Source organism: Doryrhamphus excisus, linkage group LG11 (assembly GCF_037039965.1).
Source record: "Doryrhamphus excisus strain RoL-2023G ecotype Guam linkage group LG11, RoL_Dexc_Guam_v1.1, whole genome shotgun sequence".
Lineage (NCBI taxonomy): Eukaryota > Metazoa > Chordata > Actinopteri > Syngnathiformes > Syngnathidae > Doryrhamphus > Doryrhamphus excisus.
This window is the reverse complement of record NC_136367.1, coordinates 540,135-955,000: the sequence shown is the minus strand read 5'-3', so window position 1 is coordinate 955,000 and position 414,866 is coordinate 540,135. Positions and strand designations below refer to the sequence as shown.

General features: G+C 46.0%; 23 protein-coding genes and 1 long non-coding RNA gene across 60 annotated transcripts in view; 10 read left to right on the top strand and 14 right to left on the bottom strand.

The window, feature by feature from the left end:
* gopc (golgi-associated PDZ and coiled-coil motif containing) overlaps positions 1-4,835 on the bottom strand; it is a 21,248-nt gene extending 16,413 nt beyond the window's left edge. For 2 of the 3 annotated variants that reach the window (XM_058063266.2, XM_058064793.2), the window contains exons 1-5: positions 4,687-4,835; positions 1,988-2,250; positions 925-1,089; positions 683-706; positions 1-60 (exon numbers count right to left, since the gene is read on the bottom strand). The exon at positions 1-60 is cut by the window's left edge and continues 116 nt beyond it. In XM_058063266.2, coding sequence (XP_057919249.2) covers positions 1-60; positions 683-706; positions 925-1,089; positions 1,988-2,250; positions 4,687-4,729 — 555 coding nt within the window. In that variant the 5' untranslated portion in view covers positions 4,730-4,835. The remainder of the gene's footprint in view (positions 61-682; positions 707-924; positions 1,090-1,987; positions 2,251-4,686) is intronic. The other variant, XM_058065241.2, reaches the window with a different exon arrangement.
* alkbh1 (alkB homolog 1, histone H2A dioxygenase) lies at positions 2,923-6,867 on the bottom strand. The gene is made up of 6 exons (XM_078794480.1): positions 6,519-6,867; positions 6,165-6,273; positions 5,930-6,092; positions 5,130-5,217; positions 4,687-4,880; positions 2,923-3,618 (listed from the first exon to the last, which is right to left on the bottom strand). Exons 1-6 carry the CDS (start codon positions 6,654-6,656, stop codon positions 3,237-3,239), a joined length of 1,074 nt encoding a protein of 357 aa, XP_078650606.1. The 5' UTR covers positions 6,657-6,867; the 3' UTR covers positions 2,923-3,236.
* Positions 6,868-7,006: 139 nt separating this feature from the next.
* Positions 7,007-8,326, top strand: slirp (SRA stem-loop interacting RNA binding protein). The gene is made up of 4 exons (XM_058065364.2): positions 7,007-7,166; positions 7,477-7,535; positions 7,607-7,714; positions 8,005-8,326. Exons 1-4 carry the CDS (start codon positions 7,100-7,102, stop codon positions 8,062-8,064), a joined length of 294 nt encoding a protein of 97 aa, XP_057921347.1. The 5' UTR covers positions 7,007-7,099; the 3' UTR covers positions 8,065-8,326.
* A 10-nt stretch (positions 8,327-8,336) lies between these two features.
* lyrm2 (LYR motif containing 2) lies at positions 8,337-9,389 on the bottom strand. Its single transcript, XM_058065488.2, has 3 exons — positions 9,298-9,389; positions 8,913-9,053; positions 8,337-8,771 (listed from the first exon to the last, which is right to left on the bottom strand). Exons 1-3 carry the CDS (start codon positions 9,340-9,342, stop codon positions 8,691-8,693), a joined length of 267 nt encoding a protein of 88 aa, XP_057921471.1. The 5' UTR covers positions 9,343-9,389; the 3' UTR covers positions 8,337-8,690.
* A 498-nt stretch (positions 9,390-9,887) lies between these two features.
* Positions 9,888-56,260, bottom strand: mdn1 (midasin AAA ATPase 1). The gene is made up of 102 exons (XM_058065282.2): positions 56,030-56,260; positions 55,691-55,917; positions 55,315-55,539; positions 54,372-54,479; positions 54,106-54,298; positions 53,540-53,749; positions 53,336-53,467; positions 53,125-53,228; positions 52,827-52,941; positions 52,460-52,632; positions 51,715-51,796; positions 51,534-51,629; positions 50,998-51,110; positions 50,642-50,790; positions 50,400-50,460; positions 49,488-49,690; positions 49,303-49,406; positions 48,975-49,119; positions 48,491-48,587; positions 48,308-48,421; positions 47,233-47,380; positions 47,053-47,160; positions 46,819-46,970; positions 46,302-46,480; positions 45,815-46,023; positions 45,490-45,636; positions 44,966-45,107; positions 44,753-44,887; positions 44,541-44,676; positions 44,265-44,397; positions 43,718-43,848; positions 43,491-43,629; positions 42,685-42,799; positions 41,964-42,197; positions 41,668-41,865; positions 41,378-41,586; positions 41,189-41,311; positions 40,481-40,678; positions 39,858-39,965; positions 39,063-39,251; positions 38,035-38,124; positions 37,688-37,951; positions 37,338-37,590; positions 36,836-36,995; positions 36,559-36,675; positions 36,280-36,488; positions 36,060-36,208; positions 35,778-35,974; positions 35,378-35,598; positions 35,068-35,181; positions 34,612-34,738; positions 33,767-33,873; positions 33,522-33,655; positions 32,749-32,915; positions 32,538-32,658; positions 31,925-32,138; positions 31,269-31,512; positions 31,071-31,194; positions 30,298-30,462; positions 30,001-30,215; positions 29,540-29,927; positions 29,237-29,346; positions 28,037-28,697; positions 27,792-27,953; positions 26,359-26,626; positions 26,035-26,273; positions 25,539-25,634; positions 25,310-25,404; positions 25,053-25,177; positions 24,830-24,982; positions 24,574-24,683; positions 24,414-24,487; positions 24,160-24,349; positions 23,943-24,078; positions 23,386-23,532; positions 23,163-23,289; positions 22,203-22,308; positions 21,979-22,094; positions 21,470-21,868; positions 21,166-21,392; positions 20,972-21,097; positions 19,778-19,977; positions 19,525-19,686; positions 19,302-19,436; positions 18,731-18,866; positions 18,483-18,655; positions 18,231-18,359; positions 17,947-18,088; positions 17,033-17,310; positions 16,772-16,930; positions 16,199-16,300; positions 15,920-16,118; positions 15,671-15,844; positions 14,490-14,641; positions 13,749-13,838; positions 12,739-12,854; positions 11,947-12,121; positions 11,791-11,864; positions 11,483-11,597; positions 10,834-10,900; positions 10,240-10,382; positions 9,888-10,074 (listed from the first exon to the last, which is right to left on the bottom strand). Exons 1-102 carry the CDS (start codon positions 56,117-56,119, stop codon positions 9,889-9,891), a joined length of 16,428 nt encoding a protein of 5,475 aa, XP_057921265.2. The 5' UTR covers positions 56,120-56,260; the 3' UTR covers position 9,888.
* Positions 56,261-56,465: 205 nt separating this feature from the next.
* On the top strand, positions 56,466-66,552 carry casp8ap2 (caspase 8 associated protein 2). Its single transcript, XM_058079990.2, has 10 exons — positions 56,466-56,813; positions 57,757-57,819; positions 58,239-58,310; positions 58,744-58,844; positions 59,236-59,310; positions 59,394-59,509; positions 59,634-61,738; positions 62,323-64,633; positions 65,182-65,281; positions 66,173-66,552. The coding sequence occupies exons 2-10, from the start codon at positions 57,786-57,788 to the stop codon at positions 66,233-66,235; spliced, it is 4,977 nt and encodes a 1,658-aa protein (XP_057935973.2). The 5' UTR covers positions 56,466-56,813; positions 57,757-57,785; the 3' UTR covers positions 66,236-66,552.
* Positions 66,553-66,721: 169 nt separating this feature from the next.
* On the top strand, positions 66,722-72,753 carry gja10b (gap junction protein alpha 10 b). 2 transcript variants are annotated; one of them, XM_058080235.2, is made up of 4 exons: positions 66,722-66,859; positions 66,946-68,307; positions 68,917-68,963; positions 71,003-72,753. In XM_058080235.2, exons 2-3 carry the CDS (start codon positions 66,958-66,960, stop codon positions 68,953-68,955), a joined length of 1,389 nt encoding a protein of 462 aa, XP_057936218.2. In that variant the 5' UTR covers positions 66,722-66,859; positions 66,946-66,957; the 3' UTR covers positions 68,956-68,963; positions 71,003-72,753. The 2 variants fall into 2 exon arrangements, with proteins under 2 accessions (XP_057936218.2, XP_078650948.1); XM_078794822.1 differs by having other exon boundaries at positions 66,722-68,307.
* Positions 72,754-75,166: 2,413 nt separating this feature from the next.
* Positions 75,167-105,783, bottom strand: bach2b (BACH transcriptional regulator 2b). The gene is made up of 5 exons (XM_058080118.2): positions 105,474-105,783; positions 86,170-86,424; positions 80,766-82,274; positions 78,818-79,024; positions 75,167-77,963 (listed from the first exon to the last, which is right to left on the bottom strand). The coding sequence occupies exons 2-5, from the start codon at positions 86,410-86,412 to the stop codon at positions 77,493-77,495; spliced, it is 2,430 nt and encodes an 809-aa protein (XP_057936101.2). The 5' UTR covers positions 86,413-86,424; positions 105,474-105,783; the 3' UTR covers positions 75,167-77,492.
* Positions 105,784-122,105: 16,322 nt separating this feature from the next.
* On the bottom strand, positions 122,106-124,890 carry LOC131130183 (gap junction delta-2 protein-like). The gene is made up of 2 exons (XM_058074443.2): positions 124,648-124,890; positions 122,106-123,988 (listed from the first exon to the last, which is right to left on the bottom strand). Exons 1-2 carry the CDS (start codon positions 124,716-124,718, stop codon positions 123,145-123,147), a joined length of 915 nt encoding a protein of 304 aa, XP_057930426.1. The 5' UTR covers positions 124,719-124,890; the 3' UTR covers positions 122,106-123,144.
* Positions 124,891-133,178: 8,288 nt separating this feature from the next.
* vgll2a (vestigial-like family member 2a) lies at positions 133,179-138,288 on the bottom strand. The gene is made up of 4 exons (XM_058089916.2): positions 137,548-138,288; positions 135,451-135,709; positions 134,360-134,851; positions 133,179-133,377 (listed from the first exon to the last, which is right to left on the bottom strand). Exons 1-4 carry the CDS (start codon positions 137,641-137,643, stop codon positions 133,334-133,336), a joined length of 891 nt encoding a protein of 296 aa, XP_057945899.2. The 5' UTR covers positions 137,644-138,288; the 3' UTR covers positions 133,179-133,333.
* An 8,621-nt stretch (positions 138,289-146,909) lies between these two features.
* Positions 146,910-154,536, bottom strand: rfx6 (regulatory factor X, 6). The gene is made up of 20 exons (XM_058089893.2): positions 153,974-154,536; positions 153,632-153,788; positions 153,182-153,305; positions 152,953-153,014; positions 152,786-152,863; positions 152,670-152,697; positions 152,130-152,237; positions 151,987-152,064; positions 151,799-151,912; positions 151,668-151,717; positions 151,392-151,551; positions 151,174-151,318; positions 150,758-150,867; positions 150,559-150,676; positions 149,964-150,086; positions 149,321-149,527; positions 148,617-148,908; positions 147,505-147,851; positions 147,239-147,433; positions 146,910-147,151 (listed from the first exon to the last, which is right to left on the bottom strand). Exons 1-20 carry the CDS (start codon positions 154,410-154,412, stop codon positions 146,991-146,993), a joined length of 3,096 nt encoding a protein of 1,031 aa, XP_057945876.2. The 5' UTR covers positions 154,413-154,536; the 3' UTR covers positions 146,910-146,990.
* A 924-nt stretch (positions 154,537-155,460) lies between these two features.
* Positions 155,461-161,178, top strand: tdrd15 (tudor domain containing 15). Its single transcript, XM_058064236.2, has 4 exons — positions 155,461-155,524; positions 156,372-160,838; positions 160,917-161,056; positions 161,165-161,178. The coding sequence occupies exons 1-4, from the start codon at positions 155,493-155,495 to the stop codon at positions 161,176-161,178; spliced, it is 4,653 nt and encodes a 1,550-aa protein (XP_057920219.2). The 5' UTR covers positions 155,461-155,492.
* A 1,004-nt stretch (positions 161,179-162,182) lies between these two features.
* Positions 162,183-209,421, bottom strand: afdna (afadin, adherens junction formation factor a). 23 transcript variants are annotated; one of them, XM_058064087.2, is made up of 41 exons: positions 209,187-209,421; positions 208,992-209,119; positions 206,108-206,241; positions 191,242-191,437; positions 190,988-191,100; positions 190,208-190,365; positions 189,961-190,121; positions 189,146-189,303; positions 188,437-188,521; positions 187,722-187,868; positions 186,840-186,884; positions 185,895-185,989; positions 185,557-185,807; positions 184,149-184,218; positions 183,944-184,014; positions 183,796-183,863; positions 183,515-183,720; positions 182,972-182,992; positions 180,521-180,666; positions 180,343-180,437; positions 179,988-180,253; positions 179,704-179,847; positions 179,417-179,615; positions 178,674-178,780; positions 177,466-177,546; positions 172,138-172,203; positions 171,998-172,071; positions 171,073-171,191; positions 170,062-170,262; positions 169,906-169,997; positions 169,590-169,784; positions 169,246-169,393; positions 168,782-169,181; positions 168,448-168,704; positions 168,132-168,352; positions 167,404-167,583; positions 166,439-166,477; positions 165,659-165,793; positions 164,448-164,979; positions 163,165-163,249; positions 162,183-163,095 (listed from the first exon to the last, which is right to left on the bottom strand). In XM_058064087.2, exons 3-41 carry the CDS (start codon positions 206,207-206,209, stop codon positions 162,939-162,941), a joined length of 5,886 nt encoding a protein of 1,961 aa, XP_057920070.2. In that variant the 5' UTR covers positions 206,210-206,241; positions 208,992-209,119; positions 209,187-209,421; the 3' UTR covers positions 162,183-162,938. The 23 variants fall into 23 exon arrangements, with proteins under 23 accessions (XP_057920070.2, XP_078650939.1, XP_057920100.2 ...); XM_078794813.1 differs by lacking the exons at positions 208,992-209,119; positions 209,187-209,421 and adding an exon at positions 206,309-206,600; XM_058064117.2 differs by lacking the exons at positions 208,992-209,119; positions 209,187-209,421 and having other exon boundaries at positions 190,208-190,362; positions 190,988-191,097; positions 206,108-206,602.
* A 764-nt stretch (positions 209,422-210,185) lies between these two features.
* On the bottom strand, positions 210,186-218,684 carry LOC131115757 (uncharacterized). Of its 2 annotated transcripts, XR_013629477.1 has the most exons (8): positions 218,436-218,684; positions 217,074-217,310; positions 215,645-215,846; positions 214,445-214,543; positions 213,742-213,829; positions 213,027-213,161; positions 210,823-210,947; positions 210,186-210,380 (listed from the first exon to the last, which is right to left on the bottom strand). It is a non-coding gene; the product is annotated as an uncharacterized LOC131115757 (long non-coding RNA). The 2 variants fall into 2 exon arrangements; XR_013629478.1 differs by lacking the exons at positions 210,186-210,380; positions 210,823-210,947 and adding an exon at positions 211,301-211,915.
* Positions 215,763-221,894, top strand: unc93a (unc-93 homolog A). Its single transcript, XM_058064401.2, has 8 exons — positions 215,763-215,852; positions 216,754-216,935; positions 217,001-217,230; positions 219,722-219,847; positions 220,161-220,372; positions 220,484-220,619; positions 221,196-221,327; positions 221,390-221,894. The coding sequence occupies exons 1-8, from the start codon at positions 215,763-215,765 to the stop codon at positions 221,677-221,679; spliced, it is 1,398 nt and encodes a 465-aa protein (XP_057920384.2). The 3' UTR covers positions 221,680-221,894.
* A 744-nt stretch (positions 221,895-222,638) lies between these two features.
* On the bottom strand, positions 222,639-225,133 carry LOC131138578 (gap junction Cx32.2 protein-like). Its single transcript, XM_078794823.1, has 3 exons — positions 225,037-225,133; positions 224,043-224,205; positions 222,639-223,595 (listed from the first exon to the last, which is right to left on the bottom strand). The coding sequence occupies exons 2-3, from the start codon at positions 224,169-224,171 to the stop codon at positions 222,990-222,992; spliced, it is 735 nt and encodes a 244-aa protein (XP_078650949.1). The 5' UTR covers positions 224,172-224,205; positions 225,037-225,133; the 3' UTR covers positions 222,639-222,989.
* A 1,474-nt stretch (positions 225,134-226,607) lies between these two features.
* gja13.1 (gap junction protein alpha 13.1) lies at positions 226,608-228,722 on the bottom strand. Its single transcript, XM_078794473.1, has 2 exons — positions 228,607-228,722; positions 226,608-227,840 (listed from the first exon to the last, which is right to left on the bottom strand). Exon 2 carries the CDS (start codon positions 227,811-227,813, stop codon positions 226,956-226,958), a length of 858 nt encoding a protein of 285 aa, XP_078650599.1. The 5' UTR covers positions 227,814-227,840; positions 228,607-228,722; the 3' UTR covers positions 226,608-226,955.
* Positions 228,723-229,685: 963 nt separating this feature from the next.
* Positions 229,686-230,722, bottom strand: gja11 (gap junction protein, alpha 11). Its single transcript, XM_058064389.2, has 3 exons — positions 230,590-230,722; positions 230,337-230,522; positions 229,686-230,273 (listed from the first exon to the last, which is right to left on the bottom strand). The coding sequence occupies exons 1-3, from the start codon at positions 230,716-230,718 to the stop codon at positions 229,689-229,691; spliced, it is 900 nt and encodes a 299-aa protein (XP_057920372.2). The 5' UTR covers positions 230,719-230,722; the 3' UTR covers positions 229,686-229,688.
* A 1,406-nt stretch (positions 230,723-232,128) lies between these two features.
* Positions 232,129-233,942, bottom strand: hsdl1 (hydroxysteroid dehydrogenase like 1). The gene is made up of 5 exons (XM_058064377.2): positions 233,532-233,942; positions 233,017-233,462; positions 232,864-232,947; positions 232,644-232,781; positions 232,129-232,571 (listed from the first exon to the last, which is right to left on the bottom strand). The coding sequence occupies exons 1-5, from the start codon at positions 233,749-233,751 to the stop codon at positions 232,500-232,502; spliced, it is 960 nt and encodes a 319-aa protein (XP_057920360.2). The 5' UTR covers positions 233,752-233,942; the 3' UTR covers positions 232,129-232,499.
* Positions 233,943-234,221: 279 nt separating this feature from the next.
* On the top strand, positions 234,222-288,085 carry tbc1d32 (TBC1 domain family, member 32). 6 transcript variants are annotated; one of them, XR_013629401.1, is made up of 40 exons: positions 234,222-234,330; positions 234,699-234,846; positions 234,927-235,088; positions 235,155-235,323; positions 235,400-235,471; positions 235,581-235,706; positions 235,815-235,893; positions 236,236-236,339; positions 236,414-236,475; positions 236,552-236,696; positions 236,788-236,847; positions 237,421-237,511; positions 237,697-237,834; positions 238,817-238,906; positions 239,205-239,347; positions 239,709-239,836; positions 240,510-240,711; positions 241,178-241,257; positions 241,759-241,897; positions 242,783-242,870; positions 243,071-243,189; positions 243,531-243,650; positions 244,156-244,244; positions 247,240-247,362; positions 248,731-248,839; positions 249,711-249,804; positions 249,901-250,014; positions 251,792-251,875; positions 254,738-254,813; positions 256,159-256,274; positions 257,466-257,620; positions 258,414-258,554; positions 260,113-260,301; positions 262,499-263,326; positions 267,026-267,063; positions 267,140-267,238; positions 268,109-268,248; positions 269,784-269,923; positions 285,036-285,145; positions 287,995-288,085. XR_013629401.1 is itself a non-coding variant. In XM_078794525.1 (34 exons), exons 2-34 carry the CDS (start codon positions 234,701-234,703, stop codon positions 262,616-262,618), a joined length of 3,873 nt encoding a protein of 1,290 aa, XP_078650651.1. In that variant the 5' UTR covers positions 234,222-234,330; positions 234,699-234,700; the 3' UTR covers positions 262,619-267,083. The 6 variants fall into 6 exon arrangements, 2 of the variants coding, with proteins under 2 accessions (XP_078650651.1, XP_078650652.1); XR_013629400.1 differs by having other exon boundaries at positions 266,558-267,063; XR_013629399.1 differs by having other exon boundaries at positions 262,499-267,063.
* A 6,615-nt stretch (positions 288,086-294,700) lies between these two features.
* On the top strand, positions 294,701-344,410 carry man1a1 (mannosidase, alpha, class 1A, member 1). 2 transcript variants are annotated; one of them, XM_058064356.2, is made up of 12 exons: positions 294,701-295,421; positions 313,078-313,174; positions 319,749-319,864; positions 321,459-321,539; positions 336,462-336,556; positions 340,164-340,287; positions 340,369-340,462; positions 341,310-341,425; positions 342,844-343,063; positions 343,127-343,299; positions 343,371-343,486; positions 343,557-344,410. In XM_058064356.2, the coding sequence occupies exons 1-12, from the start codon at positions 294,909-294,911 to the stop codon at positions 343,681-343,683; spliced, it is 1,872 nt and encodes a 623-aa protein (XP_057920339.2). In that variant the 5' UTR covers positions 294,701-294,908; the 3' UTR covers positions 343,684-344,410. The 2 variants fall into 2 exon arrangements, with proteins under 2 accessions (XP_057920339.2, XP_078650600.1); XM_078794474.1 differs by lacking the exons at positions 294,701-295,421; positions 313,078-313,174 and adding an exon at positions 319,479-319,569.
* Positions 344,411-347,982: 3,572 nt separating this feature from the next.
* On the top strand, positions 347,983-377,837 carry fam184ab (family with sequence similarity 184 member Ab). 4 transcript variants are annotated; one of them, XM_058064305.2, is made up of 23 exons: positions 347,983-348,179; positions 348,531-349,224; positions 357,118-357,237; positions 357,620-357,778; positions 358,072-358,311; positions 358,410-358,493; positions 358,691-358,942; positions 359,606-359,741; positions 359,825-360,006; positions 361,121-361,306; positions 362,769-362,891; positions 362,967-363,128; positions 363,201-363,322; positions 363,963-364,113; positions 365,773-365,985; positions 368,230-368,383; positions 369,092-369,219; positions 370,810-370,994; positions 372,135-372,281; positions 373,248-373,365; positions 374,068-374,172; positions 374,669-374,937; positions 377,079-377,837. In XM_058064305.2, the coding sequence occupies exons 2-23, from the start codon at positions 349,054-349,056 to the stop codon at positions 377,158-377,160; spliced, it is 3,489 nt and encodes a 1,162-aa protein (XP_057920288.2). In that variant the 5' UTR covers positions 347,983-348,179; positions 348,531-349,053; the 3' UTR covers positions 377,161-377,837. The 4 variants fall into 4 exon arrangements, with proteins under 4 accessions (XP_057920288.2, XP_078650642.1, XP_057920318.2 ...); XM_078794516.1 differs by lacking the exon at positions 374,669-374,937 and having other exon boundaries at positions 347,989-348,179; positions 377,079-377,836; XM_058064335.2 differs by lacking the exons at positions 347,983-348,179; positions 348,531-349,224 and adding an exon at positions 349,372-349,394.
* Positions 377,838-378,085: 248 nt separating this feature from the next.
* ptrhd1 (peptidyl-tRNA hydrolase domain containing 1) lies at positions 378,086-379,668 on the top strand. Its single transcript, XM_058064412.2, has 2 exons — positions 378,086-378,314; positions 379,047-379,668. Exons 1-2 carry the CDS (start codon positions 378,096-378,098, stop codon positions 379,215-379,217), a joined length of 390 nt encoding a protein of 129 aa, XP_057920395.2. The 5' UTR covers positions 378,086-378,095; the 3' UTR covers positions 379,218-379,668.
* A 972-nt stretch (positions 379,669-380,640) lies between these two features.
* ncoa1 (nuclear receptor coactivator 1) lies at positions 380,641-412,743 on the top strand. 2 transcript variants are annotated; one of them, XM_058069761.2, is made up of 22 exons: positions 380,641-381,273; positions 389,526-389,714; positions 394,034-394,139; positions 397,148-397,314; positions 397,391-397,497; positions 397,572-397,749; positions 398,649-398,828; positions 398,917-399,009; positions 399,136-399,276; positions 399,383-399,530; positions 399,650-400,571; positions 401,447-401,656; positions 401,985-402,279; positions 402,842-403,018; positions 403,392-403,494; positions 403,579-403,747; positions 403,829-404,149; positions 404,527-404,625; positions 405,143-405,551; positions 405,713-405,881; positions 405,963-406,146; positions 406,232-412,743. In XM_058069761.2, the coding sequence occupies exons 3-22, from the start codon at positions 394,051-394,053 to the stop codon at positions 406,409-406,411; spliced, it is 4,341 nt and encodes a 1,446-aa protein (XP_057925744.2). In that variant the 5' UTR covers positions 380,641-381,273; positions 389,526-389,714; positions 394,034-394,050; the 3' UTR covers positions 406,412-412,743. The 2 variants fall into 2 exon arrangements, with proteins under 2 accessions (XP_057925744.2, XP_057925736.2); XM_058069753.2 differs by having other exon boundaries at positions 406,226-412,743.
* The last annotated feature ends 2,123 nt before the right edge of the window (positions 412,744-414,866 follow it).

Below are 414,866 nucleotides of genomic sequence, written 5' to 3'. Positions count from 1 at the left end.
GTCAGCCTCCATCCTCGCTTCGGCCAATTTCTCCTTCTTGTTGGCCTCCAGCTCCTGTTCCTAGAATATGAATAGAATATATAGAATATATAGAATATTCCAAGCATCAGCGAGCGTTTGCAGCGTGGAGGATGAGAACTCACGATGGATGGACTACCCATCCTTTACGGACTTAGATTTGTCCCTCGTGGTTGTTAGCGTTGACATATTCACCATATTCATCACACATTCCAACAACATGCATGCTAGGTTAATTAGCCACTCCAAATTGTCCATCGGTATGAATGTGAGTGTGAATGGTTGTTTGTCTATATGCGCCCTGTGATTGGCTGGCCACCAGTCCAAAAGTCAGCTTGATGCGACCTTAATGAGATGAAGCGCCATGGACGGACAGAGTGTGTTAACAATGCCATCTTCTGGTGGAAAGTATGAACTGCACACACCGTTTACAACAAATTCGTAGCCTAGCCTACATTCAACCTGTTTGTTTTTGACTCCTGTCATAAAAACATGAAAAAAAATGTGTAAACCTGTCATCACAAGACAGAATAAATTGTCATACTATTCATTGCAATGTGAGGGCCTGCCACTGCTAAATCTCCATTACACTTCTGAACAAGTCAACAAAAGCAATCCAAGAACAGAGAAAGACATATTTGATATTTCAGACACACAGACTTACCATCTGTTCCATTGTACAGGCAGGCTTTAGTGGGAAAGACGCAGCAGAAGAAGAGAGAGAAGGCACAGATTAGAGGAATGACCAAAACCAGCTTCAGTAGTAGTGGGTAGTATTTCAACATAATGCCTTGCCAGTAGGGGGGAGAGCTTTCACAAACCATCATGCCAACACAGCCAAGGGAGGAAGAGAAAGACAAGTCAGAAAAGAAAAAGGCAAACGTAACAACAACGCGGTCGGCTTACCAGTCGGTGTTTGATGGAGTCCGAGTCGGGGGCTTGGCCTTGCTTGGCGTGGAGCTGCAGCTGGAGAGAGTGAAGCTGCAGCAGCTGGTCGTGGACCTCTCTCTCCACCACCACCCGCTCCGCCTTGGCCTCCGTCAGCTCAGAGCGGAGGTCTACGAGCTGGGCCTGCAAGGGGGAAGGTGGTCTGATTTTACTGGGATCGGTACTCGTCCTTACATGTGACTTACATGTAACACTGCTCTCTAGTGGTTGGGAATTGTAAGTTCAGCTCAGCCCTCCTTAGGCCAAAGTCCAATTCCACCCCCTTACCTTCTTACCCATAGGTTTTGCACGTAAACCAGAATGTGTCCCAATTCTGCTAAAATCATTCTTCACCACTGGGGGGAGTGTGTTGGGCCGGTAGTCATCGAGGCAGGAGATATGAGTAACTGTTACGTTTGTTCACTTCCTGCTTTCCTAATATAGTTTACGTTTTTCTTTTTCTTTTTTCACGTACCAAAGTACTCGGTGATATGAGCATCCAATGCCATAATGTGTACCATAGTAAGTGTCAATATAGTGATATATATAGCACATCATGACTGCGTGTATTGTTCATTCTTTATACAGATGACTGAACACAAAAATCCAGCGTGGCAACATTCAGGGAAGGCTTGGTGTGTAATGTGCAATGCATTGGTGAGCATGGGGGCTGAAAAGGGAAAAGCCAAAAATACGTCAAATATGTGGATCCACCTGAAACGTCACCACCTCGAGGCCTACCATGAAGCTGTTCATGAAGCTAACCAGAATTTACTATAGCAATGTTTTGCCCCCAAAAATGGCAGAAAATGGACAATGATGTCCCTCAAAATATGACAAATGTAAGCTTGTTGTGTTATACTATGTAAAAAGGTTTCTCATGTTCACGTTTGACAGGATAATTGAGATGAATGATGAGTGACTTGTACCGCTTTCACGTCGCCATTGAGCATCAGTGATATTTCCAATATATACATATGGTTTTATACAGGGAGAGTGTAAGTCGTGTAAGTCGTCCACAATAAAAATAAGAGCTACTGACCTCCAGTTTGTGGTTGAGTTGGAAAACAGTCTGGGCTTTGTGACACAGCTGAGCAAAGCAGGAGCTCAAGCTGGTCATCTTCTGCCTCCCTTCGTACGTAATGTCCACTTGGTCTGGGTCGATTTCCCCCAGCAGAAGGTCGACGTCCACAAAGGCCTTGTCAAACTCTTTCTCCAGCACTTCCAACCAGCGGAATACCGACATGCCGGGGCTGAGGGCCGAGTTGTGGCCCGCCGGAGAGCATCCAGCAGAGGCGGACATAGCTAAAACCCAGCAAACGTAGACGTTAGCTCATCCACGAAGCAACGTTTGCGGTCTCGAAGGCGACGGCTGTGTGGCTCTTTGGTTTCTAACGCTAAATAATAGCAAAAGCCGATGGCGTTACAGTATACACTATACACTATACATATACTGGATTTTACAATAAGTCGCTGCCGACCAGGAAGTCTCGCAGCAAATCGTGCGATGCGGCTATTTAGGTCTGACTCCCAAGGAAAAGCAATAGATAATCGACCGCCGCTGTCATCGCGTGAAAAAAAAATGCGCGCGTGTGCATGACTTCTTGTTGCTTGTGACGCTCTACGAAAAAGGTGCAATACCGCCACCTGCTGCATTGGCGTGTGAACTAAACCTTCCTAATAAACCCCACAGCTTGACCGGGTGAACGAAAATACTTTTCTAGGTGTTATAATAGACGACAAAATACTATATAACTATATTATATTATTGTGTGGAGACACGGGGAAACCTTCAAACAGGTAAGGCTTTCATTGAACATATGATTATTGACAAATGCACCGTGTGGCGGCGAGATCAACCACCACCACTTTCCTGTTTTGCTATGACTTATTTCTTGAATTCAATTCAATAGTTTCTCGCCTCAAGTTTGCTTTTCTTTTGATTACGCCTGCAAAATAAGGCAAAATCAACAAAATGAACTTGTAAGAAGCCGTTTTATTCTCTGATGAGAAAAAATGTAACCTTGGCGGTCCTGATGGCTTCCAACGTTATCGGCATGACAAGGAGATCCCACCTCAGATGTTTCATACACGGCACAGTGGAGCGGGCGCCATCATGGTCATTCAATGGAACAATGTAGCTTCAGGTTGTGCAGGGGCGTCAAACGGAAGATGTCTATGTGTACTATGTGTGCGTTTTGATGTTCTACCTAGAAGATCCAACAGCCCAAAATGTAAGTTCTTACAACTACTCAACTGGTGAGATTTTGGTGAGGACAACATGAGTTGAATCACGTGTGTTCAGGCGAGTAACCACAACGTCTCCTTTTCCCTTCCGTTTGCTGCCCGTCTGGCAGAGGTGTCTCTGGGAAGCTCTGACCCGGGCCCAAAACCTGTCTGACGGTCACGTTGATCCTGGAGCTGTGGATGTACTTGGAGCACACAGCCCAGTCCTCCGACGACACCTGCTGCTCCACGCCAGCGCCACCCTGTTGGTCGGACACCCAGCTGCACGCCACTTCCTGGGGTGCCGGGACGATGCGAGGCACGGCGTGGTAGAGGAGGCGGCTCTGCCCCGACATGACCATCAGGTCTCCACTGTGCATGTACATGGCGGTGGGGGGGTCCTGTCTTTGTGTGCCGCCCAGGAGGAAGATGGCGGACTGGCCAAAACTAAAATACAAAACATGCAGAGTCCGTGTGATGGCTGGGAAACATCACAAAAACCCACATGAGTGATTTTCCCTGGTCGTCGTGTCGCCGCTTGGGAGGACTTTTCTTGTTCAAATACAACTTTCTTCACTTTATTCCCGTACAGCTGGTGCTGTTTTTTATTTCACCAATTTCAACTTTTTATGTGTAACTTTTCTTCAGACCAACATTTTAAGACCAGCTTAGCTCCTAAGCTTAAGGGAGGTTCCAAGTTGAGCTTCAAAATGTTTGACGCCCCTGCACAACATGAAGCTCCACTGTTCCATTGGAAGGATCATGATGATGGCGCCCCCTTCACTGTGCCTTGGGATCTCCTTGTCATGCCAGTAACGTTGGAAGCCATCAAGACTGCCTAGGTTACATTTTTTGTCATCAGAGAATCTGTACCTCTGTTCCTCTGTACTCAGGAAACAAACATCTTGTGTGTGTGTATGTATGTGTGTGTATGTGTGTGTGTGTGTGTCTTCTTTTCCTTCTTTAACATGGAAAGCACTTTGTGCTACATTTTACGTATAAAAAGTGCTGTACAAATAAAGTTTGATTTGATTTGACAGTGTGAATACCTGACAGAAATTGACACCGAATCCACATTTTTGCCAAGATTTTGGCTTTTAAAGGCTGAGCTCTTAAACGTTTGATGGTTTCACTTCCTTGCAGTAAATTGCTTACTCAAAATGTTTTGTCACACTCCCGTTTCTTCTTTTTGCATTCAGTAGAAAATGTAAATTCTAGCCATTTTTCAACTGGTCTTAAGATTTTGATCAGGAGTGTATATTGACTTTATTATCATAATATATGCACTTAAAGTCCAATTTCTTTGGTCATGTATTGCTGCTGGTTTTGTTGTGATGATGATGAATTTACTGTGGATTTTAAAAAAGGCTGCGGTCTCACATAATACGTAAACCATGGCAATCTTGGAGGTATTGTACACATTAGGGTTTGCGAAGGATAAAACCATGTGACCGGATATCTGATCGATATGATTCATCAAATCGTTCAGTTTAAAAAAAAAACTGAAACACATACCTGAAGGACAGGAGTGGCCGACTGTGATCCAATTCAGATTCATCCACGTGGATCCCTAAAGACGAGTCGGATCTGTAGTAATTGAGGATTCCCGCCTCTGCGCTGAAGCCTGGAAAGCCGCAGGCAGCTGCTATTTGGTGGGACAGGAGGCGGAGCTCAGTCGGGAACGGAGTGTAATGATTGGCAGAGTACGTCTGGGAAAATAAGAAAGCGTTTAGGCATATAGCATGTGTGCGTCTATTAAAAGCACTTTTTTACACTTCTATATACCATCTTCATACTTATTGAGTCATCTAAGTACGACATGTGCATTGACAAACGTTATTTCTAGTACAATTATCAATCACACTTCCAATGATGGCTATGGAACCAAGTACTGCGATAAGCAAGCTTTAGTATTGTACTATTAGATTACCATATGCATGCAAATCATCTGAGGTTACCTTGCTATTCCAGTTGTAATGGTAGCCCAAAGTCACCCAGCGCAGCCTCTCCAGGAGTGTTTTGGGTTCTCTCTTCCCAACAGGACGACTGGAGGAATTCAAACACAGACGACACTTAGGACGCAAAGACGCAGTGCACTTATTCCTTCATTTAAACCAGAAACATGCCATTAACCGTGCAACTCTTACTCTACCTGCTTATGTATTTTTATTCAAAATATGAACATATACTACGTTTACATGAACATGGAAAAATCACAACATCTGCTGCTTGCCTCAGACCGACCCTCCTTTCCCCTTCCTGCCCGAGCTGCACCACGGGTCCTCCATGACGACTCCACTTTCACTCACTCAGGAGTACTCGACAAAGACTCAACTCAAGTTTCACTGATTCTCGGGACTTTACAATGACTCGTATTTCACTGACTCATGAGTGCTTGACAAAGATCTTTCACAGACCCGTGCTCGATGAAAACTGGAGTTTCACTGACTCACGGGTGCTCGATGAAGATTCGAGGTTCATTTAACCTGAGTTTCACAGATTCACGGGTGTTCGACGAGACTTGAGTTTCACCGACTCATGATTACTCCACGAAGACTCCAGTTTCACAGACTAATGGATTCTTTGACGAATACGCTAGTTTCAGAGATTCAGTCTTCATCTTGATGAAGACTCGAGTTGCACTGACAGAGGTGCTCAACAAAGACTCAGCTTTCACAGACTCATGGGTACTCAATGAATACTGAGCAGTGATCACGTTGGTGAGGCTGCTAAGCTGTGCGTATGCATGTGGAAGCACCTGAGGTTGCGTACACTCTTGGCCCAGATATCCTGAGTGTCAGTGGGAGACATGTGCATGTCCAGGTTGCAGACATTTGGCTTTTGGGGGTAAGTCTTCAAACACTGACGAACCCAGAAGGCCTGAGAACCTCGGAGGAACGGGTTACTGATGAAGATGAAGCCTGAAAGTCACACAATGACGAAAGTGTACTAATGAGTTGGTTATTATTGCCATGTCAGCGTTACAGTAATACCTGGGTAACCCTGCAGATTAAAGGCTCGCCAGTCTCTGGTGGGCAGTAATCCAACCCTGGCAGCATCACAATCACTCACTGCATCGGGGTCCATTTTGACTGGGACTACCTGGCACATACATACATACACAAGACAAAATTAGTGGAATTAGTTCATTTGTCTTAACCACCAATCGCGTAAAGTCTGGACAAATCAAGAATCACAATCTGTAATGCAACTCTATGCGCTTGTAGCAAAATAGCCTCTAACTTCTACCTTAAACTGACACAGAATCTTTCCAAGCGAAACAAGCTATTAGCCATGCGTCATGTACAAATGCTCAGTTTTTCCTGATATTTTGATGTTTTCTTCACCTTGTCACTTGTCGTACTTTTGGAAAAATCAACAACATCGCTGAAATCCGGCGGGGGTGTTCTCCGCTTGTAAAACTTGAATATTTTTCTGAAGGCATCCTCGCGACACTCCACTATGGACGCCGGCTTCTTGGCCATCTTTTTTGTTTTTCTTGTACGTCACATACCAGTGCAGCACCGCCACCAACTGGTCGGAAGGTAATATGGTTCGAGACCTACCGAGGTCTCTGCCAACCAGTGTCCCGTTTCACCGGTAAACTACCATATTTTGCCCTTTCCCCCGACGCCCTACGGTTTTCAGTCTACAGTATTTTAACTTTAAAATATAATTTCCGGTTCTGCCGGAAGCAGCATTCGGACAACACATCAACACACCCGGTTACCGGTAAGGTCAGACCTTCTAATAAAATAAGTCAAATAACACAGTTGTGCCTGTGAGTTGTACCACATTGGGGTCTTTACACATTATGAAGAAAATAATGTATAATATAATGATTACATTGTACTGTATATTATGATTTGGAAAAAAAAGATTGGCGGAACTTACGTCATTTGTCAAAGTGTCTTCTGGGAAAGAAAAAATGGCAGCGCCATCGAGGAAAGTGTTTGAGGTGTTTGTATCAAAAGTACCATGGACTGTTGCTGTCAGTGAGTAGATTTTTAACAAATATGTTACTTATAGTATATGTCAGTAGCAAGTACATGTGAGTACAAGCTGCTCAATGCGGTTGGCGGGTTTATCAGGCAGTCATGTCTAACATAGCTAGCTAACATGCTAAGCGTGCTCTGTGTTGTGTTTAAGGTCGTCTGTAAAATTAAATATGGTCACTTTCCAATTCGTAGCAAGACGATGAATACGGTGTTTGGTTCAAGTGTATATATATTTTTTTCACCAACATAATCCTTTATAAAGAAATGTTCCTTATTTAAACTCCATCTCAATTGACTTGTCTTTCAGAGGAGATGAAGGAATACTTTGGGCAATTTGGACAGGTGAAGAAGTGTCTGCTGCCATTTGTAAGTGTCCTTAGCTATTGATGATGTTTACAATGAATGTCATGTTTCACATGTACATGTTTGTGTGACAGGATAAAGAAACCGGCTTCCACCGAGGCTTCTGCTGGGTGAGCTTCAGCACGGAGGAGGGATTGAACAACACGCTGCAGAAAGAGCTACACGTCCTGGAGGGGTCAAAGGTAAACACTGTGCACTTCATCCAGGATTATTGTGAGTTTGGATCAGTATTGTTTTGTTTTCATTTCAAAGTTAAAGCAATTTTTGAGTAAAATAAGCAAAGAAAAGTCAATTTATTCATTCATTGACTTTTTACCCCTGATGCTCTCATGTGTCCAACAACTTATTTCCTGAGTTTGTAAACAATATAACCAAATGTAAATATGAGCACAAGAAAAACACAGAATAACAATGTGAAAATAAGCAAATACAGGTCAATGGTGTGATAACACTGCATTGTTTGTATTTCAAGCTTCAAGTGCAGAAGAACAGACGGCCTTTTGGACGCAAATCCAACAACGGATTTGACTGAAACTCTGTTTGGGAAAGTCTGTGTCTTAGTGTGTTCAGCCATGATTATTTATTGTAACCATTGACATTGGAATGCAATAAAAAATGTGTTTCATGTCTGTTCTGGTTGTTTTCTTCTCAGGATAATAGGCTTTGATGAGAAGTTGGTTTGTGGTTGTAAATGATGTGAACTGCTGGACGTGACATTATTTATAAATGGAATATCTTCATTGTTAAGAGCATAAAAAACCTGTTTATGACCAACCGAGCAATAACTAAATAAATATAATTCCATTGTGTGTTGAGGGTGTATTTATTCTTATGGATGACACATTTCTCCCACAAAAACAGACAACAGATGACAGTAGAACGTGTGGATGCTTGGCCACATGTTTAGCGTTTTTAAAAACCATGTCATAAAATGTATTTAGTGCAAAAATATGACAACCACCACGTACTAAGTCTGGGTCTGAATTTGTGCATACTTAACAGACTGGTCTTACCAACTGTTTAGACGCTGGTGGCTTTGTGTAGAGGCAGAGTGGCAGTCCAACATGGCGAGCAGCTTCATAAACACTGGAATCAACATCATCCCCCTCATCCTCATGAAAAAAACGGGAACAAACATTCTTCGGAATTGTTCTGCCTTCAGTTCCCTGCCAGTGCTAGTGAGCTCTGAAGTTCTTCCAAGTGGTTTCTTGCTTGTGTGATCATCATACGGATGGCGTCCTGGTGGAATCATGAGCAGAGGAGCAATAAAGTCCAACTAGCAAGGCGTGTAACGGTGTATGTGTTTTATTATTGTGATTCAGCTGTTGGTCTGGCTAGCAACGTGATCTTTGAGAAGCTCTAAACGCCGGATCGTCTCACCTGGTCTGTGGCATGCACATTCCTCTTGAATTCATCCCTTGCCCAGTCTCTCAGGTACTTCCTGTCTCGCTCATCCGGTACTTGCCGTATGGTCCTCAACATGTTCCTGTATATCCCCAACACTTGCTTCCTCTGTAAAAACTGGAGGTTTTGGTTTGGACAAGGAGGTGTTTATTGGTTGTATCTTGACTGACATTTTGTGTTATTTTATATCGTAAAGAGTTTTGACTGTCAAAAGGAATTCTAGTTATAGTAAGATCGTCTAACAACACGTCATACATTTTTACTTTAGGGACTATTGTTATTTACTGTAAACGTTTATCACTCTTTCTTTGCGTAATAAACATATTTAATGACAATCATAAAGGTGCAGGCAACATTTTACCTGTTTTAAAGAAAGAGCAGTCGGTGGTAACCTTGATGCCGCCATCACATGACCGGAAAATGAGAGGAATACAAAATGGCTGACTTGTCTCCCTCTAGTGGCGGGGAGGACGAATATGTAACATTTGCTTAAATATGCGTATTTCAGGACTAATAATAGGTTTATTTAACCATGAAGCAGCATGATTTAACAATATACTTCTGAAAAACCATCATAGATGACAACTATCGCTGGTTCATGTGTGAAAAAAATTATAAAAAGTGGAAAAAAGTTTAAAAAAGGAAAACAAAAGGTTGTACTGGATAGTTCTCCAAGTCTGCAGTAAAAAACTGTTGAATAAAAATCAAAAGCTGTCTGTGATCATTTATTAAGTCATGATTTGCAGGCCGAGGGATGCAGTCCCGTCATATTTAGATTTCACATGATAAACGTCAATCGGTCTTTCTTACAGCATGACTGCTACTACTTCCCTGATGAAGATTTTAAAAAGTGTACGAGTCATATGAGCATAACGAGATAATACATGAAGGCACGTGTGAGCAGCATGGTCATGTCTTATTGTCTGATTTCCTTCCACGACGAAGGAAGCGGTCACTGATGGTCAGCAGTGACCAGTTCAAACCACTGCCTCAGCGCGTCACTCAGGGTTTCTGGCAAGGCGTTGACGTCTCGCAGGATGACGTAGAAAGGGAAGGGGAACTCGTCCATGTAGGAGCGGATCTCAGGCAGTTCTCCTGGCCCTTTGAATATCGGAACTCTGATGTCCAGGATGGAATCCTGCGTTAGAACAAAGGGATTTCTACAATTCGGTATTTTCTGTCATACATTAAACATTGCATGCAACAGACTGCTAATTGTATTGTATTTTATTGTATTGTATTTTATTTTATTGTATTGGCTCGGGTCATAGAGTGGTTCGAAAAGCTAAATCCTGTTTCTTACCCGTGAGCTGAGACTGTCAAGAACCACAAAGATGAGGAAGACGTTGGCACCGCGTGACGCTCGGATTTGCGCCATCACTCGCTCCTTCCCTTCCAGGAACAAGCCTCGACCATCCGACACGATGAGCAACAGCTGGGCCGTCTCTGCCGAGACAAAATATGGAAACTTCATACAAGAACAGCTTTTTTCCCCCCTCTGCCATCTTATAACGTCTAAACACCAAAGACCTTCTTCTAAATGTGCTTTTTAACATTATTAGAGACCTCTTGACATGAAATAGCACCCCTATAGTCATGTTTACACTCCTGTTACAAGCTAATAATTATGGCTACAACAGTAGCCCATGTTAGGGATTATTGTGCCTGTTGCTGCAATACAGACAGCCTGTTGCTCCGCCGATCAAGTCTGGTGCTTGTGTATCTCACCCAACATTACAGTAACATCACCAAGTGACCAGTGTAGAATACTACACATCATTATGGCATTGGATGCTCATATCACCTCTTACTTCGGTACGTGACAAAAATAAAATAAAATAAAATTTTAAATAAAAATTTTTCACATCAGAAAAAAATGTAACTGTGAAGTACTTACCTGCATTTGTAGATCCTGGAAACTGCTGCCGTGCTGCAAGAAACATCTTGGTGGAACTCTCTAGGAACTGCATCACACACATACACAAACTAGAGTCATTAGCTAATAAACATGTTGATTATGGTTCCATCTAAAGCATTTATGTGTTTTCTTGAAGTATTCTAATCTCTCAGTACCATCCTGATCAGACCCCAGCAGGCTTTTGGGGCAAACGTTAATAAATAAATATAATGTTACCAAAAAAATTAGAAGCATTAGTCAAAATGAAAGCGTCATTTTTTTGGGAGAAAATATAAACTATGCGTTACATATTTTTCTTATTTGCAGTAATTTCTGTATTTATTCATATTTCTGTAAACAGATTTGCAGATTTCCTATATAAGCCGCACATGTCATCATAAAAAATATTGTGGCGTGCATGAGTCCGCGAGGACCGGGAGCCAATCATGAGCTGTGAGAAAACTCAACGAGCTCATCAACGGATCACACAAGGTCAATAATCAATATAAGTCCGAGTCACGGTGTCATATTAGATAGAATGCTAAAATCATCCCACAGCAACTTAACACTAAGAAACACGATACCTAAGAAATATACAAGTACCAGCACGATTCGTTCTAAATCTTTCACACATGTCACCGCTTCCCACCTGAGCAATCCTGGTCTTCTTCTGCTGGAACTGACAAAGTCGGAGGATGCGAGCTCCAGACTCATCGCTGAATTGCAGCTGGAAAGGATGGAGAAGCTGCACCTGCTCGCCAAAACTACACAACACCACAAACAAGTTTTACTTTCAAATGTAAAACATTCCTTCCTGGTTAGTAAACCATGAAGGGCCCAAAATGAATGAGACTGTCCAGCATATGTAAACTTGGAGCACTACTGCAAGTCACGCAGTTCATGCATCATCCTGCTCCAGCAGTGGATGAGGAATAAATAAACAAACATTTTGTGTACCTGCATACTGACACTTGTCCAACTTCCAACAGCGTGAGTGCATTGACGATCACTGACAGGGATTCAAACGCCAGCTGAAAGACACATGATGACCAATGATCCCCTAGGTATACACAGTATGTGGGTAATTGTCACCCGTGGAGAAGCAGGCCTCACCTGTTTGGAGTGGTTGTCCACCATGCTGGATGAGTCGTCTATTGCCAGGCAGATCTGGTACTGCCTTTTGCTGGGCTTGGTCCTCCTCAACCAGATCTTATCCTTCCGGAACTGACTGGCAATGTAAGGGATGACTTTTCTCATGTTGAGACGCTTTCCTGTGCGGTAATCACCTCTGTGGAGTTGGGCGACACATTTCCAATGATCACAAGAGAGCATAATAATAATGAAAAAAAAAACAAAAAAAAAAAACACGGTGGACACTGGTTTACATTTACCAACCCAAGGTATTTGTTTTTAATCGTAATATTGTGAAAAACAAAACAAAACAAAACAACTAATAAAGTTGTCATTTTTGGAATAAAGTCAAAACATTATGGGAATAAAGTCATAAATACAAGAAGAAATTTGAAATAGTGGCAAAATAAAAATTAAACTGCAGAAATTATTTGAAAAAAGCCGTGCAGTAATCCCTCCTTTATGGCTGTTAATCGGATGCAGACCTGACTGGGATAAGTGAATTTCCACTTATTGGCTCATCGTTGTGCACTTTGATTTCCTTACTCAATCCATTCCATAGTTTGATTGTTGATTTTCATCTACATGAGCAAACTTGTTACATTCCTTGCATTATGGACTTTTTTTTCTTTTTTTAAGTGTTTCAAATTTAGTTCTTCCCTGGTTTTCTATGAAAATATATGTTAGGCAGAATTACCGTAGCTAAAACGGAAGGGGGCGTCACGCTAAAGATGTGTGAAAGTAAAGCATGCTGTACGTTGCGGCGGTACTGACTTGAGCTTGGCAGCCTGTGTGGGTTCCAAAATGAGGCGAAGCTGCTCACACAGTTGCTGTGACAGAGACGAGGTCAAGGTCTGGTACTGGCGCCACATGTTCTCCGCTGCCCTCTCCTGGATCAAACATCCAACATTCAAACTTGTTACTTTTTACACTGTTTATGTCGGAGATCCATCTACGTAACTTCATCATCAAGTCCTGGTCCAAAGTGCCCGCTTAAGTCGCTTTTGTCAACATAAAATACGAGAGCCAGTAGGGGTCATTTCAATAAAAAATGTATTGGTAATTTCATTATCATTACTAACCTCATCATCAACATCAACTGAACTACTACTAAAATTAGTAATAACAAAGTCAAAATATGAAATACTTTAAAAAAAAGTAATTTAATTTCATTTAATTTGAAAATCGTCATTTTATGAGAATAATGTAATATTAGAAATATTAAAGAAACACGTTATAAAAACAAAAATCAGAGTATTATGAAAAACAAGTGCTAAGTTGTGGAAAATTACATTGAGGAAAAAGTGTTTCGAGAATAAAGTCAAAATATTATTGAAAGAAAATTTACAAGCAGAAAGTTGAAATATTTGAAAAAAACAACAAAGAATGGAAAAATCTACAGTAATTTTACTAGAATTAAGTCACAATATTGAGAAAAAAGTATTCTGAGAACCAAAAAGAGACGTTTTACAAGAACAAATGCATATTATGAGGAAAAATAATGTCATTTTACTCATAGTAGCACATAAACATATGTTACTTTTGTCAATATTATGAGAAACAAAACAAAGTTGTCATTTCTGGAAAATGAATGTGAATAAAGTCATAATACTACAAGAAGTACATTTATGACTTAAGAAGAAACTTGAAATATATAATATGTTGTCCTCACTGGAAAAAGTTTGGACATCCCTGATCTTGTTACACAGCATTGAAACCTGCACATCACTTCCTGTTCAGTGCAAAGTAAGCTTCAAAATGTGGTGATACAAATATTTGTGTACCTCCTCCTCAGTTCCTGGAGTCAGTTTGTGCCACAGCGCTAACTGCAACTCCATCTCCTTCCTGATCACCTCGGGGTCCTTCTCTACTGTCTGAGCAGATAAACACACACGCAGTTCATTGTGTTATTACCCTGAGAGTTGTGCACACAGACAGAAATACATACACATAGTACAGTAATGCCTCATTTATGGCGGTTAGTTGGTTCTAGACCCGCTTAGAGCAGAGAAAATCTATTTACAAACATTATTAAAGCCCTTTAGGTATGAAATAACACCCCTACAGTCACCTTTACACTCATATTACCCAATAATAGTAGCTATTATACAAGACAATGAGACATTTTGGACATAAATAAGACATAAGATGACACATCACACATGTTAGCATTGGTTCAAGTTCCTTATTGCTCTGTATAGTACTTCCTGTGGTGGCTATTGTATCATCAATGTAACATTACTGACACCTAGTGACCAATGTAGTGTACTACATACCGTCACGTCTTTGAATGAGCCTTCTGAATGCCTTATATTATTTTATATTTATTAATGTAGACATTTTCTTCTTGAAATGCTATTCGATTAATCATGAAATGTATGAATTAATATATTTAAAAAAGAACGTGACAAAGCAGCAAAATTTGAAGCGACCCTCGTGAGGATAAGCGGTAGAAAATGAATAAATCAATAAATGCATGATCCAATTGTTATTGGTAAAAAGTGTACATAAGAGGCGGTGTGGACCTGCGTGGTGTCCATGAGCAGCTCGGGAAGCGTATGGAAGGTCGATTGTGTGTTTTTCTCAGCTTTCTCTCTCGCTGGGGGCTGCCGGCTCTCCGTATGTTCACCCTCTTCATTTTCTGTCGTCTGCACATCCATGTCCCCACTCTCTATACCTGTACAGAAACACTTATTCACACTTAAGCCAATGTCACATCATAAACGTAATGCAATTATATAAAGTGAGGTTAGCAATAATGTATACGGTGAAGCTTTCATTTGACCAGATTCACCCTTCAAGCTTGTAAATCAGCTCATCGCTGATCACTTTTCTCCTTTGTTTTGTTGAAGTAAAATTCCTAATTCATAAATCCAATATTTTTGTAACTAGGGCAAAGACAACCTGTTTACAACCTTCTAAACACATATTTTTAAAAAACATGATTAGAGTCCCCCAGACATGAAATAGCACCCCTACAGTCAGCTTTATACTTCTATTACCCAACATAGTAAAGATAATAAGAGAAAATAAGGCATAAATAAAACTCATGCCTGTGTGTGTTGCTGTAAATGTGTTCCAGTGCAAGGAGAGTTGAATGGAGGGGCGGACAGGAAGTGACGTTGGAGGGTTCAGAGTTGAGTTGTAGCTTGGCATGGGTTACGAATACAACAGTAGTCTGTGTTAGGGATTATTGTGTCTGCGGTGAGATCATTCAAACCTGCAATAAAAGCCTGTTGTTCCAGGTATCATGTCTGGTGCGTGGTACTACATATGATCACAACGTCTTTGAATGCATCTTCTGAATGTTTTATATAGGAAGTATTTTACTTGTTCTTCTTCTTTGTGTTTCGGCTTTTCCCTCTCTGACTTTATCTCCAAGGCCTCTGACGTGTACTATTCCTCTGATGTACTCCTTCCTGATCCTATCCATCCTGGTCACTCCCAACTCAGCATCCTCATCTCTGCTATCTCCAGTTCTGCTTCAACTTTTACATTTTATATACGTATTTTACTATATTTAGCCATTGTTGTGCTTGAAAATGCTTCATTTAGGTAAAAACATTTTTTAATCTGCTTAAATATGCATTTTAAAAAAAAACAATAATGGGCCGCAAAACAGCACAATTTACTAACATATATATTTATATTTGAAAAATGATGATTGAGTGAAGCTGCGAAATTGGAAGTGCAGAGTATGCCTCACCTTTCTGCGAGGACTTTGTTGAGTCCAGTCGCTCATGTTTCAGTTCCTGGACTTCAGCAGCTTCAACGTCTTCGTCTTGGTGCTCTGTTTCCATGGCGACATCATCCGCATCCTGATCTTCAGCCTGGTCCTGTTGAGGTCTTCCTGCTTTCTGCTGATCGGCATTAGCAACATCTGAGAGCAGTAAAAGTATTGATTTCATTTCCTGCCACCTCAGACTAAAAGGTTGATGATGGAGTTGTTCCACACCGTATGTTTGCGTATCGTAAGCCTCGTCTCCGTCTTTCACGTGCTCGTACAGGTCAGACTCTTGCCGGCTGTCGGGCTGCCGGCGGTCTTGTGTTTGATTTTTAGCGCTCTCGATGGTGCGCAGACGCTTATTGATACGCTCGTTGTAGTCGCCCATTGATCGCTCATTGTCCGCTTGGCCGGGTTTTCGTTTGAAGCTCTGCAACATTTCATTCATAGCCGCTTTGCTCCACAGGAAGGAAGGTTCACGAGGCTTTTAGCCGAGTGGCGAGACATTACCTGAGTCTTGTTATGCGTTTGTGTCTGCAAAGCCATCCTTGCCGCAAACTTTGACTGGTGACCTGCTGATTCGTTGGCATCGGAAGCGCCGCTCCCGTGCTCCTGAAAATACACCATATTTTGGGGATTAACTACCTAATATACCAGGGGTGTCCAAAGTGCTGCCCGAGAGCCATTTGTTGCCTGTGGCTGTTTTTCTATTGGCCTATTGGACATTCCAATAATATACTTCAACAAGAAATGGCAAAAATTAGAAAATCTGCAGCAATTTAGGCAAAATAATAAAGTCAAAATATTAAGAGAAAAATTTTTTTTTTTTGAAAATTGAAAGTGCTGATGACATAATAGGCAACAAAACTAACTTGCCTACAGAACCATTTTCTCTGCCGCTTATCCTCACTAGGGTCGCGGGTATGCTGGAGCCTATCCCAGCTGACTACAGGCGAGAGGCATGGTACACGCTGGACTTGTCGCCAGCCAATCGCAGGTATTATTAATTATACATTATTATATATTACCATAATGCATTTGTTGTGGTATGGTTTGGCGCCATTTTGTATTTAAAAAGCACACCTCTTTGGCTTCATCCGTCTGTGACGCTTCTCCCGCCAGCTCCACAGCAGCGTCACTCTGCACGTTCTGCTCCCCCGTTTGCCCGTCAGCGCTGTGCTCCTTCCTCTCCACTGCTTCTGGCTGCTCCTCATCATCATCCTCGCCTTCAGCGTCAGCATCCTTTGCAAACAACAGTTTTGTCAGCATGTGCTTGCTTTGCTTCCGCCTACCCAGCATGTCTTGCAGCGGTGTAATAGTGGTATAATCATTTAATAACACCACCTTAGTATCGGCTGCTTCCTCTTTGGGAACGCTCTCATCTTTTGCCGCCTCGTGTTCCTCGTTTTCCGCCTCCCCGTCTTTCGCTGCTTTTTCTTTATCTTCTTCGTCCTCTTCCGTCTCCATCTTGGGCTCCGCCTCCAGACTGCCATCATCTTCCTGTTGCTCTGACTGGTCCTGTTCCATCTGTTCCAGTCCTTCTTCTTCATCTCCATCCTTCTGTCCATCGTCCTCCCCTTCCGTGGCCATGGCTTTGTCATCAATATCGAATGGGTTGTCTTCTGAATAGTTGAAACGCAGCGCCGGTCAGTGACCTCACATTTTTACATTTACGTCAGTTCAAATTGCACAAATTGCACATTTCCTGACCAAAACAGCTTTGAGGCTGCCGCCAGCATCTGATCTCGTCTTAGCGTTCAAGTGTACTGACTTGGATCATGGACACATTTCTTATACAGCAAGCCATTCTACAGCGTGTTCGATACCTTTCATGGACGTGTGGCATCATTATTAGACTTTCTAATCCTACAATCAAACACACACAAACGTCATAGAGGAGGCGCTGCAGTACTCGCTTCATCCTGAGGGGCGCGTGGGAGCTGGAAGGTACTTGTCACTGCCGTCCTTCCGTAGAGAAGAAAAGCCAGCGGTTTTTGTTTTTTTTGTTAAGTATACTGTAGGCTCTGCTGAATGAATGAATGACTGCCAAGATGGAGGCTTTACAGTGGTGTGTATGTTCTTCAAGTACGAATATGTTTTTTCCGTCTATAAAAAAATGAATAAATGTACAATTTTCTTATAGTTTTACTTTCCGGAGCAACTCGGAGTTTCGTACAGTAAAGCCATGATAGAGAGTGACAGTCAGTGAAATTTCACATATGAAAATGCAACGTTGTTCCAACAAGAACAGCACTCACCGTCACCTTCATCATCTCCCTTGTCTCCTGTCTCGTCATCTTGGTCCAGGTTCAGACCCTCAGGCAGATCCAAAGCCTCAGGTTCAGGTCTCTTATCCTGCTGGCCATGGTAGGGGTCCACTTCGTTCTCGTCAAACTCCCTCTAAGAAACGTAGTAAACATCACACTCAGTTCAAAATGGCTGCTATTGACATCTTGTGTCATAGATCTATCCAAATCCCTACAGGAGTTTAATCTAATCTAATCTGGCCAAAGAAGAAGAACATCAAGGGTGAAATGATGACCTCATCTCCTTGTTCGTTGATTTTGGCTTTCTCTTCTGCGTCCACACGGTCCTCCTCTTTGCCATCTTTGTCTTTGTCGTGCTCTGCAGCATCCAGGTTGTCATCCTTTGCCACTAATTCAGATTGACCCTGAACGCATCATTGTTGGATACCATAAGACCAAATCACCTCTCAATACATGACAATAATACGTTTCATTGTTTTTGTTTTTAAGTTGGTCCTGGATGTTCTGACAGTTGTGGTGTCAAGTACCTGATCCACGCCTTGGCCAGATTCTTCCTCTGTGTCACTCCCTCCGTCTTCATCATCATCCTCGTCATCCCCCCACATTCTCTCATCCAGGGTATCCGTCTGTCCATCACCCAGATCCCCCATCTTTTGGTCCAACTCTTCCTTCTCCTTCTCCTCATCAGATTCATCTCCACCTGCACATCAAACATGGAGGAATCAGTGTTTCTGGGACAAGATATTAATAAAGATATTCTCCAGGAGACGTTTACCAGCGTCATTCTCATCCCCGTCATGCATTTGGCCATCAAAGTCCTCCGACATCTCCACCGCATTGTCTTCAGCTTTTATTTTCTTCTCATCTTGTTGTTCTTCCTTGTCCTTGCCATCGGTAAAGGTGTCCTCCACCTGAATGCAAAGACATTCAACGGCTGATTCAACAACCACAGCAATTTTGCCAATACCCTTCATGGTGTCAATCCCAATCCCAATCCCAATCCCAATCCCTGAGTGGGAAGCTACAATGTAATATTTTCTGTCAGAATGTTCCCATTAAAAATGAATGGGAAATTTATTGGCAACCCCTACTGGTGGAAAATCATTTTATATTTTTCATGACACAGGGTGACATGGCTCAGAAAGCAGAGTGGTTGCTGGTTCAATTCCAAATCCCAAGGTACTGAATGGATTTGGATGGATTTTTCAGGAATTGTTGGAAATAAGATATGGAAGGACTGATTACATCCTGGGGGTGATACGGATCACCGTCTGGATTTTTGGCGAGATAGGACCATTTTTGGCATTTGTGCATATAAAGCAAGTTCAAATCTTGAGCTTCATCACCTGGTCTTCGTTCTCAATTTTGTCACTGACATCCTTGGCACCCTCGCCTTCTCCTATGCCACCACCCTCATAGTCATGGAACTCTGTGGCACCTTCACCATCTCCAGCCGCCATCTCCTGAGGCAAGCAGAAACCCTAAGGAGAACCGTCACATGACAAGAATTAGTCAAATGAAGAAAAAAAAAAAAAGGAAAGGCACATGGAATTCTATCCATTTGCTGACCTTCTGAGCAAGCTGGGTGAAGATGTTGGCCAGTACGGACAGCAGTTTCCCAGTGGATCTGTGGACTCCCACCGACACAGCCAGGTAGTAGCGAACCAGGTCAGAGTAAATCCCCAGAAGAGGCTCAACACGAACCAGCATCCGACATGACCTTTTGACCTCCTGAGCGAACAGACACACTCAGTCAAAGCTGCATCCAATATAGTAGAGCTGGAATCTTAGATTTGGGAATTTTAGACGCTGGTCCGTGTACCTGAAGCCTCTGTGTGGGAGAGGCGTTTGTGTGCTTCCTTAAGCAGTCCAGGAGCCTCTCCAGCCTGCTGTTGACACCCCCCACGCTAAGATCCTCCACATCAGATGCCAGATCCTCCTCCAGGTGATGGCTGAGGTGTCCAGGCTTCAGGAGGTCATCTTCACATTCTTCACCGACCTCCTCCTCCGTCCTCTCTGGAGCTGATTTGAAAGGACGAGAAAGCGTCATACCTCCTCATTTCACATGACAGATTTAGCGGATTTACAATTTTTAAAAAGTTAATGAATGAATAAACTATGCCCTTTGTGGTTGAATACAGCATATTCTTAAATAATGCATTTTTAAGCTCAATTTATGGATTTCTTTTTTTGCAAAATGAAGTACATTCAAGCACAAAAAATGGTTAAATGGAATACGAATTGGCTGCATGGTGTTCGAGTGGTTAGCGCGCAGGCCTCACAGCTAGGGGACCCGAGTTCAATTCCACCCTCGACCATCTCTGTGTGGAGTTTGCATGTTCTCCCCGTGCATTCGTGGGTTTTCTCCGGGTACTCCGGTTTCCTCCCACATTCCAAAAACATGCTAGGTTAATTGGCCACTCCAAATTGTCCATAGGTATGAATGTGAGTGTGAATGGTTGTTTGTCTATATGTGCCAGGATGACAGCTGGGATAGGCTCCAGCACCTCCGCGACCCTTGTGAGGATAAGCGGTAGAAAATGAATGAATGGATGAAATACGAATACATATATGGCATTCAGAAGACATATTTAAATACATTGTGATGATGTAGTATTCTACACTGGTCAGTAGGTGTCAGTAACTGCACTACAGGACGAACTGTGCTGGACAGGAAGTAAAAAAAAAAACTCCAATGCTGTTTGAGTCTATAACAGGGGTCGGCAACCTTGGTAATGGTATTTATTTTATTTATTACTGATTGTAAAAGTACCAGATGGAGGGGTAGGATTTAATAAGCTTTGCTTCTTCCTACTCCTTTTGGACATGTGGAACTGGGAACTGATTATGGGATGCACTCAATTGTAATCTGATGCATGTTCAAATGAAATAAAACCATTACCATTACCATTACCATTACCACATGATACCATGCAGCATCCATATCAAACTTGCACTTTCATATCAAGGCACGCAGGCCGCCAGTTTGAGACCCTGGTGTAAATGTATGACTCACCTGTGTTGTCATCTCCTGGCTCATCACTCTCCCTTCTCTTCACGAGCGTCTGGACAGCACAGAGCACGCCGCTGATGTTTCTTTCCAGCTCAACAGCAAACTCATCAGAGAATGCGGACGTCTCCTCTGGAAACAATCAGGCATCCCATCACGTGACGTGAACGTCTGCATTGTCAAACGTTTTGTGCACTCACCCGAGGGAGGGTGTCCGACCGAGAGAAGCTGGCTCTTCCAGGTGGTGAACTCGGTGACGTTGGTCAGTAACTCCCCCCTGACGAAACGCAGGCTCTGGATAATGGCTGGTTGAAGCATGTTGCTGCAGACGCGTGAGTCCGGCATGAAGAATTGCTCAACATCACGCAGCTGACACATCACAGCGGTCAGGTGATCGAAAGCTGAGCAGCACGATTGGAAATGCTTCCTGTGCACAGAAGCAAGAATAACGTGGAATTATCTCGATATTGGTTTTTATTACAAGCACACGTGCTTACGCTTTACCGTGTAAGTAGTGCTCCGTCTGAGCTCCGCTGCGTCATGTGATGAAGCTCGGTCTTCAAGGTTAATGTCTGCTTCAGCGTTGTAGCGATACGCTGGTTGAGCTGACTCCAGGCGGCATCTCCTCTCCGCATCCGGCAGCCAGGGGGCTGGCGATGATCTGCCAGCGGAGATGCAAACCTTAGAGAGCTTCTATTCTCTCCTTCCGGCTGCTGGGGATCTCCAGGGCAGCACTGCAGAAGCCAGGAGAGCTGCTGAAGCAGGGTGGAACACCGAGCGGCCAGATCCTGCCCTTTCGTCACCCAAGCGTGCAGATGTTCCTGCGGCAGGAGTGGGCAGTCTGCGTCCTCACTGCGGCTTTGGAGTTGGACCCTGATGTCCTGCACGGTGCTGATTAAACTCCTGTTGATCGTCACAGAACTCATATCTACATTTGTTGGATGGTTTCTTTGAAGCGTCCGCGGAAATATTCTCTGCATAAATATCCGTAGCGGTCTTGGCCAGTCACTCACCTGAGATGGACCCACTGCTGAGTCAGCATGGCTAAACGCTGCCTCTGTCGGAGGAGCAGCTGAAAAAGGTGAGATGAGAAACCTCGACAGCGCTCGATGTTCCCCAGACCCAACTCCTACAACACACACACACACAGACACACACACATGACAGCTCCTAAAACAGCTCTTGGCCTTCAACCGCTTTCCTTTGGTCATCAGACAACTCCAATAAACGCTCTTACTCTCCCAGCGTGATGGAGGGCAGTCTGCAGAGCATTTCTCCTCGCCCATGAAGAGTAGAAGTAACGCTGACAGCCATCCCACGCACTTAGCAACTCTGACATCAACCTGCAGCACACGCGACAAGAAAGTTAGTACGAGAAGAAAGTACATCAACTAACCTTTACGACTTTACGACTGTGTATAAAAATGAATGAATGAATAAATAAACAAGAAAAAAGGAAGCAAAAATGAAAAAAAAACCAAGAATAAAGTCAAAATATTCTGAAAATAATTTATAATATTAAGACAAAAAAAATTTAATCGTACCAGAAAAATAAGTGGTAAGTTTACAAGAATAAAGGCAAAATATTAGGACAGTAAAGTCATAATATTAAAGTCATAACACTGCATTAAAAGAAATAATCTTACCAAAAAAAATTAGGAGAATAACTTAATCATAAGAAAAAAAGTATGTAATCATACAAGAAAGAAAAACTGCATTTTTTAATAATAATTGTGAAATGACGAGAGTTAATTCATAATATTAAAAAAGTTTGAAGCATAAAGTTGACATAATTGAAAAATAATTAAGAGAAAAAATACAATCTTACAAGTAAAAAAGTCATAATCTAAGAGAATAAAGTCAAAATATTAAAAGTAAAAAATATATAATATTAAAAGATTCACCATAATAAGACAAAAGTGTTGTAATAAAGTCATAATATTAGGGTAGCAGTAATATTATGCCAAACACACAAACCAAGTAGCAATTTAGAATAAAGTCGATGATACTGAGCTATACATCTCCTCCACCAACTCCAACATCTACTCCACCCTCACCGACTGCTTAACTGACATCAAATCCTGGCTGGAACACAATTCCCTCCAACTTAACAGTGACAACACAGATGTTATCATCATTGGTCCCAAAAACATCACAACACCCATTCTTATTTCTGAAAGGAATATGTGAGGTTTACCGGGTCTCAGTCGGGTCCTGGGGTCCGACAGTGGAAAAAGCGGCGCTCATCTCCAGTGGCGGTATACACAGGGTGTCCACAGGGTCAGCGGTCCTGCTCCATATCAAACCTTTACGGTATGATAGACCTTGGAAAGACATATGGCGGGGTTGTGGACCACTTGAATCTTCTCACATAAGAATGTACATAACATAAGAATCTTCTGACGCAAGGTCAAAGGTACCTATCTCTGCCAGCGTCTTAAAGAGGTCGGACAGCGCTCTCTGCTTTTGCTGGAGGATGTGTTTGACCTGAACCTTCTGCTTGTCTTTTTCTGCTGACGGATCCAAGGTGAGGCCCTGCAACTCCTGCAAGGTTCTGATGACCTGACCTGACGGGGGTGACAAAAACCACAAGTGTACAGTCAGCCCTTGTTTAGGTGGTTAACTGGTTCCAGAAGTGAACTTGTTTATGATGTTTGTTTGTTTCTGTCGGCTTTTTCCCTGATTCCTGACGGATCCCAATGATGCTTAGTAGTGGAGATTCGAACCCGATGCGTCCGCTCCAAAGTCCAGAACGCCAACCAATACACCACAGCGTGCTCAATCTTATTTATGAACATAATGTTTTCAAACTTAGACCAAAGAAACAACAAAAAAGTTGGGTGCTGGTGCATCACGGTAGTGCTTTTATGGTACGCCATCTCCATTTTTACAGGTTATAGACCACCGAATCATTACCATTAAGTGTAAAGTACTCCCATACTCCCATACAATGTTGATTTGGGATCAAGTAGATTACCTGTGAAACAGTCCAGATCTTCCGTCAGCTCAGGTGCTGAGCGTTTCTTGAGGAGCTGGACACACACTTTCTTCATCCTTCGGGTCAGAAGAGGCAGACGTCCTTGCAGAGATCCCGACTCTACTCCGTCCTCCATCTTTAAAACCACATTCAGCTTAGCGGAATCCTGATATTTGTCAATAAGTGATGACGTCTTCAAAGGGCACTGGTTAAGAACCTGGACTTGCAGGTCCAGATTCTTTCCTGGCAGGGCTGGCTTGAGTGCCTTGTGCAGCCGGTGAAGGGGTGTGTCCTCTGGGTTTCTATCCACGTTATCTGGAGAAGCGCTGCTTTCCTCTTCAACCAGAGCAGGGAGACTGGGGCTATTCAGAGCCTCCTCAAACTTCTTGACGAACTTGAAGAGGGTGCTGAAGGGAAACCCGAGCGAGTCATGAAGATGCCCGTGGAGAAATGAGCCACTGATAATCTTACCGATGCGTCTTCTCCACAGACTGCTTGAGGGACCAGAAACTGACATCATTCCACTTGGAGATCTTGACAAAATCCTGCAGCGACAAAACGACATGCCAATGAGAAATACACGCGGCAAAACTGCAGTATTTGTATAAGAGAAAAGAAGACTGATGCGTACCTTCAGCTCCTTCTCAATGGGCTGTCTGAGCTGGAGGATTTTGGTGTTGATACACTCGGAAAACTGACTGTAGTATTTGTGCAGGTTCCACAGAAGATGACATAACTGACCTGTGGATTACAAATATGCATTCACTTCATGTCACAGCTTCGGAAATTGACAGAAAGCATATCTTGTACTGTATGTTCATGAATACAAATACATTTTTAGCATGAAAGGTACAAAACAAAGTGAAAAGTATGAGCTTGCAGCTGACCTCGTCCAGGCTCAGTTGGGAGCAGAAGGATGTGGCAGTGGAAAGTGAGCAGCATGGTCAAGCGGGTGTGGAACTCGCCCAGGTTGGCCCCTTCCATGAAAGCTTGGAGAGTGGACGACAACGAGGACAGGGAAAGGTCTCCCACATCTTGGCCTAGATAGAAAATCATGTGTAGTTTTCCACGGGCAAACAGAGCTACAGTTGCATACTGTGTGTTGTGTACCTGAATGGGCAGGCGTTGTCTGGTCGGCCAGGTATTTGGCTAATAGCTGGTAAATAGAGAACCAATGCTTGGTCGACTTCTCGGTGTGGCGCTTCACTGCATTGTCCAGACTGCTTGACCAACAACTGCCGCAAAAGATGCATTCAGTTTCACAATTGCCACACAAAAATCATCAATAAAATCCCCAGTGGAGTGTACCAACACATACATATGCAGGGTATGGAAGTGTGTGTGTGGCTAAAAACATTTGGTCTTACTTCAGCTCCAGCTTCCGCCATTGGATAATGAGCTGAGTCACCGCTTCCAGTTCTTTCTGCAGTGACACCGCACGGCTGGCGTTGTTCTCCCAGTCCTACGAGCAAGAAAACACCAACATGGGACATGAACATGTTTCATACATCCAGCATGGATTCTTTCTTTCTCTCAAATATTTCGGTATTTTCATTCAGTGTGAGGGACGTGGAAGATGTTGCATGGAGAGCTTACTTGTGCTTTGCTCAGCAGTATCTCCAGACCATTGAGGAATGCCGCTAGTGGACTGGACAAACCAAAACCCATGATCCTCTCGATCACCACAGTTAGCTGCAACACACAAATGTCGCTTTAAAAGTCATTCCTCGTTGATGGCGGTTAATTGGCTCCAGGTTAGACGATGAAAAGTCCTACCAAGTAGGATTTCCTATTTAAAAATGGAAGATTTTTGTAGCCAGAGCATAGAAAACCTGCTCAAAATACACACTGTAACATTATTAGAGTCCTCTAGGCAAGACATAGCACCCCTATAGTATCAAATCAACTTTATTTATAGAGCACTTTTCCTGCAAAGACATGCAATGCAAAGTGCTTTACAGAATTAAAAGCAATTACCACAATTAAAAGGAAAATATAATTACAAAGAAACCAATTGGAAGTGGACCAACTTTATGGAATGGTGTGTGATCCTGGGATACCTGATCCTGAAATCCCATTCATGACGACTCACCTGCACAAGGGCTGGGTGTTCTGGCCAGTCAGCGAGTCTCTGCTTGACAGCGATATTCATCTGCTCCAAGACGGCGAGACACAGGCGGGCCTCGCTCAGATTGGGATGTTGATAGAAGTCGTAAGGTCCTTCTGACTTGAGAACCAGAACATCTGACCCCGTCGCCCCGTTCACTGTGTTCTGAAGGAGAGTGGACAGCAGCAGCTCGCTGCCTGAAAGCAGCTGGTTCACGTCTGCATCTGTGGGGTATTAATAATACAATCAATACATTAATCATAATCATAAATCAACCATTTGCAGCGGAAGTGCAAGAAAGGCACTCACCAATCAGATGGTAGAAGTGTGTCATCACGGGGGCGGCGACTTGGTAAGAAGACACCAGGGTGTTAACGTAGTCGCTGACGTGAGCGGCCGGCGCCGTGCTCTGGTACCACAACGCCCGAGCGAACCCCAGACACAGGCGCTGGTGAATCTGCATCACTGTGGTCATTGCGACCGGGGAGAGAACACTACTGTCGTCTTCTCTGGCTTCTTCCTCCTGGCTTGCATCTGCTGGAGCCTCCAAGCTGGGCTCACTCATGTCTGCAAAGTCCTGGATGGGGAATCAAAATGGGAATATTTTCACTAGAGAACCTGTACTTCTGTTGGTCCTCTTCAGCTATTGCTGTGGTCTGTGGGAATGTGAGTGGTAATGCTTGACCTGTGTCATTGACTGGAACCTCAGGTTACCGAAGTATTTGGAAAAAAAATATATATATACATATATTTAGAAACACTGCAGTACTTCAACTCTAATGTTTAGGCTATTTAATTTGCAACATCTTGGCTTTCTTATTGTTTTTCTCCTTGTAGAATTGTATTTTTCTGTTATTTATATTAACATTCTGACATTTTAATAAAATTATGACTTTTTCCTCGTAAAATTATATTTTTATTTCAATATTATTGTTTATTCTTCTCATATTTTTACTTTATTCTGATTTCCCCCCCCCATAATAATATGACAACTCTTTGCCTTATTATGTTTTTACTCTACTAATGTTTCAACTTGGTTGCATGGCGGTCGTGTGGTTAGCACGCAGACCTCACAGCTAGGAGACCCGGGTTCAATTCCACTCTCGGCCATCCCTGTGTGGAGTTTGCATGTTCTCCCTGTGCATGCGTGGGTTTTCTCCGGGTACTCCGGTTTTCTCTAGGCGTTACAAAAACGCTCAGTTTGGACTCTTTTGGAAAAATAATCAGACTGTGTATAAATATTTATACTGTATATTTTTGTACTTTGACTTTTAATAGATGTGCCTGCACCTACTTCACCAAAATTCCTAGTATGTGTATGACCATACTTGGCATTAAACAATTTCTGATTTTCTTCCTCTGCTTGTCCTCATTAGGGTCGTGTGTATGCTGGAGCCTATCCCAGCTGACTTCAGGTACACACTGGACTGGTTTTCTCTTAATATTATGACTTTATTCTCTAATATTTACAACTATTCTTGTCAAATTACAACTTTTCTTTCTCCTAAGATTACAGTGTTCTTGTGTTCATATTATGACTATTTTCTACTTTATTCTTGTGAGATTTGGTCAGCCCTGCTCTAGAACAACAATCATTTTAATAATAACTTCACGGTAGGTGAAGACTGCATATTGTGTTGTGTATCCAGTGTGTGTAGGCCACACAGCAATCGTCAGTGGGCTCACAGTGCCAACGCTTGAGGTTGAACAGCTTATAGGAAACAGGAGCTCCGGTTAAATACCTTCTCAAACTGAGGGAACTGCCGTCGGAAGTCCCTCTCTTCCTGCTGGTCCTCGGTCAGTCCTGTGCCATGCAAGCGGCTGCCACTGCGGTACAGAGAAGCCTCCTGCTGTTCACGATCTCTCCTCTTCCTCTCCATCTCGTCCCACTCGTTTACAAGGGCCTGAAGGGGAATCAATGCCCAGGTAGAGTAAGAAAATAATGATGATTTTCATGAGGATATAAGCGTGATTGAGAGTGTCTGACCTGACAGATATGCGTGAAGGTGTTCCACGCTGCAGGACTAAACCGCCCCGCGCTCAGTGTGTGGCACTGTACAAACAGCAGAGCATTGAGGAGCAATGTGGACGGCTGCGCCAGCACATGACTTGTTCCTTGTGGCAGCAGCTTCCCGAGATGATGCACAACTTCCAGACTTTCATTGGAGCAGAGGAAGTCAGCCTGGGTCAGGTAGGATCGCTGACTGGAGGACAGGGAGGGAAAGGACAAAAGGCAGGACACCAGGTTGGGAAGTCCAGGCACATGACGTAGCGAGGCAGCCACTTGGGAGGCCACCAGCTTCATGCCATAACGGAGTTGGAGGATTCCAGCCTTTATGGGCTCCACCACGTCCGGGTACAGAGGGTAGTCCTCTTGCAGCCTCTCACAGAAGCACTGCTGGGAGTTCTGCCAGACGGCCTCCTTCTTCAGCAGGCCCTGGACAGCTGGCACTGAGGAGGAACCAGGCAGGGCGCTTTGCAAGCGAGAGAGCAGATCTTGCACTGCCGATGCCTGGCCAATGCTGAAGAGGTAGTGCTGGAGGTCCTGGAATAACTTTCCGTACTGTTGTTCCTGGGGACGACATGCCTGCTTCCGAGAGAGCTCAGCTATTTGCCCCTTCAGCTGCTGCATGCGGAGCCGCAGATATCTACACGCACAAACTCAAAGCGATTAGCATGAGGGTCAATACTACCATTTTCATCATTATATTGTAACAATTTTTGCATTATTATTATTATTTTTTAATTATTTAATTGTACAGACTTCATTGCTTCTTGTAGGGTGCTGTATCATTCCATCTGTTGTTTTCTGAAATCCGCAGTATTTGTGCTTTTATTGTCAATTTATTAGCCCACTCCCCCCCCCCCAAGTGTAACATTTACATATAATTTTCTGGATTGCATGTGTCTAATCTTGTGCATTAAAAAACAAGAACTTTGAGTACTTATTATAGTGTGTACCTGCTCTATAGGAGTCCACACCTCAATGGGCTGAAAAATTAGCATAATGGCTCCCCTTTAAAAAAAAAAAAAGAAATTTGGAAACATCCCGTGGGCCACATTAAGATGCTTGGTGGGCCTGATGTGGCCCACTTGCTGCAGTTTTCCCACCCCTGTGATAATGTATAATTTATATTGCATGTAGTAAATGTCATTCTCATCTTTCTCATTCATTCCTGGCTCAAACCTGATTCGGGGATGCTGGATGCCATCAGTCGTGCTGATCTCCAATTCTGCCCCGGTCGCCAGCTCAGATGATAAGCTCCGTGTTTTCCACTCCTTATGCAATATTTCCAACTACAAGCATGGAGAAAGACAAACATCAGTGGATACCCGTTTCTTCCCTGGAGTCTATACATGTAATGAACCCATATAATACATGCATGATACAAAAAAAAATAAAATCATAAAAAAATCCATGCATTTTTACCTAGTATGTGTTGTTTTGTTCATTGTTACGAAATAAGTGGATGCTAACAGTTACTTGTACCTCTTGCTGGGCATAGCCCAGTTTGTAGGCCCGCTTCACAGCTGGGTCAAAGATGGTTTGGGGTGTCCACACTTTGATCTGGAGCAAGCCCATGTTGACCCAAAACACACCCGCGCACGCTAAAGAGTTGCTGCCTTCAACTTTGCTTTGAGTGTATTCCTGCAGGCAGGCGATGCAGCCGTGCACTATTCCATCCGGGATCACTTTGGTGGCAAGGAGGTCTCTGAGGATCCCCTGGATCTCCTGAGCGGCCATCAGCGGGTGAGGTTGCTCAAGCAGGCTCTGGCAGGACTCCGTGTAAGACTCCTGCAGGCCAGGAGGCAACAGGTCTGTCATGCTGAGTAGCTGTCGACGCAGAACCGCGCCCTGGAGTCTCGAATCTGTGCATCTGAAGGAAAAAAAGACGTTGAAAAATGCAACCTGGACGGAAGTCATGTTGACAAGCTGTCATTTCGACCAACTTTAAGTCCGCCAGTGCTGGAAAGGTCATATTGTCCCACAAGACTGCTGACAAATCCTGGAGCTGCTGAAGCTTGTCCTGCCACTCTCCCAGCGTCACGTTGGAGATGGAAAGGAGGGCGGTGCCAGATGGTTCCCACTGTCTCCCAGTCTCACTGCTGCCGAGCACTTCCAGTGTGCAATGGGACCACACGGCTTTACTTAGCAAGGCTGGGCCCTGAACCACAATGACATTGCATCATCACGCCAGCAGCCAACGTGTATTGATTAAGCCGCAAAAAATATCGTGAGAGCAATACCATGTTCTTAGCTCCGCCACGTGTCTTTGGTTGCAGCTCTCGGTCAGCGTTGAGGGGGTCCCATTTCTGCCAGCGGTCAGGCTCTGAAGCGGCACCGTTTGTCCACAAGGCAGCCAAAGCCGCTGACAGCAGCTCACACCACACAAACTGCAGCTCCTCCACTGGCTGATGGCAAAATAATCACTTTTACATCACTCGACCCTCTTCATCCTCAACTGTGCTGTAAACAACTACAGTAACAACTCGAAACCTCAAGTTCATTTAAGTAAGCATTCGTTTTATTAATCTTCGCTCGCTGAATGTACTGCAAAAAAGGTCAGTAAGGATAATTCATAATGCCGCCTACAGAGAACATACTAACTCCTTATTGCTAAAATCACAAATACTACAATACTTAAATTTAATAAATTAAAATTAAATAAAAAAAATAATAATAAATTAAAATTAAAAAAAATAAATTAAAAAAAATAAATTAAAAACATTAAAATTAAAATTAAAGTAACGTAAACTATTAGGAAAGCAGGAAGTGAACAAATGTAACAGTTACTGATTGTAAAAGTACCAGATGGAGGGGTAGGATTTAATAAGCTTTGCTTCTTCCTACTCCTTTTGGACATGTGGAACTGGGAACTGATTATGGGATGCACTCAATTGGAATCTGATGCATGTTGAAATGAAATAAAACCATTACCATTAATTACTTAAGTCAGTTAAATGTACAATCAAATAAAATGAGTAAAATAATAATAAATATATATATATTTTTAAATAACCTTTTCACTCTTGAGAAGAAACCAGAGTGGCAGCAGCTGGCTGACATTCATCGGTGTGGACTGAAGGCAGTAGTGAAGATGTCTGGAAAGTTCTAGACGGAATTTCTCCTCTGCTTCTCCGTCTCTATGAATCAAATGAAAACAGGTTGATTAAAATGCTAGCGGTGGTTTCTCTTTTGTGGTGGATTGATGCTTTACCCGCGTGTGAAAGACAACTGGATTAAATCTGCGCTGAGTCGCAGCTGATTGAGGGCAGCCACTTCCTCCGTCAGCGGCCATAGTTGAGCCCTGCGGCTCAGGTCCCGCAGGTCTCGCTGAGACAGAGGAACTCCTGTGTCTGTTGATTGGTCCTCTCCGGACATCGCCTGGGTCTCCATGACACCCCTGGAAGTCATTAGGTGCAGCTGCTGATCCACACTTGACACCAACCTCTCCAATATTCCTGATGGAAAACAACAAATGCTTATTATTGGATGGCTGGGTGCTGGGATACAATTTATGATGTACCGTACCGTTTACTTTTGTTTCCCATATTACAGTTTTTTCTTATTTTCACTCATTATATCTTCTATATTGGGTAAGAGGAGTGTAAAGGTCATGTGGGGTTGTTATTTCAAGTCGAGAGGGCTCTAATAATGTTTAAGAGTGTGTTTATAATGTGGTAAACAATGCTCTACAAAAACATTCATAAATAAGGAATCCTACTTTGCAGGAATTAACTTAATGAACACATAAATCAGAGATTGCTGTGCATATACTTTTTATATGGACTTTCATAAATCACCAGAACGATTACTTTGCTCGCCTTTACAACTTCAGAGAATAGAACTAATCATGCTGGTGGCAAAGCCTACCAGATTTCTGTGGATCCAGTTGGTTGTTTGCGAGCAGAACCAGGCCCCAGGCTTCGAGCAGACTCTCCTTAACGTCCACACCGAGTCCTGCAATCTGAAGACAGACTAACTCCCGCTTCCAGGAGCTGAAGGCGTGATCAAATGTGAGCTGACGCACATCCAGGGTTTTACTGAGGACCCTCAGCTGCGTTGCGCAGTCCGCAACACTCTGCAACTAAACAACACAAGGGGATCTTATTAAGATTGTGTCAATGATGTTCAATGTATGAGATGGAAATCCTAAAATATGGCTGGTCAGGTGAGGAGCAAGCAGCATAGAAAAAGGATGGATGGATGGATGGAGGTTCAAAACCAGTCTTTAATGGCCCTGGGAACATTCTAAAAATAAATATTATGAGAAGGAAACATAAAAAAGTTTCATTTTTTAGGTGTTAGGAATAAGATGACAATATGAGGGGGGAAAACGACAAGAAGAAAAAAACAACAGCAAAAAGGAGGGAATTTAACTTTGTCAAAAAACATAAAAAAATAAAGATGACGCGATTAATCACAAGTTATCAGAAAATGTGATCAATCCAAGTTAAATATTAAATCGATGAAAAAAACATCTAACCTTGAATGGCAGTGATTTCCCCAGTGTTTTCTGGACGCCTTTTAGAAAAGCAGCTACGCACGCTGGAGTGGACAGAAGCTTCTGGATGGCTCCCGAAACTGCTTTCAGCTCCTGGTGGCCGCTGAGGAAAACGCATCACGGTGGTTACAAATACAAAATTTGAAAAAAAAGAAGCAAAATAGCACAAATGCAAATGAATAATCAAGCTTACTGAAATGTGGCGTGAGCGTCTCCAAGCAAGAGCAGCGGCAGACGGAGATGGAGGTGCTTCTGTACCCACTGCCAGTGCAGCGACAGCACGGCGATCCCTTTTGCGTCCGCTGGCATCGTGCTGCAAACATCCCAGAAACGATCACGCCACGACAGGATCTCCAGGACCTGAACACAAAATGGAAAGTAGAACCAGAAAGAACATTTCAACAGGACAAGCCGGCATATTTGCTATTGTTCTGTCATCAGTAATCAGCAGTAGAGGTTTCCGCTAAATATCAGTTCTCAGCAACAAAATTGAGAAAAATACACATTTCTTATTCTTGTATATGACTATATGGTTCTAACATATCTTACTTATTGTGTGGAAATATGGGCTAATAACTATAAAAGCAATCTTCACTTGCTAAATGTACTGCAAAAAAGGGCAGTAAGGATAATTCATAATGCCGCCTACAGAGAACATACTAACTCCTTATTTCTAAAATCACAAATACTTCAACTTGCTGATATAGTTCATCTTCAAACAGCTAAAATAAAATTAAAAAAATAATAAAAAAATTGAACTATATTAGGAAAGCAGGAAGTGAACAAATGTAACAGTGACTGATTGGAAAAGTACCAGATGGAGGGGTAGGATTTAATAAGCTTTGCTTCTTCCTACTCCTTTTGGACATGTGGAACTGGGAACTGATTATGGGATGCACTCAATTGGAATCTGATGCATGTTCACATGAAATAAAAGCATGACCATATACAATATATATTACTAACCTCAAACATATTGTGGTCTGAGATATAAGCCTGGCCGCTCTGAATAGCGTCAAGCGTGAAGGAATCAAACAGGTGAAAGAAAGCGCACAGGTGCATCAGCACTGGATGAGGCAGGTGACCAATATCCACCGTCTCTGTTATGAAAAGGAAATACGATTACTGTCAAGCTTCCACCAGTCAGCTAAGAAGATAGCATGTATGAAAAAACTCAACAAAAGATTCTACTCCATGTTTCCTGTGCATACTTTTGGAGAAGGCTGCGGCAATCCTCAGGGCACAGTTCTGAGCAGACGAGTTCATAGCCGAGGTGCAAATTACAACCCTCTCCTCTCTGTCCATCATGAGAGTCATCCTGCAAAAAAATACACAATACCGATACTCCAATTATTCCCCAATTGCAGCAGTGGTATACCCATATCACATTAGAAGCGTTACTTTCACTATCAAATGTCTTATTTGTTTGCACGGTAGAAGGTGGTGGAGCAAAAGGATGACTACCACTCAACGTGCAAACCTGTAGAACCATATCCACCATCATTTAGTCTTCCCTTATTGGACGCTTTTGGCACTGGACAAACTTGACACCACCTTCCTATTTGGCTGCTGAGGGAGTTCGGAAAAAGTAAGTCAACACTGCCACCGAGTGGCCATGTGAGGTGTAGAAACACGTCATGTGTTTGAAAGTTCTCCTGTAGGGTCTTAGAATTTCCGTGGAATTGACCAATAAAAAGAGAATCTACTGTTAAGCGTGAAATCTGGTGAAAAACATAACATAATGTGAACTAGGGGTGTGTATTGGCAAGAATCTGGCCATGCGATACGTATCATGATACTAGGATCACCATACGATATATCACGATACCGTTAACAAGGCCATATTTTTTTTAATTATTATTTAAATTATTTCCTGGAAAAACTGAATTACAGCATCAGAACAGTATGTTATGCTGTATCACAAACTTTCCTCTGTAAAAACTTAAAGTGTAGGATTTGGATAAAAAAAGCTTTAACAACTAGCTTTAAATTAAAAAAAAAAAAACATAAAAAACAAATAAATTGTGTGAGTGAGTGAACAGGGTTGCTGCCCTACCTGTTGGTAACTGCATCCAGTGACTGGAGATAATCCACGTAGCTTTCCTGGTCTTCAAAACGCTTGGTGGCTAAAATATCCATGTACTGCTTGTTCCAGCGCATGTCCGCCAACATCCTGCACTCGTCTGATAACACACAAAATTGCTTCTGTTTTTACTTCCTGTTTGTACATAGTACTTCCTAACATTACTGACACCTAGTGACCCGTGTAGAATAGTACATATGATCACAATGCCTTATGTTTGTATATTACGTCATTCATTAGATCATGTATTTTTTGAAGATTGAAACCGTGAAATCTGTTCTTTTCCTCAACCAGACATTGTTTTCGTTACATTCTCTTAGAACTACATTCATTAACCTACAAAAAATGACTATATAATACTTGAATACAATTAAATCCATACAAAAACCCTATACAGGAAATTATTTCAAACGAAAACGAAAATGTTACCTTTGCTGTGTGGCTGGAGAAGAGCAGAAAGGGATTTTCCCTGAGCAGCCAGATTACTGGTGAAGGCGGCCTTTAGCGCTCTGCTTCCTGCTTCCACTTGAACCAAAACCACATCTGCAAAACATCATGCTTTCATCTGATCTTCCATGTGGATGTCTAAGTCAAATATTCCATGCCAAATAAGTCCTATAACAAGCCATTTGTGCTTAAAGTAAGCGTGTGGGTTGTCGTCAAGAGTTACTAGGACGGTGTATGGTCATGGTGGCCCCAGTGAGCACCCTACGGTTACTACTTAGGTGTCGTCACTAACCAGGTAAGTATCGGTAGCTCTTCCTCAAATGGGACAGCCAGCGGCTGCGCATGATCCAGTCTCCATGAGAGGCTCTCTCCGTGATAAGTTTCACCGCCGTGGGCATCAGCTGCAGAACATCTTGGTCTGGATTTTGCCCTCCGTCTGAGAACACCAGACCTTCATGGACACCACCACTCTCCAATGCTCTCTGCAGGTCACTCAGACATAGTGGGCGATTCCTGGGCAGACAATATCAAGTGTTGCCTTCTTTTTCTTCCGTTTCATTGTTAAGGTGCTTAGACCTGACATTAACGCATTAACACTTTATTTATGCTTTAACTACAAAAATATTTATTTTATTTATAAATAAGGATTCCAACCTCGCCAAAATGTATATGTTCGAGGTTCGGGTTCTCACCGTTGACCCTGCAAACTGAGGGCGTTGAGGCAAAAAGACAAGACCTGTCCATCACGGAGGATAGTAGAGAAACAGGAATCCTCTGTGGCGAGCAATGCCGACGCAAGGCTGTCAGGCCAAACACCAGCACACAGTAAGCCACTTCCCCAGTCCTCGTCCAGGACTGTCAGGTTCTGCTCTATCATCTTCATGGCCAGCTGGAAAAACGGGAGCAAACGCACTCCATGACGGTCCTCCAAGGCTGCTGCGTGCACTTGTGAAATGGCGAATGATGGTTGCTACCTTTAGGTTGGCAGGGGTGCGTTGGCAGAGTGCGTACGCCTCTCCGCAGGCGTGCTTCAGTGCGCTGGCTAAATCCACACCTCTCTGCAGCTGGCAGGACAGCAGGGTGGCAGCATGCAGCATGGAAGCCACCGACGAGGCAGGGGAATCTAAAGAAAGCAAGATGTACTCATTGTGCAGAGTAAGCGTACGTTACGGATCTCGTTTCGCAGACGCTCACCCCAGATGGCGCCTTTGACGCTTTTATGTATGTCAATCAGCAAATTACACACGCAGTCTCCGGTCACTCCTGCACAGCCAAGCAATGTTTTCAAATCCAATGTGTCCCAGGAGATGCCCTCGTTCTCCCCAGGGATGTAGACCTCCACCCCTCTGTTCCTCATGGCTCTAGAGAGCTCCCCGTGCACAGGGTCCATTGTCAGGAACAACCTGCTCAGCACAAAACGCATCTTTAGCGATTTGGAGCAAATTCATAATCCTAATAATGAAATAATACTACCTGAAATTAGGATGTGGTGTGATTTTAGGGGTGCTCCCATCGATGATCCCGCGTTCGTTAATGGTGAGAGATCCACCAGGTTCCAGCAGGGCATTGAGACGATCCAGTACAGAGGCACTAAGCATAACAAACACTTTCAGTTCATCCATTTGATAAAATTACTAAGAACATTATTTTTAAATCGGTAATGACAACCTAAAAGGCATCAGTAGCTCAGTCCACTTGGCTTAGGACCATGGAGTCGAAGGTGTGAATCCCGGTGCAGAGTACTGCCTACCTGCAGAAGTTCACATTGTCCATGAGCAACCAGTCGCCGGCCTGCAGGGCTTGGATCAGCATGCCGTCCAACCACTCGAAGCCTCCAGTGTTGTTGCCATCCTCCTGCTGGGTCAGGCGCACTTTCAGCAGCTTCAAGTCCTCTTGCAGCTGGGACACATCTAAGGGTTTAGCACAATCAGTAACTGTTCCTGCTTTCCGTAATACAGTTTAAGGTTTTTTTGTTTTGTTTTAATTTTTGTAATTTTTTGTCCCGTACTGAAGTACTGAAATGACTGCAATTTTTTTTTTATTTTGGCTTTAATTTTCTTGTTAAATTCTATTTTTTAATGAATGTATTTTTATTTTTAAATCAGACACCCCTAATTTAAGACTTCTAACTGTCTCAGTGTCCCCACAGTGGAGCAGGAGAAGAGGAAGTCCGGCCATTCCCTCACCCAGGACCCATATGGAAATGCATGGCGGTGCATATGGTATCACTATTGACAGCGTCTGAGTCTTGCCTGTGAACGCTCTGAGCTTGGAGTTGAGCTTTTCCAGGAGGACGACGATGGCTTCCAGTTTGTTTACGGCTTCAGAGGTGACGCTTATCAACTCCTCCTCCTTCAGCCAGCGGCAAAACAGGCCCCATTTTTTCAGCAGAAGCTCTGTCTCTTTCAGGCAGTCATCCGGCGACAACAAGCCATGCCTTGTTACCATAGCAACTAAATAGTCCACGCTTTCAAGAACATGTTGCCATGGCCGCATGATATCCACCTAAAAGAAGAGGTACGGCATTGTCATGGGGGTGCGTGGCTGAAAATGAAAACCAAAAAGGGGTAAAGGTCTGACATGTTTAGATGATGATGAATACCTGCTCAAAGCCTCCTAGCAACTCCGTCGTGTCCATGGCGCTGTTCATTGCCATGACTCTGAGGCGCTTTCCGGCCAAGGCGGCCAGTAGTCTCACCAGGCTGGTCTTCCCGCTGCCCGTTGGCCCAACCAGGATGCTCATCCAGCCCATTTCCACACATTTCATCAAGGACTCGAGGGGTCCCAGTGCTTGGTGTGTGATGGACAACGGAGGCTCCGAGGATACATGGCCTCCGCCATGGCGCTGCAGGACAGAAAACCCCACCTAACGGGAGTTTTTCAACAAAGAAATGATGACTATTTTGGAATGTGCTCCAGCAAAAAAGGTGCTTGGACATTTGGACTTACCTGTACGGTGAGTGGCGTCATATGGAATTGTCTGGAACACATGTAGGGATCAAAGTCCTGCCCGAACACCTTCTTGAACACAGCCAATACCTGTGTTGCACAGCATACAGTATATCGCACCATCAGCATGACAAATATTAAACAGATTCCATATACGTACAGTAATGCCTTATAGCACCGACAGTGATAAGTGAATATTCCCACCATGTAGGATTCCTGATTCATAAATGGAATATTTTCATAGTTAGAGCATAGAAAATCTGTTGGGCAACCTTCTAAATATGTTTTTTAACAGGATTAGAGCCCTCTTGACATGAACTAACACCCCAATAGTGATCTATACACTCCTATTACTCTATATAGTAAACATAATGACAAAATAAGACAAAAACTAAACATAATAAAAACTGACACGTTGTCACTGGAGACTTCCTTGTTTTCGTTTTTTTTACTTCCTGTTCTGTACAGTACCGATTCAACTTCCTGTACAGTGCTGTAGGGGTTCAACGTTGAGTTTTAGCTTGTAACGCATCTTGTTGTGAGATCATTCAAACCTGCAATAAACGCCTGTTGTTCTGGTGATTAAGTCCGGTGCTCGTTTGGATGCTGGAAAATGCTTCATTTAAGCCAAAAACAAACAATGTGAAAATGAGTGAAATATGTTTTTTTCTTACTAATAATAGACCATATTCAACCACAAAAAGTGGTGAACTAGACAAGTACTTTAAACAGTTCAGGTTTTTCTTTTTATATTACACCTTTTAGTTGTCTATTTTTGCAATTTTATTTTTTTTATTATTCTTTTTTGTGCCCATTTAAAAATGACTCATGATCTGCAAACGGCCCCCCAACACACACTTGTCAAGTGTCAACAGAATCATATCCTAGCTGTACTGTCTTGCACAGGTCCAAATTTGAAAAATCCAGACCTGGCCCTCCCATCAGTAGTCAGGGAGGATGGTGAGGAAGGATGTACTGCATCAATGTTGTGTTGTTTCATCGTGAAAGCGTTAAAAAAAAGGGATTACCTGCGCCTTATCAGCCTCTGTTCTCATCCTCTCTGCATACAACAAAGCCACATGTTGGCCGGGATGGATGGATCCCGGTGACTGGTCGGCTTGTATTAGCTGACACCAGCGGAATATGTCACGCAGGTTGAACTCCCAGGGGCTTCCTTTCTGACCCCAGCGTCGCTCCACACTCACCTCTTGGACAAGCTACAAGATCGTATGGAAAAATGGCACCATTTGGCAAGTCCGCATCAAGCCTTCTTTCAAATGAACATTTGAAACCAACAAGATGTGTTGATGGGCTGCACGGCGTTCCGAGTGGTTAGCTTCACAGCTAGGAGACTCGAGTTCAATTCCACCCTCGGCCATCTCTGTGTGGAGTTTGCATGTGAATGGTTGTTTGTCTATATGTGCCCTGTGATTGGCTGTTGACCAGTCCGGGGTGTACCCCGACTCTCGCCCCAAAGACAGCTGGGATAGGCTCCAGCACCCCCGCGACCCTCGTGAGGATAAGCGGTAGAAAATGAATGAATGAATGAATGAATGAATGAATGAAAGATCTACAACTTGTTCTATATAAGTTCTATAACTCTTTAATGTGCGATAGGTCAGCTTAGCGTGGGTTCCGGCCCATGTCAGGAATTATTGTGACATCATTCAAACCTGCAATAGAAACCTGTTGTTCCAGCCATCATGTCTGGTGCTTGTGTGTCCTAACATTACCGATACCCAGTGACCAATGCACCATACTACGTATCATCACAACATTTTTGAGCCTGCGGTAATGCTAAAGTAGCCACATGAAAAACTTACCCTGTCGCTGAACTCCACCATTCGAGAAAGGATTTGTTGATCAATGCTGGGAAATATCGAGTTCCCTATGAACTCCATGTCTTTGTTGGTGAGCTGGTCCACAAACACCTGGAAAGAAAGCAGCCATCGGTAACAAACACAAAATGATCAAAACATTAAAAAAGACTACATGGATCATCTTTACACTATACAACACTATTGAATTCAAGAAATAACTCATAGCAAAACAGGAAGGTGGTGTCCGTGTTGATGTCACTGCCATTGTAGATAGATAGATAGATAGACTTTATTGTCATTGAACAACACATCAGTGAAATTGCCAACCAAATGTCGTTGCCTGGCTCCCGTATAATAATAAATAATAATGTGGAGAATAAATAGATGACATCAAATATGAACAATGTACAGCGTAAACAGTAATTTGTACAAATAATTTAGAATAAATAATAATAATTTAAAGTTTTGCGTGTGCGTGTGGACAGGTAGACATTGTGTCTTTGGCAACAAAATTGTTAATTATCCCTTTCAATCAGTTTTATGCACGTAAAACTATAACTATAAAACTATCTGCAGCAGATCAGGCGTACAGTATAAGCAACGATTGTACATGTGTTTATTGTTACCTGTGTGAATCGGTTCAGGAATGATTTGGGAAGGCCCTTACGACCCCCACCTTGAGTGTAAGGATTCTGACAGCCGAAGATTTTTGTCTTCTCGTGCTGAACTTGGAAGGTGACGCCCAGCTCGGGGATGAAGACCTCCGCTCTGTGGTCAAAACACGCGTTCAGTCCCTCCAACACCGGCTGGGACGCCAGGTTCAGCTGTCAGCACAAAACCAAACAGGAAAAAGTTACATCGACGAACACCCCTTTCTCAGTCCACAAGGAGCAGGAAGAATTATTTTTTATTTTTATTTTTAATTTTTTGTTTTTAATTTTTATCTTTAATTTGTAGTTTTTAATTTTTAATTTTAATGGAATATTTTAGTAGACGAACTTCTACCTTCGACCTACTATTTTTAACATTATTAGAGACCTCTAGACATAAAATAACACCTCCATAGTGGCCGTTACGCTCCTATTACCCAATATAGTGGACATAATATGCAATGAAAATGAAATGGCAATATTGAAGCTCATGTGTGTTGCTGTAAATGTTGCTGTAAACGCAGACAGGAAGTGACGTCGTGAGTTTGAGCTTTGCATAGGCTACAGCCGCAACATTAAGGCAAGGCGAGTTTATTTACAGAAGCACCATTGGTACACAAGGAAATTCATAGCGCACTACAGAAAACGAGGATTTACTTAATTATCTTAATGTTTGGTTTGTACCTCGTCAAGGAGAACCCAGTGGCCTGCCTTCAGAGCGGCCAGAAGCGGACCATCTCGCCATGCAAACTGTCCTCCCTTCCCTCCCTCTACGGGGAGATCCGTGCCAAACAAGTCAGTGACGTCCTGTCAAGGAACGGTACTTCATTAATGACGCTTATTTGTTTCATTTGTCTTATTTGTCCGACTTACCGTCTGCTCTGACAGGTTGATTCTGACCAGGTGGTTCCCTGAAGCTTTTGCCAGTGCAGACACCAGACTTGTTTTACCCACGCCAGGAGATCCTTCCAACAGAACTGGCCTCTGCAGCTTCAATGCCCGCAAAAGCCTCTGGGCGTTCATTGCAGTGGTGCCTGCTGCAATGGTGTAGTCGGACAGGGCATGGCTCTCGGTGAGAGGACCTACAAGGACACACGGGTATTTGTAAGGGGCTGAAGTACTCCTATGTAAGACTTCCTTATGTGGATTGGTCCAAACTATACCTAAGGAGATGTAGAAGGGCTTGATGCCAAAGACGTCTTCACCCCACTGAGGTTCTCGTGGTAGGCTGGTGTCGTACATCCTCAAAACCTCCAGTATCTCCTCATCCACTTTATTCATTCTACTCAATCGCTCCTGCAGGAAGGCCAGGCACATCCTGCGTGCTGTGATGGCGTCATGGGAACAGGACACGGTGGTTCCTTGAAGAAATACGCAGTAGACAATGCAGGACTTACACCTTTTTTCTGACATTTGCAATTTGGCAGAAGACCCAGCAGGAGTTGAACAGTGCGCTCACCTGAACCGATGCCATCGATGTAAACCAGACACGCAGCGTGGATGAGAGCTTTAACAGCGTCAAAGTCTGCACGTTCTTCAACATTCAGGGCTCCATCCTGGTCCTGCTCGCACACAGCGTTCATGAAGTTCACCCATGAAAGAATATCTCTCACACTGAGGATGCAGCGTCGACCAAAATCCTGAAGCGTCAACCACTCGATGAAATCCAGAATGAGGTCGGCAATATCGCCTCCTGCGTGTGAGAGCAAAAACATCTTGAACAACTCGTGTCTCGATATTTCTTACTTGGGTATAATAACGTGTTCATAGAACTGTATTATATGTATTTTTTCTGTAAAAGTACCGTATTTTCTGGACTATAAGTCACTTTTTTTTCATAGGTTGGCAGTTTCTGTGACTTATACTCCTTAGCGACTTATAAATAAAAAAATATATATATAATTTGACAGACAGCCACAAGAGGGCACTCTAGACTTTTGCACTGATATCTGCTATTCCTTAACAATTGAATATTTAAACAGTAGACGTTAGCTTACAAAGACAACTGAGAATGACAGAAAAACTGATGGTGACTAGAAGTTTCCCACTAAATATGCGACTTATACTCCAGCGTGACTTATGTATGTTTTTTCTAGTTGATTATGCATTTTGGCATTGTGCGAGTTATACTCCGGAGCGACTTAGTCCAAAAAATACGGTATAGATATATATATATATACCATCGAGTGCTAGACCAGGGCGGAGATTGTGTTGGATGATCTGGCGTAGGTCAGTCCTCCCGTTGCTCTGAGGACACCAGATCTCGGTGAACCGGTTCCTGAGGGCAGGAGAAAGCTGTCCAAGAGTAGAAAGTACACATAAACATTAGCGTGACAATAAAAATAAAGCAGCCATCCATCCACATCAAAGTCAGTCACTTTCATATGGTATCTGAACATCACAGTGGGCAGGTAGGAGATACTGTATATAAACACTCGCACACATACACGGTAGGGATGGTGTACAAACTAATTTATAACCCTTATTTAACGTTGCTTTCTCTATTCTGGCTCTCTGTTACAAATACTTGCATACCATTGTTGTACTGCTCATGCTATTTGGAGCTGCCACACTTAGATAATCAATGATTAATGGATTCATCAATAACTACAGTGGTATGAAAAGGTATCTGAACCTTTTGGAATTTCTCAAATTTCTGCATGAAATCACCATCAAATGTGATCTGATCTTTGTCAAAATCACACAGATGGAAAAAACAGTGTCTGCTTTAACTAAAACCACCCAAACATTTATAGGTTTTCATATTTTAATGAGGATAACATGCAAACAATGACAGAAGGGGGAGGAGTAAGTAACTAAAAATAAATTAAAACAGACCCTTTCGTCTGGAAGCACAAATGAAAAGGAAATATTGCTGGAATAGGTGCAGATTCTGGAAGCTCTAGAATCAATACATAGGGTCGAAAATAGGCCCTTTAATAGAAACAAGCTTCAGGTTGATCGACTAAGAAAATAACATCTTTACCTCCTTCTTGCCAAAATCTCCTCCAGGGTTCATGGTGGCAACCAAACGGAAATCTTCATCTGCTGTGATGAGCTCCACGTGATTATCATCACCGCTGCCTTTCTCCGCCAGCACTAGCGACTTCTCCGTCTCCACAACACTGACCAAGACATTCACCAGGACATTCCCAAAAAGTATTACCCGTGTATAGCTTAAAAAGAAAGCATGTGAGTGTAAAGTTTGCTCACCTGTTCAGTCTCTCCAGCACGGAATCGTCTGCCAAGGAGATCTCGTCCAGAAGGAGCACTCCACCTTCCTTCATGGCTAAAACCAAGGGACCGTCATGCCACTCAAACAACCTGCATTCATCACCCTCAGCCTGCAACCACACACAGCACAGAAATTCACCTGGAAGAATATGGAGTTCAATCATGCCAATATCTCAGAAACACAAACAAAACACAACAAACTCAGTGTAGTTCACAAATACTAAACATGATTGATGCTGCGGTTCTCACTGGGAGTGACCAGGATGGATAGGATCAAGAAGGAGTACATCAGAGGGACTTTACATGTTAGATAAAGTCAGAGAGTCCAGACTGAGATGGTCCGGACATGTCCAGAGGAAAGACTGGGGGAAGGGAATGAGGATCGAACTGCTGACCATCTGGTTTCTGGACGACCTCTTGAGCCACTGCATCCCTCAACTTCCTTCAGGTAAAATTACTGCCGTTTTGTTCCATTTTTGCAGTGTTTCTTATTTTTATTATTGATTGTTTTTTAACCCCAGAGTACCTGGCTGGACTGTCTGACGGGACGCAAGCCTCCCAGGAAGTCGGATGTTTCCATGTGTAAGTGACAGTTGACAGAAAAAAACCTCTGGCCAGCTAATGCTGCAAACATCTGGCAGATTGTAGTCTTTCCACACCTAGCAGAGTAAGGTAAAAAAAAAAAAAAAAAAGACAAGCGTGAGGATTCAGCACCAGGGATAAAGCAATTAGTATATAGTAAGAAATGAACCAGAATTGCAAAATCCCAAAAGATGTCCAAGAAGGACCTTCAGCACCTTACCCGGTGTCTCCCACCAGCAGCACTGACTCCCCAAATCGAAGCGCTCGGCCGACGAGCACGGCGAGCCTCCTCATGCTTTGCGTCCACACCACATGGCCAAACTCCTCCGGCACTCCAACATCGCTATCAACTGGACCTGCCAATCACGGCACGTGTTCAAGGAGCAGGAAGCAGCAGGAAAGACGAATGAAGTCAATTTGGAGTCAACTTACTAAACTGCTTGGCGACCTGTTTCAGAGAGAAGAGCATTTCTGGGTTCACGGTCCTCTTCAGGTTCTTCTCCAGGATGCACAGGATGGTAGCCTCCTCCTCTGGCTTTCTAACGCGGCCTGCCAGCAGCATGTAGCCTGACCGAGCGGATGACGGCAGGATTAAGGTTCTGCATGAGCATCAGATCAAGATGAAGCATTTGTGGCAATCCTTACCGTCGTCTGCCAAATGCTGCAACCAGTCCTGAGAGGCTTCCGTCTGTTCTTCCAGCCTGTAGCGATCTGCCCAGCGGAAGAGATCCCTGAGGGTGATGAAGCCATGCTTGCCCGCAAAGACGGAAGACCCTCTGCGCAAGGACTGCCAACATAATGAGCACCAGACTTGGTAATGGTAATGGTTTTATTTCATTCCAATTGAGTGCATCCCATAATCAGTTCCCAGTTCCACATGTCCGAAAGGAGTAGGAAGAAGCAAAGCTTATTAAAACCTACCCCTCCATCTGGTACTTTTACAATTAGTAAATGTTACATTTGTTCACTTCCTGCTTTCCAGAATACAGTTTAAATTTTTTTTTAAAATAATATACCTCGTACTTCGAAGTACTTCCTTAAAAAGATCATCTCAGCAGAATTCTATGCTTTTAGCTTGTTAGCTTCCTTCATCGTGAGTGAGCAATGGCAAATGAAGAAATACATCATTCTTGTATATCTTGGATGTCATAACAACTACGACGACGTACCTGTAGATCAGTCATGACTTTGACCAGTTTGGTGCAGTATGACGGAGGCATTCTGCACCTCTGATGGAGGATAGTCTCCAGCTCCCGGCTCGGTAGCTCATCAAAATGTAGCTCCACAAAGCGGTTCCTGAATGCCCTGGAAAGCACCTTTAGGTAAAGCAGAGCCCAAAGTTACAATGTTTCATGTGAGTGCCGTGTATCTTTCTATTCCCACACAGATACAATCAACTTTTAGTTTCGCTCCAAATCACATTTTTTTCATTAAAAAAATGTTCCGACTAATAACGACACTGATGAATATTTAGGATATGGTTTGATAGAATACCTTCCTACCCCCGTAGAGACCAGGGGGGTTCTGTGTTGCAAACAACATGAATCTTGGGTGAGCCTTGATCACTTCCTGTGTCTCTGGCACAAAAAGCTCCCTGTTGTCATCCAGCAGCCTGTTCAGGGCCTCCAGAACATCGGTGGGGGCCAAGTTCAACTCATCTAGGATGATCCAGTAACCCTTCCTCATGGCACTGATCAGGATGCCTAAAAGCAAGTCAAGAACAGAACACATTTGCAGCGACACGAACAAAAATCTCATTAAATCTTATTTTCTCCTATTATGTCTATTATATGATTATAATAATTAATAAACTTAATTTTCTTAAGAGAAGAAAATTGATAAAGTCGAAATAAGGAAAATAAAGGGAGGAAAAAAACCTCCAAAAAAACAGCTGTAAAAGATGTCATTTTAGTTGAAACACTAAAGACATTTTTTAAAGTCGTAATATGATAAGAAAAAGAAAATTCAGTTTGGTTCTTACCCTCTGTGAACACCAGTTTGCCCCGATCATCTGATGAGTAGCATCCTATGTACTCCTGGATGTCGGTGTGCTCATGGTTGTTGATTCTAACGCATTGGTTACCAGTGGCCGTAGCCAACCAGCGGATAAGACTGGTCTTCCCCACGGATGTTTCCCCCTGGATGAGTACTGGGTGAGTTCTGTAAAGACAAAACATAGGTGAGAGAGTAAGAAATGACTAAAATGTAACTATAGGGGTGTTATTTCATGATTGGAGGTCTCTAATAATGTTAAAAACTGTATTTAGAAGATGGTAAACATAAGGTTCCAACACTTTGAATTCACTCATATCTGAATAACGTTTATGTTCATTCTTAGGTCTTGTTCAGGGGTGTCCTAACTGTGCTTTCTACAAAAATATTCCATTTATGAATGAGGAATCCTACTTCACCATGAACCACAAACGAGGCCTTACTGGACAATGAAGTAGATGATTCCTGATAAATGTACAAAGATGAGACTTTACTGGCTGACCTACCCGGCAGATGCCACTCGAGCCAGGTCCCGTAGGTTGAGTTTGACTGAGGCTGTGAGGATGTAGCTGGGATCCACCGCTGGCTCCATCTCTCCCTGAGACACCCAGTAGCCTTCTACCTCAACACATGCTCGACCAACAGGAGCCAAAATGGGCTAAAAGACAATTTTATTAAATACATAGAAGTTCTTCAACAGTGAGCGAACAGGTAGACGCCAACTTTTTAGAAGGTCTTACTTGTTTGAGACACATGGTGTTTCCTTTCAGGATGTGCTGACACACCAGTTTCTGGACCAGAGGATGGGACCTCCTGTCCAGCTGAGTCAGAAAGCTCAGGCAGAAGCCCTGCAGATACGATGGGACTTTCACTGGTAAAAGCACACAGACGCCCACGCCCACGGCACACCTCAAGCTTACCTCATAAAGTGAGCGCTGCACAGCGTGGCATGGGTTTGCTGCCACATACTTCAGTGCCCGGCAGAGTGTACGCAGACTGTAGTGGGGTCTGTGGCCTGTCCCATCCACGAGGTGCGAGGAGGCCTCCTTTCTTATCACCAGGTAAAAACTAGAAGCGCAAAACGGCACAATCAGCATATTATATCAGCAAATATTTGATGATATCCTTTCATGGGACAACACTAAAGCTTCAATAACTCAACACACAACCATTTATGGCTAAAACACCCCTCATGAAAATGCCATAATTGGGCCCAAAATGTGACTATTTTGCGTGGCTAGCTTTATTTTCCCATGTTATGTACTCACTTATAGACATTTATGGTTGGGTTTGCACAAATTTACAGCAATTTAAGATAAGAAATATGAACTTAATGTGTTACTTTTACATGTTTATACCATTTTGGCCTTGTGAATATGAACAATAACTGTTTCATTGTGACATTTGCTGCAATACTACATATCGTTATTATGTATCACAAGTACCGCATGTACCATACAAGACCAGGGGGTGTCCAAAGTGCAGCCCGGAGGCCATGTGCAGCCCACGGCAATTTAATGAGAAAAGTACAAAAAATGAAATATAGTACAGTTGTTTTTAAGTTAAAATATTAAGAGGAAAAAATATATATATTATGAGTAAAAATAATGTAATTTTTGTATCACAGAGTTGAAATATTAAAGAAAAAATGTTTATGTCGTAATATTATAAGACACAAACAAAGTTGTGATTGTTGGAAAATTAGATTGGGAGAAAAGTTGCAATATTGTGGGAATAAAGTCATATCAGTATGAAAAAAGAGCAAGGTTGATAGAAATACTATTTTTGTTCCACCTATATCACAAAGCTGAGATGAAAATATATCAACCTCTTATTATATCTACATGTGCTGCTTTACAAAACATCAAACTGGCCCTTGTATCCTTTCATTTTCACTATGCGGCCCTCACTAGAGAACGTTTGGACACCCCTGAACAAGACCTAAGAATAAACATCAACGTTATTCAGATATGAGTGAATACAAAGTGTTGGAACCTTATGATGCCATCAATGACATTCCTGTGAGGATTCAGGTTTTTCAGGTAGTCTGAAACCAGGATCCGAAGGTCTGCCTCATTTTCCAGCTCCTCCATGTATAGCTCCGTAAACCTGCATTGGCAACATATGCGAATGTTAGAGTAGTAGTACTGCTATGGTGTACTGTCTGCACCACAATACCTGTTCCTGAGGCCGAGAGGCAGGTTTCTCTTCCCCACATCGGTTGCTGGGTTCATGCAAGCAAACAGTCTGAAGTCTGGGTGTCGAACCAAAGGATCTAAATAAGAACAAAAGCAACAATTCCACACGATTAAATACAGATGACCGTGTTAATTAATATTCACACCATCGCTCTGCCTGGAGCAGATACGGCCCAGAATGCCGTCATTATTAACCTGATTTAATGAGCCGCTACTTTTTCCTCACGCTTTCAAACCTGCGGCTTACACGTTCATTCATTCATTCATTTTCTACCGCTTATCCTCACTAGGGTTGCGGGGGTGCTGGAGCCTATCCCAGCTGTCTTGGGGCGAGAGGCGGGGTACACCCTGGACTGGTGGCCAGCCAATCACAGGGCACATATAGACAAACAACCATTCACACTCACATTCGTGATCGCATGTACCAATAGCAGCTGAGAGATCAGCTCAGTGTACCACCTTACCAAAGTCTCCACGGTCCAGCAGCACCAGCGATCCAGCACGGCCCTCCAGGAGTCCACTCAAACACTCCAGCGTCTCTGCTGCTGCCAGATTAATCTCATCTAGCAAGATCCAGTGGCCCCTCTTCACTGCCTTGGCTAAAGTTCCCTATTCAAATAAAATCATTTTAATGTTGATATTCATTTCAAATCCAGTAGATGCAAAGGTTGGGGGCAGCGATGGAGAAGGCCTAGGATTTGTTGCGCCGTCATGGCAACAGGGTCGGTCAGGACTGAGTGGCAAAGTACTGGTACTGGTGGAAAACTGGATGGGTGATTCTTGAATTTTTACCTCCACAAAGGCAAAGACCATGGCCGTCTCACAGGCTTGAATCTGCTTCTGAGTCTGACACAGTTTGCTTGCCAAAAAGCCCCACTTCTCCTGCGGTAAAGCAGCTAAAATAAACATGAAAAACAATGGATGACGTACATACTAGCATAGCATGAATGAGCAACAATGACGTGACCTTTCTTTACCGTTTGGGTTGTCTTTAGTGAGGGCGTCCTTGCAGACGTGGTCCATGAGTTTGAGCAGGTCGTGCCAACGCTTCTCCCGGAAACATGTCTGCACGTGACCTAGAAATGTCAGGTTCTGCGTCCTGGAGTAAGTCTGGGAGAACAAGTCTTCGAAGGCCTCCCGCAGCGGGAGTAAGATCTGCTTGTGGTCCACCGGCTTGTACCTGAGTTGGCCAGAAAACACAACGATGGACGACGCTGCACAATATTAATTATTATTAGCCCATTATTATGGACTTCTTATTATACACTTCTTTGCCCGTTTTTGTGGTGGTTCGTTTTTTTTCATTTTCCAAATATTTCACCTTCCTTCTTAAATAATCTTCCTAAATTTTCTTTTGGGAATTTTATGACATGGTTCCTATATTGAATTTATTCTCATATCATCACTTTTTTTTCTAAAAATTACAACTTTATTTTGTTTTGTTTGTCATATTACCTCTTTGTATAAAAATAGATTTATATAATGTATTGAAATATTTTTTCTTCAATATTTCAACTCCAAAAATCTATCTACAAAATCTACAAAAATGTTTAAATATTCTTCTTGGAATATTATGACATTATTCCCCACCTTAGTTTAATAAAACGACTACTTTATTTTGTTTCCCATATTACAACTTCTATTTTTTTTTTATTTTAATATATATATAAATTAATTATATTTTATTTAATATATGTTTTTAATGTTTTTGACATTATTTCCAACATATGAGAACTTTTTCGCTAACACAATTTTCCACAAAATACAATTTCATTTATTTAAAATAAATAATAAGCACTTTGTACACCCCTGCTCTACAACCTTTAGCAGTGAAAATGGATATTGTATTCTGTGCCAAAGCCAACTGTGCTAAAAAAAAAAACACTCACCCCCCAAGTAGGTCAGCAGTGTCACTTTGTTGATTCATGTTAACAACCATCAACTTATGTCCTAGAAAACACAGATAGTAAAGAATAGTGATTAATGATTGCGGGTGTGCTACTGACAGCCAATCCCAGGGCACATATAGACAAACAACCATTCACACTCACATTCATACCTATGGACAATTTGGAGTTGGGTTCATCATCATTTCAAAGTTGGTGTATTTTAGCAAAGGCAGGGTCCTCACCTGTCAGCGTGGCCAGGTGCTGTACAGTGGTGGTCTTTCCGGTCCCCGTCTCGCCCACTAAGAGAACAGGCTCCTGTTTCGCCACGCAAAGGGCCAGTCGCTCCAGTAGTACAGCAGCTGGTCGAGTGGCAGCAAACGTCTGTTTGTCACTGAGGAGGACAAAATACAGCATTCATTTCTCATTTACATTTACAATACTGCTCTGTTTGGATTTAGTGGTGTCTGAGTGGCTATCACGCAGGCCTCACGGCTAGGAGACCCGAGTTCAATTCCACCCCGGCCTTTTGGCCGGTGCTTCCCGAGAAGCATCCAGATTGTAGTGGGTACCAGTAGGAGCTGACTGAAAGGAAACTTACACACTCAGCTGTACCGTTTCACTCTGCTTTCGAACCAGAGTCACTCGACCCACCAAGACCTCCTCTTCAGTCAGCGAGACGGCAGGCTGATAAATCCGGCAGAAGTGCTGGGCCTACAAAGGGAAGAGTGTTCAATATGTCGTACCTGTTATGTATAAAACATAATTCCATTTCAGCCTGTTTGTGCGTCGTCATTAATGTCATAATGAAATATATAATACGTTTACGTTTCAGATGTGGTGATTCCTGAAGTATAACATCTCATATTTTTGCTGCATCCAAAACGTGTACTTTGACCAAAGTCCGACAAAATATGACGCCTCATGAAACATAACCGGCATATTCCACACACAACGTTGCAAAAATGAATGAAGAAAATGCGTATGCAAATGAGCTGACGTCTGCAATGACACACAACGACAACTTCGGAGTGTTTCCGTTTCCGGGTTAGGGTAAACCTCCAAAAGCAGCATGGGATCAAATACATGGGATTACTTTCTCCCATTTACATACAATATGATGACGCGTGGAAATACCTTTTCCTTGGAGATATTCAGCTTGCTTCCGATGACCTCAGCCATTCGGAGTTGACTTTCGGGATGAGACAACATTGCTGTGAAGCAGTCAAGGGCCTGACAGAAAGAAACATTACAAAATATGAAGCTTTCACTCAATAAATTCAGAGTAATGACACACATCAAACAAAAAATGCCCCACCTCTTGAAACACATGCTGTCCTGTGCCGGATGAGGTGCTGTCAAAGTTGACGCTGATCCTCTCACACCATTTCAGTAAATCCCTAGAGAATTCAACACACACACAGATGACGACGGCAATCACTCCTCCACAGTTGGCATCTGACATGCTTTTTATTGCACTTAAAAATGCTGCGTCTTCATACAAATGATATACTGGCAAGTTGACATTTTTCCATTATTACTGATTTTACTAATATGACTTATAGTTCTGAATTAACATGTACAGTATGTTAGTGTATAGTGTGTAATCCCTCCTTTATGGTGGTTAATGGGTTCAGGACGAGACCATAATTCCAAGTTAGAGTTCCTAAATATCCTTTGTAACATATTAGAGCCATCCAGACATGATGTAACATCCCTATAGCCACCTTTACACTCTTTTTACTCAACAATGGTAGACAGAATAAGAGAAAATAAGACACATAAGATATAAATAAGCTGAGTGTGGGGGGACAGGAAGTTAATGGTCATGGTAATTTCATTTGAACATGCATCAGATTACAATTGAGTGCATCCCATAATCAGTTCCCAGTTCCACATGTCCAAAAGGAGTAGGAAGAAGCAAAGCTTATTAAATCCTACCCCTCCATCTGGTACTTTTACAATCAGTAACTGTTACATTTGTTCACTTCCTGCTTTCCTAATGTAGTATAAGTTGTTTTTTTGGGGGCGGATTATTGTGCCTGTTGTGGGCTGACCCTCACCTTAAAGACAGCGCTCTGCCCTCCAGCTTTGTGGGTCTCTCCTCAGGCTGCTGGTGTTCCTGGGAGTTTTGGAGGCATAATGGCTCCAAATGTCTCTCACCAGTCAAATGGCAGTAAATGTCCAAGAGTCGATCTGCCACCATTGTCAGCGTCGGGTACTTGCTGGTAACCACCTACACGCACGCACATGATCAAGTCAGAGAGCAATTATGCAGCTTTGTTGTCGACAGGAGACATCCTGTAGGAGTTTATTACGCAAGTGTGCCCAATGCTTTGTGGGTAATGCAGTGTGATTATTTCTTTACAAATATGTTGCATTTAGTTTGACATTCTTAGAGGGGAAAACTGGCTCATGCACTTGACCTACCATCTTCAGCTCTTCTCGTGTCATGTTTCCAATCTGTAGCTTGGTCCAGTACTTATCCAGTAAGGCTGCATTGGAGTTTGCTGGTTTGTGCCAACTGCCATCACTGTAGTTCAACCTTCCATGCAGAAACAAGCATTGCATTACTCTTACTTCTAATTTGGTTTTTTCCCTGTACCCAATACCTGAACACAATATTTCTTAAGTTGGACCTTCTAGAAGAGATTCATGACACCAACCAAGGTTCCATTGTAGTCAATTCAAGGGAAAGTAGATTTCTTGATAATATTAATGTTCATACCTTCTTGTTGCAAAGAATTGGAATCCAGGACTTGTGTCAATGCTGTCCTCTCGTCCTGGAATCATTAACTTCTTATTCTCCATCAATGGAAGGAGTACAGATATCTTGGGGAAACAACATCACATTTGTCACAGTACATTCATCATTGAATTCTTCAGGGGTACACAACATTCTGCGTACTCAAACGGTACACATTGAGTTTTTAACTTACCACATCTAGAGGCGCATGATCAATGTCTTCCAACAAAATCCATGTCCCTTTAGACACAGCCTGGGTCAGGGTTCCTGGCTGCCATATGAACTTCCCTGGAATGTCCGTGCATCGATACATCCCGAGCAGGAGCTGGAAAGCAAAGGCACACACGTTCACAGACAGCATGGTCGGTTTTAGCCTTTCAAGTCCACTTTGACTTACCTTGCTGTCCGTCTGATCCCCAAGCTGGACCTTCAAAAAGCTCTGACTCTTTGCATGACCTGTAACGGCAGCCATCATCTCCACCAGGGCGGTTTTACCACATCCGATGGGCCCCTCCAGAAGCACGGGCTTCTGTGAAGCCACGGCCAATGCCAGCCTTCTCAGATTGAGACGGGTTGAGTCCACCAGCACCATATCTTTTTCATTCACCTGCAAACAACAAGCAGCATTAAGTCAGACGTAAAAACTAATTATTATTGTTATGAAATCAATTAACTGTGATAAACGGGGCATTTTTGTCATTATTACATAAAACATTTAATAATTACATTAAATTATAAATAAATTAAAGTTAAAAAAGTGTAGTTAATATACAAATAATATGCTTTTTCACCAATATTGCAATAAAAAATATATATAATATAATAAAATTTTCATTTAAATGAATATATAAAATGAAAATGATCAAAGTGGCCCTTGCTTCTTTGATTTTTCAGGATGATACATGAAAATAATGAATAATAATTATTGGTATCATTAGTATATGCGAGAAAGGAAAGGTTTACCTGCACAGCCTCTTCTGGAGCGATTCTGGGTAGCAAAACACCACAGACTGCCACCACACTTTGACACAAGTCCTCCGATACCACTTGACCCTGCGTATACTTCTTGTTTTTGTCCTTGCACCACATTGCAGACCCCTGATTGGCCAACACCAGGGCTCTTTCTACCTCCAACTGCTGAGTTTCTTCAAAGGCACTGGAGAGTACAAAAAGTCCAAGTGCATCTTGTTGTATTTACAACTCAGATAATAGCATGAAATATGACATACCTGATTTTCATTTGAAGAACCTCCTCACTGCTAAGAACATTTCTCAGAAAGATCGTTTTCTGATGATCCGTCATACGAGACACCAGCGCTAAACAATGAGCAGTGTACCTGTTAAAGACAATAGAGAAAATAAACTCTATTATTGGCTTAAAAAAAACACAATCATCTGATATTGGCGATGACTGAAGATATAAATGCACCTGTTCATTTTTAATGGTGTCAGTTTAATGTCAATTTAAGGGCATAGTGTGTCCAAATGTTTTCCAGCTTTGTGATATAAGTGAAAAAGCCCATTATTAGTATGAATTATGCTCTTTTTTCCCTCGAATATTTACATTTCTTCTTAAATAACCTTTATGTTTTGGACTTTTTTAAATTATATATTCCGTTGAATTTACCCAACCTAAATCCTGTATTTTGTTTGTTTCACATAACATTAAATAACATGTTTAATACTTCAACTCTAAGCTACTAAAATTGTATTATTTTTCCTCATAATAGTACAAGTTTTTTGTAGTAAAATTATGAAAAAATGTTTTTGCTTCAACTGGAGTTTTTTTCCATTTCTGCTGTTTTTATTCCCCAACGATTTCAACTTTCCTCTTGTAAATTGTCTTCTCATAATCACAGCTTTATCCCCAACCTATTTTGACTTTATTATCATAAAATAGAACTTTTTCCGCAAGTAGATTTTCCAGAAATTACAACTTATTATTACGACTTTTAAATAATGTCTTTTTTTCTTTAGTATTTCAACTCTATGCTACTATAATGTTATTTTTCCTCATAATGTTACAACATTGTTCTCATAAATACCGACTTTAGTGGCTTGCTGCAGTACGAAGACAAAAACAAACAGAAAATGAAATGATTGCGTACCATTACACCCTAATGTATCAACACGTTCTACTGTGAATGACTTCTGTCGGAAGGAAACGCTCACCTTCGAACCATAACATCTCTGGTGAGCAGCTGGGAAACACACGGACTCCAGTCCCAGAGTGTTACAAACTTGGCACAATCACTCTTGAGGAAGCGAAGAGTTGCAGCCATGAGGTCACGGAGCTTCATGCGCCTCGGACCATACTGGACACCCGATGCTTCTTCGCTGGTGAAGAAGAGCCTCTGGAACACTGGAGGGGCATCACGGAAGTATCTTGCAGCAAACCTGATAAGCATAACACAATTCAATGTAGATGTAAACATAGTCATTTTCATTTTATGCAAGGACTGCTGTGACATTTATGCTTGTAAACACTGACTTAAATAATTAAATAATGGATGTAATGTCACCATAGTTGGTGAAAATGGACACTCACGACTTGGCGTCAGGGCTGAAGTAAACAAGTTTACTGAGAGCCACACAGAGGCGTTCGTGTAGATCATGGCTGGTCCGTCCATTCGTCTTAACTCGCTTTGCGTTCCGCTCCAGCAAGTCCAGAACCAGAGGTCGCAAGTGTCTGGCAACTAATAAGGTACCATCCTTCTCCACCAGAAGCTGGGCCAGACACTCCAGAATACACTGCCTGTCCTGCTGATTCCATATCTGAAAAAAAAGAGTCCTTAGAGGTGGAGCACTGGATGACAACAACATGGAACATAATGATAATGACATAGTCAAATATGACATGTGGGGGGTGACTACAAAGAAATCTTACCTGTTTTGAGAGATATTGGTGTAGTTGGTTGTTTTTAATGTGTTTACTTATAATACCCAGCGACGACAGGCTCAGTTCTAAATGTTCCATATCGTAGCATTGGTCGTCCACGGTCTAACAAATGTATTTTGCTCAAGAGGGACGCTGTCGCAAGTTTGCCTTAAGATGCGTCGCATCACACGAGCACGCTCCGGATGCTCTCCACATGGGAGAGAAAACTCCTTCTTCCGGGTTGAGTTGACTCCGCCCATTGAGCTACGACGCAGAGTGATGACGTTTAAGAAACCTTACCGAGAATAGTCATTTTTAAGGTGAGAGAACACTTCACTTCTTTTTTTACATAATATAATTAACCTTATGTTTCATTTAGAAAACCACGTTCAAAGGATATTATATATATTTTTGTTTCTGTTGTTGTTTCGAACTTACCACACTCCAGTCCAGTAGATGGAGTCAATCAAGTCAGACATTGACTGACAATGAGTCCACAAGAAGAGGAAGAAAACGAAGAAGAACTTCATTAGAACAAACAAGGGGAATGAAACCGGTGTCTGTACTAACGTCTTACAATTTTGTGGCACTGGAAACATCGGATAAGGTTAACGAGAAGGATTGTATTTCTGAAGGTTTCTTCGCATTGACAATAATTGTGGACAACCGAGAATCTAACCATGGCGACTAAATAGTCTCTCTGTCCGCGGGAAAATGTCGTTACTTCCTGTGCAGATGTCTGTTGGCGCGACATTCTACTTCAGCTGGAGACTCTAGGGCATTATCCAAACACGTAAGTCCATCCATATATACTATGTGATGTTAACGGGTTACTAAGGACAATTTGTAGGTCTCTGTGTACCTTAAGGTCAAGCAGTTTGCGACAATATATCCAACATCAACAAACATCGAAAAACTGATGACATCGGCTTGTGCTATTGTCGAGGCCGGGTTGGCTAACCAATCCTAAACACGCTAGGAACAAATTAACCTTAAATAAAGTGAGGTTCCAAGACACCTAATTGTGACCTAATTGGCCTGTGTTTTAGTGATTGTGTTTATTGTGATTGTGATTGCGCCCAAAACAAAGTTAACAGTGACTGACAAAGCAGTATTTTTTTGCATTTTGCTCAAGGATACTTCACCAGGCTATGTGAACCCACAACTCCACTCATGTCTGTTCAACAGTCACAGCCTGCCAGACTTCCTTGTCCATTTTCAGACTCTGTTCAGACTCTGTTCAGTCTGCCATATGATACAGTAAACTATCCCGTCTTTGAGTGAAGATTAACACCTTCAAATGGTAAAAAAAAGTCAAAATCATCCCCATAAAAATGACTCATTAGCACTCATTGTAGGACACACTTTGTCAGAGCTCACAAGCCAGACATGAGGGCACAGCATTTACTAACTAGACAATCTTGGCCCAATATGTGTGGTGGAAATAACAAGTTTTTGTGGGACTACCGTGTTCCAGACAGTGAGCACTGTGGTTGTCTCCACCTCCATGGACGCACAGCGTGTCCGACATTAATGCACCTTTCTCGGCGAGACCGTTGCTTCTGGCTTCAGCAACAATTTGACGGATATATCACATCCATGTTCACAAAAAACAGTCGCATGTGAAACGTCGTTGACAGATGAAAATATTGTTCTCTTGCTGGGAATCACCAACTACAATAACTTCTGCATAATGCATAATGAACTGAAGCAAGTAAGGACTGTATTCTTTCCAGGTACAAAAGTGACAGAGGCATGCAGTAAAATGGAGTGCATCAGCAAGGACGTGGATTTTGGTGGTATGCATAAGAATCTCATTGAGTTTGGGATAATTTATCACTCTCTATGTTTACACGGGCTGAAAAATAACAAAGATATTACTGCATGAAATGGGTTGAAACCAGCTTTTTAAAACTCATTTAAAACCTTCATGTGATTGTGTTGTAGCTCCAAGCCATGCTTGTTACAAGTGAGCTCAGGTGAAATTAGGACATGCAATTTGTAGCACGCCACAGAAAAGGAGCGCTTGATTTGCTAACCTACCTAGCTCAGTACGGATAATTGTGCATCATTTGAGTTTTTCTTTTATTGGTAATAAGCAATTTTTTTTATGTCAGATTAACGTGAACCCGTACTTATTATTTAACTAAGAGTTAAAAACTATTTAGTATTACCACATGGTATTTTATGTTGTTTGATGGCATTTTAATATGTACAGATGCTGAACATGTCAGTGAAGATTCCGTGGACATTTATGATGATTTGGATCTCCAGGCTGTCAGCAGTTCAGGTGAAAATGAATTAGATTTTACTTTAAATGTTTTTTTTTATGTTTTGACGAGCTGCAGTGGGTGAGTCTTACAAACGGTTTTCTGTTACTTTACTGCCATTTTATCTATCAAGTCAACATTTCATTCACAATAGCCACGTATGCATGGACCCAAATATTCCAATTCCATTCGGGTTATTTGCTCAAATGGAAAGAACGTAACCTTTGTATACACCTCATTCCGAAAGAAAAGTGCCAATCCGAATGAATATATAATGGGATTCCCAGGGGTGGAATATTCCTTTCCCCAATCCGATTGAGGTATCTTGTACCCGCTGAGTGCTGAGTAATTCTCACTGGCTTGATGTGACCCAAATGTTTGTAATGATCATGCTGGGCAGTTTGATAGAACTCAGGACTGACTATTGCTGGTGTTTTTCTTCTTACAACACAGAGAGGTCCCCACCAGCTCTTTCTCGGCTGCAAGCATCAATGGATCTATATGAAGACATTGTACGAGAAGAACAACAGGGAAGGGAATCCGCTTTCATTGACGTAAGTAGATGATGTCATCATTTGGATACATGACCGTGATGCAAAACAGAGCAGAGCTATTCAAAAACTCTGTTTTGGTGTTCTTTTTGCTTTCTGTCATAAGAAATGTGGTTGTTTTGTAGTAGTAGTAGTTTATGTGTTAACCCACTGGGGTCCTTTTTCATTAACTACCCTTAAGAGGTCAATAAAAGTCCCCTCTTCTGACCTCAAAGGGTACTATATTTGCCCCAAGTGTCTGAATGAGCTATGAGCAAATGAGAATTTGATAATTGTTCATGAAAAAGCAGTTCCATATGTAGTAACATAACCACTTCCACACTTGAAAGGGGACAGGATGGCTGTGAGTGTCAAAGCATCTCAAAGTGTTTCTCTTGTTGTTTGGCTGTTGCAGTTGAAGTCGCGATTCCAAGCAGCCCAAAACCAAATTAAAGAGTTACGGAGGAGACTGGAGCAGATGGAGTTACAGGTTTGTTGTCTAATTTTCTTCTTCGTTCTTCATGGGCAGCCTAACGTCTTTACACGTCTTTCACTTATTTTTGTTTGTTACAGAACACAGGGCTGAACACTGAGAACCATCTTCTCAAAAAGAACATCTCAGCTCTTTTACGGACAGCGAGACAAGAGGTTATGCGAAAGGACGCAGAGATTCAAAGGCTGAACCAGCCGTAAGTTGAAAAACAGCATATCGTCTTGTGAAAATAGCTGACAAGTGTTCATGTTTGTCTTTTAACTTGGGGTGTCCTAATGCAATTCAATTCACCTTAAAGTGCAATTATTTTCCCCCCACAGGTCAGCCAAAGGTCAACATCATCATCAAAATCCCTCCTGCCAGTCCTTTACTAGCTCCTTGAGCAAGCTGCCGAAGTCCACTGTGCCATCACCCATTCCCACCTCATCCTCCTCTCCTCAGACATCATCTTCAAGGGACGATTGTCTTCCAAAGCTTCATCTTGAAGCACCCAAGAAGGAGAGTGGAAAGACCAGCCTCGCTCAGCCTACCTCTCACAATCGTTCCAAAGGTTCCTCAGTGCATGAAGGCGACAAGGAGCTCTCCATCAGCAATTCTGTCAGTTCGTCAACCTGGCATCATGGCTCAGAGAAGCACAAATCTAAGCACAGAGAGGACAAATGTCAGAAATTGTTGGACTCTAAAGACAGAAGCTACAGAACTGCTTTGGATTCCAGTTACACCATTGAGAAAGTCAGGTCTCATAAATTAGACAGAGAAAGAAGACATGACTCCCGGACATGTGAAAGCAGGGACTACCAAAACGTAGACGGGCATCGCAGATCAGAGGGTGCTAAAAGTCCTCCGGTAAAGAATTTAAATCCTGTAGGTTCTTCAGACGACTCAAACGGGAGAACCCATGAAAAGAAACATCGATCTGGTCACAGCTGTTCAGAGGACCGCAGTCGCCACAGCAGAAAAATCAAGACGAGTGTTGAAAAGAGCAGTTTAGAGCTGGAACTCAAACGTTCAGACTCAAAAGAGCGGAAGAGATCTTCTGTAAATCCGCATACAGACGAGAAGCAAAGGAATCGGCACAAACACCGTGGAGATGAAAAGGCCAAAGGTCATACAAGGAACACTGCCTCAGAGAGCAAGAGAGAAGGTGACAAGCATCCACCAGGAGAAGCCCACAATAATAAACCCGATGCCAATAACAAGGAAAGACAAGGAAAGAAGCATATGCAAACACCAACCAAGGAACTACTGGAAGACAAAAGTGAAAACAGGAAGTTGTGCTTCATGGAAACACTAAATTTAACCCTTTCGCCAAATAAGCAGCTGCCAGCCAACAGCAGCCAGAGCGATGGACTCGCTGCATTGCATCCGGTACTTGAAAGCGGGCCTTGTGCGGATATGTACGTCATCGATGAAATCGGCGGCAGTGAATTCCAAGCTTGTCTGGAAGAGTTGCCTGCAGATTCCGTGGAAACCCCCATTTCAGAAACGCTTGTGACGAGAGATGTTCAAGAAAGACACGCAAGCGTGGAAGACGCTGATGTTCAAGCTACTTCTCTGTCATCCCAAGCTCCAACAGCGGATGAGATAGCTCCATGTTTGACCCCCAAAGCACAAGACAATAGCTCTCCGGTAGGAAAAGACAACCCACACGGCCAATTAGACATATCGAAACAACTACCGGTAGATGCTACTGACCATGTCCCTCACACATGTGGAAGTGGTAATGGTAAGAGTGGAAATAGCGCTGAGCAATGTGCTGCCGTCACACAGCTAGCTGATTCAAGACCGGCTCAGGATAAAGTCATGGAATATGCAGTCACATCTAAAAATGTATCCACCCATGAAGATGTTATTCACCCTCATCCACAAAGTAGACAGACGTCTCCCATCACCCGACCTCAGGACGCTCAACTAGATGTCCATCCCCCTGCTTCTTCCAACCCCGCCAATGATAAGGACACGTGCTCTGTTCAAGATGATCTCCAAGATGTAAACGCTGTATCTAGTACAATAAGTCTAGAATCTGTCCCACAAGAGGGCCTGAGTCTGCCTGAGGCTATTTATGTTCTAACAAACAAGGACGACGGTGGCGGCTCCTGCCTCACGACAGACCACGTCTCGTCCATCGGCTGTATTGGCGTGTCAAACGTCAGCAGCACAACAGAGGAAACGTCCCCCCCAGGCCGATACCGTGAGGCCACCGCCACACCAAAGAAAAACCAGTATGAAAAGAGCTGTGAGAAAAAAGTCAAGCCTTCCTGTTCAATGCCTTTACTTCATGACGAGGACTCCATGATGCGTACACTCAGCAACCTCAAGAGAATCCCTGATGCAATCAGCCCTTTAAGGAGTCCGATCCACGTGAAGAAGAGAAGTCACCTCCTGGTTCATGGGAAGCCTGGGCATGTCAAAAGCCTACAAAAAGGTAACATTGCAACTCAAATTTCATTTTATTATGCTATCAAGAAGTTATCAGGGACGTCCAAACCTTTCCGCACATTCTGGAAAAAAAGGTTTTGTTTGTAATATTATGACTTTATAGTCGCATTTTTGCCTTCGTCGCTCCGGAGTATAAGTGGCACAAGGCGAGAAATGCATAATTAGGTAGAAAAAAACATACATAAGTCGCACTGGAGTATAAGTCGAATTTTTTGTGGGTAATTTATTTTACAAACTTTACCAAAAACAGACATTATGTCCTCTTGGAAGGCAAGTTCAATTCAAAGATTCATTCTACAATATCATTTTTAGGGGGGGTCCCAAAACCTCCAAAACAAATGAACATGTCCCTTGTTTATACCCCTGTGTCAGTTTTTGCCATTTCGGATTGAGGTGGTTGGGGGGGGGGTGCTTCTTCTCTAATAGATATTTTTATGTATTTTATGTATTGTTCCAGCTGGGGGTGTTTTCATTTTGTAGTTTTGGTAAGGAAACATCAAGACATGGCATCTTTCTAGTGTTTTTGCTCACCATGTAACTGAAGTCATGTGTTTTCTTTTGTGTGTGCAGAGTTCTCAAGCACAGCCTGTGATGCCAACTCAAAGAAACAGGATTTAAATAAAGAAAATAAATATCCAGGTTGTACTTTAAAACATGCCAAGCAGGACTTGGCAGACCAATTACCGGAAATGCCTTCAAATCTCTCTGACACTGAACTAGAGGAAGGGGAAATTTTAAGCGAAAGCGATGAAGCGTCTTCAGGTTCGCCTCTTCATGCAACCATGCGGACTAAATCGGGTGCAGTCAGAAGCAAAGCCAATCCCAAGTCGCTTTTAGAGAAGAAGAAGAAATGTGACGAAAGGACTGCAGCAGAAAGTGCATCAATGCAGCAAAGTCCAGGAAGTAAAAGTCGTTTTAAAACGGTCTGCCCGGTGTCAACCAAGACTTCTTTCGCCACCGTCGAAGAAGTCATGGAAACGTTCAAATTGGTTCGCATGGAAATCCGGAAAAAGTACATGAAGCTCCACAGAACTTTTCCAAAGAGGAGCTTTTGCGGCGTCATGGAGAACTTCAGGGAGTCGTTCGTTCAGTTTGTGGAAGGTGCGCATTTTGGTCAAATATGCTGTCATGCAGCGGAGCTCAAATCAAAGCTGAAGGTTTTAATCATATCGATGTTTAAGAAAGTCGCAGACAACGGTATCGTCAAACGCATCTTTGATCAGCAAGCTGTTGATCTGAAGCAGAGGTTGTGGGACTTTGTCGACGACCAGCTGGACTACCTGCTCAAGGACATTTACACCACACTGAAGAACCTGTGTCGAGCAGTAAGGACTTTTCCAGAAAAGAAGAGGTCTTGTGGAAGTGAGGCTGTCCCTGGACAAAAGGACCAAAAAGGGTTTTTGAGTGCTTTGGAACCAAAGAAGCCTTTGGGTGCACCTTATAAAACAGGTCTTGGAAGTCGAGGCAAAGACATAAGAATTACTCACACAGGAAAACAAAAAAATGTTGATGCGCCTGCAGATCCAGGACTTGACAGTCTTTCTCCTAAAAAGCCTTCAGTTTCAGAGAAACCTCCAAGGGCGTTGGTGGTCAAGTCTCAAAGTACATCTTCTCTTGACAAGACTGACTTTGAACTACTCACAGAGCAGCAGGCTTCCAGTTTAACGTTCAACCTGGTCCGAGATTCTCAAATGGGAGAAATATTCAAGTGCCTCCTGCAAGGATCGGACTTACTGGAGCCCAGTGGAGATAGCACATCGTGGTCTCTCGCTACGCCCAAGAAGAACGTAGAAACGCTCATTAGCATCGCCACTCCAAACAAATTTGACTCTCCGTCCAAATTTCTTTCCCCAACCAAATTTGACACCCCGTCCAAATTGATCGCGACCTGGTCTGGCATCTCACCGCGGAACACGTCTCTACAGACCAAAGACCACATCACGACACATCCAGTTTTATTTGACGAAAGTTGCATGCTCGAGGTTCCGTTCGAGAATCAGGTGACTCTGCAGTCCAGCTTTTTGTCGCAGAGGAATTATTCAATTCTCGCCGAGGATCTGGAAGTTTCCCTAACTATTCCATCACCTCTCAAGTCCGACAGTCACCTCAGCTTTCTGCAACCATCTGGCATGCACACCGTATCCACTCCGGACAGCGTCATCAGTGCCCACATTAGCGAGGACGCTTTGCTGGACGGGGAAGATGCGACAGAACAGGACATTCACCTGGCCCTCGACACGGACAACTCCAGCAGTGGGTCCAGCAGCGGTGTCCCTTCACGGGCGGCTGCCAATGCTTTTGTGTTGAAGCCCGACTTGCCGATGCAGGCCCTCGTGATGGAGAAGTCCAATGATCACTTCATTGTTAAGATTCGTCAAGGGACCACACCGACGTTAAGTCCAACACGAAGGGACGAAGATTCTGCAGACAAGTCGCCAAAACAAGCCAGCCCAGGCAATGAAACATCTAAAGACCTTCTAACGGGCTTACATACGAGTAGTCTTGGTATTGATCCAACCCAAGATGATTTCGCACAAAATAAAGACCCTACTCGTACACCACCTGCATCCGAACGTGCGACAGATGAGCCACAAAAGGCTGCACCTTCTGAACGTATTCATTCAAAGGACAAAGGTCTCACCACTGCAGAAGAAGATGCCCGCAGAGACCCGCGACAGGATAACAAGGAGTGTGAGAAAAGCAAAAAACGAAAGAAACACCAAGAGCATTCCAAAGCAAAGCGTCCAAGAGAAGATCGACAGCACCAAATGGGAGATGCGGCCTTCAGCTCTAAAAAGGAACCCTCGGCGGCGTCCCGTAACAGTTTCTCTGCCATGAACGTTGTCAAGAGAAAAGGAGAAGTGGTGATGGCATGGACAAGGTCAGTACCTGATATCCAAATTCACTCAGGGGCGTATGCAGTGGTTAGCATCATTTATTCCTTTTCCTTCTAGAAGGTCCCACTCGAACCTAAATAAAACTAAAATCATGCTGTTTGCTAACAGCAGAAAGGACACGTACCAGCAAATACAAATAGATGGTGTAGACATTGAAAAGGTGAAGGAAAATACATTTCTGGGGATCACAATAGATGAAAATATGAGCTGGAAACCTCATATTCCAAATATACAACATAAGGTGGCCAGAAATATTTCAATATTGAACAAAGCAAAATCAGAAATCACTCCACACTCTTTATTGCTCTCTGGTTCTACCATATCTTACTTATTGTGTGGAAATATGGGCTAATAACTATAAAAGTTCAATCTTCACTCGCTACTGTACTGCAAAAAAGGCCAGTAAGGATAATTCATAATGCCGCCTACAGAGAACATACTAACTCCTTATTTCTAAAATCACAAATGGTTTGAATCTTGCCTGAGCAAACCGGAGTACGTCCGATCATAATTGTCTCATATCATTTTCCAGAGATGAAGATCGAGCAATTCTTATTGACCTGAAAACCAAAGGTGCTTCACGTGAAACGTTTGCCGACTTGTCCGATAAACTGAAGAAGCCTTCAGAGCAGGTAGGTTGACTTCGGCTTTTCCATAATGATTTTGTGTATACGGCTAATGTTGGCTAGCAAGTGCTAACAGGGTGTAGTACATGAAGTGTTGTCTTAATGGACGTTACGTAGCTGACATGTTATGTAAACAACTATTGGGGAATTTTACTGGTCGCGGCGAACAGGCTCTTGTGTGCTAGCTAACGCCCCGCAGTACCGACAACAACCCTACTTTGCTGGACTATGTCGGCGACGTTGGGGGGCCAACGCTGGGGGGCCAACTGGAGCCCAGTTCCTGGAACTTTGGGCTATTTTTCTGGCACTGCAACATTTTCTGCTGAATCTCAGGGGCCGGCATGTCCTAGTGAAAACACACCACACGACTGTGGTGGCATATATTGATCACCGGGGGGGGGGGCACCGCACCCGTTCGCTTCGCTTACACAGGCTGGAACAGCAGGTCCTCCCTTGGATTAGGGCAAGGCTCCCTCAATGCTACACATGTTCCAGGGGTGCTGGACAGGGCTGGGTATGGGGCTGTATGCGCCCCCCCACCCACTCAGCCTTATTGCACCAAATCTGGCCAGAGTTGGGGAGCAGGGAGTGTCACTGATTTTGGTGGCGCCTATGTGGCCATCCACGCATTGGGTCGCAGAGATTGGTCGAACCCTGGCCTCTCCCTGCTATCTCAGGCGAGAGTGGGGATGCTTCATTTAAGCATACAATATTTCAATGTTCTTCAATGTGCACGTTTTAAAACGAATAGGCCATATTGACCCAGGTAACGGAATGATTTATTCATTAGTATGTGTTTGAAAAACCACAACCAAGTGAAGCGGTGGAATTGGAAGCATCAAGTGGCGAGCGATGGGTGAACCGGAGTAATTTGTGTACTTTTGTGTACTTTTTCAGATTGCACAGAGATTTTACCAGCTCATGAAGCTCTTTAAGAAGCAGGGGAAGATGGACGTCTGATCGCAGGATCGTCATTCAGGGATTCCCGTCTAGCGTTGTCACGGTACAAACTGAAAGATCCCAAACAAATGAAGACCATTTTCAATGGAGAAGCGTTTGTCCTTTCCTGTCATACGACCGCAAAAAAAAAACCTTGACTGAACTTGAACTGATCCTGCAGTTGTGCTAATTACGTTAAAAATATGTTTTTCTAATATTTTATTTGTAGACACTAATGGTATTTTTGTATCCATCTCATTGCTTGTGAGTATTGTGTATATTTGATACAGTATATCAACAATAGGTAAAATAAAGTTTTATTTGATGGTTTTACTGACATTTGTAGGAACGAAAACGTGTTCATCCTCCAAAAACAAAATGTCCCGGGCGCAGACCAAGAGAGATGTGTACATGTTTATGAGAACACGCTAAATAGTGCCACGTGAGCGTGTGCTATTTTTCCAGCCGGGTGTCCTGTTAAGAGTGGCAGGATGAAACAAACCTCAGGGCATTATAGGGCCATGATGGATCAATTATTGCAAACTGGAGACCTAGTTCCCAACAGCCATAAAATGATCAGCGCTGGCGAGTCGAGTCTTTTCTCTTCCAAAGAGAACAATGACAGAAGATGGACCGTCCATCCGTGTGAGTAATTCCTCGATATTCCGTCTGACGGAAGGGCAACAGCACATTAAAAGTGAGCGATTGCTCGTTTGTTTCTCCGACTGCAGATGTGAGCGAGAATGGGGGATTGGAATTTGTTAGGGAGCATTTTAGAGGAGGTCCATATCCACTCCACCATCGTGGGGAAGATCTGGCTCACCATCCTCTTCATTTTCCGCATGCTCGTGCTCGGCGTCGCGGCCGAGGACGTCTGGGACGATGAACAGAGCGAGTTTGTTTGCAACACAGACCAACCCGGCTGCAAGAACGTCTGCTATGACCAGGCGTTCCCCATCTCTCTGATTCGCTACTGGGTGCTTCAGATCATATTCGTGTCGTCTCCGTCGCTGGTCTACATGGGACACGCGCTGTACCGTCTGAGAACCCTTGATAAGGAGCGACACCGAAGAAAAGCCTGTCTGAAAGCCGAGCTGGAGGGAACCGACCCCGTCCAAGACCAGAAGCGAATCGAGCGAGAGCTCAGGAAACTGGAGGAACAGAAGAAAGTCCGGAAAGCTCCCCTTCAAGGCTCTCTGCTGCGAACGTATGTCTTCCATATCTTGACGCGATCCGTGGTGGAAGTGGGTTTCATCATCGGTCAGTGTGCTCTGTACGGCATCGGACTGTCTCCTCTGTACCGTTGTGAGAGGCTGCCTTGCCCTAACAGCGTGGATTGTTTTGTCTCTCGACCAACAGAGAAGAACTTCTTCATCGTTTTTATGCTCGTGATCTCCGGTGTCTCTTTGTTCCTCAATCTACTCGAGATCTTCCATCTGGGCGTGAGAAAGATCAAGCAAAGTTTGTATGGCTACAAATACGGAGACAACGACAGCGTGGGCAGGTTGAAGAAAAACTCCATGCCGCAGCAGGCTTCCTCCCCACGCAGGTCGATGCCGCACACGCAGATAACCTGCTCGTTTGTGTCCGGCCGTGACGGAGACGCTCAGGAATCGACCGCCGTGGAACCTCGCACTCAGGAGCCCAGCAGCACCAACCACCTACCGGCACAGACTTACCAGCCAAGCCGAGCCGACATCCAGAGTCTGGACGTGGAGAGGCGGTCCTCTTACAGCGATGACTCGGATGTACCGCCGAACTCGCTCATGCTGCAGCACTCGGGACCTCCATCTGCTTTAATGAGCAGCCACATGAATATCCCAGCGACCCTGAACTTCTCACAGAGAAAGCAGAGCAGAGTGAGCGTGTACAAAGAACTCAGCGACGCAAGTGTTTCTCTGGGAAGTGACCGCTTCCCAACGGCCAGGAAGAGCAGCTTCATGTCCCGAGGAATGTCCGATGGAAGGCAGGGCACTCCTTCCGCCAGCCTCAGCTCTATCGCAGGAACCAACAGCGATGCCCCGCACTTCCATCAGGAAGAGAGTCCGGGGGTGACGCCACCGCCTCCGGGCGCCGGGAGGAGGATGTCCATGGTGAGAATACGCCACAGGGGGTGTTACCTTTAAGGCAGGGGTGTCCGGGCTTTGTCCAGTGGGGGCCACATAGTGAAACATGAAAGGACGCGAGGGCCACTTTCATATTTTGTAAACACATATAGTTTATACACATATACTTTTAGTAAATGCTTCCCAGGCTGCACTTTAAAAGACATCTGAATACAGTATGTGATGATAGCGTTGTATCTACAGTATATAGTTATCTTTCACCTCTTAACATGCAACATTTGTTGGCTTAGTGAGGAAAATAAATATTTTAATACATATTTTATTACATAGATGTGATAATGTATGATGATATCAGCCGATATCGTTTTTCATTTGCAAACATCAGCCCATAATAGTATGAGAACGATGATACTAGGAAGGCATGTCGTCTAACTGGAGAAGTGCTCGCAGTACTTCCTCTGTTCAGCAGATGGCGACAGTGAGGCGTCAACTATGAAGACGCACATACTGCATACACTAGATATGTTTTATTTTCCATGCTAGAACTACGATTTTATTTTCCATATTTTGACTTTCTGTTTTAGCACATCTATTAGTTAGTAATTGATGAATGTCACACTTTCTTTATCATTTCAGAACATGATTCTGGAGCTCTCTTCAATCATGAAAAAGTGAATTTGGAGGTGAGGTGTGTTGCGTGGACACGGCCTCGGCGTGTCTTGTTTGTTTGTGTGTTGTTCTCTTTCATATGACATTTCACTAACCAATGATCGTGTAAAGCACATTTTATACATAATAAGAATCCGTTTGTATTTGGCCCAACAAAGTGAAAGGCTATGGATTAGCTAGTGCGTTTCAACGTGTTTTTGGCGCCTTCTAGTGGTGGGTTAAAATGGCAACCAATAACAGGAAGTGTAAAACAGGAAGTTCTCTTTTCTGCATTAAATCCTGCCAAATACAACAAGCTGTTTGTTCCTTGGAGGATGCAATGGTGGAAAATATCCATGTTAATTAGCTGGAGATCACGTTGCCTGTAACAAAATTTAGCGAGGACAGCAATGGTGCTGACTTCCACTTCCTGTTTCCATGTCTTAGCAAGCTAATGGATGCTAACAAAGAAAGCGGAATGGAAGACTCACTAGACATATTTTTATCATGCCTACAATATTGAGTAATAGGAGTGTATTAATTAGAAATGAGCTGCACAGTGGACAAGCGCGCAGGCCACACAGCTAGGAGACCCGAGCCCTGCTGTGATTGGCTGGCCACCAGTCCAGGGTGTAGCCCGCCCAAAGGCAGCTGGGATAGGCTCCAGCATACAAACGACCCTCGTGAGGGTAAGTGCTATAGAAAATGAATGGATGGATAACTATAAATGTGACTGTAGGGGTGTTACTTCATGTCTACAGGGCTCTAATAATATGAACTGTATTTAGGTTTTCTACATCAATATTCCAAATAGGCAGTATGTTATTATTATTATTATTATTATTATTATTATTATTGGGGCTGCGTGGCAGTTGAGTGGTTAACGCGCAGGCCTCAGAGCTAGGAGGACCAGGGTTCGATTCCACTCTTGGCCATCTCTGTGTGGAGTTTGCATGTTCTCCCCGTGCATGCGTGGGTTTTCTCCCACATTCCAAAAACATGCTAGGTTAATTGGCCACTCCAAATTGTCCATAGGTTGTTTGTCTATATGTGCTGGGGTAGGCTCCAGCAATGAGGAATGTTTACGTTGTATGTTGGATACACATGGACGGAACCAACATTGATATGTTATTCTTTATTTCATCAAATGAAATGGTGTCCAGACAAAAACATCATTTATATAATACTATCAATGAAACTGAATGAAAGAGCGATTTTCACAATATCATATTTACAATTTATCAAGTCCAATTTATTGCCACGGCATTTACCATGATGAAAATGATAAAGTACTTGTACGGATTAAGCACAAAAACAGCTATTTTAAATGCTCAGTATTGACACCAAACTAGAAAAAACAACAAGTTGAACTACAAAGCTTAAAAGTGATTACGTTATGCAACGACACTTGCTAACAAACAAGAGTCCATATCATTTGATTAAAAAAAACATGTAGAAAAAACACCTGATGCTGTTTGCTGATACAGTCGTTGAGCAGTTTTGAGAGGTATGAATGATTTCACAGGTAGATAAGTGTGAGGAAGTCCGTACGAGTGACTTGGGGGTGGGGACCGGGCCCCTGCATACGCTCACTCCACGCTTTCAATGCAAACGATGGCCTCTGCGACTTCTAAGGCATGTACAGTATATGGGTGGGTGGGATATTGGGGGTGGGGGGGCACTTGCCTCATCAGTCACACCAACACAGACAAGGAAATTCATCCTTTCACCATCGGAAACCTGCCAATTTCAATCCATCCCTAACCCGACCCCCTAAAGGTAACCCGTATCCCTACCCCCATCCCACATGGTGTTGTCATGTGACAGCTGTAAACATTTTCATATTTTAGAGACATTTTCACAGCCTGCATTCTCATTCCAACAAGACACCAGCGTTTGTTGCTTTCTTCTTAATACCACTACGACTATCACTACTACTACTAGTACTACTACTTCTAATAATAATAATAATGACAAATAAAGTTGAGCCATCTGTGAACAAGGCATGTTTTGTTGATGTTCTTTAGAACCTTTGGAGTCGGAAAAAAAAACTGTGTTTTTGTTTCTTTTACAGATGAGAAAACAAAGGCGACACAAACAGAACAAGCAACGTTCAACATGCAAAATGAGCAAATTGTTGACTATGCGGGGGTAACCAGGCGGACTAAATTGCACTTTGGGCCTCAAACATCATTTTTTGTGACTTTTTTTCCTACTCAGGAAGGCTGGAGAAACACGTCAAGTCTTTGACTCTTCATGTTTCGTCATGTTAAAAGATGTTTTTTTTTTTGGAATGGAACGCATTACTTGTTGTGTACATACTTAGTATATACATTCTGAAGGTAAATACAGCGGAAACTTGGTTAGCATGGTTAATTCTTTCCAGAAGGTCCGACTCTAACCAAAATGTACTTGAACCAAATCAATGATTCCAATAAGAACTGTTGACACAAAACATCCAGACAACAAATCTAAATGCATGGTACTTTAACCTTCACTGAAGACGTGATTGTTGTCGAAGACACGGACATCACCTGACTGTTTTGCAATGACTTATTCCTCAATCCTTCAATCATGTTTTCTTTTCATCGGGGCTGCAAAACAAGCAAAATTGAGCCAAAGAAAGTTGAAAGTGGCAGTATTTTGATAAACAAGGTGAGAAACACAATTGAAATCAAATTCAAATAACTCATAGCAAAACAAGAAGGTGGTTTCCGTGTTGACCAAGCCGCCACGTGGTGTTTTTGGCAAAATCACATCTTCAATCACGTTCAATCATCATTTCTGTTGATGTAGAATAGTTTTATGCATGCAGTAAAACTATAAGAAGGATGTTTTATGATAAAAATATGTTAATAAGATGATATATTGTATGCTAACCAGAAATGTACTCAAATCAAGGCAACATTTTGACGGAAATTTTCCATGTTTACCAAAAAACATGCTAAGCGAGGTTCCACTGTAAATGTATTTTGCTAGGTTAAACTGTCGTTTGATACGTTCAAGAGACATGTTAGACATTTTCACAGTAAAAAAAAAAGTTTTCCCCCTACTAGTGATTTTAGTCCCAAAGTGTTCATAAACAAAATGAAAAAAGAACTTTACAATCAAACGAGCTCATACTGAAAAACAAACAAACCAAGTTTTTTACGGTGAAATATAAATGTAAATACAAAAATAAGCCAAAACTGAGGGGGTGAGTAACATTTTTCTGGACAAGGGGGAAGGTATCAATAACTCCTGAAATCCGATAAAAGCCCAAATCAATGCCGGCATAAGTCAGACATGCGACATGCAAGCAGGGTCAAAGCGTGAAGTCTCACTAAGCACTGAACAACGGCCAAAATAACTCCACTGACATTCATGACAGTCGGTGGCAACTCGAAAATCATCCAATTTGTGGCTGAAAAAAGCCAACATCAAATTTAGAGTATTAAAAAAATGCACAGCTCAGCATTTCTATTTTCACCTTGGTTGAAAGTCCAAATGAGAAGTTTTACATGTAAAACAACAGGAGAGAATATTCAGCCAACAATACAACAACTCACGTATCACATGACCAAGGTCCCTCTACACACCTTAGATCAGAAATAAGTATTTGATCCCCTGCTGACCCCCCCCCCCCCATACAAAGATATGAACTACGGGTTATGAATTGAACAAGTGCTAAATAACAGAGAGGTAAATAAGTATTAGTAATCTCGTTGGCTCCCAACTCCCTTGACATCGCCAACCAGCTCCTCCCTCGTCACTGCGGGCTGCCCTCAATCATCCATTCCAGGTGAAATCTGGCATGGAGCTCCAGAGTGAGGGTGAGTGATTATTATCTTGGGTTTTTATCTTGTGCCTGAGATCAGCTCTTTGGTCTTGCCCATGGTGTTGGCGAGGTTTGACGAGATTAGGGGGTACTTTCTTAGCGCTTGCATGTTTCTTAGATGCATAAGCGCACCGCGGGGGTCACAATGCTTGCTGCTTGGGAGGGGATCAAATACTTATTTACCTCCATCTGATACAAATGACTCTTTTTCATGCTGTTTGTTTACGTTCCGTCTCTGTTACAGGAAAGCTACCACAGCATGATGGAGTGTTTCTAAGGGGGTAAACATACAAAACCCGCTGGGGATCTATCCTATATCCTTGCCTTATATACTAGACTGAAAGCAGGGGTGTCCAAAGTGTGGCCTGGGGGCCATTTTAAAAAATACAGTTCAACGAAAATAAATTAAATCAAAATAGTACGAGAAAAAAGTTGTATCATAATGAGAAAAAAGTCAAAATTTTATGAGGGAAAAAAATGTCATTTTAGTAGTAGTTTGGAGTTGAAATATTAAAGAAAAAATATTTTTTTGTAAAAATATTATGACAAACAAATGAAACCAAATAAAGTGGTCATTTTGTATAATATGGAAATAAAGTGATAGTATTCAAAAAGTACATTTCTAAAGATTGGTATTGGTATGGGACGATTTGACTCATGGATTATCAGGATCGTTATCGGCAGCATAAAACCCTGATGGGAACATCCCGAAGATAAATATACTGTACATAAGTTGTTAGCATATGTACATGTGCTGCTTTACAAAATACAAAAGTGTCACAAAGTGCCCCCCCCCCAACTGGACAAGGTTTGGACACCCCTGCCTGAGACAAGAGGATGCATGCGTATGAAAATAGGATGCTGAAACAAATGCAGGTTGTTTTTTATTCCTCGTAATCATGACAACATACTGTACACACCAAAGGTCATGTGACGTACTGAACTCCTGTAGTGAGTGATGCGTGCAGCGTGTCGGCATCGTTTTACTCTAAAGGCGGATTCCAACTTAAAAGCTGCAGTCTTTACGACTGAAGTGCTACTTTACTTTTAGTGCTTTGGGGGATAAGTGCCTCAATTCAATCTTTTTTTTTTGTTTTGTCGCTGGGTGTATATTTCATTCATCAGAGTATTAGAAAAGAGGAAAAAATACAATTATGAGTTCCAAGAGAACATGTGGGAATTCAAACCCGCAGCCTCTTTGCTGTGAGGCAGACTTGCTAACCACGTCACCGCTAACGATGACTTTAGTTTCATCCTTTGGCTTTGTTAGATTATTCCAAGTTAACCCACAAGAAGCCACGGCGACACTTTAAATGCGTTCCCGAGTGTCCAATACATCGAGTCAATGTGTCAGGTAAGCGAGCTCAATTCCAAATACTTCTTTTTCTTGTTTTTTTTTTTTACCATGAAATCTCTTTTTAAATCACTATGCTATGCTATGCTATGCTATGCTATGCTATCGCTAAGCTTTCAAAGGCTGGCAACTCAACTCTTCTTACTCTATGTCTTCAGTGAATTCATAGAAAGCAAGCTAGGAATTTGTACTACTCAAAAAAAAAGCTGTTAAGAATAAATTTAACATGAAGAATGTAACATACAGTGGAACCTTGGTTAGAGTACGCCTCAGATAGCGTCACAAATGTTGCCTCGGGTTCCAGTTATTAATACACCGAGTGAATGAAACTGTGTTCATAAAGTATTTTTTTTTTTTAGCACAAAACATCCTTGTTAGCATCCTATAGCTTGCTAATACATGGAAACAGGAAGTGGAAGTCAGCTCTGTCGCCTATCTATGATGTCATCAGCGGTTGACTTTCTTTGCTAACCAACACGGCAACACTTCCTGTTTCCATATATTAGCAAGCTAATAGAATGCTAACAAAGTTTTGTGATAAAAAAAATACAATAAGAACACATGCAGTGTATTAAAAACAAGATGTGCAACATATTGTACGCTAACAGGAATATTTACGCAAAACGAGGCAAAATGCTTACATTTTTGTCGTTAACCAAAAAACATGCTAACAGGGGTGTACGCTAACTAAGCTTCCATCAAGTTAGAAATACATTCATCATACATCTTTCACATTACTTAGTAGCATTTAACAAAACAACATCCTTGTATGTGTCACATCCACCATCTTTTGACATGGAATCTTTCTGGCTTCTTATGGGTTAATATTAAAATATGTGTAACTTACATAGTGTTTCAACCGTATTCTTGGAGTATTTTTTACCATTTCAAAACATCCTAAATACTCATGTACAGTGGAACCTTGGTTAGCCTCATTCATTCGAGCCAAAAGACTCTATCCAAAACGCGTGTTTACCAATTTTTTACCGGAAGAAATGTAAATACATTTAATCCAGTCCAGAAAGTCAAAAATGTAACACAAAACATGTTTTTATAGTTTTCCGATGATAGTTTTACACGCACAAAGCAAATGAAACTGAAAACAGGAAGGTGATGGTGGTCGATCTCGCTGCCCCTTTGTGTCTTTGGGAACCGTCACGTCATCAGTGTAAATCCTTGCAAAACCATAAAAAACATGTCTTGTGTTACATTTTGAGAGTCAACCACTGATGACATCATAGATGGAAGTCCGGTTGCTATTTTTGTTTAGCTAGCTAATAACATGCTAACAAGGCAGGACATTTTGTGATAAAAATACAATAAGACTCATGCAGTGTATTAACAACACAACAAGACGAGTGCCATATTTTATGCTAACCAGAGAATGCAGGCAAATTGTGGCTTACATTTTCGATGCTAACCAATTAACACGCTAACCGTAGCGGACGCTAACCAAGGTTGCACTGTGTTTCCTATATTCAGGGTGAATGTGAAGTAATAAAAATATATGAAACCACTAACTGTATATACAAATAGTTTCTACAAATACCGAGAAGTATAACATCCATCGAAAAACAAAAACTGAGCCAAGAGTTGACTTTTGATCCGAATGAGTGACGGATGTCGATGGAAAGCTTACAACCAACACAAACGAGACCCCGCCTCCACATTTCAATTAGTAACGGCCATTTTTTGCATTGTCAGTTTGGGGTGGCTAGCGTTAGCTTCAAGCTAGGTGACATTTGTGTTGGACGTGTCTTGATTTCATGGAGGTACAGTCATCCCTCGTTGGTTCCACACCCGACCATGATAACCGAATTTCCGCAAATTGGGATTCAATATTAATAAATGTAATATTTTGGTAGTTAAGAGCATAGAAAACTGTTTTAGGATTTTCAAAATAAGTTCTTTATACATTATTAGAGCATAAAATATCATCCCAAAAGTCACCTATTATTCATTGTTTACATCAAATTGCACAGGCTATGGGATCATAATGGCCGCCACGAGCATAGCAAGCTAACTAATTAGCTAATTGACAAATTCTTACTAATTTACTAATTGTAAATTTAAGAAAGTTGTGGAGTGGGTAAGAAAAACAAAGAAACCGAATTTGAGGATAACCTTTTTTTAAGCTAACGTCATGTGACCAGAATACGATATATGGTTTGTCTTTCAATATTTTTGACAAGCTATCATTTATGAATGATTCTTTATGAATAAAAGTTCATATTGAAATGGTGATATATATATCGAGGGATGACTGTATTCATGACTTATGCTGGCCTGGGAGCGTTTGCTTGTTGCTAAGTGGTTTGAATTTTCCTCTCGTTGGTTTGGCTGACATTCGTTGGGTTATGTAAATATGTAAATGAGGATAACAATCAAATATTATGAATATTACAATACAGCCGGAGCCCCGTTACGCCCGGCGAGTGTGTATTTGGGGGGTGCGGGGGAGGGTTAAAAAGACATTTGTACAGGTTGAGCTCGGGTTGTAACGTTTGTGCCAACATGTCTGTCAAGCTGATTTTTCCTGAGAATTAAGAACACGCTCCATGTTGGGGGTTGGGGGTTGGGGGGGGGGGTGTAGGGGGTTCGGTACATGAGATGGTGAGATCTTGCGTATGCTTGGTGAAAAAACATGTAAGGCTGCACCTGCCAGTCATCGGTCCATGAAGCTGCTCAGTACTATATACATACATTGTGTACAACAATCAAATACAATGTATTGCTGGTTAGAGGGACTAAATATGTCACTGCCACCAATCCTCTGCTTTTTTTTTCTACCTTCCGTACGGTGCTCAGGTAGGCAAAAGGGAATGTCATGTTTACAGCCTGTACAGAAATACAAACACCGGACACATTTTTTTTGCATATAAACATGTTTTACTAATGTCTAACCTCCTTGCGTACAAAAGCCGTGTTGTCATTCTTCATGAAGTACGTTGAACATTCAGAGGATTCTTTTTCCTGAGTTTGGAGTAGCTGTGGATGAAAAGCCTCTCTATAAGAGCAGAAAGCGAGAGAAGAAGCATCAGGTAGAGGTAGAGAAGACCGATGGAGAAGGAATGGGAGCGTTGCGGAAGAGAAAGGCTGCGATGCTGCTGAAAGAAAAAGGATGAGGTTCCGTGTGTTTGTGGCCATAGACGATGCTGCCCGGGGGCGGGGCGTGTAGCACCATTGTTAAGGATTTGGTGAGAAGCGCCCCACGTGTGGTGAGAGAACACCTTGAGAACAGTATTGCTGCTGTTAAGACAAGAAGAAAAACATAAATACTTACAAATATTGTTTTTCAGTGAAAACTGGCAGAAGCTGGCCGTCGCAGCCACCCTGAGAAACAGGGTTTGTCGCAGGAGAATCGTTCAATAAGTTAAAAAAAAAAAACACAAACTACTTTGTGGAGTCCTTCCGTGGTTGCTCATCGGTTGTACATTTTTCCGTCATTTCCTGGCAAAAATCAACCGTCACCGTCTGGTTGGATTTTTCCGTGTACAAGCCGGCGGGGTCTTGGCCGTTCGTATCTTTGTCTGCCCCGTTTCTGACAGCCGAGCCGGACTCCCCATCCAAAGGCCCGGGAGAACCATGGAAGTTGGGCTCAGGGGAGTCGGATTGCGCGGTGAGGTCAATGCTGGCGGTGTTGGTTCTGGTAGAAGGCTTGGGGTCAAAGGCGGCATTGTTGCTGGCAGTGGAGTTGGTGGCTCGGAGAACCGGACAGTAGTGGTGCAACGCCTGGACCTGTTCTGGGCTCACCTGGACGTCCTTGGACACCTCCTGGGACAGACAGGAGAAATTCTCCCATAGCTCTCCCATGCAAGCCTTCAGCTGGTTCCTCTCCGTCAGAAGCTTTTCCTTTTCACACACCTGTACACGCACACACACACACACACACACACGCACACACACACTTAGCGGGGAGCTTAAACTTGTACTTACATGTGTTATTATTTATTTATTATTTGGAGTGGCTAATTAACCTAGCATGTTTTTGGAATGTGGGAGGAAACCGGAGTACCCGGAGAAAACCCACACATGCACAAGGAGAACACGCAATTGAACCCGGGTCTCCTAGCTGTGAGGTCTGCGCGTAAACCACTAGAATGCCGTGCAGCCAAAACAAAAACAAACAACATAAAAAATGGGAAAATCAGCAGTGATTTTACAAGAAGGCAAAATAATAATAATGTCATTTTAGTAACATAAACTTAAAAATAATTTTTTTAATTAATTTTGTAATATGAAAAACAAACAAAACAACAAATAAGTGTTGAAATTTTGTGAAAATTAGGTTGTGGAAAAAGTTATAAAGTCAAAATATTATGTGAATAAAGTCGGAAAAAATGTTATTATACAAGAAAAAACTGAATGCCATTGTAGTAGCATAGAGATTAAATATTATAAAAATACTCATAATGAAATTAGAGGGGAAAAGATGACACATTTACATGAATGAAGTCAAAATATTACGGGAATAAAGCCATAATATAATGAGAATAAAAAGAGCAAAAAGTGACGTTACTAATAGTATGAATAATAATATAAATAATATATGAGCGGTTTGACAACGTTAGCACATTTAGCATCAGGGTTAAGTACCTTGCCACTGGATACTTAGGCATGATCACAGGCCTACAGAGGATCGAACTTGCAACCTCCTTCTCTCCCACCTGAACCGTGTCGCCCCCATAAGATGATGACGGGTTCTGGCAGGGACTCACCAGTTTCCGGATCTCACATTCCAGGTTCAAGATGCAGTCCAGCTTTCTCTTGCGGCAGCGTTGTGCAGCGATGCGGTTCTTGCTTCTTCGCCTGACGTCGTGGACGAACTCCAGCTGCTCTGAGGTCAGTTTGTGCATTTTCACCAACATTTGGAAGTCATTCCGTGGCAGATTTGTGATTTGATCAACGGGAAATGGGAGTTTCACCTGGACAATCCAAAAATAAACACACAGACAGATTCAATGTTAAAGTAGGTGACAAAGTCTTGTTGTTATTGTTATTATTATATTTATTTAACACATTGCTAAGTTATACAGTACATGTATATACAGTATTTGTATAGCTCAGCTATGGGATATACTGTAGGTGAAAAAGCTTTTTAAACATTTGTAGTACCATGTAGTACACAACTTGATGTCTTTTATCCAACATAACGTACAATAGCAGTGATTCTTAACCATAAAATCTTTCGCCATATTAGCCAAAATGAGCCAGAGCTAGGCTAGCCGCTATGCTACTGTATGCTATCCGTGATACGCTCAGTTACAGTGCAGCATCCGACCAGATGGTGGCGCTACTGTGTCAGTCAGTCGCTTGTTTAACAAGCTCACAGAAGATCAGAAGAAGACATCCAACTACAACTAGCAATGGATACGTTTTTAAAACGGACAAATGAGGACAAAAGGCTACATTTTTACATAAGTACGATCCTGACTTCATCATGTGAGGAAGGTTTTAGCTCGTTAGCTTGTTCTACTTGTGAGTGGAATTAATTTATTATTGAAAACAAATGAATGAGATCAATGAAATCTATACAGTGTTAATATTTAATGAGCCCTGAGCCAATCTGCACCATCAAAAAGGTTAAGAACCCGTGTACTATAGTGTTCCACTGGGATCTAATATCATTTTAAAAGCCCCTGGAATTTATGAAAATGCATCTGCCGTCCATAAGCACCCAAGTTTAGAATCAGAGTACTTGCTTGTGTAATACAGCGTTTGACCACAAGATGGCAAAATAGAACACAGGAAACAATCCCACAATAAGCCTCCATGAGCGCCAAGAAGATGAGCATTCCGCACAAGGAGGATCCAAGAAGACTTATGGAAAGGTGCCAGAAGAGCAGATGGAGGAGGGGCAACGACTTGTCAACATGACGCAAATCAATAGCAGGTGATTCCTGCAGACGGTCGGGATAAGCCAGCGTGCGCTTTCTCCTGGTCTTGTGGCGCTACAAGAAGCTGATCTCTTTCCCTCAGGTGATGGCAAGTCTTGTGATGATACATCACAGGCGCCGCGCGCCCCAGTGGTACCAGCATATCAGCATGCACCAGGGAAGCGCAGCTTTAGGTGGCGAGGCCAGCAGCGGAGGAAGACACCCAGAAGGTTTGGCAGAGATGAGAGGAGCAGCGGCGCTCTCTCATCTCTGCCGACGGCAGCCTCGGCAACTCAGGAAGAACAAAATCAAACACAGAAGGAAGAGGAAAGTAAGAAGTGCAACTCCAGTCTCTCACTTTAGTGTACCTTCACACCGGGGATGCTGGCATTTGAAAAGAAAGGAACTTGAAGGAAAATAAATTCTGGTGTTCCAAGGACCAGATTGTGGTATTATTTTACTACTATTACTATTTATATTGAAGGCCTGACTTTAGCCGCTTTTTTAACCACTATATCCTTATCCTTATAGCCTATCCCAGCTGTCTTGGGGCGAGAGTTGGGGTACACCCTGTTCTGGTGGCCAGCCAATCACAGGGCACAGTGCGCATGTTTTTGGAATGGGGGAGGACACCAGAGTATGCTTCTATTATGGATATGGGGTGGATATCTCCACCCCACTTAAGTCAACATCATCAGCGACGGGCTCAACGGATCTCTCAAAGTTCATCCAAATCGATCAGCAGTCCCGAGAAGTGTTTGATTACATAACGATGACAATGTCCACTCACCTCCTGACCATGTTCTTGTACCGCACAGGACTCGCTGTCTCCCTCTGAAAAAGAACCCGACTCGTCGCTGGAGTTGGTGCCATAGGACTGCTCGCATTTGATCTTGGGCTGGCTCTGGTTAAAAAGGGCATCCCCTCCGCTTTGCTCCTGTTGATCCACGTTGAGACAGCGGGCCATGTTGGAGCAAGGGGAGGATGAAAACTCAAACTGAGGCAGGCTGCAGGGGGAACCGCCGCTTCCATCCTCCGCATACGAGTAAGAGGAACAGGAGCTGGACGTCCTGGTGCGTGTCTCACACGGTGGTGAGCGTGGGCACACTTTTATTGGGACCGGGCAGCTGGTGTTGGGCCGGGGGCGGCACGGTAGTTGGGGATCGGCGGAGGTGGTGCTGGGGCAAAAGGCCTGGCAGGTGGGGAGGGATTGGCTGGCACCGGGCCACATTCCCTTTGGCATGTGCTCAGAGAGCTCCATCTCCAAAGAATTCCCACCAGGGTAGGAATGGGCTGGGGTTCCGATACGATTGCAGGCTCCTGAGGAAAATATGACACTTCGGCGATCCAGCTCCACTTCCTGTTTGCAGATTTCATCACAGGAAGATGACTTCAGGGACATGCTTGCAGGGAAGCCGTCCTTCTGGTTTGGGGATATTAAGGACAGACCCAGCTTCCCAGTCAAAGCTCTAAAGTCTGGTTTGTGTTCTCCCTGAGAGTTGACTTTGTCCTGGGGGCAGCCGAGGATGTTGGCAAAAAGCTGCTGGGATGTGTTGGGAAGGTTGGGGAGGTCCGCTCCTTTTTTGAAGAAGGCTTTGAGGCAGGAAGGGGACTTGCTTCTCTTGATTCTTTCCACAGACCTGGGACTATCCATCTCCATGGCCGTCGCACCATCCTCATCCCTGAAGTCCTGCTCATCCCCTGACAGGCACAACGAGACGGCCTCCTCCTCTGCCTGCGGTTCAACTTTGATCTGCGCCAAAGTCAGCCTGTCCTGACCGCTGGCTCCCCCGCGGACGCTGCTCTCTTTTATTGTGCTTGGAAAACCTGAGGTACCGCCGTGTGAGGAGAAGTCATTGTTGTGCTTGTTGCTAGCCCACTGGTACTTCCTGTACTTGGGGCATCGTGGCAGGTCCGATCCTCGGTGTCGATCAAAGTCCAAGCGGCCATCTGCCAAGCTGCTAGGTATCGTCACCGCTGGACAATTATCGGCCGGGTGCTGAAAGGAAGAGAGACCGTCGCCACGTCCTTGCATCCTGGGGGAGGAGGGTCTTTCCGCCTCTGACTGCATGCTCTCATCCTCTGAGGTGATGGCATCAGCGGCTCCCTTGCGCCCGCGCAGCAAGGTGTCCTCCTCGCTACGCAGCTGAGCCTCCAGGAAACGAAAGCACGAGTCCTCTAGGTTGTGCATGCGCAGGAATTCGGCACAGCGGATGACCTCCTGAATGTTTTCTCTGCTGAGTAACAGTTTAGCAGTGTAGGCAAACTGCAACAATGGGGCGAATCCTTCAGCGGTGACCTGAAAAAAAACAGGGAAATTGCCAGGATTAGCATCACGCAGCCACTGCTTTGAGACAGCCCGACCGCCGGCACAAGGTTAGATGCTGGAAATATTACATTGCAAAAGTCAAGCTCTTTAACCGGCAACATATTCTCATACCAACCACTTCCCTCAACCACGGTTTTTCAAAATAAATTCATTCATAAGCTATCACTGTTACAGGGTTTTCTACAGCATATTCACAAATACTGTATGTACGGTATATTTAAGAAGCATTTTCAAGCAGAAAAAATGGAATATTAAGGTAAAAGGGTTGCAATCTAATGGAACTTACATTGGGGAAAAATAACAAATACAGTCATAATATTACAAGAAGAGCATTTTGAATAAACACATAATGTTATGAGAAAAAAAATTCACTCATATCAAATTACAAAAACTGATCATGTCTTTTCAAAATACAAAATAAATAAAATAAATTAATAAACACTTTTATTGTTGACTACAGCCTATGATAAGGAAAAAAATAGATATTTAAGCATATTTTACATGAGCTTGGCCTAAATGAAGCATTTTCAAACATAGAAATTGCTAAATGAAGACACACAAGCACCAGACTTGATTGCGGAAACAACAATTGCAGGTTTGATAAACCGTGCCAAGCAAAAACCCTGAACCCCGACATCCCTTCCTGTTTGTGCCACTGGAACACATTTACAGCAAAACACGTCTTATTTATGTCATATGTATCTCCTAAATGTCATACTTTTCTACTATATTGCATAATAAAAGAAAAGGTGACTATAGGGTTGTTATTTCATGTCTAGAGGGCTTTAATAGTGTCACAAACTGTATTTAGACAGTGGTAATAATTAAAGAATAATAGACTAATAATGAAATGAATAGGGCGGCATGGCGGTCGAGCACGGCGCAGACCTCACAGCTAGGAGGCCGGGGTTCAATTCCACCCTCGGCCATGAATGCGAGTGTGAATGGTTGTTTGTCTATATGTGCCCTGTGATTGGCTGGCCACCAGTCCAGGGTGTACCCCGCCTCTCGCCCAAAGACAGCTGGGATAGGCTCCAGCACCACCCGCGATCCTTGTGAGGAAAAGCGGTAGAAAATGAATGAATGAATGAAATTATTTATTAGAATTGATATTATAATTGTTTATTGTTTACTTTTGTGGTGAACACATTTCATTTTTCTTCTTTAGGTGTGTGTTGCACTGCACATTGGGCACTATATGTCCTGATGTACTGTACTGTACTGTACTGTACTGTACTGTACTGTACTGTACTGTACTGTACTGTACTGTACTGTACTGTCAGCGAGTAGACTGGTAGCCGTTGAGCGGCGTGACCCGCCTTCTGTGTCATTATCCAGTGTCCTCAGGTGAAGTATCTGCAAAGCCTGAAGGTTTGTAAGACTCCCGGCTTATTCCTGTTGTGGCCATGTGGTGCGGGATGATAGAGCAAAGCCTTCCATTTAGACTTAATACCTGTTAATAAGGTACACTCCTGAGTCGTCACAGTTCCAGGCAGACCACTGTTGGTTTTCAGTATTGTGCAGTACGCTTTCATAAATATTATAGTCCTGGGCTGCAATATTATATATATATATATTATAATTCAGTATCAATAAAGTACATGATTGTAGTATGTACAGTACAGACTGTATAATGTGTTCTGCTTTACAGCACATTGCAGTTAACGAACAGACCAACAGCACGTTTCGGTTATTGTCAAGAGGAAGCTGCTGACTCAATATCATTGAGGGGGGGGATGGTGAGTCTGTGTGTGTGTGTGTGTGTGTGTGAGTGAGAGAGAGTCAGGGGGAGGCGGGGGTTTGTGTCTGGCAGACTGGGGGAGGGTAAAAGCTTTGACTGCTCTATCTGCTCTACTGATGAGCACAGCACATACACAATGTGTGTACACAAATACTTACCACTGTGCCTCATACGCGATATGATTCATGTAATGATACACGCTTCTTATACATGTGTATAGTTGGGTCCATCTATTACAGGAATGGTATTTTTGATCAAGGAAAGCATTCCCAGCTGGGAGGATCATAAACCTGACTAATCACGCTACTATCTGTTAATACATAAGAATGTATTAAGAATGTGTTTTAAATCATTAAACAAGGGTGACTACTACAAGATTGCAGTAGTGGTACTAAATCATAGCTTGGCCAAAATCCGATGAAGGTGTGCATGAAGTGTGAGTGACATCATAGCTGGAATGAGAAGGATGGACCAACTCCCTGCTGCTAAACAGCAGCATAGCATGAGGATGGAAGTGCTGTGCGTACCAAAGGCTTTATTTTCAGCTCCTGTCAATCGCTGCTGCTTGCAGGGGTGCACCTTCTATATGCACGTACGTGCCCTGCACCATATGCAATCACTGCGCTCTTACCAGCAACCTCATGAAGGAAAAATCCACGGATAATGCAGGTGATACTCTACTCTAGTACAGGGGTGTCAACGTACTACAAGATGGTGACTTCACTATTTTACTTATTACTTTACTTAAGCGAGTCACCAAACAATGCAGATTTGAAATGTTTTTCTAATTCCGCATGTAAATTTATTATTAAAAATAATTCCCATGATGCTTTGTGTACCAAACCAAAAAGTAGTGAAATAGATGCAGTAATCGCAATGTTTTGATAGAAGTCATATGCAGTGATCATGTTTTGATCTGACAAATCTTAAGCGAGTTTGATCAAATGTAGAATGACTACAGTTTCTGCTTGGACATTAACACAGCCACAGCTGTCCAACTCTGATGGACAAAAAACCATATCTCACCAGCGAGTGAGTGAGGCTGGGAACACCGTTGTAGGTGGAATTGCAAGGTTTATAGTGTGCATAAAGCACTTCCAATCCTGTCTCTTTCACCGCCACTTCCATATTACGTGTGTTATCATTTACAGTAGCTGGTTCCCAGTCTGAAGCCCTGTCCACATGGGAATGCTTTCACTTTTTTTCTCACAATTTTGTGACTTTTTTTTAAATATTTCAATTTCATGCTAACAAAAGGATGTTATTTTTCTTCTTCTTCTTTCTCTTTTGGCTTTTCCCTTCAGGGGTCGCCACGGCAAACCAATCTCCTCCATCCAACCCTGTCTTCTAGATCTGTCTCTCTCATGTCCTCCTTCACTACATCCATAAACCTCCTCTTTGGTCTGCCTCTACGCCTCCTACCTGGCAGCATCCTTCTACCAATATATTCACTATCTCTCCTCTGGACACGTCCCAACCATCTCAGTCTGGGCTAAAGGACTTCATCTCCAAGGCCTGTAGCATGTAATGTCCCTCTGATTTACTCCTTCCTGATCCTATCCATCCTGGTCACTCCCAACATAATATTTTGCCAACATAATATCTGGATATTTCCACAGTCAGGACTCATCTCAGTCGACTTTCTCCTGATATTTTGTTGTCTGAAGCTCCACTTCGTACTAAGTCTAGACAAGCCTTGGAAAGCGGAAGATGACTGACTTATGTGCATGTGTTTTTTCTTCTTCTATGGTTTGGTGTGTCACGAGGTTCCGTGGGCGTGTCTGTTCATAGTGCCAGACAAAGGTGCGCCTTGTGTGTCACATATCATATTAGATATCATTTTCACTCAAGGATTTGTTCCCGTCTGGATGCAACACAGTGTGGACTTGGAGAAATAAAAAAAAACAAAACTCTTAAGCGCATTCCCGTGTGGACAGGGCCTAAGCAAGTTTCCACGGTATCTGCCTAATAACCAAAGCTTCAATGAAAACAGCATCACGCCAAGAAAAACAATGAATGCTAATAATACCCATAACATCACCCTGTATGCTAAAGCATGCTAACAGAATTTGAATGATTGTTTTCTATTCTGTATGGCATCGCCTTGAACGTGTGCGGACGTACCTCTTCAGGAAGGCTGAGCACCAAGCCATTCTCCGTCTGGCCTCCCAACACCTGCAGGAAATACTCGCTGCAGGCGGCCAGCACAGCCCGGTGCCCGCGAAACTCCTTGCCCTGCACCAGGACGGTCACATCGCACAGGATATCCTGCTTCCGCTGGTCGTTGAGGCAGAGGAGGATATTGGTACAATGAACCGTCGACTCATACACATACATGGGGGCTTCAGGCTTCTCATCCGCGGACATTCCGCTCACGCCCTGGAAACAGAAGCAAAACAAGAGTTAGTCAGCTTCCTGTCAAGCTAACCGGGCGCTACAGTCGGATCCGTGATCCAAAAAACTCTCTTCTTCTCTGCTCTTTGTTCAATTCCAATAGTGCAGTGCGGTCCGGGGAGCTGTCATGATGATGTTCAAAAATATTATAAATGTTCTAAATATTCTGTATGTTTCTAACATAATAATAACATATATAAGTAAAAATGGCTGAATTTTCACATTTCCTGATCAAATACAGGGCAGAAATATCACTTTTTCTTGAATATTTCAACTATATGCTACTAAAAGACATTATTTTGACATGAGTTATTGATTTTTTTTCTCTTCATATTTTGACCACATTTGTATAAAAAGACTGCTGTTTGTTTTCATTTCTGTTCTGTTGTAAATGTTCCAATTATTTCAACTTTCTTCGTGTAAAATTCCCAAATATTACAATTGTTGTTTTCTTGGTGTTCCATAATATTATGACTTTAAACTTATTTTGTTTAATATATGAACTTCATGCAACTACAACAATGTTATTTTTCCCAATAATATTATGTAATATCATTTTCATTATGTTATGTTATTCTTCCAAATACTCGTTTAATCAAAACAACATAATCATTAGTTGCAGCCCAAGATATTTATAATGTTCTGCTGAATGAATGCATGAATCTGACTGCCAAGATGGAAGACTATCCAAGTATACCCAAGCCCAACATCTTCTCTAAACCAGACTAGAGCACAATTAGGCACCACCACCGGACCGGGCAAGGCTGTGCACTTAAATGACTGATATCATTTCTCTACTGTGAAGAAAACAAAGTACTGTGTTTGTCTGTTGTTTCAGATTGTAAATGAATATTGACGCTTTGATCATCTGCAAGTGCACTTTTGAGGGGATTTCCACTGTGACCGCTGAAAGTTTCAGAGCAGAGGCTTCTAATTCCCTGCGCGACAGATAAACAACCTTTCTAGCAGTAAAAAGGTCATGGTTGGTGGTATTGATACTGAGATAAATATATGCAAGACACCCACGTGAAACACATGCTTGCAAGACTGTGGAGAGCGTGCATGTCATGTCATCCATTTGATAAGAACAACACACATACTGTACAAATGTTTTTTGGACCGTCATCTAGGCAAAAATTAAAGGATCCATCACGCATCCCAGTTTTATGATATGCAGGAGGTGAAAAAGACCATTATTCTTATGAAGGTCTCTTCTTTCCAAGGTTTTTGCTGTTGTTTTGATTGTTTACATTTTCAAAATATGTAACATCATTTTTGTCCATATTATTATGTTCCTTTACATAATATTATGCAACATGCAAAATCCACACCGGAGATTTGAACCCAGATCTTCCAGTACGGTGCGGACAATACCATTTTTGGAAACCATCATTTTCCAAAAATGACAACATTATTTTGTTTTGTTAAATAAACAAAAATTAAACATTATTAAATAAAATATTTAAATTATATATATACACACACACACACACACATATATATATATATATATATTTAAATAACAATTTTTCTTTAATATTTCTATGCTACTAAAATGGCATTAGTTTTCCTACAACATAACCTATAACATTGAATTTATTCTTGTAAAATTGTGACCGTTTTCCTCGTTCGAATACATATTTTCATTTCATGAGTCTCATAATATTTTGATGTTAAAATTGACTCTTTTGGGGCTGCATGGCGCGCAAGTGGTTAGCCCGCAGACCTCACAGCTAGGAGACCAGGGTTCAATTCCACCCATATTCCCCTCATCTGAGACAAATTGAGAACATTTGGGGACGGGCGGAGGAGATGTTTAGAAACACGGACATCGGATCCACACAGTGGATGTCCTCCGCGAAGCCATCTTCACCGCCTGCAGCAACATTCCCACCATCCTCCTGGTTTTTTCATCAGATCCACAAGAATGACTAGACCTTTCTTGAAAATGGTATTTCTATTTTCGGGGGCTTTTTGGTTTTATTTGAGTTATGGTCAACTTTGGAGAACTTTTACTTGTTTGCAAAAAGCATTTTGAAGCTCTGCTTAGAACCTCCTTACGAGCCAACAGTGCAAAATGTGAATTCTTGCAAGATCAGGTGTGCGTTGTGTGCAAAGAAACACCAGACAAGGCATGACCAAAATGGAATCAATTTCAAGCCCCTGACAACATCTAAGACACATCACCTTGTGACATTTCTACAGTCGATACAAATACGCTCAGTCAAGTCAAGTCTTCACATAGTTGTGTGCATACATTTGCGTTACCTCAGAAAGGTGTCAGTACCGATCCCGTCATCTTGTTATTCCACAACTCTCTAATGTCTCCCACCATTTGTTACCAACAGCGTCTGATCCTATTGCTGCCTGAGGGTGGCTGAGTATGACAGAGCAAGCCAGATATGTGTGTGTGTGTGTGTGTGTGTGTGTGTGATGACATGCCAGAGTATTTTCGGCCGCTGCCTGCTTAAATGCAGCATGCATGAATCATGACTTCCCACATAGTAGGTCAGTGAGCAGGGTGAGTCATATTGCTGTCTTATATGGTAAGACGCTGCCCATGTGATAGAAACACTGGGTTATCTATAGACTCCATTCGCTGCTCCAAATGTCTGAGGCTGTGTCGCTCTGCTCGCCTCGAGTGTTTTTGTCGAGAAAGAAGGCACATTTTTCATTCTGGCAACTTTGTGAGTTGGTGATTTTATTTAGGATATTTTCCCCCCCGCATGCTGCGATGAGTCAGCATGGTATATTTGGCTTTCACGTCGCACCACACGGGACAAACCAACTCAATAGAATAGTCCTTTCTTGTGGTTACTAAAATACCGGATGGCATGACATGGTTTTTACATACAGATAGAGTTATTAAATAAAGGTTATACATTTATTTGTATGAGGTGAATAAGTCCTTGATCCCCCACTAAGCAGCAAGAATTGAGATGCACACACATTCCCACCTCTCCGCCAACATGGGCAAGACCAAAGAGCGGTGCACACAAGACTGGGATGGAGTGTAAAAGCATGAAGACGAAGTTTGGGAGAAGTGGTGCAATCATTGATGCATGGAAGAAATCCAAGACAACAGCTAATCCCCGTCGCTCTGGAGCTCCATTCAGTTATACCCATTATATTCACCTTGCCGAATGAGGATGGACACAAGGGAGGAGCTGGTTGATGATGTCAAGGGAGTTGGGAGCACGGTCAGCCAGAAAAGCATTAAGAAGACAGCAGCACCATTCTCAACTCTACTTATACGTATACAGTACTCATCTTTGTCTGTTTCAGGAGGTAAAGTGTTCAAAAACAGGCGCACTGCACCTTTATGTCAGGGCCAGGAGGGGGGGGGCACATAGTCTGAAATATTGAATTTTGCATGCATCAAGAGGACTAACTAATATGAGTCCAATAACAGCGTTCCCTAATTGATTAAGCTGATTAATTGAGCTTTCGTGGTAAAATATACATTTTTGGAAATGAGCTAACTTTCCTGACATGCCGCCATTTTAGGGACAAGCATGTCACCATGGCTTCTTATGGGTCAAGGCTAAAAGCTAGCTAGCTTCCACAGCTTGTTTTCTATTAATTCATCGAGTTTAATTGTAATATTTGACCTGTTTTACTATTAGAGCAGTGCAATTGTTAAATTGATTTAAACTTAAACTACCATTAAAGCTGTTGTTACAACAATAAAGTCATACATTTACAAGAACAATGTTGAAATAGTTGGTGGAAAAAAACGCAACAACAGCAGAAATGCAAAAAGTTGCTGAGATTAAAGTCATTTGTTTTTCCATATATTCAATGATATTTCAACTATGACGGATATGATCTCGGCACATGTGATCTCTTACCTAAATTCTATTTTATTTCTTTATATTTGTAAAAATACATTGTGCTAAATGTCAACATGCTATTAGCATAAACGGCACGTGGCTACATTTCATGTAAATGCTAATTCCATGCTAAAAACTCGGCCCTGTTACTTTCAGTCATCTTATTTGGTTTAGGAACTTGTGCCAAAATAAAAGCAAGTCGCGTGAGATGGACCAGTACACATTTTGAGTAGTTCAATATGCGTATTATCAGATGAATTTAGATGAATTGTGATCCTGACCACAAGTCAGTTCAGTTCAGTTTGTGGTGTTTGTGCCACCAGAACAATAAGAATAAATACTGCAGTATTTTATTGTCATGCGTCGGTCTTTGACATTTAAAACATCAGTTAAAAAGTGCAGTGCAAAGGTATGTAGTGAAAGATGATGCTTTCACATTTCCACAAATGTGACAGGACACGGAGTGTGGTTTAGCGGCTTTTGGTACCAGTATTGATGAGTCAATACGAGAGGAGAAAGTGCTGCTCGTAGTGCAGATGGAAATAATTGGCGGCAGACAAACGGCGACTTGCCACTTGCGACAGTTGCGATACTTCTGGTGGCAAATACTACTGTCATTATTTATGGCGCGCACAAAACTTTGACTCTTAATACGCCGTACGGACGCAAGTAGGGACACACACACCTTGGAATTATTGTCCACAGACCCTGAATTCCAAGACATGTATAAAATAGGGGTGTCCAAACTTTTTCCAGCGAGGGCCACATCGTGATAAAAGAAGTTTATTTCAAGAAAAAACTCAGCGGTTTTTGCTGTTATTATTTCTTGAATATTTCCCATCTTTGTAAATTTTCTTCTCATAATATGATGACTTTATTCCCATATTATATCTTTATTCCCATAATCTTTTATTTTACAACTTTAATCACTTTGTTTTGTTTGTTTCTCAGAATATTACAGCTTAAAAAAAAATTTCTTTAATATTTGAATTCTATGCTACTAAAAACAATGTTTTAAAAGCAATATTTTTCAAACTATTTCCTTTCTTTTTGTAAATTTTCTTCTTGTAGTATTTCCATAATATATGGATTGTATTCCCATAACATTCTAACTTTTTCCGGAACCTAATTTTCTAAAAATGACAACTTAACAATAATATTGCCACTAAAAAAAACTTAAGTTCTACATTCAAAATATGAAAACAAAAATCAAAGTGCCGCTCCGAAAAGTGCCGTCCTCCTAGAATCCATTTGGTAGCATCACGTGAAGGCTTTGCTGTGTTTGTTTGTGTTTGCTATCTCGGTTATCTCCCAGAATCCTCAGCGATACCCCATCAATAGCGTACTGAAAGCTGTCATTCATTGTCTGGAGATTTTATGCTGTGAATCTCGAGGGAAAATAACCATAGGCCCTAAAAAAGTGAAGCCAATTCTATAAAAAAAAGTTATGTTCGTCATGTTAGTTATGTCGAAAAGTGAAGTGTTTTCATATTATTGTATCTTTTCTGTAACATTTGGTGCATGTAATTCGGGTATATTTTGTCCTATAACATGAAAATTCCAAGATACCATTTGATATCCGGAGGTATCGTACTGTAGTGTAAATCCCAGTCTTAGCGGAGGTGCTTCACATAAAAGGTGTTAGTACTTCATTAAGATGACAAGCGCTGTCAATTTCACTCAAGTCTGAGGACACCGTGACTCCCGCTTCCACTCGGCGTCACTCATGACAACACCCTCATTGTCCTGCATCAACCACCAACACCAACTGGACCGCAGTACAATGTACAATAGCTATTCTTCAGCGCTAAATATAGACAATTGTTTGGATTCTTTGCAAAGCTCTATGCCGTCAAGGTGTATTCAAAAGTCTTTTAGCCTTCAAATCGCTATGGAAAGCCTGATATGACATATTTGGTACAAAACAGCAATAAGACACTCAATAAAATAAATAAACAAAGTCACTCTTTTGGCTGTGTTTGCATGACGAAAGTATTTGTCTGCTTCCAGGTTATTTTGCTGCAGTTGTTGAATGTGTGAAGGATAATGGAGACTAGTTGTTGGAAAAATGCTAAATAATAAAAGCAGATATGAGCATGTGCTGTTTATTTTGCACAATAGAAGCGGGTAGCAGGACAATGATGTTTCTGGGCCTTTGTGCCTCATGTTGATGTCATACTACTCAACGGCTCATTATCCCGGCTATTGATTAGTCTGATGTCACTTGAAAGCGATGCAGATCGTAAACAAACAAACCCTTTTTTCTCTCATGCGTACTCTGAGGAAAGTGGTGAGACCGTGAAGCCTTCACCCCTGTTCCACAAAACCTTTACTTCCTGGTAACTGAAGTTCACGGAAGTGAAATGTTCCTGTTCCTGGTTCTGGAGGACTGGCCAACTGATGGAACCCGCTTGGTCCATCCAGCCCCACGTTCCTCCCGGGCTCAAACCAGGGTCTGCAGAATGAGATCCTGATGGATGCAACAGGATGCTAATTTGCAGTTCTTTCTGGATTTGCACTTAGGTCAAGTTGGTGGCTGCGATAGTGACTTCGTTCATTCATTCATTCATTTTCTACCGCTTATCCTCACGAGGGTCGCGGGGGTTAGTCCCATACTGCATGGACGTCATGACACAACAGCAGCTGTAGCCATAGAAACGGCCATGACAGTATAAGCAGATTGAGATATGGAGGTAAGAACAAAGGATCCCCCCAAGCAGTTTAGGCTTATGGCGGCACAACTAAGAGATGACCAGGACATGCTGAGTCAGCCTTCAGGATAATACGTTTACTCTGAGAAGGAGACGAATGGATGACAGAATGCTCTTAGAAATGATCTGGAGGAATAAAAGTGGGAAAATTCTGGGGAAATTCTCCTGGCGCCCATTTTACTGCTGTATCCCTCGTGAGGAAAAAGCGGTAGAAAATGAATGAATGAATGAATAGAACGCTGTTAACTATACCCGGGGTGTCTAAAGTGCGTCCTGAGGGCTGTTTGTGTTGCGGCTGTTTTTTTTTTTTTTTGGCACATTCAAGAAAACAATTCTAAAAATGGAAAAGTTGTAATTTTACAAGAATAAAGTCAAAATATTAAGAGCGAAAGTTGTAATATAACGAGAAAAAGTCATAATTTTACAAGAATAGCGGTGTAATATAATTACGAAAAATGACGTGATTTTAGTAGCATAAAGTTGGAATTTTTGGAAAATGTAAAAATAAAGTCAAAATTACGAGAAGAAAACTGAAATTTAGCCAAATGATCTCAATTTCCAATATCAACCGATACCAATACCAGCATGTGTAGCCATAATTATTGGTACCGATAATGATCGGACATCTTTACTTAATGTGGAGTTTGCATGTTCTCCCTGTGCATGCGTGGGTTTCCTCCCACATTCCAAAAACATGCTAGGTTAATTGTCCATAGGTATGAATGTGAGTGTGAATGGTTGTTTGTCTATATGAGCATCTATGAGGCCTGCAGTTGGACACTTTTCTTTCTTTGTGGATTCCTGCAGAGATCAACAATCCCTTTCACCTGATGAGACAGACGGACTAGAGGAAGAGGAGGAGTGTGTGAAGGTTCAGTGAGTTCATCTAGTAAATAAGTGACTGACTCCTCTGAGTGCATTCCAAGGCTCCACCTCACCCTCCCGCCCAGCCTCTTTCCGGGGGATTCCTGGGGTTTCTGGGGCTGCTCTAAGCTGGATGTGTCAACATTTCCAGACCGCACTAGCAGCAGTGAAAGGGGGAGGGATGTTCATTCACGCTCCGATGTTTGGTGCAGCTGAAGAAGTGAAGGCCAGCAGATTGTCCTGCTGCCCTCCCGCCCCCCTGCCGGCTTCTAACAAAAACATACTCAGTGTCTGAGTCAGTGTAGTTTCTTGCCAAAACGAACCAATGCAACCAGCAAACTGGTCCATCCCCCAAGAGAGCCATCACTGCGATCCTGTCAGACATAAACCTCCATATGTGAACCTCCAGCCTCCGTGATGCTCACTCGTCACCTACATGGAGATAAGGGCACTCCCGAGCACGGGTCTCCAACGGGACTCCTAGAGAGCGGCTACACACAATAACCAGCACAGAAAACTTTCTAGTTCTTCCAGAATCTGCACCTAAAACCACCTGATTTAAAGGGGACCTTTGTATTGAGTTGTGGACTCCCAGAGAGCAGCTACACTCAATAACCAGCACAGAAAACTTTCTAGTTCTTCCAGAATCTGCACCTAAAACCACCTGATTTAAAGGGGACATATTATGCTCATTTTTCGGCCCTTTGTATTGAGTTGTGGACTCCCAGAGAGCAGCTACACTCAATAACCAGCACAGAAAACTTTCTAGTTCTTCCAGAATCTGCACCTATTCAGCTGTATTTCTTTGGATTTGCGGTTCCTGCAAAACGGTCTGTTTTAATGTATTCCACCCACGGCTTCCCTGCGGGCAGGCCCACTCCGTTGTGGGCGGACACCCCTGCAATTCAATTCAACATTCAGATTCATAATCACCTGACTTCATTTTCGACTTGATGGGGGAAAAAAGCGCGGAAGCACACAAGGAAGCAAAGCGTTGTGTTTCTCCGCCACGGTGGCTTTCAAGTTGAACATTCCAGGGCTGCAGTTAAGCTGCATTGAGACAGCAGTGCGAGTTTGAAGGTGAGGCCAATGGGGCCTTTGCAGCTACTTAATATATTCCAAGAAGATTTCCACCTCCAGTTGCCCCACATAATGGTTTCCATGGTGACAGATTCTTGGATCCGAGCTGCAGAAATCATCACATGGAAAAACGACCCCGACTTCCACCCACCGATGACACTTTTCAAAGGTGTCCTTATTCTATCCTGCTTTTGTCCTCTGCATGTCTGCTTTCCCATGGTCCATTGCAGCAGCACCACATGTCCTCTACCTTTTTTCCCACAGACGCCATTCATCCTATAGCCATGACAACATTCGCATTTCTTATGCTTCAACAGTTTGGGTGAAAACAACATTCTTAATTGAGACCTACACGCATTTGTTGGGTGCACAAACACATGCACGCATGCAGCATCGCTGGCTGTAGGGCGATTGCTCCTCCACATCAACGTGCACATCATTAGGTGAACACATTAATTGGATTGACATTATTTCTTACAGGGATTTGGTTAGAGTACGTTTTGGTTAGTCGGACTAAAAATATATATTTTTGAGAAAACCATCCTTCTAGCTTGACATTGAGGTTCTGCTCCAATTTTGGATCAATATTTGCAATAAAATGTAATTATTATCCTGTTAGATTCACCCGTAGAACCATCCCCTTTTCTCTTGAGCCAGTTGTTGCGTGCTCACTCAGGAAAACACGGAATACAGTCACACATTACGTGTCCGTCTTGAGCTAACAATGTACACTAACCAAGGTTCCTCTGTATTTCTTTTTGCAAGGTGGCCGCTGTTATGAATTCCTAAAAGATGAGTCTTTATCACATGCATGAGTGTAGACACGCGTGAACGAGGGTGCTGTGGGTATGAAATTCCGAGTCAGTGATCACTGAATCATTTTGAGTGTTGATTCTGTTATGAATTGTCTGGGTAACCACAAAGAACAGTCATTCCATGACTCAGCTATGTTGTGTTGCCTCTTACATCAACTTTCTCCACCCTGATGACCTTCAAGGGCACCCCCCCACTCACGCCCTCCCACGTCTCTTGGCTTTGTTTGATCACATGTGACTCTGCAAAAATCCCATTTCACAGCTCGCCGTCTATCACATCCACAGCTTTTTTGTCCTCCAAGATGGGGGAGACTTGCTGACCTGGCAGGCTGAACCTGACTTGGCTCGTTTTGCATGACTGCTGGACATTGGCTGGAAATGAAGGCAAAAAGACACCCTTGGCAGCCAATTCAATAAAGAAACCCAGCAGAGCCTCCTCCGCCAGAGTCCCTTGGTTCCAAATGTACCACCAAGAGTACACTTACAAAAACTGCAATCCAAGCACAATTAAAAACGTGCAATCAAGGTCAACCAGGGAATTGAAAGGTTTACAACGATGATTGCAAATAGAAGCATCAGTGCAAAATGAAATGTTTGATGTCAAACTAAACACATATTCTCTAATCCCTTGTTTCTGGCGCTTCATTGGTTGATTAGTGAATTTCCACAAAGTAGGATTCCTTATTTATTCATGGAATATTAGGTAGAAGGTAGAGCATAGAAAACCTGCTTTTGGCATTCAAAATGTTTTTTAACCCTTGTAATCCGATGCACGTTCAAATGAAATAAAACCATTACCATAACATTATTAGAGCCCTCCATACATGAGTAACACCCCTATAGTTACATTTACACTACAATTACCATGATACGCCAAACTATCTCAATTTCCGATTCCGATATCAACGATACCAGCATGTGTACCAAGAATTATTGGTACCGATAATGATCGGACATCTTTACTGAATATTAAAGTTTTTTATAGTAATGCTCAGACTTTATTCTAATATGTCTACATTATTCTTGTAAAATGACTGCTTTACCCACCATTTTTCTTGTCGTTTTGGGTAGATTTTAATTGTTTTTTTCGAACTACATTTATAAGGCAGAAAAGTGTAAAAAGCAAAGTAGGTTGGTGAGATACTGAAACGCTCTCACGATTGCAAGCACGCTGATGGGAGCATCATGCTCCTGTGCGCCATCTTTTAAACACACACAGAATCTGTACGGGTGTTCCGGGTAACTGAATGACTCCGAAAAGAGATGCAATAAATAGGACAACAAACACAAAGATCTCCTGCGACAGGTTAGCAGCAGCCATGTACTTCACTTCAACGGACTAGTGTGAGACACATCATATCAGTTCTCGTCTTCGCTTCCTAAAAAAACCCTTCTAGCTGAACGAATGCACAAAATGGCAAGGTGTGACACGTGATACAGTAGAGCAAGGTTAAAAATAGCCTCCCAGTCGACTGATAGGGCACCGCTAGACACAGTCATTGGATCGGGAAGCCTCTGAGCTATTAGGATTTTATGTGGTCTGGAACCTGAGAACACAAAGAATCAAACATTCTCACGCACGTTGAAGCCAAGAGTGTCCTGTATTGGGCGAGCGTGGATACTAATAATAGCGATGACGCGACGACTGGAGTACCATTTCTGTTCTTTCAGCTGTAGTATCCTCACTGTGGTTTGATGTCATTTACAAACTGTGATGTCACATTTCCAGATCGCTTTCTCATCTGTTATGATCCTTACATATGTGCTTTCACGCACCCACTCATTGTGTATGCCAGGGGAGTCCAAAGTGTGGCCTAGGGGCCGTTTGCCATTACATTCATACATTTAGAACATTCTAAAAATGGAATTTTACAAGAAAACTAATAAAAAAACAACAGTATTACAAGAATAAAGTCAAAATGTTAAGAGAAAATTGAGGAAAATAATCTCATGGAAAAAGTATGAGAATATTATAAATAGAATAAATAGTAGAAAAAAGTTGGAATATTATGAGAAATGTTTGGAAAAATAATTTGTGGAAAAGGTTATAATCAAAATATTATGGAAATAACATCAAAATTTGAAGAAGAAAATTTACAAGAATAACATTGAAACAGTTGGAAGTTGCAATTGAATATTTAATAATATTTTGAGGAAATAATAAAATAATAATGATATTCGGCTGCACGGCGGTCTAGTGGTTAGCACGCAGGTATCCATGAGGCTCCTTTGTTAATCGGCGCTAACGTTAGCAATCAAGCTAACCACCAACTACAGTCTTAAAAAGCGTCATATTTACTTCCTTTCCTTGTTGATTTCTGTATTTAATGAACCTTTGGCTCATCATTATGTTTATGTAATATGAGTTCCGCTACTTAATGATGTTGCTACATGCGCTGCTACCCTGTTGAAAGTGAGCATGTAAAGGCTAGCATAGCACGTCTGGCGGAGAACCTGATAGCCAACACTTGACTCAATGGATCGGATCTTTCAATCAGTTTGTCATTGTTCCCTTCCAATAAAAAGAAGCCTAAAATCAAGATACTATCTAGTTCAATTCCAAGTTGAGGATTGAGTTTTGTGTTCAATGTGAAGAATTTGTGGCGAGGGAAAAGCAACACACATCCATCCATCAAAGACATTCCAGGGTTATAATGGGAATAGTTTCTCCCACTCTGTGTCAGAAGTGCAAGCATCTTGCCTTAGGGTGAGATGAACAAAGGCCTCTTTCATTGCCTCCACCAGCCTGGAGATGCAGAGAGGTGCATCATGGGAAGCCAACTGGCAGACATACAAGTGGAGTTCAACACGCAGGACAGCTTTCATACAAATTCACTCGGCTCCCTGAAAAAGATCCGGTTCTTTCGGCTCCCAAGCGGCTCCTCTGATTTTTTGTTGTTGTTGGTGGTGCTCCAAATACTGTACATATAACGCATTTGTAATGTAAAAAAATACAATTATACCAATGTGTACTATTTATACGATTCTTATTTATAGGGACAGATCGTTCACGAACTACCCATCACTAGATTACAAGATATGTGGAATAACCACAATGCATTCATCATTTAATGAGTACTAGTGTTTGATATCATGTTTTCATGAATTGATACCACAGCTTCAGATATCATTTATTACAAAAATGTGTTTCGGAATGTATTATTGTTTAATGAGTACCAGCGTGTCTAACATCATTAATTCTTCAATTGATTTATATATTTATATATACATATTTAATGAATTGCACATGGACTGATATCATTTATTGCTGGATTCAGTCAAATATTGTTGAATGAATACCACATTATCTGATATCATTTATTCCTGAATTAATTCATTTCACATTCAATGAATACCATAGTGTCTGATATCATTTATTCCTAAATTCATGTACATGTTTTTGATAAATACCAGAGTGTGATTTATCCTTTAACTTCCTGGTGTAAAATATGTATGTGAATTCCATATGATACATTCTACACGTATTTGGTCACATGGGAGGGAGGGGCTTTCTTTGTGGTAATTGTTTTTAATTCTGCAAAGCACTTTGTGTTGCATGTGCTCTACAAATAAAGTTGATTTGATTTGATGACATAATGTCTAGATGTCTATGATTTGGAGTACCGTGTGTACCAATGTGTTGTGTACGTTTGTTCCCCAGTGACAAGAAGCCTTTGCCACGGTCAAATCCAAGTCCACAAAACCAACAGAAGATGCCTGCTATTTTCCAGGTACGCTGATCACAAATCAGTTTTTCATCAATCCTTGCAGTGGATTCTTCTTGCCAAATTTGCTGAATAATTCGGACTTCTTTGCAGCGCCGAGTGCGCGAGACGAGCAATGACATCCTGTTGAAAGGATCCTCCCAGCCAACACCCCTCCCTCCCAACAATGACCTCACCCCGGGCCGCTGACTGTTTGAAATGTAGACACAACATGGCTTTAGCTACGGTAGAGCCACCCTCGTCCATCTTAGCTCTTTTATACATTTCCGCATCATAATCAAAACTGCTGACTAGAAGAAGAGAGTGTTAGAAATGTGGGATACAAAAACATAACACAACCAAAACACCATGATTCAGCATGTTTCTATCCGCCAACTCAACAGTACTACTTTCCTGCCCACAAAATGAAGCGTGAGGTAAGTCACCATTGATGCACTACACGCTGATGGGACACGTGTCTATCGGCTATGACTGTAGTCGCAGGATAAGTCACACATGCACATCGAGCAGCTCCGTGGATGCAAGTTGAAACAGAGCGTAGCAATTCCTCAGTGTCTTGCCAACATTGGAATAGTAGCGCTGCGCTAATCCAACACAAACATCTTGTTCTACTAGACAATGTTTTCATTTACAGGACAACATAACACTTTACACATGCCTCATTCTTCCTTGTTGGGCCTCCTCAGCCTCCCTACATGCCCTCGCCATCATTTTCTACTATTACAAAGCACATGCTCATTATCCCGTTAGCGCATGGTGTTTTGTCTAATTCATGGAAGGAGACAGGATAAGCTACTAAAGAGTTTAGCCCTCAGTTCAAGAGGTGAATGTGCTTGAGGTGGGAGGAGCCGCTTGGGACTTCAGACGCGACACTGATGATTTATGTGTCTTGATGATTGGACACTTAAAGACGTACGCTAACAATGTATTTTATTGGATAGCTTCGTGGCAATTTGCCTCAGATAAGCAGAAAATAACAAAGGAGCAGTGGACTCTCATGGAAAATGCTTCTGGTGGAGTCGTGCGATCACACTACGAGTGGGTGCACAGAGGAAAAAGTGCAGCAGTAATAACAGGAGAAACATTAGAACTGAGGAGTGTTTCCCCTTGGTTTACAGCTTTGGGAGGACGGGCAGCTTAGCCGACTGAGACGTCATCACTCCTTTACACGTAAGCCTGAACTACGCTACAGCGGGGCTGTCCCGACCTTTTCCAGCCAAGGTCGCATAGCGAAACGTGGAAGGATGCAACTCTGCCACTTTGATGTTTTTTAGAAGCAATAGATGAAGGGTTTCCTAAGAGGTTCTCAAGAAAAAAAAGACTCTCATTTGTATTGACTTCCTTTTTGATGTTTCTTTTTACGTTTATGAAATATGTAATAATATTTGGGGTATTTTATTCCCAAAATATTTAGAATATTATAACTTTTTCCCAAATGAATTTTATGAAAATTATACATATATATGTATATATATATTTTGTAATTTTTGGTCTCATAATTAGACTTTATTCCCATAATAATTTTACTTAACTTCATGCACAACCTAATTTTCACAAAATTAACCCTTTTTTTTTGTTTCCCATAATATTACAACTTTTAAAAAATCATTTTATTTTCTAAAATCACATTATTTTTCCTCATAATATTATGAAATTTTTTTCACAAAATGATGACTTTCTCATATTTTAATTTTAATATGTTTACTTTATTCTTGCATAATCATGTTCATTTTTTAGTTACATTTTTTTCACATTGATGCGGGTTGTAAATAGGCCCAGAGCCACACTTTGGTCACCCCTGATGTTAAGACCCTTAGCTATATTGTGCTTGTGTTTGTTTTACACACAACCCGTTATGAATAGATAGAATTATATTACATATATTACTGCCGTGGTTGCAAACATACAGTAGTGTGAAAAAGTGTTTGCCCCCTTTCTCATGTCTTGTTGTTGTGCACAAACATGGCTGAAGGAAAAACCAAATGAAGACTTTGGAGCGGCCTAGTCCAAGTCCTGACCTGAATCCTATTGAGATGCTGTGACATGACCTTCAAAAGTCTTCATGCTGCAAAAGCCTCCATTGTGGCTGAATGACAACAATTCTGCAAAGATGAGTGGGACAAAATTCCTCCACAGTTGGAAGAGACTCATTGCAAGTTATTACAAACGCTTGATTGCAGTTGTTGCTGCTAAAGTTGGCCCAACCGGTTGTTATAATGCAAGGTTTCATTTAAAAGCTGTATTTTGTGTTCATTTGTTAGAAACATTGAAGTGTGACGCATGCACACCGTCCGTACTGCACGTAAACGTAGCGTGATAGCGTGATAGCGTGATAGCGTGATAGCGTGACGTACGTATAGACAGGAAACAGTGAGAAGAAGAGCGATCAGGGTGAAGAACAGAAGTGCTGTTTGTTGAGCAGCTCACGCTGGCAGCAGTCCAGCCTCACATAGCTTTGTGCTGACATAACCCACGCATGACAACATGCTTTTTTCATACTTCCTCATGCTTCCTCATGCTTCATATTTGTAAATGCAGACACCAAAGTCATTCACGTAACTAATTATTAGCACATAAATATTCAACTAGTTCCTGACTCATGTCGGGAATACCAGCGCTCCGTGTTCAATATGCTGACGCAGGGTGTTGAGGAAAAAAGGAGGAATCCTCTTACAGTCTGCAGGGTTTCAAAGCCTGGCAACTCTGACGGACTTGTTTTAGTGGACACCCCCACACCACGCCCCCGCAGCTTTGTTCCTAAACCCCAACTCCAAAACTGAACGCTATAAATCAGGGGTGTCCAAAGTGCAGCACGGGGGTCATTTGCAGCCTTTTATCCACCTGCAGAACGGTCGCGGGGGTGCTGGAGCCTATCCCAGGTGTCTTCGGGCGAGAGGCGGAGTACACCCTGGACTGGTGGCCAGCCAATCACAGGGCACATATAGACAAACAACCATTCACACTCACATTCATACCTATGGACAATTTGGAGTTAGCCAATTAACCTAGCATGTTTTTGGAATGTGGGAGGAAACCGGAGTAAACCCACGCATGCACGGGGAGAACATGCAAACTCCACACAGAGATGGCCGAGGGCGGAATTGAACCCTGGTCTCCTAGCTGTGAGGTCTGCGCGCTAACCACTATACCGCCATGCCACCTGATAGCTGGAACAATAGGCTTTTATTGAAGGTTGGAATGAGCTCTCAACACACACAACTCCTCACCCCTCAACCCCCCAACACCAGAACACATTTACAGCAACACACAGGAGTCTTATTTATATCTTATTTTATATCATATAATATATATTATAATATATATAATATATGTCAGCTATATTGAGTAATTGGAGTGTAACGGTGACTATAGGGGTGTTATATCATGTCTAGAGGGCTCTAATAATGTAGAAAAACACATTTAGAAGGTCGTTAAGAGGTTTTTATGATCTTCTTTCTGGGCGTGGGGTGGGAGTGAGATTAGTTATTAATCACAAAGCCTGTAATTAATTTGATCAGTCCGAAAAAAGAAAAATGCATGCAATAAGAGGATGCCTCCAGGAATGAATGTGTTTACAATGACTCAATGTGTTTGAGTTCTACTACTGCTACTACTACTACTACTACTACTACTACTACTACTACTACTACTACTACAGAATTTGGGTGGATTTATGGCATGGCATCAGAAAGAGAGAAAAGAAGTGAAAAATCCACAGACCCTCTATTTGTGTCAGGGAGAAAGTTACATGGAAATATATTATTTATCAATAACTTCTTTCAATGGTTTATTATCAACTTCACTCTTCCACACTGTGGTGCATTCAATGACCGTCAAAAGTAGGACATGTTCACGGTATCAGTGAAAGAAAAACAACCACTTTGTGTGCTTTCTAGCAAGACAAAGCATCGTGTAAAGGATATAGTAGTACAATGTCAACACATGTACTACATTGTATAATACATTATAGTAGTAGTGGGAAGTCACGTGGACGGCAAGCATAGTGAGACCAGCATAAGTGTGATGCAATAAGTGTGCAATCATTGCGGTCATTTTATGTTATTGCAAAAAGTGGCATTCGAGCCCCGACCCCCCCCCCCCCCCCCCACCGCTACCCCAACACACGCACGCGCACATCACACACACAATAAAATGGAGGGTATCGTACACGAGAAAAACAGCGTGGGCTACTGTAAGAAGGAACAAAGGACTCCTTCCGCCATGTAAGTGATGACGAACAACAACGTCTGTCAAAGCACACAGGACACTTCTAGGAGAACACCACACCTCCACGCTGGGGTCCATCGTGGGGGAAAAGGTGCTGGAAGATGGAGGCTGATGCTGCATCCGGCGCGGACACACAAAAGACACACAAAGAGAAGAGCGTGGAAATGCTGTATCACTGCACCAACGGACGCAGGCGCATCCAAGCATGCGACGTCCGAGGAAGCCAACAAAATACAACCCCTGCAGAGCCATTCCTTCTTCAAGGCAAATACAGCACAATAAATACTGCTAAACTACAGTAGTAGTAGTACTTATAGTTGATCGCTATTTTAACAATACAACTGCAAGTGTACACGGTGTCCCTAGATATCTAATACACTGTACACACATATATTCACATAAAAGTTACATTTCATTCATGAAATTCACACATTAAAATGTCATATTTTAAGAAAATAATTCAAAAAATGAGAAACTGTAACAAATAAATACAAAACATATTTTTATCATTTAATATTGAATAATATACACATACTTTATACAGTTACATTTAATTAATTCATACATAAACACAATAATGACAATTGCATGTTTAATATTAAATAGAATTATTATATAAAAATATTACAATTACTAGAGTAAATAAACAAGAATTTATTACATTATATTATACATATATTATATGATTTAATATTTCTGAATATACACATATTTTATATAGTTACATTTAATTAATTCATACATAAACACAATAATAATAATAATGTTAAATAGAATTATTGTACAAAATAATACAATTACTAGAGTCAATAAACAACAATTTATTATAGTATACATATATTAAATAGTAATTCTATTTATAATAGTATATATTATGATTTAATATTTAATAACATACACATATTTGATATAGTTACATTTAATAAATTCATACATAAACACAATAATGACAATTAAATTTTTAATATTAAATAGAATTATTATATAAAATATTACAATTACTAGAGTAAATAAACAAGAATTTTTATACATATATTAAATAGTAGTCATATTTATTTGTATTTATAATAGTATATGTATATTATATTTTACTGCTGAACATAATGAACATAATTTCTTTTAAATATATAATATTTATATAATTAATATATTTTTTTTAATAACTGTACATTTTTGCAACATTGCCTGTTTAGGGTCAGCGTGTATTTTGAGACTGAAGATGAGTCATCGCGGTAGTACACGGAGTTGACACGAATTGTAACATCGGAGCTCGGTGAATGAAACGCTACGGAGTCGTTGATGCCGTGACCGTGGAATAAACAACGCGCGTGTTTGCATGAACGCGGGGACAGCAGCTCCGTCAAAACCCCAACAGGATGTGGTTGAGTTTTGTTTCACCGTTCAACCAGCGTTCACACCCCGACACGTTCGAGCCTTCCACGTTAGCTGCCAACATCCACACACAGCGTATGGACACGTCTTCCACAGATCCCACTCGTAGTTTGCAGCCCCAAGACATGCTAGCAACCAGGAGCCCCAAGACATGCTAGCAACCAGGAGCCCCAAGACATGCTAGCAACCAGGAGCCCCAAGACATGCTAGCAACCAGGAGCCCCAAGACATGCTAGCAACCAGGAGCCCCAAGACATGCTAGCAACCAGGAGCCCCAAGACATGCTAGCAACCAGGAGCCCCAAGACATGCTAGCAACCAGGAGCCCCAAGACATGCTAGCAACCAGGAGCCCGAGTGCAAGAAAGGAAAAGTGCACGCCTGCTCACCTTTTGCTGCTTTCGTGCTCGATCCGGCGCGTAAGTTCTTTCACATGGTGATCGCTTTACCCTCCCGTCGCCCGGCTGACTCGTTCTCCTGCGGGTTGGAACAACACGTCCGTGATTGTGCGGTGTGTTGCTGCTACGATTCCGTGTGAGGCGACCGTGCACGGCGTGCTGCTGTTTGTTACACTTGACTGGAACGCCTACATTGTTGACAGTAGTCCGCTGACGTCACCCCGTCCGCTCATTCACAACATGGCCAGCCCGCCGCACCTTGGCGTCGCTGCCGTTCGCCAGCACGGGAGTCCCCCCCTTCCGTGTGCGCAGCTCAGCTTGGAGAATCGCTCTACTACGTGACTACGTTACTACCTTGCGTACGGACAGACCCCGCCCCTATAGCGCGCACACGGCAGCAGTGGCACACTATACACGCTATACACACTATGCACACGATGCACACTATGCACACTATACACACTATACACACTATGCACACTATACACACTATACACTAGTAAAGCAATCTGACATGTTTGATTGGATAGCAACCTTACACATTTTATATCAATCTTTCATATTTTATTCTTAAACACATCTTAGACATTTCATTATATACACTGTTTGATATTTTACTACACAGTTTATACTATTTATATTATATATCGAGCTTAGATCAATAGTATATATCATGTAATCAATCTGTGATATTTTTTATAAATACGGTACTAAATAATTGATTATATTTCACCTAAATAGTGTATATTATTGTACATCAAGCATGGCAACAACTGCAATCAAGCGTTTGTGATAACTTGCAATGAATCGCTTACAGCCCTGTAGAGGAATTTTGTCCCACTCATCTTTGCAGAATTGTTGTCATTCAGCCACAATGGAGGCTTTTCGAGCAAGAAGCGCCTTTTTAAGGTCCTAACACAGCATCTCAATGGGATTCAGGTCAGGACTTGGACTAGGCCGCTCCAAAGTGCACTTGCTGGTGTGTTATGGATCGTTGACCTGCTGCAGTTTCAGCTTGAGGTCACCAACAGATGGACGGATATTCTCCTTCAGGATTCTTTTTGGTAGACGGTAGAATTCATGGTTCCATTTATCCTGGTCCTGAAGCAGTAAAACAGCCCCAGACCATCACACTACCACCGCCATATTTTACTGGAATGCAGATGTGATGCAAGAAGATGCAAGAACTTTTGCATGTTCAAATGAAATAAAACTATTACCATTACCATTACCATGACCATGACCATGACCATGACCATGACCATGACCATGACCATGACCATGACCATGACCATGACCATGACCATGACCATGACCATGACCATGACCATGACCATTACCATTACAACCGGACGCACACCATACTGTACGCTACCTGACAAATGTATGCAAGATTCATAAAGTCATCCATTTTGACGCTACCCCAACCTCCACTATATCATTTTGCTCAGGTACACAGTATGGAAGTAGACAAGCGTCAAGTAGTGATCTTTTGGGTTCAGCCAATGACATCATCCAGCATCTTATCCTCCAGATCCATGAAGGCATTCACATTGATTCTTGGAGAAAGCCTCAGGGAAGATCATGGTGGTGTTTCAAAATCAGGCCTGGATTGCCTTGAAGTTGTGACCTCTTTGTCTCAGTGCTTCGCTTTCACAGTCAGCAGCTTGATGGCCATGCGCTAAATGCATGAGGAGAATTCAATTAGAGGAGTGTAGACTGTCTGCGCGCACACACACACACACAAACACACACACACACACACACACAGATGGATACAGAGTGTGCACTGGCATTCTTGCACTCAATGACCTCTTCCTGAGGCTTTGACAGAGCACCGACTGAGGGTGGATGAGAAAAAAGAAGGGGCGGTGTGGGGTGGGGGTGGGGGGGGGTGCATGGATTGATGATGAGGAGTGTGGGGGTCGTGGCAGTGAATGAATCGACATAGTGATGACTTTGGCCTAACCACACAGCAAGTTCTTACTTCAGGAAGTTCAAGTGAGTCTAATAAAAGCAGCGTGTGAAATGAAACCCGCAGACAAAGAGAAAGTTTGATTCTCAACTCTTTCTCTTCAGGACGAGGCAAGGCAGACAACTGGACAACAACCACCAAGGATGAAGGTTTGACAGTAGGGATGCTGGTGCTGGACTCCTATTTCTCTGACATCTGCTGAGTCAACCTGAGGCATGCAAAGAGCTCCATTATGGTGTCATGTGACCACGTCACATTCTCCCAAGCCTTGTGTGAGTCATTCAGGTGTTGATTGTCAAGGTTCTAACGGGTCTGTACATGTGTCTGGTGGAACGGGGGGGCCTCGGCGGAACTGCAGGATCTCAGTCCATTACAGCAGAGTGTCTTACTCGTGCTTTTTTGCTGACTGTGCTCCCAACATCCTCCTTACCCACCAGGTGAAGCGCCAGATGACTGTTATCTTGGTAATGATAATGGTAATGGTAATGGTAATGGTAATGGTAATGGTAATGGTTTTATTTCATTTGAACATGCATCAGATTCCAATTGAGTGCATCCCATAATCAGTTCCCAGTTCCACATGTCCAAAAGGAGTAGGAAGAAGCAAAGCTTATTAAATCCTACCCCTTCATCTGGTACTTTTACAATCGGTAACTGTTAGATTTGTTCACTTCCTGCTTTCCATAATAAAGGTTTTTTTTATTTTTTTTTAATAATGTACCTCGTACCGAAGTAGGAGGTGATATGAGCATCCAATGACATAATGGGTACCATAGTAAGTGTCAATATAGTTCGACAGAACAAAATCCACAACTAACATCATAACATTTTGCACTATTTCAATCCATTTAGCGTCAATTTGTGGGACAATCAGCTTTTCAAAACACACCTACATTTTTGGTAAGTGAGTCTTAAAAGTGATGTTCAAATCCCGCCTCATCTCGTTCTTGTGGAACCAATCCCAAAACTGATGCTACGCTGCCTGCACACCGTGAAGACGAGAAGGAACACAGTACGAGCTGGGATGTTGGTACACAATGTTCAGTTTCTATCAAATGTCAGAGTAACAGCAATGTTCGCTTCAGTTTGGTGTGAAGAGAATTGGCTCACACGATCCTACATCTGCTCCATGCTCAATGACTCATAGGAAAAATGTTCCAAGCTAATCCACGGCCTGAAAGACGCAAAGATCAGTATGAGGGACACATTGCTGAAAGAGTCGGGTGACTCATTTCCTCGTCATTCATCTGAAGTTGTGGTCTTTGACATGGCAGCATCAGCTAAAAAAGACTTTCTATGAAGGAAAACAGCAAGTCCAGGCGAGGACACAAAGATGTAAATGTTGCCTTGGCGGTCGTCATGACCCAAAGCCAAATGCCTTTGATTACACCAATTACCGCCAGCCCGACGGTGCCCCCGGGATCAGTTTAACCGCCATTCATAACTATGGCTGTCAAAAGCCGCTTGTCAGGCTCAGGTTGCCCTCATGATGGCCATCATTCCTTCAGAGATATGAACGCAAAGTCAATGCGAACATGCAAACTCCACACAGAGGGTGGGATTGATCTCGGGTCTCTGAGCTGTGAGGTCTGCGCGCTAACCACTCGACCGCCGTGCAGCCCGTTTTCTATGCTGTAACTACAAAAATTCCATTTCTGAAAAACGATAGTACACTTTTACACCTCCATCCTTGAGTCCATCCTCACCTCCTCCATCACCATCTGGTTCACTGCAGCTTCTGCCAAAGACGAGGCCAGATTGCAGCGTGTCATCCGTGCCGCAGAGAAGGTGACGGGCTGCAATCTGCCTTCCATCCAGGACCTGTACGCCTCCAGGACTCTCAAAGTGTCCGAGCACTCCCTCTCAGGACCGGGACCTCAATCCACAAGAACAGTTGCCACCACCCTCATGAACAAGGCCCAGGACGCCCACCAACCAATGAACCGTGACAAATGAGGGGTTACTGTATTGAGTCGAGTGAGGTGTCAGTCAAAGAGTTGTTTTGCACATTTACAAATCCAAGGACAAAACCAGCAGGGCTGCTGGAACAACAAGGGAGTAAAGTAAAAGCCAACTCCTGCTGTCTCACTTTGGGCTGACTGCCGTCCCTCCTCTGCCGGCAGTGAGTAAATTTAGATCTGTGTCAGACTCTCGCTGCAGTAAACAGGCTTACAGTCTGGCTCTTTAGCCTGTTTACATGGCAAACAGAGTTGGGCCCGGCTACTCCCAACTAAGCTGCTTGTTCCGGAATCTACAGGTGAAATCCTTTTAGAGTCGCCGAATCATCGTGTGACAGCTCCTGTCTGTCGAGCTGAAGGCGAGCGGAGTAAACAAACAGGAGGGAATACTGCGGGATGAGTCATCAGTGCTGAGAGCCATGCATGCCTGAGTCTGCTGCACATCCGCTCCCCTGAAGCTGCTCGTCACCACAGGCAGACTTCAGCAATTACCCTCTCGCCTACACCCTCGGTCACATGGGCCGTAATAACAGTCTTAGTCTGGTGCTCCGAGCCCAGCGAAGGTGCCTGGATGGAGCAGCTGTAGATACTCTAGAGGTGCCTGGATAGAAGAAGTCATCCAAATGTATTAATAATATACAATTATTATTTGTATCATACTGTCCTTGCAACACGGGGCCGTGCATTACCGCGCTGTAACCTGACGTGATGGTCATGGATGAACGGCAAAACAGAATCTTCAAAATTGCTCTCTGGTTCTACCATATCTTACTTATTGTGTGGAAATGTGGGCTAATAACTATAAAAGCAATCTTCACTCGCTAAATGTTGATAAACTGATAATATTCATTCGTTTATCTGTACTGTACAGACTGAACTTAACAATGAAACCAGGAAAAAATAACAAAATGGAGAGCTTACAAGCATATTCAAGAGTCAAATTGCATGTTGAGTACTCTAAATTTGTACATGTTGGCAGGGCTGCATTGAAATGAAAGCCTGATGAACTGATTTAGACCAAACTGAGGGAAAGACAGGAAGCAGAACTGGAGGTAGCAGAGATGAGGATGCTGAGGTTCTCATTGGGAGTGACCAGGATGGATAGGATCAGGAAGGAGTACATCAGAGGGACATTACATGTTAGAGGCCTTGGAGATAAAGTCAGTTATGGGCCAGACTGAGATGGTTGGGACATGTCCAGAGGAGAGATAGTGAATATATTGGTAGAAGGATGCTGCCAGGTGGGAGGTGCAGAGGAAGACCAAAGAGGAGGTTCATGGATAGAAGAAGATTCAACCACGCGATGATTTATTAATTAATACATTTTTGAAATGATAGAGTCCATGATCCATGATGGAGTGAAGCGGCAAAATTCTGTGACTGTGTCCATCAATCCATGAAAACCTTCCTATTTTTCATTGGTACAATCCGTACAAACAGTGAAAAATCTTATTTCATGTGGATTTGATGTCGATAAAAAGCCTCCTCCTTCTTGAGGCTAATTAGCATGTGTGTAGCTCCAACACGATGCATGTTTCATAAAGCACACCATGCAGTCAATAATAAAGTTGTGTGGAAATGTGAGCATCTTACTTCCTTTAACCTATTTGAATGTGGCGAGGATCCCTTCCGTAATTGCCCACAGCCGCTTTGAAGACCAAGATTAATGTAGATCATCGGAATCCTAACGGGCACACAGTGCAATTTATAGAGTAGCAGGCAAGATATTATGACCTAAATACTGTCCATTATTGAGAACTACCACATATCTCTGTGCCACAGTTAGCCTAGTTATGGCATACAGTTACCATGGCAACAGCACAATCAGATCCCAGATCCAGCACAAGTGCTAAATCAACGTCCACTTGTAAAAAGATAAAATACAAAAACACATCCCTGCTTGGATTCACTCCTAATTAGGGTTTTTTTTTTTTGCGTTTTTGTATATATTTTTTGCACCTAAAAAAGTGTTAGCTACTCAATGACACAATGGGGCCATAGCTTGAGTCCTGACCTAATCCCGTTTCAAATATGAGAATATTACTAGACTACTATGACATAGTCTTGGTGGGTTTTTCCAAAGTTAGGATCAGGTGTTCCATGGCTTCCTGATATCGGATCTTGTGTTTCATCCCCATTGTTTGGAAAATAAAGACAGAAGAAAATCGTTGAAACATGGCCCACATTTTCTGTTCCTTCGCCAGTCGCCGTCGAAGCATCAAGCAGCGAGGACTGAGGAGGAGCGCAAATAAGAATCAACTTGGATGCTGTGAACTGATTATGGGATGCACTCAATTGTAATCTGATGCATGTTCAAATGAAATAAAAACATTACCATAAATTATATTAGGAAAGCAGGAAGTGAACAAATGTAACAGTTAGTGATTGTAAAAGTACCAGATGGAGGGGTAGGATTTAATAAGCTTTGCTTCTTCCTACTCCTTTTGGACATGTGGAACTGGGAACTGATTATGATTTCTGGAACAGTCAAATTGAGTTGACATTATTCCTACTGGGAAATTTTCATTTGGTTAGAGGACGTCTTGGTTAGAGTTGGACCTTCTGGAATGGATTAATAATGTTAACCAAGGTTCCAGTCTACCACAATGTTACAACATCAGCAACACAATAAAGTGCATCTTTGCTGTTTGTGGGTCACTTTAGAAGACCACCACAGAATGATGTTGATGTTCTTTCATTTTTGAATCAACATTTGCAATAAAAGCTTCAGACTCCTCCCCTCTCTCTTTAATTACCATTGTTGACTTGTGACACAATCCAGATTAATCCCTAAATATGCCTCGTGCAGGTATTCAACAGTATAAAATGTATAGCTGCTCACCATCCATCAAGGATTTTTAGGCTTAAGCTTCTGGAGCCAAAAACAACAACAACACAGTGCTCTCTCTCGCTCTCTCTCTCTCTCTCTCTCTCACACACACACACACACACACACACACACACACACACACACACACACAATGCCTATTGGGGAGGAAGATGATCGTTTTCCTACAATGAAATGAGTCATTGTTCCCAATTCAGAGGTCAAACACAAGTGGAAGGAAAATAGAGTGGTCTTTGTCAGCAGAATGCTTCCTTCATTTCAAAGCAGCTAGGAGTCCTTATGGGTCTTATTCAGGGATTATGTCTATACAGATAAATATAGAGCCCGTTTGATCAATGAATTGGGCCTGACACCCTTGGACTTTTTATTGTTTCTTTGTCTAAAAAAAGCTCACGTCTCTCCAGCAAAAGATGGAGATTTGTCGCCACCTGCAGTCTGAATGAAGACACTACACTCATCTGTGTGTTGGTTGACAGTACACATCAATGACATATCAATCCGTTTCCCTTTTTAAATGTAGCTAGTGTTAGCAGGGGTGCGTTACGGAGCAAGTGAACGAGTTAGCGGAGTACCCGTGAGGGAACACTCGTGAGTGCCGATTCAGTAAAAGACTCGCGAGTTTTAAAGACCGTTCTGATAGCTATAGCTATGCTTCTGTTTTGTTCCTTTGCGTTACTTTAACATTTGAGAAGCTACTCTACAGTGCTTTATTAGTTATTTTGCCCTTGCACCTTAGTTTGTTGTCACCTTGTGTTTTTTTGGTGCTTGTTTTGTGTTGCTGCATTAACTAAAGCAGCCATGCTAGCATACTCGTTGAATACTTAACCAAAACATAGCTAAACATGACAAAAGGATGGTAGATATATCACACGCAAAGTGAATAACATACGAGACATTAGTGATGTTTTTTACATATACATTCTACATGCTAAATGTATTGTTAAATTGACACTTTGTACTTTAAATTGAAAAACATACCCAGTACAAGTTTCTTCATTGGAGAGTAACAATAAACTGTAGCACTCAGCGTATACTGTAGATGGCGCCATTTAGCAGCAGTAGTGGTGATATTTGGGATGATAAACAGCCACCAGAGGGCGTCTTTTCCCAGACATCCAATCGTTGTTATTCATGCAGTCATTACATGAAGTCCACCCTTCTAACTGCACCATCATGTCTACCCACAATCTAATTACTTTGTTTCATTTATAATTAACCTTTGTTCAACGGAGATCACACATTGAAAAATGAAAGGCTGTAGACTCTAGTAAAAAAGACTAGTACCTAGCTAGGATAGGTACTAGGCATGTATTTTGATGCAAATCACCACAGGTGTGTGCTTCTTTGGTTGTTTTGTGTATGTGTGCTTCGTGCATGCCAGTCATTTGTTTGCTCTATTGTGGATCCTGCCGCTGCATACCAGCCACACCATTAAACATACATTTTTACTTGCATTTGGCTCCTGCTCTCTGCATTCTAGGGGTCGAGTCACTATGCGCAAGCCCAAACGTGACGGTTATAATATTATGGCAATAAAGTCAAAACACAATGCAAATAAAATCAGAGCATTAGGAGAAGTAAATTCATGAAGATGATTTAAAGGGGACCTGTTATGCTTTTTCCACTTTTCTGACCTATAAATGTAGTTATAAAAGTAAACTATGCCAAAGTTTCAGATCATGAGATTTGCACATTTTCAGTGGGCGTGACTAACACTGTTCCTTTGTGATGTCACAGAATGTAGTTTTGTTCATTGAGTGCACACTCGGGGTTCCTACAACACTAAAAGAGCGCCGTTACATCAAGTGGCACTTCCTGACCACACTGAAACACTCACGGTCATAGCAGTGCGTTGTATTGACAAAAACATTTGTCAATGGTTCAAGTAAAACCACTAACAGGAAGTTGTGGTTGTGGCGTGATTGCTTTATGTCTCTCTGTGGAAGTCCACGTCTTCTTGTCACTTATTGCCCTTTCAGTGCCTTGTTGCTCCGGATCTGCATTTTACGTTTTAGTCATCCAAAAGACTTACCTTTGTTTAGGTCTACTTTCTTGTGGACTTCTCGGGGAGACGTGTTATTACTCCATAAGAATACTTCACAGATATACAAACATGTATCAATACGAGTTTTAAAATGGAACCCACCTCTCCAACATTTTGAAGTTTTCCCACAAGGCATTGCGTCTAAACCATGCATTCATTCATTCTACTTCTATACTTCTTTTCTACCTCCATCTGGTGGACATAGGCAGCACTGCAGCACCATCCATCATTCACGTATCCTCCAATGTACTGCTCTTCTGGCAGTAATGCCTTGTAGGCATTATGCTGTTTGTTATTTTAAACTCATATTGCTACATGTAATGTATATTTCCTGGCTCGAATGTTAAGTTGCTGTGTGATGAGTTTAGTGTTGTTTCTAAGATGACACGGTAAGTCAGATAGTTATATTGCGAAATTCCCTCCTGCAATTTCCAGTGGGTTGACGGACTGTTGTGAGTTTTTTTTCATACACCAGTGTCGCTCATACACCAACATGTATTTATTGCAGTGTATATTCATAGAGCTATATAGAGCAAGCTGACATGAAACCACAGCAATGCGTATTTGCATTGCAATAACCTCATGGTTGCATGAGAGCCACATCTGTCAGTGAACATCTGGAGTCCTCCATGCATTAAGAGAATAAACACATGCATCGGGTTGGAGAACAATAACAAGACCTTGTCAGGTTGAAGCAAACATGGCTGACAGTGGAGGATTAAGGACATGCACACGCTAAAGGATATAAAGGACATCAGCATCACTTTTCTTTGTTGGTGAAAAGTGGAGCAGGGAAGACAAATCACGTCTGAATTGCGTGACTGACCGCTTCATGCGTCCCCCCATGCATCTCACAGGGCACATATAGACAAACAACCATTCACACTCACATTCATACCTATGGACAATTTGGAGTGGCCAATTAACCTAGCATGTTTTTGGAATGTGGGAGGAAACCGGAGTACCCGGAGAAAAGAAAACCCACGCATGCACGGGGAGAACATGCAAACCCCACACAGAGATGGCCCAGGTTGGAATTGAACCCTGGTCTCCTAGATGTGAGGTCTACGCGCTAACCACTCGACCCAAGACGGCTGGGATAAGCGGTAGAAAATGAATGAATGAATGGAAGCCCATTTCAACCGCAGAAAGAAAAAAACAAGTATAATTATGAGATTAAAAAGTCATAATTATTCGATTAAAATATCAGAATTACAAAATAAAGTCAGAATTATGAGACAAAATGTGTAAATTATGAGATACAAACATATCTTTCTTCTTAAATCCTCAATTTGACTCATAATTATGACTTTCTTATGTCATCATTTTGAGTATATATTATTATTGACCTACCATCCTGGTATGTTGTTTTGTCTTTCAGTGGTGGAAACAGGCTTCCAGTCCAGGGTATACCAGTATACCAGTATACCAGTATACCAGTATACCAGGGTGTACGCCGCTATACGCCTGGAGATACTGTAGATGAAGGATGAAAGCAATGATTTGGGGCAGCTGTTGAAATAGTAATCAGTATGTGAAATTGTGTATCTTTGTAAGCGCGTGCTAGGGATAAAAGGGGGAGGGGTCCGGGGAAGTGATGGTTCATGGACAGGACAAGGATGGCCGTTGAGAAATGTTGGGCTCAGACAAGGCCAGATGGAGGAGGTGAGCTGGCTGCCTCATGACCTGGCAATCCGTGCATCTGCTTCACCAGCAAGGCAAGCTGGTGGACACGTCTACCGGGGTCAAGTTGGACGCGGCTCTTTGGATACTTTCTTCACTTTATCTATAAAAATTATCTTAAATTCTCTTCAATTAAATTCTCTTCAATTAAATTCTCTTCAATTAAATTCTCTTCAATTAAATTCTCTTCAATTAAATTCTCTTCAATTAAATTCTCTTCAATTAAATTCTCTTCAATTAAATTCTCTTCAATTAAATTCTCTTCAATTAAATTCTCTTCAATTAAATTCTCTTCAATTCTCTTAAATTAAATAAATAATTATATTATATTATATTATATTATATTATATTATATTATATTATATTATATTATATTATATTATATTATATTATATTATATACACGTATATTAAAGACATTTAATTATATATTAAGACATTAGGACATTAAATATATATATATACATATATCAGAATTAAATAACTACAATTATATAATAAAAAAGTATTTAGAAAAAAATCAATATATGAACAATATGTACAAATATATTGAATGACATTAAAAAGAACATTGGTGTCATTTATTTATATTAATCTGTATGAATACATTTTTCTGTGTCTTCCCGCTCCCTTTATTGCTTCACCTCCGCCTGCCGACGCAGCACTCGTGTTTTTTTCCAGTATAGAATTTCTACTCTTGTATTTGCCTTTTGCTGGCACTTGTACTTATATGTATGTACTTATTCAAATCCTGACCTTAGAAAAGCCGGGCAAACAAAGAGGGAACACGGGGCGCCCCCACCTCCTTGTTTATGCTTCCAGGCTGATAATGCGTTTGACTTTGCAGTCTGTTCTTGTACGGAACTGTCAGCAAATATCACTATCAGCCGATATCAAGCATCTGCTCTCTGCAGGCTGAAGAAAGCTCGGCTTTTTTTCTCTTTGCAATTTGTAAGCGAATCAGCAGAGTTCAAAAACAAATACAGAAAGTTGAACAGAGGGTACGTTTGGTACGTTTTAAGTGTTGTATTGTAGATACAGGACGCGTATGTCCTGATCCAACATTGATATCAGCAACAAAAGAAGTATTGGACAGAGGTGCCATTGTTGTTCCACTTTGCCCTGAGCCACTCTTTGTACACCCATGTGTTGGGTTGCATTGTGGGGGGGTTCATGCAGCTTTTAGATGCCATTGCCCGGTGATACTACAGAATCTACTACATCTACTAATCAGAGGTGCCGTTCCACTCCTCACCTTTTTCCAGGAAATCTGCACTTCTTGACTGAGACGGGGTCCACCCCGGACTGGTGGCCAGCCAATCACAGGGCACTTATAGACAAACAACCATTCACACTCACATTCATACCTATGGACAATTGAAAGCACAAAGTGGCAATGGACGAGAAAGTGAAAGTTAAGCTTATGTGAGCGACAACAATGCATCTATTATGTGTCTCCCAGTACTTTTGTGCACTCTGATTGTGCTATGTGAGTGTGCGGAATAATATCAGTATCAATACCATTAATATTTGCCGCAATCCACCACGAGCGTCTATGCCGGTGTGCTTAAAACCAGGATGTCCAGATACGTGACTAAGGATGAAAAGCGGTAAACACAGCGTGTAGCGGTGCCGGGATCAGCTTTAGCCCGGGTGTCCCAACCACTGGCCTACTTCACCTGACAAACAATGAGACTGAGAGGCAGCTGTAAATCCTATAATCCACACATGCTGCCGCACCATTAAAGAGGCCAGACACAATCATACTCTCTGATTTGAATAACACGATCCCAAATACGCCTAATGGTCTCGCTCCACTCCATCCAGGGACTGAGCCACATGGAACCCGGCCAAAGTCTGTCCCGGTCGTATTCCACTTCATCTAGCTTGTGGCACGTCATGTCATGTTCCTTTTGTCAAATCACGTGAGGCTTTGGAACAAAAGATGACATGTTTTTAAACAGACCGCTCTATTAGCCGTCAATTAGTGAAAGTCCACAAGCTAACAGAACACACAAACTTTTTATAGTTGTACACGCAGAAAATTATTCTAAATGCTCATACGGAAGTGATGAATGAAAGGGATTCATTTATTTATTTCTATTTTGATTTTGATAAGATAAGATATGCCTTGCACAGCAGCAAGAGTACAGAATCAGTTAAGCAGTACAAAATACACAATATAAAAAAATAAACAATATAAACAACCCAAGTATTAGCAAGACAGAGTTATATACAAATAGAGTTTGCAGATAATATGGTGATGGTAATGGTGATGGTAATGGTAATGGTAATGGTAATGGTAATGGTAATGGTAATGGTAATGGTAATGGTAATGGTAATGTAATGGTAATGGTAATGGTTTAATTTCATTTGAACATGCATCAGATTCCAATTGAGTGCATCCCATAATCAGTTCCCAGTTCCACATGTCCAAAAGGAGTAGGAAGAAGCAAAGCTTATTAAATCCTACCCCTCCATCTGGTACTTTTACAATCACTAACTGTTACATTTGTTCACTTCCTGCTTTCCATAATACAGTTTAAGGTTTTTTTTACATTTTATTTTATTTTTTTGTCCCGTACTGAAGTACTCGGTGATATGAGCATCCAATGCCATAATGGGTACCATAGTAAGTGTCAATATAGTGATATATATAGCACATCATGACTGGTTCAAGACTCTTCATCCTTGTATTTAGCAAACATCAACATTGAAGTATTTGTGATTTTAGAAATAAGGAGTTAGTATGTTCTCTGTAGGCGGCATTATGAATTATCCTTACTGACCTTTTTTGCAGTACATTTAGCGAGTGAAGATTGCTTTTATAGTTATTAGCCCATATTTCCACACAATAAGTAAGATATGGTAGAACCAGAGAGCAATAAAGAGTGTGGAGTGATTTCTGATTGAGAACAAATTTTGCTTTGTTCAATACTGAAATATTTCTGGCCACCTTATGTTGTATATTTGGAATATGAGGTTTCCAGTTCATATTTTCATCTATTGTGATCCCCCAGAAATGTATTTTCCTTAATATGGAATGACATGAAATATATGACCAGTATATACACCATGGGACCTTGCTCGTGAGTTAATATGAGCCATTATAGAATGACTTCACTGAGAACTTAATATATTGCACTTAATATACTTAATATATTGATGTGTTTTGATCACCGTCAAACCCAGACATATAGTAATAGTCCAAAGAATATGAAAGTCACACTGCAGTGATGCATCGGCTTCCAGCTAAAAATGACTGATGTTTCATGCTCGTCATTGAGGCCATTGGAGACCTCAGTAAGCACAGACAAATAAACGCTCTGCCCCCTGAAGTCCAATCGCAGCTGATCATTTGTGGACCCTGACTCCTTAAGAGCCGTCAGTCAGGGCCACTCACAGGGCCGCCTCGGTGAGGACTGTATTACCGGGGCGCCCGCCCATTTAACCTGGAACGGATCGTGGACAGGCCACAACATCAATCTTGTCCTCATCTATCAGCGCGCCAAACAATCTCATCACATCACTTTGAACACTGAACGCCTCAGAAGCAAAAGATGGCTGCTGAACGTGCACTTTTGCAACGTGATCATATTTTACTGTACGACCCCGCACCCTCCCGGGTCACTTAGGAATTCCATTTGGAGATGGGGCGTGAAACGACAGCTGAGCAAGACTTCATGGACGATGTTGCTACCTTGGCAAGATGGAGCTCACTGGAGGATGAGGAACTCCAGGCTCAGTCCGCATGGATAATATGTCACAATTATTGTTGCAGGCTACGAATGAAATGCTGCAGCATTGCACCATCACAGGAAAAATATATTGGAAGGTTTTATACTTCAACACGGCTGTAAATAGTGAAATAACGAAATACCTTGCGGATTGTTGTCACTAAAAATCAGGAACAGGACTGACTAACAACGGACAGCAAAGCTTGCAATCAAAGTTTAAAGCCTAAGACCCTAAGACAGGCTAATGGATGAGGGCCTAATTCGCATCTTAATGAAGACTTTCAGTCTACTTGTGGTAAAGTAATAAAAGGGGACCTATTATGACCTATAGTATGACTTTTCTGACCTATAAAAGTAGTCAAAATGTTGTATTCTCGTGTTCAATGATGCCAAAGTTTCAGATAATGAGGTTTGGGTATTTGGAAGTGAGCCCTGAAAGAAGAATGGGATGGCTCAAAACGCTCGCTTTCAAAAGGCGTGGTAAAACTGGCCCTTTGTGATGTCACAGAGGGATGGACTTCCTTATAAAAAACATAAAATGTCAGTCTCTGCTCATGGCAAAATGACCAAAAATCTTGTGTCTACTTGTGGTAAAAACAACCAAAAATTTCAGTCTCCACTTAATAGAAAATTTATAATAATTTATATAAATAATTCATAATTAATAGAAAATTTTAGTCTGATATTTAGCCTGAACTGATATTTTTGTCAGTTGCATTTGTTTTTCCGCATGTCAAACATCAGTGGTCTCCACGCTGAGACCACTGATGTTGAGTAGATGAGTAGCTTCCTTTGAAGCCACGCCAGAGCAGAAAGCAGCAGCTCCTCTTGTTGTCACGCTGACAAGACGAGCCAAGCTCAGGCCGCTGCAGCAGGAAGGATCTTTGTGTTGTGTTTTATGTCACATCAGGCAGCGGATAGAAAGCACATAGAGCACATACGCATACTGCTACATGACCACACGCACCGAAATATCACCTTCATCATCATTCTTAGATGGCTACTCAATGTGGATTGATTCTCTAGTTCTTTCTCATCTCTGTGTTCTATTTTTAGGAACTTCTTGCCTTCTTATTCAATTGTAGAGGATGATTTTTTATTTTTATTTTTAGCATGTGTCACATATTCCTCGATTGTGCAAACAAAGTCAAGACAAGCATCTGAGTATCATCACATCTCTGTTGTGTATAAATGCAGATATATACAATATTTATATTTGATTCCTGTTGCAATGCATATGGTAATGGTAATGGTTTTATTTCATTTGAACATGCATCAGATTACAATTGAGTGCATCCCATCCCAAAGGAGTAGGAAGAAGCAAAGCTTATTAAATCCTACCCCTCCATCTGGTACTTTTACAATCAGTAACTGTTACATTTGTTCACTTCCTGCTTTCCATAATACAGTTTAATCCTTGACTGCGGTGGCTCATCTTAAGTGTAAGTGGCTGTCAGGTATGAATATTCATGATGAAAACCGGAAGACAGTCTTAATGGCTGGTTAGTAAGTCTCCAGAGGAACCACACCACAGCAGCAACAACACAACTCTCACACAACATGTTTATTTCATGCTGAGCCAAATGTGGACACAGTCTTTGGAGACGGAGAATCCAAACCCCAAAAGCAAATGCAGCAGTACCGGGCATCCAAATATCTATAATATTGATACCAAGACCAGGGTCAATAAATAACAATAAATATGGTCCGTTAATGTGAAAATCAAACAGCCAGTCATATGTTGATATGGCTTCTTTTTATTGCAGATAATTGTTTAAAGTGACATTGTGTTGACGTCATCTGATCTGTTCCCAAATAAAAAGCAAGACAATGTGACATATCCCATACATTTGGTACGATAGAGGTGGGATGGGTTATAGTATAGTATACAGTAAGTATATATATAGTACATATATATGGCACTTATAATAATGTTAAATAAATCAGTCAATCAAAAGGGCGCTTAGGTGTGATGTATTATCAGTTTAAGGCATCCCAAATATATCCATCATTTCATACTTTATTAATCTTACTCCTCAATTGGATTACACTATTTATTCCAGCGGTCACATTATGTTCCTTTGGCTTCTGAATCCAAAGAGGTGTCTAAACTTTCCTCATGCAAGAACATTATGGGATGCGAAGCCTAATTTCATACATTTTGTACATTAAATATGATAAAAGCGATCCACAGTAGGTCAATATATGAACTAAACTATCTGAACAAAATATCCACATCTTAATAAGTATGAATTAGGCTGTCCCTAAGTCACATATACTATACACACCATTGCTGTACATTATCCAAAAATGTCATTTCATTAATAATGAATACATAAATATATAATAAATAAATAACGTGATATTCATTCATTTTCTACCGCTACTGCTGGAGCCTATCCCAGCTGTCTTCAGGCGAGAGGCGGGGTACACCCTGGGCTGGTGGTCCAGCCAATCACAGGGCACATATAGACAAACAACCATTCACACTCACATTCATACCTATGGACAATTTGGAGTGGCTAATTAACCTAGCATGTTTTTGGAATGTGGGAGTAAACCGGAGTACCCGGAGAAAACCCACGCATGCACGGGGAGAACATGCAAACTCCACACGGAGCTGGCCGAGAGTGGAATTGAACCTTGGTCTCCTCACTGTGAGGTCTGCGCGCTAACCACTCGAGCAAACATAATAGGAGAAAATAAGACACACACCATAAGACATAAATAAGTCTCATTGTTGTGTGTGTTTTCCGGTGTGAGGGGACAAAAAGTGGTTGAGAGTTGAGTTTTAGTTTCCTACTGCAACAAAAGTCAATGTTCAGGATTATTGTTCCTGTTGTGAGATCATTCAAACCTGCAATAAAAGCCTGTTGTTGCAGCGATCATCTCCCCCATCATTAGAATAACATTACTTTCAGCCATTTTTATGCTGGAAAATGCTTAACTATGCATCGGTATCATCCACAAAACAACATGATTTATTCATTCATATATTTTTGATTAGAGTGAAGTAGCGAGGGATGGCTATAAATGTATTAAATGACAAATATAGTTCATATAAATCTATGATAATATGCGTCCAGACATTAGCATCAGCCTCTATAACTAATTAATAATGATATTCTGTTATTTTTTAGAATAAGCCGAGGTCCAAAATAAAACGATCTGTGGTCCAAAATCGTCCCTTTTCCATCCGTGCCGCGGTGCATTCATGAACACTTTAAGATGCACTTAATGAGGACTGAAACAAGCCATTCAATTTCTCGCGTCAGAAAAGAACCACAACGTATTTCCAACAAAAGTTATTCAGATAAAATGTCCAACGAAGGTGAACCATGGTCCCAAGGGACGGTGGGTCGATGAAGACTTTGTAGTCCTTTATTCAGCGTACGGTATCTCCATGTGTTCCAAATATTCACACGTACGCAGAGTCACTGGACTGAGTGCGTCCGAAATTGGGCATACTCATCCTGGGCAAGTCTCTGTTCCGGATCTCCTGAATGGACTTCCTCCTCGCTCGCACGCCGCGAACAGCAGCCTTGATCTTCCTCCAGCCCAGATGGTTGAGCTCCGCTAAGTTGAGCACCACGCAAATCCCGCTGACTGCAAACATGAAAACCAAGAACACGGTCTTCTCCGTGGGCCTGGAGACATAGCACTCCACATCTTTGATGCACGGGTACCGATCGCACTCGTACACGGCAGGAACATTGAATCCGTACAGGAAATACTGACCCACCAGGAAGCCGATTTCCAGTGCGTTTCTGAACACCACCTGGATGACGTAGAACCGAGATATGCCCTCCTGTCTCCTCATTTTGGACTTTGTAGTTCGCAGGACTGAGTTGGGAATGTCCTTGGTCTCCAGGCAGTCAGGCTCCGCCTCCTTGTTGCAGTTCTCGGTGTTCTGCAGTACTCCGTTAACAATGGTGTTCTTGATCTTCTTGCTGTCCTCCCTCTTCATCGAGTCCTGTTCCTTGTCCAGCGAGAGGTAGACGGTGGAATAGCGTCGTTCCTTCTGCTTGGCAGACTGGTGGACAGAGTAGGTGATGAAGCAGAGGCTGGGGCAGCAGACCATAATGATCTGGAACACCCAGTACCTGATGTGGGAGATGGGGAAAGCTTTGTCGTAACACGCCTGGTTGCAGCCGGGCTGGAGAGTGTTACATACGAACATGGACTGCTCGTCATTGTACACCGTTTCGCCCACTATCGCCACGATCAGAATCCGGAAAATCACCACCACTGTCAGCAGGATCCTGAGGAGAAACAATCGGAAAAGCCAATCACAAATACTTTTCACAAAAGTGCCAACATTGTTGACGAAGAAGGTGGAAAACGCTATTGAATTCAAGAAATAACTCATCGCAAAACACAAAAGGTGCTGATCTCGCAGCCACATTGTGTCTTTGACAACAGTCATGTCTTCAGTGAAGGCTAAAAATAGCCTTCGATGTTCATTTATCCCTGTCATTCATCATTTATAGGCATTTACAATTGTTTTCATTCATTCATTTTCTAGTGCTTATCCTAGCTGTCCCAGAGACGGCCGAGGGTGGAATCGAACCCGGGTCTCCTAGCTGTGTTGGCCTGGCCGCTAACCACTTTTTGCACCGTGCAGCCCTACAATTGTTTTGTGCATGTAAAATCCAAATTGTCAAATTGTTTTGTGACTTGAGGCATAAGTGTGTTAGTTAGCTAAGAGCTACAAAGTCAACCACTGATGACATCATAGCTTCCTTTTTCCATGTATAAACAAGCTAATAGAATGCTAATAAAGACGTTTTGTAATAAAAAATACATGATTACACTTTAGACAGTGTATTAATAACATGACCAGCGAATGACAATATCAATGAGTGAATTTATGACGTTTACTAAGAATGACTAAGAATGACTAAGAATAAGAAGTTCTTACCGCCCTATCATGGTGGAGTGCTGCTGGACAGCCGCCTCCAAGAGCCGCTCCAAGATGGTCCATTCTCCCATGACTGTTCATTCGGACCAACCCTCAACCAGACGCAAAGTGTGCAGGGAAAAAGGCTGAAAAGAAAAGAAATAAATCTAATAAAAAAGTCTAAGAATTAGACATTTTCCCACCCGATAGGGCGTGAAAGTGACGTCTTCTTCCCCCAGATGCGTTTGTCCACAGTGGGAGCCGTCAGCCCGCAGGAGTGGGGCGCACTCTCCGCTAAATCTACTTTAAGTACAATCATTTGCGTCACAAGCGTGACAGTCAGTGTGCGGGAGGGGCGACATGTGGAACATTACAAATGTTGCACTTTCACACCAGCACGCCTTTCAAATATGTGGTATTGACAAATTATATGTTTTTATGAAAAAAAGGGATGATGCCACGGTTTTTCCAAAATATATCCATCATACTATTTTATGGTTGAATATTGCCAACATTAGCTAATAATGCATATTTAATAACATTTGACATGCTGTATTTATACATATTTATATACTAGGAATTAGTTTTGATGAAGTAGGTGCAGACATTCTATTAAAAATGAACATACAAAATATACAGTATAAATATTTATACACAGTGTGTTTTTTATTCGTTTTTCCCAGAAGCATAGTCTGATTATTTTATTTATTATTTTTATATTATTATTTTATTATTAATTTTCTGTACGAGATTGGACACCGTTAGACAGATTAATTGCTATAATTAATTGCTGCCGTCTTCACTCCACATAAACAATGGCACGTGGCTAATTAATATGTTAATTTATTCACGTGTAGCAACTTCCTCTGATAATACTCATGTAACTTAATGCTAAGTTACCTACAGTTGCCTAGTATTATTTTAATATTGTTATTATATATAATATAATGTTAATATTTTATTATTATAATTTTAATATTTAATATTTTAATATTTAGTATTGATGCTCCAATCAGGGTTTTATGCAGTGGTGATATTGTCTGTGATTTGTGCAGCGCAGGTTAACAAATGGTTCTGATTGTCACCTTTGCACTCCAGGCTTCCTGATCGACCGGCACCAGTCCAACCCGGATGGATCATAGTACTCACACCGCAATTCAAAGGCAATGCAGTACCTTATTTGTTGACGTGAGTATACAGGGGTATTAGATGTAGGAGAGAGAGACAGGCTAGCTATATTTAGCCATTTGTTCCCGGCTGTGCACAACAGGCTGTGCAAGCCTATACTTGGTTCCGGAGACAGTAATCTTTTTAACTGTCTCTCTATAGATCCAAATATAGAACATAAGAAGACAACATCTTGCATCGAGACAATTTTTACTATCATACACAGAGCAAAGATTTGAAGTCACATGCACTGTATGCGTGTTCGACTCCATTGCAGAAATTATTAACGCTCTCAGCCTTGGTTGATGTTAAGCTGTTGCCTTTTTTGTACTTCAAATTTCACGGCTTTATTCTATCACCTTTTTTTCCAAAATATATTAATAAATAAACCATGCTGTTTTGTGGGTGAATACGAACTATTATTAGTCAAAAACTATACCTTTTTAACATTAAATGTCACCTATTTGTTTGACCAAAATGAAGCATTTACCAGCATAAGAATGGCTAAATGAAGTAAAATACAAATATAAGTCATTTAGAAGAATGTAGTATTCTGCACTAGTCAGTCGGTGTCAGTATTGTTACTGAAATTTGTTGTGAGACACACAAGCACCAGACTTGATCGCCAGAACAACATAATTGTGTTGCAGGTTTGAATGAACAGGAAAAGTAATTACTTTGGTGCGCTTGCGTTAATTACACTAAAATGTTTCATGTAATTAATCAAAGAAATTAGTTACTACTGTTAATTTGTTATTTTTGACCCATTTTGACTCACGCAGAGTTTACGTCACTGCAGACGCCGCCAGTCGATCTCCAAGATGGCACTCCAGCGTTTTCTGCGTATTCGTTAAACAATAAAGACGCGCAAGGAAACGATGGATGGGAATGCAAGCCAGGTCCGCATGGACAATGGACAGGATGAAAGACTTCCTTAGACTCCGGTGGTTCAATTCCCCCTTCCTCCGTATCAGTCAGCGCCAAGTAAGACCTACAGATGTGTAACCCAATCAAAGAAAGAGCCCCACAGGTCAGGGAGGTTCTGGTGGGATTATGCCTTATGTCTACATGCAAGCAGGGCGATGTGACAGATTAAATTACCCTGTAATCACCAGCTGACCTATAAAATATGCCTTCGTAGTGAGTAGGGGAGCGGGGCCGACCCAGACCAACGTTATACCGTCGCTACATCCCGTGCAAAGTTCCAAAATAGGACTATTAAGAACAAACTCACACTATGACAAATAGCTATCTTTTACGATGGTATTTTACGAGCCGCTGACTCATCCGTGGGATGAATGTTGGAATTACGCCATGTTCACACCAAGACCTTCTACCCATCCATCCAGACCGGAATCTCACAAACATGAAACATTATCCGCTCTGTTCATTATAGATTCAATCAGGGTCAGTGTCCTAACTTTTTGCAGCGAGGGCCACGTACATCGTTTCACTCTATAGTACTCAATAGTACTCAATAGTACTCAATACTCATCTTGACGATACGAGGACCTGAGCAAGGACTGGATGGGACTTAGGATAATTACCTGGGGCATAATAGGTTAGGGTTAGGGGGATGCATATACGTATGCATGTATGCATGTATGTATGTATGTATATACATATATATACATATATATATACAAATATATATGCACATATGTATGTTTGTATGGATGGATGGATGCATGCATGTATGTATATATATTTATGCATGTATGTATGTATGTATGTAAGTAAGTATGTATGTATGTATGTATGTATGTAAGTAAGTATGTATGTATGTATGTATACGTATACACATATATATATAAATACATATATACATGCACATATGTATGGATGGATGGATGCATGCATGCATGTATGTATACATATTTATGTATGTATGTATGTATGTACTATGTACGTATGTACTCTTTTAATATTTCTGGGAGAATATTTCCAGTAATTATTATTATTTACCATTGATCACAGTTTTGTCTTTTGTCTGGTGAGTTTTTTTTCCCCCGCAGGCTGCCAGCAAACGCACAAAAGCTCCCAACAAGTCCACAGCCTTGACTTGCGACACAAAGCATCAGAATTGTCCAGACAAGAAACGACGTTCTTGCATGAAACAAACTCAACCGCTGTTGCTTCAAAACGCCTTCGTGGTCGGGCTGAAGGTCCCACACGTCAACATTTTCCTTTGACGAGATTGTTGGTAAAATTGAACACATTTTTCCTTTTCCTATTCCTTTGTATTTGTACGGTCGGATGAAAAGGGAATCTGCAATTTTCCCTTGTGAGACTAATAAAGGCATCTCTCTCTTTCTCTCTTTCTTTCGTTTAAAGTCCTTCTAACAGACGTGGCCTTGACCGCTCCACCGTGCTGCCGCTTATGCACTCCACTGCTAAAGCAAAACACTCCTTCACCACCAACACCACTTCTTCTTGTCACTTTGAGAGTGTGACCAACCACAGTGGAGTGGGCGTGTCTGGAGACCGGCCGTGGAATAAATGCGGGAAGCAACAAATCCAAGTAACACAGCTGGAATAGGTGCAGATTCTGGAAGAACCAGAAAGCTGCTCTACAGGAGTCCACAACCACAAACACAAGTACAAACTTTTGGTACACAGTAGTACACAGCGGCCACCTGTCCGTCTTGGTGTATTACTGTAAGAGAATACGCTGGGATCCGCTCCATCAATGCGGCTGACTTTGACACAAACGATGTCCGCCTGTTCTTCCACTCGAGAGGCTCGCCTGGGGTGCAAACTCTCTGCTTCCATGGAAGACTGAAAATGCTGTTTTTGCAACGTGTGTGAGAGCGAGGCCTGCTTCATCTCGTACGGGTTGAAGGTTTCATCCGAACTCCTGCTGCAGCTGGGCTATCCGGTTACTTTGCTGTGTCACGCCTGACCCATGACAAACACCGAGGCTGGTCGAAAAGTGGCCACGGCCACCCCTTCCGGACGCCTCCCTAGGTCGGAGTCCTCGGGTGAAGCTACGCAGCTCTGAACGCTTTTGTGGGATGGAGGCGGCCATCAACTTCTGACCAACCAAACAGAGTTGGCGTGGTTGGGGAGGAGGCGGCGAAATCCGAGAGGAGAAGAATGCAGATTCATCCTGTCCACAACTAAATATTTATGGAGTATTTTTAACAGTACATGTATCCAATACTATTGTAAAGCCCCAGAAACGATGTGGATAAACTAAAGAATTCTCCCAGCAGACATGATGATGAATGTCAATACTAAAACAAATAGCCACCATGTTGCGTTTCTCTTTGTGTACATTCCCAGCAGCTTGAAGGACTTTTTTAGGATTTGAAGTGTTGACCCAGTAATCTCTGGCCTTCAGGCTACGCTTGCTTTGAAAAAAGTCTCCAACAAAAGAGAAATCTCTTTCTGGTCAACTCTTCCGTCTGCTCCAGCTGCTCGTACATCATCTGTCCGAGCTGGTTTGTTCGTCTTCACACCTCAGCAATCGCTTCAAGCACCCCCCGCCCCGCCCCCAGCGCCCCCCACCCACATGAAGAACACACACAAACAGCCCAAGGCCCGGCGGTACCTGTTAACACTTGTGGGACTCGGGCAGGAAATGGGCTGGGGGGGCTATTAGGGCAGTCAAGGTGGGATTACTCTCAGGTTACCTGTCCAGGTAAGTCTGTCTTTGGTTTTTGACATTAGACATGAAATAAGACCCGCATAGCCACCTTAAACTCCTATTAACCAACATAGTAGACATCTAGGAGAAAATAACACTGGTCTAGGCATTAATGTAACATTAGTGACACCTAGTGACCACTGTAGAATATTACATCACTGCGCAGGTGAGCACATCAAGCTCTCCTAGTATTATAAAAAATAACATTGTTTCTTTAATATTTCAACTTCATTATTATTTATGATTAGTTATTTTTCCTCAAAATATTGCGGATTTATTTAATATTATAATATCATATTATTATTTTCATTTTTTGTTCAATTACAATTTTTAGAACGTGTGAGGGCCAATAAAATGGGCTGCTGGTCTTTTCAGGGCCGGGCTAGTAATGTGGGGGGGGGGGGGGGTGTTGGAGTGGAGCACAAAGATCTTCTTCTGTCTCCTGCATTGTGGAAGCCCTGTCACGCTCCGCCTGCCATGTAAACATTGCAGACCAGAAACTGGAGCACATGGGTCACACCTCTGATCTTCTGCTTTCATGGTGGCGATCACAGAAGGAAGGAAGGTGGACTCCGAGAAGAAGGAAGAAAAGCTTTTACCTTCAAGAGACACTTAATGTTGGGGGGGGGGGGGGTGCAACTATTTCAACTTTCTTGTAAATGTTCTTATGACTTTGTTCCAATAATATTTTTTTACTCCCGTAACGTAAGTTTTCCCAAAAATGTTTGTCTTTTTCAGGAATATTTCACCTTTATGCTACTAAAATTTGTATTCATAACATTCCAATGTTTGTTAAATGACACCTATTTGGACTTTTATCTTGTAAGAATGCGCCGTGGACCACAACAAAAAAACATCCATGGTCGGCGAAGATGGCCCCCGAGCCACAGTTTGGAGAGCCCTGTTAAAGAGCAACCCATGTACGTCTCCCCCGGTGGTCAACACTCCCTGGACGTCAAATTGGGTTTGGAGCTCGACAGCAAAGACAACCTTCATTTTTATTTGGGGGCATTTCCCCTTTGGATGTGAGTTCTGGTGTTTGTGTATCATTTCTGTTTGGACTGCTGTTGCTGCACGTTGGCTGCAGGACCAACACACACACACCAACACACACACACCAACACACACACACCAACACACACAGACGCAGTCAAGTGCATTTCTTTGCATGAAAGGACCTTCAGTGAATGAACTAATGCGTGTCTTTGTTTGTGCGGCAGTAAGATGTCGTGTGGGTGTCGTGTTAGGTGTCATCCATGAGTGGCTTTTTTTTTTTCAGATCAGCCACGAACAAAAGCGTGTCGCTGCCACTTCATCAAAACAAAGACAAACTCATTAGTGCGTCCATCGCTGTGCACCCTTTGGTCCGACTGGCAAATTAATCCACCAAATAAGGAAGTTGTCCAAACTGCAGCCTGGGGGCCATTTCATCAATGAATGTGATGAATATGACAAACATTTCTTATCTACGCATTCAGTATTCTTTCTCATCCGACCATAAAATACACACAGATGTCACACCGGAGGCGCTTGCAGTACCGCTGCATCCTGAAGGGGTCAGGCGTGTGCGAGCTGCAAGGTGCTTGTCACTGCCAACCTCCCTTAAGACCAAAAGCAGTGTTTTTTTTTCTTTAACTTTATTGAAATACACAAACAGCAGTGCCAGCTAAAGCTAGACTTACAAATGCAAGATATTTTGATTTTTCTGCTGAATGAAAGTAAGAATTTGACTGCCAAGATGGAGGACTATATACCCAAGCTCACCAGGAGGTGATCACACTTTTACAACAAAGTATTACAACTTTTCTTGGAGAAAGATAGTGTGCATGTACGTCACCTAAAAAAAAGCTTGCTGAAACGCCACATCTTTTCACCGTGTTGCTCGCCACCTCTTCTCTTCCGGTAACTAACTCCTTCCATCTACGACGGAGTATTAGAGCCAAATCGGGGGAAAAAAATCTATTTCGAGAATAAAATTGTACATTTACAAGAACAAAATCACATTTACGAGAAAGAAAGTACATTTACAAGAATAAAGTCATAAATTCATCAGAATAATGTTGTAAATTTACAAGAAAAAAGTATTTCATAAAGAGAATAAAGTTTTGAATTTACGAGCAAAATAGTCACACATTTACGAGAATAACGTTGACATTTACAAGAAAAAAAGTCACAATATTTACAAGAATAAAGTCGTACTTTTGTAAAAAAAAAAAAAATACCTGTAACATAAAGTTACTGTTTTTTTCTCCTAAATTCACAACTTTATTCTCGTTCATTTACCCCTTTAGTTTAAAGTGTTTGATTGTATGAATACTAACAGACATACAGTACACGTACATTATGTACAGCTATGAAAAGGCGGGACTTGTGTGACTTGGATAAAAGTCATACCAGACTTTTTTTTACTTCTAAATGTACTACTTTATTCCCCTAAATGTACTACTTTATTTGCTAAATGTTTTTCACTGTGGCCCTAATACGCCGTCGTACCAAACGACTATTTCTACTCTCGCCGACAGTCTTCCGGCGTGAATTCTTGCGGCCACCGCCAACCAATTGGAGAGAGAGAGAGTCACATGGTTTTCTGCGATGCTTCGGTACGCTCAGAAAGAGACAGACGTAACTCTGACGTCTTGGACCAGACAGAGACGATCGTTACAGAGAATTGTTCTGATGATGACAACGTAGCCAACATTAAACTACTGAAAATTCTGGAATGTCGAGTCTTTAGAGGTTGCATCCACACGTGGATGGATGATGTCACGTTGCCAACGTGTCAATGGGGGCTTGACTGGTCACCATAGTCGTGTATCCACGCCAATATTCTACCAGACATGTTTTATGGTTTATTGATGGTACTTTAGTATTGTATCTTTAAAGAATGAACAATGAACCAATTTGGGCCTTCGGGTCAACAATTTTGGGAAACCTTGCCCTAACATGAGGGTGAAGGATCCCGGCGAGGTCCTTTCTAGTTTAGGCATGCACACGTGCTCACACACACTCACACACACACACACACACACACACACACACACACAGTAGTGACTTTTTGACAGTTGCCTCACATAGTTGTGCTTGTGTGTCCTTTCACACAGCAGTTGTCCCAGCTCGCTCTAAATGCTCCCTTTATTGACTTCTACCACTGTGTGTGTGTGTGTGCGTGTGTGTGTGTGCATGTGTGTGTGTGTGTGTGTGTGTGTATGTGTGCGTGCGCTCACTAAGTTGAAGAGCAGTTGTCGTTGACAGCTGCATGGGAGCAGCAAACGGCGAGTCAAGCGGCTCCAAATAGCCGAGGTAGCTCTCCCGGTCCCCATCAGCCAGAGACCCCCCCTCCGCCCGACCCCCCCTTAACTTCTGGCAGGCGTGGGTGTTCACATTGCATGCTGACGCTTTTTTTTTTCGTTTGTTTTTAAACTCATTGCGCCTCTGAAACGAGTGCGGGAGTGGGGCGCCCCTCCTGGAACACATGCTAGTCCGAGCAGGAATGGGACCACGTCAGTAAGTCCATCAGGTTGAAGTCCATGTTGGGATGGGGGGGTGAGTGCAGCAGGGGCAGGTCATCAAAAGTGCGAACCCGGCTGCTGTTCCATCCTCTAAGCTCGTCAGACGCCGTAGTCCCGGTTCGTATCGTGCAGCACATTGTGGAAAACAGCGTTCCTGACGTCGGAACCTTCCCAGCAGCCACAACGGTCTAAAGAGCAGTAGTCCCAGTGGGGCCAGTCCCGCGGCACCCGCACGCCCCCGTCCGTCTCGCTGTCAAAGAGTTTGTCTTCCGGTCTCTGTGGGCGTCAGCACAGGCCGCCGTAGCACAGAGCTGCAAGCAGAGCGCTGGTCAGTTTGTCTCTGCAGCAGAAGCACATAAGAAGACAGGAAAGTAGGAGCGGTCTAGAACCAGTACAAGTCCTTGGTCTTGTCCTGCGTCTGAAGACCTGAGAGGTGACACAGCGGTGACACAGAGAGAGGAGAGAGAGAGAGAAGCGGAAACAAGGCCGGCAGTCAAGATGGAAGCAGGAAAGCACACGGAGGGAAACGGACAGCTGCTGTCGATGGCGGTAAGACGACGCCGAGAGGCGGAACTCCTTGCTCGATTAATTGGGATTTGCACCGCCACCGCCGTGCTGTCTTAGCTTCTTGTTTTCATTCCGGGCAGGCGGGGGCGGGAGGGAAGTTTACTCACACTAATCTTAGCAGCCAGGCTACTTCAGCGGGACGCTCTTTAGCGTCGGCAACCAATAATGAACAACTACTAAAAACCAGAATGAGGATGAGGAGGAGATAGCGTCAATATGCCACCAGAGGTTCTCCTATTTGGCCATACGGACCAGGAATGCTGCTGGGAAAGAAGTAGGATGCTGGGATTAGCCTGCTGCTGTGTTTAATGTGACTGTCAGGAACAGATGAGGTGAGGCGAGGCCGAGTTCGAGAGGCGGCCATTTGATTGGTTAAGACTACACTCGGCTGTGTTAAACCCCGGTGGGAGGGATGGAGGCGTGGGTGCGTGACGCTGCGCCAGACTGCGCTGCTCGAGAAATTTGCGCAGCGTAGGCGTGCCTGGGTTACGAAATTAAAGCCCAAAACCTGGACTTGAACACATCACCACATGACATTTCAGCAAATCTCTTTCAAAGCATTGTTTTTCTTCTAGTGGGCTGCCATTAATGGCACAAGAGCAAAAGTGTGATGCTAACCAGAGAACAGGAAGTTGACTTTTACGACACTTAAGAACGTGACGATGTGACTTGCCAAAACCACAACAGTCCAAATAGTTTCTACGGAGTGACACACCAAAAATAGCCCCCGGGCCACAGCTTGGGCCTATATAATAAATAAAACATTTCTGCTGGCCGCAGTTTGACCTTGGAACTGACTACTGCTATGAGGAAATGATTTGAAGTGGAGGTCATTTATTACCTGCTTCCATGTTGAGTCCGATCTCCTGTCCAGATCCGGACAGACTTCCGGTCCACGCCGACCCCGTCCAGGACTCCCCCTTGCCCCCGAGGTCACAGGGGGAGCTACCGGACCCGGCTACCGAGCTGCCGCCGGCCGCCAGGCGATGATGAGGCCTCACCGACGGCACCAGCAGCGAGCTGTAGCGGGGGTCAAACGGCGTGCCGTACATCTCGTGCACGGTCGGGCGCGGGTAGGCTGAGCCCTGCGTGCCGATGGCGCCCCCTAACGAGTACGGGTGGTGGTGGTGGTGGGACGGGTACCAGGCGTCGGGGCTGGGCTGGTGGTGCAGGTGGCCGTGGAGAGGCGACGGTGAGTACGAGTCCCCGGGGAAGGGGAGCTCGGAGTGGGGGGCCGACAGAGCGCTGGCCAGCGAGGACGACACGGACGACTGGTAGGAACTGTGCCAGAAAGACGCGGGGAAACCTCGTTGGCTCATTGGGAAAGATCCATCTGCTGAACACACAAAGAAGACGCGTCAACTGTGGCTGCGTGTCGTCTGGCACACGTCTCACATGAACACTTGGCGTGTGGAACCAGTCAACACGCTTACACACGCAACAGTCTCGGTAAATTGTCCTGATCCATTTCAGCTTGGTTGTTTTATTCTGACACGACGGCGCCTGGGAAATTCATGTTTGGGTTTTTTTTGGTCAGGACAAATTCCCCTTAGACACCCCAGCCTTGGGGGGGGTCAGCATGGCAGCAGGGCTCAGGTTACGCTGAAAATAAGACAATTGGTAACGTGATAGCGCAGCTAACTAATTAGTGCTGAGATGGTTCGTTTGCCAGGTTAGAGTAAATTAGCCAAGTCACTTTTTTTTTAATTACACACACACACACATATATATTTAACGCCATCAAATTTTAATCCTAAACACCAAAAGGATGAAGCTCATCTAACCTCCATCATGTTCTTCTGACTTACGAGAAGAACATGGTTTCATGGTATCGGTCATGCAAAGCAAAGCGTGAAAGCTTTGGGCTTCCAGCTGCAGCTTGATGCTATTTTGAAAAGTATTTCTATTTTTTGCACACACACGCACACGCACCTTTAGGGGCCTTGTGTCCGCCGCTTGGGGGGTACGGGGAGGAGGAGGAGGAGGAGGAGGAGGCAGGGGTCTGGCTGAGGGCGCGGCTGAAGTGCTCGTCCACCACGGCGCTGATGTCCCCTTGGAAGTACGTGAAGAGGACGCAGCGCGCACTCAGGTACTCGGCCCCCGGGGGCAGCTCCTTTTCCTCCTCTTTGATGGTGGGGGGTCCGGGGAGGCCGCCCTGCGGGTCTTGCATTTTGGAATACAAGGCCACTTTCTGCACAACACGGACACACACACAAAGTTCCAGGATGAAGGGGAGGCCTTGGAGAAGAAAGTTGGACCATTTTTTTCATCGATAGATGATAAAACAATCAATTTTATGTACATTTTGTATATTTTGGATATGGGCATATTTATATACATTTCATTTCTATTCATAGCAATTAGTTGTTAAATATTTACACTGACTGTGTAGGTCAGTATTATATATATTTATATATATTTATATTGAGTAAAATAGCTAAAAACACACACACACAGCTAGATGTGATACATTGGTGTACAGCATGAAAATAAAATAAATAAGTATTCTCTTATTTGTTGTCTTTTCTTATATAGATCTACAATTTTATTTTTTTTAAACCATTTCTTTGTCGCGTGTTTGAAGTCAAATTAAGTATCTAACTATCTATCTACACACACACACACACACATACACACACACACTCGTATATGTCAAAGTTTCAACTTTAGTCGGATGTGAAGACCAAGCTTTTCTTCCTCACACTCACAATCAGCAAAGTGAATAAAATATAAATGTGATGATTATTTCTGCAACTTCATCAACTTGTGACAGATTCAATAAACAACATTTTGTGTATTATTAGTGTGTATTATTAATACTAATAATACTATGTACTGTATATGACTTTAAGAGGATAAAAAGAAGATGAAAATAATCCCCTTTGGTTAAGATAATGTCCTGGTTATGACTTTATTTTTACGAACTAAAAAACTTTGATGTTGATATGAAGTACACACAAACCTATTCTTCTATCCTTCTACCCTTCCCCAGGAAAACTTCTGGTACTTTGTTGTAAAAGCCTGAGCAGCTCCTGGTGAGCTTGGATATATAATCCTCCATTTTGGCAGTCAAACATATAATAAACATAAAATAAAATAATATATTCATATAAAACATATAATATATTCATCCAAATATATGGCATTGCTAAGTCTAGCCATAGCCAGCGCGGTCTAAGGAAGGTTGGCAGTGACAAGCACCTTCCAGGATGACCTCTCCAGCATGCAGCCGTACTGCAAGTACCTCCCGTGTGACGTCCATGTGTATTTTATAGACCGATGAGTAAGAATACTGGATGCCACGCGTCCATTAAAAACATTACACATGCTGGAGAAAGTATGAAAAATGATAATCATATTATGTTTCATATTCCTAGACACACGCTGACAACCAGCTGACCAACGCCATCCAACTCGGTACTGAGACGGCGATGGACGCCTCTTCTTGGATTTCTATTTACTCAGGAAATGTGACATTTTTACTGAAGAAAATGTTAAAAACCCTAAACCCTAACCAAAAACTATAATTCTATAGAATACACAGAAAATATATTTGTAATGCAGTTCAATGTTTGCTTTGTAATTGGATTTTTCATCATCACTCTTCCTCACCTGCCTTGCCTTCCCTGCCCACACGCCACTGCTTCTCATCCACGATATTTCCAACCCGTACTACATAAGTCGTGCTTTTCAAAACAAAAAACCCCAGTAAACTGAAAATAAATCATGATAATTAATCATAATTATACATATTATACATAATAATACGAAAGAACTTTACTAATAGTTGAGTTTTCAGGAGTGAATAAAAACAAGTATTTCATAATAACAGTGAATAATACCTCATGAATGATTTGGAGTCCAGTGAGTAATGGAAGTAATGAGACAAATACTACAGTAGTAAGAATAATACTACAGTAGGGTAACAGTGTTAGAATTAAAAATGATAACTTAATATGGCGACTATATTTCAAACCAAGATATTATTATTTAGTATGAATAAAGTTATGTGGATTGAAGTGGTCGTACCTGCTGCTGGTGCTGGTGCTGGTGATGGTAGGGGCCGTAGGGGGGGAAGTAAGGCTGAGCTCCAAACACCTGGTACATCACATCCAAGCAGCTCATGGCGGAGGTGTCACGGGGATCGAACCGGCGTCATTTAGTGCGCTGTGCGCCGCGCTGGATCCGCTGTTTCTCAAAGTCCGTCTGAAAGGAAGTCACTGTCGCTGCGCGTGGACGCAATGGAGGGGGGGGGGCAAGCCGAGACCACCACGCCCACCACCACCCGCGGCACCTCCCACCAATCGCAGGCGGCACAGGGCGGCCGATACTGGAACTTCTGTGATCGATCCGAAACCAAGTGAATACGACTCGCACTGCCAATAACGATACTTTTCGGGTGGAATGTTTTCAAGATCGTTTTGTGATTTTGCCCATGGTTGGTTCATCATGGTAAGGATTTGTACTTATATCTGTAATCTCTCAGCAATTTAACAACATATAATTACAACTATAAATACAATGTAATAAGATTACAATATAATTCAGTCAGTCTAATGAATTACATACAATTGTTTGAGCAAAAATAATGTCCATATTGGATAATAAAACTATCGACTCAACTTAGATCTATTAGTTCTCATTCAAATCATTAGGCTTTTCACACAAAGGCCGTCTGTTGTAGACAATATAATATAATATATATGAATATATATCCATGTCACAATCGGAACAATACCACAAAAACTACAAACTAATATATCGATCTCTCACTCTTGTACGATACCGGTATCACACCGTTTGGATCGATCCCACAGGCATAGCTCCACTTAGACAGAGAGAAAGACAGATAAAGAGATAGATAGATAGATATTTGGATAGATAGATAGATTTATGTTGAACATGAACGTGAAATGTTCAGTTGAAACTGCAGTGACGTCACCAGACCGCTAGCCAAGCTAAAGCTAGGTGGCTAGGTAGCTAGGTAGCTAGGTAGCTTCGGTAGTCTGGACGCCCCCTAGTGCTGCCTCTCACAGGTCAGTACAAGTACTACGTCTGTTTACGTTTGATTGCTTGTGAACAATAATGTCATGTGTGAGGTCTGACACATTTAAAACTCTTAAGATTAAGATTTAAATTGGAGTCACATGAACGCCTCATGAAAGCCTCTGCTGCCCTCTAGTGGCCCATCTTTGAGCAGGGACCCATATGATGTCACCAGTAAGCTGACAATGAAGAGCTCCAGTGATTGACAGCGGTCTCCTTAATGGCTTTACAAAAATAAAACACACACACACACACACACACACACACACACACAAGCTCATACTCAGATTGTGTTTCATTCTCTTTGAGTCCGGACCTGAAACATTTGGCATACATTTCTATCTATCCATTCCCTTGGGCAAGGGGTCCACCCTGGACTGGTGGCCAGCCAATCACAGGGCACATATAGACAAACAATCATTCCCACCTACATTCATACTTATGGACAATTTGGAGTGGCCGATGAAGCTAACATGCTAACATGTTTTTGGAATAGTGGGGGGGAACCAACTCATGGGGAGAACATGCAAACTCCACACAGAGAGAAGAATCATGGAGAGCGGAGAATCGAACCCAGGTCTTCCTGATCCCTGGACTGTATGGCCTCCATGCTACATGCTAACCACTCGCCCGTTTAAAATGTCTTCATTTTGTAATCAAACTACAGATGTCTACCACAGTAGGAAGATGGCTTCCCACCTTCACTTTGGTCTCCTTGAAGCTTCCTCCTCCTCTCCTCCATCCTTGACACACAATGAGCGGCTCACGTGTGTTAACAAGCATTGTGTGTGTGTGTGTGTGTGTGTGTGTAGTGTGCCGGACAAAAGGCCCGAGCAGGTGTGTGTGATTGTTCCAACGCGCCCGGCACACGCTTCTTCATTCAGGTTTTCTGAAAGACGCGACCGTGACCCCCCATTTACCAGTGGCCCACCAGCACTCCCACCAAGGATGACCTATGTGTGTGTGTGTGTGTGTGTGTTGTTAATGCACTCAGTCAGTGTGCACTCTCATGTGTTAAAATATGATCAGTGAGATGTGCTTTAAAACCAACAGATGCCTGATATTGTAATATATTATATATATTATATATTATGGATACCTGACATAGTAGCTGATATACAATATTGACCGCCACTGATACACATCATTTTCTTTGATTGGATGCATGTCTCATTACATGCTCTCATTAACTGCCTCTTTGTCTCTGTTTTTATATCCTCCATGGACAGAAAGAAGAAAGACATCATGATTGTGGATGATGGGCAAACCCCCCCCCCCCTTGAACTTACAGTAAGTAATGCAAAAATGTGACATCAAGAAAGCTGTTAGAGCAGATTATTTGTGTTGACATGCCTTCCTGTGGGAAACGGGAATGGCTTTGGGACACGGGAGACGGAAAACAATGTCCCGGCAGAAGCCGTCCAGAGTGTTGAAATTGAAGAGCACAAAGCAGGAGAAGGGTCAACTGGTCTCTGATGAAAAGATTGTTTCAATGGCCTGTGCTGGCATTCACGGGGAATGAAAACAGATCATTCAGAGCGGAAAAGCTGGCAGAGCTCACAAAGAATCAACTTTTCACTTGGAAAAGGCAAAGTCAATTGAAAGACAACTTTTCATAAGCATTTAATTTAGCCCGGGCTCAAAGGCATTATGGCAGGCAGCTCAGCAAGGACAGTGCTTTCAAAGGCCGTCTGAATATCCACTTATTTTCTTATTCACACGTGAAAGACCACGGTATTCCAGCGGAAAGGTTCAGGGTCTGCCTGTTGGTGGGAATGGCGTTGTGGTCAGTCGCGGAAAATCCACCACTAGAATGCAGTGTTTGTGCCTTCAAACAGCCAATAACAATGTACGGAAGCGTGCACCTGAACTAGTCACGCACTACCAAACCCCGCAACGCTTTCATTTCGTATTTTTCAAATGACCGCTATGCTAACGTTTGTTGTGATGTTCCTTAATGTAACTTCATGTAACCGTGCGTGGGTGACCCTGGGGCCAAAGATTGGAACCTCCGCATCTTCATTAGCCGTCCTTATCCATCCAGGACGTTTAGCTCGCCGGCAAAGATCAATAAAATGCCCCCTCGTCACTGAAAGCACTGATTAGCTCCCTTAATGAATATTTTCTCAGCACGCCTGCCTCGTGGTCTGCAGAATGCAAACAAACACGACGAGAGACACGCCAGGCATCCTCAATTAACCAGCAGTGACAATCCGGGCCGCCAGGAATCTCCACAATGCCGCTGCTCGCAGCTGCCCACCTTCCTTCTTGATATTTTGGAACGCGACACATGCAGATATGCTAACAAGTTATATACCATGCTGGGAAAAAGTGTTTGCATGAACAAGTTTAACAGTCCTTTTCCTTTTCTTGAATCATCGTAGTACAGCCCATCTTTTACCCCCCGACCTCATCCGTGACATCATTTCATTCCACAAAATGAAATTATGTGTGTCTTTAACATTGTGGAGTCCCGCATATAAGTGTTAAGTCCCACATACGTGTGTTCTGCTGTCATCTAGAGACACACAATCATGTTGCACACGTCTTATGGCACAAACCAAAACGCTCGGCTCTACTCGTTTACACGCAAACACTGAAGCCCAAGTGCCTAAAAAATGTCCTCCTGGCCAAAACGTTCCAACATTTTTTAAGGAGTGTGGACGTTTGAGTGTGGACGAAAGGCCATAACAAAGAAAATATGCATTTTTATAAGATCTATGTCTCTATAAACCGAGTCCGAGTCGCTGTCACACTTTACTAAGGTTCAGTCAAAAAGGTAGACAGGAGTCCCAACTACAGAAATAATAAAACCCAAACTGAATCCAACAGGACACACACACACACACACATACACACACACAATGCCAGCATCTTTGGTGCCATTAAAAAGTGAACATTCTGCAAAGGAAGAATGACAAGAAGCCTCAAGCGTGTAAGAGAATTTGCGGCGCGACGTGGAATCCTCTTGGCATATTTAGCTGCGGATGGGCTGGAGAGACATTCTGTCGTTTTATTTGGAACTGTCACCCTGGTCTCAGATGAGGATCGCTATCCTGACGTGAAACTTCGGTGCTTGTTGACCTTTCTTCAAATATCGCTGCTGACGGTCGCAAGCGTCATGCTTTTTATTGCTGGTTTCTAACTTTCTAACACTGCCCTCTTCTGGTTTCTAACATTGCACAATAGACTAGGGGCACTGCCCTCTGCTTCTGTGTGCTATTATACCAGAGAGGTGTGGTTTTAACGTGATGCAAGTGCGTTAATTACACTAAAGATTCATTCATTTTATACCGCTTATCCTCACGAGGCTGGAGCCTATCCCAGCTGTCTTTGGGCGAGAGGCGGGGTAGATTTTAACCTAATGAAATAAATTCAAAATTCTAATGTATTAAAATATGTATTTAATTAGGAATAGAAAATATCTATATTTTATTTCTTTTTTTTCTTTTCCTTTGCACATTTGCAGAGAATGCGCCCCCTTGTGCAAAAGGGTCCCCATTGCTAGTGCGGCCCACCACACAGGGCAGGTGGAGACATATGAAGTGATGCTATCTTAGGGATGTAAACACAACATTATGTGCAAGACTCCTACTGACCACGTCCTCTTTTCTACAATGTGCCGTATTAGTGTGTATGATGCTTATAGAAAACTAGCATAAATGATCAATATCAAGGACGGGTAAAAAATAATATCTGTATCTGCATATGAGCGTCTGCTGAGATAAATGATCCGGTAATAAACATATGAAAGAAATACCTGACAAATGAGCGATATTGTTGGGGTAAAGGCAGACTATCTGCCGCATTAAACGGCATAGCTCACGTTCAGGAGCAAGAATGTCTTTGTGTGACGTTGAATAGGCCAAAAGTGCTAATTAGGATGCTCTTTTGTGTCTCTGTCTGATGAGTGCATTTTCATTCATCTCCGCCGCGTCCGACTCGGTTGAATGGATGAAAGCGGTAGAGGCAGCCGTCACATTCTTCTTCCCGGGCGCTCGCCTCGGACGTGACTCGACACTTGCGGCGTAATGACGGCGAGCTAAAGCAAAGCGTTTGATGAACATTTCTGGCGTGGCGGCGTTGTTGCTAAACAGATTTAGTTCGGTGTGGGTGAGGCCCTTCATTAGCCGAATGCGTACACTCCGTCCTTTCTTAGCTTCTTTCTTCTCCAGCGAGCGCGTCTCGTCTTCTTTGACTCCACGCACACGGCAAAGGACGGCGACGCCGCCGTGAAAGGACTCGCCAAGGCCCCCGGCGACACCTCATAAATTGGCTCCTCGTTAAGAGGAGGCGCGTGACACAGGTGCAGCATCGGCCGGGTCACATGCAATCACGTGCAGCGTGATACGTAAACGACTTAGCGCGCTGGGCTTGATCGATACGAGGTTTTATTGTTGGTGAAGGCAAACGTGCGTACGCAGAGACCGATCGATAAAAACAAACACCTTAGCAGCACAAAGCTCCAAGATGGATCCATCCCAAGGCCAAAGACGTGGATGCGGGACAATGAAACGCTGTAAATAAAGGTGTGTGTGTGAGTGTGTGTGTGCGCATACACCCCCCCGTTACCCTGACACCACCAACATTGTACAGCAGGATGAATACTACAAAGGTACAACACGTGGTTGATATGCGAGGGGAATAAAGGAGGGCTTGATGTGAAGTAAGGCGAAGGGGTGCTGGCGTGGGGGTGCAGGCGGACGGTCGTGAGGGAGACGTTTAAAGAAAAGTCTCCAAGCAACTCACAATAGAAGGTCAGAGGAGGGAGAAAGCAGCGAGACGACAAAACCTGATCACACAATACGCCATTATTCAACCATATGCTAGTTTCCTTTAATGCACACCTTGGCTTTCGCTATTCATTTGTTCTGGAAGAACAACTGAAAGATCAATTTCTCCCGTAGGAAATAATGTATATCTGATGAATACAGACTCCAAAAATATGTATGAACGTAAAATACATTCAACATACCAAACACAATATTGTAGGACTGTGTTCAGTGTAACCCAAAATCATCATCAAAAACTATGCTCAGTCAGAGATGTTACTATTATTATAATATTTTGAGTATGGATTGTTTACCTTTCCAAGCTAGGACAGCACCCATGTACAAAGTTCTCTGGAAGGATGTGCCATTATTGAAGGGGCTTCACACTATTTTATCTAAAGTTGTGTTGTCCCCCTAAAGCTAATAAGTGGCAGCAACAACTGCAATCAAGCGTTTGCCATAACTTGCAATGAGGATGATGTGGAGGATTGTTCGGGTCCGGGTAAGAAGGCTTTCGGACCAAAACTGAACGGTCTTTCCCAAACAAGAGAGTCCATTTTCCTCCAGTCAAGCTTTGTGGAAGACGAAGGAGCGAACAAGCCAACTTGAGACTCGCTAGATGTTCGGGGTCGTGCGCGAGTCAAAGCGAGGCAAATCCGTTTTTTGGCGCTGCAGCGAGCGTAAACAGCAACAAGGACAAGCAACAATGCGGCGATGGAGGAGGAAGAGGAGGGAATGTGACAGCAAAGCAAAGAGTTTAGAAATACATTCCTCATCGCCTTTTTATTCCACGCAAGACTACTTGTACGCGCCAGAGAAAAAAGTCCTCATTGAATAATCATCAGCACCATTTTAGCTGCTTTGTGACGGCAGAGAAAAGAATTTGTTTCAACGCTCGAGAGGCTCATTGAAAAATGAATTACAAGGCCGACAAGGAAGCGCTGGAATGAAATTCAACTTTGACGCGGCGAGGCCGCCGTGGAGGCGCGGCCAACGCTGCGCCTGCGCTGGTCTTGCCAAGGTGAGCCGAGTCAGTCGAGACACTCACAAGAGCGCCATCCGTCATCCGCCGCTTTTATGTGAGGTGGCGGCGGGGGAGGGGGGGCTTCAATGGCGTCCTCCTTTCATGCGCCAGGAATGTTTTTGTGCCGAGTTGCACTTCGGTGTGCTGTCGTTTAAAAAGACCGGGAATGTCACATGAAGAAAACTTCACAAGTTCAAAATCTCATCCAAAGACACAATCTACGAGAAAACGGCGCCGTTGGCGTCATCGGAGCGCTGCCGGCATGTGACGCCGGAAGAGCCGAGCTGGACAGTTTGGGCTTTTAGCTCGATGGCTAGCACTCCTCAACAGAACTCAATCAGTGGGAGCGGGTTTGAATCCCGGGCAGGGAGCAGAGCGGAACTGCGTTCCAATTGCATCCGAAGGAAGCACTTTAAGCCGGCGGTCACATGACCTGTCATCATCGGGTTTCTGAAAACTTTTATGAAGTTATTAGACTGCAATGATTCCTTTATGGATGTCAGCATGGGGTCGCTCTTTGTTACAGTAAAATAATAACAATAATAACAAATATTATTATGATTAAAGCAGGGCACCTTCGTTGTCCTTCATGGTTCTTAAAACTGTCCACTGGGCCACTAAGGCAGGCAAACCTTTTTGACTCACGGGTCGCATAGAATTAACAAAATTGGGGGGGGGCAGAATATATATTTAACACACACACTATTTTACGCTTCTAATTCTAACAGTCCAAATTTAATTATTCGTCTAATTTTATCTGTAAAAGTGTCATACTACCAGTTATATGTTCTCATGTCCATTTTTTTTAAACTTCAGAATGCATCATACTACGAAATTTAATTTTACAGTTTTCTATTCTGAATAAGACATACGACTGGCAAGTCATGTTTCCAGCTTGTATGTTAAAAGTTGAAATACTTAGAAAGCAACTGTAGGGCCAGATTCATACACTGGGTGGGCCGCATGTGGCCCCCAGGCCGTAGTTTGCCCACCCCTGCACTAAGGTGCGTGTGTTTTAATTTCATGTAAAACCCTAAAAAAGCATCATGATGGCAGAAGAGTCCAAAAATGGACAATTTGGTGGCAACTACAAGAAGTGTCAATTTGGCTCATTAACATGCAAGAACATCAATTAGTCTTAACAAGCTTATGGATGATCTCTCACACACACACACACACGTGCACACTTGTCCTCGTTGGCGCCGACTGCCATGAAATGAGTGTAGCAGTGAATGGTTGAGCCAATGCTACGTTTGACTTCTTTTGATGATGTATTTTTTCATATTTTCTACTTTGCAACCTTGGCGGCGGCGCTGAAGCACGTTTCTCTCAGGGGCAAAAAGCAATTAACTTTTGTTTGAATGGGGCCTCTCCATCCTGAATAGTCGCCACACGTCGCCTCCTTTACACGCCTCTTCTGAGCTGCCCCTGACATGCCCCACCCGACACTTTATTAGGCACGCCTTACCGATAATGGCATGTGGACCGAACATTGAGCCGAGCCTTTTAACGGGACCGGCGTCCCTAATGTTTGGACCTCATCCACAGATCAGAAGACAGAAGCATCAGCCTGATAATGACACCTAGTGGCAAAGACCTACAGCATCGCCATCAAAATGGCTACTTTTATGACACACGGTTGGATTTCATATAGTTTGCTGATTTATTTTTAAAAATTACAAATAAATGTAAAAAGTTGTTATTTTATATTTTTATTATTATACATTTATTTTATATTTTCTATCTTATAATAATGTATATTGTATATTGAGTATTTGATAAGCTAAAAATGTATATTTATAGCCAAAAAAGGTATTTTTAGTAAAGGATTATGCACTGCAAATAGTAGTTTATCGGCAAAAATAATATTTAAAAGACCAAATTTTTTTATATATGTATATAAGACATATATACATATGCGTGTGCGTACATGTAGGACCTGTGGGATGAGCTTAGCTGGACAGAAGTGTCATATAAGAGACATATGGAGGCGGGCCGTCGTCATCTTGTGGTTAAACATTGGCCCAAAGTTTGCCTTGGACCGTCTGTTGTTTTCACGCCAAAGATGAGCCAATTGTTGGCGCCCTTATTGACTCAGTAATTAAAGTATTTTAAGGTGGAGATGCTGCAATGGCGACCTACGCCGCCATCTGTCCCACCTCGCCTCAGGAAGGGCGCCTGAGATGGACGCTTCTCATCCAGCTGATAAGGCCGAGAAGGCCGCTAGAGAGCTTTGCGCTGTTCAGGATCGTGTCTGAACCAAGTAACACCTTTAAAGGTGTGCCAAAGGGTTCCATCCTGGGCCCAAGCTTGTCTGTATCGGTGCCTCCCGGATACACCTTTAAGCTCTTCTAGGGAAAACACATCAAAACGCCCCCCCGGCTCAGGCTTTCTCGCATTGTTGACCTTTATTGTGAAAAGTGCAGCTTCGCTCTGGGAGCAAACACAAAGGTGGTCTTTTCCAAACACTTCCTATTTGCAGCTGATAAGGACTGCAGCTGCATGCAGGAGTCAAACATGGCGGAGAAGACCCCGCTCCGTCCATCCAACCTGGTCTTTAAGTCCACTTCCTGCTACGTCAACACGGTGTTGGCCTACCTCGTCGGTGCCATCCTGTCCCCAGTTGGTCCTCACGGAACCCCTCCGGTGCCCATGAAGACGGTGTTGATGGGGGGCAGAGAGGACACCAGGTCCTGCACGTCGGCGTGGGATGTCGGCGTGCGCTGCTGGGAGAGCAGTGCATCCTGGGTGGCGAATGGAGAGGAGATGGCGTACATGCAGGGGGCGGATCCTGGCAAGCAGGATAACGACACGTTAGGAAGGGTAAATTCTGATGTGCGTGTGGGCGGGGTCACAGCATGGTTTCGACTCGGTGTACCTGTGCTTTCCACCTCGCTGAAGAACGCCCCCGCCCTCCTTCCTGGCTCGTCCAGGATGTTGAGGGGGTCGTGAATGTCGGAGTAGGTTCCAGGGAAGGCGGAGCGCAGGCTGCCCACGCTGCTGATGACCGACACGTGCTGGTCCACCAGCGGCGTCATGCGCTGGCTGTCCAGGTAGCTGTTGCTATAGTAACCTGAGGCGGGAGGACAGTCATCAGAGTCATATTTCTGGACAGATGAATTTGCCCGTTCGGGGGGGTCTCACCGCTTTGCCCCACCAACGAATATGCTTGGCACTCGCCGCCCGAGTGGTTCAGTCCAAAGCCAAAGCCCTCAACGGGGTCCAGGATCTGAGCTGCCGTCTGAGCCTCCAGACCCTGATCACCAGGGGGGATAGCATCCGAGCCCGGGCTGTAGCTGGAAGCGGGCCGCAGCGAGGAGGCATAAGGAGTCAGGGAGCAGGCGGCGTTGCTGCTGGAGGAGGAGAAAGGATGGCTGTCGGCGTAGAAGATGTCTTTGGGGGATACGTGGTGCTGGTCGTCGAAGGAGGGGTAGCGAGAGGGGAGGTGGTAGGCCAACGATGTGGTCTGACACAGAGTCCCGGTCTGAGGCCTGAACGTGGAACACAAAAGAAATGAAACTGCGATGGATGTCAGTAATGTAACGCTTGCTTGTCAGCACTAGGGGGGGCATAGATCTCCCAGGATGCATTACTCCTTACAATCCCTCCTTTATCACAGTTGGTAAGTCAATTTCCATGAAGAAGGATTCTTTATTTATAAATTACATATTTTCATAGTGAGGCCATAGAAATCATGTTTGTGATTTACCATTATTAGAGCTCTCTAGACATGTGATAACACCCCTATAGTCACCTCACTCATGTTACCCAATATAGTAATCAGAGAAAATAAGCCATGTAAGACCTGAATAAGCGGTGCTCATGTGTGTTGCAATCCATGTTTTCTGGACGCGTGGACAGGAAGTGATGTCAAAGATTCTAAATTGCGTTTTAGCTGGAGTGTGGCCACAACAGTACCCCCATGTTATTATTATGATTATGATAATTATTATTTTGAGAGAATTCAAAGCTGCGATCAAGTCTGGTGTGTGTTGCTAGTGACCCCTAGTGGCCAATGTGGACTACACTTCATCCACGTCCTTTCATCCCATAAACTGCATTTGCGTTTTTCTCATTTTTCATCTGCATTTCCATGCTTGAAAATGCTTCAAGAATATGTCAAAGTTCACTGAGACAAGTATTAAGGTTTAAGAATGGCCCAACCAGAACCCAGACCTAAATCTCATTGACCATAAGGAGCAGCACACCGCATGTTATGCTCATCATATTGTTGCTATATGGATATGAAAAGTGACCTGAGTCCCGGCTGGTAATTGGATGCGGTTCCGGTTGCAGGGAAGTACGTAGAGCAGGGGTACAGGGGTTCCGGGAAGGCGGTGCAGGTGCTGGGCTGGGTCATGGAGGTCAGGGTGGAGGGGTAACAGGAGGAGGATGATGAAGAGCAGGAGGAGTTCAAGGCGGAAGACGTGAGGCCTCTTCCCGCCATGGGTCCCTGGTTGATGACGGAGCCCCGGTGCACCAAGGCTGCCGGAGAGATGGGGGGCGTCATGACGGAGGTGGAAACCTGGGAGAAGTCCATAGGACCACCTGGGAAAGACAGAATCACCCAGGACTCACACCTTTACTTAGACCAGGGGCGTCGAAGGTGGGGGGAGAATTGAAGGGTGGAGGCTTGATATATTTTGTACATTACAGACGCTAAAAGCAATCTATTATAGGTCAATATATGCCATCATAGGTCAATTTATAGGCCAATATATGCTATTATAGATCAACATATAGGTCAATATATGCCATTATAGGTCAATTTATAGGCCAATATATGCTATTATTGGCCAATATATGCTATTATAGGTCAACTTATAGGCCAATATATGCTATTATAGATCAACATATAGGTCAATATATGCTATTATAGGTCAATATATAATAATAAAAAATGGCCCTCGGGCCACACTTGGACACCTCTGATTGAGACATTTTATTGATCTCTTTTTACCTGAACCAGGAAAGACAACTGAATCTGATGTCGAGTAGAGGGCGGAGCTGGTCTCCACTCCTTGCTGCTGATTGGCGGATACAGACATGTAGGCGGGCTGTGCCGGGGACTCGCTCTTCACCGAGTGGTCGACGGCGGCGCTGGCCTTGTTGCGATTGGCTAGAAAGCAGGAACTGGGAGACGCCAGGAAGGCGGCTTTGCTGGCACCTGGAAAAGCAGACACAGTCGGAGTCATCTTCACGCCCAAGTTTTGGTATCATTCGGTTTTCGCTGAGAATTTTTCGGCCAAATTTTGCCTGGGTTTCCATGCACCGCGTGCACAGTACTGTAGCACTAATCCAGTAATCCAGTTCCCAAACAAAGAACCCTACATGTTGCCAAGTCACTTTAATTGACTGTTAAATAACCTGCCATGGGGCCAAATACAACAAATACAAGAAACTGTTGAATTCAAGAGCAAAACTATGTCCATATTTCTTTGTGTCTGGAACCGATTAATTTACCTGATAAATTAATCCTGCCCATGGGAAATATTGCTTCGGTTTTCTTACTATTCAGTTCTCACGGGACCTTTAGGAAGAAATTCCTAACCGAGGTTCCCCTATAAATCCAAGTGTGGAGATGTTTTTGCGGTCAGTCGTACCTGCTTTCTTCATGTGTTTGTCCAGAAGGTTCTGCAGGTCTTGTTCCTTGTCGTTGTTAAACTGAGTTTCCAGAGCCAACAGGATGTACTCGTCCAGGAGCATCCGGATCAGATGGAAGGAACCTGAAGACGGCCCAGGTAGACGTAGTTATATTTATATAAGTACACAATAAAAATCGGATGTCTTTAGTCGGGTCTGTCAGGATTAACAGGAAGTACGTGACAGGTTCTACGGCGCATGAACACAGGACCTTCAGGACCTTGCTGTTCCTGGGTTTGTCCAGCAGGGCGACAGATGCCGTGCTGGAGCGGCGTCGGAGCTCAGCGGGAGGAAGCGGCCAAATGGTCAGTGTTTATTCACACGGCGTGTTTGAACAGCGAGCGCACGACGCTGAGATAAGACTGTTTAATCAAGCCCAGCCAGGCCATTACTATTTATGATGCTATTGTCCAAATGCGGCGTGTGTGTTTGTGTACGGAAGAGCGACCTTCCAAATGATGAATCCTAATACTAATAGCGCTATAATCGCCATGTTGGCTTTCATTAGTGCGGGTGACTGTGTGCTGTTAAAACGGATGCTGCTTCTTTTCTGACCAAAGCTGGAGGCGTTGTTGAGCGTGAGGTTGTGCATGACTCTGGCGCCGAAGAAGCTCCACCTGAGCAGGAACTCCTGAGCTCGCTTCTTCACCGAGCGGCCCGTCTGCTTGCCCGGCTGCTCGCCCGCAAAGAAAAGAAAAAAAAAACCAAGTGAGTGGACTTGCTGGTGTTTGCTGTGTGATTTTGAGGTAAACACCTTGATGACTTTGTGCTCCACCACGGAGTCCAGCCACTCGATGAAGGATTCCACCGTAGCATTCTTCCTCAGCAGCTCCTTCAGCTCCTGGAATACAGCAATGGCGTCGTCTGCGGGAAAACAATGGCTTTGTCATGCACTGCAAGGAATGACTCCTTTTTTGGAACAGTCCCCTAACGTGATCAAACTATTTGAAGAAACTAATCCTAGTGAAGACCCTGGCAGAGGTAACATTGAACACTGTACTTCCTGTACAATGAATCCACTTGGTGGAGGTAATACTGAGGACCTGGAGGTAATGGAGGTAAAGGTGGGGACTCCATCTAAAAATAACGTAATACTGTATTACGGACTGTGGGAGGAAGGTCATTAGTGAAGACTCCTTGGCAGAGGTAATCAATGACAGGGCGACTCACACTCAGAGTAGGCGTCGTGCTCGTGGTCGATGGCAGCCGTGATGCTGAGCAGGGACTGCAGGCTGATGCTGTGGAGGTCCACGTTGTCGATGTCCAGCACCATGTTGGTCACCACGTTCTGGTCAAAGAGGGCTGGGCGAGCGATCTGCAGCCACGCCGCCATCAAGAAAAATTGACATGGTTTGCGGGACGTTAACATGTCCGAGTCTGTGCGTCACCTGCGCCAGGTGCAAGAAGGAGGTCTGTCTCTTCAGGGAGGAGACGAAGCGGCGTGCGATGGGGAGCTTCTTGGCTGCAAGGCCTTCAGGAAGGTTCTCCAAGGAGGAGGTCAGCCAGTGCTCCCAGTGCTTGGCAAAGTTGCGGATATCCGCTAAGAGACTAACACAGACATGAACATCACATCTTCTGGAGATGGATCTCAGCAAGTTAGGTTCTGGATGAAGTTTTAGGTTGTAAAAAGCGTCAAATATTGCACATGAAATATGAAAGCAAACCTTTCCGGCATCTCTTGCATTGTGGCAGGAATGAGAATATCAGTCAAAACCTGGAAGGATCCAAATGTTAGTTGCAATGTTCACTCACAAAGTTAGCATGCATGCTTCTCGTGTTGTCTGGAGCAGCTGACCTTGTAGAGAATGGAGTCGCACACACACAAGATGTCCACGACCAGCGTGTTCTCCAACAGGGGCAGCAGGTGGTCGGGCATGCCCTGCCAGAAGTGCAGCAGGAAGTTCTGGATCTGCAAAAAAATATCAAAGCGGACAAGTTAGCCCGGTGGTCCCCACAAGGCGAGAGGCAGCGTGGGAAGCTCACCTCGTCAAAGCTGACGTTGATGGCGTTGTCCAGGATGCACTGACAGTGAGTTTTATACATCATGATCAGCGTGTCCACCTGCACACACATCAGGACTTCATGGCTTCCTAATCATTGGCACATCCAGTGTTTTGCTCCACAACCTTCTCCCTGGAGATGTTTCCCTGCAGAAGGAGATGCTGAGCGCTGGGGAATTCTGGCAGCAACGTTCCTGTTTTAGAGCTCAGAGAATATTTCCTGGTGAACCCCCCCTGTGCAGAACATAGACAAGAAAAACTCTTGTTTTTTTTTTTCATTAATTATGATACTAGTCGTTCATTTTCTATCGCTTATCCTCACAACAACCATTCACACTCACATTCATACCTATGGACAATTAACCCACACATGCACGGGTAGAACATGCAAACTCCACACAGAGATGGCCGAGGGTGGAATCGAACTCGGGTCTCCCAGCTGTGTGGCCTGCGCGCTACCGCTCAACTTCTTATATTATTATTATTAATATCACAAGATTACGGCTCATTCAAAATGTATTTTTTATAGATTATATACCATCATCAAAATTTTAATTTTAACAAAACTAACCCTTTTAATTCATAAATCCTGTACATAAAAAAACACCCCAAATATGTTGCAATGATTTGATCAAACTTGACTTATACATTGCATGAAGATGTTACCTCATTCTTTAGCTTGCTCCCAGAAAATCTGTAGAAGAAGAAGTAAAAAAAAAAGGTAATAGAGAATATACTTATAAAATACTTGGACATTCCCAATGAGAACAAAAGTGGAGTACCTGGTCAAACCTTTACCAGAATACACAGAGTGGTAGTAGGCGCTGCTCTCTTTGATGCCGATGCCATAGTAATGATACCTGCCATATAACAATATATATACAGTATCACCATGTAATACCACGTGCAGCAAATACACACCTTGAAATACAATAGTGTTTCAACTCACTTGGAATGTCCCCTGGTTCCAAGTCTTCTTGTGGTGAGGAGAGGAAACTTCTGTCGAATGGTCTGGAAGGATAACACAACAAGTAGTGTGGAGTATGGAGTATGGAGTATGACATCCCAAAAAGATCTAATGTCACCGTAATTGATGTTTTGAACAGGCAGTCAATCGAAAATGAAGATTCAGGACAGCATATGGAGGATATCCTGGAATGTTTGGTCTCGCAACCTACTTTTCCAAAAGTGGCGGCGCAGGCGGGCTCCAGTTTGACCTTCCTGCAGAAGTCCAGGTAGTGAGCGTAGAGGATGCAGCGAGGAAGACACACTCCCTCACACACAATGTAGTTCTCCTCCAGCCTGGTGACAAACAACAACAACCACAGCAATAGTAACCATGGCCAGCAGCGGGCGGGGCATTTGATTCTGAAGGCCCTGAGCAGATTACGCTGATATGGCAACACATAGAAGCTGAAATCTGATTGGACAAAAAAAGTACACTACTGGAAGCACTGCAGTCAAGACTGTTGGGAATACATTTATATCATTTAATGAAATACAATGACAATAAAGGACTATTTGATTCTAAATAGCAGAATTTCAGTTTGAAATCTCGGTCAGTGGCTCTGGTAATAAATGTTAGGCCAGCAGAGAAGAATTATTAATAATAATTATTTGCCACTCACCACTGAAGTGTGAGTTGTGTCTGTTTCTTCTTGTCTTTGCTCATCTTACTGATGCTCTTCCTGGAGCAAGGCAGGCTGGCCTTGGCACTCGGGTCCAGGTCTTGGTCCTGATCCCGGTCTTCCTCGGAGGATACCAGCTCATTGCTGTCGTCGGCCTCTGGACACACACACACACACACACACACACACATAGACGATTATATTTTATCCCATAAAAATAGAATTCATTGTCGAGATTCAGCAATGGGATGCGTTGCCATGGTGAGCTAAACCCGCATAAATCTGACCTGTCAATCAATCTAAAGGAGGACGACTAGTAGATAATAAAAATGGTGCCTATACCTGACTTGATGCAAGAGTCATCCTCTTGGTGAAAGCGTCCATCGGACTGATTGTCCTCCAACGTTTTAGTGAAACAGTGACCAGGAAAGAGTCCATCGGTAGCGGAAGCCTCCCTGCTGCGTTTCATGGGCATGGTCACACTCTGCATGGACGAGAGCTGCCGCGGGAGAAGCAAATAAGAGTCTGCTCTTTCATCGGTGCCGCTTGACCCCCACAACTCAAGAAGAAAGCAGGCCCGGCATCTTTTTTGGTCAGCTTTATCTGGAGCGTTGCAACCCGGAGGCAGGTGGAAGACGGCCTCGGTGCTGAGCTGTGATAAAGCAGGAAGGATAGTAAACGGCAGGGAGGGAGGGCAGGCCGGCCTGATGAAGCCGTCGATGCTGGCTTCATATTTACAGAAGAGCTTCTTAATCATTAACAGGGAGAAAGCCTCATCCATCTGTCCAGCCAGTCAGCTGGCTCTTTGCACTTATGTGCACAATGGAAATGTATGTTTTACACAAGCTAAACTACAGATATTCTCATTTCATGTGGATGTCATTGCCTCTTTGTGACTTTGACACTTCTTCTTGCTTGCAATTTCAATGAATGGATAATAATAAATTATGTTTAAGACGTCATTTCATGGCAATAATGAAAATACTGTACACATGAGAAAAACGATGTTGACTGATGTGTCATCAATAAAGCAGTCATGTTTTGTGTTGATTAAGCTGTACAGTATTTTTTAATATATAGCTGGAACATAATTTTCATGATCAAACTTGCCTGTTTGACTTTGTTTAATTTAATGTTATCTTTGTGTGTCTTTAAAAAAATACATCTTCTCTTCCGGTCAAAAACACCGCGCTTTGCCAATGACTTCTTGTTTACAAACCCTATCTTAACACAATCAATAAGATTACGTCTGATTGGCCAAACGTCACCATACAAACCTCGTCAGCCAATCAGAGGGCAGCTCACATGAAAACCGGCAGTGGAACCGCTAATTGTTTTTCACGTCTTGTGGCGCCGAAGTAACGAATAAAGTGGTGTTTTTTCGGCGAAAGACATTATAAGACAAAGCAGCGTTTGGTGAAGGTGGGAGTATATTTATAAAGTTCGTCTGAATTTGCTAGGTGACTATCTCATTTTGTTGTGGCTCTATATATATATATATGCTAGTTGCTAATTTAATGAAACGCCACAGGAAAGTCCAGCATTACATTTGGTAAATGTTGTCAGCCATTCTTGCTGTTGTTCCACGTCAATACAGTAACTATTCCAGTTCAGTTTTTTTTAATGGAATAACATGTATGTTTATTGTGTAAAGTTGGATACAGTACTGTAGTTTACTGGCTGAAGAAGAACAGACGGCTATGGGAAGTTGACTGGCACCATATGTACTCTAGTGGGTGTTACTTTGCTTAAACATTTTTTTAATTTTAATGTTGACATTGACACTGATGCAAAGCTGTTATTTTTCATTTAACATGTGTTTCAGGTTGTGTGGGGTGTGAACATCCCTAATGTGGCAGCCATGCAGTCAGTGTTGAACTCTGAACTTCACAAGTAAGTCAGTCTGATAAAAATGTGTACATTTTTCAAGCAAGCTTTTAAAAAATTGTAAAATGATAATATTTTGTAATTTCTTGTAAAAGGGATAAACTAGCAAACAATAGTCTAGTCACGAGACTACCTGTTTGGTGTATGCTGTTTGAAAATGTCAAATTTGTCTGTAAATTAATGGCAGACGTGTCAACATTTTGTGCATTTTGAGCCTTAAATACGCTTGTATGCTTGACTGCTGTCCAGGTATGCATTTTGTCGGCTCGCTCCGATATCGGCCAATCCCGACCAGTGGCCGATCGACCGGAGCACCCCTAATGTTAACCAATATACTCGATACAATCAGAGAAAATACACTATTTAAGATGTAAATAAGACGTGTGTGTTTCAATAAAGGCCTTCCGGATGTGTGGAGAGGAAGTGACGTCAGGGATTCAGAGTTGGGTTTTAGCTGGAGTATGACCACAACAGTAGCTTGTGTTATCAGATCAGCATCGGATGATTTCCGTAAAAAAAAGCATAAGCCTAAAAATGCCTTTCACACCCGATCACAAAAAAAAACGATCGTCAAACGGTGGCAAGTCTCCTGTGTCACGTAGCGTTGCCAACACCCGTATTGAGCACCCGTAAGGACGCACTTTGTCCCGTATTTCCGCGACTCAATGGCTTCAGTTTGACAGCTTGACACAGGCTACACCAATCCTTGTCAGCGTGTTTGATCTCTTCCTTATCTAACCCATTACTAGTATGTATGTACTACAGATCTATAGATATGGATACATATACAAGTCAGTCATGGTTAAAAGCATAATCTGTAAAATAAAGAAAAAATATTCACATCTATCTACAGGTGTCAGGATTCAAGTCAATGTAGAGTAGATCTTAAGTTGTCTCACTTGGACTGGAACCCTGAAGCGACCCTGATCTACTTCCAAGGACAGTACCTGACCATCTATGAGCTCGACTATCACATCTTGCAGCAGGAGATGGAGAACACACCAAAGATCAATGCTGAGGTGGACATTGGAAAGTTTTGCCTGGTAGAAGACCCCAACGCAGCCCGCTGGTACAGAGGAAGGGTTGAGGGCTGTAGAGATGGCGTGTTTGACGTGTTCCTCATAGATCAAGGCAATGTCATGAGTGTGGACGCGGCTCACATGTCCGCCTGCTCAGATGATTTCCTCACGTTGCCTCCGAAGATAGTTTGTGGCTTTCTAGCAAACGTGTTGGCGCTCCACAGTTACTCTGACCGTGGCGTGGTGAAGTACCTCTCGAGCCTGATTGGGAGAAACATCACAGGTTACGTTCAAGCTCTTTTGCCTCACCAGGTCCTCCTGCTGGAAGTCCCGGACGTCAACAACGAGCTTGTTAAGCACGGCTTTGGAAAGCACATGGACAGAGACACCTTCCTTCTTTTGGTGGAGCTTCTCATTGAGGCGCCACTGAAACAAAACATTGACACGTTGAGCAGACAGGAACTTTGCTACAAATCCTCGGCACTGCAGGTCTACGAGCAAATGTTGTCCTTTTGCGGGCCCAGGATGGCTTGTGGTAGTCGGGCTGAAGTTAGAGTAACGGCTGCTGTCAGCTCCGGACTTTTTTACTGCCAGGTTGCCAGCATGGGAACTTATGTTTGTGATGTGTCAAAGAGGTTGGCCGCAGTGTGCGAGAGTGGAAACAGAGGAGACCATCAGAAGAATCAAGAAAACCTGGGTCTTCTGTGCTCAGTGAAGAGCAAAAATGGAAAGTGGTACAGAGGCTTTGTGCAGTTACTGGCGGTCAGCTCACGAGCGCGAGTGTTCTTCATCGACTACGGATTCTCTGAGAGTGTTCAACTTCACAATGTCCACAAGTTGCCGCCTGATTTCTACTCCATCCCGATCATGGCCTTCCCGTGCTCGCTTTCTGCTGTGGCGGCGACGAAGGAGGAGGTCAAAGGTAAGCAGTTAGGATTCCTCAAGGAAGGCTTGTTGGGGAAGCTGTTAGAAGTGAAGATTGACAGTTTTGACGAAGAGCACCATCTCTACTTCATCACAGTGGTTGGTTCTGCACAAATTGTAACAAACGATCCCAGCCAACGACTCCCCCCAATAAAAGCCGAGTCATGCTTAGCTGCCCAAGAGGTGGGCCCCCAGGCCTTCCCCTGTTTTTACAAGACCGTCATAGGCCGTGAGCTGGTTAAAACTCTGAGAGAGGAGGAGTTGCAGCTGGATTCTACGTTTGAGGGCTACCTGGAGCTGGCCCTAAGTCCAAGTAACTTCTGGATTCGAACACAGAAACGGAATAATGAGTTTCAGGAAATGATGAAGAAAATATTGGAACACTTCCGTCACGTGGCACTGGATGAGGACATTCTGTTGAACCCCGAACCAGGCACGCTGTGCTGTGCATTGTATGAAGCGGACATGCATTTCTACCGCGCCGTGGTCACTGACAGACTCCAACATGGAGCCCAAGTTCTCTTCATCGACTTTGGCAACACGGAGAAAGTCCCTTACAGATTGATCAAGAAGATTCCACAGACATTTGCCAGCATATCGGCATTTGCTCTCTGTTGTACTCTTGTCAACGTTATACCCTTGGATGATGTTTGGACCTGCTCCAACTCTGACTTCTTCAGGGAGGCCATCTCCAACAAAGCCCTGCTCATCCGCCTTGTCCACATAACGCAACACAAATGCGTGGTGGAGCTCCACGAGATGGGAGGTGGAAACAGTCGGAGTATTAGCGAGCTCCTCGTTTCTGCCAAACAAGCTGAACGCTGGAGCAACATTCCTGTAGAACCTGTGGTGGAAATCAACAACCAAGCTCAGCAGAACATCTCCAATGAGCCACCGGAGCAAAGTCTGGCGACAGAAGACAATTTTCAAGAGTCCTTTATCTACTCATCGTTTGGTTTAACCTCCAACAGCGAGGTACATGTCCACGTTACTCATGTTAGCAGTAAGTGGGACATCTACTGTCAGCTTGAACGCAACACGGAAGTCCTCAATGACCTTGAGGTGAAGATCTCAGAGCAACGCGAGAAAGTGAAGCATGTCGGTATGGAAGATGTTGCAAAGAAAGTGTGCCTGGCCAAGTACTTGGATGGAAAGTGGTACAGAGGTTTGGTCCACTCTTCTCTCTCTCCTCTGCATCTCAGCGTCTTCTTTGTCGATTATGGAAACTCGTGTATTTCCGAGAAAAGCCACGTGGTGTCCATTCCCACAGACTGTGAGCATTTGTTGTCCACCCCCGTTCAAGCTTTGAGGTTCAACCTTATCGGCGTGCCCAGGAAGGCGTTCTTCATGGAAGTGAAGAAATGGCTGGATGGGGCGGTCCTCAACAAGAAGCTAAGAGCCGTCATAGTGAGGTCATGTGATGATGCCTCATTTGACGTGGAGCTCTTTGACGGAGATCTAAACATCAATGGCAAGGTGACGGAGCTCATTAACAGCCTTTCATCCGACCCAAAGTCAGTCTTGACTTTTAGCCAAACTTACGCCAACAAAGACCACAAAGAAAGAAGATCCACGTTGGTCAAGTGGAAGAACTTTCCCAAAAAGAAGGCTTACTCTTACTGGATGTTTAACAAGCAGCGAGGTTTTAATTCCAAGATGGCATCCCAGCGAAGGAAGGACCACGTTGACGTGACCGCAAAGAAGCACAAGACAAAACATCAAACTGCAAAGACAACCGCTACTAGAAGCACTTATCCAGCAAAGCCTCAAAAACACCCTGAAGCCCCTCAGCGACAAAACCAAACTCCAAGGTGGGATGACGAAACAGAAGCACTTGGGGCGGACGTACGCCCTCAACTGTCATGTCTGCCAAAGAGAAAGGAGCTAGCAGGTTCCAGCATGACATGTTTCGCTACACACGTCAACTCGGTCAAGGACTTCTTCCTTCAGCTCTCAGACGATGAAGCTGCCATCTTGAAATTGGTGGAAGAAATGAACTCCAACCTTCTTCCCTTGAGGGCGGCACTTTCTGTGAGTATCGCCGACCTCGTTCTGGCTCGGTATGACGAGGACGGATCCGTGTACCGCGCAGTGGTAACGGCTCGTGAGGGCAACTCCCGTTTCAAAGTGGACTTCCTGGACTATGGGAACTCTGGAGTTGTTGAGAAGGAGAAGATCTTCAGGTTTCCTCGGGAGTTTCTGTCTCAGCCGCCGTTCAGCATTCGGTGTTCCCTGAGGGACTCCGGCCTTTACCACAGCGATGCTTCTTTCACCGATGCCGTCATGGAGATACCGCTCAGGGTTCATTTTGTCCAAAAACATGAACGTCACTGGGAAGTTGACGTGGAGGTTCTCAACCAAGCAGAATCCTGGAAGAAAGTGGATGCTCATACAGCACGTTCCTCTTACCATGAAGCCAAAGTCAAGTGTGACATCACAGAGACAAGTTCACCTCAGACTCTGGCCTTTGCTCCGGTCTCCCTGGACAAAGAATACTCGGGCTTTGCCGCCGCAGTGACCACGCCCTCAGACTTTTGTGTTGTCCTCAAGGACTCTCTCCCGCTGATGAACCAAGTGACCTTCATGTTGGAGGAGCTCTCAGAGGAGCCGCCACTTCTTCCCAAACGTTCCCTCATGCCTGGCAACAGCTGCTTGTTTCGGTTTGACCTCAACACCGAGTGGTGCCTCGCAGAAATTGTCCAGGTGGACCCCTCTGTGGTCCTGAACCTCGTAGACTACGGCCTCCGTGTTTATGTGCCCTATGAAGACCGCATCAGCTTGAGGAGGCTTCCAGATGCTCTAATGAACCTCCGAAAGAGGGTGTACCCCTGCTGCCTGCGGGGGGTGACACCGGCTGGAGGGGACTGCCAGTGGAGCCAGGAGGGATCGGTCTACTTCCAGGAGTGTTTGGACCAGAACTTTTATGTTGTCTTTCGAGAAGGACTGTCAAACTGGGCGGTGGATATTCTGGTAGATGGCGTCCATGTTGCCAAACGGCTGGTGGACGCTGGACTGGCAAAGGGCACGGACGCCGGACTGGCCAAGGACACGGACGCCGGACTGGCCAAGGGCACGGACGCCGGACTGGCCAAGGACACGGACGCCGGACTGGCCAAGGGCACGGACGCCGGACTGGCCAAGGACACGGACGCCGGACTGGCCAAGGACACGGACGCCGGACTGGCCAAGGGCACGGACGCCGGACTGGCCAAGGGCACGGACGCCGGACTGGCCAAGGGCACGGACGCCGGACTGGCCAAGGGCACGGACGCCGGACTGGCCAAGGGCACGGACGCCGGACTGGCCAAGGACACGGACGCCGGACTGGCCAAGGACACGGATGCCGGACTGGCCAAGGACACGGATGCCGGCTGCAGGTATTATCACCCTCAGATGATCCACATTTTGAAACTAATATTCATACACAAAACGTGACTGAAGTGTGATGCATTCAGGTTCCCTGGGCCAATTTCTAGTCCACCCCAGAGCCCCAGCATGCAGGAAGAAGACAGCCTAGAGGTTTCTGAGCAGGACTCTGCAGCAGGTTCTGATGGGGCCAAGACGCCACCGAGTGAGGAGGTGTCCAGCAGCCAATGTAAGAAAGTACTTTCAATGGTTTCTATCCACTCGGCCAAGGTGAGCCTTTGTCCTTTTAGTCCTCCGAGGTCCACACGATATGCTCACTAATCATTTGTCTCCTCAGGTGTTCTCATGTGACACCGGTCATGTGACCATCCAGCCATTTTCTACACCGCTTATCCTCCTCAACAGGGTTGCGGAGATGCTGGAGCCTATCCCAGTTGACTTGGGGCGAGAGGCGGGGTCCACCCTGGACTGGTCACCAGCCGATCACAGGGTACGCATGTGGACTGGGTCTCATACCGGCATCATAAAAAATGACATTTGGCTTTTAGAGCCACGTTTTAGCGATGGACATTCAGTACTTTCAGTCGTTTTTCCAAGATGTTACGGAATATTTAAATCATATTTAAATCAGGAAACAGCAGAAAAAACTAAACAAAGATGAAGGATGTTTTTTTTTTTCCACATGACGTTGACTTTTGTTTGGTGTTAATTTGGCATGTAAAAACGCGTCAAAGGTGTGTGCTGAAACATCAGCATTCATAATAAAGATAATGATCAGTAAACCTTTAAATATCAATGTTTAATGTGTAAAATGTGTTTAGAAGTGGAATTAATCTTATGACAACACTTACAATGGCCGCTCTCCTCAGGTAAAAAAAACGCTGACGCAAACCAACATCTTGAGTCTTTGTAGCAAAATTGAGAGCTAGAATATGACTTTATAATATAGCTCTAATATAGCTTGGTTAATATCCAAGTCTGTGATGTGAATGGAATATTGTTGGCAAACCCAATCTATGCAGCGTTTGTCTATGAGGAAAATAAAGCTACAGTACGTGCAAGCCGGCTAATACTAGCTAACCAAATAAAAGCATCATACCCGCTTAACTTAGTCGAATAAGACGTATGTCATCCAAGAGCGGAACGTCTGTGCAGCACGGGTGTACCTAATGCAGTGGCCCTGCCGGGGAAAGGATGACACCGGGAAGGCCACCTGTTGAGAAATCAGCATTTATTAATAACGATTTACAAAAAGGCTGAACATGAAACCTTTGGAAGGATTCAGTAAATCTGGGGAGGAAGTGACGTGAGTGGAGCGTCCCGGGTGGAAGTCATGGCAAGTCACGGCACGCAAATGATGTTCAAAAGCATCACTTTTATTTCAAACCTTTCAAAAGTGCCTTTTTCCTACATCAGCCGTTACCGTGGAAACCCCTCCAAATGGAAAAATGAGAGCAGTTTGGCCAAACATTTCATACTAGAAAACACTTCTTTCAACACAAACAATAAATATGTTGTATTTTTTAATTATTGTGAAAGTCTAACATCCGATCGGTCAAATTAACGTCACACAAATCGGCAAAAAAAAAAAAGACTATTTATTGAAAAAGAAGTTAGCTGAGGTTGGAGGAAACATTTAAATGTCACATTAGTGTTGTTGTCGTCCCGGTGAGACCAGCCAAATATTTACAGTCAGCTTGTGCACTTTCACATCAAACTCGTCCTAAAACATGAAAAACAAAAACAAAAAAAAACCAAAAGCCCGCCATGCTGGAATGAAGTAACAGTGTTTGCTTAAAATCAAATCAAATCAAATAAAAGTTGGTCTGTTGCCGGGCAGAGGAGCATAAAAGCTAACCACTTAAAATCTCTGTAAGCTATTAAAAAATAATGATCATTAAAATGAGCAAATTAAAAGAAGCCTTCCCTCCCCCAGCACCGTTTGATAAGAAGAATAGATCTCCAACTTGTGGTGCAATTACAGCTTTTGTACAGCGCTGGTCCACGCGTCAGCTGGGAGGGGCCAGGAGGGGGCGGGGCCAAGGTCCAGTTATTGAAATAAAATGTGGGTGGGGCGGGGCGCGGGGGCGGGGCGCGGGGGCGGAGCTGGCTCACTGCTTGGTGTTGAGCTCGTTCTCCAGCTCCATCAGCTTGCGAGACGCTTTGACCTTGTTGGACACCTCCTTCCCCTGGGAGAAGAGACGCTGGCGCTCCTTGAAGGTCAGACTCTCGGGGGGGGCGCCACTGGGGATGTTCTCCTGCTCCTGACTGAGGGCACATCATCATCATCATCATCATCACTTCCACCCAGGTGGGCGGGCGGGCGGGCTGGCTCACCTCTTGGTCCATTTGTCTCTCGGGTCCTTGTAGAACTCTCCGGATCCTACAACTCCTGACGAGTTTCCAGTGTACGAGTTAAATCCTGTTTGGGGGGGGGGAACACACACGGGTCAGAATGGGGGCGCAGGTGAGGCCGCGCCCACCCAGAGAAGCTGCCGGCTGACGCTTCGCTTCTTCAAGATTCTTTTCTGGGAAGCAGCCGGAAGCTTCTCTGGTGGGCGTGGCCTGCCAAGACCTTCGGATCCGACACACAGCAGCCCGAGCAGAAGGAAGGAAAGTCTTCTAGTGGACTTCTAGAGCAGCGTTAGGCAGAACCACCTGAGAGTGTTAAGAGGGAAAGCATCCACACTTTCTTCTGGAACAACAAGATGCCAACCACACGTCATTCCAAAGAGCCTCACGGTGAGGAACCTCAATTCTTACAAAGAATTTCATCGACAAACAAGTCGCAATTTTTGGACGTGATGGGAGACACACACACACACACACACACACACACACACACACACTTCCAGTTTGGTGAAGGTGAAGAAGAAGAAGAAGAAGAAGCAAACGACATCCAGCCTGCGGTGGTCAGCACGATGCCAACATGCACGCTTTGGCGGGAATGGGAGGGGTGGATGGAAGGGGGCGGGGCTAATTATGGTGCAGGTTAAGAAGTGCCGGGGGGGTTAGTGGTTGGGGGGGGGCCTGACCTGACTTGTAGAGCTACAAAGTAAAGTCCGCTTGCGTGTTGAAGAAGTGGGAGGAGCTATTCTATCTGGAGGACGTATTTCTACGTCACGCGTGCCTATTCAAATGTCCTGCCTAGCACTGGGGGGGGCTGCTATGATGGCGAATGAGCACCAGGGGGCGACAAAGAAGTGTCATGGCCGCCGATGAGGTGGAGGTGAAAGGAGCAAACACGCTAAGCAGACAGGAAGAGGCGGTCCCAAAGCAGGCAGCAGCGGCGAGTGACAACACCAACAGTACTGTGATTGATTGATTGATTGATTGATTGACTATGAGTGGTCTCATCTTTGGGGTGGGGGGGAGGGGGTGAGGAGGAAACAATTTACAGAACCAAGACAAATAAAACCCTGTGATTGGATGGTGGAGGGGGCGGGGCTCTGGCGCCTAAGTGGCGACGAGGACGCACACACACGACGAAAAAGAAGAAGAAAAGGTTCTACGATCTAGAAGGACACACGAGCGACGGAGAGGTTTGGGGGGGGGGGCGGGGGGCCGCAGAGGGCGCCGAGGCGAGCCTGACTCCTCCCCCCTCTCGCTCTCTCTGCTACCTTTCAAGCCTCCTGGGGGGCCGCTGCCGGGTTTGGCGGGGAGGGGGGGCCCTGTACTGTTGGAGTTGTTGGTGGGCGGCCGGAAGGAGCTAGACAGGAAGATGCCGTCCGACAGAGGGCGGGGTTTTCGTGCAGTGGGCGGCGGCTGAGGCTTGCTGTGACAGGGCGCGGCGCCGGCCGGGAGGTCGCCGTACGACTTCCGGGTCGCCGACAGCTTGGCCTGACCTGACTGGCTGCCGCCGCTTCCTGCTTCCTCCTCGTCTTCCTCGTCGCCCGCGTAGGCCACGAACGTGGCGGTGTAGAGCGTGTCGGGGGAGGCCACCTGCGTTTTGAGGTAGGAGGTGTTTCTCTGCGGGGGCGGCGGGGGGGTGTTAGTAGGGTTGTGGGGGGCGGGGGGCTGGTAGTCCCTCGGCAGCGGGGGCCGATACAGACCGGCCGGCTCGTCCGGCGTCAGCAGCTTTCTCTCCGCCTCCTCGTGCTGTCGGCGCCGCTCGGCCTCCAGGCGAGTGTAGTACTCCTCCTCCTGTCTCCTCTGGGGGGGGGACAAGCCGTTAGTGCGTCTCGCTCTCATTGGCGCTCACCTCAATTACCTGGGACTCCTGCCTTTACGTCCACCACTGCCCCCCTGCTGTGTGTGTGTGTGTGCGTGTGTGTGTGCATGTGTACACGTGTGTGTGACGCTCTTGGACGGCGGGCCCACGTGAGAAGAGATTTCGATTTGTGGCGCCAGGAAATGGACCAGCTGCTCCGGGTGGGGCGTGTCCGCCCATCACGTCACATTCATGGTCTTTGTTCGCTCTGGATCACACGTGGACTCGCCTCTGCCGTGGCCGGGGGGAAGGGGGGGTGGAGGGGTGGTCCATTTATAAAAATCATTTTTAAAAACGTCCAAGCTGAAGAATCTGGGAGGGACTTTTAGTGGCAATGTCAACATGGATGATGGGGGTGGTGGTGGGTGGTGGGGGGTATGGTATATGTGTGTGTGTGTGGGGGGAGGGCGGGTGGACTGGTGGTGATAATCATGAACCCCAAAACTGAAACATTGACTTGACAACAAACATGCTGGAGGTGAGCGCAACAACACGAGGGGGGGTCGGGGGGGCTGGAAGGATGACAGCACGCCATTCATAATTCTAGGAATGAATACAAATACACGCCCACCAAAATATTCATCATAAAATACTTCAAAAATAATAAGGCAAAGTTTTCACCTTCTCCGCAGCCTCCCGCTTGGCTCGCTCCTCCTCCCTCCACCTCCTCTCCTCCTCCTGCTTGACTCGCTCCTCCGCCTCCCGTTTGCGGATCTCCTCCAGCTGCTGCTTGCGCCGCCGCTCCTCGTCCTGCAACTGAAGGCACGCAGCGACCATGCATGGGCGGGACAAAGAAAAGAGGGGCGGGGGGTGGAGAGAGACGTGAGCGGGGCGGCGGTCACGGTGTCGGAGGTCACGGTGTCGGAGGTCGTGTGTACACACGGCAGAACAAACAAACGCCACGTGGCACATGAAGACGCGGTGTTCGATGTCAGGTGGATGTGTCCTCAGCGTGCACTGCAGATACACATGCACAACACGCACACGCACACGCATGCACCATAGAGACACACACCCATGGGGGGGGGGGGCGGACCATCATGATGACGAGCAACCGCCATGCATGGAACACGACCGGTGCGCCCGTGCAAAGCAGCCATGCAGGCGCCGCTTTGGCATGCACTCAGAAGCTGACTGCAGCAGCTGAGGAACGTCCCCACGTTGGAGCGGACAAGGAAGGGGGGGGGACGGCGTGTCCGGCACAAAGACAACGGCGGCCCGTTCCGTCACCACACGCAGCCCACACCATGGCCCCGCCCACAATGAGAGACAGCCGCCCTGATGGGTGGGCGGAGTCAAATCAGAAACACGGGCGGGTGGACGCCCCAGACGGGAAAGAGTAAGTGAGGTGGGGGTTAGGGGTGGGGGTGGGGTGGGAGGTCATTAACCGGAAGAACATACCAAGTCTAGAACAGAGATAGCTGGGACAGCAGTCTGCTGCTGCAGAAGAACAAGAGAGGACAGCGTGTGAGAGGGGTGGCAGAAAAAGAAGGGGGGGGGGGGGGGGCAGCGGGGCAAGTGCAGGAAAAGGTGGATGTGAATCAGCAAGAGCAGTAGAAGGGAGGGGGGGGGGGGACATACAGAAAAGTGAAAACATTGGCTGCACTCAGAGGTCACTTCCTGTCATGATCCCCCCCCCCCTGTGGGGCCCACGGCAGAGAGCGCTGGTGCCGACTCGGCATGTTTCCTCAAGTGGCGGCCCGGTGCCTGGTCTAAGTACAAGGCCTTCATCGGGACGGCACCCTTTGAGGAAATCCATAAATAAATCATCAACTCGGCAGAAGGCTTTGACACGTTTCTCTCCTACTACGTGTTCTTATCCAACACGCCGTACGTTTTCACGGTTTCCTACATAAAAAGTATTTCAATGGAGGTAAACATAAAAAATATGGTTTTAATATTTGTTGGGGAAAAGTCATAATATTATTGGAATAAACCTGGAATAAACCAGATGAACATTTATAAAAAAACAGCAAAAAAGAAGAAAATCTTTTGGAATCTTTTTGGAAATCTTTAAAGCTTCTTAGCATATCTTAGCATAGCTTAGCATATCTACAATATGTCAACTGAAGCGGTCGGCCGCGTGTGTCAACAGACGGGTTGTCGCCATAAGCGGGTTCCGCTGTGCAAGTGAAAAGTACATTTGAAGAAAAAGTTGAGTCGGGAATGAGACGCCTGATGGGCCCCTCCCATTCGGGCCTCCAGCCAATCGTATCGAAGCAGCTGAGCAAGGCAAAGCGATGACAGAAGCATGTTGCAGATGCACATTCATCGTGGCTTGTGTGTCCTCCTCATCATCAGATCAACAACAGGTTGGTTAAAGAGTTCCACATTCCCGCATAAGCCCCTCCCCCCTTCCCACTCACCCTGGCTCTCTTCTCGGCCTCGAGCCTCTGCATGATCATCATGGTGTCCACATCCTCGTCGTCCTCCTCCTCCTCGTCCTCGTCGCTCTGCTTGGACTCCTGCAGCCGCTTCTGGAACTGCCACTCCAGCATCAGCTTCCTCAGGCGGTCGCTCTCCTCCGCCGTGCGCTCCGGCTTGGCCTGGAAGACCAGACGCCACTCCCGCGTCATTTCACCTCATTACGGTCTCACATCACATGCGACATCATCGCCATGACGACAATGACGTCATCACAATCCGCGTTTGGCACAGATTTAGGTTTACATGTAGCTGGTGGTGTTGGGAGATGTTTGATGGCGGTTGTACAGGAAGTACACTTCACATGATGGGACGTCCGCGAGCGAGTCGAGCACTTTGAACGGCTCTTTTGCAGGGAAGCCAATTTCTGGTGGCAAACGATAACGGCTCCTTCGTACAGTACATCTTTTATGTGGAAAAACTTCTCATTGTTTTCGCAAAAGAGCCGTTCAACAGACTTGACTCAATCTCGAGCCGTTCATGACACTAATAAATTTGTAACGTTTGGAATAGTCATGAATTTTCCCGTTATTTTGGACCCCGGACCCATACTGAATTCGTTGCGATCCAGTTCCACCCCGACAGTAGCGACATGCGATGCTGCAGACCCCAACTTGCTGTGCACCCCCAACTGAAGACGACAGGAAGGAAGTGGTGTTCGGTAGCTGACCTGGAGCTCCTGGATCTCCTTGTCCAGGAGGTCGACGATGTGAAGCTGCTGCTGCTTCTCGGCCTTCTCGCGGGCGTCCCTCTTCCAGGGGTCCGGGGAGAGGCTGTCGCTGGTCAGCTCCTCCTTGCTGATGGTGATGTACTGGAGGTCCCGCCTCTCGATGGTGCGAGGCTGCTGCTGCGGTAGCAGCTCTCTGATCACCGTGTCCATGCCCGCGGGCGCTGCGTACGCAAGCGGAGGGGGGCGCCATCTTGGATTAGCGTTCCTGCACGTGTGCTAAACGAGCCGAGAGGAAGAAGAATGAAGAAAGAGCTACCTGGAGGGTTGGAGGCGCTGGCAGCAGGAGGGACCGCCGAGCGAGGAAGGCTGGCCAGCTTCTCTGGTCTGGAGGGGGGAGGCTGGGGCTGCGAGGGGGGGTAGGCCTGAGGGGGCCCCATGGAGGCCAGGGGGGGCTGATGGTGATGATGATGAGGAGGAGGCATGGTTCCTCCGTTGTTGTGAGGCTGGACAGGCATGACGGGGTTAGCTCGGATCTGACCCAACTTCCGCTCTTGCTCCCTCCTCTTCCTCTCCCTGGTGGGAATCATCATCATCCTCATCATCATCATGATCATCATCATCATCCAACGCAAACAAGACATGTCCAGTACCTTTCCTCCTCCAGACGAGCTTTCTCCTTCTCATACCAGCGTTGTTGTTCCTCGCGCTTCTTGCGGTCGGCGGCTTGTTGGGCCGACACGGAGGAGACGGCGGAGGGAGGCGGCGGCAGGGGCAGGTCGGGCTGGGAGTCGTAGGGTTCGTACGCGTCGGGGTAAGGCGCTGGTGGCGGCGGAGGGGGCGGCGGCAGGTCGGAGCGGGATGGCGGCTGGACCGAGTGTGGTGGCACGGCGTGAGGGGCGTTGGGCGTCTTCCATCGACCGGGCCCGGTCTTCTGGTTCTTGCCGGAGGACGTGGAGGAGGCCGAGAAGTTAAGGTGCTCCTGGCTGGATGTGGACGACTCCAAAGAGGAGGAAACCTGCTGCTGCGGCCCCCAGTGGTCTGGTCCAACACCTGAGGTCCCACAACACGTGATCAGAGGCCCCGTGGAGAGGTCTGCTTGACCCGACGTTCTTACCTGGTGGTCCCCTTGGGTAGTCCAGGTCTCGGTGCTGGTAGTCCAGGTCTCGGTGCTGGTAGTCCTGCTGGTAGTGTTGCTGCATTCGCTCATCTGGCCTCAGGAGCCCAGGTGGGGGGTACATGTCCTCCTGGGAGTGGTTGACCCGCTGGAAGAAGATTCAACATGAAAGAAAGCATACATCACATACATTAACAATTACACACTGTACATACACAGAAGGTACTACATACTGTACACATATACTGTACACACATAGATACATAGAGTACATGGATACAGGCGCCAACAGCGATGCATCCATGGTGTGATGCTGCATAAAAGGAGTGAGGCCAATCAGTCACCTGCATGCTGTTGTGGATGTTGTCCACCGTGGGGAGCCGTTCTCGGTCCTCCATGCCCTGCCAGTGCGGCGAGGTGCCCGGCCCGGGACCGACCACACGGTCTTGGCTCTTGGATGCCGGGATGGTGAAGTACTCCCTGGCATACGTCTGAGTGGGGATGGGGTAAGCTTCTGGACGTGGAGGTGAAGGCTCCTCCTGAACGAAAACAAATATTCACTCGCTTTCCTACTTCTCATGAGCTGAAGGGCACTGCCGACGGGACGGCAGGAATTCCTCATGAGAACGCCGTTGGCTGCGACTTCAAGGAGGCACTTACGTCAGCGCACAGGTTGCCGGTGGAGACGGAGGTGATCTTGGTGCCAGGACCGCCGGGGTAGACGGCTTTGCCTGCAGGACTCTGGCCCTGATCTGAGGAGAGCCAGATCAGGAGAGTGTCTACTGTGAAAGCACGTCTTGGGAAACAAACACTTACTGGCCACGTTGGGACTGGAGCGGTGGTCTGCCCGGTTCTTGAGAAGCCGCTCTTCTCCGCTCATCTTCTTTGGTTCTGGATAAGAGTCCCAGCCGGGCTGCGGACTCTCCGGAGAGCCGTTCTGCACAGAGCTGTTGTACAACTCAAAGCCTTCGCTCTTTGGTCGCATCTTGCCGTTCTTCTCGCGACCTCGATCTGATGCTGGACGTTGAGAGAAAGAGGACGAGAGGATTCCATCACTGACAAGACTCCATCGTGACGCTATGTCACTGGTGTTGAAATTGAAGAACAGGGATGCCATTTTACAAGAACGATGAAGATAGCAGGTTCTAACGTTCAATAAAGTCGGTATGAGGATGAGGATTGTCATTTGTCCGTTTGGGCGCCCCTGTGCTATACAGAAACCATCCACACAAGGATCTAGACTGGACCCTAGTTCTTCATCAACTTGTGCTTGCATGTATTTGATGTGGATGAATTAACAATGGCGCGTCTCATGTCCTGCATCAGTGGACCCTGATGGACTCTCTCTAGGCTCTACTGGTCACATGGTCTTGACTGGTGTCTAAAAAGTGCTTTGATTGGATGTTTTCCAAAAAGGAAAGGTCCTGTGTTGCTCCCCCGCTAGCTGCTGTCCTTTGACGGCTACAAGTGGAGGCAAGCTGCGGCTCGCACGTCGAACCACAGGCCAGCCTGGGCAGCGACGGAGCGTCACATTCCAGCTGGAGCCAGCCAAGCGGCTGCCATGAACGTGCACGGCGTTCCAGAGGAGACTACAAAGCCCCAGTGTCTGCCGGCTCTTCCCTCGGCATCGTTACGACTTCAACCTGGAGCACAATTCAGTGCCGCTCAACGGGAGCCCAACGTTCTCTCAACTGTGAGGAGTTTCAGCTTTTGAAAACGCGCAGCGGGACGATTGTTATCACCTCATAACAATAAGAACACTGAATGCCAAGCGCTTCCCGGTTGAACATAAAGCGCTGATGAGATAAACGCAAACAGGAGGCTCACCTCGAGGCATCATGGGGCTGGGCTGGTTGAGGAGCGTGGCCAGCCCGTGGTAAATGGCGCCCTGCTTGGCCACCTCCAGAGTCACCACCGATCCTGTCCTGGTCATCAGCTCGGCTGCCCTGGAGGGAACAGCAACCAAATCCCAGAAATGAACCGTCCGCAGGGGAAATACTTCCCCACACAAGATTATTCCAGGTCTGCGCTAACGTTGCCAGTCGACAGTCGGAAGCGCCAGTGGCCCGCCTGACTGTTTGAGGAGCCCTGCCGTAATGAGACTTGATTGGCAGAACCGAAGGCTTTTATCACAGGATCGAATGGCTTGACATTGAGAACGATAATCTCTATTAAAAACATGAGCTACTGGAGCAGCCCAATCCCACGGCAAGAGGAAACAAGTCTGAACTCCAGACGTCAGTCAGACTGCTAACACTGGGGAACGCACACAAGACCAGTATGTCCTAACTGGTTTATTTACTCTTTTCATATGGGCGATGTAGTAGGCGTGTCTAGTGACTATGGGGGTGTTTCATGTCTGGAGGGATCTAATGATGCTAAAAACCATATTTGGATGATTGTGACAGGTTTTCTAAGCTCCAGCTATGAAAACATTCCGTTTCTAAATAAGAAGTCCTACTTCGCGGAAATTCACTCAACATGGTGAGGTCTGGAAGCAATTGAAAAGCCACACTGAAAAAGACTTTCCCACGCCTGAGGTTTGCAGGCTGTGGTGGTGATGTCACGTCACCATGACATTTGACTTCTCCGCACACAGCTTCATTTATTTTCCTTTGTCTGGTCCTGTGCCCGCAGCGCAGCCGAGTGAGGATTGAAGGAGACTTTTCCCTCCTGGGCGTGACGCACGGCAGCAGACGGGTGGACGAGCGCTCGTGACGTGAATGCTGAGGGACCGGCGTTCAGTTTTTACCTTTCCTGCGACAGCCCCACCAGGCTGCGACCGTCCACGCTCAGCAGCTGGTCGCCCGCTGCCAGACGTCCGTCCTGTGAGGAAGACAGCGGGTGAGTGGCTGGTCTCCTTCGTGGGTCTACCTCCAACGTGATACCAACCATATCGGCGGCGCCCCCTTTGACCACAGACTTGATGTAGATGCCCAGTTTCTCCTGGCCGGCGCCCTGCAGGACGACACACACAGTCCACGTCACACAGCGCCACCTTCTGATTCCCTCCAGGCTAAATTCCACAAGTACCTCCTGGATGTTTGGTAGCAAACAGAGCAGTGGCGGTTTCAAAACGCCGCTTTCCTGAGCTGCGGGTGTCTTACGTGAGATAAGTTCAGCCGCTAAACGTTGTGACGCCACTTAGCGGCTTTGCCGTTTCGCAACAGATCCAAACTGAAGGAACACAATATCCAGTTTTTGGTGCAACGGGTCCGTGATATCATCACACCATCTTCAACGTCTTGACATGTTTATCTCAGCGTGCGATAAGAGAAGCAGAACATTCTGGAATGAAAGGACTTGGCACACGCCACGCAGTCGAAACGACCCAATTCAACACGCAGAGGGAATTACCCCCAAAATACTCATTGCTGCCATTCCTCAAAGATGCCGACATGGCGGTCAGTGTGGCAGGCTAGCGTGCAGGTCGTATGCAGGCCAGATGCATTCCCTCGACGCAGCACGCAGAGTTACGGAGGTCAGCAAAAGCCCAAACGTGCATCAAAGTCTGGTTACCTTCATGTGCTTCTTCAGTCCATTCCAAAAGCTAATTGAAAACGCCCTAACTCAGCTAATATTTAAACTCTATGCTAATAAAATGACACTTATTCCCAAACATCTTTTATCTGATGAAAGATGAGAGTCTAATCTTTCACCATGTTTATATAGATCCAGGACAAAATATTGAAAAACACTTCCACACTGCACTTCACCCTCTTTTTCAAATATTCCTTTTGTTTATCAAATGAAGACATTTACAAAGCAAAAGCTGCACCTTGTTCAACATCAAACTAGTTTCCTCGATCCGCATGTATTGTTGACATCATTTGTTGTATTGTTAAGGCGATGAATGACTTCCTGTCGCCGGACCTTTCAAGTAGGTGGAAAAAGAGGAAAGGAGTTCAAACAATGACTTTCATGTCGCCTGCTGAATCTGAAAAGGGTGGAGTGGCTCGCATTCATTAAAAGTTATTTCTTGCTGCATATTAAATGTCACACATATTCGCCTGACTTGTCTGAATGAACAATGCCAGCAGACATTCATCAGCTGCTAACTAGCCGACCCCCCCCCCCCCATGTTCCGGCTCTCTGCCTCCAAGTGTGTGTGTGTGTGTGTGTTGCATGCACGTAATAAGGAGGCTGGCATGAATTTCCTCCGTGCGACATTAAGCCGGGGACATAAATCGCTGTGGTGGTTTCATGTCTTTTTTATGTTACGTTGGACATTTAAGAGTCAGACACTAAAACCAGAGGAATTCCGCCAACCCCCAAAATATGCCAGCAGTCTTGAGGAGAGAAATAAGAGAAATAAGATTATTAAATGGCTTTTTTGCAGTGTGCACACTGTTTCCCATGCACTCATTTGATACGGCGTACAGTAGATGCCATCGTTACTCTGCCTGCCAAAACACCTCATACGTACAGTACCTGCTCTGCCAGAGAATAAAAAGATGTAGCAGGAGGTATCGGTGTTGCCAACTTAGTGACAAAAAATGTGTAAAAAAATAACAAAAGAATTACAAATAGTGTAAATAAAAGTGGGTGGCAGTTGAGACCGTTTGAGAACTGCTGCTCTTGATGCTTCTTCCCCAAAAATACGACGAGGGACAAAAACCACACCACCACAACATGAAAGACATGTATCGCTCGGGTGGGGCTGTGAGGTCCCTGCCCATCTAAAAACTTTCTAAACTTACTTCTAATGTCTCCTTTATCACAATTACATGCACAATAATAATAATAATAATAATAGGTAACAACACACACGGCAGGTTTCAACACAGCCATTGTGGTGCACACGAGAGGCAGCACACAACATGCACATACACATTTGAGAAGGCCGAACTATTTCCTTAAGGTGGCCCCCACACAAGAAACGAAGCGCACCTGTAAGCTGCAGGGCGTGTTGGTGTATGCTGTCAGCTGACAGTGAGCAAGCCGGCTGAGGCATCAATGGTCCCAAGCACACGTCGCCATGAAGCAGACCGGCGCCAGTCAAGACTACGTAATTCCTGCTGCGTGGGTTGCACTCGATTGATGAAGCCTTTGTCAGCGCCACCACACAGGACACCCTCCTGCTGATGATTTAAATACGTCTTTGTCTATTTGAATGGTGTTAAAACACGTGAAAAGGAGCGTGTTGGGACCTGAAGGCTTCTTCGTTATTTTCCTGACTTTGGCTATGAGCAAGTGGCCACACCCAAGGTTAACATGACAGGCAGAGATGAAAATGCAATTGCTGCTGTGGAAAAAACCTACAAAGTGACTAGCAAAGTTGACAAAAACTGACTAGATTATTATTATTATTATTTAGTTATTTTGGTTTTTTTTTTAAAGAGAGCAAAACTGCACAACATTTTGGGCCCTGTATGGCAGGAAATGAGACCTCGGTGAGCACAGCACATCCCCTCATTGTTGCCAACCTCAGAGGGAAGGGGGGCGGCTATTGTTCCATTCCTCCAGCCAGCAAACAAACACACAAGCAACACTTCAAATGCACCAATGGGCTTTCGTGTACGGCGACGCTCTGCTCTGCCCTCCGTTGTGTAACCAATGTAACTCCCTTAATATTCGTTGTGTTGCAATTGTGATGTGAGTGAACGTGCACGTTGTTGCATCCATTAAATGTTACAGCCCAAAAGTCTGCTGCGCCTTGACAGCATCCATGCAAGGGCAGGTTAAGAAGAAGTGAATCGGTAGAGTGAGAAAGCCATTTTTTTTCTTTTAAAATATGAACTGTATACCTTCCATGATGACAACGCTCTTAAAGTCAATGTAAAGGCGGGAGTCAACCTGTTAAATGCGTACTACAAGCCAAAACTACTACCAATAAATGAATGGATCGATTGGAATAGTCCACATATGGCGAGCATGTGTGTGTGTTTACATTGGTTTAACTATTAGCAGAGCAGTCCTTAATGCAAACACAGACCACTCAGAGGGCCATGAAAGCTGCCAGCTACCAACATGCTCGTCTGCGCTTCATTCAAACAGCACAGCTACTGGCTGATGTGACTGTTTACTCACTGAGAAGGACATCTTGTGTCACAACACCTACCTGGTCTCTCCTGCCCACCACAGAGAACCACATGCTGCCCCCTGCAACCCTGTCAACACCAGTTCACGCCGGGCCGTCCCCGCTGGGACACACACTTATCCCAGCCTGCCGCTTGCACCCACAAGTCCTTAAGCTCTCGCTGTCAAAAACTAAATCAGCACTAAAGCTGAGCTTGAGCGGGAACAGGTCCAACGCCACAAGTTAGTTTAGTCCAAGTCCACAAGTTCCACACCTGTGAAAACAGAAGGTGGGAATGCTACAGGCGGTGGAAAAGCACCCCCTCCTCCCGGCCCCGAGATGCAAGATCCGCTTTAAAAGTTCCCAAGCAGGGCAAAATTCCTCCACAAGTCGCTCAGCATAAAAAAAAAAAACAGGCGGGAATGCAGGTGGCAATCCGGAGGGGAAACGTCTGCTTGGGACGCCGGCTGGTCAGACTGAGGTGGAGCACTGCTGCCCCGACAGTCACATTACTTACACACACACACACACACACACACACGGTTATATAAGAGGACAGCGCTCAGCCCAGTTTACTGAGACTCCAAGCAGCTGTGGGATAAAACTCTTCCCTACCTGGCGTTCCTTTTCCACACACAGCATGAAAAACAAACTTCCTCACTGCCTCCTTCCTTCCCACGCAGAGGAGACAGCGGCCACACAGGAAAGTGGCCTCCTTGAGCAGGAGGCGGCTTTATATTTACACACCACGACTCCATCGGGGTCTTGCACGACAAAGAGCACACGGCGGCCACCACGGAGCAGATCAGAGCTCAGCCAGGGCCTGAATGAATGGCCACCACTTTGTACGCTTTCACCATCACTTGACAATCCTGCCAGCCGACAAACACACCCAGATGGAAACCTAGGTGTAAGTGGCACTGGCCAGCAGGGGTCGCTCTTCCTGCCTCCATCGGTTTGAGGCCGACTGGAGGGCTTCCCGTCATCTTGGTTCATTCGCATACAGTAAGACAACAGCACCTCTAGATGGCAGCACTGTGCACATCTGTTGCCCATCCAGCAAGAGCGTCACGTCAACTAAACAATCTTTGTGCAGTCAGAGCTTTAGTATCTGAACCGTTTTGAAGTCGAGGAAAGCTTGGATGAGGAAGAATACGAGCTACAGTGAATGGAGCCGCATGGTTTGAATTAATAGGATTCTAAATCAAACCACTGACTATTACCACATAAATATTTGGTCAAAGAACATTTCAGACATTAGCAACTTGCATCAAAAGAATACTTGCTCCTCCCCCGCTTTCATCTATGCTGTTTGTGCTGATGATAAACGGGAGTGAAGCTGATGATTTGCTGTGGAATGTGGGATGTACACCGGGGCTCAGGAAGGTAGGGAAGCGCTGGAATCGACCAATGCCACCAGAAGCCGTCACGAGCCTGACCAATTTTCCAAAAACTACAACTTTGTTATTTTGTCTTTTTCATTTGCACACTGTATGACAACTTTAAAAATAGGGTTTTTTGGATATTTCAGCTACTAAAATAACATCAGCTACAAAATAACACATTTGTGCTGCTGTTTTTTTTCTTTAATTTTGTTGTTAAATTATATTTTTTAGATAAATACGCAGAAACAGATATGTTGGGCTTGCAGCTTCCCAGCATGCTTTGCGGCACTATGTTTTGCATTGAGCTATTCAAGTTACACGTTTATAGTAGCGGTTACTGCTGTACGTGTGTTTCTACGTGATTGTAGTAAGTGTTGCGTTTAGGCGACATGTTGGCTAATGCTTGGCTGGTTAAACAGCCCTTGTGATCAGCACAATATATAAATATATAATATATAAATATAAATATCACCCATCTGCTCTTACATAAACTTTGGATGTCAAGTGGGAGGCCGCAAGTTTGACACACCGACAGCGATCCACTTGAGCAAAGCCCTTCTATGTGCGCACTACAGCAGCAAACTAAACAGAACCAGCCAGAACCCTTTTGTTTGGGCTCACTGTTTAGTCTCTGGGCTGCCGTCAGACTCAACAGTGAAAACAGTCCTTTCGCTCACACTCAACATTCCCGCACGCTCCGCATCTCAGCAGCCAAGACTGAAACATTCCGCTTATTTCCGGACTTCCTGTCACATTTCTTGCCAGCGGCTCTTTATTAATAAGAGAAGGTTGTAGGAAAGCTCGGGGGTGGCTTACCTTGGCGGCCACGATGCTGAGACCCATGCCATTGTGCTTCTTCAGCGTCACCGTCACGACCTCCGGCTCTTTCCTCATTGGCTGAAAGGAGAGACGCACGCAAAGAATGAGTGAAGGAGCAGGCGACAAAGTCCTCTGGCTATCGGCTGCGTGGTGGAGGCAAAGTGAGCGGCGGGAGGGAGGAGGCAGGAGCGAGAGGACGGAGGGTGGGAGAGTGGGAAGGAGGTGGGAAGGAGAAGACCGCAGAGGAACCGGTGGTCGCTGGAAAGGAGTCAAGAATGAAAGCCACACCAGGGCTGCCCCCACACACACACGTGCGGGGCTGGGTGAGTGGGTGTGGAGTCAGACTGAGCGCTACCAAGCTTCACCACATCACAAGAACATATTCTCTCAAAAGTGGCGGCCAACACCAACAGGCTTGTGTCAGACTTGTGAAAAATATTTCACAACATGAAAGAACGTCTGCATTGAATTTGCGTGCATGCGTATTGCGTTACCGTGTGTGTGTGTGTTGTGTCGTCGTGTGTGGCTGCGCCACTGATGGGAAGCTGTCAGTCAAACGGCGACCACATGACAAGGGCAACGCTACGCCTTCAGCAGCGTGACACGGTCAACATAGACTTTTATTATTTAGGAATGTGATATACTCTACATGCACGATGACTCGGCATAAAATACTAGGATTGTGTGTGCTGGTGTGGGGTTGTGAGTGGGCAGCGTTGCGGTGACACTTCCCATCAAAGCTTTCTCCAGCCTGACTTACGTAAAGCTTTTACGTTCAGGCAAGAGCAGTACGCAGCCTGCGGTGTAAAACCACCATGGCCGCTCGCTCTCTGGAGTGCAAAGGAAAAACATCAAAAGCACTAAGAAATGATGCTTTGGTGTGTTGGTTTGTTTTGCGGAGGAAAGACCTCCAAACCTCCAAGGTGTCCCTCAGCAAGGGTGTGCAGGCCATAGTATGACATATGCTAAATAATGATTAGCATGTCGAGACAAGAGGCACCTTTATGTCCGCCAGAAGCACACCTTCAAAGTGCGAGTGTGTCATAAAGATCCAATTACAGAGGAGATACGTGCACATTTAACGTTTAAACGCTCTATCATTTTGTGCTTGACAGTGTGATGTTGTGATGTTGGTTACGTGTGTGTGTGTGTGTTTGTTGTCTTCCAGCATGAATGCTATGCTTTCCACGAGAGGTCCTACCTACCATGTCAGAGTTGTCAGCAGCAGAGAAGTGGTTGTCGCAGTCGGCCCCCTCGAAGTGGACCGTCCACGTGCCGGGGGAGCGAGGATGAGGCGTTAGTCGGCAGAAGCCTGTTGGACAACACACCAAAACACACACATACACTTTGATCAAGTCACCGACTGACGTACAGGGGCTTCCCGCACATTTGACATTCAGCATTCATGGAACAAATTAGCAGCCTAAGAGAGCAACAATGTATAAATATGATAATGCAATACCAACATGGACCACTGGTAAAAGCAGGGACCTACTGGACTATTAAACCATGGGTGTCCAAAGTACTGCCTGTCCAAAGGCTGTTTTTTTTGGCCCGTGGCACACTCTAGAGAAATCATTTTAACACAAAAACTAAAAAAAAACAACAACAACAACAACAAAAAAACAAACTACACAATAGCAACAATTAAAAACAAACAAAACAAAATTAACTTTAGAAAATTAGGTTGGAGGAAATACAGTATGATAGGAATAAAGTCAAAAATATTACCTGACATAATGTACAAATATTATTTCAAAAGAAAGTTTGGATTTGAGTAAAAATAAAAATCAGCAACACTTACAAATATAGAGTATCACGTATATATAACATATGTAACATAAACAGCGATATGAACTTATATACATTAAAAAGCATATAAGTTCATAGCATATCTACAAAATCTCAAAGTGGCAAAGTGTCACGAGTCCAGGAGGAAAGAACGTACCTCTCTGCAGCAACGGGTCCAGGAAGTCCTGCAAACCGTTGGGGAGGTTGCGTACCACGTCGCATGAGTAGCCGTCCTCGGGCAGGAGGAAAGGCAGCTGGAGGTCGGGGTCCTCCTCCAGCTGGACCTCCCGGCCGTCGCTCCTCGCCAGCTCGTCTGCCGTGTTCTCGGCCACCGCTACCACGTGGTCGATCAGCTCCTGTGTGTGGAGAAACAACGAGCAGAGGAAATGAGGGGAAAAGAGGAAAGCAGCGCTGAGACGGCTTAGAGACGAGCGTTGGACCCACGGGTGGGATGTAAGGCTCGTCGGGAGCACAGTGGTAGTTGGTCATGAGGGCGTAAAGCTGCAGGGAGTTGAGCTTGAAGCAAGTGCTGTGGATGTTCTGAACGTCTTGCATGGAGTACTTGTCCATGGTCAGCAGCGTGGTGGCCTGGAGGACGCGCACAGAAAACATGCTAAGCAACACTTACTTCCCCCACAGGGGTCATCTTGGTGAATAATCAAAGCAGTGGGCAAGAACATTTCCTTCAGCTGGGCTTGCAAGGTGCGCTCCGTGTCGTCTCCTCCTACCTGAACAATGCGACTGAGGTGGCAGTCGGCGGCCAGCTCCAGGCCCTGTTTCTCGGCCCAGGCCTCGATGTGGCTGAGCTGCTGCCGTAGGATGGCCCCCCAGTAGTGGCAACAGAGTCCCGAATCCGTGTCAGTCACCAACTTGTTGAACAGCCACATGTTGATGAAGTGGAAGAGCTGCGAGAAGAGCTGGATGGTCAGGGCGGCGTTGACGCGACACCGCCGCAGCAGCGACATGGCGCCCGTCAAAGTGTGCAAGACGTCCTCTGCAAAAAAGGACGTAATCAGCTTCCATGACAAGTGGCTACGTGTTGCTTTCCTTGTGTTGGCTTCGCAGAACGGGGCTTGTGCCGACCTATCTTGGGCCTCTGGGGATTGTGTTCCTCGGGGTCGTCCAGGAAGGCGGTCATGTAGTTGTTCAGGTCGGCCTGGAGGCAGTGGACCAGGTACCTGCACGTGCACACATGACACACATCCGTTTCCATGTTATTCTGTTGAGGTGACCTCAAACGCCAACGTGCGCGCAGACTGACTTGAAGGCCATCTGGACCAGATGGGCCAGCACGTCCTGAGCGTCCAGCGTGATGCGGCTCAAGTCTCGGTCCTGCTTGATGAAGTTGAGCAGCTCAGAGGCGTTGGCCATCCAGAAAGCCAGCGCACCAGCGATGTTCTTCTGTTTCTGTAACGTTACCATCACATGACACACACACACAAATGAGGCCTTGATGAGAGTCCATATAGAGTGGGAGGAGTTAAGAGGGCGTGAGGGAGGGGCTTTCTGTTTGAGTGGCAGCCAAGAAGGAGCAGTTGTTACTTGAGGGATAGACTCACGCCTGGCATACTCCACCCCTCCCACCCCCGACCCACCCCAGGATGAGGACTGGTCATCCCCGTCAGCCAGGGACGGCATTCATTTTGGATTTTGGAGAGCTCGGCTGAGACGTTAGTGACCAGTCCATGAGAGATGCATCAGGTCACCAGACACCAGTCTCTCTCCTCCACCCCCACATGACATCACCGTTTCATTCACGTCTTGGATGATGAACGTTACGTTCTAATGTCAGCCACGACTCCAGCAGAGGGCGCCGTCTCGTACGTCAGTCAACATTTTACAGCACAAAGATGCTCCGAAAAGATGCAGGTTGTCAGTACCGTACTATGCTATGCCTAATTATTATTTCTTCATGTATAAATAAGAACTTGACATGTAACGCATAATAAGTGAGAGTCATATTATTTCATGTACAGAATAAAAAAAAAGGTATTTTTATGGGTATAGCCGTTATTATTTTTGCAACATAACTCCCACAAATAAAAGCCATGTAGTGTCTTTCCAGCCTTGCCAAACAAAGAGATTTACTGTAAGTACGTCTGATATTTTTATGTATTTCAGTTTTATTTTGTGGAAAAAAACCAAACAAAATAAATATATATTATTAAGATTTTTAGTTACTTTTTCTCATTACATGATGACTTCTTTCATTGTTATATTTCCATAATGTGCCTTGCACAGGCCAATAGCAAATGGGCCCTGAGCAACAAAGGGTCCTAGGGCCACACTTTGGACACCCCCGCTTTTATAGCTCTTAGGTGACTATTTAGCTTGTTAGCTTCCTTCGGATCTAATCGATGCATCACATGCTTCTTTCAGTCAGCATTGTGGTCGTGACAAGGACGTGGAGGACTGAGCTGGGTGTCGAGAGAGCTGATTGGTTAATTCCCCAGCAAAGAGAGAGGGCACTCATCTATCCCTGCCTTGGAAACGTTGAACCAAAGCAAACAGAACAAAGCTGCAGCTGAGTGCATCCAAAATAAAAGGTGATGCTAAATGACAAGATGAACAAGACGGACGGATGGAAAACGATGAAAAGATGGACTCGTCTCGTGTCCACACATCAAGTCCAAAGAGAAGCGCAATGTCACACAGAATGGATGCAACGACGGGACAGACACGGCTGCTGTGGGTTTTGGTTTTAGGCTGTGGGTTGTTCTGTTTAGTGGCAGGCAGGTCCCGGAAGCTGAATGGCATTAGTCTGGATGGATGCTGCACTTGTTGCTTTGCTTAGTTTTCCAGCTGTGGAAGGATGCATTGTCACGGCCATTTCTTTCTTTCAGACATTTCTGTTAGGGTGGAGATGAAGCAGCAGCGGCGGCAACAATGAAGGGCTGGTCAAAGAAGCACGAAAGGAAAGTGAAAGCGGAAGAACAAGAAGCAGCCGAGATAGTTGGAGGTTGGGCACCGTGACTTTATAGCGCGGTGGAACCCGGTTTTCGTATGATTTGGTTTTCAGTCAAAGTGTGCTAAACTTTTGCCTCGGTTTTCATCCAATGTTGCAAAATACCCAAAAGTGCCAGAACAAAAACTACTAAATTCAATCTCGCCTGGATGCACAGGAAGTCTGCAACTCTATCAACAATATGAATGCATGAACATCTAGAATTAAACTGTACTAAATATATACGTTTCCTCATATCTTTGGGTGTCAGCAAAGGTTTAATTGGATTGACATGATTTCCTAAGGGAAAAGGGATTTTGTACATTTGTGGTTTTGTCTGACCTTTCGGAACAAATGGCCATTTAGGCTCTGCCTACAAATGCTTGCTAGCCTGATCTATTCATTAACCAATCAATATGGATGAATGGCCCCTAAACATCTGTCCGTTTCAGGGTGTTACGGTGGAAGTGTAAAGAGAGAGGCATGTGAGTGACACATGTCACACAGTGCCGACTATCATGCACTGAAACATCATGAAGAAGTACTTTAAGGCTTCCATGTCTCATCAAAACTGTATGGTAACGACAGGGGGTCTCATTTTGCAGGTGCAAACATTCAAATTAAAGCGATAAGATTCTAAATTGCCCCCCCTGGGAGAGAGAGACAGTGGTGGGAAAAGTGTGAGAGAGAGAGAGAGAGAGAGCGAGCGAGAAAGAGAGAGAGACGTGGACGAGTCTGTAGCAGCCATATCGTGACGTGCTATCCTACCTGATCCCCTTCAGGACTTTCCTGGATGGATGGAGGGAGGAAGGAGAGGAGGAAGGACACATCGACAGGACAGAGAGAGAACACGTCAACAGCTACAGTATGGATAACGCCATGTAGAACACACACAGACAAACACACACGGCCATGGTTTACACAATGGAAATTGTGCCCGTCATCACATGTACGTATATCCTTTGTTTGTATTGTAAATGAATGCTCCCCCATGAGGAATCCTTTACAATCCCGGGGGTCACGTGATCATCATGACACCTTGGAATACAGGTAATAAAGGCCGGAGAGAAGCCATGTTTGCCAGCTACGCTGTGCTGACAAACACGGGGAGACATCAGGACAGACGGAGAGACATTAGGACCGGGACAACGGAGGCGAAGCGTGGCGTGACGGACAACAGGCGTGTCGTGGAGACGACCACAGGTGAGGTGGTTTGTGGGACGGGATGAGGCGACGGCAGGTGGCCAAAATAAGACAACTGTGCGATCGATAAAACTGTCAAAACGGCAAAGTGGACAGGGCGGCACTCACCTGGATGACTCCCTCCATCATGCTCACCATCTTGTTGACGATGGCAATGACCTTGTGCGTCCTCTCCGAGGGCGACATGTCGGGCCGGTAGGCGGGCGACAGGACGTAGCGGCAGGCCATGTACAGGACGTACGTGGGCGACAGCTTGAAGTGCACCGTGGAGCTGTTGGTGTAGTTGATGATGGCCGACAGGAAGGTGTCTTCAGCTGTTTGGATGCACGCACACACTTAACATCTTCCTTACTGTAGTTTAACTGGTTCACTGGGTCATTGACACTCACAGTTTTCTCTGAACTCGATGCTGGCCGGAAGAGTCAACTCCGAGCGCTCAGCCGAGACGTCCTGGGACCTGGAAGCAAACGAAACCAGGGGAAGATCGATGGGAGGGATCAGAAGGCGGTTGAGGACTGCAGCAGAGGAGCATCTTACCTGCCGTCCTGCAGCTCGCCTCTGATCATGGGCTTGACCATTCCTCGCTCCATCTCCAGCTTACCCGAGCTCTGCACGTGTGCACGCAGACAAATAAAAACAGTCTTTGGACAATCCCGCTCTACACCAGGGTTGGACCAGTGATGTGACGGGGGCCTTTAGCCACACCACTGTACACATGAGCTTGTGTGCGCATGCACGTTACCTTGCTGGTGGGCAGGGCAGCCCCACTGTGGATGTCTCCCTGCAGGTCAAAGGTGGTTTCAGGAACACTGCTGCAGGACAGACACACAAACGCAGCAGTTTAGATCTTCCTGTGGTGACAACAAGAGCTTGGACGTAATCCCGAGGGTCACACAGTCAGACCAAGGCATGCGGCACACAAACAAATACCAAGCCGTCTTTGCACGCGGCGCACGGCCCGCTTCCTGTGGGGCAGCAGTCAAGTGTGATGCAAACAATCCACACCACAAATGCTGACGATTCCGGCGAAAGGAGCTGGGAGATTAAAGCGCCCCATGACTTTTCCATGTGTCTCCCGCGTCGATGAACTAGCAAGGCGGAGAATTGGAACTCAGCCCGGCTCAACCGCAACTTTGTGGGTGAGCAAGAGAGGTGACGCTCCGAGCTGCAGGATGCCAGTTGGTGTCTTGTTGCATCCACGCAAGCTAATCCCTGCCTGTTCCCAACAATCTACATTTACTAGACGGATGACACAATTACAGCTCCACATTCCAACTTGTGGAGAGTTTCACTCCAATCGGCGCACATGTCGCCAAGTGGGGAGCGCAGCAGCCAAATATGATGTTTGAGGTATTTGTGTGGAGGAGGATAAATATCACATTGCACTTGGCCCCCAGCTTTTAAAGGCGGTGCAGCCAAACATCACTTCCAGTTGTCAAAATGTAACACTGAGCTTTTCCTGCGAGAGCTTGCGAGGAAAAGAACCCTGACAAACTCCATCGGGCATCCACTCACTCACACTAATAACAGAGGGAAAACAGACTTGTACGATGACGGCGCCGTGGGAGCTCCAAATGACAAGTACAGGTCAATTAGGCACGCGCCGACCCACATTTTGTCACTTCCAATCACAATACTTGAATTCGTCTATGTGCCGATACCTATGTGCCAAGAATAAAGTCCAGACATGGTGTGGAGCAGCTTTACCACCGTGTATGCAGCAGCCAGTCACATTCCGCGTTCTTTCAAGCCACTTTTAAATCTTGGGAATCCTCTTGCTCCTTCGTGCTCCTGCTGTTCCTCTTATCGGAGGTCTGCACCTCCTCCTGGGTGTGTGAAGGGAGGAGGAGGAGGAGGAGGCCACACCCTGCACCGCGTTGGTCAGATTAGAGGGCAGCCCGACTCCGCTCTTGCTCTCCTTTCATTTCCCCAATCATTCCAAGCCCTTCCTCTTCCTCCTCCTCCTCCTCCTCCTCCCCCTCTCCAACATGCCTCCCCTTCATCTCCCGCCTGGCGCGGCCAACTCCAAACCTCATCATCTGCAAACACCACCCTGCTCCTTTTCCTCCCTTCCCAGATGGCGAGCAAGGAGCGAGGGGGCGGAGGTGACTTGCACATGCAGAAGCGGCAAAACGGAGCGAGTCTCTCACCCGGATTTGTGTCTGCTCCTCATCATGGACGTCGGCTCCCTCTTTCCGCCCTGGTCGTACAGCGGGTCCACAAACTTGAAGACGTGGGACGAGCCAAACTGCAGCGTCGAGCCCGAACGCAGCACGGTCGTCTCGGTGATGCGCTGGCCGTCCACGAAGGTGTCGGCGTCGGGGCCGTGAGGCGTCACCGTCACCATACCCTCGCTGTGCGTCAAGTTGCAGTGGTGGGGGAGGATCCCCGGGCCCAGCAGCTGGAGGCGGAGACAGAAGGAGGCAGCGGCGGTGGGCTGTCAGAGGTTCAGATCAAAACACTCAAGTCCAGCCTGAACATCTCCTACCTGGATGGCTCCGTCGTCCGTGCAGTCGGAGCCCACCTCGGTGATGCTGAGCTGCAGACGATACAGCTTTGGTTTGTCCCGGGAGTCGGAGCCGTCTGAAAAAAAACCCCACACCAGGACATAGTCATATTTAGCACAAGGCGGGGCTGCCCATGTTCAGACACCCCTGCAGTACCTAAACAAACACACAAGTACTTCTACAACTTGTTCAACATGTTTTCCATCCATACACAAACTGTTTTAACTCGACCCCATGAGGGGCTACAGATACCTGCTGAGGTATTTATTTTCTAATGGCGTCCATTAATATGCCCTTTCAAATAAACTTGGATAATATACAGCATGTCATTGTGGTTATAATAACATTATTATTATTATATATGTGTGTGAGGCATTATAAAGTTTAGTAAAGGCAGATAGGCAAGCACGTTAGTACACTGAGGAGAAAAGGGAAGATTTCGGCTTCTTAGGGAGGAAAAAAAACAACTTTGAGGTTTTTCTGATACCCCTTCATTTTCCCAGAGAGCTGCTTCTAAAAATAATGCAACAAGCAACATGCACACTTTTACATGCGCACTTGACATCGTAACACTTGACTTATTATTACTTATTACTTATGTTATTACTTCAGAAGTGCCCACACAAGCCCAACATGACGCGTTGTAAACCAGCACCCTCCATACAGGTCCAACACCGGATCCTGTAGAGATGCTCCACATTCGCTACACCGATGCTGTCCAGAGAGAAAGGGGGATCTACTAAACTATCGGTCCCAGTTGCCGGACAGGAGCCAAACACCCAGCAGGCATTCCTATGCCAATATGATCTCTAGTATGAAGTATATCCTGTTGAATTCTGCAGCTAGTGTTGAGTACAAACTACTAAATGTTCTTTCCAAAATGTGTGACACAGTTCAGGTTGTGTTATGAGTTTCTGTTTTTTTACCTTCGTGGTGCCGATAGGAGTAGTAGGCATAGTGATTCCCTCGCCCTATGCAGGCAGGCAGGCGGGCGGGCACAGGAAGTAGAAGACATGCACAAGGACCCCCACGCGCACACACACACACACGCGCCCAGACACACACAGGCAGTGACACGCCATGCCATCAGGAGGAGGGAAAGAAAACAGACATAGCAGAGGGTGAAAATGCAGCGTAACTTTGTTAAGCAATTAAACGTACTTTGCAGCTGACATGAACCCTGACAGGGGATGACCGCCCCGCCCCCACTGGAGGTTAATAGAGTTAGTGCGAGTCAGACAAGGAGAGGGCGTTGCTAGAGAGGAGGGGAGGCGGGATCAGAAGCGGGCCCGGGCGGGACAGTTACATCCAGCGAGGACTCGGGTGGGCTTGATTTCAATTACCTTGAGAGGTTTGATCGGGTGACCACCAGGAAGTACATTCCAGGAAGTCAGGCTGCAATGTACCTTCTGCACTACTTGAACTGTGTCAGTCTTTCGTTGGCTATTACTGAACATTAGGCCATGCAGAGTCAACAGCCTCATCGTAAGATGTCCTAAATGATGGGCGAGGTCGCCGTGCATCAAGTCCAGAAGGAACACAGCTGCTTCAACCTCGTTTAAGTATGCCAAACGTGTGATTGATGTCTGCTGAGCTGAAGCTGAAGCAACATCTGGACCCTTAAACATGTCATCATTGACCATCACTTCACCTCTCTTTCACCCGGCTTCTTCTTGCAATGGATAACACTGACACCTGTTGGTCACCGCCTGTCACTGCAGCCTTGTTAGCTCACTTGGAGCTTGACCCATCAAACACAAAGCCGCAATTTAAGAGTGCAGGATGGCATTGAGTACGCGTGGGTCTACCTGGGCTCAGCTCCACCAGGTAAGGCAGCTTCTCGGGCGGCAAGGAGCTGCACCCGTCCTTCAATCGCAGGCCCTTGTCGTCCGCTTTCCTCGGCTTCCTCCCCTGGTAGTCAGGCGGCCTCTTCTTCAGCTGGAAGACTAATGCTCCTGCACACAAGAGGATTTAGGTTTTACATCGGCGCATCTCAACTGGGGGGCCGAGGATCCGTTCAGGGTGGTGAAAAATGACATTGTACTTATGTAATATACATTTGAATCATCTTCCTTCCTCCTTGGTAGGGTGGACGTTCCTTCAACAGTCACAAGTCACAGTTTCTGATTTTCTGGTCTTTGATATTTAATTTCAATTTATGAACGATTTGTTTCTTCATTTCCTTGCTAAAATGCCGTAATAGTTAATATATTCCTCTAATACATTTCAACAAATGACGTATAAACAAAAATACAATAATAAAAAGATATAAAAAAGATATAAAAATAAGAAAAAATACAAAATGACTTAGTGTGATAAAAATTATGATAATAAAAAAGTGTAAATAAATTGCTTGAAAATATATTAAAATGACCCACAAAAGTGGGTCACGACCTAATGACCATTTGGCAACTGCTGGTGGAGATGATGCTTTCTGACATGCGATGGCGGCTGAGCAGCAGAAGGGGGCAGCGCAGACAAGGAAAAGGACGGGGGGAGAAAGTTGGGAGCAGTGAGGTCTACCTCTGTCTGCAGGCCAGTCTCTGAAGATCTGCAGCGGACACTCGCCATCGTCCAGGATCACCTCCTTGCCAGACTTGTCGTCTTGCTGCAACGGTGACACAAATCCAACCGTTAGCCGTTAGCCGTTAGCAACTGCTACGAGGATCTGCTCTTTCCCTGACCTGAGCTCAGCAGATCTAAACGTCATTTTGGGCGTCGGCAGACATTTTAATATTGTATCATCTGAGAAAGCAAAGGAAGAAGGAACGATGCACCACAATACTGATGTTGCCGACCTTCATGAATATTGTAGCGTTGTTGCTTTTCGGCGTCCTCTATCTCGCCGTCGTGTTCGCTTCAGGCCCCCCTCCCCCCTCCAGGCTGTGCTGCTAAGCTAGTGTGCCCGCCGAGCGTCTCTCATGCTCACTAACCTAATGACGTTTGCTGTACCGCCGTCTCATCAGCAAAGTGTGTGTGTGTGTGTGTGTGTGTGTGTGTGTGTGTGTGTGTGTGTGTGTGTGTGTGGAGGGCGGCCAACACCGGGCATCTGCGGGAGCACTCAGTATGAGAGCAATCACTTGCATTGCTCCCAGAGGTTTTTATTTTGCGGCGTGTATGCTAGCCCAGTGACGTCTGTGCGAGCGACATGTGACCGTGGTGTTCCGCGTCACCTCAATTCAACCGTGCCTAGAAACACGTCTTCACGTCCGGCAAGCGTGGCCCTACTTACCCGGGCAATGCAGTACTCCCTGGGGTTCTCCTTCTCCAGCCCGTACTTCTCCAGCGCTTCCACCACAGCAAAGTCGGCCGTGTCCCTGGTGGAGAGCAGGATGGTCTTGTATGGAATGTTGGGCTTCAGGCTGTCAGCATAGATCCGCAATGTCCCCCCTTTCACCAGAGACGACACGCATTATTAGAGGGGGGAAACTCATGTGTTCTGTACATTTGTCCAATTCATTACAGCAGCAGCGCCGCCGTGGGGGCCACTGGGGGGCAAAATCTAAATCGCATTATCTTCTATTAAAAAGTGAAGAGGCACTTTATGGCTCGTGAAATGTGTGCAATGTACGACACTTGGATGGCGAGGCTAATGAGGCAGTTGAGCGTAATGTTTCACCTTAGCGAGGGGGCCCGTTACAGGAGAACTTGCTCTGCAACACGTGTGCGGACATTTACAAGGCCGGCAGAGCAGGCGGCTGCCATACTTTCCGGGCTATAAGTCGCAGCAGTTACACATCGAGTGGCACTCGACTACAAGTGGCACTTATGATGGGGCGATGGTCGGAGGGAGGGGGTCATGCTGGCAACAAGGAGACTTAAATAGGGACAATTTCAGCTTGTAGAGCTAGCAAAATAAAATACAGAGAATCAGAGAATAGACTTTTACGGTGTGTGGAAACCAGGGGTGCCCCGATCGATGTCATGTATTTATATTTTCATAGTTGCAAGAAAGGTGTGATTGATAATCTGGAGAATACAGTCCAGTCCAGGAGTAAAGCCGGCATGTTTCCACGATTCCACTTTGGATCCGTTTGCCACGGCTACCTGAGTCGGGCCGCCCGTCGCCGCTCATGAACTCCTGCATGCGCTTCTCCAGTTTCTGCTGGCGTCGCCTCTTCATCACCACCTCCGGGTTGGAGATGGTCCTGGTGAAGCTGGTCTCGGGCATGTCCTTGTAGACCTCCGCGGCCAGCCGACTGTTCTCCCTTTGAGACACAAATGCGGAATAAGAATCACGGTGAAGGAACACAAAGCCTCCATTTACCTTCTTCTGGAATCTCCATCGTCTTACCCGTCCTCCCGATTCAGCATCTGCTCGTCCCCGTCGGTTATACGAGCAAACTCCTTCTCCCTCTTCTTCTCCTTTTTCTTCTCCTTCTTGGACAGTGTTCTCTTGAAGTTCTGGATCACGCCGTCCTTCTCCTTCTCCGGCCCGTTGCTCTGGCTCTTCTTGAGGTCAAAGACACCATTTTTAAAAGTTGCTATGTATGTTATCATGGATGCCAACAGACAGAGAACTAGAAAATAGAGATGCTCCACATTCTAAAAAAATTATTATTCTTGTAATCATGACTTTATTCACATAATATTTGGACTTTATTCTCATAACATAACTTTTTCTGCACCTAATTTTACCATTAGATTATAAAATAATTATTTTCCAACTATTTCAGCTTTCTTCTTGTACATTGTACTACTTGTACTTTATTCTCAAACATAAGGTTTTCCAAAAAACTTTATTTTAGCTTGATTCAATGTTTAGTTTCTTTTTTTCTTTAATATTAAAACGTTTTTGCTAAATTACTGCAGATTTTTCCATTTTTGTTTTTTTAAGTTTGTTTGTGAAATGATATTTTTAGAATGTGCCATGGGGCAATAAAACAAACTAACAAATAAATAAATGGTCCCCGGACAGCCCATTGGACACCAATTTTTTGTTTTTTTGTTTTTATACATGTTGGAGATAAGCCCACGTTATGTTCTCCAATGCTGTTATGAAGTCCTGCAGTGCCGTGTTGGACGGGACAGAGTCCGCTCGTTGTTACAAAGTGTTTCAGGCCGAGCCGCTGACCTTGGGCAGGATGTCGTTCTCATTCTTCAGGACAAAGCGGCCTTCTCTGTCGTCTTTATTCCAGTTGAGCTGAACAACAAGAGGCTTCTCGTCCAGGTCCAGCTGGCGCTCTTCTAACACACACACGTGACACACACATGAAATACACACGACACACACACACACACAAGTTCACCAAAGAGCCAACCTCCGCGTATCCTTTTTGCTAATTGGTCATGAGAGCATTTTTAAAAAAGGCTGACAAGCGGACTCACCGCCGCTGACGTGGACCTCATACAGGGAGTATTTGGGGGACGAGAGCATCCTCATGTCCGGTCTAAACTTTTCCGCTAGCGTCTCGATGACGTCCTGTGTGGTTGCGGTGCTGGACACCCTGATGCACTTGGTGGCAAAGTTGCCGGCCACGCGGTCTTGGAAATAGAAGCGCATCACGCCATGGAACTCCAGGTCCTGCAGACAAGACAAGGGAATATTTCATTATGGGCACACCAGGGGCACAAAGAGACACCAAGTCCCTCTCCGGGTTCAGGCCAAAGGAACACAGAGGAGTAAAGACGTATGAGCAGTACGCTAGCACTTCTGGCTCCAAGCCAACCACTGGACTGCACTGTACTGTAATCTGTCATTCATTGACCTGCACTGTCAGCACCACGGTGTGTAGTACCACGGTGTGTAGTACCACGGTGTGTAGTACCACATGAGAGGTACTGTGTGCACGTATCCGTTTTGTTAGTACTAGGACACAGCGCTCCTAGCAGCAGCAATCGTCAAGGACACCCAGCCCTGCGCTAATGGCTAACTATTTTTTGTTTACTGCTTAAAAAAATATTTTTTCAGTTCTAAAAGAATGTTGTTATTTTTCCTTATATTATTACATGATTGTAGTCAATTTTTTTGTCTTAGAAATGGACTTTATTCCTGTCATATGTGGTACATGAATAGAAATTAGAGGCATTTACAACCTGACCTTCACAATTAAGAGTGCACCTGAACGCCTCACGGAGCCTACATGGCACAACGAGTACGGAGCATGAAGTTGTCGATTGCTCTGTGTGCACGATATGAGCAATCATGGCCTTGATGATTATGTTGTGCATTACAGTATACAGGTATATTGGTGTTACAGTCACCACACGCTGCAGTAGGGGAAAAGGTGAGAGAGAGAGAGAGTGTGTGGATGAGAGAGAGAGAGAGAGAGATTTCCCCGACAATCCGGTACCAAACTGAAATCATCTGTCGACTTTAGTCGTAGTGAACGTGAGCGGACAAAGTTTAAAAGCAACCCATTCAAAAAGGAACAATCCCAACATCAGACAGATATGTATTTATGTATTCATATGTAGCAGGGCTAGGCATCGAGCATCCATCAGAGACTCTGATTCTCTCGAAATCGTAATTCCTTTTTTTTTTTTTTTTACTTCCTGTGCCTATATTCGATAATGTGGCAGCAAAACACCAACCAAGAAGAAGCGGCAGGATGCATTTGTGTTGGTCCATTTCAACCTGCTCTGCCGTCAACCATGGACAGTGTGTGACGACACGCACTAGTTTGGCTGAAATTGTGCAAAAAGAGTGTGCAAAGGAGGATGCACCACTCCTGGGCTTAAACACCAGACAGTCACGGTACAGAGAGTGCCCCGTTGGGGGGCGTGGCCATCTTATGCTGACACTGAAGCATCAAATAAATATACTTTAGCAGCAGGCAGGCCCAGTGGAGGCACCGATCACTACAAAGGTTTTTTGGTCTGGTTGCTGCTGTTCATGTCGGCGCTTCAGTACACCCCCCCGGCTGCACCCCTTCATCAACTCCACTGGAACATAACCCAACACAGACTCAACAGGAGGGCTCCAGTGTGCACTGATTATTATTCATGTCCTTAAAGATGGTGTCAACAGGTAGTGCAGATGCAGCAGGCCTCAAAGAATGTGTCAAAACAAGCTTATTTACACTTTCACGGACGCCACTCCTTATTTTCCCTTCCCTTCCCACGCCTCCCCGCATGTCACACAATCCAGCAGAGTGAAACACTGAGTGCGGTTCTGATAGGAAGGGCGGGGTCGGGATTGTGTGTGTGTGTTGTGATTTACTGCTGGAATGTGGGTCACGGAGGTTTGCCGTTTTCAAGCTTGTGTAACCGTTGGCGACTGTTACTGTGGAGACATTGGTCCACTCCGACTCTCAAACAAAGACGACTGGCGTCAAATTAACACGCTGGGCGCTTTGCAGCAGCCACGGCCGCCGTTTGGGGCGCCGCCGCGGCCCAGCTGGAAGTCCAGCACGTGGGCGCTACTCGTTCATATTTGCAGGACACGCCCCACATGGGATCGCAGCTCGGGGTCAGAGTTGGCCCCGACACTCCCATGACCGTGGCAACGCTCCAATCCTGCCTGATTATTTCCATCCCAGCTTCTCTGCCTAACGTCTTCTCAGCATCCAGGAGGCTGTTATACGGGACCCCTGGTGCGGGGTTGACCGTGCAACTCAACTTCATCACCTGCTAAGTCACAACAACGCGGTGGTGCATGTTGGTCAGGGTCACTGGTAGCGTTTTATTATTGTGGAGCTTCTTGGAAACTTTCAAGCCTCTCTATCCCGCAACTTGCAAAACCTACTGTGAGCCTTCGGCCAATAAATCCCACAAACAGCTTTTCAATTTCAGCGGAACGCAGGACACATCGATGCCACCGAATAACAACTCGGATGGAGGCCACCGTCACTGTCGCGCACACACACACACACACATCCAGAATGCGGCAAATACCTGAGTGACACCTGCAGTGAAACCTGCGGGACGGGACTATTTATGTCACGTGTGGAAGTAGGCCACCAGCGCAGATTGTTGACATCACTCAGATAAAAAATAAAGGAGGAAGAGGAAATACTTTCGGCAAGTAAAACTTTAGAGAGTGTCTGCTTTGCAAGATAAAATTGTGGCACATCCCCAAAAAGCCTGCTGTCTTTTGAGGGTACAGGGTGGGTTGAAATAGAAATATGATTGTTTTTTGTTGTTTGATTACATAATATTATACTTGTGGAATTAGCATTTGTGTTTCACTGTACACTGGCATTCAAACTGTCAAACATTTGCAGCATTTCCACTTTATTAATGAGCAGCATTTCTTTTTGACTGTTTCATTTACTTTGCCAGCCAGATGTCTGAGTGTCGGCTGCATCTCCATGTGTAGTACCCTGGATCCATTTCAAGGTAACACGCCACAGCAGCACGAGTGCGTCCATATAAGGGCATGTGACTACGTGGGGTGAGAGGGGTGAGGATAACATCAAGATCTCACCCTGCTGGGTCAAAGATCACGTATGCGTGTGAAAGCTCTCTCGTGCTGGTTTTCACGGTCACCTGGCTGCACCTGACGCAACACAAGTAAAGCAGCAATGCAAGCGGCGCCGTGCCGTGTTACCCGATTACCTGCGCTGTTTCAGTAGGCTGCGTGAATCACTTCCTCTTCTAGCAAATAGCGAACCCTGGAGGCGTACGTGCGTGTGTGCATGTGCGTTATCAGGTGTTGGGGAAGGAACAGCAGGGCCTGCCAAGCGTTCTTTAAGTGCTGAGATGGAGCATATCTGAAAGGTCTGTCAGGTCAATGAGCCTTCTTTGATTTCCTACACAACTTGGACAACAATAAGACGACATTCGTGTAGGAGCAGCTGGTGAGACTGACCTTTGGAGACATGAACTTTGGTTCAGTTCAAAAGGAACCCTGGTGTTTGCCCTGCTGGCACCATGCATTTGGTCAAGCAGGGTTTCTCATACGTTCATTTGGTTATTTCACCTCGGCCCCCTTCTTGTTCCATGTACCAGTACCAAACCAGCCGCTGGCCGCACTTTGCACAGCTCTGCTTTTACAGCTCTTGGGGTTGCGACATCGTTGAGCATGTGACGTGCCGTCAACTGTAAACTAGCGCAACTCTCATTATGTACTATTTAGCCGTTAGCTTCCTTCGTAGCCAGTGAACGATGGTCATTAAAGAGAGACAGTTAGTGTTATCGCAGCTGGAACTCTGTGATACAACAGTCAATTTTATTGCAAATGTTGAAGGTGCACGCAGGACACGTACGCACACAGGAAATATTGTTGTATGAGTTGACCACTGGGTTGTCAAAGATAAACCGATGGGACTGGATATCCAGTCTGACAAGCCAAAAGTATGGCTGCATCGGTAGCAGCCTCCTGGATCGATAAGGATCCGCCATGAATCCTTAGATTAACGACTGCTGAGACGTGCAGCGGGTATCGCAAGACTAGCAACCAGTTGACAGTCCGTCTCTTAAACAACACCAGAGTCTGCCTTGGCGGCAAAAGGATTGTCTCGCACGCGGCGTAGCTTAGCATGACTGAAGATCACTTATAGAAACCATGGCTTTTATTTACTATGTAAAACTATGACGGGAACATCAGAAAGAACCTGAACCAGCCTGGGGATAATTTTCAGGAAGAACACGCGTGCTACCATGAATTAACTTGAGGTTGTGGATTAGCGCTCAATAACATCATCAAATATTACTTTTATGCATTCCCACGTTAGGCTCCATACCCGCGGCCCTGATGAGGATAAGCGACATAGAAAGGGGATGGATGGGCATTCCCACATAGTATCAGTGTTTGGGAACAAACACAAGGGGAAGGAAAAAGGGAAAATACAGTGCAGTAGTCTGTGCAGCGTGGGAGAAAGTTAACTGGTGCGTTCAAGGACCGTCCAACAAAGAGGTACAGCTCACTGCTGGATGTAGTTATTTACAAATGCATTATTTTAATTGCAATGAAAGGTGGCCCAGCAGTTGGGGACCCCCGCTGATGTGCTCTTTTACACATTTGGAAATATGGTGAGAATACCACTTTTATAGAATTGGCGCGTTTATTTTAGAACCTAAGATTAACGTCTATATCAAGAACCGTTCAGTCATATCAAATCTAATCGTTTTGTTTGTTACGCTGAAACGGGTGTCAATGCACCAGAAAGCAGCGGCTAAAACATCTTTCTGCACAACATGTGAACACATTCTTGGAATGCCGAGAGCGCCACTGGCAGTAAGGTGAGAAGCACGTCCGTTAGTTAGGAGAACTATCTTATGTCATAACAACGCTCGCTCCAACCTCAACACAGCAGCTTGGGCTAACGTTGACTTCACATTTCCGACTGGGCTAAAAAGCACATGTGAACTTTGAACACAGCATTATTTCATGTTTGACTTCTGTCCGTGAACGCTCGGGCGGCGCTTGTTCATGCTGTGTAATTCCACGTTTTACCCAAGTAAAAGCCGGCCTTTCCGTAGAGATGCTGGGAAACTTCAATTTGGATTTATTTGGCATTAAAAAGATGAGTAGAAGGGAGGAGAAGGGCTTTCGGGTTCAAACGAGAATAGATTCCTGGCGCCGTGCGTCATAGTCTGCTCCGCACAGAGCACACACACGCTCACTAAAACTAAGCGACTTCCCGAGTCAATATTGTTGTGGCCCCACCTGCAGCAACATGGGGGGATTCCACCATAAGCCGTGTCCAAGGTCAGCAGAAGCGAGGTTTCAACCCGGCCACGGGGAGGGGAAGCTCATTCCACAACAGATCCCAGCTGAGACCTTTTCTAAAGGCATCAAACACACGGACAAAAGGAGACAAGGAGGACCGAACAGTCCATCGCACGAGGCAGGAGGAGGACGGGAAACCAGCCAGTGTTAGGGTGTGGTCACATGACCGTATACAAATACAACATTTCCTGTCAATTCAGAGAACAAAGCAAGAGTGACTGAACGGACATAAAGTGAAAATAATCCCTCGTAGCTCAGATTATGGGAACTATTTCTAGCTTTCCCAGACGTTCATTCATCCACCACAAATAAAAGCTCACCTCACAGATACCTGGGTTAGCCGCGTTTAGCATGCTACTGCAGCTGTGTGTGTGAGTCCTCTTTACCAACCTATAAATGTTGTTACTATGTTAGGGTTATTTATTCATTTATCACTGTCTGTTTATTTTGAGTAAGTAATCCAACAAGGGGATATTGCGTCCAGCAACTTGTCACAAATGAGTTTCACGCAATATTTTCACGAGAGTTTCCAAGAAAGCGTCGTTCACCTTCATGAGAACGAAGAGAATGCAACCCAGCAGCAAGGACCAAACCGCTCTACGTTAGTTAGCTCTACGTTAGTTTGCTGTCCTGAGTCAATAGGAACGCACAAACCCTCTTTGTTTCAGGTGAGTTTCTCTCTCGGTATCGAGACCCCCACCCCCCAAAAAAACACCAGCAATTCAATGCAGCAATGCATCGTGGGAAGGTGAGGCTGCAAATCATCTTGGCCTGACAGCAGGCCACAAATAAGACGCTCGCTGCCTTCATTAACAGCACACAAAGATCAAGGCTGTGTGTGTGTGTGTGTGTGTGTGTGTGTGTGTGTGTGTGTGTGTAATGGCCCAGTACAAGGCCAGTAAGGTCTGATGATACACACACACACACACACACACACACAGTGTGAATTATTACAGGCAAGGTGAGATGTGATGTGCCAACCGTCAATTTGACCATATCTACCAGTGGAGTCCAAAACACGGCCTGGGGCTCATTTATGGGCCATGGCTGTTTGTTAATTGGCCCTTTAGTACGTTCTAAAGTTCCAATTAGACAAGGAAATGCCTCCACCCACCGAGACCAAGAGAGGGAATGGCTGACGAGGAAAACAGACATGCATGCACATGGTAATACTTGGAGGCCGGCAACTTTACCATGTTTATTTTCATTTATTGTGTGATTTATGAATTTATTATGGTACCAGGCTTACAAGACAGTTGCTGAATCTCACGACATCTTGTGACACCTCTAATATTAAGAGCATACATTTGAAATAATGACATTGGGGAAGTCGTGATATAAGAAACTAAAAGAATGAAGTTGCAATGTTTGGAAATATTATAATAATTAGGCTGCAGCGATTAATCGAATAATTCCAGTACCTCAATGATAAATGTTTTTTATCTGCTTCGAGGACTCGTCGAGGACAAAGAAGGAAGGGGGTGTTTGAAGACGTGGGAGATTGAAGATGATTTATTTTTTTTTTCATAAATGGGAATATCCTTGATAGAGTGCCTATCCATGAAAAATAAAAGCATAAGACGGGGGGGGGGGGGGCACTGTAAGGTCACGTGTGGGGAGTAGGTCAACAGGGGAGGAGAATGGGAGGAAGCGTTCACTTCTGCTCCACTTCCTCACACTTTAACAGTCATCCTCAAACGGGACACGTAGGTCACATGGACAAACGGATCAATAACGGCATGTGACGCTTGACAGCAATTCCACATGGCAACTTCCACAAGACGTTCAGCAAGCACCGCTAACTACGGGACAGACCAGTTCCTGAAAAGACAGTCGCCATATGACTCACATTGTTTTTATCCTCAAGTGTGCTGGGGGTGGGGGGGGGGGGGGGTCCTGACATCCTGCTTCTCTCCACTCCCTCATTCAGCAATGTGATTTAGAGACCAAGATGTCAGCAGGTCCACGGGATGTGTGGAAAAAGTCCCACTCTGTACTCCAACAGTCACTAATTAACGGACGGCTAATTGAGGCCTTAAAGGGACTGAGGGACTGAGGGACTGGGGGACCGGGGGGCGCTTGAGTTTTTTAATAACTTCTGAGGAGATTCATCAGCTGCCGCATCCGGCTTTCTACAGTCACAAACAGCTGACCCGCCTCGGGCGGAACCCAACACCACCGTGTCACTGTGTGGCGCCATGGCAACCATGTCGGCAGGGTGTCACGTTCCAAGCGGGACGCGTCTGCTTCTCAGGTGGACCAACAAGCGGTTAAAAAAAGAAGTCAAAGTGGTCTTTCTGCAAACCCTTTGATGCCACAGGCGTCCAAACATAAGCCTGAGTGGCTTTGATCATCACAGCACCCCCCCCCCCCATGCACCAGCTCCCGTGAAACTTCAGCAGTCTGGACTACTTGTGGCTCGTCCAGTTTAAACACTCATGAGTCACATGATGCTGATGGGACCTCCAAAGAGGTCACCAGGATAGTCCTGTTGCTTCTCTGTGCAAGTCCTCACCGAGGCAGGAACCAGGGCAGGACAGGAGTTCACATGCTGTTTACTAGCCTGGCTACAACTCTTTCAACAAGCAGTGACAATGTGTCTGGCCTATTAGGCTGCCAAATACTAAATACAAGTTGAGGTACTCTCCCACAGGATGTTGTATTTGGCTACAGTTTCAGGTTCATGATGGCCAGAGTTTGAGTCCCATACAAATACAGGCACCAAGTCTAAGAGTCTTGTCTGAAAGCCGCTAAGTCGCCCAGCCTGGCCAACGCTACTCCATTCACTGTGGGCCCATCTGTGATGCAGGCACAAGCAAGTACAGTGGAACCTCCGTTTTTGAATATTATTACCAAAAATATATCTTGGTTGTACGGCCAAATATTACACCCAACAAACCAGCCCAAACTGACCAAATCAAAAATCAGTGCTGACTCAGTCCTGCTGACCAACTGTGTTGCTAACATGTCTTCCTTACAAAGCATAAGTACGGCACAAAATACAAAAATCCGAACAAAAGCCGAGCTAAAGCGACACAGCGTTCTACAAACACGTACGTGGTTCCATTAGAGCAGCGCAGCCAAACACTGCAGCCGCCATCTCTCTTGTTGGGAAAAGACTTGAAGGGACAGTACTGCAAAGAGTACAAGTAGTAATTCTATACTTCATCGCAAAAAAACACACACAAAAGACAGGATGTCGTCTGTCGAGTTCTTTGATTCTCTTCATTGAAAAGCAATTCAAGTAAACATGATGATCTTGTCCCTTTGGGACATCAACAACATCCTACTTGTGCACCTGAAGGATCATGGGTAATATGATTTTATGAAATAATATTTTCATTCATGCCGTTAACACACAAAATGTTTGCATACCTTGCATAACCTCATGAAGCCTAAAGGCACACTACAACCGAGTAAACGTCTGCTCATACTACTACACACTACTATACATAGTACTCTGATAATTGCCCTACAAACAATTTGACTTGGTTAAAAGTTGGTCAATTGACGAGGACCACAAACAACACATAGTTTTACTTCCACCAATGGCTCACATCTTCCCTCCTTAAAGGCGCAAGACTAAGACTGCTGCAAAGCATCCTGGGAGCCGCTCGAGTGCTCTACTACAAAGTAGGACCCTGATTGCAGTCTGATCCTGTGAGGTCAATGGGGGGTTACCTCGCACGTGATTGGCCCAGACGGACAGGGGCGGCTGACAAGAGGCAGGTTGGGAGCGAATCAGCTGACTGAGAGGGCAACATCAACCAATGGGGGGGGAGGGAGGGTTGGGGGCGGCGGGCCGTCGGAGAGGATTAACGCAGTCTGACAGGCGGGCCGGGACAAACACGGTGCTATATCTTTGAGGGCGGGCCACTCTGCTGAGCACATACAATACACTATTTGTTTTAGAACAAGAGGAAGGAATGAAAAGATAGATAAGAGAGAGGCCACATCACAGGAGAGGAATGTGCGCTTGACGGAGGGAACTGGGAAGCAAAAGCTGGTTGGTAGGAGCTTCCCGACTAATGGGCGTCCATGAGGAGAAAAGCTCCTGTCTGAGGTGAATTCCTACACTCTTCCATGACATCACCGTCAGGGAGTCCGCCTGCGATCCCGGGGATGCGGCCTGGAAAACTTCTCTCACATTCCCAAACCTCCACAGACCATCCATCAAGCTACCTGACTTCTTTATCTGGGAGGCAGCGCAGCAAAACTCCATTTGCATTCCAGGAATTCCTTGACTAGTAGGAACAGTGAAACTGTGACACGTGATCCGAGGAGATCCTGGCTAACAGACTTGCTGCTCAACTGGGAGGACTGCTCAGAGAGCGCCCCCGCCCCCACGCCCACCCCCATCCCCGCCAGAAGTGTTTGCATGTATCGATCCCACCTTGGCAGCCCAAAGAAGAAAGGAAAAGCCTCCCAGGTACAACAGTGTTTCTGTGAATGAACCCGGTGTGGAAACATTCTGTTTCTTTCAGCTTTTTCCTGATTACGGAGTCGCTCGCCACAGCGGATCTGCCTAAATAAAAATCCAATGTCCAGCTGGAAAACCAATCTGGCACACCAAAGACTAAAAACTAACCTCGTTGCAGGTTAAATAACAGCAGTGACCTGCCTTCCTTGCATTGAGCAGGCAGCAGCCAATAGCGGCCAACTGCTTTATTTACGGCAAGAGATGGCGGTCGGGCCAATACGGAAACCTGTTTCTGTGTCCCTTGAGCGACAAGGAAAAAGGCAACCCAACGGCCCCCATGAACATGCGACCCACACAGAACAGAGGCCCCCATGTGGTGCATAAACACAGCTCCTGTGTCTGGAAGAGAAAGGTGGGTTGTAAGGCGGCGGGACAGGCCCACCGTCGTGGTCTTTGCCCCGCTACGGGTCCATGACTGGGGTGCCATTCACGTGCACACAAGGTGTTGCTGTACATGTAGCATGTATGTAGCATTGTGTGCCCAGTGACAAGCCACATCGGGGAGGGATGCTAACCAAGCGAGAGCTTTGTCCTGATGGTTGTCACTACTAAAGCAAACAAAGCGTGCGCTACCTTCACAATTACAATACTTCTTCATTGTATTTGTATTTCAGCTCATTTAGTTCATATTTATGCTTGATAATGGCCCATTTAGTCCCAGAACAGTACAATGTGCTAATATATGCATTTCCCCTAATAATTGGCCGTATTCAACCAACAAACAGCAATCATTTATTAAGGAATTTCTTTTTGAAACACCGCGATAGAGTGAGGGAGAAACACAACCACAACTCAACAGAATGATGATTATTCACTCAATGAATAATCTAAGAATTTGTGATGACCAATTCAAGGGTCTGACCTCAATGCCCCATACTGAAATAAAAGAAGATTGGGATAGACTGGTCTTAGGTCCTGCAGGAAGAGCATTGAATCAAACCTACACAGTTCCTACTATTGTTACAGACCCACCCCACCCCCCCACCCCAATAAGTGCTGCACAGTGATTGGCTTCAGCCGTAAGTACATCGTCCACATACTATGCCAGTGTTCTGTGCAGGAGACCGACAACAGCAAGTGGAGCTGGTTATCTGCAAAGCATTCTGGGAGCGCAGATCCAGCGGTGGCGCCGAATCTGATAACACCGACACCTCCTTCTCGACGTTGACTTGATCTAGCCCTCGGCTGACAGCCGCCCCGCCACGACAAACCCAGCGGATGAGGCACAAAATAAGTCTGCTCATCACAGCGACGGTGTTGCCATGGTGACCCGGCGAGGCGAGGGGCCCACATGACATGATGAGGCTGGTGGGGGTGACAAAAACACACTGCGGGACAATGCAAACGGAGATAAACGCACCCGGCAATCAGCCAGCGCTTGTGTGCGTGTCCTCGTGCTATTGTGGTTGTAGCTGAGGCTAGCAGATACGCCAGCATCACAGCCGCGCACCAACCGGGCTCCGCCTTTTCTACAAAGGCAACTTTAGCCGCAACGCTAGCTTGTAATTGACGGCAATAGTCTCCTGCAACATGTCCCGTTCGCCGGAAGCTATGGTTAATCAACAGTCAGGTGATGCATTCTGCACTGTAATAAGGAAATGTAACGCCGTGCACCAGCAATAAATCCTGCCGTCTTGCGTGTAGTAAAGCTGGGTGCTCGGGCAATAAAGCAAACGGGCCAATCAACAACGAGAACATGTTGGAAGTGGACGACAAAAAGAAAAACAGCCACAGGAAGCTCACAATCTCAGCACAGCACACACTTCCTGTTTCCCGAACAGGAGCGTTGGGGCGGATTCACACAAGAGACGGCGCTTACATGCAAATATAGATGTTATCCATGGCAGGCTACTATGGATATTGGATCAATGCTAGCATGATGACAACATGACCTAATACATGTCCACCCACGTACGCACGCACGCACGCACGCCACAAACAACCAAATGTATGAGTAAGAGTTGTACTCTATAGTAAATATTGCAGGTGTTAGTACTCCTCATGCTGGAATAAATACCAAATACACCTGTGTCTCTGAAGTCCTCAGCCATGTTGCCATAATGCAGTGGTGTCCAAAGTGCGGCCCGCGCCTGATTTTTCACTGGCCCACGGCCCATTTGAAAATAGATTTTAAGAAAAAAAACGCTGCAAAAATCAGCAGTAATTTTGCAAGAAAGTAATTTGAGGAGAATAATGTTATACGAGTACAATTTTCATTTTAGTAGCATAAAGTTGAAATATTACAAATGTCGTTATTATGAAAAACAATGAATAAAGTTATACATTTTGGAAAATGAGCCTGTGGAAAAAAGTTACAAGAGTAAAGTAAAAGATATTGTGGGAATAAAGTCATATTGCAGGTAGAAAATTTACAAAAAGAAAGTTGAAGTAGTGGAAAATTAAAAAAAAAACAACAGCAGAAATGGAAAAAAAGCTGTAATTTAAATAATGCAAGAGTCAATATATTTATATTTTTAGAGAAAACAACTTGTAATCTGACAAGAAAAGTTGCAATTGTATGAAAATAAAAAACAAGATAACCCCAAACATGAAAAGCTGCTGTAAAAAAAAAAAAAAACAATTCCTGCAGTGAGCTTTCAGGACAAGGAGCATTAAAATCGCCTTACCTGCGTCACACGCGAATAAAAGCACAGCTCAATGGACCCGACTAAACCTTTTTCTGAGAGGTAACAAGGCCTAAATAACTCAGCATGCCCCTAAAAGAATCGCACTTAAAAGTCGACTCCTTTCTGCTTTGCTGAGGAAGCCCCAACATCATCACCATCAGCCTGCTGAGAACCCCAATCAGGCAACGACTGCCCGGAAGGCTCTGGTAGTAAATACAAAGCCGTCATGGGTGCATTGCAAAATCATGTTAGCAGTCAAATATACACCTACTAGCCAAAACATCAGAAACATGACAAATGCAGCACAGTCCATCCAAAACAAACAATTCTGTAACACAGCTTTCATTAGTCATCTTCACAAACAGGAGCTGAGAATGTGCACGTGTTCCTAATGAAGTGTCCAACAGGGTCCCCTACCGTTAGCGTTTCCACAGATTAGCACCTGCTACGTTTCTATAATTCAGCAACCATCCCTCGACTCGGTATGTCAGATTATAAAGTCTGAAGAACTAATTAGACCAAATCAGTCACCCATCACTGATCTTAGCATAACCAGACTGACTCTTTTGACCCCCCCCCCCCCCCCCCCCCCCCATTGTGACCAGTGAAAACAATCTGGAAAAATGCAGCCTCAAATGTGGCACAAAGATTTGGGAGGCTAGCCCAACTCCTTTTCCACGTGTGCAACAGTTAGGAAGGTTAAAAAAATGACTTCAAGCAACTACTACTTGCTAAAGCGTTTCTGACGGCCACTGTTTGACCCCAGAACAGACTTATACTTCCATGACTCCCTATGAGAAAATGTGATTCTACATATGAACAAAGTGGAGGTCCTGTAAGGGATTGTGGAATTTCATAGCAAGTGCTTCCTGGGCGTAATGGGCATTTGTGCAGCACCCCCTGGGGGCTCAACCAGCTGACATATGGGGAGGGTGTAGCATGGCAGCAGGGTGTCACACATCTGCTTGTATTCCATGGAGTACTTGGGGGGGTTGGACATACAGTCAGAAGGACTTAAGAGGCCAAGAGGCCTCGCTTGATGTGTCGGTTAATCATTCCTCATAGGATGGTAGGATGGGGAGGTGGCCACACTGGCCAAAGGCAACTCTGGCCAACGGCTGGCCAGCTTCAATCCCGATGAATTAAATCGGCTCATGGGGAGAGGAGGGGACCCTGTGACCCCCCCCCCCACTCCTTACACCCTTATCCAAGAAGAACAAGGCAGCGGGAGGGTGGCTGGGTAAGCTGCCCGCCTAAAAACATGGCAGCTGACACGATCACTGTTTGCTATACATCCAAACTGGTCTGCCTTGATGGGCCAGGTTAGAGGGGATGTTGACCTACACAACCAGCAGCGGTGACCTTGCCGTACCATAACAGAACCAGGCATGCACTTGTTTGTTATTATCCTGTCATGTCACGAATTCTTTACTTACACTAGTGCTCACTGTGCTCCAGTCAGTAGCAGTCCATCATACAACCACCACCATGCTAGCTTAAGACAATGCAGCGCAATCTCTCTCTCCCCTAAGAAAACCGTACCCTAAGTATAAACATTTACCTTCTGCTCCTGCCTAATACTTAAAGCTTGCATCTATTTACCAGGAGTATTACAAATGCTGGCAGCTAGGTCGGTTAGCCGCTGCAGACCGGCCGCTAACACTAGCAGTGCACCGTGCAATTGATGCACATTTCCAAAAGGAATCATTCACTTGGCCACAATGTTATTCAATAAGCTTAACGTGCCTGATGGTGTACACACATGTCTCAAATGCCGGACGCTCGCCACCCGTCAAGCTAGCCAGTTAGCTGTGGAGCTAGCTGCTACTTCGGTGGAAGATAACAACATGCCAGACTGCGTTGGAAAATGTGGCACTTTTAAAAAGCTGCGTAGCATCGACGGTTGCAATAACGTCCTGCAGTGATCTGAAGACTTCAAAGAAGTGGCTTCTTCTTCACTTCACATTCGGCCAGCTCATTCTGCACAAAAGGGACAAGACTGTTTCCTAAACCTTGTCAACTTGTAAGAATTGCTGGCTGTGGTTTTTCGGGAAGGGTGTTATTAGTCCCTATCGGCACCACCACAACACACAGCTGTGTCCGGTAGCAAGTAGCCGCTACCGCGCTACATCCAATCAATCTTTCTACCTCTTTTCAACTCCCATCTAGTGACAAACGGCGGTTGCTGCCTTTTCATCTAAATTCTCAACGTAGCAGATGTCGCTTTGTGTCGGTTCGTATGTCCAAAACACGACACTAAAAATGCTACCCTTTTCCAACTGAGTCTGGCGTACATTCTTGCCAAGCGTGGAACTTGCGGGACTTCCCACGAAGGAAACCAACTAAACCACGCCGCCGACCACAGCCTACAATCGGTATCCCCGAGGCGTGTGTGTGTGTGTGTGTGTCGGTGCAACCAGGTGAGGCCCGCTGCACCGGGGCCTATCTTGCTACCTCGAGCCGGTCGCATACCTCTGTGGGCCGGCTGATCTCGAACAGGTCGAGCCGGTTGGCGTTCCAGTGGTTGATGATGTCGGCCAGTTTCCTCCTCTCCTCCTCCCTGTTGCCCGTCATGGTGGACCGCCTTGCTGACCTTCTCGGTCCGCCTGAAGCGCTCCGGTAAAAGAAAAAAGATTATTCCACAGGAGGGTCAGACGCTCCGGTCGTTTTTACCGCTTGGAAGTCCGAGACTGCTCCCTCTTCAGTGTGTGTGACTTCGGTTTGAGCTCCGCCAGCCGGGTGAGCCTGGGCGCGCTCCCGATGCTCTCAGTACGCGTGCGCGCCGCTAGTGTTAACCCTTTCAAATCCAAACAGCCGTGAAGCTGCTGCTTGATGACGTCATCTACCCTGGCAGGCCCCCGACTTCACTTTTGGCCACTTCATTAGGTACACCTGCACAATCCCTAGTCATTTATTAGCATGACCCAGACAGTGCCGCTGAGGGAAAGACAGGAAGCAGAACTGGAGGTAGCAGCGATGAGGATGCTGAGGTTCACGTTGGGAGTGACCAGGATGGATAGGATCAGTAAGGGGGCAAGATGGGCATTACATGTTAGACCCCTTGAAGATAAAGTCCGAGAGGCCAGACTGAGATGGTTGGGACATGTCCAGAAGAAAGTTGAAAGATGCTACGTAGGCGTGGAGGAGCTTTATGGATGTAGTGAAGGAGGACATGAGGGGAGTTGGTGTGAGAGGACAGATGCAGAAGACGGGGTTGGATGGAGGAGATTGGTTTGCAGTGGCGACCCCTGGAGGGTAAAAAAGTACAAACAAATACTTTGTGTTATTATTAGTTATGAGCACTAACAGCATTGCCCTTCTCTCGTTACACTACACTACATTTTTGACTTTTGGTTTCATTTTATTTGGCAATGGCCCCCGAGCCTCACATTGGATACCCTTGATCTACGTTGCGTTAGTTAGCTAGCTAAAATTCAACTGTGGTTGTTTTTTCCCCTATCAAACAGCAGAATAATAAGCAGTGTTTCAATCATAATAAGTGATAAGTGTATGCTGGCAGTCAAGTTTGTTTTAAAAAGTGCAGCACAGTATCTTCCTTCCAGCTTTCTGTCATCAAAAGCGAAGCAAAGGAGTGTTTTGTTTGCATCAGCATCCATCTTGAATGTTTATAAGAAATATGCACAAACTCTTCTCCTGCTGCTGTGGAGAGAAGATAAGCAATAACGCTGCATTAGCGCCTTATCGCGTTGAGGGTGAAAACAAGATAAGATGAGCCTCGCTGTAGTCAAAGTGGAAGACTTAATAATTGATAGCAGCAATGTGATGGTGTGTGTGTGTGTGTGTGTGTGTGATGATGTGCCAGCGTATGTTTTATCACAACGTAATGAACAGACCTCCTGTTACCAGCCATCAAACAAAACACTTTGAGCAGAGTGTTTATGTACGCGCACACAATCAGTGCATACGCGCTGTGACATCACACAGGAAGTGGCGGCGCTATCTGGCCATGTTGGTTTCCTGTTGTGGTTTGGAACTTCTGCTAAAATCCCAGAAGTTGAAGAGCAATCCACCCAAACCACGCTGGTGCGCTTTTAAAGCAAATGTTCCTTGTTGGTGGCTCTGTGTTGTTCTGTCAAGTCAGCTGTGTTCTCATCCACGAGTCACGCAACACGTCAGCCGCATGCTCATCATCGCTGCGCTAACAAAAACAAATGGCTTCATGCAGTCTGTGGGGCGGGTGGGAGTCCACTTGACTCACCACAACTATTTTTGGGAGGTGTCATTGCCCCCCGCATCTCCTTTCAGACATACCCACAACCAAACTCTGGGGCCCCGAACATCAGCCTCCTGACGGGCATCCATAAACCCAAAAGAAGTTACAGTGGTGTGAAAAAGGGTTAGGGTTATCAAGAGGCGGGGTCCACCCTGGACTGGTCGTCAGCCAATATGTCATAACATTATTCTTGTAAAATTATGCTGTTTTTATTATCGCAAAGCTGCTGCTAACTATTCAGTTTTTGCTATTTTTGACGGTGCGGCGGGCCAATAAAGAATCGCTGCAAATGGCCCCAAGGCCACAATTTGGGCACCTCTATTTTAGAATATAAAAGTTTGGGACAACCCCGCTATAGTTGATATTAATTTTTGTTTGGATATTTCTCGCAGGATTATCAAAATAAATCATATAGTATAAATAAAATCATATAGTTCGCATCAAGAGAGCGTAATGCTAACATGAAAGCAGGAAGGGTGTAGCTTGGGAGGTGAAGTCATTGGACTCAGCAGTGTCGTGTGATATTCAGCACCCGCTGGCGAGGCCCGAACATGACAAGAAGAAAACAACATCATTGTTTGCACCTTCTGCTTTGAGTCCCAATTGTCATTTTCCATTTGTAGCACTACTGGTTAGCATGATGCACGCTACAGCTCAGTTTAGTATAAATGTAATTAAGTGTAATATAAATCAATTCATAATCAACAATCACTGTTTTGTGGTTGACTACGGCCTATTAGTAGTCCAAAATATATACACATTAAGCAAATTGTATGTATGATTGGCCTAAATGGAGCGTTTTCAGGCATAAATAGCTAAATGAAGGCATTAGAAGAGGTTGATGAAATGTAGTGTTCCACACTGGCCGCTAGGTGTCACCAGTGCCACACCTATCAGACTTGATTGCCAGAACAAAAGGCTTTCATTGCAGCTTTGAATGGTCTCATAACAGGCACAATAACATTATCATCATCCTAGTCATAATCCATAATCCAGATAAAAGTCCTTCAACAAAGCTTGAGGAGAAACATTCTCCGTGAAGCATAAAGACATAAAGAGTGGTACATGTTGGTACATGTAGTAGTACATTATCACCTACCGTATTTATACTCTATTACTCACGTATGGTGGACGAGATGTGCTTTCTGACACCTGATTTGGGGAAACAACCCAACGATGTGTCCCGTATGCGTCCTGTGATTGGCTGCTGACCAATCCAGGCGTAGGTCTGACCCCCATGAAGACAAGATCTGCAGAAAATGAAAGGATGGAAACAATGATGACTTTATTGAAGTTGGAATTGGAAGCGTGACTCACCACGAACGTCACACACAAGCAAAGCTGCTCTTTCTAATTTTAGATTTAGGCAGACTTCACTTTGAACCGCCAGCCGCCGTAATCCTCAGCCTACCCGTGATGGCAAACTCCAGGAGGAAGATCTTTCTTTTTAATCAGCCGAGAAGCTCAGTGGGACTGAGCACGTCACAGCTGAGCTTGAAGACGACACGCGTGATACCAGACCAGACCAGACCAATGGGTTCTCCAGCCAGGCCCACCTGGTGACAAATGAAAGGATGCAGCATGTTGGGATTTTGCTGGTTTGGTTGTTCTGTTTGTGTGTTTGTGTTGGGAATAACTTGGCACCCAGACTGCTGTTTGCCATATTTGTTTTGATCTGGGGAGGGGGCATGCCCCCCCCCCTGCAATCTACAAACTACACAAGACATCCTGCTGAAGAACAATCCTGTTTATGTTGCATTTGAGTGTAGTGGCTGCATGTTCGTGATAAGGTGGAGGTGTGTTGGTGGTGGCGTCCAGTGGTAGGACATTCTGTGTGTGTGTGTGTGTGTGTTGACGCCACAACGTGTTCTATGGGAGCTTTTGTATTTGCCTGGCTGTCACCGTCTGCGAGCGACAAAGGCTGACTTCATGGACTGGTGCTGAGGTCATGTCCCTCGTGACATGACCTTATTCCTGGACAATTAGGACTTTTTCTTGTTAGATTACAACTTTTATCATCATATTTAGGCTTTCTTTTCTGTAGCAGCAGATTTGTGGTGATATTTCTTAACTTTTCCTGTTAAATTGTATTTTCAGAACGGGCCATGGGCCGCCAAGGGCCCCTGGGCCACATTTTGAGCACCCCTGCCATTGTGGAATAAGGCAAAGGAAAGTAATGTGAAAGCATTCATCACATTGTGAAGTGTAAAAAGAAGTGAAACTCGTGCGGCCATGTTGTCGTCATGCTACATTGACTGGAGTGACCTTTGGGGGGGGGGGGGGGGGGGGAGCAACCACGTCTGTGTGGTCCGACATGTTCCTGAGCCCTGGGGTCTGGCCTATCATCATGAAAGGCCGCTGGAGTCAGTGTGGCGTACGCCACATGTCCACCACAAAAGAGGAAGACGTGACGCTGCCCGGATGAGGTTGGAAGGAGTGCGCCGCCATTGATGTCACACGTCTTGTCTGGTCGAGGGCACGGGCGGAGGGGGGGGTTCTTTCATTTGGACGCTTTGAAAAGAGAAGATGAGTGAGAAAAAGCCTTGTGGCCTCAACTTGAACCTCCTCCTAATCCTTCCTCTTCGTTCCTCCTGCTGAAGCCTGGCGTCTTGTCTTGCAGGAATTTGCTAGCTATTCGTTGCCGTGTACACGGACCTTCAACAGTTTTAGTTTGTATCCACTATTTATTCATTTTAAAAAGACATTTAAATAAACCCAAAGGCTACTTTACATCTTGGATCCCAGTGGTGAATAAATCATTAAGATACATTATATCAAACAAGGAAATTCTAACATTTATTTACACTACATGACAATACCAAGTCCATCTGAAATAGTACATATATATATATATATATACGCCTCAATGGTAGTAATGATAATACAGCAATAATGTAAAGACATCATAGTAATAACTAGCCCACTGTAGGGGCCATATTCTCAAAATACTTACAAAAGAAGTCAGAGTGACGACACTGGAGGCCACGCCCACATGTTGATCCAGGTGACATCAGCTGCTTCTCGCCGGCGTGCTGGCCCAGTCAGACCGGTTTGAAACCTCACGCCGGTCACGCCTGCCTGCTGGGGAGACGTTCATGTGAATAATCACACTTGAAGGAGAACAAGCCAGCCGAGTCGCACTCACACCTCTTTGGTGCAGCTGAGCGGATGGTTTTTAACCCCGACCCCGACCGTGACCCCAAAACTAAAACAAACCCGCTTAGGCAAAATGGGTCATCTGACTGGCATAATAATACTACCACTAATAATATGAATAATAATTGTACTTTTCAGCAGGTGGGTTGATTTTTATTCCATTGTCATGGAAAGGCCGTCACACCCAGCCCCGTACGGATGGTGGCTTTCATGTTTGACTCGTGCGTTGGTCCTCCGAGCTGGCGTGATGCGTTTGCACCATCCAGTCTCCCAAGCGGATGTTGATGAAAACAAGAAGACGCTTGTTTCCTAAGGAGGTGAAAGAGAAACACTCCTGCTCTCCGTCTGCCATCCCTGAAAGAAAGACAACGGGAGCCGCCTACGTTTCCCACAGTGCTCGGCTGCCGTGGAAGGATGTTATTTTGCTTCTTTAATTACCGGCTTAGTGTGCGTGTGTGTGAGTGTGTATGAGTCACTATTGTACAGTACACACACACACACACAAGGAGAGGAGAATGCGGCTGTTGGAGTGCAGGAGAGCAGAGAGGAGAGCCAGATAAATGAGGAGCAGACAAAGTGAGAGTTGAATAATTCATGGATCTGTTTTACGTTTCTTTTCTCGGTGTCTTCACGCTTCCTTCCTCCACTTGAGTTCTACTCAGTTATTGACACGACGCAACAACACCGCTGGCTCTTGGCCCATTCAACTGCACACTGTGGAGTGGCCTTTTATTGTGGCCAGCTGAAGGCACACCTGTCCCATCAACATCACACTGCATGTTGGAATTCACCTTCCCTCACAGTCAACCGCAGCTCCCCAAGGCCCGGCACCATTCGTGCAGCCCCCTGAGGCCAGGACTCTACCACCAGCATGCTTGAGTCAAAAATATCTTTTAAGAAGAAAAAAAACCAGCAAAAATGGAACAGTGAGCAGTCATTTTACAAGGCTAGGGCAAATTATCCAAAAAAAACAGTCATGTTAATATTATGAGGAGCACAGTCATGTCATTTCAGAGTGAAAGAGGTAAAGAATGAAAGTTGAAGTCATTCTTTAGAGAGAATTCATCATAGAATCATACACGTCTGCATTGTGTAACAAAATATCAAAGTAGCAAGTGCAAGTGCCTTTCCTGTTTCACGATGTGACCCTCGCTGGAAAAAGTTAGGACACCCCTGGTCTACGGCATTGTCCTCTTCACAAGATACAATGAATGAATGAAATGGGAGAGTAGTCACTATGGAGAGAACCATTGTCATGTCTTTCCATCTATTACAATCAAGCTGTGTGTGTGAGAGTGGGTGTGTGTGAGAGTGTGTGTGTGCGTGTGTGCGAGCGATGGAGCCCCATAAAGCAGCAGAGTGTCATGCTCAGCATCTCTGTATGTTGTTGTCCATTGTGCTGCTGGGAACAACAGCAGTGATGCACTGTGTCAGCAATGTACTGTCTGCCTCGATCACACACACACACGCACACACACCGAACAACACAGCAATGCTGCCTGGTTCAGCGGTGTGCGACTCACGTGCATAAAGTGTCAAGTGTACACATTGTGAGGAAGAAATGCAGACGTTAGAGAAAGTAAGAGAATGGCGTCGATGATGAGTGTATGGTCTCACGTGGATTCATCCCCATGACGAAAATAAAAGAATAAAATATCCATGAAAGCATCCACGTTCTTCTTTCAGGCAGCTTGTACTCCTTTACTGTCTAATTACTGTCCAAGCACCTTTTGATAGTAATAATCGTGAAAAAGCAGAGATGCGGTGTTTTCCTCCAAAATATTCTTAGCATACTGTATCTGTGCTGGCACTCGTGCCAGGTGTTGAGGACCCCAGAGCAGAGACCAAGGAAAATGTAGTAAAAGTATTCAATAATAAACCAAGGGCGCTAACAGAGGAGGAAAAACTAAGTACAACATAAGATGCCAGTGACAGAAGGTCACAGGGAAGCTGAGAGTACAAAGTAGTAAATAAGTATTACAAAGTGGCTCAACTACTTACAGACAGGAGGCAGCCAAAATAGAAGTTACTAGGCAGAGAGACAGGACGAGGCAACCATGGAAGTGGACTGGTACATGAAGGCCTAATGGCTGATGGGCAAAGGTGTGCAGACCAGGGGAACAAGGCAGGGGTTCGCTGCAGGACAGAAAAGAGACAACAGGGGGCAGCAGACCAAAACAAGTAGAGATCATGCCCTCCAAAATATAATATAAGTGGCCGACTTGCACCCTTTCTCTTTTCACTATGTGGCCCTCGCTTAGCCCGGGACATGCTAGGCATATAGCGCATGTTGACATACGGCACCCACATTGGCCGCCGCAAAGGCAATGAGGTTTGAGGCTGATGTTGACCAGAATGACGCCAGCAGCAGCTGCCGTGCGGTAAGCCGACCAAACATGTTTAGTCAAAGCGGGAGGATATTTTAGTCAAGATTTTCTTGCACAAACAAGTCTTAAGTTTGTTCGGGTGACCATCGTGTATTTTCACGAGCCACACCAGGACATACGCCCCAGCAATGAGACACAGCACATTTACTCCAACATGACCTCAGTCATCATCTCAATACTTGTATCATATGCAGTGGGACACGTATGCCTCCTCTATGGGCCATCAGAAAATACTATCAATAAACCAAAGAATGGGCTTCTCAGAGCTGTGCAGCCCCCCTGCAAACATGATGTATAAAAAAAGATGACTTCAACAAAGATATTTATACCTTTTGTTTATTTCTTCATTCTGTTGTTCTTGCTCATCCTTCTTGTTGGTAGAGTAGAGCTGATTTCTCCCCACACTTGTTTCAGAAGCTTAAGAAAATGAGATGAAACAGAATAAAATCTATGAAAAGAAAGATATTTTCATCAAATTCTAATTCCGTGTTGGTCATATGGTAAGACTTGTCAAGTCTACTTTTTAGACTTTGTCAGACACATTCAGGTTTTCTCATTTCCTGCCCAGTAAAAGCAGTCGACAACTGTCGGATTTGAAAAAAGATGGCCGCCGGCGTGTTGAGTCCAACAGGGATGAGGATGAAGTCTTTTGGGGGCCAAATGAGCTGTGGTTCTCACGTGGGTTTGACATTCCAGGAGGGATTTGCATGAAAGTGCCGCAGGATTGGCTGAGAAAAGTCAGCCTGGAGGAAGGAAGTGAGCACGCGTGAGAAACTAAGTGTCTTAGCTTTGTTTTCCATCAGTAGTCACTCGGGTCAGAGTCTGGATGAGGATGAGCAAGAAACAACCTGCTTTAACTGGGTTTTACCTGACGGCCATACACTACGTTACTTTCCAGACAAGGCCAAACATACAGTGGTGTGGATATGTATATATATGTATATATGTATATATATATAATGAGGGGAACGTTTTAAACTTTTAAAGAAACAAATGTTCAAAAGTAAAGAATGAAACAAAGTCACGAGTTACCTAAGAGGAGAGGACACGTCATCCCTGTGCTCTTGTTTTCAGCCACTAGAGGGCGACCTTGGTCTTTTGCAGGGTGGCGGCCATCTTTAATGTTCTCCACTGCAACAACAGGAAGGATGTTTTCAACCAAGTGGACAACCGTGTCTGCCCGAACAAACAAACAAAACACATCACCCGTCTGCCCCAGGCTCCAGCCAATCAACACTCACCCTGGAAGCACTAATGAACCAATCAGAGAGGATTTCCTGTTGTAAGGTTTACAATAGCTTTTTATTCCGAGTGGTCAAAGTCAATTTGTGCTGCATCATCCAGTCACTGTCATAGCGATTATCACCTTATGATTGCTGATAACGCTTAGATGGCCTTCCACCTCGGGAATGGGAAGCTGCTTCTCATGAACACAATGATTGGCAGCAGGCCGCATTCAAAATTCACCTCTTCACTTCCTGATGGTGTCATGGTACAGCTGCTGCCTTGCAAGGCAGATGACGCAGGCGCATCCTCAATATTCATACAATATTCCAACTTTTAAAAAACATTTCAACTCTATTTTGCAAACACGTTTTCCTCATAATGCCATGCCATTCTTTTTGTTGTAATATTTGGACTTTCTTCAAGTAAAATTACATTTTTATACTTTTTTACACCCCTGTATTTCTTTGGATGTTGTTGTGGGGTCTTTTGTGACCTCTTGGATGCGTCATGGCTGCACTCTTGGGGTCATTCTGCACATTAGTTTTCTGATGTGAACCATCTGATGTAGCAACCATGCTAAAAGCACGGTACCGTGTGAGGTTGGTGTATTTTGGTAAATAGGATGACCGTGATTGTCTCATTTCTGTGAGCAAACGTCGCCACAAACAATGGCGTCAAAGAAAACAAACAGACGGCGATGTGGTGAACGCCCTTGGAATAACTTGTCGTAAACCTTTGCCCTTTGCCACTGCTCCTGGAGGGAACCATGACCCCCCCGCCCCGCCAAGACCACTGACACCATCCTGAATGTAAAGTGGAGTCAGTCAGGTAGAAACGTGTATTATCATTGTCAGCAACACAAAGGAAGCACATAGTCAGGTTTTGAAGAGATTGTATCAAGGACCAAAGATCATATATAGTACTGTACTGTACTATACTGTACTGTCAGTGTGTGTGTGTGTGTGTGTGTGTGTGTCACACTTGGACTTTGCTCGCAGGTCTTGCCTGTAAAGTACGTTTGTAGCGTGTTTCATCACACAAGAGCCTTGACTCGGCGGCAGGGAGGCTCCTCTGATGAGACAACCTTTCCTGGTCTTCTCTTTTTCCCTTCAGTCCGGCAGCCATGATCAGCCGCAACTTCAAGAACGTGTTTGTGGTTTCTCTCGGCTTCCTGTCGCTCTTCACAGCGTATGGAGGTCTGCAGAGCCTGCAGGTAAATGCGAGCGTCATAAGAATATTCATCAACTAGATGCATCTTTTCTCCAAATGTAACTGATCCTTCGTCACGTAAACGTCATTCATTTAAGTGGTCAAAAACATTTGCTAAATTGTAAAAGTAAAAAAAAAATCTAATTTAATATATCAGTCTTTAAATAAATGAAATTAATATTAATGTTAAAAAACTGATCATTTTAGACAGTTTTATTCATCATTATCTGTTATTTTAATCATTACAGTGATATTTATTTTATTATACAATTGTTTTCATTTTTATTTCAGTTTATTTTCTAAATAAAATGTATTACATCTTTTTTTTAAGTAAATTGAGTTTTTTCAAATGTAATAAATCATGAATTATTATATCAAATCCATTGTAATTCATCTATGTGTTAAAAGTGACAAAAATATCAATGCTTTGATTTATTTATATTATTTGTTACAGCAATATTTTATTCTGATATTGCTGTTTTTATTTCCATTTTTAAATTCTCTTTCTAAATAAAATATACTCCAGTCAATATCTTTACAAATATTTCTATTTCTTTTATCTTCAATAAAACTCTGTAAATATTTGTAATAATTGTAAAAGTAATGCAGTTCTTTTCAAAGTGAATTCATCATGAATGAATGAGTTGAATTGAATCAATGAGTTGTGTTTTGTGATGTAAATTCAGCCTGCCAGTGTATTTCTTCTATTCTGAGTATTCTCTAATACTTTCCAAGTCAAGTACCAGTAAGTATTGTATGCTGCAATAATGGTGAGAAAGGCAGCGCATCCAGTGGAAGTCTCGACGCGGTGGGGATAAAAACCTGAAAATAGAGCGCAGGTTGAGTAAGACGTTGAGTCAACCCCCTCAACCTCAAGCAGCTTCCCCGAACCTCTCCTCGTGCAGAGCAGCCTGAACGCGGAGGAGGGGATGGGCGTGACGTCGCTGAGCGTCATCTACGCCTCCATCATCATCTCCTCCATGTTTCTGCCGCCCATCATGATCAAGAACCTGGGCTGTAAGTGGACCATCGTGGCCGGCATGGCGTGCTACGTGTCCTACTCCTTTGGGAACCTCTACCCGGGCTGGTAAGAAGCCGGTCTCATCCAGACGAGGGAGTCCAGCAGCCTCAGTCAGACGCTCCCGCCCTTAGGTACACCCTCATCCCCACCTCCATCATCCTGGGCTTGGGGGGCTCGCCTCTCTGGTCGGCCAAGTGCACCTACCTGACCATCTCCGGCAACGTGCAGGCGGCCAAGGAGGGCAAGAAGGGCTCGGATGTCATCAACCAGTACTTTGGCATCTTCTTCTTCATCTTCCAGTCCTCGGCCGTGTGGGGGAACCTCATGTCCTCGCTCATCTTTGGCCAGGACACCAACATAGGTAGGGAGTGACGCCCAAACACACGCCGACACCCCAAACTCACGCTGGGTGGAAAATGCTTCAGGGTGTCCTGCTCAGGTCTAAAATGGATTTAGAAAGAATTATTGCCCATAATATCAGTAGTGCAGTGTGGCTTCTCATTCCTTTAGGTTACCTCATTAAATGTAGGTTTTATTCTCCCAATAATACAGCTTTTCATATTTTATCTCACGTTTTATCCCGACCTAATTTACAAAAAATTACAACTTGATGCTTTGTTTTGTTCTCATATTTTTTTCAATATTTCAATCCTGTTTCGAATCAAAATGACATTATTTTGACTTTTTTCTCTCAAAATTTTGACTTTATTCTATTTTTTGGCTGCTTTTTTGGTAGATGAATCAAAAATTATAAACCAGTAATTATGACTTCATTTGCATATTATTAAAACTTTTTTCTAGGGCTGTCAAATGATTACAATGTTTAATGAGATAAATCACATTTTCACATTAATTAATCGTGATTAATCACCATGTCGCTCTATGTCTGAAATATGCCCATTTTCCCGTATTTTATTGATGGAATGATAAATTACAGGGCAGGTTTATGTATATTTGTATTATGTATATATGTATTAACAGCACCAAAATCAAGTTACGACATAGCACACATGTTAAAATCTATTTACCTGTTTAACACTGGTTTATTTAATACTCTGAAGTCAGCTGGGATAGGCTCCAGCATACCCACGTGACCCTAGTGAGGATAAGCGGAAAATGTCATTTTAAATAAATTCACATTTTCTGGGATGGAGTAAAATGTACAAAGCGTTAAGGGTTACAAATTGAGTGACAAGAATATTCAGTTCTTGTTTTTTTTTCCTTTTAGAAACCGAGAGTAACGTCTTGGGTGTACTAATGAATGCGAAGGGCTACCAGTTTGATACACACTTCTCAAATAATTTGCCTTTAACGAGTATGTTATTATGAATAATTCATGATATTCATCTACCCTACCAATGCTTATAAAGCTAGCAGTTAGCAACATAACATCTCCCTATTAGCAGTACACTAAACACACTCAATGCTAGCATGCTAACAATAGCATGAAATAGTGGCAATGGCAAACTTAGCTCAGCAGTTAGCCACCCGCTCGGCGGCTGAATCCCAACACTCCAATATGACGGTACAAACATTGAAGGAATGAGAAATAACCTGGTTACTCACGTTTATAAGCCATACTGTTAGTTGGACATCAAAAGTTACGACAACTCTGAATCCCGCGCTGCTGCCCTGGTGCATTCATGTGCCCAGCTGGTGTCGTAAATGGGAGCTGCGCTGAGAGCAGCAAAAGAGAATGGACACTTAGGAGAGACCCGTTGCATTAAAGCACCGGGTCATAAATCTAGGAATGCTGGAGCTATAGCACACAATTTGTATAGCACGCGACTACCAGGAATAGAACCAACCACCCCAGCCAATCAACCTCCAACCTGCGTTGATGTGTGGCACTTACAGCAAACAGCCACCAGAGGGAAACATCTCCCTTTGTCAGATTGCAGACCTGTCAATCGCTCCCTTTTCCCAGGGGAATTCACTGTTTTGTTTTGGTTTTATTGCCCTTCTTATCCGTCGCCCTCCTGTTTAATAGTTTCCCATCAACCCCGCGAACCCCCCCCCCCCACACACACAGTTTTTTTTAGCTTCCACTGAACTAAAATAACCCCCTCCTTTACTGCATGTTGTGAGTAATTAACAATGGGTTCAGCTAATGTGCTTTTGCTGCCATCTAGTGTCTACTTGCAAGATCACAAGTAGACATTATGACATTCTTTTCCCTCATATTGTTACGAGTTTATTCTTTGACATTTTTCACTTTTTTCCTTTTTAGAATACGATTTTTCCTTCATAATATTTGTCTTCATTCTCGTAACATTACAGCTGTTTTTTTCTATTTCTACTGTTGCTGTTTTTCTTTTAAAACTCTGCTACCAAAATGACATTTTCCCCTCGTCATATTACGACTTTTTTCCTTAAAACTTTGTTTTCTTCATATTTTGACTTTATTTTCATCAAAATTCAGGCTTTTTTCCCATTTCCAACAATTTTGTAAATTGCGAATTGCAAATTTATTCTGACTTTATTTATTCCCATATTTTTTTTTAATTCTCGTAATATTACAACTTTTTCCTCAGCCTCATTTGATTTGTTGACAAACTGAAGCCAAGTTTGCTGAATCAGCACATCTTCCCCTAAAAGTTAATGAGTGTCCATTTGGGGCTTTTGAGGAGGATTGAAGACCGGGCGAGGTTGAGTTTTAAGAGTTGTGTAGCGATGACATGCTAGTTTACGGTGCTGATATTCCTCATCTTATCAGCGCCGACGATACCGGGCAAGGTCAAGCAAGGTCACGTGACCGCTAGCCGGGGTCCCCACGCCGTCATCACGCATGTCAGTTACACTAAAAGCATCGCTGACGTCAAAATGCCTCTCATGTCTCTTGTGGCGCCCAGCCGACATCTCGGACGAGCAGCTGCGGTCCTGCGGGGCGGCCGACTGCGGCCTGAACATCACGTCCAACAGCACCACCAGCAGGCCGGCCCAGAAACTGGTGTGGACCCTCGTCGGCTGCTACATCGGTAACGGCGACATCTGTCACCCTGATGCTGAAGATGATAAAGCCTCTGTAACCATGGTAACCGGTCCTTCAGCGGGCCGCGTGCACCTCATTTCCTAGCGAGACACGTGCGACTTTCGGGCAAGTACCGATTGGCGTCAAACGCCCGATAAATGCTAAATGCTAATGTTGACGCCAAGCGGACACCACGATCCAAAGTACACAATCATCCACACATCACCTCTCAATATTTTATCCGACTCTTATCTTATCAGATTGTGCGGCGTTGATACGCTTGCCAAGCCGATTATCTGTCCTGTGATGACCCGTGACAGGCGTGGGCGTGCTGGCCATGCTGATCGTGGCCATCTTCCTGGACAACATCGACCGGGAACAGACCAGCCAGTTCCGTGGCAACCGGGAGCCGTTCTGGCACACCTTCCTGGCCACGTTCCGCCTGCTGAAGGACTGGAGGCTGCTGACGCTCATCCCGCTCACCATGTACAGCGGCTTCGAGCAGAGCTTTCTCGCTGGCGAGTACACTAAGGTACGCCGCGGCGTTCCACCTTCATCCTGTGGTGGGGCTCCTAACCCTAGGAGCGAATGATGGGTACGGTGTGGATGTGAATAAAGCGGAGTCAGTGCTTCCTCCTCGCAGAACTACGTGACGTGCGCGTTGGGCATCCACTACGTGGGCTTTGTGATGATGTGTTTCGGGGCGTCCAATTCCCTTTGCTCCTTCCTCTTCGGGAGACTCGCTCGCTACACCGGGAGGGCGGCGCTCTTCCTCCTGGGTAAGGGAGTCCTTCACCCCAAGATATGGGATGGTGTCACACTTAAATGTTCCATATCATCAAGCAAATATGAATATGAGTCAATGACAACACAAACTGCTCTTTTGGAATCAAACGTTTTATTACTAAGTTGCTTTCAGTTGGGGGTCATCAGCAAATGGCGGGACAGGATTCATGCTTCCATTTATCACGCCAAGTCTTCCAGGTCCTGATGCAGCAAAACGGCCTCACACCATCACACTACCACCACCATATTTTACCGTTGCTCTGAAACGTTACTTTTACGCCCCATGTAATGGGACACACGCCTTCCAAACAGGGAAGTATTTCCCCAAAGGTCTTGGGGATCATCTAGATGTGTTCTGGCCAAATGGAGACCAGCCTTCTTCTGTTCAGAAGTGGTTTTGGTCTTGGAACTCTGCCATGCAGGCCGTTTTGGCCTGGTCACTGAGCGTCCCTTAATGATAAACGTTTGACTTCAAAAGTGTTGAGTCATGTTGACATTTGGTTGATGATCCCAAACATCCATCGATATGATTTGGGATGTTCTCACCCGGGTTGTCGCTTGCTCTTCAGCTGCCGTGGCCAACTTCTCCTGCATCATGGCCCTCTTGTACTGGAGGCCCCACCCGGACCAGCTGGGGGTCTTCTTTGTGTTTCCTGCTCTGTGGGGGATGGCTGACGCTATCTGGCAGACGCAGACCAACGGTGAGAACATGTCAGACCTTCACGCCAAACGGCCGGCTGATAAGCGGATGTTGCTCCCACAGCTCTGTACGGCATCCTCTTCCCCCGCGACAAGGAGGCGGCCTTCGCCAACTACCGCATGTGGGAGTCGCTGGGCTTCGTCATCGCCTTCGCCTACAGCACCTTCCTGTGCCTGGAGTACAAGCTCTACATCCTGCTGTCCGTCCTGCTGCTCACCGCCGTCACCTACCCCGTGGTGGAGTACTACGAGCACAAGTGTCCCACGCCGCCCGTGGAGGAGAGCGCCTACGAGAGCCACAAGGAGAAGGTCGCAATGGACGGGAAAAACATCTGCTGCCAGACGAAACTCTAAAAACAACAAAAAATGATTTGCTGATCATCAACATGGAGAAGATGGACTCAGCCTCGTTCCTCCGTTGTCTCATCTCGCCATCTTGTTCATTTATGGTTTGCCTTTGCACGTCTTTTTCTTTGTATTTTTTCCCCAGAACAGCCTCAACGTCTTTGTTCTTTGAGTTTTTTCATTTCTTTTCATTTTGGTCAAAATGATAAAAAATAGCAGCTGATTCTGACCTCTTGTATTTTTGTAATATTCTGAATACATATATTTCATTGTATTTTATTAAAATGATTCAAACGAGCTGTTGTGATGATTTGGAAGGAGAGAGAGCTTCTTAGCTTTACCTCCAACTCCAACAGCCGTTATTAGAAAGCCGGGTTGGACGTGTGACCAATCACAGTGGAGTGGGCATGCCCACGAAGTACAAATGTAAGGAAATACGGCTGGAATAGATTCAGGAAGAACTAGAAAGCTTTGTGTAGAGAAAAAAAAATGGGCATGGACATGCCATGGCTGAGGTGGACATGCCATGGCTGACATGAACATGCTACGGCTGACATGGACATGTCATGGATGACATGGACATGCCATGGCTGACATGGACATGTCATGGATGAGACGGACATGCCATGGCTGAGATGATCATGCCATGGCTGAGATGATCATGCCATGGCTGAGATGATCATGCCATGGCTGACATGGACGTGCCTTGGCTGAGACGGACATGCCATGGCTGACATGGACATGTCATGAATGACATGGACATGTCAGCATTTTCTGTGCTCGATCTTAGAAGGTATTCCGTTTATTAGTCTATGAATATTGAATATTGAAATATTGAATATTTCACCTCCTGAAGCAACTAACTGCGATAAACAAAATATTATGGCATTGGGTAATATAAAAGTATAAAAAAATAAATGTGAAGTATAAAAATAACAATGACAATGACGCACATATATAATTATTGTATGGTTATTTTAGACACAAAAATGATTTTACAAAAGCCCAAGTCATCATAAAAAATGTAATTAAAGGGAGTAGGCAGCAATATGGAGCAGGAAGTTACATCAGTTACACATTTTCACCACCAGGGGCGCTACTGGATTCATTATGAGCTCCTGATTTCTCATCATAGGATTATTAGGTGGAAATAAATAGACGATTTCAATTCACAGTGGGATCGTGTGCTTGAAGACATTGTTATATGATATATCATGATATGATATTTCATCTTCCTTTACTACCAATAAGGCGACGGACAAAACCAAAGCATGAAAATTTTACAAAAGTCAAAGTTCTTCAAAGTTCTCGGCTGGTCTTCAAGCTTTGGTATAACGCTCGCCATTCAGGGGGGCCAGGGCCAGGGCGCCCATCTTGGCCCTCCGTCTGGCACTGCGCGAACACGCCAGGTAGAAGATCTCCATGACGTTGAGCAGCACAGAGACGCAGGACATGACCAGCATGAAGATGATGAAGATGGTCTTCTCGGTGGGCCGCGACATGTAGCACTCCACGGTAAAGGGGCACGGCTCCCTGGAGCACACGATCCTGGGGTCCATGATGAAGCCGTACAGGTAGTACTGGCCCACAATGAAGGCCATCTCCAGCACGATGCGGAAGAAGATGGAGGTCATGTAGTTCCCCAGCAGGTCGCCCTTGATCTTCACCTGACCCTTCTCGTCCGAGTACTTGGGGAGTTTGCTGGGGCTGCCGCCGGGGCTCCTCATCACCTCCCTCAGCTTGTTCTCCTTGTGGATGACGTGCATGACGTGGCCCAGGTAGATGAGCGTGGGCGTGGACACGAAGATGATCTGGAGCACCCAGAAGCGGATGTGGGAGATGGGGAAGGCGTGGTCGTAGCACACGTTCTTGCAGCCCGGCTGCTTGGTGTTGCAGATCATCTTGGACTGCTCGTCGCCCCACACCTGAAACGAGCAAACAAAGTGTCACCTGTGGCATGCTGCAGTTCCACTCCGGGCCTGGGGGGGGCGGGTGGGGGGGTCAGATGTTGCTGTGAGGTGGATGCTCAGCATACGCGTAGCCACTGCAGGGAATTATTATTTGGTTTTTATGATTGTTATTATGTCTACTAAATTGAGTAATAGGAGTGTAACTGTGACTATAGGGGTGTTATTTCATGCTTAGAGGGCTCTAATAATGTTAAAATAAGGTTTTCTATGCTGTACTAAAATATTCCAGTTATGAATATGGAATTCTACTAGTTCTGGAACCAACTAAAGACAATAAACGAATCATTTCCGTAGACAGGAGCGCCTTCCGTGTTGTGCCGAGGGTGTAGTTCCCTCCCGTTGCCACCAGGGGCGCTCCAAGTTAAAGTACAGAAGTACAGAAGCAGAAGAAGCAAAGTGGACCTTCTCGGCGCCAGCTCCCAGGATCATGATCCGGAAGATGAAGAGAACGCTGAGCCACACCTTCCCGATGACGGTGGAGTGCGACTGCACTTTGTCCAGCAGGGACGCCAAAAAGCCCCACTCGCCCATCTTCAACGTGCGCTAGCGATGACGCGGCTTTGGACTGGAGACAACACAAACACGTCGAATTCATTGGACACGCACGCATACGTTTTATGATGCCGCCACTTTCTACTGGAAACAACATACGTAAACACGTAAACATGTAAATACATAAATATGTAAATATGTAAACACAATATTCCAGATAGGTAAATTCATAACTATTTATGTTTTTATCCTGCTTCTTACGATCAACTGAATTATTTTTTGTAATGTCTATGACATATTTTGCCTTTCTTTTCCAGTGCCCTCATGGATTTCTTCTATATTTGGACAGAAATATATGAAAATAAATAAATAAATATAGAAAAAAAAATATTTAAAGAACACAAAAAAGTAAATACAATTTTTTTCCCTTATCCCTATTTTTCCCTTATTTTATAGTGCAAACGTTGATGTACTGAAACATAAATATGAAATCTATTTATTCAGAATACAGAATAAAGCTTCCTCGTCCAGCTGAGGGCCGCCTATAACAGCAACTCAATCATGAATGAATGATTCATTTGTGTGATTATTTTTTACATTTTCACCCAACGGAAGTTAAAACAACTAGAAATCATTTCTTCCCTGAAAGCTACCAGCCCATATGGGAGACAAAACATACAAATATGATCATTAATGCATATGTAGCACATATGCTGATTGATTCTTCATAATAAATGAAAACGTGTCCGAGTCACAGAGACAGAACCAACAAGCCAAAATGTGCCACTAGTTGCTGACCTTCTGTGTCATTTTCTGTGTAATATGAAATAAAGTAGAATGCAAAGAAGGTGAAGGAACGTCTATCAGTAGGAATATTCCTTAAAGCCGCAGACACGCTCGTTACCTTGTGGTGGACCAGCGCTGGTGTTTGCAGTCCAGCTGATTGTTCTCCTCAATGACGGAAGGAGCAAAGCCAAGCAAAGGTGAGCTGCGGGCCTCCTGCTGCTGCCTTGAACTTTAGATGATGAACTTGCGCAAGGCGTGCGGGCGTCACGTTGTCCCTGCAAATGCTAGGTTTATGCCACGCACACACATTTTTGGGCTGACAAACGGCGAGATTGTGTTGGTTAATGATTGTCCTTCTCGCCGCCACGTGTCAGACGCCATTTCACAGATGAAAATAAACATCTGTGTACTTGTACTCAACTCGGGTGTTTGGATGTGTAGAAGTACACCGTCTGATGGCTGATTGTGTAACTCTATCTATTCTAACTCTATCTATCATTTCTAATATGAAGGCCTCGACTGAGGACGGAGGGCAAAGCAGTCGTGGAGATTTATAACGCCGCTATTCCTATTTCAACAAATGATTTACAGGCCGAATTATTTCCAACAGAGGAATTGATCTGAAGGGGACCTTCTGGGTTCTTTTTATTGCATCGAAGTTATTTCATCTGTCAAATGGAAATCATAGATTTATTGCTTCAGAAACATTAATCACGACAGTAAGAAAAGCCAGGAAATATTTCATATATTTCATCACACTTTACACGGACATACAGTACTTGTACATGCAGTACTTTCAGTCGTTCCAGACACCTTCTTAAATATAACTCAATGATTGGTAAGGACATGAATCAAATACTACTACAATACTGTTACTACTACCGCTCATAATATTACTATCGTCAATAAACCGCAATTACTGATTCATAAATAAACATATACGTACATGCAGTACTTGTACATGCAGTACTTGTCGTTCCAGACAACGTCTTAAATATAACTCAATGATTGGTAAGGACATTAATAAAATACTACTACAAAACTGTTACTACTACCGCTCATAATATTACTATCGTCAATAAACCGCAATTACTGATTCATAAATAAACATATACATCACAAATTGCAGTAATGCTATCATTTCTACTACTACAAGACTACTAATATTAGTATTAGTGCAAGAAAAATGGTATTAGTACGACTAAAACCATTGCTACAGCTACGATTACTACTACTACTGATGATAATAATAGTAGTACTAGTCATTCCAGAAACTATTTCTAATACTATTACTATAAAAATACTATCATTAACATTACTACTACTATTAGTAGGAGAAGTTGTTCCACAACCACCTTAAATAAAAAGTAAGTCAATTGTAACTGGAGGTACTAATACTACTTTTACTACTATTAGTAATACTTGTAGTGGTAGTAGCAACATAGTAGTAGTCATTCCAGAAACTATTTCAACTAAAGTTATTTGTAAATTAAGAAATAATTTAAAATATTGGTATTACTACTACTACTCATAGCAATACGATCACTAGCACGAGTACTACTACTACTACTTGTAATGATCATAATATGTACACTGATAAGAGTAATTGTGGCTACATTAGGATGAACCAATACATCAAATACTGCTATTTGTACTACTCATTCAAGTACTATTACTGCTACCACAATTACTACTGCTATGAATAATACTCATACTAATAATGAAACATTTTGTTTTGTATCAAACTTTAATCATTGGTCAAAACCAACAGCATAGAAAAAAAGACATCATCTTCATCATCATCATCATCATCATCATCATCATGGTGATTCCTGTAATAAGTTAAAAGAATCAACAAGCCAAAACGTCAGCATAAATATCTTATTGCACCTCCGCCATTATTAGACTTTCATTAGTACTAAGTACTTCGTACAAGTACTAAGCCAGGTCTCCCTCAGGAACCAAGACAAGCAGAACCACAACCAGAACCGGACATCATGTGGTCCAAACACACTCAGGCGCTACAAGCTAACAGTTCTAATGGCCGCCGACCAGGGGGTTCTCCTCCTTGGCGCCGTCCAGACTTCCTCCAATGCTGTGGCTGGTCTCCAGCTCCAAGTTCTTCTTGTTCTGCTGGAGGGCTACGTCGGTTCCAGGCCACCTGGGTGGTGGAAGCTCGACCGGGATCTGGGCGGGGGTGTACGTGCGGCCGCGAGACCTGGACTTGCACCTGGTGCACAGGAGGTAGAAGACCTCCACCACGTTGAGGAGCAGCGAGATGCAGGCCACGGCCAGCATGAAGATGATGAAGATGGTCTTCTCGGTGGGACGCGACATGTAGCACTGCACCGTGAAGGGGCACGGGGCCCTGGAGCAGGGGAACATGGGCACCATGATGAAGCCGTACAAGTAGTACTGGCCCGTGATGAAGGCGGCCTCGATGAGGATCTTGAAGACCAGCTGGGTCAGGTAGCTTCCCAGAAGCTTCCCCTTCACCTTCACGTTGCCTTTCTCGTCCGTGTACTTGGGCGACTTGAAGCGGCGCGGCCCCCCGGGGCTGGCCAGCTGCTCCCTCAGCTTCTTCTCCTGGTGGATGACGTGCACGGCGTGGCCCAGGTACACCAGCGTGGGCGTGGACACGAAGATGATCTGGAGGACCCAGAAGCGGATGTGCGAGATGGGGAAGGTCCAGTCGTAGCACACGTTCTCGCAACCGGGCTGCTGGGTGTTGCAGATGAAGTCCGACTGCTCGTCGCCCCACACGCTCTCGGCGCCGGCACCCAGGACCATGATCCGGAACAGGAAGAGCACCGTCATCCAGATCTTTCCGATGACTGTCGAGTGGGACTGGACCTTGTCCAGTAAGGTTGACAAGAACCCCCAGTTGTCTCCCATCTTTGGTACTGACGTTCAAACGCGTATCTGGGGTGAAGAAGAGGACATATTGGATGGGTGGGTCCACAGAAAACCAGGTGGACCCAACAAACCAGGTTGCAGCTTTAGCAGAAGACCACTGAAAGGTTTGGTAGATTTTGGATTTGGTCATTTTTACGTCGCCCCTCCCTAGACGCAGAACCTGCACCCTGCGCCCCAAAATACACGAGGCCCCATTGTGCTCTAGTGGTGTAATGGTACAGCTGCTGCCCGTTCGAGTATGAGTTTGATCCCAGTATGTCATGTTTTCATGGTGGCCCCCCTGCTTGTGATGCAGTCATTTTGGCTCCTGGTTCAACTCTGCTTAGGGCCCTAATTGGCGGCCCGGATAACATATTTCAACCTGTCCGACTGCAATGGGCAAAACACCATCAGCCCCTGGGAATTCTGCCTAGCAACAAGAGCTTTGCTTTCGAAGACCAGGACAAGTCTTAAGTTGCAAGGTAGCAAAAATTCTTTGAGTTACTGTATTTTCTAGGAAGTATAAAATAAAGTATAAAAATAACAAATATAAGATAAAGTATAAAATAAATATAAATATAAAAAATAAAACAGAAAAAGCACACGGTCCTCTTTTGTTGTGTGCTTGGTATCAGCACCAGGGCCAAAAGGTGTTGCAGGGAAGGACAGCAGCTGTTGGGCAGCCGTGTGTCGTTTCATGTAAACAAGGTGAAAACATAAGAAACCGCCACTAAAGTAAGACATCGATTTCAGCCGGAATACGTGAAATCATAAACAGACGCTCTCATCTTACCTGACTCCCCGGGGTCCCAGTGGACTGTCTCTGGTGGCGTCCACGCACAGACTGAACTGGACCTTGGAGCGGGGTGGAGGGTGAGGCGGGTGAGGTGCGTTGACGAGAGGTCACATTGTGCAACACGCATCCCTCCACAGCCGTGTCACTTTGCACCGGCCAGTGAGAGTAGAGTAATGATTGACAGCAACGACAAAACGCTCTCCTCACGTGTTTCATCATTCAGTTCATCACCGAAGGATCGATAGTCTCGGCATAAAAGACTCAGGTTTCCCTGACTCAACGGTAAAAGACTCAAGTTTCACTGACTCAACCGTAAAAGACTCAAGACTCAAGAACTCACGGGTAGAAGACTTTAGATTCAATGAGTCACGAGCGCGCTGCAAAGACTCAAGTTTTACTGACGTATCGGTTCTCCATGAAGCCTGAAGATGGGCCCAATGGGCCCTGACTCAGCGGTATCCCATGAAGACTCAGGTTTCACTGACCCATGAGTGCCAGACAAAGACTCAAGACTGTCTCACTGTTTCATCGACTCACGGGTACACCATGAAAACTGTAGATTCACTGACTCATGGGTAGTCGACAAAAGTTTGACTGACAGACCACTTCTCAAACTCACGGGTACTCCATGAAGACTCAATAGTCACTGACTCACGGGTACCAAGCAAAGACTCAGATAGTACTGGCTCATGAGTACTTCACCGACTCTGGAGCTTTCGTGATTCACTGTGGAACTTGGTGCTGGCATGAGGAGTGACTCCAGTGAATCAATACCCGATTCAAGTGGTATGTTTGTTTATTTTATTACATCTGAAAAAAGACAAGAGATTTTTGTTGGTTTTTACCCCCAAATTAAATTGTATAGTGAATATTGTATATAGTATGCACACTTTTATATGCAATTGATAAAAAAACAACAGAGAGGTGAAAGGTCAAAGAAGAATGGATATTGAATATGAAACTTTATCGATATAAGATTGCAAGGTGTTTACAACGATTGCATTCTGCTAAAATGAAGCATTGGGTCACACAATATGGAGCACTAGTTGGTAGGGTGATGCCCCCCCCCCCCCCCACCATCAGATATGCACCTCCCCCGTGTTGCCAGGCAACATCTTTCCAGCCAGCTCTTTAACTCCGCCAGCGACGCCAAACTTGCGTCCCTCCAGCTCCAGGTTGACCCGGTTCTGGATCACTTCGTCCTTGAGCGCGTAGGCCTTCCTGTGCGAGGCCGGGGGTGTGACGGGCGTGACGGTGTAGTCCCGCCTCCTGGTCATGCACTCCTTGGCGGCCTTGCCGCACAGGTGGAGCAGCTCCACCACGCTGAGCGCCAGCGATAGCAGCGCCGCCGCCAGCATGAACCAGATGATGAGCGACTTCTCGGTGGGCCGGGACAGGAAGCAGTCCACCTGGTGGGGGCACGGCGAGCGGGAGCACACGTAGCGGGGGTCCAGGGTGAAGCCGTACAGGAAGTACTGGCCCAAGATGAACAAGACCTCCAGGCCTATCTTGGCCACCAGGTGGAGGATGTAGCTGCGGAGGAGGCGCCCGCGGATGTTCACCTTGCCGCCGCTCTTCGTGTACTTGGGGATTTTGTAGCTCCGCCTCAGGAACAACATGGCCTGATCATCCAGCTCTGCCTGCTTCTTCATCCTGTCCTTCACCTGGAAGACAAAGCCTGCTTAGATGCTGAGCGACCAGTACAATTCTTTCATGAGTCTGAGTACCTTCTTCTCGATGTGGATGACGTGGAGGACGTAGCCGAGGTACACAAGAGTGGGCGTGGCCACGGCGATAATCTGCAGGGCCCAAAAGCGCACGTGGGAGATGGGAAAGGCCAAGTCGTAGCAGACGTTCTCACAACCGGGCTGCCTGGTGTTGCAAACAAAGTCGGACTGCTCGTCGCCCCAAACCTGCGCCACAGGACAGCCGCGTTACAACCCCTCCATCTACGCTATCTCCTGAAGGATGGGAGCTGACCCTCTCGGCACCGGTGGTCAGGACCAGAATGCGGAAGACAAACAGAACCGTCAGCCAGACTTTTCCGATCACCGTAGAGTGGCTCTGCACTTTGTCCAGCAGGCGGCCCAGGAGATCCCATTCACCCATTGCCGTCGCCGAAGTCGCCGCAGTCGCCGCAGTCGCCGCAGTCGCCGCAGTCGCCGCAGTCGCCGCAGTCGCCGCTTAGCCCGTTTCCTGTCCCTTCAGCAAGACAACAACGTGATACGTCAAGAAAATACCGCAATATGCCAGCAATGCTCTCAGTGCTGTTTAGCGCCAGCTGCTGGATCTGGTGGGGCACTGCCTCACTTGCCCCAATCAAGCACTTTTACTTGGAGCTGAGATCAGCATTGAGAGAGAACATTACACAAGATAAAGTGTTTATTTTTTGCCTCAAGGTCGTCTTATTTGTCATTTTGTTAACAATAACAAAGGTGATGTGAGCCCATGTTGCATTTTGGAGGCCATAAACCAAACTGATAGGAGTCGCAGCTGCACATGATGTGTCCGAAAACACACACTTATCTTGTAGCAAACGACACCTTAACCTTGGCTGACATGCACACACACACACACACACACACACACACACACAAGCAGAATGAAGCTCCTGCAACCCCTCCCCATATTTCAGTCATAATAAATAGTAATCACAAATAACAATTAGTGTTAGAATAAATAAATAATAATAAATAAACAAGAGACAGCACAGGGTCCGCACGGTGAACAAGTGGTTAGCATGTAGGCCACACGGTCAGGTGATGGGGAAGACCTGGGTTTGATTCTCCCCTAGCATGTTTAAGTTCCATCTGTTCCATAATTGGATTCCACATACTGAAACGTTGCGTATACTGTAAATATTCCAAGTGTAGCTTCTCCCTGAGGTTGGATTTGTGTAGAAAAACATGGATAATAATTTATTGTTAGCTTTAGCATTATTTTGGCTGTTTGAAGTTGAATTAGTGTTCCAACAATGTTAGAAACAGCTGTCAGTATGAAACAATGCAGCGGCACAAGCCCAATAATCATTGCTCCATGATTACATCACAAATCTCAGCTTCTTCATCTTGATCATCACACCAGCATTTGATGCGGCTCATCTGGTGGCCATGACAACCAGGCTACAAACACACTTACCTGGAAAAGCAAGGTGAGAAGAAGAGGAGGATGAAAGAGCGATCCTTAGCAGGACCACGACAGCAGAAAGTAAGCGAGAAGTTCTACCATTCTTCTTGAGGCCTTCTTATCAGCAAGGTTCCCGTCCGATGAACAGGAGACCTTCAAGCGATGCATGTGAGAGGCCCGGAACTGTCTGCCTTATTTTGTCTGGAAGTCTTTTTTGGAAGGACGGGAGGTGGAGCGAAAATGTTATCCAGTTTGTATACACCCTGGAGCAAAAATGTGAAGACCATTTTTGCCATAATTAAGACCATTTTTGGACTGCTGGATCTTAAGGAGGTTCCAAGTGGAGCTTCAAAGAGCAAAAAGAAATAGGCTCTTTGCAAGTAGACACTAGGAGCAAGCATGTTTCCTTTATTTCAAAGAGTTTTTCCAGAGTTGAAATGCCTCTTCCTTTGCCCCTTTCCACCCCTCTACTCAGTTTTTCTTTAGCTTACTGTAAATCTGCCAATCAACTATTTGAAGATAGACAGCAAATGTATTGTTTTTACTTTATTCCATGGAATAAGTTAATAACGGCCTTGGACAGCATGTTCACTTGCATTGATGACAGCGGACGTGATGTGATCAAAAGTGTGTGTTTGATGCGGTGACAGTCACGTATCACACTGGTGGGGTGTTAGCAGTACATCAACACAATGCACACATTTCCAACAATCACAAATCTACATTGGTAAAATACAGGAAGCAGGAGGAGGAGGAGCCTGATTTTAACTCCAACCGATGAACATTCGTGACCCCAGAACCCAAATCCACTCTGGGATGCACCTCATGAGCCCATACTGGAATGAAAAGAAGAAAGGTGTCACCCAGTGGAGAACAACGCCAACACAACACGGAGCCATTGTACCGACCTGCAGCGTGTGCGGCCAATAGCCTGTGGTTCTGTTGGACACGCCCAGGGTGGAGATGGCATGGCGAGCGTAGACCTCCGGCGTTGGCGCGAACCAGCCTTCCGTGGACGATGCCGGCTGACGCTTACTGGAGGCGATCTAGACGGTAAGACGTGTTGAAATAAATACCCGTGGTCATACCTCACACATGCCCTTTAGAATAACGCAAGGTGTGATGGACCTGGAATGGAATCAGACTTTGAGCAAAGATCCCTCGGCCGCCGTACTCCACGTGGAGAGCTCGGGAGAAATGATCCAAGTACCCCTGAAAAGCAGAAGATCTTCAACATGTAAAAGATGGGCCTTCTCCCACCAAACAAAATAGAATCCTCACAGTGGAGGCGGTGAGCGTCACTCTTCCAGGTAGCGGCCGGCAGCAAGCGCCGGAGGAGATATTGACCACAGCTCCTTTACTGCGCTCCACCATGCCCGGCAGCACCAAGCGGGTCAGCAGCGTGGCGGCCGCAAGGTTCCTCGCCACCACGTCCATCAGTGTCTGTTCAGGCATCTCAATCAGGCTCTGGGGCGAAGCGCACAACTCCTCCACACAGTTGACCAGGAAACCGACGTCTTTACCCCTCAGAGCTTCTCTGATGGACTTGCCGGCCGACACGTCCCAGCAGAGGTCGGCGCAGACGAGGAGGATTTCCACGCTGTAGATCTGGGAGAGATGTCTGGCAAAGTCTCCGATGGCAGTGAGGTCCTGGGTGACAAAAATGATGCTGAGGCCCTGCCTGGCCAGCTCCTCCGCATAGGCCTGGGCCACAGGCTCGGATGCACCTGACGGGAGGGAGGATAATATTGATCTACAGGTGGAAAGTGATGTTTATTGATATTGTTCTGTCTTACCGTAAATGACAGCCCAATCTCCATATCTTTGGGTAAGCTTCCTACTTGGGATCATCCTAGGCAGGAAATGCACCCTGACCAACACGCAGCAGTCCCGGAGCAGGATGACAGCCCTGCTGGCCGTGTACAGAGCACCCACCACAGCCAGCGTCTCAAAATAAAAACCGCACGATCGGGAAATTTCCCTGTACAGCAAGTGGAAGCTGTCCACCGCCGCCATGCTCCCACAGTGTGAATGCTATGCTAGCACACGCCTACTCTGTCAACGCAGCGTCAAGGTTTGCCTGATAACACGGCTCGGTCGTATCATTAAAATGTTCCTACATGATATATGTTTGCGATTGTCTTCCGATCACTCTAAAAAAAAACCCCAAACCCTCAAACTTCTATGTAGCAGAGTTGCCTGAATGAAACCCGGAAGAAGGAGCAAAACAAGGAGTCACGTGATAACGTGTTGGGCGGGATTAGTGTTACGGTCAATGTATCGTGAGAAAAAAACATGCTCTTCATAGAATCGTGGATATTTGGAAGATTTTGTACAGCGCTTCTAATGAAATTAACATACATTGTGTACTTAATATAGCAGTTATGTTATATCTGTGTGCATATGCTTTCAAATTGTTATGTGGGTATTGCGTGGTTTATAATAAATACTAATAAATCCTCTTCATCTGAAGGCAGCGCGGAGTTTATTCTGGTATCCCACAATGCACCGCGGGAGGTAGCTGTTTCCACAGAGACGCGAACGGCGACCGAAAATGCTGCCTGGTTTCAAGAAAAGGACTTAAAGTATCATTTGGTACGTCAATGGTGTCTAATTGATATTGTTTGTAATGTTTTGTCGCTGGGTGGTCCCCGTTCATCTGGGCCGGAAGCTAACGCATAGCATGTTTGTTTGAGCTAGGTTAGCATGTTGACATGTACATAGCTACAGTAGTCAAGCTGACGGGGGGGGGAGCGAGTGTGTGTGTGTGTGTGTGTGTGTGTGTGTGTGTCTTTATCTTTATCTTGTGTGGTGTCGAGCTTGGCATTGAGTCTGAAAATCAATTCATATATGAAATTACATGAGATTAATACAGGACAGTAGTAGCAATAACAGCACAGAGCAAAACAAGCAGACCAATATAAGCAAAATCCAGATCAAATATGCTATTTAAACACTTGCAGCCATGTCTTCGGAAGATGAGGAGCACTTGCAGGCTCTGCTTAAGCAGCTCCTGAGAAGCATCAATGACCGGCTCTCTGGCGCTCCTTCACCTCAAAGTGCCGAGGAGATCCTTCTTCAACTGGAGGAGACTGACAGGAACTTCCACAAGTGAGCCCAGAACACAAAATGGACATTTGTACAACAGCCGTAAGAGCTCCGCCATGTCTCCTCTACCGTTGCCCTTCCAGCTATGAGTTAGTCAAGTACCTGCGTCACTATGTGGAGACTTCCCTGGGCAGCGTGGTGGACGAGGAGATCAGGAAATTGAGCAGTAAAGATGGCCAACACATCGGCTCAGGTCATGACACGCTGATCCACTCGGTGACCAGCGGGAGCAGAGCTTCGGCACAGTGAGTCAAGCCTGGACACAAGTGTGAAGAAGGGAGCCACCGATGTTGTTTCTTTGTCATTCCCAGGTACCAGCACATGACGCAGACTTTGAAAGCCACCATGACGGCGGCGGTGGAGTCTTTGGTCAGCAGATTTGAAGAGGACCAGCTGAGGAAGGAGGAGATGCACCAAAGGGAGGGGCAGCACAACCACTATGCTGATGACTGCTCGGACAGCGATTCCTCCTTCAACCAGGTCACAGATGCAGCCGTAAACCAGTCAGAGTACTCAGCACTGCCTAACTTTCACTCATCTTTCACTCTTTTTCCAGAGTTATGCCTTCATTAGGCAAGAGCAACTGCAGGCTTTGGCGGAGAAACTGGATGCAAGTCAACCCAAGGAGGTGAGGATGACGCTGATTCACTCCGTACGTCCTAATGCCACGCTCTAGGTGGAGCGTCAGCACTCCTATGGCTGCATATTGAAGATGAATTTCATGTTTGTTTGTGTAGGTGCGCAGGGAGGCTCTGCAGGTGCTCTGCTGCGCTCCTCCGTCTGACGTTCTGAGCTGTGAGAGCTGGGCCCACCTACGGCAGAACCTGTGTGCAGCTCTGATCGAACCCGATAGCGCTCTCAGAGTGAGCTAGCTTGTCATCTCATTCTTTAACCAGATGGCCCATTGAGGGCAACGGACATGGAACAATGATTACTAATAACTAACTAATTAGACACCATCTTTCCTGCAGGATCTCATTCTTCGGTTCTTCGCAAAAAGCTTCTCATCCTCACCTCTGAATGTCACTCGGGAAATCTACACCAGCTTGGGTAGGATGTCATCCTCACTTTAGCCGATTGTCGGTAGTACCGAAATAATCAGAAATGTCCGATAATATGTGCTAACAGATATTATTGGACAATACTGGCATAAGAATGACATTGGTATCGTATTTTCTGAATTTTTTCAATCGTTTTTTTTTTGTTTACATGGGCGCTCGGGGGAAATTACAGCGCTGTGGTGAAAAAAGCGTTTGTTAGTAACACTTTGCGTTGCACATGACTGCAACCTCCTGGGCTGGAGTGACATGATATCGCCAGTCAGGTCATTATTTGTCCCTCCAGTTAGTGAGACGCATATTTACGATGCATTGTTGTCCGCCTCCTACACAGCTAAAAGCGTGGAGACCATTTTTCTGTCCCTGAAGTTGAGCTTGCCGAGCGCCCCGGCTGGCTTGGACATCAACAGGCCTGAGATCAGCTCACTCCTCAAGCAGGTACGCTAATCATCATGACATGGCTTGGTCCCTGGAGATGTGGCTTCCTTTCCTCTTTGTGCTCTCCTCCTCAGATGCGGCTGATGAACGACTTTCAAAAGGAGGTGACTGCTTTCTGGATCCGCCATCCGGAGAAGTGGGTGACGCCCGTCAGGCCGCTGGTTGACATTCTCCGTTACGAGCATAGGAACATTTTTCTTCCTCGTCTTCAGGTACATGGAGGAAATCATCCAGAGCACCTTTTCTCTTTTGTGTCTCCGTTGTGAGCCCGCCTCACAAGCCGAGGAGAAAGCTCTGGAGCCCATTCACCTCCTGGCACTCCTGGACGTTGAAGCCGCTTGGTTCAAAAAGTGGATGGTATGTGTTGCGTCAGAAATGAGGAATTTAGATTTGTGGGTGTTTTTTTGTTGTTGTTGTTACTGGCTTTATTTTCTCTGCTGTTTGTCAGCATGGCTCCTACAGCAGGACCGTAGTTCTCAGACTCCTGCAGGGCAAATACAAGAGTTTGGTGAGTCCCTGACATTATCATTCATTAGTTTTTATACTTATACTAATGTCTTTAGTGTCTGAGGCTTAGTAAGGGCTTGGACTGTCAAGTTTATTGCAAATGTTGATCTGAAATTAGAAAACATCCACGTAAAATAGGTCAAATAATTCACATGTGTATACATTATGTAGTATTTATATAAAAACATATGACTTTATAGAAAACAAATGCATGGTTCCTGGGGATTGTGATGATATGCTGTGATGCATGGGTACAGTCATTTGTAATTCTGTCAGCTGTTGGCCCCAGTGTGCGATTGTGTGTGTGTGTGTGTGTGTGTGTGTGTGTGCGTGTGTAATTCACACACCAAAGTGTCAGACGGAGCGGAGAAAGTTTGTGATTCTTGAATCCCCCAGCTTCCATCTGCCTTTTCAAGAGGAACCACTCCCTGAACAGCCTCTGAATTAACTGTCAATAAATCCAACGTAACCCCCCTCCTAAAAGCAGCAGAAAGAAAAGTTTTTGCCCAAAAAAAAAGCGAGCAGATGTTTATGATTCAGAGTTAAGTTGACGCTTTGCTGAATAACTTTTCAGATGGAAGCATCTGTGCAGCAGTGCGTCCTCTACCTGGAGTCAGGCCAGACTTCCACTCATCTCCAGTGTGAGGAGGAGCAGCACAGCCCAGGTGGGACTGAACAGCACTCAGCCGTGTGAGGATGCTGACATTTCAGTTGATGGCCATCTTTGGGAGTCAGTGGTGATCTTATTTTGGCGTGCTTTGGCGCCAAAGACATCAGGGGGACTGGGCAGACATTGATGATGACATCATCTGGACAACAAGGAAATGAACAAACCATGTTTATGTTTTAGGCTCAGACCAGAGGAGCGTCTACACTGCCAAGGAGCTCCAATATGCCGTGGTCGTCCATTCACTGTGCGTCTTAGGGAAAGTCCTGCTCTACTCCAACGGGAGGAAGCTCTTTCCCGTCACAGTGAGGTCACGCAAAGGTGCGACCATCCTTTAAACAAGATGAGTGTGTGTGGCAGGACGTGCTCCTTGTTACGTGGAATCACAAACACACCATGCATGCACATGTTTTATTGTCTTGTTCACATGAAAATAATCTAGAGTATTTACAGCAACACCGCCCTCCGTCTTAATCATTGGCCAACTTATGTAAGGTGAGGAACGTCTGCTGATATGTGATTGTGAAGACTCATTGTCTGCAATCACTACTTTATTAAGGCTGTTTAGATCATATCTTGTAGAAGTATCGATGGCCTCCGTTTAATCATTGTACTGATCACGGTGGGAGGGGGTGCTCTGTGCGTATGCCTGTGTCACAACTTTTCACATTTTGTCTGTAATATTTCTTAGTCATCAAAATTGGAAAAATACATACTAAACTGTTCAGTTCACCAAGCTCTCGATCTCAAGTAATTTCACTCTGTGGTTCATGTCGGTCAGTATGAATTAACGTTTAAGAACATGTTAAAAGTCTGCAAAATACGGTCCTTTGAACTGAAGGGAACATATCCATTCAAAATAAGTGAAACGGTGATATGACATCCAGTTTGTGTAACAATTCTAAGGCTAAAAGCCCATTTTAGTCGCTTACTTATATTACTGAACTGAAGGAATGTAGTCAAGAACAGTTGGATTGTAATGTTTGATACCCTGTTAATGCATTGCAATTGTTCAGCGGCTTTAATTGCAAGAATAAGCTTTTTAAATATGACCTAGCTTATTTATCTGACTAACTGTCATTTTGGGGAAGTCATATCCACCCATACCTCACATAGGGACTTCAACATGTAAAATGATGTAAAATTTGTGAACATTTAAAGGGGAGTTGCAGTTTTGGGGGAATTTTGCCCATCGTTCACAATCCTTATGTGAAACATGAAGACACATTCATAGAAAAGGGAAAGACATATGTGTAAATTGTTATTGTTGAATATTTTGTGTACGTGGTTGTCCTTATTTCAGAACCAGTCAGCCTGACAGACCTGCTTGTCATCCTCATAAACATCATCTACCAACACCCCGAGCCTTTGTGCACCGATACCTTACACACAGGTGGGCACACACACACACACCCACACACTCATCGGCTTGAAATACGCCAGAGGTTTCAGCCTCTAATCAGCAAGTGAGTAAGGGAACAATGTGGTCCTTCTTGTTAGGTGTAGCAAGCACTCTTCACGCCTATCTTTTATCTGGTAGACCTGGCCTTATCATTGCCCCATTACTCCTCCGCCTCCCTTCACTTTATCACGGGGGCGTCACAGCTTGACATGACCATCATAATCATCATAATTATTATGAAATGCGCTATTCATCCAAGCATATTGTTGGTTTTTACACTTTGTGTCAGACTCGCTGTCGCCCAGCAGCCTGGTGATGTCAACACTGTGGATGATATGCGAGCGGGCCGAGTGCGCCGACGAGTGTCTCCACCAGGCGGCCGTCATCGAGACGCTGCTGGCGCCCGTCATCGCTCTGCTCGGCGGTCGCCAGGTGACTGACGCCACATATGTTTTAGTCACCTGTTAGTCACACCTTTTAACACTCCACTAGTCTCCTCAGGTATTACATATAAAATGTAAAAAAACATAATATATCACAGCTTTGCTGGGAATGCTTCTGGCTTCCCAACATGCCTTGCTTCACTTGTTTTATAAAACGTTTCCAGCTGTGTGTAGTCTAGTCCCACAGTACTGTAGTACAGTCGGCTCTTGCTATATCGCAGTTGGAATATTGCTCCCTCACTATATTGGATTTCTCAAAATATTATTTAAAAAATGATCAAGTGCTTTGTGGTTGTCGCTTAGGACGCTGTCACTAATATTAAATGGTTGTGTGTGTGTGATGTTTTCAGGCCAGATTAAAGAGCCCCGAGTCCATACTGCCTCTCATAGCTGACATCCTGGCTCGTATGGTGAACACAGACAGAGGACTAGCGCTCTTCTTGTACGAGAGGAACCTGCTTGTCGGCCATGGAGAGAGGTCAGACAACGACACTGTACATTCATTCTGGTCTCATATCATTCTTGTGCTTGAGCTTAGAGTCCACAGGTCATCCCGGTCCTGCTCACACTGGGCCTATGCCAGTTAAGAGCTGAAAGGGTCGGGTCCGTTTATGTCGACATGTATTGGAGTATTGTGAACTTTATCATTATTGCTACAATGTTTTTTGAAAGGCAGATTTGTGGTTGTCCAAATCAACAGAAAACAACAACAGACGACAGAAACCGAAGGGCCACTTACTGATGATGGATACTGCCCAATACTTCATTACGGTACATCATCTGGTGCCGATATCATTATCAACAGAAGAAAATGATACTGGTCGCCTTGTGCATCTGGAAGAAGCCACAAGGAAATGCGTCAGCAGTGGCTATTTTCAGTTATGTCAACGACCGCTTATGTCGACATGAGTCAGCCAGTCCGTGGGATGTCGACTTAAACGGGTTCCACTGTAGTTCCTTTTCCTAACTCACATTTGTTTGTGCATCAGCCCCCAGTTAGATGTCTTCACCGTGATGAATTTTACATCAGGAAAACACCCAGAGCCTCAAACAACATAAATAAGTCAGGAAATTGAGTCCGAGATGATTTTTCTTTGGCACGCAAATCAGCCTGTGCTGTATACCTGTCATCTTCTGTCTCCTACCCTCAGAGCCTCTGCCGCTTATGTTGTGGTTCAGTTCACCTTGAGGCTGCTGGATGAGGAGTTATCGTCGCCGGGCAAAGCTGACGTGCCGCGTGCACTGTGTGGGGCCTTCATCTTTGTGTGCAGGCAGATGTACAACACGTGCGAGGGCCTGCAGGTCCTGCGACCGTACGGCCTGCACAAGGCTGCCGCTGCTGCCTGGAGAAAGGTTTTCCTTCCTGCACCTCCTTCACGCCATGTTTGCTTACTTTCCATATGGAACCCACGACATCACACGTACCAACCAGGATGCACACAGCGGGAATCAGTCACCTGTGGCTAAACATGTCATCTCCTGTCACGCAGCCTATGGTTTCTTCTACAAACCCCAATGCAGGGGTGTCTAAAGTGCAGCCCGGGGGCTGTTTTTATATTGCATAGCCGCACATTCTAAAAATATAGTTTAACAAAAAAACTAACAACTTCACAAAAATATCAAATTTGGTAATTTTTCTACCAGCATAAAGTCAAAATATTAAGAGAAAACATAATTTTATGAGAAACAAACAACCCATGAAGGAAGTTGTAATTTTTGGATCCGCCATTTTGGAAAAGCGTTTGGACACCCCTGATGAAATTAGTGTTATGTGTATAGTTAATAGGTAATAATGACACTTGATTTTATGTATGCCTAGACCAGCTCCTTGTCAGAACGGGTTCTGTCTCCCGTGCCTGGAAACAACCCTGAAACATCCACCCAGGAAAGGCTGCGCATGTAAGACAAAACACATGACTTCAATGGTATCTTATATATTCTTATGGCAGAAACTCCCCAATACTTACAACCTGTCAATATTGTCAACAAGCTTTATTTACTGTAATATTGTTGTAGTATTTATTCCAACAACGAATGCCTGTGTCGGTTTTATTAACTTGCGTTTATTGAGTCCCCCCAGAATAGCTTGACCTCATGTTGGGGCCGACTAGCCCATGTTGACATTTAAAGGTGGCCTTGTGGATGATTGATGACTGCTGGGGTCCATAAAACCCCACGTTACGTGCACTGACAACGGGGCTAATCTCTCCATGACCGTAACGAGTCGGGAAGCCTCGTCGGAATAGCCGTGCAGGCCAGGAGAGGTGCTTTATCGCATTTATTAACTCCCTAACTGGTTATGAACGTGTGCAGGTCGCTACGTTGACAGTAGCTAGCATGGATCGGAACAGGAGAACACCACATGGCTAATCATTGTTGTCTTCTCTGTCTTGGGAGCAGGCTCGTGTGGGAGGAGACGTTGTTGGACAGCCTGTTGAACTTTGCCGCCACCCCCAAAGGCCTGCTACTGCTTCAGCAGACTGGAGCCATGCAGGGGTGCATCTCCTACATGTTCTCCCGCTTCAACAAAAAGCTTCAGGTAGCTTTCTTTTGGAGGATTATTGATACGTCGGACCCAACACGTGCAGGAAAATGTGTCCTTGGTGCAGGTACACAACAAGGGTGCACAAATTTAGCTGATGTTGCAGAACCTGATGTAAACTTTCCAGTTGCTGAGTCACACTGTTGTAAAGTGGTCGATACGAGTTAAAATATAAGTGAGCGTGATAAAGCTTTTGGCGCCATCCCAACAGAAATGTGTAGCATTTTAGCTTGTTTTAGTGCTGATGCCGTTCAGGGGAAGGGCAGCTCTTATGGATGACAACAACTTCATCTTCACTTGATATTGTTGTAAATGGCTAGCACTTCAAGCAACACCGAGCTGCCCAAAGCGGGCTACAACAATTGTCATGGGTGGACTGACACAAAATGACAGAGAAAGGGCACAAAGAAAGTCTCCCAAGTGGTGCACGTGATGTTTAGACTTCACTCCAATGAAAGGTTCATGTGTTCAGTGTGCAGGAGTTAGGGGTGCATGGCTACAGGCCACGTACCTGAAGGGGTACGTCACTGTAAAAAGTCTGCTGTAACACAAGCATGTCCGCCCTCGGCGTGGATGTTGTGTCTCCTCTTTAGTATTCCTGCACGGTGTCGCTGGCTAATGCAAACCTTGAGAGCATCCCCGCGTGCACTCAATTTAGCGCCATTGTTTACTCATTCTTGTAATTGCCTCCCTTGTTTGTGTTGTGCTTTAATTAAGCACCATAATTACATTCAGGTCTATTTTTAGTCCAAGCCACCCGCACACCCTCAAACGTCGACGTGTAATTGGGTTCCCGTGCCGCTTTGCCATTTCATTCTTCATGTCTGTGTGCTGTTCAAATACGTGGGATTCCGCTGACTGTTTCTCCTCCGCATGACGTAGGTGAGCCGCTGTGAGAAGTTTGGCTACGGCGTCATGGTGACACAGGTGGCGGCGACGGCGGCGGGCGCGGCGGCTCTGCACCGATCCGGTACGGCCCACACTGACACACACTGTAGCTGGGATGTCAAGGCTGCGAGCCAGTGGTGTTTTAGCCTGGTCGGCATCAACTAAGCCAACTAAAATAACATGTTCTACTATCAACAAGTTGGACAGCTGCATGGCAAACATCCAACTAAGAACAAAGACGTGCTAAAGTGGGTGCTAACAAATTGTCTTGTTGTGTTCCAGGCTTTGTGCAGGCCTTGGTGCTGGACCTCTGGTCGGCTCTGGAGTGCAGCAGTGAGGATGCCAGGGTGGTCCGCCCCAAGCCCACTCCTATGGATCCAATCGACAGGACCTGTCTCAAGGTACCCAGTGTGTGTGCGTGCAGTGAATACAGGCAGCTAGTGAATTGTGTGTGTGTGTTTGTCACTGGCTGCTTTACAGTACAAGCTGCTTTATTAGCGTGTTTGCTGCCAGCTGCATTTACTGGAGCGCCCAGAACCAGCTCTTTAAACAACCAATTATTCTTTGCACTGGTCTCCTCCAGTCCACTCACTGCAGGCTTTTGTCACTGCAGCGTCGGCTGCTGGATCAGGGTGTCTTTAATGGTCGTGATTAAATGATGCTGTTATCTCAAGCCTCATCCTTGTTGTGCCTTTGACCCGGTTATGTGTGTTTGTCTGGCTGGGGCGCCTTGTGTGTCTAGTCTTTCCTCTCCCTGGTCAACGTGCTCTCCGCCTCCCAATCCTTGTGGCAGCTGCTGGCTGGACAGCCTTTAGCCAACAAGATTGAATACACATTGAGGGAGGTGCCAAGCTCTGTAGCCGTGAGTGGACACACACACACACACAGGCACATGCAAAAGAATAGAATAGGTCCATTATGTCATTGTTGCAGAACAATGAAAAGCATTCTAGCGGCATATTCCATTAAGAGATTCTGTTTGAGGAGACCCAAAGTGTGAGTATCTGCACAAAATAATTACAGCAGCGTGCCACAGAGAGCGTGGAATATTGCTTTGACCACATAAACCGTGAAGAACATGCACACGGAGCACACACTGTACACAACCTCCAAGCATGCACACTGATACTCACACACACACACACACACACACACACTCCTGGTGCATGCAGTCCCTATTCTATCCATTTGAGGGCATGTGTGCACTTACCATTGGGCCATTCTAACAGCAATGCATCCTTACTTCTGCATACACACACACACACACACACAGAGAGAAACAGATAGACCAATACACAGTTTCCAGCTAAAACATCATAAATATAATCACAGTTGTGAGTTTGACAGCCCCTCGCTGTGCTCCACAGGATGTGATTGACAGGCTGATTGCTGTGAATTCGGCCGCCAAGATCCACGCCCTCTTCCACTACGAGCAGTCGCACGCATTCGGCCTGAGGTGAGAGCGACGCTGTCACACGTTTAGCACGCACAATAATAACAACCACCACAGCGGTGGCATCGCTCCACTGCACGCAAACAAGCCCGACGTGAGCACATTAAGTGGTGAGGTGCTTTCACAGGACCCCCCCTCCACCCCATTGAACATACACACACCTCAGCCCCTGGCAGTGTTATATAACCCTGACGTGGCTCTTTATTCCGTCAACATGCAGAATACTTTAAAAGTATTTATGCAGCATGCTTTAAAGTATGCTGCATAAAAAGGAAAGCATTACTTGGAATAAGAAATAAGCTACTAGACTTTGTGTGTGTGTGTGTGTGTGTGTGTGTGTGTGTGTCTGTGTCTGACCACAGCGCTGTAGCGGGAATTAAGGCCCTCATCCTCCATAATTTGCTCAGGTGTTGATGTGTCACACTCCACATTATGGAGAATAAATAACTTCTCCAGGAATGTTTTGTTCTCCTTCAGAATGTCTGCTTTGACAAACGGAGCACACACAGAGTCAGCACATATCTTTACATAAATTTACACATACAAACAGTCCTCTATTATTTTCATTTTACCACTTTTTTTTGCAACATATTGATTCTCCTGGTTTGGGATTCTGCCACTGAATCATGACAGACATTCAGCGTATTTCAATGATGTTCTAAAGAAACAGAACAACAGTGGAACCTCGGGTTTCATTATTAATCCGTTCCAAAAGGTCAGGTGAAAACCTAAACCTAAGTGAACGGAGGTGCTTTTCTCCCCCATGGACTCCTTTCCAAAAAACACATTGGATACAGAATAATTCTAGTTTTACATGTAGAGTCTGGAATGTACCACTGGCCATAACATAGCAGCCATGGGGTGAAATCTGCCCCTGGGCCGCAATTTGGACACCCCTGAGTTAAAGTGAGCGACTGCTTACTAGCCGTTGAGGAATGCCCTCGAGCAAGGCACCTCAGCCGTGAAGGAATCTGCTGGGCATCTCCATTTAATACACTTTTTAGTTATAGCGGGTCACACTTCACGAGTCCTTTCCACACTGATTTAGGTCATCATGAGGTAACTTGGGGTCTTGCTGCCTTGCTCAAGAGCATCCATCTTTAATGGCTTTTTAGTCCGCGGGTTTGTGCAAGCTGGATCGCTATCATCAGCATCAGTGTTCAAGTGCCCTGATGGAAGTAAACCACCTGGTGAAGATGAAGAGCCAACATGCCTTCACCTCTTCTCTCCGTGCTGGCAGCAGCCTTTGCTGCCATGGCAACAAGCACTCGCCCTGCCTGCATTGATTGGGCGCCTTGGCTACACCCTCCCCACTGGTGATGGATTAATGCACACAAGAGAGTGTGTGTGTATGTGTGTGTGTAGAAGGTAAATTGCGGCCATGTTGTCCAGCACACACATTGTTAGCAATATGAGTTGTTGACATTTGCTGTAAATACTGTAAGGCTAACATGACTTGGAACCTCGAGAGGTCCTTCTCGGCCCCTCCCACTGCTTTCTCATCTGTTGCTATCAGTCAGGCCCAGTGCTAGCATGGCTGCTGAGTCAAGTGTCAGGGTGTCTCCTGGCAGAGCCAAATGAGGCTTGGCATCGATCTGGAAAGATGCATGTCCTGTGGAGTCTTTTACAGGCACATCCCCGGCCGTGAGCGGCTAATTGATTAACACTCCAGCAGGCCCATTATGCTGCTTTATTGTATCGCCATCAGTGTGTGTTTATTTGCCCGTGTTGATACAGCCGCACGTCTGACAAGTGGAGATCATGTCAGCTCTTAATAGCTCAGAGGTGATGTCATTTACCTCCGATCGGGAGTTCTTGTGGATTTGGATCTGATGAAAAAAGAAAAGTATGCGGGCCGTCAGGATAACGGATATGTTGCTGGACTATAATTGTTCTACAGATTGTTGCTGATAAACCATATGGTTGTTCACACCATGTTTTCATGAATGTAATGATAAATATTGCATCATGGAAGTACAAAAGTATATATTTAACATTAGAATTGGAGCTTTAAAATAATATAAACCACAAATTAAACAAAAAAAGAACAAAAAAAGAATTATCAGACATGCACGGTGAGTGAGGCAAAAACTGGAGTTTTATTAGTATCAACATTTTTACTTTTTCTTATTACTTTCACAACTTTGGCCCCATGGCGGGTTATTTTCAGTAGCAGTCACACTCGATAAAGAAAATGCATCCATCCATGTTAGTCGACCGATGAAAACCGGATCATATGAAAGGTTTGACTGTCGTCCGTCAGACTTCTGAAGTGTCCTATTCCCAGGGAGGACCTTCTCAGACAAAGTGAAACCAGCTTTGCTTCTCACCTCCCTGGTTTCACGAAAGGAAAGGCCACGGGGTCTGACAAGCTAGAAGCCCCTCGCCCGGCGGCTGTCACAGCCAGTGAGACGAGTTGTCAGTCACGCTTGAGTCCAAGCATCTGTCCTGCATAACAGCAGACACGGCAGCCACTTGAGGAGGAGGAGCTGGACACAACATTAGGAACATCTGCAGCAGCTACCATCATGGGTTCTGTTGTGGTTGCAGCGGTGGGGTCTCATGTGTTACCTATGAGATGAAAGTGTATCATCGTGGGACATGCACGTAGATTAGACCGATAAAACCCATCACGCCTTTTCATGTTTGTGCGTCGGGCCTTGTAAGGTACAAAGCCTCTGCGTCTTTTCTTTTTTATTCCATTGTCTCTGCAGAGTCTCAGCAGAATGCTTAAGCCTGGCATCATTACCAGCATTTGAAAATGAACCGTGAAGGCTTCTCGCGGGGATTCCCACTTTTACAAAGCTAGCGAGTGAAGCTGCTGGGGAAAATTGGGTTCGCTAATCCGGTTCCTGCAGACATTCATAGGAGGAAGTAGACGGGGGTGGTGGGGGTAGTCTGCATGATGGCACCCTGTCTGACACTTAAGAATGAGTTGGTGCTTTATTGTTCTATCCCAGTACCCAGTACTCGTTCCATGTTGTTGTTGTGGTTGTAGGCTGCTGAGCGTGCTGTGCTCCAGTCTGGACTCCTTCCTCCTGCTCGAGAGCCAGTACGGCATCTGCTCCATGCTGCTTCAAAGCCAGCGGGAGAACGTGGCCGACCGGGACGCCAGCAGCAGGTAAGGCGCTCGCCCACGTGTGCGGCTGCGTTTAGTGGAGTGGGTGCAAAACCTTGACTGGTTGAGACCGTTTTAAAGGTTGAACTTGCGGAGGGTCACGGTGACCGCCGGAACACTTGAAGCGCAAATGCCAAGCGCTCAGCGGGCTCACCGCTCGGCTGCCGGAGGCTTTGTTGAACATTTCAGGGGTCCGAGCTGCCGAGGCTGATAGTTGTGTTTCTTGACTCTTGAAAGGTTCACACATGCTCAAAGGCCAGGTGTACACGTGCACTACCTGCCACATTGTTGGTCTAATCCTGCACTGGCTGGACTTACATGTGTGATCCATGACCCACGTACCTCATTGTTGGAGAATACCAGTTTAAAGCGGTCCCATCCTTTTCAAATGATATCAGATAGATTAGGTAGATGTCTCCAGGGTAAATGTGTCTTCTTCTTGGATTCGACTGTCCTGGCTCTTATCTCCCAATGATAAACCACAGGAGACTGAGAAGATGTTTAGATCATCTGAGTGGTGCAGCACTGATAACATGTACGACTGCATCGTGAGACAAATCAAGTTTATAAAACGGCGTGACGTGCCATGCACACTTGTGAAAAGTAATCATGGCCAGGCAGGAGAAAGTGTTTGCCTGCCTTGTCGCAGATAAGATGAAATAAAGCGGACAGGAAGTGAAAATGTTGGGAGACTATTTGTCATGCGAATAACTGCGGCCCCAGTTCGGGCTCATGTACGAAGAAATAGCCTCCAAACGCCAACTCACGTATCACGTCAGAACATTTTGTAAGATGGCAACTTGTTCATACATCTGCTTTTTCCTGTCTCCATCATCATCATCGTCATCATAGCTGACCCCCAGCATCACCTCTTTCTATTTCCCTGCATCCGCCATCTTACTCTGGCGATGATCCCAACTGTGCCCTCATTTGTTTCCACAAAGCATCGTTTGAGTTGAATTCATGGACTTGAGACTGCATAATCATTTTTGCCAATTGCGTACAAACCTTCACACTGAGTGCCGTGCAAGACAGTCGTCTACTTTTATTGCCAATTTCAAGTCCAAATTGCTTGGGCGATTGGCACTAAAGCAGTTAGCATTGAAGCTTAAAATGCGGTAATATTGGGATATTCACACATCTGATGAGGAGCGCTAACACGCTAACGCGCTTCCCCTCGCAGCGATAATGCACTGACGCTGCCGGCATCTGCGACCTCTGCGACCTCTGTTCTCCGTGCAACGGCTGTAATTGCGCTTTTCAGAGCCATCTTTTCATAGTTGGAGTGTGTTAAAGGTTTTTATTACCACTGAGCAACACGGTTCGGTTTGGGTGTGGAGGTCATTTTTTGCTGTTTTGAAATCTTCTCAGAGGCTGCATCATCGACAGTCTGTCCGTGGAGAGGAACCACGTGCTGGTTCGCGTGGCGCTGGTCGGAGGCCCGTCTGAAAGGAGACTTCCCCCTCGAGCCCTGCAGCAGGTCAGACTTCCTTCCATCCATTATCTTTGCTGCGTATCCTGGTAGGATAACCGGTAGGATTTCAGACTTTGACATATAAAACAGCTACGACTTGAAATTACTGTTTTTTTTAATTCACAAATGACACTTCAGCGGTTGTTTGAAGCACATAGTCTCGCAGGAATCGGGGATCGGATATCAATTATTCAAGTCTTGTCTCAGCGAACAGAAAACAGGGTTTCATTTAAGAGGAGGTCACGGAGAGGATATGACACATTTTAAAGGGAAGGAGGGGGTGCAGACGCGTCTCCTTCACACTTCACAGGTTTGTTTATTCCTCCTGTGCGAGAAGAAGCTGTGATGTGGTGTGAAGTTTACAAGCAGGATCACGACCCGCTCTTCCTCACTGCGCCGTTTAACCATTGCGTCTTAAACTTACTTTCCAATTTGCTGCTTTACAGACGTAGCTGGAGGTCGGAAGATAGCGCTAGGCCATCCAAACCTGGGATGTCTTCAATGTGTTCCAGTGTTCAACCATGCCTAAGTTTCAGATAATGTTTGCTAAATTGGAAGTGAGCCCTGGTGGGCGGAGCTTTCATAAGCATGTTGACGTTTTCAGCCTTTTCCTCGGATACTCATATTTAAAGCAGACGTCAGTCATGCTGTTCCACGAAATTAAATTGGGATTTCTCGCCGTGTGAGACCACCTAGCTAACTGTTTAGACAAAGGTGGATGGAATCGTTAAGCAGCAGTATGAGAGCCTTTAGCAATCTTTCATTGATGCAAACCAAACATAAATCACTCATCAACTGGCTTCCAGCCGTCTGATCAGAGGCTTAAAACATGAAGACTCGAGAACGTTGACGTCTCATTGATGTGTTTGATATGCAGGGGGATGATCCTTATCCGTGGCCCATGTTCTCATCCTTTCCTCCACCATCCTGCTACACGCTGGACCCACCAAACCCCCAACACAATCCACTGGGTGAGTTTCCCTCCGTCAAGGTCAGGGTCTGGGTCTGGGTCTGGAGCTGGGTAACCAATCGCCCACTTCCCCTCAACTGCATCCACTGTTTGACAGAGCCTGAGATGAGCGCCTTCTTGACCACCAAGATGGAGGAGAACTGGATGGAGTCGTGCCGCCAACTTTACTGTAGAGTTCTGACCAGCGGGCAAAACAGCCTGAGTGGCGCAGGTACATCAAACTCAATAGGGTTGTTTCTTCTCTATGGACAAGGACAATTACCTCCAAAAACAATCAAAGGGCATATTAACATCAATGTGCTGGACATGGAAATATGTCTGAAAGGTGGCCTAGAAATGTGAGGATGATAAACATAAACATACACGTACCTAGCCATCTGACATCTTCAGTGACTGGGTTCCTTCCCCAACACTAAACATCAAGTATTGGAAGTATTGGAGTATTTGAAGACCATCTATATTGTATAATATTGTGACATCCTGAGCTTCAAAAAAATGTGAATATTAGTCAAAGACAATACAAACTATAAAAAGTCACATTTGGAGTCAGCGGAGCAGATACCAGACCGATGACTGTAGCTTTCTAGCTGCCACCAGAGAGACAGTGGAGCCAGGTCAAATGTGTAAACAAAGATGGTAGCGTAGTCCAACTTCAATATGAGTCAAATGTGAGTGATCACACGCTGCTTGGATAGGCTTAGACTCTGACAAGATACGTTTCATCTCCACAAACATTTATCAGGTCGCACATGCGGAACGAGACGGAAACTTGACTTGTAATGTCTGGTGTTTTAGTCGTTTTGGAAGCGAATTAGTCGCAGTCTGGAGCCCTGGTTATTGAAAGGTTGATGAAGATTGGTTGAGAAACGTGACCGGAGGCACGCTAAGTGTGACAGACAAAAATCAATAGAAAAGTCATTCCATTTCTTTCTACTTTGCTGTGTTGCTCACACACATGTACACACACACACACATGTACACACACACACACTACAACCTTTGAAGAAGTCCTCATCGCCGCTTTGAAATGTCACGCTCACTCCCTTCATCTAAGCGGGAGCAAATTTACGCGTGACTCAGCGGGACAAAAACAAGTCACAGTGAAGGCGGAGTCATCTTGTCATAAACGCATCAAGTGTGCACAGGCTGCTCGTCTTCATCAGCACGCTGTCCTCCTCCTCCTCCTACTCCTCCTCTTCACTCCCTTTTTACAGCCCCCACTTAAGGCGGGGAGGGCGGTGATGCCGATTTATCGCGCCTCCCTTTGCCTTTATGCGGCCCGTCATTAAGCAGACGTTTTAAGAACTCTTCATTGGAGGAAATTGTAGCACTTACTTCTAATGAGGAATCAATTAGGGCCGCTTCCTCCGCAATTTATTGAGCATTCACTTGTTGTTTGGTGCCTCGTGCGCCGCCATGCTGCGATTATCACTTCCTTTACGTGATGGACATTAATGGCGGCCTCCATCTGTACACCCAGTGGAGTGTATTTACACGCCATACCTTGCTAGCTTGGCAGCACTTTTATGCCTTTGCCAACCGCTCGCTGGACATACGCAAATTTCATTCAAAAGTTGGGTTGATAATGAAGATTAGCGTAGTTATCATTTACAGAGGCAGGGAGCGGAGAAAGCTGGGGGTCGGGAACCTTTTGGCTAAGAGAGGCAAAATATTTTATTTATCTTCCATCCAAACGCTTATCCTCATTAGGGTCGTGGGGTTATGCTGGAGCCTATCCCAGCTGCTGAGAGGCGGGGTCGTGGGGGGACTGGTGGCCAGCCAATCACAGGGCACATATAGACAAACAACCATTCCATGAGCATCTTTAACATACACAATGTATCAAGAAGTCCCCCCCCAGTGTAAGCAGTCAAGGTAATTACGTCTCGCTAGTGTACTACTTATTATCTGACGTCTAATTGCTTCCAAGCTTCTTTTGTTGCCTTTGTGTTGACGTAGTTTGGTGCCTCCTTTGCTTTTGTGCGCAGTGCTGGCTGACCTCCTGGAGAAGGCTGTGGTCCATCTGTCCAAATCTTCTGCAGAACACGTCTTCTCTCCGCCTCAGCACAAAGGTCAGTGCAGAGCAACAAACAAGCACTGGGCTTTTTTTCCCAGCAGCTCGTGTGTAAGAAAGGCAGCTAAACGGCGGCCCGTGGCTCAGCAAAGTGAGGGCAGGGACGCCAACGTGAACTCTGCTCTCTCGGCGGCTGCTGCCGTGTGATAATAAGACGCTTTTGGAGGAAATCAGCCTGCCCTGTTTTAAGGCCCGCCGACTGAGCTATTTGTTTGTGGGTTCAAGGAAAGACCGTGGAGGTAAAGGTGAGGGAGCGTCCCAGCTGGAGGAGATATGGAATAGAAATCACCTCAGCATGGCGGCCATGCTTCTTCACACACAGAAACATGGCTTGTTATTCCTCTTCATTTCAGTCTATCGCACTCCAGGTTAAAACGTGTTGCGTTAGCATATCAAACAAGGGCTGTCAGCAGGTTGGTGTTGGGGAGCCGCTGGGCTAAACAACCTGATCACGGGCCGCCGAAAAGCATCCACCGCTAATTAGTGCATCTCCAGCTTCGCCGTGCACGGAAACTGTAACATTTCCCACCGGCGCTGAGGTGCTAATTGCACGTTTCGCTCTTATTTTCCCCCCCTGCAATTTGCACAAATTACATTCATGATGTACACCACCAGAGGAAAACTTTTGATAGCATCTGAGGTGACGAACCCGGGTTTTAATTGTGCCATTTGTGGTACTTCTGTACGATGTGATGAGACGCAACCAGAGAGTCGTATGCTTCGGCTAAGATAACAAGGCTAACAAGGCTCCAGTTCACGGTTTTTACACTTCCTGATCTCCTGACTCTGTGGCCAACATGGTGACCACCAGGCTGGGGTTTGCACAAATGAATGAATTGCTGTTCATGGTGGACTATGGTGTAGTATTAGTCAAGCGTATTCAAATACAAGTGGTACACGTATGTAGTATTGTGGTCACTAGGTAGGCGTAAGGACGCAAAACGTTGATGAGATGTTACATCACCTATCACTGCAGCCGGCTGCACGAGTGGTTAGCGTGCAGGCCACACAGCTAGGAGACCCGGGTTCGATTCTCCACTCGGGTATCTCTGTGTGGAGTGTGCATGTTCTCCCCGTGCATGCGTGGGTTTTCTCCGGGATCTGGAGCCCTAAGACACGGGTCACCAAGACACCGGCAACTAACTGATGGAGTTGTTGGGGACCAATCAGACTTCTTCTCTGTAACAAGCCTCGCCTTCACGGCCCTTTTGTGGCGGTGTTAACAATGGCCTTCGTCTCCCCTCCTCTTCTTCGCTTTGGTGGCATGATGAAGCCGCTCTGGTGTGCAGATCTGTCCACGCACGCACACATGCACACACACACATGCACACGCACATGCAGGACTAAATTCAGCACTTCTAATCAATCCTGTCAAATACCCTCTGAGGAGATGAGAAGCCAACTGGGCTTATGGTGAATTCTGCCACACACTGTGTGTGTGTGTGTGTGTGTGTGTGTGTGTGTGTGTGTGTGTGTGTGTGTGCGCTGGACAGACGTCGCCTGAAGCCTCGGCCCTTCTTGAGAGCGCTCTCATTGTGCGGTGAGAGCAGACTCATTTGGCAAGCATTAACCTCTGTCACATCAGCGCTGTGTGCCGCATCTCCTCAGCCTTCACGCTCCTCGCTGATGAGGGCGGCCCACGCTTGAAATTCAGGTGGCCTGCACAAAAAGGCCGGCGTGGCTTTGCATTCTAATAGTCCTCTTCCCAAACTACACCCACTGGCTCTTGAATCGGTCCTTGTTTAGGTCGCACATGCCCACGCAAAAATGTTTCATTGATGTCCATTTCTAGACCATGCTCCCCTCATGGCTCCTCATATCTGACCAATGCGTTCTTGACAGGGCCAGATGCCTTCTCCAAGGACACAAACACATGTAGACTGGTTGGGCGAACTCCGCCCACACCCTCAAGAACCCTGCCGAGAGTCTGAAGCTGGTCTACAGATCCAAGACCAGGACCAAGCCACACCGCTGCTCCTGAGTCTGAGGTTCTGTGGCAATAAACAAGGACTATTTCCTTACCTTTAATTTCACAGCCGCCTTTTCCAGAATAATAAATGAGTAATTCCTGCTGTGACGTCGCCTCCAGCGACAAAAGGGCCTAAACCCAATCAGAACAAAACGCAGCATTCAGTGTTGGGTTGGCGCTGTTGGCAACGCACACGCCGACATACTTGTTGTTATTGAAGTTTCAATTTAGACGTGCAGGGCCACCTAATAGATCAGCCTCTTCCTGGCGGCGCCGCGCAAACGGTGAGAGGCAACAAATCAGAGTAGTAATAATAATGTTCACTTCGCCGCGCAGACAGGAAGCAATGGAGGCATTTTTCAAAACAAACTGTCAGCCCTGGCACGTTATCACCCTTCCTCGCTGTGTTCCCTTCATGCAATTACGGCTGTAACGCCGCAGAAACTAATACGCTTTCATGGCCGCCGCCACTTAGCGGTGCTACGTAAGAGCGGCCGGTGGGACTGATGGTGTGCTCTGCTGTTATCTCGCCGAGGGGAACGTTTGGACTCCAGATGAAGAGCTTTCCCACGCTGCTCATTTGAACTATTCTTCCCAGCCCCCCCTTCCTAATTGTGTCAAAATGGCACCAAAGTGGTGCCAACCGTTTCCAGCGATGCCCGCAAATTGATATAGTTGATATATATTTTAGTTGTAAAAAATGTCTCATTCCATTAGGTCAGATGACAACAGAAACGTATGAAAACTCCAGTGAAATAATTATACATGAGGGATGAGTGGACCTTAGTTTTCATGCAGTACATGTATGAGGACTGGAGGAAACGGAATCATATGAATCACGGCATCACGTGTTTGGCCTTCTTCCTTACATCTCATGTCATTGTTTTACAGAAGAGGAAGAGGAGGAGGATGTGGATGCCATTGTCTTATCGCCCGTGGAAATCCTTGGGATGGATGTCTGTTTGAGGTATTTTTTTACCTTGGGGGTGCTCACACTTTTTCAGCCTGTCAACATGATCCATCTCTTACTATGAAACATTCTACATTTGCTATCAAACATTACACATGTACAAGAAATGATATTGATTACGCAAAAGACAATGTAGCCCAAGTCAAGGCAACACATCAATTTCCTTTCATAAATGGCCACATGGTCCAATTCATCATATCGTTACAGTGTGACCAACGAAAGTGTAGAAAACACAGCCTCAACTCGCCTCTACAAGCCAATGGATAACTTTTATTGTAGATATGGCCATCTTGCCACTCACTTTATGGAATAAATCTGGAATCAGAATCAGGAAGTTCCATGTCTGTGTAGAGACTGAGGCTTCATCTTAGCCGCAGGGGGGCAACCACCAATCAGAAGGAGCTTGATGTCAGCTGACCCCGATCTAAACTACCTAACGTAATGGGCATTCCTGTTTAAACCCATCAGAGTTGTGTTGAGTGCACCATTTAAGCCCCGCCCTCACAGGACCAACCTGCATGCAAAGAGAAATGTACTCAAAATATGGAATAGTTGCTCAATTGTGTTTTTACATAAGGAGTTACACACATTGATGCTTATCTATTGTTTTCTTCTATTTAGTCTATTTAGAAGGCGCCTTGTCTTCTTCTTCCCAAACGCTTCAATGCTGTGAGTAGATCACAGCCTATTATAGCATCCCCAGATACCTTGCATTTAATGTTACTGCTTAGTGCTATTTGGGGGAAGTAAAACCTCCAAAGTTGCACAATTTGTTTTGATGTAAACAGCAGCATAAGCCTGAATGCTTTTCCCACACACGCGCACACACACACACACACACACACACTCTAATGATGTCAACGTGTCTTCCGCTGCCGCTGCTCTCGTGCTACCAGCGTGATAAAGCGTGATAATGAACACGCTCCTGCAGCCGCCGTGACCGACATAACCGTTGTCACACTGCTCCTTTGCATCCGTAATGACGCCACGTCGCCCCCTCCGCCACACCCCCGAGGAGAACATTCTGGCAGCAAGCGAAATGCTGCAATGCTATAAATGTTGTGTTTAGTGCACTGTGGGGTTTGTCAGATGCGAGCGAGTTGTTGCGTTGTGGCTCCCAAGCCGTGGTTTGTGTTTGTTGCTCAACGCTTTCTGTACAGGCTCATTTTAATGTGCGATAGATGGATAAAAAATGACATTTTATCCATCTTAAATGTCAGTGTCATTGGTTGTAACTTGGTTAGCCTCCCCTTCCATTCATTTTGCCTCAAAGCAGTCAAAGTATAAATATTCCGAAACAAAGCAGGGCCAACAAAGGTGTGTCTTTATTTGCCCCCTGCAGGTATGGCGCCTCCCTCAAGCTCCTCCAAGAAGATGCACGCAGAAGCCTGACACTCCTCACCAAGCACGTGAAGATCTTCTTGTCCCGTCGGAGAGTCCAAACGTCCCCAGAGCTGCGTATCCTTTCAGCCGTCCACATCTTCCAGCAGACATTCCGCCCACGGGTCATGCTTGCTTACACCTTCCTTTATTTAGTAAATGTCAGGCTCCTCGTCATAACCAAATACCACCCTGACATTTAAGGGGTCTCTATTTTGGAGGCGCTCATGCAGTGATCACATTGTCACGAGTCACAAATGGCAACTTTCTGACAAAGGTCCAAAATGACAAGCGGAGTCTTTGTGGTCAGGAACGCCAACGTTGACGCACAGAGGAAGGAGGTTGCCTGATGTTGTGTTTTTGTTCTTTTTTTTTTTTAGTCCTCGTTCCCGTCATGTTTTTGTGTCACTGCAGATGAAAACGATGTTTTCCGCAGGGCTCCGTGCATCATTTATAATTCTGTGTGGTTGAAAGCAAAGTCTTGACTGCACATTACAGATGGATGAGGCTGTCAGTCACAGTCAAAGAGCTGTTTTGCTGTTTGTTATTGGCTGCTGAGCCGCCGGCTTTAACAAACAAATCACCACTTTTGTCTTCTTATTATTACTTTACTGTGCCGGGAACTAAATATGGCCCCGGTGTTGCACCAAACACCCAGAAGGATCCGCTTCCCGGATTCTCATATTGCTTTGTACCTCCCTGAACAAAGTCCGAATTTGCTTGCTCTGTCTCAGAACGCAGGGCAGTTTGGAACGGCTACAGTTACATTTGACGTTTGTCAGGAATGGAACGTTTTCCACTGTTTTGGATAAGTACTGCCACATATTTGTGCTTGTTCACCCTTTAACATGGAACCAGCACATCCATCCATCGCATGTCACTCTTTTGTCAGCAGGTCCTGATGGACGTTGTCAGACTGGCGTCCACAGAGAGCCCGCTGTAGCACCATGGAGGGGCGCCTGCCCTTGACCAGTGCGTGCTTTATGTAAGAAGGAGCTTCATGTGGTTCTCATCACCGGCGGCTTGATGTGGCTTTGACCAAGCACAGCTGCTACCACAGAGACCTTTTAGCAAATGGACCACCTTGATTGAATTTCTTATATTATCCGCGCTGCAACATCATTTCCTGCTTTCCAACTGGTGGAAAATAAACATTTATTCACAAGATGGTGCTGCACCGGTGGCAGAGTGAAACAGCGGTGAAGTCCATTACTCGCTGCTCAGCGACTCCCCGGCTAGCTGAAATACCTCCTTCACTTTGCACTGCAGTGGTCCAGCATGAAGACTACCCGGGCCACGACTGGTTGGCGTCCACGGTGTTCCTGATGATGGCCGGAGATTGGCGGCGATGTTGGACCGTGCTTGTCAAGCTGGCGTCTCTGCTCACTTCTGCCCTCATCTGGCCAGCCAGGATACACGCCTCTGTAAGTTGGCTCCCCTAGACAGTATTATATCACAGCACAGCCAGAATAGAACACATAATATAACCGCAAGGCATGCTGGGTAACTTCATTTTGGGGAAGTGTGCGAGTGGGCTGTAAATGAGTACAAAAGTGTATTATTTGATGATGATGTTGATACCTGCATAGCTGGTGTGATACAGTTACTGTGTTTCTCTTTGGTGGCACCATGAATGAGGTGGAAGTGGAGCTCCTGTTGGTTTGTGTGGAATTGGACGTGTTGGCCATGATGCTGGCTCAAAGGTGCTTTTATTAAGCTCTGCTACCGAGCTGCCATATGGCAGGTATGATTACCCTCAGAGGGCCGCCTGGAACTGTGAATCCATGATAATGTATCATCGCCCTTAAGAACTTAGCTTTTTCACTTTGTATGCTTTTACCAGAACTCTTACACTGAAAGAAGTCAAGGTTTTCACAGCGTACATCTATTGTATAATGATAATACTAACAGTGTCTGACTAAATAATTATTGTTATATGAATTATTCATTAATAAATAATACAAATATTTAAATTAGATTTGACAACAAAAAACCTGTCAAACTTGCCAAAATACATTTAGCAAGACGGATGAATTGCTTTTATTTAAAATGTATTTTTCAACATATAGATTTTACTCAAGATAAATATGTTTAAATCAATTAAATTATACAAAAATAAATTAAAAAACCTTCAAAAGAAAAAGCTTCAGAGCTGACATAGCAGGTGACGAGCATGGGCAGTATGAAGAAGGACGATGTTGGTTGTCGTGGTTGCAGGTAGACGTGGCGGTGCAAGTGGCCGAGTCGGGCATCCTTCCTGTCTACTGGAGCACGGCTCACTACGTGGAGATGCTCCTGAAGGCCGAACTACCGCTGGTCCACTCTGCCTTCAGGATGTCTGGCTTCACTCCGTCCCAGGTAAGACCCTCCATGTTTTATTGCTGTTGTGTTTATTTCCCATGTAAAGTCACGAGTCCCATCCAGTTTGTGCTGTGTTGGGAATGGAATATTTCAGTCGTTTGAGGTCATGTTTGTCTGATGCCATGATGACGTAGCCGTGTGCCAGTTGTGAATAAAGTCCAAATCCGGGACACAGGGTGGCTGATAGCTGAAACTGTGTGTGAAGCATGATTAAAAACAACAAGGTGTATCATGTTATTGCTCACATACATGTTGCAGTGCCATCCAGACCTGTGTGGAAAATATTCCATTCCTACAAGCTGAAAAGAACTTCTAACAGGACCTCAGCTACCTCCTTGAGTCATGTTCATCTCCCCTCTTCTGGATGAATGGATTAGTGTGTGGGCTTAGAGAAACAATAGATGGTCCAGCTTTTACAAGCCAACACATAAACAGAAGCCTGGAGGACATTCTATTTCCTGTTTTGACTTGAAAATACCCCAAATGGCAGGGAGGTGTTTTTTGTTGCTCTGGATTTTGTATTTATTTTTCGTCCTTGAAACGTGGAGCCTTTGAAGGCGTCCGCCATGGCTCCATGGCAGGCGAGGCTCACGCGATGCCTGGTGAAAATTTGCACCTCAGACGCGGAGAAGACAAGTTTAACATTCTGCTCGTCTTCACACTCTTCAAGGTGATGATGCCCCCCACCTCCGCACACACTTTGGAAAGCTTTTGAAAGATTCCCACACACCTGAGGAAGCAAGTGAAGGAGATACTTGTACGTGGTAGACTTTGTCTAAGTGTTTCAGTGGATGGAGAAGGAATCCTTGGTGACAAGAGGTCGGCCCTGATGTTTGGTCTGGAGACGGTCGCTCTGCGTAGCTCGGCCTAGCTAACAGCTGCTCCAAACAATAAGAAAGTCATAAATAAAGCAATATTAAAACACTAAAAGCACCGCAGAACATAAATAGCTTGTACTCGGGCGGCGCCCAGCCTTAGTTTAGATGTCCATGCAGACGGTAGGGCTGGTAGAAGAAGATGGAACAGACGTGGCAAGATGGAAACACGTGACCTGCTGTCCTGACATCTAAGGGGACAAGCCCAAAGCTGGAAGACTTTGGTAGGAAGGCGGGCAGAACCCGGAGGGAGCGTGCCGTGATGAAAGGTGTTGTTGCTTTGAATATCAGACACATCTCGCATGCCAATTCCTTCCGGTCTGGGTGGCGTGTTTGCATCTGTGCGGATTGTCTCCTCATCGAGGGAGCCACGGTGGTGCTTTGCGGGTGGGCGGAGCTTGTTGATCAGGAAGAGAAATAAACATCAGCGTGCATCAACTTGTCTCCACATCCCATAATCCCTTTTCAATATTCAACGCCGCCGCCAGCCAGCCCTCCTCCACGTTTCCAGACAGATGATGGGGGCAGACTCAGCAAAATGCTAAATTACACTCCCAACGTGTGTGTGTGTGTGTGTGTGTGTGTGCGTGCGTGTGTGCGTGTTTCTGCGTCCAAACATCTAATATGTTTACTCATAAACAGAATGAGTTCCAATTTTGGTTTCTGCGGTCCTCCCCCAGATCTGTCTCCATTGGCTGACTCAGTGCTTCTGGAACTTTCTGGACTGGCCTGAAATCCGCCACTACGTGTGCACCTGCGTCCTGCTGGGCCCCGACTACCAGGTCTACACCTGCCTGGCCCTCTTCCGACACCTGCAGCCCGACCTCCTGCGCCGCACGCAGGCCCGCCAGCTGCAGGTCTTCCTCAAGGTGGGTCAGGCCGCACCCAGGGCACTCTGTGGTTCCTTGCCCAGTTTTACTGTTTGGCTTTTATTTGGCAATTATTGCAACTTTCTACTTACATCGTTTTCATTTTTGCGTTTTAAAAAACTGTTCCAACTATTTCAACTTTCTTAAATATTACGAATATATATGAATATATATTATGAAAATATTATGACTTTATTCGTGTAATATTAGAAGTTCTTTTCCCAACCCAATTTTATCGTTTTGTTTGTTTTTCATAATATTCTGACTTTAAAAGAAATGAAAAATGTCTTTAGTGTTTCAGCTCTGTGCTGCTAAAATGACATTTTTACATTTTTCCCAGTGAGTTTATTCTTCTTCTTGAAAGAACAATACAACAATAATTGTGTTGGGTTTTTTTTACTTTATGATCATAATATTACAGTTTTCCCCCTTTTCCATGTATTTCAACTTTCTTCCTGTGAATTTTCTTCTGGAAATATTATGACTTCATGCCCATAATACAGTATTATAGTGTAGCAGCTATTATAACATTATGTAGTTGCACATTCCTTACAGACAGTCCAAGACAGAAGCATGTTGGCAAAAAAATAACCACTTCCCCACTAACCTAAAGGCAGCACATCTTTAATCATTTATTTATTTGGTCATAGTCAGAAAATACGGTAATAGTTTGCAGTCTACTTTGTCGAAATCATTTACCATCATACATATATCCATGGAGTACTTCTGTGAAATATCGCAGTAACTGCCGTGATCCATCTGCATGTGATGATGATGAAGACGGACGTCCATAACAAGCGAACAACAATTATCTCTCACATGGCGCCCACGCCAGTGCCGAGCCGACGGGAAAGCTCTCCACGAGTCGTTCCGGCCAAATAAACTCTGAACGAGGCTCGACACTCATTAAGCGTCCCGGCGCGTCTTATCGCCGCCGTGTTAACATCGCCATCAGCCGCCGCCCACTTCCTGTGAATAAAAGAACAGTTAGGGGAGGCTTTATCACAGGACGCTGGCGTAATGAGCGCCATCATCAGATATGCCTGCAGGACACACACTTACGCATTGTGTGTGTGTGTGTGTGTGTGTGTGTGTGCACGCTGTTGTCTTTTATGGTTGTGTGGTACAACCTTTGCTATGCCACCTTTTACTGGGTAGACATTTTGGCTGGTCTTCACAAGAACAATGAAAGGATGAGCTTCTTTGACACTTTTAGTGTGTGTACACGTGTATATGTGTGTGTATGTGTTAGAGAGACAGTTCCTATCCTGAATTGAACCATTAACTTTTAGATATTCCGGCTTCTTGTTCTCCTGGCTCTCGTTTTTGTCTTGTGGGGACAATGTGAAGGGCGTATTTTATACACACACACACACACACACACACGGCCTGTTTCACAAGGAGTGAAATCTATATTTCATCCAAATTAAAATTCCAAGTGGCAAACGACTTGTTCCAGTGGTTGTGAGTCTGTGAGGACGACGCTAACTGCTGTGGGAAGCACGTGCACTGCTGTGGGAAGAACGTGCACTGCTGTGGGAGGCTGTACTTTGGAGCGGTCGGCCGGCAGCCGTGCGCTTACGGGATTCCTTGGCAGTGACACGGTTGCGGTGCGTCTCGGGAGCATAGTTTGTTTGTGATGCCGCGTTGCAGCAAATTAGCGCGACAACATGTGACAGCACGACGGCTTCTTCATGATGTTGATGCTACGCCGGCTGGGAAAGAGTCTCTGATGTTGCCGTGGCAACACCGATGGACCGGCCACGATACAGGCACCGCGTTCACCCTGAAGGGTTTGAGCCCCGATTTGGATTTGATGTTCATCCTACCAAAACAACAACTTGTCGATGAACAGGGATGCCGTGTGGGTCAGGAGTGGTGGGACATTGATGAGAGACCCTTGATTTAAAAGATCCAACATTTTTGGATGACGGGCCATAATCGATGAAATGCACGATATATAAAAAGAAACTCTATATGTTTCCCGGCCTCATTATATTATGTTAATATTAAAAATAATTATTAATATTATATGCCCTGTGATTGGCTGGCGACAAGTCCAGGGTGTTGTGAAGATAAGTGGTAGAAAAGGAATGAAAGAATTAATATTATATGAATAATTATTTTAAATATATGTTTAAAAATAAACAAAGACGGTTGTCTCCAAATGTAACACTTGTTTACTTTGTGTTTGCAGGAGGAGCCAATCAAGGGCTTCAAATTCTGCAACTACCTGGACTTCATGGAAGTTCTGGAGAGACGCTACCGGAGCATTGTTCTCACCGACATGGAAACTATTGGAAAGCCTGCCGACTGACCGGAGAGCCGAATGCTCATGCTGGTCTGCAAGACCTTCCAGATCAGGACCCCCACCGAACAAAAACAGCAACAGTGGAGGTGCTCCTAAGATCCGACTCCGTACTTCACAGTACTTTATAGTACTTCCTAGTACTTCTGGGGCCCAAAGCATAATTTGATGCTTTTATTCCTTGGGGCTGGCGGTCATTGTGGCGGAGAGCGAGGTGTCACATGTGACTGACGATGCTCCCCGGCAGCGTTGCCCATCCTTTTGAGCATTTGCAGAGAATGCGCCCCCTTGTCATCATTGACCTCTGCACCTTTTCTTCCCAAAGTTAGCCAAGCTGTAAGATCAGGTGTCAAGCTGCAGCCACGTACCTGCAGCAGCATGTCGTGGGACACATCGGTTCCGGGACACGTCAGAGAGCGCCGCTTCGGAATGAAAGATGCATGAGGACGTTTGCGTCGCAGTGATAAAGCCTCATCAGTAACCACGGCGACCCTCTGCCTGGTGTCGCTCATCCCACACACTGATGGCCTGAAATCCGCTCACAACATCTCCCCCCTTCCCAAATCGATCCCAGGTCAGAACCGAGAAGGCGGGGCGCCGCCTTCCAGCAAGTTTGGTGTTTGGTGACAGTGTAGCGGCGTCGGCCATTAGCGAGCATGACTTCGGTCATCAGAAGACAACACAAGCTCCTCTGGCATATTTAACTTTGCCTGCCAGGTAACGTTTGATTCTTCATCATCATGACATCACCACAAGCGTCCAGTCACGTGACGCCGCCACTTTTGTGGGGATTCCTATGATAGGCCGTGATTAGCAGTCATTTCAGCTGAGTGACATTATCTATTAGCAATATTAGCAATTCCAAGGCTCAGCAAGCCGCTGGCCTCATTAATATTAATTTTCCCTGCCTGGTCGGCGGCGGGTATTGTGTGTCTGGTGTGACAGGAATGCTAATGGCCTGCCTCCCATTGTGGGGACGTGTAGAGTTTGTTTGTCACATTGACTGAAATATGAATTATTGCTGTTTTAACCGCAGCAGACAGACCGAGCGCCGCATTTCCAAGCAGCACACGACAAGATAAACACGCAAACGTCAGGTGGAAAACACGCTCATTAAAAGTGGATTGTCAGGCCGACGGGGGCGGCCACTAATGACTTTCATATTTTGCCTCAAGAAGGCGAAGAAACAAAACCGAAAACAGCCGCAGACATGTAAAATGTACAGTATCCTTTGACTGTGTTTTGCAACACTGTCAATAAGGCACATTATTTTATGCTAACAGTAACGTATGCAAGCCTCCAGCCTCCACGGAAAACAAAACACTGCTTTACCTTGCAGTGATAAAACTGGCCACCGGGGGCAAACACTCACGTCCACATGTCAATCAGGTGTACGTCCAAATGGTTATTACTGCGACACGAGTAAATGATTATTCAGGACAAGGCCTTCCTAGCGCCATCACTTTATTGTTCACATGGGATCCCGCAGCGTGGTTAATTTGACTTGTTTCTTTAATCTCACTGCTAATTAATTCCACTGGTGCCTGCTGGCCTATAACGTCGCCATTTTCCATCAAACTATTGATTCTCTCTTGATGAAAATCCATTCTTGGATCAACACCACAGACATTTCAGGATTGGCTGAATTCTTATATTTAATTCAACTCCTGTTGACACATGTCCCTTGGTGGGGGTTGGAAATATATATCATATCATATAGAACAATAAAGCTGATGATCTACGGTACAAAAATAAGTCCGAATGACGTCATGCTTTTAAGAAAAATATCCGCTGTGGCGACCCCGTAATCAGGGAAAAGGCTGAAAGAAACAAACTAATTAGGAGTTCAAAGAACAATAAAACAGTCTTAGGAAGATAAATATATGACATAACGTAATTTAATGTACACAATATTATGATCATAAATGTTATCACGTCCTCACTCACGTGCTCGCTCGAGGTTGACGTAAACATTTGCAATAAAAGTTATAAGAGTAAGAGTTATAAGAGTAATAAGAGTTCTTAGAGTGTGTCCCTAAAACTCCCTGGTTGTTTCTGCTGTTGTTATTGTCTTCCTCATTAGGGTTGGACTCAGGTTCTGGTTCCGGTTCCGGTTCCAGATCAGCACTTGAAAGCAGCTTTGCTTCTGCCTGCCGAATGAAATGAGTCTGTTCCGGTTTGTGTCTTTCTGCTGACTTGAGGATCCTTACTGGGTCGCGTCGCTTTACGTTTGCGAGGGAAGAGGAAGCGCTGAGCTGGCGCGAGGGACTGCGATACGTGACGCGTATTAGACGTGTCTCTCAGCATCACACGGCCTTCTCAGCAGCGTTCCGAGTGGGGAGAGAGAGCCGGACTTGAGTCTGTCAGTTGAAAAGCTTCCAGAGGCTTCCTCCGGGTCACCTCCTGACGGTTGGGCTGACGAAGGCGCCCGGCGTCCCTCGCCGTTTTTTTACAGAGTAAACTTCTGTGGAGTGAGGCGACATCTGACCCCCTTTTCCCGACACTTCAGCGGGCCTGACGCCGCACCAGCTGATGCACACTGGGGGGACAGATAACCTTTTTGAGACGAGAGGCTCTTTTATACGAGAAGACAGTCTTGGATTTGTCAGAGAGTTCAGTGACGTGTCGCTGAGCGGAGTTCAAAAGGAAGGAACAACTTTCACCACGGCTGCTGGTTGACTGTGATATGCAGCTTTTAGTGGTTCCGTAGTCAGGAGCTATGCAGGTAGGAAAACCGTCCACTTTTTGGCGGATGCTCCGGTCAGCTGGTAGGGCGCTCACCTCTCAACCTTCAGGTTGTGGGTTCAAACCCTTGTCTACCGGGGCCTGCCATGACCAGCTGTCTTTGAGCAAGATACTGAAGCCCTGTATCAGACTTCTTGGTTTGAGTCCCAAGAAAGAGAGAACAATTTGTTGATGGTTCCCAACCGAGAACCATACTAGGTTTTCTCTGGATACTGGTTTCCCTTGACCAAGGTACTGACTGACACTAGGATCTGTAGGTTGGAGTAATACAAAGCCACATGTCTTCCATTGTTGGTTTTTGTGTGTCTACCCATCTTGGCCCAATTCTAGATTCATCTCTGCCCCCTTCCTGTTTTGGACCATAATGATCCCAAGCTGTAAAAGTACAAAACCAGCATCTTTGAGTATGAGTATGCGGCAATTCACCTTCCCTCCGTCGTCTAGTTTGACCCGCGCAGCATCAAGCGACTCATTAATACTGTCATAATGCACTGTTTATTTCAATTAGCTGCGTAAAGCTCGTTAGCGGCGCGGAGGCCGTCTCGACCTGGCAAGGAGACTAAAGCTTAGCGATGATGGCGGTTAATGGTGGCCTTTAACAACGCTGCGCCGCGCTGTTGTTCTTCATTATCGACTTTTCAACGCCGGTGCTCGCGTGGCAGCTAATTGGTGCTAATCAGCCTGATGAGGCAACCGCAAGGTCTCGGCCTGCTCTCATCCTGGAGGAGGCGACGTCTTATCTCTCCTCACCTGAAGCGGGTGTTGGTTGTGAAGTGGTCCGTGACGGCAATCCCGCCATCGTTTCTCCTCTGATGTTTGCATTCCGTACTTTGTCACTTCTGCACTTATCTTCTTGGGAAGATTTCATGTTCTTCATCCTCATTCCTCCTTGGTTCAGCTCCCTTTTTCTCCCTTTGTGCATCATCTCCGTTTGACATGCATGTGCTGCCTTGGCGGAACACCTCGGGGCTTTAGGGACTTCGCCATTAGCATATCCATTTGCTATGGTCAATATTTCCCACATTGGAGCTTATTGTTGCTTGTGTGCATTGAAATCCAATGACAGCAGAGCTCAGTGACAAAGGAGTCCCATGGAAAATTGTTGGGAAAAGGTCGCAACATCTTTAGTAGAGATGGTATCGGGTATTTGCATTCTTTCTTCTGACCCTACCTGCTACTCACTTGCTGGATCATTTTTTGCAGAGTGATACACGAGTCTGGGATATGGAGAAATCTTTGTTTATTCCAGCCGGCATCTCCTGACTGGAGTTCTTCCCACTTGGTGTTTTGTATTTATCTTCGGATTTGGGAGGAAGTCAGACTCAAATCCCCGTAAGTCCGATAATATCCTGGTTCTGCTCGAGCCTTCAGTCAATAAAAAAGTGTCATATTCCAACGAGATGTGAAGCTACTCACAATGTTGGCTTGTAAAAACTCTAGAAATGTCATAATGTCTTTCTGTTTCTTTCCATCCAATAATAAAAACATAGATCCGGATCAAGTAGAGTGGGTCTGCACTGTCGGTACTGGAAAGAACCTACTGTACATCACTTCCTCCTTTGCATCTTCATGATGGTGCTTCTGTGATGTCACTGATGTGTAGTAGAAATGGTGTTGTCTGATGTTTACGTTCTGTAACTGCCGTAAAACAAATCTGTCCGGACACGGCAGGCTGGCTTTCAACACCCGTGAGACTCCACATCCAAAGAGTAAGAGGACGTTTTCAATAAATGGCTATTGAATAAAGTACAAAGCAACAAAAACCATGTTACTTTTTCTCCACAGTGCAAATGTACAAAGTTGGCGCCACCGCCGATGAAGGCCGGTTGTTCCCTGGTGTCCTCCAGCACTCGTCTCAGTCCAGTGGAGGGCGGAAATGAAACGGTAAAGTAGCGAGGCGACACACAGAGCAGCTGTAACTCACACACACAACACACACACAACACACACACAGAACACACACAGGTGGGCTCCAGCAGAGCCAAAGCTGAACATCTGCTGATATTTTTTGGTTGGATTTTTGTGAGTTCATTCAACTCAGCGATCCACCAAAACCAGTTTCAGTAAAACTCATTCATTCATTTTCAACTGCTTATCCTGTGCAGGTGTATTGTAGTGTAGGAGTATCTACTACCAGCACAATTAAACCCACTTCAACCTATTAAACTAAGAAAGGCCGGGTGAGCTACTTGGCTTTTATTTACTAAGCACAGCTCCTTTCAAACAGCGTGTTCATTCATTGTCTTTATGCTGTTTCCTGCTCGTTAAATATCGGATCGCATCATGTCGGAATCGAACCCTGACAAAAGTCGAACATTCTTTGGTGAACGATAAAAGATGAGATAAGGTACAGACGTAAACATCCAACATCGCCCTAAGCATCACTGTCATTCCTCACCCAAAAAGATGGAGCATCCCCCTGGCAGGGGGCTGTACTGCCCCCCCATTGATCCCACCTGATGGTTCCGTCCTCCATCCCGTCCCTGGTATGAGCTCACACGGAGTGACCCTGTGGCATGTGACCGGGATGATCTGCCGGACCGCTGCCAACGATTCCGTCTTTGTCAACAGTTTGTTTTTTTCCTTTTAATATCTGGGCCAGCAGACCCCGTGGCGTCGTGGGGGCTAAGCCTTTCAGACAGCAGACCATCACAGCCAGGAGGTTGCTCTCATTTGGTTTCTACTCTGTTGTGTGATGATGTCATTCTTCCTTTTCTCTCTCTTTCTCCGTCTCTCTCTCTCTCTCTCTCCTAGGATTTCCCTGTGAACGAATCTGGGAGTTGGCCAATACAAACGGAACGTAAATCTACCGTTAAACGTGCAATACGAGGAGAAGCAACCTTGGTGTGGGATCTCATCACAAATACTAATACAAATACACCCAGTTTTTATAGGTAGGTATTTCCCATGGCGTCCGTTGCTAGCTAGCTCATATTAACTCATTATTATCCCAAACTCTGGTGCTAAAATGCACAGAAAAGGGAAAGAAGTATGTGTTCATATTTCACTATGATGGGCAAGTAAAAAAAACATCATACTTTCCTTTCTACTTCCATGTGGTACATTCCATCCAAATGGTTGCTCCATCTTGTGTGGAAGCCGAGTGCGACTCCTGACTGCTTTTATGTTCTTGTTCATCTCAAGTAGCTTTTTTCTTTCCCGTTTCACATCCTTCTCTCTCTCTCTCGCTCTCTCTCTTTTTTTAACGCTGGCAATGATGTTTCCTCTCATGACCACTTTAAGGACGCCGCATGAAATATTCAATGTTTGCAAGTTACTTTTAAAAAGTACATCGGTACCTTGGTTTTTGCACACCGCCCCAGTTTTTGTGGCATCTGAAAATGATGGCCAGAAATATATCTCTGTTCGCAAGCGGCCTGAAGAGAAGGCCGAGTATCATTCTCTACCTTTGGCCAATCGTCATTGCCTTGGTTCACTGACAGTAACGAATGACGTTACTTATTGCCCTGGGGCCGTGAAGGCACCACAGGCATCGATAAGATATTACAGTGGGGGCCCAGCGGGGGGTGGCAGCCGATACATCTGCTGATATATCAGCGCAACTCTTGTACCCTCATTGTGCTGCGTGAAAGGTCAGCAGGAAGCCAAGCATCATCACCTGACGCCACTTCACTGTCATGTGACCCGCGTGTCACAGAGACATGACGAGAGGCGTCTCCACGGGACAGAACGCTTCCCCTAAACGTCCTTGTTGAGTCGTTATGGTGACGAACGTGGAGGGACTCAATGAAGTCGGCCATCATTGACCTTTCACCTCACCAGTGGACTAAAAGTCCACTCACACGTCCATTTTCCCAATACTCGTGTCGGGATTGATCCATGTCATTTCCCACATGAATAATGCATATTGTACCGTAGCATAAAAATATATTTTCTGTCAGCTTTTCATCCCACAGTTCTTTAGTTTGCGTCTGTGAAGCTGCACAGACGTGCACCAGCGTGAATGACAAGTGTGCACGTGCGTGGGGGCTGCGTCGCCGTGTGCAGGGGGGGGGGGGGGGTTAGAAAGCAGCAGCAGGAGGAAAATGTCAGGCCAATGTCAGAGTGTTAGCACGGCGTGGCCCGCCTCTTAATGTCAACACTCTGGAGAGCTCACACACACACGCACACACACACGACACACACACATGCAAATGTCCACAAAAGGGGAATGACGAGGTGGATTTATGTGGATTTATGGGGGCTCGTCGGGGGGGTCCACAGTCAAACGTCGCGCACTCTCTTTAGAAGGTCAAATCTGAATGTCACTGATTGATTGCTGGCTAAAATTGACAGCCTGTCAAGTGTGACTACACATATGCTGTGTGTGTGTGTGTGTGTGTGTGTGTGTGTGTGTGAGTGTGTGTGAGAGGGAGCAGAACACGTCTTTTTGTCATTAAAGGCAAATGTGTGTTTTATATCTCCACAGAAAATGGATTCTCTTCCCCTGGTGAAAGTCTGGCCACGCGTTCCAGCTCAGCTCATCCAGGACTTGTTGGACCAGGATGTGGACGAGGTGGTCCACAAGGTTGGTGCAGCGGAGGAATGCGGAGATTATCCTGCTGGGGGGTGAGTACAAGTCTTACATTAAGGTACTTTAAGGCTGTGGCAGGGGAGGCGCCATCTTAGCATCTTGTCGAGGTTGCTGGGTGGGATTCATGATTGACTTTGGCCTTAATTAAGCATAATTAATAATCATAGGCCCCTAGTAATGAATGAATGATATACTGTAGTAATCATGTTGTGATGGTCCTGTATGTAGTACGCTGCACTGGTCACTAGGTGTCAGTCATGTCACATTGATGAGACAATTGCCACAGCAGGAAGTACTGTACAAGTACTGTACAGGAAATGAAGAAAAACAGAAACACTGTGGGTCTACATTATGTATTATTATATATTATATATATTAGGTAATAGTGTCAAGGTGACTATAGGGGTGTTGTTTCATATCTGGAGGGCTCTAATGTTATAAACTGTATTTCAAAGCTCATAAACAGGTTTTCCGTACTCCAACTATGAAATTATTATGTGAACTTCACTTGTCATGTTTATGTCTGGAACCAAGTAACCATGATAAATGAGGGACTACTGTACTCTACTGTACTGTACTGTACAATTTTTGTCATGAATTTGTTCCAAAAGGTCAGATGAAAACCAAAACATACAAAAAAACGAGGCAATGTTTCCCATAAGAAATGGTGTCAATCCAATGAATCTGTCCCAGACACCCTAAATATGACCAAAAAGATATTTTCCACAGAATAATCATATTTAACATGTAGAAAAAGTGAAATAAATATGAATAAGGAATTGATGGAACCTCATGTTGATTCTCAGCTTGCTGCCACCCACATCCTTATTGGCCCCATGGCTGGTTGTTTAAGGCATTCTGTAAGGAATGGCGGGAGGATGAGTCAGCAAGGTGTCGGTGCTTCGTACAGGGCAAGCGGACCGATCCCAGGCATGTGTAAACATGGAGGTTTGAGTGACGTCAGAATGAAAAGAACATGACTTGACTGTCAGCTCAGCTCTAAAAATATGAAAGCAATGGCTTCCATGGATGGAAAATGGCCTCCGCCGCCTCCGTCTCTTCTTGTGAGCGTCTCGATTGTTCATTCAGCGTGAAAAGGAAAACAAACGTTGGCGACAGATAGCGAGCAGTCGCACAAACGGGCAAAATGATTCTTGTAAGGATGAAAACGCAGCGAGGCGGTTAAGTCCAGCCATGAGATGGTAATGATGATGATGATGATGATGATGATTGCCAGGCGGCCCTGAAAACAAATTAAAGCGTAAAAGCCCCCGGCTCTCTTTTATATTAATGCCACCATGATAGCGGCTTATATTAATGGGGACGGGAGCAGCATGGTGCTCGTCATCCTCCTCCTTCAGTCTACGCCCGCTTCTTCTGGTTCTTCTTTTTAGGATCAGTCATATGAAAAGCCTTATTTCATAATGCTGGCCTAATCTGCACCAATACACTGCAGATATGATATTATTTATTCTTTCAATCATACGGAGATGATTGGCTGGAATCACGGTCGCCTAAATGTGGGAGGAGCTAAAGGAAGCCTTGGAGAACAATTCACGGCTGAAGAGATTCATCTCAAGCGGGGGAAGCAATCACTGTCAACATCGTGGATGGGGTGCTGCTGCCCTCCATTCCAGATGTTCCTCCTGTGGAAGGACCACCTCCATCCCACCGACGTGTCGTTCCATGAGGAAGCAGGCCTGGGAAGGCTCCAGTGGGAAATCCAGGTTGTGAATAGATGTGACTTTAAAGTGATATTCTTCCCGGTAATTCCAAAGTGTGCAATCTCCAGGGTGTTGGATGACGTCGTGTTAAGTCCCAAATCCGATACTTCCATCAGGAGAATCCACAAGTATTTTCTTTTCGGTGCAGCAGGTGAGATGAAATGATGAATGTCGCCTGGGTTCCTCGGACGAGGAGCGACGACCACGAGGGGACAGGAGAATTCTTTAATGAACGTGGTGTCCAAGTTTGCTGATGAAGACGTGAGGTCATTGCATCAAACGGCAGCCAAACCCCCCCAAGAGAGGCATCAAAAAGACCCCTCCTGCTCCTCTGAAGACCAAAGTGAAACAACACCTCAGAGACCATGACTTGATCTTCAGCGGGGAGAAAGTTCTCTTTGTGTTGCCGCCGGCGATGGCGGGACGAGGACATAAGCAGGGGGTGGGGGGGTTGTGTGAGGAGGGGGTGGCGTCATCTCTCGAGGAACATCAGAGGGAATGAATCAATGCCAAAGGAAGAAAGACGTGGACAGATGTTGTCCTCACAAAGCTCTCACGCTGATTGCTCAACAACAACAACAGGGGGGGTGTTAACCTTCGCCTGGGGAGGGAGGCGGGGGGGGGCGTCCAACTAAAGTACTTCAAGGCAACAACTTTATTTCTTCTCAACATTTGTTGGAAAACAGGCTGCTTCTTATGCACAACATAGCAGACAGCCCAGGATGTCAATCATGTTTGCACTGTTAGCTTCATTGCCCCCCCCCCCCAAAAAAAAATTGTCCATAGGTATGAATGTGGGTGGGAATGCTTGTTTGTCTATATGTGCCCTGTGATATACCAGTCCAGGGTGGACCCCGCCTCTCCCCCAGAGGCAACTGGGATAGGCTCCAGCACCCCCACCCTGGTGAGGATAAGCAGCATAGAAAATGGATGGATGGAAACAAGAGGGGGGGTATACTGGTCTATATACCGTATACTGGATATACCGTATACTGGATATACCGTATACTGCATCTAACATATACTGGATATACCGTATACTGCATCTACCGTATACTGCATATACCATATACTGCCTATATATACTAGTATATGATATATACTATTCTATATATTCTGCTGTGGTTTGGCTCAACAGCCCAAAGCTACAGAGGTTGTTATGTCAGAGCGGAAGCGTCATCTTCCGCAAACAAAGCCTGTCGTCATAGCGACCGAGGGAGGGGGGGGGGGGGGCGTCTCAACAGGCAGAAGCGAGCAGCAGGGATCCAGGAGCCCTGGAGGGATTTCACCTTCCTACGGAATGCTAATGCTATTAGCGGATCCCAGTCACGCCATCAGTCCCGGCCTGCGTATGTGCCAATTAGAGAATTGACAGTGATTGATTGACTGATTGATCAGCCGCCTTCCTCTGCAGACTCTCCATCTGTTAGCTCATTACTTTACGCTTCCCTTATTTGGATGGCCACTTTTATAAAGTCTCATAGATCATTCATAATGCACCTCCCCTCATTGGAGGAGGAACTAGCCACTTTTATGTTGGCTTGTGTTGCGCAATAGACGACTGAGGCAGGTGCCGCCACTCGGTAAACTCGGTAAAGCACCGACACGAAAAAGAACAATACAAAAATGATGCACGTGTAATTCCCGTATCCGCTACCTTGGAGATACCGTATCTGGATGCAAATCAACCTGTAGGACCATGACACCGGGAGGAGGCACCATGACACCAGGAGGAGGCTTTCCATTTCCATGCATGTGTTTCCATCTTAAGATTTCCTAGTATGGAAGGTGAAGTGTTTTCCACTCCTAGCATGCTCTGATGTCGCCCATCGCCCCAGCTGGCTCTGAATCGGGGCTGCATTGGATCTTACCAGCTGTTGTTCCTAATGAAGTGGCCTGCTCAACAATCCATTGATTGTCTTCATGGTTTGTGACGCGCCGCTGGGTTGTACCAACTTCATGCTGGATGTGGTATTGAAAGCCTCCAAACGTGAAGCCCCCCCCCCCCCTCCTAGCGGAATAGATTGCCGGCCAACTATTGATTTTGGCCCGTGCTGCTCAAGTAGACCTCGTTACAGACGCTCATTAAATCCTCTTGTCACTGCAGAGGCTCCTACAAAGAGCATTAAGCTGCACCGACACCGAGCCCAATGAGCAGAATCTCAAGCGGCGACTACGGAATGTTTGAATGGAATCTTCCAGCTGCTTCCCAGCGGCGCCCCCTTGTTGTGGAAGAAGACCGGTGAGAAGAAAGTGTGAGAAAATGACTGGAAAGCCGGCGGTGAGGAGGGAAAAGTGCATGGCAGATACGGAGAAAATCATCCATTATGGAGGCGGAGCATCCACAGTGGCTGCAAAGTCGCACTAAGGAGCCAAGGATGCTCCTCAGTCATCAGGATTTCTCACTCATCTTCAGCTTATTTTGCCTCCAGCCACACAGAACGTCACATGGGTTCAAAGGCCGGCTTCCAGCTAGGATGGGAACGCCAGGAGAGACGAGATGAGAGGAAGGGAAGATGAAGGAAGAACAGTAAAATGATCATGGCTTCCTGGTCCATTTAGGTCAGGCTTAAGAATGAACGTGTGACCAACCAGCTGGAAAACAAGTCCTGCTTTGTGGTGTTTGATGATCGGATACGATCTGGCACCGTGGCCACGCGAGAGACGGGTTTTTCAGCATAAAGTCAAACCTTTGGTTTTCCAACGCCCCGTTTTTGGTGCGCTGAATCCGTGGTGTTGATAGAAATGTCCTTGCTTTCCTATGCAGCCATCTTGGATCACACACCAACACGTTGTGTACACAATACCATAGTACCCTGTGGAGAACTCTACGTGAAGTATTACATCATGTAGACCTTCCTCTGAGGTTCTTTGTCATGTCGAAGGTTCTTTGTCATGTTTTACGTCTTCCTGTGTCGTCCGTACGGCTATCATGGGTCTATCAACATGCGGCCAACGCAGGTTCGGGTATTTAGTCCGTCCTAGGAAGTACGGATTGCGCTGAGTTTGCTTCATGCAACAGTCCAGCTTTACTGGTTTGTCCGCTGGCTTGGGGGTTGGGCGGCTGGCATCACCGCCACGTGCCCGATGACACCACTTCCTGTTCTGCCGCCAATAGCCAGCATTTAATGAGCTGCCAAGGTTGGCGCCGGCTGCTCCGGGCCCAGAGAACATCCTGATAAGATGATTGGTTTCAGCTAAGTAACATGTCACAGTAGTCTGGTCCTTGAGGACTCGGAACGGGGACCAGAATCGTGGGGGCTGCTTTCATCCACTTTGCTTTGTGCCCGCCATCATCTTCGTCACACGAGTTGGAAACTCTCAAATGTCAGACTTCCTCTTGCAAAAAAATGAAGTTGAAGTTTGACTGAAGCTGTGTTCAAAGTGCGTCAGTACGGCGCCGTCTTTGTTCCGCCTTCCAGAGCCGCCTTTTCATTCTCTGTGGTCCTGACACATCTTTGTCCCCGCTAGCGGGACAGCCCAGCAGCCTGTGGCTAATTAGCACCGATAAGACAAAGAAAGAGAAAAAAGATAACGACGTACCGCGCTTCGTGGCGGACGACAAAAGCTTGTGGCGGTCAGCAGAAAAGAGAAGACTAAATAAAAAATGGAGGAAGAAGAAAGCCCGTTGGATCAAAGGAGGACCACTCCTGTGTTTTCCAAATGTTGAGGCGCAGGAAGACAAAAGAGAGCATTTTCTCGTATTATTTTTCCTTCCCAAAGTCAAAGAAGGAACACACCAGGAAGCAGGAGGTGCAGACACCAGCTTCTTGGTAGTCCGTAACAGAAGCCGCTCCCATTGGTCATCCGGGTCAGCACCTCACCAGGGTGTCCTCCCTGGACATGTCGGACATTTCTTTCACATCTTCTTTCTTCCTCTCACCTCTGCTCTCGTTCCGACACCTCCCACCTTCATCTCCTTCCACTCATCAGCTGGAGTGGCAAAAAAGGAGAACACGGCCTTCAACGCTTCTCGCCTCCTCTCACGGGACTGGATGGGACTCGGACCCTGAAGGCTAACTGCGACCCGCACGTGCTCATTAGTATGATGCTGAGTATGCCAATCATTCCTTCATGCTGCTGAGTATTGTCACACAGTTCTACAAGGTTGTTCCTTGGCTCCATGGGTGGAAAGGAACCAAGACCGGGACCTCCCGAAGCCTGGACTGCTGGCTCGTTAAGTAATAGTAACATTTATTTTCCCGTGTATGGGTTTATTTGTCCTAATAAAAACATAACTAGGGTGTCTAAACCTCAAAGGACCCCAAACAGGAATATGAAAGGATGCGAGGGCCCACTTTGATATCCTAAAAAGACCTGCAGTACTCACAGTACGCATATTTAAACATATTTAAAGTTATTATTAGCATCATCTGCTGGTTAAACATTAGGGCTTTTACCTTTTATGTTTATATGGCAGGGGTGTCCAAAGTGCAGCGTAGGGGCCATTTGCGGCTGATTGGACGCAAAATATATAATTGACCTAAAAACATCCCCATCCCCCCCAAAAAATAGCATAACAAAAATATTACATAAAGGAACATCTCAGTTGTGGCTCATCATCATCGTCATGCATCGTTATGCACCACGAGTCGGACGTGTCAGTGGGGTTACAAATGTGGTGGGAATTTGTGAAGCTGCCAACGTCTGGCCCAGCAAACCTTGATGTTGTCACGCTAAGTGTCTTCGCCGAGGTAGCGATTGCCGCCTGACACGCTGCCTGCGTCCGATGAAGGCAACGCCTTGAATATTTGAACGCTCCAGGAAGGAAACATCTGTTTGGTTTCCCGTCACGCCGCCTGGAGAGCGTCTTTAGTCCCTCACGCTGCAAGACAAGAAGAGAGGTTTGTTTTTGTCATTTCCCAGCGTGATGAAGGGAAAACCCGTAAGGAGTCTCACGTGCGCTCTCACAAGTCGTCCGTCCACGCCTTGTTGTTTGGCTGCTGTCTGACAAGGCTGGGATGAAACGCGGTCCATAAAAACGTTAGCATGTCTCCTGTCCATGTGTTGCGTCCTTCCATCGTTCATCTGGCCTGGCTGGGAAAACCTTTGGCCTCTCCGGTTTTACTCCAGACATGGAAAAGTGGAAGCTGATGCTCTGCATGTATTTCTGTTAGGTTGCATTCCAACGTAAGCTTTGAGGGTAGAGAAGATTGGAAAGGAGGATGTGTTGTTGGCGGCCATCTCCTCCGACGCAAGTGAAAAAACCCATGAATTCCATTAGGATTTAGCAAATGTTCTCAGTCAGGGAACAGTGACCGGGACATCTGCCCAGTGTGTGTGTGTGTGTGTGTGTGTGTGTGTGTGTGTGTGTGTATGTGTGTGTGTGTGTGTGTGTGCAGCTGTTTAATCACTGGACGACTTTTAATTAAAAGGCTGCCAAATGACTTGAAAGCAAAGAGTGGGAATTGTAAAGACGCGTTACTCAAGTGAAGCATTCGGGACAACAAAAGGGAATACTGACATCTGAATTTGTCAACGGTTTTATTGCTGTTTCACGCTTCTTGGCTGCATGGAATCCTTGGGGCTCTTGCTAGCTACAGTTACATTAGTTACACTGGTTATGTTGGTTACATTGGTTACATTAGTTTTAGTAGTTACATTGGTTACATTAGTTATAGTAGTGACATTGGTTACATTAGTTTTAGTAGTTACATTGGTTACATTAGTTATAGTAGTTACATTGGTTACATTAGTTATAGTAGTTACATTGGTTACATTAGTTATAGTAGTGACATTGGTTACATTAGTTATAGTAGTTACATTGGTTACATTAGTTATAGTAGTTACATTGGTTACATTAGTTATAGTAGTGACATTGGTTACATTAGTTTTAGTAGTTACATTGGTTACATTAGTTATAGTAGTTACATTGGTTACATTAGTTTTAGTAGTTACATTGGTTACATTAGTTATAGTAGTTACATTGATTACATTAGTCATAGTAGTTACATTGGTTACATTAGTTATAGTAGTCACATTAGTTACATTGGTGACATGGGTTCCATTTGTTGCATCAGTTACATTAGTTCGCCCATTGCCTTGTCGTTGGATGGAAGGTGGCTCATTGGCTAAGAAATAAAAATAAAAATATTTTTTCACATTTGGACATGAAAGTACACTAGGACAATCCCAGAGTAGCCACTGGAAGTAGAGTGTAATTATTGTGGAATTTAGCAGGACATGCCACTTGGAGATGTCACACACTGTACCTGCAATCAGGTACATGAGCTGTGGTCACCATGACGATGACAGATATGATGCTATCAATATCTGTCTTATGCCGACACTTGACGCCCAGGACCTTCCTTCAAATGCATTTCCATTTGTCCTGCTTCACATGCGCCACGCACATAAAATCAAAGATTATCACACACACGCACACATGCACACGCACACACACACACAGAGGCTCACCCTTCTCCTGCAGCAGACACAGTAAATAATAGCCACCAAAGCCATCAATTTATGCATAAGGAGGATGTCGTGCATGAAAAAAGGTGCACACACACACACACACACACACACTCCAGTCTGCAGTGTGGCTCTTGTGCACCAAAATATGTCTGCACTGTAAGTATTGCATGTTATCACACATCTTGTAGGAGATTAAATTCTGTAATAAAGGCCTCAAGGACCACTCTGTTCAGTAACCCCCCCCCCCCCCTTTACGTGTTTCTTCATCTCCGATTGTGAGGAGGCATACGACTTACGCCGCAGTAGAAGGTAGACAGAATTCCCTCATGCCGAGGCCTTTTCTCTCTTTAGGACACGGAAACGGGAAAGCCGTGTGGGCTCATGTTTCACATAAGGATTACCCCAAAAGTGTAGTTTTTATTTAGGACTACAGACACACAAGCTGGGCGTACTTGTACGTAGAAGTACGTTGAAGCTGTCTAAATTCCAGCATCAAGGCTAACAAAACACGAGTGTGACATCTCTCAGACATTTGAAATCGTGAAAATGACCAAAAAAGGCATTTTTGGTAAAAGCATCGTGTGGCATGAGGTTGCCATGGTGACAGCAAAACGTAAACATCATCGGCACCTCTCGCCAGTCCTACAGTGAAGGTCGTGGGACCAACGTCGTCTGGTCAGATGCCGCGCTTCCTGTACATCATCGCCATGGCAACGTCTTTGCTGTCATTTCCTAACTTCCGGCTGGAGCAGCTTCACGCAGGTGGACACCTCAGCTGATGAGCTGCTAGATGACGCTAATGAGGGACGCGTCCTTCACGCGTGATTGGCTGTGAGGAGGAAGACTGAGCGACACGATGGATGCGGAGCTGCGCTTTAACTTTGACGTGTTGCCTTACGAACCCCCCCCCCCAGGCCCCCCAGCAGCAGCAGCAGCAGCAGCCGTGGAAGATAAAGTGCAGCGACGCTGCCATCAATTTGTGGATGAAAAAGCGCGAGCACCCGTGTGCCTCATCATCGCTTATTAACATTTCTATTGGAAGATGAGCTTCCATCAGCAAGCAGCTGCTAAATTAGCCTCTGCTAGCATACAGCACATAGCATACAGCATAGCACTTGGTTGGCTGCTCATTGAATGCATCATCTCCACCAAAGTCAGCGACACACTGGTCCGACACGGCGTGTGCGTGGCGGTAAAAGCTAGCTAAAGAGTGGCATTAGCAGGATGTGAGGCAACAAAGGCTCGGGGTCGTGACGCAGTCCTTTAAATGGGAGACATTTTATTCTTCCTTTTTTTATCAGCGGCACCGAGCATGTGGGACGGGGCTTTCAAATCATTTGCAGCCTATCGAGGCCTCATTCGTGAACATTAATGACTTGCCCCCCCCCCCCCCCCCCCACGAGCGTGGATAAAGCACAGCCACCCCGATGTACCTGTCAATCATCCTTCAGCACTCAAATTATATTGGCCAGGGTCAGTGTCCCTGATGGATGGATGGATGGGTAGATGGATGGATGGATGAATGGAAGGATTGATGGAGGGAGGGATGAATGGTAGGATGGATGGATGCATGGTAGGATGGATGGATGGATGCATGGATGGAAGGATGGATGGATGGATGGAAGGATGGATGGATGGATGGATGGAAGGATGGATGGATGGAAGGATGGATGGATGCATGGAAGGATGGATGGATGGATGGAAGGATGGATGGATGGATGGAAGGATGGAAGGATGGATGGAAGGATGAAAGGATGGATGGATGGAAGGATGGATGGATGCATGGAAGGATGGATGGATGGATGGATGAAAGGATGGATGGATGGAAGGATGGATGGATGCATGGAAGGATGGATGGATGGATGGATGGATGAAAGGATGGATGGATGGAAGGATGGATGGATGGATGGAAGGATGGATGGTTTTGCTCGATGAAACCTTTAGAAAATATAATTGTTGATCCCAATGATATTTTGTGAGATGACTTCCTTGAAGATAATAACTCAATAATTTGAGTGATGGACAGTTTGCTTTAGCAGCATCTACTTTTGTGGATTGTGTTTTCATACAACTTTTTCCAAAGGACGGCCAATCAGAAGTCCTCTCTCTCCAGACGTGTGAGCCAACTACAGTTGTTAGAACAGGATTTGGCCAAAGTCCAAGATCATTGTTCAGTGTTTGTGCGTGTTAGCATGTGTGTGTATTAGCATGTTTGACTCCCCAGGAGAGAGGAGGTCAGCTGGGATGAAAAGGCATTTAGCAGACTGTCTCCTAAGTTGACGCCTAATAAGTTCACCCCCCCCCCATGCACACAGTGCCAACCTTTGTCAGCTTCCTGTTGTGTAAAAGCGGGCGTTTGACCTTTATCAGACGGGGGCTCTAACACGCTCATAGTCCGTAAAAGCCATCGCTCTAATCAGAGGCAGCGAGGAACTTTAATCGTACGAACCGATGACGGCTCCGATGTTTGTGTAGCACGCTCATGAAGACAAAAACATAGCGATGTTAGCATAGCGAGGCTACGTAGCAGGACGATGACTCTCTCCAACTCACTAGCCGACATTCTTCAGGTTTGCGACCTGTTGCTAGGCAGAGTTCATGAGGCACATTAAAAAAACACCTGGCTTAGTCTCTAATTGAATCCCTGCTCTGTATTGCATATTAAAAAAGCTCACCAGAGAGACCAAAACAACATCATCCTGCACCCGCCACTCGTCCTAACGTACTAAAAATAGAGTCTGTGCTAAGTGGAGGACCCACTTGGTGAAAAAGATCATTTGAGGGCATCTGAAATGTGAAAGGGGGGCTTAGTCGGCTCAGTGGCGCCATGTCACACTCAATTTGGGCTCGGGAGAGGACAAAGCCTTGGAATGGATCCCTGAGTCCCACAGGTTTCTTTCTCAAAGGGGGTGGGGCTGGAGGGGAGTCGTCCTCCGTTATTGACGTGCTTATGAGCACGCTTTCAACATGGCTGCCTTTCGTCTCTCCGTGTTCTGGCGCTGTCACCTGGCAGCATCTCCATGGCGACTCATGTGTCCTCGTCATGATAGCATCAGGAACCAATTGGGTCGTAATTGGCGTCTAATGATCTTGCTGCTGATGCAGCCGGGCGCCGTCCCCCCCCAGATGCCGCCGTGTCCTGGGGGCTCGTCCTGGACTTCTGGCACCGAATTAGGATCGCTTCTGGCCTTCATCATCCTAGCGATTTTCCTGCACCGTCACTCCAGACACGTCCTAATTGATTATCACATAACTTTATGACAATATGACCCGTCCCCAGGCGTCCCCAAGCGTCCCCAGGCGTCCCCAGGCGTCCTCAAATGTGCAATTACTCTTCAACACACAGACACATCCAGAAATATAATAATAATAATAATAAATAAAACTAACTCAAAGGAAATCCTCAGTGGATGTTGTGTCAGTACACCATCTAGCAATATCAGGATAACGCCTCGGAAAATATGTCTGGAATATCCAGGGAATATCTCAGAAAGCACCTGTATGACATTTAAATAACGGCTGTAGAACATCTAGAAGAATCAGGTTAGTCTACCGCATGGGGGAGAAATATCTGAGAAACATCTGAGGAACATCGGTATCAGATCCAGAACATGAGAACATCTGGAGGAGATGCATCAGCATGCAGACATGGGCTGACAGGAAGCAGATGTTTGTGTGTTGTGTTGTATGTTTGCTTGTTTGTTGTGCGTTGTGGGGCCAGCAGATGTGTGTGTGTGTGTGTGTGTGTGTGTGTGTGTGTGTGTGACTCTCCAAGGTCCTGAAACCCATAAAGAATTCATCAGCATCAAACTGGAGCTTCCCTCACGCATGCTGTGTGATCTTGAAGCGAGAGGAACCACTGGAGGCCATCGATTGGAAGTCCTGCAGGGCTAACATCTTTTACTTCCCAATCACGACTTATTTTGGGAATTTTATATTTTGGTTTTTCAAAAACACAAACAAAAAAACCAATAGAATTGTGTTGGATCAACAGTGATGCTGGTTTGTGTATTTGGGGGGGCGGGGGGGTTGTAACCCAACTAAACAGATCCATGTTAGCACGTCCACGGTTCCACGCCTCCAGGTGGATCCCCAGCATTGCCGATCCCAAATGGGAATCCATGGGAGAACAGAACGTTAGAAAGGAATACTTGAGATTGCTTGGTTGGCCCCTGAACAACAAACAGTCTTGCGGCTCCTCATCTTGCGTCTGATCAAAGATCAAGTTGAACTTTGTTAAATGAGGTTGTGTTTGGAGCGCGGCCCCCGTCGAGGCGCCGCCAGCCCGGCTTTTATCTCCCGAGCTGGCAAACGAGACGTCGACAAGAGAAGAAAGGCTGCTCGGCGCCATGAGCCAGTTTATTCTAGTAACGAGCTCTTGTCTTGCGGCGCCATGTTTGTGTTCTGGCGGCGGCGCTGGGAGCTCACACGCTGGGCGCTGCTAGCTTGCTCTCACTGGAGATGTTCTGATGCCTCGCACACACGAGCGCGGACGTGGACTCGCCGGGCCCACGAGGGTGGAGGGATTACATGTGGCCCCTGGCAGCATCAGCATCGTTGGACTGGATAGTACTTATGGGGGACGCCATGACAACGTCTACGCTAACGTGTGACTACCATGTCCACACGTGTTGTATCAGCACATCTGCTCTTTAGCAAGCTAGCAAGTGATGATGTAAGACGCGTGTTTACATGGCGGTGACGTTACTCTTTGCCTCCACTGTGAGGGATGAGGAAGACGCAGGCGATACTTTGCTCTTATTGTCTGATTTATTCATAAGCGGCAGCAACATATTGGAAATAAAAAAGCAGCTATTGTGGCTCCGCGGAGGTTGCGTGTTAAATTTAGCCCAGGAGGAGCAGCGGCAGCGCAAAGCGAGATCAAATGCGAGCAGGAGGAGAGCACGGTGCCTCGCTGGGACTCGAACAGGCGAACATGAATGATGCAACACTGCAGCATTCTTTCTTTCTTTCTTCTTCTTCTTCTTCTTGTTGGAGCCGTGCCGCACGTGCTCGCGTACGTGTCAGTCAAACGCCGTCTTTGTTTGCCTTCGTTATGTACATTCACACCTATGTCGCTTTTCATGTAATCCTAATCTCAACCTATACCTATAATCTATAATATACCTTCTATGTCTGCTTTCCTTGTAATCCTAATCTCAACCTATACCTATAATCTATAATATACCTTCTATGTCTGCTTTTCATGTAATCCTAATCTCAACCTATACCTATAATCTATAATATACCTTCTATGTCTGCTTTCCTTGTAATCCTAATCTCAACCTATACCTATAATCTATAATATACCTTCTATGTCTGCTTTTCATGTAATCCTAATCTCAACCTATACCTATAATCTATAATATACCTTCTATGTCTGCTTTCTATGTAATCCTAATCTCAACCTATACCTATAATCTATAATATACCTTCTATGTCTGCTTTCCTTGTAATCCTAATCTCAACCTATACCTATAATCTATAATATACCTTCTATGTCTGCTTTTCATGTAATCCTAATCTCAACCTATACCTATAATCTATAATATACCTTCTATGTCTGCTTTCCATGTAATCCTAATCTCAACCTATACCTATAATCTATAATATACCTTCTATGTCTGTTTTCCATGTAATCCTAATCTCAACCTATACCTATAATCTATAATATACCTTCTATGTCTGCTTTTCATGTAATCCTAATCTCAACCTATACCTATAATCTATAATATACCTTCTATGTCGCTTTTCATGTAATCCTAATCTCAACCTATACCTATAATCTATAATATACCTTCTATGTCTGCTTTTCATGTAATCCTAATCTCAACCTATACATATAATCTATAATATACCTTCTATGTCTGCTTTCCTTGTAATCCTAATCTCAACCTATACCTATAATCTATAGTACATTTATGTCTGTTTTCTATGTAATCCTAATATCAAGATATACCTATAATGTATAATACAGCTATGTCTGTTTTCTATGTAATCCTAATCTCAACCTATACCTATAATGTATAGTACACCTATGTCTGTTTTCTATGTAATCCTAATCTCAACCTATACCTATAATGTATAGTACAGTTGTGTCTGTTTTCTATGTAACCCTAAACCCAAGATTAATCTCAACCTATAGCTATAATCTTTATAGTTTTATAATCTTTACTCATGTAAAGTAGCCCCGCCTCCCAGTTCGTTGTCGTAGCGATGCGAGGCTGCCAGCGGCCGTAAAGATGACTGATGCTTTTTACGATGGGCAGCGCCACTTCCTTTAAGTGTGAATGAGATGGATGGGCGACCTTCGTTGACCTCTGCGGCGCTGGAGGCTGCTGCTCCACGTTGACCATTAGAGGGAGTCCACTTCCTCTTTGGGACCCTTCCAGCCGGGCCCCGCTGGAGGACTGCTGGTTGAGACGCCCCAGGTGGAGACTCCTCGGAAAGACTCCGGGTCCTGGTGTAGTACCTGGCGGTTGGACTTGGCATCGGGTTTACATTATTTACCATGGCAAAAGTTGCTTCCATTTTTGGACATTTCGGTTTTCATTTGACCTTTTGGAACTTATTAATAATGAAAAGTCGGCCATCTTGGATGGGCTACATTACAGTACATCCTATGGAATACAGGCAGTAACAAGCTTCCTGTTTGTTTGTCTCGGGTTCCCCGTGACGGTTGCGTCGTGGCGCCGACAGACGGTCCCCTCCTGGCTTGTTTGCGCCCCCGCACACTCGCCGGCGTCCTCATGAATGAAACATGAGACATGTTGCATTAATGCTGCCGGACGCACACACACATACAAACATGGCCTCCATTGATGTGTGCTTAGCCTGACATTTGCTAACCGGGCGCCCCTCGTCTCGCCACCGTCGCCCTGAATTGTTGCTTTCATCTTTGTTGTGCGTGTGCGCGTCTGCGTGTGCGCGACCCGCGCCGCTCCTTACATCGATACGAGCTGAGCTAATAAAACCTTTTATGTGTTTGTACTCCTTCTGGTACCAGGACCTAAACAACCCCGCTGCATCCCGGTACCCCCTCTGATGAGACCCGTCGTCATGGCGACGCTGCTGCAGCATCACCTCATCTGGGACGCTAAACAATAACCCGCACAGGTAAAGTGACATCAAAGCCATGACTCCAATATACGAGCTCCCCATGGGACGAGATCAGGGACCGCCGTGTAGTTTAGCCGTGGCGCGTTTGTAATCTACACCGCCCGCTGACGCCTATCGGGACGGCTGCTGTGACGCGTCGTCATCCTTCACGCCCCCGGGAGCGTTGTTGCACGCCAAGCGCGTCTTGGGTGTGTTTGTCTCCTCCTGACAGGGCACATTCATCATGGCCGACATGTTGGCTCCTCGCCCCCAGCAGAGCCGCCGCCGCCGCCGCCGCAGCGACGGCTTCCTCCCGTCTCCTTGGCGTAGACACGCTTCTTCCTCTTCTTGTCTGATGAAGGAGCTTAGCGCAGGGCTGGCCAAAGTACGGCCCCCGGGCCATTTGCAAGCCGTTTCCTTATTGGCACATTTTGAAAATACACTTCAATAAAACTAAAAAACAGCAAAAATATGCCATAATTTTACAGCAATAATGTCCAAACATTAAGAGAAAAAATATTTATTGTAATAAATAATATTTATTGTAATATTTAAAAAGTCTAATTTATGATAATAATGCTGTCAAAGTATGAGGGAAGTCATTTTAGTGAAAATGAAAGAAGAAAAACATTGTTTGTAAAAGTCAGAATATGAGAAACTCAAGAAAAGAACATTGGAATTGTTGGGGAAAAGCTAATATTACTAATATGATCAAATATTACTAACGTTATAGGAACAAACACCCATATGACATCATTTTTTTAAACACATATATGACTTCTTAGCATATCTACATATGTTGCTTTACAAAATGTAATTTTTATTTATATTATTTTAATTTATTGTTTATTATATTTATTTTATAAATTTTTTTTATTGAAAATATTATTTTTATTTTTCATGCAGGATGAGTAGAATTAGCAGGATACTCGATAGAAATTGCTGCCACCTTTCTTTGGCCCCGTGGCGGCTTATTTCGCAGCCGCACTTAATAAAAGAGAAAAGTGAAGTTTGAGTGAAAACATATTTTGACATATTTTATATATCTATATATATATTTATATAAAGAAAGGCAGTTTTATACTAAAAAGCTTTCATTGTTTTATTTCTGTTAAAGAAACTCATGTATTTATGTCATTGAAGAGTTTTTATGGGCTCGATGACACCGTGGGAAGCCTTAGTTTGCTTTTTTATGTGCAAGAGGATGTTTTATACATACAGGAAGTCATTTGCAGCAAGGGCTTCCCTGTGTGTTTATGTGTGTGTTTGTGTGTGTGTATTTCCTGAGCGATGCGGGTCTTCTCATTAGTCATGTTTTCTTCCAGCCATTCCCAGCCATCCATTCTTTCTCATCTTTTACACGTCTGCCGCATCATCAATCTGCATGTTTTCCCAGCGGGTCAGCTTGACAAGGGCGTACAAAGTGTGTGTTTGTGTGTGTTTGTGTGTGTTTGTGTGTGTTTGTGTGTGTGTGTACATGCACAAGACAGAGAGACATATGGAAAAAGGATGCAGATCCCAGGACTCTGGGCTGCCATGATTGACGCTCTAAAGTGGAGACGGAAGGTTCCATCAGTCCACTGAAGACAGTTTAGTTTGTCTTGCGTCCAGCGGCATGAGGGGGCGGGGCTTGTTGTTTGGGAAGGAAAAGACATTAACAACATGGCGGACGCCCGCAAACAAACAGTCATGCATTCCAAAGTGTTGCAAATGTTTTCAGTGCAAAGCCATGTTTGTCGCCAAGAGCTTACCAATTTATTATTAGATGTAAATATTTAAATACTTCATATTTTTCACTTCCTTATCTCATTATTAGGATTTTTATAGCAACATTTCGGCATTTTAGCTCGCTTTTCAAAAATGTCATAATTATGACTTTCATAATTTTCACTTTTTGTCTCATAATTTGGACTTTTTATGTCATCATTTGTGAAAATATTTTTATGGAAATATTTAAATCAAATAAAATGGTTAAAAAATAACATATTTATTATAATATTTCAATACGTTTGCAGCATAAATCCCCATTGTTGTGGTTTGTGTGTATTATTAGCTCATGGCACCCGGTCTCTCAGGGCCCCCCTTGAAAGCGGGGCCCCAGGCAAATGGCGGTGTGCCCGTCAGCAGACCCCGCCTCTGACAGCATGGGGGTATTGTTTACCTTCCGGTGCATGATGGCGTCCATACTAAAGCTGTTACTCCAGAAGACGCCCCTGCTAAGGCGGCGCGTCTGATCTTGTTTTCTTTGTGTTTGTTTAGCCGCTACAGGCTTGTCGTCACGTCTGCTTCCTGCTTAGACGCGTGTTCTCCGGGTAAAGCCAATGCTTATTTGTTCAAAGCGACAACAAATCAACTCTCGTAGCCGGAGGCCGCCATTGGCAACCAACGTGGCGCCACGCTGTGATGACCATCATCTGTCCACGCGCTTCCCGAAATCATTTAGTCTTCCACTGCAGGATTCCCTCCCTGTGCGTCTTGCATCATCACATGCTTTCCCTTTGTTAGGATGGAAAATGTCCGCTGGGGGCAGGACTGTGTCCAGTCAATCATATGGTCGCCACGTGATTGACATGCACTAACGCCACATCGTTTACTGTGGCCAATAAAAACATGACTTTTAGTCCAGGGGGAGGAGTTTGTCTTTTAGAGGTTGGACTAAATATGTTTTTGACGTCTTTTCATTGTTCTTTGCATGGTGTCATATGCCTACTACATTCTACAGCAGGGTGCCCAAGGTCTGGCCCTGGGGACAGGTGTGACCCTCGGCTGTTTTTTTACTTTTACAAACATCGTTAAACAGACAAAAGCAAAAATCGTTCCAACTATCCATCCATTCATCCATCTTCTATGCCGCTTATCCTCACCAGGGTCACAGGTATGCTGGAGCCTACCCCAGCTGACTTCAGACGAGAGGCGGGGTCCAACCTGGACTGGTCGTCGGTCCAATTATACTTTCTCCATCTTCCACTCCTTCTCCTGATGGTGGGTGTTATTGTTTACGTTGCTTTGTTCTTTGCTAGCAAGAACCATACACATATACGTACATATGTATACAAAAATATACTTATACACATATACATATATATATATATATATATATAAATATACTTGTATACATATACTGTACATTGTTCCCTGGCTCCATCGCAGTTGTACTTCCCGCGTGCTCCCAAGTAGCAGTTGGCATGGTTGGTTTCCTGGTCTCATGCCAAGCGTGGAGCCCAGCTGACGCTCCAGCAGGTCGCGGCGCTGCCCGATGACCTGATTGGCGCGTCCGGGAACACGAGGCCACTTTCATCTCCTCCTAATGGCGTCTTTACTTTAACGACATTTTCCTGGCAATGGCGAGCCCTCTCTTTCCTTCAGCGACGTCCTTGTATGCTTTTAAACAAAGTGGAAACTTTCTGGGCTGTGACCACAGTAGTTGTTCTTCTCAGGGGGGTGACAGAAATCCCACTCTCATTGAACGCCTCACGGATAAAAGCATACCTTTGGATGTCTCAACCAATAACATTTTGTTTCTCAAAAGTCAAGTGGCAATGGTCCCTCATCCTCTGGTGCTCCATAGGGCCGGGGTGGATGCCTTGGGAAAACTTTGGTAGAGGTTGGAGCCATTCCAGGATACGCTGATAACCGTATGCTCCGTAAACACGCATGTCGGTCATTACTTTACATACATTACTCCATCAAAAGCAACACCTCCCTTTATTGTATGCTTGAATGAGGAAACAGCAGCACCATCTGCTGGACAAATGCTTTTATGCAGGCAAACCTTGGTTTGCGGTGATTTGTTCTAAATAATCGGCCAAGTACCAGTCCAGGGTGTACCCCGCCTCTCGCCCGAAGACAGCTGGGATAGGCTCCAGCACGCCCGCGACCCTCGTGAGGATAAGCGGTAGAAAATTAATGAATGAATGAACACGCCATGTCATACAACTGTCAGAAATGGCATCACCTGATCACCTTTTGGACGTGATCCGATCACCGTCTGTTATTATTATTATTATTATTATTATTATTATTATTATTATTATTATTATTAAGGCCTTTTGGTGACGCTTCAGGCGTTCTCGAGCACACCGGAGCTCTTTTCCGACTCCAGGAGCGTGGTGGAGATAGCGTGGCGAGGATAGCGAGGCCACGAGGACACGTCAGAAAGTCTGAGACGCCTCAGACCAAAATGGAGAAAAGGCACAGGAATCCAAACAGGGCAAGAGGATTAGAAATGCATAAGCTCTCCCGGGAAAAATGATGAAAGTCGGGATAACGGAGGAATGCAATCTGCGTCACGGCTTTGTAATCCCCTCACTTTAGCTTTTTCAGTCTTTTCCATTGTAAAAAAATACATACATTAGATCCTTTATGGAACCCCAAGGAAATTCAAACTTCCAGTTCAGAAAATTGAAGAGATAGTCATCTCATCTATGGAAAAAATACTTTATGAGAGCACAATATTATGCTGAACACACTCCGCCTTTTCCAGGATGGACCGGAGTTTGTCCAGAGGTCCCCAGAGGATCCACCTCGGGGCCTCCTCACCAGCCATCCAGCCACGTCCTTCTTCTTCAACCCCAAGACAAGACGAAGAGGAAGACTGGCCACAGCAGACTGGTAGGACATCTGCAAGCACAAAAAAGATAATGCAGTTTTTTCATATGATGCCATGATGGACAAAAGAAGGATGAAAGTTGGTAGAACAACAAGTTCATTTGTCCTTCCTGCTCGCACGTTTTGAAGGTAATTGTCTGGCGTCGCCGTCGATTGTCCCAGGCCTTTGCCAGCTCCATCCTGTTATCCCGTCAACCTTAATTGGCCGGAACGCCAGCGTATTAATATCCCGCCTAACAAGATCCTGCCTAATAAAGAGCAGCTGCGTAAATAAAGCCGCCATCTCTGGCTGAATGGCGGCAGATTGAAAGAGCCTCGTCGTGGATGACGCGCAGGCTACCTGGAGCGCCGGCAGCTGCGCCCGCCTGCACGCGCGCCGCCCTTGGGGACGGTGTGCGTCTGGTGAATGAGCTTGATGGTGCTGAATGGGAGCTAAATGCGCCTCTTCAGCACCTGCCAGTCGGGCGCCGCCGCTTCCCTCAAAGCGCTTTTTAATGCTCCCATTTGGACCCACGCAGAGGAGCTTATTCAAGGAGCCTTTAAGCATGCGCACAATAACCACACCGCAGATTACATTTGCACTTGACACCGTCGACATTGAGCTGGCGGGCTAATCTGCCGGAATGTAGCGAGAGGGAAGCTTCCACTGCGGAGGAGGAAATGATTATTGGCGCCGTGGATAAGCGAGGGTTTGCGGAGGAAATGGGCGAGGAAATAAACCACCCTGCGTACCTGGGAGCTGTGATGTAATGTGCACGCCAGGCCACTAGTTGGCGAGCCTTCCGGCGTGTTGACAAGATAGATTCCCAAAAGGAATCCAAAGATTCCTGTGAAAGCAGACGGGTGCAAACCTTTTCTATTTAAAAAAATTATTTTTGAGGGACAAAACTGTGAAATTTCACGAGAATCATAAATTAATTTTCATTGTCAGAATTGAATTTCAGAACTGAATCCATTTTCAAGAAAGTTGAAATATTAAATACATTTTTATTTAAATATTTTAAATATTATAAATCAACAAAAAAATACATGAAAACGAGGTTATTGTAAAAAAAACAGCAGAAATGGGAGGAAAAAAAAATTAATTTTACAAGAATAAAGTCAAAGCATGAAGAGGAAAAAGTCTCATTCTATCATTTCCAAAAATAATATTGTGTAGACAAGTACTATGTATGTAGTTTAAATAGTCATGAAAAATAATTTATTGTTTTAAAGTCCTAATATTATGAGAAATTAACAAAACAAAATCTGTTGCCATGACGACGGCCCCCGTCCTTCTCCTCTCCGTCCCGACTAAAGACTATATTGGACATTCTCAGCTTTGTCCTCAGCTCAACATAGCGTAATATAGCGTAATAGTCACCAGGACCGTACCTAATGAAGTGGCCCAGTGTCGGGCCTTTCGGCTGCGCCTCTCAAGGGTCACCACCCGATTAGAGAAGTCCATTTGGGCTCCCGGCCCACTCGTCACTTTTATCAAGCCTGACATCAGCCGACTAAAAGTCAAAGACGGGCAGGAAGGTTAAGCACCGCCTCTTCCTGCTGCCGCACAAACTGGATCATCAGAGCATCAGAGCATCCTCTTTTCTGATACCTGTGTGTGTGTGTGTGTGTGTGTGTGTGTCATTTGCATACATGCTGTCAGACACACACACACACACCTATACATGAATGAATAGTGCTTAACGTAGCACCTGCACCAGCCTAGCGTGTTTGCAGCAATCCATCATCTCAGGCTGCCATCACTTCTAATTATAAAGCCATTAGCCAACACACACACACACACACACATACATACACAAACACGCACACAGGTTGTTGCAATGAGGCATTTATTTAAGCTTCCTTCTGTTGTAAAAGTATCATTTAACAAATGAAAAGATCAGCCGTGATTTTAAAACAACAAAGTAAAAAAGCGGAGAGAAAAAGGCATTCATGTCATTTCATATAAATGCTCATTTGACGACAATAACATCTTAATATTATGAGGCTAAATAACATCATTCCAGTCGTATAAAGGTGAAATATTCAAGATTTTTTTTTTTTAAAAAGTGATAATACTATGAAAATCTACATGTTGGTAAAATTAGCTTAGGGAAAGTTAATAATATATTCTATATTATTATTAATTCTAAATTATTATATTCTATAATATTCTAAAGTATAATATTAAGTTATAATATCACGGGAATAAGGTAAAATGATGAATTATGGTATTAATAAAGTCATAATATTACTATAATAAAATGTACAGGAAGAAAGTTGGACATTTTAATTGTCATTTAAATTCCAAATGATAAAATAAAGATGTGAAGAGAAAAAGAGTTGTGACCACAAAAAGGTTTATAAGAAGGAACATGCTGGCTGTTTTATTGCATAGAGTTATATATATATAATATTCAAGACAACCTGACATTTTCTAAAGTTAAGGCGCCCCCAGGCGCACCTCAGGGTCTCCTCTTAGCCACCATAAAAGAAGAAGGCGGCGGTGTGTATGAATAAACATGGCCTATCGTTTTTATACGCATACGATAGAAAGTAAACCTGCATGTCATTTAGAGAAGTCAGTGTACAGCCCATGTAGGAGTACTGCATATAACTGCAAACGCCTCAACACATAGCCCTTATTGTGTAAACATCTGGCAACACAAGTAAGTGTTGAGCAGGTTAGTGTGTCGGGCATGCTGGTGGTAGCGTACACGAGTGCTGCACCGGGTCAGCTGTGGTTCAGGCATGGTTTGTACCCCCATTTTCTTGTCTTTAACTTTGAGCATGACTCTTTGGTGACACAATGAAAAGTGACATCAGTCACAAAGAGCTGCAGTGTGTATGTGTGTGTGTGTGTGCGTGTGCGTGTGTGTTTGTGTTACCCATTGACATGTAGTGACCTGTGAAGATTGACTGCAAGCTAGCTAAGCGTGTAAAATGTGCTCCTGTGCGAGTGGCGATAGCGCTCTGGCGCACATCGGCTCGCTCATTGTTAGCGAAACAAGTGAGAGCCGCGATAGCGAGTCCTAATTCGGTGTAACACGTGCTAAGTTTGGCATTAAACACGGCGGTAGCGCCGGACACCGGGACACAAAGAGGGCCGGATTAAGGAAGTCTGATGGGAAAAGGTTGGGGGGGAAATATTTACCTCTTTTTTAACCAGGTCAACCACGGTGACTATATATATATATATATATATATAGTACATACAGGTATACTATACAGGTACATGTACACATGGAAGGTATGTGGTATGTACGGCATACAACCACCTTTAAGGACGGATGCTACGTTCAGCCTCCTAAATCCCACCAACACATCTTCCAATGAGGAAGCAGCGGCTGGGGCCTCCATGGTGGGGAGCTGAGCTCCTCGGTGGCGGGGCCTGGGGATGGCTGAGATGATGCCCATTCTGAGATGTCAGTGTGGTGGTACCCTACATGTGTCTTCTTGACACTTAGTCGAGGAACATAAGAGTTCTTGGTGCGTTTGGAAAAGTCGAAAGTTTCCTCCAATTGGGACCACCGATGCCAGTCCAGACTGTTCTGCTGGACAGCATCGAAAAAAGTTAGCATTTGTTGATGAGATGCTGGTGAGCAGAGTGTGCCTCGGGCGAGTTGTTTTGCTGTGAAACATCTCAAGTTGATTGAAGCTCCAGACCTGCCGGCTTCTTTAAAAACGAGGATGTCAGGCTTTTGACTGAAGCCTGACGCTGTCATCACAAAGTGTCCCCAAACGATGGCGGCGTTTGAAGCATCAGCCCGCCACGCTTCCCTTCCATGTTGGGTGTCTGCTGTCAGTGCATCGCCATGACAACCAGCCTTCACAAGACTTTTTTTGGGGGGGGGGACTAATAATGGGGATATTGTCAGTGGCGTCTGCCTTGGGAATCAACTGTCGGCCAATTTGCTGATGTGAAATAGGCCACACTCCCATCGCCCACATGTTTGATGCTCGCCACACTCCAAATATAACCTCGCCCCCCCCATCTGATTCAACCGGCACGGTCGCGCCCCCTGAGAGAAAGACGGACTCATTTGAGCGAGGAGAGGAAAAGCAAATAAACGAGTGAGAATAGAAAGTCCCGCAGAGGACAAAGGCGAGGGCGAAGGGGGCGGCGGCGGGCGCCAAAGGAGAGCGGCATGGCGGGCGGGTGAAGGAGCAACAAGGTCGCTAATTGGGTTGACAAGGAGTCCTTCCCCGCCTTCCTGTCACATATTCCTTCATCAGAGCAAGAAGATGTTCAATCCTTGCTAATGAAAGTCAAGACCACCGCCGTCACTCATATTCTATTCTTTTTTTGTTATTCAGTGGTCTCTTTGTCATATGCATGCTAGTCAACGTATGCACTATGTCGATGCTAGTCAATGTATACACTATGTCGATGCTAGTCAACGTATACACTATATCGATGCTAGTCAACGTATGCACTATGTCAATGCTAGTCAACGTATGCACTATGTCGATGCTAGTCAATGTATACACTATATCAATGCTAGTCAACGTATACACTATATCAATGCTAGTCAACGTATACACTATGTTGATGCTAGTCAACATATACACTATGTCACTGCTAGTCAATGTATACACTATATATATATATACTAAATAACATTTATTCATTTCATCAAGGTGTCTGCACAGCCTATAACTTTATTTTCTAGTCAGCTCAAAGCTGGTGAATACTTTGTAGACTGTTGTGAGCCCCGCCCACCTGCCTTGCTCACCATCATGGCGGACCTCCTGCTCCATGGCGTACTACGCTACGTTCCACTGTGGGCGTCCGCAGTCCGGTTCATTGTAGCTTATTCGATCAGTACTCAGGCGCATGGCTCTACTCGAGTACTCCTTGGCAGTTCCATCTGGGGTAGCCACGCCCCGTCACCGCCCCCACCAGGCATGGTTCGGAACGCGATTGGCCGAGCTCTCCTGTCAGTCAGTGTCGTCCCGCCCTTTCCTGCTCTTACAGAGCGTCGTTTCAGTCGCGTTGCTCCACTATGAGCGACACACTCGCTCCGCCTCAGCCGCTCCACCTCAACTTTAAGTAGGCTTTCCTCTCGTCGTCTTCCGCGTGTATGCTCCGGAGGCGGACGTCTGAGCGGATTGCGCCCAAGCCGAAGCCACCGTGAGCCGACCGCAGCCCAGAAAAGCTCTTTTTAGTGTTTGCGGGGAGAGGAGCAACATGCCTGCCCCAACTCTTTTGCCCTTCACCACCATACTGAGTCGGAAGTCGGCCAGCCAGACGTCGTTCAGGCTGACGGAGAAATTCATCCTGCTTCTGGTCTTCAGCGGCTTCATCACGCTGTGTTTCGGGGCGATCTTCTTCCTGCCGGACTCCTCCAAGCTGCTCAGCGGAGTTTTCTTCCATTCCTCCGCCGTGGAGACCAACACTCGCACCGGTCCGGACGGCGTCGGGGAGCTCGGCTCGGCTGGAAGTGACGAGAAGGTCCTGGCCAAGATCAAGAAGGACCACGAAGAAGCCCTCCTGGAGGCCAAGGATACGCTACAGAAACGTCCCGACGAGATCAAGCATGACATTTTGAAGGAGAAGGAGAAAGTTGCCCAGGAGACTTTGAGTCGAGGTGGGAAGACCACCAATGATTTACCTTACATCGAGTACCAGCGACCCCCGGGGGCCACCGGACACGAACCCCTGGACGCTTCCACGAGGGACAAACGGGCTAAAATCAAGGAGGTAAGACGGCACCGACCTCGCACCGGAACTCCATACCTGGAAGTGTCAAATGAAATGCGCATTTGTTTGTCTTTATTCCTGTTTTCACTTCGCCGTGCCTGATTGACGTAAGCTTACTTATTCCTGACCACCTTGGATTCGGCGTGCACGGTAGACCCACAAGGTCCGTCCTACCGCAGAACCAGACCCCATGTTGGCAGTGTCGTGTCCCCAAGACGTTCAGTAGTGTAGCATCGCTCCATGAGGCGACTATGGAATGGCAAACTTTCCATGGAACCAAGCCATGCCAGGAACATCAGACACCTTCTCCACCAGCTGTAACGCCTATGCTGTACCATGGTGTTCCCAGTGGGATTCACTACGTTACGGTTTGTTTGGTATTTGTTCCAGACGTGCTTAGTAAGTTACATTAAGAGACACGGATCACATGGTTACATCTGACCAATAGAAAGACCTTCCCATCCTCTTATCTCCTTCTCATTATCCTCCATAAGATGTTTCGTCACAATCACATGGTCCGCGCGAGGACTGCTGAGCGCCATCAATTCTGCACAGCATTTGTGGCAAAAGATCGTTTATTATTGAAATATCAAATATTGGATTGCTGCAGCCCAACTTGCTAGCCCTCCAATGGCGGCCATTGTAGAAGATTTGGACTGCTACAGAATATTTACTTCTACAGCTATATGAAGATTAGACTCAACTTACGTATGTGATGTTTTGATCTGACAAATGCTAAGTTAGTTTGATCAGGAGTGGAATTACCGCAGCTTCTGATTGGACTGATTGGACAGTCTGATGGGGAGGGGGGGGCATCTCACCGGGGCACGCTAGTCACGCTAAGGAGTTTAGGTAAAACACGTCGCCATCAGCATCTTAGACTAGAGCAGCCTCAAATGTCAAATATGTTTCCTTTCTAAATGTAGGGGGTGGGGCTCATTAGTACGTAATTTAAACGACGTTCCTCTATTCAAGCCATGGTGTCGTCAAAGTGTCAATAGACTGAAACTTGAAGCAGTGCAGATCTCCTTCCTGTCCGTAACAGTGCCTGTTATTGGCGCCTGAGGATCCTCTACCTGTGTCATGTTGGACGGGGAGGGTGCTAAACCAGTTTTTGTTGTGGTAACCCTGGGGGCTCTTGAAGGCAGCAAGGCAAACATGTAGGCTTCTCGTGCACAAAAATGCTTCTCGGACCAAGAAGTGTTTTTTGCTGTGCTATGTGAAGGCCTTGTTGTCTTTCATGTTTATTGTTGGAAGCGGTGTGTGTGAGTGTGTTTGTTCCGCCTGGTGTTTGATTGCAGTCAGCTTCGGAGTGCGTATCTGTCTGTAGAACACCGGTGTGGAATTGTGTGGAAAGTACAAAGGGTGGTTTCAGGTGACCAGTCCACTGGGACACGTTGAAGCACAATGGTTCATCCTTTGCTCCACGTTGCCTAGGACACATTGTCAATGAACACCACAGTCAACTGTCAATGTGGACAACAGTAGACCGTGGTCATGATCTACAGCCCATGACCAGGTGAGGTGAGGTGAGGGTGGGAACATAGGTTGAGCGCTAAATTGAGAGCTTTACCTTCTGGTCATCTCTCTCTTCACCACGATGGTCCTTTTGTTTGAGTTCAGTCCGTTCCATGTTGGTTCAACATTCATTTTTTACGACCAGCACTTTGGACTCTAACGTGAGGTGAGATGAGGTGCTGTCTTGCCAAAAGGCCGCCTAGCTGGAACCTTCAAAAGACTCGTGCACATCATTGGCATTTAACTCTGATGCTAGCTTCTTTATGCTAAAATCTGTCGCTATCAGACGGCCTTATGTTGACAGGTTTCATATTGCCATCTAATCTCCCGTCTTATCTTTGCGCCGTACTCGTGCACCGCTGTGTTTGTTGGCAGGCAGACAGGAAGTAAAGATTGGTGTCGCACTTGAACGTCAGTGTTGTGCTTTATATCGCACTCATCCATTCCAGATTTCTATCACTACGCTCTAACATTTAAAACAGCCGCCGGTGCCTCGACTGAGGCTGGGGGAAAAAGCACTGGTGACACAACTGGTCTTACTGGGGGATATTTTGTTAAAGCATCAAGTATTAATAAAGCCCAAGAACCATGACTTTGGCTCAGAGAGTCTATTTTTCATCGCTTAACAGCAAGTGGGCTTCCTTGTACATGCGGTGTGTTTATGATCCTGGGCAACATGGATACCAATGTTGATGAATTACGTCTTCATCTCAGCAAGACCACACAAATGACCAGGAAAGAGGTTGGGGGGCCTCAGGGCCGCTCAGGTCCCTCTGGGGTTTACAACCTCATGAATTTACACTCACTCTTTCAAAAGGTTTTCACTGAAGACCGGACCCTTTTCTAGCTTTTCTCCACTTCCTACCAGTGACCCATTACCTTTGTCCAGGCCACAGGTGTCAAACCCATGGCCCGCCACATCATTGTTTGTAGCCTGGAAAGAATACCCTTCTAAAATGTGTCCCAGATTTGGTACTGCATGCTGTTTTTCATTCTTGTGGTGGTTTGGGTGGCATCACCTTTGCTCCTCACTCACGACCGGCCTTCTATCTGTGGCCACTTCAGGCCTGAGTGGCCACTCTATCAGGCCAGTCCATCTGCAAGGCAGGATTTGCACCACAAAAGAGTGAAACCAGTCTTGGTTGGGGTGGGCTTCTACCTTTTGACAAGAAATGCTTGGATCCTGTATCACCCTCTCAGGGTTTATCCACACACAGACGTTTGCCGATCAAGATGGAAACGTTTTATAGTTTACACGGAAACGGCGTTCCAGGTGACCTCAAATTTAGTAGTTTTTTAAAAACACCTTCCAGAGCGGAAAATCTTTAAATGACCGACACAAAAATGATGATGTCACCGACAAGCCAACATAATATCTGAATAGTTGGACCATCTTTGGACATATTTTGTTGTCTCATACTCCATAGTAACTCACAGAAGTAATTCACTTCTTGTAAGTTGAGATGAGCTTGGGGTGTTATTTTATGTTTATAGGGGTCTAATCACGATAAAAATATTGTATTTAGAAAGTCATTAAGTTACTATGAACGATAAAAATATAGAATATATTCATATGGATTCCAACTTAGCAGAAATTCACTTATCACGGTCGGGCCTGCAAACATTTAACAGCCATAAACGAGGGACAGCTTTTTGTCATGCACGTAATGTAGTTGTCAGGTTGGATTTACTCGGTGGCGTTTTGAGTAATTTGAGACCTTATCCTGAAACGAGCGGCATCTGATAAGTGGATTAGCATCGCTATGACGGCCAGATTGCCGTGATTCATGGTGGCAATAAATGGTCAGGAAAGGTCGCGTTGTTCGCGACGACCAGGCTGAATGTCAGCGCCACAGATGGTGAAGTGTTAGCAGGGCTAAAGTTTGCAACACCGCCGTCAATAAAAGCTCAGGTCGGTGCCGCTCTTTAGTTTTTTTTCAAGTCTAGCACAAAACTGCAACTCAGATTAGTTCTTCTCCAGAGCAAAGGACCAAAATCACGACGACTGTCGGTTCTCCAGCTAAAAAAACGCTGATCTGGAAACAGCTTTTTTATTTGGCTTTAATTGCTCCTGCTAGATCAAAATGGCAGCTGGCTAATTTGTACATAATGACCACGCACCAACGAATGGACCGTGTGCTCCATTATCATCCCACTGATGAGACCACGTTTTAGCACCGTGTCCTCCAAGACCTTTGGGCTTTTTCTGAGATGATTGAACTGTTTAATTGTCAAGTAGTTATCACTTCACTTTCATAACAAATACTCTCTTGGAATCCCAGCATGTAGGCCACGAGGAGAAGACTGGAATAGAAGAATGGAGTATTTTAGGAAAAGAAACCTACCCTAGGATTCCAATATCATTTTAAAATGAACTGATCAGGATAGGGGCCCTTTAACATTCCGACCCAACAAATGACAAGCGTTTTACTTCCTCAGTCTGTAGATGTTCCTGCTTGTTCTTCTTCTCACATTGTGCTGCTCCCGCTTTTATAGATACTTGCACTCCAAGTCCGAGTCTATGGTTCTTAAGGTGTCAAAATGTCAGAGCTGGTGGAGAACACACACCCATGCCAGTCTACGTATTACAGATTAGAACCATTGTCATGCAGGCGTTCCACACGTGTATCCCACACCAAGCTATTTAGCCACTTGGCTAACCTTTTAGAACCTGAAATGGAATTTCTCCATCAGCCTAACCCGCCTGCCTCAAAGTCCTATTTCTGTATCGACCACTGAACTAATTACCCCTGGCTTCTGGTCCTACTTCTTCTCCACGTGTGTGTGTGTGTGTGTGTGTGTCAGATAGAGTTACTGCTGAATCCTGAAAAGGCTCCGTTTAATCGTCTAATGGCTGGAGCAGCCATGACGCCCTGCTGTCTTGCATACGGCCCTGGAGCCGTTGCAGTCCGCCAAGATGAACATTTGGAGGCCACCGAGATGTACAGCATGTACAGCATGTACAGCATGTACTGCACGTACTGCACGTACTGCACGTACTGCACGTACTGCACGTACTGCACGTACTGCACGTACTGCACGTACTGCACGTACTGCACGTACTGCACGTACTGCAGGTACTGCAGGTACTGCACGTACTGCAGTATGCAACAGGAAACTATTGTCATGCCTGTGAATGTTGTTTTGGGCTGCAACAACAAATCGAAAATATCGATAATGGAAATCGACAATTAAAAGTGTTGGCAATGACTTTCATTATCGATTTGATGTGTCACTCACCACGATGTGGAGCAGAAATAAATTACCTCCACCTCTAGAGTGAGGTGGAGTCAGAGCGGAAGTGGTAATTCCGAAAGACAATGAAAGTCAACAAATGAAACACGGAGAGAAAACAGGCCGACCAAAGTCTTCAAAAGTGTGGGAGCATTTGACGCTTCACAAAACAAATAGCCGACCATGCTAGCTTTGCAAAGTGTCGCTACTTGGTGAAGGTCGTTCTTCAGTGTTAGCTCCTACAATAACAATAAAAACAATGTCGCTGTAGCCTGGTTATTACGCAAGTCATGGAAATGGAACAATGGTGGCGTTTTGGAGGGTAGTGTAGGCGTGTCCCATTGCGTCCATTGTTAGCTGCCCCATGCTAGCGTTTTTTGTCTCGCTAGAGCACACAGAAAGGGAAGAAGGTGCCTGATGTTCTGCTTTGCATCTTTGCAGCTACTTTGTGATCCATGCCAGCATCTTAACCATCAAATGATCCCAGTAATGAACATTATTGCATGAAAACACATCATGAATATACGGGTCACCTGGGAGGAAGGTCTGTTTACATCAGCGTGGATTCGTGCAGCTACACTGCAAGGAGCGTCACGAGTGTATCCCATGCAGGCCCAGTGGTTGTGTTCGTATGCGCGGAGGTGGGGGGAGTGGGGGGAGGTTTGTCGCTGGGGGAAATGTTCTCATTCCCCATCTTATGTATACTGCCTGCTGGCTCCCGTGACGCCGCACGAGGCCATATAGACTTCCTGGGTGACTGATGGGGTGATTCTCTGGGATGCGTTCTTGTGACCTTTTGAGTAGTTGAGTTGTCGCCTCGGGTGAGCCCAGCAGCCCACACGGCCCACAAGTCGGAGGACGCCGTTCATTATGGCTTTGGCAGCATGTCCGTCCACTGCGACAGTGGATTGCACATTCAGATTTTTAGTCAAACAATATTTGTATAGTTTTTTTTCTCCAAATGTCGGCGTTTTTTTTCCACAGAAAACATCATTGAATAATTTAATGTGCTTGGCCCCTCCCCCAAGAGACGAGACGATGGTATGATTGACCAGAGGTCTCACTCCGTTGTTCAGTGGAAGGATGTTGTTCTATGAAGCGTCTAGCTGCTGAACCGATGCCCAGAGTGAACCCTCTGAGAGATGAGGAAACAGACAAATATACAGGATGGAGGCGGGACAAATGAGCTACATTTTCATTTTCTGTTATCGCAAAACCCCTTTTTTTCTAATCTCATCACATTTTCATGTCGCGAGATCTTGTGACACCCCCTCCAGTTACTGTATCAGTGGTAACCCCTCCCCCGATGCCTCCAGAGATGTGCTAGACAATGATTTGACGACCCACGGCTTTTAGCTCATTGGCTAGAGCTGCTCGACTTAACTGTCCTTGTGTGCTGGCTGGTCTGGGCGGGGCTGGGCCGGCCCCCACCGGTGCACGCAGTCATTGAGCGTTGATTCGGAGAGGCCCGCAGCAAGATGAATTACACGCATTTGATGTTTGCACGGTAGGTCGGAGCCAGAGCGAGGCTCGAGCCGTGAATGGGGAGCCTCACCAGTGTGCCAATTCAAAGTGTGCAGCGAGCTTGAATGCGCTCGGAGGCTGCGACCGCCGCACAACGGCCGGCCATCTTGTTTCTCTCGTGCCTTTGGGCGCACTTTGGGTGTTGTGATGCACGCGAGTGTGGCGGGGCGTCCTGTTTTGGACATTTAAGATGTAATGTTCTAAGTGCTCAAAGTGGGCTATTAAATTTCAATGACACATTACGGTGTCGTGTCCGCTGCACACTCCTCGGGGGGGGGCGGGGGATTCGAAAGCTGCCCAAGTTAAAAGTGCTGATTTATTCTCCGATAAGCCAAATAAACGGACTCCCGTTCATAGGGGCGGCTTTTGTGTATTCAGATGTTTGACACCCGCGCCTTAAAAGATGTCAGTAAGAAGCCATCAATAATAGCAATTTAAACTAGGCTTATTCAGCATGTCTTATTATTTTGCTTCAGGTGTGCTAGCTGCATGTGATTCCTAGGAATTCTTCCTGGGGGGTGGTAGGGGTGGAGGGGATCTTGTCCCCTCGTGGGGATGTGTTGTTGCAGTAGTCATGGTAGTAAGTAATGGTAGTGTCACCACACAAATATGTAATGCCGGACCATGGACCCCCTGAGCTAGCTAGCTAGCTAGCTTGTTGTGTGTAGCATGACGTCATCACTCGTGTTCCAGGAGCTCTGCTTCTACGGACGTCTGCATACGTCTGGTGTTCCTCTGTAGTTCTTTCTTTCACAGCTTTATTGCCGTTTCAAACATTTCTTATTTGGACAACACTTTTGCATCATTAGCATCCATAGCGGCGCTGCCCCCGACACCACCAATGATGTATACCAAGCGGTGCGACCCCTCGGCCCCATCGGGTGAACGCAAACATGTAAAATGTACGTGGCGAGGTCGCCATTACTGACCGAGCCTTGCGTTTTTGTTGGCGCCTTTTGGATTAGCGAGGCGAGGCGGGGCCATTTGTCTTGTCTCCCTCACGGCTACCAAAGGCGGCTAGCTCATTAGCATTCAAGAGGATCGATTGTGTTATATGTGTAGCGCTGCGGAGTGCATATACTTATTTTTCCCCCTGCACGTAAAACCTGGGCAAAGTGTAAAACTTGAATTGGTCAAACTTGAAGAGTCGGCTTCTATTTCTTATGAAATGATAAATTGTGAATCATCTCCTGGGGTTCTCATGCTTCATTTGTCAGCAGGTCATTTTCTACCGTCCATCCACGCTGGCAACACAGCCTGAGGACTTCCTCTCAGCGAGGGTTTGCTTTTGGCCACAAACTAACAATGTGGGGCCTGTGGACGGGGGGCCCAAACTCACAACCTGCTTTAAGTTGCGGACCGAGCTGGACATTGGCGTGGTTGTTGGTTTGAATGAAGCCGTCGTTGATGGACCAGCCCACAGTTCAATGACCTCGACCTTTGGGCTGAATCTGGCATCTTTTATTCCAAATGCTTGTCAAGTTTGTGCTGTATGCAATATTGTTTCCACTTTTAAAACAAAACTTCTAGAGGAATCTCTTCATGATGTCGACAGCTGGAAGCACTTGCTTTGATAAGATCCGCGGGGCGGACCGACTCGGTGCTATTTTGCAAACGGTTCCGCAGGCCGAATGAAATTGCGGCGCGTGCCAGATTTGGCCCCCAGGCCCGAGTTTGACGGGTAAGCCGGGTTTGTCTCAGGTAGATATTTCATGCCTGCCGTTGGCGACGCAAGGAAATGGTTTTGGATATTCACCATGGCTGTGTCCTGAGAACTGGAGGGGGGGGGGGTCATGGCCGGTTGCTTTCTTTCCCAAATCCAATTCAGTCTAATACCGCAAGTCAGCGGCTGTCAATCACATAGTCAATTTATTTTTCAATCTGCCCAGCATGAGCGAGCTACTCTTTTTCTTTTTTCAGCATTGCAAGCCATCCTTGCATATTTTATCATGTAAGGACGAGAGGGTAATCTCCTGGTGGGATGGCTTGATGTCCGGGGCGCGGAGTTGCAGAAGCCGAAGCTCATTGCTTGTTATTGCATTTGCTTTTTTATTTTTTTGAATAATTAGCATCTGAGTTATTAGAGTCGCAGGCAAACGCCTGATCAGCAAACGGGCTCGCCTCTGGGCATTAACGCCATAGCGAGGCCAAGAGATGCAGCAATTTGTGTATGATCAGCAAGAACGTTCAGTCAGAGAGCATCGGTGGAGGGAAAAACATCTTCTAGGATTGGCATGATAGATCTTGCCAACTTTCCACCGTTACGACTTAAGAGCAACCAGAGGACTCGTTTAATGGAGTCTGCTCCCTAAACAAGCTGGGAAAAAGTGTCTGCAGCTCGGATTGGTGGCAAGTACATGCAGGACGGCTTCCAGGATGCTAAGGTGGGCATGCCTTGTTAGCACGTTTCAGCTGCTGGCTGCCACCAGATAGCTTTGAAATATTATCAAACTATATCAGTATTTTAAAACATTTATCATTTTCATTTTTCAGCCGTTGAAAATGTTTTGTAATCTATTATTTGTTGAAGCGGATGTAGCCTGACCCCGTTGGAGTGCATCACAGTGGCTTGTCCCTGACTGGGCTCCACCCGCCTGAGATGAAAACGGCGAGCTGTGGAGTGCGCCGCGCCCGTCGTGTGCGGTCTGATTCAGACGTCGACAGGGCAGTTAAAGGGCGCTGACACGCAAAGGCCACGTCAAAGAGCCGGCGGCGGTGGAGGGCGGCCGTCGCGACTGTGCCGCCGGTGTCGATGCCAAAATGTGGCAAACAAGCCGAGACTTGACCGAGAGTGTCAGCGGCCGAGTCTGCGGTTGGGGGTGCACTTTCGTTGCGGTCTGGTCCTCGCTGCGAGGCCAGGTGGAGTGTTGTGGCGAGCATGCACGCTAAATTATTCAGACAGTTTTGTAGTCGGCGTATAATTGATGCTGGGAATTCTTCCGTTGGTCAGCCATTTGCATGAACATGAGTTGGGTGCATGAAGCATTTGTTTGCCTTTTATGCGCCGGATATGCAGATAAATAGTGTCGGGTGTGTGGAGACCGGGACAGATCTTTGCTTACAGGACAGGCGTGTGTATGATTAATCATGCAAAGCTACTCTGGGGGGGTCCCGCACTGACAACACTGAATTTAAAGGGCATATTATGCTAATTCTCAACTGTTTGACGAGGAGCTGCAAACGATACGGATGCAACTGTAATGCAAATTGTAATGCAATAATTACGGCTTGGAATATCCTGGTATTTTCAGGTAATGCATTTGCCCAAAAGTTAATGAAATACTGCATCGTCCAATTGAATGTGTGGCTTAATTAGTCAGGAGTGGAGCCAATCTCATTCTGCCCGCCTTGAGATGTGGCATAATCACGACATTATCACGCCTTCATCCGCCATCCAGGATGGAATAATAGGCAGACTCGTGACGTGAAAGGGCGGAATCGTGGAATCAGCTTGTTGTGTTGGGCTGGAATTGGGCAGCGGCCTTTGGACAAGTGGACAAAGTGGGTGGCGTGAGTGTATTGATCATCACGGACGGCGTCATCCGCATTGTTTAAGTGATTGGATCAGCAAACATCACGTCCATGACAGCCTGATGACATCGCTGCAGGACTCCACCAATCTTAGATTCCCAAGATTGACAGAGCAGTTCTTCATAAAGTGGGGGGGTCTAAGGTCTCTGGACTTTGACCTGCTGCTGTTTTTTATTGGCATTTCCTAAAAAATCAATCAATAAGTACTCAATTTTCCAAAATGGTGCTTTCCTCCTAGATCTCTCCATAGCTGTTGAAGGTCCATCGGAACGCTCCAGATTCCTTCCATGTTTCTAGCTTCGCTTCTTCTATTCCAAAATTCCACAAGGCCGCCATTTTTCCGTATTCCAGACTGACCGTCCATCCGTTTTGTATTTCCCTTATCCTCATGAGGGTCGCAAGGGTGCTGGAGCCTACCCCAGCTGTCTTTGGGCGAGAGGCGGGGTGCACCCTGGAGAGGTTGCATTTTTATAACATGCTGGGAACAAAGTCAGAATAAAACCAAAAGAAAATGTATTAAGATGATTTGAAATCAGCGTTTGCCAAACATCTATGCGGTGTACAAGTGGATCTGGCTGCCACATGGTGTCTTTGCCAATAATCACAAGTTCAATGCAGCTGAAAGTGACCTTAAATGTCCATTCATCCTTTTCATCCACCATCAGTCATAATCAGTGATTAACAATCCCAATCCATGCTCGTTACAGGGAATTGCCCGATGCGTCGGCGCTCTTCCTTTGTGTTTAACAAGCGGCGCTGAGCTGAGCCGCGTCTCCATCGCCGTACTGTATCGGTATTGATTTGACCTTTGTCTGGCGTGGAGGAAACAGACCAATTGGGTTTGACCCAGCCACTTGACCAAAGGCAAACTAATGAAGACTTTGTGAAAGACACATTGATTTTTCACTCCTGCCCCTCCATTACGCCCACGAGCCGCGCTCGGAGAGAGGCGGGCGACGCCGGCCCCCCCGGCCCCCCCGGCCTCATCACTCACTCGTCCGGCACGCATCACATGGGAGATGGGTTCCTTCATCACGCTCGCCAACCTTTCCTGCTGCTTTTCTCAGCGCTTGTCAAGTACAAGTACATAGAAGGCCATACAGTGTACTACACTAATACTACATACATCATTTGGACTACCAGTGTAGTCCAAGGAGAAAAAAACAAGAATAAACTGGGAAAAGAAATCCTAGTCGAATTTCTACTGAGCTAACTAGTTAGCTACTCTAATTTATGTAAGCCAATACCTTAACCACTTCCACAGGAAATGAGAGGAAAACCTTTTTTTTCCCCCCGATCTCAGCCATGGCATGTTGGCTGGGCTCTCCATGTATTGTGAATGCTAATGTAGTCTAGCGTCATGTGGTCGTAGTGACCACAATACTTCATAACTTGTCTTTCAATATTTTTTTAACTAATAATAGGCAACCACAACACAGTGATCATTGAATATCCGTCATATGTAAACAACCGTTCCAAAACACCTCCCCGTGTGGATACCAACGCCCCCGTGCCGCCATCGCTTGAGGTCGTGGCTGCGTGATAACTCGGCCATTGATAGACGAAGCGAGGAAGGATGAGGCCAAGGATAAGCATGATTCAGCGTCCAGACCGAAGGAACCCAACAATGGAGCCTGATGAGTCATGTTTCATTGGAAAACATTCCGGCAGGCGCTCTGGTTCCTTTCTGGATCCCACCCAGACATCTGTGTTCAGGTTTTATTGGAACATCTTTGTCTGCAATAATGGCGTCCCCGACGGAGTGTTGTTTTACTACCCAAAATCGGTTTTTTTAACTAAGCAGTCATTGCAAAGTATAGATTTTGTAACGCTCCTCTATTTCATCATACTGCGCCCCCCAACACGCCCCCCGCCCCCACCGTCCCCAGACAGCCATCAGCTAATATTGATCAGAGTGTAATGTTGCTTCGCAGGTAGGCTAGCCTTGCCCACGCCGCTATCAGCACCGTTAAACGCCAATCAGGCTCCTGGGATTCGAATGGCTTTGTGCCCCCCGCCCCCCCACCCCCGGTGGGATTGGTTGGTTAGAGTGTATGATCGTTTGCAAAGACTGTCTGCTCAGTGAGGATTACGGCGGATTGCCATCTCCACAAACGTGGTTCCCTCACAAGCCATCTGATGCTGAAGTGTCGTTCAAGGACAAACGTGACGTGTTCGAGCACTTGCATCGCTTCGGTCTTTGTCCCACATGACGTCTCCGGGGGGGGATAGGAGTGGGGGGGTCATATTGTAGCTACTGACCTCGTCTTATGGGGGGGGGGGCGGCTACAAGCAGATGCAGGTGGCAGTCATGCAGTTTGCACAGTAGCTAACTGGCAACTGTGCCAGCATCAGCGGATCTGAGTTAGCGGGTGATAACTCAGGAGATTCCTGGATCTGTGGTCCTCAGGGGCCACCTTTACCTTACCTTACCTTACCCTACCTAACTTTACCTTACCTCACCTCACCTTGAAAGGTAACCCAGGTTGGTTATTTTGGCCTGGTACTATTGTTAAGAACGTTAAGAACGTTAAAATGAGTTCTCTGTTGTTTTTAATATTGTTGAGGCCGGTGGCTAGCTTCTTTTTACACTTGCATGACAGCTAAGAGCATTAAAAAGGTCATGAGATTGGTGCAGCTTTCCTGTTGTTGTTCCTAACCGCACAACAATGCGACACTGACCCAAAATGAGGGGGGGCCGTCGCCGTCCTCTGTCCCGCCGTGGGGGGTGAAGATGTGAGGAAAGGATTTGGAAGAATGTTGCCTTTTTCTGTTTGGAGGCCGAGCAGCGGGTCTAAAAGGGAGACTTGGAAGCACAAAAGTTCAGCGCTGTTGTGGGCTGAACCTCCTGTTGGGCTGTACAATGTCAAAGGCGCTGTCGAAAGGCCCCCCCTCCCTTGCACACCCCCACCCCGCCAACCCCTACACTCCCACCCACGCTGCACTCAAGTCTCCACAGCGGAAATGTGCTGGTCCGACTGTCACGGATCACTGGTCCTTAAGACTAATGGTTCCCGTCTTCATATTAGACGTTGGAGATCCTTCTGGCAAACACAAGCTAACTCTAAACGTGTGATGGACCCATCAGGCGTTGGTCAAACCTTACGGCCCAGACCTTCTTGAAATGCCACAACCCCTCCAAAGAACTACAAGACATGCTTCTATACCACACGAGCCCAGAAAGGGGGCCGTGTCCTACGCCACACGTGTCCAGCTTAGATTGGTTGAGGATTGCGGCATGTCACGAACTTATGAACAAACACATCTGTCCGTCACAATGTCAACATTGGCTATTTACAGTGTGGGGGACGCTTCCTTCTCCTCTTGTGTCCCGGTAAACAATGTTAAAATCCTGGCAGTTTGACCCTGGAACAGATTATCTGTACTACTTAGTGCAGAGAGTGTTGTTTTCCCTCCCCAGCGCTAATAGAGCTTTTATTTCCGCCTCCTCACACTCGACTTCGCTTCACCTCTCCATGTCGTACCAGCGCACTTGTCAATCGGCCGTTTCTGCTGCTTTGTCGCCATGCGCTAGTCTGCACGGGCGAGACAAGTATTCATTTCCCCACCATTAGGTTGCAGACGTAGATTTGTGCCACCCGGCTGACTGGCCATTATGTTTGCGCTTTTGTACGTGTAATTATACAGCACGCCAGCGAGTGATGCGCACAGGTGCTCCAGCGCTCCCTTTGGCGCCTGCATCGTGCCCAGGAAGGCTGTTCCCGGGGCCAACACGCCACGCCGCTTCCTCCGAATTAGAGGCCATTTGTGATGGCGGCTGACAGCGCTAGGACTGGAAAAAGGGAGCTGGATGAATAAGTGGCAAACAGAGATGACAAGCCTTTTAAGTACTGGCAGCTAAATCTCACATAAATCCCACGGTTGGAGGCATTCAGCACCGCGGAAACACGGAAGTCAGACTCTTTACAGCGGGAACCTTTCATTCCTTTGTTTCCACAGGCTAAATCATGCAGGAACGAATCCGAGTCTGTCTATTCTATAACGGTCATCTTTAGGCATCAGAAGACGTTGACCTCAACTAGGATGGTTGTGTTGGCGTACGCTTTGGGCAGACCAGCAGAACAAACGAGGTCAACAACACTTCAACCTTTCAATGGTGGTTAATGATTGGTCTTGGTGCTGGAAAACACCTTTAGTGGACTTTTGACTCGGCTCTCTGAGCTCAACTTCATTCCCACATCCCACATCCCACATCCCACATTCCCACATCGGTGGAAGGCTTCCTGGCCGAGGCCGCCAGCCTTGGGAAGATTCTTCACTCAAACAAGGAACTCTATAGCACTACAGTCGTCTCCTTTGCAGAACTGGAATGTTGTCTGCGTATCATGGATGCTTGCTTCCTTCCCTCCTTCCTTCCTTCCTTCCTCCCTTGCTCCCTTCCTTGCTCCCTTCCTTCCTTCCTTCCTTCCTTCCTTTCTTCCTTGCTCCCTTGCTTCCTTGCTCCCTTGCTTCCTTGCTCCCTTCCTTGCTCCCTTCCTTGCTCCCTGCTCCCTTCCTTGCTTCCTTGCTACCTTGCTACCTTGCTTCCTACTTTGCTTCCTACTTTGCTTCCTTGCTTCCTACCTTGCTTCCTTGCTTCCTACCTTGCTTCCTTGCTTCCTTCCTTCTTTCCTTCCTTCCTTCCTCCCTTGCTTCCTTGCTTCCTTGCTCCCTACCTTCCTCCCTTGCTTCCTTACTTCCTTGCTCCCTATCTTCCTCCCTTGCTTCCTCCCTTGCCTCCTACTTTGCTTCCTACCTTCCTCCCTTGCCCCCCCCCCCCTCCATTGCTCCCTACCTTCCTCCCTTGCTCCCTCCCTCCCTCCCTCCATTGCTCCCTCCCTTCCTTCCTTCCTTCCTTCCTTGGTTCCTTCCTTCCTTCCTTCCTTCCTCCCTTCTGTACTGTACTTACAGGGTTGGTGTTGCTGGGCCGTAAGCGTGTGACACCTTTTAGTGTGGAGCCAATTAGCGTGTCTGAAATAGCCGGGGCCAGCGGGTCCTAATAGCCGCGGTCAACCTGCAGAATCCTGAGCTGTTAATCCAATTAGAGGCAGCACATCGGGATGCCGACCATGACGGCAGTAACACACAGGAATGTTTCTCCCTCAGTCGCATTTGCATTCCTGCTCTCAATTAGAGCTTCGAAGCTCGTTTGCTAGCCATTGATTAACACTTTCTCTGCTGAGGCCGCACACGTTTCACATTCTATGCACGTCCTTCATGGAGCCGCCATCTTATTCCCTCACTTCTTGCGGTGTTGTCTTTTCCTGAAATGGCTTTCTTCAGGCCTCTGATTGGCTAAAATGACCTCAGGGTCACAGACCATAGCGCCACCTGTAGCTGAAGCGTGGACATGAACCAAGGCAGGAAGTGATGAAGAAAAAGCACAAAGAGATTTGCTGTGCACATGCTGATGCCTTGTGATGCTCATGCAGCGTGACAGACTCCCTTCCATCACGGAAGGTCTTCACTGGGTTGCATCACGCCAGATGAATAGCTGCTGATTTCATGCGCCGCTCGCAGTCATGTGTCAAAGGGGCGTAGCGGAGCCTTAATTAGCCTTTAACGCCCGTACTCCACGCTTATCCCGCTCCTAACCTCCGTGGATGATGCACTGGCACAGTACGGCTTCACTAGCACACGGCAAGAGGAACACATTCACACGGATCAGCCTTCCTCATCTGCAAACACAGACGCACATTCATGGCAAGAAACGTTTGCATCAGATAGACGGCCCGCGACAGCTTCCACCCCGTTTAAACCCGCTAATTAAAGCCAGCGAGGCTGCTAATTACAGCTACTCGCCGCGTGTCACCTAGCGAGACGTGCTCGAGACTCTCCACTGCGACACGAGAGGAGGTGGAGAGGAGCCGCCTTGCCGACTCCTTCAGCATCGCTGGCATCGATGGCATGCATGGAGGCCTCGTGTCGGGCTAGCTGCACGGCACGTCAACAGATTAGCATCTGAAGTATGATAGCTGCTAGCGATACACGCACAGCAGACGTGTTAATGTAGGGCAGGGGTGTCCACCATGTGGCACGGGATTGTTTTTTTCATGGCCCGCAGCAATAAACGTGTACGTTAACAAGAAAACACCAACAAATACACCTACAATGTACATAAATACTCATAAATACTGAGGTGTGTTAGATGTTCCAGTGTGTATCTAGCGTATATCCCGTATATCCCGTATATAGTACGTAGTATACGTCGGTGTGTATGAGTGCGCTTGTTGCAGCTTTGATGTAGTTTCCCCCTTCAGCCCCAACCGGACGTGATCCCGTGTGGGTGGTGTTGTCAGTGATATTGTATTTTACTTCAGCTCTCCCGGCCGCTCTTATCTTTGTTTGCGCAGTCACTGTGTGACAGGTGAGAAGCTAGCGGAGCTGAAAATGAGATTTCTAAGCGGGTTGGGGCCGCGTGATTGACTGCGTGAGGGGCGGACATCGAGCAGGTGTCTCGCTGATAGGAGGACCCGCCAGTCCAACTGGTGTCTCGCACCGGTCACCCGCAGTCGCCCAATTAGCGCTGAGCGACACAGGGGTGCGCTTTTGAGGAGGGGGTGTGCGTTAATGACCAGAGAGGCGTTTCTGGCGTGCGACTGAAAGAGTGGGATGGGGGGGTGAAGGGTTTTGGGGGATCTAATCCACAGGCCCGCACCGGGATGCTGTAGAAGCGGGATTAAGCGGGATGGACGCAAGCGGCGCTGCATCCGCGTACGAGACGAACGTTAACGCCAGCCAAACGCCGCCGTGGAAATAAGATGATGCTCGCAAGCAATAATGGCGGCTCAGCAGAAGTGGGTGGCTGCTCGGGCTTTTAGCAGAGTTGTGCTAATTAATCTGCCAGCCATCATAATTAGCATTTGAATTGGTCATTTAGCGCCCCCATTCAGAAAACATCGTATAAAAAGTCATCCAGCTAAAACTTGGCAATTACAGTCAACTGCTTTTTGTCTTGCGACTCATACAGAAATATGCCATGGCGCATATTTCTCTGACTATTATATTAAAACGTATGACTCAAGTTGACAGAATCCTTCAACAGTCCAGCCTGTCACATTCTTGGCTGATGCAACCAATAAGATGCTTGCATACCAAGCACACCCGTCCCCTATTGCCATGTCAACAATAAATCACTGCCCCATGTGAACAACCACGGGTTGCCAACTCCTGGTCTAGGGCATAATCCGTTACGCCATTATCCAAACTGTGAACTTTGAATCAACTATGATCACAATGGTGACATCAGAAACTCCAAGGAGTCCAAGGTTCTCCCCCGGAAAGGGATGCAGTGCCATCCCCGGATCGGGATGAGATCCTGCCCCAAGTGGAGGAGAACCTTGGGGTCCTGAGTGAGTAAAGGATGGAACGCAAGATTAACAGGTGGATTGGTGCAACGTTAGCACCGATGCAGATGGGGAGGTGCATCTGGTCAGGGAAGTGTTCAGGGCACGTCCGAGCAGTAGTAGGTAGTAGGACACATTGGAGAGACTAAAACTGGCCTGGGAACACCTCGGGATCCGCCGGGAGGAGCTGGACTAAGTAGCCGGGACAGGGGCGCCTTCCCTGCCACTTCTGGGCTCAAGTAGTACCCACTTGGAACACAATCATGTCATCATCATGTCATGTTTCGAGGCATTGATGGCGCTGTAGATACCAACATTGACCACTAGGTAGAGCTGCACTCTAATCGGGACTTCATCCGCTTGTGTATTAGAATGTGAGAGAAAATTGAGAAGATGTCCGGTGGGATGGGCCGCGGTGGTCTACACATCCTGTGCATAAGAAGCAGCCCCTCAGTTGCTCTTCATAACTCACATCACATCTCCTCCTCTTCCTCCGCCAACAGATGATGAAACACGCGTGGGACAGCTACACACGTTACGCCTGGGGTTCCAATGAGCTGCGGCCCGTCTCCAAGCAAGGCCACTCCAGCAATCTGTTTGGTGAGTCCACACGCGTCCACACACGCTCACAGATTGATGTGGCGTGGCAGCCGCCCGCCACCGGTGGCGTGGCAGCCGCCCGCAACCGGCCACCGGCCGCCACCGGCCGCCACCGGCAGCCTTGGCCTTTCAGATTAGCAGTCAAATTGGCCGTCATTTGGATCCGTCCACCTATGGATGCTTCTAAATGTCAACGTTATCGTATATTCATATTGGGGGCAGCTGTCGGCGCCTGTCCTGCTAATGAGGGCGAAGACGGGGAACGCCAAGCCGCATTCCTTCCCCTCGAGGTGGATAATTGACCGAATCCGTCATCTGAGCATGGCGTAGCTCTTGGTTGCTAAAAAGGACGGCAGGAAGGTGGTAAACACGACGGTCATATCAGACTTCAACAGACTGGCGTGATTGGCAATCCTAAAAAAAACATGGCTGACATACGGCGCTCGCAAACGTGCTGTCGTGTTGATAAACAATCACAACATGAACCGATGTCTCATCAGCTGATGATATTGAACACCCATAATCAATTATTTTTATTTTTTTATGGGATTGGGACTACTTTCCGAATGTTCTGAACTCCTGTTTCCTTTTGGTAATGGATGTACGATCGCTCATAGTTGATACCGTTTCAACTCTGGATGTATTAGTACGTGTTTGTACGGAGATAAGCTTCTGAATGACCTGATTGGGTAATACGGATTTGAATCCTGGTTAGGACAGCGGCAATTGAAGAGAGAAGGGTAGGGTTCTGGAAGTGAATGTAATAATTGCAGGGTGCCACTTCACTGCTGGGAACAAGTGTGCACTAATTGATTTGCAATACGTTGTTGTTCCCATCGTATGTATAGAGTCCTTTGCTCCACTTTGCAGTCTGCATCCTGCTAGCGCTAATTTATGTGCATTTATGGCTGAAATGAGGGACGCAAACTGCTGATGAAACTTCTCAGCCATCCGAGCAGAAGTGTGCCTCCTCAAAGCCATCTTAAATCATGTTTGACAAGTGCAAAGATGTTAAAGAGCAATATTAATAGAAGGGCTCGATTTGTTCAAAGCAGGAGAAAGCGTTTGATTCGAGCCTCCTCTGAGGTCTGATTACTCTTTTCATCTCGTGTTTAGACTTGCTGCAACTTTCCTTCTCTCTTCTTTGCTCACACTCACCCCGCGTCGAGCGGATTGTCATGCAGCAAGCTGCTATAAATACCCTTGGAATGCCGAGGACAAATAAGTCCAAGTACAGAGTGACTGTCTTGTTCTTCTTTGTGGGCTACACCGCATGCTGTGACTCTTAGGGCTGTAACAATGCAGGCATCATTGGTCACATTCCTCTGCTCACCTCAGTCTAGGCTACGGTAAGGGAATAAGAATCTATAATCTTTGTGTTAATATTCTTGATGATCAAACCTAAAACATGCAAACAGCAACTGGTCATTCTCACACAGATTTGTTGACTGTGTAGACGCTCGACTACAGGAAGTTCTACTTCCTCAATATGAACCGTGGAGGAACACGGTACAACTCTGGTGCATACTGAAAAATGACTTTTGTTTTTGACTGAACACGTTTGGATTTGACATGAAAAGATGAATTTGACACCAGAGACCAGACATTTATTTCCAGGCGTGTTTTGGATCGTTGTCCTGCTGGAGAACGCAAGTTGGTTTTAGCTGGAGGTCACCAACAGATGGCCGGATAACCTCATTAGGTTTTTTTTTTTTGTAGACCGCAGAATTTGTGGTTTCATTTATCACAGCAAGTCTTCCAGGTCCTGAAGCAGCAAAACAGCCCCAGACCATCACACTACCACCACCGTATTTTACTGCTGCTATCATGCTATCAAATATGATTTTTGGTTGCTTTTTTCATGGTTATGGCCAATAGCACTGAATAAAATTCCAAATGTATCAATGAATCCACGTAGTTAGCATCGGAACGGGCAGCATCAAACCCTGATGGGAGCAGCCATCTTTGTAATTGGTGCGCCAAGCTTCCTTCCACCAACATGTCGTGTGTCCCAGGTCTATCATATCATCAAACGTCTCCCGGCTGTTTTCTTTTCCATGTTTCTTCTTCATCCCACGTGACTATTTAGTGCGAGCATCTACGACACAAAAACAAAATTCAGGCGTCGCTCTGTTCAACATTTCCTCCATTGTCCCCGAAGGACACAAAGGAGAAGGACGGGGATCCTTCCTTCTACGCATCATCCCGTCGGCGTCTGTCTTTCCTTTCTCTGCGATGAACACGTTAGAGCGGCTATGTTTTTTTTTCCATTGGACCTCTGTGCTCCAGATGCATTTTAGAAGGAGTCCCGGGGCTGTTTGTGGTCAAGTCCTTTTCAGTGTAAAACCAACAAGAGCTTGTATCGTCTAATGTCATCCATTTTTCATCCCTGGGAGGCCGTGGAAGACGATCTGCCTTAATAGGACGGCGGCGGGTGCAAGGTTGAACTTGGAATAAAGCAAACATTGCACCTTTTAGCTGCACTGCAATGATTAGAAGACTAATGTACAACAATAATGGAAGATTTAGCTTTTTCTCTTTTGCAGACGCCACAGTTGTTTTGTTAGCCACCATTAGCACAGCCCTCTCCTTTCACTCCATTATTTATGTCTACCTTATTACCGAGACAGCTAATTACCCTCGCTATTACATATTCCTCATCTTTCCCCCAAAAGGAAATGGTTACCTGATTCAACACAGGAAGTGACCAAACGTCCAGGAAATGCTGAACCACATGTTCTGAACAGTAGTTGACTACTGCATGTTTGACTTTATTTTATACGTAGGATTTTTTGGCATCCCCCAAATGGCTACATTTGTTGTTGTTGTTGTTGTTTGTGCCAAATGTAGTAGTGGTGACCTTGAAGGAGTCTGGAGGATGCAGCCGCCACCATCTTTATGTAGGATGTAAACACATGCCGTCCTCTTTTCTGTGCGTTCTAACGATAAAACCCCCAAAAAGGTTGTCCATAGTTTTACTCTTTGTTTCCACGGCACGCACGCCATCGTGGCCGCGACAGGCTGCGCTTCGTCTTCTAGCTGGCGGTCAAACTTCCGTCAAATTTCATGTCGGGCTGCAACATTGAAGCTGGCAGCCTCGCGTGTACCTCCGCCGCTTCTTGCAGGCCAACATCCACATTTCAATCTCATCCTCGGAGGCGGCCGCTGTCACAGGCAGAACTAAAATATTGTTATCATGCACAAACTCAATGTTTTGGCCTCTTTTTCAGTCTGTCCTGTTCCCAGAAAAGCCATTTAGCCATTTGACATTGAATCCGGGGCCCGGCTGCCGCACGCCATTGTGTGACTGAATCCGATATTCAATCTGTGTAATTGAGATGGATGGCGTAATTCTGCCACGGCCTTCCCTCAGGTTTTCACGCCGGACGTGTGAGGGGGGCTGGGGGGGAGGCTGGAAGGAAATGATGCGAACACATACTCATCTTTGGAGTTGACGTCACGAAGCCGTCATCTGACTGCTCGCATTAGTCTGATTAATCCACCAACACCAATCTTCTCAGCCTGAAACTGGAGCCGTCCCCCAGGCTTACAACCACATGACGTATTGTTGACCTCGGACTGGGAGAACTGGGCAGCCAGAAGCCAATCAGACTGTGAACTATGAGCTCCTGTGAATGGAAATCCAGTGGGATGTCGATGAGGCATTGTGCAAGACATTTTTGGAAGTGCGCGTTCACACTCGCAGTGGAGTGGACGTGGCTAGAGGGGAACCGGGGGTGGAGTAAATGAAACGGCTTGTTTGGGACAGAAGCATAAAGTGTATAGTAACACTGCAGAAAGAGGTGCAGAATCTGGAAGCTCTAGAAAGCTTTATGTGCGGGTTATTGTGTGTAGCTTCTCTATAGGAGTCCACAACTCGATACGAAAATGAGCATAATAGGACCCCTTTAGGATTGGTCAGATCACATCGGACTCGTCTGCACCATTCATCGTTAAAACCATGAACTTCAACACGGCTGTTCTCCTCAGCAGCGTTTGGTGTAACCCTAAGAGAAGTTGCAGCGGGGCTCAAGTTCAACGCTTTCTGCCTGCCATAACACGATTAGCTGACTGCTGAGCCACCACATCAACCCCCCCACCCCCCTCCAAAGCCCTTATTGATGACCTCTCAAAATCATCACCCGCCGCAGAGAGGACCTGGTGACGTGAGGTTGTAGGATTCAGGACCAGGCTGCAAAGTCTGAGCTAACAAGACGAAATGAAACACTTTGGAACGACGGCGGCTACCATCGTTTAAATGTCAGTGACACTTTTGACTGCTGAGTCAGGACGCAGCGCCGCTATTCATTTGTCTTTGCAGAGCGATCTGGAGAGCGAAAGAGAGAGAGAGCGAGAGAGGAAGAGGTTATGTCTTCACATAAGTCATGTCTGAAAGTGTCAGGCCACAGAGAACTAAGAGGAAAATAACAGGAAGCAGAAGCGGAACTCTCGGAGGAACTTGTGACACAATACTTTGTCCTCCAGCACTCGTGACAAAGCAGCATTTCTCTCATCTATGCCACCTATGTGATCTATGTGATCTATGTGATCTATGCCATATCTATGTGATCTATGTGATCTATGCCATATCTATGTGATCTATGTGATCTATGCCATATCTATGTGATCTATGTGATCTATGTGATCTATGCCTCGTAGACTAAATGTCAATAACAGACCTCTCAGAGGTCAGAGGTCGCAGCAATCATAGTTTGGCCAAGAACTGATGTAGGTATCGTAGCTACAACAGGAGCTAATATCTGCCCATATCTGGTATTTACAGTCAGACCAAAGAAAAGCGAGCCGCTGACCTTTTGTGGCTTGCGCTAGCTGTCCAGTAAACAAAAGAAGAGCGCCATGTTTTGTCATGCACGGTAAATATGTCGCGGTTCCTTTGCCAAAGCCAGCTGCTGGCAGATTGACTCACATTTCATGTTGACCTCCGGTTTCCGGCTAAGTTTAATGGCGCTCCGCACGAGGGTCAGGGCCACATGATGATGATGATGATGATGATGTCATCGCCACGCCTGGTGATGCTCACTGTTGGCAGCATGGTGCCGTGAGGCTAGCTGACTCATTCGTCATGCTACTAGAAGATGGCAAACGCTTTGTCCTCATAACATTACCACATATTCTCATATTGTTTTAAAATTGCATATATTTCTCGGAATATTTTGACATTATTGTCTGAAAATTACACCAGTTTTTTTGCCTTTCTACTGTTTTTTTCCTAGAAATTTTCTTCTCGTGATGATGATTATTATTATTATTCATTCATTCATTATTATTATTTTCTTATTGTTACACTTTCGTAATTTTCCAAAAATTATAACATAATTGATTTTTTTAAATAGTTAACAGTTTAGAACTTAGCTAACATTTTCTCTCGAATTGTCAGACATTTTCTTGCTAAGCTGTCAGTTGACGTTGTATCACTCAATCACGTCAATCACGCCTCTCATCATTCTATTCTCGAAGAACGTCCCTCGTCCATTTTGGAGCTAGCAGCGATTCTTGGCTTGACAGGATATAAATGACAAATGAAATGGATAAATTTTGATTTATCGTCACATTTATCTTTATTGAAGACGTTTGTTGGCAAAGACAACGATGAGCGGTGAGGGAGGAGAGGAAGAGAGAGTCACAAACGTCTTCTGTCTTGAATCCCATTGAGTTTCTCTCCTCACGTGTCAAAGGGTGGCCTCTGGCACCTTTCATTGGCCCCACTGTGGGTTATTTTGCAGCGCTGCTCCATGAAAACAATACAGAAACCTCTGGTGTGACTGTTAGTTAGCAAAGAACTCCACCGTTCATCATCGCCGCCAGAAAGCGAATTATACGGCTGTATGTGAAGATTTGAGCGGAAAGATAAAGACGCTCATGTAGCAGGCTGCACTTTTTCTCTTTGCAGCGTTTGATGCCTTTGATAAAAAAAGAAAGATGGGGCTGCCATTAGTATTCAGGTCTGCACCTCAGCCATCTGTATCGCTCTCATGGACAGTGAGTGGGAAACAGGAGGCGCACTGAGGGGGAAGGAAGCACGGCGACAAGACAATAGACACCAGGAAGAAGCCCCCTCACCTCCCGGTGGCCCCCAGGGGCTTCATGTACCGAGAAAGGACAAGTCACACGCTTGAAGGAAGATCCTAAAGACAACCGGCCGTCCTCGGCGGCGGAGACGGGATAATCAAGCGGGTGGGGGTGGGGGCTCCCGGGAGGTTTCTAATCAATCAATATGTACAAATCAATCTGTCAGACAGGTGCTGATTGTTTGCTCCTGTTATCACTTCTCATCCAATCACAGTCAAGCACAAAAGAAAAGAAAGCGCAGGAACACGTGCCTGGCATTACCTCTCCAGGGAATACTGCTGTGTTGTGTTGGCTTCTCTAATCAGGTATATGAGCACAAGGTTTTATTTTCATATTTCCTCTTTTCCAGGGAAGAATGAAAGGATGCTACTTTGCTACTTTGCTATTTGCTGCCCCTGCTGGTTGCAACCAAGTACTACATCACTGCTTCAAAAAGGCCGCCTTCAATGAAGAATGAAGGATGTCCCTGGTGTTTGTCTTGCAGGAAGTATAAAAGGAGCCACCATCGTGGACGCTCTGGACACGCTCTACATCATGGAAATGTTTGAGGAATTCGATGCTGCCACCGACTGGGTAGAGAAGAACCTGGACTTCAACGTGGTGAGTGTGTGCGTGCGGCCGTGATTGTGGAGTAAATAGACGGAAGGAAAGGTCGCCGCCCCCGTGGTGAGCCATAATTCAGTCAACAAAGGCCGGGATCATCCATCTGAGCATGGAGACGCCTCGCAAGGCCGACCTTCATTTGCATGCCTTCCGCCTAATCAATGTCAAAGACGTGCAAACTGTTTGCGTCGCCGTCCGCTGACGTGATGCAAGCCCGTCTACAGACGCCGTTCCGTGAGTGAGGAGGTGAAAGTCAGAAATAATTTAGCAGCTTGCGGCGCAAATGAAGAAAGAATGTCTTTTGTGGTGGGGGGGGGGCGCCGCCGCCTCCTCCTCACCTGAATGTTAAACACGCGGCAACACCGCCGTCCAAACGCTTTGTTCTGCCGCTTGCTGCTCGCTCCCTGGATGCATGCAGAGTGGAAAAGGTGGAAATATGCTACCGTGGAGATGATGCTTGGATTGTTATCACCAAAGCGATGCTTCGTGCTTCGTGCTGCTCCTGCACACGTGCAGCACGTGTGTCAGCGCATTTAAGGAGGAGCTGATAATGAACTTTCTACTGCATGAAGAGGAGAAGGTAAACACAGAAACCATGAAGACACCAGGTCTCCACCAGAGACACTTTACTGTCATTTCCATCTCTCCTCCTCCTCTGAGGTTCCCGGGGGGGCAGACACCCCGTTCTCGTACTGATTCCATGACATAACTAAGATTCAGTGGAACCTGTTTTTGTCATGAACTGGTTCCAAATGAGCAGACCAAAACACAACTGAACCGTTTTTAAATGAAACCTTTGATTGTTTAGGGAGGAAATCTCTATGGCCCCCCCTGGTGAGAACGTGATGGCCCCCTGAAGCTAATAGCCGCCCCCCTTAGCAGCAACAACTGCAATCAACGTTTGTGATAACTTGCAATGAGTCTCTTCCAGCTGTGGAGGAATTGTTGTCATTCAGCTGCATTGGAGGCTTTTGAAGGTCATACCACAGCAGGTCAGGACTTGGACCAGGCCACTCCAAAGTCTTCATTTGGTTTTTCTTCAGCCATTCAGAGGTGGACATGCTGGTGTGTTGTGGATCATGGTCCTGCTGGAGACCTTCCTAGTTTGCTACCAATGGGTGACTAGGATTTTGGTGACTTCAACCACAATTCTAAGGAGCGTTTCATCGTGTGGCTGATGGCAGCAGATAAAAACGTCATTGTCCAAGTCCATTGTCTTTAACGTTGATGGAGGAATATGTTTTATGAATATGTTTTCCATTCTGTTTTGAGCTGGAAAAGTTGTGATTCGGTGCAAAACATTTCTATCCTATATTGTTTCTGCCTGCTTCCGCTTACATTCCTTGTTTTTATCCGGGATTAATTAGCTCCACCATCCAACCATTCTTTTTCCGCCGTTACATTTCCTTCGTTGACAGGATGGCGTATTGTCTTATCTGCGAGCGACAGCACGGCGCGGTCGCTCACAATAAAATAAAAGCTGCATTGTTCCTGCCTTCTGCAAACTTCACATTGGGGTTTGTGTTTATTATTTGCGGGCCAACACTTTTCCTCTCTTTTCTCGTTACTGATCAACGCTTTGTCTCCGCAGAACGCCGAAGTGTCCGTCTTCGAGGTGAACATCCGCTTCGTCGGAGGCCTGCTGTCGGCGTACTACCTGTCCGGGAAAGAGGTGAGGATCGGGATTGGCGCTACACGAGGTTGTGGTTGAATTTTCCGTGAGTGGACTGGTAAATCAGCTTTTGGGTTTGTGCTGCAAGAAATATGCAGCAAAATAAATTGACTTAAAAAAACCCAAAGTTGATGTAACAGCTCCGCTGGGCAGCTAGCAGTGCTGCACTTGACTCAGTCAGCGTGATGGCATCTGCTCCATGGAGCTGGAAGCACAAGCTATGCAGGCTCTCCAACGCTAATGTGTGACATTGTACGCCATTGTAAATGGGCTTCCGGCTTTTGGCTAGGACCGAGAGGACAAGCGGTAAAATCCAGCATCATCAGTGCTTTTTTGGAAGGGGGGGGGCACATTCTGCACTCTGACTTGAGTGCAGCATGTCGACAAATCTTCACAGCAGCTTTATTCCGTAAAAACGATGGAGGAAAGGATTTCCTCCGGGCTTCTCACTGTGCTCGCATTACTCTGCTGTGAGTGTGTATTAGTGTGTGTGTGTGTGTGTGTGTGTGTGCGTGCGGTAACAAGAGGCTGCGAACGTGACATCAAACTTTGACTCTGATCTCACTCCATGCTGCCAATGTGGGATTTTCCTCCTCATCTGGCCTTTTTATTCCCCGCCTCCTAATGATATGCATCTGTTCCTAATTAATTATAAGTTAGCGCTGAAGAGTCAATAGCTCCACGGCCTGCAAATCCCCCGTCGGAGAGCTTTTTAAAGCCTGGCGGCTTCGGCGCAGGTTTAGTGAAAAAGAGGCTGAATCACCAGAGACTCGGCTGCAGCCTTGATTGTCAGTGTTGTTCTCCCTTTAAGCTGCAAACATTCAAACGTTTGGTGTCTTGACTGAGCCAACGGGGCCTTCATTAGCGCCCCTCCTGCCCTGGAAAGAGAACGGGGGGGGGCAGCACATTGCATGCTCAGTCAGGCTCCGTACTTCAACACGTAGATTCAGAAGACGGTGGAAGCAACTTCAATCCTCGCCTCATTTTCCTCCGTTTTAGACTCCCTTTTCTGCCTTCCTAAATATTACATTTGTAGTCGTACATTTGTAGTTTACATCGTAATAACTGCAAGATGGGAACATTCAAAAAGACAAGAAGGAAGCCCACCTGGGAAGCTTCACCGTATTCCAAATGCACAGCAAGTCTCTTAGGTGGGCAATGGTCCAGTATGGTGCCGGGCCACCAGATGGCGCCATGGATGCCATCGGTCAATGAACTGCTCTGCTGGATGAAATGGCCATTCTTAGGTATACCTTTTGAGTGTTAAGTTGCTGTGTGATGAGTTTAGTGTTGCTGCTAAAGTGTTGTTGTTCTGTATTTAATGACCTCCTGCATTATCCTTGTTGTGAGTGCACCAATAGCTCGTTATTGGCTCCTAGAGCTACCCAGGATTTCAACTGTGCTAGTTCTGATGTAAAGGAGATAGTACAAGATTAGAGTTTAGCCATAAATTAGCTTTCCACTTTATTCTGATAAAATGACAGACGTTTCCATGTTTTATTTTGCAGCCACCAATGGCCTCCGTGCCACACATTGGAAACCCCTACCTGATCCTAACCTGAACCCCACAAATAGCGGGGAGTTTTCTGCTTTTTATGGATAAGAGGGGGTTAACATCAGACGTGCTGCACGTGTTGGGATGCTGTAAAAAGTGTCTAAAAATAAGTCGAGATGAACGGTCTCTCCGCTGTGACGTGAGCGTAGTCCAATATCAACTTCCTTGCCACCGCGGAAGAGTTGAAAAGGACGTTTGTCTTTTTGAAGTTCTGTGAATAGTTGTTAAATTTAGACTTCCCACAACGTGACCCACATCTGCATGTCGCCACACAGGGAAGGAATACTAATGATTTTCCAGGCAGCCTGATTGGCGTACGGAATGAGGACAAAGAGCTCTTGACGGGGAACGGTGCAGGTAGCAGATGATTTCATGGTGGAACCGTCTCGCTGTGAAAAACGCCGGCCGCAAACTGTGACTCGTTATCATTTCTCAGCAGTCGCTCATAAGCGCTTTGCTTTTTTCTGGTTTTGTCCTTTAATGAGCCAATCAATGCGGCACTGAAACGTCTCCACGCGCCTCCTGCCTCCGTGTCCGAGTCCGAGTTCTTAGAGGCGGCTGATTGGTGATCCTCTCTGTGGCTCAAAGTCGCCGGTGGGGGGGCCGCCGAGCGGTTAGCAAAAAGATGCTAGCTAGATGGGATGAAGAAAATAACACTTGAGGAGTGAAGATGTTTGGTGAAGGACGCATCACCGTATAAAAACAATATTCCTCACACAAAGCAGCAGAATCCATCACATCCAAGAAGGCTCTCCAAATGCGGTGAGAGAGAGAGAAATACTGCGACGTGAGAACACAAATAAGAAGTAATAACCTAAAAACCTTGCGGAGAGCGTCGCCGGCCAGCTCCGAGCGAGTGACTCAGATGATGGAAAACAGGAAGCGAGGGAGCGCAGGCACAGAGATGATAAAAGAGTTTTACAGGACACGTCGGAATCACCGAGGGTGACAAAAGTTCTCCTCCATCGTCACTTGACGTCCCTCCAGACTGACGTTATTCAGCATTAGCTTGACAGAAGAGAGGCTTCCCTAAAACCTGCTCGGCTTGTTTTTCCTGGCTGTCCTCCTTGTAGCAGCAGCGTATAGATTTTGGCCCCCCCGGCTCCCCATTGATCGCACCGTCCAAATGTTCTTGTCCTCAACACATCGACTGCGGTGGCAAAGATCCAACTGGAGTACGGAAGGGAAGAACACTCCAGATATGAGGAAGCTGCGTGTGAATATTGTCGTACGTGAATCCATGGCAACCGTCTCGCCCGAGCAAGCCTCGTCGGTTGATGCTGAAAGACTAGATAGGACAGCTGGTACCTGAGGGGGGTGGTGCGGGATTCACTCTTTGGTGGCACGACCACAGTCCTTAAGATACGTTGGAGTGAGGAACCACAGTCGGGGTGGAGATCCAAGAGTCGTTATTGTCAGTTCAGCGTATGGCGAGGACACATTGATCATCGGAATGACTTTCTTCCCTCTGATTCCTTTAAGGAGTATAAATAGGAATTATGATGAATCATGTACTACAATCCAAAAAAAAGTGACAATACTGCCAAATGTACACAATATGAGGTACTTCAGTACATTAAGTATGAGGAAGGGTTGACGTGAGGAAGTGGTAGTTAACAGGCGCCGATGTTGTTATCCGCTGATTCCTTTAAGGCCCTAAATTCCATAAAATGAGTCCATGATGAAGTGATAAGTTCCGTATTGAAAATCTATATTTGTTTCATTTTTGGATTTGCTTCGGGGCACCAATTTTCCACATTTGTGTTCCGAAGCCACGCATCCAACGAGCCGCACGGTTTGGTCGTGTTAACGTACATACGGTCGGGACCAGAAAGGCCTTTTTACCGCACTGTGTGTAGGCGGGGCCATGCGAAACATCGTGATTTGCCGATGAATTCCAGAGTAACATTTTGTGTCAAAGAGTGGCACCAAACATGGCAGCCATTCTATTTTGGAAGGTTGCTTTTGTTTGTGGCGCCTTCACAAAGCGTGTTTGTAACATCATAAACCAGACTGAAATAAAAGCTGTATCATTGGCACGCGGCCCCCCCACTGCGGAGTCGCCGGCCAGGCGGGGCCTCCCTACAAGCCGGCCCGCTGACCACCGCCAGCTGAAACCACACACTCGGCCACGGAGCGCTGTGGGATGTGCTGGAAGGAAGCGATAGACGGCTTCTACGCTCCGACCTCGGGAAACGCCATTCACTCGCCGAGGAAAAACAACCACCCCCACTCGTCTGTTTCCTCCTGCTGCTGGCCGCCGTCAATGCGCTGCTTCTGAGCGCCTTAAACCTACGTGCACGCACACACGCACACACACACACACACACACACACACACACACACCAAGCCAAGGAGAGATTCCTTCCAGAGCGTGGACAATTAATTTGCAGGATATCTTTATAATCTCCTTTCAGCCGCTCAAATCTGTCCTGGCCAGAGAGAGTTGGGCTTCACGGCGAAGGAGGATTAGGAAGTGGAATGACTTGTCAGGCCAATATGATGTTTACTCTTCCATGACAACACCTACAGGAAGTAGGAAGTGCAGAAATGAAACTTCTACTCTTCCGGGAAGATTTTGGAGCGGTCAGAAGTTCCTGATGTTGCCGTCCAAAATATCTAGTTAAAGTTAAAGTCTAGTAAAATAAAGTAAAGTAAAGACGTGCGCCTTTAGTGACACGGTCCCTTTTCAGCAAGTTTGTTATTCCATCTTGCCAAGGGACTGTACTATTTCAGATGGTCAGAAGGTCAGATGTTTCCCTCAGGAAATCATTGAAGTCCAATCAATCCCTTCTAGACAGCCACAAATATTAAACACATACTTTTTCTTAGTTTTACACAGAACAACAATGTGGAATAAGTCTACACCAGGAATAGATGGCTACATGAACATTTTACCTTTACAGAGCTCGGACAGCGTATGAAAACCGCCGTTTGTGTGTATTTCAGAGTACAGCAGTAAAGTAATCCCTCGTTTACGGCAGTTCATTGGTATTCGGATGCTCATATGAACTATACTAGCTCATATATTAGCTAATAAAGCAAATATATTTTTCCTATAAATGGCTGTAGTCAACCACAAAACAGCGATCATTTTATTAATTATTGAAAAACTATAAGTGGAAAAAAAAAACAAGTGGAAAAACTAAGTGAGAGTTTAAATCACAATGAAGACCAAATATAGATTTTCCTCTGCAGGCAACACGCAGCCATTCTTGAATAAATACTACAACATAAGTGAGTAGTAAGATTGCCTACAGTCAAGCATGATTATACTAGTGGCGCATGAGCCCCGTCGGCACCGGGGGAGCTGCGGTTCATTGCGGGAGGTATGAATTCCAACATGTGACTAAACTTTTTTTAGTTTAAAAACTGTCATGCAGCCCAGATTCTGCGTCACCGTATCACAGTGTCGCAATCCCCTGTTAAACCTCGATGAACCACAGCTCCCCAGTGCTGGCAGCACTCATGCAGCCCCACGCTGTGACGCTACCACTTGTGTTGCCAATGTAGACAATGATGGCTGTGTTTTGCCTCACCTTTAGCTGCTGTACAAGCCGTACATTGACTACTCTACAGCATATCCGTGGTTGCTGATATGTGGGGGCGGTACTTCCTCTTGTCGGATACTGTACTCGACGAGTCCTTTTCAGCATCTTGCGCTCAAGAAGATGCTAGCAGCCGCGAGCGTACCCTAATCTTGTTGTCCATGTCCGAGTCATGGTGGCCACACAGGCTCTTCATCTCAGCTGTCAGATGTAATGGGATTAGTCCGCCAAGCAGGAGGCAGACTGGCGCTGGGAATGATAATAATCCACATGCAAACACAATTCTCATTCTGGGAAGTTGGGACTTAAAAACGCCGTCGGCGGGTGAGAGGATGTACGAGACGGGCTGGCAAGGAAAGAGACCAAGGAGGGAAGATGTTTGTGTTGCACGGCATGGAGCTTAAAATGGATTGGATTCAGGAAATGGAGACAAAAAGTCCCTTTTGGTGTTGTGGGTCATGTTGCAAGGCAAGAAGGAAGGTTAGGAAACTTCCTGATTGTAAGCAGTCATAAGGATTTATGGCGGACTGCTATCAGTCCAGGAGGATATCTCTCGCTTGTCAAAGCTAATATCCGATCTCATCGGTTTATCCTTCACAACCGTAGTCAACAACGTTTCTTTGTCTTGGCCTGGATGTTGAATTTATTGCAGCCGGCTGACCTTGGCAGCCTTCTTTTAGTCCATAAAAGGACCAGTTGAGGAGTCATTGGCTGGGAAGAGGCCTGCTGTAACAGCGAGAAAGGATTTGGGATGAAAACGTTCAACACCATGATGGCGTTTGAACGAAGATGACTATTATTCATCTCTGCCATTTGACTCATGTCGTCGTAATACGTTATTGTCAAAAGAGATTAAATCTATCTGCTCCGGGCTAAATAAATAATCACTCTGGCGGTATTAAATCCCGGTCTTATTGATATGAAATGCTGCATTTTAATCAGTATCACTATCTTCCCAGATTATCACTCTCTAATCACTCCAACATATCAGACTACGCAGGCTGGACTGTGAGCGTGTTGTACGCTGCAGCCTGAATTGTCCCCGGGACATTGTAGGGTGTGATTACACCTGCTGACCACAAGGGGGCGGGCTGCTAGGATAATGTTCGTAGATCATGGTATCCTAGTAGTACGTTCTGCTTGTACATATTCTCATCGTTTCCTGGTGCATCCAGCTTGTTTGCATTCTCAGATTGTAGTACAAAACCCTCGTTAGTCGTGGTTAATTAGTACTAGACCTGACCATGGTACGTGAATTTATGCAAGGTAGGATTCTTTGTTTACATATGGAATATTTTTGTAGTTCCAGCATAAACAGTTTACACCCTTCTAAATATACATTTACATTACTAGAGCCCCCTGCACATGAAATAGCACCCCTATAGTCAGCTTATGCCTAAATGCCTAATTTTAAATGTACTATATAAGCATACTTTGTGGCTAATAGGCTGTAGTCAACCACAGAACAACCATCATTCATTATATATTTTTTCATAGCCTATCCCAGCTGACTTTGGGCGAGAGGCAGACTGGTTGCCAACCAATCACCAATCACAGTATTTTTACATACTATAAACAATATTTCTCCATATTCTATCGGTAAGAATGTTCAACAGACTGAATGGCAGCTCACTTTTTAAAGAAACGTCTTCTGGTGTTTCGCTTGATGGTTTGGACCTTCGGTTTGGTTTAACTCTGTTTTTGCTTTGCGCTTTTATTTCCTTACTTCCTGTTTGGCGTTTGCATTGCCGTTGCTCTTGTTAGACGGAGCTGTGCACTCGTGGCTGATGAGTCTTCTGATTCCGTGCAGCTCAGCTACTTGCTGGTTGTTTCTTTCCATTCTAGTGAGCGATTGGAAGGGTAGCTATATTAAGTTTATAGCATCGACGGCGAAGCATCAACGGCGGGGTCCAGGAGTTCTCGAGCTCACTTCCAAGCCGCTCCAGTAAACGCTGCGATTACCGAGCTTGCACTTTTTTTACCCCGGCATAAGCGGTGAAATGTCAAGCGTTTCTGCATAGTCTGCTCGCTTTTAAGCCTCGGCTCCAGCCAGCATCGTGTAAACGTGGCATTAGAGCGCAATCAAGCTCGGCTCTGCTCAGCGCCGTGGAAAGAGCGAGCGTCTCCCGGGGCCGGGCCCGAGGGCTGCAAGCTTTACCCATCAAGCCGCCTCTCCGAGTGCAGCCAAGAGACGAGAAACGGGACGCCTCGTCGTTGGTGTCCTCCTGGCTTTTGCTTAGCAGCGTGAAATGGCCCGGCAGGACCACCTTGACCCTCTTTGCCGAGTGCCCAGGTCTCCACAGGACAGACAGTTGGCTCTCGTTATATAACTTAACAACAAACCTACATAATTGCCTGGGTGCTTTCCTTAACCTTTGAACCCTGCGGTTCATACAGTGGTGCAGCTAATTCATGACCTTGTTGTCATCCAAACAAATCCTTACTTCAAATCATTTTCATGCAGACCTGCCAACATGTACACATTTATAGTACTCAACACTTTATAGTACTCAACACCAGTTTGTTGCTGCTTTCACTTTTACTTCAGTCTGTATGAAACACATACTACATACTACTTTAGAATATCAAATGGGGGCGGATGCGAAAAAATGTCTGTCCCCTGGGGGGGCATGACAGAAAATAATTGAGAAGCACTAGAGTACTGTTATTCAAATGTACACAACAAACAATAGCAAAGGTACTATCCAATACTAAGTAAACACATTCATATTACAAAGATTTGAAAATAAATACAGTACTCCCAGGTGTTCCATGTACTTTATGTATAACTTTATTTGTTACCACCACGCTAGCGTGATGAGCAGCAGGCCCACGGAGACCCTGGAGGAGCCACAGAGACCCACAGTGTGCATGTAAAGCTGTACATTAGCTGTAAATTAGCATCCTTAATCCATCCCCGACGTATGCAGTGACCCCCCCCCCCCATCCTTCAACAAGATCTTGTATTGGATCTCATGAGATTGTCTTCGTGTTTCTGTTGTTTGTGAGCAATCCTAAAAGATGATTTGCATTTTACAGGCGAGTTGTGGCTTAGCTCCTGGAACAAATGATCATTTTATAGCCAACTTTATCGCCCGCGGCAACGAGAGGGATGCCTTCATGGCTTGTTTGCTTGTTGGTGAACGAGGTAGCACCAAAACCAATTAAGCTATTCGTCTTGGGAGGGAGGCGGAATGGGCCAGGAAACAAATCAGTACATTTTCATATTCATGGTGCATAATATGCCTTCATTCTAAATGGAACGCATCCGGTCGGTACATGCCGTTTCTTCCTGCATTTACAATGCTACAATGCTACAATGCTACAATGCTACAATGCTACTTGCTTTATATTTACACATGCTGCTGTTGGGGCAGGTCCCTAAACGCCTGAAGTGATCTATAGATCTATAGTCCTAGAAGTGAAATGAAGACATGGAGTCAAAGATTCCATAAACGGAACAGAGAAACCACCTGAAGTTAACTTGGTTGTACGACGAACATGAACATTAGCTAAGCATTAGCTAAACATTAGCTGAACATTAGCTGAACATTAGCTAAACATTAGCTGAACATTAGCTGAACATTAGCTGAACATTAGCTGAACATTAGCTGAACATTAGCTGAACATTAGCTGAACATTAGCTAAACATTAGCTAAACATTAGCTAAACATTAGCTAAACATTAGCTAAACATTAGCTAAACATTAGCTAAACATTAGCTAAACATTAGCTAAACATTAGCTAAACATTAGCTAAACATTAGCTAAACATTAGCTAAACATTAGCTAAACATTAGCTAAACATTAGCTAAACATTAGCTAAACGTGGTGATGGTTTGGTAAACGTTAGGTGAACATTTGGTGTACATTTTGAAAACGTGTAGTAAACATTAGGAAACGTGGTAACGGTTTGGTAAACATTTGCAAACGTTTTCTAAACATGAGATAAACGTTTGCCCAACATTACGTTGGGCAAAAAGTGCACAATGAATGCTGGGTAAGCAAACGTTTGGTAAACATTGGGTAAACATTGGGTAAACATTGCTAACTTTCTGTGACCGGCTGTCAGACGATCACAAGCCGTCCCAAAGTGCTGTGATGGAATTTCACACACGGGGGGGGCTAGGGGCTGTTGCACTGCCTGCAAACGTTTTGAAGCTTTTTTGGGCCCTCTCGGTGTGAGAGGCGGGATGATATCTTTTAAAGTGAGTGTCAATCAAAGTCAGCCAGCGGTGGCGGCTATGCTAATTGTATTGCTCCCATGGGAAGTTTGTCTCTGTGAAGCTTCTCTGGAAGATCACCAGTGGGATGGGACGGCCTGAACCTCCAGGCCCCTTCAGGCCCCTTCAGGCCCCTTCAGGCCCCTCTCTTCATCACAACGCTGCACTCAGCCCTCACCTGTATCTTTATGGAACTTTATGACATAACCGTGAGCATCGCAGCTAGGTTGTTTGTGAACGACAACAATAAAGATCCGCATGGAACCTCAGCAGCTGTGCAGGGGCCAGCAATTCAGAATTTGGGCAGAATGTTGGGGAAAATATGCTTTAATGGTTCCAGAATAGAGAACACACTTGATGACTAAGTTCCTTTTTCTTTGGCCCCGACTGACGACACCTACCGATGGCGGCTAGGATGACTTAACTGTGTCACCTGACTTTTTAACTACCATTTGCTTCAACTCTTAAGTGTTTATTACAACTGTTCAATTCATCCGTGCGGCCATTATGTCATGACAAACGAGTTGCATCGAGACAACTTAAGCTCTGAAACAAACCGTGCCCGGCTTCCACTGAGGTGGCATTTTTCCGTGGAAATGTTCGCTCTTCCTCTCCACCAAACAGCTGACGCTTAAAAGCGTGCTGAGTCAGCGGGCAGGCCTCCCAGAGAGGTGAAGGGGATGATGTTTGGGGGGGGTGCTCACTAGCGTTGAGTCTGAATGCTAATTTTGACATCTATATCTTCCTGTCAGACGCTGTATTCGCGAGTGTGCGTGCGTGCGTGCGTGTGTGTGTGTGTGTGTGCGTGTGTGTGTGTGCGTGTGTGTGTGTCCAGGCACCGGGCGGTGTTTCCACACCGTGACTCACGTTGAGGCGAATGTAGAAGCTGCATCCCAGCTGGAGCGAGATGTCTTTTTAGACGCTCAGGTCGAACAAAGTGCATGAACGCTCATGCATTATTTACATGTGGAAGACAGCAACACCCCCCCCCCCTGCAGGGAGCGTCCGCTCCGCTGTGGAGTTGGAGACAAAAATGTGGAATTTGATCAAATATCTTGAAATGTTGCATTTTCTGATTGCGGTGGAGGCTGAACCGCTCTGCCGGCGAAGCAGGCTGCGGCAGCGATTGAACGTAAACATGGAAGTGTTGCAGCAGAGGTTCTTACTGCAATATTTACTGTTCTGAGTAATACGCACTTTATCTTTCATGGGTCAAAAGCTGCTTGATATTTTGGCAGCAAATGATAGCAGTGCTGAGAATACAATTTTAGAAGAATCATTTTAGAAGCTTAAAAACTGTAAAAATTGAAAAACTGAGCTGTAATTTAAAGTCAAACTATTAGGAGAAAAAAATCATTTTACAAGAATAACTGTTATATTATAAGGGGAAAATATTGTCATTTTAGTAGCATCGAGTTGAAATATTGGTTGTAATATTCTAAGGAAAGAATAATGTCGTAAAGTCGAGTGGGGGGGGGGGTTCTATCATGGAAATAAAGCTGAGATGCTTAGCATATCTTTCCAAATATCACAGTGGCATCCTTTCATCCTTCACTCTGTGGCCCTCATGGAAGGTTTGACCCCCCCGTAAGATACCTTTTGAATTCTGCTCATATGAGGAATGAAAGAGTGATGATGCAATCATGGCAGTGACCTCACACACCAATATTTGCGAGACACGGAGGCGATACTGTAGCTTAGACGGCGGGTCCTGTCGATACGGAAGAGGACTTAATCTCGTGTCACGCGAGGTCTCAGCTGACTCCTGCGTTACTTGTAATTACGGTCTGCTCGCCTTCAGGCGCCGCCGTCGCCGCCTCTTCCTCGCCCCCCCGCCTGAAGCCAGTTAATAAACCCGGAGAGAGAGATGAGACTTTCACTCAGCGTGGAGGAGGAGAGCAACCATTGACACAACCCAGGGCTTCTGGAGGGCTGAAAGCTGTGTTGTGTGTGTGTGTGTGTGTGGTGTGTGTGTGTGTGTGTGCGTGTGTGTGGCATCTCCCTTCCAGCTCATTCAGTGTCTGCCGAGACAGTCAGCCTCTCATGCGTATCCTTCCAGCACACTGCAGCCGCTTGGCTTCCTTCAGCGAGCGCAGAGGTCGCTTTGGTATCACTTGTCGTTAGATGGTGTACCTAATGAAGTGGCCAGTGAATCATTCTTGTTTGTTCTTCTTGGCGGTGCCACGTGTTAGCCTTGACGCTGGAATGCAGACCATTTAAAAGTTCTTTCAGAAAGCCGCTCTGGCAGCACTCAGTTTTGTGTGCCAGCAGCTTTAACTTGAACTTTACTGTACGAGTCTCCAGTGGTTTTGATTGGCTGTCAGATGTGGAGAGAATCTGGGGGTGTCAAGGTAGTTTGGAGGAGTAAAAGTGGCCGGTGTTCAGTTCAGTTCAATTTATTTTTTCTCCCTTGTTGATGGAGTACTCTTGCTAGTACCGGATCTTGGTAGTATTGAAGATAAAATGACATAAATGTGTCTGTAAATGAATGCAAACTTATCTGATATGTTTAGTCTGGCACCGACGAGTTCACCGACGAGTTCCCATGAACTCTTGATGTCCTTTTTATAAATGTAAATAGCACTGTAATGTAAATCTTAACACACATTGAAAATGAATGGAGTAGATAATAGATATCCCATGATATCACATACAGCACAGTAACATGTTAGCAATAGTAATCATGCTAGGTTAGCCGATTCACTGAAGGAAAGCAACTGACGGATACTTGGTAGAGCTCCGGGCTGTTTTAAGACGTGTCGCGAAGCCTGGGGGAGGAGGTTTTGTCCTCATGATGTCATGAAAAGTCACAACCTGAAAAGCGAGTGTTTGGTGCTCACGTAGCGACACGTCTTCCTGGTGGAACATCATCGTAAAGTCAAAGCCGCTTTTGCGGAAAACAGCAATGAAAAAAAAAATGGAAAACCAGCCATGACCTAACAGGTATCAAAGGACCGGCGTGGACGTGTACGTCGTATAGCATCCCACCTAGCCCTGCCCCCACCACACACACAGATGCAGCTGTCTTCTGGGCCTGCAGGGGGGTCACCGTGAGGCATCACGCTGTGATTCATCTTAGTTAGCGAGCTGTCCTGGAAACACTCTGTGGACTGCAACACGTATTTACACACACACACACACACACACACACACACACACACACAGTGGCAGTTTAGGGAAGTGGGAAAGGCTAGAAAAACACATGAAAGGTTATAAGTCTGGACTTAGCATTAGGTACCCAACCTAAACATCCAGTTCACGCACCCATAAACGTGTCTATTTTTAGCATGTGACTCACTCCGCCCCCCTCCAAACTGTCATCTGATTTTCTATCAACATTTGTCGTTTTAAGGTCCAAATCCCTCCCCTTCTCTCTTCAATTACCATTGCCCCCCCTTAATTCCCTAGGGAGGGAAATAATCCCAAGGTCCATGTCCACTGATGATGGAGGAGGACACGGAAGGGATTGATGGCGTCGCCTCTGGCCTGCTGGCTAATGCTAACAAAGGCTGTGGTGTGTTTAAGGACCCCCAAACAAAAGGGGAGCATTATCAGTGGCATAAAGACGTGGGCGGTAGTTGTATGATGTATATTATGTATATATATGATCTGCATCATCACGTGCTTATGAATGATAACCAACCAATGGTGGATGTTCATCAGGGAGGTGTTTATTCAGCAATACCTTTAAGTTCTTCTTCTGATTTAAAAACATGAAGCTGCTCCCAAGCTACACAAGACTCCGCCTCCCAACCCACCTGCTGAATAAAAAGAGCCCCTAAGCAGGCGAGGAGCAGGCCAAGTTATCTAGTGGGGGCCGGGAAGGACATCTTCATGAATAGGATGACTTCTTTTATGAGCGGCGTGCATTTTCCCATCAGTTCTTATTAGCTCTGAGAAGGTCATCTAAAAGTGCATCCAAACAATAAACCAGAATGATCCTCGGCGTCTGCTGGGAAAAGAGACACAGTAGAAAAAATCGAAAAAAGAGAGACAAATAAAAAGCCACACGCGGTGATTGAGGTCAGAGAATGTGGACCAGCAGACACTGGAGGACATCCGAAAGCCTCCGAGAGTTGTTCACAGGAAGTGTCCTACTTTTGGTCCTCTGGAAGCTGTCTGAGCATCGCCGTGCAGAGGGTGGCTTTGAAGGTCATCGGGCCGCTTGGATGATGCCTGCGTCATGTCAGGGCATCTATGGGACCATGTCCATGCATGGCATCTGGAGGGTCCATTGTTAGTCCAGACGCCTTACAGGCTGCCATACGTGGTCAAACGTGAACTAGCCAGACTTCATCTTGGGCATCGAGGACAAGACGTCTGATTCCGTGGTTTTAGAGCAGGAAACATAAAGGCACCCCAAACATGATCTAGTGTCTGCATGTTCTTTCTCCAGCGTTGTGACCTGGATCCTCCGCACCGAGACGCCACTAAAAGGCGAGGACGTGATGGTCAGGTTTAAACGCTCGCTGAGCCGCTAACCTGCCAAGCTGTCTGTACCGATGAGGCTTTCGGCTCTCCTGGGAAGCGATGCTTAGAGCTCAGGCCGAGCGCCACGCCACGTTCCCTTCATCTTCCACGTCACTCCTGGCTTCTTGAAGGACAGTCTGGAACCTCCTCTCTCATTTGGAAGCTAACGCTCTCGCTCAGCGGATTAATGTCTCCTTCAAGCAGCTACTGAACTCCTGAAGGCCTCGTGGGCTGTCCTCAACGTGACCCCGCCCCGCCCCGTCTACAGGATTGACAGATGCACTCGCACGTTCCCTCACAATGTTGTGGCTTCTCCTGGTGGATGTTTCCACACGAGCATCCAGGTGTGAAATGTGATGATTAACATTTATTACCAATGATATCAGCACATCGGCGTCATGCTGGCGTGCGCCTCCCTCTCTGTGTAATTCATTTGCTTATTAAGCTCGTTGGCACTTTGCTTGATGGCCTTGGACACGGGGCGGGTTTCATTTATTCGTCTGTGCGTCCCTGCAAGTCTTTTTATTCTCCCCTGCAGTGTGCTCCTCGTCTTATTAAAGGCATTCATCACTGGGCTCTGATGCCTTGTTACGACATCGCCCCACGGCACGCACACACACACACGCACACGTGGCAGGGGTCTCCAAAGTGTGGCCTGGGGACTGTTTGTGGCCCAAGGCTGTTTTGTCGTGGTCCGTGGCACGTTTAAAAAATCGAAAATGGATGAAATCTAAAGTCAAATCCAAACATGAAGAGAAAATATTCTCGATTTTCTTACAAAAAGAATATTATATACCATAAAGTTAAAGACAAAAGAAGCTGTAATAATATGAGAAACAAACAAAAGAAATACTAGATAACTGTATACAATAAGTACTATAAGCCAAGAACAAGCCAAGAGCAAATGTACAGAATAGTTGACACCCTCCTCAGCTTTCCTTTGCATCTCATCTGCCCCCCCACCCCCCACCCCCCTCGATGGAATACATAATAAATGAATGATAAAACATAGCTTTATGTTTGCTACAATGGAAGGCAAACCAGCCCAGAAGAAAACTGCAAAGTTTTGGCGTGAATTTTCATGAAAATGGACTTTAGAAATAATGAACTTCTCTTTGTGGTCCTCAGGTGTTCCGCAGGAAGGCGGTGGAGTTGGGTGAAAAACTGCTTCCAGCCTTCAAAACACCCACCGGTGTCCCGTGGGCGCTGCTCAACCTCAAAAGGTAAGACGGTGTGGTGGCTGCCGCTTTGTTGAGTAAAAGCGCCTGGTGGTCCATCCAGCGTGTGCTGTGGAACAGGATGCAGACGTACCAGACTTCCTGCTTTTTTACTCCACGTTGACGTACTTTATTATCTCATACTCTCCTTTATTACTCCACTTCGACTACACAGAATTCCAAGACAACCCATCATTCCTGGCAGTCTTTTGTTCCACTCCTTCCATTAAGCGCACCTAATAAAGAGCCCCCCCCCCCCCCCCCCCCCCACGCCTCACCAGAGGGAATCACGACACGCCACAGTTTGTCAGCCGTTAATTAAAAGCGTGGTCGTCATGGGGATAAACGTGCCGTAACAAATAAAGTTCCTCTGTTTACACGGGCGAGTGAACGTGGGATTGAGAAACAAGCCGGGGGGGGGGGGCATGAGTGAATTGCGGTCCCGTCACCGCCGCCTGCATTCAAAGTCTTTATGTTTTCCTTGCAAGTGTGTCGGTGCTGGAAGGTGGAGGTGACTTTGGGAAGTGAAAGACATTCCAAGCAAGGCGTTCATGAGGAGATGCTCTCCTTCCTGGCGGGACCTTGACCCACATCGGGGGAGGAAGAAAGAAAGTTGCACACGTTTCTAGCCTGGGGGTGCTTTTATTTCTCCCTGCTGGATTCCTGCCTTCTGTCGTCTCCATCTTCCCACAGGATCCCATATCTCCATCTCACGTACCAGGACGTTCGGCCAGTAACTCTTATCAAGAATATTACAACTTAACCACAAGTCTTAGTGCGAGTGTGTCCAACCCCCGGCCCATGGGCCATGTGCAGCCCACAGTGAACGTATAACTCTATGCTACGTCACTCCACTAGCCTCGCCTCCTCAGACTGCCTGGTCCCGGTCAGACCAGTCCAGCTGGACGAAGGAGGAGAGAACATTTGCTTTCAGTAAAAATGTCCCCACCGCTTGCCCCCCCCCCCCCCCACGTGGGGAAAGAAATGCTCCAAGCCTCCAGTGTGCGCCTGTGTGGGCTCCTGCGGGGTTTTAGCCAGCGCCGCATGGGGGAAGTGGAAGATGTCCGTTGATGGAAAGCGTTGGGCAGCCGTTATCTGCCGGGGCCAGCGTGTCCTACAGCTCCGCTATTAACATTCAGCCTGATAAAACGCTTTGCCGCATCACTCAGCAGCGGGAAGCTTCCTCTGACCCCCCCATGTCATTTCACTCCCACTTTGCTTGCCCCCAAATACGCCCCCCCCGGCCTCCAGGCATCCATGATACCATCAGCTGTGCCTGATGTCCATGATCAGCCGATATTAGCATACAAGTCAGATATTGTATCTGTATGCTTTATTTCTAGGGGTAAAGAATAAAGAATGATCTGGCCGATACCAGAGAAATATGATGTCATATTAGCATACAAGTCAGATATTGGCTCGTATCTGTATGCTTTATTTCTAGGGGTGAAGAATAAAGAATGATCTGGCCGATACCAGAGAAATATGATGTCATACCCATAAATCCCACATGGATGGACGGATGTAACACACAAGGCTCACCACCGTGGGGCGCTATAAACACAGCATAATAACAATACAAGGTGTTCTACAAGTGGTGTTGTTCCCGTATGCGTCCTCGTTTGCACACACAGTGAGTGTTTATGTGTGAAGAGCCAGCATGGTGTGTTCAGGACACCACGGCCGCATCGTTATGTGTCGATATCGGTATCGGTAATGAAGCGCTGGGCGAAGTGGCGCACCTCTGATGATTGTCTGTGCTCCGCCATGTTTGGACGTTGCCTTCCTGCCCCGTTGTCAACGTTGTGTTGCGTTCCGAGCAAACGTAGCGTGACCGCCATGAAGCGAACTCGTTCCCTCTCTGGCTGTGAAAAGCCGCTGTAAAAAGTGTCAGTTTATTTGACAGATTTGCTCCTTCAGCCGCAGCTCAGCTCAAAGGCTAAAGCAATCAATGCTAAGCTCCCGGGGTCTCGCTGCGTGATTAATAGGCCTAGACGCTGAGTGGCTCCATTAGCGCGCCCTCGTGGGCTCGTCATCCGGGCTTGACCCACTTGAGTGCCGCCCCGTCCCGTCGTGGATGCCATAGCTAGGAGTTGGGTCTAATGGAGACTGATTGCATTAACATTTGGGGGCGCAAAAGTTTATTATGGCGGAGGAGAAGCGTGGTCACGTCACAATCGGAGTGGAAGGAATTCTCGGCTTTGAGATCATTAATGAAGGCTGAGGGCTGAGCTCGTGACTCTATTTCCATAATATGATGACTTTGTTGCCATAATACTTTTTCCCTCAGCTTCATTTTCTAAAAATGACAACTTTATTTTCTTTAGTTTCTTGGTATATTACCACTTTTTCCTTTGAGCGTGGCTAGCAATAACAGCGTCCATGGCGCTGCTGTTTTTGAAGGCCGTTCCCGCCAAGACCGGAGTTGACAAACTTAATGTTGCGTCCTTTTGCAGCGTGCCGTCACGCAGCCGCAGGGTCTGCTGGCCGTGATTTAAAGCTTCTAATTAAGTCGCTAAGTGTGACTGCATTGCAATCCACGCTAGCTCCCTTCCTGGCCCGGAGGAGGATGAGGAGGAGGAGGAGGAGGAGGAGAGCAGCAATGGGTGTCAAGGAGAGAGGAAGAGCTATGGAGGGATAAAAGAAGCGGGACGTATATCTGGGCCAACATGTGCGCTTCATCTGAGCACACAAGAATGACGGCGTGGGGGGGCGGGGGGCGGCAGAAGCCACGTCCTTTTGCCACGCGCTAATTTATGGAGATGGGAAGCCCGCTCTGTTTTTCCAGGTGGGCGCACCGCACCGCCGCACTTGGCTCGCCGCGGGGCGTCGCATCGACGGGTCGTGATTGGTCATTCCACTGCCGGGGAGGAAGGCGCTGTCGTGTTGACATGGCGGACGAGTGGTCGTTCCCCAAAGCGCTAACACGGCGAGCGAGGAGACGCGATACGTCCTCCATGTCGAGTCCATCCCAGGCCCGGAACGCCGTTCTTCGAGGTCACGAGCCTCAATTTGCTGACTGACGAGCACGCCAAGGACTGCCTGGCCGCTTGTCCGTCAGCCAATGACGTTTTAGCTGGAAGACAACTTTTTTATTTCATCCATTTCTTCTTCCCAAAAGACAATTTTCTCTGCGGAAAACTCCCCATTCCCGCTAAATGGGGCTAGCTTCCAAATATCAGATAACCATAACACGCCCAGCATGGACAAAGTAACGACGTGACACTGGAAGCAGCTTGGACAGTCAATGCCGACGCCGCTTGGAGAAACAGCGTCTCCCACAGCGAGCCAAGGCGAGCCACCCAGGAGGAGGTTAGGATGGCAGGAACATGGAGAACATGTAACGTCCTCGTGGAAATGCAGAGGAAAGAACATCCATGTCAGATGAACTTTTTCTCCTTTTTGCTTGTTTTGTCAAATATTCCTGCTTTTTTCTTCAGATATGATTCCTTATGATCACAATATTTTATGAACATATTAGGATTTGTTCCAGGATGATGGGAACTGGGGTCGGTGGTTCTCTGGTGGTGGGAGCTCGGCCTTGCTGTGCCGTTCAACGATGCTCACAGTCCCATTTTGATTTGTCTTCCGTGTGTCTTCTGTGTTGGTGCAGCGGAATCGGGCGAAACTGGCCGTGGGCGTCGGGTGGCAGCAGCATCCTGGCCGAGTACGGAACGCTGCATCTGGAGTTCATACACCTCAGCAAACTGTCACAAAAGCCCGAGTTCGCTCAGAAGGTAGGAAGATCATGGAGATCCTGGTCGGAGTCGGGCGGGTCTGCTCGGTCCGCTTTGACATCTTGGGCTGTCTTGGTCCAGGTCATGAACATCCGCAAGGTCCTCAATCGCCTGGACAAACCGCAGGGGCTCTACCCCAACTACCTGAACCCCAACAGTGGCCAGTGGGGGCAGCGTGAGTACACCCTCCTTGCCTCCTGAGGACCAGCAGGCCTGACCTTTTATGACTTTATTACCGTCATCTTATGGCCGATTTTAATCATGTGATTGCAGTATTTCAAATGTATTTTTCATGCTGACGTCTTGGGGCCTTTGTCCTCCTCAAGACGTTGGGCAACAAAACTAGAACGTTAATCTTCTTCTGACTTTACATTGATCAGTTCTTATACTTGTTGTTGTTACCTTGGGACCCGCACCTCTTGATGGCGTCCTGCGTACAGTATGAAATATTCATCACGTGTTATTATCAGAAGTCTTAGATATGAATATATTTGCCTATCCGTAGATTTGGCTTGTGGCTTCTAACGAGAACTTTCATGCTTATTTTCCTCCACAAAGTCGTTACATAATTGCGATGACAACACATTTGCTGCATCATTTATGACCGGGGGGGCTGGGGGGGGGACGTCCTCCACATCTTCATGTTCTTCTGTGTCTTTATGAGCAATTCATCCACGGCTGAAAGCGCATGACGGCAGCTGCAGGAGTCTTTCCTTTGGCTTCTCATCTTCTCCAAGTCCCATCATCAGCACCCCCCCCCCCCCCCCATACGCTTCCAATTCACATTTGGCTCTTCCTGCTCACACGTACACGTTGGAACTGGTGCTTCCGACTCCGTCCAGTAGATGGCATCCTAGAGCTGCATGTTTGTATTGTCGTCACAGCCATAGAACACCTAGACAGATCAGTCCAAGTGGTCTAAAATGGATGCTGCTGAAGATGTTGAATGAGCAGCCAGCAGCGTGGGGGGGTGGGGGGGTGACAGCAGGAAGAGGAAGTTGATGGTGGTTGTTGTGTTGCAGATCACGTGTCTGTGGGCGGCCTGGGTGACAGCTTTTATGAGTACCTTCTCAAAGCCTGGCTCATGTCTGACAAGACGGATGAGGAAGCCAAGAAGATGTACTATGATGCCCTGCAGGTAACACGCACACACACACACACACACACACACACACACACCTGGTGTGTGTCTGGTACACAACAGTGGGCGTGGACAAACAGCTCGTTAGCATTAAAGCTGCAGACCCCAAACAGGCATCAGCCTTGTAGCATCTGAGCTAGCTGGATGTCCATCATCTAACGGAACTTTTTATTCCGTCTTGTTGGAAGTTCATGTTTCCATCATCTAACGGAACTTTTTATTCCGTCTTGTTGGAAGTTCATGTTTCCATCATCTAACGTAACTTTTTATTCCGTCTTGTTGGAAGTTCATGTTTCCATCATCTAACGGAACTTTTTATTCCGTCTTGTTGGAAGTTCATGTTTCCATCATCTAACGGAACTTTTTATTCCGTCTTGTTGGAAGTTCATGTTTCCATCATCTAACGTAACTTTTTATTCCGTCTTGTTGGAAGTTCATGTTTCCATCATCTAACGGAACTTTTTATTCCGTCTTGTTGGAAGTTCATGTTTCCATCATCTAACGGAACTTTTTATTCCGTCTTGTTGGAAGTTCATGTTTCCATCATCTAACGTAACTTTTTATTCCGTCTTGTTGGAAGTTCATGTTTCCATCATCTAACGTAACTTTTTATTCCGTCTTGTTGGAAGTTCATGTTTCCATCATCTAACGGAACTTTTTATTCCGTCTTGTTGGAAGTTCATGTTTCCATCATCTAACGTAACTTTTTATTCCGTCTTGTTGGAAGTTCATGTTTCCATCATCTAACGGAACTTTTTATTCCGTCTTGTTGGAAGTTCATGTTTCCATCATCTAACGGAACTTTTTATTCCGTCTTGTTGGAAGTTCATGTTTCCATCATCTAACGGAACTTTTTATTCCGTCTTGTTGGAAGTTCATGTTTCCATCATCTAACGGAACTTTTTATTTATCTTCTTCATGTTTTGTGCAAAAACAAACCCAAAAGCTGTGGCGATTGTTTGTCAGTCGTTGTCGTCTTGGAGCGCGCTCAGTTCCTCCGTTGACGGATTCTGGGCGGCGTTGCGTCGGAGCAGATGGTGTCGTGCCAGCGTAGCGACAGCTGACACACACACACACACACATTTGCATGAGAAGACAAATCTGATTAATCTGTTGGAGCGTGTGACGGCACGCAGGAAATAACACACTCCTCAACTTGGGTGTGCGGCGTTGTTGTTTGGGACTTGAACGCAGCGCTAATCTTGCAGTGGATACTTTGTCCCTAATCCTCCTGGATGCTGTGGATTAGACGCTTTATTTGTGGAGGATGAGGGCTCCACGTTGGTGCTTTGGTTGGCCCCTTTAGACACAGCACGGTGTCCAAAGTGCGGCACAGGGGTGGTTTTAAGACGTGCAGTGAAGCCTGAGGTTTTCAGTTCATTTTTGTAAGCGGCGTTCCTCTGCGTCTGTCCCAGGCCATCGAGACCAACCTGATGAGGAAGTCGAGTGGCGGGCTGACGTACATCGCCGAATGGAAGGGGGGCCTGCTGGAGCACAAGATGGGTCACCTGACCTGCTTTGCGGGCGGCATGATGGCGCTCGGCGCCGACGGGGCCCCCGGCGACAAGACGGGCCACCAGATGGAGCAAGCCGCCGAGATCGCACGGACCTGCCACGAGTCCTACTCCAGAACCGGTAACTCCTCAGGTTGTGGTCCGGGCCCATCTTGCGGTTCTGAGGACTTTGCTTTTTCTTTAGCTTTAAAGTTGGGCCCGGAGGCGTTCCGCTTCGACGGAGGAGTGGAGGCCATCGCCACCCGGCAGAACGAGAAATACTTCATCCTGCGCCCCGAGGTCATCGAGACCTACATGTACATGTGGAGGTTCACCCACGACCCCAAGTACCGGGACTGGGGCTGGGAGGCGGTCCAGGTAAGGGATGCTAATGCTAACACAGAAGCGGCAGCACTCGGAGCCTCACGACTGCCCGACCTCCTCCGCAGGCCTTGGAGCAGCACTGTAAGATGGAGGGGGGCTACAGCGGCATCAGGGACGTCTACGTGACCAAGCCCGCCCACGACGACGTGCAGCAGAGCTTCTTCTTGGCCGAGACGCTCAAGTGAGACGCGCACGCGCTGCCATTTTCATGTCCTTGAAAGGTCTCTGAAGGTGAGCGTTGTGTGCTCCAGGTATCTCTACCTGCTCTTCTCCGAGGACGACCACATTCCCTTCGACCACTGGGTCTTCAACACGGAGGCCCACCCTCTGCCCGTCATCAGGAGCGAGCGGACGGAGCAAAACAACGAGGTGGAGTAGCCGACCGTTCGCACCGAGAACCTCGGACCTCGTAGACCCGAGCCGAACGCCTTGGATTTCTCCCGACTGGAAGTTTGTTTGTTTCGGAATTCATGGGATCCAAGCGGACTTTGACTTTCCGCTTGTCCTTTGTGGGATGTTTTACCGCTCAGAGGTGGTCTGATGTTCTCCTCAGAACCGGCGCCAGACGTGCTAACCGCTAATGCTAACCGCTGGCGCGGTGGAGGACGATCCCGGAGGCCATCTTTGTTTACACGCGTCTTCTCCTCCCGCCGCTCTGTCGCCTCGGCAACCACAGGAAGCCACCTTTGCTCCTTCGGGGTGGATGCAGGATGTTTTCCCAAAAAGGACATATCCTGGGGGGTGTGGCTTGGGAACTGTAGCCACGCCCTCTCGTGACCTCTGATCGTGTTTACAAGAAAACCTGGCCGAAGTCTATCCCTCGTTAAATCCTCGCCACGCCACGCCACGCCCACACTGCTTCCTGTCAGAGCCGCGTGCAGGAGACGTCAATCATGCAGGAACCACTTTTATACTCTTCACCTCTTTTTTTACTCGGAGACGGTCCAAAATATGACGAGAAATACCACATTTTTATCGCTGACGAAGCAAATATTCTTTTCTGTTAGTGAGATGTTTTTTTTAAGCTTTCACATTCCCAACTTTTTGTTTTTTGCAGGCTTTTTTTATGTAATTAGAGAAGCAGCAGCAGGATGATTAGAAAACAAAACATCTTTCATGTTTTGGTGCCCCTCCCTACATTGGGCAGTAATTGCAGTACCAACTCCTACCACTATGCGGTGCAGCTGCTCTGTGGTTGGCCCTCGCCACCGGAATGTGTCCACAAATGGGAACAGAGAGCAAGGGGACAAGTTGTTGCATCTGCAGACCGATGGGGGAACAGAGTTTGCCCCCCCCCCCCAAACGAGACGTCATGGCACTCATGAGTGTTCCTAATGTTTTGACCACTAAGCATTTGTTGCTGAGATCCTTTTACTTGTTTTTATTGGGTGGGGAGGCAAAACTTCATGTTTTAGTTACTTTTATTCCAATTTTTCTGTAGGATATGATCTTCTTGGGTGGTCAGACGCCCCCCCCCCTCCTCTATGAGGACACACAGGAAGCCATAGCCGTCCGTGTCTGGTCCTTGTAGTCCGCTTCTCATCAACGCATTAGCCAGATGTTTTTAATGGGCGTGTCCAAGGCGACGCCTCAGAAGCTAGTTTGAATTTGTGCCTTAGCTTCTGACGTTGCTCGCACAAACAATAGCTTGGTGGTCATTAGCGGTCGGTTTTTAGCACTGTAGCTTTAAGAGAGCGAGGGAGCCTCATGAGGATGCTACCAAAACAACAACAAATCATCTCCGGAGGATGGTTGGTGCAGTAGTGCCCCCTCGTGGCGCACATGAAACGTGCAGCTGCTTTGGTGGGCCCGGTGGATGGTAAACGGGGTGCCACACTGACACCCAGTGGTGGGAGACCAGCATTACAGCGATGCCTAACCTTGCTTTAGATCACGTGACCATTCCGCAACATTTCATCCCTTTAACGTCATTCAATCGGTGGACATTTTATTTGTGTTTTTTTGCTTACTTGTGATTATGTTTTCAGTACAATATTAGCAAGACCACACACGCGCACACGCGCACACGCTCGCACGTTTATGACACATCCACTAGAAAGATGAGGTGTACCTAATGAAGGGGATCATTTCCCTCGTGTACGTCAAAAATGGGATGGACATCAGATTGTAATCAACAACTAATTAGTTCGTTAATTTGTGTTGACCTTGCATTTGCATCCATGCAATTATGGATTTGAATGTTTTTAATTGTGTTAACTTATTCGGGATGTGCCGGTGCTGTTGTAGTGTTGCAAGCCGACCACCGGAGGGTGCTGTTGCTCCAGTCTAAATAATCGTTGACGTGAGCAGAGCTGCCCGTCGGTTTAACGTGGCGGCGAACGGCAGGAAGTAGACGTCAAGTTTGGGAGAGAGGTTGTGAATGTACCGTCTAAATGTGAAGAAATGGTTTTGTTTTCAAATGAGACGATTTCTTTGTCTTCCTGTTTTTCTCAGTTTATTCCGTCTTATTTTCCCTCTTGTCTTCCTCGGACAGCGCCGCCTTCTGGTCACACAGGAAATAGGATGTCTTTGTTGGCATTTTTTCAGACTTTTTTCGCAGTTGTGACGTTTTAATTTGGAAATCCGTGGGAAATGAAATATTTCTTATTTTTGGGTACGTGGGTTGTTCAGCGGTCCAACAAGGCGAGGACAAGTTTGCTTTATTTCATCCTGCCTTGCTCAACATGTTGGGCACTTGCAGAGTTCCTTAGTAATACTTTAGTGGAGGGTTCCTGAAGTTATTTTTAGGTTGGAAGCTCCATGATTATATGACATTACTTTATGGTTGGTCTTGGTTTTAAAAGGGTTTAAAAGAGAAATCTGCGTCTGACATTCATTCTTGTAGCACCTAACTACTTTTGTGTTTTAGCTAATGATACATAAGCAGTAACGTAGCTCTTGTTTTAATCATCCTTTTCTTTAACTTAATTTTAAATCAAGATTTATGTGACCACAATCATTCCATTGCACATAGATACTTTTTTTGTCTTCATATGAAATGTTGTTAATTTGTGGGAAATGTGTTTTTGTGTTCATAAAATTCTAAATATTATGGAGAATGATTGCAAATATTCCATAGTGGCAGGAGACCACTGGACGTTTCTATAAAGATCTTCTGCGCTTTGTGGATTCACACGAGATGAATAAGCTGCAGACTTTTTAATAAACTATATTTGGTACACTTCTATTGTGAATAAAAAGATCTTTTATTACGTGGTTTGGTGTTTTTAATTTAGTTTTTCATTCCAAACGTGCAATGAACTGTGATGCAATTCCACGTTTAAACCACTAGAGGGCGACAGACGACCACAGCTCTTCTTTACCACAAGAACAAGCTTATCATTTGGACTCACTTTTTAAAGTCAACTTTTTCTTCCTGTAGGATTAAATTATGTTTGCTTACTGGCGGCTTCCAGCAGCGGGCTTTACCTTTCTTACATCAACCTAAAAGTTTCCACCGAGGATGTTCTTCCTTGTTGGTTTGTTTGTGCGTGACTTCATCTGCTGTTGTTTCTGTCTTCTTTTCAACAGCTTTTACGTTTTTGGAAAGCAGGAGAAACGAAAAAGAGTTTTTGCAGCTTTTGAAGTCCTAAACTTTCCACTCAGCGACAGATTAGTTGAAGAAAAGAAGATGCTCTTTGGTCTTTTAGTCTGCAACTAGCAAGACCAGATGACGTCTATTGTTGTTTTGGTGGAGGCCGTGCACGTGGACGGCATCACGTGGACGGCCTCACGTGCACAGCGCAGGAGTAGAAGAGATGTCTGCCGTGTACCAGGAAGTAGCAAAGATCGGTAAACAGGAAGTGAGAAAAGCATTGAAAAGGATGAAGAGTGGAGGTAAGTGTCTAGGAGAGGTAGCAGAGTTCCTGACCGAGTTGTTCAGTAGGATCCTGGGTGGTGAGAAGATGCCTCAGGAAGTGTGTTGGAGGCCATTTTTAAGCCCGAGGGTGATGGCTAATGGCTAATGAGCCATAGCATGAAGTTATGGGAAGAGTAGTTGAAGCTAGACTAAGGGCAGAGTCAGCATCTGGGAGCAGCAGTATGGATTCATGCCAACAAAGATACTACAGATGCAGGATTTGCTTTAGGAATGTTCATAGAGAAGGTCAGAGGGAGCTGCATGGTGTCTTTGGAGATCTGGAGAAAGCCTATTGGTAGAAGGAAGAAGAAGAAGAAGAAGGCTAGTGATAGCTTTCTCAGATGAAGATCCACCGCTCTGATAACGATAGAACGTGGAACGGTTCACTCGGACTACAATGCTAATGGATTCCACTCCTGTTCTTCCATGTCTTCTCTCATCTTCTACTCTTTCTTCTCCTCCTCCTTCTTATAGTCGTCCTCTTTCTCATCTTTCTTCTCCTCCTTTATCTTTCTCTCCATCTCCATGTCTGTCTTCTTCTTCCATCAGCAGCAGGAAGTGAGACGGCCACAGGAAGTGGATGCTGGAGGGTCAGCCACAGGAAGTGTGGTAGCACGTCCGTGTGGATCCGCTTTGAAGGTACCTTCAGGTTGTTTGGAAGAAAAAGCCGCGCTTATCCGTCTGTGAAAGATATAACACTGCATCACAGCAGATCATAGCAGTCCCTGCATCAGCGCTTGAATGCTCTGCCATCACTGCCCCCCCCTCCCTTCACCCGTGCAGGAACATCCATGGAAAGCGTAAAAAGAAGACAAGCAGACGAAGGAGAAGCTTCTGCGTCACGACGACGTTAGCGTGTTGCAGCGCCTCCGGCCGCCGTTCCGGTCGTCGCTTTCTATTTTTTATCGTCCTCCGGTCCTGCTTTGATGGCTGATGAGCTGAGGGACGCGTGCTGCCTTCACTGACCGTGGGAGCTTTGTGCGCATCATGTGACCTCCCCACAGGGAAGGACAGGGTGAGCAAACATGAACGTGCTGTTCATGAATGAGAAGAATAAGAAGGTGAAGATATGAGTGATGATGGGACCAACACACGTGAATATGACATAATGCCTAATGTAACAATGCAGGGAAATATATACTACTACTATGGAAATATTACTACTAATCAGTGAATACTTTTGACTATCACATTTTTACTCAACAACAACAAAGCATTTATTTATTTGTGTGATCCCACGTGATGTTTAAATAGGCTGTGCGGGTGTGTCACCTTTAGCCTTTAGCAAGAGAAATGTCCCGGACTCGAGACAGAATGTCCAAAATGATTGCGGAGCATATTAGTGGAGTTGTCTTTTGTCCGACAGTCAGCGAAGGCATCGCCGCTCCCACCGTCAGTGAACGCACCGCGGAGTGTTGAGGTGATCCATGGCAACAGAGGCTCTCCGACCGTCGCGTCCATCGGACACCTCCATGTAGCCGGGGAGCACCGAGGAGGACCAATCCGGCTCGTCGGCTCCCGATTTGGGCTCCAAGGTGACCGACGAGGGAGCCAGACGGAGGCGGCCCGACTTCCGGTGCACGTCAGCGGCAGGTGAACCTGGCCGTGCCCGCACCTCGGAGCGCTGAGGCCGGCCTCGGTCAGGATGGTCGTCGCTAACCTCTCCGGAGCTTAGAATTCAACCGTCACCTTTTTTCCTTCTTCCCTCATCAGGACCACCATCACCATGGAGCGTTTTTAGCTCTGCTCGCCGACACAATGCGTCGCGTTTTTGACCGTTTTGCTTAAAAAAATCATCTTTTCCTTTTTAGTGCACACAAGTTTATTTTTTAAATTTTCAATTATTGAAGCTCACATCTCCATCAAGCATTCGAAGCATCATCGTGAAGATGGCGACTGGGTCGGGATGGCAGCAGTATTACTGCCCTGCCGGTCAGGGGAAATATACTTCATCATCTTCCTCCACCTCATCCTCATCCTCCTTCCAGTCCGGCCTGGCCATGGAATATACCCAAGACCTGCACCTGAAGATGAGCAAGAAGATCGCCCAGCTGACCAAGGTAAGACGCGGATCTTTGGAGGCCTTTTGCGTCCCTCAGCAACCCCGACAAGCTGGCCGGTCTCACAGCTGGGCTCCAGACTCCGTTAGGAAATGCGCATATATAACGCTTGAACTCCCCGTGATGGAGTTTGCTCAAATGCTCGACGACCGTTCGAATTTTCCTCGAATGTGAGCAATCTCTTGGTGCTATCGGCGCTCGTAATGCCCACATTTCTGTAGCAGTGTTCCTATTGTGTTTGCAGCTGGATGGCGGTTTTAAGCGCTAGAGAGCGATAAATTAAGCAAAGTGCCAGAGGAATTTGGGGTGGTAGGGCATCCAGTGTGTTGCCTAAGACACATGCCGAAGTATAAAGCTGCACCACATGTTGGTAAAACCGCCTTGAAACATCACAAAATCAGCATGCCTGGAAGCCGAATGGCGGGCAAGTCTCAAATTGGCCGATTCTTGATTGAAGTCTGGTGTGCATTTTGTTAATCCCACCAAGAGAGACGTCAGCTGGCTGAAGGTGAAAGCGGTGTGTTCGATGCTGCATCCATCAGCAGCATGCAGGCACTGGGTCATTAGCCACCACATTAATCACAGTGCTGATGGATCAATGGTTGCCGCCATTGAGATGTTGATGCTGATTCCAGGCCTTGTCAATCATCTGCTTTGATACCCACGTGATGCTTGACCTAATATTTGTTGCTGTTTGCTCTCTTATTTGTTTTTATTTCAACGCTTTGCAATGTTGCTGTGCTGGCACACGCTGAATTCTTAATTGTTGTGCTTTTTATGCTCGTTGCGATGAAATATGAATGAGGCAAGTAGACATGGATGCTTTTCCTCGGATGTTTAGGCCTGTGTGACTGGCATCCCGGGAATGACATCAGAGCGGCCTGAGAGTTCACTTCAAAACTTGGGAGTGAGAGACTAGGATTTTTGCAGCAGAGTGGGCCTTCCATAGAGGATCTTTGATGAGTGTTTTTAGTACAGCCCTCCTGTCCTTTCAGCCAGTGGGGGAGGGGGCAGAGGGTGGGGGTGAGCTTCCTCCCCCAGCGAGACAGCAAAGTGTTTGCAAGCGGGTCGAAACTTGTTTAGCGCTTTAGTGTGTCATTATCACCAAGCTGGAGGTCTGGCGGCGCCCACAAAGATCTCAGAGAGAGCCACTTCATTAGGTACAGCATCTGCGGAGATCCTTTGCAAAGATGCCAATGCGGTCTTTTGGGGTGCTGGTCTGCTGTGCCCCCGGGGGGGGGGGGGGGGGGGGCGAGCTGAGCCCGTGAGAGTCTCATGTCTTTGCTGATGCTTCCTTCGCTTGCCAGGTGGCATCCTTTCAATTTCAGCACAGTCGCTAAAAGATGCTCTCTCAATGTCCCAATATCCCAATATCCCAATTTTCCAAACGGATAAACACAAAGTAGTTCCTCTTTCCTGATTCCCTGCAACGTTTAAGGTGGAATACTACGATCAGTTTCAGCTGGTTGGCAAACACATTTCCCCACATAAATAGTCTGTTCCAGGGTCAAGCCGTGGCCGTCAAACAGCAGCTCGAGCAGACGAAGCCTGGTTGCACGTGACTTCCCCCGTGCACGCCCGCCAGCGGCACATCTGAGCCTCGTACCGTTTGAAGCCACGCCGCGGCCGGAAACGGCGAATTGGCCGGCGGCGAGCGCGAGCCATCTGTTGTCGCTGGCCCGTGCGGCGCCATCGAGGCGCACGCATGCGGCGACTTCTGACTTCTTGTTGCCACCAGCTGGCGTGTCACAAGATGTTTGGGGGGGGGGGCTCTTGCTCCTTTTCAGCATGTTGGTTAGCCGCTTCATTTAGCGTTAGCCTCGCCGTTTCATGGAGTTTACTGCTCTCTTTTAGCTTTCTATTAGCATGTGCAGAAACGTTAGCAAACTCTTGCTGCTCTATCGAGGCCGCAACTCAGTACGAAAGGAGCGTAGGTCTCCTTTAACGAGTCCGTGATTTGGACCAAAAAGGCTCCTGTAGCGCTACCGGGCGCTACCAAGGCTAGCGTTAGGACCCCCACGGGGCGGGGCTACACACAGTGGGGCGTGTTGGTTGGAGGATAGAGGGGAAGGTTACAGCAAACCAGGAAAAGGACTCATTTTCAAAACAAAGTTCTGACATAACGAGATTTGCTCTGTCAGCAGATTATATGGAACATCTGGAATATATGGAGTATCTGGAATATATGGAGTATCTGGAATATATGGAGTATATGGAATATCTGGAGTATCTGGAATATATGCAATATCCGCTGCAATCCATCATCAGCCCTTGCCGCCTCCTTCTGATGGATGTCCGTTTAAAAAAAATATAATCGGGGAGGTGTCGCAGTCGCCAGAGCATGACTCAGCACTTTCTCTCTTGAATCAATAAGCTGCCTGCCTGTTTGCATTGGACAGCGTACAGCACCGTATATTGCTTATTAAAATCCATATTCACTCTCACATTAAAGTAGGGATGCTAGTGTGCTCTGTACGCCATGGATGTCAACATTAGCTCAATGCTAATGCAGAATTAGCACACAATCAAAGGTTTAACTCTGCTTTTTCTTTGGCTTTTTGTGTGACAAGAACATAGCAGACCGGAGGTTATGTGAAATGTTGTGCCAGTTACACTGCCTCACTTAAAACATCGTTTGTATATAAAGATGCTCCATAATGGCTTCCTTACCGATATCTGATATTGTCCAGCATGTCATTATGTGTCATGTCATGTCTTGATGTGATGTGATATCTCATCGTAGGCCAGCATAATCAGACATCCCTACCGGGAAACTTAAGGAAGGTGTTATGATGGGCATAGTTTGACCCTGTAACGGACGATTTCTAATTCCATGGCTTCCAGTGGGAGTTGGTTGTGAAAAGCGGCAGTCAGCTGTAGACGCTGTGAATGGGATGATGATCATCGTGGAGGCGAAGCGTTAGGAGGTCACAACGCGGCTTCCTTTGCACAGCTTGAACACACACACACACACGCACACACACACACACACACACACGCACACACACACACACACATTCCATTAGCGCTGCCATCAGTCAGTGCAGTGCTGTGCTAGCCTGCAGCCTGCGTGTTTTGTGTGTTAGCGCTGGTCGTATGTTGCGTTTCATCATGCTCGGCGGGGGCGAGAGGACCCGGTTAACAAAAGCGTCAGTTCTGAGATAAACCTGCTTGACTGAGAGCTGGTGGGGGTGGGGGGCCTGAGTGTAACATGGTCTTTGGTCACGTGGGGGCGGTGGCACCGTCACGGCTGCGTTGTTTCATGTTTGTTGGTTTGATGGGATGAGTCAAAGAAAAGTGCTGTTGTTGCCCTCAATGTTTTGTTGAAGGTTTTGGACGCTACGTGACGAGGATCTCCTTGAAGCTGTGTCAGATACAGCGTATGACACTAACAATATCAGGATGGACGGAATTATTCATCCGATGCCGTTTCCACCACTGTTGGCATGGAAACGCTGCTGCTAGGACTCGTTAGTTGAGTTTGTTTGCCTAATTGGACTCCACCGTCATCAGGTCTTTTTTAATTCCACAGATGAATCCCAGGCATGATACATTTGCTGCAACAACACGCCAAACCTTTCAGAAATAGTCTTTTTTTTTTAACGGAAAGGACGCAGGTCTGCTTTCTCTACTGGGGTTTTGTACGGTCATTATTCTCCAGCCTGGAAGAACGTAAGTCTGCTCTCACAGATGCAATCAGGTGCAGCGAAAGTAAAGTTATTTGAGGCCCCACGAGAGGAAAGAGAACTGCAGGAAACTCCAACACAAATAAGACAAGATCTAAGAGGCCCGACGCCCCATCCAGTTAGACGAAGCAGAGCTCCGTCCGCCACGTATGCAGATGCGGTCGCCGTGTCTACGGTCTACCGTGTCTACGGTCGCCGTGGCCGTGTGCACAGTGACATGGCGCCGTCAGGCCAGGCTGGATTAGAGATTTGTAGCTTTGAGCCGCTCGCCGTTGGTGACTCATCTGACCTGATTTTGCATGGCAGCAGCAAAGGCAGTAAAACATTCCCCCATGAAACACACGGCCATCATGGTTTCATTTCATTATGTCATGTCCACTTTGCATGGAGAACCCTTGATCGAGGTCCCGTTCTCCTTGCGTCATCATGGACGGCTTGTTAACTCAGCTTCCTCTCCATCAGCTTCTTCGAGCACTTTCCCTTTTACACCGGCAGCGGCCCAGTTGCCATGGAAACCTGCCAGTCATGCTGGGACTGTACTGTATACGTACAGTCTATAAGGCTGGTGGCCTTGGAATGGAACGCCTGCGAAAAGCCAGGCTCTGTTATGCAGTGTGCGTGTGCGTGTGTGTGTGTGTGTGTGTGAGTGTGTGAGACATCCAGTATTCAACCCCCCACCCCCACCCCCCTGCTCACCTGTGTGTGCTGCAGGTAATTACAGCCTCCCCCCTCAGCTCTAAATATATTAGCAGCCTCCACAGGAAGCCGTCCTAACAACCTTTGAAGACTCGACAAGACAAAAAACTGAAAACTTCCTGCACTCCAACGCCAACAAGTACAGCCCCGATGGGTCAGTTGGTTGGCGTTTCGCCATCTTTTGTCGTCGTGACATAGACCATGAATGTACTTACATTAAGTACATGGATGGTTGCTGATTGGTTCCTTCTTTGGTGGTCCTTTATCAGATTGTTCCTTCAGTGATTGGTTTAGTCTGGATGGGGATTGGATTTGTTCCTTCATTTGATTGGTTTGGTCTTTTGGGGGGTGGCGGGGGGTGGTTGATTGGGTCATTCTTGTTTTGGCTGTTTTGTTGCTTAGTTGAACCTCGGCAAAGGTTTGAGGTTTGTTTAGGTCCCCTGGTCATTGATTGGTTTGTTTGCTGGTTTCCATTTTTGGTATTTCATTTGTTCGTTTGCTGGTCATAATGGTGTAGACTGGCTGGGTCATCGATTGGCTGCTTTGCTGATGTGTTTATTTTGTTTGGTGATCCGTTTCTCTGTTGTTTTGTTCTTTGGTTTTTGGTTTATTGATTTGATTCTTTGGTTGGGTTGTTGTTTGTTTCTTGTTTTCATCATTTCTTGTTGTCAGTTTGTCCATTTTTGTTCCGAGTCAGGAAATAACTGGATTGATGTTGATAAATGTGGTGTCTCTTGGAAGGTCTTATGACAAATGATCGAATATTCGAGTTTGATTCCTATGTCGTATCGGAGTCGAACACGGTGTAAGCTAACTTACTTACTCATTAGAAATAAAGGGAAAGGATCCTGATGTCTGCATAAGGGAAGCTAATTTAGCTTACAGAGCGTCATGGTGTGTGTGTGTGTGTGTGTGTGTGTGTGTGTGCGTGCGTGTGGCTATAAAGCTTGTGCCAGTCAAACTAAGGGTGGCATGAAATTAGAAAGTCAAGCACACCTTCCCTCTTCCCGCTCCATCGAGCGCCGCCAAGGCTTCTCCCAGGATGGAGCGCTCCATTCCCGAGTGCTTCCAAGCGCAGACGTCCCGCCTGCGTCAGCCTCGCCTCCATCAGCCTCGCTCCTTCGTTAGCGCACACATTAATAACCCAACATAGGAATATGTTAGTCTGACTGTGGTCTGTGGACCTAATATGGCACAACCGCCATTTTGTTTTTAAAGGGATGTGCTGCGTCATGGCCGTCAAGATTTCACGTGGCTAGCAACATGCTTCTTCTTCACCATCTTCTCAGCGCATCAACCATGGAGTTATCACTTGAATGCTTCCTGTAGTTCCTGTTTTACACCAGCAGATGGCGGACATCTGTAACTTCATTGTAGGTTTGTTTCTATGCCAAGAGTTTGAAACCTGGCGTACCGGCAGCTCACGGCTGCCACATAAAAGGCCGCATGGAGAATCGAGGCTCATTGCCTGGATAGTAATCATGTGTGTGGGGGGGGGGGGGGCTACAAAGGCAGCGTTCCTCTTTCCTGTTGGAATATCTCTTATCTGGAGTCAGCAGCATAGCAGACCAACCGTGTGGTTAACTTCGAGGACATGAAACCGTTAAACCTCATCGTCCTTTTTTTCCGCATAAATTCCACTCAGCGTCGCCAGGAAACAGCATCATCTCGTAGGATGTTGAAGCAGGAGCGCCAGGAGATGATTGTTCTCATTGGAGGTTTTTTTTGCTCGCTGACGTCAATGTTAGCTGCTTTGCAATGAGGAGAAGGAAAATGTAACTAAATTAGCCTGCAAGCAGGCTTAAGATATTCCATTGATGATTGCTGGAACGCTATGGGAATGCCGAAGATGACAGTTTGGTGTTTGTTCAATACTTATTACTTATTGTAAGACAGACATTAAGATATTTTTATCCGTCCATATTTCATAGTGATTCTGGTCTCGGTGAGCTGGCGCCTCCACGGCCTAAAAGAAGGAGAGATTGTGACGTCACTGAATTGGACCAAGAAATCCAAATCCAAATCCAAACTAGCATTGAAGTGGAATATGCTGTTCATCAGATGAGCAAAAGTTTAAGACCAAACCCCAAAACCCGAAAGCCCGGTAAAATAGAATAAAGGAACAGTAGGGGGTATGAGCCTGACTCCTTGGTCCAAGGTGATCTCACAGGACCGGTGTAGACGTCCTGGCCTCCATGTTTGTCATCATCGGCGTTTGGCTCCAGGAGGCGAACCTGAGGAGAACCTGCTTTAAGGTCAGGTCGTACAGCCAGTTAGCAAAGTCCCACTGGAGGATTTCCTTGTTCTCCTCCTGCTCTGCTTCCAGGAGCTTGTCTTTTCCAAGCCTTCATCCATTGTCCCCGAGACCAAAAGCCCCCTGATCCGTGTCCTTGTGTAATCGCTCCTTAGCCAGGTCTTACGCAGGCTTAGTAGTTCACTAGGGAATGGGAATGGTAAAATGTTCATGGCGTTATATTTCTACATCCGTTCTTGTTTCCAGGTGAGAACCTTCTGGTGTTTATGTTGGTATAGTTGTTTAGATCCTCGACATGTCACCAAAGCTAAAAACCTTTAAGTCAGGTTTAACGTTGAAGTTTCATCTTACATGACTGATGCTAACAAGCAGCAGCAGCGTTTATGTGAATTTTGATGCACTTTTATTGCCTTTAATACGCCAACGAGCCCACCGGCTGATTGTTCATTAAAGCCAACATTTGCATTCCATCACATAATTAGCTCGGTGCGGCCGTGCATCGTAATTAAAGTCTCGCTCTGCTTGGCCGGATGAGCTTATCAACATGGCGGCTGCTCGCGTCTTTAGTCAGACATGCAAAGCCGCTACCAAGGATGGCCACCAGGGGGTCCTCATTGCTTTTCCAGTCTGGTCTAATGTCAACAAATGTCCCACCGCTTGCTACGGCCTGTGAATTATTGACTTTCTTACGACAACAAGAATGTCCGCCCTTCAGAGCAGGGAATCTCCTCCCTGAGATTTTCCGGCTTTCCTCCCCGGCCCACTCTTATTCTTGGCAGTGGATGTTTGGGTCAGAGCGATGCTACGTGGTGTTATTTTTATCCGCGGCCAAAAACAGCATTAGCTGCTGTCTCATTCATGAGCTTCCTGCTTGGATGGAGGCTGGGAAGCGATGCTTGGCCCGCCGTCTGATGCTCGTCTTGTCTCAGCGCCGCGTCGCTCTGCCGGGTCAGATGCTGGCTACTTTTGTATTATATATATTATATACTGTAAAGGTGGGATTTGATCATTTGATGACCTTGAGTGCTAATGTGCATACGTATGGTGAACAACATGCTAGCTAGCCTACAGTCCGTTCATGTAAGAATGGAGGCTGAGTCTTATCGATCCAGGAGGCTGCTACCGATACCGCCGTATCCCGCTTGTCCACAACCCTTCTTTAATGCTTGGCATCACGATGGAGGCCCCTTGTGGCCTTGGAGGAGGTCTCAGTCCCACCACAGTCATGACTTACTCAACGCTTTTCTCAACATGCAGGTCATCTACGCGCTCAACACCAAGAATGACGAGCACGAGGCGGCCATCGCCACGCTGAAGGAGGCGCACGAGGAGGAGGTGCAGCAGATCCTGTCGGAAACCAGGGAGAAGATTTTACAGGTAATTCCTAAACATCCCATTTCTTCCCTTGATGAAAGCGTCTGGAAGCTTCCGGAAGCTTCTATCGTCGTGTTCCTGTCACGTTCCTAATGAGCTCTCATGCAAGTTTCATCCGCTTGAATGTGAATTATTCAGCTTCATCTGCATCTCCCCCAATGGCACCTCATGTGCTCCTCACCAAGGAGGTAGAACATCCGTCTAACGTGTGTCATATGTCTGACAACATTACAGCTCCACTTCTTTACTTCCTGTTTGCTACTTCCTGACAGCCCGGTTAGGTTTTAGGAAAGTGTGTTGGATTCGGACCTTTAGCGGGCGTGGCGTTTGCTCCGCCCTGCTGGAATGGCTGCTGGTAAAATCTCTGGCGTCCATTTCCGTACAGTACAAGAGCAAGATCAGCGACGAGATGGACCTGAAGAGGAGGATCCAGTCTCTGGAGGAATCCATGGAGTTGCACGAGAGGATGAAGCGCCAGGCCCTGGCCGAGTTTGAAAACTACCGTCAGAGGGTGGAAGACCTGCAACTGTGCACTGAGGCTCAGGTGCGCTTCATTTCCCACCCGTGTCCTTTTAGAGCGCCCCGTGGTCCAGGAACCGCATTGTTGGGCTAAGTGGGTTAACTGATTAAATAGTGCCTTGCACGAGGGCACGTCATAGACCACCAGGTCGAGGTGCTGGCATGGTTTGAAGCAAACCGTGGAACCCCCAAGGAAAACATGACATTCCTGGCAGTCCACATACGTGGAAATGGGCCAGATGTTGAGCTCCAGGCATGTTTAGATGTTCCTGGCTTCACGAGAAACCCTCTAATGGTCGATCACCGTCTTGCTCTCAGCACACCCAGCGTGTGGTGTCCATGTCGCGGGAGGTGGAGGAGATGCGGCGCTCCTTCGAGGAGAAGCTGCGCACCTTCGGCACGGCCCAGTCCCAGTTCGAGCAGGAGAAGAAGGTGGCGCTGGAGGAGCTGAAGGCTCAGCACAGGCAGGAGATCCAGGAGCTCCTCCGCAGCCACCAGAGCCAGAACGCCAACTACAGCAAAGATCAGGAGAAACTGGGTCAGCTCCACAAAGCCGAGGTAATGGAGCGGGCAGAGGCGGGACACTGGGGGGGGGGGGGGGCGGAGGGAAGTGGGACAACGATGCTGACGGGTCTTTGTTGTGTCTCACCTTCCAGGTGGATTCTCTGGCGGAGCGCGTGGAGGAGCTGAAACAGGACAAGAAGCGACTGGTGGACGAGTACGAGGCCAAACTCAGCAAGGTACAGCAGATCTTCTGGTTCGGGTCTACACACGCACGTAGACCCCCACCCAGGCTCGACCCAATCGGGAGCTTAAAGGAGGGCTTTTATCTGGATCTGGTTTTCTACATCTAGCAGAAGAAAATCTAAAAACATTTATCTGCATCACTCCTAAACGTGCCGCCATGTCATCATCTGGAGGTTCCTTCTGTCTCCAGGCTCAGGCTTTTTACGAGCGCGAGCTGGAGGCCATGAAGCGAACGCAGCAGCTGACCGCCGACAACCTGCTGGCGTGGAAGCGCACGGAGGCGGAGCTGCGGCGGGAGTTCCAGACGCAGGAGGCGGCGCTGCAGAAGACGCTGGGCAAGCTGAGGACCGAGCTGGCCCGCGTCAGCGAGGAGGCCCGCGAGAACCGCGAGCGCTCCCACAAGCTGCAGGCGTCGCTCGCCACCTCGGAGAGCGCCGTCAAGGCGAGTGCGACTTCATCCATCCTTAGCTCGCAAGGGGCGTGTCTGACATGTGCTTTTCCTAAAGCACTACACTACCCACAATCCTCCAGTGCTCCAGTCCAGCCTGACTGTATGATGCATCCTCTGTGCTAATATGCTAATACTCTCTTAATGCCAGCCTGCTCGTATGAACACAGCGCCTAATCCCAGTCCATCGTGGATTAGATGTAAGCCCATGGTGCTGGCATCCTTTTGTCTTTATTGCCACTTTTTATCTTCATGTCGCCACAATGCACCTTTCATTGCGTCATCTCTAATCACTCTTCCTCGCGGAGACGTGCAAATCTCTGCTGAAATCTCTGGAGGCGTAATTATCTGAGCCAGAACAAGAAGACCAAGAAGAGGCATCAAAGATTGAACATAGTCAGGTGGTCTTCTTGGGTGCTCTGAGGGTCTCCAGAGAGCTGCCAGCAAACGAGCGACACGAGAGAAGCTGAGAGGAGTTTAATTAACGCCTTGTTCTCGTTGTCTCGCCGCAGCAGGAAGCATCTGTTCATGTGTTGGCTTTGGACCAGTCACTCCAGGTTTGAGGGCAGGTCCTGATCTCCAGTGACCAAGATGGCGTCCATCGATCACTCACATCGGTCGCTAGCATTGAGTGTTAGTTTTTTTCGCTCTGCTCAGGAGTTAAGCAAGCAGCTGGACGAGGTGACGCAGAACTCGGAGATCGTGGAGATCCGTCAGAAGGAGGCCGAGTGCGAGCTGGAGGCGGCCAGGGATCGGGTTCAACAGCAGGCCACCGAAATCCTCCTCAAAGCCAGTAAGACGCACGACAACACGTTTACGGTATGACATCATCTCAGCTGTTTGTATCCCGCCCCCCGCTGCTCTGTGGGGTCACAGGTCAAATCAGCAGCCTGCAGGCCGCCCAGATGACCCAGGAGGCGGCCATTCGGGACCTGGACAACGAGCGCAGCCGGCTCAAGGACAAGGTCCTGAGGATGGAGGAGGAGCGGGAGGCGCTGCAGAACCAGAGCCAAGCGCTGGATGACCGACACAAGCAGCAGCTGGTGTCCCTGGAGAAGGTGTGTGACACCACAAAATACACAACATATAACACATCATATCATATCATATGGGCGACATACAGTAGTTTGCATATGACCTTTATGGATTTTAGTATTGTATTAATTGGGACAGACGGCTTTGCTGGACCACACAGAAGAGAAAGGACAGGGAGGGGCGGCTCTAAGTCTCCAAGTCATGGTCATACACCAAGGAACCTAGTCCCAAATTAGTATTATGACAGGAAGTTGTCGCTACTTTATTCTTGTGCTGTGAGCCGCATGTGGTGGGGCACCCAGACACCTGCCCCAAATGTAAAACCACCCAAAATCATCTCACACTCCAAACCTTCCACATCCGTGGAGTGTCGATAAGTGTATTTGCCAACCTGGAGACCTTTTGAAAAGGTCACATGATTAAAGGCGGGGCGCAGCCTGAGGGGGGCACATGCAAAATGTCAAGTGTGTTCACTTCCTGTTGGTTTTGTCGTCCCCTCGGTGCTGACATTTGTGAGACATCTTCCTCTGAGGGGCGCTAATAGAACATCTGACAACTCTTCAGCTAATTTGGGTGATCCAGAATGAGTCAGCTGACGGCTAGCATGACCTGCGGGCCCGTTGCCATGACGATTTAGTCGGACAAAATGCTACATTAGCACCGCTTGTCCGCCATCTTTGTGACATGTGTCCACAGATGTAATATTGTTATGAAAACGTAATCAGTGAAATACAGTATGATCTTATTTGGGTGAAATTTGCGAAATTTGAGTCTAAGTCCAAAAAGCGGCCAGATAAAGAAACAGTGTCAGCTCGCTTTTGGAGCCTGTTTCCATGTCAACAAAGTTACCAAGCTAACGGCTGCGTTTCCTGTTGAATGGGTTTTTTTCCTGTAAATGTGCAATTCTCCTGGGGCTTCCTAAAGGAAATACATCATCTCTGTTGTCATTTTCTATCCTTAAATCAGAAACGAGCAGCGAAACGGTGATTCAAACGCGGTCAGGCGCCGCAGCTTCGCCCGGGCTGCTCATTAGTAATCGCTGTCAATATGGCTGACTGACGCAGCATATGGTGTGAATGTCAGCCCAGGCTCTCTCTGCCTGCGTGTGCATATTCATCCCCTGCCTGCCTTCGCCAGACACTCCGAGAGGAGAAGGCGTCCCACGAGAAGGACATGAGCGGCCTGCGTGCTCGCTACGAGGACGAGAGCAGCCAACTAAAGGAGAACCAGACCCGGGTCCTGGACGAGGTGGCCAAGAAGCACAGAGTGACGCTGGAGAGCGCGCTCAGCAACGCAGAAAAGGACAAGAACCGCCTGTTGGCTGTGAGTACGCAACCTCCCGTGTAGTATGGCCGTATCGAAGTACCAGTTCCACACTGACACATCACACTCTCTTCAGTTTATTCGAACGCATTCTCATCCAGAAGCTTCTGCCCCCTCCTGATTTCTTATTTTTATGCATAAACTCATCTGAATATTAGTCAGTGACAACACAACTCAACATTTGATGCAGTTTTTTAATGAACAGAAATAAACCCAAAGCCCCATGGGCCTGTGTGAACATGTGACTTAAGCCACTTATTAGCATAAAGCTAATAAAGCTAATAAGTGTCAACTGCAATCAAGCGTGAATTGGATGTCAAAATCTCGTCTCATCTCGAGATGCAACATTATGCTTTCACTCGCTGCGGTGTATCGTTCCACAAAAGCCAGTGTCCAAACTAAGCAGCCTTTTATTGTGACCACTAAATAACCCACCATGGGGCCAAAGAAAGTTGTGAGTGGCAGCAAGTTGATGCAGAAGATGAGAGCGGGATGCAGGGGGAGTCCGCATCAGCTATCATTTCTAGACATTCCTTATCCATGCATCGTTCCTATTATTGGATGGAACGGATTCATTGGATTTCCATGAGTTCCCATCGGAACAATTACCTCAGTTTTTGTCAGCCCTTCTGTCTGGAGTCGATAATGAAAAGCGAGGTACCGCAATAGTACGAAAGACGGCACCCAGACACATTCATCATGACGAAGGTCATCATGTGACGAGCTGCTGCACTCATGGAATGTGGACCGGATAAAGCGTCACACCAGCCTGCAGGTGGAAAGTACACGCGTGTGTGTGCGCTTGCAGTATAAATATTTGACTGCTACGTACCTAGCGGCGTGTACATGCATGAACCTCCTCCATACTGTATGTCGTGTACGTGCTAGACCAAAGGCTGCTGCAGTTAAGCTGCCGCTGTCCTACATAACGCCGTGGTGTCGTCTCTGCTGGGATGCACACCGTGGACGCCGTGGACATGATGGACCTTTTAGCAGATGTTACCAAAACACAGCTGTTCGTGTACTTCCTTATTATTTCATATTGGCTTTATTTAATGATGTTTATCACTGCCTCTTGCTGCCATCGTTCATTAGAAAGTCCATGAAAACATTGTTATGAATAAAATCATGGCGAGGTAGCAAGGTGGGCTGTGCTAGCGGTCTAATGAGCCCCCTGGGGGGCTTCAAACCGAGGGGTTCTTCTTCATTTGGCGGCAGCTGAGGTGTCGTGCTGCCACCAAACCGAAATAGCCGCCGTGATGTCGGCCTCTCGCCAAGGTCCGTGCGGCGTGCACGTGCGTGCATGCGTGTGCACGGCCTTGTTCTGATTTCTTTTATATGATGGAGAAGAAAAGTGACAGCTGCATGAAGGAAACATTGTTTCAAAACGCACGCTGACCAGATCTCATACGTTGGATTTAAAGTCTCTGTGTGTGTGTGTGTGTGTGTGTACGATACACAGGATCTGGAGCAGCAGTTTGAACGTGAGCGCCACATGCTGGAGGAGCAGAAGAGTCTCCTCAAGCAGCAGTTGGAGCAGCTGAGGGAGGAGATGACCTCCAGACTCAACGCTGCCAACCAGGAGGTGGAACTATTTCAGCGTCACGGAACGCTCATCTTGCCACCCAAAACAAGCCATGATATCCTCGCCCCCCCACAGGTGTGTCGGCTCCAGGAACAGGTACAGCAGGGCGAGAAGGACATGGGCACGGCGGAGGGACAGATGTCCACGCTGAAGGAGGCGCAGGACAAGCTGCTGGAGGAGCTGGACGCCACCAGGGCCCGACTGAGGGAGACCAGCAACCTGCTCACGGCGCTGCAGGTGTGCCTAATCATGTGGCCTGTAAGGCTGACACACTGTAACACCGCATGTGTGTGTGTGTGTGTGTGTCAGGGGGAGCTGGAGGTCCAGAAGCGTCAGCATGAAGCCAAAGTGATCACCACCAAAGAGGAGGAGAAGCATAAGATGGACAAGATGGCTCTGGAGTTGGAGCTCAAATGGACCGAGACTCTCAGGTGCTTTTCACTTTCCATAATGTCCTTATTCACTGCTTTTATCGGCTAGACAGGCCTCTAGTGTGTGTGTGTGTGTGTGCATGTGTGTGTGTGCATGTGTGCGCGTGTGTGTTGATGTGCGGGGCGCCGCTGTAATGGCTGCTGTGTGGGAGTTGAAATGGCAGCTGTTAAATGAAGTTTTGCAGAAAAACAACCTACTTCTTTGTCGTTTTGAGAGTCTATAAATGTCACACGCACACACACACGCACACACACACACAAAGCTATAGTCGATGTCGTGTTCATGCCCTGCCTTTCTTGACCATCCTTTGACGATGGATGTCGACGATGTAGAAAAAATGCATATGAAATGAGTTATTTTCCAAAGATCAGGTTTCCATCCTGGAGGTAGCATAGAAGGGGAGTGACCAGGATGGATAGGATAAGGAAGAAGTACATCAGAGGGACATTACATGTTAAGGCCTTGGAGATAAAGGATGGAGGAGATTGGTTTGCCTGAAGGGAAAAGCCCAAAGAGGAAGAATAAGAAGGTTTCCATCCATCCAGCTTTGATTTTTCTGCATGCAGCCCTTGGTGGAACAAGTTTGGTGAGTAGGAAAGCTGACATGTGACCCAGCGCATCTTTCCGGTGTTGCTGCAGGCAGGAATGTAAGAAGCTCCGCGAGGAGCTGAGGGAGGAGCACGAGGTGGACAAGGCCTCGGCTTTGAGCCAGCTGGCCCACAACAAGGAGCAGGAGATGAGCAATGCTCGCGAGAGCTGGCAGAGGAAAGTAGACGACCTGCTGGAACAGGTAAGCTCTGCAGCCCTGACTCCATTTTGAAACATTCCTTTATATTCCCTTTCCTCTCGTCAGCATCCGAACACAAAGGAAGGACTAAAATATTTTTCTCCAAATATTATGACATCATATTGATAAATCCCAGAACAATAAAAATAGCTATGATAATTGATACGTTCTTAAAAAAAACAACGGGCAAGATGACATGCAAAAAAAAGAAAGGGAAAGGGGGAAGAACATGCAAACTCCACACGGAGATGCCAAGCGGAGATTCCAACCCACATCTTCCTCATGCTAACCGCTTCATGCTAACCACCTAAAAAAAAAGAAGCTATCAGTTCTCGCATATCAGTGGCGTAGCGACCTTGAGAAGCAGAAGGTTATCAGTATCAGTTTGGAGAAAGATATCTACTGCATATATTTATTGTCATTTGTCACGCCCACCCAGAATGGATGGGCACCCCACTTTTGGGTTGAGAACCGCTGCTCTATCTGCAGCGTGCACGCCAACGGAGCGCTTCAATCACGGTAGAGCTGAAAAGAGAACAATCAACATGGAGGACGTGAAAAACGAGGAGATCAACAGCCTCTCCGTCTCTGCCAGACGGACTCACAGCGGCGCTCCAGCCGTCGTGTGTCGTCGCTCCGCAGCCGCTAATGTCCGCCCGCCGTTATCAATGAAGCGTGCCTCGGCTGTCCTTGCGGCTCACGCAGACAAATGGACACATGGTCGACTCTGCACGGCTGCCGTCACGCCAACGCCTGCACCACGACCCCCACCCCCCACCCCCCACCTCCGCCGCGGCGGTGTGATTCATGTGCTGTCAGTGAAGCCATTTCATTATTTAGTGGGACGTCAATCTCCTGATTTAATGGAAGACGCCTTGAAGACGGTGGACCTGCAGGACTTTTACTTCCCTGCTTGGCCGGTGTCTCCTTCATGTTAGCTTAGCATGTACGCATGGCCGCCGTTCGGCACTGGTGTCTCACGTCGTAGTCACGGCACATCCTCCAAATTTGGGGCACAAGCGAGCCGCTCCTGTTTTGCTTCCCCTGACAGTCCTTTTTTTGTGTGTGATGCAATCCAGCTTTTATGGTTTATTCTTAGTGGCTTTTCAAGTGCTGATGAATTAGAAATGTGAGGCCCTCGCTTGGACTCGGACTTAAAGAGCTCAGCGTCAGCGCCACCACAATGCTGGCAGCTCGACGGACACCCTGCTCTTCCTGTTGCTTCTATCGCAAACACAGAGGGCTCTGATTTCCTGATGCAGCGCAGGGAGGCGCAGCACAGGGAGGCGCAGCACAGGGTAGCGCAGCGCAGGGTGCCGCAGCCCGTGCAGTGGTAACTTGGTCCAGCGCACCACTGTGTGCAGCCAATTGGTCATTTGGTAGACTGGACTGCCCCGAGATGGGCGTGGCGGCGCACCAGGGGAGGAGTCCACATTTCCGGCTTGGCGCGGTGACAATTTTGTGACCTGGTCTATTCTTGGCTCGTAGTAGTGAGCTTATAGACCCTAATTTAGGGTGGTACCATTTACTGGAAGTATATGGATGAAACATCAGAATAAAACGTGAGTTAGCTTAGCTGTGTTGCCTTTTGATCAACGAGGCTAAGCCAGCAATCATCAAGTCGATCCTGACATGACCTTGACCTTTTCCCCTGACCTCCAGATCTCCTTGCTGAAGCAGAGTCTGGAGATGCAGCTGTCGCAGTCGCAGTCGTCGCTGCAGCAGCTGCAGCACCAGTTCAGCCAGGAGAGGGAGCACCTCCGCACGCAGCTGGACGAGCTGCAGACCGAGCACCAGCGGCGCCAGCAGCGTCTGCAGGAGGCGCAGTGCTGCGCCCTGCAGGACCTGGAGCACGCCCGCCAGCGCGACCTCAAGGTAGGCGGCCCGACGAGCGAGGAGGAAGTAGCGGAAGCGCTCGTCTGGAGTTTGAGTGTAAACAAACTGGCGTCTTCTGCGGACGCCAGTCCTCCAGCGCGGACACGTTCAAACACTCGGCTCCTGATGAAAGCATCATTTAGGATGTTTGGGAAGCGTTCTCCCAGCCAGCCAGAGAATGGGATTGTAGAAAAGGCTTCAGGCGGAATTCATCTTCATCTTCATCAGATCCCAAAGTAGAAAATGTCTGCTGTGACTCACGCGTCCTTCTTTCGATGCTAACGTCATTACGTGCCTCACATGGAAGCCGTGATAAATAAAACACCTTCTCTCCTCCTACGCTCCCTCGCTCACATCGAGACGGCCACTTTGTTGCCTCCGCACGCCGCTCCCGCCGCTCCACCGCTCCCGCCGTAGCGTCTTAACCCTTTGGCGCCCTGGCTTCCATTTCAAAGGGTGGCATTGGGAAATATATTCACAATCACATACAATATTACATATGACATATTGTAATAGCTTATGGAATAACCTCTTACATATTATTCATGACATCAAATGTTTTCAAATATGAATCATAAATCTAAATAGTGTAGGCTTCGTCCTGACGAAAAGGAGACTGAGGTTGAGCTGCGTGAGGAGCAAACACGTCCCCAACGGGAGGTGCAGGAGGAAAGATCACATCATTCCTCTGTGCTCTTGTAGCATCCTGCATCGGAATATTTGGAGGCGGGCCCGAGTGCCGGCTTCATAAACATCTTGCTGAGTCAGAACATTCCACCTGCTGGCCGCATTCCTGGCTTCCTCCATTTTGGCTGACGAAGCCTGAGGCCACGCCTCTCCAGCAGGTCTTTGTGTGCTTCATCTCTGCATCCTCCCGTTGGACGGATATTGACAGGCCGCCATTGGGAGGAGGAGGAGGAGGAGGAGGAGGAGGAACATAGCAACGTTTGATGCTACATGGATGATGGACGTTTGATGTGCTGCCCTCCAGCTCTTCTTCTAGAATGTAGTATTCTGGTGCTAAACCATTCTGGCCTATAATGTAGTACCAATGTAGTATTCTGGTGTTAAACCATTCTGACCTAAAACTGTAGTACCAATGTAGTATTCTGGTGCTAAACCATTCTGACCTATAATGTAGTACCAATGTAGTATTCTGGTGCTAAACCATTTTGACTTAAAACTGTAGTACCAATGTAGTATTCCGGTGTTAAACCATTTTGACCTAGAACTGTAGTACCAATGTAGTATTCTGGTGTTAAACCATTCTGACCTAGAACTGTAGTACCAATGTAGTATTCTGGTGTTAAACCATTCTGACCTATAATGTAGTACCAATGTAGTATTCTGGTGCTAAACCATTTTGACCTAAAACTGTAGTACCAATGTAGTATTCTGGTGTTAAACCTTTCTGACCTAGTACTGTAGTACCAATGGAACACGGTAGTCGTCTAATGACCACGTTTCCACTACCGATGTTGTGCCAAGCAGCACCAGCGGTACGTCTGACAAAGTGTGTCCGCCAATGAGTGCTCCTCCTCGGGCAGACGAGGTTGGAGGAGCACCAGTGGTCCCTAACTCGAAGTTCATCCACGGGAAGTGGATAAGGGGTCTCCAGCCAGTAGATGGCCATATTAGAACGTGGCCTTCCTTCCTAGTTAGGAAGCACTTTGGGCGTGTGACCAATCAGAGCGGAGGCTTTGGCCAGCCGTGTGGTGACATAACACCAGCATCCCTCCTTGACTCTTCATCGTCTTCATGCGACCACTTTGCCTGGCATCCTAGCATAAAGTCCTCCCATCTCGCTCCCTAACCAAACATCCTCGCCACCTCATTTGCTTTCCTCACATCCATCCTCGGCGTCCTCCCAGATAAGAGCGGACTGCAGCAGGGAAGATTAGAACGTCGGTTAATGAAAACGCAGGCCGAGAATGTGAAGTGCAAATTGCTTTTGTCCGCGTCTACGATTGGAATCGGCGACGCCACCAGGAGTTTTTCTCTGGCCTGCAGTGAAGGCGTCAGGTGGAATGCTTAAGCGTCCGATGAGGTCACACTTGATGTTTAAACGCCGCACGTCTCACAGCAATTAGCAGGCATGCAGAGCGCCGCTAATTGCAGCCATTTGCTGACGAGGTGCTACGTAATCATCAGTGGAATCCTCCTCATCGTCGTCATTGCAACCTCTTCCTTCATTGCCGCTCTCACCTCTGACCTGGATTGTCCTTGTCCTTTCTCCGCTGCCAGGACCTGGAGGAGCGCCTGCGCCATCATCACCACGCCGAGCTCCAGTCCCTGAGGGAGGCCCACCGTCAGAGCGTGGAGACGCTCAAGCAGCAGTCCGAGCAAGAGCTGCAGACGCTCCGCTTCGAGCTGGAGGACGAGGGCAAGGCCATGCTGGGTGCGTCCGCTTTCCCGCCTTCGTCTGCCTGCGTGTACGCCTGCGTGTACGCTTGCGTGCTGAAGCCCCGCCCACTTAATTATCCTTTGTGCATAAATGAGATCTGGAAACATCCTGCTGTGTTCTCCTGGAGGTTCCTCATCCAAGGTCAGGGAGGCAAAGTGGGACCAGCGGCGCCCAGTCAGTGCCAAGTGGCACCAGCAGGGGGCGGCAGCGCTGATGAATGTTCCTCCATTAACCTTCACGCTCCTGGTCCTGACACCGGAACGCCGCTTCCATCCATCTTTTTTCAGCACCCGCATGCCCGACGCTCCTTTATTATCCCGCTCTCTACTTCTCCGTGTGTGTGTGTGTGTGTGTGTGTGTTATCTGCAGTGTTCCTTCTCTTTGCTCAGCAACATTAAATCCTAGTGTAAAGCTAATAGTGTGTGTGTGTGTGTGTGTGTGTGTGTGTGTGTGTGTGTGTGTGTGTGTGTGAGAGAGGCAATAAAAGCGGCTGGTTGTCGTGACGACTGTGGGGCTCCCAGGAGAAGTTAGCTTTATGTGCAAAGTAAAGAAGACTTCTATTTATTTTCTCATAAAATGTTTCTAATGGCCAGCTTCTTGCAAGGACTCTAAAATGGAGTCACTTTTCACTTCCTGTGTGTGTGTGTGTGTGTATCTGTAAGAAAGTCTCCTTGGTGATCTTTTCTTTTTGCCATCCATCAGCATCCCTGAGGTCAGAGCTCAATCACATCCACGCGTCGGCCATCGAGCACCTGAGACAGAATCACCAACAGGAAGTGGCGGCCGCCAAGGTGGATCTAGACAAGACGGTGGAGAAGAGCCAGCTCCAGGTGGGTCCCATCCCAAAGTGTGGCGACCAGCGTGTTTTGCTTCCATAATGTGGCGTTTGCCACACAAATGGCTATTTTGTGTTCATGTTGGCATGTTCTTTCGATGTTTGAACTGTCACATCTTTGTCAAAGTGAAAGTCAGCTACGGAAACTTTCCTGAAACGGGTCGATGTTCCACTGCTGATTACTAAAGAAGCGACAAAGGTAGAATCCAACTTTTATTTCTGATAAAAGACCAGGGTCTAATCTTTCTTTCGCTGGGTTCCATGTCTATACAGCCTAGCATAGAACACAATATTCCGTGTGCCTTGAACGATCAGTCTAAATGGAGTAAAATGGCCGCTACTGAGGGAGACGCATTTTGAGGACCGGCTGGGCTGACTTAATGACTTCAACGTTCAAGTTCGCTTCAAAGCCCTGACAGATGGCTCTGACGATAAGACCAAAGTTATTGCTCATTTCTACCTCCCGTTGCGCTGAGTTGACTTGTCTCAGAGGACGTCGCCTGCAGAGAGAGCGAGAAGGTGCTGGACCACAGACAGTGTTTTTATCAATCAACTTATCGATCAACTTAAAGGAAGGAAGCCACGGGTCTCTCATTCACTCCTCCCAAGTAAACAACCAATCAATTGGCTCAATTTGAGCATCACATGACCGATTCTACGATGATTCTACGATGATTCTACGGTAGTATTATCATAGTAGACCCATTCACTAGGTCACGGGTCCGTGAAGGCCCATCACCGGGTCCGCATCCCATCCGGACCGAGCTCTGCCTTTTAGATTGTGTACCTAATGAAGTGGCCACTGAGCATTTTCATTTCCTATTCTTAGCCACGCTTGTCTGAGCTCACTAATGTCCTCATCCCATGAATAATTGAAGCTTTTTTATTTTTAAAGACCATCCAAAATGAGACAGGAGCCGTGTGTGTTGAGATTTCGCTATCTCGCTCAAGGAAAGTACGGGAAAGGAAGCGGGTCCGCATCTGCTTGGAAAACCAACATCTCATTAGCATCATTTTGATGACATCTACCAGGAGGAATTTATAAAGAACTTTTTCATGTATTATTTATTTATTATTTATTTATGGTATCCCTTTTTCACAAAATTGTGGCTTTTCCTCAAACGACGTTCTTCAGGCGTCGTTCATGCCGGGCAGCGTGAGCTCCCATGTTAGCTCCCATGTTAGCTCCCATGTTAGCTCCCATGTTAGCTCCCATGTTAGCTCCCATGTTAGCTCCCACGTTAGCTCCCACGTTAGCTCCCACGTTAGCTCCCATGTTATCTCCCATGTTAGCTCCCACGTTAGCTCCCACGTTAGCTCCCACGTTAGCTCCCACGTTAGCTCCCATGTTAGCTCCCACGTTAGCTCCCACGTTAGCTCCCATGTTAGCTCCCATGTTAGCTCCCACGTTAGCTCCCACGTTAGCTCCCATGTTAGCTCCCACGTTAGCTCCCACGTTAGCTCCCACGTTAGCTCCCATGTTAGCTCCCATGTTAGCTCCCATGTTAGCTCCCACGTTAGCTCCCACGTTAGCTCCCACATCAGTATCTCTGCCCCACCCACTGACTTCCTGCTTCCCCGGCAGGAGCGCGAGCTGCTGGGCCGCCTGGCCGAGCTCCACGAGGAAGTGAGCCGCAGGAAGAACCACATCGCTCAGCTGGACCACCAGATCCACACCCTCAACGAGAACATCAGCAGCCTGACCAAGGAGCTGGAGCTCAAGGGCAAGGAGGTGCTGAAGATCCGCAGCGAGGCCAACCAGCAGATCAGGTGACCGAGTGGTGGGCGGGGCCAACAGCCTCTGTCCCGCAGCACGCTGCCATCTGCGTTACGTAACCGCCGTGTCTGAATGGCGGCCACGCGGATAAAAATAGATGAATAGATCAAAAGGAAGCCGTGAGGAGCGTGAAGAGGACAGGCGGGCGGCCATGTTTTCTCGCCGTGTTCTCCTCAGTCCTGACATTTCCATACATCCTTCCTCCCACACGTCCAAGCCTCAAAGGTGCTTTCACCCTGCTTTCATTTGCATCGGCACACTTTTTATGGCTATATTTAGCACCGCGCCAATGCGGGGCACCGCTCTCTCCGAGCCGCCTGTTCCTTTCCCGCGCTCCTATTTGCTCTCCGTGCGTCACGTATGTACACTTGGCATCGTATGTGGCATGCAGCGTCCCTTGAAGGGTACGTATTTGGTGCTGTGCAGGTGTGCCCCACACCACAGGGGGGCCTCCTTGACCTTTGACCTTCCACGTTGCAACACGTTCGCATCAAAGAATCGACTATCCCAATGAAAACATTAAGAGGAAATGATTCCACGACAGGCTGCACGGTGGAGTAGTGGTTAGTGTGCAGGCCTCGCAGCTAGGGGGCCCGAGTTCTTTTCTCCGGGTATTCCCCCCACCCCCCCATTCCAAAAATATGCTAGGTTACTTGGCGACTCCAAATTGTCCATTTGTCCAATTGGATTGGACTCCTGGTAGTCCTGGTACTCCGGGTAGTCCTGGTACTCCTGGTACTCCGGGTAGTCCTGGTACTCCTGGTAGTCCTGGTGCTCCTGGTACTCCGGGTAGTCCTGGTAGTCCTGGTGCTCCTGGTACTCCTGGTAGTCCTGGTAGTCCTGGTACTCCTGGTAGTCCTGGTAGTCCTGGTGCTCCTGGTAGTCCTGGTGCTCCTGGTAGTCCTGGTGCTCCTGGTACTCCTGGTACTCCTGGTAGTCCTGGTAGTCCTGGTATGTCAGATGCATTCACCCTCAGCCTCGGTACTGTTCCAGGAGCACGGCTCCGCTGACGGAGGAGCTGCTGTGATGGGACTCTGATTGTCTGGCTAATGATGGAGGAGACGTTTTCTAGGGTTGCAAGCGGTGCTGTTGAACATTGGCGTCTCTGAATGCGTGGCGTTTTGCGTCCGCAGGGCTCACGAGCAGGAGCTGCTGAAGCGTCACGAGAGGGAACTGTCGGAGCTGAACATGGGGCACAGCAGGGAGACTCAGAACATGCTGTCCGACTTCAACAAGGCGCAGGAAGTCCTCAAGGACAAGATCTCCGCCCTGCAGATACTGTACGTGTACACGCATCACTCTCCTCATCGGGGGGGGGGGGGGGCTCAAAGTCATTTTACCTGGGGGGCCGCTGGAGGTATTGTCTGGGTGAAGCTGGGCTGCATCAAGTATTCCACAGAATAAAGCTTCCTGCTTCCCAGCATGCCTTGCAACACAAGGTTTAACATCCTGTAGCTGTTGTTAAGGAGTACTTTTATTAGTAGTACTTGCTTTATGTGTTTACTTAACCCTTACATGGTGGGCTGTCACTTTTGGTTAACCTTCCCTTCCACTGCCCTGCTCCCTTGAGCAATGCTAACAACTGCTGTTGGGGCGCCAACACACTTTCTCCACGCGTGGGACGCAAATGTTAGCACAAGCAGTCGTAAAAAGGAGTCAACACACAAGGCAAGGCCACTGTCTTTCCTACAGGCGTGCACGAGTGCTGGCGGCAGTGGGGAGCTGCGGTTCATTGGGTGTAAACACGACAGAGCAGCTGACATGAAGCGGTCATATATACACAAGATGAAGGATCACAGTGAAACGTCGTTAGACCAGCCTTGATTTCTCTGGGGTCGGCCAGAATGTGTAAGGATGAGAAAATCCCGTTTAAAGATTGGGAAAGTGCCTTAAGAATTTTGGCTTTGAAGCTTCCGACTCGTTCTTAATTATGATGAGGAAGTGCTTGATCAAACGTTGATGAAAAAGCCGCCAGTCTGCTGAAATGAACGCTGAAGCTGATGAAAAGCTCGCCTAAGCCCAAGGAAGTTTCATTACCGTAATTCCTGGAATGGACGCAGCAAGAATAGGAGCTTTTTGGAGCTCGCTAATTGAGCTGGAATGACATGGAGGCCATTTGAGGCCCCGGGAGACGGAAGGCTGCGTGTTTAGCCACATGCTGGATTCCAAAGGAACGTCGCTCGGGAGCAGGACTTTGGTGGCCTGGCCTGTTTGGCGTGTTTGTCACGTGTTGTTTTGTCGTACAGGCTGGAAGGAACAGAGGAGAAGTTCAGGAACAGGGAGAGTCGTCCTGAAGATCTGCAGATGATCGCCGAGCTGAAGGACATGGTGTCTGAGAGGGAATCTCTCGTTAAGAAGCTGGTGGTAAGCACACACCGTGTGATGCATGCCCCCCCGTCCCCATTTTGGGGGCACATCATTGGCAAAGAGATGTGCATGAGGCATGGAGAGCACCAAGTTGGCAGGAGGGGATAAAACGCCACACTTGATGACTGCCGCTACCCTGCTGGTGTAATGGTCCAGCTGCTCCCGTCAAGGCAGCGGGTGCGAGTCCAATGCCAAATTCTCTTTTTTATTTTGCACTAATGATCATTTATAGTCTCATTTTCTGCTTCGGGCCCTGCATGTTTTTATAAAGGACCAGATTACAAAATAACTAAACTAATAACTAATAAAAAAACATATTTAAAATAATACATAAAAAAATAATAAATAATAAAATAAATACATTTTATTGATATTAGTATTTCTGTATTTTGAAAATTGTATAAAAAGGTAAATAATACATATATTTTCATTTGTATTAATTAAATATTTTCACATTAATACAATTATTTATTAATTACATTATTACTAATATGAAAACTATTCATATTTAACATTTGTAATCATACATTTAAATTTAAACTAATTTTAAAACATTTTTTCACAATTAAAATGATGTTTTACGGCTAACTAACATGTAGTATCACATTGCGACCACAAGATGGCAGCAAACGGCCACGAAACGTCAACCTGTGGATGCCTTGTCGTCGACTATCCGTTTCTTTCCCTTCGCCCCACCAGGACGACAAGAAGTTCTACCAGCTGGAGCTGGTCAACCGGGAGACCAACTTCAACAAAGTGTTCAACGCCAGTCCCAACGTAGGAGTCATCAACCCGCTCATCAAGGTAGGGGCAAACATGGCCGCCATCTCATCTCTCACCTCCATCCGCTGCCTGAAAACAGTTCAAGCTAGCGATACGAGTCCAAAAGCCCATTTTTTGTGGCCGCTTTGTTGCCAAATCCTGATTGGTGCGTGGGAGCGGTGATGTCAGAACCAGGAACTTCGGGGGTGTCATCGTTTCGCCGCATGCTCACGCCATTTCTCAGTTTTTATTTGTCATCTTCGTCAGCTTCCTGACAGCCTCCCTTTGCTTTCCAAGCCATTTGCTGGTGCCATCGCTGCCGGGCGCGACGCCCCCCACGGCGGGCGGGCGGGCGCCCAGTCGGAATGATCACGTTAGCGCTGCTGTGTTGTCTCGGCCAGGCTCTCCTTGCGACCTTTCCAGCTTTCCCAGCTCCTTTCTGTGACCTCATTCAGTTTGACCTTTTTGATTTTCCTTCATCGTGTTTTCGTTTTGACCCCTTGACCCACGTGCCCCCCCCTCCTGTCTTCCTGTGTAGCAAAAGCGAAAGAATGAGCAAGCGGCGGCGAGCAGATTCGGCAGCTCGGCCAGTCTCAGGGTTCTGGAGGCAGCCGGCTCGGGCGCGGCGGGCCCCGGGGGCGGCCAGCCTCCGCAGCCGCCACCGCCGCCGCCGCCCCCGACCCAGCCCGCCCGCCTCGAGCCCATCCCCCACTCCCCCCTTCTCCTCCACCACCACCTCGAGCTCAACGCCAACAAACCTCTTCCCCCGCCGCCGACCCCTCCCACCGAACCCAAGAAATTCATGAGGTGAGAGCGTCTCGGGTCCCCCGTGGGCGGCGGCCCGTGAACAATCATCCAATCACAGAGCTTCCATTAGTCAGACAGACCGTCTGGGGGCGTGGTCACCTTTAGCCCCGCCTTCTCTGCCTGACTTGTTGCATTCCAGACAACTGGGAGGTTGGACGCATCTTTCAAAATCCAGGACGCGACGACTCGTAGCTTGAAATGTTGCTATGCTAGCTGCTACGTACGCTTGATACACCGTACATTTCATCATCATCTCAGGGTGAATGGTTGTCTACATGTGGCCTGTGATTGGCTGGTGACCGGTCTGGCCCCGCCTCTTGCCCCAAGTCAGCTGGGATAGGCTCCAGCATACCCCTACATACCCTAGTGAGGATAAGAGAATGGTGGATGGATGGATTATCAGATGAGATTTTTAAATCAAAATGAATCAAATAAAGCAATAATACTATAATACTATACTAATATATTCTAATATATTCTACTATATTGTATTTTGAATCCCAGTTTCCTTGAATGCCGACTGAATGCTGCCAATGTTGACCTAAATGCCCAGCGTCACGTGGCAGCATCCACTTCCTGTATAAGAGGAAGTGCGCGTGAGCCAGCTCTCTGCCCGCTAACAGTTGCTACGATGTGATTGGATGGTTGCTCGTGATGGGCGGGGTCATTGATTGATACGCTTATGAATAGGAGGCATCAAAGAATGGCTTTGGGATGCAAAATGGAGCATGTTTGCTTTAGTTTGGATTATTTCCTCATTTTGCACGCTCATCCTCGCTGTGCCATACGTCTGTGACTGTACTGGCGTGATGGTCTGTGATGTCATGGTCACGTCATCCACTCACCTGCGTGACGATGGAGAGCTGAGCGGCGCTAGCTAACAAGCTAAAAGCCAGAGCTGTGAACTTGTGACTTTTAGCAAAGTGTCAGCTAGCATCCTTGCAAGTTCACGGCTGGCCTGCTTAGACCATCGATGGAAGGTCACATGATCACACTGCACCATCCACGTGGCCACACACATGTGACGCATTGGTGGGCAGGTTGGGAGCATACGTGGCGTCCATCCGCCATCCATCCTTCATCCATCCTTCATCCATCTGCATGCTCAAGCCAACACAGCCGAGCGCTGACAGTATGCCGTCACATTGAATGCATCGCCATCCTTCACACTGGAGTCCACCATTAGCCCCGCTGCTCTTCTTCTTCTTTGTCTTCAAATCACTGCCAGCTTTTAGCTCTCAAGTCGCTACGTTCATCTTAGACGAAAAAGCACATTCATTTTTCCCAAAGCAAACAAATCCAAATGGTAAAATTGGCGCACAGGGTGTGTTACAACCTAATGGAAAGTCCAAAAGGATGAAATAAAGCACCTAAGAATGACCAAGCTCCTACAAGAATGACCAAGTATTGCAGCACGTGTCCCGTTGGTATTCAAAGGGGTTCTGCTGCCCCCTGGTGGGGAGCGCTGCACATCGCTTGAATTGAACAGCATAGTAGGATTACAACTGGACTGGTTCTAAGGCCATCGGTGCTTCGCTTCTTTTTACACTTAGGAGCTGACTCAGCTTCACCTGACGCTGGTGTCCTTCCAGTCAAAATTGATGGCTTCATAGTTTTAGAGTCAAATAGAATAATTATAATAGTTATGGTTAGAATTAAGGTCAAGGTCAAGTTTATAAGGGCAAGTTAAAAAACAAAACAAAAAACATAATAGTAATAATAAAAAATACTAATGGTAATGATACTTAAAAATAGTCATAATAAAAATAAAATATTAGAATAATAAAGATAATTAAAAGAAGACATTTGATAAAAATACAACATTTAATACAATATTTAAATGACTATAATCTGTGCGTTATAATGAATGAATAATTGTAATTCATTCATTCATTCATTTTCTACCGCTTATATCCTCACGAGGGTCGTGGGTATGCGCGAGAGGCGGGGTACACTCTGGACTGGTGGCCAGCCAATCACAGGGCACATATAGACAAACAACCATTCACACTCTTCATCATATTTGCAATCGAACCCGGGTCTCCGAGCTGTGTGGCCTGTGCGGTGACCACTCCTCCACTGTGCAGCCAGTTAAATATACCAAAGTAACTTTTCCCCCCTTCTTTCCCTGTCCCTTCAAGCCCTCTTGAGACGAAGGACGCCGCCATCGACCTTCCGGATGCTCAGCGGCAGGAGTGGTTTGCTCAGTACTTTTCCTTTTGATCGCCAACACACAAACCTGCAGAAACACACCAGGATTTTCAGCATGTCAGCCAAACTTTAAAAAGAAAAAAGTCAAATCAAATAAAAAAACAACATCAGCACTGATTTAACTCCGAGAAAGAAGGAGAATAATGTTGAAACTTTTTGTTTTCTTGCTGTCATTTAGAAAACTCCAACGTTTGGGCTCAGTTGACTGATTGTCAGTGAAGTGAGCACCAAACGGGCCGTCATCACTCTGCTCTGATTTGATGCTGCATTGTCTCACTGTGTTCGAGCTCCTCTCTTAGTGCAGTGGCAATGATCACGTTAGGTTGGATGTTCATTTCTCATTTTTACGCTGCAGTCCACGTTCATGCTGCCATCGTTTTTGGAATCCGGTGAGACGTAGACGTGCGTTCGTCCAGAAATATCTACGGTAGAGATTGTCGTTGCTCTCTGTGCGTTAAAGCCGCTTTGCTAGACCTGGGGGCGCCGTGACCTGACCTTACCTGGCCCTCAGCAGATTTTTTTTGGTAGACTCGAAATAAAACCTTGTTTGTATGGTCGTCTGTCTCAACACAGATACAATGATGTCTCACCAATTTTAAGAAGAAAAATAGCATTTTATATTTATATTATAATGTGTATGCTTAATAAATGATTGTTGTGACATTTATTTGTGCGTCTCTTGTTTATAAGTATTGTAACTCTTGACGTTATTTCTTTAAAGTGCATCAAAGTGAGAGCTCTTGCTAAGATTTTGACCCTCTCGTGTAGTTAAAAGAGCTAACCAAAATGGCCAAACTGATGTTTATATCATCATTTCTAACACTGATGACGTTGTGTAGTGTAATTATGATGTTCACCACTAGAGAGCAGCAGAGCCATACTCTAACAGTCATCCTTGAACCGGAAGATAAACACACCGTGCGCTGACGTCACGCCACCGTCTGAGCATGATGGCGGCTTCTGGCGCCGCCGGCGGGTCTCCCGGCCGTCTGGTCCAGTACGTCGTGGTCCGCTCGGACCTGGTCCACAAGCTGTCCTGGCCCCTGGGAGCCGTGATAACGCAAGCCTGTCACGCCGCCACCGCCGCCATCCACCTGCACTACGCTGACGGGGACACGCAGCTCTACCTGGCGGAGCTGGACGCCATGCACAAAGTAGTGCTTGCGGTGAGTGGCGCCGTGCTCCGATCTCCGTTTAAATAACGTCACATTTAAGAGCGCCAGGACTTTCAAAGACTTGGACATGGATTTGCCGCGTAATACAGTTTCACACACACTATTGTTGTTCATATAAAGACATCGGTGACATATGGCGTGATTAATGTTGCTACAGGAGAGGTTTAGCGTGTTTCTGGCTAGCCAGTTGTTAGCTAGCTACAGCGCTAAATGCGGACCTGCCACAACGTGTATGAACATACAACTTGCCATATTTGGATAGTAAAACGGGGCAACTGTTCACTAAAACTAAAACCGAACAAAAAAGTTACGTCTGAAGACCACAATTGTTGTGAAAATTGCTCGCCTTTTGCAATACGAGTTTACGGTAAACGTAGGCGATGTTAAAGTGGCTGTGTTACGGAAGGAGTTTGGTATGGAGCCGTGTAGATTACTTTTCTCACATTAGTTTTTGCCACTATATCACTTCCTTCCTGAAATGGAACATATCGTCCTCTCGTGTGTATACTGTGTATTTGGTTTTAGTTGTCAGTTGTGCTGTCAAATGAATAACCATGATTAATCACCACACAACTCCGTGTGACTGTGTGGAGACACCTCACCATGACTCCGTCTGCCATCATAACAGAGAAGTGTAGGCTGAATTATTCTAAACATTTGAATGGAATTCATGAAATAAATGAGTTACCATCAACATTCAGTCATTCCGCTCATGTTCTCCAGGCTCCAGATGAGGCCGCCCTCTCGGGGTTATCAGAGTCTCTGACGCAGGCCGGCGTGGCCCACAAGCTCTGGATCGAGCAGCCGGAGAACATTCCCACCTGTCTGGCTCTCAGGCCGTACGCCAAAGAGAAGGTTCAGCCGCTGCTACGCAAGTTCAAGCTCTTCAAGTGAACCACGTCGACTCTTGAGAGAGTCCACCAAAGAGGACTGCAAGCCAGTAACGGCTTCTTCTGCATCAGCTGGATGGAAATGAGATGTAAATGGTCTCCCACGTGCCCACCAAGCCTGTTGGCTTCAGCAGATAAGAACGTTATGTAAAATATTGCCTGTACAGTCAATAAAGGTTAGAACGTGGCCACAGTTTTACACTGGAACAGATTGCGACACAAACAGAGGTAGAATTGACGTTGAAGTTGAGTTCTCATGTTTTGAGTATTTCCCAGCATGCTTCAATGCAGCACATCGTAATGCTGCATTAATAGTTACAAAGTGAGTGCTAAGAATATGTACTTATTGTTTTTCACAACACGTTTACTGTGGTGACAATTGTTTCCATACAATCCATTTTTGCGGTTCCACTGTGTTTTTACTGCCCCGTGTCAAATACAGTATTTTAATTTGATTTTTAATAGTTTTTAATTAATACAAATCAGAGGTGGGCATCTTTTTTGTGAATGGATTAGAAGTGTTATTTGTACATGATGTAACATACTGTATGGCCAAGCTCCTGCTCTACTGCCCCCTAGAGAGCACACACCGTAATGACCAGCACCTTCCTCAGGGCCAAATGTAAAGGTTGGCCTCCAGCAACAGCTGGGACTTTGTTGTTTGGGGAAAGGGTGGCACAAGGCGAGTGTGAGATCTCCCAATCGTCTCCCTTTGACGTCATTAGACTAAACTGTTCCACGTGCCCCCAAACACTCGCTTTTTATGGCGTCGCTTATGGACAGTTATGTTTGCCAGTACAATGATGTACCGTGTATCGTGTAGTAATACTTGACGGCGTTGATGGTGATGCTCATCTTTGACTGACGGGTCCGGTGGTGTCTCAGCACCAACACGTCTGGGCCTCCAGCCAAGTGGAGCACAATGGCAGCAAATGAAAAGTCATTAGCATACTTTGAATAAGGCCTGCATCTTTCACACCGTAAATCCAAGCGCCACTGGTCGGGATTCTCTTGTCTGGAGATTTTCCCCGTCACGACATTGACATGGCATCCCTGACTGCCCTCCAAACATCAAATTCTAAGGCAATACTAATGAGTACCAAACCCCATTATACAATCATGCCTCATACTTGCTCTTATATCTATCGCTGTAGGCAGATCATATTATATCTACATACTGTAGATTGACACTTTATTGATACATATGATTTTAGGAACAATATATATACACAGAATTACAGTATATTGATTGAATATGTACTGTTATGTGTATATATATACATATAGTACATATATATATATATACACACACACACACATATATATGATTGATACAATATATGTGCATTGTTTACAAAATGCACATCTCGTCGTGCGCGCTCAACCCCCCCAGGACGCGCACTCACGCACGGCGCGCCCCCGAGCAGCCCTGTTTGTTTGTGTTGAGAGGCTGAAAATGGCGGAGAGAGGAGAGCGATACGACAACTTGACTACGCGAACGCCACCGCGCCGTCTTCGCCACGCACGGAGCGCTCGCGAGTGACACGCCGAGCCCCCCCACCACCGAATCCACCAGCAGCGGCAGCCGCCACCGAGAGGACTCCCAGTCGGACGGGGATACCTGGACGAAGGCGGTGTGGATTAGCCAGGCTGGCTAGCATGCTAGGTTAGCCTGCTAGCAGCCTGACGTTGAGGCTTCAAGTCGTGTGTGATTCCCCCCTCCCCGCACCTCCTCCACGCAGGCTTGTTTGTCAACACACGCCGATGTGAAGTTGTTAGCCAGCCAGCTGGCAACGACACGCCAACGTGTGCTCACATTCTGCGTGACGTGCGTGGATGCATGTGTCGGCGGACGCTGCCGCCGAGCACAAAGTTACCGATGTAAACTTACAGCAGCGGCTACTAAAAGCAGCAAGTTAACTTAGCTGCTTTGCTAACTCCGCTAGCTGGTAGTGTCGGACGCCCAGCGGGAGGCGGCTACGATTTGTGGGATGTAACCGAGGAGCGGCAGGAGCCCGCCGGGAGGTTTGTTCGGCCAGGGAGCGGCACGTAAAAAGCAGGTAAGCCAATCGAGCGGCGTCGCGGTGCCTTGTTGATGACAGCGTGCGTCCGGTCAAACCGCGACGGGACGCGGCCGCTGCGGCGCGGCCTCACGTCGCTGCCTGCCTGGCTGCCGTGCGCGTGTGCGTGTGCGTGTGCGTGCGTGATCACCACCGTGCCTGACAGCGCGTTGGCATGCTCGCGCCGTGCACGTTGAAGCGAACACGTTGGTCTTTCTTTGCCAACGGAACATTATTCAAAGCCCTTACGTAAGCACCCCCGAAAGGTGTCGCTGCCTCGGATTTTACCTGAGACCTGACCTCCTTTTGGTCCTCATCATCGAGGCTGGTCAAAACATGGCCGGAAACAGATCAGTTAAACTGGCACGGTCACGTGATCGCTCCTCATCAATTGTAAACGATAACCTGCCCTGTTTGTGAGAGAGGTGAATAGAAACACAGCAAAACAACCCAGAGAAGTTAAACCTGCAGCAACTCTCTCAAATAAAGACATGTCATTGAATAATGCAACCACGCCTCCCATGATGCTCAATGGGTGCATGACCATTTTCACAGTCACAGAACAATGCAGGAGCCTTTTGAAATGGCCCCATAAATTGACACGTTTTGATATTATTATCACCATTTTTTCGCTCAGATAAACCATGACTGTTATGATGATATATATTGATTACTGACTTTGGGCAAGAGGTACGCCCCAAACTAGTCGCCAATATATTATCAAATATTTAGTTTAATATTTTTTCATTGTACTTTTCTTAAAAGTAATGTTACAATCTTGTACAGTCTTGTTCTCGCACACCCTGTCTTGTGTATCGTCTCGTCTGGTGTCTTGGGACACCCTTAGTGATAATAAATAATAACATATCATAATAACGCAGTATTTCCTTGAGTATATAGGCAAAATGTGAGAGCAAAAGGAGAGCCATCACATGCAGGAAACGATTGGCTTAGCCTGTGACAAGCTGTCGTCAATTGGCTTCACGTTTTACGCACTCTTTTTCATTCTCATGCTAATTAGAGACAAAGTGCATACTTTTATGTGGGTGCACATGCACGAGTAGATGAAACATGTACAGTGAAGAAAATAAGTATTTGAACACCCTGCTATTTTGCTATTTCTCCCACTTAGAAATCATGGAGGGGTCTGAAATTTTCATCGTAGGTGCATGTCCACTGTGAGAGAGATAAACTAAAAAGAAAAATCCAGAAATCACAATGCATGATTTTTTAACAATTTATTTGTGTGATACAGCTGCTAATAAGTATTTGAACACCTGAGAAAATGAATGTTAATATTTGGTACAGTAGCCTTTGTTTGCTATTACAGAGGTCAAACGTTTCCTGTAGTTTTTCACCAGGTTTGCACACACTGCAGGAGGGATCTTGGCCCACTCCTCCACACAGATCTTCTCTAGATCAGTCAGGTTTCTGGGCTGTCGCTGAGAAACACGGAGTTTGAGCTCCCTCCAAAGATTTTCGATTGGGTTCAGGTCTGGAGACTGGCTGGGCCATGCTAGAACCTTGATATGCTTCTTACGGAGCCACTCCTTGGTTTTCCTGGCTGTGTGCTTCGGGTCGTTGTCGTGTTGGAAGACCCAGCCACGACCCATCTTCAATGCTCTGACAGAGGGAAGGAGGTTGTTCCCCAAAATCTCACAATACACGGCCCCAGTCATCCTCTCTTTAATGCAGTGCACTCGTCCTGTCCCATGTGCAGAAAAACACCCCCAAAGCATGATGCTACCACCCCCATGCTTCACAGTAGGGATGGTGTTCTTCGGATTGTACTCTTCATTCTTCTTCCTCCAAACACGCTTATTGGAATTATGACCAAAAAGTTCTATTTTGGTCTCATCTGACCATAAAACTTTCTCCCATGACTCCTCTGTATCATCCAAATGGTCATATGCAAACTTAAGACGGGCCTTGACATGTGCTGGTTTAAGCAGGGGAACCTTTCGTGCCATGCATGATTTCACATCATGACGTCTTAGTGTATTACCTACAGTAACCTTGGAAACGGTGGTCCCAGCTCTTTTCAGGTCATTGACCAAGTCCTGTCGTGTAGTTCTGGGCTGATTCCTCACCTTTCTTAGAATCATTGAGACCCCACGAGGTGATATCTTGCATGGGGCTCCACTCCGATTGAGATTGACCGTCATGTTTAGCTTCTTCCATTTTCTAATGATAGCTCCAACAGTGGACCTTTTTTCACCAAGCTGCTTGGTAATTGCTCCGTAGCCCTTTCCAGCCTTGTGGAGGTGTACAATTTTGTCTCTGGTGTCTTTGGACAGCTCTTTGGTCTTCGCCATGTTACAAGTTAAAGTCTTACTGATTGTATGGGGTGGACAGGTGTCTTTATGCAGCTAACGACCTCAAACAGGTGCATCTGATTCAGGATGATACATGGAGTGCAGGTGGACTTCTAATGGGCAGACTAACAGGTCTTTCAGGGTCAGAATTCTAGATGATACACAGGTGTTCAAATACTTATTTGCAGCTGTATCACACAAATAAATTGTTAAAAAATCATGCATTGTGATTTCTGGATTTTTCTTTTTAGTTTATCTCTCTCACAGTGGACATGCACCTACGATGAAAATTTCAGACCCCTCCATGATTTCTAAGTGGGAGAAATAGCAAAATAGCAGGGTGTTCAAATACTTATTTTCTTCACTGTACGTGCAATGTGTCATTTTAGTCGCAGTCTGGAATCCTGGTAAAAAAAAGGAGAAAACGTTTATTCATACTTAATAATTACTTAAATAATAATAATAATATGCTTGTTATTGATAACAATGTGTGAGCATATCTGTGTGGATTAGTTAAAAATGTATACGGTAAGTGACCCCGGCATCCTTAGTTTTGTCAGTATGGTGGAAAAGGTTAGGGCACCCCGGGTGTGGGCGCACACCTGCCTGCTACTCTTTGTTCAGCTGAGGTGAACCGCATCTTTAAGGCAAAATGCTAAAGAGACAAAAGCGCTAACCTTTTTCTAAGTCAATTGACCTTGCTGGGGAGCATTGATGCCCAAATATTCCAATCGCTGCCCTGAGTGAAACTTCTGTTCCAGTGAACGCGATTAAGAATTACAAAGCATTATGATTATTGTTATGCAAGCTGCAGCTGTTAGATAATAGCGGTGGTTTTCGCATTAAAGACCGGGGTTATGCTGAAATGTGACCTTTTGGGAGTGCTGCTGGAGGCGCCGTCGGAGCAGTGAGGATTGTTTACATGAGTTAGAAAGCTGTCAGGTTTGAATGTGCCAGCTTAAGCAACGTGTCTGTCTTTTTCGGACCACCAGAGGGGCTTTGTGTGACGCTTATCTGTGCCATGTAGGTTTACATAAGTGATATTACTATTTGCAGTCGTGTTGAAAAGGGGGAGTGTCAAATAGCAACGGTGCAGCAAATTGTTGTTTGCGTATTGTGTAGCCCATGTGAAGTGACCCGGTATGGAATGTCATGCATTGGAACCTTGAAACGCCTCTTTGATGGCGCCATTGATCATTTGACACCTAGAAAATGGCAGAAAACATAGTAAATGTATCTGGATTCCACGTTTACACGGCTGCGTGGCATTGCAAGGAGTTGTCCCTACATATGAACATGTTAACTTGAGCCAGATGCTTTGGAGGACACGACGGCTTTGTCTTCCTATAATATGGTAGCGACCACGTCCCTTGCATATCGCAGCCAATCTGTTTGGGCGCATACTAAGTGCTCTGATCTGCCAGCGATGCCGCAGTTTTCTTTGTGCTTTTGTGTCTGAAGCTGGTATTACAATGATTGATGTTCCAAGATGGTTTTAAATCACATCGTATACGACACTAGTAAATCACCTGCGATGGAAGAGTTGAAGGTCAAAGGAAAAGTGCACTTTTGTTGGAATCATCCACAACACTTATGTGAAACATGAACACACATCCTTCCCTTCTCTTTGCGTTCTGGAGAGAGAACCACAGTTAGCATGAGGGAGCTAACAATGCACGTAATGACACACACCTATTTCCACTACAAAGCCCTAAAAACCAACCTCCTCGTGGTTTTATCTACATGCAGTATTTTGTTGTATTTTGGCCCTTTTAGCTTTCCTTTCCTGGGCACATTGATTTCACAGAGCACATAGATCGGAACTAACGCTTCTCCCGTCAACAGCAGCAACATAGAAAGCAACTACTAATAACAACAGACTTTGTTAGAATGCCGCATCTTGCCGTATAGAATGAACACATGGAATGTAGGCTAATGCGTGACTGTAATTTGGTTGTCTGCTCATACGCTTACATTGTTCTTGTTTCCCAGTCAGTACAAGTTGGTCCTATCTCATTGTTTTGGAGTGGGCCCGTTTCCTCTCTGTAGGTGTGCGATGCGTTGCGTTATAACGCCAGAAAAGTAGTCCTTTGTTTTAGCTGCTACAATAATAATTGGTGTTTCTTGGAGGGTTTTGATTGAACATTATACTGAAGTTTGTCTATACTTATTTGTACTTATTGTATTTTTATTTCGGCAAGATTGTTTACATTTTAATAAAACACATTTTGCTTTTACTTTTGTGTAAACTCACTTTGTGTAAAAAATATTTGGATATATATCCTGTACCAATCGTCAACCTAAATATATCGGGATATGAGTTTTTGTCCATATTGCCCAGCCCTACCTACAAGTCTGAAATTCACACATGAGATGCATAAGACTTTGATCTGTAGCTCCTTGGAACAACAGCAAAGATACTAGATGTCGTATGACATCCCCATCAGCAGTGTAGTGCATCAACAGGGACTTACCCTCCCACTTGGTCCTGTCAGCCCAGTCCTTGTCAGATTTCTGTAACGTAAAAAGCTGGATTTCTCAAAACAATATGCGTTCAAAAGAGTAATACATTTGCATCACAGTAACGCCTCTACAGAAATATCATACCTCACAAATGGTTCAGCGTTACTTTCTCTGCCTTCGTGTCAGTGTACGCCATCGCCTGTCCATCATTCTGTGTGCGATGAAGATGGCTGCGTTGATGGCATGTGCTGTGGGACACAGCATAAAGCCAGCTGCTTTGCTGCATGCTGTCTGACCGGGGGTGAAAGCGAGGGCCTCTGGAGGCAAGGATGGAGTCAGATAAGCAATGCTGGGTTCAGGGATTTGGGCCAAAAAGTTTGCAAGTCTCTTCGCACCCGAGGCAATGCTTTATCTGCTTGGACCAAAAAGCTGCACTGAGGGAACTTGAGTGGGTAAGCGATATCTGCTGTGGAATTCCTCTACACTAATCTCTGCAAACAGGAAGGGGGCAGGCGGCATGTGAGATTTGTTTTAAAGTCGATCCTCCTCTGGGTCCACGCGAGCCTGCTCGCCGGTCGTCATTTGGATCCTTTTGAGATTTACAGTCGCCGCCTGGGATGTAGCCTGTTGGCGCTGACCGTTTGTTTTTTTTTTTTATTTTCACTTTCTATGTCATTGCACACTCACAATGGAAGGTCCACTCCCTCCGTTTGTTATAAAACGCTATAAAGCCAACACCCTCAGTTGTTAAGTGAACTCTCCTGTCATCCAACCTGCACACTGAGATGTCGATATACGGTGGTCGGCAAAATGAGTTTTTCTTAATGGTGTGGTTAATTGATGTGTTGATTGAAATGTTTTTAAATTGGAATTATTGCAATATTTGAGTGAAAATGGCATGAGTTGCAATGACGTAACCGTAGGCTACAGAGGCCTCGTATGAACCCGCCATAGATTCCCTCACTGTATTATTTATACCTTGCAGAAACATGTGTGCCTTTCGATGGCGGCACTGGATTCCGCTGATGCGTGAATCCCCTTCTGTCTTTAAATGTCATCCCAGGTTTGTGTTGGGTTTCTTCAAACATTTTTTTGCATCTTTAAGTAAGGGTGTCACAAGATCTCGTGTCTCAAGATCTCAAAAGATTAAAACGTGACAAACTTTCTTGTTCGGAAAAAACAATAATAAATGACTGAAGTACACAAATGGATATGAACTTGATCATTTCGCCGGCTTAAAATATGGCACCGAACCCTATTGTCAACATAAATTTGAAACCATTTTTCACGAATGTAATGCTAAAATATGGCGTGATGTGAGTGCACCGTATCAAATGCAATAAACTTGAATTTCTCAGTATTAACATGGTAATTGGAATGTTTAGAATAAACTAAACCTAATACATAAAGACTAAAAAAAAACAATAAATAACAATCATAACCCAAAACAATAAGAAATAGACCCTGTCTCTGTGAAGACAAAAACACACTCCAATAAAAAGCTAGAAAAAAGATAAAAATTGAGTATCAAGTTTCTGTTTTTTTACCCAGTTGGGAAGAAAACTGCACAGGCTGCAGCATTTTAGCAAGCCGTCTTTACCCCCCCACTGGGACAAAGACTGAATGACTGACAGGAGGGTTCACTCCCTCCGTTCATTCCACTACAGAGCCAACGTACAGGTGTTGACAAAGATGTCATGCAGCCTGTTTGGTAGAGAACACTCATACACATGTAGATATATCCAGGCCGGCAAAATGGTCACGTTCATTTTTACTTATCGTGCGATGAATTGATTTATCGATGATCGTGACCTCTATTGACAGCTTTCAGAATGGTAGAAGTCATCTTCAATACCATGCAGCAGGACGTGCCGGCGCTTAAACTGATGGCCTCTCGGAGCCCAGCTGCTGTGTTGTTGTTATTGTTGTTGTGGTCCCCCCCCCCTCCACTTTGGTATGAGGCAGTGACACTCCTGCACACACACACACAGCGAGCTAAGAAGAAGAATGGAGCGCCTTGGCTTTGTGACTTTCTTTCCCTCAGTTAGAAATGAATGGGCAGAGCGAGATGACAGAGTAGCAACAAGGCAACAATACACTAATAGAATGTGTGCATGCAAGGCGTTGAATTGACTGGGTTGGAATGCTAGGCCGTGGAAAATATCGACTCCTCATAGTAGCTGTGTCTCTTGATGTATAAGAAATAACTAGTAACTTAATGCGTATCCCATGAGAAAATCTTAGAAAAGAGAAAATCTTAAATCAAACACAGGGAAGATGTTTTATAAAGTTGCAATTTTGATTCACACATGTGATAAATTGTATTAGACACTGCCGCTCCACTCTCCCCACCCCCAGCTAGCCTTGGTGGTCAAGCTATCAGGCTCATCAGCTCGGGGTAGAACCTTATAATCACTTGTCTTTTCTTTGACGTGTCGTTAATCATGTGCATGAATGCATCATGGAGTGAGTGAGCGGGTCATGTTTTTCACTTGATAAACTCTATGGGTGTTGCGTTGGTGGGTGCATCAGTTGGTTTTAAGGACACTATGTCACAGTACAGCGGGGGGTGTCATAGTCCTGCTGAGGGGATTCCAAAAACAATTGCATCCGTGACAGTATCAATAAATGTTAACATAATTATTGACCTTGTTGCTGATGCAGATTGACGCGCCACGGATGAGTACACGGCGTGTGTAGCGTGTGCACGTCCAGACTAGCATGCACGTATGTTCTGGAAATTCAATAAATTGTCCTGCCGCTTTACAGGAAGGCTTTTCCACGTCCCGTTATTGATGCCAGCGTGTCTTCTTGACTAACCGCATTATCCAACGGTCATGATGGCAGCCTGACGTCACCGACAAAAGCCTCACTTTTGTATTAACCACACTAGATTGGTTTAATGGAGTGCAGGGTGGCCATTTTTATTCATGTAATTGTATTCCAGGAGACACGCTGGTGCAGTATGACGGAGCCTACATGTTAGAAGCATGTTACTCTTTATCCTAATTGCAGTTCTTGTATTTAATGAAATCAATGAGAGAATCAAATAATTCGATTGTAATGAAATACTAAGAATAGCACAACAGTGCCTTGAAGTCAGCCAGCCAGGTTGTTGTACTGAAGATATCCTCGACGGAGCTTCATGCGTACACAAACAATAGCTCAGACAGATTCCATTAAGTTGAGTTTGATAGAAAGCACCGTCATTATGGGCTGCATAAAACAGTAATTACAGCCCTCGCCTGCGGTAATTAGCTTAATAAAGAGCCACGGAGGCATCGATTCCGGTGACGGCGTGTTGAGGAAATGTGGCAGCATTTCAAGCAATGTACGAGAGAACCGGTGCATGAGCGAGCTAAGATAGCTAAGTCGTTTGCCGGGGCTTCTGAAAATGTCTGCTTATCGTTGGAGAAAGTGTGTTTTTTCATACAGAATGATGTGCGCTTGATGACGCTGTTGGCTTTCCTGCAGGTGCAGGCTTCCCCGCTGCGCCTGTGATAATGCCATGTGACGGAGCGACCACGGAGCCATAAGCCCGCCTCCCCCGCTCCACCCCGTCTACGACAAGCTCTCCCTGTCTCACCTTCTTGCCTCGTCTCAGCTGTGCGCCCTGGACGCGGCCGGCCACCACATGACTCGGCCCCTGGAGACCTAGACCACGTAGGTACCCGACAGCCCGGCAGGTGGTGTGGGCGGAGCCAGTCAAGTTCTACCCAATAGCTATACAAGCTAAGGGGTACAGCAGGGTGATACTGCTACTGTTATTGTTAACAGGCACATATACTGATACTGGCATCGATACGGTTTCAAGGCATGAGGAAAAAAGTAGTGGCTCAATTACAGGAAATGCAGAGTTGTGGTTTTTTATTAGCTGTAACTATGATCATAAAAATGATTGGGAGTGTAAGAAAAACTATACATTCCTGAAATCATTCCCTTTGTCAACAGAAGGACTGACATAAATTAACTTTCCAAAATATTCATGGAGATCCGCCTTTGTCTCCAGCATACCCGTGAGCCTCTTTAGGATAAGCGGCAGAGAAAATGGATGGATGTGCCTTTGTGAGAGTTGTCCTCTGTTGGAAAACCAAGCGTATAGATGGCGGTCGTCATCGTCCCAGCTCCTCTTAATAGCCCGCCAATTCGATCTTCAACACTTCCCAGAGAGAAGAAAGCTCATGCGTTCTTCCCTCACGTTAATCTCGTCCCGTGAAGACGGCGGCATGACGGGCGCCGCCTCCCGCCGCCTCTCAGGGGTTCAATGGAGGACACACAGGCACGCACGCACACCAGAGACCAGCCATGTTACATAAGTGATGAATATTCATGTGGAATTATCAGTCTGCCAGAGAACGTGTCGGGAAGAACGTGTGAATAAATGAGGAGCGGCAACAAGAAGAGAGACTCGTACTCCTCGCTGACAACTTAAATGGATGGTGTCATAAATAAGAATCTCTTGTTTATTGATCTGTTTGGAGACATATTCCTTCATTTGTTTTAGCCTGTTAATGCACCCGCTCCCTTGGTCGGGCCGCTGCAGGTTTGACACACCAAAATCAATATTCCTGCCTGAAGGCTATACATTGTTCCTGATGTTTAAACAGCATATGGATCGTAAACACCCGTTCCACGTCTTTACACAAATAACAGCGCTGCAGCAGCTACACGATCAAGGTTGTTGTGGGTGTGTGTGTGCTGGCACCAAGATATCGATCGCATACGTTTATTTTCCCGTCGTCTTTCATGATTTCCATTCAGCGGAACTCATGCAAGTTGTTTTGTTTCATTGTTAGTTTGTAAGGCTACGGCTGTGTGACAAATGGAATACTTCCATCCGTACACTTCAATAAGAACACTGCACAGTCGTGGCTAGAAAGTTTTATGGAACTAATGTTTTGTGTGATTTATACCTCGCCCTTTTTTAATAATAGTAAGCTTTTGTTCCATATGGTTATGAAAATAGCTTTTCAAAGTGTGAGGTTTACACAAGGCACTGTCATTACTGCCACCCACAGGACTGGAGTGGAACTACACACGTATCTGCCAAGTTCCAAAGTGGTTGCATCGCCATTTTCCCCATTGTGCTACATTCGAAGAGGAAAGTGTATTTCTCTCAACGTGCGCTCGCTGTCAGCTAAAAGCCTCTCAAAAAGGGAAACCTCCTCGTGTGCTATCTGAATAATAGACGTAGACAGGCGGGCCTTACACTGGTCTGGTTAAGTAACGTTGCATCAGAATCGAGAATGAGGGAATCAAAACAGATGGCTTCATTGGCTTTCCACAAATGTTGAGAGAAAATGAGAAAAGAATGCGTGACGTGTTCATGATGTCATAACCGTAGTGGTAATGTTGAGTCCATGCTAATACACGGCGTCCTGCTGCAGCTTTGAGTGACTTTTGACTTTTGTATGAGCAGGACAACATGTCCTCCATCTAATGATTGGCGATGCAGTGCCCACACGCCGCAATAGCTGTGACCCCAACGCACGCTAGCGTGCTCACACTGCACCGGAGCACTCCGAGCGAGGAGTCAGTGGGTGCAGCGTAGCCCCATTTGACTGAGGCTGTGTATGTTCTCTTGGCCATGTCCTATATCTGAGAGGGGGGGCCTTAGCAACAGTGACTGAGCAGCTTCTCATGGACTGTACCATCTCACCACAGTACAGAGGGGTGCCACTTGTGAGGCTGTTGATGTGATGCTGAAGCATCCTTGCAATGACGGTGCAGTGCAGCCAGTTGTGATGTTTAGTGTCGGTGTGTTCCATACTTAGCCAGCATGCATCTGTTCCAGGCTCCGAGTCTGACTGGAACATACTCAAATTATGGTTTCACGTGCAGGAAACACTTGGGAAGGCATAGAAATGAGGAATGAAAGATAAGGGAACATTTAACATCAACGTCACCTTGCCTCAAAGTGTGATGGCATGTTGGTAAAAGCCAGGATGTGGCAGTGAGATTCACCTGGGTGTTTTTCTAATTTCTTGAATTCAGTAGTGTTTCTGGTCAATAGTCTTTATCAATAGTCTTTATGCTGACAAGGATGGTCTGTGATAAAAATACATTGACAACACATAGTCATATTGTACTGGAAGTATCATTTTTTTCCACTGACCGAAAAACATGCTAACCGCATGTACGCTGACCGCAGTGCCACTGTATTACAGTATTACTGTCCCTGATGGCACACTGATGGCACATGTAAGCGTGCTGAAGGCTGGAAGGATTGCGGGCTGGCTGCTCGGGCCCTGAAGTCTGGAAGTCAGCCTAATGACAATGAATGGGTTTTATATAGGGCCTGTCAAGATCCCCCAAACCTATTATTCATGCGCTCTGCAGTCGGATACGCTGGTGGTGGTACGCTCCATCCGAACCAACGCTCCCTTTGGGGTAGACGTCAGCAAAAGTGGCTGCCAACAGCTTCTTCCCCAACCAAACATAAATTCACATTTGGCACTGGAGGCAAGGTGGGTGAAGCGTCACACCAGGTGGGGTTTGAACCTCTGCTTTCTGGGTGACCTGCCGCCTGATAACAGTGCGGGTGAGAGAGCAGGTCTGATCTCTCATGTGGACAAACATGACACGAGCGTGTTGCATTCAAACCTTGTGCCTTTGCTGCCCCCCCCCCCCCCCCCGTCAAAAAAGCATCAGCAGCATGTCAGTGTGTGCTAACGGGGGGGAGTTTTGGCGCTCCATAGAAACAATGTTGTTTCCTCACATTCCCAGCCAGGATCCCAACGTGATGCAGGGCCCCAAAGGAGCTTAAATAATTAAGTAGGCCCTATTGAAAGCCTGAATGTACACTGGGAAGATTGGTAAGGACAGTGTGTGTGTGCGTGTGTGTGTGCGTGTGTGTGTGCGTGTGTGTGTGCGTGTGTGTGTGGTTTCTGCCTCCATCAACTCCCCACCATGTATCAGGTGGTCTCTTCCTCCTTGTCCTTGCTCGCACTGGCCTTGTGTACATTGCTCCACCCTGGTCTGTTTGCAAGCGGGAGGGGATCAGTGCCGGTCTTGGGAGGAGCTAACAAAGACTGGGAGCAGGATGGGGGGGCAGGCAATGGCAATGGCAGGCGTTTGTAACGGAACGCCACCGGAGACGTCTGAGTGGATTTGCAAGCGCTTTGCTCCATTAATGCCGAGCTTTCTCCTTCCTGTTTGGCGGCTCAAGTCTTGATCCCCCCCCCCCATCCCCTCCCTCCCTTCCTCCCTCCACCGGACCTCACACTGGCAGGGGGAGGGTGGGGTCATCAGGTGCAGGACCTGCGTTACAGGTGTGCAGATAAGGTTTTATTCCCTCCAGGTCTTTGGTGTTTACTGCCATGGCCTGGTGCGAGGTCTTATGATGAGCGGGATGGGAGCGCTGCTTCCTCCTGCAGGTAGCGTCCTCGCAAAGTCTACAGTCTGCTTTATCGCTGTCTGAATCGGTGTAGCTGTGGTTACGGTCCAACAGAGAACACGCTCGGGTTTGACGAGGCACACTGTGAGCCTGTGCCCCCCACCCCAAGAGTAGGACAACAGAAGTCAGAAAACTGCATCCGATACGCCACATTTAGGGGGTGTGGTGGTCGTAGTGGACAGCTTGACAGCGAGATCATTCCTTCTGTCTTTAACAGGGATGTGAGATGATTGGATACCCGTGTAGATACGTGGGTTAAGATGCGATTCAAACTGGCACTCTTAAATTGTAAAGGAGCACATCACAGCTCACAGGAGGAGCAATCCCATGAATAATTGACTTTTTAAAACTTGTCTTTCAACGTGTGCAGGAATGTACTGTGGCGTGAGCGAGCGTGCATTGATTCATTTTCATCCAGAAAGTCAAGTGTCCCTCTGGGACCTCCCATGGTGAACAGCAGAAATAGCTGTTATAGCGTCTTTCAAGCAGACTAAGACAATGGGGGGGTCTTAAAATCATGATAATATTAATGATTTATGTGTGTGCGCTAAGTGTTTCTTTTTCTCTCACTGTTTCCCCATGGCAGGTCAGTTGAAGCTGAAAATGAGTGCAGTCGGGGAAAGCCCCCTTGACCCTGACACGGCAGAGTCACGCAAGAGGAAGGGCTCGCCATGCGACACGTCCGCGCAAAGGTAAAAACACAAAGATATTGTCCCTGCTGTTTGTGATGATGCCTTCAAAAACATGGTACATTTGCTCAACCTGCAGCCTCCTTTGACTTTAAAGGGGAGGAGTTACATCCCGCCGTATGTGATCCTAAAATAGCAAGAGACATGCATGAATTTCCAAACCCGCAGACAGCACGCGAAGCCCGTACGAAGAAAACGGGGATGCAGATTATTTTCTGCGTGCACGCAGCCAGCTCGCAAGGGGAGGAGTGTGTGTGTCGCAAGTTTAAAAGTACATTGTGGTCCTCCAGCTGTGCACTGAGGGTCCCCCCACCTCCGTGGATGCATAGCCCATCCGACATGAATGCACCTTGCATGGCCAGGGCGGGCCGCTTCTCCCGCGGTACGCTCTGGTTCTCCTGGTCACGGCCAACAAATTTTCCCCCAAATTGCGGGGCCCGTGCGTGTGGTAACAGGTACGTGGGGATGCAACTCCCACTTAACTCACAACTCAGCTTGACTGCACACACCACAAATGTGGTCATGAAAGTGCTCGACTGGAGCCTGAAGGATTCACTAATGCAGAAATCACAAGTCAGTTTAAGCGGTGAAATGTGGCCCCCAGGCTACGTGTAGCTCTTCCTCAACCTGTTGCTCCTTCGGAGGGAAAAAAGCTTGATGATCCACTTTAGTGTGTGCGTGTGCATGCGTGTGTGTGCGCGCTCCCTGAGAGCTGGCAGGCAGGCAGGCTGGCTGGCTCCGTGTTTAACAACATGTGTTGGAGCTGTGGCGGACACCGGAGGAGCAAAGAGGAGCAAATCCTCTGCTTTCAGATCACGGGTTAGCAGTAGGTTAGCTGGAGCTTTGAGGTGGAAGCGAGGACACACACGCACGCACACACACACACGCACGCACACACACATGCACGCATAGATCCTATAGAATAGAAGAGCGTGAGCCTTTTAAGGCACAATAGCTGATGTAAGCTGATGTAACGTCCCGGCTCGTATTTCCAAAGCAACGACTGACCTGCACGCTCACACTGCATCCTCCCCTTCCTCCACCCCCAAACTCCCTCCACTTCTCCCTCTCTAGGCCACCACGCCTGTGTTCTGGCCGACCAATGCACTGACCTACTTTTGCTGTTGTCGTTGCACGCCCGCACACACACACACACACACACACACACACAGAGTTTTCTTTTTTTCATGTTTACCACATACTTGCTCTTACTCTGAGAGTGTTAGTGGGGCGCATGGAGACCAGCGTTAAAGGATCTCATATGCGGTTTTAAAAGTGGCTGGTGAAAATGAGTTCAAGCGAAGCCATTATTAAAAGGAGGCCTCTATGTGCTAACACATGTCTAGTGCTTAAAGGCTACAAAATGCATTTCCACATACAGTTCACAAGTCTGCACCCTGGTAGAGTGGCGATAGAAGCACTTTAAAGGAAAAGAGCACATCATCCACAATCCTTGATGTGGGACAGGAACACGTGTACCTATTATAAACACTAATAATACAATGCAGGGGGGTTCACCTAATCCGCCTTAAAACTGTCTATTAAAACACCTCTAAAACCCCTCCAATAGCGTTTTATCATTTTCTGTCCATGCTGTGAGCATGTAGCGACAGGTACGTTCATGATGGCTTGTAATACTTCTGCTATTTACTTCATTTGAAGCATTATTGGAACCTCCTTCCTGGGTGCATTGATTTCACAGAGCCTGTACTTCCACACTACTTCCATCACCGGCGGCAGCTTGCAGAGTGTTTGCCCGGCAGATCCGTATAGTCAAACACTAAGCCGTTCTCTTTGCGTTAGCGTGTAGCGCTAGTGCTAAAGGTTTCATTGATCAAATAAGAGCACAATAAAATGTCCGCTCTCACTGGGCTGGCCGTATCTTTCAGCACGAGACTTAATGCTAAATTCAGCATAGCTCCCAGGGAAAAGATGGAGCCAAGCATGGAGCCGAGTCTTCCTTGCCGCTATCCACGGCTTCAGTTGGTGGCATGTGGAGTCTCAAAGTTGACTCACTTTTCATCTTATTGCCAGAACCTTCTCGTATACCTGCACAAGGCATGACCTAGCATTCATTTGTCCAAACTCACAGGTGAAGCACGTCATGAAAATCTAATCTTTTTGGTGTGTTTTTCAGATTTTTATAGGCAGAAGTGCTAGCTGTTAGAAAAGAGAAATACAATGGGCAAAATTCACTTTTCCTGCGCATCGTGACTGCAAACAACAAGCTGACATTTATTGAGCTGCTTAGTTCAAGGAAACGTTTGGCCATCATCCACAACCCCTATGTGAGACACCAACACTCACGTCTTTCTCTTTTCTGTATGTTCTAAAGATCTAAAAGGGGATAAAAAGAGGCAGCTAGACAGCCTTCTGAAAAAGCACCAACAATATATATCATGTGACCTGCATATTCACCAAGCTGCAGCGATATTGTTCCTGTTGTTGTCTGTCACTCTAATAATTAGAGTACCTCCATGACTTACTTCCATCCACTTACTGATGTACAACAAGGTAAACTTAAGGTATCAGCGAGGTTAAAGTGAATGTACCTTACTAACACAACGTTAGCCGTGTGGAGGGCTAACTTTCTCTCAATTATGTGTGGCAGTTACCATGGTAACATGACTTCATATAGGCTTTGGTTCAGCGACAGGGAGAGAGAGAATGACGGTGATGTGCCTCCTCACGCAACAGTAATTATTTAATGTGCCCCAAAGTCCCTCAACCACCATCGCTCCGCCACTCCGACTGGCCCCGCCCCCGCCCCCGCCAGGAGCCACAAAAGTAAAGTAAAGAGAAAGACATGTGGCCATGTCTCACATACGGGTTGTGGAAAATTCCTCTAACAAGAATGCCATTCACTGGCTCCCCCAAGGTCTCCCCCAAGGTCTCCCCCAAGGTCTCCCCCAAGCCAAGGTGGAAACAGGCCCGGATATAAGCGTCACATGGCAATTAGCCACCTGGATTTGCAGTGTGATGTATCCCAAACACGCCCCTTTTCTCTGCAGTCTGGAGAAGCGGAGACGAGAGCTGGAGTGTCGCTACATCTGCGAGCTGGCCGAGCTGCTCTCCTCCAACATGGGCGACATCGCCAGTCTCAGCGTCAAGCCCGACAAGTGCCACATCCTCAAGAGCACCGTGGAGCAGATCCAGCAGATGAAACGACGCGAGCAGGGTGAGAGAGCGCTAACTTCCTGTGGAGCGCTTTGTGTTAGCCGATTTGTGACGCCGTGTGTGTATCCCCTCTACAGAGAAATCAGCTCTTCGTTCTTCGGATGATGAGGTGCAGAAAAGCGACATCTCCTCCAGTAGCCAGGGCCTGCTGGAGAAGGAGGCCCTGGGGCCCATGCTGCTAGAGGTGAGCATCCTTTCCTTAACTGCGGAGCTCCTTAAAGGACACGCTCTTCCTCACTCGCTCTTCCTCACTCCCAGGCCCTGGATGGCTTTTTCTTTGTGGTCAACCGGGAGGGACGCATCGTCTTTGTCTCCGAGAACGTGATGAGTTACCTGGGATACACGCAGGAGGAGCTGATGGCCTCCAGCGTCTACAGCATCCTTCACGTGGGAGACCACAACGAGTTTGTCCGCAATCTGCTGCCCAAAAGTCTGGGTGAGTGTGGGGCAAAAACCTGGTTAGGCGACCTACTGGCCTGGCGTGCGTATCACTGCTTTCTCGTGTTTTGACAGGGCGGTGTCGTCAAGAACTGTAAAAGAATCTTTTTTTCCCATTTTTACTAGGCCATGTAAACATACCTGCAAAGCGATGTCTACCGCTCCCCCACGATGCTTATTTATTAGCTAATTAGCCTTTCCGAGTGTGACAGTTTCCGTGCAGAGGAAAGCTATTAGGCAGGCAAATAAGCAAATGGCTTTTGGCAGCAGAGTGAGCGAGTGTACAGTCAGATCATTAAGGTGCTTTATTGATGGCAAATACTCTTGCTAGAGCACAACCCGGAGCTGTGGAGGAAAGGGAGGGAGGAAGGAATTTCAAGTGAGCGCTTTTAAGAAGTTCTCAAGGCTGGACGGACTGTGAGTGAGAAGTCTGTCAAAATACGCCATTTTTATCACACGCCTACCAGCGCCCATAAAATGGCTATTTTTAACACACGGCTCCCTCCTGTTACGTTCTGCTTCAATTTTGGATCCGCATTTGCAATAAACACGCTCCAGAACCCTCCTCTTCTGTCCACAATTGCCATTGTTCACCGTATATATATTTTCCATTGTTCACTATGAATGGAAGCTAACAAGCTAAATGCACAATCCAGGTTCAACCTCGGAATGATGATGGAAACAGAACTGTTCTCCATTTTTGGTACTTTTGTATTGCGTTTCATTGTACTCTGTCGCACAACGTCTTGACCATCCCTAATATATCTTTCACTTTTGCATCTCACAGCAACTGTGGTGCTTTCAAGGGCCGCGAGACAAAGTATGAAATCTCAAAGCTTGGTCATTCCATCAATTCATTCCCTCCAACCCTCCCCCGCCCCAATTGTGTGAGTACAGTTAACGGTGTGCCATGGCCTCAGGAAGCAGGCCGAAGGAACAGCCGCACCTTCAACTGCCGCATGCTGAAGAGGCCACCCGATGAGATGGACTCTGAGAACCAGGAGGCCCGGCAGCAGTACGAGATCATGCAGTGTTTCACCGTGTCCCAGCCACGGGCCGTGCAGGAGGAGGGAGACGGTGCGGGAAGATGATCAATACACTAATTGTGTCGTTGCCTATTAGAACTAGAACATGCCCTGACTGTGTGTGTGCTTTTGGTATTTAGATCTCCAGAGCTGCCTGATCTGCATCGCCTGCCGTATGCCTCGTACCCAGCCTGTCAGCACCGAGTCTTTCATCACCAAGCAGGACACCACAGGTGACTTGCCCCTCACGGTGCCGTGCGGATTACCTGAACTCGTGTTGGAACTACATTTTTCGTGAACCTTGAAGGTTTAAATGAAGGATGCTCCCAGCGATTGATTGCGTGTGTTCTCCCTCCCAGGGAAGATCATCTCCATAGAAACCAGTGCCCTGCGAGCGACAGGCCGGCCTGGCTGGGAGGACCTTGTCAGGAAGTGCATCTACGCGTTCTTTCAGCCGCAGGGCAAAGAGCCCTCCCACGCCAAAAAGCTGCTGCACGAGGGTGAGCCGCTATGTCATCGACGGCTCCGTCGCCGGTTGTTTGGAGAAGCAAAGGTAAAGATGAAATTCATGCTTTTGCTCCGTGCACCTCTGTATGTTCCTTCCAGTGATGGCCCACGGCACGGCCATCAGCCCGCTGTACCATTTCACCATAAGCGACGGCACGCCACTCAGTGCTCAGACCCGCTGCAAGTTCTGCTGCCCCCCCAACCCAGACGTTCAGCCCTTCATCATGGGCATCCACACTATTGACAGGTGCTCATGTGATCATTTGCTGGGATGTGGTTTGTTTGTAGTCGTTAGTAACATGGATGTTAGCCTAGCTCCTATTTGCACGTCCTCGGGTGGCTAAATCTTTCATTTCCTCTTTCCAGGGAACACAACACTGCTAGCTCTCAGGAAAACACGAACCCCAGCCTTCCGCCAACCCTCGGCAGCCTTGCCCAGACGCCCTCGCGCTCGCCGGTCCTCGCTGCTGGCAGCAACTCAACACAAACCTCAAGCCCCGCCTCCACCGCCACCGCCTCGGGCCTTCACCTCAGCAACAGTAACGTCTCCCCCCAAGGACTAAACCCGGCCACTCCCACGGGATACCCGACGCCGGGTCGGACGCGAGCCCAGCAGGGTAACAGCCCCTCGCCCTTAAGCAGCCCTGTCACAGCCACCCCTACCTCTTTTATTTCATCTGCCATGCCGCGGGCCAGTCCTGGTTTGGGAGGGAGCCCCCGGGTGCCGGGCCTCCATTCTCCAGCTGCGGCACTGACCAGACAGCATTCAGGTGGCGACGGCGGCGACGGCACCAACACCGCGCCAAAGGGACCCTTCTCCAGACAAGCCGGGACCCCCACCGGATCCTCCTCTCGGTGTGGAGCGGAGGGAGGGGCAGAGGACTCTGGGAAAGCCCCCCTGCCCTCTCCCTCACCGCTGGGTAATCTCAGACTCAATCAGCCCCTGGATAGCAACGGCACAGGAGTTGAACCCGCCAACAGTGGCGTCCATTGCACCTCGTTGCCTCACCCCAAACCCTCGCCCGGTCCACAGTGTCCTGCTTCCCACAGCACTCTCACAGAACGACATAAGATCCTACACAGACTGCTCCAGGACAGCAGTCCCAGTGATTCCGCCGCCACCACCACCACCTCCACTTCCTCGGAAGACGCAATGAACAGAAACGAAGTGGAGATCAAGAAGGAGCCGCCATCCAGTCCGGTGGTGAGCATGGCGGCGCTCAAGTCGGGTTCCAGGGAGCCGCAGGACCACCAGTTGCTCCGATTTCTGCTCGATACGGATGAGAAGGTGACTCTTCCCACCGCTTTCTTATTCCTCCTCCCAATTTCAGGATGCTGTGGAAAACCGCTGTGGAAAAGTGTGTGTTTGACAGGCTCACTCACGTGATTGACGAACTTGGCTTAGATATGTTATTTATGCTTTGTAATTATGTTCATTTTCTGAACGTGAATGTTATTGGAAAAAATGACATTTGTAGTTCATGGCGGCAACCATGGCAAACGTCATTTCCAGAAGTAAGACAGCTCCAGCAGACTAAACAAGCACTTGTCCGGGTCCTGGAGCTCAGGGACTTCACCATATTTTTCATCCAAATAGCATCCAATCAAATGTTGGCTGTCGGACACTGGCTGGTTACGGTATTCCAGTGATACTGTAGGTTTGTCTCCCAAAGAGGAAGACACATTTAAGGGGGGGGGCTGGCATCATATTGTGATACTGTGTGGAGGCGTACTTTACAGCAGGGGTGTCCAAAGTGCAGGCCTGGAAAAATGTGTATTTCTTTTATTGACCCTCGATATTCCACAAATTTGCGACACAAATCTACGATGTGGATGTTTTTTTCCGATAGCTTTGCATATGTCGACTACCACGGTGGTGGCCCCCATATCGTTCAGTTTTTTTGTCTGCGGCCCTTGGTGGAAAAAGCTCAGACACCCACTGCCTTTGAGCCTTGTCGGAATTTGAACACTTGATGTTGCTGACAGCACAAGCACTCCGCTATCGCTAAGCTAACGATGGTCACTTCAGACTTGAGATATGAACCTCTCTCTCCCGTGTTCTGTCGAAGGACAACACACCCACGCTAAGAAAAACCAAAGCATGAATGCACCCAGCCCCCATCGGTTGTTCGCAGCCCTAACCCGGTTGATCTCTTTCTGAAGGACCTGGGAGACCTGCCCCCTCCCTCGGCGCTCAGCCTGCAGACCGTTCGGGTGAAGGTGGAGAAGCGAGCGACCGGCGAGGCATGCGTGGTGACGGCGGGCGCAGCGAAGACGGCAGGTGTCTCCAGCACTTCCACTTGCGTCAGCCCCAAGTCTGGCCTCGCGGGGCAGAGTCGCCGAGACAGCCGCAGGAATAGCCGGGAGTCCACGGTACGGTTGGCGGTGCAGGCGTCACGGGCACGGTAAAAATAGTGTGTACGGCCCGTGACATCAGTTGTGCTTCTAAACATCTTGGCAGGAATTGTAATTTATGAGCTCTGTTGATCCAGTGTTGCCTTATGGCCGTTGTAAATCATGTGGACTGTTTTCTTGGACTTTGGCTCCGGTGTCGGCTCAGCCGCAAGCTACGGCTAACCTTTGACCTCCCATCCCTCTCTTTCCCTCACACATTATTCTCTAATGCTGCTGTTTCTCACACCATTACACCCATCACGCTGTGTTTTGCTTCACACACCTCCTCTTTGTCCCCCTCCCTCAGATGTCCGGCGGACCTGCTGACACGGACCACCTCACCCAGCTGCTGCCTGGCCTGAGAGGCCCGAGCGGGGCCCAGCAGGGCGCTGAGGACTCCACCCCTGGAGGAGGCCCCCTGCTCCACTCCCCTGTCGGCCAGTCCCCGGGGCCTCCCCTCCAGTCCCCCTTGTCCCTTCCCCACTTGCAGTCCCCGTCACCTCAGCTCCCCTCCCCCTCCCCCCAGTTCATGCTCCAGTCCCCCACACAGCTCCAGCCTGGCGTAAATGTGAAGAGGGAGCCTCCTGGCACTCCCAACAGAGGTGAGGCTGCAAACCGGCTGTCAACTCCTGAGTGACGGTGTCAACAGCCCCAGTGGCAACAGCCCCAGTGGCAACAGCCCCAGTGGCAACAGCCCCAGTGGCAACAGCCCCAGTGGCAACAGCCCCAGTGGCAACAATTGAAATTGTTTTAAACAGTAATTGCACCGCGGCCGAGTGGTTAGCGCGCAGGCCACACACTGTGCCACAAACTGTGCAGTTTGCATGTTCTCCCCATGCATGCTTGGGTTTTCTCCAGCTTCTCCCACAATCCAAAAACATAACACAAAAAAAAAATGTCCATGGATAGCTATATGTGGCCTGTGATTGGCTGGCCATGAGGGTGGACCCCGCCTCTCGCCCGAAGACAGCTGGCATAGGCTCCAGCCCCACACCCTGGAGGATAAGTGGTAGAAAAAGAATGAATGAAAGTGAATGATTTTGTGTCATGCGTGTGTATGCCCCCTTGTGGCGTATTGTGGCATTGTCAGCATCAAAGACTGACTAATGTGTTGCAGCGCTCCACATTCCAAATCATTAAAGTGTGAAACTGTGTCTTTCCCAGGCCACAATGACGGCGGCCCCGCTTTAGGCTGCAGTCTCCAGACTCAGTCGCCTCTCGAGTTCTGCAGCCCCCTGACCCCCAACCAGGCCCAGACCCAGGGGGACCTCTTCCAGACTCCCAAAGACAGCAGCCCTTTCCCCGAGGCAGAAATTATCAGTCCGTTCAGTTCAAGCACTGGTATGTGACCAAAACAATGCAATCACGCTCACTTTTGGGGGAAATGACGTGGGAAACGTCTCCCAGCTTGACATGATGGGGGAATTTCTTAAGGAGTAACTTTACACAAAGTGTCATGTTGCCCAAAAACACGGCGGAGTTAACTTGAACAGGTTGACCGCATTCACCCTGTCACACACCGGAGTGTGCACGTGATGGCTGCAGGGCGCGGGTGTATTCTGTCACATGCATGTGAAGCTGCAGCCCTCATTTACACCTCCGTGTAACAATACACAGTTGATGTTGTTATTGCCATGACACGCTTTGCATGCATCTCATTTGTGAATGAAGCACTTTGGTGTCGACTTGCCAACATGTTAATGATCCCTTGCAGGCCCCAGCAAGTTGGACTTGGCTGACTCTCCGTTCCAGCCTCTGACGTTGACCTTCGACACCCTCGGAACCCCGTTGCAAGCGCCCCTGGCCTCGCCCCAAGAGTGAGTGCGGGATGCACCGCATGCCTGATGATGATGATGATGCAGCAGTGCACAGGATGACGCTGTGTGGTTCTGTTTGAGCAGGCAGTGTGTGCCCTGTACACTGGATGAAGTCCTGGGCCCCCCCACCACACCCGAGGCCCGCAACGATGAGAAGGCTCTGCTGGAGCAGCTCGTGTCCTTCCTGAGCGGGACAGACGAGAGCGAGTTAGCTGAGCTGGACAAAGCCCTGGGTATTGATAAACTAGTGCAGGTCAGTGCAATATGTCAATCACCGTGAGCGGGTTGATGTTTCTTGGCTCGCTTCACTCACTCCTGACGCGTCTTCTCACAGGGCGGCTGCTACGACCCCATGCCACAAAGCTTCCCGACTCAGCAAGCCACTGCTACCCCGGTGTCCCTGGACCCAAAGCTGCCCTCCTATCCTGCCCAGTTCACGCCAGGCGCACCCGCTCAGTTCCCCCTGGAGCTGCAGGCCCCCCTGGGGCAGCAGGGACTGGCTTTTGGAGCTGCCCGAGGCCCGTTCCCGAGCGGAGCGCCCGCTGTCGGCCTAAGGACGGGAATGACCCGGACACAAGGGCCGGGCACCCAGCTCAGGCTGCCTCCCAACCAGCTTCGACTGCAGCTGCAGCAAAGGCTTCAGGGTCCTCAGCAGGTGATTCCTTTCATTCCGTTAAACTGTGTCACGCATGCGTGGAGGATGCTCGTTGGCAAGGTGGGTTGGTGGCTTTGATGCGAAGATGAAGCCGACGCATGCAAATGTCCTGCATCCATAGCTACTCAAAGGAATGGAGGCCAGAGGAAGCAGTATGAATAAATAATCATCTGTGCTAGCCTGGCGCTCGCTAGCATTGATTAAAAGGCTCGTACAGGAACTCTCAGCTTCCCGAGTCCCTCATCGCTCTTATTCAACTTCCTCTTCTGTCCATCCCCATTACTTCTCAAAGGTCTTGTCTTGCCCTCAGCTTTTAATCATCATCATCGCTCCCGCACTCCTCGTTGTGATAATTCATTACTCCCTTCCGTCCTCAGCTCCAGAACAGGCGGGCCATGGGCGCCTTTGCAGGGGGAGGCCAGCACGTCAACATGGGGGTGCGTCTGGGGGCCCAGCAACCTCAAATTCCTTCGCAAGTGAGTCACAGTAGCACCACAGCTGCTTTCTTTCACCTCGAAACGTTACAGTAGATCCCTGCCGACTCGGCTAATAGCGAAAAAACGCAAATGATGAACGCACCCCTAAAAATGCATTTTTTTAGGGGTTTTAGGGTTTTTTATGCAAAAAAGGGTAGAGTAGACTAGTAGACTAGTAGAGTAGACTGTGTTCTCCATGCAGGGCTTTTAGGGCCCAGGCATCCATTCTGTGCCAATGTGCAAAGGAAGCGCATCGCTGGCGTGAGGAATAAAGCACCAAGTCAGTCCGAGGCACTGATTGGCCAGTCCAGGGTGGACCCCGCCTCTTGCCTGAAGACAGCTGGGATAGGCTCCAGCACCCCCGCGGCCCTCGTGAGGATAAGCGGCAGAAAAGAATGAATGACTGAAAATATTGCAGAATTTGTATTCTTATTGCTCCAAAATAGGGGGTGGGGGAATGTTGTAAAAATATGCCCCCCTTGTAAAACAACTTCTTCTTTTGTCTCTCCTCTGCCAGCCTCCACTGAACGCCCAGATGCTAGCGCAGCGTCAGCGGGAGCTCTACAGCATCCAGCACCGCCAGCGCCAGCTTTTCCAGCAGAAGGTCATGTTGATGAGACAGAACATGGGCGCCGCCGGGTCCACCGGCACCCCCAGGGCCCCGAAGGGCGCCCCCGCCAACACGGCTGCGCCTCTGCAGCAACAGCAGTTCAACTTCCCTGCTGGCTACAGTCCGGTGTCGGGAAACCCTCCTACCTCACCCAGTCACTTCAGCGGTCCCATGCCGGGGGGGCCCCTGGACAGCAAACTACCCGCCGGTGTCGCCCTAAATAGCCAGACATTATTGGGGGGCGTTCAAGCCCAGTTCACCGGCGCCGTCAACTCCTCATTGCAGCAAAGTCTGATGCAACAGTTTGGGACCGCCGGTGAGTCGCCGCAGGCCTACAGCATGTTTAGTTGAAGACGCTTGCTTATGAATTTCATGGCGTTTTATTTGACACCGTTAGTTAGTTCACAGCTTGACGCCATGTTCATGCAGACATCAGCATTTTGGATGAAACTATCAACTGTTTGTTCCCGCTTCCAGCCATGGTGCAGCCAGACACGCCTTTCCCCTCTGAAATGAGTCCCACCAGTCCCTTGTTGTCACCTCAGAACCCCGCCTCCCAGAGTCTTCTGCTCCAGCAAGCTCCGCCTCCGGGCTACCAGTCTCCGGACGGGAAGAGCTGGCAGCAGGCGAGTGTCGGCAGCAACAGGTGAGCGATGCGCACCTTTAGATGTTTCACGTACACCGGAAATAACACACACACACACACACACACACTTTCCTGACGCAGTCTCTTCAGTCCCACGACGCACGGGGCAGGACAGACCTTTGGCCAGCAGGGGGTGTACAACAACATGAGCATCACCGTGTCCATGGCGGGGGGCTCCGGCAGTGCGGGATCTTTGCCTCCCATCGGGCAAACTGTTGTTGGCTTGAACAGCAGCAGCGCGGGCTCTGTGTGTAGCGAGCAGCAGGTCCGTCACATACAATGGACACGCAACATGTGACCTTGCTTTTGGACGTGTGAATGAAGCGTCCTTGTCATGTGGACAGGTGCAGCAGGTACAGGTGTTCGCCGACGTCCAGTGCACCGTCAACCTGGTGGGGAGCGACTCGTACCTGAATCAGGGCACCATCGCCGCCGCTGCTGCCGCCGCCCAGAAGGGGCCCGGACCGCAGGGCGCCCAGACCAGCCAGGCCCAGCAGAAGAGCCTCCTGCAGCAGCTGCTCACAGAGTGACGACACCTCCCCCTACTGCCCCAACTCTGGTGCTGCTGCTCCCTCTTCACTTCTACGCTGATGCTCCGGACCCATTGCTGTCTCGGCCTCACCTTTAGGACGGACGCCGGGACGGCGGCGGCGCCGATTGCCGGCGTTTTAGCTGTGGGTGGAGTTGAAACGGCTCGACCACTTTCCTGCCAGTCCTCTGAGAAGAAGAGCCTGGAGTCAGAAGGATGAGCAGTGTGTTTGAAGCTGCCTGTCGAATCTGTCTGACAACCTGTCTGTCTGCCTCAGCCTATTGAAGGCAGTGTTGTCTTGCTGCTCATTCCCCCGCCCACCTACTTCCTGCTCCCGTGCGCACCCGTGGCGCGGGAGTACCTCACGTGGCAGCACCTCTCTGGCTTTTCATTTGTTTGTTGTTTTCTTTGGTGTTCTGTCTACCTGTCTCTCAGCGATGTGGGAATGTCAACGGTTTGCGACCTCAGCGGCATTGTGGGATAGAAGCTCGGTATCAGCTGGTTCTGCGACGGTCCCTCTCTATCAGCTACAGTGCCTGGTGGAAGTTTGAGTTTTGTTCCCAAGCTCTGCTTCTTCTTCAACACGCTATTGCGTCTTCTTTTTTATTTGAAATGTCTTTTATTTTGTAAAACTTCTGCTCTCTTCATCGACATCATCTTCATCTTGATGCTCATCAGAACAAGCTTTGACAACAGCCGGACGAATGGATGGATGGATGGATGGATGGGAGACAGACGGGATGCTGCTCACTTTGGAACTTTTGTGTTTTTCTCTCTTATTTTTGGTTTTTTATTAAGTATGAAAAGAGTCTGTTTGGATTATTTAACTGTCATTTTAGCCCTCAACTCAGCAGCTGTGAATACGAGGCCCGCTCGGTCTCTCTCTCTCTCTCTCTCTCTCTCTCGCCCCCTCCCTCTCCGTGTCTCCCATGCTAACTGGCCCTATCAGTGTTGTTCGCCATGCAGCCGTGTAGTATTGTTGTACAGTACAGAAGGACAAAGACTGGCTGCCCTGGAAAAAGCAAAACAGTTGATGACTGGGCAGCAGCAAAACCTTGTTAAATGTGATTTTTGTTTTATTTCTATTAACCCCCCCCCAGTCCCTGGCCTTCCCCACCCCCTCTCTGAGCAACAACTTTTTCCCTACCTCGCTATTTTTATTTCCTACATACTTTTAATTGCCCTAGCAAACATTTCATTGTATGTGCATGTACAGACAACGATAACGCCTTCAAACTTTCCGTTACCATGACCACACGCCCCCCCCCCCCCCCCCCTTCTGGTCATGCAGGTAATGGTACTTGCAGCCAAGGGGGCGCATTGGTGATGGGTGCCTGGGCTGGTCAACGAAAACATTCTCTCACTCGGTTTATTATCTTTGAAGCCCCCCCATGCCCCCCCCCCCCCCAATATGACGCCAGTAGGGCTCTGCGACTTGCACACTTACACGAAATCCACATTCCACCCAGCAGAACCACATGGCTTCAGAACCACTTGGTTCTAAGCATCCCTGTGTGCAGCCAAGCTCAGAAGAACTCCTAATACGTCCCGATTAGGGGTGGACCATAAATATTGGGTCGGTATGAGGGGAATTATGACATCATATCCATAAATCCTACAACATTAAAAATAGCTCAGATGACTACAGGAATGTCATATTTCATTAGGACGGCACACCGACTCCATGACCCCTCTAGCGTTCATTAGCATCCAATCATCTTTCACCACAGTCCGGCCACCAGTATTGGTGGGCGTGTCCTCCCTGTCCGGGCGTTTTCTCATCATTGTCACTTCTGTGGCGATGACTTTGCTTTCCTAGGCCGCACTGCTGCTTGGGAGACGACATGAAGTGCAAATAGTGATCCGATAAGCCGTGTTCTTCTTCCAGGCTCCCACTGTAGTCAGTTAGTTTGTGGTTCAGTGCACCGGTCAGCACAGAACGGAACAGGACCACCTGGAGAGATGGTTGCTAGTTTGGGCCTCCATCCATCCATCCTGCTCAGCAGCAGGCGTGTAAAAATGGTGCCATTTGTTATTGATTAGGAACGTGATGATGCCACAAATGCTTACGATGGTGGTAACTTCCAAGCGCTGGGCTGCACACACACGCACACACACACACACACACACACGTCTGGTTCCTAACAAAGATAATGGCCGTAGCGTCGCTCATTCCCTGTCCTACCTCAGACTACTTTGATTTCATTACCTCATCATCCTCTTTTGCCAAACGTTTGGCTGTTTTGGACCTCGTTTCACACTGTGAACCCGGCTGGCTGGCTTTTTATTTGTTGACTTCTTTCATGCAGTACATCCAGGAAACCACAATGTGCCCTTTGACCTCATTTTAGGGCTCTCCCAAACTTCCTTCCCTCCGGACGCCACGGCAAATGCAACATCACATATTGACCTAACACGGATCTATGCTCTCGGGTGGGGGTGTCCAAACTGTTGTCTTTCCTCCATTTTCTATGTTGAGAGCAATCCGGTGCAGATCAATACAGCTGACTAAGCTAATTAATATAGCCTTGATGAGGAACTCGTTTTATTTTTCCAGTATGCCGTGGGCCAATAAAAAAAACAAGCTGCGTACAAAATGGCCCCCGGGCCGCACTTTGGACACCCCTGCTTCACATAAATGCATAATAAACACAGACGATGTTCATTGAGTGCGAGAAATGATGACGAAAGTAGCGTGCAGGGTTTTCCTAGGACAATCGCTGAGCTGACAGGAATGGAACGCACCCCCACGACCTCTGATTGGGAAGTTTGTTTCTTCATCTTTTCAGGACCTTTTCCACTCACATCATCTCTGCTTTGTTTACTTGTTTTTGGGAACGTCAACATGGAAATTGTGCTGTGTGGACAAAAGTATTGGGACAGGATGTGTCCCCGGGAGTTGAGGACTTTGGAATGTGTCGGTGCACGCTTTTGTCCGTTTGCGAGGTCCGGCGTCTTTGACGTAGCACCTGGCACGGTGTTCTTCCACACCAAACTCATCCAAGCGTGCCCAAAGTGTCCATGATATTCCGTGACGGATGAAGAGAGGTGCGTCCTGATACTTTTGCCCATATAGGGAGTAATGCCTGCATCCGCATCCTCACCCCCAACCGCATCTCGTCACGCTAAAGTGTTGCAAAGAGTCCACAATTCAGATATCCTGTGTAGAAACACTTTGGGGGGTTTTGGGAAGGGGGCGGTCCCCACTTGTCACTGATGCTTCAGCAACATCCCGTTTATTCCCAAACACAAGAGGGAGAATGTCTAATATATACTTTTATACGGAAGAAGCATCCCTGCGCTGACTCTTTCCCTTCCCCTCTGGCACCCTTTGACTTTTTCTGCAGGGATGAGGATCGCTTTCCTCTTTGTCACTCAACACACACACACACACACACACACACACACACGTGAAAAAAATGCCAAAAAGTAAGCGATGCATGTTGAAATTCCACGTTATGCAACAGCTGCTCTGTGGAAAGGCCTCCCACCTCCTCTCCTCCTCCTTCTCCTCCTCCTCCTCAGCAGGTACACGCTTTTTGTAACGGTGTCAATGCGATGTAAATAAGGAGACAAATGTGAATAATAATAATAATGAATCATCAGACAAGTTAGTGCTCTAAGTTTGTGGTAAACAATGGTTGCCTCTGTCGTTTATTTCCTCATGGGCGTGAGCGTGCTACGTGCTACGTGCTACGTGCTACGTGCTACGTGCTACGTGCTACGTGCTACGTGCTACGTGATGAAGACTGTACACCTGGTGGACTCCGCCCTCTTCCTCCTGTCCTGCACAGTGCTCACCTGGGGGGGCGTGTCTGGGGCAAGAGATGGTTTCTATAGCGACCGCTGAATGTGCTTGTAGATGGTAGAGCAGCGTGGGCTGGCTTGGTTCATGTAAAGACAAAAGGAGGCCATATTGTGATGTCGCCCCTCTTGCCGAGGATGTGGAAGTGTGGAACCTTGATGTCACCGGGAAGCGCCCGCCTGACTCCTTTTTTTTTGGGGGGGGGGGGTTGTTACCTCTTTGAGCAGTTAGTGAATGACCAAAGCTTGGAGACGGTTTGTCGTCATCCCCGCCCTTAAAGCTAGCTATGCACATCAAAGCCATCAGCTCATGAAGGGATTCCCTACTACTGAACTGGAGGTGCCTCCATTCAACTCCACATAACCTCCTCAATTACGTCTTTTTTACAAAATAAAGATTCTTTCTTGAAACATTTCATGTTGAACAGTATAGTAGAACCTTGGTTAACGTACGCTAATTCGTCGGAGAAGCTCCAACATGCCTCCAAATTCATATACATGATGAATGAAAGGGACAAATAAACGGATAAGATTACTTTCACCTTCATTGAAGACATGACTGAAACAGGAAGATGATGGTGGTTGATCTCACTCCCACATGGTGTCTTTGGGAACGTCTTCAATACAAGTAAAATTAACCTTAAACATTCATTTGACCCTTTCATACATCACTTGTATTCATTTACAATAGTTGTATGCATGTAAAACTAATGTTTACGCTAGAGTTAATTGCTGATGGTGTCATAGACTAGCTGACTTCCGGTTCCGGTTGTCATTTCCTTTAGCTAGCTAATAGGATGCTAACAAGGAAGGACGTGAACAAAGTTGGGCTGGTGTAATAACACAACAGGAGGCGCCATATTGTACGCTAACTGGACAATGAAAGCAAGTCTAGTGTAAGTTTTCGACATTAATGGATAAAGTAATTACTCCGCTTGCCACAGGCCAAGACTTTGGACTTTGAACACCCTTAACAAAAGTGTTTATGAATTATGTCTGCATTTATTTTCGGTTTAGAAAGATTTAGCTCCTATGTTTGTTTCTTGGGCATTGGAAATGTAAAATGTAATGTCTGTTCATGAAAAGCATGTATCTCCAAATACTAGCCACTTTCGTTTTCCTCAAAAATGAGACCCAAAAAAAACGTTAAAAAGCGAATGCTTGCTCTTCATCAGCTAATGACTACAATCATTGTCCAAACAAGGCTCTTTACTTTTTACGCTTCTAAAATCCAAAACGGCTTGTTTTTTGGATTTAATTTGTTCACTCGTGAAATCCAAAAGATCATCAGATAATGACTGCCATCTAGCTCACCAAAAACATATCTCCATTTTTATAGACAATTTTAAAGAAAATGACTTCTTATTTTTGGGAGTAGAATGAATATAATATTTTTAAATATAACAAAAATATTTTGGGGGGGTGCTAAAAAAAAAAGAAATCAGAAATACTTGCTTGTCGTCAGATAATGACTACCGTTGGCGTCCAACCAAACATGTAATTCTTTTTTTCTCACTTTTTAAGTCCAAAAAATATTTTGGGGATGAAATAAATATAATAATAAATATAATAATTCCTTTGAAATACAACAAAAAGTGTTTCTTTTGGGGGGGGGGGCTAAAAAGTGACATTTGTAATGTTTCCTTTTTATTTGTTGCAAAAGACAAATGGAGATGCTTGCTTTTTATGGTCCAGTGACAAATGCTGCTCTTATTCTTCAGGTGTCAGCCCCGCCCCCTTCCTTGATGTCAGGTAAACCGCAAACAGACCTCAAACTCTCCCAACATTCCGGATCACAGCACAGTTCCATCAACGCCCGCGACTGTCTCGTCTCCGCTCTGTCACTGCTCACTTTGGTCGGCCTATTGGAATTTCCCGCTCATTCCCATGCAGGCGCCGTGGGCCGCCCGCTCGGGTCGGGTTCGGGTCAGGTTCGGGTGGCGCTTCCTGGGCATTTCAATGAGCAAGGTTCCACGTGAAGAAAAGAATAGAAATGCATCGATACAGATGTAAATATGATACATTGGAAGAGACAAGATGCTGAATATGCATGTTGGACTTTTGTCTTTCTGTCGCTTTTTACGAGCCCCCACCCTACCCCCCATGTTCAGGTGTGTCAATTTTAAGAAGGAAAAAAAACAGACCTTTTGTTAATTAGGAATGTTCTCGACAATCAATGTGGGCTGATTGAGAGCCCCTCCAAGTCATCATTTGTAAAAAACAAAAAACTACACAAAAAAATCTGGAACTTTTGGGGGGAAGAAAAGAATATTTCATTTTGTTTTGTCTGTGGCTGCTCAAGTTTACACACACACACACACACACACACACACACTTGTCTACCACACTCAACACAAGCACCCCCATTTGATCCCTGGCTCTTTTTGAAAGAAACTCTTGAGGTTTTTTTTGTCTCGTCCGCCCACACGGAGGACATGATGATGCTTTTTGACTAACAACTCCAGTATAACATCTGAATATGAATGTGGGAATGCAACACATTGCAATAAAAGCACCATTTGAAATGCAGCCACACCCCACCCCCTTTCTCTCTCTGAATGTTCTACACTCCTGTTTCCCTGCTGGGATATTCCACACCTGACGCACCAGTTCCTGCTGCTTCTTAGGCGGCAGACTCGTCCAGACTCGCAACAGCGCCCCTGCTGGTTGCAGCCAAGTACGGCACGTTGGTTAGACAATGATTTTATATTTGCAATTTTAGGATATTAAGGCATACATTTCAGTGGATGAGGCTTTATATAGCTGTTGTGATTTTTTTAATTAACTTTTATATTTTTTAAGTTTTGGTTTGTTTCTTTCGGCTTGAGTCATTATTGAGTGTATATTAGATATATATTGAGTCATAAATATATTCGGGTCTTTTTCGAAAACTAACTTTAAAATACGTTTGGTTTGAGATTTTTGTCAGACTGCCGCTGCAGGTGTCCCCACTGTACTTTACCTACGGCTGTACGTACCACCTAGGGCCACAAGAGGGCAGCAAAGCCTTTCTACTGGCACCGTCTTCCTGGCGCACTAAAAAGACATCATTGATGAAAGGTGACAGCAGAGTCTTGTACTGATGAGCTTGAGGTCACACCGGAGGATGTTTACCTGCGCCTGGTAGAGCCGGGAGCTCGTTTTTCATGTCAAAATAGATTCATCTTTACAAGGTTTTGTCACTATTTGATCATTTTACTGTAGGTTTGACCTCTCAAATCAACGCCTCCCTTTGATTAACTACACAAACCTTTCTAATGATTCATATTTCTGGATTTTGTTGGCATGAGGAACGTAATAAAAGTGCGCTACGCCTTTCAGAAAAGCATCCGTCCACATTTTATGCATAGAATTGCAGCTTAATGGATACTTAACCCCAACATTCTAGGAAGACTCGTACCGACGCCAAAAGAAGCAGAGCGCCAGTCAAAAGTGAGCATTATTATCGTTGTTAGGGCATATTTGAATAAATAAAGCGTCGGTTTTGGCTCTCATTGGCTAGCGTGGTGCGTGTGATATCTGAAAGTGTCATATTTGTGCATGCCGAGGTTGGGCTTTGCTTTAACCTCGGAGCCGTCTTCATTAGATGATTAAATCCTCTCATGTTTAATTGATCAACTGTTTGTGCCAGAGGAGAGCGGCTGCTCGCTGCACACAACATGGCCTACTTTAAAGCTTCCCCTCGCTTTGCATCCCAATCCGGTCAAATTTCCCAAGATGCCGCTTGTATGTTGTTGCTAAGGAGCACTTTTTATTTTTTATTTTGTAAAGCCCCCCACTAGGTGGTCTCTTTATGAATATCATTACGCGTCTCTATCCTTTCTATCTTTCTGCCTTCATGTAAAAACGTTTTTATGGGCCGGGATGGCGGCAGCAGACAAAATGTGGGCCTTGTTTGCACACGTCCGCTCGTGTCTAATTAATCACAGACTACATGAGGACTTCAGCCGGGGAGGGGGTGAGGGGCTTAGCCTCTGGTGGCCCCCCTCTTCCCTGCACTCTGTGTGAGGTGGAGGCTCAGGTCGCTGGCCCCCCATGTCCTCCTGCTGGGCCTCCATCTGCTGGCGACATGCTTACGTCCCACGATTGATGGCCGCACAATGACTTGATGACGGGCGGCGCTGTGACTGACAGAGCCCCCCCCCCTCCCAAACCACCACCGTAGTGGGCGCTTTGCCAAAGCTAACGGGATGGTTTGTCTTCCTGCTGCTGAAATATTGGAACATCGTGTTGCACCGACCCTTTACATTCACATCTTGGACTGGTGCAGGGGTCAGAGGTCACTGGTGTTAGATGGACCCAAACGGTAGCCTGGCAGGCCAGCGGTGTTCTTCCACACCAAACTCCTCCAAACGGGCTTTTATGGGCCTTGCCTTGAGTGCCTGCACAAGTTTAGCACATTCAATTGTCCATAATGATGGACAATTAAACAAACAATTACACAAAAGAAGTCTTCAAACTTTGTAGAAGAAGCCATTCAATGACAAAAAGAGGCAATAGGACTTTTAATGTGCGCGTTTATGTTTATTTTACATTTGTCTGAGGCGGTCAACCTACCCACAATGCACTATTGTAGTTTCCCAATGGCCCCACGAGGGAGCGCTCAGCCAAACATTCGATGTGTGATTCGACGCAGCGCTGAAGAGCGAGTT

Coding starts and splice junctions, on each gene's coding strand:
- afdna (XM_058064087.2), bottom strand. CDS start 206,209: ATGACGGGCAACAGGGAGGAGGAGAGGAGGAAACTGGCCGACATCATC. Junction 184,219..185,556: donor AGGAGCAGACACAAATCCGG/GTGAGAGACTCG, acceptor TCTGTCCTGCAG/CAGTGTTCCTGAAACCACCT. Junction 179,848..179,987: donor ACCTCAGTCGCATTGTTCAG/GTAGGAGGAGAC, acceptor CGCGTCCTCCAG/GCCACCACGCTGCTGACCAT.
- mdn1 (XM_058065282.2), bottom strand. CDS start 56,119: ATGGAACATTTAGAACTGAGCCTGTCGTCGCTGGGTATTATAAGTAAA. Junction 52,633..52,826: donor CACGAGAAGAGCTGAAGATG/GTAGGTCAAGTG, acceptor GCGTGCGTGTAG/GTGGTTACCAGCAAGTACCC. Junction 10,075..10,239: donor TTGACAGTCTCAGCTCACGG/GTAAGAAACAGG, acceptor GTTCTAACGCAG/GATTCCATCCTGGACATCAG.
- bach2b (XM_058080118.2), bottom strand. CDS start 86,412: ATGTCCGCGGATGAGAAGCCTGAAGCCCCCATGTATGTGTATGAGTCG. Junction 79,025..80,765: donor TACAAGAACATGGTCAGGAG/GTGAGTGGACAT, acceptor TGGATTGTCCAG/GTGAAACTCCCATTTCCCGT. Junction 77,964..78,817: donor AATGTGAGATCCGGAAACTG/GTGAGTCCCTGC, acceptor GTGCGTGTACAG/GTGTGTGAAAAGGAAAAGCT.
- man1a1 (XM_058064356.2), top strand. CDS start 294,909: ATGCCTGCCCCAACTCTTTTGCCCTTCACCACCATACTGAGTCGGAAG. Junction 321,540..336,461: donor ACTACCTGTCCGGGAAAGAG/GTGAGGATCGGG, acceptor TGTGGTCCTCAG/GTGTTCCGCAGGAAGGCGGT. Junction 343,300..343,370: donor GGGGCTGGGAGGCGGTCCAG/GTAAGGGATGCT, acceptor CCTCCTCCGCAG/GCCTTGGAGCAGCACTGTAA.
- casp8ap2 (XM_058079990.2), top strand. CDS start 57,786: ATGGAGTGCATCAGCAAGGACGTGGATTTTGGTG. Junction 58,311..58,743: donor CCAGGCTGTCAGCAGTTCAG/GTGAAAATGAAT, acceptor CTTACAACACAG/AGAGGTCCCCACCAGCTCTT. Junction 59,311..59,393: donor TGGAGCAGATGGAGTTACAG/GTTTGTTGTCTA, acceptor TGTTTGTTACAG/AACACAGGGCTGAACACTGA.
- lyrm2 (XM_058065488.2), bottom strand. CDS start 9,342: ATGGCGGCATCAAGGTTACCACCGACTGCTCTTTCTTTAAAACAG. Junction 9,054..9,297: donor CTGCTCTTTCTTTAAAACAG/GTAAAATGTTGC, acceptor CAAAACCTCCAG/TTTTTACAGAGGAAGCAAGT. Junction 8,772..8,912: donor ATGTGCATGCCACAGACCAG/GTGAGACGATCC, acceptor TGATTCCACCAG/GACGCCATCCGTATGATGAT.
- gja13.1 (XM_078794473.1), bottom strand. CDS start 227,813: ATGGGAGACAACTGGGGGTTCTTGTCAACCTTACTGGACAAGGTCCAG.
- LOC131130183 (XM_058074443.2), bottom strand. CDS start 124,718: ATGGGAGAATGGACCATCTTGGAGCGGCTCTTGGAGGCGGCTGTCCAG. Junction 123,989..124,647: donor CACTCCACCATGATAGGGCG/GTAAGAACTTCT, acceptor GTTTCTCCTCAG/GATCCTGCTGACAGTGGTGG.
- gja11 (XM_058064389.2), bottom strand. CDS start 230,718: ATGGGTGAATGGGATCTCCTGGGCCGCCTGCTGGACAAAGTGCAGAGC. Junction 230,523..230,589: donor TGACCACCGGTGCCGAGAGG/GTCAGCTCCCAT, acceptor CCTGTGGCGCAG/GTTTGGGGCGACGAGCAGTC. Junction 230,274..230,336: donor TCATCCACATCGAGAAGAAG/GTACTCAGACTC, acceptor TTTGTCTTCCAG/GTGAAGGACAGGATGAAGAA.
- ncoa1 (XM_058069753.2), top strand. CDS start 394,051: ATGAGTGCAGTCGGGGAAAGCCCCCTTGACCCTGACACGGCAGAGTCA. Junction 399,531..399,649: donor GGCATCCACACTATTGACAG/GTGCTCATGTGA, acceptor TCCTCTTTCCAG/GGAACACAACACTGCTAGCT. Junction 403,748..403,828: donor GTATTGATAAACTAGTGCAG/GTCAGTGCAATA, acceptor GTCTTCTCACAG/GGCGGCTGCTACGACCCCAT.
- fam184ab (XM_058064305.2), top strand. CDS start 349,054: ATGGCGACTGGGTCGGGATGGCAGCAGTATTACTGCCCTGCCGGTCAG. Junction 360,007..361,120: donor AGCTGGTGTCCCTGGAGAAG/GTGTGTGACACC, acceptor TGCCTTCGCCAG/ACACTCCGAGAGGAGAAGGC. Junction 374,938..377,078: donor GAACCCAAGAAATTCATGAG/GTGAGAGCGTCT, acceptor TGTCCCTTCAAG/CCCTCTTGAGACGAAGGACG.
- slirp (XM_058065364.2), top strand. CDS start 7,100: ATGGCAGCGCCATCGAGGAAAGTGTTTGAGGTGTTTGTATCAAAAGTA. Junction 7,536..7,606: donor AGAAGTGTCTGCTGCCATTT/GTAAGTGTCCTT, acceptor TTTGTGTGACAG/GATAAAGAAACCGGCTTCCA. Junction 7,715..8,004: donor ACGTCCTGGAGGGGTCAAAG/GTAAACACTGTG, acceptor TTGTATTTCAAG/CTTCAAGTGCAGAAGAACAG.
- gja10b (XM_058080235.2), top strand. CDS start 66,958: ATGGGGGATTGGAATTTGTTAGGGAGCATTTTAGAGGAGGTCCATATC. Junction 68,308..68,916: donor CCGGGAGGAGGATGTCCATG/GTGAGAATACGC, acceptor TTATCATTTCAG/AACATGATTCTGGAGCTCTC.
- tbc1d32 (XM_078794525.1), top strand. CDS start 234,701: ATGTCTTCGGAAGATGAGGAGCACTTGCAGGCTCTGCTTAAGCAGCTC. Junction 251,876..254,737: donor CTCTCCGCCTCAGCACAAAG/GTCAGTGCAGAG, acceptor ATTGTTTTACAG/AAGAGGAAGAGGAGGAGGAT. Junction 260,302..262,498: donor AGCTGCAGGTCTTCCTCAAG/GTGGGTCAGGCC, acceptor TTGTGTTTGCAG/GAGGAGCCAATCAAGGGCTT.
- vgll2a (XM_058089916.2), bottom strand. CDS start 137,643: ATGAGCTGCTTGGATGTGATGTACCAGGTGTTTGGAGCTCAGCCTTAC. Junction 135,710..137,547: donor AGCACCAGCACCAGCAGCAG/GTACGACCACTT, acceptor CGTGTTGTGCAG/AAAGTGGCCTTGTATTCCAA. Junction 134,852..135,450: donor CGGACACAAGGCCCCTAAAG/GTGCGTGTGCGT, acceptor TGTGTTCAGCAG/ATGGATCTTTCCCAATGAGC.
- ptrhd1 (XM_058064412.2), top strand. CDS start 378,096: ATGATGGCGGCTTCTGGCGCCGCCGGCGGGTCTCCCGGCCGTCTGGTC. Junction 378,315..379,046: donor TGCACAAAGTAGTGCTTGCG/GTGAGTGGCGCC, acceptor CATGTTCTCCAG/GCTCCAGATGAGGCCGCCCT.
- unc93a (XM_058064401.2), top strand. CDS start 215,763: ATGATCAGCCGCAACTTCAAGAACGTGTTTGTGGTTTCTCTCGGCTTC. Junction 216,936..217,000: donor GGGAACCTCTACCCGGGCTG/GTAAGAAGCCGG, acceptor TCCCGCCCTTAG/GTACACCCTCATCCCCACCT. Junction 221,328..221,389: donor CTGGCAGACGCAGACCAACG/GTGAGAACATGT, acceptor TTGCTCCCACAG/CTCTGTACGGCATCCTCTTC.
- rfx6 (XM_058089893.2), bottom strand. CDS start 154,412: ATGGATGAGGCTTTCTCCCTGTTAATGATTAAGAAGCTCTTCTGTAAA. Junction 153,789..153,973: donor TGACTCTTGCATCAAGTCAG/GTATAGGCACCA, acceptor GTGTGTGTCCAG/AGGCCGACGACAGCAATGAG. Junction 153,015..153,181: donor GCGCCGCCACTTTTGGAAAA/GTAGGTTGCGAG, acceptor TTATCCTTCCAG/ACCATTCGACAGAAGTTTCC.
- tdrd15 (XM_058064236.2), top strand. CDS start 155,493: ATGCAGTCAGTGTTGAACTCTGAACTTCACAA. Junction 155,525..156,371: donor TTGAACTCTGAACTTCACAA/GTAAGTCAGTCT, acceptor ATCTATCTACAG/GTGTCAGGATTCAAGTCAAT. Junction 160,839..160,916: donor GACACGGATGCCGGCTGCAG/GTATTATCACCC, acceptor TGATGCATTCAG/GTTCCCTGGGCCAATTTCTA.
- hsdl1 (XM_058064377.2), bottom strand. CDS start 233,751: ATGGCGGCGGTGGACAGCTTCCACTTGCTGTACAGGGAAATTTCCCGA. Junction 232,948..233,016: donor TGACGCTCACCGCCTCCACT/GTGAGGATTCTA, acceptor TCTGCTTTTCAG/GGGTACTTGGATCATTTCTC. Junction 232,572..232,643: donor ATTGGCCGCACACGCTGCAG/GTCGGTACAATG, acceptor TTTTCATTCCAG/TATGGGCTCATGAGGTGCAT.
- alkbh1 (XM_078794480.1), bottom strand. CDS start 6,656: ATGGCCAAGAAGCCGGCGTCCATAGTGGAGTGTCGCGAGGATGCCTTC. Junction 5,218..5,929: donor AAGAGTGTACGCAACCTCAG/GTGCTTCCACAT, acceptor GAATTCCTCCAG/TCGTCCTGTTGGGAAGAGAG. Junction 3,619..4,686: donor CGGCCACTCCTGTCCTTCAG/GTATGTGTTTCA, acceptor TTTGTATTTTAG/TTTTGGCCAGTCCGCCATCT.
- LOC131138578 (XM_078794823.1), bottom strand. CDS start 224,171: ATGGGCGAGTGGGGCTTTTTGGCGTCCCTGCTGGACAAAGTGCAGTCG. Junction 223,596..224,042: donor TGGGAGCTGGCGCCGAGAAG/GTCCACTTTGCT, acceptor TGCTCGTTTCAG/GTGTGGGGCGACGAGCAGTC.